Below are 576,716 nucleotides of genomic sequence, written 5' to 3'. Positions count from 1 at the left end.
TGACCAATTTCATTTAAGGTTGCAATGAAAAGAAAGGATGAGACACAAAATCAATATGATCGAGTCCCCAATACTCTTGGTCCCTACATTGTGGAATAGATGAATCAAGTATAGGATATGCCAGTAGACCTTATTGAGGGTAATGCACTTTAAATTGACTTTCATTCCCAAGAGGTTATATGGAAATTCAATGGTTTTTTGCTCAAGTCAAAGGATCTACATCAATGGTTTTTCACCACTTGGGCTACAAATTGTGATATTAATGTATGTTCCAAGGGTTTTTTTTGTTGTAAAATTTGACACATTGAAGAATATGGATTACACCTTTAAAAAGTCGACCATCATTTCCCTTTTAAATTGTTTGAAAAATAAAATTGAAAATATTTTTCTTTTGATTTAATTTTTATTTGAAATTATTTAAAGATGAAAATAAAAATTATTTTTACTCAAAGATAGTATGACACATTTAATGCCAAAGACTTTTCCTTATGTATGCCAGGTACGATTCATGGTTTCTTCAGGTCTATTTCACTCTAAGAAGTTTTTGGAACTTCAATCTATATGTAATTTTGATATGTTATGAATAATGTTATTTTTTATTAAGAAAAACCTTTATATATTATCTAATAAGCTTTTTAACATGACTTTGTATGGTTTAATTTAACAATGATTTGTTAAAATAGATATTAAGTAGAAAATTGTATTAATAGTTTATTTTATTAAAATATAATATAAAATATTTTTTGAAATTTATTTGGAACTAATTGCCAAAAATATGTCTCAAAAACTTGATATGAATCACAAAAGCCTAAATTCAATACCAATATAAAATAGTTTATGTCAATTATTTATTGACATTTAAAATAAAAAAATAAAGACATATTTATTATTTCTTTTTAATGTTGTTGTGATTTTCTTTTATTTTTATATGTTTTTACACTTTTATATATAGGGGATTTTCATTTTAGTTTCATTTTAGACTATTAGTTTTATGGTATAAATGCCATTTATGTATAGTTGTTATATCTTTAGTCTTAACTCTATCGAGTATCTAGACATCAAATCTTTCCAGGGGCAAACTTCTTTTTGGATTACAAAATTTAAATGAAGGTTTGCACACTAAGAGATTTGTCCCATTCAATGCTAAATAAATCTATGATTAAATAGATCTAAGTTTATTTAAAAACATCTATAGATAACATAATATAAAATATACCTATATGTTATGTATGGTAAAATTTGATTCTATATTCTTGCATATTGCTTTTGTTTTTGCTCATACACAGAATATTTGTAGACAATAGTGGGGTGGTGGATTTCTACATATTTGGTTGTTTCAGATAGTGGGTGAAAATACTTTGGCTGTGGATATATCAAAATCCAATATATGAGGTTAGAGCCTACCAGCTAATGTTGCTAGTTATGTTTAGCATATTATGTAATGGAATATGATGATGATTTCCACCTCAACCTCACAAAGCATAGACAATTCATATGCCTTCTTCAACAATATGTTTTTATGTTTGTAGAAAGCCACTCACCAATAAACAAGAAGAGTGGATGAGAAAACCCTCTTTGGAGGATGGAAATGAAGGAAAACCAACCTGTATTTTGTTTTCTCTAAAACCTATTTTTTTTTTCCATTTTTTAATGTATTTTTATTTTTATGTTTTAATGTAATGCTATGTGACAATATCTCTCTAATATTATGGTGTTACTAAAGTGCCTATTAGCAAAATAAATTGTATTTTTCTCACGTTGATGTTTTCTAGGTGGACCTTCTTTCGACCACTTTAAGATCACATCGCCCTTTAAAAGGTGTTATTTTCAAGCTTTATGCCTTATTACATAGTTTTTACTTAATTGTATCCTAACATGATTATCTTCCTTAAGTCCTTTTGATATTTATAATTTCGTACTATAGTGTGAAGCGAATGTTGGACCTCCAAATTACACCCTTAATGTACCTACCATGGAAGAAATGGCTTCAATTTTTCGAGAACAAGGCTAGTCCCTAATGGAGATTGTGTCCTCAACCTGAAGGCTAGAAGAGGAGATGATTATCTCAAATGGTATAAAAGCATCCTTGAACTAGAACTGGAGAAATCAAGAGAGGACATGGTTCTATAACATCATTCTCTCACCAGAAGTTTCCCCCTTTGTCTCTGACAATTCTTGTAGAAACAACAATTGGAAACTCCAATTAGGTAAAGGAGAGCTTGATAATTAGCTAGGTGGAATATCTCATTATTATTTTTTTATAGTGGAGCCATAAAAGGTGATCTAAGGGTGGTAAGAGACCCAAGGAGGAGTGTTGGTCATAATTGACCTCATTAGAAAGCAAGTTGTCTCTTTTGCATGAGGACGAGTCACCACCATAATCATTGAAGAAGAATCCTTATTAGTAGCAAGGTATTGCTATCCTCAACTTTAGAGCCCTATTAACAACCACCATAATAGGAAACTCCATGATTGTCATCAGAGTGTTGAAAGGAAACATAAATCTCCTCTTCTATTTCATGTTATGTATTCTTTAGAGAACCATGGTTATTTCCAAGAATTTAAAAAAAGACTCATTTTCCCATCATTCTTGTGATAAAAATCCAATTACAGTTGTAATGGTTAATCAAGTTGCAACAATGGAAGAGGGCATACTCGATTTTAATGCATACGATTTTCTTCAACATTACATAGATTGTCATGCATAACGACCATATGCAGGTAGAAATTGGGTTGGGTTTTGTTTTATATTTGAAGGGGTGGTCAACCCTTCGACATATGGGTAACATCATTTTAAATTTATAAGGGATAGGATTTATTACATCACATGCTCCAATAAGTTCCTACCATCCCTTTACATGCATCTTTTAGAAGGGAATGTTGGTGTCATGTTCCTCCATCCTTCTACTTCTTAAGTATTCCTCCTTTCCCACTCAACCTTGTGTGTCTTATTCATCCTTTTAGGATCTATCTCTATGGGTTTTATAAAAATACCAATGAATGTGTTGGATTCAATATCCTCCTTATAATGGATATTGCCTATTGTCCCTTTTTCCTAACAAACGAAACTAAATCCCTCCATGCTTGCTTAAAGAAATGTTAAGAATAATTTAATGTCATTAAGGATGTCATTGAACATGCTATATTTTTAGGTTTAAGATGTAGAGCTAGGTTGGATACATCAGAAGATGAAAGAGAGTACCATTTTAAAAAAGCCTGGGCTGACATCTAGTGACACCTCTAGTAATTTCAACCATGTGAGGTAAGCATCCTCATTGACCCTTTTCATCTTCAAGATCTGGTTCATGAGCATCTTACAATTTTCCAAGAGGCACCTCCATGATATTAATGATTTCAAACACCAAATGATCTCCACTCCATATTTACTCCCAACACAACAAGAACTTCCTACTCCGTTTGCAACCCCAACTCCAACGATGATAGTTGCACACCATAATTGATTGCTTGTTTTTATTGTGATGCATAATTTCTATGTTTTTAATATGGTACTATTTTTATCTCTTTGCATTTATATTAAGATAATTTACTTTGTAATATTCATATCTAGTTTTGAGAAGAAAAACTTGGTTTAAGATGCTGATTAGCATCTCAATAGAGTTCTTGGAATATTTTAATATCAGAGTTCAAATACCCCATTTTGTACTTTGTCCTTTAGTCTATTCAATTTTTGTCTTTTAATATTAATATAAATGACCTTTCTTAAGTATACAAAAATCCCAAGACCTAGGTCATCAACATTATTCCACTTTTTTGGCGCTCAAATCGAGGATTTACTTGTTTAGTCCACTCTTCTAGTTTAGTAGGTTCTAACCTAAAATAACCCAAAGTAACCTCAAATGCATTGTTTCCTTTCCTAATTCATTAATGAAGTCATATGGTAACTATCACTGGAAGATTTGGCAAAAATTTTGACATTTTATTGAAGTCATTTTGATGAATTCACAACAAAATTTCGATGAAGTATATTAGCTTAGTTTGTGGGCATAGTTTCTTCAAACCTAAGACGCAAAAACGCATTGATCTATTATCCTTAATAATGCAAAAGGGAGCATTATCCCCAATTAGATTTAGTTGTTGTAATTATTTTTTAAATGAAATTTCCAATTTATTTATGAGGGACTAAGAGCCTAATATTTGTATCCGAAAAAGTGCAAAACACTTGCGAAGTATATAAAGTTTGGGGTATATTAATATGAGGGTTGTGATCCCATAAGATCAATGACTATAATTTGAAATAGAAATATAAATGACCATGAATTTACAAACTACGTATTACATCATACCCACATTAATTTACCAATGGTAATAATCCAAAAGTGGATCTTCACACTAAGTCAACAATTAAGGTGGATATTGGGTCATCTACCTAAGATAGACTTAATGAGATAGTTTACACCTAAAAGCACAAACCACTCTAGGCATACATGTTGGTAGTGAACCGCATCAAAGCCTTTTGTACAATTTGTAAAACCAATTCTTAATATTCCCCAAGCTACTCTAATTTTGGGGTTATTTCATTCTCTTGTGTCAACACAAATAAAAGGTAATAAATGTTACGAACCATGCACCTAAAAATGATGAGAAGCCAAAAACTACAATCCACTTTGAGGTGTAAACATCCTTTTACAATGAATACAATGTATATGACAAGATAATATATCATAAGACTAAGTCTCCTTGGTATATATAAAAGACAAAGCATACAATTATAATGAAAGGTTTCAGCCTACATAATAAATAAATAAATATATTTATATATAGATATATATATATATATATATATATATATATATATAGATATATATGTGTGTGTGTGTGTGTGTGTGTGTGTGTGATAATTCAATATATAGGCATACTACATGGATTTAGTATTAAACAAGGGGCTTGTATAGGGCTTAACATACCCCTCCCCCTTCAGACAAGTGTTCTCCTCAACACTTGACTAACTGTGTATGTTTCTACATAGATAACTCATCTTCCCATGTCGCCTCTTCCACTAGTGGGACTTCCAATTGATGAGATACATAAAAATTGCTAGATTTTTTAGCTTCAGAATCCTTGTTGCAAATACTGTTTTCGGTTCTAGTATGATTTTTTCTTCTTCTTTAATCTCTAGAAAAATTGTTTGGACTAGGATCTTGTCACCAATTACCATTTTTAAGCAGGAAACATGGAAGAATGGATGTATAGTGAATATGGAGGAAACTCTAATTTGTAAGCCATCCTTCCAATCCTCTGCAACAGGGACTTCATTGGGGGAGCAATACCATACCACGTGCTTTCATATAGGGGGATATATATTGAGGAAAAAATGACATAATATATTGAGCATATAATAGGGGATAAAGGTTTTTATATTTGGCAGGTATAAAAAATAGAGCTCAAAGTTAATTAAAAATGTAAAGGGGTGTAAAAAATGTTAATGAAAAATGGATACCTACAATATCTAGTGAAAGTAGTGGTTCTTAAATTGAGAAGGTGTATTGGGTTCGTATTCGTAGGGGGTTAAATAATTTTATTTAGAGGTATTTTCCAATGATTAGTCAAATTAAGGGTATTACTTAGTATTCCACGAATGCACATGATATGTTAGAGGTTCATTGAGTGAATCCCCCATGTCCTCTGCAACACCTTATAAGGGGAATAATACCTCAATGAAAATTTATTGTCCTCCTTTTGTTGCTTGAGGGAAATCCGTTTGTGTAGTTGCAATATCAGAAATATCCAATCCCCCACTTCAAATTCCCTTTCACTATATAAGGAGGAGAAGATAAAAGGGCCAAGTGTTCAAGTGAAAGGGTTTCTCAAGAATACTTCTATCTTAAGTATATTTTATGTTTCAGGGGCTATGATTATGATATGATCTGAAATATTTTGTGCACCTTGGACACAATGTTGGATCAAGATCATGAGACATAAAATGAATCATCATTGTATGATCTAATATTGGTTGGCTAAGATTTGATTGCTTATGCATGTTTTATTCTTTAAATGTCATGATCTGGGTATGTCTGAAGTCTAGAATAGCAGCGAAGTTGTAAGTTAGTATTTGTAGATATATATATATGTGGGTTCGCCTTGGTGAAGGCACATATCCACGCTGGTTCAACTCTTCCAAGTAGCATATGCAAAAGAAAATCTTGTTGCTCAGAAATGACTGATCTATCTGATCAGTGATGTTGTTTTACTATCATCTATCAATGATGTCTTCTTAGATCTGAAAGTAAAACTGAATGCATCAAGAGATTGAGTTCAATTGATTGGCTGATTAAGTGAGAAGGGTGATCTTTGTTGATGTCTATTTAGATCTCTATAATTTGACAGTAGATCTTCATAATGTTACTGGTTGATACAGTTTTGATTCAGAGGTTTTTATGATTCAGTAATTTTTTGGAGGTATATGCAGGTTTGGTTAAAGGAAGTAGTGTATACATGCAGGTTGGCCTCACTAAAGTAGTGTATACATTCTGACATATGTTTTTTGAGGTTACAATTGGTTCTGCTTGATGATGCATGGTTTTGGGTTCAACAAAATGTTCGGTGATAGTAATATGACTGTTCAGATGCCTCATTGTTGGTAGATGTATTTATTACAGTGGTGATTAATTGTGTGCTTATGTACCAGGAGTATCCAGTCTGAAAATTTAAGAAATGTGGTCCTTGGAGGAAGAGAAAAGGTCATAGCCTTATATAGGTAGGTGCCTACATACTGGTAAACATATTGGCTAGTACAAGAGCTAGGGGGTTGTAGCTCCCTTCCAATAGAAGTTAGAGAATGAGAGAAGGTTGTATCCTTCTGCATGTGGGTGTCTGCATACTGGTATGAGTCTGCACTAATACAAGATTGTAAATAAATTTTCTTTATATTAAAAGAAGACAGAGACGACTACAGCAGGTGGTTTTTCTCACGCATTGTGTTTCCACCTTAAATCTTGGTGTTCTTGTGTGTTGCTTATGTGTGATGGTTTATTTTTGTTATTACTGCACATAGCTACTGTTTAATAAAGTACTGATGCACTGATTAAATATCAACACATGATGAACTAAATGAATCATAAGTTCACTAGATATACGTTGGTTTCCTTAACAACAGTTGCGTGCACACACGAGTTCAATTCACTGAAGTAGCATATATAAATCTAATTATGAAATGAAAATTTATTGAATTAGTAATATTGATTTACCCCCTCCCCTTCTCAGTATTATTTCCAACATACATAGTGGATCATCTAATCATAATTGTAAGGGAACATAGCGGATCTATCTTAATATCACATATAGAAGAAAATATTATCAATGATGTTGCATAACTAATCCTCATAATAGTACCAAGTCATATAGGTGGAATAGTGGTACTGCATAAACTCGGGTGTCAACATATAGGATGTTGTTATGATGAACTACAACATATAAGGGTGGTTGTTAACACTGGCAGAAAACTGAAGGAGCTGACAATCAAACCAAGATGATGACACAACCCAAGGTCTTTGCCGAACACATATGGTACATTTTTACACTATGGGAATAAATGAGCTAAAGTCGACCATGTGAGATATCATTTGATTACTAGTCATTGATGTCGTTAAAATACATGAGACAACTCACTGATAATGATGACTAGAGTCAAGGTACCCTAGTACGACCTAAAAAGTGTAAATAAATGTGTTGAAGTCGAACACTTGAGAGAATCTATCAATCAATAGACATTGATGTATTCTCACTATCGATAGTGAAGGAGTCTACCACTGATGACTGCAAACCCTAAGGTACTGAAAAAAGGAATCTGCATCTTGTTCCCAGAGAAATTAGTTGGATTCGATGGGAAAATATCTACTGGAAGGGTGGCATTAAGGCATCCCGCATCAACCAGCGCGAGTGTAACCCACAGGCCAATAATTTGGAAGAACTCAGATGAAAAGAGGTGAAGTAATCATTCTGATGTATGCTTTCAGTTTACACAATATGTGGCTAGCACACGGTAGAAACCCTTTGAACCAACTAATAATGAGAGCTGACACAGAGGCGAGGAATCCAACAATAGGGTCAAATGGAAACCAAGGTATGGCATAAATCCCAATGTGTGATAATGTAAGCTGATGTCAAACACAAGGAAAACCACTCAATCAAGGACCCATGTTATTGTTCAATGTTGAGCACAAGATCACCTATCAATAATGTAAATAGGGCTAGGGTGCAGCTCTAGACCTACTCTCAGAGAATTTTGTAGGACTCGATAAGAGCAAACCATCAACAAGAAGTCAAAGGAGACCTTCTTAACCAACATGAGCGAAGGACCAAACAACTGATGTGATACTGAAGATAACTTGATAGACTAGATATGGCTTACTGAAAATGAGTCAAGAGACACTGCATAATGGTCAACATAGGTTGAATTCCCTTGAACAAAATCATGACTCAAATGTGACTCTATATCAACATAAAATAACTTTGTATAAGTTTGCAATGTAGGAAGCATTAACAAACTCTCCATATGATTGGAAGAGATAACAAACCAAAGGAGGATTGCCTCAAGAACAAGATTATGGCTCTTGTAAAGTAAAATTAAGTCCCATCCTAATGGAGGAAAGACTTGTTTTGAGTGGTTTGTTTGAGGGTGAAACAACTGACTCTTGTTGCCATTAAATACCGAAGTAAATGTCTCATTCCCACATTTTTTTGGAATATATAATTTTTTTTTTTCTTTTTCATATTTAAAGCCTAAAAAGAAATAAAATAATTCCTATAGTAAAGTGTTAAGAATGAGTGCTAGGGGAAGAGGCACTAGTTCCTCGGACTAGAACATTTCTATGCTCAATGCAAGGTGGTGAATACTAGTAAGCAACACTCAAAGTAATGTTCTTTCAACAAATAAAATGTGTCAAGTCACAGAGGCTAATGAATGCATGGTTTGAACTTGCATAAACGTCATGGTCAAATGTGGCTTATACACAAGTCCAAGTGAAGCTAGCTTAAGGCCAAAAGGGTACATGTAGTCAATATGCAATGCAGCAGTACAACTTAACACATGGGAGCCTCTAAGGTATAAGGCCAGAAAATAGCGAAGAATAATAAGAATGAGGCTTCAACACAAATTCATGGCAGTACTACAGAGGATTCCTGATCCTAAGAACAAACTTTCAACATGGGTGCTAAGTGACAATAAGGTACTATCTAGGGCACCCATGATAAGGTAGGCTCCTACCAGACAATTTATGACACTTTTAAGCAGTAAGAAGGTTTTGTGTCACATCTTGGTAGGGTCAATCCTAAGGCAAAAAAAGAAAAGGGAACTAATAAATGCACAATGCAAGTGGGAAACCTAACTTATATGCTAGTTTCAAGAACCAATACCTATTAGATTGGATCAACCATAAAAATACCCAAAGGATAAATCTTCAAAGTTTTGTAGACATATATAGGAACACTAGGCAAGAAGTTAATACATCCCACAAATAAAACTTTAAAACATGTACCTTATATATACAATATGTGCAACCTTACAGCTTATGCATAATAGTTCTTCAAGATAGACCCGTTGCGGGACTCAAGCCAGGGACTCCTTTGGTAGCTAAAACTCATGGCTTCAAAAAATTCCTCTTGTGAAAGAAACTAAATTTCCAATAAATCATGACAACTAGAAGGATAGAAGATGGAATTAAGGGGTCCCATTCCCCGATAGGAGAAATCACTCTATCAACTGTCGGGACCAAGTCCCGAGATAGAAAATAATAGTTCAAAGGATTCTTCTCAGAAGAAATTGAGCATTGTGGTAGGGCAAAGTCTACTTGAACACTTGGAACATACCAAGGTGTATTCTAAACTAAATTTGAATTAAGAGGGTGATTATCAGATGCAAGCTGATCAATAGTGACAATGCTTCCATTATGAGGAAAATACATCACTCAAAAGAGTGAAGACAACACATCATTCATAGCATAGACATAATCACGCTCAAGTAGTACGTGATTTTTAAAGGGCAGAATCACCTATGGAATTCAAAATATTGTTTTTTGATAAATGATCAAATTTGTACCCAAGGCCATACCAAAGCATCAGAACTACATGAGTGTTGAATGATTCTATAACAATGTGCCATGCATGCCAAAACTAGCAAGGAAATAATACATGCAACTCGGTACCTACAAGAAAACACCATTGTAGTTGTCAATCCCAATGTCCTCTTGTTGTTTCTTGTTTTTCCTTTGTCTTGTTGCTCCAAAACTCCAATTATGTCGCACTCCTCCGAGAGTGCTCCAAGAGTATGAGAGAGAGAGAGAGTAGAATAGAGAGATCCAAGCTAAAACTGACAAAAGTTTGAACTGAGAAAAGCCATGAATTGATCCTCAAAGTCCCTTTTATTAATGAGGCCTCTACTTTCTTCATTTTCCATTATTTTCCTTCATTTTCTTCCTCGCATGCAACCTATGACCTTTCACCTTTTCTTCTAATTTCAATTATTTTCATAAATAAAAATGCCAATAAATGTCTCATGCCTTTCCAAAGCCTTTTCCATTGCCTTTTCCAATTTCCATAGCCATTGATTAATCACAAGTGATCCCCATCACTATGTGTTTTTCCCAACATTCGGCTTGAAATATGTGTCCCAAGACATTGGTTATTATTTATCCTTTATTAACTTTATTACATGGATTTTTGACCAGGGTTGTTACAAAGACTGAAAGAATTAACATTTGTCTAGTTTTAAATATAGCTTATACTCTCTCATCAATTGTAGCATGACTGCCAAGTGTTTCTCATAATCCTCCTTGTTCTTTGAATACAACAAAATGTCATCAACAAATACCAATACAAATTTGTTCAAAAATGGACTCAATACATTGTTCATTTGACAGATGAAGGTTGCTGATGCATTAGTGATGAGCCCCAAATTTGGTAACATTTTGGGTTCATTTGGCCTAACTACCCTTGCTCAACCCTTCATTTTTCATAACTTATGCATCATTTTTTAGTATATTTATGTCATTTGTACGAATGAGGGCAGTCACTATTCCTAGGTGGCTAACACATGTTTATTTCAGGTTTTTTGACATTTAATGGAGCAAAACCACGCAGATGAGGGCTAGGAGACAGCCAAGATGGGATTGAGATTTTGTAGGAAGGTTGTCCACAGCATTGAATGACCTTCCTCGTGATCTTCACCCCCAACTCCGAGCTCCCACAGCCACCACCACCGAGCTAGAAGGCAGCCAAACGGATTTTGAGGAAGCAACAGATTACTCTTAGTTTGGTCAGCCAAACCCCACTAATTTAGGAGGCCGGCTTGGCCCTCGTAATGTATAAATGATGAGGTTGTAGCCTTCGAGGGGGACTTTTGAAACCTTGTTGCATATTCTGAACTACGAGCTGATAGCTCTGTTTTGCTCTTTTGTAAGCCATTTGTGGCATGTTATTTGACTTATGACTATTATCTTTTAATGAAAAGCAGGCAGATTTGAGTTCAGTTCTGAGTTCTTAAAGGAGCCATAGCTCTCGGGGTTGGGCCCAACCTGAGAACCTAAGGCTTCCTTCCTTTGTATTGTTACCTTTATTTCAGCATTGTATTTCTTTTCCTTTACATGCATTTGGAAACACAGTTTGCTGAGTTGAATTTCTTGGTGTGGTTAAGTAGGTTAGTTTTATGAACAGAGTTGCTTCAGTAGTTTAGATTAGAGTAAGGAGATTGGAGTTAATCAGAGTTCCAAAAAGGGTTGACTGCACACTCACTTTCACCTCTGTTTAGGGACTGGAATTGCAAACCGTGCCACCCACCAAAAACATTGTTTTACATGCTCATGCAAGCTTTGATGCAATGCTCTCGTTTGTAGCAATGTCCATGCGTTCAGATCTTGTGGAATGATTCTTTTCTTCAGTACCATGCATGATTTTCCTTAAAAATCACGTTGTTGTTCTTTGGTTTTATAAAAACAGTTAGAATAGGTTGATGAAATTTCGGTTATGTGCAAGACATGGATGATTTGTTTCATTTACACTGTGCAGTACTACTCCCTTATCCTTCTCAGCCGTGCCTAGGCCATCTATTCATCTCCCAGTTAGACCACTTGCCTCCTAACTCTTTTATTACCCACGTTATTCTACCTTTTCGGCCTTCCATTCCCTCTACCCTCCTCTAGACCAACCAACTTTGCACACCCCCTCTTCATCTCATCTCTTTGTCCATAGGGCATCACAAGCTCCCCTCCTACCTCCCTATCCATCCATACAGCCTCTTCCACTCATCCATCACCCAAAAATCCGATTGCAGAACATCCTGTAGGAATTACTGAACTTCCTGTAGAAATCCTGAACATCCTGTAGAACCCCTGCAGACTTCCTGTAGAAGCTCATAAACACGGTTGCTTGGCATCCAGACTTGGTGAACTTATCTGAAAGGATGTTAGGGATTCCTTAGACCCTCTTTGAGCCTTCCTGGCCTTTTCCAAGCATTTCCCTCCTTGATCTATCCCTGCACAGTCAAGACCCAGTTAGAAGCACACACATAATAATTCCAACAACTGGAACAAAAATACAAAAATATGTTTTCTTTAGATCAAAGTAGTCTAGACACATGCATCTCACCTTCCTAGAAGTAATGGCATCTCTTTCAGTAGTTTGCATTCCCACCTTTTGCATCAGTAGGACTAGCTGGTAGAATTAGGGTTTGCTAGGGTTTGTGATTCTTGTTGGCTTTCAGTTCCTTCCTACAGTAGGTTAATTTCCTTTGAGATAGCTTTCGTTCATCGGTTAAAAAGCTTCTTCTGAGAACTCATAGAAGTTGGCTTGAGCCCTAGCGGACTTGTGCCAGCTGACCAAGTGACAGCTGCGACAAGAGCTAGTACTTGTGCATACAGCACCGTCGCTTCCAAGTTTGTTACGAACTACCGGGTTGATAAAATTAGAGAAGGAAGCTCCAGGAGTTGTAGCATTATTGCTACAATACTGGAGCCCACCATCTTTTTGGCGTCGTTGCCGGGGAAGCATCAGAGTATTAGTAATTGTTGCTTTTCTTCTATTTTCCTACTCTCTCCTTCTGCTAAGTAGTTTATTTCATTTCCATTCTGCAGAAGTAGCATAGACATTTCCTGCTTTCATAGATTAACATTTCAATTCCGCAATTTCATTTTTGCAAGCGTAGATTAGCATTTCAATTCTGCAAGCGTAGACTAGCATTTCCATTCCTGCAATTTCATTTGAGCAAAGTAGATTAGTTCTTTCCTGCTTTCATTTCAATTCTGCATTTTTATTTCAGCAAGATAGTTAGTTGTGGATCAATTTGTTTCAGTTTTTGCAGGTACCAGAGAAAAAAACAAAAGCAATCAAAAGTCTTTCCATTTCATGCCTCGTAGGAATCGAGATAAAACAGGCAAATTCTTACCCAACACCCCCACCACATCACTGAGTCACCCTTCTCTCTTCTTTGGTGACAGTGATCCAGAAGAACCTATAGGTGAACCTCCTGAGATATACGAAGATCCTTTAGCAGAAGAAGAGTTAGAGACCATTCCATCTGAAGCTATGGCTGACAATAGGGGAGAAGATGAGAGAATAGAAGGTGCCTTCCCCATCCGAGAGACCAATGGAGACATGAAAATGAAGAACATAAGCCCTTCTGCTTTACCTCACTTCCATGGACTGACTACTGAAGATCTTGATACCTTCCTATTTGAGTTTTCTGTCCTTTGTCGAACCTATGACTATACTGAAGATGAGGAGAAGCTGAAACTCTTCCCCTCAACCCTTAAGGATGCAACATTACGCTGGTTCATGGGCTTACCTGGGAACAGTATCACCACTTGGGCTCAGATGTAGCAAGCTTTCAATACCAAATACCGGGACTACTGTAGGGCCAAGGAAACCAAGGGAGAAATCTTTCGGATGACCATGGGAAATGATGAGTCCTTAGAGGATTACGAGGAAAGGTTCCAACTTAGCTATAAACGGGCCAAGTGCACACTTGACCCTGAATCCCTCAAGTTGGTCCTGCTCCGAGGAGTCCCTGAAGACCTCTTAGATACCCTTCACATGTTAGCTGGAGGAGATATTTACCAACTACCTTATGAGGACATAAAGACTGTGTTTAGAAACCACTCTAGGGCAGCCCGGAAACGAGGTAGAGGAAACCTCCTCTCAGCTGGTATTCCTTTCTCCAAACATGAGTTTGCAAATCAATTAGAGGATCTCAAGAGTGAGGTGAGACAGACCATTGCCATGCAACTTGATACATTCAGGATCCAGCAGAAGAAAGAAGAAGCTGAGAGGGCCTTGGCTATCTTCTGCCCTAGGTGTACAAGGAAACACCCTAAGAACGAATGCCCATTACATTCGGTTGAAGTATGTTTTGTTTGTGAGGAGGACCACCCCACAAACCAATGTCCAACCTTACCTAGGTTTAAAGCCATGTATCAAGGGACAGAAGCCCCCACCGAACCTCTCTATTTTCTCAACCAAAGGAGGCCACAAGGACCTAGACCTTACCAGCAGGGGATGCAAGGGGCACCCCAAGCTTATTACAGCCCCAACCAATCTACTCCTATGCCTTCCTAGGGTCCCCCTGCTCATCCTTCCTGGTCTATGCCTCCTCCATGGTCTTACCCACCTCAGTACCATACTCAACCCACTACTCATTCGTATCACTCACATGCCCAGCCACAGCCTCAGTGGAATGCACCTCAATCGGGGTGGAGGCCCCAGTACAACACTCCTCCCGCCATTTTGCCTCCACCACCAGTTCAACCACAACCAATACCTCCCGCTCCTCCAAGGCAACCTCAAATGCCTTCTCAACCGAACCCGAACCCCAACAACAGACAGGCCCGGCAGGTATATACTGGGGAAACATCATGCCCTACCTATGTTGTGGAGATCCAGGAGATCAATCTGCGATCTGGAAAGACTCTTCTGGATCGCCAACCTCCTCCCCCAGAGGACGAGGACGATAAACAGGAAAGTGAACCAAAGGCTATTCCACCCTTTCCTAGGAGACTAACAGCCACCACACAACCCAACCCAGAGGAGGACGAGCTTCTGGGAGAACTCAAACAGCTGTGTGTGAAAATACCACTTCTCCAAGCCATCAAAGATGTACCAATATACAACAAACTGGTTAAGGAAAAGTGTTTCAGACACCCAGGCAGGCGGAAGAGAGATGCTTCAACCATCAATGTCATAGGACAACTGTCTAACCTTATGTTGGGACAAGTCATCTGCCCAAAGTATCTAGACCCTGGGAGTCCTGTAGTAGATGTCCACATCAATGGCACCATCATACCTCACACCTTGATTGATCTGGGGGCTGCCATTAATGTGATGACCAGAGATACCATGCTCAAACTCAACCTTCAGGGTTCCTTGAGGAAGACCTCAACAGTCCTACAACTAGCAGATCACTCCACCGTGACTCCCGAAGGGATTGTGGAGGATGTCTTGGTCTCTGTTGACTCTTGGGAATACCCTGCAGATTTCTTGGTTCTGCAACCAAAGGCAAAGCTCACTGGATATCCTCTTATTTTGGGAAGGCCTTGGTTAGCCACTGCAGATGCTTACATAAGCTACCGTGCAGGAAACATGACCATCAAAAATGGTCCTATGTCCAAGCAGCTAGTCCTATACCCTCCTGCCCAACCCTCATTAGAGCAGGACTTACCACTTTGGTTGGAGGAAGGAGAAGAGGATGAGGTGTACTCAGCACCTTTGTGCACCCTAGACACCACTAGGGGAGATCCCCCAACCGAGGATGATTTGATTGAGACCTTGATCCGGAATCCACCTCCCAATGCACTATCCTTAGAGGAATTGGTGGAGGATGCCCAAGCCAGCACCTTAGTGGACCTTTGTGCGACCAACCCTGTCACTCCCAGAGTCAAAAATGTGGAGTTCAGCCCTAAGAGAACGTTAAAGATCAGCTCCTCCCTATCTCCTTCCCAGGAAAAGGAGTTGTGTAGTCTGTTGGCCAGTCATCTAGATGCTTTTGCTTGGAGCTATAAGGAGATGAAAGGAGTCCATCCTTCGGTCTGTACCCATCACATCTACATCAAAGAGGATTGTACACCGGTTAGGCAACCCCAGAGGAGAATGAATCCAGCCCTTAAGGACATCGTCAAGGAAGAATTGAAAAAACTGTTGGATGCCGGATTCATTTACCCCATCTCGGATAGCGAATGGGTATCCCCTCTGGTGTTGGTTCCCAAGAAAAATGGGAAGTGGAGAATCTATGTGGACTACCGAGAACTGAACAAAGCTACCAAGAAAGACCATTTTCCTCTACCTTTCATAGATCAAGTGTTGGATGGACTGGCAGGAAAGAAGTTTTTCTCTTTCCTAGATGGGTTTAGCGGGTACAACCACGTCCAAATCAGCCCGAAAGACCAAGATAAGACCACCTTCACCTGTCCTTGGGGTACCTTTTCCTACCGAGTTCTTCCGTTTGGACTATGCAATGCTCCTGCTACCTTCCAGAGAGCCATCTTGAGCATCTTTTCTGAGTTGGTCCATGATGCGGTGGAAATCTATATGGATGACTTCACTCCTTATGGGTCCAACTTCCAGGAAGCATTGTCCAATTTGGGAAAAGTCCTAACCAAATGCATTGAGATGAACCTGTCCCTTAGTCCTGAAAAATGTGAATTCTTGATGACTGAAGGGACCGTGCTAGGCCATACCATTTCTTGCCAAGGGTTACAGGTGGATCCTAACAAAATTGCTCTCATCAAGAAGGTTCCACCTCCGCAAAAGGTAAGGGATGTTCGGAGTTTCTTAGGATTAGCAAGGTATTACAGGAGATTCATTAAAGACTTCAGCAAGCTAGCCTCGCCATTGTTTGGCCTCTTGGCAAAAGATGTGGAGTTTAAATGGACTGACGATTGTCAGAGGGCTCTGAATGAATTGAAGGACAAGTTGGTGTCTGCCCCAATCTTGAGAGGTCCAAACTGGGCCCTACCTTTCCACATCCACACTGATGCCTCGAACAAATCCATAGGGGCAGCCTTAGGACAAGTTGAACAAAAACTTCCATATGCCATTTACTTTGTTAGCAAAAACTTATCCAAAGCAGAACTGAACTACACTGTAACTGAGAAAAAATTCTTGGCCGTGGTCCATGCACTGAACAAGTTCCGACATTATATCACTGGCTATCAAACCTTTGTACATACTGATCATGCTGTAATTAGATATTTAATGAATGAACAAGATGTGAATGCTCGTATTATTAGATGGTTACTTTTGTTGCAGCAGTTTGATTTGACTATCATTGACAAACCAGGTAAAGAAAATGTTGTTGTTGACTTTTTATCTAGATTGGATTTATCTGCAGATGAGGATGGAACGGTGGATGACCAGATGCCCGATGAACATCTGTTTGCTATTTCGGTACTCTCTCCATGGTTTGTTGATATAGAAAACTACCTTGTTTCAGCACAGTTCCCTCCGCACCTATCCTCAAGAGAGAAGAGCAGAATCGTCAGAAAAAGTGCCTCATTCACTTGGATCGGGGGCAACCTGTTCAAGCTTGGCCCTGATCAGATCTTAAGGCGTTGTGTAAGGGAAGAGGAAGTCTTTGATATCCTCCTCACCTGTCATGGTGGGCCTTGTGGAGGACACTTTGCAGCAAAGAGGACTGCCTTCAAAATCCTGCAGGCAGGCTACTATTGGCCCACACTTCATCAAGATGTTAGAAGGTATATCAGCCAATGTGACCGATGCCAAAGGATGGGGAAACCGACTCAAAGGGATGAGATGCCTCTCCAACCTCAAGTGACTCTTGAGCCATTTGAGAAGTGGGGTATGGATTTTGTGGGTCCAATCAACCCTCCTTCGAGGCAAAGTTCTTACATCATTGTGTGCACAGACTACCTGACAAAGTGGGTAGAAACTAAGGCAATCAAAGCAGCGACAGAAGAAAAGGTGGCTGAGTTCTTAAGAGAAAACATCTTCTACAAATTTGGCTACCCAAGAGAGCTAGTCACCGATCAAGGAAGCCAGTTCACATCCAACTTAATCGAAGACCTACTAGCTCATCACAAAATCAAGCATAGGACTTCCACCCCCTATCATCCTCAAGCAAATGGGCAAGTGGAAGTCACCAATAGAGCATTGGAAGGGATTTTGACTAAGGTGGTGAGCAGCAGTAGGAAAGATTGGGCAGATCGCCTGGTTGAGGCCACATGGGCTTATAACACCACTTGGAAGACCACAACCGACTTCACACCTTATGAGCTGGTCTATGGGAAGAGAGCTTTGCTGTCAATTGAATTTGAATACAACTCTTTGAGGATGGCAGCTCAACTGGACCTAGATCTCAGCCATGCCCAACAAGAAAGGTTATTGCAGCTGAATGGATTGGACGAGCACCGAATGCAGGCCCTTCTTCACTCAGAAGTGGTTCAACTTTAGAGAAAGGTGTGGCATGACCAACACCTCAATGACAAGCAATTTCATCCAGGAGATTGGGCGCTGTTGTATGATTCCAGGCATAAAGATTTCAAGGGGAAGCTGAGAACCAGATGGCTGGGACCATATGCAGTGGAAAAATGTCATGACAATGGATCTTTTCTTATTCGGACCATTGATGAGGAGGCTATCCCCATGCTTGTCAATGGGCATCGACTAAAGATCTACAGGAAACCTCTCTCAAGACAAGAATTCATCAAAACTGTGGAGAAATCAGTGCTGGTCATAGAGAAGGGTTCTGCCTCTGTTTTGGGCATACCCTAAAGATCTTAAAAAATAAATAAATAAAGATCCTTGGGTGAAAACCTCTCTGAGGCTCCCAAGGCAGATGGTAGGGGTGAAAACCTCATTGAGGCGCCCCTGTTGTCTTTCAAAAAAAAAAAAGGTTTGAAAAAGACCCTTGAGTGAAAACCTCTCTGAGGCGCTTAAGGCAGATGGCAAGGGTGAAAACCTCATTGAGGCGCCCTTGCTGTCTTTCAAAAAAAAAAAAAAAACACAAAAAAACCAAGGACAGCAAGTTCACAATGTGGCAATGCATGCAGGTTGCAGGTATTTTATGAAGGAAGAAGAGGTCCCTCAACTCAAAGCCAAGGGTACTTATGACACTGCCAGGCGACCTCACCAGCACCTCCTCCGAAAACACTCATCTTCTCCAAGGTATGGGCACGATTTCATCACAGCTTAGTCTTCTACAGGAAGCTACAGACTTTCTACAGGAAGTTCTGTATTTCTACAGGAAACTTCCTGTAGAAGTTTTGGACGACCCAGAACTAATTGTGTGGGGAGATCTAACGACCAAGGTTCGACATGGAGGCATGAAAGCTACTATTTTCTCCATCACACACTGTTGTCACCTCCTTCTACCACCCCAGTTGACATGCAATGAAAGTACCTGCACAATCAAGACAGATCATTGAATTATCAAGAGGAAGCGATTCTTAAATGAAAAAGACGCCGAGATGCCATGCAATACTCATCACAGCTATCCAAGGGCCCTGCGAGCATGATCATGATGCCACTGTCTTCACCGTTCAGCATGCACCCGAGGAGGAAAAACTGCTACAAGACATCCTACAGGAATCCCGTAGCAATTCAGCCAACTAGAGTGTACACCATTCAATCGCCTGCAACATGCAATAATAAAGTGGGCACATGTAGCCGAGTCACAAGCTTCATCATTAGCAGCCTGTGAAGAGGAACCTCCGGGCCTGTGCAAATAGCAGCAGCAAGCAAATCTAGTCATCGTCGTCCTGAAGCCTGGAAAATCATGTCGCGGCCGCACAGGTAAGTGCCTCGCCCTTTCTTTCGTCGAATTACATGAATACTACTTTGAAATGTTTGCAAGTATGAAATGAACGGGTTGAGCAGTCGTATGGCCATTCAACTGGCCACGTCGACCAGTCAGATGGTCTAGTCGGATGTGTAGAATGGTGGTCGTGGCAAAAAGAACGGGTAGTGGACACGTGAGAACCGTCCAGTCGGGGAGAAGCGTGTTTTAACAGAAATGGCGGCAGCAGATCTGCGGAGAATGATGCAACAGTCAGGGAACTTGCAGTGGAATGAGTAGATGACGTCGTCCAACGGTCCGGCAGGGACAGCTCACCCCTGCGCCACGGATTCCGCCGGATTCAAATCTATCGGCTAGATTGCCACCCCACGCATTTATCATCAACCGTTTCGAAGTCGAGTGAGCATCCGAATTCCTCTGAAGCTCGACACTCCAAGTCTTTGGCCTGTTCGAACGTCTGATAGCAGCACAGAAGGCGCAGAACCACTGCAGTGCTCTCCAGAACCCGTGCGCTGCTTCTACAGGAAAGCTCCGCTACAGGAAGCTCACTGCCACGAGGAAAATTGGTCTCTTCACGTCAAAGGTGGCGAATTAAAAAGGTAAGCCTGAACCTGTGCCCCCATGCAATTGGTTTCGAGGGTGGCGGAGTCGACGTTCTACAGTCTGATCATAAAAATTACAAGTGTTGTCCTCCATTTGCATGAATTGTCATCGAAGTGTATGTAAGGTTTTCTACAAGAGGTGATTTTTAAGGCTCATCTTTAGATAGTCTTCGTGAATTGTGTGCATGGCAGAGGCGTAATTCTACGCTCTGTCCCAAAAGGCTAATCTTTGAATACGCATCCGCCACCTCCAGCTAACGTAGCAGGTCTTCACCATGCCGGGTGGGTTCATCAGAAAGGAACCGACCGACTCAAAGAAATTAAGAGAGAACCCTGAGGTGGTAGAGTTGTTCACTCGCGCGCAATGGATGTCGTTCTGTGACAAATTACAAGGATATGATGATGAGGTGGCAGAGGAGTTCTTGCGAGCTCTGAAGCCAAAATCAAAAACATTGGCCACCGTCAATTTCAGGGGTTTGAGTCTCAGACTCACCCCACAATTCATCAGCCGAGTTACTGAGCTCCCAATGGGGGTACCATGGGACAAAGAAGAGAGGAAATTAGGCCAGAAGGCTAAGAAGGAATTCTTTCCACCAGAGGAGAAATTCTCAGAAGATAAGAACGGGGTTCGCAGAACCAGCTTACTGCCACTTTGGAGCGAAGTCAGCCTCCAAATTATGAAATACATCACATGCGAAGGTCGGTTTAGCATTGTGTATGGGTACCATTTTCGGCTACTCACAGAATTAAGGCATCAGATGGACCTACCTGCAGAGAACAAACTAAGTATTCCCTACTTTCTACTGCAGTCTATGACTGAATGTGCCACCAAGTTGAGAGAAGGCACACCAGACCAGGTAGCTCATCACGGGCTCATTAAGCTCCTCGTGGAGGATGCACTCCACACATACAAAGTCCCTCTCTCGTGGGAAGCCTTCCGAAATTTGACTAAGGATGGCGATATAAAAATGTTGACCGAAGAGCTTGGTTCCTCCAGCAGCGAGGAGAAGGAGTCAGTACCCGCAGAGAAGAAAGAAAAAGGCCAGAGACCCACGGCCAAAGCACCGAAGAAAGAGCAAAAGGAGAAACAAGAGAAAAAGGGTGCCAAAGAGAAGGATGACACACCCATGTTGACGGCCAGAGAGAAAAGATTACAAAGTAGGGTGGACAAGACTGAGCAGGTCCATGTCAGCAAAGGCACCTCGACAGCAGCCTCGACCAAGTCAAAAAGCAAAACACCCTCAGCAAAGCAAACTAAAGTGGTGCCACCTGTTTCTACAGAAAAACCAAAACCAGCTTCTACAGGAAGCCAGAAATCAGCTGAAAAAGGGCCTTCTACAGGAAGCCCTGAGAAAGGAAAACCCAAGGAAAAGAAAGTCAACATTCTTGCAAGGGAGGCAGCAGCCATGCTGGCCACCCTCAGTACACCTCCTAAGCCAAATGAAAAGAGAAAGAGGGAGGCCCCTCTATATTTTAAAGCTAGGAGAAGTGTGAGAATAAAAACGGGCAAGCCACAGCCTCCATCCAGCAGCCCAATCACTATAGAGGATGCCCCTACTTCACCCAGGGAGAGGTCCCCCTCAAAGATATCAGTCACCTATGAGAGGGGGAGCCCGAAAACAACTACTTGGAAAGAAAGGTTGGACCAGTTGGCCTCAAAAGCCCGACTACAGGATGCTGAGGCTGCTCTACAGGAAACCTTAGCCCGGCTTAAGGAAACAGAGAGGTTGGAAGGAGAAGCACCCTCATCACCACCGAGGGAGGATGAAGTAGAGCCACCAAGAGAGGAAGAGAAAGAGCATATTCCGGAGCCTAGCCCTCAGCCAAGTCTGAGCTCATATTATAACTTCTTAGAAGCTAGCAAAATTATACCACAGAAATTCACTGTGCCATTGTTCTTTGCATTGGAGGAAGAGAGAGTACGAACCCACACGTGGATGAAAATAGCCAAATCAAAAGGTGTGGCAGACATAGGCCCCTTGGAGAAGCAACTCAAGGAGGCAAGAAAGGAATTAGCTATGGCTAAACACGTGGCAAATTGACAGCGGGTGTTCCTACAGGAAGAAAACGAAAAACTTAGACTGCAGCTACAGGAGCTGAGGAAAGGAACAGGCACATCCTCAGGGGACATCACAGCAGAACAGCAAGGCAGAGAGGAACTGCAAGTCAGTCTTGGGAAGCCAACCATGCATCTACAGGAAGGGGAGTTGCAAGCACAAATTGAGGTACAAGCTCTCAAACAGCAGCTGCAGCAGAAAGAGGCACAATTGGCCTGCATGGCCAGTTGGGCCATGGATGCTATACAATGCAGACAGCCGGCCAAATCCTATGGCCTGTACCTGAGAGACCAATGGCTACAATTTCAAATCAATACCTTGGCGCAAAGGGGTATCTCTCAGCTCCAAGACCCGCAGCAGTTCACTGAATTATGCAATACCAGTTCATCAGAGGATAAGGCCAAACTATCGGAGTTCTACCTCCATAATTTGGCCCTTCCTAATGTGACTTCATGGGATCCCAACACAGTCTTAGGGGATATGCAGTTAATGGCATTTGCCTCATGGTTGAACCATGAAGACAAAAGAGCAGCAGAAGCCAAAGCGGTCATGAACCAAGAGCTGAATGAGCCATTACTAATTAGAGCAGAACCAGGGGATCCAACTGCATTAATATCAGCACACTAACACTTATCCACCGACCCTCAAGCTTCATTGAAATATATGGATCAGCAGGCCCAGGCCATAGCGCATTTCGAGGATATGGAGTGTTATGAAACCAGCACAAGAAAAGATAGAAAAGATAGATCAACGCCTTAGAATTCAGCCTCTTCGAGGGGGCAACCTCCTTTACATTACATAAATGAACAATTCTTGGATGATACAAATGACAAAACCTCCTTTCTATATATAGGAGTCTAAGGAGTCACAATATAATCCAGCCGACCTAACAATAATAATATAAAGCCACAAAAATAACAATAGAGGGATTCTATGGGCACAGAAATAACAATATGGGGGTAATAGGGGCACAACAATATAAATAAGGGGTATAACTACAATAGTAATGGGGTAATCACTAGTATTATAGGGACCCAACATGCCCCTCTCCTTCAAAAAAGTGTTGTCCTCAACGCTTGAGTAGTTCTGGATACTTCTGCATAAAATTCTCATCCTCCCATGTGGAATCTTCAGCGGATAAGTTCTTCCACTTGATAAGATACTCTGAAATTGATCGATTTCGTAGCTGTCGAGTTCTTGTTTCTGTGACTGCTTCCGGTTCCAATATAATTTTTCCTTCCTCGTCAAGTTCTGGCAATATTGTTTGAATTGGGAGCTTGTCACCTATAACCTTCTTTAAACATGAAACATGGAAAACTGGGTGCAATCGAGAAGCTGCAGGAAGCTCCAATTTGTATGCCATAGTACCAATCTTTTGCAACACCTTGTACGGACCATAATACTTTGGTGATAATTTATTATCCTTCTTAGCTTGCTTTAGGGACATTTGCTTATATGGTTGTAGCCGTAGGAATACCCAATCACCTACATCAAAACTTCTTTCACTGCGATGTTGATCTGCCTGTTGTTTCATTCTATTTTGTGCCAACACGAGGTTATCCTTTAAGAGTTGGAGGACTTGTTGTTGATGTTCGATGTGATGTTCCACTGCCTGAACCTTAGAATTTTCTCTTAAATATGATGTGATGGATGGTGGTTGATACCCATAAAGTGCCATAAATGGGGTCATTTTTGTTGCTGTATGGAAGGAAGTGTTATACCACCATTCAGCCAGAGGCAACCATTTGACCCATTGTGTCTGTTTATCAGATACAAAGCAACGAAGATATCCTTCCAAACATTTGTTTACTATCTCAGTTTGCCCATCAGATTGAGGATGATAAGATGAGCTATGAGCTAACTGAGTACCAAGACAAGAAAATAATTCTGTCCAAAAATTTCCAGTGAAAATGGGATCTCTGTCACTTACAATAATCTTTGGGTTTCCATGTAGCTTTTGAACTGTTTCCATAAATGCAGTAGAAACTGTACTGGCTTTAAATGGATGTGATAATGCACAAAAGTGTGCATACTTGGTAAGTCTGTCAACTACCACCATGATGACACTCTTTCCCTCAGACTTGGGTAAACCTGTGATAAAATCCATTGAAACCTCCTCCCAACGTTGGCTTGGAATGGATAAAGGTTGTAATAGACCCGGTGTCTTAATTGTTTCAACTTTATTTTGCTGGCAAACCAAACATTCCGCCACAAACTTTTGAATATCTGATTTAAGGCCATCCCAAAAAAATTCCTTCTTAACCCTGTGGTAAGTTTTTAAAAATCCTGAGTGCCCTCCTAAGGGAGAAGTGTGCAATTCCATAAGAATCTTTTGTTTTAGCTGGGAATTCTTACAGAGGTATAAGCGATCTTTGTACCATAACGAATCATTTTGCCAGCTAAATGTATCAGAAGTACTGGAATCTTGTTGTAGCTTTCGAATAAGTGCCCACACTTCTTCGTCATTCTTCCATTCCTCCCTTGCTTCGTTTATCCAATCTGGTTGGATAATAGAAATGGCACACAACAATGCTTCCACATCCTCATCCTTTCTTGAGAGTGCATCTGCCACCACATTTTGCTTCCCTTTTTTGTAGATGATTTCAAAGTCATAACCCAACATCTTTGTGACCCACTTTTGTTGCTCTTCAGAGGATAATCTTTGTTCTAAAAAGTATTTAAGGCTATCATGATCCGTTTTTACCTTGAAGTGTCTTCCCATTAGGTAGGGTCGCCATTTCTTAAGTGCATGGAGTATTGCCAACATTTCCTTCTCATAAATAGCTTTGCTTAAAAACTTTCCCTTGATTGGACGACTTTCAAAAGCAATGGGTCTTTCATCTTGCATTAGAACAGCACCAATTCCATTTCCTGAAGCATCACATTCCACAATAAAGGTTTTTGTGAAGTCCGGTGTAGCTAAGACCGGTGCTTGGCACATTGCCTCTTTAAGATGTTCAAAGGCCTTTGTTGCTTCCGGAGTCCATGAAAATGAATCTTTCTTCAATAATGTTGTTAGAGGTGCTGCTATTCTCCCATAATTCTTAACAAACTTGCGATAATACCCTGTCAACCCAAGAAATCCTCGCAGATGCTTTATGGATGTGGGGATTTTCCATTCCTTAATGGCTTTAATTTTGCTAGGGTCTACCTTAACTCCTTCATGAGATACAATATGACCCAAATATTCCACCTCCTGGACTCCAAAGAAACATTTGGATCTTTTTGCATATAATTGTTTCTCCTCCAATAGTTGTAGCACCCTGTCAACATGTTCAACATGATCCTTCCAAGACTTGCTGTAGATTAGTATATCATCAAAAAATACTAACACAAATTTTCTAAGGAATGGTTTGAAAATTGAATTCATCAAACCTTGAAATGTTGAAGGTGCATTGGTAAGGCCAAAAGGCATGACCAAAAATTCATAATGACCCTCATGAGTTCTAAATGCCGTTTTCGGAATGTCTTCAATCTTCATTCTGATTTGATGATATCCCGAACGAAGATCCAACTTGGTGAAGTAAATTGATCCATGCAATTCATCCAGTAATTCATCAATGACAGGAATGGGGAACTTATCTTTAATAGTGAGCTTGTTGAGCTCCCTATAATCTGGACACATGCGCCATGATCCATCCTTCTTGTGCACCAATACTACTGGAGCTGAGAAAGAACTTTGACTCGGTTGAATTATACCAGCCTCTAGCATTTCTGCAACCATACGTTCAATTTCACTTTTTTGGACATAGGGATATCTGTACGGCCTGATGTTTGGAGGAACACTTCCTGGAATCAGATGAATAGCATGATCATGATCACGCATAGGTGGGAGACCTTTGGGAGTCTCAAATACCTTGGAATGATTGTCCAAGACTTTTTGGAGATCTGGAGAAATAGATGATTCCAATGTGGAAACATCTAGCGAACATAATTGTGCAATTACACCTCTTTGCTCCTTTTTTAGAAGCTTTGTCATACCATTAGAGCTGATTATCTTTCCTGGTTTCCCTGCAATACCCCTTAATTCAACTTCCTTTCCTTCCGAAGAAAATTTGATGAAAAGTTCTTGAAAATTAAAAGCTATTGTACCCAAGGATTGTAGCCATTGGACTCCTAGTACAACATCAGCACCTCCCATTGGAATGGAAAGCATTGGGCTAGTCAATACATATTCTCCCATGGATAGCTTGATATTATGGCACTTTCCAGAGCAATTTATTGTTCCTCCATTTGCAATCATCACTTGACACTCTGGTGCTGGATATAGGAAGCAATTCAATTCTTTTGCTACCCTACAATGAATAAAATTGTGGGTGCTTCCTGAATCAATCAACACTATTACCTTTTTCTTCTTGATTTGTCCTTCTATCTTGATGGTTTGAGGAGTGGTAATTCCCGCCAATGCATTACAAGATATGGTCGGATTTATTTGTTCTTCATCTAGGCTTTGTTCCTGGAATATATCCTCTTCTTTTGACCTTTCTTGCTCCTTTTCTTCTTCCTCTTCACAATCTATGTAGAATAATTTCTTCTCAGCACACTTATGACCTTTTGTGTATTTGCTATCACAATTGTAACAAAGCCCTTTTGCTCTTTTTTCTTCCAATTGTTGTGGTGTCAACCTTGTAGGTTGTGGAAGACTATGGGCAACAACACTTCCGTCTTTATAGTTGTGAATGGTATGCTTCCTAGTTGCCATAATTTTGCTTTCCATTTTTCTTGCTAACCTGAATGCCTTCTCTAATGAATCAGGTTCCCAAAGGCAACATCATGTTGGATATTATCCTTTAAAGACCCTATGAACACATCAATCCTATGCTCCTCTGGAATATCTTTTACCCTTATGTTCAATTTTTGGAACTCCTCAATGTGCTCCATTATTGAACCCTTTTGTTTGAGACTTATCAATTGGCTAAAAAAAGTGTTGCTTTTTGTATCCTCATAATGTGCTATCAATTCTTCCGTAAAAATTGCCCAAGTGATAAATTGTTTACGAGAACAAAGCCATTGATACCATACAAACTGATTTGGTTCCAAATATAAAGTTGCCATACGTACCTTTTGTGTGTTTTGCACATTATTGAGATCGAAGAATTGCTCCATCTGTAATATCCATGTGGCGGGATCCTTGCCATCAAACTTCCTCATATCGATTTTTGGAACATGGTGAGTCTTCGATCCAACATTAGAGTCTATGGAATCATGATTAACATTTCTTTTGTTCTCATCATGAGTTTCCTTTACTACCTTTTCACCATTAGTGACCCTTTCTTGTAGCAAGTTCTTCAATTCTTCCATGTTTGTCTTCAAATATATCTTCAAATTTACCATCGAATCCTCCATCTTAGCTTCCATGCCCTTTATCTTAGATTCCACGCCATTTATCTTAGATTCCACACCACTTATCTTAGCTTCTGTTAGCTTTTGTGAGCGTGACATTTGTTGCACTTGTTCTTGTAATTTTGATATATCATGTAGCATTTCTTCCTCTTCTTCATGAGTCATGCTAGAGCTTTCAGGTTCCTTACTAGGTGTTTGCATTTTCTTTCCTCGGGGCATCAGTTACCGATAATAATGCTTTACTATGCCCTTTGAATTCCGTTAAACCAAGCTTACATAAAAAATTAAAAAAAAAAACTACACACCTTTTTTCACTTTATAGAAGCCTGATATTGAATCTGATGTATCTCTGTAATTTCGGATCATCCAATTCTGAAATTTCTACCTGTAGTAGCCTTCTGTGTCCTCTTTCCAATGCCACAAGTCTGAGCCAAATTGGATTCTCCAAGGAAGAGTTATGTGAAATCTCCCACAGTGACTTGCTTTTAGACTGGTTCAGTAGAGCGAACTTGTACGATGTGCCACGAGTCACTGTTTCAACCTTTGAATCTGAAACACACATACAAAAAACTACAGTCCGTCCTCTTTCTGTACCTTTTTACGAAATTTCAATCCGATCCTCAGAGAGAGAGTTATGACGATTTTCCCCAGGTCACCTGTTTTGAATGTAATTCAGGAGTCTGCAAAAAGGCCAACTTCCTCAGATCATATCTCCGAAAATATTGCGCGAAAAGCTCTGAAATTCGGACCCAGGGTTCAGCGCCAATTCCTCTCAAATGGGTTTTTTTTGCGACTTCTGAAACGTCACAGAAAAAAAGTTATAGCGAAAATGCCACGATGACCTGTTTGGAGCAGCGAAACCCTAGAATCCAAAGCTCTGATACCAAATGTTATGAAACCAGCTCAAGAAAAGATAGAAAAGATTGATCAACGCCTTAGAATTCAGCCTCTTCGAGGGGGAAACCTCTTTTACATTACATAAATGAACAATTCTTGGATGATACAAATGACAAAACCTCCTTTCTATATATAGGAGTCTAAGGAGTCACAATATAATCCAGCCGACCTAACAATAATAATATAAAGCCACAAAAATAACAATAGAGGGATTCTATGGGCACAGAAATAAAAATATGGGGGTAATAGGGGCACAACAATATAAATAAGGGGTATAACTACAATAGTAATGGGGTAATCACTAGTATTATAGGGACCCAACATGGAGAGACTGCTAGGGGACAACTGTGTTCAAGCTTGCACCCGCCGATGGAATACATTGGCCCACAGTCTAAAAATCAGAGAATATCATACGCCAACTCGAATGAGGGAAGCTCTAGTACGGGTGCCCATTTATAAGAAATCCATGCAAAACCTCCAGGTCAGCTGGATTGGCCTCAAGCTAAGCCCACCTCTACTGTTAGGATTGATGGAAGGCAGCACAGAGAAAGATGAGCATGAACAGTGGGAAGAGGTGGAAAGAAAGGCTGGGTTCCATTTCAGTAAGGAGGACACTACTGCAGAAGCTTGGGATGTGAGGGTGGCAGTAAAGGCAATGAAGGATGAGGAGCTGGATTAGTTGCTCAAGGATGAGCAATCATTTTAGCTGGGGGGTGATGATGAGCCCCAAATTTGGTAACATTTTGGGCTCATTTGGCCTAACTACCCTTGCTCAACCCTTCATTTTTCATAACTTATGCGTCATTTTTTAGTAGATTTATGTCATTTGTACGAATGAGGGCAGTCACTATTCCTAGGTGGCTAACACATGTTTATTTCAGGTTTTTTGACATTTAATGGAGCAAAACCACGCAGATGAGGGCTAGGAGACAGCCAAGATGGGATTGAGATTTTGTAGGAAGGTTGTCCACAGCATTGAATGACCTTCCTCGTGATCTTCACCCCCAACTCCAAGCTCCCACAGCCACTACCACCGAGCTAGAAGGCAACCAAACGGATTTTGAGGAAGAAGCAGATTACTCTTAGTTTGGTCAGCCAAACCCCACTAATTTAGGAGGCCAGCTTGGCCCTCGCAATGTATAAATGATGAGGCTATAGCCTTCGAGGGGGACTTTTGAAACCTTGTTGCATATTCTGAACTACGAGCTGATAGCTCTGTTTTGCTCTTTTGTAAGCCATTTGTGGCATGTTATTTGACTTATGACTATTATCTTTTAATGAAAAGCAGGCAGATTTGAGTTCATTTCTGAGTTCTTAAAGGAGCCATAGCTCTCGGGGTTGGGCCCAACCTGAGAGCCTAAGGCTTCCTTCCTTTGTATTGTTACCTTTCTTTCAGCCTTGTATTTCTTTTCCTTTACATGCATTTGGAAACACAGTTTGCTGAGTTGAATTTCTTGGTGTGGTTAAGTAGGTTAGTTTTATGAACAGAGTTACTTCAGTAGTTTAGATTAGAGTAAGGAGATTGGAGTTAATCAGAGTTCCAAAAAGGGTTGACTGCACACTCACTTTCACCTCTGTTTAGGGACTGGAATTGCAGACCGTGCCACCCACCAAAAACACTGTTTTACATGCTCATGCAAGCTTTGATGCAATGCTCTCGTTTGTAGCAATGTCCATGCGTTCAGATCTTGTGGAATGATTCTTTGCTTCAGTACCATGCATGATTTTCCTTAAAAATCACGTTGTTGTTCTTTGGTTTTATAAAAACAGTTAGAATAGGTTGATGAAATTTCGGTTATGTGCAAGACATGGATGATTTGTTTCATTTACACTGTGCAGTACTACTCCCTCACTCCCTTATCCTTCTCAGTCATGCCTAGGCCATCTATTCATCTCCCAGTTATACCACTTGCCTCCTAACTCTTCTATTACCCATGTTATTCTACCTTTTCGGCCTTCCATTCCCTCTACCCTCCTCTAGACCAACCAGCTTTGCACACCCCCTCTTCATCTCATCTCTTTGTCCATAGGCCATCACAAGCTCCCCTCCTACCTCCCTATCCATCCATACAGCCTCTTCCACTCATCCATCACCGAAAAATCCGATTGCAGAACATCCTGTAGGAATTACTGAACTTCCTGTAGAAATCCTGAACATCTTGTAGAACCCCTACAGACTTCCTGTAGAAGCTCATAAACACGGTTGCTTGGCATCCAGACTTGGTGAACTTCTCTGAAAGGATGTTAGGGATTCCTTAGACCCTCTCTGAGCCTTCCTGACCTTTTCCAAGCATTTCCCTCCTTGATCTATCCCTGCACAGTCAAGACCCAGTTAGAAGCACACACATAATAATTCCAACAACTTGAACAAAAATACAAAAATATGTTTTCTTTATATCAAAGTAGTCTAGACACATGCATCTCACCTTCCTAGAAGTAATGGAATCTCTTTCAGTAGTTTGCATTCCCTCCTTTTGCATCAGTAGGACTAGCTGGTAGAATTAGGGTTTGCTAGGGTTTGTGATTCTTGTTGGCTTTCAGTTCCTTCCTACAGTAGGTTAATTTCCTTTGAGATAGATTTCGTTCATCGGTTAAAAAGCTTCTTCTGAAAACTCATAGAAGTTGGCTTGAGCCCTAGTGGACTTGTGCCAGCTAACCAAGTGACAGCTGTGACAAGAGCTAGTACTTGTGCATACAGCACCGTCACTTCCAAGTTTGTTACGAACTACCGGGTTGATAAAATTAGAGAAGGAAGCTCCAGGAGTTGTAGCATTATTGCTACAATACTGGAGCCCACCAATTAGTAAGCCCAAAATGTATAACCAAAACTTTATAACGACCATAACTTATCCAAAAGGTGGTTTTATGGATGTCTTCCTCCTTGATGCACATGTGGTGATACCCGAACCTCAAATCCAATTTTGATAACACCACTGCTCCCCTAAATGGTGTTCTAGGAATAATTATAAAACCTCTTACATGAAATTGAAAATACTTTACTACTTAAACAAGCACACTAAACCATTTTCCATTATATTATTCTAAAGTTGATAATATTTTTAAATAATAAGAATTTTATTTTAAATTAGTTTAATTATTTTTGTTAGTTAAATTTATATAGTTTTAAATCAATAACTTTTATATAAGGTGGAGTGACTGATTTTTCGAAGATCGCAAAATGAGGAGTGTTAGGTTTCTTTCTCTATTTGCAGGATTTGTTGGGCCACCTGTTGGTATCATCCTAAGACCCTTTTTCCTTCCCAGAAACACATCATTTATCCATACATTTTCATCATTTGTCCCTCAAAATCCTTGAATATTGATTATTAATTGTTCTATAGTTATTAAATTGCATAAGAATTAATTTAGGGGTTTTATGTTCCAGAATTAGAGGTTTTTGATGATATGACTACAGGAAGTACCCACAACCTGTAATGAGTTTACCGTTTGACATGTGGCGCAGCGGATGAGCGAGAACGAAAAGCATGGGCGAAAAGTGGAATGTCCAAGGATGGACAAACACCTATCTTCCATCCAAATCGAGCCTCCTATGCATGCGGTCAACTTCAGTCAAAGCAGGGTACTCTGGCGCATAAAAGTAGCAACAGCATCATTCTATTTTCATTTTGATTTTTGTTCTTTTTTAAACTTATGGTATGGAAACATTTTGCAAAAGCTATGTAATAAACGCGGCAACAGCACTATGTACATTCACTGCATCGATGACATGGCTGTATGTACGCATGTGTAAATACAGTTAGTTCAATGTTTTGAAGGTTAATCAGTTGTTGAAACATTTGCTCGGAACAGAGTTTTAGTTAATACACAGAACCCTTTACAGTCACCACGTGTGTTTACTCTTTTGCATTGGTTGATTGCTGAACGGTGGTAGTCAGTATACCCTTAGGCGCGGACGGGCCCTGCGTTCTTCGTTTGGTATACTGCTCTTCGTTTTGTTACATTTCAGTTTATATACATATATGCACAGCGTCGTATTAGATTCGATTGATATGTTTGCACAGCGTTGTGTTGGATTCGATTTATGTATCACACAGGTTGCATCATAGTTTCGATTTACATAACTGTTGATTCACATAGCACACGGGTTGCAGTCATATAAGCTTTCGATTCCTTTATGTTTTGAGTTTCATTACATGTATATGGTGTGCGCATCCGAAGGGTTTATTGTTATGTTGAATGGTCAACACTAGGATCTGGAACGAGAATCTTGTAAGGGATTTGGTCCTTGTGTGATTTACAGATGCATGCTCATAAACTCTGCCTCATTTCACAGTCTATTCATGTTCTTTTTATATAGTTTCATAGTGTAAATATCTTGCATGCTGTGTGTGTTTACTAAGCAAAGGTTTTCTGAGTGATACCTCTGTAAGGAGGTTAGAATCATTGCCACAGTCATACACAGGACTTAGATTCTTGGGTTGCTTTGATAGATGCATTTCATAACCAGCATTGTAGTCAAGTACATCAGTAGGGTAATCTAGGTGTGTGAAGGATAGGCTGCATATCACGGTCTTCCGTAAAGAAGCCTTGCAATTTACCTCACAATCACCTGGGCGGTAATTCTTTATGTCTATATATTTTAGACCACGCCTCTAAGCTTACGCACCTCGGTCGATATTAAATATAGAGTCCAGTCTAGCACCCTAGCTGGAACCACTACATTTTGGCGCCGTTGCAGGGGAGGCGTACGTGAAGAATTCAAACAAAAAGAAAAAATTTCAATACACAAAAACAACCAAAAACACAGTTAGAATCATGTTCATATATGCCTAGACTTAGAGACACTCAAGGGAGATTTGTGAGAACCCCCCACCATCTCAACACTAACCCATCATCATCAGGAGCAGACTCTCTAGGGAAAACAACACCAACTAAGGAGGATATTCAAACAATAGCTGAGAAATTTTATTCAGGACAGCACATTACTCTTGCTGAGAGGGAAACTCTGTTTGCACATAAATCACAGCATCCACCCTTTCCTAACTCTTCTACACAAGGGAAAAGTAGCACCATTACCAAACAATTTTCCTTTCTCTCTTTTCCACCAAGAGACACTAGGAAACCGAGTAAAATGGCTGAGGAGGGATCTGGATTAGTTCCCCATCAAGAGGAGGAGGAATCCACTTTTAAATTCCCTATACAAGAACCACAGGAGGATGAGGAGATTAAAATGAAAAATATACCCCCATCCGTGCTACCCAATTTCTATGGTATGGCATCAGAGGATCCGGACTCATTCTTATTCGAGTTCGATATTGTGTGTCGAACTTATGGATATACTGATGATGCTCACAGACTGAGATTGTTTCCAGCCACATTAAAGGCAGCAGCCTTGAAATGGTTTATGGGGCTAGGGGAGCATGCCATAGTAGATTGGGATGGCATGAGGAGGATATTTCTGAGGAAATATCAGCCTTATTGCAGATCCAAAGATTCTAAAGATGACATCTTTAGAATGAGCCAGCAGGAGGATGAAACCTTAGAAGAATATCTAGAACGGTTTGTCTATAACTTGCAAAAATCTAAACACCGAACCATGCCTCCTGATCTAGTCCGCACAATCTTTTTGAAAGGTATCAGGGAAGAATACATGGATGATCTCAACTTAATGGGCAAAGGTGATATCTCTGCCCTACCCTTTGAAGAAATAGCTGAACTGTGTGAAAAATATTCAAGAAGTAAAGCCAAAATGGGAAAGAGGACCTTGTCATCTAGGGTCATAAAAACTGCCTCTGCTAGTGTCACCCGGGCTGAAATTGGTAATCTTTTAGAAGAGTTCAAAACAGATTTGTTGAGTACTCTAGGAAACCAAATTGATACCTTAAAAGCCAAAAAGAAACAAGAGAAAGAAGACAATATAATGGCTATTTTCTGCCCCAAGTGTCGCAAGAAGCATGCATTAAAAGACTGTCCTCTAGACAATATACAAGTATGTGCTTTCTGTACTGAGCATCATGATATATTTAACTGTCCTAAAGTTAAAATTGTGCAGAACTGTAACATGGCAGCCAGCACAGAGATGGAGAACGTGTACTACATGGGTGCAAAGCGACCATGGCAACCAAGGCAAGCACCCCAAGGTATGTTTCCTAATCAAAATATGCAATTTCCTATGAATGATCAGATGTATGCACAAAACTCATGGAATATACCTATGCCATGGCAGTATGGAAACCAATCACAAAATCAATGGAGACCATCTCAACAGTATCCCCAATCCTACCATCAGTATCCTCAATCATACCCACCTTACTCACAGCCATATCAGCAGTACCCTCAGCCATATCCATCACATTCACAGCCATATCAGCAGCACCCCCAGCCAGTTGCTTATCAGCCCCAACCTTCTCAACAAACTTTGCCTGCTCCTCCACAAATAAATGTCCCACAACTTCAATTTCCAACTAATTCACAACCTCCCAGACCCACACAAATACCTGCTCAAACTGTCCCAAATCCGAACAATAGAGCAGAGAGGCCAGCTTATAATGTAGAGGAAGGAACTTCCTACTCCACACTGCCTTTACAAAACATTAATCTGAGGTCTGGTAGGGTGCTCCAAAAGGATTCTCCAATAACAGATCAGCAAGGAGAAAACTTAGAAAAAGAAAATGAAATGACAACTCAAACACAACCAAGCAGTGAAACCAGAGACAAACAAATGCAGTCACTGCAACCACCTTTTCCGGACCGTTTGGTCCAAGTCAAACCACCATTGCCTCCACCACAATTTGATGTTTTGGATGAACTTAAAAATGTCTACATAAAAATCCCTTTGCTGCAAGCTATAAAGGACATTCCTATTTACACCAAAGCCATCAAAGATATGTGTCTCAAGAAACCTGCTAGGAAGAGGATTGATCCTCAGACCATTCATGTTTTAGGAAATTTAGCAGGCCTTATGACCAATACTATCTCCATGGAGAAGTATGTTGATCCGGGCATTCCAAAAGTGACCACCATCATTAACAACATACGGATCCCAAACACTTTGATAGATCTTGGAGCTGCAATCAATGTCATGACCCTTGAAACTATGAGAACACTCCAGCTTGTAAATTTGCAACATACCACAATTGTTCTTGAACTAGCTGATAGGTCCAAAGTCATTCCTGAGGGGATTTTGGAAGATATCATTGTTTCACTGGACTCTTGGGAGTATCCGGTGGATTTCCTAGTCCTTCAACCCAAATCCAATCTAGGAGGACATCCTATCATTCTAGGCAGACCATGGTTAGCGACTGCTGATGCATTTATTGGATGCCGATCAGGTAACATGATTATCTCTAGAGGGACCGAAAGGAAACAACTCACCCTCTATCCATCGGCACAATCACCTGCAGTAACACATAACTTGTGGCTTGATGACAAATTTAATGACAAAGTGGAGGTACAATCTGTTTTTAGCATTGACCAGATCTATGATTTCCATGAAGACAATACTGATTTGGTAGAATTATTTCTCTCACAGCCTGATATATCTGAAAATTTGAGAAATGAACAATATAATGCTGCAGATGTACTTCTAGCTCAAAACTTTCAAGAAACATGCACTATCCACTCCTTGTAGTCTACATTTCATGACATCTTTCCAGTTCAATCCATCACCAATACTCAGAGTCAAGTCATAGAGATCAGTCCAGGCAAAACTTTGAACATAGGTAACCACCTAGACTCATCTCAACAAGAAAAATTGATTAGACTCTTAACGAAGTACCAAAAAGCCTTTGCATGGGATTACACTGACATGCATGGGATTCACCCCGACACATGCACTCACCACATCTACACAGATAGCACCATTAAACCGGTGAGGCAACCACAACGAAGAATGAACCCCATGCTCCAAGACATTGTCAGAGAAGAGTTGCAAAAACTCTTGAGAGTCAACTTTATATATCCTATTTCTGACAGTCAGTGGGTATCCCCATTGGTTATTGTGCCTAAGAAGAATGGCAAGTGGCGTATCTGTGTTGACTACAGACAGCTGAACAAAGCCACACTCAAATACTACTTCCCACTGCCATTCATTGACCAAGTGTTAGACACCCTAGCCGGCAAATCATCATTCTCCTTTCTTGACGGTTTCAGTGGCTACAAACAGATCCGGATTGCCTCTGAAGACCAGGACAAAACCACCTTCACCTGTCCTTGGGGCACCTATGCCTACAATGTTTTGCCATTTGGACTTCGTAACGCTCCAGCTACATTTCAGCGAGCTGTGTTAGCTATCTTTGCTGATTTGATTCATGATTGTGTTGAAGTGTATATGGATGATTTTTCAGTATATGGCAATTCTTTTGAACATGCATTAGAAAATCTAGAAAGAGTTTTGAAAAGGTGTATTGAAGCTAACCTGTCCCTCAGCAACGAAAAGTGCTTCATGATGCTAAATGAATGGATAGTGTTGGGCCATTATATCTCTTTTCAAGGAATCCAGGTTGACCCAGCCAAGATACAGATTATTGCCGATTTGCCTATTCCACAGAACCAGAGAGAGGTAAGAAGTTTTCTTGGGTATGCTAGCTATTACCGCAGATTTATTGAACATTTTAGCAAGATTGCTTTACCTTTGTTTAAACTTCTTGCCAAAGATGTACTTTTTAATTGGACTGAGAACTGCCAACATGCATTTGAACAACTTAAGAAGAAACTATCTACTGCACCAGTCCTGAGAGGGCCTAATTGGAGTTTACCATTTCATATTTTTACCGATGCATCTGACACTGCCATAGGTGCATGCTTAGGCCAAAAAGAAGAATCTTGTACATATGCAATTTATTTTATTAGTAAAAATCTCACACCTGCCGAGCTAAACTATACAGTTACAGAAAAGGAAACACTTGCCATCATTTATGCTGTGAACAAATTTCGCCATTACATAACTGGTTATGAAGTCTTTGTACATACTGACCACTCTTCCATTCGACATCTCATGAATAAACCAATAACTAGTGGCAGAGTTACCAGATGGTTACTATTGCTGCAGGAATTTAACATCACAGTGTTAGATAGACCAGGCAAAGAAAACCAGGTGGCAGATTTCCTCTCTAGACTGCAAAATCCAGGTGAGATTGTTCCTGTTGAGGACTCTTTTCCGGATGAGCACTTATTCGCAATTTCCATAGTAACTCCTTGGTTTGCTGATTTAGCTAATTACTTGTCTACAGGTAGGACACCTCCACATTTCACTGCAAAGGAAAGGAAAAGACTGATCAAACAAAGTGTTAGATATTCTTGGCTTAATGGCGATCTCTTTTACACTGGTTTTGATATGATCATTAGGAGATGTGTCCGAAATGATGAGGTAATTGACATTTTAAAATCTTGCCATGATGAACCGTGTGGTGGGCATTTTGCAGTGAAGCGGACAGCCTTCAAAGTTCTTACTCTTGGATACTATTGGCCATCCATTTTCAAGGATGCCAAGAAGTATGTAAAGAGTTGTGACAGCTGCCAAAGGATGGGCAGACCCACAGCCACGGATCAGATGCCCCTTCAGCCCCAAGTTCACTTAGAACCATTTGATAAGTGGGCTCTGGACTTCATAGGACCGATCAACCCAGCCTCTAATGGTAAGAAGTACATCTTAGTGTGTACTGATTATGTCACAAAGTGGGCAGAAGCAAAAGCACTGGTAAGAGCAACCGAACACACAGTAGTCAATTTCCTTTTTGAGGAGATCTTTGTGAGGTATGGAGTGCCAAGAGAAATTGTCACTGATCAAGGTACCCAATTCACCTCCAAGCTCATGAAGGACATCACAGACAAGTTCCAGATAAAGCATAGGAAAAGTACCCCCTACCATCCATAGGCCAATGGGCAGGTGGAATCAACCAACAAGACTTTGGAGGGGATCATTACCAAAACTGTTGCAATGAACCGCAAAAACTGGGAGGAAAAGCTCAAGGAGGCACTCTGGGCTTACCGGATTACTTGGAAAGATACCACCGGATTTACACCATACCAGTTGGTGTACGGTAAGGACGTCATGCTTCCTATTGAATTCCAAATTCACACTTTTAAATTAGCTGCAGATTTACTAATTGATTTGGATCAAGCACAGAAAGAGAGAATCCAGCAGTTGAACCAGCTGGATGAGATGAGGCAACAAGCAGAACAAACCACCACCCTCATGCAAAAGCACAGGAAGCAATGGCATGATTCACACATTAAGAAGAAGCACTTCAAAGAAGGTGACTGGGCTCTGCTTTTTGATTCAAAATTCAAGGATCATAAAGCTAAGTTCACCACCCATTGGATGGGCCCTTATGAAATCGTTCAGGCTTATGACAATGGATCAGTAAAACTCCAAACTATTGATGGCAAAGGTCATTATTTCACAGTCAATGGTCATCGCCTGAAGCTGTACAACAAGCCCATCAGCAAGCAAGATTTTCTCAATACATTATCTCAGCAAGAAGAGGTTGAGGTACTGCAGCCCTCAGCTGCAGTATCACTGCCTTAATTTCATTTTCTTTCAATTTCAAAATCAAAAAAAAAAAAAAAAAAAAAAAAAACAAAAATAATAAAAAAAAAAAATTAAATAAAACAAAAACTCAAAAAAAAAAAAAAATTAAATAATAATGGGTTAGATGTGAAAACCAGTATCTGGCACAATCTAACCCCGAATTCCTACCTGAAAACCAATTTATTGGCGGGTATGAATTCTATTTCTGTTGTTCATCGTTTCATTTCTCAGTTGCATCATGACTTGAGGACAAGTCAAACTTTCAGTCGAGGAGAGGGAGACATCTGTTCTGTTACTTTTATCTCTCCCTTGTAAATTCTTCAGATTTCTTATTCTATATTTCACTGTAAATTTCCAACAGCAGCTTGTTACCAGCATTCTAGACTTTAACAAATAAGTTGTTCTGTCATGATTTTCAGAGGGACCTGGTTATAAATAGTTTGCAGGGGGACCTGTTTTGTTCAGACACCTATGCTATCAACACCATCAGTGCAATGGGACCTGTTTAAGATATTCAGAAGGGACCTGTTTAAAGCAATTGACACCTGTTTGAGACATTCCAGCCAGCAGTAGGGACCTGTTAAAAACCTTCAGTTGGGACCTGTTAAAAAATTCTTGACACCAAGGGCTACTTCAACAGACTTCCACCAAGCTTTACAAGGATTTGGCACCAACACTCCAGCAAATTGCAAGCTCAGTGAACCTGTAACAATACCAAAAGCTGCATGAACATCTTCAGTTTTTTTAAAGGGACCTGTTACAGCTTTCTCAAGGGACCTGTATCTTCAAATCTTCTTAAGGGATCTATTGCATCTTTAGTTTTCTCAAGGGACCTGTATCTTCAGTTTTCCAAGGGACCTATTACATTTTCAGTCTTCAAGAAGGGACCTGTACATTCAAACTTTTCAAAGGGACCTGTTACATCTTCAAAACTTTTCTCAAAGGACCTGTGTATTCAACCTCCCTCAGAGGACCTGTCAAAAAGAACAGTCAAAAGGATTAGCAACTCAGCATGTCAAATGATCAACAAGAGAGTAATGTATTTCTGTTCTTGGACATTTAATTTCCTAGATTAGTTTTTAATGTAATTTTGGTGACTATAAGTTGTTGTAATTAATTTCAAGGACACCTTCATACATCCACTTATCACCCTTTATCCCACCAATTTTCATCATTTCCCTACATCTGTCTATCCATAACACCCATCACCAACACATTCACCATGTCATATACCCTCTAGGCATACCAACATTCTCTACATGACTGAATGTAATTGAAAAGGGCACGTGGTGAGCTATGTGTTTGTTTAAAAAAATTATAAAGGATGAGATAGAAGCGGCCTATATATATTCTTTACTCCATACAGTCGAATCATAACAAGCGGCCTATATGTCTTACATCACACGCACACCCGAATCATAACCTCGCCACCCAGCATTGCCACCCAGCATTATAGCTCAGTACTTTGGATACGCTCTCAACGTTCTTATGCTAACATGCATACAAGCGTACAACCCTCTGTTTTTAAATTGTATGATTACATTGTAAGGCGAGTACAGGGTATTTCACATCCTCGGTTCCCATAACTTACAAAGTGAAAGTTTGAAGCGAGGAACGCGAGGAGATTATCATCATTCGGGTAGAGTTACAAAGTAAAGGAGTGAAGCAAGGAACGCCGAGGCGATTGTTACCATTTGAGTGGGGTTACAAAGTGAAAATTTGAACAAGGAGCGCAGAGGAGAGTATCACTGTTTGGGGTCGGTTTGCACAGTGAAACCGGTGAGCGCCGAAAAGGGAAGCATCACCATTCTACTTCTAACACCCACAGCAGTCATATCGACCAGCTAAGCACCATAATTAAAGACTGGAGGAAGCTATATATACCAGGTAACCGACTTGACCTCTCTGTGTTTAAATTTTAAAGAGCATAGACAAAGAAGGGTTCGAGGCATAACCCTCTGCCATCACCATGACTAATAGGGTCGAACCCAGTACATTTGATAGCTCACAATACCATAACGATTGCATTGAGATTCTTCAAGAAGCACAGTGGTTACCTTTTCTGGAAAAATTCCATGGGAGTAATGAAGAAGTCACAAAACAATTTGCCTTTACCTTCAATGGAGAAAAGGCCCTAATAGGCACCTTCTCCTTCAGAATCTCAGAGGATACCATAGCTCAGGAAATTGGACTCAGCCCTGAGGGAGAAAAGTACTTTAAAACTAAACAATTCAAGGAGAAATCATGGACACAGTTCATGTCCAGGTCTAGAGTTTCCTCAGTAAACTGGAAAAAGGGAGTTCCAAGAAGCTGGTTAGTTCATCCTTGGGATGAAATGGTTTACATTATCCAAAAGTTTATAACATGTGAAGGTAGATACAGCATTGTTTATCTCTATCACATCAAGCTACTCCTCCATTTAAAGAAACAATGTGTAATCAGTGTGCCATATTTTCTGCTGCAAAGTTTAACAAAGATGGCCAAAACTATCCAGAAACAAAAAGGGAATGAGGATAAAAGCCTGTACCATTTTGGCCTGATTAAAATCCTCATTGAACATGAGTTGCAGAAGCGAGGGAAGCCATGGAAAGAATTCTTAACTGTCAACCAAATCAGAGATGAGGAGGAAAAAGAAGAAGTGCAAGAAGATTCTGGGTTTATGAAGGATATAGATGAGGAAATTCCAGTGTCCAAGGCCAGCAGAGCACCTCAACCTGAGGGCAGCATAAGGACCAGAAACATGCAAAAAGAGGATGTCAAGAGGGCTGAGAAGGACAAAATCTTCACCACCTACTCCCGAAGATCAAGAAGGACACCAAAAACTCAGCTGCAAGAAGACCAATTTGAATCTCATGCCCCTGCCCATTTGGATGTTGAAAGTGGTGGTCATTCACCACCAGCACCAGAAGTTGACATAGAGGTGGAAAGCCATAACCAACAGGAGAAATGTTCACCACCTCCTACCAAAAGACAGAAGAAGTTAGAAAAGCAAATTGAGGAATTGAAAGAAGAGCTCATGGAAGCTAACATGTTGGAAAAGGTTATTAAAAGAGAAAATGAAATGCTCAAGGCACAAAGCAAAGAAACACAGAAGACAAATGAAAAGCTAAAGGAAAGAATCAGTGAGTTAGAGACTGAGCAATCTGAGATTTCCAACTGGGCCACTAAGTGGTACAACCAGAAAAAGGCTCTTAAAGAGAAATATAAAAAGTTAAAGCAGGAGCTCAAGGGGCAGAAGGATCAACAGGTGAAGAAGAATGTAGATACCCTGCTCAAGGCAGCAGAGATCCATGCAGGCACAGAGTTCAAAGGGAGTACTTCTGGGGTAGCATGAGGACATGCTAAGTCCTTAAGTCGGGGAGAGATGTTGGTATCATCCTAAGACCATTTTTCCTTCCCAGAAACACATCATTTATCCATACATTTTCATCATTTGTCCCTCAAAATCCTTGAATATTGATTATTAATTGTTCTACAGTTATTAAATTGCATAAGAATTAATTTAGGGGTTTTATGTTCCAGAATTAGAGGTTTTTGATGACATGACTACAGGAAGTACCCACAACCTGTAATGAGTTTACCGTTTGACATGTGGCGCAGCGGATGAGCGAGAACGAAAAGCATGGGCGAAAAGTGGAATGTCCAAGGATGGACAAACACCTATCTTCCATCCAAATCGAGCCTCCTATGCATGCGGTCAACTTCAGTCAAAGCAGGGTACTCTGGCGCATAAAAGCAGCAACAGCATCATTCTATTTTCATTTTGATTTTTGTTCTTTTTGAAACTTATGGTATGGAAACATTTTGCAAAATCTATGTAATAAACGCGGCAACAGCACTATGTACATTCATTGCATCGATGACATGGCTGTATGTACGCATGTGTAAATACAGTTAGTTCAATGTTTTGAAGGTTAATCAGTTGTTGAAACATTTGCTCGGAACAGAGTTTTAGTTAATACACAGAACCCTTTACAGTCACCACGTGTGTTTACTCTTTTGCATTGGTTGATTGCTGAACGGTGGTAGTCAGTATACCCTTAGGCGCGGACGGGCCCTGCGTTCTTCGTTTGGTATACTGCTCTTTGTTTTGTTACATTTCAGTTTATATACGTATATGCACAGCGTCGTATTAGATTCAATTGATATGTTTGCACAGCGTTGTGTTGGATTCGATTTATGTATCACATAGGTTGCATCATAGTTTCGATTTACATAACTGTTGATTCACATAGCACACGGGTTGCAGTCATATAAGCTTTCGATTCCTTTATGTTTTGAGTTTCATTACATGTATATGGTGTGCGCATCCGAAGGGTTTATCGTTATGTTGAATGGTCAGCACTAGGATCTGGAACGAGAATCTTGTAAGGGATTTGGTCCTTGTGTGATTTACAGATGCATGCTCATAAAATCTGCCTCATTTCACAGTCTATTCATGTTCTTTTTATATAGTTTCATAGTGTAAATATCTTGCATGCTGTGTGTGTTTACTAAGCAAAGGTTTTCTGAGTGATACCTCTGTAAGGAGGTTAGAATCATTGCCACAGTCATACACAGGACTTAGATTCTTGGGTTGCTTTGATAGATGCATTTCATAACCAGCATTGTAGTCAAGTACATCAGTAGGGTAATCTAGGTGTGTGAAGGATAGGCTGCATATCACGGTCTTCCGTAAAGAAGCCTTGCAATTTACCTCACAATCACCTGGGCGGTAATTCTTTATGTCTATATATTTTAGACCACGCCTCTAAGCTTACGCACCTCGGTCGATATTAAATATAGAGTCCAGTCTAGCACCCTAGCTGGAACCACTACACCACCATTGTTGAGTGCTAGTCTGCTCTTGGTGCTCATAGAGGGTGCTTCCTACATTGTGATATATGCATTGGTTGAGACTATTTATGGCCTATGTTGAGGGTATATAGTTCAAAGTTCTAGATCCGAGATGTTTTATATGTTATTCAACATTCTATTTTAGGGTTTGAAAATGCTCTTTTGCCCTAATCATGGATGGTGTGGGTGCGAAAGATTGTGGATTGGGTTTGTCCTATTATGAATGATCACAATCATTTCCATATTGGTTTTTTTTGTCAAATATGCATATAGAGGTTTCAATATTTTTCTATGTATTTACCTCATTATGCAACTACAAGTGATTAATGTGGAGTTTGTCCTTTGAAAATTTATGGAGGAAAATCCCCACACAACTTATCTATGTCAAGGATTTGAAATATTTTCTCTTGGAACTCGTAGGAAAACTGGCTTTTCCTACATCTTTGGGGGATTTTTCTTGGTCCCTCTTTCAATATTTCAAGAGGGGGGATATATCTAAAACTTGAAGGATAATTATAGCTATCAAATAGATCTAGAAAAGAAATCATATTTTCAATTTTTTGTAATTAACCTTGATGGGAAATTGACTCTTATAAGGGTTTGGGCTAGGGATCTGGTGCAAGAACTTAGGAAGAAGGTCCAAGAAAATTTGGGTATTCCAACAAAGATTCAAAGTTTGATTTTTCCATGGAAATCAAAGAAAGATGTCACCCAAATGCAAGAACGTGACTTTGATCAAGATTCAGCCATCATCTCAAACTTGAGGTTTCATGGAGGATTTCCTCAATCTAGTAATACTTAGTGACCAATTTCATTTAAGGTTGTGATGAAAAGAAGGGATGAGACACAAAATCAATATGATTGAGTCCCCAATATTCTTGGTCCCTATGTTGTGGAATAGATGAACCAGGTATAGGATATGCCAGTTGACCTTTTTGAGGTTAACGCACTTTAAATTGACTTTCATTCCCAAGAGGTTATATGGAAATTAAATAGTTTTTGGCTCAAGTCAAAGGATCTACATCAATGGTTTTTCTCCACTTGGACTGCAAATTGTGATATTAATATATGTTCTGAGGGTTTTTTTGTTGTAAAATTTGACACATTGAAGAATATGGATTACACATTTAAAAAGGGTTAGACATGGTTTTGGGTTGTGTAGGCCTCTTTGTGGCCCCATGGTTCCCAGGTTTTGATGCCAACACTGTTATCACTCAAGAAAAAATATTTTAAATCCTGAACATCAATTTTTTAAATTTCTCAAAGGGTTGGTGTCAGTTTTGGGTCTAGTCTTTTCATCTTGTTTTAGAGTCTTGTTAAGAGTCTTGTTAGTATGTCAAATGGGGTCAATTCTTTGTTTTAGTCTATCATTGGTCTCATATCTCACATGAATATCATATGTTGAAACTCATTTCAAAGTTCGTATGTGCTACGAAACTGTCTAGGTGATTTCGTAGCGCAAAAACCTCGTCTAGGTGATTTCGTAGCGCAAAACACTGATTTTGCACTGGCTGCACTACGAAATCGGGGATTTGTTCAGATCCAAAGCCAATCTCACCCAGCTGTCATACCCATCAAAATCCGTTATGTTTACATCAACAGTTGTCAGCTTATACACCTCGCCTATCTCTTGGTCTTAATTTATGATTTCTGGACTGAATTGAGTTGGTTTACATCTCATTCAATACTCGATGCTTTTCTTCTGCTAGCTGATTACAGATTTCATTTGGGAAGAAGTGTATGTTTATTCTGGGCGGTTTTATCTTATTGCACTACAGTCTTCTAGATGATCAATATTTTTCAGTCAGCTGCATGATACCTGAAACTGGCTACAATATTTTCATTATCGATAGATTGGTATCGAAACCATATTATTGAAAATGATAATGGACACCAGAAGGTTATGGTTGGTTATTCTGATTCAGGAAAAGATGCAAGGCCTTTCACTGCTGCATGGGAATTATATAAAGCACAGGGAGATGTTGTAGCTGCTTGTAAAGAATTTGGCATTAGAGTTACCCTATTCCATGGCCGTGGAGGAAGTATGGGGCCTGGTGGTGGACATACATATCTTGCCATTCAATCTCAACTGCCTGGTTCTGTCATGGGAACACTACAATCGACAAAGTAGGGAGAAATGGTACTTGCAAAGTCAGATTTATCTGCAGCACTCCTAGCAGAAGGGAAAGTACCTAGTAGAATTGGGAAGAACACAAAAATAAGGAATTGTATCATTGAAAAAAATGCAAGGATTGGAAAGAATGTTACAATTTCAAACACTGATGTGGCAATGCTTGAGAAGCCTTCTGCGGACCCTAAAACAGTACTTGTTATCATACTAGGCGGTGGAGCAGGAACACGGTTTTTTTCCTCTTACAGGAAGAAGAACCAAACCGACAGTACCAATTGGAGACCCATAATGAGGAAGTTTAAACAAATACAGGAGGTACTGCCAAGAGCAGATGAAACAGGGGAGGTGACACAGCCTCATGAAAGAAAAGATAAAGACAAAGCAGTTACCATTCAAGAAGAAGATAGTGTGGAAGACTTGAAAAGGAGATTGGAATTGGCCAACTTTGAAATTGCTAGACTGAAGAAAGCTGCCAGGAAATTTGCAGTTAAGGAGGCTTATTTTAACCAAATGCAAGCTCGGTGGGAGGACCAAACATTTCAAATACCCGAGGTGGTTGATTTTAATGTTCAATTCCGTAGTTGGACTGTTCCTGAAATAAGGAAGCTCAATTTATCAGAAAGGTCAATACAAACCTCACATCTAGGATCAAAGTCATGAAGAAACAAATTGAAGACTTAAAGATACATTTAAGCCAGCAGAAAGAATTTCCTTAAAGAAATCCCATTTCAAGTAAGGCTATGTTTCAAATTTTGATGGTTTTGCTTGGTATAATCTTTCTTGAAGAATCATACTTTCCATTCAGTTTTGAAAGGCCTTGGAGCAGTTGAAAGGGATGTTTAAATATCAAGAGGCTTAAAATAGCAAAATTTTGGTTAAAACTGTGTTTTTTGCAATAACACAGCAGTTTCGTAGCGTGCTACGAAACTGCTGAAGATGATGACTAACGCACAGTAGTTTCATAGCGCACTACGAAACTGTTGAAGCTGCACAATCTAATGTCAGTCAACCGATTTTGAAATACAAGTGGAAATTTTTTGAAAAGGGAATATCTTCAAGGGATCATCTACAGGTATCAACTTTCAACAAGGTCAAGACAGGTGGAGGAAACATGTATTCGAATCCAACTCTAAACTTTTTGTCATAAAGTGATCTTATTTACTATAGTCCAAGATATGTCAGATAGCTTGGAGGAGCTTTTGTCTTCACACAAGGAAAAGGTTGACAGCACATCAAGGACGTGGCATTCTGATATGTTTTGTATAATCAAAGATGAAGGGCATAGTTCATTGGATTCGAACATCTTTGAGGAAAACCAAAGGCCGATAAACAGGGACAATTTTCTATTTTTCAGGGGCAATGGAGAAAGTGTAACATTGAAGACCAGTATGGAGCTTTGAACATCCACCACAGCCAAACTAGAAAAGGACCACATGTCAAAGAACGAGAATGATTGTAATTAAGGCTATGATTAGCATAATATGGAGTTAGACTCCTATTTGATTTAGATCTCTAGAAATTCTAGTAGCAGTTTGTTATATTTAATAGGTAGTTAAAAGTTGAATAGGTGTCATTAGAAGTAGATTTCGAGTTCCCCTCATGCTTGAGGAGGAATCTCAGTCAGGTAGAAGAGCTCTATATATAGGGGAAAGAGAAATGTAATAAGGGTTGGAAATTTATAAAAAAAAAGCTCTGATATTTGGCCTATGTAAAGACTCTGTTTTTCTGGTAATACAGTACTAGCTTATGCTTCTCAAGAATCATATAGAGTTCAATATATGAGTTTCTTTTGTTGTCTTTTCTTGTTATATATAGTGTTATGAGTATTTGATTACATAGAAATCACTTGCAGTGTTCTAATTTCCTTCATATACTCGTTGACTATCTTCTTTGTGTTTGGTGTGCTCTACCTATATTGAAATCTGAATGCCTTGATTTTTATGCAAAGCCAATCCTACTGTTAATACTAGATCACATATGACTCCATAAACCCAATGGATACTTGTTAATTTTGTTTCCACCATTTTCATTTTTATTTGTTTCACAAAGAGTTAGCCATCTTGATCATAATCAAAAACCTTTAATCCTTTGAGAGAGCCCTCTCAGGCTAAGGAGGCTAAGCCTTAGCCAAAAGATTGGTTTGAAATAGTTACTTGAAGGCTTCCTGGTCTGCAGCCTTCGAGGGCCTGATTTTGAGATAACAAATACCATGGTGGTATCTAAAATGCCAGTTTGGGTTAGATTACATCATCTCCCTCTCCATTTTTGGCATCAAAAAGTATTAGAAGGAATTGGAAATGCTTTGGGGAAGTTCATAAAGTTGGATTTGGATAAATCCATAAAAGGAATTTTTACCTTTTCCAAGATTTTTACTTAGTAAGGTTTACCCTATCACATACTTCTACTTCATAACAACATTCAGTGGAACCAACCTTTAGATTTTGAAAAAAATCATTTAAATGTTGTATTTGTCTTCAAATAGAACATTTACAAAAAAATTTCCTCAGGAAAAGAAAGAGCCAAAAATAAAAAATAAACAAGCCCAAAGGCCAAAGGGATGGTACTTCCCAAATTAACATCTCTTTGAAGTGGAGGAGGAAGAAAATATAGATAATTCTACAAGTATTTCTAACCAGAATCCACAAGAAATATTATTAGAAGGAGGAGTTGAGGAGGTGGGATCTATGGTTCAAAGATCAAACATTAATAAAGAAACAAAATCTACAATTCAAATGCAATAGAATTAGAAGATTCCCCTAAAAAGGAGGTGTACAGCTTTAAAAGAATCCGTGCATCGAAAAGTTTGGATTCAGATAAAGAAGTCCCCATGAACATGGAAGAGAATCAAATGACTATTATAATTTCCACTCCCAACCATGGTGGTTGGAAATGTTGGGTTGTGTTATATTCTTTCCACAACTAGCCGCCATAGTTTACCGAGGGTTATAAAGCGGGAAGAGGGGAGTGAGGGGTGGAGCCCCCCCATTCGTTGCATTGACTACACAGTGGGGGGGGGGTTGACAGACCCCCTATATGGGGGGTTTAAAGGAGGCAGTTAGCCCCCTTCTGCCGGGTCCATGGCAGTGCCCTGGGGGAAAAAAATTTGGACCCTATATTAGGTGGGGCAAACATACCTATGCTTTTGTGCATGGTTTTCGCACATGGTTTTGGGTGCGGTGGTTTTCGGTCCATGATATTTGATGCTTTGGCATGTATATATATGTATTGTAACATTGAAAGGAATATAATGAAAAATCAAGTTAGTTCTCCCAATTTTGGGATCCAGGGGAAAGTATCTGTGTATATGTGTTTTATGTGTTATGTTCTTGCATTGTTTATTTATTGTGTTTTAGAATTCATATGTACGTAATTTCTTTGTGGAGTTAAAACCTACATTTGATATCAGAGTTGTTTTGGCTTCAAGGGGATGCCTTTGTTACTGAGCAGTTTCATTGGGTCCTATGGTAGACCATATTCAGTGGGAGATCTGTGGGATCAATTCTGGTGGTGAAAGAAGATGGCTAGTAGTGGAAAGATAGAGATCAAGAAATTTAATGATCAGAGTTTTGAGTTATGGAAAATCAATATGGAGGATCTATTGGTAGATAAAGATTAGTGGATCATGGTAGATCCGAGTACTAAACCAACGGGAGTGTCCGATGAAGAATGGAAGAAGCTAGATCAGAAGGCAAAGAACACAATACGATTATGTGACTTAGATTCAGTATTGTTGAATGTATCAGGGGAAGCTACAGCTAATACTTTGTGGGACAAGTTAGGGACTTTGTACCAATCTAAGTCTCTGGTGAATAAACTGTTCCTACGGAAAAAGATGTATAACCTGAGAATGAAAGATGGAGACTTGGTGACAAAGCATCTGAACGCATTTAATACTGTGGCAAGTCAGTTATTATCTATTGATATTAAAATTTCAGATGAAGATAAGTGCATCAGTTTGTTGTGTTCTCTTCCATATTTGTGGGATAGTCTCGTTATTGCAATAGGTAGCAATGCAATTTCTTTTCAGTTTGATGAAATAGTCTCATCCTTAATGACGGAGGAGATGAGACGGAAAAATATGGAGAGCCAGAATGGTGATGCCTTGTCTGTACGAGGAAGGTACTAGAACAAAAAACAAAAATGAGTTATCGAGTGGGAGATCTAAATCTAGAGGGAGATCTAAATCTCCAGGAAAACCTGTAAAGGTGTGTTGGAAATGTGGAAAGGAAGGGCACTACAAAAGGGATTGTGTTATGAAACCAGCTCACAAAAAGATAGAAAAGAGAGATCCACGCCTTAGAATTCAGCCTCTTCGAGGGGGCAACCTCCTTTACATTACATAAATGAACAATTCTTGGATGATACAAATGACAAAACCTCCTTTCTATATATAGGAGTCTAAGGAGTCACAATATAATCCAGCCGACCTAACAATAATAATATAAAGCCACAAAAATAACAATAGAGGGATTCTATGGGGCACAGAAATAACAATATGGGGGTAATAGGGGCACAACAATATAAATAAGGGGTATAACTACAATAGTAATGGGGTAATCACTAGTATTATAGGGACCCAACATGCCCCTCTCCTTCAAAAAAGTGTTGTCCTCAACGCTTGAGTAGTTCTGGATACTTCTGCATAAAATTCTCATCCTCCCATGTGGAATCTTCAGCGGATAAGTTCTTCCACTTGATAAGATACTCTGAAATTGATCGATTTCGTAGCTGTCGAGTTCTTGTTTCTGTGACTGCTTCCGGTTCCAATATAATTTTTCCTTCCTCGTCAAGTTCTGGCAATATTGTTTGAATTGGGAGCTTGTCACCTATAACCTTCTTTAAACATGAAACATGGAAAACTGGGTGCAATCGAGAAGCTGCAGGAAGCTCCAATTTGTATGCCATAGTACCAATCTTTTGCAACACCTTGTACGGACCATAATACTTTGGTGATAATTTATTATCCTTCTTAGCTTGCTTTAGGGACATTTGCTTATATGGTTGTAGCCGTAGGAATACCCAATCACCTACATCAAAACTTCTTTCACTGCGATGTTGATCTGCCTGTTGTTTCATTCTATTTTGTGCCAACACGAGGTTATCCTTTAAGAGTTGGAGGACTTGTTGTTGATGTTCGATGTGATGTTCCACTGCCTGAACCTTAGAATTTTCTCTTAAATATGATGTGATGGATGGTGGTTGATACCCATAAAGTGCCATAAATGGGGTCATTTTTGTTGCTGTATGGAAGGAAGTGTTATACCACCATTCAGCCAGAGGCAACCATTTGACCCATTGTGTCTGTTTATCAGATACAAAGCAACGAAGATATCCTTCCAAACATTTGTTTACTATCTCAGTTTGCCCATCAGATTGAGGATGATAAGATGAGCTATGAGCTAACTGAGTACCAAGACAAGAAAATAATTCTGTCCAAAAATTTCCAGTGAAAATGGGATCTCTGTCACTTACAATAATCTTTGGGTTTCCATGTAGCTTTTGAACTGTTTCCATAAATGCAGTAGAAACTGTACTGGCTTTAAATGGATGTGATAATGCACAAAAGTGTGCATACTTGGTAAGTCTGTCAACTACCACCATGATGACACTCTTTCCCTCAGACTTGGGTAAACCTGTGATAAAATCCATTGAAACCTCCTCCCAACGTTGGCTTGGAATGGATAAAGGTTGTAATAGACCCGGTGTCTTAATTGTTTCAACTTTATTTTGTTGGCAAACCAAACATTCCGCCACAAACTTTTGAATATCTGATTTAAGGCCATCCCAAAAAAATTCCTTCTTAACCCTGTGGTAAGTTTTTAAAAATCCTGAGTGCCCTCCTAAGGGAGAAGTGTGCAATTCCATAAGAATCTTTTGTTTTAGCTGGGAATTCTTACAGAGGTATAAGCGATCTTTGTACCATAACGAATCATTTTTCCAGCTAAATGTATCAGAAGTACTGGAATCTTGTTGTAGCTTTCGAATAAGTGCCCACACTTCTTCGTCATTCTTCCATTCCTCCCTTGCTTCGTTTATCCAATCTGGTTGGATAATAGAAATGGCACACAACAATGCTTCCACATCCTCATCCTTTCTTGAGAGTGCATCTGCCACCACATTTTGCTTCCCTTTTTTGTAGATGATTTCAAAGTCATAACCCAACATCTTTGTGACCCACTTTTGTTGCTCTTCAGAGGATAATCTTTGTTCTAAAAAGTATTTAAGGCTATCATGATCCGTTTTTACCTTGAAGTGTCTTCCCATTAGGTAGGGTCGCCATTTCTTAAGTGCATGGAGTATTGCCAACATTTCCTTCTCATAAATAGCTTTGCTTAAAAACTTTCCCTTGATTGGACGACTTTCAAAAGCAATGGGTCTTTCATCTTGCATTAGAACAGCACCAATTCCATTTCCTGAAGCATCACATTCCACAATAAAGGTTTTTGTGAAGTCCGGTGTAGCTAAGACCGGTGCTTGGCACATTGCCTCTTTAAGATGTTCAAAGGCCTTTGTTGCTTCCGGAGTCCATGAAAATGAATCTTTCTTCAATAATGTTGTTAGAGGTGCTGCTATTCTCCCATAATTCTTAACAAACTTGCGATAATACCCTGTCAACCCAAGAAATCCTCGCAGATGCTTTATGGATGTGGGGATTTTCCATTCCTTAATGGCTTTAATTTTGCTAGGGTCTACCTTAACTCCTTCATGAGATACAATATGACCCAAATATTCCACCTCCTGGACTCCAAAGAAACATTTGGATCTTTTTGCATATAATTGTTTCTCCTCCAATAGTTGTAGCACCCTGTCAACATGTTCAACATGATCCTTCCAAGACTTGCTGTAGATTAGTATATCATCAAAAAATACTAACACAAATTTTCTAAGGAATGGTTTGAAAATTGAATTCATCAAACCTTGAAATGTTGAAGGTGCATTGGTAAGGCCAAAAGGCATGACCAAAAATTCATAATGACCCTCATGAGTTCTAAATGCCGTTTTCGGAATGTCTTCAATCTTCATTCTGATTTGATGATATCCCGAACGAAGATCCAACTTGGTGAAGTAAATTGATCCATGCAATTCATCCAGTAATTCATCAATGACAGGAATGGGGAACTTATCTTTAATAGTGAGCTTGTTGAGCTCCCTATAATCTGGACACATGCGCCATGATCCATCCTTCTTGTGCACCAATACTACTGGAGCTGAGAAAGAACTTTGACTCGGTTGAATTATACCAGCCTCTAGCATTTCTGCAACCATACGTTCAATTTCACTTTTTTGGACATAGGGATATCTGTACGGCCTGATGTTTGGAGGAACACTTCCTGGAATCAGATGAATAGCATGATCATGATCACGCATAGGTGGGAGACCTTTGGGAGTCTCAAATACCTTGGAATGATTGTCCAGGACTTTTTGGAGATCTGGAGAAATAGATGATTCCAATGTGGAAACATCTAGCGAACATAATTGTGCAATTACACCTCTTTGCTCCTTTTTTAGAAGCTTTGTCATGCCATTAGAGCTGATTATCTTTCCTGGTTTCCCTGCAATACCCCTTAATTCAACTTCCTTTCCTTCCACAGAAAATTTCATGAAAAGTTCTTGAAAATTAAAAGCTATTGTACCCAAGGATTGTAGCCATTGGACTCCTAGTACAACATCAGCACCTCCCATTGGAATGGAAAGCATTGGGCTAGTCAATACATATTCTCCCATGGATAGCTTGATATTATGGCACTTTCCAGAGCAATTTATTGTTCCTCCATTTGCAATCATCACTTGACACTCTGGTGCTGGATATAGGAAGCAATTCAATTCTTTTGCTACCCTACAATGAATAAAATTGTGGGTGCTTCCTGAATCAATCAACACTATTACCTTTTTCTTCTTGATTTGTCCTTCTATCTTGATGGTTTGAGGAGTGGTAATTCCCGCCAATGCATTACAAGATATGGTCGGATTTATTTGTTCTTCATCTAGGCTTTGTTCCTGGAATATATCCTCTTCTTTTGACCTTTCTTGCTCCTTTTCTTCTTCCTCTTCACAATCTATGTAGAATAATTTCTTCTCAGCACACTTATGACCTTTTGTGTATTTGCTATCACAATTGTAACAAAGCCCTTTTGCTCTTTTTTCTTCCAATTGTTGTGGTGTCAACCTTGTAGGTTGTGGAAGACTATGGGCAACAACACTTCCGTCTTTATAGTTGTGAGTGGTATGCTTCCTAGTTGCCATAATTTTGCTTTCCATTTTTCTTGCTAACCTGAATGCCTTCTCTAATGAATCAGGTTCCCAAAGGCGCACATCATGTTGGATATTATCCTTTAAAGACCCTATGAACACATCAATCCTATGCTCCTCTGGAATATCTTTTACCCTTATGTTCAATTTTTGGAACTCCTCAATGTGCTCCATTATTGAACCCTTTTGTTTGAGACTTATCAATTGGCTAAAAAAAGTGTTGCTTTTTGTATCCTCATAATGTGCTATCAATTCTTCCGTAAAAATTGCCCAAGTGATAAATTGTTTACGAGAACAAAGCCATTGATACCATACAAACTGATTTGGTTCCAAATATAAAGTTGCCATACGTACCTTTTGTGTGTTTTGCACATTATTGAGATCGAAGAATTGCTCCATCTGTAATATCCATGTGGCGGGATCCTTGCCATCAAACTTCCTCATATCGATTTTTGGAATATGGTGAGTCTTCGATCCAACATTAGAGTCTATGGAATCATGATTAACATTTCTTTTGTTCTCATCATGAGTTTCCTTTACTACCTTTTCACCATTAGTGACCCTTTCTTGTAGCAACTTCTTCAATTCTTCCATGTCTGTCTTCAAATCTATCTTCAAATCATCCATCTTAGCTTCCACTTCAATCATCTTAGCTTCTATGCCTTTCTTTAAACATCCATCTTAGCTTCTACACCTTTCTTTAAACCATCCATCTTAGATTCTGTTCCTTTTGTGAAGGGACATTTGTTGCACTTGTTCTTGTAATTTTGATATATCATGTAGCATTTCTTCCTCTTCTTCATGAGTCATGCCAGAGCTTTCAGGTTCCTTACTAGGTGTTTGCATTTTCTTTCCTCGGGGCATCAGTTACCGATAATAATGCTCTACTATGCCCTTTGAATTCCTTCAAAATAAATTTTCAAACCAAGCTTAAGCAAAAATTTAAAAAAATCTACACACCTTTTTTCACTTTGTAGGAGCTCGATATTGAATCTGATGTATCTCTGTAATTTGATCATCTAGTTCTAAATTGTGACCTGTAGTAGCCTCTGTGTCCTCTTTCCAATGCCACAAGTCTGACCCAAATTGGATTCTCCAAGGAAGAGTTATGTGAAATCTCCCACAGTGACTTGATTATAGACTAGTTCAGTAGAGCGAACTTGTACGACGTGCCACGAGTCACTGTTTCAACCTTTGGATCTAAAAACACCCACAAGAAACTACAGTCCGTCCTCTTTCTGTACCTTCTTACGAAATTTCAATCCGATCCCCAGAGAGAAAGTTATGACGATTTTCCCCAGGTCACCTGTTTTGAATGTAATTCAGGAGTCTGCAAAAAGACCAACTTCCTCAGATCATATCTCCGCAAATATCGCGCAAAAAGCTCTGAAATTCGGACCCAAGGTTCAGCGCGATTTCTTCTCAAATGGGTTTTTTTTTCGACTTCTGAAACGTCACAGAAAAAAAGTTATAGCGAAAATGCCACGATGACCTGTTTGGAGCAGCGAAACCCTAGAATCCAAAGCTCTGATACCAAATGTTATGAAACCAGCTCACAAAAAGATAGAAAAGATAGATCAACGCCTTAGAATTCAGCCTCTTCGAGGGGGAAACCTCCTTTACATTACATAAATGAACAATTCTTGGATGATACAAATGACAAAACCTCCTTTCTATATATAGGAGTCTAAGGAGTCACAATATAATCCAGCCGACCTAACAATAATAATATAAAGCCACAAAAATAACAATAGAGGGATTCTATGGGGCACAGAAATAACAATATGGGGGTAATAGGGGCACAAAAATATAAATAGGGGGTATAACTACAATAGTAATGGGGTAATCACTAGTATTATAGGGACCCAACAGATTGTAAATCTAAAGCTCCTGAAAAAGGAAAGGGATCTGATGATGTTCCTTATATAGAGACAAAAACCACCTCAGATGAATGTGGGTATGTGTACTTGGCTTCTTCAAGTACACATGTAGATCATGAGGCATGGTTGATTGACTAAGGTGCATCCTTTCACTTCACTCACCATAGAGAGTGGTTATGCGAGTATGAGAAATATGATGGTGCTGATTTCTTCTTGGGGGATGACAGGAAGGCTAAAATCATTAGTCGCGAAAAGTTAAGTTGAATTTGCAAGGTGGAAGGATTAGAACACTTCCAGGTGTTCTACATATTCCTGTGTTGGCCAAAAATCTGATTTTTGTAAGAAAGTTGGATGATTTAGGTGTAAAAATAGTGTTTGATAAGGATACCTGCAATATGGTTTGGGGAGCACTGGTATTGATGCATGGAGTTCAAATTGGAACTTTGTACAAGCTACAAGGTAGCACTATTGTTGACGGGTGCAACAGTTCTATGGTTCCTAAAAGTGGAGCAGAAAATATAGTGGTCTCTGGAGAAAATTCCATGCTGTGGCATCAAAGGCTTGGACATATTGGAGAGAAGGACCTTCGAATGATACATGGGAAAGGTATGGTAGAAGATATGACTAATAGCTCTGTGGATTTTGATTTCTGTGAAAATTGTGTATATGGGAAGAAGAATCGTGTGAGTTTCCCCTTTGGTGGTAAGAGGGCGAAACAAATATTAGATCTTGTGCATAATGATGTGTTTGGACTTGTGAAGCTTCCATCACTGGGTAAGTATATGTACTATGTATCATTTATAGATGACTTTTCAATGAATACATGGATATATTTCCTTAAAAATAAATCTGAAGTCTTTGACAGGTTTAAATAATTTAAGGCTCTAGTGGAAAACCAAACAGAGAAGAAGATAAAGGTGTCGAGGACAGATAATGGTGAAGAGTTTCACAAGAAAGAATTTGAAGAATTCTGTAAGAAGTGTGGTATAGCATGGCATAAGACTACTCCATACGCACCTGAGAAAAATGGAGTTGTAGAAAGAATGAACAAGAATTTGATGGAAAGGGAAAGAAGCATGCTCAGTGGTGTCTAGTTAGGATAGGAATTTTTGGCAGAGGCAGTGGAGATTGCATGTTACCTGGTCAATAGATTACCTTCATTAGCGTTGGAGGATAAAACTCCACAAGAGGTATGGGCTAGTAAGAAAACCTCTCTTTTGCATCTGAGGGTATTTGGATGTGATGCATATGTACATGTTCCAAAGAAGAAAAGAACAAATTTAGATAGTAAATTTGAAAAGTGCATCGTTATTGGGTATAAGGATGGTTTAAAGGGTTATAAACTTTGGAACATAGTAACAAGGAAGGTTATGTACAAACGAGATGTGGTGTTCAGAGAGGCGAAATATGTTATTAAACATGAAGTCTAACCAAAGGAACCTGAGAAGATAGAGTTTGAGGTAAAGGAGGAAGAATCAGACTCTACAATAAAAGATGAAGAGGCACAAACTCCGGTTTTGAGAAGACTAGTTCGAGAAAGAAGGCAGCCAGAAAGGTATATTCCATCTGCTTTTTGTTCAAATTTTTCTTTATCTATTACTGATGATGATCCTAGAACTATGAAGGAAGCAATAGATTCAGAGGATGGTAAACTCTGGAAAAAGGCCATGGTTGATGAAATGGCATCTTTGCACAAAAATGAGGCTTGGGATCTGGTGGAGTTGTCGGCTGGAAAGAAACCCATTAGTAGCAAATGGGTGTTCAAGAATAAGACAAATGCAGAAGGAAAGGTGGAGAAATACAAAGCTCGGTTGGTAGCAAAAGGTTATTCCCAGGTGTTGGGAATTTATTTTGGTGATATTTTTTCTCCAATTGCCAAGGTAGCTTCTATAAGATTACTTTTATCTGTTGTTGCTACTTTTGATTTTGAGGTAGAACAGATGGGTGTGAAGACATCATTTCTTCACGGGCATCTAGAAGAAGAGATCTACATGAAGCAACTTGAAGGCTTTGTGGTGAAGGGTAAGAAATAACTAGTATGCAAGTTAAAAAAGTCTTTGTATGGGTTAAGACAGTCACCAATGATGTGGTATCAGAAATGTGATACATTTATACGAGACTTGGCTTTACTGAAAGCAAAGCAGATCACTGCATATATTTTAAATTAATTGGTGACCGTGTTATTTATCTGGTCTTGTATGTGGATGATATGTTGTTGGTTGGAAACGACAAAGAAATTATATAGGATTTGAAGTCCCAATTGTCCTCCAAATTCGACATGAAAGATCTTGGTGTTGCAAACTATATTTTGGGCATGGAAATTAAAAGAGATCGAGCAAAGAGGAAGCTCTAGTTAAGCTAGAGGAAGTATGTTGAGACAATATTGCAAAGCTTTAATATGCAGGATAGTAAACCAATGAAGGTTCCTATTCTTGTAGGTGTAAAGTTATCTACTGAAAAGTGTCCCAAGGCACAAGAAGAGGAAGAGGAAATGTCCCATGTTCCATATGCAAGTGCAGTCGGTAGCCTGATGTATGCAATGGTTTGTACTAGACCATACATTGCACATGCAATGGGCGTATTGAGCAGGTTTATGTCAAAACTAGGGAAGGAGCATTGGACAACAATGAAGTAGGTTTTCAAGTATTTGCGTGGCACTAGTGATTATGGTTTGTGCTACCAAAGATGTTATGAAACTAGCTCACAAAAAGATAGAAAAGATAGATGAACGCCTTATAATTCAGCCTCTTCAAGGGGGAAACCTCCTTTACATTACATAAGTGAACAATTCTTTGATGATTCAAATGAGAAAACCTCCTTTCTATATATAGGAGTCTAAGGGGTCACAATATAACCAATCCAACCTAACAATAATAATATAAAGGCACAAAAATAACAATAGAGGGATTCTATGGGGCATAGTAATAACACTATGGGGACAATAGGGGCACAACAATATTAATAAGGGATACAACTACAATATTAATGGGGGCATCACTAGTATTATAGGGACCTAACATGCCCCTCTCCTTCAAAAAGTATTGTCCTCGATGCTTGAGTAGTTCTAGATGCTTCTGTATAAAATTCTCATCCTCCCTTGTGGAATCTTCAGCGGATAAGTTCTTCCACTTGATGAGATACTCTGAAATGGATCGATTTCGTAGTTGTCGAGTTCTTGTTTCTATGACTGCTTCCGGTTCCAATATAATTTTTCCTTCCTCATCAAATTCTGGCAATATTGTTTGCACTGGGAGCTTGTCGCCTATAACCTTCTTTAAACATGAAACATGGAAAACTGGGTGCACTTGAGAAGCTGCAGGAAGCTCCAATTTGTATGCCATAGTACCAATATTTTGCAACACCTTGTATGGACCATAATACTTTGGTGACAAGTTGTTATCCTTCTTAGCTTGCTTGAGGGACATTTTTTTATATGGCTGTAGCCATAGGAATACCCAATCACCTACATCAAAACTTCTTTCACTGCAATGTTGATTTGCCTGTTGTTTCATTCTATTTTGTGCCAACACGAAGTTATCCTTTAAGAGTTGGAGAACTTGTTGTTGATGCTCGATGTGATGTTCCACTACTTGAACCTTAGAATTTTCTCTTAAATATGATGTGATGGATGGTGGCTGATATCCATAAAGTTCCATAAATGGGATCATTTTTGTTGCAGTATGGAAGGAAGTGTTATACCACCATTCAGGTAGAGGCAACCATTTGACCCATTATGTCCGTTTATCAGATATAAAGCAATGAAGATATCCTTCCAAACATTTGTTTACTATCTCCATTTTCCCATCAGATTGAGGATGATAAGATGAGCTATGAGCTAACTAAGTACCAAGACAAGAAAATAATTTTGTCCAAAAATTTCCTATAAAAATGGGATCTCTGTCACTTACAATAATCTTTGGGTTTCCATGTAGCTTTTGAATTGTTTCCATAAATGTCGTAGAAATTGTACTAGCTTTAAATGGATGTGATAATGCACAAAAGTGTGCATACTCGGTAAGTCTGTCAACTACCACCATGATGACACTCTTTCCCTCAGACTTGGGTAAACCTGTGATAAAATCCATTGAAACCTCCTCCCAACGTTGGCTTGGAATGGATAAAGGTTGTAATAGACCTGGTGTCTTAATTTTTTTAGCTTTATTTTGTTGGCATACCAAACATTCCGCCACAAACTTTTGAATATCTGATTTAAGGCCATCCCAAAAAATTTCCTTCTTAACCCTGTGGTAAGTTTTTAAAAATCCTGAGTGGTGCCCTCCTAAGGGAGAAGCATGCAATTCTGGAAGAATATTTTGTTTGAGTTAGGAATTCTTACAGAGGTATAAGTGATCTTTGTACCATAACGAATCATTTTCCTAGCTAAATGTATCAGATGTACTGAAATCTTGTTGTAATTTTCGAATAATTTCCCACACTTCTTCATCATTCTTCCATTCCTCCCTTGCTTCATTTATCCAATCTGGTTGGATAATAGAAATGGCAAACAACAATGCTTCCACATCCTCATCCTTTCTTGAGAGTGCATCTGCCACAACATTTGCTTCCCTTTTTTGTATATGATTTCAAAGTCATAACCCAACATCTTTGTGACCCATTTTTGTTGTTCTTCTGAGGTCACCATTTCTTAAGTGCATGTAGTATTGCCAACATTTCCTTCTCATAAATAGCTTTGTGTAAATACTTTCCCTTGATTGGACGAATTTCGAAAGCAATGGGTCTTTCATCTTGCATTAAAACAACACCAATTCCATTTCCAGAAGAATCACATTCCACAATAAAGGTTTTTGTGAAGTCTGGTGTAGCTAAGACCGATGCTTGGCACATTTCCTCTTTAAGATATTCGAAGACCGTTGTTGCTTGTGGAGTCCATGAAAATGCATCTTTCTTCAACAATGTTGTTAAAAGTGCTGCTATTTTCCCATAATTCTTAACAAACTTGCAATAATACCCTACCAACTCGAGAAATCCTCACAAATGCTTTATGGATGTGGGGATTTTCCATTCCTTAGTGGCTTTAATTTTTCTAGGGTCTACCTTAACTCCTTCATGAGATACAATATGACCCAGATATTCCACCTCTTGTACTCCATAGAAACATTTGGATCTTTTTGCATATAAATGTTTCTCCTCCAATAGTTGTAGCACCCTATCAACATGTTAAACATGATCCTTCCAAGACTTGATGTAGATTAGTATATCATCAAAAATACTAACACAAATTTTCTAAGGAAGGGTTTGAAAATGGAATTCATCAAACCTTGAAATGTAGAAGGTGCATTGGTAAGGCCAAAAGGCATGACCAAAAACTCATAGTGACCCTCATGAGTTCTAAATGTTGTTTTTGGAATGTCTTGAGTCTTCATTCTGATTTTATGATATCCTGAATGAAGATCTAACTTGGTGAAGTAAATTGATCCATGCAATTCATCCAATAATTCATCAATGACAGGAATGGGAAACTTATCTTTAATAGTAAGCTTGTTGATAATCTGGGCACATGCGCCATGATCCATCCTTCTTGTGCACCAATAGTACTAGAGTAGAGAAAGAACTTTGGCTAGGTTGAATTATACCAGCCTCAAGAATTTCTGCAACCATACATTCAATTTCACTCTTTTGGGTATAGGGATATCTGTACGGCCTGATGTTTGGAGGAACACTTCCTGGAATAAAATGAATAGAATGATCATGATCACGAACAAGTGGGAGACCTTTGGGAGTCTCAATTACCTTGGAATTACTGTCCAAGACTTTTTGGAGATCTGGAGAAATAGATGATTTCGATGTGGAAACATCTAGCGAACATAATTGTGCAATTACACCTCGTTGCTCCTTTTTTAGAAGCTTTGTCATACCATTAGAGCTTATTATCTTTCCCAGATTCCCTGCAATACCTCTTAATTCAACTTCCTTTCCTTCCACATAAAATTTCAAGAAAAGTTTTTGAAAGCTAAAAGATATTGTACCCAAGGATTGTAGCCATTGGACTCCTAGTACAACATCAGCACCTCCCATTGGAATGGAAAGCATTGGGATTTTCAATACATATTCTCCCAAGGATAGCTTGATATTATGGCACTTTCTAGAGCAATTTATCGTTCCTCCATTTGCAACCATCACTTGAAATTCTGGTGCTAGATATAGGAAGCAATTCAATTATTTTTCTATCTTATAATGAATAAAATTATGGGTACTTCCTGAATCAATCAACACTATTACATTCTTCTTCTTTATTTGTCCTTTTATCTTGATGGTTTGAGGAGTGGTAATTCCAGCAAATGCATTACAAGATATGGTTAGATTCATTTCTTCTTTATCTAGGCTTTGTTCCTGGAGTATATCCTCTTCTTTTGACCTTTCTTGCTCCTTTTCTTCTTCCTCTTCACAATCTATGTAGAATAATTTCTTCTCAGCACACTTATGACCTTTAGTGTATTTGCTATCACAACTGTAACAAAGCCATTTTGCTCTTTTTTCTTCCAATTGTTGTGGTGTCAACCTTATAGGTTGTGGAAGGCTAGGGGCAACAACACTTCCATCTTTATAGTTGTGAGTGGTATGCTACCTGGTTGCCATAATTTTTCTTTCCATTTTTCTTGCTAACCTGAATGCCTTCTGTAATGAATCAGGTTCCCAAAGGCGAACATCATGTTGGATATTATCCTTTAAAGTCCCTATGAACACATCAATCCTATGCTCCTCTAGAATATTTTTTACCCTTATGTTCAATTTTTGGAACTCCTCAATGTGCTCCATTATTGAACCCTTTTGTTTGAGACTTATTAATTGGCTAAAAAAAGTGTTGCTTTTTGTATCCTCATAATGTGCTATCAATTCTTCTGTAAAAATTACCCACGTGATAATTTGTTTACGAGAGAAAAGCCATTGATACCATACAAACTGATTTGGTTCCAAATATAAAGTTGCAATACGTACCTTTTGTGTGTTTTGCACATTATTGAGATCAAAAAATTGCTCCATTTGTAATATCCATGTTGCAGGATCCTTGCCATCACCCTTCCTCATATTGATTTTTGGAATATGGTGGGCCTTTGATCCAACATTAGAGTCTATGGAATCATGATTAACATTTCTTTTATTCTCATCATGAGTTTCCTTTACTACCCTTTCACCATTAGTGACTATTTCTTGTAACAAATTATTCAAATTTATCTTCAATTCTTCCATCTTATCATCCATGCCATCCATTTTAGCATCCATGCCTTTCATCTTAGCATCCATGTCATTCATCTTAGCTTCCATGCCATCCATCTTAGCTTCAACTCCTTTCTTTAAACAATCCATCTTAGCTTCTACACCTTTCTTTAAATCATCCATCTTAGCTTCTACATCTTCCTTCAAACCATCCATCTTAGATTACGTTACTTTTGTGCAAGTGACACTTGTTGCATTTGGTCTCATAACTTTGATATGTCATGTTGCATTTCTTCCTCTTCTTCATGAGTCATGCTAGAGCTTTCAGGTTGCTAACTAGGTGTTTGCATTTTCTTTTCTCAGGGCATCAATTACCAATAATAATGCTTTACTATGCCCTTTGAATTCCTTCAAAATAATTTTTCAAAACAAACTTATGCAAAAATTGAATAAAAAACTACACACATTTTTCTCAATTTATAGGAGCTGGATATTGAATCTGATATATCTCTGTAATTTTGGATCATCCAGTTCTGAAATTGTGACCTGTAGTAGCCCTCTGTGTCCTCTTTCCAATGCCACCAGTCTGATCCAAATTGGATCCTCCAAGGAAGAGTTATGCACAATCTCCCAAGAAGACCTGATTATAGACCTTTTCAGAAGAGCGAACTTGTATGAAGTGCCACGTGTCACTATTTCGACCTTTGGCTCTAAAAAATACATACAAGAAACTACAATCTGTCCTCTTTCTGTACCTTCTTACAAAATTTCAATCCGATGCTCAGAGAGAAAGTTATGATAATTTTCCCCAGGTCACTTTTTTGGAATGTAATTTAGGAGTCTGCAAAAAGACAACTTCCTCAAATCATTTCTCTGCAAATATAGTGCGAAAAACTTTGAAATTTGGACTCGAGATTCAATGTGATTTCGTCTCAAATGAGTTTTTTTTTCACTTCTGAAACGTTACAGAAAAAAATTTATAGATAAAATGCCACAATGACTTATTTGGAGTAGCGAAACCCTAGAATCTAAGCTCTAATACCAAATGTTATGAAACCAGCTCACAAAAATAGAAAAGATAGATGAACGCCTTATAATTTAGCCTCTTCAAGGGGGAAACCTCCTTTACATTACATAAATGAACAATTCTTTGATGATTCATATGACAAAATCTCCTTTCTATATATAGGAGTCTAAGGGGTCACAATATAACCAAGCCGACCTAACAATAATAATATAAAGGCACAAAAATAACAATAGATGGATTCTATGGGGCATAGTAATAACAATATGGGGACAATAGGGGCACAACAATATTAATAATGGATACAGCTGCAATATTAATGGGGGCATCACTAGTATTATAGGGACCTAACAAAGGAAGACCAGGATTGGACAAAGTTTTGGATATTTGTGGCTTTGTTGATACATACTGGGCTGGAGATCTAGATCAAAGAAGATCTACAAGTGGGTGTGTGTTTAACCTATTTGGAGGTGTAGTGAGTTGGATGAGTAAGAAACAATATGTAGTGGCACTATCAACTATAGAAGTAGAATACATGGTAGCCACTCATGCAAGCAAGGAAGTAGTTTGGTTGCAGAGATTGTGTTGAAGTATGGGGTTAGTACAGGGAGCTCTAAGGATAGACTGTGACAGCCAAAGTGAAATTTATTTGGCAAAGAACCCTTCTTATCATTCAAAGACAAAGCATATTGATGTTTAGTATCACTTTGTGAGGGATATTATAGAAGACAAAAAGTTGTTTCTAGTAAAGGTGGACACTTTGAAGAATATTGTAGATGCATTCATAAAATATGTGAGCTTTGAGAAGTTATCTTGGTGTAGAGAAACAATGGTCATTGCAGGGCTAGATAAATGACTAAGCTCTCTTGTAGCCCCCTCTGGAAAGAAAACAAAAAGTGGGAGAATGTTGGGTTGTGCTATATTCTTTCCACGACTAGCCACCCTAGTTTACCAGTGGGTTAGAGGGAGGGCGGAACCCCCCCTTCATTACGTCAACTGCATAGTGGGGGTGTGGCAAACCCCCTGTACTGGGGGTTTGAGGGGGGCCGGTTACCCCCCCTCTACAAGGTCTAGGGCAGCGCCCCGAGGAATTTTTTTTTTGACCCTATATGAGGTGGGGCAAACCTACTTATGGTTTTGTGAATGGTTTTCGCAAATGGTTTTGGGTGCGATGGTTTTTGATCCATGGTACTGGATGCTTTGGCATGTATATATATGTATTGTAACATTCAAAGGAATATAATGAAAAATCAAGTTGGTAGTCACGGTTTTGGGATCCAGAGGAAAATCTCTGTGTATATGTGTTTTATGTGTTATGCTCTCTCATTGTTTATTTTTTGGGTTTTAGAATTCGCATGCAGGTAATTTCTATATGGGGTTAAAACCTACAGGCAAAAGCTAAAGAAAAAGGAGGGAAGAAAAGAGAAACTAAGTGCCTTCACACTTAGCTCCTAAATGTATTTTTTTTTGTTTCTTTTTTTTAGTTTTGTTTTCTTAGGCACTAATCATTGTGATCCAAGTGGATATTGGTGGCCACCCACCAAGTCCACTTGGACCCTCACCATTGTTTCTTTCAATTTTTTAGTTTCCTTAATTGTAGCACAGTTTACTATTTTTAGTAGCTTTTCGAGTCCTGAACTTTCGGAGCTGTTTTGAGGGCCTAAACGATGTTTTTTGGGAAAATTGGGAGAAACATTGAAGCATGGGAAAATTTCTCTTCCCGAGGTTTTAGTTCTCGAATAGATCTTTCTAACGAGATATTGTGCACGTCAAATGGAGATCGTATGCCAAGTTATGACCCCGGGAAGTTGATGTACCAATTTACCCAAACAGGGCCCATAGTTTGGCATTTCATCTTCTAGGGTTAGTTTTTTAGATGTTTAGGGTTTTCCATTGTTTCTCAACAATAAATAGGTGATTGAGCTTCATTGTAGCATAGTTTGGAGGCATGTAGCCGCCACATCTCTTCTCAGAGATAAGCTACCATTGCCCTAGCTAGTTTACTTCCATTTATGTTTGTAAGCATATTTCAGTATTTTACAGTAATGAAATGAAGTATTATTTCTATTGCATCTCTATATGTATGGTTATATCTATAATTTGTTGCATTCCTATTTAAATCTAGATCAATGGTATCATAGGGGTCTACTCTTTCTCTGTCTTTCTTTGCATATCCCCAATGAGGTCGGGATATAAGGAGTTAGGGCTTGAATTGGTTGAACCTTTGCAAAACCAGCCTTGCAAATCCTGATAACCTCCCATGACGGATGAAAAGAAAGACGAGGGGGTAGGAGATCCTATCAAAATCTTGCTCGAAGAGGCCCTCGAGCAACAAAGGAACGCGATGATGGACAAATTTTCCCAGATCCTTCAGCGGCTACCCAAGGGCGACACATCTACTTCCAGCAACTACTATAGAAGCACCACACCCTTTAAGGTACTAATCGAACCCTCCGATGTGTGGAAGACTGCCTTCAAAGCCAGGGAGGACCTTTTCGAATGGTTGGTTATGCCTTTTGGATTGACGAATGCTCCTGCAACCTTCATGAGGCTAATGGATGACATCTTGCAGCCATTCACCAACTCATTTGTAGTGGTATACTTGGATGACATCTTGATCTTTAGGCAGAGTTGGGAAGAGCACCTCCACCACATCTAATAGATTCTCCAAACACTACGGCAACACAAGTTATGTGTCAATTTGGATAAATGCACTTTTGGCATGACCCAAGTTCAGTATCTGGGATACATTATTGATGAACGAGGGTGCATGTGGATCCAACCAAGATCCAAGTCATTTGGGATTCGCCATCTCCAACCACTCTAACAGAGCCCCGCAGATTTCTAGGTCTTGCCAACTTCTACCGTAGGTTCGTGTTGGGATTTTCTCATATCACTTGGCCCTTGAGTCAAGTCACCAAGGGAGGAGTGAAAGAAAAATAGTGTCAGTACTGCAGAAGTATTTTTATTGGCCGAATTTTCGACAGGATGTCAGGAAGCACACTAAATCATGCACTACCTACGACATTGCTAAACCGGCCATCATAAAGCAAGGCCTCTATACCCCGTTGCCTACCCCTATTAGACCTTGGGAATCCATCTCCATGGATTACATGTCAGGCCTTCCTTCTACTAAGCATGGAAAAGACTGTGTTTTTGTGGTCATTAACAAGTTTTCAAAGATGGCCATTATGGTGGCCTGCAAGAAGAATATCATAGCAGAAGCCACTGCTAAAATCTTATTTGAATGAGTGTGGTTACACTTTGGGATCCCACGGCCTATCATCTCAGATTGGGACAATAGGTTCCTCAGTACATTTGGGTCCAGTCTCTAGTCAATGCTGGACACCAAACTCACTAAGTCCACAGCCTTCCATCCTCAAAATGATGGCCAGATAGAGGTTGTCAACAGGATGATTGTACACGTTCTTCACTTGTACAACTCAAAGCATCCACACACATGGGATGAGAGCCTCCCCTATGCTCAGCTTAACTACAACCAAAATCTCCATAGCTCGACTGGCCACAACCCTTTTCAGGTGGGCTTGGGATTCCAGCCACTATGTCCCATTGATGTGGCCATGCCATATGTAGCTACTCACGTAGATTCGGCTCATGTCAAGTCTGAAACAGATAAGGCAAATAGCTTCATTGAGCACATCCAACATATTTTCGAGTAGGTCCACAACATTCTAGAGAAATCAAATGCCAAGTACAAGCAGCGACATGATGAACATCGGGTGCCACACAAGATTCAGGTGGGCGACAAATTCTGGTTGCATTTGAAAAAGGAATGCCTTACCGGAGCCTATCGAAAACTCAGACCATTCTAATATGGTCCTTACACCATTACCAAGGCTGTGGGAGATAATGCATTTGAGCTCAGCATTCCCCCATTTCTTGGCATGCACCTAGTGTTCAATGTGGATCGCCTTCGGCCATACTTTCCACCATTACTAGACACATCTGACATTGCAAAATAGCTCATACCCATAGAGTTAAATCCAAATTGCATGGAACAAGATGCAACTAATTAGATCATGGGCACAAAGATCAAGCACTCTCACCAGCATAATATCCAACTGTATCGAGTTGTCAAAGTAGGCCAACTACTTCACTAGGGCAAGTGGCTCACCAGGGACTAAGTTCAGCAGAAGTTTCCTCATCTCATGGAGGAAATCAACGCAATGGGGACCATTGCTTCCTAAGGGGAGAGGAATGATCTAGGTGGATATTGGTGACCACCCAACAAGTCCATTTGGACCCCCACCATTGTTTCTTTAAGCTTTTCACTTTCCTTAATTGTAGCACAGTTTACAATTTTTAACAGCCTTTCGGGTCCTGAACTTCTGGAGCTCTTTTGAGGGCCTAAATGACGTTTTTTGGGAAAATTTCTCTTCCAAAAGTTGTAGTTCTTGAATATATCTTTCTAACGAGATATTGGGCACGTCAAACAGAGATTGTATGCCAAAGTTACGACCCCAGGAAGTTGATGTACCAATTTACCCAAACGGGGCCCATAGTTTGGCGTTTCATCTTCTACGGTTATGTTTTTAGATGTTTAGGGTTTTCCATTGCTTCTCAAAAATAAATAGGCCTTCGAGCCTCATTGTAACATAGTTCAAAGGCATGTAGCTGACACATCTCTTCTTAGAGATAAGCTACCATCGCCCTAGCTAGTTTATTTCCATTTATGTTTGTAAGCATATTTCAGTATTTTACAGTAATGAAATGAATTATTATTTCTGTTTCATCTCTATATGTATGGTTATATCGGTAATTTGTTGCGTTCCTATTTAAATCCAGATCAGTGGTATTAGAGGGGTCTACTCTTTCTCTGTCTTTCTTTGTATGTCCCCAACAAGGTCGGGATATAAGGAGTTAGGACTTGAACTGGTCGAACCTTTGCAAGACCAGCCTCGCAAATCCTAACAACCTCCCATGGCAGATGAAAATAAAGTCGAAGGGGTAGGATATCCTATCAAAATCTTGCTCGAAGAGGTCCTCGAGTGACAAAGGAACACAATGATGGACAACTTTGCCCAGATCCTTCAGCGGCTACCAAGGGGTGACACATCTACTTCCAGTAGCTACTCTGGAAGTGCCACACCCTTTAAAGTACCAATCGAACCCTCTGATGTGTGGAAGATAGCCTTCAAAGCTAAGGAGGGCCTTTTCGAATGGTTGGTTATGCCTTTTGGATTGACGAATGCTCCTGCAACCTTCATGAGGCTAATGGATGACATCTTGTGGCCATTCACCAACTCATATGTAGTGGTATATTTAGATGACATCCTGATGTTCAGATAGAGTTGGGAATAGCACCTCCACCACATCTGACAGGTTCTCTAAAAACTGTGGCAACACAAGTTATGTGCCAATTTGGAGAAATGCACTTTTGGCATGACCTAGGTTCAACATCTGGGATACATTATTGATGAACAGGGGGTGCATGTGGATCCAACCAACATCCAAGTCATTCAGGATTGGCCATCTCCAACCACTTTGACAAAGCTCCGCAACTTTCTAGGTCTTGACAACTTCTACCGCAGGTTCGTGTTGGGATTTTCTCATATCAATTGGCCCTTAAGTCAAGTCACCAAAGGAGGAGCAAAAGAAAATCTATTTTGGTCTGAATCTCAACAGAAGGCATTCATAGAGTTGAAAGATCGTCTTTGCTTTGCACCAGTGCTCACATTACCAGACTTGCAACAACCATTGGCTCTCCACAGCTCGACTAGCCACAACCCTTTTTAGGTGGGCTTGGGATTCCAGCCACTATATCCCATTGATGTGGCCATGCCATTTGCAACTACTCATATAGATTTGGCTCATGTCAAGTCTGAAACAGATAAGGCAAACGACTTCATTGAGCACATCCAACATATTCGCGAGCAGGTCCAAAACATTCAAGAGAAATCAAATGCCAAGTACAAGAAACAACATGATGAACATCGGGTGCCACACAAGTTTCATGTGGGTGACAAAATCTAGTTGCATTTGCAAAAGGAACGCCTTACCGAAGCCTATCAGAAACTCAGACCATTCTGATATGGTCCTTACACCATTACCAAGGTTGTGGGAGACAATACATTTGAGCTCAGCATTCCCCCATTCCTTGGCCTGCACCCAGTATTCAATGTGGACCACCTTCGGCCATACATTCCACCATTACTAGACACATCTGACATTGCAGAACAGCTCACACCCACAGAGTTAAATCTAGATAGCATAGAACAAGTTGCAACTTATCGGATCATGGGCACACAAATAAAGCACACTCGCTAGCAGAATATCCAACTGCATCGAGTTGTCAAAGGAGGCCAACTCCTTCACTAGGACAAGTGGCTCACCAGGGACTAAGTTCAGCAGAAGTTTAATCATCTCATGGAGGAATTCAATGCAATGGGGACCATTGCTTCCTAAGGGGGGAGGAATGCTCTAGGTGGATATTTGTGGCCACCCGCCAAGTCCACTTGGACCCCCACCATTGTTTCTTTTATCTTTTCAGTTTCCTTAATTGTAGCACAATTTACTATTTTTAGCAGTTTTTCGAGTCCTGAACTTCTGGAGCTGTTTTGAGGCCCTAAATGACTTTTTTGGGGAAAAATGGGAGCAACATGGGTCCATGGGGTCATTTTTCTCTTCCCAAAGTTGTAGTTCTCGGATATATCTTTCTAACGAGATATTGTGTGCATCAAACGAAGATCGTATGCCAAAGTTAAGACCCCGGGAAATTGATGTACCAATTTACCCAAACATGGCCCACAATTTGGCGTTTCATCTTCTAAGGTTAGGGTTTTGGATGTTTAGGGTTTTCCATTGTTTCTCAACAATAAATAGGCCTTTCAACCTCATTATAACACATTTCATAGGCATGTAGCCGCCACATCTCTTCTCTGAGATAAGTTACCATCACCCTAGCTAGTTTATTTCCATTTCTGTTTGTAAGCATATTTAAGTATTTTACAGTAAAGAAATGAAGTATTATTTCTATTACATCTCTATATGCATGGTTATATCTATAATTTGTTGCGTTTCTGTTTAAATCCGGATCACATTGGTTAGTGTGATCAATTTTCTTTTGAATTTGCAAAAAAGTAATTTTGTTCTTTAAATAAAATTGCAATTTTTCCTTGCGAAAAAATAGCTTTTATATAAGAAGTTTCATAATGACATATTTTATTTACTATCAATTAATTAAAAGGTGATCTAAAAAAAACCCCATTTAAGGCTAGTAATAAGAGACAATATCCAAATGCATTAGGTTATAGGCCTATCCCCATATCTCTTTGTACAATTATTTGGTTGACCCCTTAGCTACTATGCCTTAAAGGAACATGTTAAAGTAGAGTGAGATCATTTATTAAGATATTTTCCTATTTTTTATCTCCTTAGCAACAATTCAAAGTACTATGGATGCATATAGAATTTTGATTGGGGACCTTCTACTTTTTTTATCACAGTAAAGTCATTTCTTTGATTTAAGGAAATAATGACATTTATCTCAGCCTATATGGATGGAGTTCCTAATCTTCCATATTTTTGGTTATTGGAAAGCTTTAAAGCAATAACCAATTCCTTAGGTTCTCACTAGTAAGAATGAATGGCTTGAGTTCTAATTCTAGAGGGTGGATCTTGCATGGGAAGTTACCTTTTGAGATTCCTTCAAAACCTCCCAATTCTCAACATGAGGATTTTATTTTGGGTCCAATACTATTTGATTTCGAGTCATAGTCCAAGAATTTTCCTGAGATTATTTAAACAGTTTTAGGTCAGATTAAGGTTTCAAATGCAAGTCTAGATACCCTTTAAATCCCACTAAAAAGGATAAAAAGAAATTTCCATAAGAAAATAAAAATCCATAGTTAGGGTTCTTAGAGAAAGCACAACCTCTACAAGTGGGGCCTCATGATCAATATGGTGTTGAATATTTATATTAGCTATATGGGATGATCTAAGTTCTAAATCCTTTCCTTTTTCTTCAAGTTTAGGTGTTATTTCATTCTCTCAAGAATTCAAGGAGGAATCCTTGTTATGAATTTGATGAGGTAAAAATATTATTGTGGTGGAGATCTAAATTGTGTATTGAGAAGATTTTAAATTCAGGGTTTTCTTGCACACTCAAATCCACTATGTGATTTCACATTATAGAGGTTGGAAGATGTAGAATTATTAGATGTAGAGCCTATTAAGTTTTCTCTAACTTGAAAAAAGCTAAAATTGGATCGATTTAGTATAGCAAAAACATTAGAAAGGTTTTTTAAATGAAGGCATTGTTTCTTATTAATTTACAGTAAAATAGTCAATTGATGTTCATGGAGGATTTGACCACCACCTAATCATTTTGGAAATTGGAATTGATAAATAAATACTTGGAAATTGAGATTACCCTTATTCCTAAGAATAACAACCTAGGTCATTTGAAGAATTTAAACCTATATCTTTATGTAATTGTGTTTAAAAGTTTCTGACTAAGATGTAAGAATAACAACTAATATAAGACCTCTCTTACAAAGAAATCTTGTAATTTTTGCATTTTGACTAGTTAGTATATGCCAAAGATAACAACTAATATACAAAATTAACTAGTGGCCATGGCTAGCAATGGATTTTCCTAGTGACCACCATTAGTTTAGCATTGACTAATCCAAATTATAATGTTTAACTTTGACAATAATTTATTTTTAAACATTTGATTGGGCCATAACTTTGAAGGTCTTATTGTAGCCTTTTTGATGTCTCACATTTTTTGGGTAAATGTTTGTATGTTATGTATGTTAAAATTTGATTCTATATTCTTGCATATTGGTTTTGTTTTTTATCATACACAGAATATTTGTAGACAATAGTGGGGTGGTGGATTTCTACATATTTTGTTGTTTCAGATAATGGGCGCAAATACTTTGGCAATGGATATATCAAAATCCAATAAATGAGGTTGGAGCCTACCAGTTAATGTTGCAAATAATGTTTAGCATATTATTTAATGGAATATTTTATATGTTGATACTTCATAAGATATTTTGAGTTATTTTGCATTAGGCATAGAAAAAGTTATTTTAATAACATTTGCCATAATTTGTTATTCACATTTAGAAGGAGAATAATGACAAGGAATGGAAGGAAAATGAGTAAGCAATATCCACACTTGTTATTAGAAAATTAACACAATTTTCCGCATTTTGAAAAGATGATGATTTCCACCTCAACCTCGCAAAGCATAGACAATTCATATGCCTTCTTCAACAATATGTTTTTATGTTTGTAGAAAGCCACTCACCAATTTATAATATGCTTGATTTGATTTATTTCAATCCTTCTACAACCCATTGTGTATTTATACCCACTCTATAACCATTCCAATCACATCCACAAAATCCTAGTTTAACAAAGCACTAGTCATGTTAATGTTATTAGTTGTTAGGCTGAATATGATTAGTGGATTGCCAATTATTTTGACTCATAAAGAGATATGAGGAAATCATTGCAGGTGATCACTCATAATATCTCCTAACGCAAAAGTTCAGACACGCTAAAATGACTTCATTTCAGTTGGAGTGTATCCTCAAGGTTTCTGAGAGGGAGGATGGGGAATGCTTACAAATAAACAAGAAGAGTGGATGAGAAAACCCTCTTTGGAGGATAAAAATGAAGGAAAACCAACTTGTATTTTGTTTTCTCTAAAACCTATTTTTTTCATTTTTAATGTATTTTTATTTTTATGCTTTAAAGTAATGTTTTTTTTTCCACAGAAAAAAGCCAACCTTCTATTAAAAATAGGGTTACATAGTATATGCAAGCATTTCGAAGAGACTTAAATCCACCAGAGAAGGGGAGGAAATCTCAAGCGGCTGCCAAAACTAGCTCGTTGTGTAAAAATTCTTAGCAAGCCAATCCATGAAGGACGACTCCTCCAGAACACACGCGCTTCCCGGGATCAGAATCACGCAGGAAAAAATGCAGAGAGATCAATATAAATACATAGACCTCGAGAATCCACAGTGAACACTTGAAGGATTCTCGAACGATAGAAAAGAAATGAAGAGAAAGCAGCTTCCCGGGCCTCCACGATTAAGGAAAACAGCCCAAGAAACCAGAAGAAATTCTACAGAAAGGTATGGTAGCGAAAAAACAAAACGAACCCAGACAAATTATGTACAAAAACCAAAGAACTGATGAAACAAAATTTAAACGAAGATGGGCTGTTCGACAGATCGAACCACCCCATTTTCATCCTCCGAGACAGTCCACGACCCCATATCAAGCTCAACACCTGCTTTGGAAAGGCGGTCCGCGTCGAAATTCCTTTCCTGAAAGATATGACTGAGAGAGATCTCCATGAAACGACTCCTGAGGTGAGAAACTTCTTTAAGCAGGGGAATCATAGTGAGATTGCTGCAGCGCTGAGCCCCATTAAACCAATTCACAACATTCATTGAGTCCCCGAAAATCTGAGCTTCTCTCACATTTCTAAGAATAAGCCAACAGAGAAGGAGATGTAAGGCTTTCAATTCTGCAAAATTATTGGAGCCCTGTCCCAGACCAATTGAAGCTTTAACAACCTTCTCCTTTGATAAGTGGATAATCAAGCCTGCCCCACATTGGCCATTGATATCCGAGGCCCCGTCAAAGTAAGCCCACGGCATAGAATATCTGATGGATTCTTGACAAACAGCTCTGGAAGTAGATAGAGCTTGAGGAACAGGAATACTTTCATAAATGGCAGCTCCTTCTGCGGTGAGTCTTCCAATAGGGAAGACAGAATCCTTAAAGATAACTTGATTCCTAGCTAGCCATGTCCCCCAGGTGATGAGTAACGGAATGGTTCTTTCTCTGTCATTTGAAGATTCATTCCACCACCTCTGCCAAGCATCTAAGAGCCCCTGCCCTTCCCACCTAAAAGGAAAATTTATCAATCTTAACATTTCGACCCATAGGCTGGAATTAAAGGGGCAAAAAAGGAACAGATGTTGAACTGTTTCGACGTTGTCTTTACAAAGGGGGAACCTACCAGAACCAATCCTTCCTCTTCTTTGAAGAAAATCCCAGGTAGGAACTTTCTGAAGCAGGAGACACCAGAAGAACAATTTTAATTTAGCTGGCCCTTTTAACTTCCATAGTGATTTAGCCCACCAAGCCAGATTCTCCTATCCATTTTGAGACATCATCCATTTGTATCCCGACTTTGGAGAATAAAAACCATTCTGAGTAAAGACCCATTTAAGCTCATCTGGAGAATCAGAGAGCCTGACTGAGGAATTGAGGAGGTCCCTTTAATACAAGTCCCATTCCTACAGCCATTCATCATTAAAATTTAAATCTCTTCCCTGAAACCACCCTTGACTCTAGCTGGTGGAAGCCCGAGGATCAGCCACCTAATTTAATATGTAAAGACCCCTATCTTTTAAGGCTGAAACCAACCCCTGAGATAGAGAAAATCTCTCTGAACAGCCTATCCAGGGATCTCTACCCAACCTAATCTGAGTTCCGTCTCCCACACTCCAGGCCAATCCCTTCTCTGTGATATTAACAGATACAACCACTGCTTTCCAGACCACCGAGGAATTTTTGGAGGACTTCTGCAGCAATCTGATCCAATCTAGCATTGATAGAGGATCAATATATTTCCTTTTAGACACAAAGGTCGACAAATTCTTAGTGGAAATGAGTCTCCAGGCTAACTTTGCTGCAAGAGATTGGGAGAAACAAGCGAGGTTTTTAATACCCCAGCCTCCCCACTCTTTAGGACAAGCTATTTTGTCCCAGTGATCCACGGGGTAATTCTCTCAGTCTTGGACCTCGCCCACAGAAATCTGCTGCATAATTTTTCAATTGAGTTTAAAATTCCTTTGGGAACCCAAGTCAGACTAGCCCAGTAGACTGGGATTTCCATCAGAATAAATTTAATTAAAATGAGCCTGCCAGCCCTGGAAAGCCACTTGTAACTCCACGTTTCAGTTTGGATTCCAGTTTTGCAAGGATCCGATTCCAATTTTTTATCCTGTAATTGTCGGGCTTCAGAAAGAACCCCAGATATTTAAAATAATCCTCCAGCGATTTGACTTCAAAGTTCAGGACCGATTCCACTCTGCGCACCAGCTCTCTGGACAGACCTGTGCATGTAAGTGTAGATTTTCTCTCATTTATGCAGAGACCAGTAGACTTCAGGAAAAGGTCCAAGATCCTCTTGAGCGTCCAACAGTCCTCGAGACTACCATTGTTAAAGAGGATTATGTCATCCACAAAGAGGAGATGAGTGACCCAGAAATTTTGTGCAACTTCAATTCCTTTGAGAGTCCCCTGCCTTTTTGCTTTATGGATCAAGAGACTGATACCATCTGCTGCTAGCAAAAACAAAAGGGGAGAGAGCAGGCAACCTTGGCGAAGGCCACGATCAGGGCTAAAAAAATTGGAGGTTGCACTGTTGATCAGGACAACTATGGACGAAGACGAAACACAGCTCATAATCCATCTTACAAAATCATATCTGAACCCCAGATGAGTTAACAAAAGCCTAAGGTACAGCCAGCTGATTCTGTTATAAGCCTTAGATAAATCAATTTTCACAACGACTCCTTTTTTTTTCCCAATTTTTAGACTGTGAAGCGTTTCTTGAGCTACTCCAACAGCTTCATGAATTTGTCTGCCGCCTAGAAACCCAAATTTCTCAGGGGAAATGTTTCTAGAAAGGAAGGGTTTTAGCCTGACGGCAATAATTTTAGCAATAATTTTATAAACACAAGTGCACAAAGAAATGGGCCTGAAATCGCCGAAAGAAACTGGAAGATTTGATTTGGGTATGAGTGCTAGAAAAGTGGCATTGAAAGGATGATAGATAGAACCTGAACGCCTGGAATCTTCCACGACAACCACTAACTCATCTCCAATGAATTCAAAGAAATGCTGGAAGAATTCGGCAGTGCAGCCATCCAGGCCGGGGCTTTTCTCCCTTTGCATCGATTTGAGGACACTTTCAACCTCCTCCTTTGGAATAGGTGCCATGAGGGAATCATTATCTTCCTCCTCTATGAATCTTGGAAAAATTTGGGCAACCCTAATAACTTCTGCAATAGAAACTTATCTAGAGCTTTGAAAAGATTCTTGAAATAATTGACCCCCAATGAGGCCAAATCTTCGAAAGAACAAGCCATTTCACCGTTGTCTTTCTTCATTTCCCAGATTGTATTGGAGTTTCTTCTCCCTTTGGCATAATTCTGAAAAAACTTGGAATTTTTGTCCCATACCTGCAGCCAGATCGCTATGCTTTTTAAACACCAGCTTTGCTCCCTGAGCTGAAGAATTCTCCTTCTTTCCATCTCCAACTCTTGAATTCTAGTCCGAGACTCTACTGTACCATAGCCATTTCCGTCTGGGTCTTCAAGGAGGGCAAGTTCAAAGTTAACAAGATTCATGGTTTCTTCTTCCTTTAGCTTCTTTTGGAGGGCCCAATGTTTTGAGGCGGCCTTCATCCTTATTAAATTGTCCATAAAAACCTGACTTCGATTCTCACCTTCATTAAAAACATCTTTCTTCCAAGTGTTATGGAAGAGGCTAGTATAGGAGGCATCCAAAAGCCAAGAAGAATTAAATTTAAAGGGAGTACCCGGTTTAGTGAGATCTCCCTTCACTTCCAGGAAGACAGGGAAATGATCCGAAAGACCACCATCCCCAACCCAATGTCTAAATGCCTGTAAATTTTCTGCCAGCGAATCACATATCAGGAATCGATCAAGTTTCTTCCCGATCCAATCATCTCCTAATCTTCGATTCCTCCACGAAGGGCGCAGCTTTAAAGGGGCAACATCCACCAGGGGAGAAGAGGCCAGTTTATGTTGGAAGAACTCAGAAAGGGGATCTGCTTTGGCTCTGACCCCCCAAGATTCAGTGAACCCCAAATAAAAATTAAGGTCTCCACTGATAATAAGATTTGGGTGCACCAGGAAGGACTTTGCGAAGAAGGAGTTCCAGAACCTCTCCCGCTCCAAGACAGGACCATAGACATTGAGGAAAAGTAAGGGGATGCATAGTTCGTTGGAAAAAAGTTCCACAACCAAAACGTTTTTTGATCCCCAGGAGGAGATCTCACGTAACACCTTCACGTTAAAACCTAGAACCACCCCTCCCGAATGTCCATTTGCATTGATTGCATGAAAAATCCAACCCGGTAGAAGCTTATAAAGACAACCTGAAATTTCTTACCCCTTCCCAATAGTTTCTTGGAGAAGAATAATGTCAGGTTTGTTGGACTTGACCAGTTCTTTCAGAGCTAGTTTTTTGGGTAGACTAGCTAGACCCCCGCAGTTGTAGGATAAAATGATCATCTAGAACTCTCAGGGAGTGACTGCTTTGCTCTAAGCACCCCTGGCAGAGACATATGTTTCCCTCCAAAAATATCAATGACAGCCTTCAACTGTGCCTTCAAAAAATTTGATTTCCTTCCTCTTAGCTTTCTCGAACCTATTAACCCCATATCCAACTCCATACCTCCTACAATCGTGCGTTTCGCTTTCCTGATGGCTAAAGTTCTAAGATTGTAGTGGAGTTCCGGGCCTCCAACTCCAGGAGGAGGAGAAGAGGCAGGAACCATGGGGACATAGGACTAAATAGGAGAAGATGGGATGGTCATTATAACACTGTCTAATGGATCTAGTCCCATCTTCAGATCTAGCATATCATTTGAGAGCTGTCAGACAGGACCCACATCATCACAGCAAGAATGAGGACAATCATTAGAAGAGAAAAAGGAAGAGTATTGGGGAAGAAGTGAACAAGCCTGGTTCAATACATCGATTACAGAGACTGCTGAGATACCAAAGGAAGAAGGCGGAAGTGATATAGATTCACTATCTGCCACCCTAGGCTGTTCATTTCCAACTTCCCCCACATGCTATGGACCCAACTCCTAAATGCTTGCCAGAACATTGGACTCCTTGATCTGAGCCCCTTCTTTCTGAGTGAATACCTTCTGATTTTTTTTTTCCTCTAGATTATTCCCATTTTTCCTCTTTCTTCGACGACGGCAATGTCCAAGAGGACACTCCCGGGCTAGATATCCATAAATATGACAGCGATGACATCTGAAAGGGAGGTTTTCATAGTCCAGGGTCTAGATAAACTCTAGACCACGATACTTCAGGAGAATAGCATCAGCCAAACCTTCTCTGGGATTTAAACTTACCAGAAGGCAGGTAGCGCTCCAATCATGAGTGCGTAAATAGGTTTTGTCTGTGTCGAGAAACTTACCCAGCGTGTTTCCGATTGAAGAGAAGGCTGAGTTAGTCCAGAATTGAATAGGAAGACTCGGTAATTTGACTCAAACTGGAGACTCCACCGTTTTTTTCTTTCTGGGCATCGAAAAGGGGCGTCCATTTCCTGAATAAGATAGGCCTCTTCCCTAAACTCCAGTGCTTTTCCAACACCCATTTGACATGCTCCTTTTGCCCAAACCAAATGCAAAACCAACCTCTGTCAAGAATCTTGATCTCTTCTGGCTGACGTGGAGAATCTTTCCATTCAGACTGAGCCCAATCCTTGATGAAGGAACCTGAGAACTTTCTTCCACGGACTCTGCCAACTAGGAAGGTTTCTGAGGCTTCCAGCGCCTAGTCTATATGGATATCCACTCCAAAAACACATCTAGGCCTCTCCTCCTTTTTTCTGAAGAGTTTGGACTTCTTCCTCTTCCCACCCACTACCTCCGTCTTTGCTTCTCCCTCTGCTTCCTCAAACAGCTCAGAACGCCTTCTAGACGGAAAAATGTTGTCTTCATTTGACTCCACGACCATCTTAGTTACCCCAAAAACTGAAATTGAGACTTGGATTTGTTTTTCTCCCTCTTCTCCGGATCCGTTAAACTCCCCTCCAGCCTCTTCTTTGGACATGGACCTTGTCAAGCTGGGAAGCATTCCTTTCAGCATCAGATTTTTTTCAGGTATCCGTTCTAGGGTGCCTTTTTTCACTACTCCTTCTTCCACCGCCTTATCAAGAATACCTGACTTCACTGCATTCTTCGGAAAGTAATAGAGCAGGTTTTCCTCGGACACATCATGTCCCCAATAGGCGAGGAGGTCTTCAAACGCAGGTTCTATATCCACCGACTCACTTTCGTGAGGCCACTCCCGCGCTTCACAAAGACCGGAATCCATTCACGTCGTAATGATAGTAATAAACTACAGACCCCAGAGGCTTCTGACCCATAGCATCCAACTCCCGAGCCTCATCCATGGGCGCCAAGATCCACTGCGCGGGAAGCCAGTTCAAAAACCGTGTTATGTTTCAAGTTGTACTGCTTTAAAGTAATGTTATGTGACAATATCTCTCCAATATTATGGTGTTACTAAAGTGCCTATTAGCAAAATAAATTGCATTTTTCTCACATTGATGTTTTCTAGGCGGACCTTCTTTTGACCACTTTAAGATCACATCGCCCTTTAAAAGGTGTTATTTTCATGATTTATGCCTTATTACATAGTTTTTACTTAAATTTATCCTAACATGAATATCGTCCTTAAGTCCTTTTGATATTTATAATTTCGTACTATAGTGTGAAGCAAATGTTGGACTTCCAAATTACACCCTTAATGTACCTACCATGGAAGAAATGGCTTCAATTTTTCAAGAACAAGGCTAGTCCCTAATGGAGATTGTGTCCTCGACCTGAAGGCTAGAAGAGGATATGATTATCTCAAATGGTATAAAAGAATCCTTGAACTAGAACTGGAGAAATCAAAAGAGGACATGGTTCTAGAACTTCCTTCTCTCACCAAAAGTTTCCCCCTTTGTCTCTAACAATTCTTGGAGAAACAACAATTGGAAACTCTAATTAGGTAAATGAGAGCTTGATAATTAGCTAAGTGGAATATCTCATTATTATTTTTTTATAGTGGAGCCATAAAAGGTGATCTAAGGGTAGTAAGAGACCCAAGGAGGAGTGTTGGTCATAATTGACCTCATTAGAAATCAAGTTGTCTCTTTTGCATGAGGACGAGTCACCACCATAATCATTGAAGAAGAATCCTTGTTAGTAGCAAGGTATTGCTATCCTCAACTTTAGAGCCCTATCAACAACCACCATGATAGGAAACTCCATGATTGTCATCAGAGTGTTGATAGGAAACATAAGTATCCTCTTCTATTTTATGTTATGTATTCTTTAGAGAACCATGGTTATTTCCAAGAATTTCAAAAAAAGACTCATTTTCCGATCATTCCCATGATAAAAATCTAACTACAGTTGTAATGGTTAATCAAGTTGCAACAATGGAAGAGGGCATACCCGATTTTAATGCATACAATTTTCTTCAACATTACATAGATTTTCATGCATAACCACCATATGCAGGTAGAAATTGGGTGGGGTTTTGTTTTAGATTTGAAGGGGTGGTCAACCCTTCGACATATGGGTAACATCATTTTAAATTTATAAGGGAGAGGATTTATTAAATCCCATGCTCCAATAAGCTCCTACCATCCCTTTACATGCATCTTTTAGAAGGGAATGTTGGTGTCATGTTCCTCCATCCTTCTACTTCTTAAGTATTCCTCCTTTCCCATAAACAAATGTCCCTCAAGCAAGCTAAGAAGGATAATAAATTATCACCAAAGTATTATGGTCCGTACAAGGTGATGCAAAAGATTGGTACTACGGCATACAAATTTGAGCTTCCTGCAATGTCGCGAGTGCACCCAGTTTTCCATGTTTCATGCTTAAAGAAGGTTATAGGTGAAAAAATCCCAGTTCAAACAATACTGCTAGAACTTGACGAGGAAGGAAAAATCATAATGGAACTTGAAGCAGTCACAAAAATCGATCAATTTTGGAGTATCTCATTAAATGGAAGAACTTACCTGTTCAAAATTCCACATTGAAGGGTGAGAATTTTATACGAAAACATCCAGAATTACTCAAGCGCTGAGACAACACTTTTTTGAAGGAGAGGGGCATGTTAGGTCCCTATAATACTAGTGATTCCCCCATTACTATTGTCATTGTAGCCCTTATTGTTATTTTTGTGCCCCTATTGTCCCCATATTGTTATTATTGTGCCCCATAGAAGCCCATTATTATTATTTTTGTGCCTTTATATTATTATTGTTATGTCGGCTTTGATTATATTGTTACCCCTTAGACTCCTATATATAGAAAGGAGGTTTTGTCATTTGTATCATCCAAGAATTGTTCATTTGTGTAATGTAAAGGAGGTTTCCCCCTCGAAGAGGCTGATTTTGAAGGCATTGATCTATCTTTTCTTCTATTTTGTGAGTTGGTTGCATAACAAACACTAGCAAAAAATTGAAGGAGCTGAAAATCAAACCAAGATGCTGACACAAACCAGGGTCTTTGTCGACCGCAAATGGTACATTTCACACTATGGGAATAACTGAGTTGAAGCCAACCATGTGAGAAATCGTTTGATTACCAGTCATTGATGTTACTCTTAAAAAACGCGAGACAACTCACTGATAATGATGATTAGAGTCACTGTACCCCAATACAATCTAACAAGTGTGAATAAATGTGTTTTCACAAGGGAAACCACTCAATCAAAGACCCATTTTATTGTTCAATGTTGAGCAGAAGATCACCTATCAATGATGTAAATAGGGCCAGGGTGCAGCTCTAGACCTACTCTCAGAGAATTTTGTAGGAGTTGATAAGAGCAAACCCATCAAAAAGAAGTCAAAGGAGACCTTCTTAACCAGCACGAGCGAAGGACCAAATAATTGATGTGATACTTAACATAACTTGATAGACTGGATAAGGCTAACTGAAAATGACTCAAGAGACACCGCATAATGGTCGACATAGGTTGAATTCCCTTGAACAAAATCATGACTCAAATGTGACTCTATATCATCATAAAATAACTTTATATAAGTTTGCAATGTAGGAGGCATTAAAAAACTCTCCATATGATTGGAAGAGATAACCAACCAGAGGAGGATTACCTCAAGAACAAGATTATGGCTCTCGTAAAGTAAAATTAATTCCCATCCTAATGGAGGAAAGACTCGTTTTGGGTGATTTGTTCAAGGGCAACACAACTGACTCTTGTTGCCATCAAATACAGAAGTAAATGTCTCATTCCCACTATTTTTTGGAATATATAATTTTTTTTGTCTTTTTCATATTTAAAGCCTAAAAAGAAATAACATAATTCATATAGTAAAGTGGAAAGAATGAGCGTTAGGGGAAGATGCACTAGTTCCTGGCACTGGAACATTTCTATGCTCAATGCAAGGTGGCAAATACTAGTAATCAACACTCAAAGGAATGTTCTTCCACAGATAAAATGTGTCAAGTCACAGAGACTAATGAATGCATGGTTTGAACTTGAATAAACGTCATGGTCAAATATGGCTTATACAGGAGTCCAAGTGAAGCTAGCTTAAGGCTAAAAGGGTACATGTAGTCAATATGAAATGTAGCAATACAACTTACACATGGGAGCCTCTAGGGTATAAGGCCATAAAATAGTGAAGAAGAATAAGAATGAGGCTTCAACGCAAATTCATGGCAGTACTACTGAGGATTCCCAATCCTAAGAACAAATTTTCAACATGGGTGCCAAGTGACAACAAGGTACTATCTAGGGATCCCATGATAAGGTAGGCTCCTACCACACAATTTATGACACTTCTAAGCAGCAAGAAGGTTTCGTGTCACATCTTGGTAGGGTCGATCCTAAGGCAAAAACAGAAAAGGAAACTAATAAATGCACAATGCAAGTGGGAAACCTAACTTATATGCTAGTTTCAAGAACCAATACATGTTAGATTGGATCAACCATAAAAATACCCAAAGGATAAGTCTTCAAAGTTTTGTAGACATAAATAGGAACACTAGGCAAGAAGTTAATACATCCCATAGATAAAACTTTAAAACATGTACCTTATATATACAATATGTGCAACCTTGCAGCTTATGCATAATAGTTCTTCAAGATAGACCCCTTGTGGGACTCAAGCCAAGGATTCCTTTAGTAGTTGAAACTCATGGCTTCAAAAAATTCCTCTTGCGAAGGCAACTAAACTTCCAATAAATCATGACAACTAGAAGGATAGAAGAGGGAATTAAGGGGTCCCATGCCCCCATACAAATTTGAGCTTCTTGCAGTGTCCTGAGTGCACCTAGTTTTCCATGTTTCATGCTTAAAGAAGGTTATAGGTGAAAAACTCTGAGTTCAAACAATACTACTAGAACTTGATGAGGAAGGAAAAATCATAATGGAACTTGAAGTAGTAACAAAAATCGATCAATTTCAATGTATCTCATTAAGTGGAAGAACTTACCTGTTGAAGATTCCACATCGAAGGGTGAGAATTTTATATAGAAACATCCAAAATTACTCAAGCGTTGAGGACAACACTTTTTTGAAGGAGAGGGGCATGTTAGGTCCCTATGATACTAGTGATTTCCCCATTACTATTGTCATTGTAGCCCTTATTGTTATTTTTGTGCTCCTATTGTCACCATATTATTATTATTGTGCCCTATAGAAGCCCATTATTATTATTGTTGTGCCTTTATATTATTATTGTTATGTCGGATTTGATTATATTGTTACCCCTTAGACTCCTATATATAGAAAGAAGGTTTTGTCATTTGTATCATTCAAGAATTGTTCATTTGTGTAATGTAAAGGAGGTTCCCCCCTCGAAGAGGCTGATTTTGAAGGCATTGATCTATCTTTTCTTCTATTTTGTGTGTTGGTTGCATAACAAACACTAGAAAAAAACTGAAGGAGCTGAAAATCAAACCAAGATGCTGACACAAACAGAGGTCTTTGCCGACCGTAAATGGTACATTTCTACACTATGGGAATAAATGAGCTGAATTCAACCATGTGATAAATCGTTTGATTACCAGTCATTGAAGTTACTCTAACAAACACGAGACAACTCATTGAGAATGATGATTAGAGTCAATTTACCCCAGTACAATCTAACAAGTGTGAATAAATGTGTTGTAGTTGAACACTTGAGAGAATCTATCAATCAAGAGACATTGATGTATTCTCATTGTCGATAGTGAAGGAATCTACCATTCATGATTGCAAACCCTGAGGTGTTGAAAAGATGACTCTAGATCTTGTTCCCAAATAAATGAGTTGGTTTCGATGGGAAAATATATGCTAGAAGGGTGGCATTAAGGCATCCCATATCAACCAGCACAAGTGTAACCCACGGGCCAATAACTTGGAAGAACTCAAATGAAAAGAGATGAGGTAATCATTCCGAAGTACATTTCCAATGTACACAAGATGTGGCTAGCACATGATAGAAACCCTCTGAACCAACCAATAATGAGAGCTGACACAGAGGCGAGGAATCCACCAATAGGGTCAAATGGAAACCAAGGTAATGCACAAATCCCAATGTGTGATAATGTAAGCTGATGTCAAACACAAGGGAAACCACTGAACCAAAGACCGATGATATTGTTCAACGTTGAGCACAAGATCACCTATCAATGATGTAATAGGGCCAGGGTGTAGGTCTAGGCCTACTCTCAGAGAATTTTGTCGGAGTCGATAAGAGTAGACCTACCATCAAGAAGTTAATGGAGACCTTCTTAACCAGCATGAGAAAAGGACCAAATAACTAATGTGATACTGAAGATAACTTGACAAACTGGGTATGTCCGAGTGAAAATGAGTCAAGAGGCACTGCAGGATGGTCAACATAGGTTGAATTCCCTTAAATAAAATCATGACTCAAATGTGAGTATATGGCAGAATAAAATAACTTTCTATAAGTTTGCAATGTAGGAGGCATTAACAAACTCTCCCTATGATTGGAAGAGATAACCAACCGAAGGAGGATTGACTCAAGAACAAGATTATGGCTCTCCTAAAGTAAAATGAAGTCCCATCCTAACAGAGGAAAGAAATCAATACATCCCATAAAATATATCCCATAGATAAAACTTAAAAATACATACCTTATATATAAAATATGGCACAGGGAACCACGCAGCCTTGCAGCTTATGCATAATAGTTCTTTAAGACAAACCCCTTGTGGGACTCAAGCCAAGGACTCCTTTGGTAGCTGAAACTCATGGCTTAAAAAAATTTCTCTTCCAAAGGCAACTAAACTTGAGGATACAATGCCACATAGTTCAGTCATGGTAGGGTAGATTTTACTTGAACACTTGGAACATACCAAGGGGTATTCTAAACTAAATTCGAATTAGGAGGGTGATTATCAGATACAAGTTGATAAAAAGTGACAATACTTTCGTTATGAGGAAAATACATCACTCAAAAGAGTGAAGACACCACAACATTCATAGCATAGGCATAATCACACCCAAGTAGTACGTGATTTTTAAAGGGAAGAGTCGCATATCGAATTCAAAATATTATTTTTTAATAAATGATCGAGATTGTATGGAAAAGAGCTACCCAAGGGCATGCCAAAGCATCAAAACTACATGAGTGTTGAATAATGCTATAACAATGTGCCATAAATGCCAAAAATAGTAAGGAAATCATACATGCAATTCGGTACCTGCAAGCAAAACCCATAGTAGTTGTCGATCCGAACGTCCTCTTGTGCTTTCTTGTGTTTCCTTTGTCTTCTTGCTCCAAAACTCCACGTATGCCACACTCCTCCAAGAGTGCTCCAAGAGTATGTGAGAGAGAGTAGAATAGAGAGATCCAAGCTAAAACTAACAAAAGTTTGAACTGATAAAAGCCATGAAATATTCATCAGAATCCATTTTATTAATGAGGCCTCTATTTTCTTCATTTTCCATTATTTTCCTTCATTTTCCTCCTCACATGCAAACTGTGACCTTTCACCTTCTTTTTCTCCTAATTTCCATTATTCTCATAAATAAAAATGCCAATAAATGTCTCATGCCTTTCCAAATCCTTTGTCATTTCCTTTGCCAATTTCCATAGCCATTAGTTAATCGCAAGTGATCCCCATCGCTATGTTTTTTCCCAACATTCGGCTTGGAATACGTGTCCCAAGACATTGGTTATTATTTTTCCTTTATTAACTTTATTACATGGATTTTTTATCAGGGTTGTACAAAGACTAAAACAATTGACATTTGTTTAGTTTTACATATAGCTTATACTCTCTCATCAATTGTAACATGAATACAAAGTGTTTCTCCTAACCGGTGTTCCGGGGATAATTATAAAACCTCTTACATGAAATTGAAAATACTTTACTACTTAAACAAGCTCACTAAACCCTTTTTCCATTATATTTTTGTAAAGTTGATAATATTTTTAAATAATAAGAATGTTGTTTTAAATTAGTTTATTTATTTTGTTAGTTAAATTTATAGAGTTTTAAATCAATAACTTTTATATAAGGTGGAGTGACTAATTATTCGAAAATCGAAAATGAGGAGCATTAGGGTTTCTTTCTCTATTTGCAGGATTTGTTGGGCCGCCATCGTTCAGTGTTAGTCTTCTCTTGGTGCGGATAGAGGGTGCTTCCTCCATTGTGATCTATGCATTGGTTGAGACTATTTATGGCCTAAGTTGAGGGTATATAGTTCAAAGTTCTAGAGTCGAGATTTTTTATATGTTATTCAACATTCTATCTTAGGGGTTGACAATGGTCTTTTGCCCCAATCATGGCCGTTGTGGGTGTGAAAGACTATGGATTGGGGTTTGTCATGTTATGAATGATCCCAATAATTTTATATGGGTATTTTTTGGTCGAATCTGCATATAAGTCTTTACCTCATTGTGCACTTGCGAGTGATTAATGTGGAGTTTGAGCTTTGCAAATTTATGGAGGAAAATCCCCACACAAATTATCTATGTCAAGGATTTGAAATATTTTCTCTCGGAACTGGTAGGAAAACTGGCTTTTTCTAGATATTTGGGGGATTTTCTTGGTCCCTTTTTCAATCTTTGAAGAGGAGGAATATATGTAAAACTTTGAAGGAGAATTATAGCTATCAATTAGATCTAGAAAAGAAGGCATATTTTCAACTTGTTATGATTAACCTTGATCGGAAATTAACTCTTATAAGGGTTTGGGCTAGGGATCTGGTGCAAGATCTTAGGCAAAAGGTCCAAGAAAATTTGGATATTCCAACAAAGCTTCAAAGTTTGATTTTTTCATGGAAATCAAAGCAAGATATCACGGAGTTGCAAGAATGTGACTTTGATCAAGATTCATCCATCATCTTAAACTTGGCATTTCAGGGAGGACTTCCTCGATCTTTCATTTTATGCATGATTTTTAAACATTTGTGCAATTATTTTTCAATTGTTAAGATTCATAATTAAATTCCTTGAAAGTAGCTCATACTCATGTAAATAACTTATTTCCCATGAATTATAGACCACCATAATTTAAACAAATATTTGCATATTAATTTTTCTATTTCATATATCAATTTGCAACTTTTTTTAAAACATAACATCCACTTAAATAACAAAAACTACACTTATTTTTTATTTAATACTACAATTCCCAAAAAGGATAAATAAAAAAAATCATTAGCTTAAACTAGAAAGTTTTGTATAAACTACACGGTGGCCACTTAACCGGCCATCACAACTAGTCAAAGAACATAGGAAAGCAACTGATGCAACTGCTATGAATAATCATATACACAGGTTTCCTTATGGATATGCCATAAAACCAATATTAAACCGATATCATAAGTGAAACCTCCTCCACGTTAAGCATAAAGATGTAACAATAATTAGATATCATCTTGCACGCCCTCTTATAGCATCGATGCCCAACTCAGTGGGATCTGTTGCCTGCACTTCACGGTACACACCATCCAACTCCCTCCTAAACTTGTCCTTGGAGCTCGCATACACCATCTTGCTCCTCACCCTCGAAGACTCAGGAGACCTGTAAATTTGTTTATTCACGTCAAAATCTATGTAATATATTTGAAAGAAGCTGTAGCAAGAAAACTACCATAAAATATTGCTAAAATAACCATTTCTTAATTAATAAATATACATTGGGAAGAAATAAATTAATAAAACTTCCACTTAATTCAACGACTTGATAATTAAAAATCATTATGAAGAAATAAATTAATGAAACTTAACAGTAACGTTGACATACTTACCAGGAAATGAAGAATATCTTGCTCTTTTGACAGTCGTCTTCGGTCACAAAATCGAAGTCATAGACCGCGTATCTACACTCTGTCTCGGGAAGAGAAGCCCTAAAGCTATCATAATTCTCACCAGGGCCACCAAGTTTATCTACCGTGACCTGATTTTCATTTTCGTCAATCTTGAATATTATGAAGCGATATATCTTCTTCCTCTTCAGATCAAAGAATGTAGACTTGCATTCGTCACTGACAGCCATCCCAGAACATGCACTCGCCTGCAAGTATTAAGAAAGAAAACCTTCAAAGAAAGACCTTAACAGAATTTGTTTCACCAAAACAGTGGACCTTTAAGCTTTTAAAGGAAAATTAAAGCAAAGGCAGAATACTGACCATTTGAGGAAAGAAAACGCCGATTCCTGTAAATTAAAGTGACCGAGAACGTCTATCTAACTCCAAGATCCGCAGGAAGGAAGGATAATTAAAGGTGTAGAATTCTGGCAGATCTCAGACCGCTGGATGCAAGCCCTGGCTCTGACAACTCCAAGAGATTTATTGAAATTAAAGGGGGAACTTGCCTGTCGAAATACGTTCAAGAAAATCAATGAATGCCGTGTGAGCAAGCTTGATTTCAATTTTTCGAATAATAAATGGGAACATGCTTTTAACTCAATTTATATGGAAACGCTTTAAATTGTTTTAGTCATTTGAATGCTAGAAAAGCCGGATTCAATCTTCAAGTCGGCCATAAAATTGTTTGAAAAATAAAATTGAAAATATTTTTGTTTAGATTTAATTTTTATTTGAAATTATTTAAAAATTAAAATTAAAATTAATTTTACTCAATGATATTATGACACATTTAATGCCAAAGACTTTTCCTTATGTATGCCAGGTACCATTCATGGTTTCTTCAGGTCTATTTCACTGTAAGAAGTTTTTGGAACTTCAATCTGTATGTAATTTTGATATGTTATTAATAATGTTATTTTTTATTTAAAAAAAACTTTATATATTATTTAATAAGCTTTTTAAGATGACTTTGTATGGTTTAATTTAAAATTGATTTGCTAAAATAGATATTAAGTAGAAAATTGTATTAATAGTTTATTTTATTAAAATATAATATAAAATATTTTTTGAAATTTATTTGAAATTAATTGCCAAAAATATGTCTCAAAAATTTGATATGAATCACAAAAGCCTAAATTCAATACCAATATAAAATAGTTTATGTAAATTATTTATTGATATTTAAAATAACAAAATAAAGATATATTTATTATTTCCTTTTAATGGTGTTGTGATTTTCTTTTATTTTTATATGTTTTTCCACTTTTATATATAGGGGATTTTCATTTTAGTTTCATTTTAGACTATTAGTTTTATGGTATAAATGCCATTTATGTATAGTTGTTATATCTTTAGTCTTAACTCAATCGAGTATTTCCAGGAACAAACTTTTTTTTGGATTACAAAATTTAAATTAAGGTTTGCACCCTAACATATTTGTCCCTTTCAATGCTAAATAAATCTATGACTAAATAGATCTAAGTTTATTTAAAAACATCTATAGAATTACAATAACATAATATAAAATATACCTATATGTTTGTATGTTATGTATGGTAAAATTTGATTCTATATTCTTGCATCTTGGTTTTGTTTTTGCTCATACACAGAATATTTGTAGACAATAGTGGGGTGGTGGATTTTACATACTTGGTTGTTTGAGATAGTGGGTGCAAATACTTTGGCCGTGAATATATCAAAATCCAATAAATGAGGTTAAAGCCTACTAGCGAATGTTGCAAATTATGTTTAGCATATTATGTAATGGAATATTTTATATGTTGATACTTCATAAGATATTTTGAGTTATTTTGCATTAGGCATAGAAAAAGTTATTTTAATAACATTTACCATAATTTGTTATGCACATTTAGAAGGAGAATAATGACAAGGAATGGAAGGAATTGAGTAAGCAATATCCACACTTGTTATTCGAAAATTAACACAATTTTCCGCATTTTGAAAAGATGATGATTTCCACCTCAACCTCTAAAGCATAGACAATTCATATGCCTTCTTCAACAATATGTTTTTATGTTTGTAGAAAGCCACTCACCAATTTATAATATTCTTGATTTGATTTATTTCAATCCTTCTACAACCCATTGTGTATTTATACCCGCTCTATAACCATTCCAATCACATCCACAAAATCCTAGGTTAACAAAGCCCTAGTCATGTTAATGTTATTAGTTCTTAGGCCAAATATGATGTGTGGATTGCCAATTATTTTGACTCATAAAGAGATATGAGGAAATCATTGCAGGTGATCACCCGTAATATCTCCTAATGTAAAAGTTCAGACACGCTAAAATGACTTCATTTCAGTTGGACTGTATCCTCCAGGTTTCTGAGAGGGAGGATGGGGAATGCTTACAAATAAACAAGAAGAGTGGATGAGAAAACCCTCTTTGGAGGATGGAAATGAAGTAAAACCAACTTGTATTTTGTTTTCTCTAAAACCTACATTTTTTTTTTCATTTTTTAATGTATTTTTATTTTTATGTTTTAATGTAATGTTATGTGACAATATCTCTCCAATGTTATGGTGCTACTAAAGTGCCTATTAGCAAAATAAATTGTATTTTTCTCACATTGATGTTTTCTAGGCAATCCTTCTTTTGACCACTTTAAGATCACATCACCCTTTAAAGGTGTTATTTTCAAGCTTTATGCCTTATTACATAGTTTTTACTTAATTGTATCCTAACATGAATATCTTCCTTAAGTCCTTTTGATATTTATAATTTCGTACTATAGTATGAAGTGAATGTTGGACTTCCAAATTACACTCTTAATGTACCTACCATTGAAGAAATGGCTTCAATCTTTCGAGAACAAGGCTAGTCCCTAATGGAGATTGTGTCCACGACCTGAAGGCTAGAAGAGGAGATGATTATCTCAAATGGTATAAAAGCATCCTTGAACTAGAATTGGAATTAAGTCCCATTTGAAAATTTATGAAATGTGGTCCTTGGAGGAAGAGAAAAGGTCGTAGCCTTCTATAGCTAGGCACCTACGTACTGGTAAACATATCGGCTAGTACAAGAGCTAAGGGGTTGTAGCTCCCTTCCAGTAGAAGCTGGAGAATGAGAGAAGGTTGTATCCTTCTGCGGGTGGATGCCTGTATACTGGTATGAGTTTGCACCAATACAAGATTGTAAATAGATTTTCTTTATATTAAAAGAAGACATAGATGACTGCAGCAGGTGGTTTTTCTCCCACATTGGGTTTCCACCTTAAATCTTGGTGTTCATGTGTGTTGCTTATGTGCATAGAAAATTTTAGGGGCGAATGTTTGCCCTTTGGCGAAATTAAGGGGTTTTAAATTTTTAGTGGGCGAATGTTTTGTTTCATAGCACATTTTTACAAATCACCTCAAATAGCCCACCTTATTTTAAGGGAGAGGGTAAAAAAGGTAAATTTAGCCCTTGAAACTAGGAGTTACAACCTTCCATTCGCCCATTTTCAAGAATAGGTTTTATTTAAGTGAATCCATTTTCCCATTTTCAAGAATAGGTTTTATTTAAGTGAATCCTATGGGCCAAATACCATATTTATAAAAGAGGTATGGTAAATTAATAAAAATATAAATAAATGAGAGGTATGGTAAATAAATAAATAAAAATTTATATTTACTTCATAAGTCACCTTATATACATGCAAGGGTGTAAACAAATAAAAATATAAGTAAAGTGGAGGTATGGTAAATAAATAAAACGTCTTTTTATACTTACTCAAAAGGTATGGTAAATAAATAAAAATATAAATAAACTAGACGTATGGTAAATAAATAAAACCTCTTTTCATATTTAGTCCATAACCCTTGTTCTATTTATGAAGGCTCAAGAAAGAGGTTTTATTTAAGTGAATCCTATGGGCCAAATACCATATTTGTAAAAGAGGTATGGTAAATTAATAAAAATATAAATAAACGAGAGGTATGGTAAACAAATAAAACGTTTTTTATATTTACTCCATAAGTCACGTTATATTTATGAACACTCAAAAAATGCATTATATTTAGGTGAAACCTATGTGCAAAATACTATGGGACAAATACCATGGACTAGATTGTTATTATTACCATGCAAAAAAACATTATTAACCCTAATATTAGTATAAATAAAAATAGAATGGCACATGGTATTGACCCATAGTATTCAACAAAATGGCACATGGTATTGACCCATGGTATTCACCTGGAATGTAGCCTATTTAAATGGGGGAATTAAACCAGCATAGATCCATCTTTACTCTGGATCTACTAACCCCCGAGAGGTATCAAATATCGTGATATGCCAACTAGCATAGAGTGAAAAAATATTTGATCCCTCTCGGGGCTTGGTGGATCAAGAGTAAAAATGGATGTTGTAATTTAATGTATGTTAAACATTTTAGCTTCGTTAAAATAAAAAATAAAATAAAATTCAACTATTAATTTTATTAATTTTTTTTTATAAATTACTAATAGTAATTTTTAAGCTCCGGGTTTATGATAACCCATGGTAATACCATGGTATTCATGTGAGCATAGACTATTTAAAGGGGAAATTCTATCATGTTAGATCCATCTTAATTCTGGGTCTACCAAGTGCTCAGGGGGATAAATAGATTTCATCCCCCTAAGAGTGGTAGATGTGGAGTTAAGATGGATATAGGTTGGTTTTTATGATAATGAAGATATTAAATAGACTTAGGAAATTATATTGTAAAAAAATCTTAAGGTGAATGGTTAAAGCATAGACATTGAACAAGTATATTTGTATACTTCTGTTTTAAACTGAAACAAATCCAGGGCTAAAAGGAATGGATTGATTGCACTAGTCATCCTTCTGTAACTTTCCAACATATGCTGGAGTAAACAGATTGTAATTTGGGTAATTTTTCTAACAACAAATAGGAACATACTTGTGTATTGGCAGGGTGGTTACGAGGTCCTAGAAGTGATGAATTTGAATTTTTCTTGGTTTTATATATAGTATTAGGTGTTTTCTCATGCTTTCTGTGAATGACACGGGTGAATTTTATCCTACACCCACTAGGTTATCGATATGTAACTTCAGTAATTTTGATTTCAAAAGATATTTTAAAGAAATGCAATGATTTCATTTGTGTATTCAATAAACACAATATTCTAATGGAATTCTGCATTTGTGGTTTACCTATATAGATTCCATGGAGAAGTGTTAGTGGTGTGACATCAACTGTCCTCAAGCAGAGGCTTTAGTTTTACTCTTTTTGGAAGCAAATACCTTCTTCCAACATTTTTGAGTTCCATGAAAAATTTGAAATTCCTAATAGTATTCAATTATGGGTTCAAGAGAGACATAGTATTCAATTATGGGTTAAAGAGATCCACACTGAATGATCTATCAGCCTTATCTTCACTTAGTTTAAGACTATTCACTTGGAGAGCCTGCACGTGCCCCCACTTCAAGAGCATAGTAAAGTCATGTAGAACTTAGAGAAGCTATCTTTAAGCTTTTAGTGAAGAATGGAAAAATGTCTAGGTTCAATAACAACCAGTCGAGCTTTGAATAAATCCATGTCTTTTGATAAGAACCTCTTCCAAATTAGAACACAATTTCCTTTTGGCAATAACCACATACAATGTCTTGATTTTGTTATTGAGAAAATAGAGGTTGTGAAACAAGCTTGTGCCATACAAGGACTTGATTCATTGATTTTGTATCAATTATGGCTCTTGATGTAACAATGTCTTGATTTTGTTGCTTGAAAATAGAGGTTACGCTTTACTATTTCACAAAATTTCTTACAATCTTTCCATAAGTATTGATTTGTAATCTCAGTCATTGAGGGATGACAGTAATGACAAAGGTAATATTCCATGGTTTGAAGTTACCCTCTTACTAAATATTTAAATATATCACCACAATTTAACTGTTAGTTAAAGGAATTGTATTTGATTTGTAAACAATTCATTGCTTGATTTATAGATTTTTATTTTTTCCCTTTTTGATTTTTTTTCTCAAATTTGGTATGAGATATCTTCCAATATTTGGGTTCCCTAGTTTCCCCACCATAGCTATGAGGTTCAGATGCTATCATTAAATATTCTCAGAACGTTACAACTTTTCTAATAAGTGTACTTTGAAACATTGTTGTTTCTTTTCCATGGTGTTAATGCAAATAAGCACTACAACTAGTGTCATTATTTAGATTAAGTGCCAAAATCTAGGTGGTCTTGTAATGATGGAGTGATTTTTTTCTAGCTACTAAGGCCATATGCATTTTTATCTCTTATGTTGTCCTGAGATATTCAAATTCAGAATAAGAATTGAGGTCTCGTTTCCACTGTAGATTGCAGTTAGTTTCTTGAACATAATATATAGTATATTATAATTTACTAATCAACTATGGATGTGATCCCTCGCAGGAAAGGAAATTCAAAGTGACTTTGATTTCACATTAATTTGTCAAAACATCCACACAGGAAAGGAGATTCAAAGTGACACTGATTTCACACTGATTTGTCAAAATGGAGGCAAAAGAAAAGGAAACTTTGTATTCAACAATGCTCTTAATTTCATATGTACATGCACAGACATATTAGTAGAAAACATTGAAGGGTTGCCTAAGTAATATTTTCCATTCCACTGCATTCTTTACAGCTTGTAAATAAATAACTCGGAACAATTCATTACACTACTTGTTATTCTTTATTAATCAGTGGTTAAGATTTTGATATTGAACTGGCTAAGATTTTTCTTCCTTCTGTGAAATTATGTGTTCTATAATGCTTCTTTTCCATTCACTATGTATAGCATATAAAGTGTGTCTAATGGAGTAGGAAGATTGGAAAGTCTTGTGATCCTTGAACTATGTTACAAGGCAGAAACCCAACGGGGCAGGGTAGGTGCATCCCCACAAAGGGGTCACAAATACCAAAGTTGGTATTGGCTAGTGCCTTGAGCTAGAAAATTTCCTTTACCCTTGTATTAACAGTGAATCCGGAGAGGATTCTAATATTATCTTTATAAGATTTATATTAGTTAAGATTGATGAATAAAATTCATGAGACATGAGCTAGGATGTCCTTGCAAGGTGGTTGTTGATTATTGGAAGCTATGATGGCCATTATGTCAGGCTAGGTGGTCGCACTCCCTTGATCGTGAGCACGATTGTGATCAAGATGGAAGACTTCATAGTTTGGATTGATTGTTTAGCAGTGATAATTAGTGGGCTCATTCACAAAAGCTTCTATTTCATTAATCCTTTTTATAGAGTTGTCAGATTCAATTTCCAAAGGTTTTAATTACACTATAGAGTTGAGTTCTGAGAGAGTTGTGATTCACAGTGTTAAGTATAGCAGTTATGACACTTGAATGAAGACAAGCATAGTAGATGTATCAGACTCTGTTATAAGCTTACCTGCATATTATAAGGGACTTGGTTGGCTTTTTTGTAATTTTATAAACAAGTTCCATTTCGTGGAAATGTGAAAAAAATAGTGATATTGCCACCATGTGGCTCTTGTCATATATGGTTTTATACTTTTTCAAAAAATTCTCTAAGAGTTCACAATGCTAAGATTCACTAAGACCTTACAAATGTTTATTATTTAGTGAAAGACTCAGCAAGATCTTACAATATTTTATAATTGAGTAAAATATTCGCCATGCCTGGTGAGAGATTCGCCAAAAAATTATATATACATATTATATTATTGATTTTCCTATATACCATGGAGATTCGCCCAATTATTATACATATAAATTTAGGGGGGGTTCTTAAAATTTTCCCTGCTTATGTGTGATGGTTTATTTTTGTTATTACTGCACATAGCTACTATTTAATAAAGTACGAATGCACTGATTAAATATCAACAAATGATGAACTAAATGAATCATAAGTTAACTAGATATACATTGGTTTCCTTAACAACAGTTGCGTGCACACACGAGTTCAATTCACTGAAGTAGCGTATATAAATTTGATTATGAAATGAAAATTTATTGAATTAATAATACTGATTTACCCCCTCCCCCTCTCAGTATTATTTCCAACATACATAGTGGATCATATGATCATAATCGTAAAGGAAGATAGTGGATCTGTCTTAATATCACATATAGAAGAAATATTATCAATGATGTTGCATAACTAATCCCCATAATAGTACCAAGTCATATAGGTGGAATAGTGGTACTGCATAAACTTAGGTGTCAAACTATAGGGTGTTGTTGTGATGAACTACAACATATAAGGGTGGTTGGTAACACTGGCAGAAAACTGAAGGAGCTAAAAATCAAACCAAGATGCTGACACAACCCAAGGTCTTTGCCGACCACATATGGTACATTTTTACACTATGGGAATAAATGAGCTAAAGTTGACCATGTGAGAAATCATTTGATTACCAATCATTGATGTTACCTTTAAAATACACAAGGCAACTCACCGATAATGATGATTAGAGTCAAGGTACCCCAGTAAAATCTAAAAACTGTAAATAAATGTGTTGAAGTCGAACACTTGAGAGAATGTATCAACCAAGAGACATTGATGTATTCTCATTGTTGATAGTGAAGGAGTCTACCACTGATGACTGCAAACTCTAAGGTACTGAAAAAAGGAATCTAGATCTTGTTCCCAGAGAAATGAGTTGGATTCAATGGGAAAATATCTACTGGAAGGGTGGCATTAAGGCATCCCACATCAACCAGCACAAGTGTAACCCATGGGCCAATAATTTGGAAGAACTCAGATGAAAAGAGATGAAGTAATCATTCTGATGCATGTTTTTAGTGTACACAATATGTGGCTAGCACACAATAGAAACCCTCTGAACCAACCAATAATGAGAGCTGACACAAAGGCGAGGAATCCAACAATAGGGTGAAATGGAAACCAAGGTACTCCATAAATCCCAATGTGTGATAATGTAAGATGATGTCGAACACAAGGGAAACCACTCAATCAAAGACCCATTTTATTGTTCAATGTTGAGCACAAGATCACCTATCAATGATGTAAATAGGGCCAGGGTGTAGCTGTAGACCTACTCTCAGAGAATTTTGTAGGAGTTGATAAGATAAAACCCATTAACAAGAAGTCAAAGGAGACCTTCTTAACCAGCACGAGCGAAGGACCAAATAATTGATGTGATACTGAAGATAACTTGATAGACTAGATATGGCTGACTGAAAATGAGTCAAGAGACACCGCATAATGGTCAACATAGGTTGAATTCCCTTGAACAAAATCATGATTCAAATGTGACTGTATATCAGCATAAAATAACTTTATATAAGTTTGCAATGTAGGAGGCATTAAAAAACTCTCCATATGATTGGAAGAGATAACCAACCAGAGGAGGATTACCTCAAGAACAAGATTATGGCTCTCCTAAAGTAAAATTAAGTCCCATCCTAATGGAGGAAAGACTCGTTTTGAGCGATTTGTTCAAGGGCAACACAATTGACTCTTGTTGCCATCAAGTACAGAAGTAAATGTCTCAGTCCCACTATTTTTTGGAATATATATATATATATATTTTTTTTCATATTTAAAGCCTAAAAAGACATAAAATAATTCATATAGTAAAATGGAAAGAATGAGCGTTAGGGGAAGATGCACTAGTTCCTGGAACTGGAACATTTCTATGCTCAATGCAAGGTGGCAAATACTAGTAATCAACACTCAAAGGAATGTTCTTCCACAGATAAAATGTGTCAAGTCACAGAGGCTAATGAATGCATGGTTTGAACTTGCATAAACGTCATGGTCAAGTATGGCTTATACAGGAGTCCAAGTGAAGCTAGCTTAAGGCCAAAAGGGTACATGTAGTCAATATGAAATGTAGCAATACAACTTACACATGGGAGCCTCTAGGGTATAAGGCCAGAAAATAGAAAAGAAGAATAAGAATGAGGCTTCAACGCAAATTCATGGTGGTACTACAGAGGATTCCCAATCCTAATAACAAACTTTCAACATGGGTGCCAAGTGATAATAAGGTACTATCTAGGGAGCCCATGATAAGGTAGGCTCCTACCACACAATTTATGACACTTCCAAGCAGCAAGAAGGTTTCGTGTCACATCTTGGTAGGGTCGATCCTAAGGCAAAAACAGAAAAGGAAACTAATAAATGCACAATGCAAGTGGGAAACCTAACTTATATGCTAGTTTCAAGAACCAATACCTGTTAGATTGGATCAACCATAATAATACCCAAAGGATAAGTCTTCAAAGTTTTGTAGACATAAATAGGAACACTAGGAAAGAAGTTAATACATCCCATATATAAAACTTTAAAACATGTACCTTACATATACAATATGTGCAACCTTGCAGCTTATGCATAATAGTTCTTCAAGACAGACCCCTTGCAGGACTGAAGCCAAGGATTCCGTTGGTAGCTGAAACTCATGGCTTCAAAAAATTACTCTTGCGAAGGCAACTAAACTTCCAATAAATCATGACAACTAGAAGGATAGAAGAGGGAATTGAGGGGTCCCATGCCCCCATAGGAGAAATCACTCTATCAATTGTTGGAACCAAGTCCCAAGACAGAAAATAATAGTTCAAAGGATTCTTCCCAGAAGAAATTGAGCATTGTGGTAGGGCAAAGTCTACTTGAACACTTGGAACATACCAAGGGGTATTCTAAACTAAAGTCAAATTAGGAGGGTGATTATCATATGCAAGCTGATCAATAGTGATAATACTTCCGTTATGAAGAAAATACATCACTCAAAAGAGTGAAGACAACACATCATTCATAGCATAGACATAATCACACTCAAGTAGTACGTGATTTTTAAAGGGCAGAGTCGCCTATGGAATTAAAAATATTGTTTTTTGATAAATGATCAAGTTTGTATGGAAAAGGGTTGCCAAGGCCATACCAAAGCATTAGAATTACATGAGTGTTGAATGATTCTATAACAATGTGCCATGCATGCCAAAACTAGGAAGGAAATCATACATGCAACTCAGTACCTACAAGAAAAAACCACTGTAGTTGTCGATCCCAATTTCCTCTTGTTGTTTCTTTTTTTTCCTTTGTCTTGTTGCTCCAAAACTCCAAGTATGCCACACTCCTCCAAGAGTACTCCAAGAGTATGAGAGAGAGACAGAGTAGAATAGAGAGATCCAAGCTAAAACTGACAAAAGTTTGAACTGAGAAAAGCCATTAATTGATCCTCAGAGTCCCTTTTATTAATGAGGTCTCTACTTTCTTCATTTTCCATTATTTTCCTTCATTTTCCTCCTCGCATGAAACCTGTGACCTTTCACCTTTTCTCCTAATTTCCATTATTTTCATAAATAAAAATGCCAATAAATGTCTCTTGCCTTTCCAAAGCCTTTTCCAATTTCCATAGCCATTAATTAATCACAAGTGATCCCAACCACTATGTGTTTTTCCCAACATTCGGCTTGGAATAGGTGTCCCAAGACATTGGTTATTATTTTTCCTTTATTAACTTTATTACATGGATTTTTGACTAGGGTTGTTACAAAGACTGAAAGAATTAACATTTGTCTAGTTTTACATATAGCTTATACTCTCTCATCAATTGTAGCATGACTGCCAAGTGTTTCTCATAATCCTCCTTGTTCTTTGAATACACCAAAATGTCATCAAAAAATACCAATACATATTTGTTCAAAAATGGACTCAATACATTGTTCATTAGACATATGAAGGTTGTTGATGCATTAGTAAACCCAAAATGTATAACCAAAACTTTATAATGGCCATAACTTATCCAAAAGGTGGTTTTATGGATGTCTTCCTCCTTGATGCACATGTGGTGATACCCGAACCTCAAATCCAATTTTGATAACACCACTGCTCCCCTAAATGGTGTTCTAGGAATAATTATAAAACCTCTTACATGAAATTGAAAATACTTTACTACTTAAACAAGCTCACTAAACCATTTTTCCATTATATTATTGTAAAGTTGATAATATTTTTAAATAACAATGTGATTTTAAATTAGTTTAATTATGTTTGTTAGTTAAATTTATATAGTTTTAAATCAATAAATTTTATATAAGGTGGAGCGACTGATTTTTGAAGATCAAAAATGAGGAGTGTTAGGGTTTCTTTCTCTATTTTTAGGATTTGTTGGACCACCATCGTTGAGTGCTAGTCTGCTCTTGGTGCTCATAGAGGGTGCTTCCTATATTGTGATCTATGCATTGGTTGAGACTATTTATGGCCTATGTTGAGGGTATATAGTTCAAAGTTCTAGAGCTGAGATTTTTTATATGTTATTCAACATTCTATTTTAGGGTTTGAAAATGCTCTTTTGCCATAATCATGGATGGTGTGGGTGCGAAAGACTGTGGATTGCGTTTGTCCTATTATGAATGATCCCAATCATTTCCATATGGGTTTTTTTTTGTCAAATATGCGTATAGAGGTTTCAATACTTTTCTATGTCTTTACCTCATTGTGCAACTGCAAGTGATTAAAGTGGAGTTTGTCCTTTGAAAATTTATGGAGGAAAATCCCCACACAACTTATCTATGTCAAGGATTTGAAATTTTTTCTCTTGGAACTCGTAGGAAAACTGGCTTTTTCTACATCTTAGGGGGATTTTTCTTGGTCCCTCTTTCAATATTTGAAGAGGGAAGATATATCTAAAACTTTGAAGGATAATTATAGCTATCAATTAGATCTAGAAAAGAAAGCATATTTTCAATTTTTTATGATTAACCTTGATGGGAAATTGACTCTTATAAGGGTTTGGGCTAGGGATCTGGTGCAAGATCTTAGGAAGAAGGTCCAAGAAAATTTGTGTATTCCAACAAAGATTCAAAGTTTTATTTTTGCATGGAAATCAAAGAAAGATGTCACCCAGTTGCAAGAATGTGACTTTGATCAAGATTCATCCATCATCTTAAACTTGAGGTTTCATGGAGGATTTCCTCAATCTAGTAATACTAAGTGACCAATTTCATTTAAGGTTGCAATGAAAAGAAAGGATGAGACACAAAATCAATATGATCGAGTCCCCAATACTCTTGGTCCCTACATTGTGGAATAGATGAATCAAGTATAGGATATGCCAGTAGACCTTATTGAGGGTAATGCACTTTAAATTGACTTTCATTCCCAAGAGGTTATATGGAAATTCAATGGTTTTTTGCTCAAGTCAAAGGATCTACATCAATGGTTTTTCACCACTTGGGCTACAAATTGTGATATTAATGTATGTTCCAAGGGTTTTTTTTGTTGTAAAATTTGACACATTGAAGAATATGGATTACACCTTTAAAAAGTCGACCATCATTTCCCTTTTAAATTGTTTGAAAAATAAAATTGAAAATATTTTTCTTTTGATTTAATTTTTATTTGAAATTATTTAAAGATGAAAATAAAAATTATTTTTACTCAAAGATAGTATGACACATTTAATGCCAAAGACTTTTCCTTATGTATGCCAGGTACGATTCATGGTTTCTTCAGGTTTATTTCACTCTAAGAAGTTTTTGGAACTTCAATCTATATGTAATTTTGATATGTTATGAATAATGTTATTTTTTATTAAGAAAAACCTTTATATATTATCTAATAAGCTTTTTAACATGACTTTGTATGGTTTAATTTAACAATGATTTGTTAAAATAGATATTAAGTAGAAAATTGTATTAATAGTTTATTTTATTAAAATATAATATAAAATATTTTTTGAAATTTATTTGGAACTAATTGCCAAAAATATGTCTCAAAAACTTGATATGAATCACAAAAGCCTAAATTCAATACCAATATAAAATAGTTTATGTCAATTATTTATTGACATTTAAAATAAAAAAATAAAGATATATTTATTATTTCTTTTTAATGTTGTTGTGATTTTCTTTTATTTTTATATGTTTTTACACTTTTATATATAGGGGATTTTCATTTTAGTTTTATTTTAGACTATTAGTTTTATGGTATAAATGCCATTTATGTATAGTTGTTATATCTTTAGTCTTAACTCTATCGAGTATCTAGACATCAAATCTTTCCAAGGGCAAACTTCTTTTTGGATTACAAAATTTAAATGAAGGTTTGCACACTAAGAGATTTGTCCCATTCAATGCTAAATAAATCTATGATTAAATAGATCTAAGTTTATTTAAAAACATCTATAGATAACATAATATAAAATATACCTATATGTTATGTATGGTAAAATTTGATTCTATATTCTTGCATATTGCTTTTGTTTTTGCTCATACACAGAATATTTGTAGACAATAGTGGGGTGGTGGATTTCTACATATTTGGTTGTTTCAGATAGTGGGTGCAAATACTTTGGCTGTGGAAATATCAAAATCCAATATATGAGGTTAGAGCCTAACAGCTAATGTTGCTAGTTATGTTTAGCATATTATGTAATGGAATATGATGATGATTTCCACCTCAACCTCACAAAGCATAGACAATTCATATGCCTTCTTCAACAATATGTTTTTATGTTTGTAGAAAGCCACTCACCAATTTATAATATTCTTGATTTGATTTATTTCAATCCTTCTACAACCCATTGTGTATTTATACCCGCTCTATAACCATTCCAATCACATCCACAAAATCCTAGTTTAACAAAGCCCTAGTCATGTTAATGTTATTAGTTGTTAGGCCAAATATGATCTGTGGATTGCCAATTATTTTGACTCATAAAGAGATATGAGGAAATCATTACAGGTGATCAGTAGTAATATCTCCTAACGCAAAAGTTCAGACACGCTAAAATGACTTCATTTCAGTTGGAGTGTATCCTCAAGGTTTCTGAGAGAGAGGATGGGGAATGCTTACAAATAAACAAGAAGAGTGGATGAGAAAACCCTCTTTGGAGGATGGAAATGAAGGAAAACCAACCTGTATTTTGTTTTCTCTAAAACCTATTTTTTTTTTCCATTTTTTAATGTATTTTTATTTTTATGTTTTAATGTAATGCTATGTGACAATATCTCTCTAATATTATGGTGTTACTAAAGTGCCTATTAGCAAAATAAATTGTATTTTTCTCACATTGATGTTTTCTAGGTGGACCTTCTTTCGACCACTTTAAGATCACATCGCCCTTTAAAAGGTGTTATTTTCAAGCTTTATGCCTTATTACATAGTTTTTACTTAATTGTATCCTAACATGATTATCTTCCTTCAGTCCTTTTGATATTTATAATTTCGTACTATAGTGTGAAGCGAATGTTGGACTTCCAAATTACACCCTTAATGTACTTACCATGGAAGAAATGGCTTCAATTTTTCGAGAACAAGGCTAGTCCCTAATGGAGATTGTGTCCTCAACCTGAAGGCTAGAAGAGGAGATGATTATCTCAAATGGTATAAAAGCATCCTTGAACTAGAACTGGAGAAATCAAGAGAGGACATGGTTCTATAACATCATTCTCTCACCAGAAGTTTCCCCCTTTGTCTCTGACAATTCTTGTAGAAACAACAATTGGAAACTCCAATTAGGTAAAGGAGAGCTTGATAATTAGCTAAGTGGAATATCTCATTATTATTTTTTATAGTGGAGCCATAAAAGGTGATCTAAGGGTGGTAAGAGACCCAAGGAGGAGTGTTGGTCATAATTGACCTCATTAGAAAGCAAGTTGTCTCTTTTGCATGAGGACGAGTCACCACCATAATCATTGAAGAAGAATCCTTATTAGTAGCAAGGTATTGCTATCCTCAACTTTAGAGCCCTATCAACAACCACCATAATAGGAAACTCCATGATTGTCATCAGAGTGTTGAAAGGAAACATAAATCTCCTCTTCTATTTCATGTTATGTATTCTTTAGAGAACCATGGTTATTTCCAAGAATTTAAAAAAAGACTCATTTTCCCATCATTCTTGTGATAAAAATCCAATTACAGTTGTAATGGTTAATCAAGTTGCAACAATGGAAGAGGGCATACTCGATTTTAATGCATACGATTTTCTTCAACATTACATAGATTGTCATGCATAACGACCATATGCAGGTAGAAATTGGGTTGGGTTTTGTTTTAGATTTGAAGGGGTGGTCAACCCTTCGACATATGGGTAACATCATTTTAAATTTATAAGGGATAGGATTTATTACATCCCATGCTCCAATAAGTTCCTACCATCCCTTTACATGCATCTTTTAGAAGGGAATGTTGGTGTCATGTTCCTCCATCCTTCTACTTCTTAAGTATTCCTCCTTTCCCACTCAACCTTGTGTGTCTTATTCATCCTTTTAGGATCTATCTCTATGGGTTTTATAAAAATACCAATGAATGTGTTGGATTCAATATCCTCCTTATAATGGATATTGCCTATTGTCCCTTTTTCCTAACAAACGAAACTAAATCCCTCCATGCTTGCTTAAAGAAATGTTAAGAATAATTTAATGTCATTAAGGATGTCATTGAACATGCTATATTTTTAGGTTTAAGATGTAGAGCTAGGTTGGATACATCAGAAGATGAAAGAGAGTACCATTTTAAAAAAGCCTGGGCTGACATCTAGTGACACCTCTAGTAATTTCAACCATGTGAGGTAAGCATCCTCATTGACCCTTTTCATCTTCAAGATCTGGTTCATGAGCATCTTACAATTTTCCAAGAGGCACCTCCATGATATTAATGATTTCAAACACCAAATGATCTCCACTCCATATTTACTCCCAACACAACAAGAACTTCCTACTCCGTTTGCAACCCCAACTCCAACGATGATAGTTGCACACCATAATTGATTGCTTGTTTTTATTGTGATGCATAATTTCTATGTTTTTAATATGGTACTATTTTTATCTCTTTGCATTTATATTAAGATAATTTACTTTGTAATATTCATATCTAGTTTTGAGAAGAAAAACTTGGTTTAAGATGCTGATTAGCATCTCAATAGAGTTCTTGGAATATTTTAATATCAGAGTTCAAATACCCCATTTTGTACTTTGTCCTTTAGTCTATTCAATTTTTGTCTTTTAATATTAATATAAATGACCTTTCTTAAGTATACAAAAATCCCAAGACCTAGGTCATCAACATTATTCCACCTTTTTGGCCCTCAAATCGAGGATTTACTTGTTTAGTCCACTCTTCTAGTTTAGTAGGTTCTAACCTAAAATAGCCCAAAGTAACCTCAAATGCATTGTTTCCTTTCCTAATTCATTAATGAAGTCATATGGTAACTATCACTGGAAGATTTGGCAAAAATTTTGACATTTTATTGAAGTCATTTTGATGAATTCACAACAAAATTTCGATGAAGTATATTAGCTTAGTTTGTGGGCATAGTTTCTTCAAACCTAAGACGCAAAAACACATTGATCTACGATCCTTAATAATGCAAAAGGGAGCATTATCCCAATTAGATTTAGTTGTTGTAATTATTTTTTAAATGAAATTTCCAATTTATTTATGAGGGACTAAGAGCCTAATATTCGTATCCGAAAAAGTGCAAAACACTTGCGAAGTATATAAAGTTTGGGGTATATTAATATGAGGGTTGTGATCCCGTAAGATCAATGACTATAATTTGAAATAGAAATATAAATGACCATGAATTTACAAACTACTTATTACATCATACCCACATTAATTTACCAATGGTAATAATCCAAAAGTGGATCTTCACACTAAGTCAACAATTAAGGTGGATATTGGGTCATCTACCTAAGATAGACTTAATGAGATATTTTACACCTAAAAGCACAAACCACTCTAGGCATACATGTTGGTAGTGAACCGCATCAAAGCCTTTTGTACAATTTGTAAAACCAATTCTTAATATTCCCCAAGCTACTCTAATTTTGGGGTTATTTCATTCTCTTGTGTCAACACAAATAAAAGGTAATAAATGTTACGAACCATGCACCTAAAAATGATGAGAAGCCAAAAACTACAATCCACTTTGAGGTGTAAACATCCTTTTACAATGAATACAATGTATATGACAAGATAATATATCATAAGACTAAGTCTCCTTGGTATATATAAAAGACAAAGCATACAATTATAATGAAAGGTTTCACCCTACATAATAAATATATATATGTGTGTGTGTGTGTGTGTGTGTGTGTGTGTGTGTGTGTGTGTGTGTGTGTGTGATAATTCAATATATAGGCATACTACATGGATTTAGTATTAAACAAGGGGCTTGTATAGGGCTTAACATACCCCTCCCCCTTCAGACAAGCGTTCTCCTCAACACTTGACTAACTGTGTATGTTTCTACATAGATAACTCATCTTCCCATGTCGCCTCTTCCACTAGTGGGACTTCCAATTGATGAGATACATAAAAATTGCTAGATTTTTTAGCTTCAGAATCCTTGTTGCAAATACTGTTTTCGATTCTAGTATGATTTTTTCTTCTTCTTTAATCTCTAGAAAAATAGTTTGGACTAGGATCTTGTCACCAATTACCATTTTTAAGCAGGAAACATGGAAGAATGGATGTATAGTGAATATGGAGGAAACTCTAATTTGTAAGCCATCCTTCCAATCCTCTGCAACAGGGACTTCATTGGGGGAGCAATACCATACCACGTGCTTTCATATAGGGGGATATATATTGAGGAAAAAATGACATAATATATTGAGCATATAATAGGGGATAAAGGTTTTTATATTTGGCAGGTATAAAAAATGGAGCTCAAAGTTAATTAAAAATGTAAAGGTGTGTAAAAAATGTTAATGAAAAAATGGATACCTACAATACCTAGTGAAAGTAGTGGTTCTTAAATTGAGAAGGTGTATTGGGTTCGTATTCGTAGGGGGTTAAATAATTTTATTTAGAGGTATTTTCCAATGATTAGTCAAATTAAGGGTATTACTTAGTATTCCACGAATGCACATGATATGTTAGAGGTTCATTGAGTGAATCCCCCATGTCCTCTGCAACACCTTATAAGGGGAATAATACCTCAATGAAAATTTATTGTCCTCCTTTTGTTGCTTGAGGGAAATCCGTTTGTGTAGTTGCAATATCAGAAATATCCAATCCCCCACTTCAAATTCCCTTTCACTATATAAGGAGGAGAAGATAAAAGGGCCAAGTGTTCAAGTGAAAGGGTTTCTCAAGAATACTTCTATCTTAAGTATATTTTATGTTTCAGGGGCTATGATTATGATATGATCTGAAATATTTTGTGCACCTTGGACACAATGTTGGATCAAGATCATGAGGCATAAAATGAATCATCATTGTATGATCTAATATTGGATGGCTAAGATTTGATTGCTTATGCATGTTTTATTCTTTAAATGTCATGATCTGGGTATGTCTGAAGTCTAGAATAGCAGCGAAGTTGTAAGTTAGTATTTGTAGATATATATATGTGGGTTCGCCTTGGTGAAGGCACATATCCACGCTGGTTCAACTCTTCCAAGTAGCATATGCAAAAGAAAATCTTGTTGCTCAGAAATGACTAATCTATCTGATCAGTGATGTTGTTTTACTATCATCTATCAATGATGTCTTCTTAGATCTGAAAGTAAAACTGAATGCATCAAGAAATTGAGTTCAATTGATTGGCTGATTAAGTGAGAAGGGTGATCTTTGTTGATGTCTATTTAGATCTCTATAATTTGACAGTAGATCTTCAGAATGTTACTGGTTGATACAGTTTTGATTCAGAGGTTTTTATGATTCAGTAATTTTGGAGGTATATGCAGGTTTGGTTAAAGGAAGTAGTGTATACATGCAGGTTGGCTTCACTAAAGTAGTGTATACATTCTGACATATGTTTTTTGAGGTTACAATTGGTTCTGCTTGATGATGCATGGTTTTGGGTTCAACAAAATGTTCGGTGATAGTAATATGACTGTTCAGATTGCCTCATTGTTGGTAGATGTAGTTATTGCAGTGGTGATTAATTGTGTGCTTATGTACCAGGAGTATCCAGTCTGAAAATTTAAGAAATGTGGTCCTTGGAGGAAGAGAAAAGGTCATAGCCTTCTATAGGTAGGTGCCTACATACTGGTAAACATATTGGCTAGTACAAGAGCTAGGGGATTGTAGCTCCCTTCCAATAGAAGTTAGAGAATGAGAGAAGGTTGTATCCTTCTGCATGTGGGTGTCTGCATACTGGTATGAGTCTGCACCAATACAAGATTGTAAATAGATTTTCTTTATATTAAAAGAAGATAGAGACGACTACAGCAGGTAGTTTTTCTCACGCATTGTGTTTCCACCTTAAATCTTGGTGTTCTTGTGCGTTGCTTATGTGTGATGGTTTATTTTTGTTATTACTGCACATAGCGACTGTTTAATAAAGTACTGATGCACTGATTAAATATCAACACATGATGAACTAAATGAATCATAAGTTCACTAGATATACGTTGGTTTCCTTAACAACAGTTGCGTGCACACACGAGTTCAATTCACTGAAGTAGCATATATAAATCTAATTATGAAATGAAAATTTATTGAATTAGTAATATTGATTTACCCCCTCCCCTTCTCAGTATTATTTCCAACATACATAGTGGATCATCTAATCATAATTGTAAGGGAACATAGCGGATCTATCTCAATATCACATATAGAAGAAAATATTATCAATGATGTTGCATAACTAATCCTCATAATAGTACCAAGTCATATAGGTGGAATAGTGGTACTGCATAAACTCGGGTGTCAACATATAGGATGTTGTTATGATGAACTACAACATATAAGGGTGGTTGTTAACACTGGCAGAAAACTGAAGGAGCTGACAATCAAACCAAGATGATGACACAACCCAAGGTCTTTGCCGAACACATATGGTACATTTTTACACTATGGGAATAAATGAGCTAAAGTCGACCATGTGAGATATCATTTGATTACTAGTCATTGATGTCGTTAAAATACATGAGACAACTCACTGATAATGATGACTAGAGTCAAGGTACCCTAGTACGACCTAAAAAGTGTAAATAAATGTGTTGAAGTCGAACACTTGAGAGAATCTATCAATCAATAGACATTGATGTATTCTCACTATCGATAGTGAAGGAGTCTACCACTGATGACTGCAAACCCTAAGGTACTGAAAAAAGGAATCTATATCTTGTTCCCAGAGAAATTAGTTGGATTCGATGGGAAAATATCTACTGGAAGGGTGGCATTAAGGCATCCCACATCAACCAGCGCGAGTGTAACCCACAGGCCAATAATTTGGAAGAACTCAGATGAAAAGAGGTGAAGTAATCATTCTGATGTATGCTTTCAGTGTACACAATATGTGGCTAGCACACGGTAGAAACCCTTTGAACCAACCAATAATGAGAGTTGACACAGAGGCGAGGAATCCAACAATAGGGTCAAATGGAAACCAAGGTATGGCATAAATCCCAATGTGTGATAATGTAAGCTGATGTCAAACACAAGGAAAACCACTCAATCAAGGACCCATGTTATTGTTCAATGTTGAGCACAAGATCACCTATCAATAATGTAAATAGGGCTAGGGTTCAGCTCTAGACCTACTCTCAGAGAATTTTGTAGGACTCGATAAGAGCAAACCATCAACAAGAAGTCAAAGGAGACCTTCTTAACCAACATGAGCGAAGGACCAAACAACTAATGTGATACTGAAGATAACTTGATAGACTAGATATGGCTTACTGAAAATGAGTCAAGAGACACTGCATAATGGTCAACATAGGTTGAATTCCCTTGAGCAAAATCATGACTCAAATGTGACTCTATATCAACATAAAATAACTTTGTATAAGTTTGCAATGTAGGAAGCATTAACAAACTCTCCATATGATTGGAAGAGATAACAAACCAAAGGAGGATTGCCTCAAGAACAAGATTATGGCTCTTGTAAAGTAAAATTAAGTCCCATCCTAATGGAGGAAAGACTTGTTTTGAGTGGTTTGTTTGAGTGTGACACAACTGACTCTTGCTGCCATTAAATACCGAAGTAAATGTCTCATTCCCACATTTTTTTGGAATATATAATTTTTTTTTTCTTTTTCATATTTAAAGCCTAAAAAGAAATAAAATAATTCCTATAGTAAAGTGGTAAGAATGAGTGCTATGGGAAGATGCACTAGTTCCTCGGACTAGAACATTTCTATGCTCAATGCAAGGTGGTGAATACTAGTAATCAACACTCAAAGTAATGTTCTTTCAACAAATAAAATGTGTCAAGTCACAGAGGCTAATGAATGCATGGTTTGAACTTGCATAAACGTCATGGTCAAACGTGGCTTATACACGAGTCCAAGTGAAGCTAGCTTAAGGCCAAAAGGGTACATGTAGTCAATATGCAATGCAGCAGTACAACTTAACACATGGGAGCCTCTAAGGTATAAGGCCAGAAAATAGCGAAGAATAATAAGAATGAGGCTTCAACACAAATTCATGGCAGTACTACAGAGGATTCCTGATCCTAAGAACAAACTTTCAACATGGGTGCCAAGTGACAATAAGGTACTATCTAGGGCACCCATGATAAGGTAGGCTCCTACCAGACAATTTATGACACTTCTAAGCAGTAAGAAGGTTTTGTGTCACATCTTGGTAGGGTCAATCCTAAGGCAAAAAAAGAAAAGGGAACTAATAAATGCACAATGCAAGTGGGAAACCTAACTTATATGCTAGTTTCAAGAACCAATACCTATTAGATTGGATCAACCATAAAAATACCCAAAGGATAAATCTTCAAAGTTTTGTAGACATATATAGGAACACTAGGAAAGAAGTTAATACATCCCATAAAGTACATCCCACAAATAAAACTTTAAAACATGTACCTTATATATACAATATGTGCAACCTTACAGCTTATGCATAATAGTTCTTCAAGATAGACCCGTTGCGGGACTCAAGCCAGGGACTCCTTTGGTAGCTAAAACTCATGGCTTCAAAAAATTCCTCTTGTGAAAGAAACTAAACTTCCAATAAATCATGACAACTAGAAGGATAGAAGATGGAATTAAGGGGTCCCATTCCCCGATAGGAGAAATCACTCTATCAACTGTCGGGACCAAGTCCCGAGATAGAAAATAATAGTTCAAAGGATTCTTCTCAGAAGAAATTGAGCATTGTGGTAGGGCAAAGTCTACTTGAACACTTGGAACATACCAAGGTGTATTCTAAACTAAATTTGAATTAAGAGGGTGATTATCAGATGCAAGCTGATCAATAGTGACAATACTTCCATTATGAGGAAAATACATCACTCAAAAGAGTGAAGACAACACATCATTCATAGCATAGACATAATCACGCTCAAGTAGTACGTGATTTTTAAAGGGCAGAATCACCTATGGAATTCAAAATATTGTTTTTTGATAAATGATCAAGTTTGTACCCAAGGCCATACCAAAGCATCAGAACTACATGAGTGTTGAATGATTCTATAACAATGTGCCATGCATGCCAAAACTAGTAAGGAAATAATACATGCAACTCGATACCTACAAGAAAACACCATTGTAGTTGTCAATCCCAATGTCCTCTTGTTGTTTCTTGTTTTTCCTTTGTCTTGTTGCTCCAAAACTCCAATTATGTCGCACTCCTCCAAGAGTGCTCCAAGACTATGAGAGAGAGAGAGAGTAGAATAGAGAGATCCAAGCTAAAACTGACAAAAGTTTGAACTGAGAAAAGCCATGAATTGATCCTCAAAGTCCCTTTTATTAATGAGGCCTCTACTTTCTTCATTTTCCATTATTTTCCTTCATTTTCTTCCTCGCATGCAACCTATGACCTTTCACCTTTTCTTCTAATTTCAATTATTTTCATAAATAAAAATGCCAATAAATGTCTCATGCCTTTCCAAAGCCTTTTCCATTGCCTTTTCCAATTTCCATAGCCATTGATTAATCACAAGTGATCCCCATCACTATGTGTTTTTCCCAACATTCGGCTTGGAATATGTGTCCCAAGACATTGGTTATTATTTTTCCTTTATTAACTTTATTACATGGATTTTTGACCAGGGTTGTTACAAAGACTGAAAGAATTAACATTTGTCTAGTTTTAAATATAGCTTATACTCTCTCATCAATTGTAGCATGACTGCCAAGTGTTTCTCATAATCCTCCTTGTTCTTTGAATACAACAAAATGTCATCAACAAATACCAATACAAATTTGTTCAAAAATGGACTCAATACATTGTTCATTTGACAGATGAAGGTTGTTGATGCATTAGTGATGAGCCCCAAATTTGGTAACATTTTGGGCTCATTTGGCCTAACTACTCTTGCTCAACCCTTCATTTTTCATAACTTATGCATCATTTTTTAGTATATTTATGTCATTTGTACGAATGAGGGCAGTCACTATTCCTAGGTGGCTAACACATGTTTATTTCAAGTTTTTTGACATTTAATGGAGCAAAACCACGCAGATGAGGGCTAGGAGACAGCCAAGATGGGATTGAGATTTTGTAGGAAGGTTGTCCACAACATTGAATGACCTTCCTCGTGTCTTCACCCCAACTCCGAGCTCCCACAGCCACCACCACCGAGCTAGAAGGCAGCCAAACGGATTTTGAGGAAGCAACAGATTACTCTTAGTTTGGTCAGCCAAACCCCACTAATTTAGGAGGCCAGCTTGGCCCTCGTAATGTATAAATGATGAGGCTGTAGCCTTCGAGGGGGACTTTTGAAACCTTGTTGCATATTCTGAAATACGAGCTGATAGCTCTGTTTTGCTCTTTTGTAAGCCATTTGTGGCATGTTATTTGACTTATGACTATTATCTTTTAATGAAAAGCTGGCAGATTTGAGTTCAGTTCTGAGTTCTTAAAGGAGCCATAGCTCTCGAGGTTGGGCCCAACCTAAGAGCCTAAGGCTTCCTTCCTTTGTATTATTACCTTTCTTTCAGCATTGTATTTCTTTTCCTTTACATGCATTTGGAAACACAGTTTGCTGAGTTGAATTTCTTGGTGTGGTTAAGTAGGTTAGTTTTATGAACAGAGTTGCTTCAGTAGTTTAGATTAGAGTAAGGAGATTGGAGTTAATCAGAGTTCCAAAAAGGGTTGACTGCACACTCACTTTCACCTCTGTTTAGGGACTGGAATTGCAGACCGTGCCACCCACCAAAAACATTGTTTTACATGCTCATGCAAGCTTTGATGCAATGCTCTCGTTTGTAGCAATGTCCATGCGTTCAGATCTTGTGGAATGATTCTTTGCTTCAGTACCATGCATGATTTTCCTTAAAATCACGTTGTTGTTCTTTGGTTTTATAAAAACAGTTAGAATAGGTTGATGAAATTTCGGTTATGTGCAAGACATGGATGATTTGTTTCATTTACACTGTGCAGTACTACTCCCTCACTCCCTTATCCTTCTCAGTCGTGCCTAGGCCATCTATTCATCTCCCAGTTAGACCACTTGCCTCCTAACTCTTCTATTACCCACGTTATTCTACCTTTTTGGCCTTCCATTCCCTCTACCCTCCTCTAGACCAACTAGCTTTGCACACCCCCTCTTCATCTCATCTCTCTGTCCATAGGCCATCACAAGCTCCCCTCCTACCTCCCTATCCATCCATACAGCCTCTTCCACTCATCCATCACCCAAAAATCCGATTGCAGAACATCCTGTAGGAATTACTGAACTTCCTATAGAAATCCTGAACATCCTGTAGAACCCCTGCAGACTTCCTGTAGAAGCTCATAAACACGGTTGCTTGGCATCCAGACTTGGTGAACTTCTCTGAAAGGATGTTAGGGATTCCTTAGACCCTCTTTGAGCCTTCCTGACCTTTTCCAAGCATTTCCCTCCTTGATCTATCCCTGCACAGTCAAGACCCAGTTAGAAGCACACACATAATAATTCCAACAACTTGAACAAAAATACAAAAATATGTTTTCTTTAGATCAAAGTAGTCTAGACACATGCATCTCACCTTCCTAGAAGTAATGGCATCTCTTTCAGTAGTTTGCATTCCCACCTTTTGCATCAGTAGGACTAGCTGGTAGAATTAGGGTTTGCTAGGGTTTGTGATTCTTGTTGGCTTTCAGTTCCTTCCTACAGTAGGTTAATTTCCTTTGAGATAGCTTTCGTTCATCGGTTAAAAATCTTCTTCTGAGAACTCATAGAAGTTGGCTTGAGCCCTAGCGGACTTGTGCCAGCTGACCAAGTGACAGCTGTGACAAGAGCTAGTACTTGTGCATACAGCACCGTCGCTTCCAAGTTTGTTACGAACTACCGGGTTGATAAAATTAGAGAAGGAAGTTCCAGGAGTTGTAGCATTATTGCTACAATACTGGAGCCCACCATCTTTTTGGCGCCGTTGCCGGGGAAGCATCAGAGTATTAGTAATTGTTGCTTTTCTTCTATTTTCCTACTCTCTCCTTCTGCTAAGTAGTTTATTTCATTTCCATTCTGCAAAAGTAGCATAGACATTTCCTGCTTTCATAGATTAACATTTCAATTCCGCAATTTCATTTTTGCAAGCATAGATTAGCATTTCAATTCTGCAAGCGTAGACTAGCATTTCCATTCCTGCAATTTCATTTGAGCAAAGTAGATTAGTTCTTTCCTGCTTTCATTTCAATTCTGCATTTTTATTTCAGCAAGATAGTTAGTTGTAGATCAATTTGTTTCAGTTTTTGCAGGTACCAGAGAAAAAAACAAAAGCAATCAAAAGTCTTTCCATTTCATGCCTCGTAGGAATCGAGATAAAACAGGCAAATTCTTACCCAACACCCCCACCACATCACTGAGTCACCCTTCTCTCTTCTTTGGTGACAGTGATCCAGAAGAACCTATAGGTGAACCTCCTGAGATATACGAAGATCCTTTAGCAGAAGAAGAGTTAGAGACCATTCCATCTGAAGCTATGGCTGACAATAGGGGAGAAGATGAGAGAATAGAAGGTGCCTTCCCCATCCGAGAGACCAATGGAGACATGAAAATGAAGAACATAAGCCCTTCTGCTTTACCTCACTTCCATGGACTGACTACTGAAGATCCTGATACCTTCCTATTTGAGTTTGCTGTCCTTTGTCGAACCTATGACTATACTGAAGATGAGCAGAAGCTGAAACTCTTCCCCTCAACCCTTAAGGATGCAACATTACACTGGTTCATGGGCTTACCTGGGAACAGTATCACCACTTGGGCTCAGATGCAGCAAGCTTTCAATACCAAATACCGGGACTACTATAGGTCCAAGGAAACCAAGGGAGAAATCTTTCGGATGACCATGGGAAATGATGAGTCCTTAGAGGATTACGAGGAAAGGTTCCAACTTAGCTATAAACGGGCCAGGTGCACACTTGACCCTGAATCCCTCAAGTTGGTCCTGCTCCGAGGAGTCCCTGAAGACCTCTTAGATACCCTTCACATGTTAGCTGGAGGAGATATTTACCAACTACCTTATGAGGACATAAAGACTGTGTTTAGAAACCACTCTAGGGCAGCCCGGAAATGAGGTAGAGGAAACCTCCTCTCAGCTGGTATTCCTTTCTCCAAACATGAGGTTGCAAATCAATTAGAGGATCTCAAGAGTGAGGTGAGACAGACCATTGCCATGCAACTTGATACATTCAGGATCCAGCAGAAGAAAGAAGAAGCTGAGAGGGCCTTGGCTATCTTCTGCCCTAGGTGTACAAGGAAACACCCTAAGAACGAATGCCCATTACATTCGGTTGAAGTATGTTTTGTTTGTGAGGAGGACCACCCCACAAACCAATGTCCGACCTTACCTAGGCTTAAAGCCATGTATCAAGGGACAGAAGCCCCCACCGAACCTCTCTATTTTCTCAACCAAAGGAGGCCACAAGGACCTAGACCTTACCAGCAGGGGATGCAAGGGGCACCCCAAGCTTATTACAGCCCCAACCAATCTACTCCTATGCCTTCCTGGGGTCCCCCTGCTCATCCTTCCTGGTCTATGCCTCCTCCATGGTCTTACCCACCTCAGTACCATACTCAACCCACTACTCATTTGTATCACTCACATGCCCAGCCACAGCCTCAGTGGAATGCACCTCAATCGGGGTGGAGGCCCCAGTACAACACTCCTCCCGCCATTTTGCCTCCACCACCAGTTCAACCACAACCATTACCTCCTGCTCCTCCAAGGCAACCTCAAATGCCTGCTCAATCGAACTCGAACCCCAACAACAGACAGGCCCAGCAGGTATATACTGGGGAAACATCATGCCCTACCTATGCTGTGGAGATCTAGGAGATCAATCTGCGATCTGGAAAGACTCTTCTGGATCGCCAACCTCCTCCCCCAGAGGACGAGGACGATAAACAGGAAAGTGAACCAAAGGCTATTCCACCCTTTCCTGAGAGACTAACAGCCACCACACAACCCAACCCAGAGGAGGACGAGCTTCTGGGAGAACTCAAACAGTTGTGTGTGAAAATACCACTTCTCCAAGCCATCAAAGATGTACCAATATACAACAAATTGGTTAAGGAAAAGTGTTTCAGACACCCAGGCAGGCGGAAGAGAGATGCTTCAACCATCAATGTCATAGGACAACTGTCTGACCTTATGTTGGGACAAGTCATCTGCCCAAAGTATCTAGACCCTGGGAGTCCTGTAGTAGATGTCCACATCAATGGCACCATCATACCTCACACCTTGATTGATCTGGGGGCTGCCATTAATGTGATGACCAGAGATACCATGCTCAAACTCAACCTTCAGGGTTCCTTGAGGAAGACCTCGACAGTCCTACAACTAGCAGATCGCTCCACCGTGACTCCCGAAGGGATTGTGGAGGATGTCTTGGTCTCTGTTGACTCTTGGGAATACCCCGCAGATTTCTTGGTTCTGCAACCAAAGGCAAAGCTCACTGGATATCCTCTTATTTTGGGAAGGCCTTGGTTAGCCACTACAGATGCTTACATAAGCTGCCATGCAGGAAACATGACCATCAAAAATGGTCCTATGTCCAAGCAGCTAGTCCTATACCCTCCTGCCCAACCCTCATTAGAGCAGGACTTACCACTTTGGTTGGAGGAAGGAGAAGAGGATGAGGTGTACTCAGCACCTTTGTGCACCCTAGACACCACTAGGGGAGATCCCCCAACCGAGGATGATTTGATTGAGACCTTGATCCGGAATCCACCTCCCAGTGCACTATCCTTAGAGGAATTGGTGGAGGATGCCCAAGCCAGCACCTTAGTGGACCTTTTTGCGACCAACCCTGTCACTCCCAGAGTCAAAAATGTGGAGTTCAGCCCTGAGAGAACGTTAAAGATCAGCTCCTCCCTATCTCCTTCCCAGGAAAAGGAGCTGTGTAGTCTGTTGGCCAGTCATCTAGATGCTTTTGCTTGGAGCTATAAGGAGATGAAAGGAGTCCATCCTTCGGTCTGTACCCATCACATCTACATCAAAGAGGATTGTAAACCGGTTAGGCAACCCCAGAGGAGAATGAATCCAGCCCTTAAGGACATCGTCAAGGAAGAATTGCAAAAACTGTTGGATGCCGGATTCATTTACCCCATCTCGGATAGCGAATGGGTGTCCCCTCTGGTGTTGGTTCCCAAGAAAAATGGGAAGTGGAGAATCTATGTGGACTACCGAGAACTGAACAAAGCTACCAAGAAAGACCATTTTCCTCTACCTTTCATAGATCAAGTGTTGGATGGACTGGCAGGAAAGAAGTTTTTCTCTTTCCTAGATGGGTTTAGCGGGTACAACCAAATCCAAATCAGCCCGGAAGACCAAGATAAGACCACCTTCACTTGTCCTTGGGGTACCTTTGCCTACCGAGTTCTTCCCTTTGGACTATGCAATGCTCCTGCTACCTTCCAGAGAGCCGTCTTGAGCATCTTTTCTGAGCTGGTCCATGATGCGGTGGAAATCTATATGGATGACTTCACTCCTTATGGGTCCAACTTCCAGGAAGCATTGTCCAATTTGGGAAAAGTCCTAACCAAATGCATTGAGATGAACCTGTCCCTTAGTCCTGAAAAATGTGAATTCTTGATGACTGAAGGGACCGTGCTAGACCATACCATTTCTTGCCAAGGGTTACAGGTGGATCCTAACAAAATTGCTCTCATCAAGAAGGTTCCACCTCCTCAAAAGGTAAGGGATGTTCAGAGTTTCTTAGGATTAGCAAGGTATTACAGGAGATTCATTAAAGACTTCAGCAAGCTAGCCTCACCATTGTTTGGCCTCTTGGCAAAAGATGTGGAGTTTAAATGGACTGACGATTGTCAGAGGGCTCTGAATGAATTGAAGGACAAGTTGGTTTCTGCCCCAATCTTGAGAGGTCCAAACTGGGCCCTACCTTTCCACATCCACACTGATGCCTCGAACAAAGCCATAGGGGCAGCCTTAGGACAAGTTGAACAAAAACTTCCATATGCCATTTACTTTGTTAGCAAAAACTTATCCAAAGCAGAACTGAACTACACTGTAACTGAGAAAAAATTCTTGGTCGTGGTCCATGCACTGAACAAGTTCCGACATTATATCACTGGCTATCAAACCTTTGTACATACTGATCATGCTGTAATTAGATATTTAATGAATAAACCAGATGTGAATGCTCGTATTATTAGATGGTTACTTTTGTTGCAGCAGTTTGATTTGACTATCATTGACAAACCAGGTAAAGAAAATGTTGTTGCTGACTTTTTATCTAGATTGGATTTATCTGCAGATGAGGATGGAACGGTGGATGACCAGATGCCCGATGAACATCTGTTTGCTATTTCAGTACTCTCTCCATGGTTTGCTGATATAGCAAACTACCTTGTTTCAGCACAGTTCCCTCCGCACCTATCCTCAAGAGAGAAGAGCAGAATCGTCAGAAAAAGTGCCTCATTCACTTGGATCGGGGGCAACCTGTTCAAGCTTGGCCCTGATCAGATCTTAAGGCGTTGTGTAAGGGAAGAGGAAGTCTTTGATATCCTCCTCACCTGTCATGATGGGCCTTGTGGAGGACACTTTGCAGCAAAGAGGACTGCCTTCAAAATCTTGCAGGCAGGCTACTATTGGCCCACACTTCATCAAGATGTCAGAAGGTATATCAACCAATGTGACCGATGCCAAAGGATGGGGAAACCGACTCAAAGGGATGAGATGCCTCTCCAACCTCAAGTGACTCTTGAGCCATTTGAGAAGTGGGGTATGGATTTTGTGGGTCCAATCAACCCTCCTTCAAGGCAAAGTTCTTACATCATTGTGTGCACAGACTACCTGACAAAGTGGGTAGAAACTAAGGCAATCAAAGCAGCGACAGAAGAAAAGGTGGCTGAGTTCTTAAGAGAAAACATCTTCTACAAATTTGGCTACCCAAGAGAGCTAGTCACCGATCAAGGAAGCCAGTTCACATCCAACTTAATCGAAGACCTACTAGCTCATCACAAAATCAAGCATAGGACTTCCACCCCCTATCATCCTTAAGAAAATGGGCAAGTGGAAGTCACCAATAGAGCATTGGAAGGGATTTTGACTAAGGTGGTGAGTAGCAGTAGGAAAGATTGGGCAGATCGCCTGGTTGAGGCCACATGGGCTTACAACACCACTTGGAAGACCACAACCGGCTTCACACCTTATGAGCTGGTCTATGGGAAGAGAGCTTTGCTGTCAATTGAATTTGAATACAACACTTTGAGGATGGCAGCTCAGCTGGACCTAGATCTCAGCCATTCCCAACAAGAAAGGTTATTGCAGCTGAATGGATTGGACGAGCACCAAATGCAGGCCCTTCTTCACTCAGAAGTGGTTCAACTTCAGAGAAAGGTGTGGCATGACCAACACCTCAATGACAAGCAATTTCATCCAGGAGATTGGGCGCTGTTGTATGATTCCAGGCATAAAGATTTCAAGGGGAAGCTGAGAACCAGATGGCTGGGACCATATGCAGTGGAAAAATGTCATGACAATGGATCTGTTCTTATTCGGACCATTGATGAGGAGGCTATCCCCATGCTTGTCAATGGGCATCGACTGAAGATCTACAGGAAACCTCTCTCAAGACAAGAATTCATCAAAACTGTGGAGAAATCAGTGCTGGTCATAGAGAAGGGTTCTGCCTCTGTTTTGGGCATACCCTAAAGATCTTAAAAATAAATAAATAAAGATCCTTGGGTGAAAACCTCTCTGAGGCTCCCAAGGCAGATGGTAGGGGTGAAAACCTCATTGAGGTGCCCCTGCTGTCTTTCAAAAAAAAAGGTTTGAAAAAGACCCTTGAGTGAAAACCTCTCTGAGGCGCTTAAGGCAGATGGCAAGGGTGAAAACCTCATTGAGGCGCCCCTGCTGTCTTTCAAAAAAAAAAAAAAAAAACACAAAAAAAACAGGGACAGCAAGTTCACAATGTGGCAATGCATGCAGGTTGCAGGTATTTTATGAAGGAAGAAGAGGTCCCTCAACTCAAAGCCAAGGGTCCTTATGACGCTGCCAGGCGACCTCACCAGCACCTCCTCCGAAAACACTCATCTTCTCCAAGGTATGGGCACGATTTCATCACAGCTTAGTCTTCTACAGGAAGCTACAGACTTTCTACAGGAAGTTCTGTATTTCTACAGGAAACTTCCTGTAGAAGTTTTGGACGGCCCAGAACTAATTGTGTGGGGAGATCTAACGACCAAGGTTCGACATGGAGGCATGCAAGCTACTATTTTCTCCATCACACACTGTTGTCACCTCCTTCTACCACCCCAGTTGACATGCAATGAAAGTACCTGCACAATCAAGACAGATCATTGAATTATCAAGAGGAAGCGATTCTTAAATGAAAAAAGACGCCGAGATGCCATGCAATACTCATCACAGCTATCCAAGGGCCCTACGAGCGTGATCGTGATGCCACTGTCTTCACCGTTCAGCATGCACCCGAGGAGGAAAAACTGCTACAAGACATCCTACAGGAATCCCGTAGCAGTTCAGCCAACTAGAGTGTACACCATTCAATCGCCTGCAACATGCAATAATAAAGCGGGAACATGCAGCCGAGTCACAAGCTTCATCATTAGCAGCCTGCGAAGAGGAACCTCCGGGCCTGTGCAAATAGCAGCAGCAAGCAAATCTAGTCATCGTCGTCCTGAAGCCTGGAAAATCATGTCGCGGCCGCACAGGTAAGTGCCTCGCCCTTTCTTTCGTCGAATTACATGAATACTACTTTGAAATGTTTGCAAGGATGAAATGAACGGGTTGAGCAGTCGTATGGATATTCAACTGGCCACGTCGACCAGTCAAATGGTCTAGTCGGATGTGTAGAATGGTGGTCGTGGCAAAAAGAACGGGTAGTGGACACGTGAGAACCGTCCAGTCGGGGAGAAGCGCGTTTTAACAGAAATGGCGGCGGCGGATCTGCGGAGAATGATGCAACAGTCAGGGAACTTGCAGTGGAATGAGTAGATGACGTCGTCCAACGGTCCGGCAGGGACAGCTCACCCCCGCGCCACGGATTCCGCCGGATTCAAATCTATCGGCTAGATTGCCACCCCACGCATTTATCATCAGCCGTTTCGAAGTCGAGTGAGCATCCGAATTCCTCTGAAGCTCGACACTCCAAGTCTTCGGCCTGTTCGAACGTCTGATAGCAGCACAGAAGGCGCAGAACCACTGCAGTGCTCTCCAGAACCCGTGCGCTGCTTCTACAGGAAAGCTCCGCTACAGGAAGCTCACTGCCACGAGGAAAATTGGTCTCTTCACGTCAAAGGTGGCGAATTAAAAAGGTAAGCCTGAACCTGTGCCCCCATGCAATTGGTTTCGAGGGTGGTGGAGTCGACGTTCTACAGTCTGATCATAAAAATTACAAGTGTTGTCCTCCGTTTGCATGAATTGTCGTCGAAGTGTATGTAAGGTTTTCTACAGGAGGTGATTTTTAAGGCTCATCTGTAGATAGTCTTCGTGAATTGTGTGCGTGGCAGAGGCGTAATTCTACGCTCTGTCCCAAAAGGCTAATCTTTGAATACGCATCCGCCACCTCCAGCTAACGTAGTAGGTCTTCACCATGCCAGGTGGGTTCATCAAAAAGGAACCGACCGACTCAAAGAAATTAAGAGAGAACCCTGAGGTGGTAGAGTTGTTCACTCACGCGCAATGGATGTCGTTCTGTGACAAATTACAAGGATATGATGATGAGGTGGCAGAGGAGTTCTTACGAGCTCTGAAGCCAAAATCAAAAACATTGGCCACCGTCAATTTCAGGGGTTTGAGTCTCAGACTCACCCCACAATTCATCAGCCGAGTTACTGAGCTCCCAATGGGGGTACCATGGGACAAAGAAGAGAGGAAATTAGGCCTGAAGGCTAAGAAGGAATTCTTTCCACCAGAGGAGCAATTCTCAGAAGACAAGAACGGGGTTCGCAGAACCAGCTTACTGCCACTTTGGAGCGAAGTCAGCCTCCAAATTATGAAATACATCACATGCGAAGGTCGGTTTAGCATTGTGTATGGGTACCATTTTCGGCTACTCACAGAATTAAGGCATCAGATGGACCTACCTACAGAAAACAAACTAAGTATTCCCTACTTTCTACTGAAGTCTATGACTGAATGTGCCACCAAGTTGAGAGAAGGCACACCAGACCAGGTAGCTCATCACGGGCTCATTAAGCTCCTCGTGGAGGATGCACTCCACACATACAAAGTCCCTCTCTCATGGGAAGCCTTCCGAAATTTGACTAAGGATGGCGATATAAAAATGTTGACCGAAGAGCTTGGTTCCTCCAGCAGCGAGGAGAAGGAGTCAGTACCCGCAGAGAAGAAAGAAAAAGGCCAGAGACCCACGGCCAAAGCACCGAAGAAAGAGAAAAAGGAGAAACAAGAGAAAAAGGGTGCCAAAGAGAAGGATGACACACCCATGTTGACGGCCAGAGAGAAAAGATTACAAAGTAGGGTGGACAAGACTGAGCAGGTCCACGTCAGCAAAGGCACCTCGACAGCAGCCTCGACCAAGTCAAAAAGCAAAACACCCTCAGCAAAGCAAACTAAAGCGGTGCCACCTGTTTCTACAGGAAAACCAAAACCAGCTTCTACAGGAAGCTAGAAATCAGCTGAAAAAGGGCCTTCTACAGGAAGCCCTGAGAAAGGAAAACCCAAGGAAAAGAAAGTCAACATTCTTGCAAGGGAGGCAGCAGCCGTGCTGGCCGCCCTCAGTACACCTCCTAAGCCAAATGAAAAGAGAAAGAGGGAGGCCCCTCTATATTTTAAAGCTAGGAGAAGTGTGAGAATAAAAACGGGCAAGCCACAGCCTCCATCCAGCAGCCCAATCACTATAGAGGATGCCCCTACTTCACCCAGGGAGAGGTCCCCCTCAAAGATATCAGTCACCTATGACAGGGGGAGCCTGAAAACAACTACTTGGAAAGAAAGGTTGGACCAGTTGGCCTCAAAAGCCCGGCTACAGGATGCTGAGGCTGCTCTACAGGAAACCTTAGCCCGGCTTAAGGAAACAGAGAGGTTGGAAGGAGAAGCACCCTCATCACCACCGAGGGAGGACGAAGTAGAGCCACCAAGAGAGGAAGAGAAAGAGCATATTCCGGAGCCTAGCCCTCAGCCAAGTCTAAGCTCATATTATAACTTCTTAGAAGCTGGCAAAATTATACCACAGAAATTCACTATGCCACTGTTCTTTGCATTGGAGGAAGAGAGAGTACGAACCCACACGTGGATGAAAATAGCCAAATCAAAAGGTGTGGCAGACATAGGCCCCTTGGAGAAGCAACTCAAGGAGGCAAGAAAGGAATTAGCTATGGCTAAACACGTGGCAAATTGCCAGCGGGTGTTCCTACAGGAAGAAAACGAAAAACTTAGACTGCAGCTACAGGAGCTGAGGAAAGGAACAGGCACATCCTCAGGGGACATCACAGCAGAACAGCAAGGCAGAGAGGAACTGCAAGTCGGTCTTGGGAAGCCAACCATGCATCTACAGGAAGGGGAGCTGCAAGCACAAATTGAGGTACAAGCTCTCAAACAGCAGCTGCAACAGAAAGAGGCACAATTGGTCTGCATGGCCAGTTGGGCCATGGATGCTATACAATGCAGACAGCCGGCCAAATCCTATGGCCTGTACCTGAGAGACCAATGGCTACAATTTCAAATCAATACCTTGGCGCAAAGGGGTATCTCTCAGCTCCAAGACCCGCAGCAGTTCACTGAATTATGCAATACCAGTTCATCAGAGGATAAGGCCAAACTATCGGAGTTCTACCTCCATAATTTGGCCCTTCCTAATGTGACTTCATGGGATCCCAACACGGTCTTAGGGGATATGCAGTTAATGGCATTTGCCTCATGGTTGAACCATGAAGACAAAAGAGCAGCAGAAGCCAAAGCGGTCATGAACCAAGAGCTGAATGAGCCATTACTAATTAGAGCAGAACCAGGGGATCCAACTGCATTAATATCAGCACACCAACACTTATCCACCGACCCTCAAGCTTCATTGAAATATATGGATCAGCAGGCCCAGGCCATAGCGCATTTCGAGGATATGGAGAGACTGCTAGGGGACAACTGTGTTCAAGCTTGCACCCGCCGATGGAATACATTGGCCCACAGTCTAAAAATCAGAGAATATCATACGCCAACTCGAATGAGGGAAGCTCTAGTACGGGTGCCCATTTATAAGAAATCCATGCAAAACCTCCAGGCCAGTTGGATTGGCCTCAAGCTAAGCCCACCTCTACTGTTAGGATTGATGGAAGGCAGCACAGAGAAAGATGAGCATGAACAGTGGGAAGAGGTGGAAAGAAAGGCTGGGTTCCATGTCAGTAAGGAGGACACTACTGCAGAAGCTTGGGATGTGAGGGTGGCAGTAAAGGCAATGAAGGATGAGGAGCTGGATTAGTTGCTCAAGGATGAGCAATCATTTTAGCTGGGGGGTGATGATGAGCCCCAAATTTGGTAACATTTTGGGCTCATTTGGCCTAACTACCCTTGCTCAACCCTTCATTTTTCATAACTTATGCTTCATTTTTTAGTATATTTATGTCATTTGTACGAATGAGGGCAGTCACTATTCCTAGGTGGCTAACACATGTTTATTTCAGGTTTTTTGACATTTAATGGAGCAAAACCACGCAGATGAGGGCTAGGAGACAGCCAAGATGGGATTGAGATTTTGTAGGAAGGTTGTCCACAGCATTGAATGACCTTCCTCGTGATCTTCACCCCCAACTCCGAGCTCCCACAGCCACTACCACCGAGCTAGAAGGCAGCCAAACGGATTTTGAGGAAGTAGCAGATTACTCTTAGTTTGGTCAGCCAAACCCCACTAATTTAGGAGGTCAGCTTGGCCCTCGCAATGTATAAATGATGAGGCTGTAGCCTTCGAGGGGGACTTTTGAAACCTTGTTGCATATACTGAACTACGAGCTGATAGCTCTGTTTTGCTATTTTGTAAGCCATTTGTGGCATGTTATTTGACTTATGACTATTATCTTTTAATGAAAAGCAGGCAGATTTGAGTTCAGTTCTGAGTTCTTAAAGGAGCCATAGCTCTCGGGGTTGGGCCCAACCTGAGAGCCTAAGGCTTCCTTCCTTTGTATTGTTACCTTTCTTTCAGCATTGTATTTCTTTTCCTTTACATGCATTTGGAAACACAGTTTGCTGAGTTGAATTTCTTGGTGTGGTTAAGTAGGTTAGTTTTATGAACAGAGTTGCTTCAGTAGTTTAGATTAGAGTTAATCAGAGTTCCAAAAAGGGTTGACTGCACACTCACTTTCACCTCTGTTTAGGGACTGGAATTGCAGACCGTGCCACCCACCAAAAACACTGTTTTACATGCTCATGCAAGCTTTGATGCAATGCTCTCGTTTGTAGCAATGTCCATGCGTTCAGATCTTGTGGAATGATTCTTTGCTTCAGTACCATGCATGATTTTCCTTAAAAATCACGTTGCTGTTCTTTGGTTTTATAAAAACAGTTAGAATAGGTTGATGAAATTTCGGTTATGTGCAAGACATGGATGATTTGTTTCATTTACACTGTGCAGTACTACTCCCTCACTCCCTTATCCTTCTCAGTCGTGCCTAGGCCATCTATTCATCTCCCAGTTAGACCACTTGCCTCCTAACTCTTCTATTACCCATGTTATTCTACCTTTTCGGCCTTCCATTCCCTCTACCCTCCTCTAGACCAACCAGCTTTGCACACCCCCTCTTCATCTCATCTCTCCGTCCATAGGCCATCACAAGCTCCCCTCCTACCTCCCTATCCATCCATACAGCCTCTTCCACTCATCCATCACCCAAAAATCCGATTGTCGAACATCCTGTAGGAATTACTGAACTTCCTGTAGAAATCCTGAACATCCTGTAGAACCCCTGCAGACTTCCTGTAGAAGCTCATAAACATGGTTTCTTGGCATCCAGACTCGGTGAACTTCTCTGAAAGGATGTTAGGGATTCCTTAGACCCTCTCTGAGCCTTCCTGACCTTTTCCAAGCATTTCCCTCCTTGATATATCCCTGCACAGTCAAGACCCAGTTAGAAGCACACACATAATAATTCCAACAACTTGAACAAAAATACAAAAATATGTTTTCTTTAGATCAAAGTAGTCTAGACACATGCATCTCACCTTCCTAGAAGTAATGGAATCTCTTTCAGTAGTTTTCATTCCCACCTTTTGCATCAGTAGGACTAGCTGGTAGAATTAGGGTTTGCTAGGGTTTGTGATTCTTGTTGGCTTTCAGTTCCTTCCTACAGTAGGTTAATTTCCTTTGAGATAGCTTTCATTCATCGGTTAAAAAGCTTCTTCTGAGAACTCATAGAAGTTGGCTTGAGCCCTAGCGGACTTGTGCCAGCTAACCAAGTGACAGCTGCGACAAGAGCTAGTACTTGTGCATACAGCATCGTCACTTCCAAGTTTGTTACGAACTACCGGGTTGATAAAATTAGAGAAGGAAGCTCCAGGAGTTGTAGCATTATTGCTACAATACTGGAGCCCACCAATTAGTAAGCCCAAAATGTATAACCAAAACTTTATAACGGCCATAACTTATCCAAAAGGTGGTTTTATGGATGTCTTCCTCCTTGATGCACATGTGGTGATACCCGAACCTCAAATCCAATTTTGATAACACCACTGCTCCCCTAAATGGTGTTCTAGGAATAATTATAAAACCTCTTACATGAAATTGAAAATACTTTACTACTTAAACAAGCACACTAAACCATTTTTCCGTTATATTATTCTAAAGTTGATAATATTTTTAAATAATAAGAATTTTATTTTAAATTAGTTTAATTATTTTTGTTAGTTAAATTTATATAGTTTTAAATCAATAACTTTTATATAAGGTGGAGTGACTGATTTTTCGAAGATCGCAAAATGAGGAGTGTTAGGTTTCTTTCTCTATTTGCAGGATTTGTTGGGCCACCATCGTTGAGTGCTAGTCTGCTCTTGGTGCTCATAGAGGGTGCTTCCTACATTGTGATCTATGCATTGGTTGAGACTATTTATGGCCTATGTTGAGGGTATATAGTTCAAAGTTCTAGATCCGAGATGTTTTATATGTTATTCAACATTCTATTTTAGGGTTTGAAAATGCTCTTTTGCCCTAATCATGGATGGTGTGGGTGCGAAAGATTGTGGATTGGGTTTGTCCTATTATGAATGATCACAATCATTTCCATATTGGTTTTTTTTGTCAAATATGCATATAGAGGTTTCAATATTTTTCTATGTATTTACCTCATTATGTAACTACAAGTGATTAATGTGGAGTTTGTCCTTTGAAAATTTATGGAGGAAAATCCCCACACAACTTATCTATGTCAAGGATTTGAAATATTTTCTCTTGGAACTCGTAGGAAAACTGGCTTTTCCTACATCTTTGGGGGATTTTTCTTGGTCCCTCTTTCAATATTTGAAGAGGGGGGATATATCTAAAACTTGAAGGATAATTATAGCTATCAAATAGATCTAGAAAAGAAATCATATTTTCAATTTTTTGTAATTAACCTTGATGGGAAATTGACTATTATAAGGGTTTGGGCTAGGGATCTGGTGCAAGAACTTAGGAAGAAGGTCCAAGAAAATTTGGGTATTCCAACAAAGATTCAAAGTTTGATTTTTCCATGGAAATCAAAGAAAGATGTCACCCAAATGCAAGAACGTGACTTTGATCAAGATTCAGCCATCATCTCAAACTTGAGGTTTCATGGAGGATTTCCTCAATCTAGTAATACTTAGTGACCAATTTCATTTAAGGTTGTGATGCAAAGAAGGGATGAGACACAAAATCAATATGATTGAGTCCCCAATATTCTTGGTCCCTATGTTGTGGAATAGATGAACCAGGTATAGGATATGCCAGTTGACCTTCTTGAGGTTAACGCACTTTAAATTGACTTTCATTCCCAAGAGGTTATATGGAAATTAAATAGTTTTTGGCTCAAGTCAAAGGATCTACATCAATGGTTTTTCTCCACTTGGACTGCAAATTGTGATATTAATATATGTTCCGAGGGTTTTTTTGTTGTAAAATTTGACACATTGAAGAATATGGATTACACCTTTAAAAAGGGTTAGACATGGTTTTGGGTTGTGTAGGCCTCTTTGTGGCCCCATGGTTCCCAGGTTTTGATGCCAATACTGTTATCACTCAAGAAAAAATATTTTAAATCCTAAACATCAATTTTTTAAATTTCTCAAAGGGTTGGTGTCAGTTTTGGGTCTAGTCTTTTCATCTTGTTTTAGAGTCTTGTTAAGAATCTTGTTAGTATGTCAAATGGGGTCAATTCTCTGTTTTAGTCTATCATTGGTCTCATATCTCACATGAATATCATATGTCGAAACTCATTTCAAAGTTCGTATGTGCTACGAAACTGTCTAGGTGATTTCGTAGCGCAGAAACCTCGTCTAGGTGATTTCGTAGCGCAAAACACTGATTTTGCACTGGCTGCGCTACGAAATCGGGGATTTGTTCAGATCCATAGCCAATCTCACCTAGCTGTCATACCCATCAAAATCCGTTATGTTTACATCAACAGTTGTCAGCTTATACACCTCGCCTATCTCTTGGTCTTAATTTATGATTTCTGGACTGAATTGAGTTGGTTTACATCTCATTCAATACCCGATGCTTTTCTTCTGCTAGCTGATCACAGATTTCATTTGGGAAGAAGTGTATGTTTATTCTGGGCGGTTTTATCTTATTGCACTACAGTCTTCTAGATGATCAATATTTTTTCAGTCAGCTGCATGATACCTGAAACTGGCTACAATATTTTCATTATCGATAGATTGGTATCGAAACCATATTATTGAAAATGATAATGGACACCAGAAGGTTATGGTTGGTTATTCTGATTCAGGAAAAGATGCAGGGCCTTTCACTGCTGCATGGGAATTATATAAAGCACAGGGAGATGTTGTAGCTGCTTGTAAAGAATTTGGCATTAGAGTTACCCTATTCCATGGCCGTGGAGGAAGTATGGGGCCTAGTGGTGGACTTACATATCTTGCCATTCAATCTCAACCGCCTGGTTCTGTCATGGGAACTCTACGATCGACAAAGCAGGGAGAAATGGTACTTGCAAAGTCAGATTTATCCATTGCAGCACTCCTAGCAGAAGGGAAAGTACCTAGTAGAATTGGGAAGAACACAAAAATAAGGAATTGTATCATTGACAAAAATGCAAGGATTGGAAAGAATGTTACGATTTCAAACACTGATGTGGCAATGCCTGAGAAGCCTTCTGCAGACCCTAAAACAGTACTTGCTATCATACTAGGCGGTGGAGCAGGAACACGATTTTTTTCCTCTTACAGGAAGAAGAACCAAACCGACAGTACCAATTGGAGACCCATAATGAGGAAGTTTAAACAAATACAGGAGGTACTGCCAAGAGCAAATGAAACAGGGGAGGTGACACAGCCTCATGAAAGAAAGGATAAAGACAAAGCAGTTACCATTCAAGAAGAAGATAGTGTGGAGACTTGAAAAGGAGATTGGAATTGGCCAACTTTGAAATTGCTAGACTGAAGAAAGATGCCAGGAAATTTGCAGTTAAGGAGGCTTATTTTAACCAAATGCAAGATCGGTGGGAGGACCAAACATTTCAAATACATGAGGTGGTTGATTTTAATGTTCAATTCTGTAGCTGGACTGTTCCTGAAATAAAGGAAGCTCAAGTTATCAGAAAGGTCAATACAAACCTCACATCTGGGATCAAATTCATGAAGAAACAAATTGAAGACTTAAAGATACAGTTAAGCCAGCAGAAAGAATTTCCTTAAAGAAATCCCATTTCAAGTAAGGCTATGTTTCAAATTTTGATGGTTTTGCTTGGTATAATCTTTCTTGAAGAATCATACTTTCCATTCAGTTTTGAAAGGCCTTGGAGCAGTTGAAAGGGATGTTTAAATATCAAGAGGCTTAAAATAGCAAAATTTTGGTTAAAACTGTGTTTTTTGGAATAACACAGCAGTTTCGTAGCGTGCTACGAAACTGCTGAAGATGATGACTAATGCACAGTAGTTTCGTAGCGCGCTACGAAACTGTTGAAGCTGCACAATCTAATCTCAGTCAACCGATTTTGAAATACAAGTGGAAATTTTTTGAAAAGGGAATATCTTCAAGGGATCATCTACAGGTATCAACTTTCAACAAGGTCAAGACAGGTGGAGGAAACATGTATTCGAATCCAACTCTAAACTTTCTGTCATAAAGTGATCTTATTTACTACAGTTAAAGATATGTCAGATAGCTTGGAGGAGCTTTTGTCTTCACACAACGAAAAGGTTGACAGCACATCAAGGACGTGGCATTCTGATATGTTTTGTATAATCAAAGATGAAGGGCATAGTTCATTGGATTCGAACATCTTTGAGGAAAACCAAAGGCCGATAAACAGGGACAGTTTTCTATTTTTCAGGGGCAATGGAGAAAGTGTAACATTGAAGACCAGTATGGAGCTTTGAACATCCACCACAGCCAAACTAAAAAAGGACCACATGTCAAAGAACGAGAATGATTGTAATTAAGGCTATTATTAGCATAATATGGAGTTAGACTCCTATTTGATTTAGATCTCTAGAAAGTCTAGTAGCAGTTTGTTATATTTAATAGGTAGTTAAAAGTTGAATAGGTGTCATTAGAAGTAGATTTCGAGTTCCCCTCATGCTTGAGGAGGAATCTCAGTCAGGTAGAAGAGCTCTATATATAGGGGAAAGAGAAATGTAATAAGGGTTGGAAATTTATAGAAAAAAGCTCTGATATTTGGCCTATGTAAAGACTTTGTTTTTCTGGTAATACAGTACTGGCTTATGCTTCTCAAGAATCATATAGAGTTCAATATATGAGTTTCTTTTGTTGTCTTTTCTTGTTATATATAGTGTTATGAGTATTTGATTACATAGAAATCACTTGCAGTGTTCTAATTTCCTTCATATACTCGTTGACTATCTTCTTTGTGTTTGGTGTGCTCTACCTATATTGAAATCTGAATGCCTTGATTTTTATGCAAATCCAATCCTACTGTTAATACTAGATCACATATGACTCCATAAGCCCAATGGATACTTGTTAATTTTGTTTCCACCATTTTCATTTTTATTTGTTTCACAAAGAGTTAGCCATCTTGATCATAATAAAAAACCTTTAATCCTTTGAGAGAGCCCTCTCAGGCTAAGGAGGCTAAGCCTTAGCCAAAAGATTGGTTTGAAATAGTTACTTGAAGGCTTCCTGGTCTGCAGCCTTCGAGGGCCTGATTTTGAGATAACAAATACCATGGTGGTATCTAAAATGTCAGTTTGGATTAGATTACATCATCTCCCTCTCCATTTTTGGCATCAAAAAGTATTAGAAGGAATTGGAAATGCTTTGGGGAAGTTCATAAAGTTGGATTTGGATAAATCCATAAAAGGAATTTTTACCTTTTCCAAGATTTTTACTTAGTAAGGTTTACCCTATCACATACTTCTACTTCATAACAACATTCAGTGGAACCAACCTTTAGATTTTGAAAAAAATCATTTAAATGTTGTATTTGTCTTCAAATAGAACATTTACAAAAAAATTTCCTCAGGAAAAGAAAGAGCCAAAAATAAAAAATAAACAAGCCCAAAGGCCAAAGGGATGGTACTTCCCAAATTAACATCTCTTTGAAGTGGAGGAGGAAGAAAATATAGATAATTCTACAAGTATTTCTAACCAGAATCCACAAGAAATATTATTAGAAGGAGGAGTTGAGGAGGTGGGATCTATGGTTCAAATATCAAACATTAATAAAGAAACAAAATCTACAATTCAAATGCAATAGAATTAGAAGATTCCCCTAAAAAGGAGGTGGATAGCTTTAAAAGAATCCGTGCATCGAAAAGTTTGGATTCAGATAAAGAAGTCCCCATGAACATGGAAGAGAATCAAATGACTATTATAATTTCCACTCCCAACCATGGTGGTTGGAAATGTTGGGTTGTGTTATATTCTTTCCACAACTAGCCGCCATAGTTTACCGAGGGTTATAGAGCGGGAAGAGGGGAGTGAGGGGTGGAGCCCCCCCATTCGTTGCATTGACTACACAGTGGGGGGGGGGGGTTGACAGACCCCCTATATGGGGGGTTTAAAGGAGGCAGTTAGCCCCCTTCTGCCGGGCCCATGGCAGTACCCTGGGGAAAAAAAAATTGGACCCTATATTAGGTGGGGCGAACATACCTATGCTTTTGTGCATGGTTTTCGCACATGGTTTTGGGTGCGGTGGTTTTCGGTCCATGATATTTGATGCTTTGGCATGTATATATATGTATTGTAACATTGAAAGGAATATAATGAAAAATCAAGCTAGTTCTCCCAATTTTGGGATCCAGGGGAAAGTATCTGTGTATATGTGTTTTATGTGTTATGTTCTTGCATTGTTTATTTATTGTGTTTTAGAATTCATATGTACGTAATTTCTTTGTGGAGTTAAAACCTACATTTGATATCAGAGTTGTTTTGGCTTCAAGGGGATGCCTTTGTTACTGAGCAGTTTCATTGGGTCCTATGGTAGACCCTATTCAGTGGGAGATCTGTGGGATCAATTCTGGTGGTGAAAGAAGATGGCTAGTAGTGGAAAGATAGAGATCAAGAAATTTAATGATCAGAGTTTTGAGTTATGGAAAATCAATATGGAGGATCTATTGGTAGATAAAGATTAGTGGATCATGGTAGATCCGAGTACTAAACCAACAAGAGTGTCCGATGAAGAATGGAAGAAGCTGGATCAGAAGGCAAAGAACACAATACGATTATGTGACTCAGATTCAGTATTGTTGAATGTATCAGGGGAAGCTACAGCTAATACTTTGTGGGACAAGTTAGGGACTTTGTACCAATCTAAGTCTCTGGTGAATAAACTGTTCCTACGGAAAAAGATGTATAACCTGAGAATGAAAGATGGAGACTTGGTGACAAAGCATTTGAACGCATTTAATACTGTGGTAAGTCAGTTATTATCTATTGATATTAAAATTTCAGATGAAGATAAGTGCATCAGTTTGTTGTGTTCTCTTCCATATTTGTGGGATAGTCTCGTTGTTGCAATAGGTAGCAATGCAATTTCTTTTCAGTTTGATGAAATAGTCTCATCCTTAATGACGGAGGAGATGAGACGGAAAAATATGGAGAGCCAGAATGGTGATGCCTTGTCTGTACGAGGAAGGTCCTAAAACAAAAACAAAAATGAGTTATCGAGTGGGAGATCTAAATCTCCAGGAAAACCTGTAAAGGTGTGTTGGAAATGTGGAAAGGAAGCGCACTACAAAAGGGATTGTAAATCTAAAGCTCCTGAAAAAGGAAAGGGATCTGATGATGTTCCTTATATAGAGACAAAAACCACCTCAGATGAATGTGGGTATGTGTACTTAGCTTCTTCAAGTACACATGTAGATCATGAGGCATGGTTGATTGACTAAGGTGCATCCTTTCACTTCACTCACCATAGAGAGTGGTTATGCGAGTATGAGAAATATGATGGTGCTGATTTCTTCTTGGGGGATGACAAGAAGGCTAAAATCATTGGTCGTGAAAAGTTAAGTTGAATTTGCAAGGTGGAAGGATTAGAACACTTCCAGGTGTTCTACATATTCCTGCGTTGGCCAAAAATCTGATTTTTGTAAGAAAGTTGGATGATTTAGGTGTAAAAATAGTGTTTGATAAGGATACCTGCAATATGGTTTGGGGAGCACTGGTATTGATGCATGGAGTTCAAATTGGAACTTTGTACAAGCTACAAGGTAGCACTGTTGTTGACGGGTGCAACAGTTCTATGGTTCCTAAAAGTGGAGCAGAAAATATAGTGGTCTCTGGAGAAAATTCCATGTTGTGGCATCAAAGGCTTGGACATATTGGAGAGAAGGACCTTCAAATGATACATGGGAAAGGTATGGTAGAAGATATGACTAATAGCTCTCTGGATTTTGATTTCTGTGAAAATTGTGTATATGGGAAGAAGAATCGTGTGAGTTTCCCCTTTGGTGGTAAGAGGGCGAAACAAATATTAGATCTTGTGCATAATGATGTGTTTGGACTTGTGAAGCTTCCATCACTAGGTAAGTATATGTACTATGTATCATTTATAGATGACTTTTCAATGAATACATGGATATATTTCCTTAAAAATAAATCTGAAGTCTTTGACAGGTTTAAATAATTTAAGGCTCTAGTGGAAAACCAAACAGAGAAGAAGATAAAGGTGTCGAGGACAGATAATGGTGAAGACTTTCACAAGAAGGAATTTGAAGAATTCTGTAAGAAGTGTGGTATAGCATGGCATAAGACTACTCCATACGCACCTGAGAAAAATGGAGTTGTAGAAAGAATGAACAAGACTTTGATGGAAAGGGAAAGAAGCATGCTCAGTGGTGTCTAGTTAGGATAGGAATTTTTGGCAGAGGCAGTGGAGATTGGATGTTACCTGGTCAATAGATCACCTTCATTAGTGTTGGAGGATAAAACTCCACAAGAGGTATGGGCTAGTAAGAAACCCTCTCTTTCGCATCTGAGGGTATTTGGATGTGATGCATATGTACATGTTCCAAAGGAGAAAAGAACAAATTTAGATAGTAAATTTGAAAAGTGCATCGTTATTGGGTATAAGGATGGTTTAAAGGGTTATAAACTTTGGAACATAGTAACAAGGAAGGTTATGTACAAACGAGATGTGGTGTTCAAAGAGGCGAAATATGTTATTAAACATGAAGTCTTACCAAAGGAACCTGAGAAGATAGAGTTTGAGGTAAAGGAGGAAGAATCAGACTCTACAATAAAAGATGAAGAGGCACAAACTCCGGTTTTGAGAAGACTAGTTCGAGAAAGAAGGCAGCCAGAAAGGTATATTCCATCTGCTTTTTGTTCAAATTTTTCTTTATCTATTACTGATGATGATCCCAGAACTATGAAGGAAGCAATAGATTCAGAGGATGGTAAACTCTGGAAAAAGGCCATGGTTGATGAAATGGCATCTTTGCACAAAAATGAGGCTTGGGATCTGGTGGAGTTGTCGGCTGGAAAGAAACCCATTAGTAGAAAATGGGTGTTCAAGAATAAGACAAATGCAGAAGGAAAGGTGGAGAAATACAAAGCTCGGTTGGTAGCAAAAGGTTATTCCCAGGTGTTGGGAATTTATTTTGGTGATATTTTTTCTCCAATTGCCAAGGTAGCTTCTATAAGATTACTTTTATCTGTTGTTGCTACTTTTGATTTTGAGGTAGAACAGATGGGTGTGAAGACATCATTTCTTCACGGGCATCTAGAAGAAGAGATCTACATGAAGCAACTTGAAGGCTTTGTGGTGAAGGGTAAGAAATAACTAGTATGCAAGTTAAAAAAGTCTTTGTATGGGTTAAGACAGTCACCAATGATGTGGTATCAGAAATGTGATACATTTATACGAGACTTGGTTTTACTGAAAGCAAAGCAGATCACTGCATATATTTTAAATTAATTGGTGACCGTGTTATTTATCTGGTCTTGTATGTGGATGATATGTTGTTGGTTGGAAACGACAAAGAAATTATATAGGATTTGAAGTCCCAATTGTCCTCCAAATTCGATATGAAAGATCTTGGTGTTGCAAACTATATTTTGGGCATGGAAATTAAAAGAGATCGATCAAAGAGGAAGCTCTAGTTAAGCTAGAGGAAGTATGTTGAGACAATATTGCAGAGGTTTAATATGCAGGATAGTAAACCAATGAAGGTTCCTATTCTTGTAGGTGTAAAGTTATCTACTGAAAAGTGTCCCAAGGCACAAGTAGAGGAAGAGGACATGTCCCATGTTCCATATGCAAGTGCAGTCGGTAGCCTGATGTATGCAATGGTTTGTACTAGACCATACATTGCACATGCAATGGGAGTATTGAGCAGGTTTATGTCAAAACTAGGGAAGGAGCATTGGACAACAATGAAGTAGGTTTTCAAGTATTTGCGTGGCACTAGTGATTATGGTTTGTGCTACCAAAGATGTTATGAAACTAGCTCACAAAAAGATAGAAAAGATAGATGAACGCCTTATAATTCAGCCTCTTCAAGGGGGAAACCTCCTTTACATTACATAAGTGAACAATTCTTTGATGATTCAAATGAGAAAACCTCCTTTCTATATATAGGAGTCTAAGGGGTCACAATATAACCAAGCCAACCTAACAATAATAATATAAAGGCACAAAAATAACAATAGAGGGATTCTATGGGGCATAGTAATAACACTATGGGGACAATAGGGGCACAACAATATTAATAAGGGATACAACTACAATATTAATGGGGGCATCACTAGTATTATAGGGACCTAACATGCCCCTCTCCTTCAAAAAGTATTGTCCTCGACGCTTGAGTAGTTCTAGATGCTTCTGTATAAAATTCTCATCCTCCCATGTGGAATCTTCAGCGGATAAGTTCTTCCACTTGATGAGATACTCTGAAATGGATCGATTTCGTAGTTGTCGAGTTCTTGTTTCTATGACTGCTTCCGGTTCCAATATAATTTTCCTTCCTCATCAAATTCTGGCAATATTGTTTGCACTGGGAGCTTGTCACCTATAACCTTCTTTAAACATGAAACATGGAAAACTGGGTGCACTTGAGAAGCTGAAGGAAGCTCCAATTTGTATGCCATAGTACCAATATTTTGCAACACCTTGTATGGACCATAATACTTTGGTGACAAGTTGTTATCCTTCTTAGCTTGCTTGAAGGACATTTGTTTATATGGTTGTAGCCATAGGAATACCCAATCACCTACATCAAAACTTCTTTCACTGCAATGTTGATTTGCCTGTTGTTTCATTCTATTCTGTGCCAACACGAAGTTATCCTTTAAGAGTTGGAGAACTTGTTGTTGATGCTCGATGTGATGTTCCACTACTTGAACCTTAGAATTTTCTCTTAAATATGACGTGATGGATGGTGGCTGATATCCATAAAGTTCCATAAATGGGATCATTTTTGTTGCAGTATGGAAGGAAGTGTTATACCACCATTCAGGTAGAGGCAACCATTTGACCCATTATGTCCATTTATCATATATAAAGCAATGAAGATATCCTTCCAAACATTTGTTTACTATCTCCATTTGCCCATCAGATTGAGGATGATAAGATGAGCTATGAGCTAACTAAGTACCAAGACAAGAAAATAATTTTGTCCAAAAATTTCCTATAAAAATGGGATCTCTGTCACTTACAATAATCTTTGGGTTTCCATGTAGCTTTTGAATTGTTTCCATAAATGTCGTAGAAATTGTACTAGCTTTAAATGGATGTGATAATGCACAAAAGTGTGCATACTCGGTAAGTCTGTCAACTACCACCATGATGACACTCTTTCCCTCAGACTTGGGTAAACCTGTGATAAAATCCATTGAAACCTCCTCCCAACGTTAGCTTGGAATGGATAAAGGTTGTAATAGACCTGGTGTCTTAATTTTTTTAGCTTTATTTTGTTGGCATACCAAACATTCCGCCACAAACTTTTGAATATCTGATTTAAGGCCATCCCAAAAAATTTCCTTCTTAACCCTGTGGTAAGTTTTTAAAAATCCTGAGTGGTGCCCTCCTAAGGGAGAAGCATGCAATTCTGGAAGAATATTTTGTTTGAGTTAGGAATTCTTACAGAGGTATAAGTGATCTGTGTACCATAACAAATCATTTTCCTAGCTAAATGTATCAGATGTACTGGAATCTTGTTGTAATTTTCGAATAATTTTCCACACTTCTTCATCATTCTTCCATTCCTCCCTTGCTTCATTTATCCAATCTGGTTGGATAATAGAAATGGCAAACAACAATGCTTCCACATCCTCATCCTTTCTTGAGAGTGCATCTGCCACAACATTTGCTTCCCTTTTTTGTATATGATTTCAAAGTCATAACCCAACATCTTTGTGACCCATTTTTGTTGTTCTCCTGAGGTCACCATTTCTTAAGTGCATGTAGTATTGCCAACATTTCCTTCTCATAAATAGCTTTGTGTAAATACTTTCCCTTGATTGGACGAATTTCGAAAGCAATGGGTCTTTCATCTTGCATTAAAACAACACCAATTCCATTTCCAGAAGAATCACATTCCACAATAAAGGTTTTTGTGAAGTCAGGTGTAGCTAAGACCGATGCTTGGCACATTTCCTCTTTAAGATATTCGAAGACCGTTGTTGCTTGTGGAGTCCATGAAAATGCATCTTTCTTCAACAATGTTGTTAAAAGTGCTGCTATTTTCCCATAATTCTTAACAAACTTGCAATAATACCCTACCAACTCGAGAAATCCTCACAAATGCTTTATGGATGTGGGGATTTTCCATTCCTTAATGGCTTTAATTTTTCTAGGGTCTACCTTAACTCCTTCATGAGATACAATATGACCCAGATATTCCACCTCTTGTACTCCATAGAAACATTTGGATCTTTTTGCATATAAATGTTTCTCCTCCAATAGTTGTAGCACCCTATCAACATGTTAAACATGATCCTTCCAAGACTTGATGTAGATTAGTATATCATCAAAAATACTAACACAAATTTTCTAAGGAAGGGTTTGAAAATGGAATTCATCAAACCTTGAAATGTAGAAGGTGCATTGGTAAGGCCAAAAGGCATGACCAAAAACTCATAGTGACCCTCATGAGTTCTAAATGTTGTTTTTGGAATGTCTTGAGTCTTCATTCTGATTTTATGATATCCTGAATGAAGATCTAACTTGGTGAAGTAAATTGATCCATGCAATTCATCCAATAATTCATCAATGACAGGAATGGGAAACTTATCTTTAATAGTAAGCTTGTTGATAATCTGGGCACATGCGCCATGATCCATCCTTCTTGTGCACCAATAGTACTAGAGTAGAGAAAGAACTTTGGCTAGGTTGAATTATACCAGCCTCAAGAATTTCTGCAACCATACATTCAATTTCACTCTTTTGGGTATAGGGATATCTGTACGGCTTGATGTTTGGAGGAACACTTCCTGGAATCAAATGAATAGAATGATCATGATCACGAACAAGTGGGAGACCTTTGGGAGTCTCAATTACCTTGGAATTACTGTCCAAGACTTTTTGGAGATCTGGAGAAATAGATGATTTCGATGTGGAAACATCTAGCGAACATAATTGTGCAATTACACCTCGTTGTTCCTTTTTTAGAAGCTTTGTCATACCATTAGAGCTTATTATCTTTCCCAGATTCCCTGCAATACCTCTTAATTCAACTTCCTTTCCTTCCACATAAAATTTCAAGAAAAGTTTTTGAAAGCTAAAAGCTATTGTACCCAAGGATTGTAGCCATTGGACTCCTAGTATAACATCAGCACCTCCCATTGGAATGGAAAGCATTGGGATTTTCAATACATATTCTCCCAAGGATAGCTTGATATTATGGCACTTTCTAGAGCAATTTATCGGTCCTCCATTTGCAACCATCACTTGAAATTCTGGTGCTAGATATAGGAAGCAATTCAATTATTTTTCTATCTTATAATGAATAAAATTGTGGGTACTTCCTGAATCAATCAACACTATTACATTCTTCTTCTTGATTTGTCCTTTTATCTTGATGGTTTGAGGAGTGGTAATTCCAGCAAATGCATTACAAGATATGGTTAGATTCATTTATTTTTTATCTAGGCTTTGTTCCTGGAGTATATCCTCTTCTTTTGACCTTTCTTGCTCCTTTTCTTCTTCCTCTTCATAATCTATGTAGAATAATTTCTTCTCAGCACACTTATGACCTTTAGTGTATTTGATATCACAACTGTAACAAAGCCATTTTGCTCTTTTTTCTTCCAATTGTTGTGGTGTCAACCTTATAGGTTGTGGAAGGCTAGGGGCAACAACACTTCCATCTTTATAGTTGTGAGTGGTATGCTACCTGGTTGCCATAATTTTTCTTTCCATTTTTCTTGCTAACCTGAATGCCTTCTGTAATGAATCAGGTTCCCAAAGGCGAACATCATGTTGGATATTATCCTTTAAAGTCCCTATGAACACATCAATCCTATGCTCCTCTAGAATATTTTTTACCCTTATGTTCAATTTTTGGAACTCCTCAATGTGCTCCATTATTGAACCCTTTTGTTTGAGACTTATTAATTGGCTAAAAAAAGTGTTGCTTTTTGTATCCTCATAATGTGCTATCAATTCTTCTGTAAAAATTACCCACGTGATAATTTGTTTACGAGAGAAAAGCCATTGATACCATACAAACTGATTTGGTTCCAAATATAAAGTTGCAATACGTACCTTTTGTGTGTTGTGCACATTATTGAGATCAAAAAATTGCTCCATTTGTAATATCCATGTTGCGGGATCCTTGCCATCACCCTTCCTCATATTGATTTTTGGAATATGGTGGGCCTTTGATCCAACATTAGAGTCTATGGAATCATGATTAACATTTCTTTTATTCTCATCATGAGTTTCCTTTACTACCCTTTCACCATTAGTGACTATTTCTTGTAACAAATTATTCAAATTTATCTTCAATTCTTCCATCTTATCATCCATGCCATCCATTTTAGCATCCATGCCTTTCATCTTAGCATCTATGTCATTCATCTTAGCTTCCATGCCATCCATCTTAGCTTCTACATCTTCCTTCAAACCATCCATCTTAGATTACGTTACTTTTGTGCAAGTGACACTTGTTGCATTTGGTCTCATAATTTTGATATGTCATGTTGCATTTCTTCCTCTTCTTCATGAGTCATGCTAGAGCTTTCAGGTTGCTAACTAGGTGTTTGCATTTTCTTTTCTCGGGGCATCAATTACCAATAATAATGCTTTACTATGCCCTTTGAATTCCTTCAAAATAATTTTTCAAAACAAACTTATGCAAAAATTGAATAAAAAACTACACACATTTTTCTCAATTTATAGGAGCTGGATATTGAATCTGATATATCTCTATAATTTTGGATCATCCAGTTCTGAAATTGTGACCTGTAGTAGCCCTATGTGTCCTCTTTCCAATGCCACCAGTCTGATCCAAATTGGATCCTCCAAGGAAGAGTTATGCACAATCTCCCAAGAAGACCTGATTATAGACCTTTTCAGAAGAGCGAACTTGTATGAAGTGCCACGTGTCATTATTTCGACCTTTGGCTCTAAAAAATACATACAAGAAACTACAATCCGTCCTCTTTCTGTACCTTCTTACAAAATTTCAATCCGATGCTCAGAGAGAAAGTTATGATAATTTTCCCCAGGTCACCTGTTTGGAATGTAATTCAGGAGTCTGCAAAAAGACAACTTCCTCAAATCATTTCTCTGCAAATATAGTGCGAAAAACTTTGAAATTTGGACTCGAGATTCAATGTGATTTCGTCTCAAATGAGTTTTTTTTTCACTTCTGAAACGTTACAGAAAAAAAATTTATAGAGAAAATGCCACAATGACTTATTTGGAGTAGCGAAACCCTAGAATCTAAGCTCTAATACCAAATGTTATGAAACCAGCTCACAAAAATAGAAAAGATAGATGAACGCCTTATAATTTAGCCTCTTCAAGGGGGAAACCTCCTTTACATTACATAAATGAACAATTCTTTGATGATTCATATGACAAAATCTCCTTTCTATATATAGGAGTCTAAGGGGTCATAATATAACCAAGCCGACCTAACAATAATAATATAAAGGCACAAAAATAACAATAGAGGGATTCTATGGGGCATAGTAATAACAATATGGGGACAATAGGGGCACAACAATATTAATAATGGATATAGCTGCAATATTAATGGGGGCATCACTAGTATTATAGGGACCTAACAAAGGAAGACCAGGATTGGACAAAGTTTTGGATATTTGTGGCTTTGTTGATACATACTGGGCTGGAGATCTAGATCAAAGAAGATCTACAAGTGGGTGTGTGTTTAACCTATTTGGAGGTGTAGTGAGTTGGATGAGTAAGAAACAATATGTAGTGGCACTATCAACTATAGAAGTAGAATACATGGTAGCCACTCATGCAAGCAAGGAAGTAGTTTGGTTGCAGAGATTGTGTTGAAGTATGGGGTTAGTACAGGGAGCTCTAAGGATAGACTGTGACAGCCAAAGTGAAATTTATTTGGCAAAGAACCCTTCTTATCATTCAAAGACAAAGCATATTGATGTTTAGTATCACTTTGTGAGGGATATGATAGAAGACAAAAAGTTGTTTCTAGTAAAGGTGGACACTTTGAAGAATATTGTAGATGCATTCATAAAATATGTGAGCTTTGAGAAGTTATCTTGGTGTAGAGAAACAATGGTCATTGCAGGGCTAGATAAATGACTAAGCTCTCTTGTAGCCCCCTCTGGAAAGAAAACAAAAAGTGGGAGAATGTTGGGTTGTGATATATTCTTTCCACGACTAGCCACCCTAGTTTACCAGTGGGTTAGAGGGAGGGCGGAGCCCCCCCTTCATTACGTCAACTGCATAGTGGGGGTGTGGCAAACCCCCTGTACTGGGGGTTTGAGGGGGGGCGGTTACCCCCCCTCTACAAGGTCTAGGGCAGCGCCCCGGGGAATTTTTTTTTTTGACCCTATATGAGGTGGGGCAAACCTCTTATGGTTTTGTGAATGGTTTTCGCAAATGGTTTTGGGTGCGATGGTTTTTTATCCATGGTACTAGATGCTTTGGCATGTATATATATGTATTGTAACATTGAAAGGAATATAATGAAAAATCAAGTTGGTAGTCACGGTTTTGGGATCCAGAGGAAAATCTCTGTGTATATGTGTTTTATGTGTTATGCTCTCTCATTGTTTATTTTTTGGGTTTTAGAATTTGCATGCAGGTAATTTCTATATGGGGTTAAAACCTACAGGCAAAAGCTAAAGAAAAAGGAGGGAAGAAAAGAGAAACTAAGTGCCTTCACACTTAGCTCCTAAATGTATTTTTTTTTGTTTCTTTTTTTTAGTTTTGTTTTCTTAGGCACTAATCATTGTGATCCAAGTGGATATTGGTGGCCACCCACCAAGTCCACTTGGACCCTCACCATTGTTTCTTTCAATTTTTTAGTTTCCTTAATTGTAGCACAGTTTACTATTTTTAGTAGCTTTTCGAGTCCTGAACTTTCGGAGTTGTTTTGAGGGCCTAAACGATGTTTTTTGGGAAAATTGGGAGAAACATTGAAGCATGGGAAAATTTCTCTTCCCGAGGTTTTAGTTCTCGAATAGATCTTTCTAACGAGATATTGTGCACGTCAAATGGAGATCGTATGCCAAGTTATGACCCTGGGAAGTTGATGTACCAATTTACCCAAACAGGGCCCATAGTTTGGCATTTCATCTTCTAGGGTTAGTTTTTTAGATGTTTAGGGTTTTCCATTGTTTCTCAACAATAAATAGGTGATTGAGCTTCATTGTAGCATAGTTTGGAGGCATGTAGCCGCCACATCTCTTCTCAGAGATAAGCTACCATTGCCCTAGCTAGTTTACTTCCATTTATGTTTGTAAGCATATTTCAGTATTTTACAGTAATGAAATGAAGTATTATTTCTATTGCATCTCTATATGTATGGTTATATCTATAATTTGTTGCATTCCTATTTAAATCTAGATCAATGGTATCATAGGGGTCTACTCTTTCTCTGTCTTTCTTTGCATATCCCCAATGAGGTCGGGATATAAGGAGTTAGGGCTTGAATTGGTTGAACCTTTGCAAAACCAGCCTTGCAAATCCTGATAGCCTCCCATGACGGATGAAAAGAAAGACGAGGGGGTAGGAGATCCTATCAAAATCTTGCTCGAAGAGGCCCTCGAGCAACAAAGGAACACGATGATGGACAAATTTTCCCAGATCCTTCAGCGGCTACCCAAGGGCGACACATCTACTTCCAGCAACTACTATAGAAGCACCACACCCTTTAAGGTACTAATCGAACCCTCCGATGTGTGGAAGACTGCCTTCAAAGCCAGGGAGGACCTTTTCGAATGGTTGGTTATGCCTTTTGGATTGACGAATGCTCCTGCAACCTTCATGAGGCTAATGGATGACATCTTGCAGCCATTCACCAACTCATTTGTAGTGGTATACTTGGATGACATCTTGATCTTTAGGCAGAGTTGGGAAGAGCACCTCCACCACATCTAATAGATTCTCCAAACACTACGGCAACACAAGTTATGTGTCAATTTGGATAAATGCACTTTTGGCATGACCCAAGTTCAGTATCTGGGATACATTATTGATGAACGGGGGTGCATGTGGATCCAACCAAGATCCAAGTCATTTGGGATTCGCCATCTCCAACCACTCTAACAGAGCCCCGCAGCTTTCTAGGTCTTGCCAACTTCTACCGTAGGTTCGTGTTGGGATTTTCTCATATCACTTGGCCCTTGAGTCAAGTCACCAAGGGAGGAGTGAAAGAAAAATAGTGGCAGTACTGCAGAAGTATTTTTATTGGCCGAATTTTCGACAGGATGTCAGGAAGCACACTAAATCATGTACTACCTACGACATTGCTAAACCGGCCATCATAAAGCAAGGCCTCTATACCCCGTTGCCTACCCCTATTAGACCTTGGGAATCCATCTCCATGGATTACATGTCAGGCCTTCCTTCTACTAAGCATGGAAAAGACTGTGTTTTTGTGGTCATTAACAAGTTTTCAAAGATGGCCATTATGGTGGCCTGCAAGAAGAATATCATAGCAGAAGCCACTGCTAAAATCTTATTTGAATGAGTGTGGTTACACTTTGGGATCCCACGGCCTATCATCTCAAATTGGGACAATAGGTTCCTCAGTACATTTGGGTCCAGTCTCTAGTCAATGCTGGACACCAAACTCACTAAGTCCACAACCTTCCATCCTCAAAATGATGGCCAGATAGAGGTTGTCAACAGGATGATTGTACACATTCTTCACATGTACAACTCAAAGCATCCACACACATGGGATGAGAGCCTCCCCTATGCTCAGCTTAACTACAACCAAAATCTCCATAGCTCGACTGGCCACAACCCTTTTCAGGTGGGCTTGGGATTCCAGCCACTATGTCCCATTGATCTGGCCATGCCATTTGTAGCTACTCACGTAGATTCGGCTCATGTCAAGTCTGAAACAGATAAGGCAAATAGCTTCATTGAGCACATCCAACATATTTTCGAGTAGGTCCACAACATTCTAGATAAATCAAATGCCAAGTACAAGCAGCGACATGATGAACATCGGGTGCCACACAAGATTCAGGTGGGCGACAAATTCTGGTTGCATTTGAAAAAGGAATGCCTTACCGGAGCCTATCGAAAACTCAGACCATTCTAATATGGTCCTTACACCATTACCAAGGCTGTGGGAGATAATGCATTTGAGCTCAGCATTCCCCCATTTCTTGGCATGCACCTAGTGTTCAATGTGGACCGCCTTCGGCCATACTTTCCACCATTACTAGACACATCTGACATTGCAAAATAGCTCATACCCATAGAGTTAAATCCAAATTGCATGGAACAAGCTGCAACTAATTAGATCATGGGCACAAAGATCAAGCACTCTCACCAGCATAATATCCAACTGTATCGAGTTGTCAAAGCAGGCCAACTCCTTCACTAGGGCAAGTGGCTCACCAGGGACTATGTTCAGCAGAAGTTTCCTCATCTCATGGAGGAAATCAACGCAATGGGGACCATTGCTTCCTAAGGGGAGAGGAATGATCTAGGTGGATATTGGTGACCACCCAACAAGTCCATTTGGACCCCCACCATTGTTTCTTTAAGCTTTTCACTTTCCTTAATTGTAGCACAGTTTACAATTTTTAACAGCCTTTCGGGTCCTGAACTTCTGGAGCTGTTTTGAGGGCCTAAATGACGTTTTTTGGGAAAATTTCTCTTCCAAAAGTTGTATTTCTTGAATATATCTTTCTAACGAGATATTGGGCACGTCAAACAGAGATTGTATGCCAAAGTTACGACCCCAGGAAGTTGATGTACCAATTTACCCAAACGGGGCCCATAGTTTGGCGTTTCATCTTCTACGGTTATGTTTTTAGATGTTTAGGGTTTTCCATTGCTTCTCAACAATAAATAGGTCTTCAAGCCTCATTGTAACATAGTTCAAAGGCATGTAGCTGACACATCTCTTCTTAGAGATAAGCTACCATCGCCCTAGCTAGTTTATTTCCATTTATGTTTGTAAGCATATTTCAGTATTTTACAGTAATGAAATGAATTATTATTTCTGTTGCATCTCTATATGTATGGTTATATCGGTAATTTGTTGCGTTCCTATTTAAATCCAGATCAGTGGTATTAGAGGGGTCTACTCTTTCTCTGTCTTTCTTTGTATGTCCCCAACAAGGTCGGGATATAAGGAGTTAGGACTTGAACTGGTCGAACCTTTGCAAGACCAGCCTCGCAAATCCTAACAACCTCCCATGGCAGATGAAAATAAAGTCGAAGGGGTAGGATATCCTATCAAAATATTGCTCGAAGAGGTCCTCGAGTGACAAAGGAACACAATGATGGACAACTTTGCCCAGATCCTTCAGCGGCTACCAAGGGGTGACACATCTACTTCCAGTAGCTACTCTGGAAGTGCCACACCCTTTAAAGTACCAATCGAACCCTCTGATGTGTGGAACATAGCCTTCAAAGCTAAGGAGGACCTTTTCGAATGGTTGGTTATGCCTTTTGGATTGACGAATGCTCCTGCAACCTTCATGAGGCTAATGGATGACATCTTGTGGCCATTCACCAACTCATATGTAGTGGTATATTTAGATGACATCCTGATGTTCAGATAGAGTTGGGAATAGCACCTCCACCACATCTGACAGGTTCTCTAAACACTGTGGCAACACAAGTTATGTGCCAATTTGGAGAAATGCACTTTTGGCATGACCTAGGTTCAACATCTGGGATACATTATTGATGAACAGGGGGTGCATGTGGATCCAACCAACATCCAAGTCATTCAGGATTGGCCATCTCCAACCACTTTGACAAAGCTCCGCAACTTTCTAGGTCTTGACAACTTCTACCGCAGGTTCGTGTTGGGATTTTCTCATATCAATTGGCCCTTAAGTCAAGTCACCAAAGGAGGAGCAAAAGAAAATTTATTTTGGTCTGAATCTCAATAGAAGGCATTCATAGAGTTGAAAGATCGTCTTTGCTTTGCACCAGTGCTCACATTACCAGACTTGCAACAACCATTGGCTCTCCACAGCTCGACTAGCCACAACCCTTTTTAGGTGGGCTTGGGATTCCAGCCACTATGTCCCATTGATGTGGCCATGCCATTTGCAACTACTCATATAGATTTGGCTCATGTCAAGTCTGAAACAGATAAGGCAAACGACTTCATTGAGCACATCCAACATATTCGCGAGCAGGTCCAAAACATTCTAGAGAAATCAAATGCCAAGTACAAGAAACAACATGATGAACATCGGGTGCCACACAAGTTTCAGGTCGGTGACAAAATCTAGTTGCATTTGCAAAAGAAACGCCTTACCGAAGCCTATCAGAAACTCAGACCATTCTGATATGGTCCTTACACCATTACCAAGGTTGTGTGAGACAATACATTTGAGCTCAGCATTCCCCCATTCCTTTGCCTGCACCCAGTATTCAATGTGGACCACCTTCGGCCATACATTCCACCATTACTAGACACATCTGACATTGCAGAACAGCTCACACCCACAGAGTTAAATCTAGATAGCATGGAACAAGCTGCAACTTATCGGATCATGGCACACAAATAAAGCACACTCGCTAGCAGAATATCCAACTGCATCGAGTTGTCAAAGGAGGCCAACTCCTTCACTAGGACAAGTGGCTCACCAGGGACTAAGTTCAGCAGAAGTTTAATCATCTCATGGAGGAATTCAACGCAATGGGGACCATTGCTTCCTAAGGGGGGAGAAATGCTCTAGGTGGACATTTGTGGCCACCCGCCAAGTCCACTTGGACCCCCACCATTGTTTCTTTTATCTTTTCAGTTTCCTTAATTGTAGCACAATTTACTATTTTTAGCAGTTTTTCGAGTCCTGAACTTCTGGAGCTGTTTTGAGGCCCTAAATGACTTTTTTTGGGAAAAATGGGAGCAACATGGGTCCATGGGGTCATTTTTCTCTTCCCAAAGTTGTAGTTCTCAGATATATCTTTCTAACGAGATATTGTGTGCATCAAACGAAGATCGTATGCCAAAGTTAAGACCCCTGGAAATTGATGTACCAATTTACCCAAACAGGGCCCACAATTTGGCGTTTCATCTTCTAAGGTTAGGGTTTTAGATGTTTAGGGTTTTCCATTGTTTCTCAACAATAAATAGGCATTTCAACCTCATTATAACACATTTCATAGGCATGTAGCCGCCACATCTCTTCTCTAAGATAAGTTACCATCACCCTAGCTAGTTTATTTCCATTTCTGTTTGTAAGCATATTTAAGTATTTTACAGTAAAGAAATGAAGTATTATTTCTATTACATCTCTATATGTATGGTTATATCTGTAATTTGTTGCGTTTCTGTTTAAATCCGGATCACATTGGTTAGTGTGATAAATTTTCTTTTGAATTTGCAAAAATGTAATTTTGTTCTTTAAATAAAATTGCAATTTTTCCTTGCGAAAAAATAGCTTTTATATAAGAATTTTCATAATGACATATTTTATTTACTATCAATTAATTAAAAGGTGATCTAAAAAAAACCCCATTTAAGGCTTGTAATAAGAGACAATATCCAAATGCATTAGGTTATAGGCCTATCCCCATATCTCTTTGTACAATTATTTGGTTGACCCCTTAGCTACTATGCCTTAAAGGAACATGTTAAAGTAGAGTGAGATCATTTATTAAGATATTTTCCTTTTTTTTATCTCCTTAGCAACAATTCAAAGTACTATGGATGCATATAGAATTTTGATTGGGGACCTTCTACTTTTTTTATCACAGTAAAGTCATTTCTTTGATTTAAGGAAATAATGACATTTATCTCAGCCTATATGGATGAAGTTCCTAATCTTCCATATTTTTGGTTATTGGAAAGCTTTAAAGCAATAACCAATTCCTTAGGTTCTCACTAGTAAGAATGAATGGCTTGAGTTCTAATTCTAGAGGGTGGATCTTGCATGGGAAGTTACCTTTTGAGATTCCTTCAAAACCTCCCAATTCTCAACATGAGGATTTTATTTTGGGTCCAATACTATTTGATTTCGAGTCATAGTCCAAGAATTTTCCAGAGATTATTTAAACAGTTTTAGGTCAGATTAAGGTTTCAAATGCAAGTCTAGATACCCTTTAAATCCCACTAAAAAGGATAAAAAGGAATTTCCATAAGAAAATAAAAATCCATAGTTAGGGTTCTTAGAGAAAGCACAACCTCTACAAGTGGGGCCTCATGATCAATATGGTGTTGAATATTTATATTAGCTATATGGGATGATCTAAGTTCTAAATCCTTTCCCTTTTCTTCAAGTTTAGGTGTTATTTCATTCTCTCAAGAATTCAAGGAGGAATCCTTGTTATGAATTTGATGAGGTAAAAATATTATTGTGGTGGAGATCTAAATTGTGTATTGAGAAGATTTTAAATTCAGGGTTTTCTTGCACACTCAAATCCACTATGTGATTTCACATTATAGAGGTTGGAAGATGTAGAATTATTAGATGTAGAGCCTATTAAGTTTTCTCCAACTTGAAAAAAGCTAAAATTGGATCAATTTAGTATAGCAAAAACATTAGAAAGGTTTTTTAAATGAAGGCATTGTTTCTTATTAATTTACAGTAAAATAGTCAATTGATGTTCATGGAGGATTTGACCACCACCTAATCATTTTGGAAATTGGAATTGATAAAGAAATACTTGGAAATTGAGATTACCCTTATTCCTAAGAATAACAACCTAGGTCATTTGAAGAATTTAAACCTATATCTTTATGTAATTGTGTTTAAAAGTTTCTGACTAAGATGTAAGAATAACAACTAATATAAGACCTCTCTTACAAAGAAATCTTGTAATTTTTGCATTTTGACTAGTTAGTATATGCCAAAGATAACAACTAATATACAAAATTAACTAGTGGCCATGGCTAGCAATGGATTTTCCTAGTGACCACCATTAGTTTAGCATTGACTAATCCAAATTATAATGTTTAACTTTGACAATAATTTATTTTTAAACATTTGATTGGGCCATAACTTTGAAGGTCTTATTGTAGCCTTTTTGATGTCTCACATTTTTTAGGTAAATGTTTGTATGTTATGTATGTTAAAATTTGATTCTATATTCTTGCATATTGGTTTTGTTTTTTATCATACACAGAATATTTGTAGACAATAGTGGGGTGGTGGATTTCTACATATTTGGTTGTTTCAGATAGTGGGCGCAAATACTTTGGCAATGGATATATCAAAATCCAATAAATGAGGTTGGAGCCTACCAGTTAATGTTGCAAATAATGTTTAGCATATTATGTAATGGAATATTTTATATGTTGATACTTCATAAGATATTTTGAGTTATTTTGCATTAGGCATAGAAAAAGTTATTTTAATAACATTTACCATAATTTGTTATTCACATTTAGAAGGAGAATAATGACAAGGAATGGAAGGAAAATGAGTAAGCAATATCCACACTTGTTATTAGAAAATTAACACAATTTTCCGCATTTTGAAAAGATGATGATTTCCACCTCAACCTCGCAAAGTATAGACAATTCATATGCCTTCTTCAACAATATGTTTTTATGTTTGTAGAAAGCCACTCACAAATTTATAATATGCTTGATTTGATTTATTTCAATCCTTCTACAACCCATTGTGTATTTATACCCACTCTATAACCATTCCAATCACATCCACAAAATCCTAGTTTAACAAAGCACTAGTCATGTTAATGTTATTAGTTCTTAGGCTGAATATGATTAGTGGATTGCCAATTATTTTGACTCATAAAGAGATATGAGGAAATCATTGCAGGTGATCACTCATAATATCTCCTAACGCAAAAGTTCAGACACGCTAAAATGACTTCATTTCAGTTGGAGTGTATCCTCAAGGTTTCTGAGAGGGAGGATGGGGAATGCTTACAAATAAACAAGAAGAGTGGATGAGAAAACCCTCTTTGGAGGATGGAAATGAAGGAAAACCAACTTGTATTTTGTTTTCTCTAAAACCTATTTTTTTCATTTTTAATGTATTTTTATTTTTATGCTTTAAAGTAATGTTTTTTTTTTTCCACAGAAAAAAGCCAACCTTCTATTAAAAATAGGGTTACATAGTATATGCAAGCATTTCGAAGAGACTTAAATCCACCAGAGAAGGGGAGGAAATCTCAGGCGGCTGCCAAAACTAGCTCGCTGTGTAAAAATTCTTAGCAAGCCAATCCATGAAGGACAACTCCTCCAGAACACACGCGCTTCCCGAGATCAGAATCACGCAGGAAAAAATGCAGAGAGATCAATATAAATACATAGACCTCGAGAATCCACAGTGAACATGTTATCACAAAATCACTACTGAGGGCTGCAACCAAGCAAGATTTCATGTAACTCTTTCAACCTAGCTTTAGATCAAAGATTAGCCTCTTTGATCAGAGAGGGCTCTCTCACAAACTCTTGATTAAAATCATTCACTACAAAAGATGGCTAACTCTTTATTCATTGATAAAAGCAAAAGCTGGTTGGATTCATGTCAAACTGGTTCTCATTGGGCTATGGAGTCTCATACACTAAGTAAACAAGAAAAACATTATCATTTCATAGAAGCCAAGGCTCTTTGCATTAAGTGTCAAACATACTCCATCAAAACCACAGCTTGTTAAACACACAGGAAGTCAGAGCATAATATTATGAATTCTGAGTGATTGTGTTACAACAAGGCTGTAAATGAACATAAAACATAAAACACCATCCTTATATTTGACCACAATAATCCATCGAGAATCTTGGGAAGAAATCAACACTGTTTTACTATTACTGTCATAAGCTTTACAATGGCCCAAAACAACTCTGTTTTTCTATAAAATGTCCAACCCTTTTTACATCCTATATTGATCCATATATAGGCAAGCAAACTCCATCACCTCGAGCTTCCTCCTCCAGCATGAGGGGAGCCTCGAAGGTGGCTATTAACTATTCCTACATGCTATTTAATTAATGCATTTATTACAAAGTGCTGAACTGTAATTGCACACAATCCTAATCAAACTAGAACACTAATTCCTTTCTCCTCGTATGCTTGATGCTTTTCTGGCTCTTGACACATGTCCTTTTGCTGGTTGGATCTAGATGGCTGAGCTACGGATACAATGAATGCTGACTTTGGATGCTTGAAAGCGTTGATGGCTCTTTAATGGACCAAAAGATGTGCTCCTATTTTAACGGCCTCTGTCTCCCATTTTCCTTCATCATTTAAATACCACGCTCCAAACTCTTTAAACCTTTAATGACAACGCATAATCACCATATGTCATATAATCTGGATGCTTTGTAGACCAAACAGGTGTACCAACCGAACATTCTGGTAACCCTACCAATAGCTCGGTCATAAAGTGCCTTTGAGAAAACTTTAACATAAGACAAAATTTCACCTTTTCCTTGAATACTTACACCTGGCACCTTTTTAAACATCTGAATGGCTTTATATAATCTTCATACTAGCCTCGAGTCATCCCTTTAAGATTCGCTGACCTCAGCATCAATCTCAAATTTTTCACATAAACAGTCATCTACAGCAGTTTCGTAGCGCGCTACGAAACTGCTGTAGGTAATCAAAACTAAGCATATGAACCTTAAAGCAACAATGACTGAACTCTGTGATTTCTTCAGCTATTTTACACAGGTGTAAGGACTTCAAAAAGTTTCAAAAAGTTTCAAAATGATGACAGCCAAAATTTACCAAAATTTGGAAGGCAAATTTCCCCTTGGATCAATTAGCTAGTTTGCCTAGCTTTCTCTTCAAGCTGCTAACTTCTTCCTTTAATGCTTTGATTTCTGATCTCAGGCTCATGTTCATCTTTCTGACATGTTTGGCTTGTTTGATGGCTGAAACCGTCCAGGTGTACACCTCAGCCACTGCATCTACCTGACTAGCAAAGCTTTTGCTACCTTTTCATTACAGCTACGAAACTGTTATTCTGCCTGAAAAATAGCTCTTGGGACAGAGCTCATAGCTTCTCACAGAAAACGCATTTGGAAAAACTAAAGGAGGTTTTTGTAAACCAACCCGTTCTTAACAAAAACCTCTTTTGGTTTTTTGAAAAACTACTCCAGCTGCCCAGAATCGAGCCTTGAAAAAGATGTTTGAAACAGGAAATTAAAAACTGCATCTACAGCAGTTTTGTAGCGCAACTTTAGTCATTCAATTCTCTCAGCTCGTAATGGATTTGAGGAAACTGAAAGAGGTTTTTCTAGTTCAGTATGTTAGGAATAAAAGCCTCTTTCAATTTTCGAAAATACACTTTCATATGCTCTAAATACCTCCTGGAAGTTGACAACTTAAAACAGAGAAATATGCCTTGTTTCAATATCATGATGACAGGACCTTGAGTCAATACATGAAGCCTTAATGTAAACATTTGTTACAATATCATCTGCTAGTTCAGTGCCAACGGTCAAAACTCAAGTTTGCTTCAATTTGTCCGGGAGGGAGAAAGCAATGTGTGCTTGAAATCATAATCCTTGTAATAGCTGTCCAGCTTAAGGTAAACTTGTGGTAAATAAAAGCGAAGATGATTTAGCATAGACAAGTATTTTGGATTTCGATACTTGAAATTGGATGATCTGCCTTAAAATAATATTCTTTCATTGCTACAGATTCAAGCTGCCTTAGAACTGGACAATAGGAAGAATTTAGCCATTTGAAATCATCAACATTTTCAACATCTATTGTAGCTTTGCTTGGAGGGTTTTCTAAAAACCACATCTTCATAGCCCCAAAATTCAATCTATCCGTTACAAGATGAAAAACATGCTTTTCAGGTTCCTTGGCATTGCAATGAGTTCATAGATGATGGTCACAACTTTTCTGAGAGAGGATTCCTCATCACCTCCATATGCTGACTTTACATTTTCCCATGTTGTAGGACTCACCTTGCCAGCTAACATCCCATACAGCTCAAACGCCATATGATGGTAGATATAACAGAGGCACTCTGGCATAAACCGTAGGTTTGCAGCCTTCCTCCAAATAAGAAGGTATAATCCCATATAAAGAATTTTCCGCTGCTGCAAATCCTGTTGGATGTTGAGTAACCAAAAGCTGGATTCACGTCCTAAATACTTGTGCCATTTCCTGTGAGATTCCCACTTGATGCAGATTCTTGAAAGAAAGCAGAACTCTGTACAATAGGCACGCTATGATATTGATCTCCACTAGATACCAGAACTTTGACCAATATAGTGGGATTATAGAGAAAGCCTTGAAGATGAAAAACACAGCTGTATTATTTGTATATTGATGATAATAACCTGCACTGTGACATGTTGCGCCAAACATTCCCACAGAACCCATAGAAGACAAAAGTGATATGTGTGAATTATGGTTTCGGACAAATTCCCAGTTTTGTAGCGCGCTACGAAACCACTAAACAGTTAGCGCTGCGAAACTGTTAAAAGAATTCTGGCGCTGCGAAAACACCCTGACTTTAAGCTAGACTAAAAAATTTTGACAACAGCATTTTCAGTGATAACAGTGGCTCCACTTGGGATAGTGTGCCCTTGTGGTGCACTAAGAACATGCAGCTCCAGTGCCTTATCTATTTTGACAAACTGAAATTTGCTTGACAAGCATGACTGTAGGAGAATGAAAGCTACATCTACTGAAAAAGAAAAATGCTCAGTTAACCTTGAGCTTATTTGCATTCATCTTACCTACCTACCCTATCAGCTGCAAGCTTCACTTGTAGCTCAAGCAACATGATATTTCCAATAAAGCCAATCAATTGTCTTTTCTGATATGGGAGGCTCTTGACTGCATTCAACCTCGACATAACCATGGTAGTGGGATGACCAACTCAACTCATAATATACTTGATCTTCATAATGCAAATGAAAATGAAAGACCGGAGTGCTAAGCTTGTCCATATATTCACTTACAGGGTCCAAGAAGACATGGTTATGTTGATGATCATCATAATATTCCACATCTTTAGACAACTGATTCGCAACCACACAAGGTTCTTTTGATGTGCTATCCAGCTGCTTTTCTGAATCATTCCAATAAACAATGGAATTTTCCTCACTATTATGATTATTATTTGGAGTAAGCTGCTGCAAGGAATTACAAAATTGAGCAAGCTTTTCCTCTGCCTGAGGGTCATAGAAAATTTCCTCCAATATTTCTTCTTGCTGAGTGCAATCAATTTCATCTCCATCATGATCTGAAACCTGACAAATCTGCTGCATCTCTACATCAATATCTGAGGATAAAACATGGTTTTCACAACTAAACCCCTGCTGCTCCTCATGCTGCGTTTCATGGGATGATATACCTTCTTCTTGGTGCTGAAAAACATTGTCATGAAGAGCCTCTAAAATTTCTTCATCTGTAAATTCATCATCACCATAACAGTCCTCCAAGTACTGAATAAGATTCAAAGAATGCCTACAGCAATCTTTGAGCAGCAACAAAGAAGGATAACATTCTTTATACATTTCACAAAACACATTATGGAAATCAGCAAGAGAAGATAATGAACCATTTTCCAAACTTTTATACCAAGACCATGCTTCTCCTTCTAAAGTAGCCATAAACATCCTCATGAGACAGTCTTCAGGGAAATGAACCTTAAGACTGCGTACATGCATGTGAAACTTAACCAAATGGAGAGCAGCATCATCCTTCTTTTCATCTTTGAATATTGGAAGATCATCTAACCAATCAACCTTTGGCATAGGATTTGGAAAACCAGGGATATGAGACCGATTCATAGGAGCATACCTAGCATTCTTTCTTGCAGTGGAATCCATCTTGAAACTTCATCAAGCTACTGATCTTCTAGCAGTGGAGTCACCTTCTAATTTCTTATTTGATGTGTGGAGTCGCCAAGGTAGTTTTGCAGCCTTGAAAATCATTTGAACTCCTGCTACCTTCAGAAATTCAATCTTAAGCTCCCGGCAGACGCACCAAAATGTTATCACAAAATCACTACTGAGGGCTGCAACCAAGCAAGATTTCATGTAACTCTTTCAACCTAGCTTTAGATCAAAGATTAGCCTCTTTGATCAGAGAGGGCTCTCTCACAAACTCTTGATTAAAATCATTCACTACAAAAGATGGCTAACTCTTTATTCATTGATAAAAGCAAAAGCTGGTTGGATTCATGTCAAACTGGTTCTCATTGGGCTATGGAGTCTCATACACTAAGTAAACAAGAAAAACATTATCATTTCATAGAAGCCAAGGCTCTTTGCATTAAGTGTCAAACATACTCCATCAAAACCACAGCTTGTTAAACACACAGGAAGTCAGAGCATAATATTATGAATTCTGAGTGATTGTGTTACAACAAGGCTGTAAATGAACATAAAACATAAAACACCATCCTTATATTTGACCACAATAATCCATCGAGAATCTTGGGAAGAAATCAACACTGTTTTACTATTACTGTCATAAGCTTTACAATGGCCCAAAACAACTCTGTTTTTCTATAAAATGTCCAACCCTTTTTACATCCTATATTGATCCATATATAGGCAAGCAAACTCCATCACCTCGAGCTTCCTCCTCCAGCATGAGGGGAGCCTCGAAGGTGGCTATTAACTATTCCTACATGCTATTTAATTAATGCATTTATTACAAAGTGCTGAACTGTAATTGCACACAATCCTAATCAAACTAGAACACTAATTCCTTTCTCCTCGTATGCTTGATGCTTTTCTGGCTCTTGACACATGTCCTTTTGCTGGTTGGATCTAGATGGCTGAGCTACGGATACAATGAATGCTGACTTTGGATGCTTGAAAGCGTTGATGGCTCTTTAATGGACCAAAAGATGTGCTCCTATTTTAACGGCCTCTGTCTCCCATTTTCCTTCATCATTTAAATACCACGCTCCAAACTCTTTAAACCTTTAATGACAACGCATAATCACCATATGCCATATAATCTGGATGCTTTGTAGACCAAACAGGTGTACCAACCGAACATTCTGGTAACCCTACCAATAGCTCGGTCATAAAGTGCCTTTGAGAAAACTTTAACATAAGACAAAATTTCACCTTTTCCTTGAATACTTACACCTGGCACCTTTTTAAACATCTGAATGGCTTTATATAATCTTCATACTAGCCTCGAGTCATCCCTTTAAGATTCGCTGACCTCAGCATCAATCTCAAATTTTTCACATAAACAGTCATCTACAGCAGTTTCGTAGCGCGCTACGAAACTGCTGTAGGTAATCAAAACTAAGCATATCAACCTTAAAGCAACAATGACTGAACTCTGTGATTTCTTCAGCTATTTTACACAGGTGTAAGGACTTCAAAAAGTTTCAAAAAGTTTCAAAATGATGACAGCCAAAATTTACCAAAATTTGGAAGGCAAATTTCCCCTTGGATCAATTAGCTAGTTTGCCTAGCTTTCTCTTCAAGCTGCTAACTTCTTCCTTTAATGCTTTGATTTCTGATCTCAGGCTCATGTTCATCTTTCTGACATGTTTGGCTTGTTTGATGGCTGAAACCGTCCAGGTGTACACCTCAGCCACTGCATCTACCTGACTAGCAAAGCTTTTGCTACCTTTTCATTACAGCTACGAAACTGTTATTCTGCCTGAAAAATAGCTCTTGGGACAGAGCTCATAGCTTCTCACAGAAAACGCATTTGGCAAAACTAAAGGAGGTTTTTGTAAACCAACCCGTTCTTAACAAAAACCTCTTTTGGTTTTTTGAAAAACTACTCCAGCTGCCCAGAATCGAGCCTTGAAAAAGATGTGTGAAACAGGAAATTAAAAACTGCATCTACAGCAGTTTTGTAGCGCAACTTTAGTCATTCGATTCTCTCAGCTCGTAATGGATTTGAGGAAACTGAAAGAGGTTTTTCTAGTTCAGTATGTTAGGAATAAAAGCCTCTTTCAATTTTCGAAAATACACTTTCATCTGCTCTAAATACCTCCTGGAAGTTGACAACTTAAAACAGAGAAATATGCCTTGTTTCAATATCATGATGACAGGACCTTGAGTCAATACATGAAGCCTTAATGTAAACATTTGTTACAATATCATCTGCTAGTTCAGTGCCAACGGTCAAAACTCAAGTTTGCTTCAATTTGTCCGGGAGGGAGAAAGCAATGTGTGCTTGAAATCATAATCCTTGTAATAGTTGTCCAGCTTAAGGTAAACTTGTGGTAAATAAAAGCGAAGATGATTTAGCATAGACAAGTATTTTGGATTTCGATACTTGAAATTGGATGATCTGCCTTAAAATAATCTTCTTTCATTGCTACAGATTCAAGCTGCCTTAGAACTGGACAATAGGAAGAATTTAGCCATTTGAAATCATCAACATTTTCAACATGTATTGTAGCTTTGCTTGGAGGGTTTTCTAAAAACCACATCTTCATAGCCCCAAAATTCAATCTATCCGTTACAAGATGAAAAACATGCTTTTCAGGTTCCTTGGCATTGCAATGAGTTCATAGATGATGGTCACAACTTTTCTGAGAGAGGATTCCTCATCACCTCCATATGCTGACTTTACATTTTCCCATGTTGTAGGACTCACCTTGCCAGCTAACATCCCATACAGCTCAAACGCCATATGATGGTAGATATAACAGAGGCACTCTGGCATAAACCGTAGGTTTGCAGCCTTCCTCCAAATAAGAAGGTATAATCCCATATAAAGAATTTTCCGCTGCTGCAAATCCTGTTGGATGTTGAGTAACCAAAAGCTGGATTCACGTCCTAAATACTTGTGCCATTTCCTGTGAGATTCCCACTTGATGCAGATTCTTGAAAGAAAGCAGAACTCTGTACAATAGGCACGCTATGATATTGATCTCCACTAGATACCAGAACTTTGACCAATATAGTGGGATTATAGAGAAAGCCTTGAAGATGAAAAACACAGCTGTATTATTTGTATATTGATGATAATAACCTGCACTGTGACATGTTGCGCCAAACATTCCCACATAACCCATAGAAGACAAAAGTGATATGTGTGAATTATGGTTTCGGACAAATTCCCAGTTTTGTAGCGCGCTACGAAACCACTAAACAGTTAGCGCTGCGAAACTGTTAAAAGAATTCTGGCGCTGCGAAAACACCCTGACTTTAAGCTAGACTAAAAAAATTTGACAACAGCATTTTCAGTGATAATAGAACACTTGAAGGATTCTCGAACGATAGAAAAGAAATGAAGAGAAAATAGCTTCCCGGGCCTCCACGATTAATGAAAACAGCCCAAGAAACCGGAACAAATTCTACAGAAAGGTATGGTAGCGAAAAAACAAAACGAACCCAAACAAATTATGTACAAACCAAAGAACTGATGAAACAAAATTTAAACGAAGGTGGGCTGTTCGACAGATCGAACCACCCCATTTTCAACCTCTGAGACAATCCACGACCCCATATCAAGCTCAACACCTACTTTGGAAAGGCGGTCCGCGTCAAAATTCCTTTCCTGAAAGATATGACTGAGAGAGATCTCCATGAAACGACTCCTGAGGTGAGAAACTTCTTTAAGCAGGGGAATCATAGTGAGATTGTTGCAGCGCTGAGCCCCATTAAACCAATTCACAACTTTCATTGAGTCCCCGAAAATCTGAGCTTCTCTCACATTTCTAAGAATAAGCCAACAGAGAAGGAGATGTAAGGCTTTCAATTGAAGCTTTAACAACCTTCTCCTTTGATAAGTGGATAATCAAGCCTGCCCCACATTAGCCATTGATATCCGAGGCCCCGTCAAAGTAAGCCCACGGCATAGAATATCTGATAGATTCTTGACAAACAGCTCTGGAAGTATATAGAGCTTGAGGAACAGGAATACTTTCATAAATGGCAGCTCCTTCTGTGGTGAGTCTTCCAATAGGGAAGACCGAATCCTTAAAGATAACTTGATTCCTAGATATCCATGTCCCCCAGGTGATGAGTAACGGAATGGTTCTTTCTCTGTCATTTGAAGATTCATTCCACCACCTCTGCCAAGCATCTAAGAGCCCCTTCCCTTCCCACCTAAAAGGAAAATTTATCAATCTTAACATTTCGACCCATAGGCTGGAACTAAAGGGGCAAAAAAGGAACAGATATTGAATTGTTTCGACGTTGTCTTTAGAAAGGGGGCACCTACCAGGACCAATCCTTCCTCTTCTTTGAAGAAAATCCCAGGTAGGAACTTTCTGAAGCAGGAGACACCAGAAGAACAATTTTAATTTAGCTGGCCCTTTTAACTTCCATAGCGATTTAGCCCACCAAGCCAGATTCTCCTATCCATTTTGAGACATCATCCATTTGTATCCCGACTTTGGAGAATAAAAACCATTCTGAGTAAAGACCCATTTAAGCTCATCCGGAGAATCAGAGAGCCTGACTGAGGAATTGAGGAGGTCCCTTTAATACAAGTCCCATTCCTACAGCCATTCATCATTCAAATTTAAATCTCTTCCCTGAAACCACCCTTGACTCTAGTTGGTGGAAGCCCGAGGATCAGCCACCTAATTTAATATGTAAAGACCCCTATCTTTTAAGGCTGAAACCAACCCCTGAGATAGAGAAAATCTCTCTGAATAGCCTATCCAGGGATCTCTACCCAACCTAATCTGAGTTCCGTCTCCCACACTCCAGGCCAATCCCTTCTCTGTGATATTAACAGATACAACCACTGCTTTCCAGACCACCGAGGAATTTTTGGAGGACTTCTGCAGCAATCTGATCCAATCTAGCATTGATAGAGGATCAATATATTTCCTTTTAGACACAAAGGTCCACAAATTCTTAGTGGAAATGAGTCTCCAGGCTAACTTTGCTGCAAGAGATTGGGAGAAACAAGCAAGGTTTTTAATACCCCAGCCTCCCCACTCTTTAGGACAAGCTATTTTGTCCCAGTGATCCACGGGGTAACTCTCTCAGTCTTGGACCCCGCCCACAGAAATCTGCTGCATAATTTTTCAATTGAGTTTAAAATTCCTTTGGGAACCCTAGTCAGACTAGCCCAGTAGACTGGGATTGCCATCAGAACAAATTTAATTAAAATGAGCCTACCAGCCCTGGAAAGCCACTTGTAACTCCACGTTTCAGTTTGGATTCCAGTTTTGCAAGGATCCGATTCCAATTTTTTATCCTGTAATTGTCGGGCTTCAGAAAGAACCCCAGATATTTAAAAGAATCCTCCAGCGATTTGACTTCAAAGTTCAGGACCGATTCCACTCTGCGCACCAGCTCTCTGGACAGACCTGTGCATGTAAGTGTAGATTTTCTCTCATTTATGCAGAGACCAGTAGACTTCAGGAAAAGGTCCAAGATCCTCTTGAGCGTCCAACAGTCCTCGAGACTACCATTGCTAAAGAGGATTATGTCATCCACGAAGAGGAGATGAGTGACCCAGAAATTTTGTGCAACTTCAATTCCTTTGAGAGTCCCCTGTCTTTTTTATTTATGGATCAAGAGACTGATACCATCTGCTGCTAGCAAAAACAAAAGGGGAGAGAGCAGGCAACCTTGGCGAAGGCCACGATCAGGGCTAAAAAAATTGGAGGTTGCACTGTTGATCAGGAAAAGACGAAACACAGCTCATAATCCATCTTACAAAATCATATCTGAACCCCAGATGAGTTAACAAAAGCCTAAGGTACAGCTAGCTGATTCTGTCATAAGCCTTAGATAAATCAATTTTCACAACGACTCCTTTTTTTTTCCCAATTTTTAGACTGTGAAGCATTTCTTGAGCTACTCCAACAGCTTCATGAATTTGTCTGCCACCTAGAAAGCCAAATTTCTCAAGGGAAATGTTTCTAGAAAGGAAGGGTTTTAGCCTGACGGCAATAATTTTAGCAATACTTTTATAAACACAAGTGCACAAAGAAATGGGCCTGAAATCGCCGAAAGAAACTGGAAGATCTGATTTGGGTATGAGTGCTAGAAAAGTGGCATTGAAAGGATGATAGATAGAACCTGAACGCCTGGAATCTTCCACGACAACCACTAACTCATCTCCAATGAATTCAAAGAAATGCTGGAAGAATTCGGCAGTCCAGCCATCCAGGTCGGGGCTTTTCTCCCTTTGCATCGATTTGAGGACACTTTCAACCTCCTCCTTTGGAATAGGTGCCATGAGGGAATCATTATCTTCCTCCTCTATGAATCTTGGAAAAATTTGGGCAACCCTAATAACTTCTGCAATAGAAACTTATCTGGAGCTTTGAAAAGATTCTTGAAATAATTGACCCCCAATGAGGCCAAATCTTCGAAAGAACAAGCCATTTCACCATTGTCTTTCTTCATTTCCCAGATTGTATTGGAGTTTTTTCTCCCTTTGGCATAATTCTGAAAAAACTTGGAATTTTTGTCCCCTACCTGCAGCCAGATCGCTCTGCTTTTTAAACACCAGCTTTGCTCCCTGAGCTGAAGAATTCTCCTTCTTTCCATCTCCAACTCTTGAATTCTAGTCCGAGACTCTACTGTACCATAGCCATTTCCGTCTGGGTCTTCAAGGAGGGCAAGTTCAGAGTTAACAAGATTCATGGTTTCTTCTTCCTTCAGCTTCTTTTGGAGGGCCCAATGTTTTGAGGCGGCCTTCATCCTTATTAAATTGTCCATAAAAACCTGACTTCGATTCTCACCTTCATTAAAAACATCTTTCTTCCAAGTGTTATGGAAGAGGCTAGTATAGGAGGCATCCAAAAGCCAAGAAGAATTAAATTTAAAGGGAGTACCTAGTTTAGTGAGATCTCCCTTAACTTCCAGGAAGACAGGGAAATGATCCGAAAGACCACCATCCCCAACCTAATGTCTAAATGCCTGGAAATTTTCTGCCAGCGAATCACATATCAGGAATTGATCAAGTTTCTTCCCAATCCAATCATCTCCTAATCTTCGATTCCTCCACAAAGGGCGCAGCTTTAAAGGGGCAACATCCACGAGGGGAGAAGAGGCCAGTTTATGTTGGAAGAACTCAGAAAGGGGATCTGCTTTGGCACTGACCCCCAAGATTCAGTCAACCCCAAATAAAAATTAAGGTCTCCAATGATAATAAGATTTGGGTGCGCCAGGAAGGACTTTGCGAAGAGGAGTTCCAGAACCTCTCCCGCTCCAAGACAGGACCATAGACATTGAGGAAAAGTAAGGGGATGCATAGTTCGTTGGAAAAAAGTTCCACAGCCAAAACGTTTTTTGATCCCCAGGAGGAGATCTCACGTAACACCTTCACGTTAAAACCTAGAACCACCCCTCCCGAATGTCCATTTGCATTGATTGCATGAAAAATCCAACCCGGTAGAAGCTTATAAAGACAACCTGAAATTTCTTACCCCTTCCCAATAGTTTCTTGGAGAAGAATAATGTCAGGTTTGTTGGACCTGACCAGTTCTTTCAGAGCTAGTTTTTTGGGTAGACTAGCTAGACCCCCGCAGTTGTAGGATAAAATGATCATCTAGAACTCTCAGGGGGTGACTGCTTTGCTCTAAGCACCCCTGGCAGAGACATCTATTTCCCTCCAAAAATATCAATGACAGCCTTCAACTGTGCCTTCAAAAAATTTGATTTCCTTCCTCTTAGCTTTCTCGAACCTATTAACCCCATATCCAACTCTAGACCTCCTACAATCGTGCATTTCGATTTCCTGATGGCTAAAGTTCTAAGATTGTAGTGGGGTTCCGGGCCTCCAACTCCAGGAGGAGGAGAAGAGGTAGGAACCATGGGGACAAAGGACTAAATAGGAGAAGATGGGATGGTCATTATAACATTGTCTAATGGATCTAGTCCCATCTTCAGATCTAGCATATCATTTGAGAGCTGTCAGACAGGACCCACATCATCACAGCAAGAATGAGGACAATCATTAGAAGAGAAAAAGGAAGAGTATTGGGGAAGAAGTGAACAAGCCTGGTTCAATCCATCGATTACAGAGACTGCTGAGATACCAAAGGAAGAAGGCGGAAGTGATATAGATTCACTAGCTGCCACCCCAGGCTGTTCATTTCCAACTTCCCCCACATGCTACGGACCCAACTCCTAAATGCTTGCCAGAACATTGGACTCCTTGATCTGAGCCCCTTCTTTCTGAGTGAATACCTTCTGATTTTTCTTTTCCTCTAGATTATTCCCATTTTTCCTCTGCCTTCGACGACGGCGATGTCCAAGAGGACACTCCCGGGCCAGATGTCCATAAATATGACAGCGATGACATCTGAAAGGGAGGTTTTCATAGTCCAGGGTCTGGATAAACTCTAGACCACGATACTTCAGGAGAATAGCATCCGCCAAACCTTCTCTGGGATTTAAACTTACCAGAAGGCAGGTAGCGCTCCAATCATGAGTGCGTAAATAGGTTTTGTCTGTGTCGAGAAACTTACCCAGCGTGTTTCCGATTGAAGAGAAGGCTGAGTTAGTCCAGAATTGAATAGGAAGACTCAGTAATTTAACCCAAACTGGAGACTCCACCGTTTTTTCTTTCTGGGCATCGAAAAGGGGCATCCATTTCCTGAATAAGATAGGCCTCTTCCCTAAACTCTAGTGTTTTTCCAACACCCATTTTACATGCTCCTTTTGCCCAAACCGAATGCAAAACCAACCTTTGTCAAGAATCTTGATCTCTTCTGGCTGACGTGGAGAATCTTTCCATTCAGACTGAGCCCAATCCTTGATGAAGGAAGCTGAGAACTTTCTTCCACGGACTCTGCCAACTAGGAAGGTTTCTGAGGCTTCCAGCGCCTAGTCTATATGGATATCCACTCCAAAAACACATCTAGGCCTCTCCTCCTTTTTCTGAAGAGTTTGGACTTCTTCCTCTTCCCACCCACTACCTCCGTCTTTGCTTCTCCCTCTGCTGCGTCAAACAGCTCAGAACGCCTTCTAGACGGAAAAATGTTGTCTTCATTTGACTCCACGACCATCCTAGTTACCCCAAAAACTGAAATTGAGACTTGGATTTGTTTTTCTCCCTCTTCTCCGGATACGTTAAACTCCCCTCCAGCCTCTTCTTTGGACATGGACCTTGTCAAGCTGGGAAGCATTCCTTTCAGCCTCAGATTTTTTTCAGGTATCCGTTCTAGGGTGCCTTTTTTCACTACTCCTTCTTCCACCGCCTAATCAAGAATACCTGACTTCACTGCATTCTTCAGAAAGTAATAGAGCAGGTTTTCCTCGGACACATCATGTCCCCAATAGGTGAGAAGGTCTTCAAATGCAGGTTCTATATCCACCAACTCACTTTCGTGAGGCAACTCCCACGCTTCACAAAGACCGGAATCCATTCACGTCGTAATGATAGTAATAAACTACAGACCCCAGAGGCTTCTGACCCATAGCATCCAGCTCCCGAGCCTCATCCATGGGTGCCAAGATCCACTGCGCGTGAAGCCAGTTCAAAAACCGTGTTATGTTTCAAGTTGTACTGCTTTAAAGTAATGTTATGTGACAATATCTCTCCAATATTATGGTGTTACTAAAGTGCCTATTAGCAAAATAAATTGTATTTTTCTCAGATTGATGTTTTCTAGGCGGACCTTCTTTTGACCACTTTAAGATCACATCGCCCTTTAAAAGGTGTTATTTTCATGCTTTATGCCTTATTACATAGTTTTTACTTAAATTTATCCTAACATGAATATCGTCCTTAAGTCCTTTTGATATTTATAATTTCGTACTATAGTGTGAAGCAAATGTTGGACTTCCAAATTACACCCTTAATGTACCTACCATGGAAGAAATGGCTTCAATTTTTCAAGAACAAGGCTAGTCCCTAATGGAGATTGTGTCCTCGACCTGAAGGCTAGAAGAGGATATGATTATCTCAAATGGTATAAAAGCATCCTTGAACTAGAACTGGAGAAATCAAAAGAGGACATGGTTCTAGAACTTCCTTCTCTCACCGAAAGTTTCCCCCTTTGTCTCTAACAATTCTTGGAGAAACAACAATTGGAAACTATAATTAGGTAAATGAGAGCTTGATAATTAGCTAAGTGGAATATCTCATTATTATTTTTTTATAGTGGAGCCATAAAAGGTGATCTAAGGGTAGTAAGAGACCCAAGGAGGAGTGTTGGTCATAATTGACCTCATTAGAAATCAAGTTGTCTCTTTTGCATGAGGACGAGTCACCACCATAATCATTGAAGAAGAATCCTTGTTAGTAGCAAGGTATTGCTATCCTCAACTTTAGAGCCCTATTAACAACCACCATGATAGGAAACTCCATGATTGTCATCAGAGTGTTGATAGGAAACATAAGTCTCCTCTTCTATTTTATGTTATGTATTCTTTAGAGAACCATGGTTATTTCCAAGAAATTCAAAAAAAGACTCATTTTCCGATCATTCCCATGATAAAAATCTAACTACAGTTGTAATGGTTAATCAAGTTGCAACAATGGAAGAGGGCATACCCGATTTTAATGCATACAATTTTCTTCAACATTACATAGATTGTCATGCATAACCACCATATGCAGGTAGAAATTGGGTGGGGTTTTGTTTTAGATTTGAAGGGGTGGTCAACCCTTCGACATATGGGTAACATCATTTTAAATTTATAAGGGAGAGGATTTATTAAATCCCATGCTCCAATAAGCTCCTACCATCCCTTTACATGCATCTTTTAGAAGGGAATGTTGGTGTCATGTTCCTCCATCCTTCTACTTCTTAAGTATTCCTCCTTTCCCATAAACAAATGTCCCTCAAGCAAGCTAAGAAGGATAATAAATTATCACCAAAGTATTATGGTCCGTACAAGGTGATGCAAAAGATTGGTACTACGGCATACAAATTTGAGCTTCCTGCAATGTCGCGAGTGCACCCAGTTTTCCATGTTTCAGGCTTAAAGAAGGTTATAGGTGAAAAAATCCCAGTTCAAACAATACTGCTAGAACTTGACGAGGAAGGAAAAATCATAATGGAACTTGAAGGAGTCACAAAAATCAATCAATTTTGGAGTATCTCATTAAATGGAAGAACTTACCTGTTGAAAATTCCACATTGAAGGGTGAGAATTTTATACAGAAACATCCAGAATTACTCAAGCGCTGAGACAACACTTTTTTGAAGGAGAGGGGCATGTTAGGTCCCTATAATACTAGTGATTCCCCCATTACTATTGTCATTGTAGCCCTTATTGTTATTTTTGTGCCCCTATTGTCCCCATATTGTTATTATTGTGCCCCATAGAAGCCCATTATTATTATTTTTGTGCCTTTATATTATTATTGTTATGTCGGCTTTGATTATATTGTTACCCCTTAGACTCCTATATATAGAAAGGAGGTTTTGTCATTTGTATCATCCAAGAATTGTTCATTTGTGTAATGTAAAGGAGGTTTCCCCCTCGAAGAGGCTGATTTTGAAGGCATTGATCTATCTTTTCTTCTATTTTGTGAGTTGGTTGCATAACAAACACTAGCAAAAAATTGAAGGAGCTGAAAATCAAACCAAGATGCTGACACAAACCAGGGTCTTTGCCGACCGCAAATGGTACATTTCACACTATGGGAATAACTGAGTTGAAGCCAACCATGTGAGAAATCGTTTGATTACCGGTCATTGATGTTACTCTTAAAAAACGCGAGACAACTCACTGATAATGATGATTAGAGTCACTGTACCCCAATACAATCTAACAAGTGTGAATAAATGTGTTTTCACAAGGGAAACCACTCAATGAAAGACCCATTTTATTGTTCAATGTTGAGCAGAAGATCACCTATCAATGATGTAAATAGGGCCAGGGTGCAGCTCTAGACCTACTCTCAGAGAATTTTGTAGGAGTTGATAAGAGCAAACCCATCAAAAAGAAGTCAAAGGAGACCTTCTTAACCAGCACGAGCGAAGGACCAAATAATTGATGTGATACTTAACATAACTTGATAGACTGGATAAGGCTAACTGAAAATGACTCAAGAGACACCGCATAATGGTCGACATAGGTTGAATTCCCTTGAACAAAATCATGACTCAAATGTGACTCTATATCATCATAAAATAACTTTATATAAGTTTGCAATGTAGGAGGCATTAAAAAACTCTCCATATGATTGGAAGAGATAACCAACCAGAGGAGGATTACCTCAAGAACAAGATTATGGCTCTCGTAAAGTAAAATTAAGTCCCATCCTAATGGAGGAAAGACTCGTTTTGGGTGATTTGTTCAAGGGCAACACAACTGACTCTTGTTGCCATCAAATACAGAAGTAAATGTCTCATTCCCACTATTTTTTGGAATATATAATTTTTTTTGTCTTTTTCATATTTAAAGCCTAAAAAGAAATAACATAATTCATATAGTAAAGTGGAAAGAATGAGCGTTAGGGGAAGATGCACTAGTTCCTGGGACTGGAACATTTCTATGCTCAATGCAAGGTGGCGAATACTAGTAATCAACACTCAAAGGAATGTTCTTCCACAGATAAAATGTGTCAAGTCACAGAGACTAATGAATGCATGGTTTGAACTTGCATAAACGTCATGGTCAAATATGGCTTATACAGGAGTCCAAGTGAAGCTAGCTTAAGGCCAAAAGGGTACATGTAGTCAATATGAAATGTAGCAGTACAACTTACACATGGGAGCCTCTAGGGTATAAGGCCATAAAATAGCTAAGAAGAATAAGAATGAGGCTTCAACGCAAATTCATGGCAGTACTACTGAGGATTCCCAATCCTAAGAACACATTTTCAACATGGGTGCCAAGTGACAACAAGGTACTATCTAGGGAGCCCATGATAAGGTAGGCTCCTACCACACAATTTATGACACTTCTAAGCAGCAAGAAGGTTTTGTGTCACATCTTGGTAGGGTCGATCCTAAGGCAAAAACAGAAAAGGAAACTAATAAATGCACAATGCAAGTGGGAAACCTAACTTATATGCTAGTTTCAAGAACCAATACATGTTAGATTGGATCAACCATAAAAATACCCAAAGGATAAGTCTTCAAAGTTTTGTAGACATAAATAGGAACACTAGGCAAGAAGTTAATACATCCCATAGATAAAACTTTAAAACATGTACCTTATATATACAATATGTGCAACCTTGCAGCTTATGCATAAGAGTTCTTCAAGATAGACCCCTTGTGGGACTCAAGCCAAGGATTCCTTTAGTAGTTGAAACTCATGGCTTCAAAAAATTCCTCTTGCGAAGGCAACTAAACTTCCAATAAATCATGACAACTAGAAGGATAGAAGAGGGAATTAAGGGGTCCCATGCCCCCATACAAATTTGAGCTTCTTGCAGTGTCCTGAGTGCACCCAGTTTTCCATGTTTCATGCTTAAAGAAGGTTATAGGTGAAAAACTCTGAGTTCAAACAATACTACTAGAACTTGATGAGGAAGGAAAAATCATAATGGAACTTGAAGCAGTAACAAAAATCGATCAATTTCAATGTATCTCATTAAGTGGAAGAACTTACCTGTTGAAGATTCCACATCGAAGGGTGAGAATTTTATATAGAAACATCCAAAATTACTCAAGCGTTGAGGACAACACTTTTTTGAAGGAGAGGGGCATGTTAGGTCCCTATGATACTAGTGATTTCCCCATTACTATTGTCATTGTAGCCCTTATTTTTATTTTTGTGCTCCTATTGTCCCCATATTGTTATTATTGTGCCCCATATAAGCCCATTATTATTATTGTTGTGCCTTTATATTATTATTGTTATGTCGGATTTGATTATATTGTTACCCCTTAGACTCCTATATATAGAAAGAAGGTTTTGTCATTTGTATCATTCAAGAATTGTTCATTTGTGTAATGTAAAGGAGGTTCCCCCCTCGAAGAGGCTGATTTTGAAGGCATTGATCTATCTTTTCTTCTATTTTGTGTGTTGGTTGCATAACAAACACTAGAAAAAAACTGAAGGAGCTGAAAATCAAACCAAGATGCTGACACAAACAGAGGTCTTTGCCGACCGTAAATGGTACATTTCTACACTATGGGAATAAATGAGCTAAATTCAACCATGTGATAAATCGTTTGATTACCAGTTGTTGGAGAGGTAAATCCCCTCTACGGATAGAGGCGATCCCTACTAGCCCAGCAGGGGTCTAGCAACAATCACACAATGCTGCTACGCATGTTCCTAATTACAATTAAACAAGAGGTAAAGAGCACCTACTTGGATTCCTGCGCTGTCGTTTGACGAAGAGATGTTGCCTTCGCTCCTCCGCTTCGACTGGTCACAATCCTCCGCGATCTCCGCGAATAGATACCTGCACACACGAAGGGGAAACAAACACAAGCGTGAAATCTAGTAAAAGCAACCATACATCAGTCAGAAAAGATGTAATTCACATTTAACCATTGCATAGACAAATGAGAATGGAACAATAATAGCAGTCATCTATTATTAATCAGAATAGAGAAGAGTACAACCAAATGTTCTGACATCGGTAACCTTCTCAGGAGGGGCCAGTCAGCATGTATCTCAAGCATTCACCTTTGAGGATGATTCTCCCAAGACAAACAACTCTCTCTCTCACATAAATGGCACAAAACAACCTTCCCTAAGCAATCAATCACTTCCACACCTAGCACACCAAACCTATAGCAGCAATCTGAGCACTACAAGCTCCATACAGTCCAAGCTATTCCAAGCTAAGTCTAACTAGCCAAAAACTAGCTGCTCATGGTAATGGTGGAAGTTTATATAGGAGAAGGAGTCTCCTATAAGGGTGGAAGGATGAGCTTATCTTCAAGGGAAGTTGTTGCAAAGGGTCGAACAGACATGCCATAGAAGGGAGTCGACATTCACAAAGCTAACAACCAAGCCTGGAGTGATCTGGAAGGTTGGCTGTTTGAACAAATTCGCCCAAACTGGATTAGCGCGGATTATGAGGCAACTGACGCGATGTCGCCGCGTCTACATAACTGGGACAGTCATGTCAGCACGGAAGAACACGGGAAAGGCGCGCTGGCGACCAGCGCGGAAAAGTGATGTCCTTCCGAGCTGGAAGCGCACATAATACACTACAAGGCGCCTGTCATCGCGGTTATTTTAGGAACAGACGCGTTGATGAACAAAACTTTAGGAAAATGGGTTTTTGGGCCAGTTCAGAAGGCATGAAGCTTAGTGATTGGCACAGCAGGGTGACTGACAGGAAGGCAGTGACAAATTACTGTGTAACAGATGCCCCCTAAAGCATGAAGACCGAGAGAGTGGGAGGGGTGAAATGCTTTACAACACACGCCGAACTGGAACATCACCAGGAAGGACCGAAAATCTCTGATAATCAAGTACATGCAGTCTAGGCATGGGCGCAGCCATCCAAAAGACATGCGAAAACGGTCTGTGGAATGGACGCAGCCACCCAGCTAAAGAGACCAAAAGAATGATAAGGTATGGTCGCAGCCATCCATGAAGACTCAGGTATGGGCGCAGCCATCCATCAATGAGTCATGTAATGATCACCCACAAAATCGCAACCTGGACCATAACAGACAGAGATCCAGGGTCTCGCGCTCCGTCCCGATCCGAACAAAGTACAAGTTCAAGCATGTGAATATATGAGTTGAAGTCGAACATGCATGAACATCGTCTGATTACCAGTCAATGATGAAAACTGTTAACAGACGCGAGAGGAACCACCAATAATGACAATGGCCCTCAAGGTACTATAGGTACAATCCGCGGCATGTGAATCAATGAGCTGGTGTCGAACACCCACGGAATCATTCGATCGGAGGCCAATGATGTAAACCTCACGTCGAACACGAAGAACCTGCCATTAGGGCATGCAGGCTCTAAGGCACCTGAAGGGAGTCTCTAAGTCACCTTCCCGGATAATGAGCTGAAGTCGACAGGAAGTGACCTTGATCGAAGGTGGGCCCTAATGTTTCCCACATCATCGACACGAGACAGAGGAAAAATGATTTGTGTGAGATAGCAGATGAGGTTGTATTATTGCAGAGGTCAACTTCTCTTGAACATATCGGCGGCACTGTAGCGGGTTTGGCAGTATTTGACATCAAATGAGCAGAGGGTATAGTAATGATGGCAATGGGCAGATGAGAGGTCGAATAAGATAACCCAAACCCACGGAGGCCAGTGAAAAACAAGATGAGATGGTCCCACCCAGACACGAAGCAGAAAAGTGCCATGTTCAAGAGCGACATACTGCCGACACGACTATGATTACGGTTCCATTTTCCCCACCATTTCTGGCAGGTACCCCGGTTATTTTTGGATGACAAGCTTGACGGGGATAGCATATGCTCGAAGAGTGTCATTTCGACGATGCCCGATGTCATCAAGTGTTTAACGAGCCTGACAAAGGAAAAACTCAGCGTCTTTTCTTGTTTAGAGATTCTGAAAAGACAGTGGAAAAGGAAACTCCAGGGGGGTCCTTTTTCGTAGAGTTGTGTCTCTCGAGCCCAAAAAAGTATAAAACAATGCTCGAAAGAACCGCCCGACCATTACGATCGAGGAGTACTTTTCGTAAATAGTGCCTTCGACCTGAAAAAGTAAAAAAGCGGTCGGAAACACGTCGTTTTAAAGCCAATAACGAGCGCGAAACGACAAACACCCGGCAATCTTTTTAATTTAAACGGTCGAAAAAAGAGCTTTAAATGCGACCGCCTCTCGTTCCTTTTAACGAGCCGAGAGGGGGACTCGGCAATCTTTTCGTCTTTAAACGGTCGGAAAAGAGCTGAAAGCAGACCTCCATTTTTATTCTCTTTAACGAGTCAAAAAGGGAAAAATACTCGGTAATCTTTTCACATTTTACGAGTCAGAAAAGAGCTTAAAGGTGACTCGTCCTAGAGGAACGAGTGGTATAAAAGGTAGCAACTGGTTCCGGAGATGGTGGAACTGCTCAAAACATGTAATGGTCAAGAGGCTGGCTAATCAAAACCACTCATAAATGCGGTCCCTCAGGAAAGGTAAAACAACCAAGTGAAAGCATATGATCGGCCAAAGAGATGGTGGCGATGGAATGAAAACAACCAAGGCTCATCTAGCAGAATTTAGCGGATAAAGATAGCAATCACGAGATATAAATCGGGTATGGGTTCATTTTTACACAAGCTTGAACCATGGAGAACTCTGCTTGGATTCGGTTTCATGTTTACACAAGCTTGAAACGAAAAACTATGCTTGTTGTAAGTTCGCATGCCCCCAGCATAATAATGCAAATCGAGGTACATGCCCCCCAAGCTTCATTGCATTCGACAAAGTGGATGGGATGAAGGTTCACTTTCGAGATCTTGGAAAGACTCGACTGGGATTTTACGAGATCTTAATCAAAGACTCGATCTGAAAAGGGAGTTGTTTCATTTTTTTAATGAGGTTGACACAGTAAAAGAACTATCCTCATAACTCTTGTTTCATGTTTTAACGAGCTTGACACAAGATCAGGAACTATGCTCGAACACCTAGTTGCATTTTTTAAGGAGCTTGACACAGGAAAGCGAACTATGCTCCGACCAGACCCAGTTTCATTTTTTAAGGAGCTTGACACCGGAAAGGAACTATGCTCCGACCAGACCCAGTTTCATTTTTTAAGGAGCTTGACACCGGAAAGGAACTATGCTCCGACCAGACCCAGTTTCATTTTTTAAGGAGCTTGACACCGGAAAGGAACTATGCTCCGACCAAACCCAGTTTCATTTTTTAAGGAGCTTGACACCGGAAAGGAACTATGCTCCACCCGAACTTCATCATAATGAACAGGAAGTCGGGGCTTCCAAGAGTGGCGCTCCCGGTGGGAGGTCAATATCTCGGAAGTCAGGACCCAATGCCCCCAGGACACTATGCACGACGGCGGCATTGCTGGATATAGGCACGGGAGAGGTGGCCACATAGTTGATTTGCGGCGAGGCAGATGCAACTTGTGGATGAAAGCCAGGAGGGAAGGACGAGTGCGCCGGAGGGGCTTGTGGACGAACGAACGATAATTGATCGAACGTCACGATTCTTCCATCGTGTGGAAAACAAACCACACGGAAAAGTGAAGAAACAAGGGCTCCCATGGCATACACATAATCACGACCAAGGAGAAGACTGAAGTCTAAAGAACCTTGGGTAACCGAGACGTCTATATAGACGGTCTTGCCTCCCAAAGTAATAGGAAACTTCGGGAGGATCCCTAATGGCTGACTCGTTCCTCCATCAAACGCGGTGAGATGCGGTGCGACAAGTACGAGCGATGGGGAACCCAAAGCTCGCCAAGTAGTAACGGGCATGAGACTAACCGATGCTCCTTCGTCTAACACAGTGCCGGGCAGCGCCTTATGGCAAGCATAGGCGGTGACCCAGAAAGGCACATGGGACGGAAGGGGAGGGGCAGTCAAACGACTCCAATCAAAGGAGATGACCGAACTACTTGGTGGGGGAACCATATGGTTGCCCCCCTGCTCGGAAAGAACCGAATCGAAATTCTCCGGAGAGGTTTCAGGAGAACCTTTATCAAGCTCGGGAGTATCCGAGGAGACGAGAAGAACATGAGAATTTTGCTCTTCCGAAACAGAGTGCTTGAGAGGAGGTGAACTCGAATCAACACCCTTTCCGACCAACTTCGGGTCTGGAACAGGCTAGGGACAGCCAGGTTCGGGAAGAGGGGCCTGGACAAAAGGGGAATCGGAAGCGATCTCTTTGTCAATAGGGGCGCGATCTACAGCTGTGGAAAGACGTTGATAACCAGCGGGAAATGGATTCGGAGGAGCGGCAAGACTTTCCAACACAGCAGAGGCTTTATCCATGAGGGGACAAAGGTGAAGGGGATGTTTGCCTTCACAAAGTCGACAGGGGATTCGAAACTTCCCTTTCTCCTTACCATTCCCAACTGATGAGGTAGCATCGCCATGATCATTAGTGGACGATGAAGGGCGGGCCGGATCATGGGACCAAACTTCTAATACCCTGGGAATGCCAGGACAATCACGAAGCAGATGGTCCTCCCTGCATAATCGACAAGGAAACTTAACCTTCCGCGGAGGAGCAGAAGGTGACCCGACTTCAGGTGTACTGGAGTGGATAGCTGGACTTGAGAGGGGGACTGTGTGTGTAGGCTCTCCCTGAGGGGACTTCTTCTTCTTGGTCTTCCTCTTCTTCTTCTTAGCCACCTGGTTACTCACATCGAGAATTTCACCAGGCGAAGTACAAGAGGACGACGTAGAAGTAGGCGTCGAGGGGGAGAGATCCACCTTAGGATCAACATGATGTCGTTCAGGTGGAGGGACTGATGGACTAACAGCCGATACGGTAGGGACCAAAGAGGTTGAAAACAACCACACGGGCAACCCGACAGTTAACCTTGGTAGGGACAACGTCGCCATATACGGAGCACCAACATTCCCAAGAGGAGGGAATTGTCCTGGATTCCCATCAGATGGGGAACCTGGGTTAGTGAATCCCGGAAAAGTTGCCATAGCAAACGAAAATGAAACCTACTCAATCTAACGCACACGAGATCCAATCAGGTGATGTTATCGTGGCCGTATAAATTTTTAAGACACAGGAACTGAACTTGACCTTTTCATGTTTCAAGAGTCGAGAAAAGGACGAAAAGATGACTCTAGTCTCCTTCGAATGTTTAATGAGCACGAAGTGACAAGAAGCTCACTGGCACCTTTTCGTTTAGGGAGTCCGAAAAGGATCAAAAGTGACTGCTCTGGAATTCTAGGTAGAGGGTGTGCCAAACTTTTCGCAAAACCACAGAATACTTTTTAGGGTACGGGTGGTCGATCTTCGTGAATGATGTGTTCACTGCATTGCGAATCGTAGGGCGGCCGACTCGGCTTCCTATGGATAAAGGATAAAAATCTAGTGGGGTCTCCCTATATACGCGACGGTACGTGGGAGCGCAGTCCGTGTTAGACCACTATCGAGTCACAGAAGGAGGAATCACCCAACCTAATGTGAAACAACAGTGACTATGTTTAAAGACGCCGGAACACGTCTCTAACCTAGACCTCTAGATATTTGCGTTTAGTTCCAATGCGTTTTTAGATTAATTCAGTTCATTTTATAGTTGATCTTGAAATTAAGTTTCGATTTCAGGTCCTATCGTATGTTCTCTCACAATTACCTAGATGCAAACGACATGCCAAAGAATACCATTTTGTTCGATGAATTCTAGCTATGAGAAGGTAAAGATTTTGATCAAACAAAACAAATACAAGCAAACAAGCAACCTAATGCAGCTAAAAGCAAGGAAAGGAAACTTTTTCTTTTGAAAATGCAAATCAACGAAATGTTCTTTTCCTTTTCAATTCTCAAAGCAAAGCTACTAGTTTGATTTTCTTCCAATGGCACAAAGCATCTAAATGAATTTGGAGGAACTGGAACACCAAGCAAATCACTTAATGAAAGCACACAAAGTTCCCAAAACATCCAACGAAGGCTTCCAAATCAAAAGGAAAACTAAGTTCCGCACGAGCTATGTGATCTAAGCTCGGCAAGACAAGCAAGGATTGCAAGCAAGGAGGAAGCGAATGTGAACTGATCGATCCAAACAATCGTAATCTATGCTTGGTAGTGAAGAAATCGAATCAATCATAAAAAAAGGTGGTTCAATAATCGACACTAAAAATCAACCAGCAACAAGCAGTGAAAAAGCCTCAAGCAAATCAATAAGAGGGTTGTGGATGAATGTTGAATAGGCAAGTAACCCAAGCAAACGGTTTCTCGATGAAACTTCTAAAGGGCTAGGTCACATGGTCTAAAAACACAAGAGTCACTCGAATGAAATCAAAGAGAGAGCATCCCTTAACCAAAAAGCAATCAAAACAAGCTAATGAGGGACAAGAAACCAGAGGGGATAAGAAAGATTGATGAATTCAGGAGATAAAGTTATAAAAACAACTTTTCAGGAGTCAGCGCAAGTTTTACACTAAAAACCCATGTCAGCGCAACTTTTACACAGACCACCCGAGCTGTCAGCGCGACTTTTGCCCAAAAAACCGAGCTGATCTCAGAAAAACACAGTCGTCGCGGAATTAAGCTAGAAACCCAAGGTCAGCGCGGGTAGAAAGCTAGAAAGTGGCGCTGACATCGCGACTATACACGTCTTTTCCGCGCTGATCCGATTTTCCAGGATCGTCGCGACTGTTAGGCGTATTTACGCGATGAACAGGATGTTGCAAAAGGGTGAGCGCGATGTTAGCGCGACTGTTAAAATTAAATCCGCGATGGAGCTCAAAAATAGTGATAGGCAAATCAAAACTCCCAAATCAAAACAGCCAATCTTTCAATCAAACAGGGGCATTTCCCAGATCAACCCAGGAAACGCAAAAGACTAATAATTAATCCCCAAAATTTCAAAAAGAGAGCAATCAAATTCAAACACAAAGATGGACTCAAGAGACAAAAAGGCTGATCCCCAGCGGAGTCGCCAAATTGTTGGAGAGGTAAATCCCCTCTACGGATAGAGGAGATCCCTACTAGCCCAGCAGGGGTCTAGCAACAATCACACAATGCTGCTACGCATGTTCCTAATTACAATTAAACAAGAGGTAAAGAGCACCTACTTGGATTCCTGCGCTGTCGTTTGACGAAGAGATGTTGCCTTCGTTCCTCCGCTTCGACTGGTCACAATCCTCCGCGATCTCCGCGAATAGATACCTGCACACACGAAGGGGAAACAAACACAAGCGTGAAATCTAGTAAAAGCAACCATACATCAGTCAGAAAAGATGTAATTCACATTTAACCATTGCATAGACAAATGAGAATGGAACAATAATAGCAGTAATCTATTATTAATCAGAATAGAGAAGAGTACAACCAAATGTTCTGACGTCGGTAACCTTCTCAGGAGGGGCCAGTCAGCATGTATCTCAAGCATTCACCTTTGAGGATGATTCTCCCAAGACAAACAACTCTCTCTCACACACAAATGGCACAAAACAACCTTCCCTAAGCAATCAATCACTTCCACACCTAGCACACCAAACCTATAGCAGCAATCTGAGCACTACAAGCTCCGTACAGTCCAAGCTATTCCAAGCTAAGTCTAACTAGCCAAAAACTAGCTGCTCATGGTAATGGTGGAAGTTTATATAGGAGAAGGAGTCTCCTATAAGGGTGGAAGGATGAGCTTATCTTCAAGGGAAGTTGTTGCAAAGGGTCGAACAGACATGCCATAGAAGGGAGTCGACATTCACAAAGCTAACAACCAAGCCTGGAGTGATCTGGAAGGTTGGCTGTTTGAACAAATTCGCCCAAACTGGATCAGCGCGGATTATGAGGCAACTGACGCAATGTCGCCGCGTCTACATAACTGGGACAGTCATGTCAGCGCAGAAGAACACGGGAAAGGCGCGCTGGCGACCAGCGCGGAAAAGTGATGTCCTTCCGAGCTGGAAGCGCACATAATACACTACAAGGCGCCTGTCATCGCGGTTATTTTAGGAACAGACGCGCTGATGAACAAAACTTTAGGAAAATGGGTTTTTGGGCCAGTTCAGAAGGCATGAAACTTAGTGATTGGCACAGCAGGGTGACTGACAGGAAGGCAGTGACAAATTACTGTGTAACACCAGTCATTGAAGTTACTCTAACAAACACGAGACAACTCATTGAGAATGATGATTAGAGTCATTTTACCCCAGTACAATCTAACAAGTGTGAATAAATGTGTTGTAGTTGAACACTTGAGAGAATCTATCAATCAAGAGACATTGATGTATTCTCATTGTCGATAGTGAAGGAATCTACCATTCATGATTGCAAACCCTGAGGTGTTGAAAAGATGACTCTAGATCTTGTTCCCAAATAAATGAGTTGGTTTCGATGGGAAAATATATGCTAGAAGGGTGGCATTAAGGCATCCCATATCAACCAGCACAAGTGTAACCCACGGGCCAATAACTTGGAAGAACTCAAATGAAAAGAGATGAGGTAATCATTCCGAAGTACATTTCCAATGTACACAAGATGTGGCTAGCACATGGTAGAAACCCTCTGAACCAACCAATAATGAGAGCTGACACAGAGGCGAGGAATCCACCAATAGGGTCAAATGGAAACCAAGGTAATGCACAAATCCCAATGTGTGATAATGTAAGCTGATGTCAAACACAAGGGAAACCACTCAACCAAAGACCGATGATATTGTTCAACGTTGAGCACAAGATCACCTATCAATGATGTAATAGGGCCAAGGTGTAGGTCTAGGCCTACTCTCAGAGAATTTTGTCGGAGTCGATAAGAGTAGACCTACCATCAAGAAGTTAATGGAGACCTTCTTAACCAGCATGAGAAAAGGACCAAATAACTAATGTGATACTGAAGATAACTTGACAGACTGGGTATGGCCGAGTGAAAATGAATCAAGAGGCACTGCAGGATGGTCAACATAGGTTGAATTCCCTTAAATAAAATCATGACTCAAATGTGAGTATATGGCAGAATAAAATAACTTTCTATAAGTTTGCAATGTAGGAGGCATTAACAAACTCTCCCTATGATTGGAAGAGATAACCAACCGGAGGAGGATTGACTCAAGAACAAGATTATGGCTCTCCTAAAGTAAAATTAAGTCCCATCCTAACAGAGGAAAGACTTGTTTTGAGTTCTTTCCTCAAGGGAGACACAACTCACTCTTTTTGCCATCAAATACAAAAGTAAATGTCTCGTTCCCACTGTTTTTTGGAATATATAATTTTTTTTTTGTATTTTTCATATTTAAATCCTAAAAAGAAATAAAAGAATGACTATAGTACAATGGAAAGAATGATTGTTAAGGGTAGATGCACTAATTCCTAGGACTGAAACATCGCTATGTTCAATGCAAGGTAGCGAATATTGGTCATCAACACTCAAAGGAATGGTATTTCCATGGATAAAAGGTGTCAAGTCACAAAGACTAATGAATATGGAACATTGAATATGAAATATGGAACACTGCAACATGCAAAGTATGACATATTTGGCATGTAAAATGTCAATCATGAAATATGAACACCTGTTGCAACAGGAGGCTAACAGCTTCAATGCAAAGTCATGGAGGTACTACAAAGGAATCTCGATCCTAAGAACAAACTTTCAGCATGGGTGCAAAGTGAAAAAAAGGTGCTATCTAAGGCCCCCATGATAAGGTAGGCTACTACCACATAATTTATGACACTTCTAAGCAGCAACAAGGTTCTGTGTCACATCTTGGTGAGGTCGATCCTAAGGCAAAAACATAAAAGGAAACTGATAAATGCACAAGGCAAGTGGGAAACCTAACCTATATGCTAGTTTCGAGAACCAATACTTATTAGATTGAATCAACCATAAAAATACCCAAAGGAGAAGTCTTCAAAGTTCTGTAGACATAAATAGGAACATTAGGAAGAAATCAATACATCCCATAAAATATATCCCATAGATAAAACTTAAAAATACATACCCTATATATAAAATATGGCACAGGGAACCACGCAGCCTTGCAGCTTATGCATAATAGTTCTTTAAGACAAACCCCTTGTGGGACTCAAGCCAAGGACTCCTTTGGTAGCTGACACTCATGGCTTAAAAAAATTTCTCTTCCAAAGGCAACTAAACTTGAGGATACAATGCCACATAGTTCAGTCATGGTAGGGTAGATTTTACTTGAACACTTGGAACATACCAAGGGGTATTCTAAACTAAATTCGAATTAGGAGGGTGATTATCAGATACAAGTTGATAAAAAGTGACAATACTTCCGTTATGAGGAAAATACATCACTCAAAAGAGTGAAGACACCACAACATTCATAGCATAGGCATAATCACACCCAAGTAGTACGTGATTTTTAAAGGGAAGAGTCGCATATCGAATTCAAAATATTATTTTTTAATAAATGATCGAGATTGTATGGAAAAGAGCTACCCAAGGGCATGCCAAAGCATCAAAACTACATGAGTGTTGAATGATGCTATAACAATGTGCCATAAATGCCAAAAATAGTAAGGAAATCATACATGCAATTCAGTACCTGCAAGCAAAACCCATAGTAGTTGTCGATCCGAACGTCCTCTTGTGCTTTCTTGTGTTTCCTTTGTCCTCTTGCTCCAAAACTCCACGTATGCCACACTCCTCCAAGAGTGCTCCAAGAGTATGTGAGAGAGAGTAGAATAGAAAGATCCAAGCTAAAACTAACAAAAGTTTGAACTGATAAAAGCCATGAAATATTCATCAGAATCCATTTTATTAATGAGGCCTCTATTTTCTTCATTTTCCATTATTTTCCTTCATTTTCCTCCTCACATGCAAACTGTGACCTTTCACCTTCTTTTTCTCCTAATTTCCATTATTCTCATAAATAAAAATGCCAATAAATGTCTCATGCCTTTCCAAATCCTTTGTCATTTCCTTTGCCAATTTCCATAGCCATTAGTTAATCGCAAGTGATCCCCATCGCTATGTTTTTTCCCAACATTCGGCTTGGAATACGTGTCCCAAGACATTGGTTATTATTTTTCCTTTATTAACTTTATTACATGGATTTTTTATCAGGGTTGTACAAAGACTAAAACAATTGACATTTGTTTAGTTTTACATATAGCTTATACTCTCTCATCAATTGTAACATGAATACAAAGTGTTTCTCCTAACCGGTGTTCCGAGGATAATTATAAAACCTCTTACATGAAATTGAAAATACTTTACTACTTAAACAAGCTCACTAAACCCTTTTTCCATTATATTATTGTAAAGTTGATAATATTTTTAAATAATAAGAATGTTGTTTTAAATTAGTCTATTTATTTTGTTAGTTAAATTTATAGAGTTTTAAATCAATAACTTTTATATAAGGTGGAGTGACTGATTATTCGAAAATCGAAAATGAGGAGCATTAGGGTTTCTTTCTCTATTTGCAGGATTTGTTGGGCCGCCATCGTTCAGTGTTAGTCTTCTCTTGGTGCGGATAGAGGGTGCTTCCTACATTGTGATCTATGCATTGGTTGAGACTATTTATGGCCTAAGTTGAGGGTATATAGTTCAAAGGTCTAGAGTCGAGATTTTTTATATGTTATTCAACATTCTATCTTAGGGGTTGACAATGGTCTTTTGCCCCAATCATGGCCGTTGTGGGTGTGAAAGACTATGGATTGGGTTTGTCATGTTATGAATGATCCCAATAATTTTATATGGGTATTTTTTGGTCGAATCTGCATATAAGTCTTTACCTCATTGTGCAATTGCAAGTGATTAATGTGGAGTTTGACCTTTGCAAATTTATGGTGGAAAATCCCCAAACAAATTATCTATGTCAAGGATTTGAAATATTTTCTCTCGGAACTGGTAGGAAAACTGGCTTTTCCTACATATTTGGGGGATTTTCTTGGTCCCTTTTTCAATCTTTGAAGAGGGGGCATATATGTAAAACTTTGAAAGAGAATTATAGCTATCAATTAGATCTAGAAAAGAAGGCATATTATCAATTTGTTATGATTAACCTTGATCGGAAATTGACTCTTATAAGGGTTTGGGCTCGGGCTCGGGATCTGGTGCAAGATCTTAGGCAAAAGGTCCAAGAAAATTTGGATATTCCAACAAAGCTTCAAAGTTTGATTTTTTCATGGAAATCAAAGCAAGATATCACGGAGTTGCAAGAATGTGACTTTGATCAAGATTCATCCATCATCTTAAACTTGGCATTTCACGGACTTCCTCGATCTTTCATTTTACGAATGATTTTTAAACATTTGTGCAATTATTTTCATTGTTAAGATTCATAATTAAATTCCTTGAAAGTAGCTCATACTCATGTAAATAACTTATTTCCCATGAATTATAGGCCACCATAATTTAAGCAAATATTTGCATATTAATTTTTCTATTTCATATATCAATTTGCAACTTTTTTAAAAAACATAACATCCACTTAAATAACAACAACTACACTTATTTTTTATTTAATACTACAATTCCAAAAGGATAAATAAAAAAAATTATTAGCTTAAACTAGAAAGTTTTGTATAAACTACACGGTGGCCACTTAACCGGCCATCACAACTAGTCAAAGAAAATAGGAAAGCAACTGATGCAACTGCTATGAATAATCATATACACAGGTTTCCTTATGGATATGCCATAAAACCAATATTAAACCGATATCATATGTGAAACCTCCTCCACGTTAAGCATAAAGATGTAACAATAATTAGATATCATCTTGCACGCCCTCTTATAACATCGATGGCCAACTCAGTGGGATCTGTTGCCTGCACTTCACGGTACACACCATCCAACTCCCTCCTAAACTTGTCCTTGGAGCTCGCATACACCATCTTGCTCCTCACCCTTGAAGACTCAGGAGACCTGTAAATTTGTTTATTCACGTCAAAATCTATGTAATATATTTGAAAGAAGCTGTAGGAAGAAAACTACCATAAAATATTGCTAAAATAACCATTTCATAATTAATAAATATACATTGGGAAGAAATAAATTAATAAAACTTCCACTTAATTCAACGACTTGATAATTAAAAATCATTATGAAGAAATAAATTAATGAAACTTAACAGTAACGTTGACATACTTACCAGGAAATGAAGAATATCTTGCTCTTTTGACAGTCGTCTTCGGTCACAAAATCGAAGTCATAGACCGCGTATCTACACTCTGTCTCGGGAAGAGAAGCCCTGAAGTTATCATAATTCTCACCAGGGCCACCAAGTTTATCTACCGTGACCTGATTTTCATTTTCGCCAATCTTGAATATTATGAAGCGATATATCTTCTTCCTCTTCAGATCAAAGAATGTAGACTTGCATTCGTCACTGACAGCCATCCCAGAACATGCACTCGCCTGCAAGTATTAAGAAAGAAAACCTTCAAAGAAAGACCTTAACAGAATTTGTTTCACCAAAACAGTGGACCTTTAAGCTTTTAAAGGAAAATTAAAGCAAAGGCAGAATACTGACCATTTGAGGAAAGAAAAAGCCGATTCCTGTAAATTACAGTGACCGAGAACGTCTATCTAACTCCAAGATCCGCAGGAAGGAAGGATAATTAAAGGTGTAGAATTCTTGCAGATCCCAGACCGCGGGATGCAAGCCCTGGCTCTGACAACTCCAAGAGATTTATTGAAATTAAAGGGGGAACTTGCCTGTCGAAATACGTTCAAGAAAATCAATGAATGCCGCGTGAGCAAGCTTGATTTCAATTTTTCGAATAATAAATGGGAGCATGCTTTTAACTCAATTTATATGGAAACGCTTTAAAGTCGACCATCATTTCCCTTTTAAATTGTTTGAAAAATAAAATTGAAAATATTTTTCTTTAGATTTAATTTTTATTTGAAATTATTTAAAAATAAAAATAAAAATTATTTTTACTCAAAGATATTATGACACATTTAATGCCAAAGACTTTTCACTGTAAGAAGTTTTTGGAACTTCAATCTGTATGTAATTTTGATAGGTTATTAATAATGTTATTTTTTATTAAAAAAATATATATATATATTATTTAATAAGCTTTTTAACAGGACTTTGTATGGTTTAATTTAACACTGATTTGTTAAAATAGAGATTAAGTAGAAAATTGTATTGATAGTTTATTTCATTAAAATATAACATAAAATATTTTTTGAAATTTATTTGGAACTAATTACCAAAAATATGTCTCAAAAACTTGATATGCATCACAAAAACCTAAATTCAATACCAATATAAAATGGTTTATGTGAATTATTTATTGATATTTAAAATAACAAAATAAAGATATATTTATTATATCCTTTTAATGTTGTTGTGATTTTCTTTTATTTTTATATGTTTTTCCACTTTTATATATAGGGGATTTTCATTTTAGTTTCATTTTAGACTATTAGTTTTATGGTATAAATGCCATTTATGTATAGTTGTTATATCTTTAGTCTTAACTCTATCGAGTATCTAGACATCAAATCTTTCCAGGGACAAACTTCTTTTTGGATTACAAAATTTAAATGAAAGCTTGCACCCTAACAGATTTGTCCCTTTCAATGCTAAATAAATCTATGATTAAATAGATCTAAGTTTATTTAAAAACATCTATAGAATTATAATAACATAATAGAAAATATCCCTATATGTTTGTATGTTATGTATGGTAAAATTTGATTCTATATTCTTGCATATTGGTTTTGTTTTTGCTCATACACAGAATATTTGTAGACAATAGTGGGGTGGTGGATTTCTACATACTTGGTTGTTTGAGATAGTGGGTGCAAATACTTTGGCCGTGGGTATATCAAAATCCTATAAAATGTTGCAAGTTATGTTTAGCATATTATGTAATGGAATATTTTATATGTTGATACTTCATAAGATATTTTGAGTTATTTTGCATTAGGCATAGAAAAAGTTATTTTAATAACATTTACCATAATTTGTTATGCACATTTAGAAGGAGAATAATGACAAGGAATGGAAGGAAATTGAGTAAGCAATATCCACACTTGTTACTAGAAAATTAACACAATTTTCTGCATTTTGAAAAGATTATGATTTCCACCTCAACCTCGCAAAGCATAGACAATTCATATGCCTTCTTCAACAATATGTTTTTATGTTTGTAGAAAGCCACTCACCAATTTATAATATTCTTGATTTGATTTATTTCAATCCTTCTACAACCCATTTTGTATTTATACCTGCTCTATAACCATTCCAATCACATCCACAAAATCCTAGGTTAACAAAGCCCTAGTCATGTTAATGTTATTAGTTGTTAGGCCAAATATGATCTGTGGATTGCCAATTATTTTGACTCATAAAGAGATATGAAGAAGTCATTGCAGGTGATCACCCATAATATCTCCTAACGTAAAAGTTCACACACGCTAAAATGACTTCATTTCAGTTGGAGTGTATCCTCCAGGTTTCTGAGAGGGAGGATGGGGAATGCATACAAATAAACAATAAGAGTGGATGAGAAAACCCTCTTTGGAGGATGGAAATGAAGGAAAACCAAACTTGTATTTTGTTTTCTCTAAAACCTACCTTTTTTGTCATTTTTTAATGTATTTTAATTTTTATGTTTTAATGTAATGTTATGTGACAATATCTCTCCAATGTTATGGTGTTACTAAAGTGCCTATTAGCAAAATAAATTGTATTTTTCTCACATTGATGTTTTCTAGGCAAACCTTCTTTTGACCACTTTAAGATCACATAACCCTATAAGAGGTGTCATTTTCAAGCTTTATGCCTTATTACATAGTTTTTACTTAATTGTATCCTAACATGAATATCTTCCTTAAGTCCTTTTGATATTTATAATTTCGTACTATAGTGTGAAGCGAATGTTGGACTTCCAAATTACACTCTTAATGTATCTATTATTGAAGAAATGGCTTCAATCTTTCGAGAACAAGGCTAGGCCCTAATGGAGATTGTGTCCTTGACCTGAAGGCTAGAAGAGGAGATGATTATCTCAAATGGTATAAAAGCATCCTTGAACTAGAACTAGAGAAATCAAAAGAGGACATGGTTCTAGAACATCCTTCTCTCACCAGAAGTTCCCCCCTTTGTCTTTGACAATTCTTGGAGAAACAACAATTGGAAAATCTAATTAGGTAAAGGAGAGCTTGATAATTAGCTAAGTGGAATATCTCATTATTATTTTTTTATAGTGGAGCCATAAAAGGTGATCTAAGGGTGGTAAGAGACCCAAGGAGGAGTGTTGGTCATAATTTACCTCATTAGAAAGCAAGTTGTCTCTTTTGCATGAGGACGAGTCACCACCATAATCATTGAAGAAGAATCCTTGTTAGTAGCAAGGTATTGTTGTCCTCACCTTTAGAGCCATATCAACAACCACCATGATAGGAAACTCCATGATTTTCATCAGAGTGTTGAAAGGAAACATAAATCTCCTCTTCTATTTTATGTTATGTATTCTTTAGAGAACGATGGTTATTTCCAAGAATTTCAAAAAAGACTCATTTTCCCATCATTCCCGTGATAAAAATCCAATTACAGTTGTAATGGTTAATCAAGTTGCAACAATGGAAGAGGGCGTACTCAATTTTAATGCATATGATTTTCTTCAACATTACATAGATTGTCATGCATAACCACCATATGCAGGTAGAAATTGGGTGGGGTTTTGTTTTAGATTTGAAGGGGTGGTCAACCCTTCCACATATGGATAACATCATTTTAATTTTATAAGGGAGAGGATTTATTACATCCCATGTTCCAATAAGCTCCTACCATCCCTTTACATGCATCTTTTAGGAGGGAATGTTGGTGTCATGTTCCTCCATCCTTCTACTTCTTAAGTATTCCTCCTTTCCCACTCAACCTTGTGTGTCTTATTCATCCTTTTAGGATCTATCTCTATGGGTTTTATAAAAATACCAATGAATGTGTTGGATTCGGTATCCCCCTTATATGGATCTTTCCTATTGTCCCATTTTCTTAACAAATGAAACTAAATCCATCCATGCTTGCTTAAAGAAATGTTAAGAATAATTTAATGTCATTAAGGATGTCATTGAACATGCTATATTTTTAGGTTTAAGTTGAAGAGCTAGGTTGGATACGTCAAAAGATGAAAGAGAGGACCATTCTCAAAAAGCCTAGGCTGACATCTAGTTACACCTCTAGTAATTTCAACCATGTGAGGTAAGCATCCTCCTTGACCCTTTTCATATTCAAGATTTGGTTCACGAGCATCTTACAAGTTTCCAAGAGGCACCTCCACGATATTCATGATTTCAAACACCAAACTCCATATTTACTCCCAACACAACAAGAAATTCCTACTCCCATTGCAACCCCAACTCCAAGGATGATAGTTGCACACCATAATCGGTTGCTTGTTTTTATTGTGATGCATAATTTCTATGTTTTTAATATGGTACTATTTTTATCTCTTTGCAATTATATTAAGATAATTTACTATGTAATATTCATATTTAGTTTTGAGAAGAAAAACTTGGTTTAAGATGTTGATTAGCATCTCAATAGAGTTCTTGGAATATTTTAATATGAGAGTTCAAATACCCCATTTTGTAATTTGTCCTTCAGTCTATTCAATTTTTGTCTTTTAATATTAATATAAATGACATTTAACCCCAAATGCATTGTTTCCTTTACTAATTCATTAATGAAGTCATATGGTAAGTATCACTAGAATATTTGGCAAAAATTTTCACATTTTATCAATGTCATTTTGATGAATTCACAATACAATTTCGATGAAGTATATTAGCTTAGTTTGTTGGCATAGTTTCTTCAAACGTAAGACGCAAAAACTCATTGATCTACGATCCTTAATAATGCAAAAGGGAGCATTATCCCAAATTAGAGTTAGTTGTTGTAATTATTTTTTAAATGAAATTTCCAATTTATTTATGAGGGACTAAGAGCCTAATATTTGTATCCGAAAAAAGTGAAAAACACTTGCAAAGTATATAAAGTTTGGGGTATATTAATATGAGGGTTGTGATCTAGTAAGATCAATGACTAACATCTACAGGGACAGCAATGAAGAGGCCGACCGGCTTTCTAAAGAAGGTATGCAACAAGCTGTGGGCGCATGGAGAGTAACAGAACAGTTTCAAGATCAGATCCGTGTGTCGGATCTCCCTCCAAACATATAATGTCTTTGGTTTTTGTTTTTACTCATATGCACCAGTTTTACCAGTGTTTTTATTTTGAAAATGGTGGCATATAAAAACTGTATCTTTTTTTACTATGAGGCTCTGTCTTGATAGAGCGGGATTTTAAACTTTTGGTTACTGTATGTGTTTTTCCTGGGTTGTTTTCCTCATGAAAGGAGATCCAGGAGACACATGGGGTTTTTTTCATTTTCGTTTTTTGGTATGGCTGTTTAGGCCGGGTACAGGAGTCTTTATGGATTTCTGTAGATATGCTGATGCACTTACTCAGAGGAGTTTTTGCTCTTGACCATGCAGTTTTTTGCAGAATGTTAACTCATATACTATGTAACTTTTTTATGCCTAATAAAAAAGTTCGTCTTTTTTCCTCGGAAAAAAAAGATCAATGACTATAATTTGAAATAGAAATATAAATAGCCATGGATTTACAAACTATTTATTACATCATACCCACATTAATTTACCAATGGTAATAATCCAAAAGTGGATCTTCACTCTAAGTCAACAATTAAGGTGGATATTGGATCATCTCCCTAAGATAGACTTAATGAGATATTTTACACCTAAAAGCACAAACCACTCTAGGCATACATGTTAATAGTGAACCCCATCAAAGCCTTTTGTACCATTTATAAAACCACTTCTTAATATTCCCAAAGCTACTCTAGTTTTGGGGTTATTTCATTCTCTTGTGTCAACACAAATAAAAGGTAACAAATGTTACGAACCATGCACCTAAAAAATGATGAGAAGCCAAAAACTACAATCCACTTTGAGCTGTAAACATCCTTTTACAATGAATACAATGTATATGACAAGATAATATATCATAAGACTAAGTCTCCTTGGTATATATAAAAGAAAAAGCATACAATTATAATGAAAGGTTTCAGCCTACATAATAATATAAAAAAAAAAAAAATGTGATAATTCAATATATAGGCATACTACATGGATTTAGGATTAAACAAGGGGATTTTATAGGGCTTAACATACCCCTTCCCCTTCAAACAAGTGTTCTCCTCAACACTTGACTAACTGTGTATGTTTCTACATAGATAACTCATCTTCCCATGTCGCCTCTTCCACTGGTGGGACTTCCAATTGATGAGATACATAAAAATTGCTAAATTTTTTAGCTTCCCAATCCTTGTTGCAAATATTGTTTTCGGTTCTAGTATGATTTTTTCTTCTTCTTTAATCTCTGGAAAAATAGTTTGGACTAGGATCTTGTCACCAATTACCATTTTTAAGCTGGAAACATGGAAGAATGGATGTATAGTGAATATGGAGGAAACTATAATTTGTAAGCCATCCTTCCAATCCTCTGCCATAGGGGCTTCATTGGGGGAGCAATACCATACCACATGTATTCATATAGGGGGATATATATTGAGGAAAAAATTACATAATATATTGAGCATATAATAGGGGATAAGTTTTTAATATTTGGCAGGTATAAAAAATGGAGCTCAAATTTAATGAAAAAATGTAAAGGGGTGTAAAAAATGTTAATGAAAAAATGGATACCTACAATATCTAGTGAAAATAGGGGTTTTTAAATTGAGAAGGTGTATTGGGTTCGTATTCGTAGGGGGTTAAATAATTTTATTTAGAGGTATTTTCCAATGAGTAGTCAAATTAAGGGTATTACTTAGTATTCCATGAATGCACATGATATGTTAGAGGTTCATTGGGTGAATCCCCCATGTCCTCTACAACACCTTATAAGGGGAATAATACCTCATTGAAAATCTATTGTCCTCCTTTTGTTGCTTGAGGGAAACCTCTTTATATAGTTGCAGTATCAGAAATATCCAATCCCCCACTTCAAATTCCCTTTCACTATATAAGAAGGAGAAAATAAAAGGGCCAAGTGTTCAAGTGAAAAGGTTTCTCAGGAATACTTCTATCTGAAGTATATTTTATGTTGCAGGGGCTATGATTATGATATGATCTGAAATATTTTGTGCAACTTGGATACAATGTTGGATCAGGATCATGAGACCTAAAATGACTTATCATTGTATGATCTAATATTGGTTGGGTAAGATTTGATTGCTTACGCATGTTTTATTCTTTAAATTTCATGATCTGGGTATGTCTGAAGTCTGGAATAACAGCGAAATTGTAAGTTAGTATTTGCAGATATATACACGGGTTCACCTTGGTAAAGGCACATATACACATTGGTTTGACTCTTCCATGTAGTGTATGAAAAAGAAAATCTTGTTGCTCAGAAATGACTGATCTATCTAATCAGTGATGTTGTTTTACTGTTGTCTGTCAATGATGTCTTCTTAGATCTGAAAATAAAACTGAATGCATCAAGAGATTGAGTTCGATTGATTGATTGATTAAGTGAGAAGGGTGATATTTGTTGATGTCTATTTAGATCTCTATAATTTGATAGCAGATCTTCATAATGTTACTGGTTGATACAGTTTTGATTCAGAGGTTTTTATGTTTCAGTAATTTTTTGGAGGTATATGTAGGTTTGGTTAAAGGAGGTAGTGTATACACGTAGGTTGGCTTCACTGAAATAGCATATACATTCTGACATATGTTTTTTGAGGTTACAATTGGTTCTGTTTTATGATGCATGGTTCTGGGTTCAACACAGTGTTACAGTGACAGTAATTTGACTGTTCAGATTGACTGATTGTTGGTAGATGTAGTTATTACAGTGGTGATTAATTGTGTGCTTAAGTACCAGGAGTATCCAGTCTGAAAATTTATGAAATGTGGTCCTTGGAGGAAGAGAAAAGGTCGTAGCCTTCTATAGCTAGGCACCTACGTATTGGTAAAGATATCAACTAGTACAAGAGCTAGGGGGTTGTAGCTCCCTTCCAGTAGAAGCTGGAGAATGAGAGAAGGTTGTATCCTTTTGCGGGTGGGTGCCTGCATACTGGTATGAGTCTACACCAATACAAGATTGTAAATAGATTTTCTTTATATTAAAAGAAGACATAGATGACTGCAGCAGGTGGTTTTTCTCCCGCATTAGGTTTCCACCTTAAATCTTAGTGTTCATGTGTGTTGCTTATGTGTGATGGTTTATTTTTGTTATTACTGCACATAGCTACTATTTAATAAAGTACGGATGCACTGATTAAATATCAACACATGATGAACTAAATGAATCATAAGTTAACTAGATATATGTTGGTTTCCTTAACAACAGTTGCGTGCACACACGAGTTCAATTCACTGAAGTAGCGTATATAAATTTGATTATGAAATGAAAATTTATTGAATTAATAATACTGATTTACCCCCTCCCCCTCTCAGTATTATTTCCAACATACATAGTGGATCATCTGATCATAATCGTAAAGGAACATAGTGGATCTGTCTTAGTATCACATATAGAAGAAAATATTATCAATGATGTTGCATAACTAATCCTCATAATAGTACCAAGTCATATAAGTGGAATAGTGGTACTGCATAAACTTAGGTGTCAACATATAGGGTGTTGTTGTGATGAACTACAACATATAAGGGTGGCTGGTAACACTGGCAGAAAACTGAAGGAGCTGACAATCAAACCAAGATGCTGACACAACCCAAGGTCTTTGCAGACCACATATGGTACATTTTTACACTATGGGAATAAATGAGCTAAAGTTGACCATGTGAGAAATAATTTGATTACCAATCATTGATGTTACCTTTAAAATACACGAGGCAACTCACCGATAATGATAATTAGATTCAAGGTACCCCAGTAAAATCTAAAAAGTGTAAATAAATGTGTTGAAGTCGAACACTTGAGAGAATCTATCAACCAAGAGACATTGATGTATTCTCATTGTTGATAGTGAAGGAATCTACCACTGATGACTGCAAACTCTAAGGTACTGAAAAAAGGAATCTAGATCTTGTTCCCAGAGAAATGAGTTGGATTCGATGGGAAAATATCTACTGGAAGGGTGGCATTAAGGCATCCCACATCAACCAGCACGAGTGTAACCCACATGCCAATAATTTGGAAGAACTCAAATGAAAAGAGATGAAGTAATCATTCTGATGCATGTTTTCAGTGTACACAATATGTGGCTAGCACACAATAGAAACCCTCTGAACCAACCAATAATGAGAGTTGACACAGAGGCGAGGAATCCAACAATAGGGTGAAATGGAAACCAAGGTACTCCATAAATCCCAATGTGTGATAATGTAAGATGATGTCGAACACAAGGGAAACCACTCAATCAAAGACCCATTTTATTGTTCAATGTTGAGAACAAGATCACCTATCAATGATGTAAATAGGGCCAAGGTGCAGCTCTAGACCTATTCTCAGAGAATTTTGTAGGAGTTGATAAGAGCAAACCCATAAACAAGAAGTCAAAGGAGACCTTCTTAACCAGCACGAGCGAAGGACCAAATAATTGATGTGATACTTAACATAACTTGATAGACTGGATATGGCTGACTGAAAATGAGTCAAGAGACACCTTATAATGGTCGACATAGGTTGAATTCCCTTGAACAAAATCATGACTCAAATGTGACTCTATATCAGCATAAAATAACTTTATATAAGTTTGCAATGTAGGAGGCATTAGAAAACTCTCCATATGATTGGAAGAGATAACCAACCAGAGGAGGATTACCTCAAGAACAAGATTATGGCTCTCGTAAAGTAAAATTAAGTCCCATCCTAATGGAGTAAAGACTCATTTTGAGTGATTTGTTCAAGGGCAACACAACTGACTCTTGTTGCCATCAAATACAGAAGTAAATGTCTCATTCCCACTATTTTTTGGAATATATAATTTTTTTTGTCTTTTTCATATTTAAAGCCTAAAAAGAAATAAAATAATTCATATATTAAAGTGGAAAGAATGAGCGTTAGGGGAATATGCACTAGTTCCTGGGACTGGAACATTTCTATGCTCAATGCAAGGTGGCGAATACTAGTAATCAACACTCAAAGGAATGTTCTTCCAAAGATAAAAATGTGTCAAGTCAGAGAGGCTAATGAATGCATGGTTTGAACTTGCATAAACGTCATGGTCAAATATGGCTTATACAGGAGTCCAAGTGAAGCTAGCTTAAGGCCAAAAGGGTACATGTAGTAAATATGCAATGTAGCAGTACAACTTACACATGGGAGCCTCTAGGGTATAAGGCCAGAAAATAGCGAAGAAGAATAAGGATGAGGCTTCAACACAAATTCATGGCGGTACTACAGAAGATTCCTAATCCTAAGAACAAACTTTCAACATGGGTGCCAAGTGACAATAAGGTACTATCTAGGGAGCCCATGATAAGGTAGGCTCCTACCACACAATTTATGACACTTCTAAGCAGCAAGAAGGTTTCGTGTCACATCTTGGTAGGGTCGATCCTAAGGCAAAAACAGAAAAGGAAACTAATAAATGCAAAATGCAAGTGGGAAACCTAACTTATATGCTAGTTTCAAGAACCAATACCTGTTAGATTGGATCAACCATAAAAATACCCAAAGGATAAGTCTTCAAAGTTTTGTAGACATAAATAGGAACACTAGGCAAGAAGTTAATACATCCCATAGATAAAACTTTAAAACATGTACCTTATATATACAATATGTGCAACTTTGCAGCTTATGCATAATAGTTCTTCAAGACAGACCCCTTGCGGGACTCAAGCCAAGGATTCCTTTAGTACTGAAACTCATGGCTTCAAAAAATTCCTCTTGCGAATGCAACTAAACTTCCAATAAATCATGACAACTAGAAGGATAGAAGAGGGAATTGAGGGGTCCCATGCCCCCATAGGAGAAATCACTCTATCAACTGTCAGGACCAAGTCCCGAGACAAAAAATAATAGTTCAAAGGATTCTTCATAGAAGAAATTGAGCATTGTGGTAGGGCAAAGTCTACTTGAACACTTGGAACATACCAAGGGGTATTCTAAACTAAATTCGAATTAGGAGGGTGATTATCAGATGCAAGCTAATCAATAGTGATAATACTTTCGTTATGAGGAAAATACATCACTCAAAAGAGTGAAGACAACACATCATTCATAGCATAGACATAATCACGCTCGAGTAGTACTTGATTTTTAAAGGGCAGAGTCGCCTATGGAATTCAAAATATTGCTTTTTGATAAATGATCAAGTTTGTATGGAAAGGGTTGCCCAAGGCCATACCAAAGCATCAGAACTACATGAGTTTTGAATGATTCTATAACAATGTGCCATGCATGCCAAAACTAGGAAGGAAATCATACATGCAACTCAGTACCTACAAGAAAAAACCATTGTAGTTGTCAATCCCAATGTCCTCTTGATGTTTCTTGTTTTTCCTTTGTCTTGTTGCTCCAAAACTCCAAGTATGCCACACTCCTCCAAGAGTGCTCCAAGAGTATGAGAAGGAGAGAGAGAGAGAGTAGAATAGAGAGATCCAAGCTAAAACTGACAAAAGTTTGAACTGAGAAAAGACATGAATTGATCCTAAGAGTCCCTTTTATTAATGAGGCCTCTGCTTTCTTCATTTTCCATTATTTTCCTTCATTTTCCTCCTCGCATGCAACCTGTGACCTTTCACCTTTTCTCCTAATTTCCATTATTTTCATAAATAAAAATGCCAATAAATGTCTCTTACCTTTCCAAAGCCTTTTACAAGTTCCATAGCCATTAATTAATCACAAGTGATCCCCATCACTATGTGTTTTTCCCAACATTCGGCTTGGAATATGTGTCCCAAGACATTGGTTATTATTTTTCCTTTATTAACTTTATTACATGGATTTTTAACTAGGTTTGTTACAAAGACTGAAAGAATTAACATTTGTCTAGTTTTACATATAGCTTATACTCTCTCATCAATTGTAGCATGACTGCCAAGTGTTTCTCATAATCCTCCTTGTTCTTTGAATACACCAAAATGTCATCAACAAATACCAATACAAATTTGTTCAAAAATGGACTCAATACATTGTTCATTAGACATATGAAGGTTGTTGATGCATTAGTAAGCCCAAAATGTATAACCAAAACTTTATAATGGTCATAACTTATCCAAAAGGTGGTTTTATGGATGTCTTCCTCCTTGATGCACATGTGGTGATACCCGAACCTCAAATCCAATTTTAATAACACCACTTCTCCCCTAAATGGTGTTCTAGGAATAATTATAAAACCTCTTACATGAAATTGAAAATATTTTACTACTTAAACAAGCTCACTAAACCATTTTTCCATTATATTATTGTAAAGTTGATAATGTTTTTAAATAATAACAATGTTATTTTAAATTAGTTTAATTATTTTTGTTAGTTAAATTTATATAGTTTTAAATCAATAAATTTTATATAAGGTGGAGTGACTAATTTTTCGAAGATCGAAAATGAGGAGTGTTAGGGTTTCTTTCTCTATTTTCAGGATTTGTTGGACCGCCATCATTGAGTGCTAGTCTGCTCTTGGTGCTCATAGAGGGTGCTTCCTACATTGTGATCTATGCATTGGTTGAGACTATTTATGGCCTATGTTGAGGGTATATAGTTCAAAGTTCTAGAGCTGAGATTTTTTATATGTTATTCAACATTCTATTTTAGGGTTTGAAAATTCTCTTCTGCCCTAATCATGGATGGTGTGGGTGTGAAAGACTATAGATTGGGTTTGTCCTATTATGAATGATCCCAATCATTTCCATATGGGTTTTTTTTTGTCAAATATGCGTATAGAGGTTTCAATACTTTTCTATGTATTTACCTCATTGTGCAACTGCAAGCGATTAAAGTGGAGTTTGTCCTTTGAAAATTTATGGAGGAAAATCCCCACACAACTTATCTATGTCAAGGATTTGAAATTTTTTCTCTTCGAACTCATAGGAAAAACTGGCTTTTTCTACATATTTGGGGGATTTTTCTTGGTCCCTCTTTCAATATTTGAAGAGGCAAGATATATCTAAAACTTTGAAGGATAATTATAGCTATCAATTAGATCTAGAAAAGAAAGCATAGTTTCAATTTTTTATGATTAACCTTGATGGGAAATTGACTCTTATAAGGGTTTGGGCTAGGGATCTGGTGCAAGAACTTAGGAAGAAGGTCCAAGAAAATTTGGGTATTCCAACAAAGATTCAAAGTTTGATTTTTGCATGGAAATCAAAGAAAGATGTCACCCAGTTGCAAGAATGTGACTTTGATCAAGATTCATCCATCATCTTAAACTTGAGGTTTCATGGAGGATTTGATCAATCTAGTAATACTAAGTGACCAATTTCATTTAAGGTTGCAATGAAAAGAAAGGATGAGACACAAAATCAATATGATCGAGTCCCCAATATTCTTGGTCCCTACATTGTGGAATAGATGAATCAGGTATAGGATATGCCAGTTGACCTTCTTGAGGTTAATGCACTTTAAATTGACTTTCATTCCCAAGAGGTTATATGGAAATTCAATGGTTTTTGGCTCAAGTTAAAGGATCTACATCAATGGTTTTTCACCACTTGGGCTACAAATTGTGATATTAATGTATGTTCCAAGGGTTTTTTTTGTTGTAAAATTTAACACATTGAAGAATATGGATTACACCTTTAAAAAGGGATAGACATGGTTTTGGGTAGTGCAGGCCTCTTTGTGGCCCCATGGTTCCCAGGTTTTGATGCCAATACCATGGTGGTATCCAAAATGTTAGTTTGGGTTGGATTACATTATCTCCCTCTCCATTTTTGGCATCACAAAGTATTATAAGGAATTGGAAATGCTTTGGGGAAGTTCATAAAGTTGGATTTGGATAAATCCATGAAAGGAATTTTTACTTTTTCCAAGATTTTTACTTAGTAAGGTTTACCCTATCACATACTTCTACTTCATAACAACATTCAGTGGACCCAACCTTTAGATTTTGGAAAAAAAACATTTAAATGTTGTATTTCTCTTCAAATAAAACATTTACAAAAATGTGTCCTCAGGAAAAGAAAGAGCCAAAAATAAAAAAGAAACAGGCCCAAAGGCCAAAGGGATGGTACTTCCTAGATTAACATCTCTCTAAAGTGGAGGAGGAAGAAAATATAGATAATTCTACAAGTATTTCTAACCAGAATCCACAAGAAATATTATTAGAAGGAGGATTTGTGGAGGTGGGATCTATGGTTCAAAGATCAAACATTAATAAAAAAACAAAATCTACAATTCAAATGCAACAGAATCAGAAGAGTCCCCTAAAAAGGAGGTGGGCAACATTAAAAGAATCCATGCATCGAAAAGTTTGGATTCAGATAAAGAAGTCCCCATGAACATGGAAGGGAATCAAATGACTGTTATAATTTCCACTCCCAACCATGGTGGTTGGAAATGTTGGGTTGTGTTATATTCTTTCCACAACTAGCTGCCCTAGTTTACCAGGGGGTTAGAGGGGCGGATAAGGGGAGCGGGGGGCGGAGCCCCCCCATTCGTTGCATCGACTGCGCAGTGGGGGGGGTGAAAGACCCCCTATATAGAGGGTTTGAGGGAGGCAGTTAGCCCCCCTCTGCCGAGTCTGGGGTAGCGGCCCGGGGAAAAAAAATTTGGACCCTACATTAGGTGGGGTGAACATACCTATGGTTTTGTGCATGGTTTTCGCACATGGTTTTGGGTGTGGTTGTTTTCGGTCAATGGTATTTGATGCTTTGGCATGTATATATTTGTATTGTAACATTGAAAGGAATATAATGAATCAAGCTAGTGCTTCCGATTTTGGAATCCAGGGGAAAATCTCTGTCTATATGTGTTTTATGTGTTATGCTCTTGCATTGTTTATTTTTTGTGTTTTGGAATTCATAAGTAGGTAATTTCTTTGTGGCGTTAAAACCTACATTTGGTATTAGAGTTGTTTTGGCTTCAAGGGGACACCTTTGTTGCCGAGGGGTTTCGTTTGGTCCTATGGTAGACTCTATTTAGTGGGAGATTTGCGGGATCAATTCTGGTGGTGAAAGAAGATGACTAGTAATGGAAAGATAAAGATTGGGAAATTTAATGGTCAGAGTTTTGAGTTATGGAAACTCAAGATGGAGGATTTGTTGGTAGATAAAGATCAGTGGATCATGGTAGATCCGGGTACTAAACCAATGGGAGTGTTCGATGAAGAATGGAAGAAGTTGGATCAGAAGGCAAAGAGCACAATACGATTATGTGACTCAGATTCAGTATTGTTGAATGTATCAGGGGAAGCTACAGCTAAGGTTTTGTGGGACAAGTTAGGGACTTTGTACCAATCTAAGTCTCTAGTGAATAAACTGTTCCTACCGAAAAAGCTATATAACCTAAGAATGAAAGATGGAGACCTAGTGACAAAGCATCTGAACGCATTTAATATTGTGGTAAGTCAGTTATTATCTATTGATATTAAACTTTTAGATGAAGATAAGTGCATCGGTTTGTTGTGTTCTCTTCCATATTTGTGGGATATTCTGGTTGTTGCAATAGGTAGCATTGCGATTTCCTTTCAGTTTGATGAAATAGTCTCATCCTTAATAACGGAGGAGATGAGAAGGAAAAATATGGAGAGCCAGAATAGTGATGCTTTGTCTATATGAGGAAGGTCCAAGAACAGAAACAAAAATGAGTCATCGAGTGGGAGATCTAAATCTCCAGGAAAAGCTGTAAAGGTGTGTTGGAAATGCAGAAAGGAAGGGCACTACAAAAGGGACTGTAAATATAAAGCTCCTGAAAAGGGAAAGGGATCTAATGATTCTCCTTCTGCAGAGGCGAAAAGCACCTCAGATGAATGTGGGTATGTCTACTTGGCTTCCTCAAGTACACATGTAGATCATGAGGCATGGTTGATTGACTCAGGTGCATCCTTTCACTTCACTCCCCATAGAGAGTGGTTCTGCGAGTATGAGAAATATGATGGTGGTGATTTCTTCTTGGGGGATGACAGGAAGGATAGAATCGTTGGTCACGAAAAGTTAAGTTGAATTTGCAAGGTGGAAGGATTAGAACACTTCCAGGTGTTCTGCATATTCCTGCATTAGCCAGAAATCTAATTTCTGTAAGAAAGTTGGATGATTTAGGTGTAAAAACAGTGTTCGAGAAGGATACCTACAAGATGGTTCGGGGAGCATTGATATTGATGCAGCGAGTTTGGATTGGAACTTTGTACAAGCTGCAAGGTAGCACTAGTGTTGATGGGTGCAATGATTCTGTGGTTCCTAAAAGTGTAGCAGAAAATATAGTGGTCTCTGGAGAAAAGACCATGCTATGGCATCAAAGGCTTGGACATATTGGAGAGAAGGACCTTCGAATACTACATGGTAAAGGTATGGTAGAAGGTATGACTAATAGCTCTCTGGATTTTGATTTTTGTGAAAATTGTGTATATGGGAAGAAGAATTGTGTGAGTTTCCCCTCTGGTGGTAAGAGGGTGAAACAAATATTAGATCTTGTGCATAGTGATGTGTTTGGACCTGTGAAGGTTCCATCACTGGGTAAGTCTATGTACTATGTATCATTTATAGAAGAATTTTCAAGGAATACATGGATATATTTCCTTAAGAATAAATTTGAAGTCTTTGACAGGTTTAAATAATTTAAGGCTTTGGTGCAAAATCAAACAAACAAGAAGATAAAAGTGTTGAGGACAGATAATGGTGAAGAGTTTTGCAAGAAGGAATTTGAAGAATTCTGTAAGAAGTGTGGTATAGCACACTAGAAGACTACTCCATACGCATCTGAGAAAAATGGAGTTGTAGAAAGAATGAACAAGACGTTGATGGAAAGCGAAAGAAGCGTGCTCAGTGGTGTCGAGTTAGGACAGGAATTCTGGGCAGAGGCAGTGGAGATTGCATGTTACCTGGTCAACAGATCACCTTCATCAGCGTTGGAGGATAAAACTCCACAAGATGTATGGGCTGGTAAGAAACCCTGTCTTTCACATCTGAGGGTATTTGGATGTGATGCATATTTACATGTTCTAAAGGAGAAAAGAACAAAGTTGGATAGTAAATCTGAAAATGCATCTTTATTGGGTATAAGGATGGCTTAAAGGGTTATAAACTTTGGAACCCAATAACATGGAAGGTTGTGTACAAATGAGATATGGTGTTCAGAGAGGCGAAATATGTTATTAAACATGAAGTCCAACCAAAGAAACCTGAGAAGAAAGAGTTTGAGGTAAAGGAGGAAGAATCAGACTCTACAACAGAAGAGGAAACAGAAAATGAAGAGGCACAAACTCTGGTTGTGAGAAGACCAGTTTGAGAAAGAAGGCAGCCAGAAAGGTATAGTCCATCTGCTTTCTGTTCAAAATTTTCTTTATCTATTACTGATGATGATCCCAGAACCATGAAGGAAGCAATAGATTCAGAGGATGGAAAACTCTGGAAAAAGGCCATGGTTGATGAAATGGCATCTTTGCACAAAAATGAGGCTTGGGATCTGGTGGAGTTGTCGGCTGGAAGGGAACCCATTGGCAACAAATGGGTGTTCAAGAATAAGACAAATGCAGAAGGAAAGGTGGAGAAATACAAAGCTTTATTGGTAGCAAAAGGTTATTCTGAGGTGTCGGGAATTGATTTTGGTGATATTTTTTCTCTAGTTGCCAAGGTAGCTTCTATTAGATTACTTTTATCTGTTGTTGTTGTTTTTTATTTTGAGGTAGAATAGATAAATGTGAAGACATCATTTCTTCACGAGCATCTGGAAGAAGAAATCTACATGAAGCAACTTGAAGGCTTTGCGATGAAGGGTAAGAAAGAACTGGTATGCAAGTTAAAAAAGTCTTTGTATAGGTTAAAACAATCACCAAGGATGTCGTATCAGAAATTTGATACATTTATATGAGACTTGGCTTCACCAGAACAAAAGCAGATCACTGCGTATATTTTAAATTAATTGGTGACCGTGTTATTTATTTGCTCTTGTATGTGGATGATATGTTGTTGGTTGGAAATGACAAAGAAATTATCTAGGATTTGAAGACCCAATTGTCCTCCAAATTCGACATGAAAGATCTTGGTGCTGTAAACTATATTTTGGACATGGAAATTAAAAGAGATCAAGCAAAGAGGAAGCTCTAGTTAAGCTAGAGGAAGTATGTCGAGACAATATTGCAGAGGTTTAATATGCAGGATAGTAAACTAGTGAAGTTTCCTATTCCTGTAGGTGTAAATTATCTATTGAACAGTGTCCCAAGGCACAAGAAGAGGAAGAGGACATGTCCCGTGTTCCATATGCAAGTGCAGTCGGTAGCCTGATGTATGCAATGGTTTGTACTAGACCAGACATTGCACATGCAGTAGGAGTATAGAGCAGGTTTATGTCAAAACCAGGGAAGGAGCATTGGACAACAGTGAAGCAGGTTTTCAGGTATTTGCGTGGCACTAGTGATTATGGTTTGTGCTGCAAAGGAAGACATGGATTGGACAAAGTTTTGGATATTTGTGGCTTTGTTGATGCATACTGGGCTGGAGATATGGATCAAAGAAGATATACAAGTGGGTGTTTGTTTAACCTATTTGGAGATGCAGTGAGTTGGATGAGTAAGAAACAATATGTAGTGGCACTATCAACTACAGAGGCAGAATACATGGTAGGCACTCATGCAAGCAAGAAAGTAGTTTGGTTACAAAGATTGTGTTCAAGTATGGGGTTAGTACAGGGAGCTCTAAGGATAGACTGTGACAGCCAAAGTGAAATTTATTTGGCAAAGAACCCTTCTTATCATTCAAAGACAAAGCATATTGATGTTCAGTATCACTTTGTGAGGGATATGATAGAAGACAAAAAGGTGTTGCTAGTAAAGGTGGAGACTTTGAATAATATTGCAGATGCATTGATAAAATATGTGAGCTCTGAGAAGTTATCTTGGTGTAGAGAAACAATGGGCATTGCAGGGCTAGATAAATGACTAAGCTCTCATGTGGCCCCCTATGGAAAGAAAACAACAAGTGGGAGAATGTTGGGTTGTGTTATATTCTTTCCACGACTAGTTGCCCTAGTTTACCGGGGGGTTAGAGGGAGGGAATAGCCCCCCCTTCGTTGTGTCGACTGCGCAGTGGGGGTGTGGTAACCCCCCTATACAAGGGGTTTGAGGGGGGGTGGTTACCCCCCCTCTATGAGGTCCAAGGCAGCGCCTCAGGGAAATTTTTTTTGGACCCTATATGAGGTGGGGCAAACCTACCTATGGTTTTTTGCATGGTTTTCGCAAATGGTTTTGGGCACGATGGTTTTCGGTCCATGGTATTGGATGCTTCGGCATCTATATATATATATATATATATGTATTGTAACATTGAAAGGAATATAATGAAAAATCAAGTTGGTAGTCCCAGTTTTGGGATCTAGAGGAAAATCTTTGTGTATATGTGTTTTATGTGTTATGCTCTCTCATTGTTTATTTTCTATGTTTTAGAATTCATATGTAGGTAATTTCTATACGGGGTTAAAACCTACAGGCAAAAGCTAGAGAAAAAGGAGGGAAGAAAAGAGAAACTAAGTGCCTTCACACTTAGCTCCCAAATGTATTTTTCTTGTGTTTCTCTGTTTTAGTTTTGTTTTCTTGGGCACTAATCATTGTGATCCATGTGGATATTGGTCACCACCCACCAAGTCCACTTGGACCCCCACCATTGTTTCTTTCAGCTTTTCAGTTTCGTTAATTGTAGCACAGTTTACTATTTTTAGTAGTTTTCCGGGTCCTGAACTTCAAGAGCCGTTTTGAGGCCCTAAACGACATTTTTTGGGAAAACTGGGAGCAACATGGGTCCATGGACGCATTTTTCTCTTCTGAAAGTTGTAATTCTCAGATAGATATTTCTAATGAGAAATTGTGCTCGTCAAACAGAGATCGTATGCCAAAGTTACGACCCTGGGAAGTTGATGTACCAATTTACCCAAACGGGGCCCCCAGTTTGGTGTTTCATCTTCTAAGGTTAGGTTTTTGGATGTTTAGGGTTTTCCATTGTTTCTCAACAATAAATAGGCCATTAAGCTTCATTGTAGCATAGTTCGGAGGCATGTAGCCGCCACATCTCTTCTCAGTGATAAGCTACCATCGCCCTAGCTAGTTTATTTCCATTTTTGTTTGTAAGCATATTTCAGTATTTTACAGTAATGAAATGAAGTATTATTTCTATGGCATCTATATATGTATGGTTATATCTATAATTTGTTCTGTTCCTGTTTAAATCTGGATCATATCAGAGGGATCTGATATTTCTTTGTCTTTCTTTGCATGTCCCCAACGAGGTCGGGATATAAGGAGTTAGGGCTTGAACTGGTCAAATCTTTGCAAGACCAACCTCGCAAATCCTAATAGCCTCCCATGGCAGATGAAAAGAAAGATGAGTGGGTAGGAGATCCTATCAAAATCTTGCTCGAAGAGGCCCTCGAGTGACAAAGGAACACAATGATGGACAACTTTGCCCTGATCCTTTAGCGGCTACCAAGGGGCGACACATCTACTTCCAGTAGCTACGCTAGAAGCGCCACACCCTTTAAGGTACCAATCGAACCCTCCGATGTGTGGAAGACTGCCTTCAAAGCCAAGGAGGGCCTTTTCAAATGGTTGGTTATGCCTTTCGGATTGACGAATGCTCCTGCAACCTTCATGAGGCTAATGGATGACATCTTGCGGCCATTCACCAACTCATTTGTAGTGGTATACTTGGGTGACATCTTGATCTTCAAGTAGAGTTGGGAAGAGCACCTCCACCACATCCGACAGGTTCTCTAAACACTGCGGCAACACAAATTATGTGTCAATTTGGATAAATGCACTTTTGGCATGACCCAAGTTCAATATCTGGGATACATTACTGATGAACGAGGGTGCATGTGGATCCAGCCAAGATCCAAGTCATTTGGGATTGACCATCTCCAACCACTCTAATAGTGCCCTGTAGCTTTCTAGGTCTTGCCAACTTCTACCATAGGTTCGTGTTGGGATTGTTTCATATCACTTGGCCCTTGAGTCAAGTCACCAAGGGAGGAGTGAAAGAAAAACTCTTTTGGTCTGAATCTCAATAGAAGGCTTTCACAGAGTTGAAAGATCGCCTCTACTCGGCACAAGTGCTCACATTACCAGACTTGCAACAACCATTTGAGGTCAAGACAGATGCCTCTGACTATGCTATTGGGGCAGTCCTTACTCAACATGGGCATCCAGTGGCATATCACAGTGAGACACTTTCAAACACAGTATGAAAGTATCCCATTTATGACAAAGATATGTATTCCATTGTGCAGGCCTGCATACAATGGTAGCATTACATTTTGGGGAAGGAAAGGGTCACCCACACAGACCACCAACCCCTGCAGTTCATACAGACCCAAGGGAAATCGCAGAATGATCGCCATCAGAAGTGGTCCACATACCTATAATAGTTCCATTTGAATATCAAGTATAATATGGGCAGCACCAATAATGTTGTAGATTGCCTCAGTCGACTACCGATCATGGCATTAACCACCATGCTCAACTCTTATGGGCACGAGACTTCTGATTGGCCACTTCTCTACAAAAGCGACCTAGAATTCAGCCACACAAACCAGATGCTCTTGGAGGGTCACCATGTTCTAAATTTTCACCTCCAGGATGCCTTGTTATTCCACCTAGGTCACCTTTTTGTTCCTTCAAGCGAACATGCCAAGAGGTTTTAGGAAGCATGCTATAGTCGGGTTGTTGGGCATTTCGGGGTTAAGAAAACTGTGGAAGTATTGCAGAAGTATTTTTGTTGGCCAAATCTTCGATAGCATGTCGGTAAGTACATCAGATCATGCACTGCCTCTGCCATTGCCAAGCCAACCATCAAGAAGCAAGGCCTATATACCCCGCTACCTACCCCTAATCGACCTTGGGAATCAATCTCCATGGATTACATGTCAGACCTTCTTTCTACTAAGCATGGAAACGACTATGTTATTGTGGTTGTCGACAAGTTCTCGAAGATGGCCATTATGGTGGCTTGCAAGAAGAAACACAATAGAAGCCACTACTAAACTCTTCTTTGAATGAGTGTGGTTACACTTTGGGATCCCACAGTCTATCATCTCAAATTGGGACAACAGGTTCCTCGGTACATTTTGGTCCAGTCTCTCGTCGATGTTGGACACCAAACTCACTAAGTCCACAGCCTTCCATCCTCAAACTGATGGCCAGACAGAGTTTGTCAACAGGATGATTGTACACATTCTATGCATGTACAACTCAAAGCATCCATGCACATGGGATGAGAGCCTCCCCTATGCTCAGCACAGCTACAACCGGGTTCTCCACAACTTGACTGGCCACAACCCTTTTCAGGTGGGCTTGGGATTCCAGCCACTATGTCCCATTGATGTGGCCATGCCATTTGCAGCTACTCATGTAGATTCATTGAGCACATCCAACATATTCATGAGCAGGTCCACGACATTTTGGAGAAATCAAATGCCAAGTACAAGCAGCGACATGATGAACATCAAGTGCCACAAAAGTTTTAGGTGGTCGAAAAAGTCTAGTTGCATTTGCAAAAGGAATGCCTTACCAGAGCCTATCAGAAACTTAGACCATTCCAATATGGTCCTTACACCATTACCAAGGTTGCGGGAGACAATGCATTTGAGCTCAGCATTCTCCCATTCCTTGGCCTACACCTAGTGTTCAATGTGGACCGCCTTCGACCATACTTTCCACCATTACTAGACACATCTGACATTGTAGAACAGCTCACACCCACAGAGTTAAATCCAGATTGCATGGAACAAGTTGCAACTGATCAGATCATGGGCACACAGATCAAGCACACTCGCCAGCAGAATATCCAACCGTATCGAGTTGTCAAAGCAGGCCAACTCCTTCACTAGGGCAAGTGGCTCACCAAGGACCAAGTTCAGCAGAAGTTTCCTCATCTCATGGAGGAACTCAATGCAATGGGGACCATTGCTTCCTAAGGGGGGAGGAATGATCCAGGTGGATATTGGTGGCCACCCACTAAGTCCACTTGGATCCCCACCATTGTTTCTTTCAGCTTTTTAGTTTCCTTAATTGTAGCACAATTTACTATTTTTAGCAATTTTTCAAGTCTTGAATTTTTGGAGCCGTTTTGAGGCCCTAAACGACATTTTTTGGGAAAAATGGGATCAACATGGGTCCATGGACCAATTTTTCTCTTCCCAAAATTGTAGTTCTTGTATAAATCTTTCTAACGAGATATTGTTCCCGGAGGTTCAGCATGTTCCAGATTTTCACCTCCAGGATGCCCTGTTATGCCATCTAGGTCACCTTTGTGTTCCTTCAAGTGAGTGTGCCAAGATGGTTTTGGAAGCACACTATAGTCAATTTGCTTGGCATTTCTAGGTCAAGAAAATGGTGGCAGTACTGCAGAAGTATTTTTATTGGCTGAATCTTCGACAAGATGTCGAGAAGTACATCAAATCATGCACTGCCTATGCCATTGCCAAACCGGCCATCACGAAGCAAGGCCTCTATACCCTGCTGCCTACCCCTATTCGACCTTGGGAATCCATTTCCATGGATTACATGTCGGGCCTTCCTTCTACTAAGCATGGAAAATATTGTGTTTTTGTGGTCGTCAACAGGTTCTCGAAGATGGCCATTATGGCGGCCTGCAAGAAGAATATCACAGCAGAAGCCACTACTAAACTCTTCTTTGAATGAGTGTGGTTACACTTTGGGATCCCAGAGTCTATCATCTCAGATCGGGACAATAGGTTCCTCAGTACATTTTTGTCTAGTCTCTGGTCGATGCTGGACACCAAACTCACTAAGTCCACAACCTTCCATCCTCAAACTGATGGCCAGATAGAGGTTGTCAACAAGATGATTGTACACATTCTGCGCATGTACAACTCAAAGTATCCACACACATGGGATGAGAGCCTTCCCTATGCTTAGCTTAACTACAACCGGGCTCTCCACAGCTCGACTGGCCACAGCCCTTTTCAAGTGGGCTTGGGATTCTAGCCACTATGTCCCATTGATGTGGTCATGCCATTTGCAGCTACTCACGCAGATTCGGCTCATGTCAAGTTTGAAACAGATAAGGCAAATAGCTTCATTGAGCACATCCAACATATTTGTGAGCAGGTCCATGACATTCTGGAGAAATCAAATGCCAAGTACAAGCAGCAAGATGATGAACATCGAGTGCCACACAAGTTTCGGGTGGGCGACAAAGTCTAGTTGCATTTGCAAAAGGAACACCTTACCGGAGCCTATCGGAAACTTAGACCATTCCAATATGGTCCTTACAGCATTACCAAGGCTGTGGGAGGCAATGCATTTGAGCTCAGCATTCCCCCATTCCTTGGCATGCACTTAGTGTTCAATGTGGACAACCTTCGGCCATACTTTCCACCATTACTAGACACATCTAACATTGCAGAACAGATCGCACCCATAGAGCTAAATCCAGATTGCATGGAACAAGCTGCAACTGATCGAATCATGGGCACAAAGATCAATCACACTTGCCAGCCGAATATCCAACTATATCAAGTTGTCAAAGCAGGCCAACTCCTTCACTAGGGCAAGTGGCTCACTAGGGACCAAGTTCAACAAAAGTTTCTTCATCTCATGGAGGAACTCAACGAAATGGGGACCATTACTTCCTAAGGGGGGAGGAATGATCTAGGTGGATATTGGTGACCACCCGACAAGTCCACTTGGACCCCCACCATTGTTTCTTTCAGCTTTTCGAGTCCTGAACTTCTGGAGCCGTTTTGAGGGCCAAAACAACGTTTTTTGGGAAAAGTGAGAGAAACATTGAAGCATGGGCAAATTTCTCTTCCCAAATTTGTATTTCTCGAATAGATCTTTCTAACGAGATATTTTTCACGTCAAACGGAGATCGTATGCCAAAGTTACGACTCTAGGAAGTTGATGTAGCAATTTACCCAAACGGGGCCCATAGTTTGGTGTTTCATCTTCTAGGGTTAGGTTTTTGGATGTTTAGGGTTTTCCATTGCTTCTCAACAATAAATAGGCCTTCGAGCCTCATTGTAACATAGTTCAGAGGCATGTAGCCACCACATCTCTTCTTAGAGATAAGCTACCATCGCCCTAGCTAGTTTATTTCCACTTATGTTTGTAAGCATATTTCAGTATTTTATAGTAATGAAATGAAGTATTATTTCTGCTACATATCTATATGTCTGGTTATATCTGTAATTTGTTGCATTCTTATTTAAATCCGGATCAGTGGTATTGGAGGGGTCTGCTCTTTCTCTATCTTTCTTTTCATGTCCCCAACGAGGTCGGGATATAAGGAGTTAGGGCTTGAACTAGTCAAACCTTTGCAAGACCAACCTCGCAAATCCTGACGGCCTCCCATGGCGAATGAAAATAAAGACGAGGGGGCAGGATATCCTATCAAAAGCTTGCTCGAAGATGCCCTCGAGCGACAAAGGAACACAATGATGGACAACTTTGCCCAGATCCTTCAACGGATACCAAGGGGCGACACATCTACTTCAAGTAGCTACTCTGGAAGCGCCACACCCTTTAAGGTACCAATCGAACCCTCTGATGTGTGGAAGACTGCCTTCAAAGCCAAGGAGGGCCTTTTCGAATGGTTGGTTATGCCTTTTGAATTGACGAATGCTCCTACAACCTTCATGAGGCTAATTGATGACATCTTGTGGCCATTCACCAACTCAGTTGTAGTGGTATACTTAGATGACATCATGATCTTCAGCCAGAGTTGGGAAGAGCACCTCCACCACATCCAACAGGTTCTCTAAACACTGTGGCAACACAAGTTATGTGCCAATTTGGAGAAAGGAACTTTTGGCATGACCCAGGTTCAGTATTTGGGATACATTATTAATGAACAAGGGGTGCATGTGGATCCAACCAAGATCCAAGTCATTCAGGATTGGCCATCTCCAACCACTTTGACAGAGCTCCTCAACTTTCTAGGTCTTAACAACTTCTACCACAGGTTCGTGTTGGGATTTTCTCATATCACTTAGCCCTTGAGTCAAGTCACCAAAGGAGGAGTGAAAGAAAATTTATTTTGGTCTGAATCTCAACAGAACGCATTCATAGGTTGAAAGATCGCCTCTGCTTGGCACCAGTGCTTGCATTACCAGACTTGCAATAACCATTGGCTCTCCACAGCTCGATTGGCCACAACCCTTTTTAGGTGGGCTTGGGATTCCAGCCACTATGTCCCATTGATGTGGCCATGCCATTTGCAGCTACTCATGTAGATTCGGCTCATGTCAAGTCTGAAACAGATAAGGCAAACGACTTCATTGAGCATATCCAACATATTTGCGAGCAGGTCCATGACATTCTGGAGAAATCAAATGCCAAGTACAAGCAACAACATGATGAACATGATGGCCAGCAAGAAGAATATCATAGCAAAAGCCACTGCTAAACTCTTCTTTGAATGAGTGTGGTTACACTTTGGGATCCCACAGTCTATCATCTCAGATTGGGACAATAGGTTCCTCAGTACATTTTGGTCCAATCTCTGGTCGATGTTGGACACCAAACTCACTAAGTCCACAGCTTTCCATCCTCAAACTGATGGCCAAATAGAGGTTTTCAACAGGATGATTGTACACATTCTTCACATGTACAACTCAAAGCATCCACACACATGGGATGAGAGCCTCCCCTATGCTTAGCTCAACTACAACCAAACTCTCCACAGCTCGACTGGCCACAGCCCTTTTCAGGTGGGCTTGGGATTCCAGCCACTATGTCCCATTGATGTGGCCATGCCATTTGCAGCTACTCACGCAGATTCGGCTCATGTCAAGTTTGAAACAGATAAGGCAAATAGCTTCATTAAGCACATCCAACATATTTGCGAGCAGGTCCACGACATTCTAGAGAAATCAAATGCCAAGTACAAGCAGCGACATGATGAACATCGAGTGCCACGCAAGTTTCAGGTGGGTGACAAAGTCTGGTTGCATTTGCGAAAGGAACGCCTTACCGGAGCCTATCGGAAACTCAGACCATTCCAATATGGTCCTTACACCATTACCAAGGCTATGGGAGACAATGAATTTGAGCTCAACATTCCCCCATTCCTTGGCATGCACCTAGTGTTCAATGTGGACCACCTTCGGCCATACTTTCCACCATTACTAGACACATCTGACATTGCAAAACAGCTCACACCCACATAGTTAAATCCAGATTGTATGGAACAAGCTGCAACTAATCAGATCATGGGCACACAGATCAAGCCCACTCGCCAACAGAATATCCAACTATATCGAGTTGTCAAAGCAGGCCAACTCCTTCACTAGGGCAAGTGGCTCACCAAGGACCAAGTTCAGCAGAAGTTTCCTCATCTCTTGGAGGAACTCAACGCAATGGGGACCATTGCTTCCTAAGGGGGGAGGAATGATCTAGGTGGATATTGGTGACCACCCGACAAGTCCACTTTGTCTTCTTCCAGTTTTCTTAACAAATAACCATTAATTTATTCTTATTCTTCTTTAGCTTTAGGCAACTTTTCTTGATTTTCCTTAATGTCATCTAAGTCTACCTTCAAGCTTCGTATTACTTGCAATAACTCATATTCCTAATTTTCTGCATTACTGGTTCCACCACCCAATATTCGTAATTTAGTATCAGGTTCTTCACCACCCCTTGGTGATCCTATGGAAGTATGTCCATTAAATTCTTGAGCCATACTTCAAACTCCTACCAGTCTTTTGAGCAATCTTTTCATGAGACATATAATTGTTTTTGTCCGGGACCCATAAAAGCCCAATGTTGTAACCTACAACTTTAATACCACTTGTAATATACTTCACCTATAATTAGTTTTTTTAATATATATATATATGCACACACCTAAGTTGCAGTTCATTTACATCAGTATTAAGATATGTTATAGGTTTAAACTCATTGGTTTGGATATTATATTCAAGGAATATAGTTCTTCCTTATTTCCCTTGTTCTCAATAAAATGTCACTTGCAACAATTTTGAACCAATATTACTCTATCGTCCTTACTATTTATCTCTTACCTATATAAGTTTAATCTGAGCTTATTTTATACCTTTGGAATGTTTACATTAAGGAAACACTTTTCATTTGTGCTCTCCTTTATGTCACTTAGCTATTATTGTTATTGTCATTTCATTTGTGCTCTCCTTTATGTCACTTAGCTATTATTGTTATTGTCATTCTTATTTCCTAAATGGTGAACATTTTCCACAAGTTTATAATTGTTACACAATTCAATACATATGATTATATATGTAATGAACATTTTCAACAAATAAAACATTTCTTTACAATATACAACAAATGCTACGTGATCGGGTTTATACAAGATCTAGCACAACTAACATTTATGTTCTTCATCTAATTTATGGTCTCGACACAATTCATATACATACAAATCTTACTCTAATTCATGCAATGCACACTTTCTTTATAACAGTCATCGTTACGATAACATGTTAGCAATGTGGTATAATGTTTGTATGTTTGAACATTGGTTCAACATCATTCATAAATACATTACATATATGTTTCTCCATAAACTTCTTTGTGTCTACGCTTTGATTCGTAATACTTCAACAAAAGTTCATTTCACCTACCAAATCAATGGTTATTATGTGGCTTTGGTTAAATCGATAACATCCACCGATCATAGGGTTTTACTCCCAAATTTCTAGAATTATTCTAACAATTCTATATGTATTAATTGTTGAAACCCTTTTGTGGTATGCGTGTTTGATTTTTATGCTTCCACGAAGATCTCTTTGACTTACCAGATCAATGATTATTGTATGATCATATAGAATCAACGTTAATAATATTTCTTATGGTGTATCAGTAAGATAATTACTACTATCACCTCTGTTCTATGTGTTGTTTCATAATTCATTTTGGTAAGTCTCCATTTGGGCTTTGCAACTTTGCAAATTAGCTCCATTCTTAGGGTTTTAATTTACTATTAGCATTTATTTTGTGTCCCTTGAATGTATATGCCGACTATTATCTCATTTTCATTCTCATTTATTTCAGCGCCTTCATTACGGTGGCATATTAAACCCAGTCACTTGAGAACTATTCCTCGTAATTTCTACTTTTTATAGTTATCAATTCTTTTTGTTAAAATATGGTACTCATTTATTTCTCTAGCTTCATAAGAAAGAGCATTTGAATTTCTCTAAGAGTTTAGGGTGAGATCTTCTTACTCTCTTCAGAGTTCTTTTTGCAAGGAAACTGTCCATTAAGTCACGACCTTACTTATCTTTATTAATTGTTGGTATTTCGATGGTTGGAATGGAGAATTAACGGGTTAATGCCACCTTGTATAGGTAATTGCGTAAAACCCTCTTGCTTCAAAAGTTTTCTTTCAATAATTTACTAATTTTGAACTTCTCACTATGTTCAAGGATTCTTTTATTAATTTGTTTTTTTTGCAATTGCTTGATCTTTCTAATATTCCATTTTTAAATTGTATAATTTCTTATTGTTAAGCCTCTTGAGATATTGGCTCATCCGACAAGAATTAGTTACTAAGAATTTCAGTATATAACCATATCTTTGGTTTAGTCTGTTGAATGTGGTCATATATACAATTTGTTTTTTCTAAGTCATTTAGTAAATACTTCTTATAAGTCTCTGCTTTGAGCTAGATAACAAAATTTATCTTATTTTGATGTACAATTATTTCCTCTGAGATTATACTTTGTTATGAAACCATACTGAGGGTTATTGACTGAGTTATTGAGGCTCACATTGGAGTTGTGTCTCAGAAGGTTTTCTTCATCGTTAGGTTTATATATATACCATTATATGAATTTTTGGTTCTTCTATTACTTATTCAACCATATAAAGATATCTATATTGTAAACCTTGTTAGTGAGTGGAATATGTGAATACTCATGTATTACTTTTATATTCAATTATTTTCTTTTAGGGTTATTATTTGATTTACTCATAGAAATCATATCGAGTTTCTACTCTCTATCATTCCACTGGATTTTGTAATCTTCTTTTTATGTTCAGAGACTTTTAAAACCCAACATGTATATGTATTTTCCAGTATCTATTCATACTAAATATTACAAATCTATTATTTTCGCTTCTACTATGTTATAGCTCAATTTTCCAACTCTAGATTTAATTCACTGAGTTGTTCTCTACGCAGTGAAATGGAAATATTTACAGCTCAGTACATTGTAAAATGTAAATATAGTTTTTATCCCTCCATTATACTTTTCTTTCTAAATTTTTGAAGAGTATTTCTATAATTATATTCTAATCACATAATTTATTGTAACATGTTACCCTTTCAATGCTTTAGAGCATATATTCATTTTTCCTTCGATGTTTCCAGTTCAAGTTCTCATGTATGAATTCACTAATTTATCTACTACGTTATCTACTAGGTCAAAGATTCCACTCCTCTCAATCTCTCATACCACTTGGAAATATTGTATTTTTTGCAAACGAGTTTTTCTTTGTGGTTTAGGCTTTTCTTCCTAATTAGGAAGTATCTACTTATGGTTATAAACCATTTTTGTAATTTACAAGTATACATATAGTGTTGGGACCATCTTGTGTCTAGTTGTATTTGTTTTAACCTATAAATATCATCTCTTTTTAAGGTCAAGGTTTCGACCTTTACTGTTGTTTAACAGTTTTCTCCTTTAATGTTCTATATGTATTCATATGAATGAAATCTACCTTCTTTTATTCATTATGGTGTATTCGTACATGTATATGTATACTTCATGTGAAGAATCTCTTGTATATATAATATCATCGTAGTTACAATTTATAATTTGTTTAAGTCTATATAAAGATATAAAGTTATATAAATATAAAGATATATAATTAAACAAATCATAGATTGTAAGTACGATGAGATATGAACTCAATAAAGTCATTTCTATATGTAACAGATATAAATATTTTTTCCATGGGTGATATCTTATTATTATTAACCTAATAATATCCTTGAATTAAAGCATCCAATTACAATTCTAGATCTCTATAGGATTTACTCATTTTTCTCTCTTAGGGTTTTTTTCAGGTGTCTTGTTTCTCACTGGTTTTCAGTATCAATAATGAACGCTCTGCAAGGGGGTTTGAACTCCCCTCTTTCTGTAATTTGGTGGTAGGAAAAATCTCTTCAAGATTGCATCAAGGAGATCACTCTAGACGTAGTGGTTCTCCTTTTGATCTACCAATTTTAGGAGCGAAATGGCAAGCAACTTTGAAGGGAAAATGTATCCCTAAAGCCCATCAAACCCAAAATCCATCATTCCTCCAAAATTCTTGGAAGATCATCATAAGAGAATGAAGGATCATGCATTTATCTGTAAATTTATTAGAGGTTGGCCAACAGAAAAGGAATTGGAAAGGTGGATCTTGCAAAAATGGCAGTTGAAAGCAGAAATTGACTCAAGACTGGGACCAAAAGGATTTTTCATTTTAATATTCTCTAATTTGGAGGATAAGACTAGGGTTTTCAAAGGTGGTGCTTATTTTAATAGCAATGCCAGTCTATACATCTGTTACTGAGAGGAATGCTTCAACCCAGATAAAGAATAGTTTTGTCTACTTCAATATGGGTAAGATTGTATTATTTACCTGTTGAATTTTGGATTCCTGAAATATTGGAAGGTGTCAATAATGTTTTAAGCCAATTTGTTAAAATGTCTTAACTTACTGTCGTGGAAAAAATATGTCTTTTCTCGCCTCTGTATCTACATGAATATCTCAAATTCGCTGCCAGAATCCATAAATTTGGATTATCAGGGTGAAATTTGGTCTTAGTCGATAGATTATGAACATGTACCTTTTTGTTGTAGACTTTGTCATGAACATGGTCATCTATTTTGTGACTTCCCAACTAGGATGAAGGATCAAGAGAGTATTAGGTCGGTGGGATCTTAGAGTTTTACAAAGGTACCTATGAGAAAGCGAAATCCCAGAACTCAAAATCAAGTGATGCAACTGACACTCACAGATAAGAACATTTTAGAGGCCTTAGGATATACAGATGAAGATCAAGAAACAGGGGTGCCAAATGATGTACCTATGTTAGAATAGGATCTAGAGGAGAAATTAGAGAAACCTCCTCCAAAACGGAAGTTACCTGCAGGTGAAGAGGAAACATCAAATGAACATAATTTTTTAGATTTGTCGGGGATTTAAGAGGTGGTACAACTATCAAAACTACATCACTCAATTTTGTCCTGAAGATGGATCCCCTTTGGGATTTGAAATGTCGACAAGATGCACATAATACTGTGGATGATCCAAATCACAAATTTCCAAACTATCAAAACTACCTCCTAGGGATCTCACTAAAGAAGAAAGTCTATTGGTAGGAATTCTTAATGAGTGAGTTCAATAGGATTTAGAAGGACTATCTATGACACACGAGATCAATATGCAACATTTTTCATTGACTGGAAAACACATCAAAGCCACAATTCAAAGGATAAACATAGTATTTCCTTGGTGCAAGACTTCAAACAGAAAGGCAAGGAGTTTCTAAATAAATATATAGTGAAAGGCAATAAGCATCAAGGAATAAAACTGAAGAAAGAATTATTATAGGATGTTGGGGAGGAGATGGTTAACTCAGGATAAACTAATGTAATTTTGTCGTTCTTTCCACTTTACCAAAAACCTACATCATGAAGATTCTTTCGTGGAATATGAGGGGTTTAAAAATAAAGGGAAAGAAAAGACATCTAAGAGATAGAATAAAGCGAGAAAGTTTGGTGGTGGTTCTTCTACAAGAAACAAAAATTGCTTAGAATAAAATGCCATTTATTTGTGATAGTTATTGGAAGGGATGCTAGTTTATGTCCTTTGATGTGCAAGGTAGTTTAGGTGGATTAGCGATCTTATGGAACCCTTTGGAGGTAGTCTTTCAGGACTGGTTGGCATGCCCTCACATTTTGACAAGACACTTTCAATATTTAGGTACAATAGAACAAGTTGTATTAACAATTATATACAGGCCTCCAACCCCTAGTGAGAAAGTTTCATTTTGGGATAGATTAAGGATCCATCAAAGGGTATTCTCTGGCCCTTTATGGATTTTGGGTGGTGAATTCAATATCATGTGTTCCTTGAAGGAGAAAAAAGGTGGGTTATGTAGGTTAGACCATATCTCGACGGTCTTTGATGAGCTAACATAAAGACTACACTTAGTGGACATTCTAACTATAAATAGTATTTTCACTTGGAATAACAAGTGTGGTGGTAATCATCAGAGTACTAGTCATTTAGATCATTTTTTTATTTAAAAATAAGTAACGTACAAATATTTATTTACTAAAGTTGTTATTTTACCTTTCCTTGGGTCCGATTATTGGCCACTTCGATTGGAGATAGACTTAAAGGAAGCGCCCCAAAAATCGTCCTTTCCAGTTTGAGAGTTTCTAGTTATGAGAATATGCCTTTGTTTATAAGCTTAAAGAATGGTGGGAGGATATTAAAGTCTCAGGTAAGAATAAAAATGCAATCATTCCAGTTAAAACTTAAAGCACTCAAATCCTAAATCAAGCTCTGGAATACCAAACAATTTAGCAATATTTTTGAACAGAAAATAAAATTTGAAGCTAGGATGCATGAATTACAACAACGTTAGACATTGGAAGGATGAACAACATAGTTATCTCTAAAGGAAGGTCTAACCTTACACAAACTGGAAGAACGACAACAACAACAAGAATTTCTCTAGAGGTAAAAATCTCAGATACAATGGTTAAAGGAAGGAGAAAATAATTCATAACATTTTCATGACTCCATGCTCCAAAGGCATCAAAATAATAGGATTTTCTCCCTTTTAGGGATATATAGTACCCACAAACTTCATCATTCAAATATAGTGCATGAACTGGTGGACTATACCCATTACATCTTATCAGAGCCTCCTTCCAATCATCAATCTAATATTAATAAGATTCTAGAGAGAATTCCTTGACTTATAAGTCAATAACATAATTTATCATTGTTGCGACCTATCCCTTTCCAAGAGGTAGAAACAATGATAATGGAAATGTTGCGTAATAAATCTTTGGGACAGGACAGTTTTACTTCTATTTTCTATCAATCATGTTGGTCTTTTCTTAGACAAAAGATTCATGAACTGGTAGAGGAATCCGGGTTAACTCAGTCTATACGGAGTGGCCTCAATGCTACTTTCATTACTTTGGTTCCTAAATTAGGGAACTTTGTGGATCCTAGTGAGTTCCGCCCTATCTCTTCATGTAATGTTCTATATAAAGTGATTTCAACTATTCTGGTAAGATGCCTAAAACTGCCCATGTCTAAGTTAATTTCACCAAAGAAAACTAGCTTTATAGAAGGAAGACAAATATCTTATGGTATCTTTACAATTTAGGAAATTATTCACTCTTTGATATCTAGAAAGAAACTAGGTTTGTTGATAAAGTTAGACTTGTCAATATCCTATATAGACTCAGTTGGGATTACCTGATACCGGTATTAGATGCTTTTAGTTTCTCTTGGAAATGGATTTCTTGGATATTCTCTCTTATTTCAACTCATTTTTTCTCAATTCTAGTCAATGGTTCTTCTTCTCCTACATTTAAATCATCTCGAGGATTGTGACAGGGTGATCCCCTATCTCCATTCGTGTTTATATTAGTTATGGAAGGTCTTGGCTGATTTGTTTCTAATGCATGTGATTTGGGGTTTATTAAAGGATTACTTGTGCATGGGTATGACCACCCACTTACTCCTTAATAGTTTGTAGATGATGCTTGTTTGTTTTCTCCCCCAACTCTCAAGGAAGTCAAAGGAATACAAACTATACTACTTTTTTTATCGCAGCTTCTAGCACATTTGTCAACAAGGATAAAACTAGCATCTTCTTCTTTAATTGCAAAGACCCAGTTCAATATCATCTCACTAAGGTGTTGGAATTCTATAAATCTCAGCTTCCATCAAAGTATCTGGGTGTTCCACTAGCCTTTTACCCTAAACGTCTTTTTGTTTAGCGGGATCTATTAAAAAAAAAGTCCACTAGAGTAAACAATTAGACTTTTCATGCTATGAATTTTGTGGGGAGGTTAACTCTCACAAAATCTATCTTGCAGATGATCCTTGTTTATCAACTCGTGACTATACCCCTTAAGACTATATTGTAACCTCCCCTCCCACATTTACCCATTTACACCAGCCTGTTGAGGTAAACATGATCTAAGGGCTACTATGACATGACCCAACCTCCTAGGTCACATTAACGAAATGGGGCCTACTACTAATGAAAAATTGACCTTTCACAACATCCTACAGGGCTATAGGACCTAGGAGGCCAAATCCTAAGTTGAACCGCCTTTTCCTTTCCCTAGGACCTCAACCACTCCAATTGCAACGCATCCATGCAGTCGAGAGCCTCCAACCGCATGCACAAGCCTGTATCCATGCGGTTGCAACCTAAAATGCCTGGTTCAGAGCATGCAGTCCCATATTGTAAGCCTAAATTTCAGGTTATCCTTCAGACCACTACCTAGAACTTCTAGTAACTTCTCAGATGTATAAATGTCATGACAAGAAATATAAACATTCAAGCTTGAGTCAAATACTTGACTTAACTAGGACTAACCATGACAATCATTCCATCAAACATACTGATAACATGTAATCTACAGGTCATGAATGCATATGTGAGCATCGGGGTTTGATACTTATCTAAGAATCATCAAGAAGGTCTAATACCCTCTCATAATAGCTGCAATAACATCTATTAGGTCATACATTCAATAATCATTCATTTACCAATCAAAACATATTAGGAGCCATAGCTAGAACCTATTATGAAACCATACTTATAACCAGCAAATAACCATCATATCAACCATGATAGAACAACCATCAAAGCCGCATGATAACAAGTAAAATTACACATAAAATATAATAGGAAAAAGGGCTCTTGTTAACATATGCAAAAGCCAACCAAGTCAGGGACTTCAACGTACCACCCGACCACAAATTGAGTTGAACCAAATCTTTCTTTTAGCCAATCACCCCCATGCCATATTCCAAGCATGAATGTGGGACTCAATACAAAACAACCAAGGATTCCTCAAGCTTTACCGCAATCCCGCCAAAATTGGTTAAGGGACTCTTAGGCCCGAAACAAGCACCTACACAACAAGGCTTTATCGCAATCCTGCCAAAACTGGTCAAGGGATCATTAGGTCCAAAACAAGCAAATAAATAACCAAGCTTTACCGTAATCCTACCAAAACCAGTCAAGGGGTTCCTAGGCCTGAAACAAGCTTGGTTGCCTCAAAAATTCTTCACCAATACCTTGACGAATTTGCTCATCTCCACCCTTAGGATTTACCGCAATCCCACCAAAATCGGTCAAAGGATTTCTAGGCCCTTGGGAATTTTCCTGATACCACCTCACCCGGTTCCAAAACAATCCAGCAATCTAAAGCTCAACCAAATGAAAGACCCCCATCACACCATGGCTATCTGAAAATGGAAAGACAAGGTTGAAACCATTATCACACCTAGTAAAACCCATTCCCAAGACAACAAGAGAACCAAATCCATACATGCATGTACCATGCATTCACAAACCTGCGAGGAAACCACACATGCAACCTGTTACCTACAAGTATTCATGTTGAAGCTACTTGATCCAACTTTTCCTTGCGTGTACATTGCTTTTCTTTTTCTAATGTAAGAGTGCTCCTAGAATTCTCTAAGTGTCCCGAGAGAATAGAAGAGAGCTCCAAGCTAGAACAGGCAAAATGCCGTGAACTGATTCTCAGAATCTTTTTTATCATTGAGGCCTCTATTTTCTTCAATTTCCTCTATTTTTCCTTTAATTTTCCTCTCATGCAAACATGTGACCTTTCATCTCTCTTTTCTCCTATTTTCCTTTATTTTACTAAATAAAATGTCAATTAATGGCTCTTTTCCTTTTCAAAACCTTTGTCAATTCCTTTGCCAATTTCCTCAGCCATAATAAATCAAATGAACACCCACTAGGATGTTTTGCCTAACATTCAGCTTGGAATATGTGTCTCGTCACCTCAGCCTTATTTTTTCATTTATTAACTTTATTAGATAAAATTTTAACCTAGGGTTGTTACATACCCATCCCCCTTAGGGGAACATTGTCCTCAGTGTTCTATGACACCTATGACGAACGAGACCGTTGAAAATCAAAACATACTGCTCATGGAGCTTTATAACTTATCTCGATGTAGTATTTACAATGAACAACTTGCTAAAAGAAAAACCAACATGACAAGCATGACAACATAACAACCATACCGCTTATTCGAGCTTTATAACATAGCTCGTTGTGGTATTTACAACAACAACCATACATAAATATATACATATACCAAAACTCCTTTGCCTCAACCGACAAACAATGAAGGATACATAGCTCGCATCTAATCAGTCATCTCCCATGTAGCTTCATCGGGCCCAAAGTGCTTCCACTACACTTTAACTTGCTCGATTGCTTAGTTCCAGAGCATGAGTTATTTCTATTGCAAAATGCACTAAGGTTCCAGCTGGAATTCTCCTTCTAGATCCACCTGCAATACAGACAAATCAATCACATGATCAACATCTTTCACATATCTTTTAAGCAATGAAACATGGAAAACATCATGGACTTTCACTGTCGGTGGCAGTGCAATTCTGTAGGCCACTAGTCCAATCCTCTCAAGGATCTTGAAATGCCCACAATACTGAGTTTCCAACTTAGCATATGATCCAATCCTCAAGGAGCTCCTCTTGGGCTTGATGTGAAAGTACACATGCTCCCCAAAATGAAATTCCTTAAGCGCCCTATGCTAATCTACATAACTTTTTTGTCTATCATGTGTTGCTTTTAAATTATTCTTGATAACCTGCATTTCATGTTCCATTGCTGCCAACATGTCCAGTCCATCAGTTCCCTGTTCACTGGATCACTCCAATCGATGGGAGTATTACAACTCCACCCATAAATTGCCTCAAACTTACTCATCCTCAATGACTCCTAATACCCATTGTTGTAAGTAAACTCAACCAATGGAAAATACTCTTCCCACTTCCTCTATTGGTGCATAACATACATCCTCAGCATGTCCTCCAAAATCTCGTTAACCCTCCTCCATTAGATAAATTTTGAGGTCTAAAATGGACCTCAAAAAGAAAATGTACAACCAAAATCAACTTTATGAGAACCAATAGGATTCAAGATGATGATGTAAACCATGGGGGATGATTCACCATTTTTGGAGTAAAAAGGTAAAAAGATTATAAAATAAAATAAAATAAAAACTTTTTCAACTCATATTTTCAATTTATCTCCCTATGAATTTGCTCAAATTTTGAGTGGGAGCACTCCTTAATTCCTCATCTAAGGAGTACCCATGTTGCATACTTTCGATGGACCCTACTACATGAAAAATGAGAAATATATGAAACATATGATTGAAATCACATGTTTTCATGTATTTCTCATTTTTTGTGTTGCAAGGTCAATTGAAAGTATGCAACATGGGTACTCCTTGGATGAGGAATTAAATTTTGCATCCAACGAGTGCTCTCGCATGAGATTTGAGTAAAAACACATGGAGATAAGTTGAAAAAAGTAGTTTTATCCTTTTTCCCTCTAAAATCTGATGATGTAATCTAATCTTATTTTCTTATTTCCACTATTCTTTTATAATATTCCTTAGGAGGCCCATTTTCAGACCTGGAAGTGAACTTGGCATCTCTATCGGTTACAATATTCTTACAAATATCATGCAATCTCACTATCTCCCTAATGAATACTTTTGCTACCTCACTAGTTGAATAAGTAGCCTTAACTAGTGAGGTAGCACAAGTCTTTATCTAGATCAGTAATCTTTAGAATTGGAATGTTGGTAAGCAACTTCTTCGACTGCTCAAAACTCGCTGCACATTCCTCTATCCATTCAAATTTATTTCCTTTTCTTTGCAAAGAAGTAATAGGATAGGAAATCCGTGAGAAGTTCCTAATGAACCTCTTGTAATAACTTGTTAATACCATGAATGATCTAACCTCATCCACATTCCTAGGAGTTGCCCATTCCATGATAAATCTGATCTTTTTTAGGTCCACTACTATGCCTTCCTTGGAGACAACATGTCCCAAGTAATGTACCTTTTTTATGAAAGAAACTGCACTTACTAAGCTTGACATACAATCGATGCTCTCTCAACAGTCTTAACATCGATTCCAGGGGTTTTGCATGCTCTTCCTCATTCTTAAAATATATCAATATATCATCAATGAATAATATCACAAACTTGTCCAAATAAGGACACAACACACTATTCATCAAACACATGAAAGTGGTTGGAGCATTAGTTAAACCAAAATGAACCACAACAAACTCGTAATGCCCATACCTAGTCCAAAAAACAATCTTCTTGATGTCATATTCCTTGATGCGTACGTGATGATATCCTGATCTTAGATCAATCTTTGATAACAATGTTGCTCCCTTCAACTGGTCAAAATAAGTCATCGATCCTTGGCAAAGGGCAGCTGTTCTTGATTGTTACCTTGTTCAGCTGCCTATAATCGATAAACAACATGAGAGTACCATCCTTCTTCTTCACAACCAACATTGGTGCACCCCAAGGTGATACCCTTGGCCTATCCCTTGTCAAACATTTCCTTCAACTGCAACATCAATTCCACCAGCTCTATAGTGCTCACCCTGTAAGGTGCCTTTGATGCTGGTGTTGCTCCTGGTACCAACTCAATAGAAAATTCCACTTCCCTGTGAGGAGGAAACTCTAAAATCTCTGCTGGAAATACATCCTGAAACTGTTGCACGATCAGATACCTCTTCAAGACTTGCGCATCCTCAACATCCTTTCATTTATCACTGGAAATATGCACTGCAAGCAATACACACCCTTTCCTTGAACTACACTTTGCCTGCATATATCTAACCATTATAACCGATGTCAACTTCTTCTTACCCCGCAAGATTCTTTGTTCTCCCTTTTCGTCCAAGCACTCAATATCCTTTTCATAACAATCCACCTTAACCCTGTGAAGATACAACTAATTCATACCCAGAAGCATATTGAACCAAATGGAAGCACATTCAAATGCACTAATGTAGGCATACCATTTAACTCAAATGCACAAGATCTTACACAATGATGAACTCTTTTCTTAGTACCTGTAGCCATCTTCACCAACCAAGACTTTGCATGCACTTCTTTTCTCAAACCACACTTATCCACAAGGCTAGGATTAACATAACCATAATTAGATCTAGGGTCAATCAAAATAGAAACAACTGAATCACATAGCTTACTTTCCATCTCAATAATAGATGCCTAGTGATCTGCCTTCTTGTTATCCAATGTTGCATAGATATCAGAAATACTCTATCCAACATCCCCAACTATATGTGCCTCCTGAGCACTATAGATCTGAGGCCTACCACACTAATATGATGAACAATCCTTCTTGAGATGCTCCTTACCACACATCCAACACTGCAACTATCTCCTACCATCACCTCTATTATGTTCCTCTCCGGGCTAAGATTCATCTCCCTTTCTAACTGCATTAAACTTCTTGTAAAGAGAAACATTCTCTTTCTCACTTGCATCCTAAGGTCTTATTCGTTTCGGAGGAAATTTACCTTTAGTCTTATCATTCCCTTTCCAACCCTGCTTAGACTCAGTCTTACACTTTGATTGCTCATAACATTGTTTCAACTTCCCAATACTTCATCTAGCGATCGAGGCTCATCATGCTCAATCTGATCCTTAAATGCTAATGGAAATCCACTAACAAATCTCTGAACTTTGGTTTTCTCATCCAATAACTCCAGGAACTTAGTCGTGTACTCCTCATCTATCATTGATCCCATCTATAGCACATAGAACTCCTTGACTTTTCTATCATAGTACCTCTCTGACAAATACTTCTTCCTGAAAATTATCTTGAATTCATGCCAACTCAACTCCTTTGTCCTGATGTCGTTGACGCATTTAACATCTTCCCACCATATTTTTGCTTTCCCTTTGAGGCTGAAAATAACTATCATGGCCTTCATGGTCTCTGTATAGTCATGCATCTCAAATAATTTCTTCATCCCAAGTAACCATGCCTCTACATCTTTCGACTTCTTCGGATCTCCATCAAATGTAGGTGGCTTGGATTTCTTAAACTTATCTGACAAATATCCCCTATCACTCCTCCTATAATGATGATAATGATGATGACCATGATACCTGTTTGAACCAAAACTAGAATAGAATCCATATCCACTGTCTATCCTATCAATTGTATCCAAGAACCTTCCATCTATGATTGTGTCATCCATGTCTGACTTGTGCCCACCATGATACATACTACCATATGCCCCATTAGTCCTGTCATCCTATCCATAACTAATCCGTGGTTGTCCCTGTCGTTGCAAGTCTGACAAACTCTGAAGGATAACTGCATGGAATTTTGCTTGTTTCTCCCGTGACTTGGCAAGTCTTTCCTATGATTGAATGATCCTGTCATTATTTGTTTTACAACTTATGATTTTTGTCGTCAAAATTCTCAAAGTGTCTGTTATGTTTGAAGAGAACTCATCTCTTGGATGCTCATCTGATCTGTAACGGGATTCTCGTGGACTATAATCCACCATTTTTCTAGTCATCTTTTATCTTCTTCTTCCTACTAACATACCATGTCAGATAAACCAAATACAAACATAATCAACATACCCCAGTGAAGTTTAGGGGAGGTTATCTCATCTGCAAAATCAATCTAGATTAGCACGATACATGTATATACATAATCATATCAATATACCGACATCATGATGATAATACTTACTACATACAATGACCTCGTGCACGACATTCATAACCATGACAATGCATGCATAACAACCACATAGACATTGACATGCATGCATGACAAACATATTCTGCCAATTCAGTCCAAGTATTGAACTAGGCTCTGATACCAATTTGTAACCACCCCTCCCACATTTACCCACTTTCACCGACCTGTCGGGGTAAACATGAGCTAATGGTCACTATGACGTGACCCAACTTCCTAGGTCCCATTAAGAAAGTGGGGTTGACTATAGATGACAAACTGACCTTTCACAACATCCTACAGGGCTACAGGACCCTCAGGGGTTGAGCAACCACCCCAGGTGGCCAAATCCTGAGTTGGACCACCTTTCCCTTAATTGGGCCCTCAACCGCTCCCACAGCAAGGCATCAATGTAGTTGGGAGCCTCCAACCACATGCACAAGCCTGCATCCTCAACCTAAAATGTCTAGTTCAGAACATGTAGTCCGAGATACTAAGCCTAAATTCCAGGTCAACCTCCAGACCACTACCCAAAACTTCCTATAACTTCTCATATGCATAAATGACATGACAACAAAGCTAAACATTCAAACTTGAGTTAGAGACTTGACCTAACTAGGCCTAACCATGACAGTCATTTCATCAAACATATTGAGAACATGTAACCTACAGGTCATGAATTCATATCTAAGCATCAGGATTTGATACTTATCTAAGAATCATCAACAGGGTCTAACGTCCTCTCATAATAGCTACAATAACATCTATTAGGTCATGCATTCAATAACCATTCATTTACCAATCAAAACATGTTAGGATCCATTACATGAACCTGTTATGAAACCATACTTATAACCAACAAATAACCAACATATCAACCATGGTAGAACAACCATCAAAGCCACAAGATAACAAGTACAATTACTCATAAAATAAAATAGGAAAAGGGCTCTTATTAACATATGCAAAAGCTAACCAAGTTAGGGCTTCCACATACCACCCGACCATAGATTGAGCGAAAATAAATCTTTCTTTCAGCCCACCACATGCCATTATCCAAGCATGAATGTGGGACTCAAGACAAAATAGTCAGGGCTTCCTCAAGCATTATCACAATCCCACCAAAATCGATCAAGAGACTCCTAGGCCTGAAACAAGTACCTACACAACCATGTCTTATCGCAATCCCACCAAAATCGATCAAGGGATCACTAGGTCCAAAACAAGCAAATAAGTAACTAGGCTTTACTGCAATCCCGCCAAAACTGGTCAAGGGATTACTAGGACTGAAACAAGATTGGATGCCCCAAAATTTCTTCACCAACACCTTGAGGAATTTGCATGTCTCCGCCCTCAGGCTTTACTGCAATCCCACCAAAACCAGTCAAGGGATTCCTAGGCCCTTGGAAATTTTCCTGAGATCACCTCACCCAATTCCAAAACCATCCAACAATCTGAAGCTCAACTAAATGAAAGACCCCCATCACACCATGGCTATCCGAAAATGACAAGGCAAGGTTGAAACCACTATCACGCCTGGTAAAATCCATGCCCAAGATAGCAAGAGAAATAAATCCATACATGCATGTACCATGGATTCACAAACAAGCTCGGAAATCATACATGCAACCTGTTACCTGCAAGTATTGTTGAAAATAGCAACAAGAAATGCTAAGAATAGAAGTTCTAAAAATAGCATTCCTATAAATAGCATTTCAGGATACATTCCATTTTTAGTTAGTCCCTGAACTAAAATTGAGAATTAAAATTCGAATTTGATCTTAGTAGTTGTTTGAAAAATAATTAATTAATTTATCTTGAGTTAATTAGTTGGAGAAAATCAAACATGAAGTCTATGTGAAGACATGCAACAGTTTTCCCTTTGATTGAGGAAGTTATCCCTTAATTAAGGAGATCATGATGAGTTTGAGTTGTAATTAGTTAGCTCAGTTCACTGAGTTAAGTCCAATTAGATTAGTTCCAACAGTTTGTGGAACTGATTGTGAGTTCAGTTAGTTAATGCATGCATGTATGTAACTATTGTACTTCAGATAACTGAATATTCTCTCATAAATAACTCATGCATGTCAGTTCAGTTAGAGACCCAGTTGAGATCAGAGGATGGGACAGTGTACTATCAATTGCAGGAATATTCCATTGAGGATATCTCTTGCATGCAGAAGGAATTATGGTGAGTTGTGTGAGAGGTGAATTCACACAGGTGGCAGCCAGAGGACCCAGGAGAAACTACGCAAGGAAATAGGAGGCTTGGAGGACTGAAGGAAGGCATATGTTGTGTCTATTCAGTCTATGAGCAGCATTGAGGGATTGTACTGAGAGCTGGATAGCTTGTGAGCTAAAGCTTTGTGTAATCCGAAGATATTTCCACTTGTATGATAATACAGATAGTAGGGTTTTTAGCTTAGGCTTTCCCCAGAGTATTCTTTTGTGTTCATGTGTGATTGATTTCTCATTCTCTGTTATATGTGTTCTATTTGATCTTGCTCAAAATTGATTAAGCTTCTGCAAGTTTGTTTGTAGAAGTAGATCAAGTATTTTGCTTTAGTATATTGCATTATCAGGTGATCTACAGTGGGAATTTCTACATGGTATCGGAGCAAAGGTGATCAAAGCGAAGAACAATATACAAAGAAGGGAGAAGTTCGAAGTTTTAAGTTCCTGATTATAGAAATCAAATTCTTGTCACATCTCAAATTTCACCAATCGCGTTCAACAGTTTGAGACTCGAGTATGCCCTGGATGGCAGCTCGAATTATATAGCCTGGAAGGATCACATGGAAGTGGTATTAGAGGACAACGGTTTGAAGGACTTCATTTATCAAGAAGTTTCCAAGCCAGCATCTGCTAATGCCCAAGAATTGGCGGAATGGAAGAAATGTGTGGCTAGAGTGAGGAGGATCTTTCTGGAGGGAGTTCGAGACCACATAGTATCGAGTCTCCATGGGAAGGAGACACCATTTTCAATGTGGAAAACATTGAAGGATCTATATCAGAATAGCAACGATTAGAGGAAGTTGGCGCTGAAAGACAAGCTTCGGAAAATCAAGTGTGAAAAAGGTGACATGATCTCTACATATCTGAACAAGCTCACCACCTACAAGGATGAGCTTGGAAGTGTAGGAATCATGACAGCCAATGATGACATGGTGAGTCTTGCTCTCCTCGGTCTTCCTAAGAGCTGGCATAGCTACCAAGACTCAGTAAATGGAAGAGAGAAACTGCCAGATTGGGAATGACTTTGGTCGGATCTGATGCAGGAGGAGATAAGGAGAAGCACCAGAGATGGATCTTCATCAAAGCAATATGATGAAGAAAATCTAGCCTTAGCGAGTAAGGCGAGGAAAGGGAAAGGGAAGGCGTCCCATTCCAAATCGAGTTCTTCCCATGGTGGGAAGAAGATTGACAAATCGAAATTGCGATGCTTTCATTGTCATGAGGTGGGACATTATGCTACAAATTGTCCACAGAAGAAATCCAAGAAGGGATCCTCGAAAGGATCAGATGGTGAGGCACTAGCCTCACAGTTCAAATTTTATTTCACCCTCATCGCATGCATGGTTTCATCGAAGGTGGGATGTGTTTGGTACCTAGACAGTGGAGCCTCATTCCACATGACCGACGATAAGAGTTTATTCATTACCTTGGAGGAGAAGGACCTCTAGATGCACATAGAGATGGGCGATGATGGAAAGTACTGTGTTTCAGGTGAAGGCATGGTTGTGTTTCAGAGGGAGCATGGAGCTCCTCTCACCCTGATTGATGTAAAGTATGTGCCTGGTCTGAACAAGAACCTTGTGTCCGTCGTTATGTTGGAAGACAAAGGTTATGATTTAGTCTTTGGTAAAGGAAAGGCATTCCTGAGGCATATCGGCACTAGATAGACCAAGAGGATTGGGATTCGAGTAAAGAATCTCTACAAGTTGGAGGTAGACGATTGTTCTGCATTGCGTTCCAAAGTAGAGTTGGTGCATAGCCAAGATATTGGCGAGCTATGGCATAGAAGATTGGGCCAGTTGCACCATGGGGCCTTGAAGATCATGCAACAGATTTCTATCGGACTTCCCAAGGGTAAACTGGAGCAAGTGCATACACGCAAAGGCTGTACCTTGGGTAAGTATGCAAAATCTTCCTTTCAAGATGGAGACAGTGGAGCTGGAGCAATCCTGGAGTGAGTTCATACAGATGCGTGTGGACCATTCTCTACAGCTTCCACCGCTAAACAAAGGTACTATGTTATTGTTATTGATGATTTTTCTCGTAGATGTTGGATCTACTTCATGCAGAAGAAGGATCAAACCTTCTCAAGGTTTTGTGAGTTCAAAGCCTTGGTTTAGAAAGAATATGGAAGAAAATAAGGGTCTTGTGAAGTGACAATAGTGGAGAGTATGTCTCCCAACAGTTTAAGGACTTCTGTGCAGTAGAAGGAATTAAACGGGAGTTGACGGCACCCCATAACCCACAGTAGAATGGGGCAGCCAAAAGGAAGAACAGAACGATTGTGGGAGCAGCTCGAGCGATGCTGCATGACCAAATCCTACCACTTCATTTGTGGGTTGAGGCATGCAATACATTAGTATACATGGGAATGAAGACACCGGTGGAGGCCTTCTCTGGGAAGAGACCAGATGTGAGTCACTTCGGGATCTTTGGATCATTGGTTTATTGCCATGTGACCAAAGATGCCTGGAAGAAGCTAAAGCAAACAGTTGAGTTGGGGATACTTGTGGGGTACACTGATACACCCCACAACTATCTGGGTGTTCTTGCCTACCAGTCAAAGGACAGTGGTACGTAGAGATCTGAAGTTCGACGAGCAGAAGGCCATGTGAGTTTCCCTTGAGAGGGAGCTCAAGTTGCATGCAGAGGATGAACTTTTAGTTCCTAAGGAGGAGGAGCCTTAGACTGATGCAGAGCAGCCGCATGCAGAGGATCCGGGAGTGGAGACATCCACTCATGCGGAGTCTTCCAAAGATGGGTGGAAACGATCGAGGGAAGCTGATAGATTGATCCTGGATGCGAGAGAGAATGTGGGACAACCATCTTCTCGGCACAGACAGAGGAGGTCACCCGAGCGGTACACTCGTTACATGGCCCTGGTTGGGGAGTGTGTAGAGTCCGAACCATCTTCCTTCGAGAAAGCAGTGCAGCAGCCAGTCTGGGTTGATGCTATGGTGGAGGAGTACGACTCCGTCGTTCAAAACAGTGTTTTGGATGTTGTCCCAAGACCGGAGGACAAGTCAGTGGTGAGTTCCCGATGGCTTTACAAGGTAAAGCAAGCAGCTGATGGGAATGTTGAGAAACATAAGGCAAGGCTTGTTGCCCGTGGTTTCTCACAGGTCGAGGGGATCAACTATGATGAGATTTTTGTTCCTGTAGCAAGGTACTCATCTATCAGATTGATGTTGGCACTATCAGCACAGATGGGTTGGAAGATCCATCAGATGGATGTGAAGACTGCGTTCCTCAATGGCAAGATTGAGGAAGAGGTGTACATAGAGAAGCCGGAAGGATTTGAGACCTTCGATCGTGAGTCGCATGTGTGCCGACTCAAGAGAGCTTTGTATGGGCTGAAGTAAGCACCTCGTGCTTGGTACACCAGGATCGACAGCTATTTCACCGGGTTGGGCTTCACAAAGTGTGAAGCAGATGCGAACCTTTACCACATCATGGTAGAAGGTAAGCCATTGATCATTGTTCTTTATGTTGATGATCTAATATTGACAGGTGATGATCAGTTGATCAATTCTTACAAGGAGGACCTTGCAAGAGAGTTTGAGATGAAAGACATGGGTTTTATGCACTACTTTCTAGGCATGAAAGTGTGGCGAAAGGATGGGGAAGTGTTTGTGTCTCAAGACAAGTATGCCTATGAGATACTCAGGCAATTCCACATGGAGAAGTGCAAGCCCATGCAGACTCCTCTAGCTGGTAACTGGAGGAAGGAGCATGCTACTTCAAGTGAGGTAGTAGCTGCTACCGTTTATTGGCAGCTTGTGGGTTCATTGATGTATTTAGTGAACACACAACCAGATTTGTGCTTTGCGGTGAACCAACTGAGTCAAGCTATGGTTCAGCCTACCAAGCTGTTTTGGAAGGCAGCGAAGCATGTGCTAAGATACCTTAGAGGCACATCTCAGTATGAATTATGGTACAGACGGACAGAGGGAGTGAAGCTTCAAGGCTTCACAGATGCAGATTGGGCAGGGAGTCCATCAGATCGGAAGAGCACTTCAGGAGGAATTTTCAACCTTGGTTCAGCTGCAGTTTCTTGGTACAGCAGGAAACAGAGGTCAGTTGCACTTAGCTCAGCAGAGGTTGAATACATGGCTACCAGTCAGGCAGCATGTGAGGCCATTTGGATGTGGAAAATTCTAGTTGGATTGTTTGGTCAGAGGATGGATCCAACTGTGATCTATTGCAATAATCAGAGTTTTATCAAACTCTCTGAGAATCCAGTATTTCATGACAAGTCTCAGCACATCGATATCCGATATCATCATCTTCGAGACTATGTGATGAAGAGGATCGTGTTGTTGCTGTATGTTTTGACCGAGGAGCAAGATGCAGATATTTTGACTAAGGCATTGTCAAAATGCAAATTCGAGTTCCACAGAGACAGGATTGAGGTAACAAATAATCCCTTTCTTGTTGAGAGGGAGCATTGAAAATAGCAACAAGATATGCTAAAAATAGAAGTGCTAAAAATAACATTCCTATAAATAGCATTTTGGGATACATTCCAATTTTAGTTAGTCCCTGAACTAAAATTAAGAATTAAAATTCGAATTTGATCTTAGCAGCTGTTTGAAAAATAATTAATTAATTCATCTTGAGTTAATTAGTTGGAGAAAATCAAACATGAAGTCTATGTGAAGACATGCAACAGTTTTCCCTTTGATTGAGGAAGTTATCCCTTAATTAAGGAGATCACGATGAATTGTACTTTGAGTTGTGATTAGTTAGTTCAGTTAACTGAGTTAAGTCCAGTTAGATTAGTTCCAACAGTTTGTGGAACTGATTGTGAGTTCAGTTAGTTAATGCATGCATGCATGTAACTACTCTACTTCAGATAACTGAATATTCTCTCATAAATAACTCATGCATGTCAGTTCAGTCAAAGACCCAATTGAGATCAAAGGATGGGACAGTGTACTATCAGTTGCAGGAATATTCCATTGAGGATATCTCTTACATTTAGAAGGAATTCATTCCTTGGAGATTGCGCAGTTACTTTTGATTTTGGTGACTTGTGTGAGAGGTGAATTCACACAGGTGGTAGCCAGAGGACCCAGGAGAAACTACGCAAGGAAATAGGAGGCTTGGAGGACTGAAGGAAGGCATATGTTGTGTCTATTCAGTCTATGAGCAGCATTGAGGGATTGGACTAGGAGTTGGATAGCTTGTGAGTTAAAGCTTTGTGTAATCCGGAGATATTTCCACTTGTATGATAATACAAATAGCGGGGTTTTTAGCTGAGGCTTTCCCAAAGTACTCTTCTATGTTCATGTGTGATTGATTTCTCATTCTCTGTTATATGTGTTCTATTTGATCTTGCTCAAAATCGATTAAGCTTCCGCAAGTTTGTTTGTAGAAGTAGATCAAGTATTTTGCTTTAGTATATTGCATTATCAGGTGATCTACAGTGGGAATTTCTACAAGTATTCTTGATGAAGCTGCTTGATCCAATTTTTCCCTTCTTGTCCCTTGCTTTCCTTTGTTTCCTTGTCCTTTCTTTGCTTTCTTTTTTCCAATGCAAGAGTGCTCCAAGAATGCTCTAAGTGTCCAAGAGTATGAAAGAGTGAGAGAATAGAAGAGAGCTCCAAGCTAGAACTGACAAACATTTGTGAATTGATCCTCATAATCCTTTTTATCATTGAGGCCTCTATTTTCTTCAATTTCCTCAATTTTATTTAAATTTTCACATCATGCAAACTTGTGACCTTTCATCTCCCTTTTCTCCTATTTTCCTATATTTTCATAAATAAAATTTCAATTAATGCCTCTTTGCCTTTGCCAATTTCCTTATCCATAATAAACCAAATGAACACCCACTAGGATGTTTTGCCCAATATTCATCTTGGAATACATGTCCCATGAACTTGGTCTTATTTTTGCCTTTATTAACTTCATTAGATGAACTTTTAACCCGAGGTTGTTACATATATGTGGTAAGCTTTGAGCATTGTGGGGGGGGGATTCTTATGGCGAGGATCAAATAAGGAAAAATGTTGGACATTACAAGGTTGGGATAAAGTAGTGAAACCCAAATCCTCTGGAGGTTTGGGTCTTAGAGACCCTAGGTAGATGAGTAAAGAGTTTTGCGCAAAAATATGGTGGTTGTGGGTGAAAGGAGGACATGAACTATGGAAGCAAATATGGATGAGAAAATATTCTCGCTTGGAGACACCAGAAGAGATATTACGCTTTAACTTGTCCATAAGGGGTTTGAACTTATGGGGATGGGCGCAGAGCAATAAGGATATGGTGCGGAAACATGCATTATGGGATATCAAAGCAGGAAAGATGGCTAGATTTTGGGACAAGGCATGGCAACGGATGCCATGCTTGTTGAAAAATGAAAATTTGAGGTCCCTCAAAATTTCCACAACAAATCTGGGTGTAGTCCATGTTACTGATTTTTGGAAACAATTAGAAGACTCTAATTCTTGGAGATGTTGGATATCTAAGGAGGATTGGCCTCCATCCTCTCAGGATCTTCCTTGGTCATTATTGCATCATATTATATAGGAAAGACTCACTCACATTTATAATAGTGGTGATATCCTTTGTTGGGGACATCTTCCGAAAGGCATCTTTTCCAGTTAAAGAAACATATTGCATTGGAGCGAATCATGAGGATTTGGAGAAAGATAAAATATGGAGTTGGATTTAGTCAAGTTTTTTGGGGCCAAACATTTCCACCTTTCTGTTTTTTATTTCTTGGCATAGACTTCTTACATGGGATAGGATATGTAAGAAGGGCTTTTAAGGACCCTCGATATGTTTTCTTTGTGAAAAAGAAGAGGAAATTGTGAACCATTTATTTTTGGATTGTGTGTTTTCCTTACAAGTCTAGGATATTCTTTGTAATATTTTTGGTATTGAGCGTCCTACTAGTCCTAATATTTAAATGATGTTGGCTCAAGGAGCCCTTCCTAAATTCAAAGACCCTATTATTCACACAACTTGGCAATTGGTGTTAGGATTTACTTTATGGAATTTATGGAAAGAGCGAAATGGTAGGATATTTCAATAGAAAAAAACACTCTACTCAGACAATATACGAGGTTGTATTATCTAATTTGAGGGAAATAATTATATTTGCAAGATGGTCCCCTAGAGATTGGGAAGTGAAAGAGACAGAAGTGATTATTTTAGATAAACTTAACCTTAACAAAGTGATGCTCCTTTCAACCTCTAGATCACAACAGGCGATGTCTTCTATTGTTAACACTGCTTATTTTCCCCCTCCTTGGAACTTTATCAAGTTAAACTTTGATGGGGCTGCAAAGGGTAACCCATGTTTAGCAGGTATTGAAGCCATTTTCGAGGATGAGTCCTTTGTTCCTCGAAAGGCCTTTGCGATGAATTATGGGTTTTCCAGTAATAACCTAGCTGAATTCCTTGTGTTAGAAACAAGTCTTAAGATAGTTATTAGGGAGGGATTCAAGTTGCTTTAGGTCGATGATGACTCATAATTGGTCATTCAATGTATCCATAAGCTTCTACATGGACATCTTGTTTCTAAGCTTGTCTAGAGCTAGTGTTTGTTCGGGGGGGTGAATGATATTAGTAGTTTTCTAACACATTTTGAATATATTATTGTTCAACACACAAAACGAATAGGGAACAAAGTCACATACTTTTTGGCTAATATGGGATGCCAATAAAGGAGTTCCATTTGGATGAACCTTGGCCCTTAAAGGAATGGCCTGGAGAAATACAAACTCTATTGAAAGTTTATTGATCTGGATATTGCATCCATAATTTAGGAATCCTCGACAGGGGTTCGATCCTAGAGAATGTTTTTATGCCATTGTTTGGAAAAGCATGCATCATTACACTTGACTCGATTTGGTTATGGCATGGCATTGGTTTTATATGAACACTCGGGGGTATCAACTCACGTCAACTCACAATAAATGCATGGTCGGTCGTAGAGGGTGATCACAGTATGTTGTGAGGTTTGGTGGTGGTTAGGTTATACCCTCACCTCGCAAATTATGGTGTTCTATGTTAATTTTTTATTGTGTCCTTTCGCTAAGATTTTATGGGGTTTCAATGCTCCTGCGTCATATTTGAATATTGTTCGGAGTCTAGGAGGAAGCGTTCAGTTCTAGTTCGTGATTTTAAACATATTATTTGTAGCAGGGATTGTTTGGAGTCTTGGTGGAGGAATCAGTTCTGGTTCGTGATTTTAAGCATACTCATGTTAATGTTGGGTGAATGTTCTTTGTTATTTTCCTACACTCCTCAGCAAGCACTCCTATGTTTGAATTGGTGGCTTTCCTTTCAAATTCAGCCCTAGAAGACCACAAATTTGCCATTATTTCATACTCTTTCCTTTTTCTAGTTAATGGATATTGGTATCCTAGGAATTTCTCAATTTGGTTGTAGTCTAGGTTGTTATCCTTTGTTTTAGTGGAGTTTATATCTCAATTGGTCACTCTTTTCCTTTCTTGGCTCTAATCCCTTTTGTTTAGTTTCGTGAAGGAATTGTGGTTTCTTTAATTTATCTAAAATTTCTCATGCTTTATGTCATATTAGTGGTGTTTTGTCTAAGTTCCAATGGTCTTTGCTTTTTGGAGGGGCTTCACAAGATTATTTTGTCTTAGATCCAGTGGTCTTTGTTTGTTCAAAATCTATCTTTATGGTGCATGGGGTATTTTTAGTCTAATCCTACTTCACTATATTTCAAGTTGTTGGTGATGGGTGATGATTGTCTTTTATTCCTCACGGGTATTCAGAGTTCGATTGTTAGGCCTTTGGAGTGTTCATTGTGTTGGGTTTATTTTTTTTCATGGTATTTGTTCTCTCATTCCAATCGTTGTGCCTCCACGACAATGCATGGCTACTCATAAAGTTGGAATGAGCTCTTTTGGAGTCCGTTGTCACCATCTGTTTGCTTGGGATTTCGTTGCATCTTATTTTGATCGTGTCCCTCTCGAAGTTCATTGAGAAATTTGATAGTTGGAAGAGAAGGAATTTGTAGACCTCCCCTATTTCTCTAACTTGGAAGTGGGAGCCAATGGCTTTCAATGGATTCCAGATCCCATAAATTTAAGAAAAAGAAGGTTGCTTTTTTTGCATTCACTCTATATGCACTAGTTAATGGATACCCTCCTTCATATGTTGTTGAGGGATAGCCAAGTTGATAATTACAAGTTGTTTGTCAGTCAATAGGAAAGCTACATTGTCTCTGAATCTGAGTTTGGAGGGCTTATTGGTCCTTTAGTTGATCCTCATGGTCCTTCAGAACATAACACTATTGATTTCACTATGCTTTCTTCAGACTAGGAGCTCATATTTGCAGTTTGAATTTTTTTGGGTTATATGGATTTTTGCCTCCATCTTTCTCAATCACTTTTGAGGTTATCTTCATGGTGGAATCTGATATTCTTCCATAATGTTCATGGTTTGGTGGAACTTTATATGTTATGGCTACTGGTGGGGTTGTCATCAACACAGATTATTCCTTATTCATGTCTCCTGCAAGGTTTCGTTTATCTATTGTTTTGGATTATCTATGGTCCTTGGTTAGTTCTTCAGATTTTTGTTATCCTTTAGACAATAGTAATTAACGGTTTGCAGGGAAGGTGAAATCTCTCTCTAGGCCTTTATCTAGTTATGTTTCTTTCTGCAAGGGTGGTGCACTATTTTGGTTCGCCATGGTGTGTTTTGAGCACAATGTGTGTTTGGGTACACTGAAGGTTATTTCTATATAGACGGTGTGTTGTCTCTATGATCCATTGTTTGTCTTCAACACAATGTGATATTTGGCGATTATAGTTTTACTAGGTCTTCATGTTTGTCTCGAAATGCCTCACTGATGGGCTTTATTGTCAAAACGTGAACGTTATCTTTGATTAGTTTTTGTGGTTGGGGTTTTAGTTTCCATATTTGTAATACCAATCCGAATTGGATGGTACTGAGGTGTGTGTTAGGAAGCAGAATATGGATTATGCCATTTTGGTCTGTTGCATCATATGTAAACATTTTTTTATTAATGAAAATCATTTGCATTAGCCTATAAAAAAAGATATAAATATTTTTTCATTTTTGCTATATATATATATATATATATATATATATAATTATTTATATACCATCATTCTATGTTTATTTTTCTTCTTGGTACACCTGTAACTACTATTATTTACCACACAACATATTTACTCCTTGCATATAACATAATAACCTCCCTTTTTTCTATTCTTCACTAAATAGCATCAATAATTTATCAACGATAGTTCTTTTCCCTTCAAAGTTCAGAATTTTCAAATAAAAACATAACTAATTTATTTTTCCTTTTTGTTTTCATTGTTTAGAATTCTATAATGAAATATATCCAATTCCTTTCTTTTCATTCCATAGAAAAATGTAAATGGTGACATGGCAACTTTCTTTTTCTTATTCAGAACAAAGATTTTAAATGAAATTCAATTGTTTTCTTTCTTCTTTCTCTACACACAACTTGCTAATGAAAAGCATAACTATTCTTTAAAAGTAAAAACACAACAGGTAAGAAAATTGACTCAAAAATCAATACACTGGGACAATTAATAATTGAGTACTTGGCTCCTCTCAACCATGAGACCGCATTCCAGCAAGTATCCCCCCAAGCATAATAGGTCCACACATCTCTACTTGTCTTCTTTCCCTGCTTCTCTTTAGTCTATTCTCAATAATGAGACAAAAGCAGATAGACAAAATATTTTTATCCATTACCCATATTCAACTATTTTGGAGGTTAGTAACTACCTCCACCTCACCAACAGGTGGCAAGTAGTTGCTATCTCATTAATGAACCTTTGTTTCCACTCCAAAAGACAATGTTCTTCCTTTTAGGAAACAATTAATTGACCAATTTCATAATTTCATGATAAATCTAACTATCCAGATTAGATGCCTAGGACTTATTGATGGGTAATAATTATTCAACAATAATTTTGTAGCCTCATCTCTTTTAGCCACATGTACTCAAAAAATAATTTTTCCATATTTCTTTATTTACAGAAATAAAACATCATAATTAAATATCTATAAATAGTTATTATCAATAATAAATCACTGATAAGTAAATTCTTCCACTATCCTTCAGATTTAAACATTAAAAATAAACACACACATACGTACATTTCATCCCATAATTTATCAAGCAAAGGGATATCACATCCTCCCCCGCTTGAATTTGACACCGTCCCGTGTCTAATTCAACGACTTTGAAATACATTCCAGTTTATTAAAATGGAGAGGGATATGCTTATTTGAAAGAATCCTCCAACTCCCATGTTGCCTCTTCTCGACTAAAACATTTCCATTGAATTTTCAGTTATGCTATGTCTCTATTCCTAAGCTTAACTACCCTCCAGTCTAGAATATGCAGTGGTTCTACTAGGAAATCTCCTTCTGGTTCCAACTATACAACATTTCAATCAATGATGTGAGTTGGATCATGCATATACTTCTTTAGTAAAGACACATGAAAAATGGTATGAATTTTTATGTTTTTCGGAAGGGCAAGTCCAATTCTAGCTAAGACTTCAAAAGATCCACAATATCTAGGTGATAATTTAGCACAATTGTAAGTCTAAGTGTGTTTTTCTTGGGTTTCACTTTCAAATACACATGATCTCCCACAATGAATTCTTTTGGTATTCTTTTCAAATATGCATAGCTTTTTTGATGATCTTGTGCTATTTTCAAATTTTCTTTGACCTATTTAACCACTTCTTCCATCTCCTTTAACATATCTAGCCCCAACACTAACCGATCTTCAGGAAGGTCCCAACTCTGAGGTACTTTGCATTTTATGTCATAAAGTACTTCAAAAGGACTCATCTTTAAAGAAGTTTTGTACGCATTGTTATAGATAAACTCAACTAGATGAAGGTAATCTTCCCACTTGGTTGGTTTCTCCATAACATACATTCTCAACATATCCTCTAAAATAGTATTAATTCTTCATGTTTTCCCATCAAATTGAGGGTGATACACTATATTGAAATTCACTTTGTCCTCATTCCTTCAAATAGTCCCTTCCAAAATTTTGAAGTAAATTTGGCATCACGATATGAAATTATTGTTTTTGGCATACCATTAAGCCTAAATATATCCCTCATAAAAATTTATGCTATGTTGATAGCTTTAAAAGTAGGATTAACATGGATAAAGTGTGCGTCTTTGCTAAGTTTATCCCCTACTACCATTATTGAATCATGTTGTTTCCTTGTTCTTGGTAATCTAGTAATGAAATCCATGGATATAGTTTCCCATTTCCATTCTAGAATTGGTAAAGGTTGCAGTAAACATGCTTGATGCTGAAGGGAAGCCTTACTTGTAGGCATTCCAAACATCTAGCCGCATATTTTGTTGTTTCAGACTTCATATTTTCCCAATAAAAATATTTCATTAACACAATTATTAGTCTTTGATACCCAGTGTATCCGGCTGTGGGGCTCCTATGTAATTCATTTAACACAAAAAATTTCAGTTGTAGTTCATTTGGCAAGTAAATTTTGCCTTTACACAATAACAAATTTGCATTATTTATTGAAAAAACAATCTCATTCTCACCTAATTCTTTATTTTTCTGCAGCTTCCTTTTGATCTGTATATATTCTTCATCAAATTTTGTTGTTGTTTTTATCATTTTAATCAATTTTGTTTGCCAATTATTTGTTGAAAGTGTGCAGATTTGATGTAATTTTCTGCTTAAGGCATCAACAATTTTATTTTCCTTGCCTTTAATATGTACGATTTTAAAATCATACTCACTAATAAATGCTAACCATCTAACTTGTCTATGATTTAGATTAGGCTAATCAAAAATGTATTCAAGGCTAACAATGTCAGTCCTTAGCTTAGAATTTCTCCCAATCAAGTAATGTCTCCATAACTTTAAAGCATTTATTATGGCTACCAACTCTAAATCATGTGTAGCATAATTATTTCCATGATCCTTGAGATTTTTGGACTCATATTTGATTACATGCCCATCTTGTATCAAATCACCTCTCAAACCTTCTCTACGAGCATCTATGCACACACCAAACTCTTTATTTGGATCAACTAGTTTTAGGATATGAGTTGTAGTTAATCACTACTTCAACTTCTCAAAATTGTCCTAACACTTTTGATTCCACACAAAATTTATCCTCTTCTTATGTAAGGAAGTAAGAGGATAGGCCAACTTAGAAAAACCCTCTATAAATATTCTATAGTAACTTGTAATCCTAATAAATGACCTCGCATCAGCTACATATTTAGGCACTAGCCACTCTACAATGGCTTTAATCTTTTCTAGATCCACCACAATCCCTTCTTTTGACACCACATGCCCCAAATATTGAATTTTGTCTTAGTAAAATAAGCACCTACTAAACTTAGTATATAGTTCATTTTTTCTGAGTGTTTGAAGAACAATCTGAAAAAGTTGATCATGTTCTTCCTTACTCTTAGAGTAAACCAAAATTTCAACTGTAAATATTATAACAAATTTGTCAAGAAAAGGACTTAATGCACTATTCGTCAAGCACATGAAAGTTGTGGGTGTATTAGTGAGTCCAAATGGAAACACTACAAAATCATAGTGTCCATATCTTGTTCTGAATGTTGCCTTGTGTATTCATCCTTGATCCTAATTTGAGGATACCCTGCTCTTAGATCAATTTTTTAGAAGATTGATGTTCCTTGAACTTGATCAAACAAATCATCAATTTGGGGTAGGGGACATTTGTTTTTAATTGTCATTTTATTTTTCTTCCTATAATCAATATAAAGCCTCATTGTCCCATTTTTTGGTTTGACAAACAACACTAGTGCACCCCAAGGAGACACACTAGGCCTTATGCACTTTTTATCCAGCAGATCTTGTAATTAAATATTCAATTCCATTAACTCATGAATACTCATCCTATAGGGAGATTTGGACTCCAGAACAACTCCAAGAATGAGATCAATAGTAAACTCTATATCTCTTCTTAAAGGCAGTCCTGGTATCTCCTCAGGAAAAACATCTTTGAATTGTTGTAACACGGGGTAGTCTTCTAAAGATGGTTTTTGTTTTTTTTAAGCTAAGTCTCAATTTGAACATAAAACATCTAATAGCCTTTCCAAGCACATTTCTTTAGCTATAAATCATAAATCTGCCTTACTGAAACAACTCTTGGCACTCCTCTAACTGTGCAATTCTCTCCATCATCATTAACATAGGTGAAAGATTTTGCTAAGTAGTTGAGAATCACTCTATGAGACTCTAACCAATCCATCCCAATTAATACATCATATGACCCCATAGGTAGAACATTTAGGTTTAGTTGAGTGTTCATTCCATTCAAATTCAACAAATAGTTTTTGTTTTTTCCCCTTGGAAAAATCTGGGCGAATCAACCCCGGAGGGAATCTTTTAAAGCCCGTCATCTAGACTAGCAGCGCCTAACCCCAAGGGCGTCGAGGAGAATTGACCCTATGACCTCCCGATCAGCGAGGTACTTAACAATGGGGACTCGACCAGTTGAGCTAAACCCTTGGGGCTTAGCAAATAGTTTTTGTTGATTTTAATTACATTTCTTTTTGCCCTCGTGGCTAGTTGTACTAACCAATATTTGCTTTGTTTTTCCTTTATAAATTCACACTTTTCAATTGTAGCAAGGGAAATGTAACTTAAGGTAGAGCCAGGGTCTATTAATAATGAAACTTTATGTTCATAAATTGTACCTTGGACCCCCACCATTGTTAACTAGTGGTTTGCTTGACTTCCTTCTAATGTTGTGATGATCCTTAGAATGTTGTCGGCAATGTCACTAACAGTTGAAGCTTATTGCAGATTATTCACTATCCCCCTTTTGTTTGCTAGATTTTGTTGACAATCTCTCCACAAGTGGTTATCATTGCAACCCCAACACTTAATTGGTGGTCTAGTTACATCCGTAAGAATTTTATTCCCTACCCCTACTCCTTATCTAATTTTAGATCCAAAATTCTTTGTTTGGTTTACATTTTTGTTATAATTGCCTCCTTAATTACTCTTGGAAGTTTTAAAAAAGTTTGTTTTTTAAACCCTTTCTTATTGGTGCTGATTTTTTCATGCTTTTTAGTCACCCACCCTTTTGAATTATCACCCTTCTTATGATTTTGAGCAAAACACATTTTTTCTTTTCTTATGGTTTCATCCATAGTTTTTGGGTTATCAAACTCAATTCTTTCTCTATATGAGAAAGGTAAACAACTAACAAAACTTGTATTTTGGCTTTCTATTCCTTTAAGTACGTCACATACCTCAAAAACTCATAAATTTATTGACAAACTCATCCATAGTAGATTGTCTCAATCTCAACTCATGAAACTCCCTCACTTTTTCATCGAAATATCTCTCAATTACATATTTCTTTTTGAATTCCTTTCTAAAGAGTTTCCAAGTTAGGTTTTTTGCTTCTGATCCTTTTAACAACTTTATTCTCTTCCCACCAAAAATTTGCCTTACTAGTCAGCTGGTAAGTGGCCAATCTTGCTTTCAAATTACTTGGATAATTGTACACCTCAAAATATTTTGACATATTGAGGAGCCATGCCTTTGCTCCTTCTTCAGATTCACCATCAAAATTAGGAGGCCTATTCTTCTTAAATTCTTCTTGCAGTTGAGATTTGATTCTCTTCTTTCTTGATGTAGAGGTGCTACTATCATATTTTAGTTGTTATTCCTCTTCAAAATCATGAGACTCATCTCCACTGGAAGTTGTAGAATCAATAGTGTTTGTTGTTTCACTCCTAGCTCTCTTCCTATGAGTCTCTTTCACGTTCCCATTGGCTCTACCTTCTTCCAGTTTTCTCAACAAATAACCATAAATTTCTTCCTATTCTTCTTTAGCTTTAGACATCCTTTCTTGATTTGACTTAATGTCATCTAAGTTTTCCTTCAAGATTTGTATTACTTGCAATAACTTAGAATCTTGATTTTCAGCATTATTGGTTCCACTACCCATCATTCCTAATTCAATATCAGGTTCTTCACCACCCCTTGGTGATCCCATGGAAGTTTTTCCATTAAATTCTTCAGCCATACTTTAAACTCCTACCAGTCTTTTGAACAATTTGTTCATGACATATATAATTGTTTTAATCCAAGACCCATAAAAGGCCTAATGTTGTAACCTACAACTCTAATACCACATGTAATATATATATATATATATGCACACACCTAAGTTGTAGTTCATTTACATCAGTGTCAAGGCATGTTATAAGTTTAAGCTTATGCTCAATCTTGGCTTATTTTATACCTTTGGAATGTTTACATTCGTTGCACATTTTTCATTTGTGCTCTCATTTATGTCACTTATCTATTATTGTTATTGTCATTATTATTTCCTAAATGGTGAACACCTATCATAAGTTTATAACTATTACACAATCCAATACATTTATGTCACTTATCTATTATTGTTATTGTCATTATTATTTCCTAAATAGTGAACACCTATCCTAAGTTTATAACTATTACACAGACTATATATGTAATGAACCTTTTCAACAAATAAAAGCTTTCTTTATAGTATACAACAAATGCTACGTGATTAGGTTTATACAAGATCTAGCACAACTAACATTTATGCTCTTCACATGATTTACGGTCTCAACACAGTTCATATGCATACCAATATTACTCTAATTCATGTAATTTGATTTCTTTATAAGGCTCATCATTATGATTTCTTCTTAGCAATGCGTATAACATTTGTATGTTCAGATATTGGTTCAACATCATTCATAAATACATTACATATATGTTTCTCTAGAAATTGATTTGCGTCTAAGTGTTTATTCGTGATACTTCCACCAAAGTTCATTTCACCTACTAAATCAATTATTGTTTGGTTAAATTGACGACATCCGCCGATCATAGGGCTTTCCTCTCGAATTCCTAGAATTATTCTGACAATTCTATACATATTCACTGCTTAAACCCTTATGTGGTATATGCATTTGATTTTTATGCTTCCACTAATGTCTTTCCGACCTACCAAATCAACGGTGATTATATGAGCGTATCAAATCAATGGTAATAATAGTTCTTAGGGTTTATTGGTAATATAATGATTGTTATCGCCTTCGCTCTATGTGTTGTTTCATAATTCATTTTGGTATGCCATCATTTGGCCTCTGCAACTCTGCAATTTAGCTCCATTATGAGCGTTTTACTTTACTTTTAATGTTCTATGGCTCGTGAATGTATATGTGGACTATTATCTCATTTGCATTCTCATTTGTTTCAATGCCTTCATTACCATGGCATATTAAACCTAGTTGCCTAAGAACTATTCTCAGTAATTTCTACTTCCTTTAGTTATCAATTATTGATGTTAAAATATGGTACTCGTTTATTTCTGTTGATTCATAAGAAGGAGCATTTGAATTTCTATAAGAGTTTAGGGTTAGATCTTTTTACTCTCTTTATGGTTCTTTTTGAAGGGTAACTCTCCATTAGTTCACAACCTTACTTATCTTTATTAATTGTTAGTCTTTCGTTGGTTGGAATGGAGAATTAACGGGTTAACGCCACCTTGTACAAGTAATTACGTAAGACCCTCTTGCTTCAATAGTTTCCTTTTAGTAATTTACTAATTTTGAAATTCTTGTTGTGTTCAAGGATTCTTTTATTATTTTATTTTTTTGGGTTTGCTCGATATTTATTTTGTTCTATTTTTAACTTATATAATTTCCTGTTGTTAAGCCTCTGGAGATAATGGCTTGTCCGACAAGAACTAGTTATTGAGAATTTAGTATATAGCCATATCTTTGGTTTATTCTTGCGAATGTGGTCATATATTCAATTTGTTTTTGCTAAGTCGTTATTAAATACTTCTTATAAGTCTTAGATTTGAGTTAGATAACATAATATATCTTCTGTTGATGTACAACTTTTTCCTCTGAGATTATACTTTGTTATTAAACCATACTGAGGTTTATTGACTGAGTTATTGAGGCCCGCATTAGAATTATGTCTCAGAAGGTTTTCTCCATCGTTTTATATATATATATATATATATAATTTTTTGTTCTTCTTTTACTTATGAACATTTAAGTAGGCTCTTAATATGCAATCTAGCTCTTTGCACAAAGATGAGCCATAACATCTATAATTTAATCTTTATATGGTCTTTGATTTTGTCTATTACTTATTCCTCCTTTACATCTCTCTAGTTATTGATGCCATACAAGTCAATATGTCAAAGCTTAGTTTAAGTGTAAGAGCACAAGAGACACACATATTTGTCTATTCCATTGAATTGTAAAACCTAAGTATGCCATTAAGTGAAGTAGCTTACAAAACTACATGACATATATATCCTTTTATCTCATTTATCCCCGAGACTCAATTAAGTAATTAAATGAAGTAGCTAAGTTACTTCTAAAACATATATCTTCTTCTATCCCACTTAGCTATTGAATTCAATTAACACACTAAATGAAGTAGTGTGCTTAACCCTGAATAGAAATATTATTCTACATGAAGAACTCATTCTATGTCAAGAAGTGATAGGTATACATTTGGTTACATAAAACATATCAAGGGTAGTGATAGGTATACATTTGGTTACATAAAACATATCAAGGGTTTTGCACTTAAAATATCTCATTATAAAACATTTCCTTTCGAAATCAAGAAATATTTAAAACTTCAAATTTACAATGTTGTTGTTGTTTTTTTAATGCTAACATCAACAAAGTGTATGCTATGAATACTCTAATGTATATAAGGATTATGAGAATATGGAAAATTTTAAGGATATGCATGTATATTAAAGTGTATAAATCTTGGTGAATCTCACTGACACTTAAAATGCCAACTATGATATGTTTCACTTTGTTTTTTTTTAATTTCTAAAAATTTCATATACTTTTATAAAACAACATCACTCTACATATTTTGATCAATGTACTTTCAGAAAGTGTGCATTGAATTAATTTACTTGATAAAATTCAAATGAAAAAAAACACAAATTATAAGTGTTGTTAATGCTAAACATGTTTTAATAAGGAACGGTGGAGGAAGGAGATATGTTGAAGAAAATGATGAAGAGAAGTATGATTTAACTTCTTGTTACTTATGCTTTGATTCTTTATGGGCATTCTGAACTTAGTAACTTATAATAGGTATGAGAGCTTCATCAAGAAATGATTATGAAAGGGTTAGTAACTTATAATAGGTTTGAGAGCTTCATCAAGAAATGATTATGAAAGGGTTGATGTTGGTGACATTACTTTTCTTGACTATTGTAGCAAGAAAATGGTTTTTGTTGATTTTTAAAGTAAAATAATATTATTTTATATAATTTAAATTTGTTTTTATTATGTATCTCAGAGAAACCTAATAACTTGTTTGACATGTAACTACTAATAAACCTTCGAGGATCTACGACCTGTCCTCCTCTCCATAAATCGAGTCACAACCAGGTGGGTTTGAACCTTGGATCTCTCAATTTTCACATATTCAACATTACTCCGATCACCAATTGAGATACCCCCTTGGACGACTACTTTTTTTAAAATGGAAATTAACTAAATTATTTTTGTAAAAGACCATAAAAATTAATTCATGATTTAGCATTTACTTTTCCTATAAATTATAAAACATTTTTATACAACTTTCCAAATTTAAATATTAATTTTAAAGTGCATATCTAAATTAATGTGTGTGTAGACGAAGTAACCCTTTTCCCGAGTATTTTTCTTGGTCAATTTTATTCAAAATCTTGTATAGATTTGTAAAAATTATAAGTTTGAGTTGTTTAATTTGCAAAGATCGAGTGCCTCAAGGAATTATTAGGGTGCTCAATCTATTTATGCATTAAAAAGTGTATTTTAAACAATAAGAAATCACAATCTTGCTAGAATTGTATTGTTGGATTCGGCCAAAAAACCATTTCTTCTATTAATTAAACCCCACACACACACACACTATAATGAATCTATAAGTATCATATTAATTATGTTATTCTATCCTATTTTCCTATGAGGATCAAATCCACAAAGATCTTATTCATACACGTAGTCTAACTAATAAACGAAATGATCCTTTTCTTAATACCTTTTTTGATCAATTTTGTTCAAAATCTAGTTACGAGCAGAGCGTTATTACGCAAGACGTTATGGAGAGGGAAAAGGTTTGGTGCAACTCTTCACTTCTGATAGATAGGGAATCCATAGTTAAGGATTTACTAAGGCAGAGGAATGCCAAATTTGGGACTTGTGCTCTGATACTAATGTAGGCCAGGATGGTAACTCACAAATTGATAAATTTCATTAAGATAAATGTCAATATATACAATCTGAAGGGCGAACCTTGGGATTTATATTCTTTTCCTATTTTGAGTTATTTATACATTTACATAAATTTGCTCAAACCCAAAGGATTAGGTGTCTAACAATAATTAAACTAGCCTAGATCCATCTTAGCTCCAAATCTACCAAGCACTAAGGGGGATGAAATCTCTTGATATGCAAACCTCTTTTAGAGTAAAAGAGATTTGGTCCCTCTCAACACTTGGTAGGTTTGGAGTTAAGATGGATCTAGGTTGGTTTATATCAAACCTTAAACAACTGAAAAGTTTTCAAGAAGCTATGACCATCTTTATAATATGAATTTAAGAGTGTGAGATTATATACATATTTCTAAAAATATAGATATTTTTAAAAAACAATAATTTTTGGAGAATTAGTAACTTCTGAAGATTGGATTGTCAATATTACATTAAATACAACTATTTCATCAATGTTATATACAAGCTTGTTATAATATGTTTTCAAAAACTTGAACCCATACCATTAAAGAAACAAATTATTTGCCAAACTACTCATGGTAAGACCCATTGACACTTTCAAATATAATTTTTAATTTTATATACGAGAAATTTATATTTTTTGCTAAGACCCATTGACACTTTCAAATATAATTTTTAATTTTATATATACGAGAAATTTATATTTTTATTAAAAATATATAAATTTTATAATAATAAAGTTATTTTTGCAAAAATTACCATGGTTTAACATATTCTTTAAGTTAATATTGTTTGGGTTGTGTTATATTCTTTCCACGACTATCCTACGTAGTTTACGAGGGGGTTAGAGGGGGGGCGGAGCCCCCCTTCGTTGTGTCGACTAAGCAGCGGGGGGCAGTTAGCCTCCCATCTACTGGATCCGGTGCAACGCCTTGGGGAATTTTTTTTAGACCCTATATTAGATTGGGTGGACCTACCTATGGTTTTGTGCATGGTTTTGGACGCGATGGTTTTCGGTCCATGGTTTTGGATGCAATGGTTTTCGGTCCATGGTATTGGACGCTTCGGCATGTATAAATATGTATTGTAACATTGAAAGGAACATAATAAAAAATCAAGCTGGTAGTCCCGGTTTTGGGATCTGGGGGAAAATTTTTGTGTATATGTGTTTTATGTGTTATGCTCTCACATTGTTTATTTTCTGTTCTTAGAATTTGTATGTAGGTAATTTATGTACGGGGTTAAAACCTACATTTGGTATCATAACTGTTTTGGCTTCAAGGGGACGCCTTTGTTGCTGAGGGGTTTCGCTCGTGCCTGTGGTAGACCCTATCTAGTGGGAGATCTGCGGGATCGATTCTGGTGGTGAAAGAAGATGGCAAGCAGTGGAAAGATAGAGATCGAGAAATTTAATGGTCAGAGTTTTGAGATGTGGAAACTCAAGATGGAGGATCTGTTGGTGGATAAAGATCAGTGGATCGTGGTAGATCTGGGTGCTAAAGCAACGGGAGTGTCCGATGAAGAATGGAAGAAGTTGGGTCGGAAGGAAAAGAGCACAATATGATTATGTGTCTCAAATTCAATATTGCTTAATGTATCAGGAGAAGCTACGGCTAAGGCTTTGTGGGACAAGTTAGGGACTTTGTACCAATCTAAGTCTCTGGTGAATAAATTGTTCCTATGGAAAAAGCTGTATAACCTGAGGATGAAACATGGAGACTCAGTGACAGAGCATCTGAACACATTTAATACTGTGGTAAGTCAGTTATTATTTTTTGATATTAAATTTTATATGAAGATAAGTGCATCAGTTTGTTGTGTTCTCTACCAGATTCGTGGGATAGTCTGGTTATTGCAATAGGTAGCAATGCAACTGCCTTGCAGTTTGATGAAATAGTCTCATCCTTGCTGACAGAGGAGATGAGACGGAAAAATATGGAGAGCCAGAATGGTGATGCCTTGTCTGTACGAGGACGGTTCTAGAACAAAAACAAAAATAAGTCATCGAGTGGGAGATCTAAATCTAGAGGGAGATATAAATCTCCAAGAAAACCTGTAAAGGTGGTTTGCTGGAAATGCAAAAAGGAAGGGCACTACAAAAGGGAATATAAATCTAAAGCTCCTAACAAAGGAAAGGGATCTGATGATGCTCCTCACGCAGAGGCGAAAACCACCTCGGATGAAGGTGGGGATGTGTACTTGGCTTCTTCAAGTACACATGTAGATCATGAGGCATGGTTGATTGACTCAGGTGCATCCTTTCACTTCACTCCCATAGAGAGTGGTTCTACAAGTATGAGAAATACGATGGTGGTGATGTCTTCTTAGGGGATGATAAGAAGGCTAGAATCATTGGTCGCGGAAAAGTAAAGTTGAAGTTGCAAGGTGGAAGGGTTAGAACACTTCCGGGTGTTCTGTATATTCCTACATTGGCCAGAAATCTAATTTCTGTAAGCAAGCTGGATGATGCAGGTGTAAAAACAGTGTTCGAGAAGGATACATGCAAGATGGTTCAGGTAGCACTGGTATTGATGCGAGGAGTTCCGATTGGAACTCTGTACAAGCTGTAAGGTAGCACTGTTGTTGATGAGTGCAACAGTTCTTTGGTTCCTGAAAGTGGAACAAAAAATCTAGTGGTCTTTGGAGAGAAGACCATGTTGTGGCATCAAAGGCTTGGACATGTTGGAGAGAACAGACTTCAAATACTTCATGGTAAAGGTATGAGTAATAGCTCTCTGGATTTTGATTTCTATGAAAATTGTGTAAATGGGAAGCAGAATCGGGTGAGTTTCCCCTCTAATGGTAAGAGGGCGAAACATATATTAGAACTTGTGCACAATGATGTGTTTGGACCTGTGAAGGTTCCATCACTGGATAAGTCTGTGTACTATGTATCATTTATAAATAACTTCTCAAGGAATACATGGATATATTTCCTTAAGAATAAATCTGAAATCTTTGATAGGTTTAAAGAATTTAAGGCTCTGGTGGAAAACCAGACAAAGAAGAAGATAAAGGTATTGAGGACAGATAATGGTGGAGAGTTTTGCAACAAGGAATTTGAAGGATTCTGTAAGAAGTGTGGTATAGCACGAGAAAACACTATTCCATACACACCTGAGCAAAATGGAGTTGCAGAAAGAATGAACAAGACATTGATGGAAAGGGCAAGAAGCATGTTCAGTGATGTCGGGTTAGGATAGGAATTCTAGGCAGAGGCGGTGGAGACAACATGTTACCCAGTCAATAGATCACCTTCATCAGCGTTGGAGGATAAGACTCCACAAGAGGTATGGGCTGGTAAGAAACCCTCTCTTTCACATCTGAGGGTATTTGGATGTGATGCATATGTACATGGTCCAAAGGAGAAAAGAACCAAGTTGGATAGTAAATTTGAAAAGTGCATCTTTATTGGGCATAAGGATGGTTTAAAGGGTTATAAGCTTTGGAACCCAATAACAAGGAAGGTTGTGTACAGCCGAGATGTGGTGTTCAGAGAGGTGAAAAATGTTATTAAATGATGCCAGCCTAAGCTGCATATACCCCAATGATGCAGCCTAAGACGCATATACCCACAACATGCAAATACAATTGCATGTCACACTATGTGTGTCCCAGGAATTCTCAAAGATTCCTTACTTAGGGAAAATTCCTCTTAGATCAAGGTTTAAGGCTACTTAATTAATCTCTATGCGGAAACATTTCATTTGACTATCCAAAGTCTAAACCTTTTATAACCCTTTAAGTGGAACCTTACCTGCGCATATTAACCATACCCTTTTACTCTGGTTAAAACTCAACTTAACCCATAAAACATTAACCCCGCTCAATTCTATTATAATTTCCATATAATAGAAATATTTCATAACCACACTTAAACCTTACCTTTTCGCCTTTTCACAAACCTTTGCACAACCATCAATGCTCTCTTTATCACGTTTAATCTCTGTCGTCGATCTCATTCCTTGATCTGATGGTTATCACGTCGTTCGCTCATTAACAAGCCCAGACAATCTCCACCGTTGATCTGCTTCACACAATCCAACGACTATCACGTTACCCGATCGCCAACAAGCTTGGTTGATCTCCCATCGTTGAGCAATCTCGCTTGATCCAATCTTGCGTAGAATTAAGCACGACCGATATCAGAATGGAGGCACGCGAGAAAATTGGTTTTCTCTTTCCTCCGTGTGCTACGTGTCAGCCACTAAATGGAATTGAATGAAATTTTGAAACACTGCTTACCACCTTTAGGGCGTGCGAGAAACTACTTACCCCTTGTCGAATACCATTCACGTGCTTGAATCAAAACTTTAAGAGACTCGGCTTAATAAAGGTTTATCGCTTAATCTCTGCCATTCATCTTCTTGTCTTTATCTCGTGACTTAATCTTAGCCTTCCATCGCGCACAACCTCGTCCGTTGATCTTACAGATCCAACGTTTCCTGAGCACTGTTACGTTCTTCTCTTTCTCACTGTGTAACAGCCCATTCAGCTTTCTGCCTATGTATTTGCTCCCGCCTGACGATCTTCATTGGTTCTGATCTCGATCTCTGCTCACGCCTTTACGCTTCCTTCACCTTCGCTGTAACATTAAAGGCTTCCTCCTAGATTGCCTCTGTGTAAAGCCGTAACACTCCTCTCCGTTACTCCTTCTTTGATTCTGCACACCTGCAACCTAAGTTATGCACAATTACTCTAGTCACACACAATCTAAGCTCAATTACACAATACACATCATACAAACTCAAAATCGAGTTATATGTATTAATAAACGAACATTACAAAGGAATTTCTTCCTCAGCCTGATCTTTTATATCAATGGCCTTTCTTTCCTGCCCATAGGCTTATAGTCAAACCTATCTAATCTCACTCTAACTAACTCTCTACCTCCCTTACTCTATGCCTTTTTGGCTTACATTTATACAAAAGGTTTTGTTTAACCAATTCTAGTTTAGATCCTTAATCTACTGAACTAAATCCTGAATATCCTCTAAGTCCACTTTTAACTCCAGTAATCCCTAAGAATCCTCTCTAGTTCCACGAATCATGACACCACTTTCTAGTCTAAGAGTTACAATTGATTTCCAACTCTCTCCTCATCACTCATGTTCTCCTACATTTGAGAGCATTTACAAATATCCTCACAACATCTAATTAATTCCTATTCTAATCACTCAAAACATTAATAATTACATACATAGGAATCCAACTTCCTTGAAAACACAAGACCCCCTAAGTTAACTAGAACATAATGAAATTGTTGAGTTGTATGCTCCTGCATCATTAAACATGATGTCCCATCAAAGGAACCTGAGAAGATAGAGTTTGAGCTTAAGGAGGAAAAATTAGTCTCTACAGTAGAAGAGGAATCAAAAGATGAAGAGCCACAAACTCCGAGTGTGAGAAGATTAGTTCAAGAAAGAAGGCAACCAGAAAGGTATAGTCCATCTGCTTTTTGTTCAAATTTTGCTTTATCTATTACTGATGATGATCCCAGAACTATGAAGGAAGCAGTGGATTCAGAGGATGGCAAACTCTGGAAAGAGGCCATGGTTGATGAAATGGCATCTTTGCACAAAAATGAGGCTTGGGATCTAGTGGAGTTGCTGGTTGGGAAGAAACCCATTGGTAGAAAATGGGTGTTCAAGAAGAAGACAAATGCATAAGGAAAAATAGAGAAATACAAAGCTCGGTTGGTAGCAAAAGGTTATTCCCAATTGTCGGGAATTGATTTTGGTGTTATTTTTTCTCTTGTTGCCAAGGTAGCTTCTATTATATTTCTTTTATCTGTTGCTGCTACTTTTGATTTTGAGGTAGAACAGATGGATATGAAGACAACATTTCTTCCTGGGGATCTGGAAGAGGAGATCTACATGAAGCAACCTGAAGGCTTTGCGGTGAAGGGTAAGAAATAACTGGTATGCAAGTTAAAGAAGTCTCTGTATGGGTTAAAACAATCACCAAGGATGTGGTATCAAAAATTTGATACATTTATACAGGGACTTGGCTTTACCAGAAGCAAAGCAGATCACTGTGTGTATTTTAAATTAATTGGTGACCGTGTTATTTATTTGGTCTTGTATGTGGATGATATGTTGTTGGTTGGAAATGACAAAGAAATTATCCAGGATTTGAAGACCCAATTTTCCTCCAAATTCGACATGAAAGATCTTGGTGTTGCAAACTATACTTTGGGCATCGAAATTAAAAGAGATCAGGCAAAGAGGAAGCTCTGGTTAAACCAGAGGAAGTATGTCGAGACAATACTGCAGAGGTTTAATATGCAGGATAGTAAACCGGTGAAGGTTCCTATTCTCGTTGGTGTAAAGTTATTTGTTGAACAGTGTCCCATGATACAAGAAGAGGAAGAGGACATGTCTCGTGTTCCATATGCAAGTGCAGTCGGTAGCCTGATGTATGCGATGGTCTGTTATAGACCAAACATTGCACATGCAGTGGGAGTATTGAGCAGGTTTATGTCAAAATGAGGAAAGGAGCATTGGATAGCAGTAAAGCGGGTTTTCAGGTATTTGCATGGCACTAGTGATTATGGTTTGTGCTACCAAGGAAGACCAGGATTGGACAGAGTTCTAGATATCCGTGGCTTTGTTGATGCAGACTGGGCTGGAGATATGGATCCGAGAAGATCTACAAGTGGGTATGTGTTTAACCTATTTGGAGGTGCAACCAGCTGGATGAGTAAGAAACAACCTGTAGTTGCATTATCAACTATAGAGGCAGAATACATGGCAACCACTCATGAAACCAAGGAAGCAGTTTGGTTGCAGAGATTGTGTTCAAGTATGGGGTTAGTACAGGGAACTATAAGGATAGTCTGTGACAGCCAAAGTGCAATTTTCTTGGCAAAGAACCCTGCTTATCATTTAAAGACAAAGCACAGTAATGTTTAGTATCACTTTGTGAGGGATATGATAGAAGACAAAAGGGTGTTGCTGGTAAAGGTGGACACTTTGAATAATACTACAGATGCATTGACAAAATCTGTGAGCTCTGAGAAGTTCTCTTGATGTAGAGAAACAATGGGCATTTCCGGGCTGGATATATGACTAAGCTTTGTTGTGGCCCATTGTGGAAAGAAAACAACAAGTGGGAGAATGTTGGGTTGTGTTATATTCTTTCCACGACTAGCCTACGTAGTTTATGGGGAGTTTAGAGGGGGGGCGAAGCCCCTCCTTTGTTGCGTCCACTGCGCAGCGGGGGGTCACATTGGGTTTGAAGGGGGCGAGCAGCTCTCCGGGGAAATTTTTTTGGACCCTATATTAGGTTGGGCAGACCTACCTATGATTTTGTGCATGGTTTTGGATGCAATGGTTTTCAGTCCATGGTTTTGGATGCGATGGTTTTCGGTCCATGGTATTGGATGCTTCGGCATGTATAAATATGTATTGTAACATTGAAAGGAACATAATAAGAAATCAAGTTGGTAGTCCCAATTTTGGGATCCAGGGGAAAATCTCTGTGTATATGTGTTTTATGTGTTATGCTCTCGCATTGTTTATTTTTTGTTCTTAGAATTCATATGTAGGTAATTTTTGTACGGGGTTAAAACCTACAAACATTTTTATGAGAATTTAATAAAGTGAGTTAAAATAAAAGAAAACGAGTAATAAATTTTTGGGCTATTTCTCAATCGAGTAGTCTTTAAGTGCAACTTTTTGGAAAGTTTTCTGGTTTATTTTCCAATCTAATTTGTCTAGAATCCGGCACGGATCCGTTGAAATTACAAAGTTTATAGGTGAACTCTTCACAATCTAAGTGCCCTAGGGGTTTTTGAGGGTGTTAAATCCGTATATGTAGTCAAGAATCTAGTTTAAACAACACAAATTAAGATTTGGCCACAATTTTTATTATTATCAGATTCCGACTAAAAATCCGCTGGAAACTCCAAAAAGTCGCACTTAAAAATTACTCATTCTTCAATCACATTTGTTTAGCCAAAAGTTCAAATCAAATTAAATGTAAATCTTACAATTTAATAAAATATTTAAATAAAACAAATATGTTAATTTACTCATGAATAATTAAAAGGAAATAAAACTTAACCCATACACATTATTATGATCAATTTCACAAATATTAAATAGAGCCCGTGAATTATGGTGTAATAGAAAGGTTTAAATAAGCCAAATATATTTTGCTAACGAAGTGACATGTTTTATAATTTAAGCAAGCGTTACATAATAGCTACTCCTGCCACTTAGTTTAAATATAATTCAATTACAATAAAAATATTGGATTCAAATTAGTGTTAAAGTTTAGAATTCCATCAATTTGAATTTCACTGACTGATAAAGTCCTCATATGTGCAATTAAAGAGCACAACCCTAATTTCAATGCTTATGCAAACATAGTTTTAAAAAACTATAATATGTTATGTTTGCCTTTACATTTGAACTACATTAGTCCTCCAAATCAAGATTGTCTATCCAAGTCGAGAATTATATATTTTATTTCTTAAAATTATTTTAAAATATTCAATAAAAAATTATTTTAAAATAATTATTAGCTTATAAAAATACATAGATTTTATTTTTAAAATTTTAATTTATATTTGAAAAACATAATAATAGCATTGATTTATTATTTAGTTTATAAAAATGCATATGTTTTATTTTATTAAAATTTGAATTTAGATTTTAACAAAAAAAAATTGATATATATATATATATATATATATATAAAATTTTTTTCCCCAAGGAAAAATTGTAATCTTCCATTAATTTGAAAAATTACATATAGTAGATGCTAGTGGCATATGCATAACTGCTGGCCAAGGCGAGTTCAAGTATCTGTCAAAAAATATTAAGTTTTGGCCGAAGTCATACCACGAAAGAGTTGTACATATTCACCTCACAAGGTGTTCATCGTCACTAGCATGTAGATAATTTTAAAAACATAAATACATACATATAATGAGATTGAGTATCAACGATAGAAAAAACCATCCAAAATTAGGCCCTGTCCGCCCAAGGATATGTTCTGTCTATGTATGGCCGATGGTGTTACTGATATTGTTCTGCTCCGAGTTGTTCCTGTATCATCCACAAGCCTCTGGGGTGTGCCGAGGCCTCCTTGGATAATTTGTCAACATCCTCGTTATTTTCCCTATAAATGTGTTGACAGGTGATAGAGTTAAATTGTGCCTTGAAAACCATAATCTCATCCAGAATGTTTCTAAGTGTATGAGCATGATAGTTATTTATATTGTTGAACCAATTTATGATGATTTTGGAGTCTCCAAAAATCTATAGATTAATGCATGAGTGTGCCAGTGCAAAATGCAGTAGATGCCTGAGAGTAATCAATTCTACAAAGTTGTTTGTTCCCTCCCCCAATCCCAACTGTATTTTGAAGTGGTGATGTTCAGTTAGGTATAGTAGAATACCGCCCCCCACATCCTTGAGATTGGGCTGCTCCATTGAAGTATGCCCACGGGATGGATCGATCTATAGTCTCAGAGGTATGAGATCGAATTTTAGTAGGTTGGGGCTCCTTGGGGATTTCATGGTAGGCGGCAATGATCTTAGCTGTTATGAGTGGCCATCGTGCCGGTGTCCCTTTAAATATGATACCATTTCTTGTCAGCTAGATCGTCCAACATATGAGAAGAGGTAAGCACAGAGTCTTGTTGTCCTGTTGCTCATCAATCCAGTTGTTCCATGCTTCAGGGATCTAGAGGCCGTGCCATTTGCCCTGCTTGGAGAGGATATGTAAAACTTGTTGCCACAGTTGTACATTCATTGGGCATAACAGAAATAGGTGTTCATTAGACTCCTTTGCCTGAGGTTAGAGGACGCACTAATGCGGCCCATAGTGAGATCTGCGCATAAGATTTTCTCCGGTAGGTGCCTTGTTGTTGAGCACATTCCACATAAAAAGTCTAGCTTGTGAAGGCACTTTGAGCTTCCAGGTCTTTCGCCACCAGTCTAGAAGAACAGGTGGTTTGCGATTCGAGAGGAGGTTTGGGTATCCTTCTTTGGGTGAGTATTTCCCATGTTCTGTCGGGGTCCATATGAGCTCATCAGAGCCCTCCTTAATGAGTACATGAGTTTCATTAAGGGCATTAATATATCCTTCCCAGCTCTGATGCCAGTGATCGAGAATGCCCAGGTGTCGAGAAGATAACCATGCTTGTTCGAAAATGGAGTTGTTCTCCATGTCTACTATTTGGGCAATCACCTTAATGTGCCTCTAGTTTAGGAAGTGTATGAGCTTTGGAGGTAGTTGATGCATGTTGCCCCCATCGGTCCACATATCCATGCTTATTCAAGCCATATTGCTTTCATTGATTTTCCAAGCAAGACTCACTCTGATGTTGGGCATAGTATGTAGTATAGCTTTCCAAACAATAGAAATCCCTGTGCGAGGCCATGTTGGAATGCGTATCCAGTCCATGAGATGATGTAGCCAGATATATTTGTGATATGTGACTTCGGTCTAGAGATTCTGTGAAGTGAGCAAGGATCATCCCATCTGGGTTGCTAATGCATAAGCAAAAACAGAGAGGTCTTTTAGTCCCCAACCACCCCATTTCTTAGGTAGAGCGATCTGCTTCCATCTTACCCATGCATATGGCTTGCCCTCTTTATATCCATTCCAAAGGAATCTACAGCAAATCTTCTGTATGTGGGCAAGAATTCCTTTAGGGATCCAAGCTAACGTCATCCAGTATACATGGGTGGTTTCCAAGACAAATTTTATGAGGACAAGGCGACCTGCTCTTGAGAGGAACCGATGGTTCTAGTTTTTCAACCTCTTCTCAATTTTAATTACAAGCCAAATCCAATCCGTAATGCGATAAAAATGTGGCTTGAGCCAGAACCACAGGTATTTGAGGCCATCCTCCAGGTGATGTTGTAGGAATGGAAAAAATTGATGAGTAATTCTGGCTTCATGGGGGGAAGTATAAGAGAGGGTGATGGTGGATTTGGAGTGATTTTCTTCCATGCCGGTGGCCATAGCAAAGAGATTGAGGATGTCATGGAAAGTAGATGAGTCCTGTTGGATGCCATCTAGGAAAATGAGGACATCATCAACAAAAATTTGATGGGTGAGGTAGCAGAGGTCATTCATTTTCAGCCCATGTAATCGTCCATCCCTCTTGGCAGTTGCAATGAGTCTGCTAAGGCCCTCCATTACAATCAGGAAGAGTAGAGAGGAAAGAGGGCATCCTTGCTGAAGGCCTCTCTCAGCATGGAAAAAATGTGAAGCAAAGCCATTAATGAGGGCACTAAAGGATGTCGAGTTGGTGTAGCACATGATCTAGTTGATGAAGGGAGGGGGAAGCCCATATGGGTGAGAATCATTTTGATATAAAGCTAGTTGACCCTATTAAAAGATTTGGGAAGATCAATTTTGAGAATAACTCCTTCAATCTTTTTGTGCATGATAGAATGGAGGGCTTCTTGAGCGGTTCTAATAGCTTCATCAATTTGTCTATTTTGAAGGAAAGCAAATTGTTCAGAAGAGATGTGGCGAGACAGAATGGGTCGGAGCTGATTTGCAATAATCTTGGCTATGATTTTGTACAAGCAGTTATAGAGAGAGATAGGGCGAAAATCATTGAAGAATACGGGGGAGTCAGATTTAGGGATCAAGGCAATGAAAGTGGAGTTAATGGCCTCATACATACGGCCAGAAGTTCTGCATTCTTCCACCACCTTAAGCAGATCAAGTCCAATGAGTTCATAGAAAGCAAGGAAGAATTCGATAGTCCATCCGTGTGTATATATATATATATAAATAAATTTTATTTATTTATTAAAATTTGAATTAAAATATTCATTTAAAAAAAAAATATAAATATTAAAGTATAAAATGTATTGATATGACAAGAATGAAATACATTGCATTAATAAAAAGTAATGATTGCAAACTCACAATTTACGATGTATTTTGCAATAAGATATTCAAATTCTCAACCCATAGTAACATAAACAAATACTATTTTTTTAATATAATTAAACTTTAATAAATGAGAAGACTGAAGTAATTAAGATCAACACAATTACCTAATATGTTATCTTGCCCAGCCGCAAGATAATAAAACAAAGGAGTTGTCTATAATGCGACTTTTTGAGATTCCGGTGACGGAATCCGGCGGAAGAAATTGAGATGAAATCATGATTTGTTGCAGTTAAAATGGTTTTTTAACTGCATATTCGGATTCAGCACCCTGAAAAACCCCTGGGACGGTTTCATTGTGCAGAAATTAGCTATCAAACTTGGATTCCAATAAATCACTACCGGATTTTCACCGGAAAAAATCGCCGGAAAGGCTTTCAAAAAGTCGCGTTAAAGACTACGTCTAAAACAAATATATTACTTTACTTATGAAAGGTTTAAATAACACAAATATGTTAATTTACTTACAAATACTTAAAAAGAAAATTAAACTTAACTCATACACATTATTATGATCAATTTCACATATATTAGACAAAGTCCATGAATTATGGTGTAATAGAAAGGTTTAAGTAAGCCAAATATATTTTGCTAGTGAAGTGACGTGTTTTATATTTTAAGTGAGGAAATGTTAGTTACTTTTTATATTTATTAAATTAGAGAATAAATTTTAGAAAATATATAATTATAATATGGATAGTTTTTATTAATTTGTTATTAGAGAAATTAGACCAATAGCATAAACTCAAAATTTTAAATTGTCTATATTGTTCTTAATTTGTTGATTTGATAACATAAAAAATCGAAAAAACTACATAGATATCATTGCAAAATTGATAAACATAGTCATATTGAAAAACAAAATATTCGTTGGAGCTTGAGCCTTGAATACTATCATTCAACTGGATTATGTGCCTGATCAGGTGGCTAAGGATTTCCATTAGTGTCTGACGATGAGGGGTCGGTGCCAGTGATTCGCTTGATCAACATATTGACTTTCCCATTCATACCATCCATTTTTTCCAAAAGTTCAACCATGTAGATGATGAGTTCCTGTTGAGTGTTTACTCTGTCCATGAGAACTCTCCCATGAGAGTTTTAACATGCCAATACAAGTTAATCATTTGCATGTAAGCAAATGCTCTAGCCCTTGTGGAGTTTACGACGTCAGGGATACAATCTGGTCTCTCGCTCCACGTGAGCATTTGGAACAAATCTGCAAGCATGCTTGACTTGGCCTTCTATGTCTGAGATTTCCGTTTGAATGGATTTAGTTATAAGGTTTTTGTACTGCTTCATAGTGGCTCTAGAATAGATGAGTGCATGTTTCTCTTAGGGAAGGGAGGCTAAAATTGGGAGGAGGGGGAGCACCATGCTTACCTCTTTAGCCTCGATGTGAGGGGCGAGCCAACCAATGCTAAACCATAATGGAGAAAGGAGCGACGACAGGGGATACCAGGGAGAGATGGCTAAGGTGAGGAGAGAGGAAACACTCAGAAGAAAAAGGTGGAGGGCCAAGAAACGATAGGATAATAGCAAAAACGAAAAACCAAGAAATGCAAGGCAAGAATAAAAGAGAGAGTAAGCAAAAGGTCCGAAAGCCAGCAAGGAAGGGAGGCAAGATCACAAAGAGCTTGGCGAGAGATAACCCCCAAAATAGCATGCAGGAGTAAATAAAGAAAACATAAAATGATGAAAATCTTGAAAGGAGCTACATGGAATAAGAATGAAAAGGCCAAATATGGCTAAGAAATATCCATGGAGAGGAATGACCCATAAGAACATAGAAAGCCTTGAAATGTCGAGATGAACTATGATAATTATGGCTTACGTCTACATGTTTTCCATATGCTTACCTATATAAGCTAAATATGTAACTATTGAGGAATTACTACCATGGTTGATGGGTTATAATATGCTCCAAACTCCTTCGTTCGACTGCATAACGACCCTACTCCCACTTCTCAACATTATAACATTGTTCTTGCCATTTCTTGCTATAATTTTAGCTTTGAGTCTTCAAATGTATGAACCGTCGCATTAGTGTACCTTCTCAATCACTCACATGCTTGAATCTTGTGTAGATGAAAATTTTCTAAGCTTGAGTTGATCCTTATGGTGGTGAGGTGGCCATACAAGCTATCAAGTGGGAGCAACTTGTTGCCCCTCATTAATCCCGATTACCTTCATTGCTAGCATGTTGCGTGGATGATGAGCACCTTCCATGGGGAGACCATTTTAATCTTATAGTTATTCAATACATTTTCAAGTTTTTTTATATTCTTAGTATTAGATTTAGAGTTAGGATGGACAACACTAATGTAAAAAAAGTGGTTCATATAAAAGCAATAATGTAGGCAAATGGTTAAAATGTCATATTATGAATAGTCTCACATACATAATGACCATGAGAAGGAGATAGTTTATAGGACATTACCTGCAGGTCCTTAGGCTGATGTGATAACATCTTCCTTCACTTTGATATTACTACTAATGGTTTTGATGTCATGCTTTGTGACTTGTCTTTGCGTTTTTGTTGTTTTATATCTGTTTTTACATACTATCTTGTTACAATGACATATCCCTATATTAAGATTTTGCTCCACATTAATAATTTTCTTCTAAATTATGGAAAATTTAACATTTAAATAGGTTCTTAATATGCAATTGAGCTATTTGTATAAAGATGAGCCACAACCCCTATAATTTAATCTTGACATGGTCCTTGATTTTGCGTGTTACTTGTTCCTCCTTTGCATCTATTACTATTAATGGTTTTGATGTCATGCCTTATGAGTTGTCTTTGCCTTTTTGTTGTTTTATATCTGCTTTTACATACTATCTTGTTACAATGACATATCCCTATATTAAGATTTTGCTCCACATTAATATTTTTCTTCTAAATTGTGGAAAATTTAACATTTAAGTAGGTTCTTAATATGCAATTGAGCTATTTGTATAAAGATGAGCCACAACCCCTAATTCAATCTTGACATGGTCTTTGATTTTGTGTGTTACTTGTTCCTCCTTTGCATCTCTCTAGTTATTGATGTCATACAAGTCAATATGTCAAAGTTTAGTGTAAGCGTAAAAGCACAAGAGACACACATTTGTCTATTCCATTGAATTGTAAAACCTAAGCATGCCATTAAGTGAGGTAGCTTGCAAAACTACATGACATATATCTCCTTTTATCTCATTTAGCCACCAAACTCAGTTAAGTAATTAAATGAGGTAGCTAGGTTACTTTTAAAACATATATCTTCTTTTATCCCATTTAGCTATTGAGTTCATCCAACACATTAAATGAAGCAATGTGCTTACCACTCAATAAAAAGACTCAATTAAGTAATTAAAGGAGGTAGCTAGGTTACTTCTAAAACATATATCTTATTCTATCCCACTTAGCTATTGAATTCAATTAACACATTAAATGAAGCAACGTGCTTACCAGTGAATACAAATCTTATTTTACGTGAATAACTTATTCTATGTCAAGAAAAAAACTAGTTTAATGTGCGCTGATAAAATGATTCGATGCACATGTTATGTAATCTCCATAACATTCAAAAATACAATTTAAACAACAAAAAATTACACATTGTTTTTTGCACTCTAAAATAAGTTTGCACTTGAAGAAATTTGATCCCTCCCAGCTCATGTTAGATTTGTTGTTAAGATGGATCTTACATATATATATATATATATATATTTTTTTTTTTTTACTTCTAATTACTTTAGATGAAATTGTATTAGGTGATATAGACAACTTATTAAATATGCATACCGTAGCCAACATTGCTTTTCTATTTTGAAAATATTTTATTTTAATTTTAAGAGGGACGAACATACTTACACATCGCCTTCACACTTGGCTGTAGAATGAGCCTCTTGGTTCAATAATTATGAGAACATGGAAAATTTTAAGGATATGCATGTATATTAAAGTGTATAAATTTTAGTGAATCTTATAACTCTTAAAATGTCAAATATTTGCCTTCATACTGGGTTGTAGAATGAACCTCTTAGCTCAATAATTATGAGAATATGGAAAATTTAAAGATAGTAAGGTGTATAGCTTTTGGTGAATCTTATAACACTTAAAATGCCAACTATAATATGTTTGATGATACTTAAAAAAAAAATTACTTTTCTAAAAATTTCATATATTTTTTATAAAATATGAAAATTTATATAGTTTTATAAAGCAACATCACTCTAAATATTTAAATCAATGTAATTTGCAAATAAAGCAATGTAATTTGCAAAAAAGGGTATATTGAATTAATTTACTTGATAAAATTTAAATGAAAAAAGAAAATAACACAAATTATAAGAATGTTGCTAATGCTGCACATGTTTTAAGAAGTAATGGTGGAGGAAGGAGACATGTTTGAAGAAAATGATGAAGAGAAGTATGACTTAACTTCTTGTTATTTATGATTTCACTTTTTATGGACATTTTGAAATTAATAATTTCAAATAGGTTTGAGAGCTTTATCAAGACATGATTGTGAAAAGTTGATGTTGGTGACATTATTTACACTGCAGTGTATCTCATGGGTGGTTAGTGGTTTTGCCATTGTAGTGAGAAAATGATTTTTAATGATTATTAAAGTAGAATAATTTTTTTTTGTAAGCTACGGTGTGACCTTTTCTATTATATACAGCAAAATTAAAACTATACAAACGCATGTGACCTCAACCCGCCCCGCAGGGAAACCGGGTCTGTTGGTCACACATAAAATATTGTCTGAAAAAGTTCACTTATCAAACTTAGAGACACAGCATATCAAAAAACCATAACAGTGTCCTAGCTGCAATTTGTCTCTTGATGACTAGTCTCAGATACTTGACAAAAACTACCATATACATTGGCTCACTACTGCTTATTACAAAATTCAAAAAGATTAACTGGGTAAAAAACTTCAATCTACCATGATTTCATGCTTAATTTCCTCATCTCGCTTCGCCTTGGTCAGTTCCTTCAGCATGCCGCGAATTTCCTCTATTTTGATGTCCTGCTTTCGTGTCATGATCTGCAGACTGGTCATCTCTTTCTTCATATCCGGCACAGCTTGGGTTATCTCTGTCATCTCAACAACAACTTGCTCCATGGCTTTGGCAAGCAGATGCTTCATCACCCAATACATGTGTAATGCTTGTTTATATAGCGTTAATCGCCCTCTCGTGTTCCCAGGGTCCGGAAGCAGGGTATTCCACTCCTCCATTTCTGGATCGGAGGGTTCTTCCAACACTCTATTTTCCAGCGCGTCAATTATCCTCCTGATGTCTTCATTGGTTTCTTTGCCGTAAGCTCTCTCCGCTTCCTGCGCAGCCTGCCCAATGGAACGACGCCCCCTCTTCTGCTGATTCAAGGCTGGAGTCTCCGTTTCGTGGTGGTCTTCCTGCCGCGATCTTCCTCGTCCCCTTCGCCTCCTTCCTTTTCCTCTTTTTACCGGCCTGCCTCTGTTATTGTTTCTGCTACTTTGCCCAACTTCGAAGGTCATCTTCGCCCTACATTCCTCCTTCCCTATCTCCATTACCCTTTCTCCGGAGCTATCAGTATCCTCCGCTATCTGCTCCTGCTCCCTCCAGGTGTTTCTTCCTTTAAAGTAGAATAATTTTATTTTATATAATTTTACTAATTTATTTAAAAAAAATGGAAATTAATTAATTTATTTTTTAAAAGACATAAAAATTAAAGTTGAGATTTAATTTTTCATGTAAATTATAAAATATGTTTATTTTCCAAATTTAAATAATAAAATAGGTTGTTGTTGTTTTTTGTTTGTTTGTTCAAAATTCCGTATAGATTTTAAAAAATCAAAAGTATAAATTGTTTAATTTGCAATGATCTAATATTTTAGTGGCAATGATTTTTTAGGGTGCTCAATCCATTTATGTATTAAAAAATGTATTTTAAACAATAAAAAATAACAATCTTGCTAAAAATATAATTTTTAATGAAAAAAATTATTTTTTCTATTAATTAAACTACAACATATATATTTTCCTCCATATAATAAATCTAAACATATCATATTAATTACATTATTATATCTTCTTTTCCTATGAGGATCAAATCCACAATCTTAAATAAAATAACTTCTTTCTTGATTTTTTTATAAACTTTGTTCAAAATCTAAAATAAAATAACTTTTTCCTTGGTTTTTTTATAAACTTTATTCAAAATCTATTGGGATTTTTAAAAATCATAGTACTTGGAAAGTTTTTTTAAATGCATTTTTAAAATGCTAAATCCATTTATACATTTAATAAACCATACAAAATCCGAATCGAATAAAAAATAATTAATTAAACACCAAATCCCAATCGAATAAAAAATAATTAATTAAACAAATAAATTTATAACAGTAACTTAAAAAAATGATTTCTTAACTTCAATCTACCATTAAATGTAATGGGTGATTATCACTATAGTCGTTTTAATCGTGGAATCCTTAATATATCCCCTATTCGTTGACGAGAAGCAAAAGAGCCTAAAACATAGTAACATGGACGTTAATACCCCTCCTCTTTTCATGGGTTGAGGGCGAGCCGCTCTTTATTCGCCTTCCTCTCCATACGACCCTGTTGATAACCCTTTAAATTCATTTCCACTTGGAACAGATATCAATCGGTTCCAAGCGAAGATAAGCAACGAATGAATCTCAATAAAACTTGAAACCCTGCAACTCAATGACGCACACTGATAATATCCCTATGATGAGTCAACCCACTCTGATAATATCTCTATGATGAATCTCTGATAAGTCGGTAACCATGGCGACCATGAGCAGCTGCTTCTCTGCAGCATCTCACAGAATGAATGCCACTAACACGTATATTCATCATGCATCATTATGCTCTAAGCCTCCCCAATCACCATTGCAACATCGCTCACAGTTTCCTGGTACCAGAGTTTCTCCAACATCGTTGCGCCCCAAAACACTAAAAAATGATGCAGTCAAATTGACTAATGGCGCGGCTCTGGGTTTGCCTTTAATATGCAGAGCGGATCTTAGAAGCTCCATAACGGAATTCAAGCCAGGAAGCCGCGTGGAAACGGATAAATTGCCGTCTGCTGTAAGAGATAGAACGATTAAAGCCGTGGATACACTAGGAGGACGGGTAACTATCGGTGACGTGGCCGGTAAGGCCGGTCTGAAGCTCAATGAAGCAGAGAAGGCGCTGCAGGCTCTTGCAGCTGATGCAGGGGGCTTTTTAGAGGTATTATGAATCACGGGATAATTCATATGTTTGTTTGGTTTTTGGAATGTTATTTGTATGTTTTTTCTGAATGAATTTCCAGAATTTAAAACACTTGCGATTATATTATATTTCCCTGTAAAGCTGCTGCAAATTCATTTCAGGCATTGTTCTGTCAAAGTTCTGTATGCCAAGGGCCAAGAGGTTAATGCTATTTTACTATGATGAACTGAGTTTGGTTTAATGGATGGAGGTTGCACAATGCACTTCCCAAAACACATATGTTTCCTGCACCTGTCGAGTAGTCGCTAGATATTTGTGCTTTGAAAGGTTTCACTTGGGTTTTGCACCCATTCTTATCCGTTTGAAATTAATGTTAGAATGTAACGTTGGTGGATCGCTTAACACACTATTGTGCTCCTCAGTCATCCCACCCCTTTGGACTGCCAAACTAAAAAAAAATATAGATATTGATTGGTATGAGGTTCATATCCACTTAATAAAAAAGCAGTAGGAATATTACGTACAGGCAGACTGATTGGGGTTGCAACATTAGCAAGACAGCAACATGACCCAACACCTATTTCTGGCCATTGGGAGGCCAAGTCTTAAAGCGTATGTGTGTTGGGAGTTAAGCATCGGATTTAACTTAGTACAACTATCAATGGCAAGCAAAAGTTAATACTCATCTATGCTAAACATTATGCACTGAATTCGAGTGTGCAGCTTAGAAAATTCACAGAGAATTGGGGAAGGATAACCTTCCAAATTCATGTTTTTCATTTTTGTGACCAACCAAAAGATTGACTGTTGAACCACAGCCCTCGATTGCATTATGCACAGAACATATAATTACATGACAGTGCATAATGTTTAGCATAGTGTGCAGCTTAGAAAATTCACAGAGAATTGGGGAAGGATAACCTTCCAAATTTATGTTTTTCATTTTTGTGATCAACTAAAAGATTGACTGTTGAACCACAGCCCTCGATTGCATTATGCACAGAACATATAATTACATGACAGTGCATAATGTTTAGCATAGTGTGCAGCTTAGAAAATTCACAGAGAATTGGGGAAGGATAACCTTCCAAATTTATGTTTTTCATTTTTGTGATCAACTAAAAGATTGACTGTTGAACCACAGCCCTCGATTGCATTATGTACAGAACATATAATTACATGACAGTAGCAGAATCATTCTTAAAACCAAATTGGGTAATAGAGCTGACACTTATAACTTCCGACAGGCCCTTGACCTTCCACATTCTGTGTGCGTTCAACTACCTATTCCTTGAAAGTTTGCATCAGCAAGCTGCCCCAATGGTGGGTGAACCAACATTTTCCGGGCTGCAAGCTAAACTTTTGTGTCAGCTGCAAGCAAGCTTCCATTGTGTCATCGACAGATTTCTGTTTACAGTATCTGTAAACACCTTTTTCTTGCAACACTTGCAAGCTACTCTTGCTGTGCCTGTAAAAAGACCGCAAGCTTAGGTTGTGGATGCCATGAACTTCAGACAACATTCTAAATGTTTAGTGCACTGTTTACAACAAGCTAGACTCCAGACCACAAACCAAAGTAGAAGGCAAAACTTAGTAGGCTTCTGTTCCACCTTTGGAAATTGTAAGCATCTTGCTTCACATAGTATTTAACTAAAGTTATCTGATGAACATAGAACCTTGGTATTAGCCAACCAAGGATTGCCAATGGTGACTTGGTAAACAACAATATAGCCAACTATGTCACCAGGGTATGGTTAATTGATGATCACCACAATTTTCCCTAACGGAGCTTCCATTGGTGTTATACCACCACATGCTAACAAACTTAGTGTTTATTTACAACGTTAGGACAACAGATGGTATATGATCATGATGTAAGAAAGATGACAATACACCACAATCAATTTTTTTGTTGTTGATGAAGTTAATAGCATAGCTGATGCACATTATAAAGAGTCATGGTCAGATTTCACTATGAACTCTTTCAGATATTGTTAGATGGCAACAGCTTTACTCCAAGTAGTCTTGATTTTGTAAATAGGCAATCACATGTCATGTAACAGAGGTTAATCTAATGGAAATTGTCTAACAAAGGTAGAAATATATCAAGAAAGATGGTCAACTTATATTACTCCTAGGATTAATTGAAGTGAAGCATGTAACAAAAGTTAATCTAATGAAAGATGTCAAAGAATTAATTAGTCAAGCAATCACATGATTCTTAAATGTCTCAAATGTTAAGTATATACCAAAAAATCAACACACCCCCAAGACATGCTAATCAATTCTTAAGCAAACAATTGAATAAGGGGCCTTCCAAATATGCATCTACTAAAGGTGATGAGATCCAATGGAGGATATGCCTCTAGTGATGTAATCCAGTGGGGAAGTGCCGCACAAGTGAAGGTACGAGATTGGCTACAGATTCTATGCAAGAAAAAACCACCTCAGTGGAAGAAATCAAAGGGGAGTTATCAAGGGTAGTAATATGTCCACTAAGGACACCTTTCCACTAGTCCAACAATAAGATATCTTTAGTGGAAACCCAGGAAAATGTTGAAAAATGTAACTTGGTTTGGTCTTCATAAAATGTATTTGTCAAAAGAATTTTTATTATTGTTACAATGACTTATTAAAGCATGGGTTTCATGCTTGGGTCATCATTTTATTAGTCAAAGTCCCCATTGTGGACTCTTAGGATTAATAAAGAGTCATTAGAGTCATTATATATTTTATGAGACCCTTCTTGGGCTTTCGAACGATGTAAAAAGAATTATTTTTGAGTCAAAAATGAATTATGTAACCTCCACACCAAGTCGGCCTCAAGGAAGGCTATATATACAAGGCAATTCAACTTCATTTGGAGCATCTCACTCTCTCAAGCATAGTTCGATATCTAAAGTTGGAAGCTGGGAAAAGTGCGAAGTTGAAGGAAGGGGCTAAAAGGAGTGTGGGTTTGGTCAAGAAGGAAGGGAAGAAGAAAATCGAAGTTTTGGTCACTCTCTCTCTCTCTCTCATGTGGGCTGGGTTAGGAGATCGATGTCTCCTTGTCAAGGTCTAGGTTGAAGGTTGGATTGATGAAGGAGAGGCTAGCTTGGTGTGGAGGAGGTCTTTGTCTAGGTTGAAGAGTCTCAAGGAAAACAATTGAAGGAAGAGATTTTGGGTTTTCCCCTAGATAGGGGTTGTGCCCTGACAGAGTACCTACATCTTGTGTCTTGTGTTTTTGTGATCTTCATGCACACATAATTTGGTAATTACTTGATGAAAGATAATATAACAAATAAGTAAAAGAAGCCAACATAATTCACAAGTAATTATTGATAAGAGAAATCTAACCCTAATCCTACTAGCATTGATTTCTCAACAGAAAAATGGTCATTAAGTTGCCTCTTTGCACTTGTATTGTAATTTGTCAAATGGAATGGAGTTACTTGTACCTGAGTAAATCTCGTGACATTGACGGCTCCTGGGAATAGGGATAGTGTCCTCACAAGAAGGATTTATCCTAGTCTAAGAGTGTGTTGAACACTGTTAGTGTTGGGTGAATATTTCTTGATTCCATTACACGAATTGGGAGGGCTATACCCACTCCACATGGTTTGTCGTTTGCTAGTACACCCCCTTGTCTAGCAAGATATGGGCATCTTCCCAACCATACACGTTTTTTTTTGACACAAATGAGTAATGATTATATTAAATCTGTGCCCGGTCGCAACAAATTCATGGAGGAGTCCTTACATTGCAATTTCTTCCATGGGATCTTCCACTGAAGTATTGACCAAATTCATGGGAGACAAATCCCAGTATTTTCCACAAGTACTACAGTCTACAACTAAGTCCTTCTACATGTTTACAAGAGTAAATTCTTATGTATTGCGAGCATAAGAGTATGCAAAAACAATACATTGTGCTATTTGGGAGGCTTTTGGAGCAAAGAGTCCATGCAAAGTTGGGATCCTAAAGCCAAGTTAACATTCACATCAAAGTAGCCCTACAAAGGCAGAAGAGAAAGGCTCTTAATAACCAAGGCCAAAGAACCACTAGTTGAAGCAAAAGGACTGATAATACAATTCTTGTCCTGAGCTCTTGATGGAGTGTGGGTATGAACAACCCTCAATCTAGCCCATCTGCAGGGTCTCAAAACATGGTCTGGTGTCTGAGTAGTCTGGGCAAGAGAACTTTGGTTTTTTACTAAAATTACTTCAAGATTTTGAACCAAGGTTCATCCTTTCTCAGTCACTGAAAAAAAACTCTTTGGAAAATGTTGAAAAATAAATCTATCAAACGTGCCATCAAACTATTAGTACAATACTTTCTTCCCAATCATCTATTGTTTTTCTTAGATGTTTCTTTTTCCTGGTTTAGTAGATATCTTATTGTTATCTTGTGAGTGGTTTTTAGTTAGAGGGGAGACGAGCTGAATATGCAGAGAAAATGAGTAATATTTTGATTTCATGAAGGCAAAATGTCTTCTGCAAGGTGTTTTTGACAGGTTTCAGATGAAGGAGATGTGCTGTATGTTTTCCCGAGGGATTATCGAGCCAAACTTGCTGCTAAATCTTTTAGGATGAGATTTGAACCTGTACTGGAGAAATCAAAGGTATTAGAGTGTTGTTGTTTTGTATTTTAAAATCACTTTTCTTCATTTTGTACCATTTGAGGAATTAGAATTGCAGTATTATATATAGAAGCTAATCTGGTCCCTGTCAGGCTGTGGCAGAGTATTTAATCAGGGTTTCATTTGGAACAGCACTTCTTGCCTCCATTGTTATTGTTTATACAGCAATCATTGCTTTATTGTCTGGCAAAAGGTATGTAATTCTATCAGTTTCTACTTTACGAGTCATTAAAATTTAGCCTATTTTAATAACAAACCTATGTTTTAATTGGCCAGTGGTTCGCATTTCTCAATGGTTACAAGTTGTATCTTTTAGAGTCATTCACTTGCATGCAAAAGACAGGAGTCCATGCCAATAAACTGGAAGCCATGTCCTTAATCACCTAGGGAGCTCAATTTGTTATAGTTTTCATATTTTCAATTACAATTCTTCTGTATTGTTCTGGGCAGTTGGCTATTATCATGTAAAGCTCAACCTTGAAGAAGTTTGAAGGGGTCCTTTTTTAAAGTTTTTATTTTGAGTTGGTGTCGATATTCCAATATTTGTTTTGATTATTTTTCAAAAAAGGCTGTTATAGCAATTTATTTTTCGGAACTGATTTGGTTGTCTTGATAGTGAGGAAGACAATCGTGGAAGACGTGGAAGATCATATGATCCAGGATTAGGCAGATCGTTTGATCCAGGATTCAATATTTTCATTAGCCCCTCTGACTTATTCTGGTAATTTTTTCTGGACCCTGATTCTCATTACATGTGATTATAAGTATTTAGTTATGTTTGTGTTTCTGAGTTTTCAGTAGTCTTATTTTCTGAATATATATGCTGGTTTCACTTTAGAAGGAAAAGTTGCTATAAGTTGATATCGGCTTTGCTATATGGTTTTCACACACTGGAACAATTTAATTGTGCGAATTGTGAGCTCATTTAAGAATAATGACACAAATTGTCACAGAATAAAGCTTTTGTGACATTAAGTGCTCTCTAGAAAGTTTCATTAGATTAGTATTTGTTCTGAGAAAGATCATGAAATGTGTTTTATTTATTTGATGATATTTATATTCTAAACTGTGGTTGCCACTCTAACACAAAGGGGGAACAGAGCAAGCACTAGATCTTTGTTCTCAAGGTCATTGCATAACCATACAGCATAACTTTAATCCTGTCATCACAGATGTGGAAACCTATGCATGACCAAGGGAACTGTGAATGGACATGAAAGAACCTTAAAACTTGAAAATTAGCACTATAAGTTGGAACATTGTTAGATTTGAACCTTTTCTACATAAATTTATCTAATAAAGAAAAGTTATTAATTTTATTGAGTATATCATTAATTGAAAGGATATCTTGGTAGGATGTATTTTTATTTTGTGTTTGTTAAAATCATTATTCCACCAAGTTTCTGGGATGTGGGGATGTGGTAGGAGGGAAATGCATTCGAGGGACATGTGGAAGCATGCCCCGCATTCTATGGAACACCATAGGGAAAGTAGAGATCTTAGGGGACCCTGCCTGAAATACTAAGAAATATAAATAAAATTATATTAAAATTGAAACACAATTCAATGAAAGCTTATATATGAAAATGTGCCAATAACTTTAATAATTACATGTAACCAATGTTTTCAGAATCAACGCTGGTCGAGGTCCAACCAGTATGGAACTGGAAGCTGCCGGGGAACCAGATTACTAAAAAATACATGACACACACACAACACACACTTTAATCTGGAATGTTCCCAATTTTTGGTAACATTGAATAAAAAGGGCAAATATATTATTTTGTGGGACAAAGACAGAAAATACTATTTTAGTGGAGAATGGCGGCAAACTAATATTTTATTGGAGAAGGGAGACAAATTATTATTTTAGTGGAGAATGGCGGCAAAATAACATTTTATTGGAAAAGGGAGACAAATTATTATTTTAATGGAGAATGGTGGCAAAATAATGTTTTATTGGAGAATGGAGGAAAAATATTATTTTATTGGAGAATGGCGGCAAAATAATATTTTATTGAGAAATGAGGCAAATTATTATTTTGTTTAAAATGGTGGCAAAAAGGCTCCTAGTGGAAAATGGGCCCTATCAATAAAATAATAGGGAAAAGGGAGAATCTAGAAGATTGAAGGAGGCTCAATGGAGAATTATAAATGGAGGATGGACTCAATTGCAAATCATTCTATTCCTATCTATCTCATTGACAAATTGAAAGGAGCTCAAGCGAGTTCAAGAGTTTCAAGTGAAACTCAAGCTAATTTCGGTGGATTTTGATTGCTACCCTAGTTAGCTTTTGGGGAAGATTCTTTCAGATCTTCCATTGTGGTTATTGCAGATATCTAATTATCATTGTTTGCAGGAGGTTCCAACATTGAAGTTTAATTTGATTACAGGATCATTCCATCTGTAGGGGCCGAGTTCATTTCTTCAATAGGGCCGAATTATCATGGATTTGATGCGCAAGTTCTGAAGCATCAATCCTGGCTGAATTGTATCACCTTTGTCTCTAGATCAATAGGGCCGAGTTCGTGTTTATGAGGGCCCAATTGTAGTGACAATGGGGCTGAATTATTGAGCCAACAAGGGGCAGAAATTCTGTCCATGTTAAGGCCGAATTTCCTAGTCTGATTTCAAGCCCATCCTTTCAGATCTGAATCTGTTACAGAGGCAAACTGTATGGTTCGAGAGTGCCTGAAGCAGGGTCATTGGTCAGTATTGAGTTCTGAGTTTAATTCTAAAGGAGAATGAGCTTGCATCTCTGATTTAAATTGAGGGCTGAGCTGTTGATGCAAAGGGAGCCAAGTCGTTTTTCTCCTAGGATGAGTTGATTGAGGAAGCTGCCTTCAGATTTTTCAAGTGCCAAACAGTGAGGTTGAATTCTGTCCACTTTTCCATGCATATAACAGAGGTGAGATAACTTGATTACAGCAATGTTACAGCAGTAAATCTGCCCCACTTATCTTTGAGATGTATGTTAAATCACTTAACGGTTTCAGCCTTATGTTATGTCAAATCAACATGAACATCAATTGCTAAAAATTACCCAGTCATGAAAACATTACATGCTGAAAATCAAATTTGAAAGTACACAATAATTGGATAGCTGAGAAACTTCATTTATATGTATAAAAGGAAATATAGGTACATACCATAGCTTTATCACAAAGCTAGTACAAGTCAAACTTACCAAACCCCAGTGAGGGAAACCATGAACACCCTAGCCACCAGCTCCTAGCTAGGAATCACTCCCTACCAAAGCTCGTCACTCCACTAAGAGTTCTCAACAAGCTAGCATCAACATTGGCAAGTCCTTCTTCGGACATGCAAGATGTCTCCTCATCTTTTGCTCCTCAATGGGCATTCCAATTTCCAAGTAGCACTAGGGTTTGCAAATGCCACATAACCCTGGTATTATTCTCTCTCACAAGAATTGCAAGATACAAACCTATCGTTGCCTCTCCAAGGTTTATTATAAACCTTAGCTTGAATGTTACCTTAGGGTAAAAGCCTAATCCTAAAATTTTCCTTGAACTTCTCTAAGAACCGTATCACTCCAAGATATAGAGATAATACCATGAATAGTATGCGAGTGGATGAATATATGTAAGGACTCTCTCCTTCCTTTCTCTATTTATTTGAGAGAAAGTGAGACAACAATATAATGTGGATGTAGTCTACTACAAGCAACCTAACTTAATACAAGTGGGATCACATGTGAAGCGTTCCCACTGCAAGTGACACATGTCAAGCTCCAAGGTGCAGACCCATAACAAGCAAGGGGCCAATGCACGAACACTCCATGAGATGCATCCAATGCTTCTCCTCATGAAGGCTCTAGAACTCTTAACGTTCCTCCTATACCAGGTGCTCTTTCATGTCCACCCCACCAACATGATTAATCCCTCAACCCAAACTTCCTCAAGTACAAGCCTCCATACTAGCAACCAAGTGTGCCCATGCCATCTAGGGCTCAACACCCTCCTTCAAGTTGCCAAATACTCCTCCTCCAAAGCAAATCATCCTCCCAAGCAAGCAAGCAAAGCAACCTACCCATGACCATCATAAAGAATGTCAACAAGTTCTATAGGTCTCCAACTCTCCAATGAAGAATGTGATGCAAGCATCAATACAAGGTCTCACAATTAGTGAGAAAGAGAACTCCAATGTGTATGTCCATCATGAAAAAAATCAAGACCCAAGGGTCATCCATACACTGTGCGCTTCATATCAATTGAAGCACCCTCGGAAGCTAACACATACGTTGCTGTCTGATTTAGGCAAATTCCGTAGTTGTATTCATCACAGACGACCAACTATTAAGAATTTGTACAACCACGGCTCAATCAAGCCATCTAACCACTAAATTTAGTTATTATAGTAGAGTAACTTGAAGAGAAGTTGTATTTTGCAAGGGGGAAGAAAATGGTGATAATTGATGAAGTCAAAAATGATGTTCAAACTTATCAAGATGAAGTAAACTCCATAAAATGCCGCCTCAATGGCATTGAAAAAGAACAAAAAGAATTATAGGAAGATTTTATCAAGGAGAGGTGGATAATGATTTAATGACTTGGTTATAAACAATGTTATTAGAATTGAACCTATCATCGTACTGATAGACTCTTGGACTGGGAACCAGTCAAAACTAGACCGAAACTGGTAAAAAAACTAGACCAAATAACCGGTCAACGAAAGACACAATATTCAAATTCTAAAGAAAAACACATATTCATGTGCATCCATATGAATCCAAACCATTTATACACAAATAAACAAAATTTATAGAGCATGTAAGGATGCACATAACCAAAATAACAACTGAGTGCAATCCATATTTGAACCGAAAATACATCAAAAAATAGGCCCTAGATGGCATCTGGAATCCAAAAAAAATCATGCTACAACAAATACCTACATATCATCAGAATCTTTGCCTATATTGGGATCTTTGTCATCACTATCACCCTCTAACATTAAAATAAGATAGAAATTGCTTATGATACATGAGTTCAACAATCAATGCCTTTAACATCAAGGTAGATAGAGCGATTGGTGCTCTTAATTAAATTCTAGTTCAATACCCTCATACATGACAAAATCCAATGGAAACATTGCAATCCCCCCAATCTTGAAATCCTAAAAAATTGTTAAGTCTGCTGGATTTTGAGTGGGATATGAAATTCTAATTTCTTCATGTGAAATCCAATGAGTACATAACCACTCTTAAACATCTTGAGTCAATTCATCGTAATGTTAAAAATTTAAGTAAAAGGATGAATTTAATATTGCCATGAATTGCATAGCAATAATAGGGCCACAAGCTTGAATATTAGGCAACTACTGTGGTTTAGTACCTAGCTAAGAAAAAAATTAGAAAAAACCACGTGTTGCCTTGTATGCAACTTTATTGAACTGGTTGATTTAGTGAAACCGGCCAAAAACAATTCAGGAGGTCGGTCCGAACCAATTTTTCCCTCCAATCGGTTGGATCGATCAGTTCAGTGCGGTTCTGATAACACTGGTTATAAATAGGAACCAGTTCTGATAACACTGGTTATAAATAGGTGGAAACAACAATAGATGATAATAATGAATGATTTTTAAAGACATACTTGACAAACTAGATGGGGCTCACTGCTACATTACTAATTTTTCAAGCTCCACCAGAAACAATGACTCCATTAGGCATGATAATTAGAGAAGTCAAGATAGGATGGAGTTCTTCAATAAAATAAAGATGGAATTTACCAAAATACGATGTAAACAGAAATAGAGGGACCATCATCTTAGTTAATAAAATAGAAGGAATCTTCACATGAAATCCACTAGCTTGCATGTAGGAAAGGATAACAATGACCTCACATTGTATAGAATGAGATGCTTATGATTGGTCCCATTGTTGGTCTAAAAAAGTAGTGGTTTCTCAATAAAATGGAAAATGTTCATCATCTAATTGTCAAAGAGGTTTAAATGAAGAAAAATATGATATTTTTACCCTACGTTACCTAACACGACCCCCTCCACGTGTTGCGAATCCATCGTGTCTGACATGATTCAAGCTTGACATGTGCCTGACACGAGTTTGACTTGTGTTCGAGATTAGGGACACGAGTCAAACTCGTGTCAGGCATGTGCCGAAATTGTGTCCTGATTTTTGGACACGTGTCTGACAAAAAGTGACCCGCGTGCTAGGTAAATTTCCGATTTGGGCCGCATTGATCATTTTGCTTTGCTATTTGGGTGCTGTAGTATTGTGTGAGCGATCAACAAAGGAGATATATGTCTTTTGGAGGTGATTCAAGGTATAGGTAAGGGGATTTCCCCTCCAATTTTTTCTAGTTTTGTTACAACAGTCTGCTTTTCCATTTTGATTATATGCACATCCTTACAACAATGCATTTTTATTTATTTTTATAACAATCATGGCTCAATCAAGGGCAGTAGGGAAGGGGCAAAAGAAGGGGAGGAATATCCCCATTGGTAATGCCCCCCCTCTTTCAATTTCATCAAGTTATGCCAGTCTTCCATTTGTTAGAAGTGGGGCTGCAACAACAACTTCAAATGTTGAGAGAAACATCAATTTAGCAAGACAATAGGCTCAAGAATTGAAATATCCCTTGTGGAAGTATGTTACAAGACATCAAGGGCTAGGCAACAAGTTAAAGGGAGGAGGCAATGTTCTTTGGACATGCAACTTTTGCAACCATCAATTCAAGAGCACCTATTTCTGTGTGAAAGGGCATTTGTTGGGCACATCATCTTGCGGAATTGGAGCATGTGTAGGAGTGTCTCCATCTAAGAGGAAATAATTATAAAGAGAGACTAATGTTGGTGTAGCAATGATGGTTGCAACATCTATGAAAAACAAGAATGAGGATCCCCTTCCATTCTTGAGGAAATGTAATTATCCATTTGGGAGTTCCTGTGGGGGTGTTGGTCAAGGGGCAAAAAGGAGGGCACTTGGTCCTTTTGTCTGAAGCGAACAAAGTTCCTTCTTAAGATTAATTACTCAAGGAGACTTGGAATATAAAGATATCCATGAGGATACAAATATTATATATTAAAAATTTAAATGTGTGAATAAGATTAATGTTACATTGAGAGTGAGGGCCCTGTATATATAGGCAGGTAAGTGCCCTTTCACGAATAGGCATGTCTCTATGGTTCTTTGCTTAACTAATTATTAACTAACTAATAATTATTACCATTATTTATAATTGTATTATTTATATATATTTATTCGTAACATTGCAATTCTCCTAAAAAAAGTTTTTTTCTCAAAGCTTCTTGATGCAAAGGGCTTGATCTCTTTTTTCAGTTTCGAATGCCTTCTTGTCTCGGTGCTCTCATTTTTGTTGATACAAGTTGATATGCTCTTCTAAGTGACAAACAAACCTGTCGCATTGAGAAGGGATCAGACCATCCTAGATTAATCTTTTGTGGAATATTCTGGTCACTGGAATTTTGTAACGAATTGTCATCATAGGACTGGATTGAGGTTACATTAATATTCTTTGGAACATCAGTTTGTTGTTTTTGTTCTGAATGGTCTCGATATGTAGCTTGGTTGAGTTGTTTACTCTCATGATTCGAATGTCGATAGGGAACCTTTTTGGTCTGACTTTCCCTTATTAGGTGTGGATTGTTTTTGATTTCCTTCTGGTACTATGGTTTTTGAGTTAGGTACATAATCTTCGTTTGGAATTTTCATCATCTAGATTGTAACATGAAAATGCATTTTTCCTTCCACCGATTGATCCTCTTCTTGAATTATGCTATTGATTGGTTCAATATTAATTCCCTTGTCTTCAACCTGGACTGTTATGTCTGGAGACTTCGATACTTCTTGAGTAAGCTGCTCTAACTTGTCTGTTAATGACTTTTTGTCCTTTTTAAGTTTCTTATTTTGTGCTGGTAATTTTTCACTATGATCCTTAAGTTGCAAGACTTCTTCATTTCTATCAACAATAATTTTATCAATTTCATTTTGCATATTTTGTAGTACTTTTTACCTTCTTGAGAAATTACTTTTGAAATATCTGATATATCTTCTGGCATCACTGAATTTGGCTTCAGTGTAACATCCTGGAGCGTTATTTTCTTCTTCCTATAGGAAAATGTTAAAAACTTCTTTTTCATATTCAGGATGAAGGAACCTAGGGTTTCCATCCACAGTTGATCCTAGAATAATGTCACTTGGGACATTCCATAGGGATTGAACATAGAATTGCTATATCACTGTATATTCTCTAATGTTTAACTGTAAATTAGTTACTTCGTATTGTTTTTTGCCCAAGAAATCTAATTTTTCGATTATATTTAACTCGGGAATGACCAATTGGTTTGCAACTTTAGGCGTTATATAATTTTTTTCTTTAGTGGGAGAGATAGAAATAGTAACGTCTTTTCTTGCGATCATTCCCTTAATTTTAAATAGCATTTTAGCATGCTACGGAAAGTTTTCAAAAATCTTCCTTCTTTTATCTCTGATTTACTCTCCATTTTGTGTTGATGTTTTCACATCAACAATATGTCAACTATGTCAACTTACACTTCCAATATATATCTATATATATATATATATAATATTCTTTTCAATGACTTTTTATATTTTTGTTTAGTTGACTTTTTTTTAATAATAAATTTCACTTATAAATTTGTATATTTCAATTGTCTCATCAAAAGTCTCATTGAAGGGTCACGACTTATATTATAGGTCATGACTTATATTATAGAATACTAACTTTTGCTCTTGCACTTGAGAATGACAATTAATTTATGTACAGACCTTTGCTTTTTTTCACTTGAGAATTGAAGGGTAAAAAGAAATTAATTTATATACGGATTGTACCAACTACAAAAACATGGTGTAGAACATGACAATAAAACTCGGTACGAAAGGCAGCTTGTCTGATGAGCAAAGGAAACAAACATTGTAACAACAACAAGTTCCACCAAATTTTTGTTTTTTAATTCGTTGTTCTGGCAACCATTTACTACATGAACAATTGATAATTCCTTCAATTCGCACGATTGATACAAAATTGTAGTGAACTTTTTAAAGGTATGGTGAGTTTGGGTTTGGACGACATGGGTGAGTTTGGATGGCTAGAATGCAGATCAGTTGTGGTGGGAACAGATCAGACAGGGACTCTGGTGGTGCAACATCTGTAGGAATTTACAGGGTAAGTTCCTCAGAAAGAACACCAGAAGGACACCGCTCACAACCAGATCACAGATCAATACACCAGTATTTTTGACGTGGTTAAAACCCTCAAAGAGGGAAACAGTCCACGGCCTGCGCCAACGTGGCTACTACAGGCAATTTATTAATCAAAGAATGAAAATTTACATAAGCTTCTCTCATGCACAGATTACCCGAACAATGACCCTCCATGCGCTTTAAATAGAACTCATGGACCAATCGGGTGTCAAGCCACGGATCAAGTGTCGGTAATACCGAGGAGAGAGTGAACCGTCGGATCACTACATATCGTGACCGTCGGATTGTAAGTTACAAAATGTACAACAGTAAAGAAACACACTTTACCTAACTCTATACCTAACTCTATACTAGACCAAGTTGAACTTAACTATATCCTATGTGTCGGAATATCCTAACATCCCCCCTTAAGAACAACTTGGGATAGGATTGAAGGATTTACAAATATGACACAATAGGAGAAGGAAGGAGGCACTAGAGCCTATCCCCCCTTAGTGACAACTTCCTGAACTCCAAGCATATATCGAAGTTTAGTGAACTTCGCCTCTGTGAGAGCCTTTGTGAAGATGTCTGCAACCTGATCATCTGTTGAACAATATTGCACTTCAAGAACATGGTCATGAATGAGCTTTCTGATGAAGTGCATGTGTAGTTCAATGTGTTTGCTGCGCTGATGCTGGACTGGATCTTTGCATAGCTGAATGGCACTTTGATTATCACACCAAAGTGTGGTTGGATGCTGCTGCTCAAAGCCAAACTCTGATAGGATCTGACGAAGCCACAAGGCTTCCTTACTAGCTTCCACGGCACCACGATACTCTGCTTCTGCTGACGAAAGAGAAATGGCAGCCTGTTTCTTACAAGCCCATGTAATAGGTCCTGAACCAAGAGTGAAGACATAACCGACAGTAGACTTCCGATCATCAGGGTCACCAGCCCAATCAGAATCAGTGAAACCAACTAATAGAGGAGCTGTTTTGGCACTGTAATGAATCCCAAACTGTACTGTACCTCGAACATAACGAAGTATTCTTTTAGCTGCTTTCCAATGACTTTCACGGGGGTTTTGCATAAAACGAGCAACAAGGCCAACAGCAAAGGAAAGGTCAGGACGAGTATGGGTTAAATACAAGAGTTTTCCTACAAGTTGACGGTATAAGGTAGCATCAACTTCAGGAGAAGTACAAGAGACTGAAAGTTTGACTCCAGACTGAAAGGGAGAAGGGGCTGGCTTACAGTCTTCCATGTGAAAATGACGAAGAATATCACAAGCATACTTGGACTGGGAAAGGGAAATACCCTCCTTGGATTGCAAGACTTGAAGACCGAGAAAATAGTGTAAGTGTCCTAAGTCTGTCATTTCAAATTTTTTTTTAAGGCTGGACTTCACATGGTTTATAAGGTTGGGATCACTACCAGTAAGAATAAGATCATCAACATAAAGAACAAGGATGATAAGAGAGTTGCCCACTTTCTTGGTGTAGACAGTATTGTCAGAATAGCACCTAGAAAAGCCAGATTCTAAAAGAAAGCTATCCATTTTGGCATACCAAGCCCGAGGAGCTTGCTTGAGACCATAAAGGGATTTCTTAAGTCGACATACAAGGCTGGAGTCTGTTTGGATGAAGCCAATGGGTTGTTCCATATAGATTTCTTCATGCAAGTCCCCATGCAAGAAGGCAGATTTAACATCCATCTGATGGACTTCCCATTTTAAAGAGGCAGCAAGGGAAAGAACAAGGCGGATAGAGTTCATTTTGGCAACAGGGGAGAAGGTTTCAGTGTAGTCAATGCCTTCAACCTGTGAAAAGCCCTTAGCAACAAGACGAGCTTTATGTTTATCAACTTTCCCATCTGGTCCATACTTGGTTCTGTAAACCCATTTACATCTAACAAGTTTGCGTCCCTTTGGTAGAGGAACAAGATCCCATGTATCATTTGTCAACAATGAATGATATTCTTCATTCATAGCTGCTTCCCAATGTGGATGGCCTGAAGCTTCTGCAAAAGTGTCAGGATCATGATTTACTGGAGCTTGAGCCAGTAAAGAAGAGGCTCTTTCAAACTGAGAACGTGTACGTCGCTGATCTGTAGGATCACCGGCAAGATCACCTGCTGCATCCCGAGTAGCACGGACCCATCTTGGAAGTTGAGGATCCTGAGAAGGTGGGGGAGGATTGTCATCCTCACTTTCATCATCTGAAGAAGAAATGTTTTCAAAAGTAGAAGAGATAGGAAGAGGTGGCACATCCGCCGGACTAGGCTCGCAGGCCGATTTATTTTCATCAAATTTTACATCTCTTCTAATGATAACATTTTTGGACTTAAATGGAATAAGTCTATAACCTTTTACATCTTCAGAATATCCAACAAAAGTACATTTCTCACTCTTAGGTTCTAAAGCTTTATGCTTTTCATCTGGAATATGGGCCCATGCTTCACTTCCAAAAACACGAAAGTGACTTACATCTGGTTTAATGGAACTCCAAGCTTCTTCTGGAGTGATATTCTTTAGAACCTTAGTAGGAGTGCGATTGATTATATAATTTGCACAATTAATTGCTTCGGCCCAAAAACTAAGACTGAGTCCTTTAGATTGCAGCATACAATTAGCCATTTCCTTTAAGGTGCGATTTTTCCTTTCAGCTACACCATTTTGTTGTGGAGTGTATGGAACAGTATGTTGCATTTGAATTCCATTTTCGGTGCAAAAGTTGATGAATGTGTTTTTAACATATTCTCCACCATTATCAGTTCTTAGCTTAAGAATTTGATGTCCAGATTGTTTTTCAACAAAGGCTTTGAAGGCCAAAAATGTGTTAAATACTTCGCTCTTGAGTTTTAAGAAGTATACCCAAGTGCGTCTGGAGAAATCATCAATGAAAGTTAAGAAATACTTGCAGCCAGAGAATGAAGCAACAGGAAGTGGACCACATAAATCACTGTGCACAAGCTGTAAAGGGGCTGAGGCGTGCCAAGAGGCACGTTTTTCAAAACTGTCCCGATGATGTTTTCCGAGTACACATCCGGAACAAACACCATCTCTGCAAGATACCATAGGAAGACCTGTCACCATATTTTCTTTACATAGATGCTGAAGGGAGCGATAGTTTAAGTGACCAAATCGCTCATGCCAAAGTTTGCTCACTTCATCATTATGAGCAACAAATACTGAGGGAAGATTTGATGACCCAAAGTTGTGAAACTTATACAACCTTGTGGAATCATCAGCAAGACCAGTAGCTAGAATCTGTTTAGGATCTTTTAGATCCTTGATTACAACATCATGAGGTGAAAATTCAACAATTTTACCTTCACCTGAATGAGTTATCTGATATACAGATAGAAGGTTGCAGGATAAGGTTGGAACACATAATACATCATTAAACTGACCATTGTCTAGATGAACAGTTCCAGTCCCTACAACATTAAGAGATCTATCATCACCAACATATATATTTTTGGTGTTACAATCATTTAAAGAAGAAAACATGGCTTGGTTTTTGGCCATGTGATAAGAGGCTCCAGAATCAATGAGCCACTCATGAGAATGAGAAGAAGAAGATACATTTAATGCATAACCAGACTGAGATGATTGACAACGACATGCAGAAAGTGCCATTCCTGAAGATGAAGTTGAAGTTGAAGTTGAAGAATGCTCCACATGGATGTTATGTTTCTTCATTGCGGCTTCCAAGGCTTCCATCTTCTTAAAGCATTTAGATTCTAAGTGGCCATCTCGATTACAAAAGTTACAATGTCTATCAGTCTTCTTCCATTTGTTTTTATTGGTCCTATCATTTTGCTGAAATGATCTTTCATTTTGAGGCTGAGTTTGCTTAGGACCCTTATTTGGTTTAGGACCATTCTTTTTAGGAAATGACTTCTTAGGATTCTTTGAATTTGGTTGCTGCTGGGCGGCTAACGCTTTCTTGGAAGAGTTTCCAAGATTAAGAAGACCAAGGTGTAAGAGTTTTTCTTGTTCTCTTATTAAAGAATCACAAAAAGAGTCAAAGGAAGGGGCCTTGTAGTCTTTTCCCTGACAAATGAAAGCTTCCCTTGTAGAATGGAAGATGGAAACAAATACAGAGTAGGCTGGTCCCAACTTAGTAAGGATGGAATAAATAAGGTTACTATCTTCTTTCTTAACCTTAACACCTTCCAAGAGATATCTAAGGGTCTTGAATTTGGACAAGAAATCTTCAATGCAAGAAAAATTATTAGGATCCAATGTAAGCAACTCATTTTCAAGTTGATGGGCTCTAATTTCATTTTTAATCCCAAAAACTTTAGTGAGTTGTTCCAATGCTTCATGAGGAGTCTCAAGTTCTGCAATATGGAATCTAAGATCAGGAGAAATAGACATCCCTATCAAACCACGTGCTTGATCTTGTCTATTTTCCCATTTTGCAGCCTTGTCTTCATCTTTTGGTTTCTTCTCTTGGTCTGTGGCTATTCTGTAGAGACCTTTACTTCTAAGTAAATCTTCGATGTAGGATATCCATTGGAAGTAGTTAGTGCTGTCAAGAATGACTTGGCATGGACTTTCCATTTTAAAAAAAAACTGAAGCTGAAGATGCTGAAAGTAAGTGTTCCAATGGATAGATCTCGAAAAATTAGGCGGTTTTAAAAAAAACGGCTCTGAAAAAGGCTTCCGGATGAAGAAGTTATGGCTTTTTGAAAAAAAATTGTTGAAGTTGCCGGAAAAGTGCGCGAATGTGCGGAAATGAAAAAATCCGCCCCCACAAAATGGAGACTTGAACCCAAGACCTCTACTCTCTTAAAATAGCTTTGAACCAATTGATCTATACAAAAAATTTGAGAGAGAGAGAGAGAGAGAGAGGGGGGGGCTTGGTTTGCGTGCTTGCCTTGAGAAAGCTCTTTTTTCCCTACAAAACACAAAACACAAAACCCAACACGGACATGCAAAGAAAACGAACCTTATGGCTCGAAGTTAGCTTTAGCCAAAAAACTAGATATTTAAAAAAATGAACCTTGCGGCTCAAAGTTAGCTTTAGCCGAAAAACTAAATATTTTTCTCAATGTTTCTGATTTTCCGAGATCACACTAAGGTGCAGGGAAAAGAGCATACGCATGAGAAAAATCCTTCCTTTTTGTTTCTGATTTGCCCAGATCGCACAGAGTCGCAGGGCAAAGAGCATACGCAGAAATGAAAGGTATAGATCCGGTTAAAAAAAAGCTAAATAAACCGAAACCGAAATAAGCAGAGAGAAAATAACAGTAAACTGCAAATAAAGACTGTATACCTCCAGATCTTGAAAATGACGCAGATAGGGCTACCGGAAACCTTTTCGCATGAAACGAAAGGGGTTCCTCACTGGAACAGATGCTCCGAACACAACAGAGCAGTCCTCTCGGCCTGAAAGCAGTCAGAAACAGCAGATCTAGGAAACGGCAGCCGCATGCAGTTCTACTGGCTTCAGATTTGGATCACCAACGGACGCGGCCCTCAAATAGCTCTGATACCATGTAGGAATTTATAGGGTAAGTTCCTCAGAAAGAACATCAGAAGGACACCGCTCACAACCAGATCACAGATCAATACACCAGTATTTTTGACGTGGTTAAAACCCTCAAAGAGGGAAACAGTCCACGGCCTGCGCCAACGTGGCTACTACAGGCAATTTATTAATCAAAGAATGAAAATTTACATAAGCTTCTCTCATGCACAGATTACCCGAACAATGACCCTCCATGCGCTTTAAATAGAACTCATGGACCAATCGGGTGTCAAGCCACGGATCAAGTGTCGGTAATACCGAGGAGAGAGTGAACCGTCGGATCACTACATATCGTGACCGTCGGATTGTAAGTTACAAAATGTACAACGGTAAAGAAACACACTTTACCTAACTCTATACTAGACCAAGTTGAACTTAACTATATCCTATGTGTCGGAATATCCTAACAACATCGATGGATGACGGTGCAAGATTGTGGCTTTGATGTCAGCAGCGGAGGAGCAACTAGTGGTTTCAACGCAGCGTCGGGCTTCTGGTCGGAAGCGATTGTGGCGGTCAGCACGGGGGATAGGGACAACAATGACAATGGTGGACGGTTATGGCCGTGATCTATCGGAGCACGGGGACGTCCATTGGTATAGGGGTCTCGGAGCTCAAAGTAGACAACGGATGGGAGGAAGGCAGCGTCGGGGTTATGGTGGCTGCGTCCGTCGATAGGTAGGTTGTTTTTTTTTTTATATTAAATCACTTTCGCTTTTTTTTTTTTTAAATCACTTTTTTTTACTCTTGATTTATTTATTTATTTTTATTTTTTATTTTTATTTTCGACTTTTGAATTCTTTTTTTCATATATATATTACTTTTATAATTTTTCTCTCTCTCTATATATATATATATATTTTTTTTTCTTTTCTTTTATGGCGAAGGGCCTGTTGGCGACAATGGAGAAACTCCAATTTGTGTAGCGAATGCTTCAGTCATGTCGGCAACAAGGTTGACAAATTTGACGATCAAAGACCTGAATCGGACAACACGGCTCTGTGGAGCGGTGGAGCAGCCAGAGGATCGACTACTTTGATACCAAATGAAGTGAACAAAGTTCCTTCTTAAGATTAATTACTCCAAAAGAATTGGAATATAAAGATATCCATGAGGATACAAATATTATATATTAAATGTGTGAATAAGATTGATGTTAGAATGAGAGTGAGGGCCCTGTATATATAGCTAGGTAAGTACCCTTTCACGAATAGGCATGTCTGTAGAGACATGCCTCTTTGTTTAACTAATTATTAACTAACTAATCATTATTACAATTATTTATATTTATATCATTTACATATATTTATTCGTAACATTGTCGCTCGGATTGTACAAGCACCGCGACAATGCTCGAGACGAGGGTTGTCACTTTGATCCCCGCCCACTCCGTTCTAGCTGTCTTCCAATAGTAAGCTATGGGGGGTAGTCTCCATGAAATGAAGTGAAGGAAAACAAGTTGAGAATCAACTTGCTTGAGAGACACGGATGAGTGGCATAGCCACTTGGTTGAAATCAAGCAAGATTATGACTTAATTAGATTTTCTATTTTGAGACTAGTGCCTTAATGGAGTCACAAATTCTTGCTTCTTACGAATTGGAACCAAATGACCGGATGGAGACCCGCTGCCTATGTGAGATGCTTATGCAAGAGATTATGAGTGGGGTTTGTCTTGAGTTAAGATTCCCTTAAGTTGTTTAAGTACGTTGATTAGAGACCTTTTAATGGTACTTAACGATAGCGAAATGCAAATCTTAAACAAGATACAAGTGCAAACCTCACAAGATAAAAAATAACCCAAGATGCCAAATGATGCTAAATGATAACAAGAGTTAATCAAAATGTTGACGACAGTTTATATCAGCACTACTACTACAAAAAATTCAGATTTACCATTGTATAACAACAATGCATAAACCAGTCCAAAATAATGAAAATTACTCAACACATTGAAACATCAAATTTCCAAATTAGCGAACAATGTAAATTAACTTCTTTAGCACACTTTACAATGGAGTATTCAACAATATCTTAGATCTGATTTTAAGATTACAGCAGTAAATAAAGATAGATTAACAAGATAAAACTTCTCAAACTAGATGTCCCATATGCCCAAAAATAACAAAATGCACCAAAACTTGATAATTTCAAATTTAGGGCTCTAGGTGAGTTTGCCTTAGCAATTTTCAGATCTGATATGATTATTACAATAGTGAATTAACCACAGATCAACAAATTAATCCAGCCAAAAATAGCTGCCCAATACTTTCTAAAAATATAAAATTTTCACCAAAATTGATTTTTTTTTGAGTTTTAGTGAATACGATTCAGAAAATTCAGAACTGATAAACTAATTACAACAGTAAGTTAGTTATAGATTAACAAGTTAAAAATACTGAATATGCTGCCCCAAATGTCTAAAAATAGTAAGTTTTCGCTAGGGAATTGAAAGTTCAAAATTTTAGTCCTAATTAAGTATATGCTTCAGAAATATTTCAGACTTGAATTTCACAGTTATGCAGTAAATTTCAGCAAGCTAAATGTTAGATCTAGGCCAAAATAGAGATGCCCAAGTGGCCAAAACTTGTGAAAACTTAGATTTTGTAATTTTAATTGATTTTGACTGATTAAAATATGATTTTAGGGCCTAGAAACTTATGATTTAACTACTGTAATGAAACTGAAGCAAAATGAGGGTTTGGAGGTCAAACCCTAGGCTCAAGGCCTTGAAGATCCCACAGTTAAAAATCGTTGAAACTTTGGGGTTACTTTGCCGCTTGCTAGATATGAATTTTGAGACCTTAATCCTGCAAAACCGACTAGTATTTAGCATTAAATTTTCATATTAGGGTTTTAGGTCAATTTTAGGGCAAAAGAGGCCAAAATTTGGAGAACTAGGACAAGGGAAGCAAATTTGTGGGGATAAGTGGGCTAGGATGATAGATCAGGCCACAAGGAGGCTGGAAATGGCTAAGAAGGGCCAACGCTTTGCCTAGAGAGGCTAGCGTTTGGGAAAAAAGGGTTCTAGGGGCTAACCCCAAGGCTTAAGGCCTAAGGCCTAGGGCTGAAAGGCTCCAAAAGGGAGCCGCAAGCCCTTAGAGGGTTGCGGCCAAGGAAGGGGAGGAGAGAGGGCCAAGGGAGGAGGGCCGAAAAGGCTAAGAGAGGGAGACGCAGGGGAAAGAGGCCAAGAGGAGGGAGGCCGAGAGGAGGAGAGGCTAACAAATAGCCTAGGAGGGCCGAAAAGGTGACGCAGAGGGAAAGGAGGGCTGACGCAAGCTAAGAGAGGGAGACGCTGGGCCTGGAGGAGGTAGATTTGGCCCTGGGAAAGCCAAAAACTAAAAATCCTTGCTCTGATTTTTTTTTTTTTATGCTTCAGCTTTTTGATTTTCTGAAATTCTGTCGTGAGAAACCTACAAAAAATTCCAAGAGACTAGATATTACCCTCAAGGGCCTAGATCTAACTCTTCTTCTACTTAACTCCTTGATCTAACCTGCAAAAATAAAAATAGAAACACCCAAACCCCAAATATAGACAAAATAAATCTAAAACCACAACCCAAGTTAGAAAGATAGATTACAATTTAATTTACAAAATATACATGGGTTTTTTAAATGTATTTTGAGAAAATAATTTTTTTAATATTTTTTTATTTGAAAGAATGACTAAAATGCTTCAGAAAAATTAATGATTCACTATAGCCCAAGCGAAGATTAAATCCACCATATAAAAACTAGAGATCAAAGCAACAATGGTGCTTGCCCAAGTTTGTGAACTTGGAGGGCAAGGACTAAAGTACCTGCAAACATTATGCATTTATCTAAAAAATAACTTGTTAGATCACATGGAGAATCAAACCACTTAAGATTAGCCCAAAACTATCAATAGTATGATTTTATCTCCATCTAATGAAAAAACAAATCTTATCAATATTCAACACAACATAGAGATGCTTGTAGTCAACACATACCACATATCAATAAGCAAGAACACCTTGAATTGCACCCCATAGTCTTTTATTATGATAGAAAAAATAGTTCCCAGTGGGACAATAGTTTACACAATGCTTCAACAATAATTCTAGCCAGAGATCAAGATGACAAGAGACTTAAATGACTCTCTAATTTATATATAAATCCTCCAAATGGAAAAATAACAACTAGTTTCTTTGATCCTTGTCAAAATAATCTTGGTTGTTGATAAATACTTCAAGATCTTTTAATCTTGGCCCTCGATTTCTTATTTTTGAGGAATTTTCGAATTTATCATTTAATGCCATTTTAATTAGTTCAAAATTAATTATTTAGAACGAATTTCCTGAAAAATTTGACTTTGACTTGCCCACCAGGGTCCAAGGGTCTAAATTTTCTTGAAAAAGACAATATTCCCTTGCTGGAAGACCTATAAAAATTGATTCTTTCAAGACCCACGAATTTTTCTATTCATGTTCAAACCAAATAGTTCCCAGCGGGACAATAGTTTACACAATGCTTCAACAACAATTCTAGCCAGAGATTAAGATGACTAGAGACTCAAATGACTCTCTAATTTATAGATAAATCCTCCAAATGGAAAAATAACGGTTAATTTCTTTGATCCTTGTCAAAATAATCTTGGTCGTTGATAAATACTTCAAAATCTTTTAATCTTTGCCCTTGATTTTCTTATTTTTGAGGAATTTTCGAATTTATCATTTAATTCCATTTTAATTAGCTCAAAATTAATTATTTAGAGCTAATTTCCTAAAAAATTTGACTTTGACTTAACCACCAAGGTCCAAGGGTCCAAATTTTCTTGAGAAAGACAATATTCCCTTGGTGGAAGACCTTTAAAAATTGATTCCTTGAAGACCCACGAATTTTTCCATTTGGAGAATTTATTTATTAGACAATTTAATTTTGACTTTAATTAATTAATTTTCTGCCTTAGGATTTAATTTTATTTTGCCAGAAAAATTAATTCATTTACACATTATTTTTTCAGCCCTCTAATACATATGTTTTTTCTTTTATTACAAGACTCAAAGAGGGAATACACATTCATCTTAAAACCCGAAGACACAACCCATCTGCGATTAAATATGATCTAGTAAACCAAGTGTGTAACGACCAAAAAGTCGTATATGCAACGGAAATATTTAAAATACTTCGTAAACAAAGACATGCATCGTAGGACAATAATTGTAATTGTATATTGAATAAAAGAATTGATGTAGGATGAATACAAATGAGAATGAGGGTCGTGTATATATAGCTAGGTAAGTACCCTTTCACAAACAAGCATGTCTCTAAGCAATGCTTTTTCATTATCAACTAACTAACCATTAGTTAATTCACTTTTATTTATTATTATATTTATATTATTATGATTATTATTTATTATCTATTTTTATTTATTTTTACATAATTTATGTTCATAACATTGCCTTCTCCTTCAAAAAGCTTTGTCCTCAAAGCTTATTGATGAAGAATCAGATCCCTTCTGTTGTTCAAAATATCTTCTTGTTGTGAGCTTCTATTTTCGTTGATACAAGACGATATGATGTTCTGAGCGATAGACAGAATTGTTGTACTGAAAACGGATCGGACCATCCTAGATTAATCTTTCGAGGAACCTTTTGATCCTTGGAGATGTGTGGTGAATAGTTATCGTATGACCGGATTGAGCCTACTTCAATATTCTTCAAAACATAAGTTTGTTTATGTTTTGTGTGATGTAGATTGATTAAGGTGTCTACTCTTGTGATTTGGATGTAGATGAGGAATTTTTCTTGTTTGAACTTCCTTAAATGTTTTTATGGCAGTTTCCTGTTTTCCATCAAGCATTGTTGTTGTTGACTTAACTACTGAATCCTTATTTGGTGTCTTCTCTATTTGAACGACAACCTCTGAGTACGTTTTTACTTCAATAGGGTTTGGATTTGCCTGAACTACGAGATTAGTGGTATTGATGTTTGTTTCTTCAGTTTGGACTGTTACATCTGGAGATTTTGATGCTTCCTTTGCGACAAGTTCTTTGAACCTATTCGTCAATGATTTAATTTCATCCTTAAGTTTTTTAATCTGTTTGAGCAGATTTTGATTTTGGTTTTTGAGACGTAAGCATTCCTCATTTTCTGAGTCAACTTTATTTTGGCCTTCACGCTTCTCGTCTTTTAAACACTTGATTTGTTCCACTAATGTTTGGTTAAGGTTCTTTAAACATAAATTTTCTTCTTCTTGTTCTAATAAACGCTCCTTGAGTTCCTTCTTTGATGCTTGAGCTTTCTTGACTTGTTCGAGTAGTTTTTCTTGGTGAACTTTGAGGCGCGAAATTTCTTTGTCTTTGCTGCAAATAACTTCTTCAAGCTCTTTTTGCTTCTTTGATATAGTTTTTTTGTTATCTTGAAACATCAAGTCTGATATATCCTTAAGGTCTTCTAATGAAGATTTTATTGATTTTGATTTACTTGTTATGTCTCGAAACATGACCATCTTCCCTTTATAAGGAAACGTCAAAACTTGTTTCTTTATGTTTAACATGAATGTACCATATCCCTAAACTAGGGTTGACCGAGTATGATGTCAGTGTTTTTATTCGTCCTTACAACATGAAATTGAGATATGTAGTCATAATGACCTATTGTCACTTGTAGATCACTATTTTTATAATATTTTTCTTTACACCAATGCTTAGCTCTGGAATTAATAGTTGATTTGCCAAGTTGATGTTGATATAATTTTTATCATTGCTTGGGTCGATGGTGACATTAAATTCTCTTCCTTGGATACTTCCTTTTAATAATTGAAAGACCATTATAGGAAAACCTTTCTTCCTTCGTCATTTTAGAATTGAGCTCCATCATTTTTTTGAAGTGATTGATCCCATTTGTTTTTTCTTTCTAAATAAAATTACTCTATTAACATTAAAGGGGGTAAAAATACATCTACACCGGAGTAAAAAACAACTGCCCTGAGGGAGCGACAGAGAATATCAGAAACACTGCCCACGACAGAGAACTTAGTCGAGAACTAGTTATCAAATCCCACACAGGGGAACAAGTGTTGGCCTTCTTACAGAGCTTACAAAAATTCACAAATACTTGCATTTTGAACCATAACTTGCAGAAGTTGACCCACTTATCAGCATGAACAAAAATTTGCCCGCTACTATGGGCCGCATGACTTGAAACAAAGGCAGCAGAGAACGACCTACACATCTGGAGGCTCTTCCACAATTTTGCACCAACCGAAATCAGGCAGATCCCTTACACGAGCAGCATCAGTTTCAGAAGGACCAAGAGCCGCTGGCGCCATCACCACGTCCAAGGCATTGTGAGCAGGGACCTCCGAAGCCTGCAAAGAAAACGGATTCGACGCAGAGACGGAGGCAGGGCCCTCCTGATGAGAGATAGACTCTCCTACCTCCTGGGCTTCCTCATGAAAGAACACCGAGATGTGATCAAAAATCCTTGGACGATTCAGAGAGCAATTGAAGGTGAAAATCGCAGAGCCAAATGATGGAGAAGACGAGGAGTTTGGAGGACGGGGCTCAGGGTAATGGCTGGGCAGAAGAAAACGCCCTCTCCCACTGCGAGTGCGAGGGTAATGGCCGGCTATAAATTCGCTGGAGAGGGAGGGAGAACTGGAGGACGGGCTAGAGGGCGCACGCCGAGGAGTTCCCCTGCGGCTCCTCATTCTAGGACGAAGACGGGGCATAATGAAAACAACAACGACACTATGAGAACAAGACCGATCAACCACTGCGACAAAACACGGGCTATTCAAAGGATCATCCAAACAAGGGCCTGAGGCCTCAGAGAGAAACCTGGGAAATGACGAAATCAGCTTCTCAGGATTACTGGAGCATAACCAGACCAACAAAGCAACAGACCATAACAGACCATGACCAGACCAACAAAGCAACAGAGGCTCCAAAGTAATCCCATGACTAAGCCTATATTTATCGCCCTCAGTCCTGCCTCGAATTGCACCCGCCATAACTACGACATTGAAGAGAGCCGAGGTCTAGGGCAATCCAGAGCGTGCGGAGGCGAAAAACAAATCAGAGGACACACTGGGCGGATCAGAGCCACTTGAAGCGATGCAAGTGAACCTCACGATCTCCATATGTCGAGGTTCATCCTTCTTTTGGCATTTATGTGTGCAGTACAGGGCAGGCAGGTGTCGACCTACCTCGCCCCACCCCTGTCCCATCACATTAACGTTCTGGCGAGACACCCGCATCCGGGGTTAAAAGTGCATTTTTAATATATATATATATTCTTCAAAACTCTTTTATTCCAATATCCTATTATCCTTAATATTTCAAAACTCCCTTGTATTCTTTTTATATAATTCTACTTACTCTTTTTTTCCTTTTGTATTTTAAAAAGAATATTTAAATATTGTTTCAATTGGCTTCTTTTAAATATCTTATTGTCCTTCGTATTTATTTTTTAAATTTCATATAACTCGTTAAGCTTTAATACAACTTCGCTTTAACGTAAACTCTTAACTGATATTTTATACCCGCTTTGTACTTATATATATTTTCAATAATTTTATGACTTGAACTTTTCTTTAAATACCCCTTTATAATATAACACTTCTCTTTATATATCTTTTATTTATAATATTTTTTTTCTTTTTGAAAAGTTACAACCCTAGTGAATTTGGCGTATATTATAAAATATATGTTCACTCTGTTAATGTTCTTCACGTAAAAAGTATAACTTACCATTCACGTAAAGAGATTTTGTATTCCTTTTGTTTTTCTTTTACTTTTAAAATACCATGGGCAATTACCACGGGTTTCTAAAACCACGGGCTTCTCCACGTAAAAAGTAAAACTTACCATTCACATAAAGAGATTTTGTATTCCTTTTGTTTTTCTTTTACTTTTAAAATACCATGGGCAATTAACATGGGTTTCTATAACCACGGGCTTGTAAACCACTTAATGAAGAATCAAGATAATATTATCTACTCTTCCTTCTCTTACTTCTCTTACGTATAGTTTTAAATATATTTGGAAAGATTCCCTCTTATCTTTATTATGCACTTTTTATCAATAATGTAGAACCTTTTTTATATATATGAATGTTCTCCTTCAAAATTTACATCGGACTATATTTATTTATTTATTTATAATTTTTTTTTAATCTTTATATGTATTTTTTTTTTGTAAGCTTAGGTAGGTCCTTCTTTTCTATTTATATAAAAACAAGCTGAATCCACATACTGTCAATAGGTGGCTTCAACTTGTCCAGTGGGAAACCAAGTCTGTTGGCCACCTATGCATTACGCCATCCAAAATTGGTAAGTTAAAAGTCTTTCTACCCAGGCTATATAAACAGAACTATTTAAAAACCAATTTTTATCTACAGTTCCCATAAACATGCATATAGAAAGGAAAACCAACTGCTAAAAAAAAGTGACCTGAGATCATATGCTCAGTCTATTCCTTAGGCTCGTCCTGGTTTGGCTCAACGACTGCTGGATCTTTTGCTGAGCCTTCATTTGCTAGTGTCATTTCCACGATATAGGGGATGTGTCTCTGAATACGATCCAGGCACATATCCTGTTTATAGAGCTGGAATTGTATGGTTTGCAGGTCCCATTTGTAATCAAGCACATCCCTGATTATCAACGCCATCCCCATGGAAACTTGCTCCACTGCCTTACCCACCAACTTCTTCATGAGCCAATACAAATGAAGAGTCTGTTTATATTAAGACATTTGGCCTCTCGTATTACCAGGATTAGGAATAAGGTCTCTCCATTCTTCCATCTCTTCCTCCGAGTCCTCTTCCTTGACCCTGTCTTCCACCTAATCAATAATTTTCCTGATGCCGGCATTCGTGTCTTTCATATAATCTATGGCCGCTTCCTTCACGGTGTCGTCCATGGGACATCGCCCCAACCTTTTGCCAAGGGTGTCATTGTCTTGAGAGCGCGGACCATTGTTTGCCCTGCCCCTGCGACTGCGGCCTCTGGCTGCCTGTGCCATGTCTTCGATCCTTGCTATCCGGTATTTTGCTTCCTGTGTTCTGGATGTTTGTCTGGCTTCTTCTTCTTTTCTCTCTTACTCTGACCATCCTTCTTTCCTTACTCCCTCTTTCATACCTCCTCACATCACCCTGTTGTCCCATCCTTCCGTCACCACCGTCCTCACCACCTCTCCTCGTCTTGACATTCCTCACGCCACTTCTCTCGTCCGCTCGACAATACCTCTCCACGTTCTGCCTTTCACTCATGTGAACTGTGGTAAGCAGTCTTCGCTCTGCCCATTTCCTGACAACGCCATTATGGCTTCTTACCCACTCCATCACCCCGATCGGGGTTATTTTTTTCTTTTTTTGAATTTGATTTTTTTTTTTTTCTATATATTTTTTTTAATCTTTTTTTTTGTACTTTTATTTTCTCTCCATATATATTATTTTTTTTAATGGCCAAATGCTTGATAGTGAAATGGAGAAACTCCAAATTGTTGTAGCACGACAACAATTTTGATGAATTTGATGGTCAAAGACCTTGATCGGAGAACACGCCTCTGTGCAACGGTTGAGCGACTAGTCACCAGAGGATTGAAGAACTCTGATACCAATGTAACGACCAAAAGTCGTATACGCAGCGGAAATATTTAAAATACTTCGTAAACAAAGGCATGCATCATAGGACAATAATTGTACTTGTATATTGAATAAAAGAATTGATGTAGAATGAGTACAAATGAGAATGAGGGTCCTATATATATAGCCAGGTAAGTACCCTTTCACAAACAGGCATGTCTCTAAGACATGCCTTTTCATTATTAACTAACTAACCATTAGTTAATTTACTTTTATTTATTATTATATTTATATTATTATGGTTATTATTTATTATCCATTTTTATTTATTTTTACATAATTTATGTTCACAACAAAGTGATTGGTAATAAAATAATTTGGCCAATTAACTTAAATTATTCCCAAACCATTTTTACATTAGACTCGACTAAAACACTAGGACTTACCTAATAATTAGACAATAAATTTCACCCTAGCTTTGGGGGTTTAAGTTGGAGGGAAAAAACTCTTCTGATTAGCTGTGTCGAAAAACAAAGGTAATCAATGAGGTTAAAAAACCTTCTAGGATGGAATTCTTCATCAAATTATAGGCTTACCTAGGTTGTTACATAGACTCAAGGTTTTACTAAGATCACTTACAATATATAACTTGCAGAATGAGATTACTATGACACACAGACTGCTGATATGTGATTCGATCCTTGTTGAAAAATTGGTACTTCTGCTTTCTTGGAACTTTGACAATTTGAGTGCAACAGGTCCATTGGACAAGATATTTCAACAAGAGAGGCGAGAAGAGATTGATATTACCATTGCCTTTTTTTTTTCTATCTCAATTTCATATCGTTTAATGTTGCACAATCACCTATATTTATTGAGATGTGTCAAGCTCTAGCTCAAGGGGCTCCATCTAGGTATGTGCCCCCAGGTTCGGAGAGGCTTAGAACCACATTGTCGACTAAGGCAAAGAAGGAGGTGGATAAAATGCTTGAGCCTATTAAATCAACATGGCTAACATCTGGGGTTAGTATTGTTTTTGATGGATGGACAGATGCAACACGCCATCTACTCATCAACTTCATGGTGTCTTCTTTTAATGAACCAGTTTTCTTGAAAGCAGTGGATGCTCTTGGAAAATACAAGGATGCACAGTATATGGTTGAGTTGTTCCTTAAAATTATTGAAGATGTAGGTGTTAATTCTTGTGTACAAATCATTATAAACAATGCGCTTGTTTGTAATGTTGTTGGCATGATTGTGGAAGCTAAATATCCACAAATATTTTGGACACCTTGCATTGTCCATTTGTTGAATTTAACACTTAAATCTATTGCTTCTGATGTGCCTTGGATTGGAAATCTTATTGAGGATGCAAGGCATATTTGCAACTTTGTACAAAATTATACCAATGCCCTCACAATTTACAAAGAGCACACACGTCTATCATTGTTGAAGAGTGCAAATACATGGGTTGCCTCTGCATTCATCATGCTAAAGAGGTTGAGGGAGGTCAAGACCACTCTTGGTGCCATGGTTATTTCAGAGTTTTGGTCTTTTTGTAGAAAGATAGATCAAGAAACATCAAAAAGAGTCAAGGACACAGTGTTAGATGATGCTTGGTGGGAGAGAGTAGATCTTACTATTAAGATCATGGACCCTATCATTGCTTTGTTACAATTTGCGGATATAGACCAACCCATCCTAGGAGAGGTTTATGAGGGATGGGATTACATGATTGAGTCTTTGAGGACCAGTGTTACTTGGGAGCGGGAGCGAAAGCGGGGAGTGGGAGCGAAAACGGGAGCGGGAGTGACATTTTTCAGAAGCTCCCGGTTTGGGAGTGAATCCCGGAGTGATTTTTTATATATATTATATTTTTTTATATTTTGATATATATATGTCAACAAAAACATGTAGAATGATGAATTAGATATAAAAAACATCAAAAAACATAGATTGATCATTGAACCATATCACATCAATCATCTAGAAGTTATAATCTTCATCAACCACGTCCACAAGTTAGTAACATACATATTACAACATATTGAGTCTCATGAATCATGATTCATCAAATTCAATCTTAAAGTTTCAACTTCAAACTTTCAAAATTGAAAATTCAATATATAACATTTATCATCATTGATCACCAAAGTTGTACTTGTAAGCTAAGTTTAACCATTACAAGAAATGCTATCTAAGTTTCTAATTGTTAACATGAAATGAAATGTTATAAAATGAATTATGAAATGAAATGAAACAACTTTAGTCTTTCACGAAGCATCATATTCATAATTCAGAATCATTACCAATGAGTTATAATTGCCAACTTCAAACTTCAAACTTTCATTGTCACAGTCATATATTGTTTACAAAAAATATCATTATGATATGAAAGAGTCAAGAGTCAAGAGTCAAGGACTCAAGACTCAACAGTTATGAAAACTAATAGAAACTAGAAAAGACAAGTAAACTGTAAATCTATTATCTACTATTGCATGTGGCCCTTGCCACGAGAGTCTACTGTATGAGCTGGTTGTGGTGGTCTTCTAGGAGTCTCTCGCACAGACCGACAACCAGAACTAGAAGGCACATGCTCTCCACGTGAGGGTGTAGATGGAGGTGGCGACAGCAAAGGAACAAGACTCGGAACTCGAGCATTGCTACTGGATGGTGGAGGTGGCATGGCTGCTGCAGCTGCTTCATTTTCATCCCTTATAAGTTTCTCTTTCAGTTCTTCAAGATGTATAGTGCCATCCTCCAAATTGTCATCCTCTGGGTGGTTGTCCCAAATTTTATATGTTGGATCCTCATAAGCCTGATCACAGTAATGACTCAACAACCTCAAGTTGTAGTGCACATAAACCAAGCTTTCTGCCCGGTTTTCATTGAGTCTGTTTCTTTTCACATTATGTATGACGCTGTAGGTGCTCCAACACCTCTCTGCAGAAGAAGTATTTACAACCTATGATAGAACTTTTTTTTGCCAATTTTGGCAAAAGTCCTTGGCCGCCATATGATTCCCACCATGTGAGAGCATCAAATCTCTCTGTCTTCCATTGCATGGAAGGTACCAAACAAACCAGTGCCACTGAAGTATCTGCCTATTTCAAGGTGCACACTAGCACATTCCTCCCTGTCAGGTATCAAATTTTCTAATGCATCCAAATATCCTCTAGATACCTCTTCATCTAAATGGGGTTTGGTCCTAACCCCACCCCCTGGTGCAGGTTGGCCCAACCAAGATGTATAGTAGTATTTTGGTGTAGGGATATACGCCAAGCAATGTAGTGGAAGATTAAGTTTATTCCATCGTACACACACACAACCGTGAATCAATTTGTACAAGTCGGGATCATTGTTATGAACAATATCTTTTATTTGCCCCAACATGGTATCCATCTACTCATACACCTCGCCAATCACTGGTTTATCTGTATCTGCAAACCGAATCATGTGATAAATGGGCTTGGTGAAATCCAATACTTGCCTCACACTTGCCCAAAACATACCATCAAGACTGGCCTCCTCCACCAGTTCAAAACCTCGCCTATCAGCGGTATTTGTAGCCCTTTCCTTTAATACATGCCCGTGTGGACTTGATAGCATGCTAGCCAATGACTCTCTTACCTTCAAAAGGCACCTGAAGGTGAGGTAATAGCTACCAAATCTAGTCCTCGCAATCTTCAACAACTCAAATCTTGAGTGACTGCGGAAAAGGCCATGGGTATTGCTATGATTTGTAATAAATTTTATCATTTGTTTGCCGTTCTTGTACAAATCACCAATCCATTTGTATTTTTCATTTTTTTTCTTAACAACATCATGCATCAAAAGGTTCAATGTGTGAACCAAACACCCAGACCAAAATATGTTTGGGTATTTATCCTGAATTATTGCTCCCATTGACTTACAATTAGGAGCATTATTAGTGATGACATGGATGACATTGTATGGCCCAATATGGTTAATTGTTTCAAGTAATGCTTCTGCAATGTTGATGCCAATCTTGAACTTCTTTGAGTAATCATATGCATTTAGAAAGATGGCACCACTAACAGACACAACAAGAACACTTATCAATGGCCTGCCTTTTACATTTGTCTATCCATCAGATACAATGGACACCCCATGGTCAGTCCAAGAACTTGTCATTCTATTCAAAGAATGTGATATTTTTGCTTTTTCATGATCAAGTCCAACGGTTCTTGCCTTGTCATACCTAGGGCTCTTGTATCCTTTAGGGGCATCATTTATGGCAGAAACCATTTCGTGCCAATAAGGTGAGCGAAGAACATTGAATGGTATCCCACATGCATAGAGAAACCTGTAAACTTTTGAATCCACATCATTCCTACACCCTTCATCAAGGAAATTTGATATGGTTCTACGCCTTAAAACTGACGACCCTATGCCTCCATAACCATTGCCTTGGGAGGATGCTGAAGGAGTTTTTTGTGCTTGTGATTGTGAGCTTGGTTCAAAGAAACCCCTTGATTTTTTAGATATGTATTGGGCTTCCTCCTCTTCCTTTATGTATTTGGCTTTATCTACTGCTAACACAGCTGCACAAGTTTTGATTCCTATTTGTTTATCTCCATCCCATGGCCTTTTCCCACAGAGGTGTTTTCTGGCACGGGTGTATGAACCTGTGTAATTATTGTTGCAATGGGGGCAATGGAATTTAGTGGTTCCACCCACTTTCCCTGCTTTAGGCCTGTTAACATATTTCCACAATGGGGTTTTGGTATTGTTTAGTTTTTTCATTGAATCATGTTCACCCTCCTCCAACTCCTCCTCACTGGGGTTTTCATCAAATCCACTTTGTCCCCCTTCTTCAATTTGAACCCTCATTTTGCTACTCTCCAGCACCATAATAATTAGAAAAGGAACCAAGAAGAAGAAAATGCCAAGAAATATAACCATGATGTTTGAAATTTGTAGTTTTGAATCTGCAAAATTTAATAAAATGGAATGGGAATGGGAATGAGAAAAATGTATTTATTAATTTTATTTATTTAGATTCTAGAAATTAGGAGTAAATTACTAAGTTACTAACCTACCTCAAATCCAAGACTCCTTGCAGGCTTGCTCCTTGCTCCTCGGCGCTCGCTCCTCGCTCCTCCTCGCTCCTTGGCACAAGCTCCTTGGCTCTCCTCCAACTCTCTCAAGTCACAATGACTTACAAAAGCCCTCCATGCCTTTATATAACAAAAACATTTTTTTAATTTTAATTTTATTTATTTATTTATTTTTGTTGGTTTACGCGCGGATTTTTTCCCCTTGTTTCGCTCCCAGTGGTAGTGCGCGTTGCTTTGGGAGTGAAAATAAAGCCCGAGAGCAATGCTCCCTGTTTTGGTAGGGAGCGCAATTTTTTTTTTTTGTTATTTCTTTCTTGTTCGCTTCTTCCTTGGGAGCGCGCTCCCGAAATTGCTCTCGTTCGGGAGCGATTTTGGGAGTGCACTCCCGAGCTGCTCCTGCCCGGAGCGCGGATTGGGAGCGGGTTTGAGGGGGGGTGCTCCCCCGCAACACTGTTGAAATGTACACCTTTGCATTACTTGGCTCATTTATTGAATCCAAATTGTTGATGTTTTTGCAACATTGGGCAAACATTCTCCCACGGGGTCATGCTGATTTGACTAGGGGAGAATGATACATTCACCCATGGGGCCATGCTGATTTTCTTAGGGGTGAATAACCCATGGGTAGTCTTTGTCCCATTGGGCCTTGCTAATTTGGCTAGGGGAGATTTGGCCATGGTGCTCATATTGCTTGGTCTAGGATGGAGTGATCTATGTTTTATATAGTGGGTTTGATTTTTTTATCTAATGGGGTTTTTCACCCATTAGTGGAATAAATAATTCTAGTCTAATGTTGGGTTGTAATGTAGGCCCCAGAAGTGAAGGGGTTTCTTATGATGAGGTGCCCCTTGATAAGTCTCTACTCAACACTAGAGCTCTGTATAAATAGATAAGCATGTGAGGAGACATATCATCAACATAGTAATCTCATTTGATCTTTTCTAGTGAAGGAGAAATTCAACCAGGGAGAAATATGTTCATCTTATTTTTTCTTCATCATCCTACCTTTTTTTTGGAGACTACACATGTGAAGAAGGTTGACTAAGTTTGACTACAACTTGACCGAGTTTGACTAGATGAGTTGATCGAACATTTGACCAGCGTTGATAGTTGCATGTGTGAACTGTTTGACCGAGTTTGATCGCACGGGCGATTTGATCACAAGATGAGTTACTTGCAGACCACACTTGTGGTTTGACTACAGGGCTGAGTTTGACCAGGCTGAAATTTGACCGCAGAGTTAACTTTTGTTGAAAAGAGTGGCTTGGAAGGTACTCCCACAAATCTAGGGTACTTGATTTGTGAGGATTTCACCCACTTTGTGGGTTAAGTACCCAAGCTAGTGGATTTTGGACCAAAATCATGGGCTTGAGACCCAGAGAAACTATTTGTTTATTCTAATTATTGTGGAGGATACACTTTACTAGATATAAGGGCTACTAAGATAATAATTATAGATCTATATATTGGAGAGACCTTGGAGGTCATTACACATAGCATCTCATCCTTTGTGAATAGAAAGGCCAAATATGAGCCACAGATCTTCAAAGAGAGCCGAGCTGGAGTATATCTAAGGACGTGGGATCTCGAGAAGAAGGCTTAGTGACTATTTTGTGTTTTTTGAGCCAAGACTGAGTGATAGTAGTAGCTATTTTGTCCAGGAAGGAGGGCTAAAGCCCTGAAATTATGTCCTGTGTCTTGAGAGAGGGGGCTGAAGCCCTAGTTTCTCTGTTACAGGCAGGATGAAAGGCCTCAGGGTGGTTGGAAAAGGGTCAAAAGGCATCAGGACCAAGCGTAGGTAGAAAAAAGGGGCTGCAGTTGAGTTAAGGAGGCCTCAGATTGGGCAGATCTCACTGTGGAAGGTCATGACCCTTATGAAGACTTGGAACAATGAACACAAGTTGAAGTTTGTGGAAAGGGCTACTATTTTGTGTTGGATGATTGTTGAGTGTAGATCTTGAAGTTTGTTCATCAAAAGAAGGGTTGGACAATAGTGTTTGAAGGCTGGTTATGTAGTGTCTTTGAAGGATTAAAATCATTATGAGCAGCTATGTATGACGAGGATTAGAAAGGAGCCAAATCTATGTTTGAAGGCCGGTTATGTAGTGTATTTGAAGGATTAAAATCATTATGAGCAGCTGTGTATGACGAAGATTAGAAAGGAGCCAAATCTATGTTTGAAGGAGGTAAAGGACAACCAGGTAACCAGTGAGAAAGGAGGATTGGAAGGATTGATTGTGAAGGGCTACATCAACAATTTGTCTTAGGTTTGATAAAGTGCTGTGATCCCTGGTACGGGATCCCTATGAATTTCTTTTTGATGGACTAATAAGAAGTTGTTTGGGCGATATATTTATCTATGCATTTTACTGATTTATTGCTATTATGTTTTGCTATGCAAAGTTGTTGTGGTTGAACACTGTTAGTCTGTTTGTGTGCTAAGTCTGGCCATAGAACAAACCTAGGGTGTAAGGAGAAATCAACATGGTATCAAAGCTACTTTGAAGGGATAATTGAATCAGAGTGTGCACTGGAAGCAACCTAAGAGGGAGCGGGTTGATTTGTTGTTGAAGGACTAACAACATGGCAAAATTGATTGCTAGTATGAGGTATGAGGACAGGTTGGATGGGTTGTCCAACTATAGTCCTTGGAAAAAAAAGATCAGGTTGTTCTTGTTGGTGAACAAGATATGGGAGTTTGTTGAAAAGGAGATTGCTAAGCAAACAACTCCTAAAGAGTTGGTTGAGTTTGAAGAGTTGGATGCGAAGGCCAAGCTGATCATCCTAGATGGAGTAAAGGATCACTTGATAACTCATTACTGGGAAGGACACTGCACATGATATGTGGAAGGCTCTTCAGGACTTGTTCCAGAATAAGAACGAGAACGAGTTGATAGTATTGAGAGAGAAGCTCACAGGCACCAAGATGATGGATGGCGAGAATGTTGCTTTGTATCTCGCAATGGATTCTCAAGTTCGTGATGAGCTAGGTGCCATTAGTGATAACCTTCTAGAATCTAGATTAGTGGGGACTACCTTGAAGGGCTTCACCGAGGAATGGAAGCCATTTGTCAAAGGAATAGTTGCTCGAGACAAGTTGCTAGATTGGAACAGGTTATGGGATGAGTCATGACTTCATCCAAGAGGAACTGCAGGACAAGGATCTTCATAAGAAGTTTGATGGAGAGAACGTGGATCTTGCTAGTAATATGAAGGGAAAAGTGAAGGAGGGCTTGAGCAAGGTGAAGTATTTCGCATGTGGCAAGCACGGTCATTGTGCGAGTAGGTGTTCGTGTTAGAAGAAAGGAGATAATTTGAAGAAGAAAGAGATTGCAATGGCTGCTACATCTACAACTGAGTAGAATGATTTCGCAAGAAGGTTCGAAGAGGATTGTGCATTAGTATCTCATTTCTCTAAGGGCACCATTGATGAGGGTGCATGGTTCATTGATAGCAGAGTGTCGAAGCATATGACAGGATTGCAAGAAGTATTCAAGACTCTAACCGAATGGGACTCTAAATTGCACATGGAGGTTGGCGATAAGAGTCAAAAGACTGTCAAAGGGTCAGGTATGGTGCCATTTAGGATGGAGTCAGGAGGGCTGCTACGAGTCCAGGATGTATTGTGGGTACCAGAGCTCAAGTGCAACATGTTGTCTGTCTCAGTGATTGAGGCTAAGGGGTTTGAAGTATTGTTCCAAGATGGAAAGGTGATGCTCAAGCCCAGAGGCTCTAACTCCACAGGAGCAATTATTGGAATTAGGGAGAGTGACAACAAAGGAGGAATGAAAGGACTGATTGTAAAGGGTCATGGTTCCTAATATAGGAGCCCTATGAATATCTTGTTGATGGACTAATAAGAAGTGTTTTGGGCCATATATTTATCTATGTATTTTATTGATTCATTGTTGCTATATTTCTAATGTGCAAAGTTGCTTTGGTTGAACATTGTTAGTGTGTTTGTGTGCTAAGCTTAGCCATAGACCGAACGTAGGGCATAAGGAAAATTAACATGGTGTTAGAGCTACTTTGAAGGGGCAACTGATTCAGAGTGTGCACAAGAAGCAACCTAAGAGGGAACTGGTTGATTTGTTGTTGAAGGACTAATAACATGGTAGAGCTGGTTGCTAGTTCGAGGTATGATGATAGGTTGGATGGGCTGTCCAACTATAGTCCTTGGAAAGAAAGGATCAGGTTGGTCTTGTTGGTGAACAAGATATGGGAGTTTGTTGACAAGGAGATTGCTAAGCCAACAACTCCTAAAGAGTTGGCTGAGTTTGAAGAGTTGGATGTGAAGGCCAAGCTAATCATCCTAGATGGAGTAAAGGATCACTTGATACCTCATCTTATCGGGAAGAACACTGCACATGATATGTGGAAGGCTCTTCAGGACTTGTTCTAGAATAAGAACGAGAATTGGTTGATGGTATTGAGAGAGAATCTCAAGAGCACCAAGATGATGGATGGTGAGAATGTGGCTTCGTATCTCATGAGGGTTTCTCAAGTTCGTGATGAGCTAGTTTCCATTGGTGATAACCTTCCAGAATTTGAATTAGTGAGGATTGCCTTGAAGGTTTTCGCTAAAGAATGGAATCCATTTACCGAAGGAATAATTGCCCAAGACAAGTTGCCATATTGGAATAGGTTATGGGATGACTTCATCCAAGAGGAACTGCGGGACGAGGATCTTCATAAGAAGAAGTTTGATGGAGAGAGCGTGGCTTTTGCTAGTAAGATGAGGGGCAAAGCGAAGGACATGTGGCAAGCATGGTCATTATGCGAGTAGGTGTTCATGTCGGAAGAAAGGAGATAATGAGAAGAAGAAAGAGATTTCAATCGCTACTACATATACAGACGAGCATGATGACTTTGCAGGATGGTTCAACGAGAATTTTGCACTAGTCTCTCATTTCTCCGAGGGCACCATTGATGAGGGTGCATGGTTCATTGATAGTGGAGCGTTGAAGCATATGATAGGATCGTGGGAAGTATTTGAGACTCTAACTGAATGGGACTCTAAATTGAACGTGGAGGTTGGCGATAAGAGTCAGAAGACTGTTAAAGGGTCAGTTATGGTTCCATTCAGGATGGAGTTTGGAGGGCTGCTACGAGTCCAAGATGTACTGTGGGTACTAGAGCTCAAGTGCAACGTGTTGTTTGTCTTAGAGGTTGAGGCTAAGGAGTTTGGAGTATTGTTCTAGAATGGAAAGGTGATGCTCAAGCCCATAGGCTCTAACTCCACACGAGCAATTATTGGAGTTAGGGAGAGTGGTCTATACAAGATGAAGGGCAAGCCTATAGATCAAGAGAAGGAGCAGGGTCCTGAGATTCAGAGAGAGTCGAGTTCGAGTGAGAGTTTGCGGGTTTAGAGGGAGAATTCGCAACCCAAGAAGAGCGCATGGTCAATGGGAAGTAAGGGGACTTCTACAGCTGGAAAGAAAGAACTTTGGAATGGCTTGAAGGCTGTAAGGAGAAGAAGATGCGAGAGGCTTTTGGTGGTAGGGACACTTTTGAGGAAAGTGTTGTTCATTCTTCAGGGTATGCTACAACGATGGATGCCAGAGATTGGGATTATGTTCCCGACTAATTACTTCCGAGGAATGGAAGTACCTCCCTTGCTAAGAGGGAGTGTTGAAAAGTGTTAATTTTAGGTATGTTCTATGCTTAAGAGCAATTTAATTCTTATTAGCCCAATATCAATATCCAGATTAGCAATCACATCAGCTTGATAGTAAAATGCAAATAGAACATAAACATAAGGAGTAGAAGACAAGCCAAGACAAGAGGACACAATCTTCCTCTGAAAATCATTCATATGGCACCAACAAGATGTTCATTAAACTGAGCTAGACATGGTCAAACCTTGACGCAATACATCTCGCAGAACTCTGATGTCTTCTTGCTGCACTAGCTGTTACTGCTTCATGAGATAGGACATCAACCTTCAGTCCTCATTCTCCACACAGTCAATAAAGTAGGCCTTCTAAGGCTGCAATGTACAAAGGAGAGACTCCACCATTGCCACGCTGTCCAAGTCTGGTTTGGCAACCCTTAGAACAACCTTTGCTGCTGGTTATGGCCTACGGCCTAGCCCAACAACAAGTTAGGCCTATAGTACTTTATTAAACAACTAAAAAACACCATCAATGTAGCGATATCTAGCCTACAAGAACTCGACTTGCTGTCATCACTTTCTAGCACCCAATCCGCATACCTACGCTGATTTGTTTAGAGCCTTTAGGGCAGACTTCTTCTACACACTGCCTCACCTTATTGCTGCGGCTCCCCTGTCTTGAAAACAATCCTTAACCCATGCCACAGATAGCTTCTTTCATCATGCTATCACCTACAACAAACCAAATTTCTACGTTGTCCCTTTTAGGCTTCTTTGTGCTTATGTTAAGGCTCTTTCTTTGTTGCGGATTAGGCCTCTCTTTGCTGCGGCTAGGGCTCTCCTTGACTGCGGTTAAGGGCCTTCCTTTTGACTGTGGCTAGGGCCTCTTGACTGCAGATTAGGGCCTCCTTTTGACAGCGGATGAGGGCTCCCTTTTATTGCGTATTGGAGCTCCTCTTGATAGCGGATAGGTCTTTACTTGATTACGGATATAGGCTTCTTTAGACTGCAACCATATCTCTCTTCTTCATGATTGTGGCTAGGGCATGGCCTCTTTGATGACTTTTGCCACTACGTCCTCCTTGTGAGAGGACAAACCCAAACAAGTGGAGAGAGAGATCATGAGTGATGTGCTCCTCAAATGACTTGAGGTCTTCTCTATTTAAATGCAACGTTGAGGTTGAGCTGGGACTCGGGAGTAATTTGGTTGCTGGCCGACCTTGACAAATTGTCAAATAATATAAATAAATTCATATCTCCATAAATACATATTGGAATCGGATGATCTTTAGATCAATCCTACATCTCTCGAAGAGAGGAATCCAAGAAAATATTAGCTGCCATAAATAAGGTGACCCACATGGAGTTTGGCCCTAGTTTCCAATTTTAACAAAAAGTGTAGCTTGGGAGGTACTCCCACAAGTCTAGGGTACTTGACTTGTGAGGATTTGACCCACTTTGTGGGCTAAGTACCCAAGCTAGTGGGTTTTGGACCCAAAGTCATGGGCCTAAGACCCAAAGAAACTATTTTTTTATTCTAATAATGGTGGAGGATACACTTTAATGGATATAAGGGCTCCTAAGACAATAATTATAGAGCTATATATTGGAGAGACCTTGGAGGTCATTACACATCATAACATCTCATCCTTTGTGAATAGAAAGGCCAAGTATGAGCCACATACCTTAAAGAGAGTCAAGATGGAGTATATCTAAGGACGTGGGATCTCAAAAAGAAGGCTTAGTGACTGTTGTGTTTTTGGAGTCAAGACTGAGTGATAGTAGTCACTGTTTTGTCCAAGGAGGGTCGAAGCCTTGAAGTTTTGTCCTATGTCTTGAGAGAGGGTTTGAGCCATACATTCTCTGTTACAGGCAAGCCGAAAGGCCTCAGGACCAAGCACAGATAGAAAAGGAGCCACAACTGTTGAATAGAAAGGCCAAGAAAGGCCAAGTATGAGCCACATACCTTCAAAGAGAGTCGAGATGGAGTATATCTAAGGACGTGGGATCTCGAAAAGAAGGCTTAGTGACTGTTGTGTTTTTGGACCAAGACTGAGTGATAGTAGTCGTTGTTTTGTCCAAGGAGGGTCGAAGCCCTGAAGTTTTGTCCTATGTCTTGAGAGAGGGTCTGAGCCCTACATTCTCTATTACAGGCAAGCTGAAAAGCCTCAGGACCAAGCACAGATAGAAAAGGAGCCACAACTGTTGAATGGTTTTGTCATTAATGTCAACTTTCGTAATGAACATTCTTAATATTTGTCTGAATTGCATCAAGTTGGAGGCTCCTTTGAAGGATGGTTGGAAACCCTAACTCTAGGGTTTGGGTTCCTTGGACTAAAGCCATACCCCACTCTTGTTGAGGGCTTTTGAAGAAGCAAATTCATGTATTTGCCTTAGAAATCATCCTTGATGGATTTCCCTCATTAGGATGTTTTTGGTGGTATGTGGCACGCCACAAAAGGCCTCACAGTTTGTGAGTTATGCCTACTTGAAGATGAAGGACCCATCCTGTGGGATAAAACCCCAACACCATGGTCAAAGGTCAAAGGAAAATCAAATGAAGAAAATTTGAAATTAAAATTAATTATATTAATAATTAAAGTATAAATTGTTTAAAAAGAAGCATTATTAAAAATAACGGGTTAACATTATTTTTAAATCTAAAAGATTTAAATTTTTTTGTTTTTGTTTGTTAAGCTTGGTAGATCCTCCTTTTTCATTAATTATAAAGCAAATTTACATCACATAGATTGGCTAGGTGGCCTCAACTTGCCCAGTGGGATACCAAGTCTGTTGGCCAATCTATCCACATTGTATGCCATCCAGTAACAAAATATTTTCAGTCTTTCTATTCAAGCTATATAAGTCTTAGATTCTTGTCCATACGCTACAGATCTACATACATATATATTTGCATAAGGAAATGTAAAAGCTATCCGCATATATAAACAAAACCATTAAAAGTAGGCTTGCTAGTCATGTTGTTCAACAAAAGCTGATTCCACAAGCATTGGATCTTTGGCATTCGTCCTTGACATCTCGGTCTGGATCAAGATACAAGGCAAGTGCCTCTTAATTCGGTCGAGTCGAACATCCTATTTGTGCAGTTGAAACTGCACCTTTTGGAATTCCTGTTTGTAATTCGACATGCCTTGGACAATGACAGCCATGCCCACCGAAATCTGTTCCATAGCCTTACCCAGTAGGCTTTTCATCAACCAGTACAGGTAGAGGGTTTGCTTGAATTGAGTGATTCTGCCCCTCGTGTTTCCAGGATCCGGGACAAGGGTTCTCCAATCCTCCATTTCCGTGTCCGTCTCACTCTCCTGCTTCACTTCTTCTTCCCAATCCTCTAACAGTTTGCGAATTTCCTCATTAGTGCCTTCGCGGTAGGCAACTGTCGCTTCACTTATTAGCCTTTCAACAGATTTCCTGCCTCTGCGTCCCTCAGACGGGCCTGGTTTCGTTTCCTTCTTGGTCGCTTGGGGCCTCCTTCCATGACCACGAGTTTTTGCGGGACGTGCCATGGTTTCTCTGATTGCAGAAAGGTTTACTTCAAGGCTTTGTTCAGATCTGAGTGAGCTTCAAATTTTGAGGTTAGTAATAGTTTTAACCCTCTTCTTTAGATTCAACAATCGTGTTCCTTCAAAAGTGTCAGCACATATATAGATACACAGTTTGAACTTCTTAGTTAATCAGTCATTTACCTTGAAGACCTATAGTAGCATCATTAAAAGAACCAATTTTGAAGGTGTATAAATCTGAAGATCAAACCTCCTTTGTGACAGAAATCACTACATACATTATATATCCGATAATCTTAAAAGGTCAGGTTGGACCCTCCATTAGCTTGCAAAATAAGTCAAGGACGCAACAAGTATTCACAGTGTTTAATGACAAGCATCAGAACCTGGAGGGCAGAAGTAAGTTCTTCTTCAACAGTTTAAAGTGCGTTAACTATTTGCCACATTCTTTTGCAATAATACTGAACCTTGGAAGAAATTCAGTACATCAGATAAAGTATTTGTGGCTGAAAAGTAACTTGGCATAATTTGGAATTTCCTTGGTCTATCTTGAAGATGTTAAGATCAGGCTAGAAGCTTGGATACATGGCATAATCAGACTTGGAAATCATTCCAAGGCTAAATTCAGAGTAATTCCCTTGGTATCTTTATAATGTTAGTCATTCTTATAATATCAGTTGTCTAATGGACATTGGGCACTTTGGAAAAACAAGTTTACGCTGTGGTCTCCCTGAGTAAAAGGGAGCAGTTAAATATTATCTTCATCAAAATATGCAAGAAGTAGAGAATTGTTAAGTGTTGTCGAGATCTTTTGTTGTAAATCAATATGTTTACTATGTATACATCTCTATGTTGCTAAATGAAGCTATGAGGCTTCCCTTGATCTAGTCTCGACTTTCAGAACGCAGCTTGGCATTATTCCCTATATGAAGGGATCCTTAATTAAAATTGAGCATTGAGCTCTGGAAGCTCCTGGGGGCTTGGGGTAATCGTTGATCTATGAGCGACCATAGGGTGAGTTGTTCACCTTCCCCTATTGGTGCGTTGTGTACAGGGTGAGTGGTTCACCCTCCCTTGTGATACCCCATGGTAGTTAACATGTGTGTGGGGTGAGTGGTTCACCTTCCCCTATGATTGTAGACACATGTATGTAGGGTGAGTGGTTCACCTTCCCCTACGATTGCAGACACATGTATGTAGGGTGAGTGGTTCACCTTCCCTGATTGATGACATATGCATAGGATGAGTGGTTCACCTTCTCCTATGGATACCCCAGTGAGAGATGCATATAGGCATCTATTGACATGTCAGTGGGACGTGGTTCATCCTTTCCCCACATGTAGGATGCTCATTCCCTACGATTATTGGTTGACATGTCGGTGGGATGTGGTTCATCCTTTCCCCACGATTGATTGTTGTGCCTTGTGTTTGTAGGATGTGGTTCATCCTTTCCCTACTCTCGGTGATTTGCATATGTAGGATGTGGTTCGTCCTTTCCCTACGTGTGATTGTGATGTGTGATTGTAGGATGTGGTTCGTCCTTTCCCTACGTATGGTTGTGAGCAGGATGTGATACATTCTTTCCCTGCTATTGATTTAGTATCATCCTACCCATGTAGTCTGAGACACATGGGAAGTACCTCTCATCTGGCCAATGAGTTGGGAAAAGTGGTTAGGGACCATAACACTACCGATGGACGCATCAGGTACTGTCATACTCCCTATGACTAGGATGAATGGTGTTCTTCAAATTTATCTGCGATCAAGTCTGATTCAGGTTTTACCTCTGGACTAACTTTTATCAGTAGAGAGTGTTAAAGTCTTGTGACTCACTCTCGATCAATTCTTTTTCATTATTATATCAGTGTTCAACAGAGCAGAGACGGGATCCAGAGATGGTTGATGGCGACAGTGGTCGATGGTTTGATAGGTGGAATTCTCCCTAGTTGAGAAACCATGGCACGTCTTGCAAAAAATCGTGGTCGTGGAACACAATTGTGAACAAAATCAATACTGGCATACAATACAATGATCAATAATAGAAAAAGCATTGATATCTTAGATGGAGGATATTGTAGCTACATCACTGTGACATCATTCTTGTATAGGGTTCCTGATACCATATAACTTGAGCTTTGTAGCCTGAATATATGGTCTTATGGGATCTTACTTCTCTGAATAGAATGCCAACTTGATGAATATACATTGAAAAACAATGTAGAGGTACCATACATATAAAGCAGAGAAGTCACATATATATCTACTGAAATGATGGATGCACTTCTATATTTTCATATACTATACCATCATACATAGGGATGCCATACATATTTGTGTGAGATTGATACATATATATATGTATACAACTATTGAAGTCGAGATCATGCATATACTGCTGTAATTAGAACATAGCAATATCATACTGGAGCTATTTGTTGATTGACATCCATACATTTTTCACCATGGATCATTCTTCAGGATTAATTGCATATGTAAAGTCATGTTGAAATTCTGAAGTTCTGTGTTGTAATTACTTGATACAGTAACTTCTTTAATCTGCAATATTAGTTAAGCAATTGTAGATAGAACATAAACCATATACACAATAGAAGACAACCAAGAACTCAATAAGACACAGTGAGTTTAGGTCCAATGACTAGGGAAAAACCCACAAGGGGAAAACCCAACCAGATTCTTCTATTAGAAATCAAATGTTCAACAGAGATATAGAATACAATGAGAGGAAGATCTTATAGCAGTAGCAGATGTAAACACTGAATTACTTTGGCTTACAAAGTTTTACTCTTACTCTTCAAGACTCTCTCTCTCAGTTCTTCTCTAGTCTCTCTAGTTCTCTCTTTCTCAAGTTTGTACTCTCCTTTCACAATGCACAAGTGAGTAGTAGAGAGGATGAGAGGCACAAATATATAGGAAGAGCAAGGAGGTCGAATTCATGAAGGAGTAACTCCCATGCCTTGAGGAGAAGTTACATATGCCAAAATAGGAGTGTAACTTATGCCATAAAGGAGGTACACTTGCCTTAGTAACTCATGCCATCAAGAGGGAGTACGCATGCCTTAGTGACTTGTGCCATAAAGAAGGAGAACACATGCCTTAGTAATTCGAGCCATTAAGGAGAAGTGTAACATATGCATTAAAGAGGTGTAAGAGGAATCTTTTTATGACGAGTCATTAAAGTGTGTAAGAGAGTGTAAGAGGTGCGTAAGAGCATTAAAGAGAGAGAGGAATGAATCCTTTAAGAGAGAGAGAGAGAGTAATGTATCATTGAATGAGAGAGTTCGATTTGCCATCAAGGAGAGAGATGTGAAGTGGCATGATTGAGTGCCAAGTAGGAGAGGTGACATGTAATTCCTCTTTAGATAATATTATAGTATCATAAGTGTAATAATAATAATATTAATAATATTGATGATTAAATTAAAAAATTAAACAATTTAGATTGATTAAGGATAAGTTAAGTGATTTTCCATCATCTATACATGATTACCAATTGAAGCAAGGTGACTTACTAATTTTGGAAAGTCATGGTTGCAATGATAGACATGACTTTCTATATTTAGAAAGTCACTCTAGAATAGTCAGAAATGAAATTTTATTCAAGGAAATTCATCCCTTAGCTACCAATTTTCAACACTCCCTCTCAACTAGGGAGGAATTTCTTTCTGACACAAGGATCTCTGTAATCTTTGCTTTGGAACAATGATGTTACAATCTAATGAAGAAGAATCATCATAGGGGAGATTCATCCATCACCCTATATTCACTTGGGGGGATTGCCACTTGCCAACATATGACAAGGATCTCGCACAACCAAGTCTCATCTCTACTTGGGGGGATAACCCACTTGTCAAGGATCTCGCACAACCAAGTCACATCTCTGCTTGGGGGGATAACCCACTTGTCAAGGATCTCGCACAACCAAGTCACATCTTTGCTTGGGGGGATAACCCACTTGACAAGGATCTCACACAACCAAGTCTCATCTCTGCTTGGGGGGATCCACTTGTCAACACATGACAAGGATCTCGCACAACCAAGTCTCATTTCTGCTTGGGGGGATCCACTTGTCAACACATGACAAGGATCTTGCACAACCAAGGCTCATCATCCATGACCACCCTCTCTAGGAAGGGTCACATCCGTTAGTCCAAGCTGCTCTTTGAAAACCAAGAACTTCCCTTTCGATAAAGGCTTGGTAAAAATGTCGGCAATTTGGTCATCAATCACTATATGATGAATAATTACTACGCTCTGCACCATATCCTAGATATAATGATATTTGATCTCAATATGCTTGGACTTGTCATGGAACACGAGATTTTCTGCAAGTTGAATTCCACTCTTATTGTCACAGTAAATTATTACTGTGTCTAGAACATGCTCAAACAACTCTCCAAAGAGCTTTCTCAGTGAGACGACCTCACAACTAGCTATGCTAGTAGTAATGTAGTCAGCTTCAGCGGTGCTGAGGACTACAAACTTTTGCTTCCTGCTCATCCAAGATATCATGGCAGATCCTAAGCTGAAGCAACACCCAAATGTGTTTTTTCTGTTAGTAGAGTTACCAACCCAATCAACATAAGAGTACCCAAGTAGTCTTACATCTTCGACAATATATTTTAATCCAAGATTGATGGTCCAGTGCAGGTATCTCAACACATGCTTTGTAGCAATACGATGTGCATGAGATGGTTTAATCATATATTGGCTCAGAGTTTTGACCGCAAAACATATGCCCAGTCTAGTGTTCACTAAGAACATCAGTGCCCCACAACTTCTTCAGGATCTGCAGCTTCACCACACAACTTCTTGAAGTTCATCTCCATTGGAGTATTCAAGTATTTACATTCTATTATACCAAATCTTTCTAGCAACTTGACAATATATTTTCTTTGAGAAAAGAAAATCTCACTAGGTTTCTGGCATACTTCAAGACCCAGAAAGTAGTGCATCAAATGAAGATCTTTCATTTTAAATTCTGAAGCTAACTCCCTCTTACACTGGAGGATAAGTGGCTCACCACCGATAAAAAATAAATCGTCAACATATAATACCAAAATCAAAGGCATACCTTGGATTGTCTTGAAGTAAATATTTGGATCAACATTACTTCTAGTAAACCAAGCTTCATCAAGAAGCTATCAATGGCGGGCATACCAATCTCTTGGAGCTTGCTTCAAACCATAGAGGGTTTTCTTCAGTCTACACGCATGAGTTTTCTGGTCATGTACTTCAAAGCCTTGTGGTCGCTCCACAAATACTTCTTCCTTGAAGAAGCCATGCAAAAAAGCAGTCTTCACATCCATTTGGTGAAGGGATCATCCATGGCTAGCAGCTAGAGCCACAATAGATCAGATGGTTGTATAATGGGCAACAAGTGCAAAGATTTCATCATAGTCTATTCCCTCTTGATGAGAGAACCCTCTGGCCACAAATCTAGCTTTATATTTTTCAATACTGCCATCAACTCCATGTTTAATTTTTTACATCCATTTAGAAGACAACAAATTTACCTTGGGGTCTTGGAACCACTTCCCATACATCATTATGAATGACAGACTCATATTCTTCAGCCATTGCATCTTTGCACACTTGAGCCTTCACAAATTCTTCAAGAGTGTATGGTTTCTTGCTTTCTCTAAAGGTTTCTTTGGGAGTGGCATGTTTATTAGCATCTTGAAGGGTGTCACGAAGCCATAAATGTCTCCTTTTAGCAAGAGGATCACATGGAGGAGGATCCAAAGGATCCATGGGCTCTATGGGTTTATGAACATGATCAATTTCAGGCTCAGGATTTTCTTGTATCTCAAATGCATCATCTTGACTATCAACATTGGCAGGAGGAAGAGGAGTGTCTTTTGCCTTTCCAAGAGCTGCATCTTCATGAAATGATACATCCTTGCTAAACTCTATATTTCTTTGTCCAGGTACGTATATTCTATAAGCTTTAGAATTTTCAGAATAACCAACAAACATACCTTTCTTACTTGAAGCTTCCAGCTTGTTCCTCTTTTCTTTTGGCATGTGGAAGTAGACAGGGCAACCAAAGATCCTCAAGTGCCCAACCTTGGGTTTTTCACCAGAGAAGACTTCTTTCAGAGTCTTATTGTTTAGGGCATGGTGAGGAGATCTATTTTGAACATAGACAACTGTGTTAGCAACTTCTCCCCATAGAAACTTTGATAGTTGTTGATCATGTAACATAGCTTTCACTGCTTCCATAATAGTTCTATTCTCTCTCAACCACACCATTTTGTTATGGGTTATATGGTACTGTGGTCTCTTTCCTGATTCCAACTTCTTTGTAGAAGTCAATGAAATCATTTGAAGTGAACTCTCCTCCATTATCAGATTTGAAGATTTTGATTTGTTTTCCAGTTTGTTTTTCTACCAAAGCTTTGTAATCTTTAAACATGTTAAATGCTTGACTTTTATTTTTCAAAAAATAGATCCATGTCTTGCGAGAAAAATCATCCACAAAGATTATATAATACAAGTAGCCACCAAGAGAAGTTATAGGCATTGGTCCACATAAATCAGAATGTACAAGATGAAGTACTTGACTGGTTCTACTTTTGCTCGAAGGGAATGGTCCCTTTACTTGCTTCCCACTAGCACACCCTTGGCAAACTCCATCATGATCAGATCTAATCTTCGACATTTCGGAAACCATCTTTCTCACATGAGGTAATGCTTTATAGTGCAAATGAGCGAACCTTCAGTGCCAAAGTTCACTTTGATGATTGCTGTCATGGATCAATGCATGAATAGGTCTTCCATTGACTTTATACAGACCTTCACATCTTGATCCCAAAGTGAAGGCATCTCTCATGCTGGATCTCATCGACCAAGAGAGAACTTTACCATTTATGAAATAAACTTTCATTCCTTTATCTTCTAAAGTAGAAATAGAAACAAGATTATTTTCAGACTAGGTACATACAAAACTTCTTGAAGAGTTAAGGTTTTACCATGATCCAGATGGAAGGAAACAAAACCAGATCCCTTTATAGGATATGTAGAGTTGTCTCCAAGAATGATTTTCAAATTGGTCTCTCTCAATCAGATTAGAGTGCACTTCTATATAACCAACTATCAACCAACCAACTGTCGCAAGAATCTGCAGGAGATGAACTAGAAAGAACAAAAACAAAAAATTATTCTGATTGTGTTTCAACTGTATTGATATCATACCTTGGGTTCCTTGAAGAATGAAAGCTCCCTATATGAGTAGAATGAGCTTCTCTTCTTCTATAATTAGATTTGTTGGAACAATTCTTGAAGTTGGATCTTGGTGCTTCTCTGTTTTATGGACAATCACTAGCATAGTGGCCATTTTTATGGCAGTTGTAGCATTATACTTTGATAAGTCTCTGTTCCATTTAGAGGAACTTTTGGGAGCATACATTTTCAAATAGTGATGGCCTCTTCTTCCTTTCTTCTTCTTTCCTTGGACAACAAAGGCAGTAGGTTCTCCCTACTCATGATTGAGAACTCTTCCTTTGGAAATCATTCTAGCCTCTTCTTGACTGCACTTTCCCAGGAGCTCATCAAATGTAGGAAAGTTGTCGTTGTTATTGATGGTAATAATAAAAGTTTCCCAAGAAGAAGGAAGACATCCCAGCGTAATCAACACCAACTCTTTATCAGAAACTTCACCAGTAGTTGACAACTGATCTCTGATTTTTGATATCCTCATGAAATCTGCTTGAATGGTCTCTCCTCTGTTCATCTTAATATCCTTGAGCTGATTCTTCAGAGCAAGAATTTGACTCAAGTTGTTCACTTGATACATTCCAATCAGCTTGTCATACATTTCTTTGGCTTTCTTCAAGTTGGAGACATAAGTGATAAGGTGGTTTCCAATAGAATCAAGGATAATCTTTTTAGCCTTGACTTCTCCTTTCTTGTATCTGACATTGATAGCAACATTGGAGTTTTCAACTAGTTCTGCTACCTCTCCTTCAACATACTCCAAAACATCATGTTCCTCAAGAGTAATATCCAATCTAGCCTTCCAAGGGAAGAAGTTTGAAGCATCAACCGACTTCTCTTCATTCTTAAAGTAAGAGGAAGACATTTTGATTTGCTCAAAATTTCAGCAGCAAATAGAAAGGGACAACAAAAGATATTTCAACAGTAAATGAGATATTTCAGCGACAAAAGTGAAGAGATATTTCAACAGAAAATGAGTAGCAAGTAGAAGGAACAACAAGTGATATTTCAGCAGAAAATGGGTTGCAAATAGAGTGGACAACACTTGATATTTCAACAGAAAATGGGCTATAAATAGAGTGGACAACAAGAGATATTTTAGCAGAAAATGGGCTGCAAATAGAGTGGACAACAAGAGATATTTCAATAGAAAATGGGCTGGAATATCACTTGTCTTCACTAGAGCTCTGATACCATGTTGAAATTCTAAAGTTCTATGCTGTAACAATTACTTGATCCAATAACTTCTTTAATCTGCAATATTAGTTAGGTAATTGTAGATAAAACATAAACCATATACACAATAGAAGACAACCAAGAATTCAATAAGCCATAGTGGGTTTAGGTCCAATCACCAGGGTAAAACCCACAAGGGAAAACCCGACCAAATTATTCTTCTATTAGAAATCAAATGTTTTGTAGAGATACAGAATACAATGAGAGAAAGAAGAAGTTAACCCAAATTTGAAGAAGATCTTTGATAGCAGTAGTTGATGCAAACACTGAATTATTTTGGCTCACCAAGTTTTGCTCTTACTCTTCAAGACTCTCTCTCTCTCTCTCAATTCTTCTCTAGTCTCTCTAGTTCTCTCTTTCTCAAGTTCGTACTCTCCTTTCACAATGCACAAGTGAGTAGTAGAGAGGATGAGAGGCACAAATATATAGGAAGAGAAAGGAGGTCGAATTCATGAAGGAGTAACTCCCATGCCTTGAGGAGAAGTTACATATGTCAAAATAGGAGTGTAACTTATGCCATAAAGGAGGTACACTTGCCTTAGTAATTCATGCCATCAAGAGGGAGTACACATGCCTTAGTGACTTATGCCATAAAGAAGGAGAATGCATGCCTTAGTAATTCGAGCCATTAAGGAGAAGTGTAACATATGCATTAAAGAGGTGTAAAAGGAATCTTTTTACGACGAGTCATTAAAGTGTGTAAGAAAGTGTAAGAGATGCATAAGAGCATTAACGAGAGAGAGCTTAGAGGACTAAGGACGGATTTCCCATGAGTTTAAATAGTACACCTAACACTTGCTGCATCAGATAATGCTCACAGGGGTAAGTCAGTGGGGTTGTGTTGGAAATATTGTTGTCATTGATGTCAAAGACAAGAGGAGACTACAAATGTCTAACATAGAGATTGCAAGATGGAGATTGTTAGAAATATATTTTGGACTTTTGATGCCTAGTTTGGATACCTTATTTTTGAAGACCTTTTTACTCTAAGGACTTAGCTCAAATGGGAGCATATGATATATGGTTTAAATGCTTATTTCGAGACCTTTCCAACAATATATGGTACTCCCTCCAATGATACGAAAGGTTATGTCAAGTTGGTCTTGTTAGAAAGCATAGGCTGACTCAACTAGTTTTTACAAGTCAACCTTGTTGAGAAATCAATAGGCTTATGAATTAGGGTTGATTTCTTTGTCATGATAATTACTTGTGAATTTGTTGGATTCTTTATTAATATTATTATGTTCTCTTCTTTCATCAAGCAATTACCATAATATAAAACATGAAGATCAAAAGATGTAGGATCTCCAGGCTAGGGCCAAACCCTGACAAGGGGGAAAACCTAGAAAAAATTCCTCTTCTTATAGAATCAAATCAAAGTGAGATTTCCAAGACCCAAGAATTCAGCCTCCAAGATGCCAAGTCTAGCCCTCCAAATTCATCATCTTAGTCACAGAAATAACAACAAACTTTTCCACAGAGAAATTGCTTTCATTTAAGATCACTTGCCACAGAAGATTCACACTGCTCTCATACCATTTGCCACTGATAGCTCGCACCTTTCTTCAGAATTTTTGCCATAGGTAACTCACAGATATACGATCTCAGATTCTCACATTTCTCTAGATGAATTGTTGAAATTTCTAAGTCTATCCGTTAGAAATTTAATATGTATTTTGCTGGTTTATTTCTTCTACTTGTTACTTCTGAACAAGTTATTCAAAACATATAAATAACAAAATAAACACAATACAGTCTCAACATCTACAGACCATCAGCTGAAAGAAAACAAACACACAAGTGACACCGTTATTTTTGGACAAATGTCCCCTAAAAAACCCAATGCGGGAAAACCAGAGCAACTATTTTGAGGGTTTATTATTGTGTAGTATTTCCGTGAGTACAACTAGGTGCCAAACTGGCTCACCCGACAGAGAAAAATAACTAGCAGCAATACCTCTCTATTCAGAAACAGGTATACAGAAAACTTGTCGCATGAAGCCCTCTCCAACGACTATGAAGCTCTGCGTTGGCCCTTCTGGCCTCTACGTCAGCCTTCTGAGGCATTGCGCAACCTCTAGGACCCTCTGCGTCACTTCAACTGCTCTCTGCGTGGATGACGTAGTCCCTTTGGGCTCTGCGCTGTCTCTGCTGGGCTCTGCGTGGCTTGCCCTAGCTGCTGCTTCTTGCTCTTTGCCTCTGCGCCGGTCTCTTGGCACTGTCTTTGCCTCTCTGTCCAGTACTCTGCCCCTCGCTGCTGATCACTGATTCGACTTTGCTTAGCACCCCACTCTAGCAAATCGAATCACTGATCACTCTGGTGTATCTTCCAACTGACCCTCAAGCCTCCTCTTATACTTTTCTTGTTGGTCCTTCAACGGCCGAGATTAAATCTCTAATCAATGGCTAAGATTAGATTTGGCTTGATTCATAGCTTTTGGAACCTTCTAACCCAGTTTTATATTAATACCCATTAATATTTTATTTTTTGTAAGTTTAGACTTAGGAATTCCATTAAAAACATTCATTATTTTAATATCTCCCAAACTGGGTACAATTTGTCCAAACCATCTCTGGGTTTTGGAGATCTCATGTGCTTTAGCCTCTCCACCAATTTTCATGGCTAGAGCACATACGATGCTACTCCAAATCAACATGAATAGTCCAGGAAAAAACTCGCATGTTTTCACCATAAAGTAGCCTCTGAATTTTGCATGCCTCAGAACTCATCACAGAAAAAAACACATCGAATTGCTTGCCATTTGGTGGAGGATGCATGCCAACATATAGTTGTTCTCATATGCAAAAAGACACATCCTTTCAGTGAACCGACTTGACATCCAGGAGGGCGACTTGTCTTCTTAAGGTGAATTGACCAAAATTACATTAAAAAAAATTCTTTCTTTTTCCTTAAGAAGTCCAAATAGGACTTTGACTCAATGGATCCTAGAAGCATGAAGAACATGCTTATCTAATGAAATATATATATATATATATATATATATATTTTTTTTTTTTTTCTTTTTTTTCTTTTTACATCAAATACATAATGTTACAAGTACACAAATAATTATGAAAACTGAACCTAGTTACATTTTCCAACACTCCCTTTTAATTAGGGAGGTATTCATAATTATACAACAGGATACGAGGATACTCAAACTGAAATATTCTTATAAAGATTCAAATTGATAAGCCATCATCAAGTGTTAGCATCATAACCAACATTGTCAAATTGCAATATAGCAAGGCCTTGACTAACAAGCTCTAATTCTACACTAGATTAGAGCACATTGTTGGGAGGCATACATTTGGACACCATCACCACAACTTCTCAAGGCACATACCCCATTTGGATGTTCACTAGGTATGTCCTTACATGACTATTCGTATCTTGGATCCCTAATCCTCAAAGAATATCGATCCTCTTCGACTACTCTTATCTTGGATACCCTGGGGCCTATCCTATCCTCAAAGAGAATCCCTCCATGGGGCTACTACTTATCTTGGATTCCAAATCCTCAAGGAGTTTCTGTCCCAAATGCTTATCCAATCCTCCATTCTCCCTACTAGTGCCTTCACTAGACTTATGGTTGTCAGTTTTGGTCTAGTGCATGACACATGGAGAATACGGTGTCCACCATCACTCCTCCTCAATTGGGGAAGAGATCCTTCTTTTCAACCAAGGAGACATAACCAAAAGTCTTAGCTTGTCTCATACTTCATTAATACATCGACTACTTGTTCTTCCATGGAGATATAGTTGTAGCTTTGGTTGTGGGGGAACGGCTCCCCCCCCCGAACCCACTCTCGAAGCGCTTTGGGAGCGCGCTCCCGAAATCGCTCTCATAGGGAGCGAATTTCAGGAGAGAAATTTTCGCCCCCTAGCCTTTTTTGAAATTTTTTTTGGCAGTAACATTCCAAATGCGATTTATTTTCAAAGAAACAAATAATTTTTGAGTGGGGCAACCTAATGATCAAGCCTGTGGCCCTAGTATTGATATGTGATTCATGGTAATGTTAAATTCTTAAAGTAAATGTGACATTTTACTTAATCTTCATTTTTCATCCTTTTACTTAAATGTTTAACATTACCATGAAATGACTCAGGATGTTTGAGAGTGGTTCCGACCTCATTGGATTTCATATGGAGAAAGTAGAATTTTAGATCTCATTCAAAATCCAGCAGACTTATCAGTTTTTTAGGATTTCAGGATTGGGGGGATTGCAATGTTTCCATTGGATTTTGTCATGTATTAGGGTATGGAACTCATATTTAATCAAGAGCACCAATCCCTCTATGTACCTTGATGATAGTGACATTGGTTGTCAAACTCCTCTATCATGACCCTACTAAAAATGTACCCATCACTCAAACAAAATCTTGACATGACATGCTATGCTTTTTCTATCTTATGTTAATGCTTAGAGGGTGATATTAATGACAAAGATCCTGATTTTCCAGCAAGACTAAAAATTTTTACATTTCTCGTGGCGGTAAGAGGCCCAAGCATTAGCAATAGATAATAGATTTACTTGTCTTTTCTAGTTTCTAGTAGTTTTTTATAACTGGTGACTCTTTTATATTTATTATGATATTTTTTGTAAACAATATATGACAATTTAAGTTTGACGTTTGAAGTTGGTAGTTATAACTCATTGGTAATGAATTATGAATATGATGCTTCCTGAAAGTTGTTTCATTTCATTTCATTTCGTGTTAGATATTCTTTGTTGTAATGGTTACACTCAGCTTACAAGTACAACTTTGGTGATCAATGATGATAGCTGTTATATATTGAATTTTGAAAGCTTGAAACTCTAATATTGATGAATCATGAGACTCAATATGTTGTATGTTACTAACTTGTGGACATGGCTGATGAAGATTATAACTTCTAGATGATTGATGTTATATGGTTCGATCTATGTTTTTATTCTTTTTATATCTAATTCATCATTCTACATGCTTTTGTTGACATATATGCATCAAAATATAAAAAAATATATATTATATAAAAATTCGCTCCTCGATTCGCTCCCGAATTGGGAGCTTCAGAAAATGTCGCTCTTGCTTGCGCTCCCGCTCCCAAGTAACCTTGGTTGTGGTTGCAAGGCTCCTTTCTCACATTACATCATACTTGAGCTTTGACCTTCTTGGATGTCAAACATTTTACGGAGCCAAATTCTTTCACACTCTATCTTCATGATAGGATTTCTCGACTCCTTATAACATCATATCATATCAAACTTTGACCTTCTTGGATCTTAACTATCATCATACGACTTTGTTATCAAATGATTCATCTATCATCTTCAAGGAGCTAAACTCCTCACAACTGATAGCACATGCCATCTTCCTTTCATAACAAAATCCTGTCCTCATGTTCTTCCAAGCCATCATCAGTGTTGTCCACTCAATCCATGTGCTCTTAAATCGAATTAAACAAAACAACTTAGGTACATCATATTGTCTCAAGTGCTATCTTACTTTTTTTAAGGGTGGTTCGTGGACACTGAGTGACTGCTACATCCATGGAAAAATCCAGGTAGATCAACCCGAAGGGATCTAACCGCTGACCAAACTAGCAAGGCCTAACCCCAAGGGCGTCGAGGAGATTTGACCCCGTGACCTCCTCATAAGCGAGGTAATTAGCAACAAGAACTTGACCAACTGAGCTATCCTTAGGGCTAATTGCTATCTTATTAGCCTCCCATACTTCTGCAATATATCTTTCCAAGGAGCCAAATCATGTTCCAAAACAAATCATCAATTATAGCCTCTAGTCAAGGTGTGGGATTCGTCATGACAAATTCTGCTATTTGCTCCCTCTGAGATCAACATTCCTTTGCATGGTCTATCCTCATATTGCAACAGAGTTATGCTTCATGCTCTTCAGTGTTCAATAATCAATCAAAGTGTTCTTGGAACGAACCAATCAACAAGTTTCAATATTGTATCCATCAGGGTCCTTACAACTCCCTTTTCCATTTGTGGTAAGTGAACTTCTTGCCTTTTAGTCGACTTCTTTGATTCAGGCTTCAAACTGCTCCATTCTTTCTTCATTTTGGTCTTCTTGTATATCATCCTTATCCCCATCATTATTAAGGAGTCATCATCAAACACAAGTCTTTCTTCACTTTGTTCTTCCATCCTTCTAATTTTGCTTCCACAACTTTGACAACCTTCATTATGTGCCTGCAATTCTCACCAGCAAGTACAACCAAGAAAAATATACAAAGACAAGAGAATAGAATCAAGAAGGTACTTATCTCTTAAGAGCATGATGTCAATCTTGTCATTCTAGGGTTTTTCTTTTTTTAGAGAAAACAATTAGCTAGGGTTTCTAGGGTCTTCTAATTCAAATCCTTGCTAGGGTTCATAAACCCTAGGTTCTTCATTTGCAAATTCTTAATGCAAACCCTAGAAATCATGTATACTCTTTTCAAATTCTGTATACTAAAGGGTTAGTCGCAAAACCCTAGAAACACCACTTCTATTTATGAAATTTTCAAATGTATGCAAGAGTATACTAAAGTTCTCTACATCAGCCTTATTCATGATGCATTGCAGAAATAAAAGTGTACGTACCTTATTCAAACTTTACCTTATTCACTCTAGCAGAGATTCTTCAGTTTGGCAAGTACCAAGGATGTTTCAATTTCTTACAGGAATTCTTTTGAGATGCTGGCATAGATAGGTTGAACTTATTGATGCAGTGGATTCTTTTATGTATAGATGCTTTTCATACTTGTGCTCCATGAACTTCAAATCTCTTGTAGCTTTGGTCCCTTCAACAAGGTGATCTTCTGCAATTGTTTAGAGAATTGTCTTGAATGTCATATATAGGAAGTGTCTTTGCTTGGTATGGGTGCTGTTGCTTGCCTTGGATAGTTTCAAATTAGTGGTTTGCTTCAGAACTTGTGATGCTTCCCATAAAGATGTCTTTCTTTGTGCTTTCGTACTTTCATACAGAGGTCATATATCATCAAGGTTACTATCATGCATTATATCATTGTCATGGAAATGAGTGATACTTATCAATTGTTGTCAAGCCATTCTTCACTGGTGTAATACTGTCAAGTTATTGTTATGATGTCAACCATGCTTTGTTGTCATACTGTCCAATGTACAAGGGTATATATATACATCTGTCATGTCACTGTCAATGAGGCAAGCCATATATCATGATCTGCGATATAACTCACATTGCTCAGACTTGTGTTGCCTCAGTATATCAACGTCAAATCTTTGTATTACTGTCATACCCTGGGATTGTCAACTCACAGTTTCTTGCATTGCTTCGTATTACTCTCATAACATATCTTAGAAGGAACTTGTATCATTGCCAAACTTTGGAGGAGATATCACATCATTGGTGTAACTTGTATTATGCATATCACTTGTTATGTCAATAAAGGTAACTTATAGAAAATAGGAACCCGTACCACCGTAGAGAATTAGCATTATAGTCATAGTGTAAGTGACACGGATCACTGTTCCAGAAGGAGAAGCATCTCACACCATGCAACAAATCACACACTTACCATGCAAAATTAGGTTGGTGCCTACATACATTTATAAAGATAAGTTTTTGTGGTCTTCTCTTGCAAGGGTTTCCACATTAAACTTTGGCTACTATGATTTGCATTTACATGTATTTAATGTTATGAAGTTAATGAATGATTGATGAATGTTCATTTAAGAAAAAAGGATCTTATATTGATTCACCCCTCCTTTAGTATAAGCATATGTGCAATAGATTGAAACTAGTGAAAATGAATCACACATTGTTAATTGTCACTTCTTGCAAACGCACTTGGTAACCAAGACATTCTAGGAAGGTCACCCATCCCAAGACTCCTCTTTCTCAAACATGCTTAACCATGAAGTTTTTCCCCATAGTCAATCCCATTTAACTTCCTATCCCATTTGCAAAACCTTAGAAAGTATTGTGCCTTATTAACTATTTTTTTAGGGTTCCCTTCTCTTTATTTAACCATGTGTGGGGATTTTGCAGTCCAACATATTGAAACATCGTTTTTTGGGACGAGTTGCATATTCAAATTCCTTCATCTATGACCCATATCCCATGGATGCCTTTCATTGATGACTAATTTCTCATGAGCTTGAATAGTCCACTTAGTGTTCATTGCATCAAGTGATGCTCGCAGGTTTGAAGAAGTGGGAATGAAATTGGGGAAATGAATCACACAACGTCAATTGTCACTACGGGGACTTGCACCTGGTAACTAGGACTTCTTGTGAAGGTCACCCATCTCAAGGTTTCTCTAGCACAAATATGCTTAGCCATGGATTTTTATCCCCATAGTCAAACCCGTTTAGCTTTCTACCCCATTTGGAAAACCTTGACAAGTATTTTGGTTTATGAACTATTCATTCAAAGCCTCCTCTTTATTTACACATGGGGTTTCGGCAGTCTAACATTATGAGGCATCATCTTTTGAGATTAATTTTGTGTTCAAAGTCATTCATCTATGATCCATATTCCATGAGCATCATTCACTAACGATTAATCCTCATGAGCTTAAATAGTCCCCTTAGCACTCATTGCTTTAGGTGATGCTCACATAGGTGAAGAGATGGGATTGAAATTGGTGAATGAATCACACAATGTCAATTGTCACAGCTTGCTACACTTAATTCATCAATGCCATCAATTCTATGAAATTTTGTGTCATTGAGATAGAAAAATGAGTATGATCAACTTCCAAGAATAATGATGCTATTCCCCAAATCCCATCCCCCAAAGTTTTTAAACTTATTGGTATTCTAGGAATACTGGATATTATTGATATATTTTTCTTCTTGTGGCAAACTGCCTAGGCCCTGGATTATTATTTTTGGTGAAAGTAATAGACTTACGCCAAATTCTGCAAATGAAGAAAGAGCTTTCAAGGTAGAAGGCTTCAGAAAGGCTAAAGCTCTGTTGATAGGAAGTTGCACTGATATCTCAGCATTCCATTTACTTACTCCATGCTGAATCATAGGCCATGAAATGTTGAAAATATGATTTTTGATTCTGTTGGATACAAATGATTATCATTTTATTGGATTTTAGTATTAGCATCTCAGCTATGCTTTTTTGAAACCTCTGCTTTTCACTTTGACCAGTCATGAAGTTTTTTGTTTCAGCTAGATAGCTGTCTTGAGTTGTTCTAGCTTTGTGATAATCTCACTTTTTAGTAATGTGAAAAACATCTGTGATGACTACATGCTTATTTGATTATTTCTTGTGACTCTTCCGTGGATGATGTATGTTTCTGAAATAGTTTTTATGCTTTAAACGTATGCTGCTCCTCTTTTGTGCAGAGTAGATAGATATGCTAGGTGCAGTTAAAGGGTGTCTTACTCAGGTTTGCAGCTGGGAATAGAATTATAACAAACATTTTTGTAAATGCAACTGGAAACCTTGTGCAGTGGGATTGTGATTCTTTGTACTGGTTCGTGGATTATAAATTTGTTTATTGAATATTAGTGGACTTTCATAGGATAAGAAATCAATGAGTCATACCGTTGATTTCTTTATGTCCAATTTGATTATTTCTCATGCTTAGCTTATTTGATTTTCTCTTAATAAGAAGGGAAGACTTGCAAACAACTTGAACATTATCTGTCTTTTTCCCATAGCTTGATAGAATTTACATATTGTTAATTTTATAGCCTTTTCTTCCTTGTTTTCTTATGTATGTATATAAACACAGAGTGATGTAGTACTTCTTTCACCATTACTGTCAAGTATGAGCCACTAGCTTTTTCAAATATGTGGTATTAAAATACTATTTTCAATACTGAAATTGTCATTGACAAACTATATTATATTGTTCTTCATTCTGATTATGCTCGAACATTCCAATTTTATTCCTTATGGTTTGCTCGTCAAATCCTTGTAGGTACTGGGATCCATACTATTACAAGAAACGAAGAAGAAAGACAGAAGGCGGAATGAATTTTTTTGAATCTGTAATATTGTTTTATTCAAGAACCAAAAACCATACTTGATTAGTTTCAGAAATTGGAAATTATTGATGCACTGAATAACATGCAGTCTGATCTAACTTTATATCATCTGCAGGTGTTCTCCTTCGTTTTTGGGGATGGTGATCCCAATCAAGAGATTGAAGAAGAGAGATGGAAATTGGTAAGTGTTAATGCTTGAATAGGGGAAAATAAAAAAAATGCTCTCAACATAGATGATTAGACTTTTGCCACCTCACTTACTGTCTTTCTTGGAGCTATAGATGGTATGAGAACTTCTTTGGATTTGGACAATGTATGGCTGGTAAGCCATATAATCTACTGCTGATGCTATGCCACTTTTCCAAAATTTCTAGAAATGGGGAACACCATATCTATGTTTAAATATTCATAAACAGTAGGATTTTGTTTTGGAAAAAATCTCTTATATTTACAGAAAAATATTTACAAATAGAAATGCAAAAAGCAGAAGGTTATATGGAGTAGATTTCATAACTTCCTTCTGAGAGTTACTAGTGTAGAAATAAAAGCCTAAAGGGAAGTAATTAGAGTGATCCGAAGATTGGCATCTTTGATCGATAAAGCTCCTTTTGCCAAAAGACGACGATGAACCCCATCTTTCCACAAAGAGCTGAGAGCAGACAAGGAGCTAACCTCCTGTTCGGCAACAGACATTCACCTGTGTTACTACAACACAAATAATACTGTAATCTGTAGGCAATGCCAAAGCCTGGAAATAGCAATGTGAAGAAGAGCATGACCATCCCCAAACAAAGGATCCTGCTAATGCACTCTGTCCTGAAGAAACACCAAGTGATGATTGTTAAACCAACCATAACAGTGCTTGACAAACAGACAGTCCTAGAAGATATGCTTCATGGTCTCCGAGTATTAACAAACTGGACATAATCCATCTGAGAGACCAGTCTTGGCCAACCTGACAAAATCCCCTGATATGACAAGCCAAGCTAAAAGCCTCAGCTTGTAAGAAAGCTGAACTGTCCAAGCACTGTGGAGACACTGAGTCCAATGCTCCTCTGGTTTCTTAGATACCCATTGAATATTAAGAATTGGAGAAAGAAAATGTCACAGATGAAGTGCTCAGTATAAGTGGTGGGAGCAGTTGAGTCATACTGCTGAAGTGGTTGACCAAAATTCCAACCTCTCTCTTTCCAAAAGAGAAACATTAGGAAAAGCATAAAAGCTTCTTTTAGATGAACAGCCATTTTTACATTATTGAATTGGAAATTGCTTTTTTTTCTAGTCTTGTCTTTTTTTTTTTGACCTTTTAAGTTTCTAAGTTGCAGTAGCATTGTTAACAGAGAAGCCTTTGGCTCTTGGAGAAAGACACTACAAGAAAGCAAATCATGATAGCAGAGTTAGTGTGCAATGCAGCCCTAGACAGATCTTGGGTAGTGAACTTTATACCATTACGTTGTGACTCCATGTTGAATGTGTATTCACACAAAGTTCCAAGTTTAGACTCTAGTGTAATGACAACAAAACTGAATAAATTGAAAACAACATGAATGTGCACATTAAAAATAGAACATAAACAACAGCAACGACAATGTCAATGGTAACACAAGGAATGGCAATAGTAATATGCTCTTTTTCAATACAACCTTCTAATTGCATCTTGTATATGTCATTAATATAGTTGGAGCTATGGAGCATAGATAAAATGATGCCTCCATTGTGTTGGCAAGATAAGTTGAAAATGGGAGGTCTCTTATATAGACTTGAAATATGGAACTAGGTTCGGTCTTCATAATGACATGTGTAATCATGATTTTATGTATTTGATGCTATGTTACTGGATCAATCTGGCCTAATGGCTGGATCCACAGATCCCTGGATCGGAGACGGATACGGATCCGGATCCCAGCTTCTCTTCGTGGGTAAAAAGCAAAACGGTCAAACGCACAAATCTGCAGCGAACACCAGTGCAAAATTTCGAAAGGGAAAATTCAACCGTCAACTCGCAAGTCAATGAACCAATCAATGTCCGCGAAAATAATGAGTTAGTGTTAACGATATAATGAATCAACGTCCGCGAAAATAATGAATTAGAGTTAATGAATTAATGAATCAACGTCCACCAAAATAATTTAGGGAGTTGGCTGGCCACAATTTATTATTTTATGTTAATTGACCATATTATAAACTTTAATGTGTGTGGATGTGACGTGAAAATTATAATCGCTTATAATACAAGACGTTATAAACTTTAATGGACGTGGATGTCACGAAAATTATAATAGACCTATTGTTAATTTAAATATTTAAAGTTTAAAAAGTAAGTTTTTATTTTAATCAATTTTAAAATTTCTCTTCATGTTTAAAAAGTAAGTTTTCTAAAATAAGTTTAATAATTTGCTTAATATAAATATTATAACTAATAATTGATTTTTAAATATTTATAAATGATGCATTAATTTTATTACAATTAAATTAATAATTATTTTAGATATTTATAAATGATGCATTAATTTTATTATAATTAAACTAATAATTATTTTTTAAAGTATTACATTGAATATATATTTAAAAATTCACATATGTTTTTTTATTTTTATATAAATTTAATTAATGTTTAATTAATATTAATAAATGATACATTAAGTATGGAATTATTTTATAATAATTATTTATTGTATGTAAAAATTATATATTTAAAAACTAACTTATGATTTTATTTTTATATTAATACAAACTTTAATTTTAAAAATTTTAAATATTTTTATTTGCTTGTACTTGACGTTTCCTTGCCGTTTCCGGATCCTGGCTTTTCAAAAAATTAGCGGATCCGTATCCAAATCCGTATGCGTATCCAGATCCAGATCCGAATCCTGGTAACTTAGATAAAAGGGAAGTAATTAGAGTGATCCAAAGATTGGCATCTTTGATCAACAAAGCTCCTTTTGCCAAAAGACGACGATGAACCCCATCTTTCCACAAAGAGCTGAGAGCAGACAAGGAGCTAACCTCCTGTTCGGCAACAGAAATTCACCTGTGTTACTACAACACAATTAATACTGTAATCCGCAGGCAATGCCAAAGCCTGGAAATAGCAATCTGAAGAAGAGCATGACCACCCCCAAACAAAGGAGCCTGCTAATGCACTCTGTCCTGAAGAAACACCAAGTGATGATCCTTAAACAAACCTTAACAGTGCTTGACAAACAGACAGTCCTAGAAGATATGCTTCATGCTCTCCGAGTATTAACAAACTGGACATAATCCATCTGAGAGACCAGTCTTGGCCAACCTGACAGAATCCCCTGATATGACAAGCCAAGCTAAAAGCCTCAGCTTGTAAGAAAGCTGAACTGTCCAAGCACTGTGGAGACACTGAACCCAATGCTCCTCTGGTTTCTTAGATACCCATTGAATATTAAGAATTGGAGAAACAAAATGTCACAGATGAAGTGCTCAGTATAAGTGGTGGGAGCAGTTGAGTCATATTGCTGAAGTGGTTGACCAAAATTCCAACCTCTCTCTTTCCAAAAGAGAAACATTAGGAAAAGCATAAAAGCTTCTTTTAGATGAACAGCCATTTTTACATTATTGAATTGGAAATTGCTTTTTTTTTGACCTTTTTAGTTTCTAAGTTGCAGTAGCATTGTTAACAGAGCAGCCTTTGGCTCTTGGAGAAAGACACCACAAGAAAGCAAATCATGATAGCAGAGTTAGTGTGCAATGCAGCCCTAGACAGATCTTGGGTAGTAACTTTATACCATTACGTTGTGACTCCATGTTGAATGTGGATTCACACAAAGTTCCAAGTTTAGACTCTAGTGTAATGACAACAAAACTGAGTAAATTGAAAACAACATGAATGTGCACATTAAAAATAGAACCTAAACAACAGCAACGACAATGTCAATGGTAACACAAGGAATGTCAATAGTAATATGCTCTTTTTCAATACAACATTCTAATTGCATCTTGTATATGTCATTAATATAGTTGGAGTTATGGAGCATAGATAAAATGATGCCTCCATTGAGTTGGCAAGACAAATTGAAAATGGGAGGTGTCTTATATAGACTATGTTGAAATATGTAACTAGGTTCGGTCTTCATAATGACATGTGTAATCATGATTTTATGTATTTGATGCTATGTTGCCAGATCCGTTTGGCCTAATCGCTGGATCCACGGGTCCCCGGATCGGACATGGATACGGATCCAGATCCGCAGAGATCCGCCCAGCTTCTCTTCGTGGGTAAAAAAACTGTCAAACGCACAAATCTGCAGCGAACACCAGCGCAAAATTCCAAAAGGGAAAATTCAACAGTCAAGTCACAAGTCAATGAACCAATCAACGTCCGCGAAAATAATGAATTAGCGTTAATGAATTAATGAATCAACGTCCGCGAAAATAATGAATTAGAGTTAATGAATTAATGAATCAACGTCCGCCAAAATAATTTATGGAGTTGGCCAGCCACAATTTATTATTTTATGTCAATTGACCATATTATAAGCTTTAATACAAGACATTAAAATTTTATAAACTTTAATGTGTGTGGATGTGACGTGAAAATTATAATCGCTTATAATACAATACATTATAAGCTTTAATGGATGTGGATGCGACGAAAATTATAATAGACCTATTTTTAATTTAAATATTTAAAGTTTAAAAAGTAAGTTTTTATTTTAGTCAATTTTAAAATTTCTATTCATGTTTAAAAAGTAAGTTTTCTAAATTAAGTTTAATAATTTGCTTAATATAAATATTATAACTAATAATTGATTTTTAAATATTTATAAATGATGCATTAATTTTATTATAATTAAACTAATAATCATTTTAAATATTTATAAATGATGCATTAATTTTATTATAATTAAACTAATAATTATTTTTAAAGTATTACATTGAATTATATTTTTAAAAATTCACATATGTATTTTATTTTTATATAAATTTAATTAATATTAATAAATGATACATTAAGTATGGAATTATTTATATAATAATTATTTATTGTATGTAAAAATTATATATTTAAAAACTAACTTATGATTTTATTTTTATATTAATATAAATTTTAATTTTAAAAATTATAAATATTTTATATTTGATTGTACTTGACGTTTCCTTGCCGTTTCCAGATCCTAGCTTTTCAAAAAATTAGCGGATCCGGATCCAAATCTTGGTAACTTAGATTTGATGTAAAGAGAAAAATAAAATTATTATTGTCATTCTTGAGTTATGGGTTTCATGTTCAAGGTTATTTGGTTTATAGGTCAAGCACCCATTGAGTGCTTCTAGGGCTTGTCATTGAGTCAACAAGTCAATTGAGTCATTATCATGTATGGAAGACCCATTCGGGCATCATGTATAAAGTCAAAAGAATTATTGTAAGTCAAAATGAGTCAAATTTCCCCTCCAAGACAAGTTGGCCTACAATGAAACAAGTCGGCCTACATAAAATGACAAGTCAGCCTTCAAGCAGTGACGTAAAGCCTATATACAAGGAAGTTGATCACACTTGAGATCCATCCATTCATCATTCAAGAAGTGCGAAAAAGGAGGAGAAATATGTCGACTAGGTCTGCAACTTCATAAGAAGAAAACTGAGTTAATCAAGAACTGTTTTGGGGCTACTTTCCTCCACACGTGCGAGAGAATCTAGGGCAACTTTCTGTTGCAGCGAGATCAAGAATTACAGTCACTTCAAGAGGCTGAAACAAGGTGTCAAAGGATCAGTTTGCAAAACCAATTTGTTAAGGAAGAAGGATTAACCCAAGCGAAGAAGAGAAGACTCACATATTATGCCCTAAATTGTCCTCGTGTGGAACTGCACCAATTATAGGCATGCCAGGAATTGCAGACCTGTGATAGAGGCCGATATTTTGAAGAGGAGCCGAAATTTGAAGAAATGAGGCAAGTTTGACTGGCATTGACTTTGAGAAGGAAAACTCATTAGAAGGAGGTTTGACTTGGTCTTGGAGGGGTCTTGGTCAAGGGTCATAGGTCTTGGAATTCGTCATTTGAAGTTCTATAAGAAGAGAAGAGTTCTTGTGGGTTTTCCTCTCAAGAGGAGAGGTTTTGGCCCTGATTGATAGCCTATATCTTGTGTCCTCTTGTCTCATTGTTCTTTATTGTTTGATAGCTGTTTGATGATAAGAACACTAACTATAATCAAGTAAAAGAAGAAGTTAATGAAGTGAAGTCAAAATACATCACAAACAACTATCAAAGCAAGAGAAATAAATAAGAAAAATAAAATTATTATATTGACTTCCTTCATGGGTTTCATGAGCAAGGGATTTTGTTTTTGAGTCAAGACTCCCATTGAGAGTCTTTAGGATTTATTTATCATCTAGTCATAAAATGTTAGAGTCATTGTCATGTAAATGAAGTCATGTTACACTTTGTAAAAGGTCAATCTTGTCTATGTAAAGTATCCTCCAAGAACTTGTCACCTAACCTCTTCAAGTCGGCCTACAAACGATGAAGAAACTGCTAGATAAAGTTAGCCTAACTCCAGCTATCAAGTCGGCCTAAAGACCCAATGAAGAGGTGTATAAATAGAAGAACTCAACCTCCATTCAAAGCAAGGAATTCGATTTGAATTCGGTCTAAGAGAAGTGCGAAGAAAGGGTGTAGAAGAAAGTGCGAAGTAAAGGCAATGAAAGGGTTTCTTCTACGGCTACAAAAGTCATTCTTTTGGGGCAACGAAGAAGCGTTCTTTTGGATAGCGAAGGAAGGTATCTTCTGGGGCAATAGAAGAAGACTCTTCTGGGTGATCGAAATAGAGACCGAGTTTCTCTATTGAAGACTTGGAGACCAAGATTCTTTAGGGAAGTTCTGAAAGAGCAGTGGAAAGGATAGAGTTCGAGTTTCTCTAGAAGGTGTCGAGGAGAGGCAGTTCAAGATTAAGAAGAAAGGCGAAGGAAGGAAGAGGTAGAACATCAAGGTTAGTGACAAGGTTCTTGGGAGGATACTGGAGTCAAGGGTCTATGTCAAGGTCTTGGTACTTATCAATGGAAGATCTAGAAGAAGAATTTTGATCGGGTTTTCCTCTCAAGAGGTGAGAGGTTTTGGCCCTGGCTGAGAAGCCTACATACTATGTAACTTGTCTTTATTGTGCTTATTGGTAATTGTCTTGATGAAGAGAACACAATAATAAGATAACAAAGAAAAGATTATAAACTAAGAAGTAAAAGTGTATTGCAAGCAATTATCAAGCAGAGAAATTGTTAACTTTGAATGCCTTAGTTTTCTCAACATGGTATCAGAGCTTAGGTGCTAAAGACAAGAAGGGGCAGCCAAGAACAAGTAGACACAAGAGAATCGATCTTCAAAAGAAAGGCATCAAAGCAAGTCGAAGGTTATCAATGCAAAAAGATCAAGATCTACATCAAAGAAACCCTAGATCGAAGAAGGAAGCAGGAAGAAAGACCGAAACCCTAGGATATCATGACATCATCAAAGGAGTGAAAGCTCTTCAAGAAAGGAGGAAGACTAGAACGTTCAAGAAGGATCATGAATCAAGCTCTCTCTCATCAATCACTCAAGAAGAAGATCCTCTATCAACATCGAGATTAAGGAGGAAGCAAGCAACAATCACTCAAGTAAGTCTATGACTATATCTGATAATATCAAAATGTCTTTTTGCAAGGAAAGCAATAAATTGGTTGGGGCTGTAAATTTCCTTGCATGGAAGAAAAGGACAGACTTAAATCTTATTGAGAATGAGGTCATGGATCACATTAAGGGATCAATAACCCAGCCTCCAAAAGAAGATACTCAAGCACATGCTAGATACATGAAAGGAGAAGTGAGAGCCCAAAGGATTCTTATAGAATCTATAAAAGACTCTCTAATCTCATATATATCAAAATTGGAGACTGCAAAGCTATATATGACAAATTGGTAGAGTTGTTTTCCGTAAGTACTGTAGGAGAAGTAATCTCTCTAATGCAAGAAATCTACAAATTGAAGATATCCAAGGAAGATGGAGTAGCCTCATATTTCATGAGGATATCAGAAATTCGAGATCAACTACAAGAACTAGGAGAAGTTATGTTTGATAGAGAGATGAACATAGTGGTACTAAATGCACTACTAGAAGAATGGGGTAACTTCAAGTTTATATGGGAAGAAAGAGACTACTCCATTTCAAGATCTATGGTCAATTTGTAAGATCGAAGAAACCCGACTGAAGGCAAAGATTGATGTTGGACCAAGTGAACAGAATCAAGCATATGCTGTGATGACAAGAAGAAAAGGAAAATTTGGAAAGTTCATTCCTCCAAAGAAAAGGAAGAACATGGATAAGATAAGATGCTATGGATGTCATGAACTTGGGCACTATAGAAGAGATTGTCCTAATCGTAGTAAGGACAAGAGGAATAGGGAAGAAGCCCACATTACTGAAGAAGTGAAAGAACCTGAGTCAAAGAAGCTTAAGAATGAAGAAGTAAAAGATCTCTACTATGACTGAGATGATCTTCTTCTAGAAGGTACTTTCCACGTGTAAATAAGATAGGATGCATCAAATTAGAAAATAGCATTATAGAAGCATTAGAAGTAAGAGCTCGTGACATGGGAAGCAAAAAGTATGTCTGGTACAAATCCTACTGATTACAAAGAATAGGAAGCTCTTAGGAAACCTCATTAATACTTATAGAAAGTAGCAGAGGTCATCATCGTCTAGGACCATCATAGTCAACAAAGAAAACATATGTCGGGTGAGGATATGAAACATCCTCAAATCCTAATCAAAGGATGCAATGATGGAGAAAGAAAAGCAAGGTTTTCATCAGGAATTCCAACTCATGGGATTCAAGGGGTGATGGCATGATGACATAACAGGAAAGTAGGATAAAATCCTTTCGAATGAAGCTGCTACAGGAAGTCTGGATGACCAAAAGAAAAATGAGGTATGTATGCTTACATAGATAATTATGAAAGTCATGTCATATGTTTGCAGATAATATGGACCTCTATTTCCATCATGGGAAATATGATCAAGAAAAGAAAGGATCTCCTCCTCTGAAGAATTGCAGCAAAGCATAAGTCACACTAGATGAAATCAACATAATATGTTTTCATATGAAGCATGAGGAAGCTGACTACAATCAAGGAACTATGATTGGAAGTTCCTGGGAATGAAGTGTGAAAAGATAGGAAGAGATCATGATAATATGCAACAAAGGTAGAAGACATTCAACATCTGAAGTTCAAGAAAATTTGACTAGAATATCTTCCAACAGTATGTGAAGACTCTGATAGAAGTCGAAAAAAGATAGACACCCTTGATAATATATATTTGTGGGAGATATGTCAATCTGCATGTAGGATGCTGATAAGATCATCACAAAGGTAACCTTGATTTAAAAGTGTTCATTATTTCTGAACTAATATTTGGATGGGCTTATGTAGGACTACCAAAGGGAAATCTATGGATGACTTCCAAGTGAACCATATAAAAGGATGTAATGTCCCTTTGAAAATTATGGCATGAACGCATAATGACATGAAGCAAAGCCAGATGGAAAATCTGATGGATCACTTTCTAATGAGTTGAGGACATGACTGACTCATGGACAAAAGTGATGGATGATATGTGCCCTATGTAGAAGTTCCCAAAAGATGAAGACTCATTGACAAAGAAGAAATTCATGACATCGAAGGAAGGAGCTCTTCAAGCAGCTAGTTGTTTCAGGATCTCCACATGAGGAGTTGCGGTAGGTCATTGGTTAAGAGGGAGCTTGAAAAGAAGTTTCCTACTTGGAAGAAACTTGGAAAATTCCTAAGCAGAGAGCTTAGGTACATTCCTTTAATGGAATATGTCCTCCTGGTTTGAAAAGGAGAGATAGACATGTCATTTCATTCTTCACCTGGGAAGACAGAATGGAGGATTGTGTAATCATTTGGCATCCGATACTCTTAGGGAATGAGATAGGGTATCCCATGAAAGAGTAGTTGTGAAGGACTGATATTCTTTGTGAGACTGGGGAGTCCAAGAAAAGAATAGTCCTCATGGAGCATATCTTGAGAGAAGCTGGGTGGAGTATGTTCTGAGAGAGATAGTGATGAGTGTGTCTATAAATCATTGGTATCGCTAGCATTGTGCTCTGATCTTGTGGAGAGATAAAGCTGTTAGTCAAGGCCTTGCTATATAACAATGCTGGTTAATATGATGCTACACAAATGAGTTACAAATCCAAATTCTTCTTATGAGAGATTCTTCAGATTGAGAAAGTCCAGTTACCATTATGAATATCTCCCTAGTTAAGAGGGAGTGTCGAAAATAGTAACTTGGTCCGGTCTTCATAATGACATGAAATTATGATTTTATGCAATGAGATGTAAATAAGAAAAATAAAATTATTATATCGACTTGCTGCATGGGTTTCATGAGCAAGAGATTTTGTTTTTGAGTCAAGACTCCCATTGAGAGTGTTTAGGATTTATTTATCATCTAGTCATAAAATGTTAGAGTCATCGTCATGTAAATGAAGGCATGTTACACTTTGTAAAAGGTCAATCTTGTCTATGTAAAGTATCCTCCAAGAACTTGTCACCTAACCTCTTCAAGTCGGCTTACAAACGATGAAGAAACTACTAGATAAAGTCGGCCTAACTCTAGCATCAAGTCGGCCTAAAGACCCAGTGAAGAGGTGTATAAATAGAAGAACTTGGCCTCCATTCAAAGCAAGGAATTCGATTTGAATTCGGTCTAAGAGAAGTGCGAAGAAAGGGTGCAGAAGAAAGTGTGAAGTAAAGGCAGTGAAAGGGTTTCTTCTAGGGCTATGAAAGTCATTCTTCTGGGGTAGCGAAGAAGGGTTCTCCTGGATAGCGAAGGAAGGTATCTTCTGGGGCAGCAGAAGAAGACTCTTCTGGGTGATCAAAATAGAGACCGAGTTTCTCTATAGAAGATCTAGAGACTGAGATTCTCTAGGGAAGTTGTGAAAGAGTAGTGGAAGAGGATAGAGATCGAGTTTCTCTAGAAGGAGCCGAGGATAGGCAGTTCAAGATCAAGAAGAAAGGCCAGTGTTGCGGGGGAGCGCGCTCCCGACAAAAAAATTTGCGCTCCCTGCCAATTTCGGGAGCGACATCGGGAGCGTCGCTCCCGGAGCGAAAATTACAGCTTGGGAGCGATCAAGGAGCGATCGCTCCCGAGCATTAAATTTTCGCTCCGGGAGCGATTCGACCGACGCCAGGAGCGATCCGGGCGGGAAAAAAGCCGCGGACACGAAAAAAATCAAATTAAAAAAAAAATTATGTTTTAAAAACTCAACGGGGCAAACAAAAATTTCATTATCACTTGAATGAGAGCAAGAGCAAAGGAGCGAGGAGAAGCGATGAGCAAGCGCCGAGGAGCAAGGAGCAAGCGTGGAAAGAGGTAAGTAACTTAGTAATTTAGTTAGTCCAAGGTTGTGAATACTTCTTCTGCAGAGAGGTGTTGGAGCACCTACAACTTCATACATAATGTGAAAAGAAACAGACTCAATGAAAACCGAGCAGAAAGCTTGGTTTATGTGCACTACAACTTGAGGTTGTTGAGTCATTACTGTGATCGGGCTTATGAGGATCCCACATATAAAATTTGGGACAATCACCCAGAGGATGACAATTTGGAGGATGGTATAGTGCATCTTGAAGAACTGGAAGAGGAACTTATAAGGGATGAAGATGAAGCAGCTGCAGCTGCAGCAACCATGCCACCTCCACCTCCACCATCCAGTAGCAGTGCTCGAGGTCCGAGTCTTGTTCCTTTGCTGTCGCCACCTCCATCTACACCCTCACGTGGAGGGCATGTGCCTTCTAGTTCTGGTCGTCGGTCTGTGCGGGAGACTCCTAGAAGACCACCACGACCTGCTTATATTCCTGGAGACTCTCGTGGCAAGGGCCACATGTAGATTTGCAATTTACTTGTCTTTTCTAGTTTCTATTAGTTTTCATAACTGTTGAGTCTTGAGTCCTTGACTCTTGACTCTTGACTCTTTCATATCATAATGATATTTTTTGTAAACAATATATGACCGTGACAATGAAAATTTGAAGTTTGAAGTTGGCAATTATAACTCATTGGTAATGATTGTGAATTATGAATATGATGCTTCGTGAAAGACTAAAGTTGTTTCATTTCATGTTAACAGTTAGAAGTTAGGACTTAGAAATATCTAAGATATTATTTCTTGTAATGGTTAAACTTAGCTTACAAGTACAACTTTGGTGATCAATGATGATAAATGTTATATGTTGAATTTTCAATTTCGAAAGCTTGAAGTTGAAACTTTAAGATTGAATTTGATGAATCATTATTCATGAGACTCAACATGTTTCAGTTGTAATATGTATTTTACTAACTTGTGGACGTGGTTGATGAAGATTATAACTTCTAGAATCTAGATGATTGATGTGATATGGTTCAATGATCAATTTATGTTTTTTATATCTAATTCATCATTCTACATGTTTTTGTTGACATATATGTATCAAAAATTAAAAAATATAAAATATATATATATTTTTAAAAAATCGCTCCGGGATTCGCTCCCAAACTGGGAGCTTCTGAAAATGGTCACTCCCACTCCCGTTTTCGCTCCCGCTCCCCGCTTTCGCTCCTGCTCCCAAGTAACATTGAGAAAGGCAAAGAAAGGAAGAGGCAAAACATCAAGGTTAGTGACAAGGTTCTTGGGAGGATACTAGAGTCAAGGGTTTGTGTCAAGGTCTTGGTACTTATCAACTGAAGATCTAGAAGACGAATTTTGATCGGGTTTTCCTCTCAAAAGGTGAGAGGTTTTGGCTCTGGTTGAGAAACCTACATACTGTGTCTCTTGTCTTTATTGTGCTTATTGGTAACCATCTTGATGAAGAGAACACAATAATAAGATAACGAAGAAAAGATTAAAAACTAAGAAGCAAAAGTGTATCACAAGCAATTATCAAGCAGAGAAATTGTTAATTTTGAATGCCCTAGATTTCTCAACACTAGCTGCCCCCTAGATTTCTCAACATGGAATCAGAGCTAAGGTGATAAGACAAGGAAAGACAACTTGAAGAAGGATCATCAAAAAGAGAATCAAGAAAGTCAAGACATCAAAGAGGACATCAAACCATCAAGGACTAGTTTACACATCATCTTGAAGAAAGGATCTAAGGAGCATCAAGGAAGACTACCCATCTCATCTCAAGGATCATACCATCTAGAAGCAACAACAAGAAGACCTCAAAGACTCTACTTTCAAGAAGGACCCTACCTCCACTCAAAGAAAGAAGGACTACACATTTGAAGCATCTTGAAGTCTCCATATTCTACACTTCTACATCCCAAGGAAGCAAGAAGAAGCATTGCCATCATCATCAAAGAAATCAAGGTGATCTCCCTCTCTTTGAAGAAATGATCACATTTCAAGCATATTTGAAGAAAGACATCTCTAGAAGAAGTATTGTCATCTTCAAGGAAGCAAACATCATCAACATCAAGAAAGGCATCAAGTTGAAGATATCATCATCAAAGGAGCATCTTCACTTGACAAGTAAGTATCTTTATATCTATGTCTGAATCTACTATCAAAATGACTTCATTCTGCAAGGAAAGCAATAAATTGGTTGGGTCATCAAATTTCCTTGCATGGAAGAAGAGGATAGATTTAATCCTCATAGAATGAAGTTATTGGACATGTTAAGGGTTCAATCTCCAAACCATCACAAGAAGAAGCTCAAGCATTGCTGAAATATATGAAAGGGGAAATAAGGGCTCAAGGAATCCTTATAAAATCAACCAAGGATTCTCTCATCCCTTATGTAGCAAAGTTGGAGAAATTGAAAGAAATCTGTGATAAATTGGAAGAATTGTTCTTTGTAAGCACTTTAGGAGAAGTTATATCTTTGAGAATTGAGCTATACAAGATGAATGTATTAAAGGAAGAAGGGATAACCTCATATCTTAAGAGGGTGTCACAAATAAGAGACCAACTACAAGAGTTGGGGGAAATAATGTTTGATAAAAAAATGACAACTGTTGTACTCAATTCACTACCTAATGAATGGGGTAACTTTGTATCAAGTATCTATGGAAAGAAGGAAGCTACTCCATTCTGTGAACTTTGGTCATTATGTAAAATTGCAGAAACTAGGTTGAAGGCATAGAGCGATGTTGGATCAAACCTTTAGGTTTGGGAGGCCCCCTTTCAACATATGATCATGGCAGATGGGCAAGGGATCACATGGGTGGCTCAGGTGGCGAAGAAATGGTGCAATGAGCTAGTTGGTGGCTGCCGGTTAAGGACCATCTTGGAGAAAAAAAAATATCTCCTAGGGATATCACCCAGAAAATGTTGGGTAACATTTGGCTCTAATTGGGACGTGATCTCTTGAAGAAGTGGGTGAAGCTACTCAAACAAGAGGTCTCGAGATCTCCAACAATCTCTTGGTTACCATAGACCTGTTACTTGCACATATAATAGATGGAAAAACACGGGGCAACATGCTTTTGCAGCGTCTCATGATCGCACATGCTATATGTTAAGCCATAAAGTCAACAGAAAAATAAAATATGCAAATTTTAATTTAGATGCATCTAATCTACCATGAGAAATATCATATGATGTTAGTTCTAATGAGAAAATGAGCATGCAATGCATCCTATCCTAACATGCATATAGTAAGGCTAATACTAAGTGTAATCATAAAGCCAGTGCAACCAACATATCATCACATCAATATACATATGCCTGCCAGTATGATTACTCATGTAACAACTCCCAAATCGAATGTGGACATAGTCACATGGTGGATGAAGCGGGTGGGAGGCGGGAAAACATGATCTCCATCCGAGGTAAAGGGAAGTCCTAGGAGAAAGAAAATAGGTCGATCTAGAGGTCTCGGGCTTTCCTTCTAAGTACACAATGGTGGAATGAAAGATCACTCTCAAGAACTCCTCATCACAATCACTGCTTGTAATATCATGCTTTGAAGATGTCACACAATTGTGATGAGAGGGGAACGAAGGGTGAGAGAAAGGAGTGCAACAAATGGGTTGCTCAATGTGATGGTCACATCGGAGAGGGGAGGTCATGGAGTGATCAAAACCCTGCGGGTGAGTCAAAGGGGACAAGGTATATTCAATGAAGGGTTCTTCCTTGACACCATATTCAGAAAGGGGAAAGGGGCATGGTCACTCGAGGTCATAGCAAAAGGGACAAGGGACTTACTTGAGGAAGACTCAAGATGATGAACAAGAGGGAAAGGCAAAGGGGAGGGTGAAGTGTCATATTCAACGGTTTTTCCTTCCCCATAATCTAAAGGCTCAAGTGATTTGAATATATAATCATGAGGTGGGTAGGTAGGAGCCTCATTGCTTTCCTCATTATAAGCATCAAAGATTGGGTTTTCATCAAAAGGAGAATCAATCATTTCCAATTGTCCTTCTTCATGCAAGGGAAAATAATAATTCTCCTTTCCAAGGGTATCGATGGGTATGTCATCGCAAGTAATGCCCAGGATAAAGGGAAAACCAATCTCAACCTCATCTTCTTTGTCAGTATCATAAATGGGAGCATAATCAAATTGAGGCCCAACAATCTCCCATTTCTCCTTTTCAATGCAGAAATAATCTCCAATGTCATCCTCCAAGGAGCTCACGGGATCACCTTCCTCAAGGTTCTCAAAAGGAGAGTCATCAAGAGTGACACCTTTGAGAGAGGAAAGGTCAGTCTTGGCCTTACTTTCCATAGCCTCATTCTCCTCAACACATGTGCTCTCAAAATCATCCTGGCCATCTTGCGGCCCCAACGAGGACTCATCTTCCTGCTCATTGGCGAGATCCTCAAGGTCATCTTCATCTTGGTTGGTTGACAAGCGAGACCTCTCTTCTTCTCTCTTCTCTTGAAGAATAACGACTAAGGTATTTGTTACATGATTTTGGTAATATGCTTCTAAGAGGAGAGCATTAGTAGGGTTCTCTTTATATTCACATTTCATCTTATGAAGCTTCACCTCTTCATCATATAAACGGGAGAATACTTCATTAGAATTACATTCCCTTACTAACCCCCTGCATGACCTACTATATTCATCCATTCTTTCTTGCATGATTTGGAGGCTTTCAGGATCCAACTCTTCGTCATCCTCAGAGGAGATGTCTTTCACTTCACTGCTATTGGCCCCCAATTCCATAACTGATATTTGCTCATCATCCTCATTTTCTTGGTCATCCTGGTCATCCAAATCCTCATCTGGTAATGAGCCATATTTTTCTTTGATCTTGTGAGACAAGGAATTAAATGCACCAGTATAATAGGCAAGCTCCAAGAAGAGATAATCTATGGGCCCTTCTTCATACTCCTGCCTTATGCTGTCGAGGTTTGACCTGCTTCTGTTATAAAAATTGAGTATGAAGTCTTCATTCTCGTGCTCTATGAGATGATCACAAAGCTCAAACCACAAATCCAATCATTGCCATAGGTCTTGTTCTTCTTCGGGGCTAATATCGTGTATACTTTCTTTAACAATTTTTCATGATCTTGCATATAATGCCAAAATGGAGTTGCCAGGGTGAATTAAAATGCCTTCACAAATGCTTGCTTCACCCTACAAGCATTGACTTTGAAGTTCAATGAGGAACTAGGACTTCATTCCTCCAATGGAGTTGCCAAACGATATATTAATAATGTCGTATGGCGAATAAAGCACACATTTCGTGTCCTAGGAAACGACGCCAAAATGTTACTGCTCAAACTAGTAGGGGACCTAAAGGGGATCCCTAAAGGAGCAAATGCTAGACCAAGGGCAACAAATGGAGACTTAGCTCACTGCCACCTCAACTAAGGCTCCCTATTATTTATGAACTTTCATTGATGAGAGGAGACCCGGTATATGTGGAGTCACAAATGAAGGATAAGTCAACAAATGGATATGGGGTGACCTAAATAATCCCTTTCCATAAGATGTTGAAGAATGGAGCTTGCTTGTTTTCTAAGCAAGTTGTGGGGATTTGAGGGCTGGTTTATGGGATATAACATGTGAATGAGTTTCCCAATCCCTAAAATCTTTATTGAAATTGGTATCCAAGGTGGTTCTTGAAGAATTGTCTTTTCAAAGGAGTAAGATCACACGGGACCATGTGGGCTCAACCGAGGTCAATAGGCAAGGATTTAGCAACCAATGATGTTCTTAACCCAAAAAACAAGGGGGAAAGGATCAAAGAAATAATTTTCACTTAAAGGTGTAGACTTGATCCTTTGAGGCACTAGCCTTGGGATACTAGGGCAAAGTTTGATCTCGGCGCTAGGGCTTGGCTTTTCTCACAACTCTACCGTCGGAATGGCTTAAAAATTGGGGGAGGCCTTGAGTAGACACTAGCGCAGGAGAGGCTGGGAGATCAAACTTTTTGGAGGGCTATTTTGTCGGGAAAATGATGCCCTAGGTGACCCAACTTGGCTAGACCTAGGAATAGGTGAAAAAGAATTGATTTTGGGTAAGCACCTCTTGGTAGATTAGTGCCTTAGTCTTGGGAGAATGGAGTTTATAATAAATATGAATGAGGACTTCGTTTCTTAGTCAAGGGGGCCTTAAGACTACCTCGCTAGCCTTCTAGGGAGAAGGGAAGCAACCTTACAACTTTTATACTTAGACTTGCCAAAGGTGATGGCTTATCAAGATTAATTTGTTGATAGAATTATCCTTAGGAAATTTCATTCAAATTACATGGCCCATAGATTGAGAGATGCTATATAGAGACAAAATTCCACAATTTAAGCAATAGATGCATGTAGCAATTAGCCCTAAAAATATCGAAAATCCAAATCCATTGTCTATGACAAAGTAAAACAATAATAGCATTAAAATCATGTACTTACATGTAATAGAAGTTAGAACATGTCCAACCCTCCACAATTTGACAATAGAGAAGCTCCAAGACAAGATAAACCAAATCCAAATCAATGTTTTAAAACTCTGACTTGGGTTCGGAACCGGCTGAGGTTCGACTCCGACTTTGACTTCGACTTGGTATTGACTCGGCCAGTTTGATTTCAATGACTTGGTCGTTGTAAAAAATACATTAAATATTTATTTTTTTATGAAGAAACATAATTTTAAAGATTTTCATTCATGTTTCCAAATACAATGCATTAGAATATAGAGAGAAGACAACATATGATCAAATTAGTAGGATCATGAATATATCCATTATATCAAAATGGCACCCAGTGCATTGTCAAATACATACATGATATAGAGATCAAAACAAAAACACAACCAAGGAGGCTCTAAATGGCCTCTACAACAAAAGTAAATTGTAAAACATCACTAGGCACTAGTATTGCTAGCTACTGCTAACCTCCCTAGTGAAGCTTCTACCTCGAGAGCTTTATAATGATACCTTGGGTTCAAGAAAAACCCAGCTGCATTTTCCATGTATAGGGCGATGGATTTTATTGTTCTAGCCAGCGCAGAGGATGCAAAGAGCCATAGAGGTTGACGCAAAAGCCATAGAGGATGACGCAGAGGATGTCGAGGGCTTCAGAGGCAACGCTGGGAGATTCTGTGGGGCAGACTGGGACCTGATCAACTGATCCTGAGTTGGGCGAGGATGACACAGTGCCAGAGCAGTGCGTGGAGCAACTTTTGCTGTCCAACGCAAAGAATAGTCAGAGTCAATGTGGGGTTGATCATCCGGTTGCTGATTTGCCAGAATATCTGTCTTTGAAGAGAGGTACTACTGCCAAGGATATTCTCTGAAGGATATTCAAAAATCTGCTTCATAATAAAACCATTTATATGCTGCACCAATTTTCCCGAATTGGCTTTTTCCCAGGACGATAGTCCAAAAATAACGGTGTCCCTTGTGTGATTGTCTCAGTTTATTTCAGTGCATGATCTGTATATCTGTGACAAGTGCATTTGTGTTTACTTTGATGTTTATGCAATTAAATAACTTGTTAATGTAAAGAACAAGTAGGAGATAGTAAACTAGACATTGCAGTAGGGGTTTTTGATGTGTTAGATTAAGGAATTTTCACATGTTATTAGAGCGATTGTAGATCATAGGAGACTGAAGGCACCAGTGGGGAAATCTGGGAGTTTGCAGCAGAGAAGCAGCTGTCCCTAGAGACAATGTTGTTCCAGAGCTAGAGACGCAGAAGGAAGGGTGACACAATGCAGAGAGTATGATGCAAAGGCTCACGTAGTGCCTGCTTCAACATTCTGAGCTGGGAGAGGAAGATGCGGTTGTTGGGAGGAGCCCACACAGTAGCTGCGTCAGCCATTAGGGCCTGTGCAGAGGCAGAGGAGGGCAGATGAGGCTCACGTAGAGCCACGCCATCTTTCTGAGCCAGGAAGAATTGACGTAGTTGGCCGGGAGGAGCAAATTGAGCCCACATAGAAATTGCGTAGAGCTTGAAGGGCTCAGATTCCTCGAGTTGCTGGGGCTAAGGGAGCTGTGCAGATTTTGATTTATGGAGCTGGGGGGACCTTGTGTCTGCTAGTGCAGAACAATGTCTAAGGAGACTGAACCAAGGTAGAGGAAAGCACTACCTCGATAGATTTCTAGCCAAAAAATCTAGATCCAGGTTGCAGCGGCAAAGGAGGATTGGAGAGGAGTGATTCGATAGTTGGCCAGAGGATTTCCGAGAGGGAAATCAAGACTCAGAGGGAGTCTAGAGAAGAGGAGCAGAGATGGTAGTGAATTGATTGAGGGATCATGATAGATTGGACGAGGCTTCCAATTTTGTCATCTGGAAGGCTAGGATCTTGGCAATCCTGGATAAACATCGCATCAAGGACTATGCCTTGAAAACGGTTGCTGTTGCAGTTGACCCTAATGCAAACGTGAAGTATGAGGAGGCTGAGGCATAGGCGAAATGCATGATTCTAGACGAGGTCAAGGATCATGTCATACCACATATTGTTGTGAAGAACACAACAAGGGAGATGTGGCAGCCGTTGACCACCTTATACCAGGGCTCTTCCATGCAGCGGAAGATGTTATTAGAGAATCAGCTGAGGTCATATCAAATGCAGAAAGGAGAGGAGATAGATCCGTTCCTTCTCAGGCTGCAAGGAATTGGCGACTAGCTTACTTCCACGGGGTCTACACCAGATCCAGAGTTTATGGTGAGGACTGCTTTGAATGCAGTCTCCGAGGACTGGGAGACGTTTGTCCAAAGCATTTTGGGCAGAGCAACTCTCCCCAGTTGGGAGGAGATGTGGGCAACTCTTTGACAGGAAGAGATCGGGAGGTTGACCAAGGTGGGGAGTAGTGGTAAGGGAGTTCGAATCAAGAAAGAGGAGGAGGAGGAGGATGTAACTCTAGCATCTGCGGGACATCAAGGGGTTTAGAAGAGGAAGAAGAAAGATATCTCCAAGGTCAAGTGCTTCAACTGTGAGGAGCTTTCGACTCAAAGGCTGCTCTAGCAAAGGTGGAGAAGGATGTCAAGGCTGATGACGATTGTGCCATGAGTGCTCATGCACCTCTAGAGAAGAGGCGGGGAGACTTGGAACTGTAGTTGAGAGGACTACAGAAGAGGGGTAAGATCCTTGAGGTGCCCAAACTCTTGGATCATATCCGGCTACGAGAGCCCTTAACGACAATATCATGATGACAGGTGTTGGGTGGAGCAAGGTGTGATGGAGCAGCAAGGCAATGCTAGAGTGTAGAAGTCTGTAGTAGCAAAATGGAGGTTGCAGCAGTGCGAGAGGCACAGAGGTATTTGCAACAGCGCAATGGCAACAAAGGTAGCAAAGGGAGCACCGGGATGTCAGTTACTTAATTCTTGGTAACTGAGTTGCAGTGCAGTAGTTAGCAGTGGCAGTGCTATGGGTAGCATGATGCAACATGTTGGGAGGGAGCTGCAGTACAGGTGTAGCAGTGGCAGTGTCATGGGCAGCAGTACAGGAAGTAGCATTGCAGTGGATGTGGGGCCACAGGCCAAGCATCAACACAGAGGACCAAGGTAGAGGATCAGTGTGATGCTTCTATGGTGAAGCATTGCTAGAGCACATTCCTCGCTAAGAGAGAGTGTTGATTTTGGGTAGCATCGTATATGCTCTAGCCATGAAATTTGGTGGAGAGGCTAAGGCACATGAGATCTCCAAGACCTAGAAATCATTTGGAGAAATTCCACCCGGATGAAGAGATATTAAAATAATTAATATTTTTAATGGGTTCCTAAGTCTAAACTTAGGAAACTAAAAATATTAATGTGTATTAATATAAAATGGGTGAGAAAGTTCCAAGTGACGATGATCAATCCAATTCTAATCTTAGTCGTTGGTCAGGGACTTAATCTCGATCGTTGATTCGTCAATGGGAAAAGTATAAGAGGAGGCTTGAGGGTCAGTTGGAGACACACCAAGAGAGATCAATAATTCGATTTTCTGGGGCTGGGTTTGCTGAGGAAATCGACTTAGAGATTAGTTGCAGTGAGGGGCAGTTCAATAAGGGATTTCGATCCAAGGCTGAAGAATACATAGCAGAGAGGCAATGAAGTGCCAGAAGAGGCAACGCAGGCCCAAGAAGGGTTGACGCAGAGGCCTGAGGAGCCAGAGCAGAGGACACAGAGGGCCGTATAGGTTGATGCAGAAGCCTAGAGGCTGACGCAGAGGACGCAAAGGGCCGTAGAGGTTGACACAGAAGCCATAAGGGTCGACGCAAAGGGCTTTAGAGGCAGCGCTGGGAGATTCTGTGGGGCAGACTAGGCGCTGATCAACAGATCTCGAGCCGGGAGAGGGTGACGCAGTTCCAGAGAGGGTGACAGAGTTCCAGAGTAGTGCGTGGAGCAGATTTCACTTTCCAGCACAAGGAATAGCCAGAGTCATTGTGGGGTTGATCATCTGGTTGCTGATTTGCCAGAATATCTGTCTCCAGAAATAAGTACTATTGCCAAGGATATTCTATGAAGGGTGAGCCATTTCTGGAACCCTAGTTGTATTCAGAAATCTGCTTAATAATAAAACCCTTTATATGCTACATCGATTTTCCCGAATTGGGTTTTTCTGGGTATAATTGTCCAAAAATAATGGTGTCCCTTGTGTGATTGTCTTACTTTATTTTAGTGCATGATCTGTATATCTGTGACGGCTGCATTTGTGTTTACTTCGATGTTTATGCAATTAAAAAACTTGTTGATGTAAAGAACAAGTAGGAGATAGTAAACCAGACATTGTAGTAGGGGTTTCTGATGTGTTAGATTCAAGAATTTTCACATAAAAGAAGTAAATAAAATTATTTTTGTAATGCCTTGCTTCATGGGTTTCATGAGAAAGAGGTTTATTTTAGATGGCTTCCATTGAGAGCCTTAGGATTTGTCAAAGAGTAAATGTCATGTATAAAGATATGTCAAAATAGCCCTCCAAAGACAAGCACAATCCTCCTCTTCCTATGTTGGCCTCAAGATGTATGAAGGAACTCATGTCGGCTCACATTAAGGAGACACACCCATTCGAATTCATGTGGGGCTAAATTATATGGATGAACTACTATATATGTAAGGCTAGGCTCTTCGCATTAGCACATTTTAGACTTCACATATCTCTGAGATTTCGTAGAATAGATGTTTAGATTATACTCTGAATTCGGATGGGCAATCACAATATACAATTCGGATGAGAGTACAGAAGAAAGTTCGGATAGGAAGCTCGGACTAGGGTACAAGAGTATAAAGATAAACTCGGTACAGTTAAGGGAAAACTCTCGGTACAACAATGAGAAATATTGAAGAAATTATAGTGAACAAGTTTCAGTACTAGCATAAAGAAGATCTGCATGTCTCAGTTCAGAAACATAACCTTAGTGTCACTACAGTACGTTGCTATCATAGATTGATGATCATCACAGATTGGTCTATCCACAGTCTATTATGAAGCTATCTCTGTACCTTTTGTTTCGGTGTCTCTACAGTGAGCAAGTCTTAGAACTATTATAGTTAACGATATCAATGAAGACTCAAATGCCATCACAGAAATAAGATCTCTTTGATAAGGTATCGGTGGAAGCTACATCTTGATGCTAAGAAGAGGTAAGTGGAAGAGTAGTCACGAAGAATGGTGATAGTCAAGAGAACTTGTGTCTTGGTCTTGGTATTTGTCAATTGGAATCTCTATAAGAAGAGTTTGTGTGGGTTTTCCTCTCCAACAGTGAGAGGTTTTGGCCCTGGCTCATAGCCTACATGTTGTGTCTCTTGTCTATTTATGTTCCTGCATTGGTTATTGTTTGATGAATGTGAACACTAATAATCTAAGAAGAAGAAGATCCTAATCTAAAGAAGTAAATAGCATTCACAAGCAGTTACTAATCAAGAGAAATCACCTAATTCATGATGCCCTAGATTTCTCAACAACAGATAGGTGAATGAAGTGGGGGATGAGAAGGGGCATCCCTGGGGCACATGTTGGGGTACAAGGGTAGCTAATAAAATGGAAGGGTTTATAATGTATATGAGGGAGCAATGGTGGTACATGAGGTGTCCCGACCTTGATTTTTCCACCCTTCTTTATATGCCTTTTGCCTTTTTATGATTTTCTTGGTTAACTGCTCGGGGCTGAAGGGGTAAGAGCATGATGCATAAGATATAGCAGTGAATACCCCCTTTTAAAGTAGAGTGGTTCATTGCCCACCAGGGGTTGGGACAAGCATGGGTTCCTATATGATGAATGAGGCTCATAGAACCTGTAGGAACCCGAGTGATGGCCATGATGATGGGGTAGAGCTCATGTATTGGCTTTTGCCCACGTGCTAAATGTGTTTGTCTCGACCATCTTTTGCATTTTGTGGTACATTTTCCTGTTGAATGTGGCCAAATATGCTTTTATCTTTTTTTTTTTTCGCTGCATCAACCTACAGGGCATCATTCCAAGCCTTACCCAAGGTGCAGGCGGGAAGGGGCGAGCTAACCCTCTATGGACCTAATGGAGGAATGTGGACCCGAGTGGGAGAAATGATGAATGGGGTAATAATGAGTGGAAAGGGGGTAATATAAGCGGATAAGGGAGCGGGACCACACAACCAAAATTGGGGTTTCCTGTGAAATACCATCCCTAAAGCCAAATGGTCAGTAAAAGAGATCCCACGGGACTAGAATCCAAGGTTAATATCCAAAAGGGGTTTAGGGGACAAGAGCACAAACCTAGCCCATTATTTTCGCCGAATCCCTCCATTAATCCATGCCCAGAAGTGTCCATGATAAGCAAACTACAATACTCAATTACCAAATGACAAGGCATACCTTTAGGTTTATGAGGCCCACCTTCAAACAAATGATCATGGCAGATGGGCTAGGTCTGGCACAATGACTGGCACAAGTGGTGGAGAAATGGTGCATAGATTGAGTTACAAAACATGTTTTTGTTAGTCTAAATCTATCTTTGTTGTGAAGTCGGATGCCTGCAAAAAGTACAACGAGCAAGTAATGGATTTGCATTGACCACTGAAGTCATGTATGCATACACACATAAACTGTTCATAATCCCCAGCAGGATTCCTGTGGCACTGCAATAAAGTGAAAAGCTCCGGTTGTTATAGTTTCTATCATATAGGAAAGCATCCGCTCATTACCTATAGAATTTGCATGACGGGGATCCGGCTGTGGTTGATGATTTACCCTTGAGGGTCCATGAAAAGCTTGACCCTTAGTACATTAAAATCACAAATATAAAACTCAACATGTATATCACTTAATGACACTACCAATATGTCGAATGGTTGTGTGTTGCAAGTTATAAGAGATATTGTAGTGGTGAGGCTCTGAGCTTTTTCCCAGTTTTGGAATGCTTGGTGATTGGTAGAGTCCTGAAGATGAAATTACCATAGTTAAGGGCCGAACCGAGGCAACTGATCCCTACTTGGACAAATTCCTTAATATAGGAGAAAGAAGGGGATCACAATTTAATATGAAGCTGCTAACTTTGCACAATTTATAATACTTTTTTATTATTGAAGAGTATTGGAAAACTCATAAACAATGACATAGATTTTGTGTAATTCCATTACTAGTCAGTCCAGTTGACATTGACCAATCCCTTTTTTTGGGCATTATATATTCCAAAGCCATAGGAAGGAAGCATTGATATATATGAACCATAACAAGATGGATGAGTATACATCCTGTTGCACTCAAATTGTCAATGTTCCGGGGAAGTAGAAGTACGAACTTTTTCGACAAGGATCAGATCACATATCAATAGTCCATGTGTCATGGTCATCCCATTCTGCAAGTTATATATTGTAAATGATCTTAGTAAAACCTTGAATCTAAGTAACAACCTAGGTAAGCCTATAATTTGCTGACGAATTCCATCCTAGGAGGTTTTTAAACCTCTCTGAGTACTTGTGTTTTTCAACATGGTCAATCAGAAGAGTTTTTTCCCTCTAGCTTAAATCCCCCAAAGCTAGGGTGAAATTTATTGGCGAGTTATCAAGTGAGTCCTAGTGTTTTAGTCGAGTCTGATGTAAAAGTGGTTTGGGAATAATTTAAGCTAATTGGCTTAATTATTTTATTACAAATCACTTGGTTTACTAGATCATATTGTGTCGCAGATGGGTTATGTGTCTTGAGGGTCTAAGACGAATGTGTATTCCCTCTTTGAATCCTGTAAGTGAAAAATCATATGTATTAGAGAGTTGGAAAAATAATTAATCCCTTCATGTGTAAATTAATTAATTTTTTTGGCAAAATAAAATTAAATCCTAAGCCAGAAAATTAATTAATTAGAGTCAAATTAAATTGTCTTAGGAAAATAAATTCTCCAAATGGAAAAATTCGTGGGTCTTAAAAGAGTCAATTTTTAAAAGTCCTCCACCAAGGGAATATTGTATTTTTCAAGAAAATTTGGACCCTTGGACCTTGGTGGTTAATTCAAAGTCAAATTTTTGAGTAATTAACTCAAAATAATTAATTTTGAGCTAATTAAAATGGGATTAAATGATAAATTCGAAAATTCCTCCAAAATAAAAAATCAAGAGCCAAGATTAAAAGATCTTAAAGTGTTTATCAACAACCAAGATTATTTTGACAGAGATCAAAGAAACTAGCCGTTATTTTTCCATTTAGAGGATTTATCTATAAATTAGAGAGTCAATTGAGTCTCTAGTCATCTTGATCTTTGGCTAGAATTGTTGCTGAAACATTTTGTAAACTATTGTCCCGCTGGGAACTATTTTTTCTACTATAATAAAAGACTTTGGGGTGCAACTCGAGGTGTTCTTGTCGTTGATCTGTGGTATGTATTGACTATGGGCTTCCTATGTGGTGCTTTATATTATTATTTTGAGATAATACATAGTGTGTGCAGGTACTCAATCCTTGGTCTCCAAGTTCATAGATTCTGGGCAAGGGTTACTTTGCTTGGATCTCTAGTTTTTATATGGTGGATTGAATCTTCACTTGAGCTGTAACGAGCATTAATTTTTCTAAAGCGTTCTTAGCCATTCTTTCAAGGAAAAATATCATAAAAATTATTTTCTTAAAATTTATTTAGCAAAAACCCATGTGGAATTTGTAAAATAATTTTGTAATTTGAAGTGTAAATTATTTTTCTAACTTGGGTTAGGGTTTTAGATCTATTTTGCATATATTTGGGGTTTGGGTATTTTATTTTCATTTTTTGCGGGTTGGATCAAGGGATCAAGTGAGAGAAGAGATAGATATAGGCCCTTGAGGGTAACATATAGTCTAAGTTACCAGGATACGGATACGGATACGGATCCGGATCCGGATCCGCTAGTTTTTTGAAAATCCAAGATCCGGATACGGCAAGGATACATCACGCACAAAAATATAAAATATAATAATATTTTTAAAATTTTAAAAAACACTTGATAGAGTTCAAAAATCAATTACTCCATTGAACCATCAAACACTTTTAGAACCGAAACCATTAGATATATTATGAATAGGAAGACTGAAACACTGAAATGATGCATCATCCGTCATACAAAATAACAAAAAGGATCATAATATCATAAATGTTAACAGTAAATACATTTACATATCTTCAAATGGATCTCTATCTTCTGCATATTGCAACTCTACATCATGAATAGATGATGGGGGTCCTGGAATGTAGGAAGTTGCATCAGTAGGCTGGACTGGTGGTGGAACAATATCCTCAAGTGGGTTGAGGTGAGTCATGGCATTTAGTGTCAGGTTCAAGTCAGAGATCTCAGGCTCCACATCCCACATCCTATTCGGACCTTTTTTATACTCTGGTTCAACATGTGATAGAAGACGGAGGTTGGAATGAACATAAACAAGATCCTCAGCCTTTGCCGCTCCCAGCCTGTGTCGCTTCACTGAATGGATGAAGCCATATGTACTCCATTTCCTCTCAGCTGATGAGGAACTAGCAACCTGTGATAATAACTTGGTGGCTAAAGTAGAGAGATGAATGCTATCCCCACCATGGAAGCCCCACCAAGTAATAGGATCAAGATGTCCTCGATCGTCCATAGCTACTGGATCTGAAAAGCTACCTGTAGACTGTACAAACCCTCCAAATTCTTGGCGGACTTCCATTGCAACTCCCATATCTCTATAAATTTTCCTCAAAGCTGTTTTGTATCCTTGTACCACTTCAGAATCCTTGTTTGGTGCTGTTCTACCTGGTAAAGACAAAACTTTGGAATGATAGTATTTAGGGTGCAATGCATATGCCAGAAGGTGTAATGGTGTGGTCATTTTGTTCCACCTTTCTGTAACTATGTCTTTCACTAAATAATAGAATGTTTCATCAGGGTCATTTTCACTTGCCCTGATAATTTCCATTATCCTCTCTAACATACTATCAATGTTTTCATAAACTTCCCCCAAGCAAGGTTTATCTGTATCAAATGCCCTGATCAAGGTCAAGATTGGTTCAGTGAACCGTAGAAGATATTGGACCTTGCCCCACCATTCATCATCAAGAATGATGGACTTGATTTTTTGCCCTCTATCAGAAGTGGAAGTCCTCCATGATTCCCAAAGAGGGTCAATGACCATTGCTTGTAATGCTTGTCTCACCTCCACAAGCCTCTTTATGACAAGAGTGTGGGAGGCAAAACGAGTTTCAGCGACCTACAAGTTTCAAAAAGTACAAAAGTCAAATCTCAAATTGAAATGAGAAATCATATATAAATTTGCAATTAAAAGAATTTCCAATACAAATAATATTGATTAAAAGAAAATACCTTTAGTAGCTCCAACTTTGCAAAACCTCTATAAATGGCCTGGGACATTGAATGATTGGTTATGAACATTTGGATTTCCTTTGCTGCTACATATATTTCATTAATCCATTGAATCTCACCAATCTTGGCAAGCATAAGGTTCAGTGAATGTACTGCACATGGAGTCCAAAAGATGTGATCATATTGACTCTCCACAATCAAACCTGCAGCTTTACAAACTTGTGCATTGTCCGTAATGACTCGGACAACATTATGTGGCCCCACACTTTCTATTGCCTCAATAAGAATTGTGGATATGAAAGATGCATCTTTCTCTATTCCACTGCAATCAATAGCCTTCAAAAACATTGCCCCTTGGGGGCATACTGCAACAACGTTAATTAATGGACGGTTTCTTTGATCTCTCCATCCATCAGAAATGATGGACACCCCTATTTCTGCCCATGTATCCCGGATTGCCTGTAGCTGTCTATCCACAGATTGTCTTTCTGATGCCAACAAAGTAGTGCGGACCTTTTCATATCCAGGGCTTTTGTGCCCTTTCGGCGCTTCATTCACTACTTTAATCATTTGTTGCCAATAAGGGGAACGCACCAAATTGAATGCTAGCCCATTTGCATAGATGCAACGAGCTACATGTTCATCAACTATCTCTCTACCTTGATTATTGAATGATGCTTCAAGAGGGCCTAGAGTGGGCCTTTTATTAGTTGTGGCAATAGGCCTAGATGGCAATGGAGGCCTAGTTGTAGAGCTTTGCACAGGGTACTTTCCCTTAGCATGCTTCCTATCAGCAACGTCTTGCAAAGATGCATAGAATTGCATTTTTCCAGGACTCAAACCTTTGCCAAGTTTGCCATTTGCATCTTTTGGTCCGGTGCATACTTGCACCCCTGTGTTAGTTTGACCAGTGAGATGGGCCTTCACTCTAGTATATGAGCCATTTTTTTTATCTTGGCATTCATTGCACTTTCATTTAAATGAACCACCTCCGGGATTTTTTCCAATAATCTCCACATACTGCCATAGAGGAGATTTTGGGTCTGTCTTGATGATTTCTCTTTCACTCTGCTCGCGCTGTGATGGCTCCATAATGATATATAAGTTACGTTACTCACAACTGCATATAAAATTCAAAATATAATGTATTAAAAATTAAAATTTAATAATATTAATTATCCATACACAATTTGAATTAAATAACTAATATATATATATATATATATATATATATATAGACAAAAACTAAAATATATATAAGATTTTAAAAAATTAAATATTCATTTGAAAAATTGAAAGCTACATATATTATATATATATAATTATAGTAGCATTGTTTTATAAACGCTGATAATTTATATTTATAAACTCTGATAATTTAACAGGTTGATGCCAGAAAACAATGCTACTATATTTATAAACGTTGATAATTTTTACTAAATTAATAATTTAATATTTATAAACCCTGATAATTTATGATTGATATCATACTGATAGTAATAAATTAATAATTTTTACAGCTTTGCACAGGGTACTTTCCCTTAGCATGCTTCCTATCAGCAACGTCTTGCAAAGATGCATAGAATTGCATTTTTCCAGGACTCAAACCTTTGCCAAGTTTGCCATTTGCATCTTTTGGTCCGGTGCATACTTGCACCCCTGTGTTAGTTTGACCAGTGAGATGGGCCTTCACTCTAGTATATGAGCCATTTTTTATATCTTGGCATTCATTGCACTTCCATTTAAATGAACCACCTCCGGGATTTTTTCCAATAATCTCCACATACTGCCATAGAGGAGATTTTGGGTCTGTCTTGATGATTTCTCTTTCACTCTGCTCGCGCTGTGATGGCTCCATAATGATATATAAATTACGTTACTCACAACTGCATATAAAATTCAAAATATAATGTATTAAAAATTAAAATTTAATAATATTAATTATCCATACACAATTTGAATTAAATAACTAATATATATATATATATATATATATATATATAGACAAAAACTAAAATATATATAAGATTTTAAAAAATTAAATATTCATTTGAAAAATTGAAAGCTACATATATTATATATATATAATTATAGTAGCATTGTTTTATAAACGCTGATAATTTATATTTATAAACTCTGATAATTTAACAGGTTGATGCCAGAAAACAATGCTACTATATTTATAAACGCTGATAATTTTTACTAAATTAATAATTTAATATTTATAAACCCTGATAATTTATGATTGATATCATACTGATAGTAATAAATTAATAATTTTTACAGTTATAAACGCTGATAATTTTTACAGTTATCACACCCCCTATGGTCTCTACGCTAATCCGATGGAAGGGCAGCGCCGCAGCTATCAAATGTCCGAACCAATAAAGTTATAAACGCTCCCGTGGCTTGATTCCAGAGCTCGAATTTCTAATTTGTAAACGCTGACGGCTGTGGTAAACCCAGAACCGTGGACCCGTAACAATGGTTATAAACTTATAATATATAATGGTTATAATATATATCGACTGAACGCTGATAAACCCAGAACCGTGGACCCGTAACAATTGTTATAAACTTATAATATATAATGGTTATAATATATATCGACTGAACGCTGACGGCTGTGGTAAACCCAGAACCGTGGACCCGTAACAATGGTTATAATATATAATGGTTATAATATATATCGCAGTCGCTTGGAAGTTTGGAACCCTCGATAAAAACAATGCGGCTGTAATCATATAAAATTTAAAAACAATGCGGCACATTCCAATGGCGATGATAAAATAGTAAAATACCTTGCCCGGTTTCTGGTCCAGCCGACACAACTGGAACGCTGGGCCCCCTGAAGCTAAACGCCAAGAAACTCAGAGGTAAACGCCAAACGCTTCTGTTCCACTGTTTTTTTCTGTTCCGCCTGACTGCCGACCAATGGGGGACCACCTCACTTTAACGCAAACATCAAAGCAAAAACCCTAAACTAAACTCCCACGCATACAACGCTTTTACTTTTTCGGTTTTAAGGTATGCAGGTTCCGGCATTCGACTAACCATACGTTTCCAGGAAAGACGAGCCGTTTCCAAAAACTGATATTCGCCACGTGCCGTTTTTCCCACGTATTTTTCCGTATCCGGATCCGGATCCGTATCAGATCCGCGGATACGGAGATCTCGGACCCTCAGCTGCCGGATCCGGTAACGTAGCATATAGTTTCTAGACAATTTTGCAGGGACATTTACCAAAGATTTGACAACGAAATTCAGATCCAGAAATTTTTGAGACACGAGTTTTGAGTTTTTGGCTTCCTCTTGCCATTTCAGCGCTTGATCTATCATTTCAAGCCATTTATCCCTGCAAATTTGCCTCCCTTAGCCTTGTTCTCCAATTCTTGGCCTCTTTTGCCCCAAAATTGACCCGAAACCCTAAGTTGAAGTTTTAAAGCTAAATACTTGGCGGTTTTGTAGGATTAAGGTCTCAAAATTCTTAATTTTCAAGCGGAAAAGTGATCCCAAAGTTTCAACGATTTTGAACGGTGGAATCTTCAAGGCCTTGGGCCTAGGGTTTGACCTCTAAACCCTTGTTTTCTGCAATTCTATTACAACAAGCAAATTACTAATAATTAGGCCTTAAAATCACAAACTAAATGGTCAAAGTCATTTAAAATTGCAAAATCTTCATTTTCACAAATTTTGGCCTCTTGGGTATTTGAGTTTTGACTTAGATCTAACATTTAAGCTTGCTGGATTTTTCTGCATAGCTGAAATTTTCTACAGGTCTGAAATTTTTGAAACAAATTCTTAATAATGGCTAAAAACTGATATTTTTAATTTCCAGAATTTTTTTCTATTTTTGGAAATATTTGGCATCTATTTTTGGCTTGATTAGTTTGCTGATCTATCTTTATTTACTGCTGCAAATCAAGAATTCAGATATGAAATTTTACTAAATACATCATCTTAAAGTGATCTAAACAAACGTAATTACATTTGCTGGTCATTAGAATTTCAGTGGGCAAATTTCATCATTTGAAGTGGTTTATGTACAACTGTTACAACATTGATAAGATCTGAATTTTCTGAAGTAGTATTGTTGGCATAAACTATCAAAAATCTATGATCAACATTTTGATTGACTATTTTAAGCATTTGACATCTTGGTTACGTGGTATCTTGTGGAATATTGTTGAAGTTTACACTTGTATCTCTAAGCATTATATCTTGTCTAAGATTGCAATTCATTACTGTTAAGTACTCTTAAAAAAATTCTAATCAAGTACTTAAACAACTTAAGGAAATCTTAACTCAAGATAAATCTCACTCATAATCTCTTGCATAAGCATACTAAATCTAGATTTGCATTAAAATTTCTACCTCCTAGCATAAGCTAGGTTGATAGAGACATAGGACAATCCTTCTTATCTAGCTTGAGGGACCTTGACAACTTTTCAGTGGTTAACACAGTGACTTTACAGTCGTGAAAGCCACAGTTTCTGCAACCCCAGAGGCATCAGGTGATAGGAGCCTAACAAAAGGTATCGTTAATCAAGCCCTAGCCTACTTCCTGTTGGCCTCCTTCCCACAACCTACCTTGGAGCCCAACTTCAAAATAGTTAAGGGAAGGTCACACTTAGACTAGGCATTTAACTAAAATTTACCAAGATCATTGCATCTCACATAGGTCCTAGGATTTGCATATCATATAGGTTAGTCAATCATTCAAGCAGTGGGTGTCCATCCGGTCATTTGGTTCCAATTTATAAGAAGCAAGAATTTGTGACTCCATTAAGGCACTGGTCTCATAATAGAAAATCTAATCTAATCAATAAATCTTGCTTAATTTCAACCAAGTGGCTAGGCCACTCATCCGTGTCTCCCAAGTAAGTTGGTTCTCAACTTGCTTTCCTTCACTTCATTCCATAGGGACTACCCCCCATAGCCTGTTGTTGGGAGACAACTAGAACGGAGTGGGCGGGGATCAGAGTGACAACTCCCGTCCTAAGCGTTGTCGCGGTGCTTGTACAATCTGGGAGCCAACAATGATTCTGTTCTTTTGAGGCATGTTTCTCCTATACTCAAGTCCCCACCAACTGAAAGCACCCTGACTGACATTCCATACCGGACTTGTATGCCGATCTACAGTGACCTATGACTTTCAAAAGAGATCAAATATATGCAAGCTTGGCTTGTTGAGTCATTTAGAAATGCATTCATGTCCTCTGCAATGTACTTATTTTGAATTCTGCTTCTGATAAATGACATGACAAAACTCATTAGCAGAAAAGTATCAAAAGATTTGAAGCAATGTAAGAGACACACCATCTTCATCAAGACAGATCAAGCATCAAAGGAGGTCATCCTCAGGCATTTCTAGTTACATCAGAACTTCAACTCACATGAGGTTTGACTTTTGCATGAAGTAGGGATAGCATCATGTTTGGAGTTAGACTTATATCAGCATCATACATACATACAAACAGTGTATTGGTATGTGTATGACATCCTTGCAGTCCAGAGGCTGTTATAATATTCTGGCAAGTCATTATGATCTAAGTTATCTATCCTTCTGTTGAACTTCCAGCTCCTCTTCAAAATCCTTATCGTTCAAATGAAGAAAGAGGCACAGTTCTCCTGTTGTTTCTAGCATAATTAGGACAATGGATCATTAGTTAGATCTCATCACCTTGTCCTTCAGTCTCAGATAGTAGTGCATCTTCTACTGGGACAAATGGTGATGATATATGTTTCTGTCCATTGACATAATCTGCCCAATATCAGATGAGCCATCTTATGGAGATTTTCTGTCTTATAGCAGCTACAGGCATCAAGAAGTGAAAGCATCTGATTCCAGAATCAATCCTCCTTCTATTGAAATGCTTCAATTTTGTAACTCTCAAGAAGGAATGGTCTTCCTGAAAGAATAAAGACCTTCAACTATCAAGGATAGATCCCTGTAAAGATTTTTAGTCCTATGCAACATCAATCGTTCTATGTATGGCACTTCCCTATGCATGATATCTTAGCAAATGCAACTCAACATCATCTATGTTCCCTTTTCAGTCCAGCATCATGTATGATATCGTTACAAGTCCAGTAGCCGTGATAATATGTTGATGACAGTGTTATAGTCTTGTTCACAAACGAAGTTGTGAACAAGACAAATGTAAACTTTGGATAGATTATTTTTTTAAAAGGATCATCTACTATGAAGAAGCTACCGGAATCTGTCAGCACCTTTATGAAAAGGGGCACAACTCACTTGAAGCTTTCATACTTAAAGATCAGCTAGGAGAAGAAGTGGATGGCACTTTGAAACAGTTCTTTGTATTGATCCCTATCAGCATAGGTGCCTTGAAGAAAGTGCATGACTTCTTGAGCACGATGAACAAAAGACCTTGATTCTGGCATCTTGGTTGCCTTAAGTGTAGATATATTGGGTAAATTGATACGTTGATGGTTGTCATCTTGCAATTGTAATCTCATAATAAGATCTCTTCTTCCTGGGTGAAGAAAGGCTTAAGAATTTTTCTTGGACCTGAAGCCTTCTAGAAGCTGGTTTCTCTCATATGAGAAACTCTTGATTGAAGGATAAATAACCATCTAAAACAAGACTTCAGAGGGAGCTATAAAATCCCTGATGACTTTTCCTGTCCGATGATTTTCAATGAAAGCAAGTCATGTCAGCTGAGTATGATGACTTTAATAGAGGCTGCATATTATAGATAGCTCGATGGTTATGCTTTGGGCGAAGTTACTTTCCCAATATTCAGAGGGAGAGACTTACGATGTCTATCCTACATAAGAAGAAACTGAATTTTAAGGTCAAGTTTTCCTTCAGAAAGAGGTTGAAAGACATGGATAAACTTTATTAAGAGGGTCTCGGTTGAACATTGAGCTTTGGGAGCTCCTAGGTAGTGTTTTAAGATTCGGCCGGCTCGAAACCGATTCAACTGAGTTGGTCCAAGTCAAGGCCTCACCAGGTCGACTCGGCTAGTGAACCGGTTCGGCCGACCGGGTTATTACCGAGCTGTCTGAGTTGTCGAACAACTCGGTCGGCTTGGTAATACCCCGGCTGACTCTGCCGAGTCCGAGCCTACTCGGCCGGGTTGGATGATAGTGGCCTGTCGTTAATTTTAGGTATGTTCTATGCTAGAGAAATTTATTTCAATTTCTTTTCCACATTAGCATAAATTAAACTGTATATAGAACATAAATATAAATCACAGAAGACAAGCCAAGACAAGAGGACACAAGATGTGGTGCTAGCCAGGAACAAACCCCAATGTGGGGAAACCCTTGATCAATTCTTCTTTTATGTTCTTCAAAGCTTAGCAAAGAAAGTGAGAGAGATAGTACATTTACAATAGAAGTCAATCACTTTGACTTTTGATATCGGCATGAGATTAGTTGAAGACATATTGCTTCAACTGATTCTCGAAGGAGACTCGTTCACCTATCATAGTGCTGCATTCGTCTATTTGTTGCACATTACCATGTGACACCTTGCTGTACTGTCACATGTGTTGAACCTTGATGACTGAGCTACTCTCATCTTCATGCTGCTCATCATGCTACATCTTCCATGGTCTTATTCATCATCAAGCTGCCCATGCTCATGATCTCATTCATCATTATGCTGCCCATGCTCATATCATCATGCATCATTATGCTGCCCATGCTCATATCATCGTGCTGCTTATTATGCTGCCCATGATCTCATACATCATGCTGCCTTCCTTCAGAGACAGATGCTCCGGCTGTTTCGACAGTTCCGACACTTCCGGCATTTCTAGCTTTTCCGGCGTTTTTGGTATTTCCGGCTTTTCTGGCTTTTCCGGTAGTTCCGATAGTTCTAGCGTTTCTGGCTTTTCTGGCTTTTGCGGCAGTTCCGGCTTAAAATTCACATGATTAAAATTCCCACTTAATGTTGTGTAGTGGGTACATCGAGAAGTCATTACATATTACCCCCCTTGAACGCTGTATCTCTGACACCAGTACAATTGAGCACGATTGTGAAGGTGACACTTGACACAAGTATAGAAGGAGAGACTTTTGTAGGATGGGATCCATATGAGTCATCAAACTTGTCATCACATTCTTTTGCATGATCTCTATGGGATGAGCGACATCATAATGTGAAGGAGAGAGATCCATTGAAACAAGTTAAGAATCATCTATAGTGAAATCATTTGTAAGTAGTGGAAAAGATTTTGGTGGATCATGATTAGAAATTTCATCATAGATGGTGAGGAATTACTTAGCTTCACTAAGAGAACAAGTGGTCATAGGCACACAAGTGTCACTACGAACCAAGTCAAGAGCTTGAGAAGCAAGCTTCACATAACAATGCCTTTGGAAACCACTTTAAAACCATTGTCAATGCCCTTTGTACCCCATTGATGATCGGAGAGGAAGGGTCCATATGCAAAGTCCTCAATTGGAGGTGCCTGTAAATTGAGTCAATTATGTCTAAGAATAGCGGAAAGAATAAGCGTCCATAAAGTCTTAAAAAGTTTTCCTTGATAAGTCCAAGCATTAGAGAGGTAATGACTTTTTTGGAGAAAATCTACATTGCGCCACCTTTCATTGCATAACAAAAGAAGGAAGGGTGCATTGGTAGAGGGATTAAAGCCTAGGAAACTGTAGAAAAAGTGTACTAGCCTTGAAGGAGGGTTTGAAGTTTGAACCCTATGAAAAGCCCTAGATAAAGTGCATTGGCCTTAGATGAGGGTTTATAGCCTAGGAAACCCTTAAAAAAGTACATTGGCCTTGAAGTAGGGTTTAAACCCAACGGAACCCTAAAAAGGTGATGATGGAATTAAACCGTAGAACAAGAGATGACCAAAAATCCCAGTTTCGTAGTCATAAAGAAGCCATTAGCCAAAAATATTTAGATCAAATGTCAAATTGAGTAAGAGAGATTCACACTCGTTTTAATACCATGTTAAGATTCACAAGAAATAGTGAGAGAATTGAATGGAACCAACACAAACCCAAAGTTTGCAATAGATATTAGAGAGCAGAGGAAACTGGTGCAAGGGCATTGAAAGACTTCAATAGAAATCAACCAAGAGTGCAACTGCTTGATAGGTGCCCTTAGGCAAATCACGTTATTATGAATGAAAAATAATCACATCATATACAGTGATATGGGGTTTAACGGTAAGTTTCGCTGGGTGAAACCCACGAGATGAGGGTTCAAATCTCATTGAGTATATATATGACCTGTTGTGTCTTGGCTAGAAGAGTAGGCGACCCCATAGTGGACGTCTCGGTTCTTGTTGAGGCATAAGTTTCCTGCTATTGTGCGGCTTGCAGGCGGTCGCACGTAGCCTAGGTTTACAGTGGCAGCCAGTTAGATTTGATCCTGGGTCTGTTCAGGATAACTCTCACTAGTTACCGATTATCCTAGATTTAAAAAAAAGAAAAGAAAAGAAAAATAATCACATCATGATAAATTACGAGTGAGAGTTATATATTTACACAATTTAAGACTTGGGCTCTTTCTTGATGAAGAATTAGGAGACTACATGGACAAGACTGGCTTTAGCCAAACCTAGAAATACAATGATTACATCGGCCGTGGCTGAATGTGAAGGTTGCACCATTATCAACAATGTCAGCAAGTTGGTCCACTGCATGCCACAATTCTTGCAAAATTAAGCATTTAAAAAATTCTTTAGTGATTTGATTGAATTTTACAAATAGTTCAATACTTCTTGTGATTTTTAGAAGAATGACTTGTGCAAAGAGGGCATGACATCATCGCAAAGACTGTTTGTACCATTGATATTATCAGGATGTCTATTTGGCTGAGTATTCCCTTTCAGATTAAATTCTGCATATATTGGAAAAAATGGAAATTGGAAAAGGATACAGATAAATCATTCTTTTTCTCTTTCTTATGTGTGTTTGGGTACATACAAGAATTTCTTTAATGCTACTTTTTTGCTTGCATTCCTCTAGGTGGTTGCAGTTCAATGATTTTCTAACTCCTCTGCCTCTTTATTTATTTTCTGACTATGCTGCACTTAATTGTTTTTCTATGTCCTGCATATCCCAACCCTCTTCACCTTCACTACATGCAGCCAAAATGGATATGGAATTTAAAACCTTAGCAACAAATATAATTCTTTAGCCATTGTTGAGGAACTTTAGCTGCAGCTGCAGGATGGGCTCCAAAATGATTTAGTTTCTTTTGAACATGTGTATTGAACATTTTATTGTGTAAATTCAGATTATAAGGATTTCATGTATAGCATTGTATAGCATTTCCTAATTGGTAGTTTTCTACAGATTGGAGAGTACATTACTTCACATGGTGGGGTTGTCACAGCTGAAGAGCTTGCTCCATATCTAGATGTTCCTCCAATTGATGGAAACAAGGTATGACGCAGAATTGGCAATGTTTGGTTATGGGCCACGGTGAAGAAGCTAGTTCTAAATTCTAATGTAGTTATTTACCAATGATTTTGATATTGTACTAGTAATTTTGTTTCTTGGGGTTTCCAATGCCAATGTTGGCCCTTGGGTGATAACAGTAGTGTAAACTTCTCACTTGAATCTCTCCTCTTTTCAATAATTGTGTGATCTAAAAGTTTGTTTTATATGAATATTGATGGTAAACTTAGATAAAATAAAAACATGTTTTTATGCTGTCCAAAACAGCATCTGTCTCATGGTTCCTGGGGGTTCATTTTGCTTCTTGTTGCAATGGCTATTTTAGGCTTCCTCTATAATTATGGGTGGAATGCAGGAGTGAAGGAAGGAGGTTTCAGATGGGGGGGGGTGTTTGTGTTAAAATCTCTATTCTAGCAACCTACGTAAATCAATTCTGTATGGTTTTCTTATTGAAAATTTAATATAGATTGAATTCTTAGGCTTATAGAATAAAGTACACTTGTTGGAAATTTAACTGGAAGTAAAAAGATCAGTGGAAGCTACAGGAAACCAAATTTCCAAAATACATATAGAGAAATATCCACCCTTCAAACATCAGCTTTTCATTAAAATTACTCCAAGCTTGCATGGGCTCCCAAACTGGGAAAATAGTCCATTTGAGAAAACAATAAAAAATTATAACAAAACTTGGCTGTTTTGGTGCACCATACAACCTGTATGGCCCTCCAATTTTTTTGTAAAGTCCCTCCTGCTCTTGCTAAAATATTTTCCAGAAACTTCTACGACTACCCTTCTCTTTTCCTGGGTTTTATGACCTGTCACGGATCTGATTAGTACGGTTGCTAATGACCTGGCTACCTACTGGGATTGACACACACAGGGGGGGTTGAGATGCTGCCTCCTCAGCCCAAGACCCTGCTATTTATACCCAACTTCCTCATAAAAGGTCAAGGGAGGAATCTCAATTGATACCCCAACCAATTGCAAATAAGACTAGTGCCTTAGATGGGGTCAATGAGAGGTGATTTTTATTTTTGGGGCTGTCCCGCTGTTTCTGTGCATGATTATGCAACATAAAACTAAACAACAAATTAAATCACACCAAATGGTTTAAGATATAGCCTGTAACTACTTAAATTTGATGTAACTACTTATATTTATTTATTTATAAGTCAATGAATACGACTGCCAAGTTATTGCTATCATTATCATTAATATCATCAAGAGTATTTTCTTCATCATAATCTCGCTATCATATAAAACTCTGTCTCATTGTCATACAAATATATGTTAAGGTTACAGTTAGGCAACATGGTCACTGTCAAGTCTCCAAGTCATTGACATTGTGGCACAAGGATATGTGGTTCTCTAATACATATATTCTGAGCCATAGAGAGATTGTGTGCAGAGAAATACAAGTCACTCAACAGAAATGCGAGCCAGAGAGACAAATCAAAGAAAGCCACTGAAAAGCACTATGTATATTTCGAGCCACAGATAATTTATTCAAGCCCCAGATAACTTATTCGAGCCATAGAGTATATACGAGCCACCGTAGAACGTATAGAGCACAAAGTATATATGTGAGAGGATGAGAGCCATAGAACCCATATTTGAGCTACAAGAACATTGTGCGAGCCATGTGAGCCATTGGAATGTATCGAGCCAGTCACTGTAATGTACTGCCACTGTATAATGTCAAGCGTTAGAGATAGCGATGTCACTGAGATATGCCGAGTCACAAAGAAGTGATGTCACTGTGATACCACTGTAATATGATTGTGTGTCATAGAGAATGATACAAGTCACAAAAATTGGACACAGATTATTGCAAGCCATCAAGTCACTGTAACGATTTCAGAGTATATAGCATCCCAGAGAGAGAGAGGTGGGAGCCACCTGTGAATAGTGCGAGCCATGTATATGAAAAGCGATCCATAGAAAAATATATTCGAGCCACAGGCATAGTGCAAGCCTTTCGAGCCATAAGTACATGAGCCACACTGAGCCACTCAAAAATCAAATGCGATGTCATAGGGATATGATCCGAGCCATAAAAAGAATGTGATGCAAGCAAGCCACTGTACAGGAACATAAAGAAGTCCTCACGATGCCACAAAGCTATAGTATTGTTCGAGCCACCAAAGAATGTAGGATGCGAGCCATAGAATATAGAATACAAGCCATAGTGTATAATAATGAGCTAAGAAATAATGCGAACCACTGTAATACCACCATAGAACATTCATTGTGTAATAATGCGAACCATTGTGAAATGCGAGCCCTAGTGTACATAGTGCAAGTTATTGCAATCTTTTGCAGACCTTGGATCTTAGATATGATGATGAGCCTTTTTCAAGAATGCCAACAAAATGTGATTTTCAAACTGCCAACCATTAACCTTAGCTCTAATACCATGTTGAGAAATCAATAGGCAGGTAAAAGTGACGATTTCTCTTACTTGACAATTACTTGTGAAATTACTGTTGGCTTACTATTATTACATTTGTATTCTTCTTTTCATCATGCGATTACCAAAATGCAAAAATATGAAGATCACAAAGAACAAGATATACAAGATATAGGCTCCAAGTTAGGAAAAAAACCCCACAAGGAGGAAAACCCATAAAATCTCCTTTTCCTATAGAATCAAATCAAAGTGAGAAATCCAAGACCCAAGAATCCAACCTCCAAAAAACCAAGTCAAGCCCTCCAAATTCTCAGATCATCTTCCATAGAGAACTTGCATTATTTCAGATTATCTTTCAAAAGAAACTCACGTTATTTCATGTATATAATCGAAGAAACCCACATTCCTTCACAAGAGAGTAGCTTCTGAACTTCGCACATCTTTTTCTCAGAGTTCATCACAGAGAGCACTAAATTCTTCTTGCTCTTTTGGAGGAGGATGTATGCCAATATATAGTTGATCTCATATGCAAAAAGACACTTCTTTTGAGTGAGCTGACTTGTCATCCAGGAGGGTTGACTTGGCTTCTTGAGGCGAATTAACCTAAATTACATTTTGAAAAATTCTTTTTCCTTTTTCTTTACAAGAAGTCCAAATAGGACTTTGACTCTTCGACTCAATAAATCCTAGAAGCATGAAGAACATGCTTAACTAATGAAATAACAATAATAAAAATTCCTTTTCTTCTTTTTGCTTTATACATAATGATACAGGTGCAATGATAATTATAAAAACCGAACCTAGTTACCTTTTTTCAACAGAACTGTAGTTAAGGATTTATGGAGCACAATAACTCACTGCCCTATTATATGAAACTGCAAAGTCTGCATAAAATGATGGGGACCACATCCTATTTTGCCCAATTTGGCTACCCAATGAGTGCCAAGACACTCCTATATCACATACCCATGGGTGGGAAGGTTGGTGGATGTTAAATATGTTGAAGAAAGTGTAACTAGGTTTGGTATTTACAAATGTAACTTTGATCTTTGTACTTGTCAAGAAAAAGAAATATTATTTTTGTAAATTATAAGAATGAGTTTCTTGCTTATTCCATAGGTTTAGGAAAGTCAAAGAGTCAAAGACATGTAAAGAGCTCTTCATGAGCATATGTGTAAATATATATATACTAGTCTAAAAGGCTCTCCAAGACAAGCACAATCCTCCAAGTCAAGCTCAAAGAAGTCTGCAAGCAAAACATTGAAAGAAGGCAGTCATGTCAGCCTTAAAATATATTTAATGTTAGGTTGCATGAAATGGGGAAACGGGTACGAGTCTCCGAAACGGGAAGCCGTACGAAACGCGACCTCCCCAAATTTTGGAAACGGGGAAACACGAATATATATATATATATGTATATGTGTGTGTGTGCAATCATAAAGCATAAATGATACATTATAATTTATTACACTTAAACATTAAGATTTAATTTACATCACATTTACTCATGAATGATCACATAATGAAAATAAAAATATCAGAATATCCAAAAGCAACCTTCATTATATATCCAAATCTCAAAATCAACCTTTATTTATATTAATATATGAGGTTGCAAGTACAATAAAGACTATAAGGCTGCAAGAGAGAGATCCAAATCAGGGTTTTCTGCATCCACATCCCATTCTATAGAAGGACCACTGTTGTATTGGGAGTCTCCTCCATAGTCGAACGACCTTAGTGCTCTTGATTAAATACAAGTTTCATACCCTCCTACCCTACATAATCTTGATTATTGGGAGTTTCCCCTGCATAGAGGGCTTGGTTCTCTTGATTAAATACAAGTTCCATACCCTAGTACATGATAAAATCCAATGGAAACATTGCAATCCTCTCAATCCTGAAAAACAAATAAGTCTGCTGGATTTTGAGTGAGATCTAAAATTCTACTTTCTCCATATGAAATCCAATGAGGGCGAAACCACTTTCAAACATCCTGAGTCATTTCATGGTAATGTTAAAAATTGAAGTAAAAGTATGAAAATGAAAAATAAAGGAGAATATCACTTTTACTTTAAGAATTTAACATTACCATGAACTGCATATGCCTCAAACTTCATGTTGAACTGCATATCAACACTAGGGTAAAAATTCACTTTTATAACTTTAGACACGCATCTAGAAGCAACTAGAAGTCACTAACATACCCTAAAAATAAATTAAAAAACAAATTAAAAAAAAATTTAAAACAAAACACAAGTTAATGAGGAAACGTTGGTCGTACGACCGTGAAACACGTTTCCGGCCGTATTGGTCACGTTTCCGTTTTAGGAAACGTGGCAGTATGGCTGGAAACGCGTTTCCGCGTTTTGTACCAGTTTCCGTATGGAAACGGACCTTTGTACCACGTTTCCTGCAACATAGATTTAATGACACGTTGGCTCAGATGACACAAGAGTTCAAGATGACATGTCGGCTTATTTAGGGAGACGCAACAACTATATATACCCAGCTAGGGTCAACGCAAAAGGGCAATACAGTAACTCAGATGATCTGAGTTTTTAGATGGTTATAAGAGTCTGAAATCCGCAGTATAGGAAGACACAATTTCGGATGTCACAATAAGGAAGATTCAAAGTCTGCCCCTACTACAAATCTCAGATTCATCTAGTGTTTTAGAGAGTAGTTTCAAGGAACATTTCGGATATCACTTTAGTGGACTATCCTGCGGTAGCACACATAGTCTTTGCATATAAATTGTTGATTTGGGTAGCATCGGATGTGCTTTAGCCACGAAATTTGGTGGAGAGGTTAGGGCACATGAGATCTCCAATACCCAAAAAGAGTTTGGGCAGATTCTAAATAGTTTGGGAGATATTAAAATAATTAATATTTTTAATCGAGTCCTTAAGTCTAAACTTAGGGAAATTAAAATATTAATGTGAATTAATATAAAACTGTGTTAGAATGGTCCAAAAGACATGGATCAAGCCAGATCTAATCTTAGCTGTCGATTAGGGACTTAATCTCAGCCATTGATATGTCAACAAGAAAAGTATAAGAGGAGGCTTGAGGGTCACTTGGAGAAGACACCATAGTGATCAGTCATTCTATTCTCTAGAGCGGGGTTTGCTAAGAGAGATAGAATTAGTGATCAGTTGCAGCGAGGGGCAGTGAGTACAAGACAGAGAGGCAGGGACAGTGCCGAGAGACCAGCGTAGAAGTAGAGAGAGGCAGACGCAGAGCCAGAGGGAGCCATGTAGAGGCAGCAGAGTCTGCACAGAGCCAGAAGGGGCTTGCATCATCCACGCAAAGGCTGCAGGAGTGACGTAGAGAGCCTCAGTAGGCTGATGCAGAGGCCAGCAGGGCTGTTGCTGGGCTTTAGAATGTGCTGGAGATGGATTTTGTGGAGCAGGCTTTCTGAATCCCTGTTTTCGAAGAGAGGTATTGCTGTCGGATTTTTTATCTCTGTCGGGTTAGCCAGTTTGGCACCTAATGTACTTAGAAAAGAGTTGCTTAATAATAAAACGCTACACCGGTTTTCCCGCTTTGGGTTTTTCCGGGGACATTAGTCCAAAAATAACGGTGTCATTTGTGTGCTTGTTTCTGTTTCCTTCAGTTGATGATCTGTAATGTGTTGAGCATGCACTTGTATTTATTTTCAATATTTACATGGTAAATAACTTGTTAATTAACATAACAAATAGGTAGGAATAAATCAGTAAAGTGCATAGAGGGTTTCTAGCTGGTAGACTTAGAAACTTCAACATGGTATCAGAGGGTGGTTGCAGATCATAGGATAATTGAGGACATCAGCAGAGTAGAGCAACAACAACAGAAAACAGTTGTCCCAAGTGACAAAAGTTGTTCCTAGCAGCAAAGAAACAAGGAAGGGGTGACGTAGTGCCTGCGTCATCAAGTTCGAGCCAAGAAGAGGCTGCACAGAGGCTGAAGGAGGCAAGGACAGGCTCACGCAGAGCCACACAGAGGCCAAGAGGGCTGACGCAGTTGGTTGAGGGAACTAGTTTACCGGTGCCGGGACTATGCAGAGCCTAGGAGCTCTCACCTTCAGGTTGCTAGAGTTTAGGAGGCTGTGGGAAAGTTGCAGAGTGGAGTTGGTGGGGTGCTCTAGTCAGAACAATACCTAACAAGGCAAGGCCAAGGAGGAGGGAGTTGCTACCGAGGGTTTCTAGCCGAGAAATCCTGATCAGTGGTGCAATTGCATAGACGGTCAGAGTAGGGGGCATCTCGACATCGACAGAAGGGTTTATGGGAGGGAAATCAAGGCTCAAAGGGAGTCACATTGAGAACTTCTAGGAGGGAAGTAGAATGGCAACATGGCACTACACGGAGTAAGAGACCAGGACAGACTGGATGGAGCCTCAAACTTCGTAGTCTGGAAGGCGAGAATCTTATCCGTACTTGACAGAAATTGTGTCGAGCACTTCGCCTTGGGGACGATAACGATCCCAGTTGACCCAACTGATAACGACAAGTACAAGGAGGCAATGGCGAGGGCCAAGAGCATCATCCTTGACAGGGTCAAGCACCATGTAGTACCACACATTGCCAAGAAGGAAATGGAAAATGAGATGTGGGAGGCCCTAAAGAAATTATACCAGCATACTTCTGTGCAGAGAAGGATGTTACTAGAAAATCAGTTGCGGTTATACTAGATGAAGAAGGGAGAATCGATCGACATCTTCCTCGGTCGACTAAATGACATCCGGGATCAACTGACTTCCATAGGGGCCATGCTGGATCAAGAATTGATGGTGAGAACGACCCTGAACGCAGTCTTAGAATACTGGGAGGTATTTGTCCAGAGTATACTCGGTAGAGCGACCCTTCCACAGTGCGAGGAAATGTGGGCAGCTCTTCGCTAAGAAGAGATCAGAAGGCTAAGCAAGACAGGAAGCAGCGACAAGGGGATCAGAGTCAAGCAAGAGGAGGATGTTGCCTTAGCATCTGAGGGAAAGCAAGAGAAACGGAAGAAGGACCTCATTATGCGACCCAGTGTCCAAGGAAGAAGAGTAAGGGAGAGGCCTCCGAGACCAAGGCAGCGCCAGCAAGGGTAGAGAAGGAAGTGGAGACAGACGATGACTGTGCCATGAATGCACACATGCCACTTGAGTGGAAGTGGGGAGATATTGAGCTGTAGTCAGATGGACTATAGGCGATGAGGGGTAGGATCCTCGAGGTACCCAACCTCTTGGATTAGACCATGCTACACGAGCCCCGAAGAGGAGTAGCAAGATTGGCAGATGTGGGTAGAGATGGATGTGGATGAAGCAGCAGAGAGAGCTACAATGCAGAATTCCCAGGACAACGCGAGGCTATCAGGCTGCAATGGTGCGAGAGGCATGAGAGTGTTGTACCAATGCAGGATGGCACAGAGAGGTGTGCAATAGTGCGAGATGCAAGGAGTTGTTGCAGCAGCGCAGAGGTCATAGAGGGAGCACTTGTCAGCGACAGAGGGAGCTTCAGCATCAGGAGTAGTGTAGCCTGATAGAGAGGTCAGAGTTGGGAGATCAGTTACTTACTTCTCAGTCACTGAGTTGCAGTGCAGCAGTTAGCAGTGGTAGTGCTGTTGGAAATAATACTGAGAGGGGGGGGTGAATCAGTATTATCAGATCAGATAAAACTTTTCAATTTCATACTCAGAAACATATACGCGACTTCAGTTAAGTGAACCCGCGTGTACACGCGACTGTGTCTAATGCAACTAGCGTATATCCAGAAATCTTATGATTCAGTTAATCTTATCTTCAGTAAATGCATCAGAACATTATTAAGCATATTAACAGTAAACAGGTGCAGTATAACAGAACAGATCATCACACAAAAGCCACACACATGAACACCATGATATAAGGTGGAAACCCAATGTGGGTGAAAACCACCTGCTGCAATTTGTCTCTTTCTTCTTTAATGAGAACTTCTTTTACAATGTACTGGTGCAGTCCTTTACCAGCACGCAGGCTACAACCTGCAGAGGGCTACAACCCTCTTAGCTCTTGTACTAGCCGATCCATTTACTAGTACGTAGGTGCCTACCTACAGAATGCTTCTTTACTCGTTTTCCAGCTACTAGTGGAAGGGAGCTACAACCCCCTGGCTCTTGTACTGGCTGATATGTTTACTAGTACGTAGGTGCCGGCCTACGATCTACCCGGGACCACGTTTCATACATTTTCATACTGGATCCATAAGACAATCATCATTGTAGTACAACCTGCATCATCAATCACTGAAACACCCAATTCTGAATCACTGTAACCCTGTCAACAATAACCAGACAATCATAGCAACAACCAGATCCAGCTCCATATTCAAATATCATACTTCACATTGTATACGCTACTTGGATGAACCCAACCTGCGTGTATACGCTCTTTTACCAAAACCAACTCGCGTACAGATCTATAAATTCAACCTTAAAACTCTGCAGCTATATCAGACATCAAAACATACCCAGATCATAATAATAAACATGCGTCAGTAGATCTAGTCTATCCAGAGTCAAACCATATGAAGATAATCATTCCAAGCCTTGAGATCTCGTTCCATCATTCATCATCCTCCACATGGGTGAAACCTTGGTTCAGATCACCAACCCATAACCAGCACTTGGATCACACCCTTTCTCAGATCTTCATCACTCACACTTCCACTCTTTGGCCTAGTGATCTTCTCCTTATATAGCCTTAGGCCTTGCTCAATACCAAGAGCCAAAACCATAGTAACACAATACCATCAACCTCGAAACTAGGGATTGACACGTCCGTCGAGACACCATGGTCCAAAACCATAGGCACAACTTCCAAGGACTAACTGCCACTGACCAAAGACGTTTTCACATGTACGCGCTTTTACTGAAGCCAACCTGTGTGTACACGCCTATTCTCCTTGCTGAACCTGCGTATATCTCTTTCTTGTCCTGCTGTACTGAGATCTGTCCACTAGTTAAGTTGCCATCACCTGTACCAGTCTCTGAGCACCTGTACCAACCTCTGAGTGAGTTGCCATCAAGGACAACACTTGAATCATAATGCCAACAAGTGCTATGGGCAGCATGATGAGAGGGGTTGCAGTGCAGATGCAGCAGTGGCAGTTGTAGGGCCATGGGCAACAATATGGATGTAGAGGGAGTTGCAGTATAGATGCAGCAATGGCAGTGGAAGGGCCATGGGTAGCAGTACAAGATGCAATAGTGCAAAGCATGTTGGGCAACAGACCTAGCATCAGCACAGGGACCGATGCTGGATGATCAGGGTAATACTCAGTGATGAGTATTGCTAGAGCACAGTCCTCGCTAAGAGGGAGTGTTGATTTGGGGTAGCATCGGATGTGCTCTAGCCACGAAATTTGGTGGAGAGGTTAGGGCACATGAGATCTCCAATACCCATAAAGGGTTTGGGTAGATTCTAAATAGTTTGGGAGATATTAAAATAATTAATATTTTTAATGGAGTCCCTAAGTCTAAACTTAGGGAAATTAAAATATTAATGTGAATTAATATAAAACTGTTTTAGAATGGTCCCAAAGACATGGATCAAGCCAGATCTAATTTTAGCCGTCGATTAGGGACTTAATCTCGGCCGTTGATATGTCAACGAGAAAAGTATAAGAGGAGGCTTGAGGGTCACTTGGAGAAGACACCAGAGTGATTAGTCATTCTATTCTCTAGAGCGGGGTTTGCTAAGAGAGATAGAATCAGTGATCAGTTGCAGCGAGGGGTAGTGAGTACGAGACAGAGAGGTAGGGACAATGCCGATAGACCAGTGCAGAAGCAGAGAGAGGTAGGCGCTAAGCTAGAGGAAGCCACGTAGAGGTAGCAGAGACTGCGCAGAGCTAAAAGGGGCCTTCATCATCCACGCAAAGGCTGCAGGAGTGACGCAGAGAGCCAAAGAGGCTGCACAGAGCCTTAGTAGGTTGACGCAGAGGGTTTCAGGCTGATGCAGAGGCCAACAGGGCTGACGGCGTGACGCTGGGCTTTAGAGTGCGGTGGAGAGGGATTTCGTGGAGCAGGCTTTCCGAATACCTGTTTCCAAAGAGAGGTATTGCTGCCAGATTTTTTTCTCTCTGTCAGGTTAGCCAATTTAGCACCTAGTGTACTCATAAAAGAGCTGCTTAATAATAAAACCCTCAAATAGTTGCACCGGTTTTCCCGCATTGGGTTTTTTCTGAGGATATTAGTCCAAAAATAACGGTGTCATTTGTGTGCTTGTTTCTGTTTCCTTCAGTTGATGATTTGTAATGTGTTGAGCATGCACTTGTATTTATTTTCAGTATTTACATGGTAAATAACTTGTTAATTAACAAAACAAGTAGGTAGGAATAAATTAGTAAAGTGCATGAATGGTTTCTAACTGGTAGACTTAGAAACTTCAACATAAATGATGAAGAGGATCCTTGTATAGCGCACACAGTCTTAGTTATCCAATAGTGACACTCAGTCTCGGCATGCATTTTGGATGATGGTCCTCGTAATCTCAGTCATGATCTTGGCATATGGATATAGATAATCCTAAGGGAGACATAGATACAATGATGAAGATGTAAGTGAAGCAGCAACTATGGTGCAACAACATTGATCTCTTTGTTATGGTGAACTCCTCAATGAAGGTGCAACAATGGTGTTGCAACAACAATGAAAATCTCGGTGGTGCAGTAGTGATGGCCTCAGTGGTGCAACAATGATGATGATCTCAATAGTGACAAAGAAGAGGATTGGTGTCTTTGTCTTGGAGTGGCATAGTAAGTCAAGGGTCATGGTCTTGGTGTTCGTCAATTGGAATCTGTATAAGAAGAATTATGTGCGGGTTTTCCTCTCTAAGAGGGAGAGGTTTTGGCCCTGGCAGAATGCCAACATCTTGTGTTTTGGTCTCTTTGTTTTTGGTAGCTATTTGATGAAATAAGAAACACTCTAGTAATGTCGAAGAGAAGATTGTGCTAATAAGAAAATTAAAATGCCTCACAAATAGTTATCAAGTCAAGAAGAATCTCATTAACTACATGTGCCCTAGATTCTTTAACATGGTATTAGAGCTAAGGTGTTGAAGTCAAAGGAAGGGTAACAAAAGAGACATACAAGGATCAAGTCTACAAGAACGACATCAAAGCAAGTTAAAGAATTTCGTCAAGATGGATGTATCAAGTCTACAACAAGCAATCTATAATAGCAAGAACCTTATCAAGAAGTCTACAAGGAAAGATAACTCAAAGAACGTTAAAGTCTAAAGAACATCATCTTGAAGAAAGTAAAAAATCCAAGAAACAATCCTAATCTACAATAGAAGGAAAACACAGTACCTCTCACAGTCTCAGTGCTAGCCTCAAGAATGGATGTCATTACAACCTATGACATACCATGGAAATCTCAATAACTTATAGTCAGAAGCAGTTTTGGTGCTTGGTATTGAAGGTTTCAAACGAAATTCTTGTTCATGCTAGTCAACTCAAGAAAAAGAGTCTACTCCAGCAAGGAACACTACAACAAAGTTACAAGGGTATACAATTACATCATACATTACAACAATATCACTACAATAGGAGAACACAATGCCACATCTTAGATGGGCATCATGACAGTACTATCAAATTCTTGATTTCAATTTCATACCCTCACGAGGAATCAAGTAATCTCAACACATTATAAAAGCAGCAGCGTTTGGTGCTGAACAAGGCAAGGAAGTCTCAAGAAAAATCTTGGAACTCAATCATACCAGGCAACTCAAGCAAGAATCTCATTGAAGGAGATCATTCAAGAAAGCATCAAGGTGAAGATTTCATCTTCCAATGACAAGTAAGTATCTTTTCATTCTATGTTCAAATTTTGGGTCAAATGACTTCATGATTGCAAGGACATCTATGAATTGGATGGGTTATCATGATTCCTTGCATGAAGAAGGAGGAAGACATAGTCCTCTAAGTAGCTGAAGTCATCAAAAGGTCTCTGAATTTATAAGGGATATTTATGAAAGATACCCTTACATAGCAAAATTGGAGACTTCAAAGTGATGTAGATGATAAACTCATTCTCTGAAAATGCATTCCGATCTACATGAAAGTAAACGATATCAAAGAATGTACGGTATCTTCCATCTACAAAGGAAGATAACCATAATAGATAATCAAGGTAACAAATATCCATGGGATAAAAAGGTTACCTCATTCAACAACTTATGGTCTCTATGATAAATAGAGAAAGACAAGTTGATTGATGACAAATATATTGAATGGGTAAAGAACTAAACCATGTGCAGAAAGGAAAGGAAAGTTTGGTCCTCAATCAAGGTAGAATAGGTATAACTAAAATGATGTAAGCTCATATGACTGAACAGATGAAAGAAGCTGAAGAAAAAGGGCCAAGGAAAGAGGGAGCAACAAATCTCTATGATTGGGATAGCATCCCACACAAGAGGGTCCTATCATAAGCTTCTGTTATAAGATATGACAATGATGATAAGTTGCATCGTAGCATCATGGAAGCATTAGAAACAAGAGCTCGTGACATCACCATGGAAATCATGAAGGACAAAATCTATGATAGACAAAACATGGATATAGTGTATGTCCCAAATGCAGAAAATTTGGAACAGACACTTCACATAAAACTAATCATGCATTTAACAAAAGATTGGCATGTAAAATTAAGCAAAGAAAGCACTGCAATCCCATAACACCATGAACAAAAAAATACTCAGTGTTATTATATTAGATAAACCAGGTTTTTACATGCACTGTATAACTGAGATAAAAAGTTGGCCTCAGATAGATCTACAATAATGCCGCAAATCGGCCTCCAAAACAGATCCTAAAAACAATGCATTGCAACCTGTGAACCCTGGATGGATTCACCAAGGGAAGAGATGGGTACTCGCCCACTCATTGAGTCACTAGAGGGTTTCTGTCTTGTGGCTACTGCTGGAGTAGGAACCGAGTTCTCAACCTCACATACAAGGAACAATATCAAAACCAAGATGTCCTCCGATGGTTGCCTCCTCTTTTATAGATCTAATGGACCCCTTTAGAATCTTCTATTTTATTATTATCTTAATCATGGAGAACTTTTCCCTTTTATATTTTAATTAAAATATTCTTTTTAATGCGGGAAGAGGGTAAATTGGCCACCATGTTCCTCAGGTCACTAAAACTATCATCCAAAAGTCCCATCATCTAGATCTTCTCGTCCCGGTTCCAACGAGCTATTACACTGAGGTGTGCCATCATTTAATATCCCTGGAATGCCACCTCGAGCATAATTAATTAAGTTATGCCCAATAAAAATGTTGATTTTTGAAAGTTGTTGGAATGCAATGGAACGAAAGGCAAACTGTGTTAATGATGGAATATGCCAAGCGAATGCCATCAAAACTCATAAAAATTCCTCAAAACTCCATTGAGACCCCTGATGACATAAACCTGCTCTACTGACTTGGCCATCCCCTGTCCTAGAAATCCACCTCGGCTGTACTATGAAGAAGAATACAAATGGGGACATGACAGTCTTCCGGCCCCAAGATTGCTTGCCCTCAAGCAACCGAAATCTGTGGACCAATTTGGTGGCTCAATGCCACTGAGACCCAATGCCTAGATCCCATAAGAACCACTGGTCCACTTTACGTCTCCAAGCTATCGAAACATGACTAGATCCTCCAATACCTGGATCCCATGCCCATCCCTGACTCAACCCTGCTGCCGGTAGGCCCACCTAGACCCCAATGCCACCAAGAAGGAGCGTTAATGCTACATGGCTGTTGCTGTATCGTAGCTCCAACTGTGAATGCTACCCTACCAACTGTGTACCAGCTCATTACCTCTCTCCAATCCAATCCTTGGCATACCCCAAGGTTAGTCTCACCATACTGATGCTGCGCTGAGACGCTGATGAGTGGTCAACCCACATTTTGTTGCCGACTGGAGCATGTAATATTCCCCACCTCTAAGGGCTCCTGCAGTACACTGCTCCTGACTAAGAACGATACTCCATCAATAGGACACCAAATCATGATCTCTCGTCAATCTAAGTCATGGACTCTTGTGTAAGGAACAAGTCTACTATGCTGATGCTTGTCCATGCTCAACTCATGATACCTTATCTGGTTGGTCGCAATATCCATCGAGAAAGTCCTACCTCTCTCCCTGTAATGGGTACAAGTAGCCACACTGTGCTGCAAGCCCTGTCTATGTACTCCCGGAGAGGGCTGCTGTCTGAAAATGTTGCAGCTCAGCTAGCTGCCACTACATTTGTTTGAACCTCATAAATGGGTAGACCCGAAGATGGATGCACTATCGTCTCCCTCGCCTGATAGGAAACTCCACGCTCTTCCAATCCACCAATCTCCTACTAGACTGTCCTGTCATACATCAACAACTGAACCCAAGGGTGGCTGCTCATCCTCCATCATCACGGGTTCAATATGAACCTCCAACTGGCTCTCCCAAAAAGGCTTATCATGCATACTGTGCGCCTCATACTCCTTAGCTGACTCATGCTCCATCATATGCTGCTCATGTCGACTCATCACTGGTGACACATTGTCCTGAATGTCTCTCTTATGACCCATAGACTGCTCATCATATGAGTCTGACCTGATGTCAACAACTCGCCATGACTCCTGCTCCTCTGTGTGCTCTCTATGCTAAATCATCAACTGTTCATTTGCTCCCTGATCTCTTTCCCACATGGGAACAATCAGCTGCTGCTCATACTCCTCTACCACACATGGATGCATATCTAGGCTACTGTCATCAACTCCATATGACTGCTCGTGCTTCTCTAAGGTATCATTGTATGAACCCATGGACTCGTCCAACAAAGAGTCCTCATCCTGACAGACATAAAGAATATCTCCCTGCTCAACCATTGTCATCTACTCAGTGTCACTCAAGCATGAGTGTTAAGGTCCCCAAGGTCCTTTGCAGATGAAGCAAAGTCCCTTCCTCTTCATCTCATTCTTGTTGCATGATCCCCCAATCTTGAGTTGCTCCTCCCTGGTCAATTGCCTGCTGAACAACCCAATGTTCTGCTCAACCAACCTCTTTGTTAGCTCATAAGAGGTAGGTGAGACCAACTGCTCTCTCCTCCAAATAGACAACAATCGAGACTACAACTCTTGACAAATGGCATCACGCCCTCTCATACGTGAGTACAAGATGGACTGCATGTGTGCTATGATTTTGTTAGGATGATGTTTCCTAACGTTGAAGAAACATTGGAACATCTGTAGGATTAAATCGTCATACTCCAGATCAAACATGATCTCACAAGTCCTAGTCATGGCCATGCCTCCTAGAATATCAAGCTTCTTCCCAAGGGTAGAGCTTGCACTGTTTTCCAAGTCCAGGAAATTCTCTACTATTATTCTGAAACTCTCCTCATAACATCATCATTGTAAGGAGTTATAGGAGCAGTTAGTCTTATGATGTTACTAAGACAAGATGCAACTGGAAATCTAATCCCTTCACAAGGCTCATACAAGAACTTGTGTTGTGTGAGAGCAAGCATAGCTGGTTTAAGAGCCCAAATTAGTTTCTTCCCTTTGCACTCTCTCACTTTGGAAAGGAGGGCATCTAGTTCATCAAGTTTGAAGAGAACTTTCCATGTGACCCTCATGTGCTTCAAATCTGTCCCAAGCAAAAATCTTGTGTCCTATTTTTTGCCCCTTCTGCAATTCCTTTGGCGGTTCTTGTTGGAGAAAATTGTGGATCCCCTTTGAGAATGGTTTGCTGTTCTGTGTGGGTTTTCGGTCCAAATTGCAATCCATTGATGTTCTATTGTGTTGATTTAAGAGGTGTTTTAAAAACTCCATTGTTCGACAATATATATGAAAATAATGGTACTGGTAGCTTAGCAATATATGACAATACAAGACTGTTACATCACCTCCAATGACCCTTACAACAGAGTACTCACCCAATCAAACATGACATGGCTTAGTAACTATGCAAGGCATTAATATGGACATGCAACCAATTCTACCAATAGCATCAAACCCTAGAGCTCAAAATTCTTTTCCAAACACCAGCAACTACATTCAAGGTCACACTCGGCTTAATGTAGGTTTTGTATTCATACACATCAGTAGACACACACGGTTGGTAAACATATGACTAGAGCCTTACTGTTCACAACAAACCACAACATCAAACAAGCCATACATGCTTAATGCACTAAGCTTTTTGTTAAACACTTGGCAAGCTAAGTAAAAAAAAAAACTCCAGAAAAAGAAACAAAACCTGATTTATGTTGTGGTCTCTAGTGTATAATAGCTCTAGCAATAGAAATAGATCTTCAACTGGTGAGTGTAATGCACAAAACGCTGCCTCATATTTATAACAAACTCAGTGAAAATTATCCTTGGTCTACCGAATGAATGGCAGCTACACTTGATATCACAATCTTGCTTCAATAACAGGATTCCCAATCTGTTGTAGTTGATACTGAATTCGCCCCCCTATTAGATATCAGATCAATCTTTTGTTCGACCAACAAAACTCTTCAACCTCATTAAGCACGAACTATTGACGAGATGCACACGCTGAGACACTTCGTGTTTACTCCTGGTTCTTGTCCCCACCTCAAATTGTAGGCGTACAATCAGCGACGAATCACACTTGACTTATGGTCCTCTGCAACACATCTCATGTCTCCATACATGATCATGCACAACAACTTCTTGGGTTTACTTGCTCAGATTTCCACGTAACGACACCATGCTCTGCTTCTAGATCTCAAGCATAGTCCACCAAAAATTCACAAAATGGCTTCATTTCTTGACGACTTCGATCAACTACTGGCTCAGGTTGTATTACAAACATCCACCACACTTTGGCTGCCCTCAACCCTGCTCATGAGTCGGATCTGCAATTCGACTTACTCCATTCACACATTAGTATTAAAAGAAATACACTATATCAATAGGAATTCGATCAATCAATAATTCAAAATCCTTCTACATTCGACATCCGCGAAGTACTCGTTGCATTCATCTCCAATAGCAAACGGGTTAGCGCAAGATTTATGGCTTGTGCATTTTACGACTTGGCCATACCACTGCTACAACAGCTGAATTGACTCGGCTCAGTTCACTCTGCATCATGCTCAGGGAAAACACCTATCGACCTCAACTTCCGATGATACTGCAATTGATCGATTGACAGAAAAATTCACAACTTCTGGAAATGAATAGTCGCCCCTTGAGATAATCCTCCGTCTTTATGGAAAGAATTTGCCAAACGAAATTCTAGGTTTATGAATGCCGCCCGACATGCAGCACAACCCACCATTTGACATGGTTTTGAAATGTGCTTCTGAATAGTTTGGCCCTCGATGCTCAACCAACAATCACAGATCGTTCCCCCCACTCGGCAAAGCTTTATGAGACTTGATTCGTGTAAGAACTTGGCCAAAGTCCTGCTCGACAAGCATTACTATGATCGTTCTATTGCATGCACACGATCAAACCATGTACTTTCCATCTTTGTGTCCAGGCCTGCATCGCACCAGAACTTCTGATCTTGCCCACTGTCGTAGTTGTTCACGTAAATATCTTCGCGTAACCAACCATACCCAACGAATTTCCATGCACAACAAAATGGGTCGCAAACTTTCAGATAGTTGGACTGATAACCCCGAAATATAAATTAACGCCTTGAAATTTGATCGAGCACCCGTGAGTCAACGACTTTTGGCACTTTATGTGACCAGAGGCACGCCTCATGGAAAATGGCAGCATTTGGCTCAAATACGATTATGTCGCTGACTATTTCATGCAAATTTCGTGGAGCCCTTACGTTCCCTGTCTCTTCCACGGAGAAGAAGATTTACATGCACAACTTTTGATTTGGCTTCCCTATTGATGGTAAACTACCCATATCTGTTCGTTAGAATTATCAAGTAGAAGCACAACCTTTTGGAGATTTTGACAATGAGGGAACTCAGTTTCCCCGAGAATAATATCAATGCAATTTCAGCAGTGATTGGTGGTCCTCAGACAACAATAATGAATTATACTCGAGAATTATCCCTTGGGATAAGGGTTTCACTGCTGCAAAATTTGCCCCAAACGCTTCCAATAATAATAATAGAGAATTCAGAATGACCTGCTCAATGGAACTTGAAACCCTTAAATACTTGAAAAAAATACTGAGCCTGCACGCTGAGCCAAGAATAAGGCTTTGATACCACTGTAATGTCCCAAATGCAGAAAATTTGGAACAGGCACTTCACATAAAACTAATCATGCATTTAACAGAAGATTGCCATGTAAAATTAAGCAAAGAAAGCACTGCAATCCCATAACACCATGAAGAGAAAAATACTCAGCTTTATTATATTAGATAAACCAGGGTTTTACATGCATATACAACTCGTATAGCTGAGATAAAAAGTTGGCCTCAGATAGATCTACAATAATGTCGCAAATCGGCCTCCAAAACAGAACTGAAAAATAATACACTGTAACCCTGGATGGATCACCAAGGGAAGAGATGGGTGCTCACCCACTCTCACTGAATCACCTAAGTGTTTCCGTCCTGGGGCTATTGCTGGAGTAGAGAACCAGGTTCTCAACCTCACATACAAGAAACAATATCAAAACCAAGATGTCCTCCAATGGCCTCCTCCTCCTCTTTTATAGATTTGATGGACCCCTTTAGAATCTTAATTTTATTATTATCTTAATCATGGAGCACTTTTCCCTTTTTTATTTTAATTAAAATATTCTTTTTAATGCGGGTAAAGGGTAAATTGGCCACCACGTCTCCTCAGGTAATTGAAACTCCCATCCAAAAGTCTCATCATGTAGATCTTCTCGTTTCGGTTCCAACGAGCTATTGCACTAAGGTGTGCCATCAATTAATCTCCCCAGAATGCCACCTCGAGCATAAGTAATTAAGTTATGCCCAATAAAAATGTTGATTTTTGAAAGTTGTCGGAATGCAACAGAACGAAAGGAAAACTGTTCTGATGATGGAATATGCCAAGTGATTGCCATCAAATCCCATAAAAACTCCTCAAAACTCCATTGGGACCCCCGATGACATAAACTTGCGCCATTGACTTGGCCATCCCCTGTCCTAGAAATCCACCCTGGTTGTACTATGAAGAAGAATAAAAATGGGGACATGACATATAGCTCTTGGGAACCTCAATGGACATTGAATGAAAGAGTCATCTAGGACAAGGCTCATCATACATCAAGTAAAAAATGGAACATTTGCCAGTTGTGGATATAAAAGATCTTCAAAATTCTTTGATGGAATCCACATCGTAGGGTTCACTAATCTAGAGAGGAAGCAAGTGTTTCAACAAGAACTCAAACTTATGGAATCCATGAGATGATGATGTGATGACATGAAGCAGATCAAGGGATTGAAGATCTCTTCAATCAAGGAAGATGCTAGAAGAAGCCTCAATGACCTAAAGGTAAAGTAAGGTATGCATGCTTATGTTTAAAATTATAATGTCATGTCATATGGTTGTAGGTAACATGGATCATTACTTCTATCTTGAGAAACATGATCAAGAGAAAAAGGATCTCCTCTTCTGAAAAAGATGCAGGAAAGGATAAGACACATTAGATGAAATCAACATAATATGTCCTCATATGAAGCATGAGGTGGCTGATCACAAATAAGAAACTCTTATTAAAAGACATGTGGGATGGATACCGGGAGGTCCCACATGCCACATCATCACTTTACTCCCGTACATTGGGACCACATGGATATCGAGGATTTGTATCAGAAGGTTTAAGATGACACAACCTTCAAATCTTGTGATATAGGAAAGTTTCGACTAGGTGGACACGATATTATATTAAAACCGTTGTGATAAAACCAATCGGGTCCGCGACCAATATCGATAATCGGCAATCAAAGGGTCTTATTGGAGGTGCCATTCAAAAGTTCCAATAAAGTGGTGGATGCTATTTAATAATTAAATCGTTAACTTAAATCAGGTCGGGTTTGCATATCGGAAGTTGGAGATTGGAGGTCCATATTGCATATTGGAGTTCAGAGGTCCATATCGCATATCAGAGATCGGAGGTCCACATCGGAGATCGGAGGTCCATATCGAACATTGGATATCGGAGGTCCATATCACATATCGGAGATCGGAGGTCCATATCACATATCGAAGATCGAAGGTCCATATCGCACATCTGAGATCGGAGATCAGAGTCAGAGATCAAGTCTTATCGGAGATCGAATATCGGAGTTGAGTGGTGACACACAATAAAAAAATGCTGATATACTATTTTTCCGATAGGGTTCTTCTTTGGCTTTCCCTTCCACAGATAGTCCGAATATTACTTCACCCTTTTTATCACTAAGCCTCCTACGGTAGTATTAAGAGATCACAGTGCTTCACACTTTTATATTAAGATCTGGGCTCCACCAGGACTGCACTACCCACGAATCCGTGCTCCACCGAAATTGAAATGTCCCACAGATTGGGCTTTACCGAAACTGAAATGTTCCCCAATCTGAGCCACAAGTTTTCTACAGATACGATTTCCAAGATCTAGAACATATATCCCAAACAATTTAATTCTTCAATTCCTTCTCAGTGTTCCCAGTTCACAAGTTGTGAACTATGTATTTTTCTTTGTGTTTATACCTGAATTGAAGTATTTGACTTGTGTTTATACGAGTTTCGCCAATAAATGAAAAACATGTTCGTTAGAGGAGAGGCCGACTTGTGCATGAGGTGGCACATTGAAAATATATTGAATAGCTGTCGGAAGGGGTCTTTGTTAGTAATCAACCAAATATAACGTAGTTTCATTGTCACAGAAACATATTATAGTAGCAAGATAGGAGGGGTCATAGCTTTTTATCAAACGAATACATTTAAACAATGTGAAACCATATTATAATGGATGCTGGGAGGTCCCACATGCCACATCATCACTTTACTCCCGTACATTAGGACCACATGGATATTGGGGATTTGTATTGGAAGCTTTAACATGACACATCCTTCAAATCTTGCGATATAGGAAGGTTCCGACTAGGCAGACGCGATATTATATTATAACTGTTGTGATAAAACCAATCAGGTCCGCTACCAATATCGACAATCGACAATCGAAGGGTCTTATCAGAGGTGCCATTCAAAATTTGCAATAAAGTGGCGGATGCGACTTAATAATTAAATCGTTTAAATCAGGTCGGGTCCGCATATCGGAGGTCGGAGATCGGAGGTCCATGTCGCATATCGGAAATCAAAGGTCCATATAGCATATCAGAGGTCCACATCAGAGATCGGAGGTCCATATCCCACATCGGAGATTGGAGGTCCATATCGCATATCGGAGATCGGAGGTCCATATCGTACATCGGAGATCAGAGGTCGGAGTCGGAGATCAGGTGTTATTGGAGATCAAAGATTGAAGTTATGAGTGGTGACACAATAAAAAAACGTTGATATAATATTTCTTCGATAGGGTTCTTCTTTGGCTTTCTTCCGAAATATCGTTTCTCTTTGCTTCTTCGATATCACTGCTTTTTCCTTTTGGCTCTTTCTTTTGGGCATATGCGGTCTTCTCTTGGATCTGCTCCTCCTTGGTCTTGGCATCCGATGGCTTTGCTTTGGCTCCTAATGGTTTCTCTTTGAATTGCTTCTCGCTCCTCTTTGGTACTGCTCCTCTTGCTCCTTGGGACTGCTTGTTGGGTCCAACACTTCTTGGGCTTATGTCTGTATATATATATATATATATATATTCAGTGCTTATGCTATATTTAATCCATATGGCCATTAATGACAACACTGATGTCTCGACAATGTGAGCCTCTTCTGCGCTGCCTCTGCGTTGTCTGCCACACGTGTGGCTCGAAACTACCTCTAATGAAGTCGTTCTGCCTCTAGCTATTGAGGAAATCATCTCTTTGGCCTTCTGGAACCTCTGCCCGACCTCTGGAACTGAGAACGATTTTTCTCACCAGCAAATCGATCTGCCTTGCTGAAGCTACTGCGCAGAGCCTCTGCACTGCCTCTCTGGGATAACTTAGCCCTCTTGCTGCTGCCTCTCTGGATCTGGAAATCTTTCCTCTGGATCACTGTTGTTGCCCCTCTCAAACTGCTTCGATCTCTAGCTCTCTCTTTGGCAACTCACTGCTGCTACTCTGGAAATCGATCTACTCATAAATCGAATCTCTCAAGTGTATTCTCCATCTCCACATCGACCTCCTCTTATAATCCTTTGTTGGAGCATCAATGACCAATATTAAAACATAATCGATGGCTAGGATCATCTTTGGATCGATCCATGTGAGTTTTTAGATGATTCTCCTTGACTTAATTAATATTGATTAATTAACCATTTTCCCTAAGTTCAGACTTGGGAAATATTTAAAAACTGGTTAATAATCTAATTAAGTCAGTTCTAAGTGGAATTTCCAGAAATGGTTTTTGGGTTTTGGAGATTACATGTACTCTAGCCTCTCCACAAAATTTCAAGGCTAGAACACATTCGATGCTACAAAAATGAACATCCATCCTCTCCCTCTTTCCTCCTCCTAACCCTCTGCTGCAGGTCTAGAGGCCTCTTCCCTCCTTGTCGTGGGCCTTCAAGGCTTTTTTCTCTTAGCGGCTGCCTCTCCTAGGCTTCTCACCCTCATCGTTGCCCTATTTTGGCCCTCTTTGCCTCTTTTTAGTCATTGTTTGGTTATTATTGAGTTTTTGCCTCTAGTAGTTGGTGGTTGCAGGGATTGTCGTGAGATTTTGGGCTAATATTTTTGGTTGCAAGAGGACAATTTACTAGAAGAATTTTGGGCAAGCAAGTTGGTTATTTTCAAGGTCTATTGGTTTGCCTCTTCAAACCCTCACCTCATCTCTGTTTTGCTAGCAGCCTTTGATCATTGCACTTACAGTGGTAAAAATCTCATATAAGTGGCATAAAACTAATTGATAAGTCACCTAATACAAATTGATAAATCATTCCATCAATTGGGTAACCATTGTTTGGCATAAATTCACAAGTTTTGATGACTGTCATACTGTTTGGAGAAGCATAACAAGGTCTGATCATAACAGTGACATTGGCGTCTAAAAGAACCTAAGTTAATTAAGAATCTTGTGTTGGCAAAGTGGTTTAGTATTGGGCTTCTTCATTTGCATTTTTTGCACTCATGCATTTCATTTTTTGCATTCTAAAGTGCTCTAGTTGAAATTAACTTACTGCTGTCATAACAATTGAGCATAAGTTGCATAAGGTCCCTAACATTGTTTCATGCTCTATTGACAAACATAGCTCATTGTGGAAAGGATTGTTACATTGAATTGTTAAGTGATTTGACCATTAGTTAAGTTGTTGCATTGCTCTCTAATAAGAATGCTAATATATTGCTTTTCTTGTGAGTTTTCTAAATCCAAAAAGTCATGACTTGGCACTAAGCAACTCACTCATATAATCACAAATCAATCTCAAGAGTTGAGCATCATTTTGAATGATTATTATTGTTTAAGGATATTGGAGGCCTAATTGTTTAACATCTAATTGGTATTGTGGTAGCTTGTTGTAATCATCTAAATTGTCAATCTCTTGAGCAATTGTTTATTGACATCCTTTCATCACTGTATCTTTCTAAAGAACCTTGGTTAATTGTTATATCTTGAATTTTGATGACTAAAATGATTTCTGCAATCCCAACCCGTTTTTAATTTCACCTTATCACTCCCATTCCGTTAAATGCCCTTTCTCATAAACATACATTCAACATATAGAATTATGGAAATGAATTTTTCAGATTAAAACACATGAGATTGTCAACACATGTTGAAAATAAATATGGACATAAAAAACCAGTAACACAAAAATACACACAGATTTTTGGTCAACTTAGACCTACGCAAAACCCTATCAATTTTTTCCGGGGAAAACCTGTTAGAGAGCTCTTCAAATTTATTTATTTTTCAAGTTCAGGAAAAATACATTTGCAGACAAAACAAAACAACAAAATACAACTTATCTCTTCAGCCCAAAATTCCTTGAAAACCGTGCCCACTTTGCCTCGATTTCCATGCCCACTTGAAGCTGAAAATATGTATTGTACGTATACGCTTGTACGGATTGTACTGTACTGATACAGATTGTACGGATTTCCGTACCACTGTACGGATTTTTTTCAAAAACTTCTCTCGAATGGCGTGCAGCGTACAACATTAAATGCTGTTCGTACTGTACCTTCTGCTATCTTCTATGCCTCGATTTCCATGCCCAGCTTTGCCCAGAAATCACTCCTTTAGCTTGCTGCAACAAATTTCTCCTTCAAAACTTTTCTCCAGCTCTTAGCCTCCTTTCTCCAATCTGCGCATGAAGAATGAATGCAGTCTTTCTTTTCTTTCCCCCCTTTTGTTTTACTAAATTACTTTTGGGTAACCCTAAGATCTAATGGTTCAGATTCATTTAGATCAAGGAATGAGAATAAATGTGCATTTAATTCTCACTTTCTATTTTTTAACTCACCCATTAAATAAAGTACCCACATTGTACTTTATATCTAAAGTCATTTTTCACTTTATAATTTAACATTGACTTTACCACTTATAAAGTCACTTTCACTTTATAAAGTCACACCTAGGAAAATAATTATTTTTGACACTTTTCCCTAGTAGAGACTAACCCATGGGAAACCACTTGTCCAAGGTACATTAAAAATCAACACTCCCTCTTACCGGAGAAAGTGTTTCTCACCACACCCATCTTGTCCTTGAAATAGACATGCTTGCCTCTTGGTAAGGAATGTGTGAGAACATCGGCCACCTGCTCATCTGTTGATATATACTCCAACTTCACTACCCGCTTTTGACTTGTCATGAAACACTGGATTCTTTGTGAGTTTAATGCAATTCTGATTATCACAGTGAATAACTGTTGGTATCAACTCCTTATCAAATAGGCCATACATCAACTTGCGAAGCCAAATGGCCTCACAACTACCCTGGTTGGCAGCCATATACTCAGTCTCAGAAGAGCTCAAACCACTGAACCACGACACAACTGCCAAACCAAATCCGAAGCAACACCCTGAAGTGCTTTTCCTGTCAGAAGCAAACACTGCCCAATCTGAATCTGTGTAACCTACCAACCTCACTCCATCTCCCTGCCTATAGTCCAGACCATAATCAACAATCCCCTGCATGTAGCAAAGATTCAAGAATGTGCTTTGCAGCTACCCAGTGCACCCTCCTGGGCTCAACCATGAACTGTCTAAGTTCAGTGCAAAGCATATATCTGGCCTAATGTTGACCAGATACAGCAAGGACCCAACAAGCTGCCTATACAATGTGGGATCCACCAAACTAGAATCGGAAGCATGAAGCTTCTTCCAGTTAGTGATCAAGGTGTAGACATGGGTCTACAATCTGCCATGTGAAATCTGCTCAACACATCCACAACATACTGCCCCTGCCCAAAAAAGATATGCCCCTCCCCTTGCCACACCTCAAGCTCCAAAAAGTAATGCGTCAACCCAATTTCCTTCATCTTGAACTCCATAGCAAGATCCTCCTTGCAACCACTAAACAATGTCTTTGCCCCAGTAGTGAACAAGTCATCAACACACAACACAAGAATGAGCAGATCATCCCCTACAACAACGTAGTATAGGTTCGGATTTGCATCACTCTTCGTGAAACCCATCTGCTACAAGTATCAATCCTCGAATACCAAGCTCTCGGAGCTTGCTCAAGTCTGTAGAGTGCTCGCCTCAATCGACATACATGGGTCTCCCGCCCAAGTACCTCAAAGCCTTGTAGTTGCTCAACTTACACCTCCTCCTCTATAACTCCGTTTAGAAACGTGGTCTTCACATCCATCTGATGGATTTGCCAACCCATTTATGTAGCAATAGAAATAAGGGACCGGATAGAAGTGTACCGAGCTACGGGAGCAAAGGTCTCATCATAGTCAACTCCCTCTATTTGTGAGAACGTTCTAGCCACAAACCTTGCCTTGAACTTCCCAATGCTGCCATCCGCAACATGCTTGATCTTGTAGAGCCACCTGGAAGTCAAAACTGACTTGTCCTCAGGCCTAGGCACCACTTCCCGGGCATTGTTCTTAATGATAGAGGCATACTCCTCCACCATAGCCTCTCTCCATACCTCCTGGTTGGCAGCGTCCTCATAGCTAGTAGGCTCAGAGTCAACAATGCTGGTAGCCTTGGCTACATAACTGTAAAACCACTCAGGTGGCACACTCTCCCTATTCACCCTCTTTGGAGGACCAACGGACTCTGCTTCCTTCAAGGTGTCTTGAAGCCACTTGGGCCTCCTCTTCCCTGAAGAAGCTTCCCCATAGGGAACCTCATCCTCTACTCCCCAGTTTGGTGAACCTGAAGGTCTGCCAATTGACCTTGGTGTGCCTGTACCAACACTTGTCCTCGAAGAACGTGTACTGGCACCTGTGCCTGTGTCAGCTGAACTGCGATGTGAACTCTGTACCAGTGGACTCCCTAAAGAAGTGCTCGGTGAACTCGCCACTGGTGCCCCAGATGTCACTGACACTGAAGTACCTCCTGTACTAGTTGATCTAGAACCCTGAGGTCCTTCTCCCTGTACCTGACCTCCCTACTGAGGAGAAGTCCATGACTCTCTCTCATCATACTCCTGTGATCTCTGATAGGCCATCTCCTCAAACTTCACATCCCTATTAATCACCACTTTCCGTTTAGAAGGAATGAAGATCTGATATGCCTTCTAACCCATAATGATACGCTTCTCTGCCATGGGTTCCAACTTCGTCCTCTGCTCCTTAGGAATATAAGAATATGTGAGACATCCAAAGATACGAAGATGTCCCACATGAGGCTTCTCTCCAGCGAAAGCCTCCTTCGGAGTCATATTCCCCAATACTTTTGTGAGGACTCCTATTCTGAAGAGAAACAATAGTATTGTAGGCCTCAACCCACAAAAATAAAGGCAACCCCTGATCAAGAATCATCGCTCTAGTAGCCCCAACAATAATTCTGTTCTTCCTTTTAGACATCCCATTCTGCTGGGGGTTGTAAGGAACCGTGAACTCTCTCCTAATGCCTTCCTGTGCACAGAAGTCAAAAAACCCACCATCGATGTACTCATCACCATTGTCTGACCTCAAGACCTGAATCTTCCTACATGTTTGCTTATCCACAAGAGCTTTGAACTCTTTAAAGCGACTGAAGGCCTCACCCTTGGTCTTCAGGAAATATATCCAAGTCCTCGTAGAGTAGTCAGCAATGAATATAACATAATACTCATAACCACCCAAAGACACATGAGACATACGACCACTAACATCATTATGAATCAAGTCTAGTATACCTGTAGATCAGCTGTCGCTCACTGGGAATGGTAACTTGGTGTACTTGCCCAAAGCACACCCTCTATAGACCTCATAATGCTCGACTTTGAAATCAAGAACTCCAGTAGTGATCTCCCTCAGTACTCTGAAAGCTCCATGATGCATATGCGCCATCCTCCGGTGCCATAACTCGCACAAGTCTCTAATGCTGGTGGTACTAGTGTGAGTGCTACCAGATCTGCTACTCACCAATGCTCCTGTCGACTGAAAACTGAACCTGTATAGTTTCACAGAGCGGACTCCAATCACTTTGGCCGAAGTGATGGAAGCTCCCCTGGGATGCATCAATAACTGCCCTCTTGAGAAAGTGACGCCAAACCTCTTCTCTTGCATAGCAGACACTGAAAGGACTTCATCCCCACAACATACAAAACATCTATGACCTTCAAAGGAGGCAAAGACTCCTTCTCAAAGGTCACAGTCCCCACACCAACAACTCTCACAGTGCGGTCATTTCCTAGTACAATTTCAATATCAAGTGCCCTCTCTGCAAGCTCTGAAAAGAACTCCCGTGCACCTGTCATATGGCGTGAAGCCTCGCTGTCTATGTATCACACATCGGATGATGTACTCCTAGATGTAGAAGTAATAAATGCAAAGTCCTGGTCAAACTGTGAAGAAAACTGCTCCACCTTTGCTGAAGCTGCAGTGCCCTTCTTCCCCCTGTTCTTTCTCTCAGGACACATAGTAGCATAGTGTCCCATCTTTTGACATGCCCAACATTTGACTTTGGACATATCCGTATCTTTCTTCTTCTTCTTCTCCTTTCCCTTAGCCTCATCTAATGAGGCCCCTTTCTTGGCCTTCCCTTTGTTCTTCCCCATGGCTGTCAAGGCTACATCCTCCTCATCTGCTATCTTCACCCCACCACTGTTAGTCTTCCGTATCTCATGCTGCACACAATCATCCCAGAATTTGTCCTAATTGGGAAGATTCTCCCTAGAGGTAACAACATCTCCAAAGACCTCCCAAGACTTAGGAAGTCCCGCTACAACTATCCTGACTAACTCTGTGGGTGCAACTGCCTCACCAATAGTAGTCAGATCATCACTTACTTGTTTGACCCTGCCAAGATAATGAATTACACTTTCAGCCTTTGTCATCCTGATGTTCTTCAATTGTTCTTTGAGTACCATCTTCCTGCTCCTATTGGTACTCTCATAGAGACTTGCTAGAGCTGTCCACATCTGATATGCATATGTGTTTCCTCTCACCCGAGGAACCACATTATCCTTCAGACTCTCCATCAAAATCCTTTTTGTCTTTGCATTTTTTTTTTGTGAATTCAACAAGTTCATCTGCAGCAGTAGGAGGTACAATCACTTGCCGCATTATGTCCCAAACTGTTGCCTCCCCAAACACTCTGAATTTTGTCCTTCGAAACGACATAGTTGGATATCCCACCCAGTCTATCCCCTATTCTTAAGAACATGGCCATGATTGCTGTCCAAAATTTACAAAACCAAGAAAATGGAGAAATGAACTTTCCAACACACCTTGCTGTCTCAAAAGTTTAGTGTGTGTGAAATTTCACCTTGCTCTCCCAAAATATTAGTTTGCTGTTGAAACTACAATTTTTAGTCTGTAGCTCTGATACCCATGTTGAAATTTGATGACTAAAATGTTTCCTACAACCTTATCACTCCCATTCAGTTAAATGCCCTTTCCCATAAACATACATTCAACATATAGAATTTTGGAAATGAAATTTCCAGATTAAAACACATGGGACTATCAACACATGCTGAAAATAAATATGGACATAAACAGACTAGCAACACACATAAAAATACACAAATTTTTGGTCAACTTAGACCCAGGCAAAACCCCTTCAATCTTCTCTGGGGAAAACTTGTTAGAGAGCTTTTCAAATTTATTTATCTTTCAAGTTCAGGAAAAATACATTTGTAGACAAAACAAAACAACAAAATACAACTTATCTCTTCAACCCAAAACTCCTTGAAAACCATGCCCACTTTGCCTCGATTTCCATGCCCAGTTGAAGCTGAACATATGTACTATACGGATACGACTTTACGGCTGTACTATACGAATTCTGTACGGACTGTATGGATTTCTGCACTGCTATACCGACTTTTTTACATTTTTTTCAAAAACTTCCCTCGAACAGTGTGCAGCTCACACGGTGTGCTGTCTTCTATGCCTCGATTTTCATGCCCAACTTTGCCCAGAAATCACTCCTTTAGCTTGCTGCAACAAATTTCTCCTTCATAACTTTTCTCCAACTCTCAGCCTCCTTTCTCCAATTTGCTCATGAAGAATGAATGCAGTCTCTCTTTTCTTTTCCCCTTTTTGTTTCGCTAAATGACTTTTGGGCAACCCTAAGATCTAATGGCTCAGATTCATTTAGATCAAGGGATGAGAATAAAAGTGCATTTAATTCTCACTTTCTATTTTTTAACTCACCCATTAAATAAAGTACCCACATTGTACTTTGCGTCTAAAGTCACTTTTCACTTGATAATTTAACATTGACTTTACCTCTTATAAAGTCACTTTCACTTTATAGTGTCACACTTACGAAAATAATTATTTGGACACTTTTCCCTAGGTAGCGACTACTCCATGGGAAACCACTTGTCCAAGGTACATTAAAAATCAACATTTTAAGTGATATCATGGATAAATGCTCTAATCTTTTAGCTATTGTTGTTATTGGATTTATTATTCATGGTTATATGGAATATTTATTGTGAAGGTTAATCCTATCTTTGACATATTGGTGAATTTGGCATAAAGAGCATTAATCTTGTTTCTTGTTTGGTACTTGGGCAATTATCTTTTGGTTACATTGGATACATCTTTGTGGGCATTGCTGAATTTGAGCACTTTATCTTGTGGTTAAGATTGTGCTTCATTTGTTAATTAAGTACTCTTTGTCATGACTCAAAACTAAAGATTAATGATGACTAAGTACGTAAGATCATAATCAAACTTAACTCAAGAGCACTCAATCAAATTTGCATTGGCATTCTAAGCCTAGTCTTGCATTAATTAACTTACCTCCAAGCATAAACTTTGTTGATAGAAAGATAGGAACACCTTTCATCTTGTAGCTTGCGATGGATAGACCCTTTCTAGTGGTTAACATAGTGACCTCACAATCGTCAGAGCCACAGTCTCTGTAGTGTTGGAGGCACCGGGTGGTTAGATTTCAAGGGGAGGTATCATTAACCAAGCCTTTGTTTGCTTTGCCTTGACTTCTCTTTACAACCTTCTTTAGAGACTAGCCTCAAAACAAGTGAGGATTAAAGAGTACATTTAGCTAGGCATATAATTAGAATCAACCAAGTTTTTTGCATCTCACCTAGATTGCAGGACTTGCATTTCATATAGGATAGCTAAGCATCTCTTAAGCAGCGATTGTTCATCCAGTCATTTGGTACTTAATCAATATAAAGCAAGTAATTGACTCCACAAAGCACTGTTCTCACATAATAATCTAATCTATTTCTTAAACTTGCTAAATCAACCAAGTGGCTAGGCCATTCAATCGTGTCTCCCGAACTTGTTGGTTGCCAACAAGTCTTGCATTATCATCTTCCATAGGGACTACCCCCCATAGCCTGCTGTTGGGAGATAACTAGAACGAAGAGGGCAGGGATCAGAGTGCTAGCCCCTGCCTTGAGTCGTTGTCGCACCTTGCCTATACAATTTGAGTGACAACAGGTGGGAAGCATATGATTGATGTAGGCGGCGGAGATTAATAGTGGCATGTCGTCGGCTATTGGTTGCTGTCAGGGGCTGCTGGCCGGCTGGTTAGAAGCAAATGCGGGAGTAAATTTTTCTCTTGTGGAGTTACCCACTTTTGGTGGGTAACTGGTACTATACTCTTTAGGGTGACATCTATTATCTCAGCCATTTCACTTGTAAAATATTGCAACAAGTCAGGTTTGTTTCATCTATCTTGCTTCATATTGAGCAATGTTTGTGAAAGTTTGGTTATTATTTTTAAAACTGAGTTCTTGGATTTAATACTTGTTCGTTGCATTTCATATTTCTTTTATGGTGGTCAGAAGTTTCAAGGGGAATGTATTTAACCTTTGTCATTGTATTTAATTCCTTTTCAGGGGTCCTAGTTTCCTTCCTTCATTCTCCTTTCAAAGTATGAAAAACTCGGTCAATTGACTTCTTTTGCAGTCTGTATTACTAGGACAGTTTTACAGTCTAAAAGTGGGTCCTAGTTTCTTTCATCATTTCTCCTTCCATACTAGGAAAAAGTGAGTCAATTGACTTTTTTTTCAGTCTCTAATTTCTTTATTGTCTCCAGGGGATGTTGAGCATCTTGCTATTATCCTTCTAGTTTTTACAGACATGCATATATTAATTTCTATCTGTCATTCTACTCGAGGGAAGTGATTGGTTTAGTTTTATGTATCAATAGTTATGCATAACAGCGATTATAAACTGTACAAATATCCACTTTAAGCATCCTGTTTAGACTGCTAATTGTATTTCTTGGATTTAGTAATTCTCAGGTTCTCTGAATTGTGTGTTTTTTCTTTGGTGCAGGAAGATGAATCGTATGTTTTACCTGTGTTGCTACGGTTTGATGGACGTCCTGAGGTAAACAGTGAGGTAAGGGCCTGTTTTGAATGACATGCATCTATAGAGGACCAGTTAAATGTGTTTGGTAGTTCCGCATTGGGTATTTTGAGAAAATTCATATAATCAAATAATATTGTAGAATATATTCATCATTGGATTTCTCTGAGATGGATTTAAAAAATGAGAATAAGTAGAGAAAAAGATGAGATTCCAAATAAATAAACTTTCCTCAATTATTTTTCCAGTTGGAAGTGGTTCCATTGTCAATTTTCTAGAATGATCATGTCTACTGAACTTTGTCACTGTTATGGCACTTATAGGTTTAACAAATGTGCCTTTTGCAGTTGAAAGAGGATAGTTGAAAAAATGCTATATAATTTCAAGTTTGTACTGCAACATATTTATGACTCTTTAGGCTACACTGTAGAAATTTTCTCAGAGAGAAATATAAAGTTTTTTTATTTAAAGCAATTAGACTGTGATGTTGAGATCATGTGGTTAATCTTCACTTGAAGCAAGTGTTGATCCATTGTATTATAAAATAGCTTTATGGAGCTTACCCCAACCAACACCCTTATTGCATTTTGTGTATCTAACTAGGTCTGCCTAGTCACCCTCTTGGGGCTAGTGCCATATCCCTAAAGGATGTGTATAAATACAAGGTTATGAATTCATTAATTCTTTGCCCAATGTCATTGTCCCCACCCAAAACCCTCACTTTATGTGACAAAGGCCTAGAAACAAGTGAGACCCTAGGGGCAGTGCACAAGGGCTACATAGTTTCATCTTGGTAGTTCCTTCACTCTCTTTAGGCCAGCTCTCCTCCAGCACAAAGAGGGAATCCCTGAAGGCAACCAAGTCTAATGTATGATGATAATTTGGAAGGGTTTTTGACAGGGCAAATCTGATTTATGTTATTTCTTGAAGTGTATTTCAGATTTTATGCAAACGGAAAATAAAAGATGGATTTTTGTATTTTTAGAGGTGGCTGAGATGGAAAGACCAGTGCTTCAACTGATCTAGGGCATATTGGGTCACGAGGCCAAACTTAAAGGGCTGTTTTTTTTGCAAGGGATTAGGTCAAAAAAGAGCTGCAAAAGCATGCTACAGCCAGCCCTAATTTGCTATTAATTAATGTAAAATTTCTTCGGAGGGCCCTTTAAAAGGTGCACCTCTTAAACTCATTTGTGAGGGTGTGCTTTAAGTGTAAATTCTGTAACAACTCCAGAAAATGATAGATGCAAAATTAACGCATTCATAGATGAAACAACACAGAGATTAAGAGAAGAAAGCCCCCACCTAATTCCTTCTATTGGAGTAGAATAACCCTTCAGAAAATAACACCTAAAGAAAATATTTTGCAGTAGTTTTCAGCATCAACATTCAGCCATGATAAATTTCATATATATGACTCGTGTCAACAAGATTGAAACTGTTAATTTTCCAAAGGCTTTAATAAGATCTTCATCAATAGCTCTCATAAGCTTACCCCACTGCCAACAACCATTACAATGGAAGGGAGCTTCTTTTATGTAGAGTTAGGGCTGGAAACCCTCCAATATAAAATAATAATATCCAAATTGTAGATCCAAGACCTCTCATAGGAAAACTTAACAAATTACTATCTCATAACCAACTCACATTGACAAGTCAAAATATGGATAATAAAATGAAGGCTAAAGAATGGCAATGCTGCATTGTCATGTCCCCATTTTTATTCTTCTTCATGGTACAGGTAGGGTGGATTTCCAGGGCAGGGGATGGCCAGGTCAGTGGAGCAGGTTATGTCATCAGGGGTCCCAAGGAAGTTTTGAGGAGTTTCTATGAGGTCCGATGGCATTCGCTTGGTATATTCCATCATCTGCACAGTTTGCCTTTCGTTCCAGCACATTCCGACAACTTTCAGAAAACTGAGTTATTAGTGGGCTTGACTCAATTAATTACACTTAAGGTGGCATTCCGGGAGGAATACATGGCAGAACACTTTAGTGTAATAGCTTGTTCGAACCAGAGTGAAGATCTATATGATGGGATGGTTAGATGAGAGTTTCAGTGACTAGGGGAGATAGGATGGTTAATTTACCACTTTCCCGCATTAAAAAGAATATTTTAATTGAAATAAAAGAGGGAAAAGTGCTCCATGATTAAATTAATAATAAAATGGGAGGTTCTAGAGGGATCCATCAAATCTATAAAAGAGGAGGAGGAGGCCATTGGAGGATATCTTGGAGTTGATATTGTTTCTTGTATGTGAGGTCGAGAACGTGGTTCTCTACTCCATTGGTAGCCCCAGGACGAAAACCCTCAGGTGATATAGAGAGATTGGGCGAGCACCCATCTTCCCTTGGTGAATCCATCCAGGGTTCACAGGTTGCAGTGTATTGATTTTTTAGTTTGTTTTGGAGGCCGATTTGTGGCAATATTGTAGATCTATTTGAGGCCAGCTTTTCATCTCAGCTACATGGGTTGTTTGTGCATGTAAAACCCCAGCTTACCTAATATAATAAAGCTGAGAATTTTCTTGTTCAGTGTGTTATGGATTGCAGTGCTCTATTGTCTTTAATTTTACATGGCAATCTTCTATTAAATACATAATTAGTTTTTATGTGAAGTGCTTGTTTTAAATTTTCTGCATTTGGGACATTACACACATGTTTGTCCTCTACAAGCTAGATGTTTCCCTAGTCCTAGGATGTGAAACCATACAACATCCTCAAAATGCCACATATAACATCTCCCCATGCAAGGCCCCTCTAAAAGACATAAAAATGTGTGCAAATTGACCTCCATAGGTGAAGCACCCCACTCATCAGGGAGTCAATGACATTCGAAGAGCCAATATATGCCAAAAATAGTTAATTTAGTTAGAGCATCTTCTCCAAGGTGATGATAACTTGTCCTCCAAGATAACCAAATGGTGTTGGGAAACTCAAATAATGTGCCAAACATGGATCCATGTGCTTAAGTGTAAAGATAACCACTAGATCCATAAAATAAGATAGGGTGGTCTAGTCAAAAGCGCAAGTAGATCGACCATGCCTCACAGGATATTGCAAAAGTGGAAACCAAGGGAATACACCACCAAATCTAGGAGTCAACCATACCAATACACAGCCATTCCATTGGATCAATACTTCACTAATTGTGCATTTGAGCAATTGACACTCTTTGGTATCCAATACTATTGCCAATTTAAGCTAAATGGAGCCTTCTTCATCAAGTTTTTGGTCGGTTAATTTGCACCTTGCACTTCAATCTCATGACCTTTTTAAAGAAAGACACATGAATATTGAATGAATCTTGGATTGGTGTGATGTCCCCTCTAATTAATTTCATCGAGTAGCTACACCAGCTTTGCAATTTTGATGTTTTGGAGTGCTTAACTTAGGGGAAGTGGGTTAGGAGGACCCTAGTTAATTAAATTGGCTAAGGAGGGTCTCAACCTATGAGAAAAAGCGAAATCGAAGTTGTAGTGGATGGTGGGGACGACCCCAAAAGAGGAATACACACCCCCTGAGCAAACTTGCACTTTTGGAGGGAGAAAGACCAAGGTGGTGTCGAATCATGGGCCCACATGGAGAAGGGGGAGCCTAAGGATAAGTAGTGAGAGATGCATCGTTCAGGTGCAAGTGCTGTTCAACACACGAGATTCTCAGGCGAGAATTCTCAACCTACCTTCGTTGGACTTCGAGTGCTTGCACAAGGAGGAAGATCTCCACCATTTGGGAGTTGTTCCGAACTTGGCATCAATGCATTTTGTGGAATTTACTCAATAGTCTTGTCGTAGGAAAGGAATACACATTACCTAGGAGAGTGAGTTGTGGAGAAGCAAACTTGCTGAGTCTTCCAGGAGAGCCTTGGACCATTTTCTACTGGAGATTTGTAGTGCTAGGTAGGCACATTTTTGTGGGGATTTTGCTGTAGTAGTGACAACATTTCAGGGACTACATGGGCTTGCGCAGAGGAAGTTTTTGGGCCACACATGGGAGTTGAGGGGGAGAGACAATTGGGTTGAATTGAGCTGGAGATTTGGTGAGACATCCGAAGAGGAGTTTTGGCAGCATTTACCCTCATTTTGGAGGAACTGAACAGGGGTGTTTCCAAGTGGGCTGAATTACCTAGTAGTTGGAGGAATACATGGAAATTGGGGCTAATTTCGGGGGTCAGAACTAGGCCAACCCCTCTTTGGGTTGTGGTGCATTATTTGAGAGGAGACCGGGGTTAATTACCCTGAATTTTCTGAGCACTAGAGAAGAGTCAAATAGCAGATCTACATCAGCCAACACTGAAGTTTTCCAGGGCCAGTGCAGAGCTTAGAGGGGAATTGTCTTCCCATCATCCGGGCCATTGTCATCTTCACCTCGGAGTTGTTTAGCTTGCCTTTGGCAAGCCCATGTGAACTCACTCCATGCTTTTGTTGTACCCCCACTGATTAATAATAAAATGGCTCAGCTTAGCTTGGGTTTTTGATGAATTTTTGGGTGTTTACTTATATGTGTAATTTTTGTGTACATGTGATATTATTGCTGTTTATCAATGTTAATTTTCCCTTAGGAATATTACAATGGTAACAAAGCTTATAATCTTTGCTCAGCTAGTGGGAGAAGCCTTCAGTCTATGACACTAGAAGATAAGCATAATATCACGTACAAGAGGCAGAGGTACAGAAGCAAGGAAAGACAACCATAGATTACCCCTGACCCAGAAACCCTTGCGTTGGAGGTTGAGAGGCCAGATATGGGTGACAATCAGAATGAAAAAGTGAGTAAAGAGGAGGAACTTGCCCAAAGCCTGTTGAAGGACATCCATGACTTGTCTAGCGGTGTTGATGAGTTGAGGCAGTAGAACAACTGTAACAAGGGCAAGGGCATTCAAGGAGACATCCACATGGGTGAGGGTTCAGGTACCTCGCACCACCAGGCAATAAACACACCCAACACACCTCATGTCTGTAGCACACCACCCAGGTCAACTATCCCTACATTTTTAGCATTAGGTACTGGAGGGCCACAGGGGCAGGTGGACATGCCCATGGGAGACTATTTTGTGGAGCACCAGGCCTTTGGGGCCGATTTCAGAGATGCCATCACCTTCAAAGACTTTTGCCAACTTAAGGGCAACAATAGGAGCAAGGGGCAGAGTGGAGGAGCCTACACGCATGGCACTGATTTGCAACGGCGGTGGGAAGGTTATTCCTTCCAACTTTTGATGGCTCGCCTAAGGGCTATGCTAGGGCGTGGGTTGAGAAGTTGGATGTCTAATTCCAGTTTAACCATATGAAAGAGGTGGGGGAAATCAAGATTTCCACTTTACACTTGGAGGAAGAGGCCCATGATTGGTGTTTCCATGGGTTGACCACTATGGGGCATGCAGGAGTTACAGGCTACGAGGATTTCACACGGAGGGTGCTGGAACATTTTGAGAGGAGAGACTCGAAGTAGCACTTTGGAGAGTTGACTCGGCTTAAGCAGACTGATAGTGCAAAGACATATATATATTTGAGCTTCTAAGGATATCCATGATGGTGCCAGATTTATCAAAGTGTAGGAGGTCTTTTTGTTTTTGGAGGGGTTAGTAGAACCACTAATGGTCTTGGTGAGGTCCAACAGGCCCACCACTTTGTAGGGTGCAATAGGTAGAGCTCAGAATTTACGGGATGCTCTTCCCAGGACCAAAGCACAAATACCCACCAGATTGGTATTCTAGCAGAGGGGAAGAGACACTAGACACCCATCACAACGAGATATTCAGGGGCGTGGGCAGTTGGATGAGGAGGCCAGGAGGGACCTTCGTAGGAGGAAGTTGTGCTTCACTTTCCAGGAGCCATGGGCACGAGGGCACCAATGTACCAAGGGCAAGGCACACTTCATAGAGGTATTTTTTGACAGTGAGCCAAAGAATGAGGTAGAGTAGGAGGTAGGCATTGTTAATGAGGAGCCACAGGTGACAGGAGGAGGAGGTGGGGGCACCCTTTGTTCCTACAGCAGGGGTTATCACTTCACTTAAGGGAGTACCGAAGTACCTTACTTTGAGGATCAGGGGCATCGTGTTTCGGTGCTAGTAGACAGTGGGGCCACCCACAATTTCGTAGATACCCAGATGGTGGAGAGGAGAGGCATACACACAAAGTCCTTTGAGGGATTCTTGGTCTTGGTGTCGGGAAACCGTACCATTCAGTGTACTAGATACGTTCCCGGGATGACAGTGGTGATGGGGAACTATTCTATGACGGACCATTTCTTCGTGGTTGATGTTCCAGACACCAACGTGGTGCTTGGTGTGAAGTGGTTGTATTCTCTTTCGCGTGTTACCACTGAATGGCAGAAATTGGAGATGGAGTTCGCGTGACCCGATGGGAAGATGGTTTTGTTGAGAGGCATGCACTCATACACCCCATAGATAGTATCAGTGCATAGGATGGAGGCAGACTTGAGGCATGGGGATATAGAGTGGGCTGTGGAGCTCAGGATATCTGATGTAGGGGGCAAGCCCCAACCACCACACCTGGACATCTAGGCCATTCTAGACAGGTACCCAATAATGTTTGGAGACATTCCGCCAGGACCACCTGATAGGGGGTTTGAGCACACTATTGAGCTAGAGCCAGGGGTGCAGGCAGTTATCACGACCCCATACAGACATCCCAAGGCCTATCGGGATGAGATTGAGCGGGCTATTCATGAGTTGTTGGCATTGGGGCACATCAGGCCCAACTCTAGTCCCTTCGCTTCATCAATTGTCCTGGTGAAGAAGAAGGATGGCACGCTGAGGATGTGCATCGACTATAGAGCCCTTAACAAGAAGACGTTGAAGAACCGATACCCCATCCCCCGCATAAATGAGCTTATGGATGAGCTTAGAGGAGCCAAGTACTTCTCTAAGATAGATCTACGTTCGAGGTACCATCAGATTCAGGTGAGGGATTAGGATATCCCCAAGACAATGTTTAGGTGTCACTATGGCCATTTCTAGTTCTTGTTTATGCCCTTTGGGCTGACGAATGCTCCTGCTACCTTTCAGTCTTGCACGAACCACGTGTTCTGCAAGAAACTACGCAAATTTGCACTACTGTTCTTTGATGATATATTGATCTACAACAGGATGTGGGAGGAGCACTCGCAACTTCTCGAGGAGGTACTTCGTATTTTGGAGGGGCAATAGTTCTATGTGAAGCTGTCCAAGTGTGGGTTTCGGCTGACCAAGATGTTCTACTTGGGGCATAGCATTGGGGAGGATGGAGTACAAGTGCATGAGGAGAAGATTGGAGCCATCTGGGATTGGCCAGTTCCCCGGAATGTGACTGTGCTGAGGGGATTTGTGGGCATTTGCACATATTAGAGGAAGTTCGTAAAGGGATTCTCATAGATGGTGACACCCTTCACAGATCTGACCAGGAAGGGGCCATTCGCATGGTCTGACAAGGCACAAGAAACATTCGAGCACCTCGAGGAGGCGATGAGTAGTTGCCCAGTGTTGGCTCTACCCGATTTTACACAGTCGTTTACCTTGGAGTGCGATGCATTAGGTGAGGGCATTGGTGCTATATTGTCATAAGGAGGCCACCCTATAGCTTTTGAGAGTTGGAAGCTCCTTAGTCATGAGAGGTTGTACTCGATCTATGACAAGGAGATGCTGGCCATCATGCATGCATTGACCAAGTTCTGACAATACTTGGTGGGTAACAGGTTCAAAGTGAAGACTGATCATAACAGTCTTCGCCACTTTTTGGGAAGAAGGGCCTCAACAATAGACAATAGAAGTGGGTCAATAGAATTTAGGCCTACGATTTTCATATTGAGTATGTCAAGGGCAAGCTTAACGTGGTGGAAGATGCCTTATCCTGAAGACCCATGACACTTTCACTCATGAGCATTTGCCATGATTGGAAAACACAATTGTTGGTGGAGTACTCCAAGGATCGACAAGCATGTGAGATCTTGGAGGGTACCTGTTACCCTTAACCTAGTAGTTGACCTTTTAGGATCCCCTCCTAGTTTGAGCGGTAACATTTTATGGAGTGATAGCCCACTGTCACCTCAGCTAAGGCTCCCTACTATTTATGGACTTTCACCAATGGGAGGAGACTTGGTATGAAGGGAATCACTAGAAGGATGAATCAATGAAGAGAAAAGGAGTGATTCCTAAGGCCTATTCACAAGAGAGACTCAATTGTATGGTTTTCTTGCTTGAGAAGCAAGGTGTAAGGTTCTCTAAGAAGGGCCAAGGAAGTTTCAAGGGCTAGGGTTTGCAAATGAGACTTATCAGGGAGAAACCCTTGTGAAAACTTGGTTTCCAAATGCTCTTTGTAAAATTATCTTCCAAAAGTTGCGGGACCACACGGGACTAAGTGGACCCAAAGTTAGGTCAAGTGGGTGGAGTTGATCAATTAGAGGTGTGCTTGACCTAATTGAGGGGGAGAAGGGGATCAAAGGAGAAATTTCTAGGGATTTTAATGCAATGATCCCTATGAGGTCACTAGCCAATGGGAAACCAAGGGCAAGAATCGATCTCAGATGTAGGGCTTGGAATATCTTTAGATCCCATTGCCAGAAATACCTCAAATTTGGGGGCTCCTAGGAGACACAACAACGTAGTAGAGGGCAAGGAATCAAATTTTTTGATGGGTGAATTGTGAGAAAAATTATGCCCTAGGTCACCTATGGAGGCTAGGCCTAGAAAGAAAGAGAGAAGGTGAGAAAAATGTTCTTTAGAGTGATCACTAGTGGAGGATCAATGCCTAATCCTTTGGGAGAAATGGAGTCAAGGAAATTCCAATGCTTGGGATGATTTCATTTAGTGAAGGAGGCCTCTTGAACAATTTCGCATGACAATTAGGGCATGGGACAATTGCTTCAAGGTCTTTACACTTAGATATGTAATGTATGATGACTTATCAAGATAAAATTTCGACAAAATATCTCTAGGATTGTTCACTTATTCATATATGGTCCATGACATGGTGCAACGCTATAAAAAGACAAATTCCACAATTTCACGTAAGAAAAACAATAAATTTCAGCCTAGTATGGCGAAAATCTCCAACAACATGCGTGTGACATAAGAAATGACAAAATAACATTGAAAGGGTACTTACATGTAAGAAAAAGTATATTCAATCATCATTATATGCCAATACTGAAGCTCCAAGACAAAAATGAAGAGATCCAAACATCAAAATTCATCCATTCATCCAATTTCATCCTCCAAAAAGAATAGCAAAAATCTCACAAGAGAGAATGATCCGATCCAAGTGATTATGATCAAAATGATTCATCACAATTTATACACTTCCTAATGAATTTGATTTAGCTAATTAGGCCTAATTTAGCCCCTCAAATAAAATAATGTGCATAATAACAAAACTTTTGGTGACAAGCCCACCAAATAGCTCAATAATGTAAAGATAAGCCTCTCAAGAGGGTTGAATGATCAACAAAGTGAGTCATTGGGCCTTTGAGGAGGCCTAATGAAGTCCAAGGGGTGCCATAATGAAGAAATGGACTCCAAACATAGTGGACAAGGGGTTGGCCCCTTGTTATCCAATCAAGAACCTGTGGTGCTCCCAAGTGGGTGTGGGGGCACAAGGACATCCTCATGGGTCTCCAAATGGATCAAATATGCCTGTAGACCATTTGTAAGGGCTGGAGTAATGACATAAGCCCTCCCTCTGCAGTGGGAGGCATCCTGGAACATCTGCCAAGTGTATGGTGCAACTGTGGAGTCGACTGGGCATGGTGGACTAGGTGCATCATCCTCATCCAAAAGGTGGAACACGAGAAATCAATGAACACTGCTGGGGATCCATGAAGTAATATATGCTATGGTGGAGGCCCATGGCTCTCAACGCTCACACTACAATTGCCAATGCAACCCTCTAGAGGGCTAGGACCCCGTATAGGGAGACCAAGCCCTAAATGAAGATCCACCTGCAATCTTGCATAAGATCCAATGTGTCCCCTTGCCTTCCAATACAACAAATCATTAGAATAATCAAGTAATAATGCTTACAAATCATGGGATCAATGGGGGACTTCATGGTGGCATGGTCTTCCATAGTGGGCTTTGGCATGTACAAGTGTCTCCAAGCTTAATAGGGGGTTAACCAAGGACCTTATTAGGTGGTTTCAACCTCTAAAGGGGGTATCATGCCCATGGTACATCCTTTAAGAGGTAGGTGGCAAATGATATGATAATGGAATGGAGTGCGGATTAGGGGAATCATCCAGACCACATGTCAAGGTTCATGGGTAGCTATAATGAGGGAAGCTCACTCCTAGGTATGTAAATGTAGGAGGGAGAAAATCGTGGTACGTGAGTTACCTCGACCTTTGCTTTTCCACCCTTCTTCATATGTCTTTTGCCTTTTACTGATTTTTCTTCATAATTGCTTGGGGCTACAGGGGAATGAGAGCATGATGTGTCATATGTAGTAGTGGATACCCCGCCTTAAGGTGGGGCGGTTCATCACCCACCAGGGGTTGGGACAATCATGGGTTCCTTAATGATAAATGGGGCTTATCTAGGGCCCATAGGAACAAGGGTGACGACCATGGATAAGGGGTAGAGCTCATGTTTGGCTTTTGCCCACGTGGTAACTTTGTATGTCCTGACCATCTTTTGCATTTTGTGGTACATTTCCTATTGAGAGTAGCCAAATTATGCTTTTTTTCTTTTTCTTTTTATTAGCTGCATCAACCTTCAGGCATCGTTCTAGGCTTGAGCCAAGGTGTGGATAAGGGGAGGGAAAGGCTAAACCTATGTGGATCTAGTGGACGCATGTGGACTCGGATGAGAAAATAGATGAATGGGGCCAAAATGAGTGGAATGAGAGCAATGTAGGTGGTGTTGGGAGGCAGGACCATGCGACAAAAATCAGGATTTCCCATGTAGTGCCAACCTGAAAACCAAATGGTCAGTAAAGGAGATCCCACAGGACTAGGATACAAGGGTAACCATGAAATCGAGCAGTGGAGACAGGAATACAAACCTAACCCACTCTTTCTACCGAATCCCCCCACCATTTCATGCCCAAAAGTGCTAATGACAAGGAAATTTACTCAAGTATACCAATCAAAAGTCATAACTTTGGGGTCGGGAGGCCCACCTTCAAACACGCATTCATAACAGATGGGCGAGGAACCAGATGGTTGAATCAGGTGGCGGAGAAAATGGCACTTCGAGCTATCTGGTGGCTATAAGGGGCTACTGGTTGCCAGCTGAGGACCATCTAGGAGAATTTTTTTTCTTCCGTATACACTACCCACAGGTGGTGGGTAACAGTATCCATGGTGATGAGCGCTATTGTGTGATGGCATAAGTCATTTACTACAAGGGGCACATTTGTTTGGTTCGTGGTTCGCAGTTGAGGGAGAGGATTCTCCATGCAGCGCATGATTCAACACTGTTCGGACACCAGGATTTTCTTGAAGACTTACAAGACAATCAAGGGACGCTTCACTTGGAAGGGCCTCAAGGGTGACATGTTGAGATATGTGCAGGAGTGTGAGGCTTGCTAGAGGAATAAGGCTACTACAACCGCTCCCCATTTCGAAGGGGAAATGGGAAAGCATCTCGATGGATTTCATCACAAGATTTCCCATGGTGCAGGGATGTGATTGCATATACGTAGTGGTGGACATGTTGACGAAGTATGCCCATTTCTTTGCTATCCCCACCAAATTCTTTGTTTCGCAAGTTGCGGAGTTGTTCTTCAAGGAGATTTTCCGGTTGCATGGTCTGCCCAAGACCATAGTCAGTGACATGGACAACAACTTCATGGGGGCATTTTGGTAGGAGCTCTTTAGACTGGTGGGCACTGAGCTCACTCCCAGTACCAACTACCACCCTTAAACGGATGGGTAGACTGAGTTAGTCAACAAGTGGTTGGAGGGATATTTGTGGAACTACGTGATAGGGCAACAATGAGCATGGATGAAGTGGTTGCACTTGGGAGTATTGCTACAATACTACCTAGCATATGTCCATCGTTATGTCCCCTTTTCTGTGCTTTGTATGGGTGTGATGCTTTATCTTTTGCTGACATTGTTTTTGGAGACCGCAGCGCCCCAAGGGCCAAGGATTCAATTCAGGAGAGCCAAGACATCCCCAAGGCTGTCAAGGACAGCCTACAGATTTCCCAAAATCAACAAAAAATATATGCAGATAGGAACAGGGTCGAGAGGCACTTTGAGGTGGGAGACTTGGTCTTTTTGTGCCTCCAACCATATAGGCAGTCCACGCTGAAGCAGAAGGGGGCCTAGAAGTTACAATTGCATTTTTATGGGCCCTACAAGGTGATCAGGCAGATTGGAGAGGTGGCATATGAGCTGGAGCTTTTGCCTGCAAGCAAGGTGCACAATGTCTTTCACGTTTCATGCCTCAAGAAGGTATTGGGACAACATGTGACAATAGCCACAGAGCTACCCCCACTGGATGATGAGGGTCACTTGGTTCTGGAACTCGAGGCTATTTTGGAGACTAAGGAAAGGAAATTGCGGAGCAGGGATTTTAGAGATTATTTGGTGCAATGGAGTAATTTACCGGATGGGGATGCCACATATTGTCTGTCTCAGTGATCGAGCAAAAGGGGTTTGACATGATTTTCCAGGATGGGAAAGCGAAGCTTAGGCCTAAAGGCTCTAGCTTTGGTGGAGTGGTCGTTTGAGTTATGGAGCATGGTCTATATCGTCTGACGGGGAAGATCATGAGAAGCAGAAGCAGGAGAAGGTCTATTTTCTAGATGTTCAGATGGAGTCGAGTTCTAGTAGAGGTTTGTAGGTTTAGAGGGAGAATGTGTAGCCCAAGAAGAGTGTGTGGTCAGTGGGGAGCAAGCGTGCTTCTACAATTGGCAAGAAGGAACTATGGGATGACCAGAAAGCGTTTCAAGAGAAGAAGTAGCAAGAGGCTTCTCATGGAAATGGCATTTCTAAGAAGGGCGTAGTTCATGTTGCAAGGTATGTTGGAGTGGTGAGCGCCAAGAGTTGGGCTAGCGTCGCCAACAGCGACAATGATGAATAAATTCCTAGTTTTGGAAGTACCTCCTTTGCTAAGAGGTAGTGTTGAGATTGGTAGCTTGGGAGGTACTCCAAACCCTAGGGTACATGGTTGTGGAGGAATTAGCACCACAAAAGGGCTTTGTGGGCTAAGTACCCAAGAGATGGGCTCTGCACCCAAGGTTGTGGATGTGAAACCATGCATGAATTTGATGATTTGACACTTGGAAATTGTAGGGCACCCTTAATGGAGCAAGGGGCTGCCAAGAATACCACGAGGGGATTTGTATATTGTGAGATATTAATTTTTATGTGTTTCATATGGGTTAATTGTCTTAGAGTTCAAGTCAGCCTTGCTTGAAGAGACCCTTCTTGGAAGGGCTAGACGTTACCCAAAGAAGCATATAAATAAGAGAGACATGGAGGCTCATTCTCATCACCACAAGTGCAATTCGTCTTAGTGGGAAAGCATCTGAGATAACCGCATATCCGAAGCAGCTTAGCAAAGGAGAAAGAAATCCGTTTTTGTACCTTTTTGTGTTTGGTTTGAGGATCGAGTTTGGTAGTAGGAAGATCGAGCCATGGAGGAGCATCAAGGGTTGTCTTTTGCGTGTTTTTGAGTGGTACAAATCTCTGAAATCAGGAGGCATTTTTTGTGATTCTAGGCAAAAGGGCCGAGCCCTGTCACTTCAGATTGAAGAGGGTTGAAAGGCCTAACAGTGGGCTAGAAGCAGCCCCAAAAGCCAGCACATGGAAGGAGCTTGTAGGCAGAAGATGGTTGCAGGTTGAGGAGGGTTTTTGGAGCAGATTGGTAGGGCTGACATGTACAGTTAGAAGCCCTAGTCGGGCCAAGATCCTGCAACAGCATGCACAGGCCTAGAAATGTATGAAAATGTATGTGGTTTTTCTCACTAAGTTGATGATTGCTAGGTTGGTGTAGAGTCCTAGTTTGGACAATTTTGAAGGGCATTTGAAGGACTAGTTGGAGGGAAGGAAGAAGGTATCCTTGAAGCCCTAGATCAACTTATTGAAAATGAATTTAACAACTGTAAGAAGGGCAGACTTGGAGAAGCTTAGTCCTTGTTCTTTGAAGGGATAAAAGGTCAACGAAGGGAGTAGTTTGAAAAGCCCTAAGTTGTCTGTTGGGGAACGACTTTTGATAGTGATAGAGGGTAGCCTCTATGCCCTAAGTTTGTCTTCATATAGTAGCAAAAAAAGGCAAAAGTGGGAAGAAGTCCCAAAGTGTCGCGTTCTTGAAGGACTAAGGAGTAACAAGTGGACAACTTAAGAGTTATTCACAAACGAAGTTGTGAACAACCCACAAAACTCTCTATGTGTTGATTCATTGATAGACTAATGATCAACTAGAGGGCAGACAGTTGGCGAGCCATGTTCAATGACCTAAAGGAGTAGGATTCATTGATAGAGGCAAAGTTTGTTGCTGTAGTTTGAGAGTAGAAGGACCAACAAATGTATTTAGGGTATGACCAAGTGTAGTCGTGAAGTGTACTACATCAACTAGTAGGCTAGTTGATATCTTGTTCAGGGTAGATTGGTTGTCATAGTTTTTGACACCAAATCCTAATTTGAATTCTTGTATCAATGATTGTATGAGGGCTATGATCCCTGATATAGGAGCCTTAGACAATTTTATTATAGATTGATAATATAACGAAGTTGGGTTGTTCAAAAATTGTTAAAACGTTGTATTTTTGTGCTTTAGTTGATTTATTGCCGTGTTTATTTCACTGTGCAAAGTAGTTTGTTGTGGCATTTTAGTTGGTTGTGTCAGAGATTGTAAGACCCTAAGCTAGATTCTCTAGTGCCGTGGAAAAACAACAACGATGAGGAATATATTGAGGTACTTGCGCGATACAGTTGGGTATGGGTTAAGGTATACTCGAGGTGATGGTGTTAGGTTATGTGGTTACACAGATGTAGATTGGGCAGGTAGTTCAGTGGATCAGAAAAGCACCTCGGGGTGTTACTTCAACGTTGGATCAGGGACCGTGTCTTGGTGCAACAGGAAGCAAAAGTTTGTGGCACTGAAATCTGCAAAGCATAGTACATGGCAGCTAGCGTGGCCACATGCTAAGCTATTTGGCTTCGGAAGCTACTAGTGAGTTTGTTCGCATGGAGGCAACTAGTATTGTTAGGATATTTCGAAATATAGGAAATAATTAAGTACAACTTGGTCTAGTTTATTGTTAGGTAAAGTGTGTTTCTTTAGTATGTACTTTTTGTAACTTACAATCCGACAATCACGATATGTTCTAGACGTGAAGTGATCCGACGCTTCATTCTCTCCTCGGTAATACCGACACTTGATCTGTGGCTTAACACTCGATTGGTCCATGATCTCTATTTAAAAAGCATGGAGGGTAATTTGTTAGGTGACCGTTCATGAGAGAAGACTATGTAATTTTTTTTCTTTTACATTAATAAATTGCCTGAAGTGGTCGCTTTGGTTCAGGCCGTGGACTGTTTCCCTCTTTGAGGGTTTTAACGACGTCAAGAATACTGGTGTACTGATTTGTGATCTGTTTGTGAGCAGGGTCCTTTGGTGTTCTATCTAAGGAACTTACCCTGTAAATTCCTACATGGTATCAGAGCTATTCGAGGGCCGCATTCGTTGGTGATCCAAATCTAAAGTTGGTACAACTGCATCCGACTGTTGTTTCCTAGATCTACTGTTTCTGACCGCTTTCGGGCCGAGAGCACTGCTCTTTTGTGTTAGGAGCATCTGTTCCAGTGAAGAACCCTTTTCATTTCACGCGGAAAGGTTTCTGATAGCCCTAGCTACATCCTTTTTAAGATCTGGAGGTATCCAGTCTTTATTTGCAGTTTTAATTATTTCTCTCTGTCTATTTCGGTTTGTTTATCTCTCTGTTTTTTATTACCAGATCTATACCTTTCATTTCTGCGTATGCTCTTTGCCCCGCGACTCTGTGAGATCTGGGCAAACCAGAAATAGAAAGAAAGGATTTTTCTAATACTTATGCTCTTTTTCTCCGCGCCTTAGTGTGATTTTGAAAAACCAGAAACATAAAGGAAAATACATAGCTTTTGGCCAAATCTAACTTTAAGCCGTAAGGCTTGATAAATTTTGTGTGTTCGTTTTGGTTTGTGTGGGTTTTTTTGTTTTCTAGGCAAAAAGGGGTTTTTTTCAAGTAAGCACGCACTCCAAAGCTTTAGTGAGCAAACACGCCCCCCTTCTTCTTTTCCAAAAATTACTAACTTTTTTAACTAGCTCACTTGGTCCAAAGTTACTTTATGATAATAGAGGTCTTGGGTTCAAGTCTTTCTTTTTGTTGAGTTACTTTTTCAAAAAACACATGTAACTTATGTTTTAAAGTTACTTTATGTAAAAGTGCTCTCACCCATTATAAAAATCGAGTCACTTATAATTCTAAAGTCACTTTATGTTCTATTTAAGTTACAATTTAGTGGATAGTTCATAAGGTACCATTGTAAAAGTGGCTTTCACTTATTTATAAAAGTGGGTCACATAAAGTAATCTTTTTTTAAAAGTGAGCTAATTAGATTAAGTTTGGAAAGAGGGGAGATTTTTTTAAATATAACATTATTATTCACTTTCCAACATTCACGTAGTTCGTCGGCATCTTTAACAACTTTTCTTCAAAAAGCGATAACTTCTTCATCCGGAAGCCGTTTTCAGTGCTGTTTCTTTTGAATCGGCCTAATTTTTTGAGATATTTCCAATGGAACACTTAATTTCAGTGTCTATAGCTTCAATTCCTTTTAAAATGTAAAGTCCATGCTTAGTTATTCTTGACAACACAAACTACTTTTAATGGCTATCATACATTGTGAATTTACTTGAAATTAAAGGTCTTTATAGAATAGCCTCAGGCCAAGAGTCTAAACCTAAAGATGAAGATAAGCAAGCCAAATAGGAAAATAAGCAAGATCAAGCATGTGGGTTGATAGGGATGTCTATTTCTCTAGACCTTAGATTTCATATTGCATAAATTGTACCCCCAATGAAGCAATGAAACAAGTCAATAAAGTTTTTGGAATTAAAAATGAAATTAGAGTCCATCAACTCGAAAATGAGTTGCTTACATTGGACCCCAATAATTTTTTTCATTGAAGATTTTTTGTCCAAGTTCAAGACCCTTAGACTTCATTCGGAAGGTGTTAAGGTTAAGAAAGAAGATGGTAGCCTTATCTATTCCATTCTTACTAAGTTAGGACCAGCCTACTCTGTGTTTGCTTCCATCGTCCATTCTACTAGAGAAGCCTTTATTTCTAAAGGACAAGACTACAAGCCCCCCTCTTTTGATGCTTTTTGTGATTCTTTAATAAGAGAGCAAGAAAAACTCTTACATCTTGGTGTTCTTAATACCGGAAACTCTTCTAAGAAAGCCTCAAGAGACTTGTAACAACCAAGTTCAAAGAATCCTAAGAAGCAACATCCTAAAAATAATGGTCCTAAACCAAACAAGGGTCTGAAGCCATTTCAGTCTCACAATAAAAAATCAACTCAACAAAATGATAAGGTAACTAAAACAAAGGGAAGAAGACTGAGATACATTGCAACTTTTGTAATCGTGATGACCACTTAGAATCCAAATGCTTTTGAGAAGATGGAAGCCTTGGAAGCAACAATGGAGAAGCATAACATCCATTTGGAGCACTCTCCAACTTCAACTTCATCATCAGGAATAACACTTTTTGCATGTGGTTGTCAAGCATCTCGGTCTGGTTATGCACTAATTTCTTCTTCTCATTCTCATGAGTGGCTCATTGATTCTGGATCTTCTTATCACATGGCCAAAAAAAAGGCCATGTTTTCTTCTTTAAATGATTGTAACACCAAAAATATATATTTTGGTGATGATAAATCTCTTAGTGTTGTAGGGACTAGAACTATTCATCTAGACAATGGTCAATTTAATGATGTATTATGTGTTCCTACGTTATCCTGTAGCCTTCAATCTGTATATCAGACAACTTGTTCAGGTGAAGGTAAAACCGTTGAATTTTCACCTCATGATGTTGTAATTAAGGACCTAAGAGATCATAAACATGTTTTAGCTATTGGCATTGCTGATGATTCTACAAGGTTGTATAAGTTTAACAACTTTGGGTCATCAACTCTTCCCTCAATATTTGTTGCTGATAATGATGAAGTGAACAAACTTTGGCATTAGCAATTTGGTCACGTAAACTATCGCTCCCTTCAAAATCTATGTAAAGAAAATATGGTGACAGATATTCCTTTGGTATCTTGCAGAGATGGTGTTTATTCCGGATGTGTACCTGGAAAACATCATTGGGATAGTTTTGAAAAACGTGCCTCTTGGCATGCCTTAGCTCCTTTACAACTTGTGCAGAGTGATTTATGTGGTCCACTTCTAGCTGTTTCATTCTCTGGCTACAAGTATTTCTTAACTTTCATTGATGATTTCTCTAGACGCACTACGATATATGTCATAAAACTCAAGAGTGAAGTTTTTAACATGTTCTTGGGCTTTAAGGCCTTTGTCAAGAAACAATCCGGACATCAAATTCTTAAGCTAAGATCTGATAAAGGCAGAGAATATGTTAACAACAAATTCATCAACTTCTGCACTGAGCATGGAATTCAATTGCAACATATTGTTCCATATACTCCATAGCAAAATTGTGTAGTTGAAAGGAAGAATCACACCTTAAAGGAAATGGTTAATTGTATGCTTCAATCTAAAGGACTTAGTCTTAATTTTTTGGGCAGAAACAATTAATTGTGCAAATTACATAGTAAATCGCATTCCTACCAAGGTTTTAAAGAATATCACTCTAGAAGAAGCATGGAGCTCTATTAAACTAGATGTAAGTCACTTTTGTGTTTTTGGAAGTGAAGCATGGACCCATATTCCAGGTGAGAAACATGAAGCCTTAGAACTTAAGAGTGAAAATTGTGTTTTTGTTGGATATTCTGAAGATGTCAAAGGATATAGACTTCTTCAACCTAAATCCAAAATTGTTATCATTAGAAGAGATGTAAAGTTTGTTGAAAATATATCGGCTTAGGAGCCTAGTTCGGCGGATGTGCCACCTCTCTCTATCCCTTCTACTTCTGAAAATATTCCTTCTTCAGATGATGATAGCGAGGATGACAATCCTCCCCCACCTTCTTGGGATCCTCCTTCACCTCCTCAACTTCCAAAATAGATCTGCACTACTCGGGATGCCGCAGGTGATCCTACAGATCAATGTTGTACACGTTCTCAGTTTGATAAAGCCTCTTCTTTACTGGCTCAAGCTTTAGTGAATTATGATCTTGACACCTTTGCAGAAGCTTCATGCCATCCAGATTGGGTTGCAGCTATGAATGAAGAATATCGTTCATTGTTGGCAAATGATACATAGGATCTTGTTCCTCTTCCAAAGGGATGAAAACTTGTTAGATGCAAATGGGTTTACAAAACCAAGTTTGGACCATATGGAAAAGTTGATAAACATAAAGCTCGTTTTGTTGCTAAGGGTTTTTAAAAAGTTGAAGGCATTGACTATACTGAAACCTTCTCCCTTGTTGCCAAAATGAACTCTATGCGCCTTGTTCTTTCCCTTGCTGCTTCTTTCAAATGGGAAGTCCATCAGATGGATGTTAAATTTGCCTTCTTGCATGGGGACTTGCATGAAGAAATCTATATGGAACAACCTCCTGGCTTATAAAAATAGACTCCAACCTTGTATGTCAACTTAAGAAATCCCTTTATGGTCTCAAGCAAGCCCCTCGTGCTTGGTATGCCAAAATGGATAGCTTTCTTTTAGATACTGTCTTTCTTAGGTGTCATTCTAACTATACTGCCTACACCAAGAAAGTGAGTAAGTCTCTTATCATTCTTGTTCTTTATGTTGATGATCTTATGCTTACTGGTAGTGATCCCAACCTTATAAACCATGTGAAGTCCAGCATTAAAAATCAGTTTGAAATGACAAACTTAGGACACTTGCATTATTTTCTTGGTCTTCAAGTCTTGCAATCCAAGGAAGGTATTTCCCTCTCCTAGTCCAAGTATGCCTGTGATCTTCTACACCACTTTCACATGGAAGATTGTAAGCCAGCCCCTTCTCCTTTTCAGTTTGGAGCTAAACGTTCAGTCACTTGTACTTCCCCTGAAGTTGATGCTAGCTTATACTGTCAGCGTGTTGGAAAACTTTTGTATTTGACCCATACTTGTCTTGACCTTTCCTTCGCTGTTGGCCTTGTTGCTCAGTTTATGAAAAACCCACATGAAAGTCATTGGAAAGCAGCGAAAAGAATACTTCGTTATGTTTGAGGTACAATTTAGTTTGGGATTCATTACAGTGCATAAGCATCTCCTCTATTGGTTGGTTTCACTGATTCTGATTGGGCTGGTGACCCTGATGATCGTAAGTCTACTGCAGGTTATGTCTTCACTCTTTGTTTTGGACCTATTGCATGGGCTTGCAAGAAACAAAGTGCCATTTCTCTTTCTTCAGTAAAAGCAGAGTATCGTGGCGTTGTTGAAGCTAGTAAGGAAGCCTTGTGGCTTCGTCAGATCCTGTCAGAGTTTGGTTTTCAGCATCAACATCCAACTACTCTTTGGTGTGATAATCAAAGTGCCATTCAACTATGCAAAGATCCAGTCCAACATCAGTGCAACAAACACATTGAACTACACATGCACTTCATCAGAAAGCTCATTCATGACCATGTTCTTGAAGTGCAATATTGTTCAACCGATGATCAAGTTGCAGACATCTTTACAAAGGTTCTTACAGAGGCGATGTTTACTAAACTTCGATTTATGGTTGGAGTTTAGGAAGATGTCACTAAGGGGGGATAGGTTCTAATGCTTCCTTCCTTCTCCTATTGTGTCACCTTTGTACATCCTTGAATCCTATCCCAATTTGTTGTTAAGCGGGGATGTTAGGATATTTTGACACATAAGAAATAATTAAGTACAACTTGATCTATTGTATAGTTAGGTAAAGTGTGTTTCTTTAGTATGTATTTTTTGTAACTTACAATCCGACGGTCACGATATGTTCTAGACATGAAGTGATCTGATGGTTCATTCTCTCCTTGGTATTACCGACACTCGATCCGTGGCTTAAAACGCAATTGGTCCATGATCTCTATTTAAAGAGCATGGAGGGTCATTTGTTAGGTGACCCTTCATGAGAGAAGCTAATGTAAATTTTCTTTCTTTTACATTAATAAATTTCCTGAAGTGGCCGCGTTGGCTCAGGCTGTGGATTGTTTTCCTCTTTGAGGGTTTTAACCACGTCAAGAATACTGGTGTACTGACCAATGATTTGTTTGTGAGCGGTGTTCTTTGGTGTTCTATCTAAGGAACTTACCTTGTAAATTCCTACAAGTATCTACCACGATAGCCAAAGTTGCATCAGGCTCTTTGAGAATCCAGTGTTTCATTATAGGTCAAAACATATAGATATGCGATGCCACTTCATCAGGGATTGTTTTGTTGAATTTTCTAAGACTATCCGTTAGAAAATTAGTCTGTATTCTGCTGGTTTATTTCTTCTACTTGTTTAAATTCGAACAAGTTATTTAATACATTTAAATACCGAAATAAACACAATACAATCACAACATCTACAAATCATCAACTGAAAGAAAACAAGCACACAAGTGACACCGTTATTTTTGGACAAATGTCCCCGGAAAAATATAATGCGGGAAAACCGATGCAGCGATTCAGAGGGTTATATTATTATGTAGTTTTTTTGGATACAATTGGGTGGCTAAACGGCTCACCCGATAGAAAAATACACGACAACAATACCTCTATATCTAGAAACATGTATTCAGAAAACCTGTCCCACGAAACCCTCTCCGGCACATCTAAAGGTCAGCGTTGGCCCTTCTGGCCTCTGCGTCAACTTGCTGCTGACTTGCGTCAACCCCATGACCCTCTGCGTCAACCCTCTGAGGCACTGCGTAGCCTTTGGGGCCCTCTGCGTCACTCCAACAACCTCTGTGTGGATGATGCAGTCCTTATGGCCTCTGCGCTGTCTTTGCTGAGCTCTGCATAGCCTGGACTAGTTGCTTCTCTCGCTCTCTCTGCTTCTGCGCTGGTCTCTCTGTATTGTCTCTGTCTCTCTTCCTTGTACTCACTGCCCCTCGCTGTTGATCACTGATTCAAATTTGTTTAGCAACCCCTCTCTAGAAAAATGAATGACTGATCACTCTAGTGCGTTCTCCAACTGACCCTCAAGCCTCTTCTTATACTTTACCCCTCATCATGTTGCATCATGCAACTGCATACTGTTACTGCGCTGCAACTCAGTTATTGAGAAGTGAGTAACTGATCCACCCAACTTCTGACATCCCTGTTAGGCTAGAAACACCCTCGATGCTGAAGCTCCCTCTACCGCTAACAAGTTCTCCCTCTACTGACCTCTACGCTGCTACAACAACTCCCTGCATCTCCCACCGTTGCACACCTATTTGTGCTATCCTACCCCGTTGCAACTCTCCCGTGCAGTTGTAGCCTACTAGCCTCGCGCTGCCCAGGGACTCTTGCACTGTAGCACTCTTCTGCTGCTTCATCCGCATTCGTCTCTACCTACATTCGCCAGTCCTGTTACTCCTCTTTGGGGCTCCCGTAGCAAGGTATAATCCAAGAGGTTGGGTACCTCAAGGATCCTGCTCCTCATCGCTTGTAGTCCTCCTGATTAGAGCTCGATGTCTCCCCACTTCTTCTCAAGTGGCACAATCATCATCGTCCTCGACTTCTTTCTCCGCCCTCGTTGGTGTTTCCTTCGAGTGAGAAGCCTCTCCCTTACTCTTTTTCCTCGGACACTGGTTTGCATAGTGACCCAGTTCCCCACAGTGAAAGCACTTGACCTTGGAGAGGTCCTTCTTCTTCCTCTTCTCCTGCTTTCCCGCAAATGCTAGAGCCGCATCCTCTTCCTCTTCCTTCTTGATCCTGAACCCTTTGTCTCTACTCCCCGCCTTGGTCAGCCGTGTGATCTCTTCTTGACGAAGAGCCGCCCACAGTTCTTCCCAATCCGAAAGACTCGTCCTGCCCAGTATGCTCTGGACAAATGTCTCCCAATCCTCGGAGACTGTGTTAAGTGCGGTCCTCACCATCAATTCCTGATCCGGCGTGGCCCCTATGGAAGTTAACTGGTCACGGATCTCCTTTAACCGAATGAGGAAGACATCTATCTCCTCTCCCTTCTGCATCTGATATGACCTTAGCTGATTCTCTAGGAGCATCTTCCTCTACATGGAAGTATGTTGGTACAATGTCTTCAAAGTGTCCCACATCTCCTTTGTCGTTTCCTTCTCGGCAATATGTGGTATCACATGATCCTTGACCTAATTAAAGATGATGCACTTTGCCTTAGCCATTGCCTCCTCGTACCTTTCATTAGCTACTGGGTCAACTGGGATAGCCATCTCTCTCAAGGAGAAGCCCTTGATATGATGTCTGTTTAGAATGGACAAGATCTTGGCCTTCCAGGCCACAAAGTTGGACGCTCCATCCAGCCTGTCCTGATCTCTTAGCCCATTCACAGCCATCTCGCTGCTTTTCTGTCGACTCCTCCGAGCTTCTCTACTGGCCACCTGGAAGTTCTCGGTTCGACTCTTGCTGAGTCTTTTTACTTCCCGCCTAGAAGTTTTCGGTTCGACTCCTGCTGAGTCTCTCTACTTCCTGTTTGGAAGTTCTCTTCTCCACTCCCTCTGAGTCTTGATTTCCCTCTTGGAAATCCTTCTGCCAACTGTCAAGTTGCTCCTCTTCGATTGTCTGTGCAACTGCAACACTGATCCAGATTCCTTGGCTAGAAATCCACCTCGGAAGCAACTCCGTCTACCTTTGTCTTGCCCTGTTAGGTACTAATCTAACCACAATACACCACCAGCTTCGCTCCGCAAACTACCCACAACCTCCTATGCCCCAACAACTGAAGGATTGGGCCTCTTAGCTCTGTGCAATCCCGGCACCGGTAAAATAGCTCCCTCAGCCAACTGCGTCAGTCCTTTTGGCCTCTGTGTGAGCCAGTTTTTGCCCTCCTCAGCCTCTGCGCTGTCTCTCTCTGGCCCAGACTGATGACATAGCCCCTCTACGTCACTCCTTCCTCTGTTGCTTTCTACAAGGATCATCTCTATCACTCGGGACAGCTGAATCTGCTGCAAATACCCTGCTAAGCTGATGTCTTAAGTTTTCCTATGATTTGCCACCATGCTTTGATACCATGTTGAATTTTCTAAGTCTATCCTTTACAAAATTAATTTGTATTTTGCTGGTTTATTTCTTCTACTTGTTTAAATTCGAACAAGTTATTTAATACATTTAAATACCGAAATCAACACAACATAGTCACAAGATCTACAAATCATCAACTGAAAGAATGTAATATTCCTAATTAGCCATGGCTAATTGGAATATTCAATTTTGCTCAAATTTTCCTTCTATAGTTATTTAGAAATAAAAAGGTGAGGAAATGGGGGACATAACTCACTTTTAGAATAAAGTCACTCCCTAGTGGCACAACGTTGCAACTTAAAGGGGAGCCAAGGGGGCCATAGGGCCATGTAGAGAAAGGGGCCCACATAGACACTTGGAGGGACTGCGCAGATGGAGAGGAGCATGTGGCAAGAGATGGCTACGTTGGAGGAGGTGGGCCTTAGGGTTTTGAGAAAGGCCAACGCTATAAAGGAGAGAGGAGCCTCATTTTGGCATTCGATTATGTGCATTTGAGCTAGTCATTTCGACTTAGAGCACGCTGGCTGTTTAGCTTGTCTGCAGCACTGTTTAGTGCACCAAGTGTCTCCGTTCGGAGATCTCACCCTTAGCCCCGGGGGACTTCGAGTGTCTGCTCGGGCAAGGTAGTTTTCAACAGTCTTTTTCAGGAGGATTGATCTTTGGAGTGAGGAGGAACTGAGCATTTTTGATAACTGCGCAGTCTTGAGAGAGGGACGCAGTTCTTTTGGTGGGAGTTCCGGATTGGGGTTTTTGCGGAGGATTCGAGTTGGGAGATTGAGCAAGGGATCAACCCTTGCATATTGGAGGATTTTGGTAGAGTTTCGGGTAGAGTTTTGGAGGGTTCTATTCAGTGGTAGCGCAGAGCCTTGAGGGATTGCGTAGATCCTCAAGGGGGTGATTTTCGGGGGTCGGTTATTTCAGAAAAGCTTTCTGGGTTTTTCTGGGTTTATTGAGTAGAGGCTGATTCCAGAGTTTCAGCATTTTCTGAGGAGTGGAACAACCCAAAATCCCCACTTGGTTCCATGTAGTAGCAGTAGCATAACAGTTCTCCAGCAGCTTGGACGCAGTTCATAGAGAGGCCATTTCTTTACTATTCTGGGTGTATTCCTTCACTTGCCTTGTGCAAGTCGAGGTGTTATCTTTCTGATCACCTCCTGTATTCTTTCCATTACTCAGTATAATAAAATGGCTTAGCATTTCTCTCTGCATTTCTTGAGTATTTGCTTATATTCCATGTTTACATTATTATATGTTGCACCACTGTTATTTTTATCTCTTTGAGCTTCCCGACTATTATATCATTTGTACATATTTGGTTGGAGTTTGCTTGAGTTTGAGGCATATCTCGGAAACGGGATATTACAATGGTATCAAAGCATAGATCTGGCCCAGCTTGTGGAGCTAGTAGTCTATGTTATCGAGGGAGAAGCCCTACATCTATTACAGAGGTAGGAAATACAGAGATATTGAGCATAGGTTGGAGAACACCTACGGAGAGGGAGACTGTGTTCGGGTGGTGGACACAGAACAGGAGGAGCCTGAACACAGAACAGGAGGAGCCTGTGGTGGACGCAGAGCAGGAGGATCCGATGGCAGATGAGGACAGGAAGAGATTTGCGGACATGCTCCTCAAATCAGTGCAGGATTTGTCGAGGCAGATCGAGGTGATGGGGCAGAGATTCACGGCAGTGGAGGCTAGACAGCGTGAGAACCCACGGGTTTTCCAAGTTGGTGAGGGATCGGGTACATCCCACCATTTGCCAGAGCAGGGTGCCACTCAGCGTGATACTACTCCGCAGATGGCTTCACATGCCCCTACACGATCTACCATGCCCACCTTTTTAGGAGCAGACACGGGGGCTGGAGCCCAGCGGGAGGCAGAGCCCGGTCATATGGGCGATTATTTTGTAGAGTGCCAGGCCTATGGGCAGGAGTTTAGGGATGCTCTCTCATTCAAAGACTTTGTTCAGCTCTAGCGGGATAGTAGACCCCGCGACCATCATAGAGGATACTGGCATTATCATGATGGAGACGCCCACCGCACAACTAGTAGATTCCACTTGCCTATGTTTGATGGTTCATCAAACAGTTCGGCAAAGTCTTGGGTGGAGAAGCTGGACATCTATTTTCAGCTTAACCAGATGTTGGAGACAGAGGCCATTAAGGTGGCGACATTATGTTTGGATGGTGAGGCCCAGGATTGGTGGTTCCATGGGATGGTTACACTCGGACACTCCACAGTGACGACATATGCTGAGTTCACCAGGAGATTGATAGAGAGGTTTGACCAGAGGTATCCAGAGCAGCACTTTGTTGAGCTGACGAGGCTCAAACAGACCGGGAGCCCAGAGACCTACATTGCAGATTTCTTGAGGGTTTCAGTGATGTTGCCAGATCTATTCGTGGCATGGAGGATCTACATGTATGTTGAGGGGTTAGCAAAGCCATTTCGGGGTTTAGTCCGATCCACTAGACCAGCCACACTCCAAGATGCTATTAGCAGGACCCGGGACTTACAGGATGTCTTACCCAGGACCCGGACACCTTTCCCCCAGAGGCAGACTTTCCACCCTAAGGGGAACGATGTGAGGATTCCACCTCCAAAGGGGAATCCAGGACGAGCACAGATTGACGAATATGCCAGGAGGGAGCTAAAGAAGAAGCGGTTGTGCTTTACCTGTCAGGAGCCGTGGGCACCAGGACATAAATGTGCTGCTGGCAAAGCACATTTTATTGAGGTCTTCTCCGAGAGCAGTGGGGAAGAGGATGAGGAGGATGAGGTGGAGGCAGGGGATAGTCATACTGTGCAGGGTTCTTCGCCACCTCCATCGCCAACAGCAGGTGGTGTAGCTTTTGCGCCTACCGGAGGGGCCCTTGCAGCATTGCGAGGAGTTCCCAAGTATTTGACGTTGCGCGTACGGGGGACAGTACGTGGCCAACGAGTACCAGTTTTGGTTGACAGTGGGGCAACCCAAAACTTCATTGATGCACAAATGGTTGAGCGAAGAGGTATACAGACAAAGAGCTTCGATGGGTTTTCAGTTTTGGTCCCAGGAGATCAGACCATGGTGTGTGCTCATTATGTCCCAGAGTTATTAGTGATGATGGGCACCTACACACTGATTGACCACTTTTTCGTGGTCGATATTCTGGACACCAACATGATACTGGGTGTTCAGTGGCTTATCACTCTAGGGAAGGTCACAACAGATTGGAAGACCCTAGAGATGGAATGGGATGACGAGAAGATAGGGAGGCATGAGAAGATACAGGGACAACACACATATCCGCCTCAGATTGTTTCGACTCATGGGATGGAGGCAGTCTTCCAGAAGGGAGACGTAGAGTGGGCAGTGGAGTTGCGTGCATCAAAGGCAGGGACTACAAGGCAGACGGTACATCCAGATATACAGTCCGTCCTTGACCAGTATGCCACGGTGTTTGGGGAGATTCCGCTGGGACAGCTACCGGACTGGGGGTTTGAGCACACCATTGAGCTTGAGCAGGGCATACAGGCAGTGATTACTACCCCCTATAGGCATCCCAAGGCCTATTGGGATGAGATTGAGCGGGTCATTCAGGAGTTGTTGGCTCTTGGGCACATTCGGCCCATCACGAGTCCTTTTGCTTCTTCCGTGGTGCTGGTGAAGAAGAAGGACGACACATTGAGGATGTGCATTGACTACAGGGCCCTGAACAAGAAGACCTTGAAAAACAGGTACCCCATACCCAAGATCGATGAGTTGATGGATGAGTTGAGAGGAGCACTGTTCTTCTCAAAGATTGATTTGAGATCTGGGTACCATTAGATTTGCGTGAGGGAGCAGGACATTCCCAAGAACGCCTTCAGGTGTCACTATGGGCACTTTGAGTTTTTGGTGATGCCCTTCGGGCTAACCAACACCGCAGCTACATTCCAGTCCTGCATGAATCACATCTTCCGTAGTCACTTAAGGAAGTTTGTGTTGGTATTCTTTGATGATATCCTCATTTACAACAGGACTTGCGAGGAGCATCTCCAGCACATTGAGATAGTGTTGCGCATCTTGGAGGAGCAGCAGTTCTATGCCAAGCTCTCCAAGTGTGAGTTTGGGTTGATGGAGATGTTGTACTTGGGACACATCATAGGGGTGGACGGAGTGAGAGTCCACGAGGAGAAGATCTCAGAGATTGACTGGAGCCGAGGAACGTGACAAAACTTCGGGGATTCTTTGGCATTTGTACTTACTGCTTGCTGCACCCTTGACAGATCTGACGAGGAAGGGGGCATTCAGTTGGTTGGATACAGTGCAGCGAGCCTTTGACAAGCTCAAGGAGGTTATGAGCCGCTGCCCAGTGCTTGCATTGACGGATTCTTTGACAAGCTCAAGGAGGTTTTTGGAGTGTGATGCGTTGGGAGAGGGGATCGACGCAGTGTTGATGCAGGGAGGTCACCCTATAGTGTTTGAGAGTCGGAAACTCCTTCCGCACGAGAGGTTGTATTCTATATACGACAAGGAGATGTTGGCAATTATGCATGCATTGGCCAAGTTCCAACAGTATTTAGTGGGTAACAGGTTCAGGGTGAGGACTGATCACAACAACCTCAGGTTTTTTTTGGAGCAGAAACAGCTACAGGAGAGGTAGCAGAAGTGGATCAGTAAGATCCAAGCATATGACTTTGACATTGAGTATGTCAAGGGTAAGAACAATGTGGTAGCAGATGCCCTTTCACGTAGACCAGCCATGTTGGCTCTTATGAGCTTGGACACAGAATGGAGGGCTCGACTCTTGGTAGAGTACTCCAAGGATAGATTTGCATGTGAGGTTCTGGATGGGCAGGTGGCGGATGACAGGTACAGGGTGGTCAATGAGATCATCTACCGCAGGGACCGGATCTTCTTGATTGAGGGATCTCAGTTCAAGAAGAAGATAATGCAGGCATCACATGATTCACCATTGGCCGACCATTAGGGGTTTACCAAAACCTACAGGGCCATTAGAGAGAGGCTCTCATGGAAGGGCCTCAAGGAGGACGTACTCTAGCATGTCTGGGAGTGCGATGTTTGCCAGAGGAACAAGGGGGAGATGAGCCATCCCGTAGGATTATTGCAGCCTCTTCCCATTCCAGAGGCGAAATGGGAGTGTATTTCGATGGACTTCATCACAGGGTTGCCCATGGTACAAGGCAAGGATTGTATTTTTGCCGTTGTTGATCGAATGACAAAGTACACACATTTTTTCGCCATGTCCGCACACTACACAGCAGCACAGGTGGCTGAGCTGTTCTTCAGAGAGGTCTTCAGGCTACATGGTCTTTCTAAGACCATCGCCAGTGATAGGGACAGCCATTTCATGGGTGGATTTTGGCAGGAGCTTTTCCGGTTGGTGGGGACGAAGTTGACCCCGAGTATTAGTTATCACCCACAGATGGACGGGCAAACAGAGATAGTTAATAAGTGGCTGGAGGGCTACTTGCGTAACTATGTCAGTGGGCAGCAGCGAGCATGGCAGAAGTGGCTGCATTTGGGGAGTACTGCTACAACACTACACATCACATGTCTATTGGTATGTCACCATTCTATGCTTTGTATGGATATCATCCTTTATCTTTTGTTGACGTGATGTTTGGTGCTAGCAAGGCTCCGAGAGCCAAGATTTGGATCCAAGAGAGTCAGGATATTCTCCGAGCTCTCAAGGATAATATGGCTACAGCGCAGAACCCGCAGAAGCTATATGCTGATAGGGGTTGGGTGGAGAGACAGTTCGAGGTAGGGGACTTGGTCTACCTACGATTACAGCCATACCGACACTTGTCATTGAAGCAGAAGGGGGCTGAGAAGCTCAAGCTCCGCTTTTATGGGCCATACAGGGTGATACACAGGATTGGACAAGTTGCGTATGAGTTGGAGTTGCCACAAGGCAACAAGATTCATAACGTTTTTCATGCATCATGCCTGAAGAAGGCATTGGGGCAGCAGGTGACAGTGACAGATGAGCTACCACCCATGGATGATGAGGGGCATTTGGTGTTGCAGCCAGAGGCTATTATTGATACCAGGGAGAGGCAGCTGCGGAGCAGGACGATCTGGGAATTCTTGGTGAGGTGGAAGAATTGATCGGATGAGGATGCCACTTGGGAGAGAGAAAATTTTGCAGCATCCATCACTTCAGTTGCTTGAGGACAAGCAACATTTTGCCAGGGGAGACTGTAAAATTCCTAATTAGCCATGGCTAATTGGAATATTCGATTTTGCTCAAGTTTTCCTTCTATAGTTATTTATAAATAAAAAGGTGAGGAAAGGCGGGACATAACTCACTTTTAGAATAAAGTCACTCCCTAGTAGCATAACATTGTAACTTAAAGGGGAGCCAAGGGGGGCCATAGGACCATGTAGAGAAGGGGGCCCACGTAGACACTTGGAGGGACTACGCAGATGGAGAGGAGCACGTGGCAAGATATGGCTACGTTGGAGGAGGTGGGCCTTAGGGTTTTGAGAAAGGCCAACGCTATAAAGGAGAGAGGAGCCTCCTCATTTTTGCATTCGATTATGCGCATTTGAGCTAGTCACTTCGACTTAGAGCACGCTGGATGTTTAGCCTGTCTGCAGCACTGTTTAGTGCACCGAGTGTCTCCATTCGGAGATCTCACCCTTAGCCCCGGGAGACTTCGAGTGCTTGCTAGGGCAAGGTAGTTTTCAACAGTCTTTTTCAGGAGGATTGATCTTTGGAGGAGGAACTGAGCATTTTTGATAACTGCGCATTCTTGAGAGAGGGACACAGTTCTTTTGGTGGGAGTTCCAGATTGGGGTTTTTGCGGAGGATTTGAGTTGGGAGATTGAGCAAGGGATCAACCCTTGCCTATTGGAGGATTTTGGCAGTGTTTCGGGTAGAGTTTTGGAGGGTTCTATTTAGTGGCAGCGCAGAGCCTTGAGGGATTGCATAGATCCTCAAGGAGTTGATTTTCAAGGGTCAGCTATTTCAGAAAAGCTTTTTGGGTTTTTCTGGGTTTATTGAGTAAAGGCTGATTCCAGAGTTTCAACATTTTCTGAGGAGGGGAACAACCCCAAATCCCCACTTGGTTCCATGTAGTAGTAGTAGCACAACAGTTCTCCAACAGTTTGGACGCAGTTCAGAGAGAGGCCATTTCTTTACTATTCTGGGTGTATTCCTTCACTTGCCTTGTGTAAGTCGAGGTGCTATATTTCTGATCACCTCCTGTACTCTTTCCATTACTCAGTATAATAAAATGGTTTAGCATTTGTCTCTGCATTTCTTGAGTATTTGCTTATATTCCATGTTTACATTATTATATGTTGCACCACTGTTATTTTTATCTCTTTGAGCTTCCCGGCTACTATATCGTTTGTACGTATTTGGTTGGAGTTTGCTTGGGTTTGAGGCATATCTCGGAAATGGGATATTACAAAGAAAACAAGCACACAAGTGACACCGTTACTTTTGGACAAATGTCCCCAGAAAAACCCAATGCGGGAAAATTGGTGCATCTATTCAAAGGGTTATAGTACTATGCAATCTTTCTGAGTACAACTGGGTGCCTAACTGGCTCACTCGACAGAGAAAAATACACGACAAGAATACCTCTATATCCGGAAACAAGTATTCATAAAACTTTTCCCACGAAACCCTCTACGACACAACTGAAGCTCAGCGCTGGCCCCTCTGACCTTTGCGTCAGCCTGCTGCTGACCTGCATCAACCCCATGACCCTCTGCGTCAATCCTTTGAGGTACTGCGCAACCTCTGGGACCCTCTGTGTCACTCCACTAGCCTTTGCGTAGCCTGGACTGGTTGTTTCTCTCGCTCTCTTTGCTTCTGCGCTGGTTTCTCAGTATTGTCTCTGCCTCTCTGCCTTGTACTCACTACCCCTTGCTGTTGATCACTGATTCAACTTTTCTTAGCAACCCCGCTCTAGCAAAATGAATGACCGATCACTCTGGTGTGTTCTCCAACTGACCCTTAAGCCTCTTCTTATACTTTTCTCGTTGGTCCTTCAATGACCGAGATTAATTCTCTAATCAACGAATAAGATTAGATTTGGCTTGATCCATGACTTTTGGAACCTTCTAACCCAGTTTTATATTAATACCCATTAATATTTTTTTTCCTAGGTTTAGATTTAGGAGCTCCATTAAAATAATTAATTGTTTTAATATCTCCCAAACCGGGTACAATCTGTCCAAACCATTTCTAGGTCTTGGAGATCTCATGTGCTTTGGCCTCTCCACCAATTTTCATGGCTAGAACACATCCGATGCTGCCCAAAATCAACATGTGTGCAACGTGGATCAGTTCGGCTACAACATTCCCACAAACCAACAAGTGGTTGATATACTCATGAAAGGTCTAGGGAGAGCTAAGTTTGTTTACTTCAGAGAACATGTTGGTATAGTGGAGAACACCTTGTTCGCTAGATGGAGTGTTAGTTTTTGGTGTAGCAGTAGACAGGTGTTCTAGTCTATAATGACCCTAAGAGGCTAAGCAACACAAGATCTTCAAAACTCCGAAAACTTTTCGCGAGATAAGCTTGGGAAACACCTTAATTAAATCAATTTTCCATAATTAAAATATTTCTTAAGTCTTAGGAAAACTGTTAAATTAAAGTTAATTAATTAAGGTAATTTGATTTTTCTCTAGAGACTTCTATTGATGGAGTCAAAGTGATCTAGGCCATTGATCGAGATTAGATCTTGGCCGTTGGTTTCCCAACAGAAGATTATAAGAGAAATTTGAGGGCTTGGAGAGAGGCATCAATTGTGTAGAGCAATTTGACCACCTAGTTTGTAACATTCAACAAGGGCGTAGTTGAAGCTAGGGAAGAGCATCAAAGAGAGGGAGAAACGAAGATTTGGGAGTAGAAATTCCAAAGGAAGATTTCCTCAGTATTTCCAGTGTCCGAGAGATAGGAAAGAGGAGGCTGAATTATTTGCAGAAGAGACCATATAGAGCAATGCAAGTTAGCAAGATCCCCAGTGCAAGTTGCCGAAAGAGCCGTGTTTCTGTTGTTGCAGGCCGGATCTATTTCTGGAAGGCAGAGTGAGTAGTTTCTAGAGGTAGAGGTGTTAGAAAATCGAAAAGGCAGAAATATTTTCTTATGTTGATAATTACTTGTGATATTCTTGTGTTTTTATTAACTTTCATATTTTCTTCTTTTATCTTTATTTCATATCAAAACACGAAGATCATTGACACTAGATGTAGGCACTCATCGAGGGCTAAAACCCCTCTATAAGGGAAAATCCAATCAAACTCTTCCACTAGGAAATTTAAGTTGAGATAGACAAAAACTGTAGACCAAAAGACATTCCTCCTCCACCAAGTCAACCTTCCAATATGATTCAACGACCTTCAATAGTTATTTTCTTGTCTAGCAGCTACAACAGAGCAACAACCCATAATTTCGGCCCCCAGCAACTTTGAATTTTGGCCCCCAGCAACTCTGAATTTCGGCCCCCAGCAACTCTGAATTTCGGCCCAGCTTTAGGATTGCAATTTTGACCCTTCCAGCTCAGTAAATTCACACGAGAGAGAGAGAGAGAGAGAGAGAGAGAGAGATGCAACTTCTTGTGCTTGATAGAGACCTTCTTTTCCTTCGCTAGCCCTTTCCTATTTTTCTCTTGAATTTCACACTTTTTCTTGTCCCAGAAATTGCAGATCAAACTTGATGAGTGATTGCTCCAAATGAGGTCGAGTTGTTGCCTTTATATAGGAGATTCTGCCCCTCAATTAGGTCGGCTTGTCCAGTTAGAGGCTGACTTGGTGGAGGAGGCCTATAAGACCTAATTTACATCAAAATAATTTTGTTTCATGATTGAAAATGCCCAAGAAGGGTCTATTTCACTATGACATGGACAAGGACACTCGGCATAAACCCTAGAATCCTACAATGGAAGCTTTGACCTATAAATCATTGACCCAAGCATGAAACCCATGCTTTAATAATTCAATTTCTTTAATAATAAAATTCCTTTCCTTTCTTCTAACAAACACATTACATCATAACTCAAATACAATTATGAAGACTGACACTAGTTACATTCTTCAACACTCCCTCGTATACACACACACACACACACACACACACACACAGGTACATGGAAGATCTCAAAATGATATGCTATATGAAGAGTCACAACAAACACAATGCTATAGATTAGATACCTGACCAGGGTACTCTAATCGGGTGGGACTAAGATGGACTCAAGCTTTAACCACTTTAGGTACCATCAAGCTTTTAAGCTCTACCACCAACTTAGAGATCTAGGTGCATATCCAAGGTTAGAGCTCCATGGTTAACACCACCCTCCCTACTCCGAGATCTTGACATTAACACATAGGCTGGCCAGATGCCCTCCCAATCATCTTGCCATAAGATGCTTCATCTCTCATAAGTTAAATCAAATATATATCCACTCCAAGCATGCTTCGTATGTTCAACCTTTCTATGGAGAGATCCTGCACAATCACAACCCTAATTAGTAATAAACCTTCAAATATATATACAAGTAAACACAAATCTTCGGGGTCCTCAATCATTTTGATGCTACTTATATCATCATCGATTTATCCAAATACAATTTATTAGAAGCTTTCTTCTTTCACTTCTTTAATAACACCAAATACAACCTCAATACTTCTCAAGTCTTTGTGAACATCTGTCTGTAGTACTTTCTTTTTTGGTTTCATTCTTACTTCAAGGTATTTATTATCACTGTCATAGAATGCCCTCCCTCTCAACTGGGGAGTTATACCCTTTCTTCTATCTAGGCTCCCTCTCAACTTGGGGAGATCAACAACTTCATAACTTCAGAGAAACTTCATTCTTTCAAGACTTCATTTCTTTCTTATGGAATCAAGGTCATCTTGATCATCATCATTCTTATAGCTTCCTTCATCGTGCTCATCATTATCATCTTCAACTTATGGATATCTTGAAGATTATGTGCCCGTAAATCTTCAACAACAAGTACAACGAAATACAAATATACAAAAGCATGAAGACAACAATAATATGTTTATCATGGCATTACCATGGAAGCATCAAAACATTCAAACTTTAGACATTAAATACCTAAACCTAGTTAGGTTCATAATCAACAAGCGACTCATCTTTTTATTTACCAGTGATAAACCTTAGACTTCATCTTCGAGACATAAAGCCTTAGATATCAGCAATAAATCCAATCATAATACAAAATATGTACGGTTTCAATGATAACCTTTTAGAATTACATGCCAAACTCTACTAGATTTTATCAACAGAGCTAAATCATATCAACAATATCGTCATGCCCTAGAATATCAATTTCTACTAGGGTTTTGTTCTATATCCTAGATACAACTAAAACATCAACACACACACACACACACACACACACACATATATATATAGAGTTTCATAATCATGCCTTAACATTTCACAACAATATCTACTAGGTAAAACCAAGTCACAAACATTAATACATCGAAGTTAGATATGCAACAATTTTCACTGGGCCTGGGTTTCAAACATATGAACATACACCCAGGGCTTCATTCCTAGGATCTTAGTATAACTGTTACAAAGGTTTGTTTATAAACCCTAATTCTTAAAGATTTAGGGTTTCAATATATAACATAGACATTAACAACAAACCCTAAAGATCTAGGTTTTCTATCATAAAATGGCGAAAACTCTAAACATCAAAAGAATAGAATTTCTAGACTTTATCAACAACCCTAAGTAGACTAGGGTTTCAACATTATTAACATTGACATTTCCCTAGCATCAAGAGGCTAGGGTTTTATAGTGAACCCTAAAGGTTAGGGTTTCACAAGGATAGATTCAATCTAATGAGTAATCACCCTAACAAGAATCTTTAAGATTCAAAACCCTAGACATAACAATGTTTGTAATGTAAAGAAAATTAGAAGAGAATGAACATACTTTCTCTATGAAGAGAACCTCGTAACAATAAAGATCTAGGTTTTCTATTATAAAAATACGAAAACTCTAAACATCAAAAGAATAGAATTTCTATACTTTATCAACAACCCTAAGTAGACTAGGGTTTCAACATTATTAACATTGACATTTCCCTAGCATCAAGAGGCTAGGGTTTTATAGTGAACCCTAAAGGTTAGGGTTTCACGAGGGTAGATTCAATCTAATGATTAATCACCCTAACAATAATCTTTAAGATTCAAAACCCTAGACATAACAATGTTTGTAATGTAAAGAAAATTAAAAGAGAATGAACATACTTTCTCTATGAAGAGAACCTCGTAACAAAACTTTGTAGTTTAAGACATACCTTGAATTTTTCTTGAACAAACCTAGTAGGACATCAAATCTTGACAGGATTCCTTTGCAACAAAACTTCTTCCATGCTTCAAGTCTATCCTTTGAAGTCTCCTCCATAACCTCTGAGCATTCAACAGGTTTTCCTAACCAAGGAAAGTATAAAGAAAAGGTTATTAACATACAATACAAACAAATCTTGATGTGAGGATGAAACCAAACATGAAAAGATGAAAAAAAGAACAAAATACTTATCTTTTGGTATGGTGGAGGTTCCCTCTTAATTTATCTTTTCTGAGGGATACCTACAACTTATCAAAATAATTCAAAAATGTTCTAACAAGACACGTTAGACCCACAAACTCTATAAATCAAAACAGAAGTTAAAACAATAGAAAACTTAGAATAGAAAACTAAGAAGGATATGTAAGAGAGGACTTAGTAGTGTAAGTCCTTGACTTCCAATTCTTCAGTCTTGTTATTCTTAGGTGGAGCTTCATCGGTGATATTTGCTTGTTCCCTATCTCTCTTCTTATTTCTTGGATTCTCAGGTCATTGAGTTTTGTAATGAACCATCTTATGATAGTTGTAGCATTCAATCTTAGATAGTTCAATTTTCTTTTTTGGTCCTTTGAACTTCTTGAAGGTTTCCTTCTTCTTGTGATGAGCATAATAGGCATTAGAGGTATTTTCTTTTCAACCTCCTTGTTTTTTACTAATGATATTTTGGCTTCTTCTTGAGTGCATGTATTCCACATTTGTTTGAATGTAGGAGTATCCTTCCAATTGCTAATCCCTGATGCAAAAGCACTCCAAGATTTTTGTAGTCCCAGAAGAGCTGCAATTACGAGCTCCTTTTTTGCTACAACTTCATCTATTGCTTGGAGTTCATCTCTTATTCTAGATATCCTTACAAATTATGATGATACAATATCCTCTCTTGTCATCTTTATTGTTCATTCTTGAGGCTTGCTATTTGACCAATGTTCTTGATGGTGAATAATTTGGAGAGAGCCTCATACATTTCTTGAGCGGAGTCTATGTTGGATATGTATGGAATTAGGTTATCCTTTATTCCATCTACAATTAGATTCATGGCCAGTATTTCAGTTTCTCTGAACTTCTCTTTCTCTGCTTCATCTGTAGGCTTCTTGACCTTTCCTTGAACAAAGTCCAAAACTTTGTGCTTAGTGAGGATAAGATCTATCCTCTTTTTCCATGCCCTGTAGTTGGAGGCTCCTTCTAATTTATTTTCTCCCTTCATTGTGATTGTCATATTGCTATCTTCTACGTTTCCTCGAAACCCTTTTTCTTATATCTCCTTTCAATAGATCTTTAGTGTGCTTTTTTCCTTCTTCTTCACCTTAGCTCTGATACCATGTTAGAAAATCGAAAAGGCAAAAACATTTTCTTATGTTGATAATTAGTTGTGATATTCTTGTGTTATTAACTTCCTTATGTTCTTCTTTTATCTTTATTTCATCAAGCAATCATCAATACAAAACACGAAGATCAATGACACTAGATGTAGACACTTAGCTAGGGCTGAAACCCCTCTATAGGGGAAAACCCAGTCAAACTTTCCACTAGGAAATTCAAGTTAAGATAGACCAAAAGACCTTCCTCCTCCACCAAGTCAAACTTCCAATATGATTCAACAACCTTCAGTAGTTATTTTCTTGTCCAACAACAACAACCCAAAATTTCAGGCCCCAACAACTCAGAATTACAGCCCAGCTTTAGGACTGTAGTTTCGACCCTTCCAGCATCTTAGCAACTTCACACGTGAGAGAGAGAGAGAGAGAGAGAATTTCGACTTCGTGTGCTTGATAGAACCTCCTTCTTCTTTGCTAGCCCTTTCCTATTTTTCCCTTGAATTTCACACTTTTTCTTGTCCCAGAAATTGCCGATCAAACTTGATGAGTGAGTGAGTGCTCCAAATGAGGTCGAGTTGCTGCTTTATATAGGAGGTTTTGCCCCTCAATTAGGCTGACTTGGTGAAGGAGGCCTAGAAGACCTAATTTACAACAAAATAAATTTGTTTCTTGATTGACAATGCCCAAGAGGGGTCTATTATATTATGACATGGACAAGGATACTTGACATAAACCCTAGAAGTGTACAATGGAGGCTTTGACCTATAAATCATTGATTTAATATATCAATTTCTTTGATAATAAATTTCCTTTTCTTTCTTTTTACAAATACATTACATCATAACTCAAATACAATTATGAAGACCGACGCTAGTTACATTCATCAACAAGAGGGAGGCTAGACGTCTCACCTGAAGGCAGATCCAAGGCTATATGAATTTCCAGAGGCCAGATCTACACATTTCTAGTCCAATAGTGTGAGTAGCTGGGAAGTGTGAATCGCTAGAGAGAAGTTGAGTTGGATTGCAGAGGAAGATATTTGATCTCCATTATATTTTTCCAATTGTGATCAGTATTTGCTGGAGGGTTTCCAGTGAAAGGCATCTAGTTTATTGTTCTCTGAAATTGCTGCATAATAATAAAACCCTCATCTACTGCGCTGGTTTTTCCTTCAGGGTTTTCCTAGGGACAATTGTCCAAAAATAACAGTGTCTATTTTATTTTGTGTGTGCATCTATTTCTCAGTTCCGTATTTTTATTTCCTCAATGTTTTTATGGTGAAGAATGCATTGGTGATTTAATCATTAATTGCCGAATAATAATTCAGAAGAAAATAATAGCTAAAAGTTAGAAGATTAAACACCAGTTGCTACATTCGAGGAATTTTCACGATTTGGATAAGGTAGTGTTGTTGGTATGTGAGTGACCATTTGGATTATTGAGATGATGAAGTTTCAGACCTATGTTGGGATATCTTGGCTTTGGGTATGGATAGAGATTTTTAGAAATCAATTGTTCAAGTAGAAGAGATGATACAAGGGTTATTTGGTATCAAGGAGAACCTAGAGGATAAGATAAACATATTAATGTCCAACAAATGACCACAGAAGTAGGTCAATGGGATTGTTGAGTACAATGATGTCAATGAAAAGCTGAAGTACTAAAAAGTATATTATATAAAGAACACGAAGTAAAGAGAAAACATAAAGTCTATATGTGAAAAAGGGGAAAAACCTCAGATCCATGTTCAGGCGACTACAATGGGAAGGAGATCTACAGAGGGAATGAATCATAATAGGGCCATATGATGACCCTCCCATTCTTGAGTATGGTAACTTGTGCACAATCATGAGCTAGTAAGACATTTGAAGATGATACTTGTGTGAATTATTTGATGGCTTTGATATTGAATATTGTCCACCTTGATGCTCTTATGGTCCTTATACCCATGATGTCGATCTCACTTGATTCATTGTGTATTTGTTAGATGATTCTTACTGGTGCAACCTAGATCCCTTAATGGATGATATGATACTTCTCTAGCTCTTCATATATGATGTCCAACCACTTTGATGATGTAGAGCACCTTAGTGGAGGACGTTTGACAACTTTTGAGGGTTTTGACCCTGAGGGCAATGTTTACCACCAAAATGTGTAACCTCGTAGGAGAAAACTTTTCTCCTACATTTGACAACCAACATCCTTGACATTTTCTTTTTAATGATGATATGCCATATGCCTCCACAATCTGCATCAACCATGCACCTCTCACCCTTTGGTGTTCCTCTTATATGAAGGTGGGTTGCTACTCAACATGTACTTTGATCATTTTGCAATCGAGTGCTTATACTTGTTGTTTTGGGCATTTAGTGCGGATAAAGGGGTGATCTATAAAATTCACTGATCTTGACTGTAAATTTGTTCTCTCAGCTTACCAAGGGGGTTGATCGTTAGTCGTAATCTAGTGGGACCTCCCTTGAGGTCTTAGGGTTACAGGAGGGGCACTAATTGGAAAATGTGGATTGAAGTAGCTTGTTCATTCTCCCTTACACCATACTTAACATTTTCCATGTTACATTATAAACCTTTTATATACCATCTCCATTCTTCGGGTCTAACTTGTCATTGATTCATTGTGATTTGGCACCCTCTTATCCACATCCTGGAGTAGGGAAGGGAAACATTGCCTTAGAGATTGATGTAGCTAAAATAATGGAAAAGCATAATATGGCCACAATGAGAGAAAAGAAAATCAAAATGCAAAAGATGGTTAGGACATAGGTTAGTATGTGGGAAAAAGCCTATCATGAGCTCTACCCTCCTCATTAGCCATCACCTGGTTCCTAAGCACTTGATGCTCCATCTCATCAAAAGGAACCCTTGCATGTCCCAACCCTGATGCATTATAAACTACCTCATCTTAAGGGGTAAATTAAATGCTATGTCATACAGAGCAAGCTCTAACCCTTGAGCCATGCACCCAAAATAAAAAAACATTATCATGAAGAAGTAAAAGGCGAACTAGAGGGGTGGAAAAAGTAGGCAAAGCAGGAAAAATCATGCATCCATGATTTCTGCATCTATTACATCTATACACTCAGGATGTGGATCCCCATTAGTGGGTCCCCTGACCATGGCACTTGGCCATGAAGTCTTTCCCCTCCATTGCCACTCATTTACACCAACACCTATTGATTGAAGGGTCAACCTTGGAAATGCACCTCCCCTTGCGGGTTGGAAGAACCTAATAGGGTTGACTATTAGCCACTCCTACTAAGGTAGGGAACACCTTTATGAGACTTTGTTTAGTTAGATATTGGAAGGTGATCCTAGTTTGAAATACTAGTATGCCCTTAACATATAAGCTTGGTCCACTTAGATGCTTATATGATCTTCTAGTCTCTAATGAATGGTTGCTTTCATTAGAGCTTAAGTTGGTCTTGCTAGGTGGTCCACAATAGCACATGCCTTGAGGGCACCCACTCGATAGGTTCCCAAGCCATGCAGAGAAGTTGATGAATTAGCAAATCCAACATTATTTGCTTACATCATAGCGTTGGGCAGTATGATGGCTACAATAGTCGATACACATCCCAAAGTACCTCTAGGACCAAGGATGCTAATCTTCTTTTGCCTAGCATAGAGGATTCTTGATGATTGCACCACTAGACCCAACATGCCCTAAGGTTGGCCTTGACACTATCTGATGGGAAATCCATGATTCATAGACCAGATGAGGATGGTATTCCATAGGATGATTAGGGAAGATTGTTGCACATGATGGAACGCTAAAGTTGGAGAGAGGAGGCACTATGTTGACCAATGGAGACCCATGGAGATGATGTGGGGGCACCTCAACTTGATTTGGGACCCTTGGAGCTGCTTTGAGGTTGGATCTGAGGAATCAGGATTACTTCTCAAGGATTGATGGTCATGATGCTTGGAGACACTTCGAGCCTTCACTAGTACTCAACATTTGGAACCCGAAAGGGGCATGATGTCATCGTATTAGAGGGTTATGAATCACACTTGTGGGTCTATTTTGGCATTATTTCATATTAAGCTTGTCGGTTGGCTTGTAAGCCATGGTTTACTTGTGTTTACTCATCATCAAAAGTTGTTTTAGGGGCTTCTAAGCTAAAGTTAGGTGAGGTAGACCTCATATAAATAAAAGGTCACATCACTCTTTCATTTCATCATCACTCGTGGACTATTTTTGGTCTAGCTCTTGTACCTCACCACTCTTGTGGAGATGTGTTCTTTGTGGATATTTTGCTATTGGAGACTAGTCATTGTTGTGGAGATGTCATTTTGGGATAAAGAAGGATTGTTCGTTGATATCTTGTGAGAACTTTTATTGTTGAATATCTTTTATGGTTATTGCATGCAATGTATCTTGCTAGGGTTTCTATATTCCATGTCTAAATGCATATCTTTTATGAAATTTTGGTGAAATCTTGCATGATTTAATTAAGAATCTTGAAAATCCCTTGAGAACCTCCTAGAGAGCTTTCCTCTTGTTTTTATCCATAGTAATTTTCCCTTAGACTCCATCACCCAAGTAGTTAGTAGGCACTAACATTCACATGGATGGTCAAAACTGTAATTTTTTTTTTTTTTTTATATTCTGCTTTCTCCTTTTACCTAATTCGACCCTTCAAGGCAAGCTACTACGACCAAGGCATAGGGCTGAATTCAACTAAGTTTGAAGCGTTGGATGGTTTTGAGGTTATTCTTGCTGGTTGGACCTTATCACCTCTAATCTTGCATTTTGCATCGTGGGAGTAGCCTCTATAAGGATGATGTCACAAACCCTAGCCAACTCTACCCTAGATAACGCTAACCTAGCATTAAGGTTTCAACTTAGGGCTTGTTGAAGGCTTGTTGCTCCCTCTTATTGATCATATCTTTCTTGCAAACCTTTTCTTTGTTTATATGCCTATGTGTGCCATTTTTGTACCATATCATCCATAATTTAGGCTAAAACCCTTCCTTGTAGGTCCTTTTGAAGGTATGCTATTCCTTATCACATTGGATTGAATCTTGTTCTTAGTTTGAGTGCCCTATTTGAACCTATTGGAATTGTCACCTTTGAGCTATTGACTTAGAATGTCTGCTATGTGACTTATACTGGGAAGCCTCCATTGTGAAATTTCACTAAAGAGCAGGAGGTGGAGTGTTGAGGACCTGAGGTTGTTCGTTTTTTGTAGCATGAGATGGTGTTCAAGTCTCGAATTTGGTCAAAGAGGCTAAGAAACACCAAGACTCCAGAACCCATAAATCTTTTATGGACAATCCACCTAGAGGCAACTCAATTAAGTTAATTAATCAGTAAGTAATTTTTTCCTAAGTCTAACTTAGGGAAAATAATTATTAACAACAATTTAATTGAGAAAGGTGAGATTTCTCTAGAAGCTCACATGGATCAACTCAGAAATGATCTTAGCCATCGATAAGGACTTAATCGTGGTCATTGGTGATCCAATTGAAGATTATAAGTGGAGGTCGATGGGGTTGGAGCAAAACACACGAGAGAGAAGCCAATAGTGCAAGTTACTTGGCAGATAAAGATGGCTAAGAAAGTGGTTGATCCTTGATGGAGTTCAGGGTCATATAGTCTCACACTTAACAGCCAAGAATACGACCAAATAAATGTGGGATGGTCTCACAACACTATATCAGAATCCTTCCGAGAATCAGAAGTTTTTCCTGAAGGAGAAGTTGAGAACCACTAGGATACAAAGGGGAGAAGGAGTTACTGCCTACCTTACGAGGATTCAGGGTATCTAGGATGAGCTTTCCACTGTAGGAGAGACGCCACAAGAAGTTGAACTTGTGTGTGTAGCCATCAATGGTTTCACCAAGGAGTGGGCCACTTTCGTCCAAGGCATCACTGGACGAGATCAACTACTTGGTTGGGATCGTTTGTGGGCGAATTTCATGCAGGATGAGATGCAACTTGCTCCTTGATGGAGTTCGGGATCATATAGTCTCACACTTAACGCCCAAGAATACGACCAACGAAATGTGGGATGATCTCACAACACTATATCGAAATCCTTCTGAGAATCAAAAGTTGTTCCTGAAGGAGAAGTTGAGAACCACAAGGATACAAAAGGGAGGAGTTACTATCTACCTTATGAGGATTCAAGGTATCTAGGATGAGCTTTCTGCTGTAGGAGAGACGCCACAAGAAGCTGAACTTATGCGTGTAGCCATCAATGGTTTCACCGACGAGTGGGCCACTTTCGTCCAAGGCATCACTGGACGAGATCAACTACCTGGTTGGGATCATTTGTGGGCGAATTTCACGTAGGATGAGATGCGACTTGCTCTAGTCAAGAGTAGTCTTGGTGGCAACAACAAAGGATTGAAAATTGTGAAGGAGGAGGAGAACACAACCCTTGTATTGAAGAGAAAAGCAAAGAAAGGTTCCAGTCAGGGATAAGGCTCGTAGTGAGGAGAGAAGAAGAAGAAGGAACCATCGAAGGTCAAGTGCTTCAGGTGTGGTGAGTTCGATCACTACAATACTTAGAGGAAGAAGGACAAGAAGGAGAAGTAGGAGCATGAAACAATTTTGGCAGAGATAGACTAGTTTTCCTCTAGGTTGAAGGAAAACTTTGCTCTATATGCAACTATACCTCGAGAAGAGAGGTAGGGAGACATTGAGATCTAGGCTCCAGAGTTGTGCAGAGCTGGGTGGGATCTCTTGAGGGTAGCATCAGATAGGTTTTGAGCATTTGACATATGTTTAGCATCAAGCAGGTGTTTCCTCTTGGATCAATACCCTTGCTATAGGGGCCCACAATATTTAGTAGCAGAAGGATCAGTGTCAGATGGTGAAGTCAATTCTTGAGGGATAGTTACGATACTAGTTACAGTCAGATGCTAAAGAGAATAGTGTAGTTGTAGTGCAGACAAACTTAGTGGACAATGTAGAAATTGGTAGCATTCAGTGACTCAGGAGACAATTACATTCCATAGACATAGTTGATTCAAAGATTTAGTTCTTAGTTGCAGTAGTTGCAGCAACAACAACAACAACATGAGATCAATTGCAACACAGATACAGAGTTGGCAACAGTACTGAGTGTACAGTGCAATGTTAGCAACAATGCAGATGCAGGTTGGTTCAACTCAAAGTAGCATATGAATCAGATTTGCATAGTGCTTGGTGGATAGTGGTAGGTTGTCATAGTTGTCAGTTATCAACAATGTGTATGGAGGATGTTATGAAGATTGGGTGAACACCTTCCTCGCTAAGAGGGAGTGTTAGTTTTTTGTAGCATCAAATAATGTTCTAGTCTCGAATTTGGTCAGAGAGGCTAAGAAACATTAGGACTCCAGAAGCCATAAATCGTTTTTGGAAAATCCACCTAGAGGCAACTCAATTAAGTTAATTAATCAGTAATTAAATTTTTCCTAAGTCTAACTTAGGGAAAATGATTTATTAACAACAATTAATTGGGAAAGGTAAGATTTCTCTAGAAGCTCACATGGATCAACTAAAAAATGATCTTAGCCATCGATAAGGACTTAATCGTGGTTGTTGGTGATCCAACTGAAGATTATAAGAGGAGGTTGATGGGGTTGGAGCAAAACACAAGAGAGAGAAGCTAGTAGTGCGAGTTACTTGGTAGATCGAGCTATCCAGCTTCAAAGGTCGACCAAAGTAAGAGAGTTCGAGCCAGAAGGGATGCAAAGTGGCAGAGACAATGATTCTGAAGGAGGATTCCAGTTTCGGAGAGTCAAGAGAGGAGGTTGAGTTATTTCTCCAAGAGGCTGCGCACGGACTGTGCAGTAGCCTCAATAAGGTAGTTCAATTTAGCTGAGCAAGAGGAGGATTCAGTTGCCGAAGGTCAGAATAATTTTCTAGAGGGCTGAAGAATTCATCTTATGGAAACAACAATCAAGTAGAGGCAGATTCGAGGCATATTTGGGCAGTGCATGTTGGTGACTGTGCAAGGCTTGCGCAGAAGCTATGCAGAGGGGTCTAAGTTAGCCAGTTCAAGTGCGCAGACTGAGCCGAGATTGCTTGTGGAGGAGGGTAAATTTCGCTCAGTTGATTTTGCAAGTATTTCTCTCATATTGGATTGCCAGTTTGGGCATCCATAGATTGTACGTAGAATTTCACTTCTGCATAATAATAAAAACCTCATCTGCTACACTGGTTTTCTCGCATTGGGTTTTTCCGGGGATAATTGTCCAAAAATAACTGTCAAATTATTATTGTGTGTGCTAGCATTTCCTCAGTTTCCAGTTTATTTCCGTAACATTTTTATTTGTGAAGAATTGTAGAGTAACTCAATATTTTGCTGTAACAAAATAAATTGCATATTTTATTAGTTAGAAGAATTAATTCCAGTTGCTACATTTGAAGAGAATTTTCACAAAGGTGACAGTGGCATCCACCCCATTGTTGTATATGGTCTAGCCCTTGTCTTGTGAGGCCTCTCTCAAGACTTGCTAGATTTTGAGGCAATAAGTGACATGGCACAATTGATGAGATCCTTCCTCATCCTCAAGACCTTGGACATTGGTGATCTATACTAAGATGTTGCTTGGAGATTAGGTGTGCCTAGGAGATGAGAAGACTATCTGAAGTTGACATTGTACCTTCTTGATGGACGTTGATGTTCTTTTAGTGATGATACCTTGGTATCCCTTCGGAGGGGATTTCACGCCTTCTATCATTGTGAAGTCATACCCAAACATAATGATGTCACACTTTTGATGCATTTGATGGTGATGTGGGAATTCTAGAGGATGATGCTGGTCTTGAGAAGGTTTTATTTGGTGACGAGGCATGGTTTTGATGAGGAGACATGACCTTTGGGATGTGACAAACCCCTTGGGTCATCCCTTGCACGTTTTCATGGAGAGACATACATTTTGGTATCTTGTTGACGTATGCATTGTTCCATGAAGGTTGACTTGTATGAAGCATCATATCCTTTATTTTACAAAGTAATATATTATGTTGTATTTAATTCTTTTTCATTGAAATAATATTTGCATTGTATGGTTAATCATTTTAAGATTTACTTTCTTGGGCTCTCATAATCATGACACAGTTTAGGGATGCACCTGTTGGCCTGTAGAGAGCTTGAAAAAAATGAAGAGGAGATTGTATTAAGGTGATAGTGATACCTCTCCTAATAGTTGCCTCAAGGTGCATATTTGGATTGAGCTTTTTCCACTTAGATGCTAGTTTAGGATGTAACAAGGTGTAAAGAATGTGCATCAAACTCAACCTATATGATGTTATGAAGAACTGTCTGTTTGCAGCAGATCATATGTTGTAGTAGGAGAATGTGGATTCTCTTAGTCCTAGCACAGTTGGCTCCTAGCTAACTACATCCCTGGACCTCAAAGCCATAAAGGACACTAGGTTTCATTGTTGTGGCCAAGAGTGTATCTTGGATGAGATATTCTAGAAGGGAAGCTGAAAGCACTTCCTCTCAAGCATGGCTAGAGAACCATACCCCTTGTACAGCTCGGGTAGAAAAGCACGCCTCAAGCTGAAACACAATGCTAAGAACTGAACCCCAAAATAAGTGTAGGGCCATGTGCCCTAGCAAGGGCCAGCATTGCATCAGCAGGCTGGGGATCTTAACTATCAGTGGGTGATAGCTGGGCTGTTTGATCAGCAGAAAATCCGTCAACTCAGGAAAGAACACAAGAAGCATATTCCTACAGATCCAGGGCCTGCGAAAAGCTATGCCAGCACAGTGCAATTCTTCAAGAAACAATAGTTGGCTTGTAAGAACTTGTAAAGATGCTTATATTACGAATTCACTTCATTAAACATAATGACTTTGGTAGATTCATGTTTGTGCTTTAGAGATGCATTAAATCTTTACTATGAGCACATGTTAGGTTGTGAAATAGCATGGTGAAGACTTTTAATTTCCATGGTTTTCCTTTTGCATCTAATTGCTTGTTCTGTCCTTCATTCATGTGATATTACTCTGAAGTAGGTCCAGAGAATATTTTGCTTTTGTGTAGCCTTCAGATTCGTTTAGATCAATCAACTTTTCAGTTCCTTGGTGTCGTTTATACTGGATCTGTATGTAACAAAGGTATATCATTTGTAGGTGAAAAGATCCTGAAGCTGCTTTTGGCAGACCTAAGGATCTGCCAAGTCTTTGCTTTTATGCAGCTCCTGTAGGAGTAAATGATAGCTAGAACCTATAATTTACATTCCCTTGTCATTTTAAAGTTATCATGTTACATGTAAACAGGAATATTTTGGTTGCATCTCTGGCAGGGTAATATTCTTTACCGGTTTCCTTCACTCCAGCGTACAGCCTCAACTTGGTTTGGCAATAGGAAGGAATATGTAGGCAAAAAATGGAAAACATGGGTGGGAGAGGCCACACAATTTCTTCAGGAAAAGCGATGGGATTTCAGGTAGTTTGCTGTCTTAGAGCCTGCTTATTTATTTGCAAATAGTGATTTTTTGGATGCTTTTTACTATTGAAATTATTAAGGGATTATTTTTCTTATGTTTTGTTTGCTTCAATAAACATGGATGTTGGATTTTGTAAGAAGTATTGGTAAATCTGTATGGGATTTATACTAATAAACATTATTTTGAAATTATAACTGTGGCTTGCCATGATAGGGGGATGGTAGTTGGAGGGTTATTAAGCTCAAGCGATTTGGGCCTCAACTTTCTAAGAAATTATGCTGCTATTTACATATCACTAAAAGTAAAGGTATTTGAAAAGCTCAATTAGCTGTAATATATCAAGGGAGTGCAAAAGACATATCTAGTCTATGTTTAGAAAGGAATAATTGTAAATGAGTTTACTAAATTTTGTGTCTCGACTCTCTATGCCAAGATATTATAACTATAAGCATTCATGGGTCCTGTATATACTCTTCATCTATTGTAAAAGTTGCTGAGATTTTTAATGATGTGACATGGAAAAGACTAAGTTGCCATGGGTTTCTGTTTTGAAATATAGGGTAGTGATTTAATAAAACTGCTATTAGCAGAATCCTTATTCTGTCAGTCAAAATTTGTCCCTTTCACTGATGGAGTGGAAAATCTATTAACGAGCCTTCTATATGAATGTGAGTAGGCAATTTTGTCAAGCTTTTTTTGGGGTCTTCTAGAATTAAAGTTTCCATTTATCACTGTTGGTTGATGAGCAAGATCTCATACCACTATAACTACTATCAAGCATTTACCTATACAATGGAAAATGGGTTTTCATGGGAGAGCTTCTAGGAGTTCACCACTAGGACAATTCATTACTTGTTATGTATGAGTATTGCATGCATTGTTCATCTAGATAGCAATTCAATTAATTTTCAACAAATTATGGCACAATTTAGCATACCTTAGAATCAATTATTCATACATTAGACATAGAGAAATAAATATTCAACAATTAGGTGCAACTTACAAGATAACATGCAAGATTTCCATCCATTAGACCAAAGAATAGCTCCAAAGATGACCAAGATCAGCTCCAAATATCAAAATGCATCCACAACATCCAAATCTTCCACGAGAGAACAAGTCTCAATTTAGCTAGCTAGGCTGAAAATCTCAAGAGATGTGATGATGAGAGATCACAATGACATGTTTCTAAATTTATATGAGGCATACAAATCCCTATTTGGCCTACAAGCCCCTCTAAACATAAAAGCAATGTTCCACCAAGGTTCCGGGACGAGGGGGCGCGGGAGCGGCCTATGCAAAAGCTCCCTACCATTTTTTAGGAAACATGGGGGAGCGTCAGGGTCTTAAAATTTTATAAATATAAAATATAATTTATTAATTGAGTCCACTATGACAATTTGGTTTGAATTGAAAAGCTGCAAAGCATGATCATTGATATGATTCCTGGAGCAAGAAAGCAATGAATTTGAAAATTTACACAATCCTTCTTAGAAGAAAACTTAAACAAAGAGAGAACTGTCCTTCTTAGAAGAAACTTAAACATAGAGAGAACTCAGAACTATAGTGGATTATGTATAATGATTTTGAGAAACTGGACTTCTAAGTTCTTGAAATATTAGTTAGGCAAGCCGTAGATTTTCAACTGATAGTATTAATATATGACTAGCCTATTTGGCAATGCTTCCATAGGACTAGCCCATAGGTCTGATATACCTTCACAATTCTGTTTTAGATACTGCTAACCTAGAGAAAAAGTCTAAAAGAAATCATTTTTGGAACTTGGACTAAACGAAACCTGGATGCTTTTTCCACAAGTAAAGACCATAGGCCTAATATAGTAATAGGCTGACTGTCTGTTGTTTATTCAGTTCCCAGGTAACCATTGCGACAACCATAACCTTGTGCCATAGATTTTTCCATCGACAATCTCATGCAAAAAATGATAGACACGTAAGTGGAAGTTACTTTCTTCTTTTCATGTTGTTAGACTGCTTAGTTAGTTTCCATTTTACAGATCCTGTTGGTTTCTTTCTTTGAGCGAATGTATATTTTGAACCCTTTAAGTTCTCATGGGATCAAAATTAGATGTCAGGGCAGAATTTTGAGAAATCATATAGGAAAGTAGTTGGGTGGCTGGCGGAATATTAACATTTTGTATTTTAATCAGGTCTTATTATATCAACAATATTATATTTCAGTCAGGTCTCATCAACACAACGCATGGTAGTCAAGGAGGCAGTTTTTTAAGTTTTTAGAAGTCGGATTTTTCACCCATACTTGTGGTTAATTGGTTCCTGGAAACAAAATAGTCAGATCCACTTTTCAGAACATGTGACAATAGGCTCTTTTCCTAAACCTACTATCACCATGAACGGGGAGAGCCCATATTGAACCGATTCAAGGTCTTGGTTTTCCTAGCTTGCACTTTCAACAAATTGTATTAATTCACTGACTTTTTTTAGGTAATTTACCTTTTTTATACAATTCCTAATACAATCAATAATGATACAGGCACTGTTTATTAAAATCTGAACAGTGAAATCAACGCTGAGTGGAGCACTCAGCGAACTTGTAAAGGCTGTGAGTGTGTTGTTCATGGCTCAGGGTGTCATTTTTATAACATGAAACAACGATTTTCCAAAACCCTAAACGTTAATTAACTCTTAATTAAAGATTAAGTTCAACGTTTAGTTAATTAAAATGGTTTTTAATGCATTAAAAGTGTGCCACGTCCCCCCTCGTCACCCCACGTCCCCTCTCGCCCCCCCTCGTCCCCTCTTGTCCCCCCATGCCCCCCCACGCCCCCCTTTTCGGAAACGCCCCCTCAGGGAAGGGAAACGTTTCCCTGGCACGTCCCCCTGAGTTTCCTCCATTTTGGGAGCGTGGGGAAACGTCCCCTACTCGTCCCCAAGTCCCCGGAGCGCGGGGGAGCGAGGAAACTAGACCCCTAGGGGGGGGGGGAGTCCCCGTGGAACACTGCATAAAAGCAATGTGCTAGGTCACAAGCCAACCTAGTAGCCTTTGACAAATTAAATAAAACTCCACATGTGCAAACCGAAATGCTGAAATCATGCTAGCGTAGGCTTGCATAGGGCAAGCTTGAGGGAAATAGGTGCCTTAGCAAGTGTAGATGCCTCACCTGTGGTTGTCAATATGTCCCTCTGGAGGACCTAGACCCCAGTTAAGTTGCCTAGACATATAGATGGAACCACTTGTCAATTACACACAATATCCAGTGTTACAACTTTCGCCTCTAAGTACATTTAATGATTATTGCATCTAAGTGAACCAAGATTGAAAGAAATGGGCAACACTTCGTACAAGGCTTCTCTTCCAAAATTGTAGCTTTGTCACGTAATGGTGTTACCTCCCTAGGTAGGAGTGGTTAATAGACAATCCTATAAGGTGTTCTTAACCCCCAAGGGGAAGTGACATATCCTTAGTCCATCCTTCAATCGATAAGTGCCATGTGAATAATGATGGAACAAAGGCATGCCCAAGTGCTGTGGTCAAAGGGATCGACTATGATAGAGTACCTCACGCTAGGTGTATAGATATGAGGAGGGGGCAATCATGGATGCATGAGTTACCAACTCGGCCTTTGTTTTCCATGCCTGTATGCCTTTTGCTTTTTCTTGATTCTTCTTTGTATTACCACTTATAGCTCAAGGTGTTGAAGTTTCTAAGTTTACTTAGTTTAGAAACTCTTCATGCACTTTTTCTAATTTATTACTACGTACTTGTTATTTTTCTTTAACAAGTTATTTACAAAGTAAATACTAAAAATAAACACCAGTGCATGCTCAACATATTACAGATCAACAACTAAAAGAAATAAGAACAAACACACCACATGACACCATTATTTTTGGACCAATGTCTTAGGAAAAACCCAATGCGGGAAAACCGGTGCAACTATCTGAGGGTTTTCTTATTTTAAGCAATATCAGAGTGCAATTTGGGTGATGAAACTAGCCTACCCAACAAAGAATTTCCTTAGTAGCTATACCTCATAGTTTGAGAGAAATCTCCTGGCTGAAACCCCGGAAAACCCTTCCAACAATTTCTCAACACAAAACTGCTCTACAACCCCAGCGTCTGCCCAATTTGGACTGCGTCAGCCCCTCCTAGCCTGGCGTTGGCCCTGCGTCAGCCTTCCTTGGCCTGCGTCAACCTCAGGAGGCCTTGCGTAAGCTCTGGGAGCCTCTGCGTCAGCCATGCTGGCCCCTCTGGTGCTCTGCGCAGCACTTGGTTGCCTCTGCGTGGCCCTGCGTGAGCCCTTGCTGGCTCTGCGTCACTCTCATTGGTTGCTGCGCTGCTCTCCCGGCACAATCTCTGCCTTCTCTGTTTCTCTGTACTCAATGCCCCTTAGTTGCTCTCCCGATCACTGATTCTATCTCTCTTAGCAAACCCCGCTCTAGAGAATAGAATGATTGATCACTTTGGTGTATTCTCCAAGTGACCCTCAAACCTCCTCTTATACTTTTCCTGTTGACATCTCAACGACCGAGATTAAGTCCCTAATCAATGGCTAAGATTAGATCTGGTTTGATCCATGTCTTTTGGACCACTCTAACACAGATTCATATTAATACACATTAATATTTTATTTTCTCTAAGTTTAGACTTAGGCACTCCATTAAAAATATTAATTATTTTAATATCTCTTGATCTATTTAGAATATGCCCAAACGCTTTCTGGGTATTGGAGATCTCATGTGCCCCAACCTCTCCACCAAATTTCGTGGGTAGAGCACATCCGATGCTACCCCAAATCAACACTCCCTCTTAGCGAGGATTGTGTTCTAGCAATACTCCTCACTGAGTATTACTCTGATCATCTGGCATCAATACTTGTGCTGGTGCTAGGCCTTCCTGCCCAACATCCTTTGCACGCCTGCATCCTTTACTGCTGCATATGGTTCTGCCACTGCCACTGCTGCATCTGTACGAAAACTCCCTTCTGTGCTGTTGCTGGTCCTTCCTCCTAGCATTGCATCTGCACTGAAACTCTCCTCATCATGTTGCATCGTGCTGCCCACTACTGCACCGCAACCCACTTATTGAGAAGTAAGTAACTGATCTCCCAACTGACCTCCCTATGGGCTAGAAACACCCATTGATGCTGAAGCTCCCTCTGCCGCTGACAAGTGCTCCCTCTCTCTGACCTCTACGCTGCTGCAACAATTCCCTGCATCTCACATCGTTGCACACCTTTCTGTGCCTTCCTGCACTGGTGCAACACTCTGTGCCTCTCGCACCACTGCAGCCTGCTAGCTCTGCGTTGCCTTGGGACTCCTGCACTGTAGCTCTCTCTGCCGCTCCATTCGCATCCGTCTCTACCCACTCAGCCAGTCCTGCTACTCCTCGTCGGGGCTCCCGTAGAAAGGTCTAATCCAAGAGGCTGGGTACCTCGAGGATCCTGCCTCTCATTGCCTGTAGTCTGCCTCACTATAGCTCGATGTCTCCCCACTTCCGCTCAAATGGCGCATGTGCACTTATGGCATAGTCATCGTCTGTCAAAACTTCCTTCTTTGCCCGTGCTGGCACTACCTTAGTCTCGGAAGACTCTCCCTTACTCTTCTTCCTTGGCCACTGGGTCACATAATGACCCATCTCCCCACAGTGGAAGCACTTGATCTTGGAGAGATCTTTCTTCTTCCGCTTACCCTGCTTTCCCTCAGATGCTAGGGCCACATCCTCCTCCTTCTGCTTGACCTTGATCCCTTTGCTGTTGCTACTTGTCTTCGACTGTCGTCTAATCTCTTCCTGGCGAAGAGCTGCCCACATCTCGTCCCAAGGAGGGAGAGTCCCTCTGCCCAGGATACTCTGGACAAACACTTTCCAATCTTCTGAGACAACATTTAGAGTTGTCTTCACCATAAGCTCCTGATTCGGTGTCGTTCCTATAGCAATCAACTGGTCTCGGATCTCATTCAGTCCTTCGAGGAAGGAGTCAATCGATTGACCCTTCTTCATTTGATACGACCTCATCTGGTTCTCCAGCAACATTTTTCTCTGCACAGAAGTATGCTGGTATAGGTTCTTGAGAGCCTCCCACATCTCAACTGTCGTTTCCTTCTTGGCTATATGTGGTACCACATGATCCTTGACCCCGTTAAGGATAATGCACTTGGCCCTCGCCATCACCTCTTCGTACTTGTCGTTATCATTGGGGTCGACTGGGATAGCTATAACCTTCAAGGCGAAGTTCTTGACACGATTCCTGTCAAGCAATGGTAAGATTTTGGTCTTCCAGAAGTTCGATGCTCTGTCCAGTCTATCTTGGTCTCTTACCCCGTGTAGTGCCATGACGCTCCTCTATTTCCCTCTTGGAAGTTCTCTGTTTGACTTCTCTGAGCCTCTACTTCCCGTTTGGAAGTTCTCTTCTGGACTCCCCCTGAGTCCTGCTTTCCCTCCTGGAAATCCTTCTGCCGCTTCTCGAGATGCCACCTACTTTGATCGTCTTGTGCAACTGCGTTGTTGATCCAGGTTCCTCGACTAGAAACCCTCGGTAACAACTCCTATGGCTCTGCTCTGTCAGGGACTGTTTTGACTACAGTACCTCACCAGCTCCACTCTGCAATATTTCTATAGCCTTCTAGACTCCAACAACTGCCTCTCTGTGAACTGCGTTAGCCCCTCTCTGCCTCATGCTGGCTCTGCGTCACCCCGGATGGGTCTGTGTCAGCCCTGGGATGCCCTGCGTCAGCCCTCTGGCCCTCTGCATCAGCAACGCTGGCCTCTCTGAGGCTCTGCGCAGTTCCTGACTTCTTCTGCGTGGCTCTGCGTCACACTTCCTTGGCTTTTGTGCTGCTAGAAACAACTTCTGTCACCTTGGGACAACTGTTTTCTGTTGCTATTGCTCTGCTCGGCTGATGTCTTTTAGTCCTTCAGTGATCTGCAATCATGCTTGCAATGTTTTAAAAAACGACCGAATCGAATCCGAAACTGCCGAGTTGATTCGAGTCGTTGGGATTTTTTGTGACCCGGAAGAAAAAACAGAACGGGAGGCCGAGTCATGACTGACTTGGCCGAGTTATTGCATGACTCGGTCAAGCCGGCCGGTTCTGCAATAATTCGGCCGAGTCAATGAATGCGGCCTGTAACCCCAAAAAAATGCGATTTTTCATATTTTTTTTTAAATTTTTAACTGTTAGTTGAGTGTTGGGGACTCCAAGGTGTTTTCTAAATTAGCTAAATACTATTTGGGGTCCATTCCCCTCTCCTAGTATTGATATGCTATTCAAATTTCATGGTAATGTTAAATTCTTAAAGTAAAAGTGACATTATCCTTAATCTTCATTTTCATCCTTTTACTTAAATTTTTAACATTACCATGAAATGACTTAGGATGTTTGAGAGTGGTTCCGACCTCATTGGGTTTCATATGGAGAAAGTAGAATTTTAGATTTCATTCAAAATCCAGCAGACTTATCAGTTTTTCAGGATTTCAGGATTGGAGGATTGCAATGTTTCCATTGAATTTTGTCATGTATTAGGGTATGGAACTCGTATTTAATCAAGAGCATTAATCCCTCTATGTACCTTGATGTTAGTGACATTGGTTGTCGAACTCCTCTGGGATTCGCTCCCAAACCAGGAGCTTCTGAAAATGTCGCTCTCGCTCCCGTTTTCGCTCTCGCTCCCCACTTTCGCTCCCGCTCCCAAGTAACATTGAGCCAGATGATGTTGGCAACTCTAGCAGTAGCCAATAGTACTGGTCACAGACTTTTGTTGTAGAGGCCATTTATAGCCTCCTTGGTTATGTGTTTTTGTTTTGATCTCTATATCATCATCATGTATGTATTGGACAGTGCACTGGGTGCCATTTTGATATAATGGATATATTCATGAGCCTAATTTGATCATATGTTGTCTTCTATCTATATTCTAATGCTGTGTGTTTGGAAACATGAATGAAAATCTTTAAAATTATGTGTTTTTATAAAAATAAATATTTAATGTATTTTTTACAACAACCGAGTCATTGAAATTGAGCCGGCCGAGTCAATACCGAGTCGGAGTCGGAATCGGAGTCGACCCTCGGCCGAGTCGGAGTTTTAAAACATTGGCTGTGATACCATATTGAAGTTTCTAAGTTTACTTAGTTTAGAAACTCTTCATGCACTTTTCCTGATTTATTCCTACTTACTTGTTATTTTTCTTTAACAAGTTATTTACAAAGTAAATATTGAAAATACACACCAGTGCATGCTCAACATATTACATATCAACAACTAAAAGAAAGAAGAACAAACACACCACATGACACCATTATTTTTGGACCAATGTCCCCGTAAAAACCCAATGCGGGAAAACCGGTGCAACTATCTGAGGGTTTTTTTATTAAGAAATATCAGAGTACAATCTGGGTGCCGAAATAGGCCTACCCAACAGAGAATTTCCATAGCAGCTATACCTCACAGTTTGAGAGAAATCTCCTGGTTGAAACCTCGGAAAACCCTTTCGGCAATTCCTTAGCACAAAACTGCTCTGCAACCCCAGCGTCTGCCCAATCTGGACTGTGTCAGCCCCTCCTAGCCCAGCGCTGGCCCTGCGTCAGCTTTCTTTGGCCTGCGTCAGCCCCAGGAGGCCCTGCGTCAGCTCTCGGAGCCTCTACGTCAACCATGCTGGCCCCTTTGGTGCTCTGCACAGCATTTGGCTGCCTCTGCATGGCCCTTGCTAGCTTTGCATCACTTTCGTTGGTTGTTGCACTATTATCCTAACACAATCTTTGCCTTCTCTGTTTCTCTGTATTCAGTGCCCCTTAGCTGCTCTCCTGATCGCTGATTCTATCTCTCTTAGCAAACCCCGCTCTAGAGAATAGAATGATTGATCACTCTGGTTTATTCTCCAAGTGACCCTCAAGCCTCCTCTTATACTTTTCCTGTTGACATCTCAACGGCCGGGATTAAGTCCCTAATCAACGGTTAAGATTAGATTTGGTTTGATCCATGTCTTTTGGACCACTCTAACACATATTCATATTAATACACATTAATATTTTATTTTCCCTAAGTTTAGACTTCAGGACTCCATTAAAAATATTAATTATTTTAATATCTCTTAATCTGTTTAGAATCTGCCCAAACCCATTCGGGTATTGGAGATCTCATGTGCCCCAACCTCTCCACCAAATTTCGTGGCTAGAGCACATCCGATGCTACCCCAAATCAACACAAGGAATGAGAGCTTGCTTTGTATGATGTATAATAGTTATTTACCCCCTTTAGTGTGTGGCAACTCATTGCCCACCAAGGGTTGGGACGTGCATTGGTTCCTTTTCATTAGTATGACACGGAAACATTGGCCCAGGAACCGAGTGATGGCCAGAACGAGTGAGGTAGAGCTCATGCTTGGCTTTTGCCCACGTGCTAATTTGAATGGTCTCGTCCATCTTTTGCATTTTGATTTTCACTTTGTTTTTCTTGTGGCCATCATATGCTCTTTCTATTTCTTTTAGCTGCATCAACCTCCCAGGGTACATTTTCAGGCCCTACCTAGGTATGAGGAATAGGATGTGTGTGCCAAGTCCCAATAAACCAATGATCAGCTGAACCTGAAGAATGGAGGTGGAAAAGGGGTTTGTAATGTAAGATGGAAAGTGGTAAGTATGGAATAGGGAGAGATGGGGCTACGCTATCTCAATCATGGCTTCCCAAGTAGTGCCCCTCCTATACCTGTTGGGCCATTAGGGGAGGTCCCATTAGACTAGGATTGAAAATTAACCCCCCATTTAAGGTGAGGGAACAAGATCATGACCAAGACCCTTCTTTCTTCCAAGTTACCCCATAATCCATGTCAAAATGCCCAAATACAAACAAGCATAAGCACTTGATTGCAAAATGAATAAAGTACCTTTTGATCAGAAGCCCACCTTCCAACATGTGCTCTTTGCAAATGGGCGAGGAAACATATGACTGATGCAGGTGGCAGAGATATGAATGACACATTGTCGTCGACTCCTAGTGGCTCTAAGGGCCTACCGACTATTGGCTGGAAGAGATGAATAGGAGAAAAGTTTCTCCTAGGGGTCACCCACTTTTGGTGGGTAACAGATTAGAAGAGCACCTGTATATGCTATTTCAATTTGGGCTCGACAGTGGTGTGTTGGATCAGTTAGAAGCAAAAGTCAGTGGCATTGAGTTCTGAAGAGGCGGAATACATTGCAGCTAGTTAGGCGAGCTGTGAGGCCATTTTTTCTTCGCAAGTCATTGGTGGGATTGTTTGGTCAGCGGTTGGAAGCCACCATGATTTATTGTGATAATCAGAGTTGCATCAAACTCTCGGATAATCTAGTATTTCATGATTGGTCCAAAAATATTAACATCAGATACCATTTCATCTGAGATCATGTCCATAGAGAACAAGTGATGTTGGGATACATTTCCACTGATGAGCAAGTTGCGGACATTCTCACGAAGTCCCTTATGAAGGGAAAATTTGTATTTTTCAGGGACAAGATGGGAGTGGTGAAGAACACTTTCCTCGCTAAGAGGGAGTGTTAAAATTAGCTAGGATAAGTGTCTTCCACATTGGCTTGGGGCTAGCATGTGGGAGAATATCCTAAAGTGACTTGGGAAATAAATTAACTTTATGAGATATAAAGTTATGAGATAAAGTGCACTTTAAGTGAAGTCAATGAAACATTAAAACAGAGTCGTTGGATAATGAGAAGCTAATATCAAACTCAACCTTTGAACTTGGAGGCTACCAGGAAGGTCAAGAGACACACCCATTTGGCTTTTTAAGTGGCACGAATCCCAAGGAGATCTCATTCTTCATTTGGTGTGAGAGACACAAGAGGCAAAGAGGAGAGGTCGAATTGAGGAGAAGGTGAAGACAACAAGAGGCACACTTTCCAAGGCAGCTAAACATTAATTTCCAAGCAAGAGAGGTGGTGCGCAAATCAAAGCAGAGGTACTAGGCAGAGAGAAAAATACAACACTGTATAATGCATTTATTGCAGGTCATATTGTCAATTTATTCTGTTGTTTATAAACAGAAATCAAGGCAAATTTTTGAGTGGGCTCGGCATGTTTTTTGACGCAGATTTGAGTTTCTTTTTGGGCATGAAATTCAAGTAGTTGTTGCACGTATTACTGTAGCAATCATACTGCTGTACGGGAATTTTGGCAGAATTTGGCATGGAATTCGAGGAGGTTTTGTGGAACGAATTTCGAGAAAAAGTGGCTTCAAATTGGTTGAGATAAGTTGCTGTTAATTCTGTTGAATTTCTCTGCTGTAAAGAATTTTCTGAGAGCTCTAAGAATAATAAAATCTCCATGGAAGTCCTTCAACGGTGTTGGCAATCTGCCAATCAACATATTGCCGTGCACCAAGTTCTCCACCAATCCACCAGAACTCCCACCCTATCTTGTCAACAAACCCATCAAGACCGTATCTCCGTGTTCTTTGCTGAACCTTTTGCTCCATGTCTAGTCAACTCACTTGGCAACACTGTTGTTTCCTACAACAACTTCACAACTCCCTTTTAAACATGACACCCTGTGCACACTCTTATCCACCGACCCTTCAAAGTAGCTTTGATACCATGTTGCAATTTCCATGCACCCTAGGTCTGGTCTATGCCATAGCCAAGAACACAAACACATTAGAGATGCCCAACTCTAAACAACTCTGCACAACAGAATATAACAACAATGAGATCATAATAGTACGCAATATTTATGGCCCAAAACATGTTCCTTATTAGTCCATCAATAAGAAAATCGTAGGGTTTGTGTACCAGGGATCATTGCCCTTTATAAACCTCAGTACATAATAGAAAATTAGAAAGGCAGAAAGATTTTCTTTGTATTGATAATTACTTGTGATATTTTTTATGTTCTTCTTTTATCTTCAGTTCATCAAGCAATTATCAAAGCAATAACACAAAGATCACATACACCAAATGTAGGTGGACAACCAGGGAAAAACCCCTATCTACGGGAAAACCCAGTCGACAACTCTTCCTTGATAATTTCACGAGATGATCCAAGACTCTTGACTTAGACACAAACTTCCTCCACACCAAGTCAACCCTTTCTTCCTTCTGTAGATGTAACCCTTTTAGCAACAACTTCATCTTAACATCTTCGATCTTGTCCTTTCCAACAATTCTCCTTCTCTTCGAATTTCGCACTTTTTTTGCCTGCTTCTCTTGGATATCGAACTTGTGTGTGAGAATTCTTCGGATGAATTCAAACTGCTTGTGTATATAGGCTTCTAGTGATGTCGAATTACCTTGCTTGAGGCCGACTTGGTGTGGAGGTGAGGAATAACTTATTTGACTCAATAATAAGTCTTTTTACATGATTCGAAAGCCCAAGAAGGGTCTCTAATAATGGACAATGACTCTAATGACTCAATATAAATCCTAGAAGTCCTCAATGGGTACTTTGACCTAAAACATGATGACCCAAGCATGAAACCCATGCTAATAAGTCATAATAATAATAATAATAATAAAATTCTTTCTTTTGATAAATACATTTCATTATGACTCAAATATAATTTATGAAGACCGAACATAGTTACATTCTTCAACACTCTCTCTTAACTAGGGAGGTATTCATACTTACATATACAAGTACATGGTGTTGAGAAATCAATGCAAGTAGATTAGGGTTTGATTTCTATTTCTTGATAATTACTTGTGAGTTATGTTGGCTTCTTTTACTTCTTTAATATCTTATCTTTCATCAAGAAATTACCATATTATTGTGTATGAAGATAAAAAAAACACAAGACACAAGTTGTCGGCACTATGCTAGGGCAAAACCCCCCTCGAGGGAAAAACCCAGTCAAAAAGTCTCTTCCTTCAGTAAATTTCTTCGAGACTCTTCAACCTAGACATAGACCAAACCTTCCCTCCACACCAAGTCAACCCTTCCAGATCTTCGACCCCTTTGCAACAACACTTTCACCCCAACAATTTCGACTATGCAACAACTTACGACATCAAGAAGCAACTGGTAGCAACAACACTTGGAAGACTTAGATCTCCCAAACTAGGGCACAAAAGAGAGATACAATAGCACCAAAAATTCGATTTCTTCCTTCTCCTTTGCCTTGACCCAACACACTTCTTTTGACTTCCTTGACCCACTTCGCACTTTTACCAGCTTCACTAGAGATATTGAACTTGCTTGAGATAAGATACTCCAAATGAATTCAATCTCCTTCTATTTAAAGGTTCTAGGTGAGGTCGAATTGGTGTCCCTTAGTCCGACTTGGTGTGGAGGTTGCATAAATCATATTTTACTCAATAATAAACCTTTTTACATGATTCTAAAGCCCAAGAAGGGTCTCTTTAATTGTACAATGACTCTATTGACTCAATATTAATCCTAGGAGTCCACAATGGGGACTTTGACTAATATAATGATGACCCAAGCATGGAACCCATGCTTTAATAAGTCATTGTAACAATAATAAAAATTCTTTTGACAAATAAATTTTATGAAACTAAACCTAGTTACATTCTTCAACACATGGAAGATCTCAAAACGTGAATCATGAAGAGTTTATGCATTTACGGTGCCACAGACTAGATTCCTGACCAAGGCAATCTATCTGGGTTGGACTAAGATGGACTAAAGCTTTTAGTGTCCCTAGGTACCATTAGGCTTAGCTTCTAACCATCAACCCAGTGAACTAGGTGTGTAATGCAAGGTCAAAGCTCAATGACCAACAACACCCTCCCTACTACTTCAGGAACTAGACATCAACACATATGCCTTACCAAATGTCCTTCCAGGCATTTTACACACATAATGCCTCAAGACATCAAATCTCTCTCCTGATCATATAGATTGGTAACAACGAGCATGCTCCCAAAACTTCGAGAGATTTGCCTGTGCAAACACAACCCCAAACAATAACAATCTTTCAAATACCCACAAGTAAACAAAAACCTTCGGGGTGTTCAAACATCTTGATGCTGCTTCACAATTTATTACAGAAGGACTTAGAGGCTTCCCAAACAAATCTTGACAAAGGTTTCCTTAATCATTTAGCTTCCTTTCTTACTTCACATGCAGCAACCAAATCCTGCTTTCCTTCCTTTAGCAACACCTCAATATGTATTCTCCAATTTCTTCAAGGTATCCATTATGACTATGATATGCCCTCCCTCTCAACTTGGGAGATATCCTTCCTTTTATCTAGGCTCCCTCTTAACTTAGGGAGATCAACTTCTTCCTATAACATCAGAAAATCTTTCATGGCTTCCATCCTTCTTGATTATCATCATTCATATGACTTCCTTCATCATGCTTATCAAATCAACTTTACTTACAAATATCTTTAGTCATCTTGAAGATTATGTACCTGCACAACTCAGATAGTAAGTACAACTAAATACATATATAGAAACATGGACTTAACGATATCGTAATCATATAATAAAGATTATGTACCTGCACAACTCAGATAGTAAGTACAACTAAATACATATGTAGAAACATGGACTTAATGATATCATAATCATATAATAATGGAAGCATTAGACTTTTAGACATCAAATACCTAAACTTAGTTAGGTTCACAAACAATAAGAGACATATACTTTTATACTTCAACTTCTTTCTAGGGTTTTTGCCATACCAGATTCAAAGTTGTAGCCAGAGATAGAGATGCCCCTGAGCATGCCATTGGGTGGTGGTCAACCTTAAACTATCTATGCGGGGTGAGACCTCCCTTTTCTGGTTGAGCTTCTCCCTCTTCAAAGAATTGGGGACACTTGCTCTAGCATAAGACTTCAACTTCTTGCAAGTTTTGGAGGAGTTCTAGTAATTTGCATTAAGCATTCCAGAGTTGGTGGTCATCCTTAAACCACTGCAGCTTGTAGACCTCCCCTTTCCAAGTTGAAGTTCTCCCTCTCCAAATCATTAGGGACACTTCCTCTAACAGAAGATTTCAGCTTCTTGCCAGACTTGGAAGAGTTTCGGGAACTGAACTAAGCATTACAGTGTTGGTGGTTATCCTTAAACCACACCCTTATACCAACATTTAAGGGAGCACATTCAGCCTAGTGCTACCATTCATTTTTGCACATTTTGTATTACATCTCTCTTCTTGGACACCTAATCTGCCAAGGGTTAAGGTGTGGGAGATGAACGGTCAAAGGAGTCCAAGAGATGTTGGAAGATGAATCCAACAGTCACAAGAATGTAATGTAAATATACATCTATGTTAATAGTAAAGGAAATTAACTGTTCTATCATTCATGTCTCTTTAGATTCCATGTGCATCTAACACCATCAACTAAAATAATGTGCAAATAACTATCTATTGGTGTCAAGCCCACGAAACTAGCGTATAAATAAAATAATAAGCCTCCCAAGAGGTCGAATAATCAATAATGCATGTCATTGGGCTCTCTAAGAGGCTTGATGAAGTCCATAAGTGCCAAAATGATGAATTGGACTTCCAAAAGTAATGGATAACAGGTTGGCCCATTGTTCTCCACATAATAAACCTGTGGTGCTCCCAATGGATGTGAGGGCACACAAGTGACCTCATGGGTATCCAAGTAAGTCAAAAATGCCTGTAGACCATCTGTAAGGTCTTAGTGATGATGCCACATCAACATACAAGTCTTGGGCCATCTGCGAAGTGCATGGTACAACTGTGGGGCTAGCTGGGCAAAGGTGAACCAGGTGCATCTTTCTCGTCCAATAGGTGAATCTCAAGCAATCTCTGAACATCTCTGGGGATCCATGGAGTGCTGTTTACTATTGTGGAGGCCTATGGCTCTCAACACACACCCTACATGTGCCAATGTAGCCCTCTGGAGGGTTAGGACCCCGTATAGGGAGACCAAACCCAAGATGGAGACCACCTGCAATCTTGCATAAGATCCAATGCATACCCTAGCCTTCCAGTACACCAAGTCATCAAGGAAATTGAGGAAAAGAGCTTACAAGCCATGGACAACAGGTGGGGATTTCATAATGGCATGCCCTTCCATAATGGGCTTTGGCATGTGCTAATGTCTCCAGGCTCCAAATGGGGTAAACCAAGTATACCATTAGGTAGTTTCCACTTCTAGAAGGGATAATATGTCCAAGGTACATCCTTTAAAAGGTGGTGGCATGTGGTAAAGAGAGATGAATGGAGTAGGGAATGAAAAGGGGTAGCCCTAGGCCATATGCTAGGGTACAAGGGTAACTAGTAAAAGGGAAGCCCACACTTGGGTATATAATGTATAGGAGGGAGCAATCATGGTACATGAGGCACCCTAGCCTTGATTTTTCCACCCTTCTCTATATGCCTTTTGCCTTTTATGATTTTTCTTTAATTTACTGCTCGGGGCTCAAGGGGTGAGAGCATGATGTGTGAGATATAGCAGTGGATTACTCGTTTAAGGTAGGGTGGTTCATTGCCCACTGGGGGTTGGGACAATCATGGGTTCCTAAATGATAAAGGAGGCTCATCTAAGGCCTATAGAAACCAAGGTGATGGCCATGATGATGGGGTAGACCTCATGTATTGGCTTTTGCCCACATGATAAATATGTTTGTCCCGACCATCTTTTGTATTTTGTGGTACATTTTGCTGTTGAATGTGGCCAACTATGCTTTTACTTTTCTTTTTAGTTGCATCAACCTCCAGGGCATCATTCGAAGCCCAACCTAAGGTATGGGCAAGGGAAAGGTGAGAGCTAACCCTATGTGGAGCCAGTGGAGGAATGTGGACCCGGGTGGGAGAATTGATGAATGAGGTTATAACTTATAATGAGTTGAAAGGGGCAATATATGTGGATGAGGGAGCGGAACCACACAACCAAAATGAGGGTTTCCCATGAAATACCATCCCTAAAGCCAAATGGTCAGTAAAAGAGATTCCACGGGACTAGAATCCAAGGTTAACATCCAAAAGGGGTCTAGGGGACAAGAGAACTAACCTAGCCCATTCTTTCTGTCAGATGCTCCCATTAATCCATGCTCAGAAGTGTCCATGATAAGAAAACTACAATACTCAATTACTAAATGACAAGGCATACCTTTAGCATCGGGCGGCCCACCTTCAAACATATAGTCATGGACTCATGGTAGATGGGTGAGGGACCACATGGCTAGCTCAGGTGGCGGAGAAATGGCACAATGAGCTAGTAGGTGGTTGCAAGGGGCTGCTGGCTAACAACTGAGGACCATCTTGCAAATTTTTTTTCTCCTAGGGATATCACCCACAAGATGGCGAGTAACAAGTCTCTAGCAAATAAGTATTTGACTTTGGATTCTTCCTTCTTGTTCTTCTTTGGTGGTCCTTCATCAACAACATTTGCATATTCCCTTTCTCTCTTCTTATTTCTCGGATTCTCAGGACAATTGCTTCTATAGTGACCTATCTTGTGACAATTGTAGCATTCGATTTTGGATAAGCCTATCTTCCTTCTAGGCCCTTTAGACTTCTTGAAAGATTCTTTTTTATTGTGATGAGCGGAATAGGCATTTGAAACTTTCTCCTCTTCATTCTCTTTGTTGCTTACTAGAGAAATTATGACTTCTTGACTGCATGCATTCCATAATTGTTCGAATGTAGGAGTTTCTTTCCAGTTGTTGAGACCTGATGAAAAGGCACTCCAAGATGTTGGTAATCCTAGAAGTGCAGTGATTACAAATTATTTTTTAGGTCCTATCTCATCGATTGCTTAGAGTTCATCTCTGATTCTAGCTATTCTCACAAAGAAGGACGCCACAATGTCTGTGAAAATTCCCAAATCTAACACATCATAAACCCCTACTGCAATATCTGGTTTACTATCTCCTACTTGTTCTTTACATTAACAAGTTATTTAATAATATAAACATCGAAGTAAACACAATTGCAGCCTTCACAAATATACAAATCAACAACTGAAATAAATAGAAACAATAACACAAGGGACACCATTATTTTTGGACAATCGTCCCTGGAAAAACCCAATGCGGGAAAACTGGTGCAACATATATGAGGGTTTGTATTATTAAGCAAATTCGTGAATACAACTAGGGTGCTAGAAATGGCTCACCCAATAGAGAATATCCTTGGCAGTAGTACCTCCCTCCGAAGACAGATATTCCGGAAAATCAACAATCGGATGAACAATCCCACATAGTGTTGCAGAAAACGTCCCCCCTGGATCAAAAGCCCAATCTGCGATCTGTATAGATGCGCGGGGAATCGCCCTCCGACATGCATTTCGGAAAAACCGAAATGCGGATCGGGCTGATAAATCCGATTCCTCCCATTTTTGGAATCGTACGTCTGATTCATGTTTCGGTTTTCCTGAAACGCGTTTCGTATGGCGATTCGACAGTGCAAAGTGCTACACTTCGGGGTCCAATCTGTACAGATCGCGACCGCTTCGCCCGGACATCCGCTGTGCGGGCCAAAAAAATCATTTTTTTATCTTTTTTTTTTTTTTTTCTTTTCCTTGATTGGTGGTGGGTCCACCTTGGGTTAGGGTGAGGAGTGAAGGGATTTAACACCCTTTCATCTCTCATTTGCTCAATTTTAGTTTATGAGAGCTTGGAGAAGAGAGGAGAGCTTGGAGGAGTGAAAGAGGAGGAGCTAGGAGGAGGAGGAGCTTGGAGGAGTTCCATCTACAAGAGCTAAGGAGGTAAGTGCAAACTCCAAACTCCCTCAGTTTTTTGACGTTGTTTTTTGTATTTTTCTCCTCCCTCTTCTACTCTTTCCCATTCTTTCTACTTGCTCATTTAATTGCAGGTTGTCCACCACCTATATCCATATTCCAAGATGGTGTTCTTTTGGCTTCTATGTATCATTCCACTTTTGGTTTTAATGATGGCAAGGGGGAGTAGGAATAGAAGGGAAGAAGAACAAGAGGATAGTGGTCCTAATATGAGTGACCCAATGTATGATGAGGAGGAAGGGTTTGAAGAGGAAGGGGATGAAGTTGAACCAAAAGGGAACACTGAAACATTAGAGGGGAAAGCTGCATTAACACCCTTGTGGAACTATGTGACCAAACTTGAAGGGGGAAAGGGTGGTGGAAGCTACAAATTTTTGTGCCCTCATGGTTGTCATGGAGGAAAACCATTTAGTGGTTCATGTACCCGTGTGAGGAGGCATCTGTGTGGGGTGATGGATAGTGATGACAAAAAGGGTGTTGTGGGGATACAAATTTGCCAAACATTTCAGCTGAACAAAGAAGAAAATACATCCAAATAGAGGAGTTTGCACAACAAAAAAGCAAGAAACAAAAAACTCAGATTGAATCAATTGCAACCTCTAGATTTGGTAGCTCATCTCCTCGTGGTACTTCTGGAAGCTTTGGAGGTAAAAGAACAATAGGGGATTTCCTGAATATTGCTGGGAGGGATGATGTGGATGGAAAATTAATCTGATTTCTTTGTGCTTGCGATGTACCATTCAATGTGCTTCGCTCTCCCTATTGGCATGAAATGGTAAAGGCCATCAATGAAGCCCCAAAAAGATACGAGTTCCCCAACTATGTGAAAGCTAGAACAATGTTATTAGAAAGAGAAAAATCCAAGGTTCAAAGAGCTTTGACACATTTTACAAATTGGTGGGTAGATTGTGGGGTTTCCATTGTATCAGATGGGTGGACAAATATTAGAAACCAACATTTGATGAATGTTCTTGGTGTTTCTGCTAGTGGTGCAGTATTTATTAAATTATTACATGTCATGACTCCTCCTCAATGTTTTAAAACTCCGACTCCGACACCGACTCGGTCGAGGGTCGACTCCGACTTTGACTCCGACTCGGTATCAACTCGGCTGGCTCGATTTCAATGACTCAATCGTTGTAAAAAAATACATTAAATATTTATTTTTTTTTTATAAAAAAACATAATTTTAAATATTTTCATTCATGTTTCCAAACACACATCATTAGAATATGGATAGAAGACAACATATGATCAAAGCAGGCTCATGTATATATCCATTATATCAAAATGGCACCCAGTGCACTGTCCAATACATAGTACATACATGATGATGATATAGAGAATCGAGATCAAAACAAAAACACATAACAAATGATGCAAGATATTCTAATTATTAGAACACGGAAAATTCAATCCAAAAATTTGCACAGTAAGGATGAAATTGCTTTTTTTTTTATTAAGCAGTGTCAGTCTGTTCATCCACTTCAAGTGGCTTTATTAACTTACCCTTAATCTCCATGTTCTATTTTGGATGTCCGGTTAATCCTTGAATTCTGTTTTGGAGGAAAAGGAGGATGCATAGAGAAAAACATTTCTGTGCATGGGACATAAACTGTGCCTATTGCATGATGCATCAAAGGAGTGGATGCCACATTATTCTATAAAACTTAGGCATTGCTGATGATATTTCATGGATTAGAACAACTATTGTAGAAGGTGTGGTGACAAGAAGGAGAAAATGAACAAATTATTGGATTTATAATTATATTAATTTGTACTTCATCGAACGGAGAGATTCTTCTATTACTGTAATTATGTTTGTCTCTAAATTTCCTTTAGGCTTAAAATTGACACCTTTGTGTCAATACTTTTCAAAAGAGGAGATGTGAAAGGTTGTGGTCTTTGTGAGGTCAGTGGGATTTGGTGATGTGCTATATGCAGCTAGTCAACTGACACTTCTGCAGCAAATATTGCAACTAACACTTCTGCAACAAATATTGATGTTCGAGTTGTGTTTTAGAAACTATACATTTTGCAAGGTGAAACTCAGTTTTCTATGGGATTCAATTTCCGATTCTGTAGGCTCCTAGTCTATCATTTGTGATTCAAATTTCAAATAGCCAATAATCAGAAAGTTCGTTTGCATGTTAAAATGTCATAGTGAATTCAGTTTTCGAAAGAAAATTGAATCTTTTGATTGATGATACTTAAGTTATTCCAGGCAATTCATCCATAGCCTGGGCCTCTTTTTCTAATTCGACCGGTTAATGCTGGCTCGGCCAAGCCAGCCAGGTTAATACCGAGCCAACCGAGTTGTCTAACAACTCGCCCTATTCGGTATTAACCCGACCGGCCGAATTGAATCCAAGGCCGAGTCAATTTTTTTGGGCCTGGCTCGGACCAACTCGGTCGAGTCGGTTCCGAGCCGGCCGGTTTTGAAAACAGAGCTCCTCCTCCATTAGTGCATCTTCTCAAAACATTGCATATCTCCTATTGCAATCAATCAAAGATGTTGGCACAAATAATGTGGTTCAAGTGATCACAGATAATGCAACAAATTGTAAGGTAGCAGGAAAAGTTATTGAGTGTACTCATCCACACATCTTTTGGTCTGGGTGCCTGGTTCACACATTGAACCTTTTGATGCATGACACTGTCAAGCATAAAGAATGTGGGTGGATTAATGAGCTTTACAGGAAAGGAAGCAACTCATTAAATTCATCACAGGGTATACAAGGGTAAACTACTTCTATGGTACTTACTCCAAGTTGCAGTTGCTTAAACTTGCAAAAACAAGATTTGCCAATTATTACCTCACCTTTAGGTGGCTAGTGAAGGTGAGACAAGCTTTAACTAATATGGTGTGTGCTGAATCATGGGAGGAAATTAACACTGATAGAGATGGTGCTAATGTAGCCAAGGACACTATTCTTGACATGTACTTTTGGTCACAGGTTAAATATGTTTTGCAATTCACCAAACCAATTTATTACATGATCATGTTTGGAGATTCAGATCGACCAATTATTGGGGAGGTGTATGAGCAAATGGATAACATGTTGGGGCAGATTAAAGACATTGTTGAGCCTAGAGATATCACCTTGTACAATTATATTCTTGTAGAGGTGGAAAGCCGATGGGAAATGCTAAATGTTCCATTGCATGCATTAGCATATGTTTTGACACCTAAATATTATCATCCATCATGGCTTTCAACAATAGCCCCTGGCGGGGGAAGCAGGCAAAAACCACTCCAAAATCAAGAGGTTCAAAAAAAATATATGATTGCATTGAGTAAATTAGTCCCTGACGAGGAGGAGGCTGCCATGGTACAGAGACAATTGAGCAATTATATGCTTAACACTGGTCCATTTGGGAGCATACATGCAATTAGAGATCGAGAGACTTTTTCTTCTCTTGAGTGGTGGAACATGCATGAAGAGGCTACTCCACTTCTATAGACTTTGGCATTGCGGGTGCTATCATGATTCACAGGTGGTAAACACTTCTTCTGTAGAGAGGTGTTGGAGCTCTTATTCTTTCATCCACAGTTTTAAAAGGAACAAATTAAGTTTAGACCAGGCAAAGAGCTTGGTTTATGTTCATTACAACTTGCAATTGTTGTCCTATTACTGTGATGATGAAAAGACTAATAAAGACCTTAAGATTTGGGATAGGAATCCAGAGGAGCCCAATTTGGAGGATGGAGTGTTGCGATTAGAGCAATTAGAGGATGCCCTTATCTAGGTATGTCCATTGTGGTATGAATTTTGCTTATAAAGCATTTCTCTAATTCCTGTTTTTAATTTGTTTTGTTAACTAGTGGTTTTTTTGGTATGAATTTTTTGAGCGATTCTAGGATGATGATGATGATGATGGAGTTGAGATGGCACCCCCATCTGGTCCCTTGGTTCCCAAGCTCCATGGTTCAACACCAACAACAAGGGGTTCATCTTCATCAGTTTCAGTGCCACAACTTCCACATGCACCATCTTCTTCATTGCCACCACATGGAGGCCCGCCACCATGTTCTTTTCGTGGTGGAAGGAGGAGAGATTAGTAGATATATTCTCAATTTACTACATTTGTCATAGATTAATCATTAGACTTGTAGGCTTGTGAATTTGAACCTTTTTGTCTTGGTGGTGACCAAGTGACCTATTTTGTAAACATTATTATTTGAATTTTGGACATGGAAAATGTTGACAATTGCTCACTTGCTAGATAAATCATAATATGCTCTATGTTTTATGTTTTATAATATGGTTAAATGTTTTATGTTTTATAATATGCTTAAAAATTTGATGTATGTTTGTAATTGTTAGAATATAGATGGTTGATGCTCGAATAATTAATCATTGATGTACATAATAATAACTACAATGGAATCATGGATGCCATATCTATCTTGATTTATGTAAAAATATGCATGTTTTCATGTCTTCTACAACTAATTTGGTATTTGGGATGTTTGTTTTGAATATAAATGCAAAAAAATATAAATACAAATATATATATATATATATATATATATAGCAGACGCTTCGCAAACGTTGCGCTTCCTAGATGTTTGGAAAATAACGCTTCTGCATCCCCACTTCCAAACAACGTCCCCATTTCGTCCCCGCTTTGTGCAACATTGATCCCACAGTGACTCCCACTGTTCCTTATGCTGGACAACGAAAGCTGCTCCAAGCACTCTTCTAGAACTGTGTCACCCTTCCTCGGCTCTGCGTCACCCTTCCTCGGCTCTGTGTTAGCTGATCACTTCCCAGTCTGCCCCAAAGACTCTCCCAGTGCTGCCTTTGAAGCCCTCTTCGTCTTCTGCGTCAGCGTCTACAACCCTCTGCGTCCTTTGCGCTGGGCTCCTTAGCCTCTGCGTCAACCCTCCTAGGCTCTGCGCTGCCTCTTCCGACACTTCGCTACCTCTCTGATATGTATTCTTTAGCCTTGGATCAAAATCCAATGCTAAATTTCCCGTCACTGCAACTGATCTCTAACTCGATTTCTTTAGCAAACCCAGCCCCAAAAAATCAATTTCTTGATCTCTTTCGGGGTGTCTCCAACTAACCCTCAAGCCTCCTCTTATACTTTTCCTCTTGACGATTCAATGGTCGAGATTAAGTCCCTAATCAATGGCTAAGATTAGATCTGGCTTGATCCTTGTCACTTAGATCTTTCTCACCCATTTTATATTAATACACATTAATATTTTTATTTTCATAAGTTTAGACTTAGGAAACCATTAAAAATATTAATTATTTTAATATCTCTTCATCCAGGTGGAATGTCTCCAAACGATTTCTGGGTCTTGGAGATCTCATGTGCCTTATCCTTTCCACCAAATTTCATGGCTAGAGCACATCTGATGCTACCCAAAATCAACACTCCCTCTTATTGAGGAATGTGCTCTAGGAATACTTCACCATAAAAGCATCACATTGATCCTCCGCATTGGTCTTCTGTGATGATGCTTGGCCTACTGCCCCACATCCATTGCACTGCTGCTTCCTGTACTGCTGCCCATGACACTCCCATTGCCATTGCTACATTTGTACTGCAGTTCCCTCTCAACATGCTGCATCATGCTGCCCATAGCATCGGCACTGCTAACTGTTGCACTGCAACTTAGTTACTGAGAAGTAAGTAACTGACTTCACTCGAATACGGACATCCTGGTCAGTCTGGAAACCTCGTGATGCTGAAGCTACTACCATGTGCTCCTTTTGCTACCACTGCGCTGTTGCAACCTCTTTTGTGCGTCTCGCACTGCTGCAACCTCCACTGTGCTGCTACAGACTTTTGCACTCTAGCACTGCCTTGCGGCTCAATCACACCTTGCTCCACTTGACACCTGTCATCATGCTATTGTCGCTGAGGGCTCCCGTAGCTGGATTTGATCCAAGAGTTTAGGCACCTCAAGGATCCTGCCCCTCTTCTGTAGTCCTCTCGACTACAACTCAATGTCTCCCCACCTCTTCTCTAGAGGCGCATGAGCACTCATGGCACAATCGTCATCAGTCTCGACATCCTTCTCCGCCTTTGCTGGAGTAGCCTTTGAGTCAGAAGCTTCTCCCTTGCCTTTCTTCCTGGGGCACTAAGAGGCATAATGTCCCAACTCCCCACAGTTGAAGCACTTGACCTTGGAGATATCTTTATTCTTCCTCTTCTGAACCCCCTGCTGTCCTGTAGATGCTAGAGCTGCATCCTCCTCCTCCTCTTTCTTGATTTGAACTCCCTTACTGCTACTCCCCGCTTTGGTTAATCTCCTGATCTCTTCCTGTTAAAGAGCTGCCCACATCTCCTCCCAACTGGGGAGAGTCGCTCTGCCCAAAATGCTTTGGACAAACATCTCCCAGTTCTCGGAGACTTCATTAAGAGAAATCCTGACCATGAACTCTAGATCCGGTGTAGACCCTGTTAGCGCTTGAAATTTCACCTCAGGCTGAGAAAGGTAAACCTCAAGGCAACATCAAACCATTTAGCCTCGTAGCTAGGCCTACGGGGCAGGAGAAGGCTCTCTCCGGTCTATCTCGTAAAAATCTTCAATAGATGAGATGACAAATAAGGTAACACTGATATTAGGCTAGTAAACTGATCAAAGAGTTTGATTTGGGGTTTTTTGGGTTTTTGGTGGCAAATTGAGGAGAGGGCAATTTTGGGTGCGAGGATTGGACACAGTTTCTGCAGGGGGTTCCTTGGGGCGAGGTAGGAGACAGTGTTGATGCCTTTAACTGAGGTGGATGGTCAGGAATGAAAGATGAAGAGCTAAAGAGAGCAAACAATAACTTTGAATTCTCTTTAGACAGAAGAAAACATTGAAATTAAACAAACTTAAAAGCAGAGCATGGCAAGCATGAATTCTTACTTTAACACTTCATTTGTTTAATGTGCAGAAGTAAAAGAAAGGAAATGAATCACATAACAAGCTTACAAGAACATTGAGAAACACACCATCAACACATGAGTCCACAAGAATCCCAAAGAGGACTGCAAAACCCTGGTCTTCCTTAGCCAAAAATTGCAGAGATACAGTGAATAATACAATGATAGCTTTTCCCTCAAGAGTCCAACCATGAAAATGAGCAAAAAAGTACATAATATAGATGATCTAACCTCTTTCCCTGCCTCCATGGGTCGAGCTCACTATCCTAGGAGCTGTTTCAACCACTTCTAAACTAAGCACTACAAATTAGGCAGTCAAAACAACTTGCCTCTATAAACTTGGAAACCAATTCCTTCACTTAATATTTACCCTTTTCATGAATGAATGTTCTAGAAGTGTTACATAAGAGTAAAAGTGTCTAAAAAGTACAATAATTACATCAAAGAGAATCACATTTCATCCCAAAAAGTCAAACTGAGTCAAATCTGCGTTTTCTGGGCTGTACATGTTGGACACCTAATCCTAAAGGGTTAGCGTGGAAGTTGAATGGACAAAGCAGTCCAAGAGACCTTGGGATCTGAATCCCAAGAGTCACCTATTGTACTATAAATGTGTATCTTATCTTAATAAAAATATACACTCACTGATTTATCTTTCCTATTGTTTTCCTATCCATGTGAGTTTTAACATGGTATCAGAGCAGGCGTATCCCTGCCCTGCAAAATTAATGTGAGCCATTTATCTTATGGCCTTTCTGTGGAGTCATTTCTGCCATCAATTCTGCATCAGGAATATTTTCTCACTAATATTTCTTCAGCTACTGCTCCTTGTACCTGCGCTTCTGTTGTGCTGTCATCCTGACATTGAAACGGCTGAGCGCTGTCATAACGTGAGGGCTGCCCTCTTCACGCCTCTGGTCTCATAGATATTTTAGATTCTCTTGTAACTCCTATCTTCTGCCCATATTGCAGCACTGACACCTCCCTGACCTGGTAGCAGCGTTCTCTGCATTTTTCTAAACGTTGTATGTACGTTGGATCTGTAATCTGACATTGGATTTACGTTTGGAAGGTGCAACGATTGTCAAATCGTGAACGACTTTGAAGCTCACCCCGATTGGAAGCGTATCATATGCTCACCAAAGATACTTACAGAAACTCTCTAGTATGCATTTAATTCCCTGAAATTCTGCTCCTGAGATTTGCATTGAAGAGATGTGTATTCTCTATGCATTGAGAGGGATGTTCCTTTTACTGAAGGATGGTCATTGCGCTTGATATGTGCATTGTATAATTTGGATTGATTGAATTTCATGTTTAATATGCGGGCTGTATTCATCAAATTTGGGTGAAAACACTGAATAATTAAACCTTGCATTGATTCCGATCAACTGCGTTGAGTTCTATACTCTGGTGTTGAAGCCTTATAACTGCGTTGAGTTCTATACGCTGGTGTTGAAGCCTTATAGTGAGAATGGAGCATTGAAATAGTGATATGTTAACGTACCAGCCTTCTGTTTGTATATTGTTATGAACCCCTCTGCAACGCAGTCGAAGATCTTAGCGTGAGACGGTGAGGAGTGACGGCTCAGAGCGTTTGTCACTCGAGCCTAGTATTACTCGAGGCCATACCTGGTTCTGTTGAGCGCATGCTTGCAATACTTTTGGAGCATTATGCAGGGAAATGACCTTTCGGCTCAGGCTCGCTTATGATTCCAGTGTTATGGGGTTATATGGTAAAAGCCGTCAGTGCCATCAGAATTTATGAATATTTTCGCTCCAGTCAAGCACACACTGATTTCGGGAACTCCAAGAGACATCTGCGGCGGCAACGAAGAGGCACAGGGACAACCTCGGTCTTGAAGTCCAAGAGACATCCGCAGTAGCAACGAAGACGGGTGACAGTCTCACATCAAATCTATAACTTTGAATTCATTAAGCCTAATATCTCAGATACATTCGAATTAATTATAATTTGTTCAAGCTGCTGGATGTAATACGTCTCCATTCAAATTTAGAAGAAAACGTCTTTGCTTCATTTTTGAGACCAGATGTATCATGAGATCCACTATTTCAATTAAGAGGCTTTTGTGTGGCTGCTAAAGTTTATAGATTTGCTGACAGTGGCTTTGCATAAGCGAAGCAGGTTTGGCTTCAAAGGGTTCTCTTCATTCTACATTGGTTGATGCTTCTCGGCCACTGTACTGAACTGCTGTTGGATATGTCCAGATTGATGACTGTTTTGAGGTTCTTCAGCGCTAGCGCCCGGTTGCTACCTAGCTATGATCTCTTTGACAGTACTCTTAATGCATGACCGAAATACTTAAATAGTTAAACATTTAACTACTGATATGCTTCACTTGCACAGTCACTCTTCCGTTTATTGTTGACAACAGTTTGGGGTTTCAGTTTCATTCGTTGCTGCGCTCATCTCTGATTTGTAGATGGTATATCTGTTAGTTATAGTCCAGTTTCAAGAAGTAGATCTTTGTCAAAACTCTTATTAAGACCATAACTCTCGAAATTGAGAGCTTTTACACCGTTTAAGATATCAAAGAAGATCCAGGCCACAGAAGAGATTCCCTCCGAACAGCAGCGTTTGAAAACGCCATTCTCCTGGGCATATGTTAAGGGAACACAAAATGTTGAAGCTCTCCATTCAAATCTAAGTTGAATAGTTCGAGCAGTAAGTCCGTTGAATCACCACTGAAGTTCGCTGCGTAGAGTAATGGGAATGCATGGTGGGAATGGTGTTTGAAGACCATGTAATGGAATGGTTCCTTTGTGTGTTGAAATTTTTTAAGGAATGCACCAGATTTCCAATAACACCTACTGCTCCAGAGTGAATGCTGACAGATTCAGATCTCAGCATTAAAATTAAGGTAGGAAGAGCAACATATGTCTGAGTATGATAAATCTCATCATGCCAGATGCTAGACATGTTTGAAAGGGAGCTGTGCGTGGTTTCCATAAAGACAAAGTATTCTGGGATTGAAATTCCAGTGAAGTCTATTGTTATCCATTAAATAGCACAAAGTGTCGAACCTCTGTTGCTAAAGTAAACACTGAGCTGAAGTTTTTTGGGCAGTGTGTATACCAGGTTTGGAGAAGTGATCAGCATTGTGAAGTGAATTTGAAGCATTTTTGAAGACTTTTTTGGAAGTCATTTTTTTTGCAGTTTCTTGTAGAGATTTTGCATGATTTCCATAGCAGCTAGATGCTCTGAAGTTTGAAGTTGAGGACAGCGCTCATCTTCACATTTATATATTTTTTTGCATTGGTGATGTTATGCTCCAGTTCATTCTTGAAACAAACTGTGGACTGTTGATTTACCATGTGCCCAAATTGTACCAATGTTTATTGTAGCTTGACGAGAAATGTTTATTGTAGTTTAACTTGGTAACAGGTCCTGCTCCATCAACCATTTTCGCGACATTGTTGCCACTTGATAAGCCCTTACAATATCTTGTAGTAAGAGTACAATATTATTTTTCTGTTGTTGTTGCCTCGGTTGTGTTTTTAAGTGACATTGAAGAAAAATGGCCAGACTTGAAGATGCATTAAAGTTATTGAATATCCTAATTCATTCCACTGTTGATGAGATGGTCAAAGTTAACAAAGAAACTCTCTTTGACATCCAAACCTCTCTGCAAACTGCACATGAGAATATTGAGTTTTTGCAGCTTGAAACAAAGCTACAGCAGGAAGAATTACACCAGTGGAGTCATCATTCTGAACCTGTTTCTGTTCAGAACAATGAAGCAGACTCCCATAAACAGCAAGTCAATAATGTTACAGTTCATTCAGATAAAGCAGCAAAGTTACATGCAGATGCAGAGCTTCAGTCTTCACTTCCCAAGCCCATCATCAGACCTTGGGAACAGCTTGTCCACAACAAGCACAGAACTGGTCTTGGATATGACAAGGACTTGTCCTTTCATATTCCAGACTATGCCAAGCCCATTCAATTTCAGAGTGGTGGATTCATTTATGACAGTTCACCTGCTCCTCATGACAGTTCAGCTTCAGCTGTTCCAGATTCTACTCCTCTTCCACTGCAGCAACAACAACAACAAATTGTAAAATGCCAACACTGTGATCGAGTTGGCCATCTAAAAGATCACTGTTTTGATCTTCATCCATGTGAGCACTGTCATAAAACCAGCCATTCTTCACACAGATGCTTCAGAAATAAACGTCCTGAAAGAACAAAGATTCATCTTGGATGGATCGCTTCTTGGCAATGGGCATCAACAGCCAAGAAGATATTCCAAACACATGTCAGAACTTGTTCCAGAGTATTGAACAGTCTTGCAGTTGAGTTTTCTCCATCTTCTCACCTTGTATCTGACAGGGGGGGAAATGATGGTCATCTACAAGCTTCAAAGTCACATCAAGCGAGCCTGAGCCACAACCTGCCACACCAGTTTCAGAGTTGCAGCCAGAGACAAAGATGCCCGTGAACACAGATTGAGAACACTTCCTCTAGCAGAAGACTCCAGCTTCTTGCCAGTTTTGGAAGAGTTCCAGAGTTGTTGGTCATCTTTAAACCATCACAGATTGAGAACACTTCCTCTAGCAGAAGGCTCCAGCTTCTTGCCAGCTTTGGAAGAGTTCCAGGAATTGCATTAAGCATTCCAGAGTTGTTGGTTATCCTTAAACCATCACAGGTTGAGACCTCCCTTTTATGGTTGAAGGTTTCCCTCTTTAAAACAATAGGATCACTTCCTCTAGCAGAAAACTTCAGTTTCTTGCCAGTTTTGGAAGAGTTCCGGGAACTGCACTAAGCGTTCCAGTGTTGGTGGTCATCCTTAAACCACCGCCCTTTCTTACCAACATTTCATAGAGCACATTCAGCCTAGTGCTGCCATGCATTTTTGCACATTTTGTATTACAGCTCTCTTCTTGGACTCATACATAACCCTTCGGATTAAGGGGGGGAATGTTGGACACCTAATCCTAAAGGGTTAGCGTGGAAGTTGAATGGACAAAGCAGTCCAAGAGACCTTGGGATCTGAATCCCAAGAGTCACCTATTGTACTATAAATGTGTATCTTATCTTAATAAAAATATACACTCACTGATTTATCTTTCCTATTGTTTTCCTATCCATGTGAGTTTAACAGTACAGTGCATTTCTGGACAAAACTGCCTAACAGGTCGCGCGCCCCTGCCTGACGGGTCGCGCGCCTTTGGAGCCATGTTTGGGGCACTTTTAGGTGGCCAAATTGAGCAAAAGTGGGCTTGTTGGAAAGGTCTGTGAGTCTACTTTCCAACCCAACTGGAATTTCTGAATTTGGAGTTCATTTGCCCTGTCAAAACTCAAATATCCCAAGACTGCTTTCTGCAATTCAAAAATGTGGCAGAAAGTCAATTTTTGCTAGTTTTTTGACTTTCTGGAGGCCCAAGACTTCACCAAATTTCAAGTCCATCCATGAGCATATGTAACTTTGCATGACAAATCTGGAAATGCTGAGTTTTGGTCAAAAGGAGTTGCCCTGATGAAGGGTCGCGCGGGGGGTGAGACCCGTTAATGGGAAAAACCTGCAAATTGCCAAAAAATGCCAAAATTCACCCAAAATTCTCAAAATTTCTTGGGATTTGTGCTGTGGCTAGGCTATTTAGTGCCTTGATCCTTAAGTGAAGCCTCAGCCAAGATACGGAGGGGATTTGGCCTCTTTCTCCGTTTTAGTGCCTCGGTCAACCGCCTTTGAAACATCTTCATTTTTGCCTTACACACATGCATCCTTGCCCAGTAGTGGTTCTTCATGTTCCTCAGCAATTTCTTCTCTTGGTTAGCCTTAGCCAATAGCCTCTCCAAGTGTGTATTTGCCTGGATGAGCATGGACTCTCGGTCAGCGGGCAATGGGTCACCGGGTCTTCTTCGGTTCAAGATTCGGTCACTACGAATCCTCCACAGCTCATCAAGTGCTTTCTCCTCCTCTAACTGTTTGTTGCGCTGCTTTAGGTATGTGATGGTCCATTGTGCACCCTCTAATCTCCTCTGCAAGGCATCATTTTCAGCTCTGAGATGCTGAATGACCTCCTTTGTCTCTTGGCTCGGAGAAATGGCCTCAAGATCAACAAGCTCAATATCTGGAACTCCTGATGGTCCCTCATCAATCTTGGGCTGCTTGCCCCTCTGTGCTGCCTGTGTTGCTGAAGAGAGCGAGGCCCCTTCCACCTGATGTGGAGATAACACTCATTGAGCTGATGATGAAGGCGAGACCCCTTCCACCTGCTGTGGAGATAGTACTCGCCTAGCTGCTGCAAATAAGGCCCTTGGGCCTTTCTGATAAGTAACCAGAGGTGAGGAGCTGACATGTCTAGTGACAGGGATGTTATGCTGCTGTGATGGTCCTCCCTCCTCATGAACAACCGCATGATGTGGTGAAGGTGGTGCTGTGAAAAACTCACGAGAGATGAACTCCTCCCATGAGATGCCCTGCTGAACCAACTGATGTAATACCACTAGCTGAATCAAACCATAATGGTAAAGGCTCCTGTACTGCTGTGCCGGGCTCTTCCTCTGTAACATGGGCACCATCCTCTGAATGTTTTGATAAAAGAAAACAGGGATGTTCATCATCCTCACTCGGGTGAAATGCATCAAGAGGCGAATATGATATGAATATACCTGTGAAAATCTGCCCTCACAGGTAAAATAGTGCATGATAAGCCTCATCATGGGAGCATACTCGCTCCTGAGAAACCTGAATGGAAACACACCTGCCAAATGTCTCATGAATGGTGGCCGGACAAAAGGCTCAAAGTGAACATTATCCAGCACCTTGCGTTTATTCCACACCTCCCCAACATTAGGTATCCCAGTGGCATGTGAGATCACCTCGGGTGTCAATGTAAAATCCACCCCTGCAAGGTTGACATGTCCGTCATGCAAGTGTAAAACAAAAAGGCGAGCCAACTCTCTGTGGTGCTGAATCTGAGAGATCCTCTCACAAAACTCATAGCAAGACATATACTGAAAACATGTGACTGCCATAGGACAGGCCTGTAACTCTGCTAAAGAGGTGGGCTCCTCTCGCTTATGATGTCCACCCTTTCCACCTTTATGAGGCCTCCTCTGTACCTCAATCTCTGAAGCTGATGACTGGTCATCACTTTGCTCATAGGTTTCGGTTTCTGACATGTTTAAAAGAGCAAAGTGGACAAAATGTACTGCTGCTTCTGCTTTATAAAATGTTGATTTGTATGCTGTTTCAAGGGGACAAGGAACATGAGGGAAATGTTAGGGGAGGGGCATTTTTACAAGGAAAAAGGGAATATATGTATATAGCAGGGAATTTAGGGAAATACACTGTAAACATCATTGCATATACATCATCAAATTTTATATGTTTACATGGGCATAAGGAGAAGTAGGGTTAGGATTTCACTTTTATTTTTAAAGGGAAAAGGGATAGGGTTCATTTGCTTTACAAATTTAAAAGGGAAATGGACATGGAAACATAGGGAAAATGAAATGGGAATAAGGAGAATAATTACAAGGGGAAAAAGCCATGAAACAGCAATAACCCTAGCACACTTTTTACAAATTTACATACAGCCATATGGAGAGATTTCTCTTGCACATTTTGATCATTAAAAACACATCCATCATATCCATCAACCATAACCAGCAATCATTCCAAGCTTAGAAAACCTACCTCAAGCGATTTGATGGATTGGAGGGCGTTTGAGCAAATTTGTACTAAGTTTGTGGGGAGATAGCTTGACGGGTCGCGCACCACGCCCAACGGGTCGCGCACGCCTGACGGGTCACGCCCGTTGTAAATTTACACTGTGGGAAACCCTCTGACGGGTCGCGCGCCTGGCCTGACGGGTCGCGCGCCTGGCCTGATGGGTCGCGCCCCTGTCCAACGCTCGAACTTGCTCTGCTTTCGCTCCTTTCACTCAATCACTCACTCAAACTTCTCTTGCAAGTGTCTTGGATGCACAATGAGAGTGAAAGGAGGGAGGTTGTGTTTTTATAAGTTTCATTTGAAATTTTTTTATGTTCAAACCCACTTTCTAATGTTTCTCTTTGACACTTTATAAAACTGACTTTTTTGGTTTCCTTTGTCCTGAAATTGACTCATTTAGTGCTCTTGCTTGATTCTTTTTGCAGGTAGATCATCTGAGGGATCTTGGCAAGGGGACCAGGGTTGCATACTGTCCACTGAGGTCTTTTGAAATTTTATCACTTTTTACAAACATTTGAAAAATGACCTTGGCTTTAAAAACAGAGTTTTTAAATCCAAGGTGAAAATTAACTGTACAAGACTAAAAATATCGAATAAACATCTTTACAATCATCCCTCTGGCTTGCTGAACATTTATTGACCTTCAGAAACATGACCTTGTAAACATTTTTAACCAAAACCCTAGACCTAGGAGATTGACCTCAAGACAAGACAAGACAAGCTTAAAAGAGCTTAATGACTGAAATGAACTGAACCAGCAATGCCAAGAGGGGTATAAACACACCAGCTCCTCCATCAGGTTTTGGGCATGCCTAATGGGTTGCAAAAATTGACACTGATGAGACACCTACATATGCAAATGCAAAGAGTTTTGATCGCTGATGGAGGGCTCAAGACCGACTCTAACAGACCCCACGGAAGTAAGCTGGTTGCGAATTTCTTACAACCTAAGAAGGAACGAATCTATCTCCTCTCCTTTCTGCATCTGATATGACCTCAACTGAGTTTCCAATAACATCTTCTGCTGCACCAGAAGAGTCTTGGCATAATGTGGTCAGCGTCTGCCACATCTCCCTTGTTGTGTTCTTCTCAGCAAGATGTGGTATGACATGATCCTTGACCCCGTCTAGGATCATGCATTTCGCTTTCGCCTTGGCCTCCTCATACTTCTCATTTGCATTAGGGTCAACTCGGACATCTACGGTTTTCAAGGCATAGTCCTTGATGCGATGTTTATCCAGAATTGCCAGGATCCTGGCCTTCCATATGACAAAATTGGAAGCCCCATCCAATTTGTCTTGATCCATCAATCCGTTCACTACCATCTCTACTCTTCTCCGCTAGACTCCCTTTGCATCCTGATTTCCCTCTTGGAAATAACTTATTTGACTCAATAGTAAATCTTTTTACCTGATTCAAAAGCCCTAGAACAATCTATATTAATGGACAATGTCTCTAATGACTCGATGTAAATCCTAGAAGTCATAAATGGGGACTTTGACCTAAAACATGATGACCCTAGCATGAAACCCATGCTGTAATAAATTGTTGTTTGGGGTAGCATCGGATGTGCTCTAGCCATGAAAATTGGTGGAGAGACTAAAGAGCATGAGATCTCCAAGACCCATAAATCGTTTTGGAAAATTCCATCCGAATGAAAAGCTATTAAAATAATTAATATTTTTAATGAGGTCCTAAGTCTAAACTTAGGAAAATAAAAATATTAATGGATATTAATAAAGATAAGGATGAGAAGCTTCTAAGAGACGAAGATCAAGTCTATTTTAATCTTAGTCGTTGCTTAGGGATTTAACCTCGGCCGTTGATTCATCAACAGGAAAATTATAAGAGAAGGCTTGAGGGTCAGTTGGAGATATATTGAGGGAGACTAGTCAGTTCGATTTCTGGAGCGGGGTTTGCTGACAGATTCGAACTAGAGGTTTGGATTGCAGCAAGAGGTAGCGAGTACGGAGCTGAGAGGCAGAAATAGTGCCAGAGGATCAGTGCAGAGGTCAGAAAGGCAGAAGCAAAGCCACTCAGGGAGACACAGAGGCAACAGGATTGCACAATCATTGGAGGGCCTGTGTGGGTGACACAGAGAGGCTCAGTGCTGACGCAGAGGGTCTGGGAGTTGCACAGAGGCTAGCTGGTCTGACGCTGAGCCTAGGAGAGGTGCCGAAGAATTTATCTCAGTTGGGTGAGCCAGTTTGGCACCTAGTGTACTCAAAAAAGCTGTCTAATAATAAAATCCTCCTTTGCTACACCGGTTTTCCCACATTGGGTTTTTCCGGGGACAATTGTCCAAAAATATCTGTGTTGATGTGTTTGATTCTTGTGCATGTATTTGTTTCTGTATTATGGTGTGATATTTGCAGCAAAATTTATTTTAATATTTATTGAAGGGTTTTCATAAATAACTTATTGGAAAATAAGTAGGTAAAATAAATCAGTTGTTGCAGTGATAGAATTTTCACATGGTATCAGAGGGAGTAATCAGAGACAAGAAGGGAAAATCAATTATGGGTCGAGAACATGATGCAGAGGCATCTACGTCAGGAGACTCGCACAGATTTTCAGAAAATTGCACAAGAGAGTAATTTTGATTTCTCTATATTGGCTTCCAGATTGGAAGAAGAAGTTGCTTGTGTGACAAGCTTTGCAACATGAGAGGTATGGTATATAGACAGTGGAGCCTCCTGGCATATGATGGGAATCCGGGAATGTTTCTTAGATTATTAGGAGGAAAGAATGAAATTTCAGATCACCATGGGGAACAAGGAAAAGTGTACTCCAATAGGGAAGGGTACCATAGTTTTTAAAGCAGAAATGGGAGAGCAGTTTCGTGCTACCAATGTACTGCATGTACCAGGACTAGGGATGAACTTATTTTCCGTATCGCAACTTCAAAGCAAGGGCTATGACGTTTTCTTCATCAAGGAGAAAGTATACGTCAAACACCCACGCTGGAAAAAGAAAGTGCAGATCGAGATTAGAAGTAACAGGTTGTACAGATTACAACTAGAATCACCAATGGCATTGATAAGCAGTAATGGAGACCAGGATTTGAACGAACTATGGCACAGAAGAATGGGACATTTACACCATGGGGCTTTGAGAATTCTCAGGAAAGCTGTAACAGGAGTACTAGATCTTAGAACAGAACGAGATGATGTATGTAGAGGATGTGCTCTGTGAAAGTATGCCAAAGCAACATTCCCTAGGAGTAAAAATAGGGCCAAGAGTGTACTAGGATTGATACACTCAGATATCTGCGGACCTATGTCCATTAAATCTCTTAGTGGTGCCAAATACTTCGTCACCGTCATTGATGACCACTCAAGGAAAACTTGGATTTGTTTTCTGAAAACCAAGGACGAGGTTTTCTATCGATTCAAAGAGTTCAAGGCTCTAGTGCAGAACCTGACAAGGAAGAAAATAATTTTTTTGCGCTTAGATAATGGTGGAGAGTATGTCAATAAGGACTTCACTGATTTTTGCGCTAAGGAGGGCATCAAAAGAGAGTGGACAACTCCTTACAATCTGGAGCAGAATGGAGTAGCAAAGAGAAAGAACAAGACTATCGTGGAAGCAGTTAAGGCCATGATGTATGATGTTGATTAGTGGTTGTCATTGATGTCAACCCAAGCAGCACCAGGGGCTACCCCGATCTTGCAAGGGCATTTTGACTTGACAACTCATATTATTTTGCGTCAAATATCTTCTCGATGGATTCTACTCGTCGAGATGTTTCCATTGATATATGGTACGCCTCCTAGTTCTTCATGGTTTGAGAGTTATTTGTGTTTGAAGTTAGTAACCCCAGTAGTGGGCTAAAACACTATGGGGTTGTGGCATGGCACTCATAATTGGTTGTGGTTTTTGAATAGTCAATAATTAATAAAAAAATTGCTCCTAAAATCCCTCCAACGTTCACTTGTTGAGGACCCTCTCAACTCAAGACATTCATATAAATAATGACCCTCATATCCTCCTCTAGTAGGGATTTTGTGGCTTCAAACAATCATCGTGGCATTTTCGCTATAACTTTTTTTTCTGCGAAGCTTCAGAAGCTGAAATTAAAACCCATTTGAGCCGAAATCTTGGTGAACCTCGTGACCGAATTTTAGATCTTGGTTCACTATATTTTCGGAGATATGATCTGAGGAAGTTCAGGTTTTTGCAGGCTCCCGAATTCCATGTCAAACATGTGACATTGGGAAAATCGTCATAACTTTCTCTATGAGCATTGGATTCAAATTTTGTATATAGTCACAGAAAGAGGATGGGCTATAGTTTGTTGAGCAGCATATTCAGGGCCGAAGATCGCAACAGTGACACATGGAACTTCGTACAAGTTCACTCTATTGAACCAGTCTATAATCAAGTCATCGTGGGAGATTGGGCATAACTCTTTCTTGAAGAATCCAATCTTGATCAGACCTATGGGGTTGCAAAGAGGACTCAGAGGGCTACCACAAGATGAAATTTCAGAGCCTGGAGATCCGAAATGACATAGATACAACAGATTCAATATCGAACTCCTAGAAGGTAAGACAAAGCATTCATTCAAGGATCACTACAGTAAGGACCACACATGGACAGTCAAGGGTAAGTCTCCTACATCAAGGTATGTATGATTAAGTGTTTACATTTGAATTTTGAGTATCATCTTTGACATTTGTTTTTGCACGACAACGTAAGTATATACAGGGTCTCGGTTATATCTCTATCTCTCCATATGTCACTATTAGTTTTGATACCACATTTCCGATGTCCTATTCTTGATACTACACATTTGATGCTACACCAAGTCTTCGAAATCTATATGATGTTGTAAATTCATGTTACTTGTCTTGTCATAGTTGGTAGAATGGTCTTTGTTGTTGTACTTAGAACTTGGTTCATCACAAGTCTAGGGTCTGTCATTAGTTTCTATTGTATATACCTTTAGGTTAGTTTTGGATATAGTCTTGCATAGAGTCCAGGCCTATATCAAGAGTGGGAATCTTTGTCTATTGCTGCAACAAGTCAATAACAAAAGTGACAAGAACATTTTAGGTAGAAGAAGATTCAAGGAAAACATCAAGCGAACATTTAAGAGCTGAAGTATCAAATCAAAGGAAGCATTGCAGCGGGACATCCTTTAAAGACATGACAACCATTCGTATATTGTGAAGAAGTGTCAAGGCCAAGAGTCATCATTGTAAAGTTGTAAAAAAGTCATTTGTAAAAGTGTCATCATTGGAAGAGTCATTATTGTAAAGGAATCAATCTGCCTAGAGTTGAAAAGGCATTGTTGGGGGGTATAGGAGTCTCTGTTGGGATGATGTCATGGTTGGGTTGCAGGTCATAGTGTGATTGGGTGCTCGATCAAAGTCATTGTAAATCATATTGTATCGTGGATCATTGTACCTGGTACGGGAATCCACACTTGTCTTATTTAAGTCATTATAGGGTGGAAGGGAGGTGCTAGGCAGGTGCATGAAGTCGCCTACATGTTGGAGCCTGTGAACACTTCAGGGTGGTAGGTTGGTCTAGGGTGTTGGGGCATCCATTCAGTTGATTACTGTAGAAACCAGGGCATTGGGGCGGCCTCCCAGTGGGAGCTGGAGAAGAATGCTTTTCTAGAATTCTAGGAAGTTGTTGCTTTCATTTCAATTAGGGCTGAAGATTAAAGAATTTAATAGAAAAGCGTTCAATGGTTTTTGACCCGGAGGGGGTTTTCCACCTAAAATTTTTGTGCGTCCTGTGTTCTTTTATTTATTGTTATTACTGCATAAACATTAATAATAATTGAAGATTAACTAATGCTCTGAAAAGATTTAAAAGTGTTAATTGCAAAGGAATATTGATTCACTACCCCCTCTCAGTGTTTTTCAACAATTGGTATTAGAGCTTGGTTCCTTCAATAACAGTCTAACAACTAGAAGGAGATCATGGAGTATACTAAGAATAGAGTTCCTTTGTTCAATGGAAATGACTGCACTTTGGAGTGGAATAATGCAGGTTCATTTGCTGGCGTAAGGATAAGAAGTATAGGAAATCGTTGACAAAGGCTTCACACCCACCTAGGATGAACAAGGTAAGAAAAATATGGTATATGATGCAAAGGCTAAAGGTCTTATTATCAGTGGGCTTATCAAATCTATTTATCTTAAAGTATTGAGTTGCAAAACTGCTAAAGAGGTATGGGGCAAGCCTGAAAATATATATGCAAGGGACTCAAAGGTGAAATAAGCAAAACTTCAAATTTTCATGGCAAAATTTGAGCAACTCAAAGTGAGGGAAGATGAAGATATTGCTGCATATTTTTAACGTGTTGATGAAACAACAAATACATTGGAAGGTTTGGGAGAACCTGTTGAAACGAAAATTGTTGTCCGAAATATCCTCAGAACATTGCTAGCAAGATTTAACCCTAAGATATCTGTCTTGGAAGATAGATCGAATCTGACCAATCTTAGCATAGATGAATTGCATGGAATTCTTACACCATATGAAATGAGGATTGAAGAAGAGGATGGCACATCTCACTTAGAAAGAACATTTGCCGCATCCAAGAAGAATAGTAAGGACAAGCAGACTCCGAAAGAAAAAACTTGAAATTGTAAGGATGAGGAAAAGGAAGAAGTTGAAGAAGAATCTCAGATAAAGAGTTTTCCTATTTCTCACGGAAAATGAGAATAGGTACGAGAAAATTAAAGGTAAACGTCCATTAATATGTTTTGATTGTGGTGAGGCTGGGCATTTTGCAACCAAATGCCCTCACAAAAATGAGGTTGTTACAAAAGGAAATAAAAGTCCCAAGAAGTTCAACAAGCAAGGAAAGAAGAAATGGTTTAAGAAAAGTTTCTTCTCCAAAGAAGATAGCTACTCATCTGAAGAAGATAGTGATAACAAAGAAGAATTCAATGGAAGATTATTGTTTATGGCCAAGCACAATAAGCAAGAGGCACTTGACGTAGAAGGAGACGAAGAAGAAGAAATGACTGAGGTTGAATTTGAAACTGAAGTGATCAAGGTTATCAAAGAGCTCAAGGCCAAGAAGAAGCACATCAACACTCTTGAAGACAAATTAAAGACAGAAAGGGAACAGGTCCTAAATCTTAAAATCAAGGTTGAAGAATGCAAACGAATTGAAGAATCACTCAAGAAAGAATTAACAGAAAGCAACAAGGAAAGAGAATCATTGGCAGTTGAAATCGTTTCTTTACGAAAGGAAGTAAAAAATGGAAAAACTCTTCAAAACTACGCCAACAACTCAAAAACTTTGGATGAACTCATCAACAACCAACAATCATGCAACAACAAGACAGTGATAACGAAGAAAAAATCGAAAAGGAGTCAAGTCCTTCTATGACAACTAAAGAAGATGCATATGAAAAATCTACAAAGCAGGTAGATCTCCTAGCTAGATCGAGAGATCAAGACTCGCAGGAAGAACCTTGGAAGACAATTCCTCAAAGAAGATTTCCTCCCAGGTATCAACCTATCTTTTATGGTCATTGTTATTCATGTGGAAAGTTTGGACATAGAGCTTCAGAATGTCGCATGTATGTTTGGAATGAATATAATTCCAGGAGATCTCTCAAAAATGGATATTCCAAAACTCAGCAGAATATCAACGAATTTGATCATTTGAGAGATGATGTCGAATGTTACAAATGCAACAATTTTGGAATTCTCGCAAAATCATAATGAACAAGTATGGAAAAGGAACATTGAAAGGTGTGCTCTCGCTCTCAAGGCTCAAAGCAACAAATACGTATGTTATGTTGATAATGGTTGCTCAATGCATATGACTGGAGATAGAAATAAGTTCATATCCTTGAACAAAAAGAAGGATGGAACAATGTCTTTTGGTAATGATGGGTCTTCAAACGTCATAGGAGAAGGTACGTCACTCTTGGAAGCAAGGATGCATTAACAAAGGATGTGTTGTTGGTTGAAAATATGAATCATAATCTGCTCAGTGTTGGACAGATGTGCGATCAAGGACACACGATGTTATTCAACTCGAAGACGTGAAATCAGGAAGGGCAAGTTTGGTAAAATTGTGGCTAGAACAAGCAGAGCTCCAAACGACATATATATTTTGGATGAGACACCTAAAGGGGGTTTCTTGGCAAAATAAGACAAGAGCTGGTTACGACACAAACAAATGGGACATATAAATTTCGACAATTTAGTCAAGATCAACAAAAAAGAAGCGGTTAGAGATATGTCAAAAATCTCAAAACCTACCAATATGATATGTGAATCTTGTTGGCACGACAAACAGACAAAAGTCAAGTTCAAGACAAAGGAACATTTTGGGTTACGTCCATTGGAATTAATACCTACTGATCTATGTGGTCCTATGAGAACAAAATGTTTAGACGGTGAATTATACTTTATGTTAATGAGATGATTACACCATAATGACAACTGTCAGTTTTCTAAAGAAAAAGTGTGAGGCATTCGAATGTTTCAAAATCTACAAGGAATTTGTCGAAAATGAAACCAATTTGAAGATCAAATGTCTAAGATCAGATAATGGCGGAGGATTCATGTCCAAAGCATTTCAGCAATACTGTGACGAACATGGAATAAAAAGGCAATTCTCAACAGCCAGAACACCACACATTCCTCGCTAAGAGGGAGTGTTGATTTGTGGTAGCATCGGATGTGCTCTAGCCATGAAAATTGGTGGAGAGACTAAAGAGCATGAGATCTCCAAGACCCAGAAATAGTTTTGGAAAATTCCATCCGGATGAAAAGTTATTAAAATAATTAATATTTTTAATGAGGTCCGAAGTCTAAACTTAGGAAAATAAAAATATTAATGGGTATTAATATATATAAGGGTGAGAAGCTTCTAAGAGACGAAGATCAAGTCTATTTTAATCTTACCCGTTGATTAGGGACTTAATCTCGGCTGTTGATTCATCAACAAGAAAAGTATAAGAGAAGGCTTGAGGGTCAGTTGGAGATATACTGAGGGAGACCAGTCAGTTCGATTTTTGGAGCGGGGTTTGCTGAGAAATTCGAACTAGAGGTCTGGATTGCAGCAAGAGGTAGCGAGTACGGAGCTGAGAGGCAGGAACAGTGCCAGAGGATTAGCGTAGGATCAGTGCCAGAGGAACTACCCTCGACCTCCTCCTTGACTCTTGTCCAATCGTTCTAGGCACTTTTACTAGCTTTGTGATCATCCCTAGCTAGGCTGCGGTCTATTCCTCTCCTATGGCTAGCCTTAGCTAGACTATGGCTAAGCTTCTAGACCATTCCAAACCTCGACCTAACTTCCTTCTGTCTGCAGTAAACTCCTTAGCCTCCCTGTTTTGGCCTCACACAGGTCTACACCTTACCCCTTGACCTTTGACTGCCTTGCCCTATCCACAGTGTCCAGCTCAGCCTCCTTGATGGGCATGTCTAGCTGCCTGAGCTGTTTCAGACCCTCGACCAAGCCTTCTCCTTGTTTGCGATAGGCCCTCAGCCGTCTCTTGTCTTCAAGAAACCCACAAGCCTCTTTGACTAGACCCTTGCAACCATCACAACCTTAAATAGGCATCTGCAAGGTGCTTCTAGGTCTGTGGCCTTTCTAGACAAACCAGTGTTGATAATATCGGTATTGGGAAAATATCGGCGAGGGTCCAGAAAATATCTTATTGGCAATATCGACAAATATCGGCAAGCATAAAAAATGCATAATATATTCATTTTTTGAAGATTTTTAAACATATAAAGCAATAACAACATGAAATAAACACATTGGCACATAAATATGAAGAAAACACTGATGATATATATGATGTCAAATAGAAATGATACATCAAAGGTGATACCAAATCCTGCTGATCCCTGATAATTGTCTATTCAAGGACTCAAATGTGGAGAACCAATACAAAATAACATCACATATATAAAAGTATCTCATCATCATGAGTTATATGTAGCATAACAAATAAAACTAGCAGCTATCTATCTGAAATCACTGCCCTCTCCCCCTTTTACAGGAAAACATGATGGGCTGTTTGTCAGGCCTGCCCCTAGTAGTAGGAGGCCCTGACCCTGCCTCTGCACCTAATGTCAAATAATGAGTGCTAGGTGTGGGGCTATGCTCTAGCAGATGGTGTTGATGTTGATGCTCCCGTAGTGTCCTCCTCTTCCTCCACCTGCTCCTCCTCTGAGTGCTGCTACTCCTCTGACTCCGAGTCCTCCTCTTGCTGCCCCTGCTCTAATGGATCATCTGCCACTGGCTCTAACCATGAAGGTGACTCCTCCAAGAGGGGCTCCTCAGACTCCACCCTGCACGGAGACAATACATCAATATTGTCTAATCTAAGTCACATGACATGAGGACACGAGACACGAAGGACACGTAAACACGAGTATTCAATACGAAACGCAACGACCTGGAAACAAGACATGGGGGACACGTTTTATATATATATATATATATATATATATATACCGAAATATAGTTTTTTATCCATATTAAATTGCAGGTTGCAGCTTATCTAATCAAATTAAAATATAATTACTTCTCAAAGTTCATTGTTCACTTTAAAAAAATAAATAGAATCAAAATTTACTATTTAGAAATTAGAATGTGATATGCTTGGTCTTGATTCTTGAATATTCAATGTTCATTGTTCATGTACAACTTACAAGCACATAAGAAAATAACTAAAGTCTAATCCTATTGATTTCCTCCACCCCTCTTGCAAGAAAATGCCATAGCTTTCCCTTTCCCTCTAGATGTAGATGCTGGTGCTGGTGGAGTTGGCAGTGGAGTTTGCTATGCTCTAGAAGCTGAAGTACTAGAAGTAGGAGCTATAGGAGGTAGACCACGTCCTCTACTGGTGGCAGGGGTAGCCCGGGCAGGTGGTGTCACCTGGAAACATTACAATCTCCCAATCCTGAAATCCTGAAAAACTGATAAGTCTGCTGGATTTTAAATGAAATCTAAAATTCTACTTTCTCCATATGAAATCCAATGAGGCCGGAACCACTCTCAAACATACTAAGTCATTTCATGGTAATGTTAAGAATTTAATTAAAAGGATGAAAATGAAGATTAAGGAGAATGTCACTTTTACTTTAAGAATTTAACATTACCATGAATAGCATATCAATAGTAGGGCCTAGAACACTCAAACCCTTCTTGGCAGCAACCACATAGCTCTCCCCTTCCTTCTCGAGCAATCAGAAATGAGAATGATATGAAAAAAACCAAAATCAGATTTTTATAGGCAGTGCAAAAAAAATTTATAGTCACCGGGCGATATTTTTGATTGTCGCGCGATATTTCCGAAATATCGGCGATATTTCGGAAATATCACGATATATTCGGCTCTAGAAAATATCGCGGTATTTTGTTGGCGATATTTCGGCTCGCTGAAAATATCACGATATTTCCGAATATCGCCGATATTTCAGCGATATTATCAACACTGAGACAAACCTCCTTTGCTACGGTCGACTTGGCCAACCTTTTGCTAGGGATTTGCCCTACCTCTTGGCATCTTTGACTAGGGAAAACCAACCCTTCATTTGCACAGATCAAATTTCCTAACTCGGCCTCACATTTTTTCTTGTGTCCTTCACGCACTTACTCGACCTCCCTCTAGCTGACTGCGACTCTTCTAGGGTTGTCTAGGCTATGTCTCTTCTAACCTCCTTGCACAAGTGAATTCCTTGTCAGTTGATGACTATAACCTTTCCTTGACTTGCATTTATACTTTTCCATAGGTCACTTAGGGATCCCCTTGGTTCATTAAGGTGTTGCCTACTCCACCTCTTAACATTAAATTAGAATATTAAATTCACCTCCTTGGTTCCAAACCCACTCCTTTGGGTCAGAGCCCCAAACTTTGGTACTTTGCCCACAAATCCTTGTTTTTGTGGGTTTTCTACCGTCCGAGCTACCCAATTTCAACACTCCTCTTAATGGGGAAGGTATTCCCATCTCTACATGGAAATGGCCCTGCGGCTGAATCTAATCGCAACCATGTCCTTTTAGAAGACCTAGATATTCAAAGACACCATACTCCTTGAAATTTCCAGCTCCATGATTTTTCCTTTTATGGCCATGACTTTCCTTTCATGTGCCATGTCTTCCCTTGCATGATCATGACTATCCTCGCATGTACCATGAATTTCCTTATGTGCACCATGTCTTCCTTTAATGGTCTATGACTTTCTTTGTTGAATTTTCTAAGTCTATCTGTTAGAAAATTAATCTGTATTCTGCTACTTTATTTCTTCTACTTGTTTAAATTCGAACAAGTTACTTAATAGATTTAAATACCGAAATAAACACAATACAGTCACAACATCTAGAAATCATCAACTAAAAGAAAACAAGAACACAAGTGACACCGTTATTTTTGGACAAATGTCCCGGAAAAACCCAATGCAGGAGAATCCGTGTAGCTATTTAGAGGGTTATATTATTATGTAGTCTATCTAAGTACAACTGGGTGCCTAACCGGCTCACCTGACAGAGAAAAATACACGGCAGCAATACCTCTATATTCGGAAAAGTATTCAGAAAACCTGTCCGATGAAACCCTCTCCGACACAACTGAAGCTTAGCACTGGCCCTTCTGGCCTCCTGCTAACCTGCGTCAGCCCTCTGACCCTCTGCATCAACCCTCTAAGGCATTGCACAGCCTCTGGGACCCTATGCGTGGATGACGCAGTCCCTCTGGCCTCTGCACTGTCTCTGTTGGGCTCTTCGTAGCCTGGACTGGTTGCTGCTCTCGCTCTCTCTGCTTCTGCATTGGTCTCTCACTATTGTCTCTGCCTCTTTGCCTCGTACTCACTGCCCCTCGCTGCTGATCACTGATCCAACTTTGCTTAACAACCCTGCTCTAGCAAAATGAATGATTGATCACTCGGGTGTATTTTCCAACTAACCCTCAAGCCTCTTCTTATACTTTTCTCATTGGTCCATCAACGGTTGAGATTACATCTCTAATCAATGGCTAAGATTAGATTTGGCTTGATCCATGACTTTTGGAACCTTCTAACCTAGTTTTATATTAATACCCATTAATATTTTATTTTTCCTAAGTTTAGACTTAGGAACTCCATTAAAATATTAATTATTTTAATATCTTCCAAACTGGGTACAATTTGTCCAAACCATTTTTGCGCCTTGGAGATATCATCTGCTTTAGCCTCTCCACCAATTTTCATCGCTAAAGCACATCTGATGCTACCCCAAATCAACACTTCTTCTTAGCGAGGACTGTGCTCTAGTAATGCTCCTCACTGAGTATCACTCTGGTTATCCAACACCAGTCCTTGTGCTGATGCTAGGCCTCCTCACCCAACATCCTCTGCACTACTGCATCCTATTTTGTTGTTCATGGCCCTGCCATTGTCACTGCTACATCTATACGACAACTCCCTCTGCATCCGTACAACAACTCCCTTTGCATCCATGCTGCTGCTGGTCCATCCTCCCAACACTGCATCCCCCTCTCATCATGCAGAATCGTGCTACTGCATATTGCTATTGCACTGCAACTTAGGTACTGAGAAGTAAGTAACTAATCCACCCAACTTCTGACATCCCTGTCAGGCTAGAAACATTCCCGATGCTGAAGCTCCCTTTGCCGCTAACAAGTGCTCCCTCTACTGACTTTTGTGCTGCTGTAACAACTGCCTTCATCTCGCATTGTTGCAAACCTCTCTGTGACATCCTACCCCGTTGCAACACTCCCGTGCCTCTCGCACTGTCACAGCCTACTAGCCTCGCGCTGCTCGGGGACTCTTGCACTATAGCACTCTCTGCTGCTTCATCCGCATCTGTCTCTACCTACATCCGCTAGTCCTGCTACTCCTCTTCGGGGCTCCCGTAGCAAGGTATAATCCAAGAGGTTGGGTACCTCAAGGATCCTGCCCCTCATCGCTTGTAGTCCTCCTGACTACAGCTCGATGTCTCCCCACTTCTTCTCAAGTGGCACATGAGCACTCACGGTACAATCGTCATCCTCCTCAACTTCTTTCTCCACCCTCACTGGCACTACCTTTGAGTCAAAAGCCTCTCCCTTACTCTTCTTCCTCGGACACTGGTTCGCACAGTGACCCAGTTCCCCACAATGGAAGCACTTGACCTTGGAGAGATCCTTCTTCTTCCTCTTCTCCTGCTTTCCCGCAGATGCTAGAGTCGCATCCTCCTTCTCTTCCTTCTTGATCCTGAACCCTTTGCCGCTACTCCCTGCGTTAGTCAGCCCTCTGATCTCTTCTTGACGAAGAGCCGTCCACAATTCTTCCCAATCCGAAAGACTTGTCCTGCCCAGTATGCTCTGAACAAATGTCTCCCAATCCTCGGAGACTGTGTTAAGTGCAGTCCTTACCATCAACTCCTGATTCGGTGTGGCCCCTATGGAGTTAGTTGGTCACGGATCTCCTTCAACTGACCAAGGAAGACATCTATCTGCTCTCCCTTCTGCATCTGGTATTACTTTAGCTGATTCTCCAAGAGCAACTTCCTCTGCACAGAAGTATGCTTGTACAATGTCTTCAAAGTGTCCCACATCTCCTTTGTCGTTTCCTTCTCTGCAATATGTGGGACCACATGATCCTTGACTCCATCAAGGATGATACACTTTGCCTTAGCCATTGCCTCCTCGTACCTTTCATTAGCTACGAGTCAACTGGGATAGCCATCACTCTCAAGGTGAAGCCCTTGATACGATGTCTGTCTAGAATGGACAAGATCCTGTCCTTCTAGACCACAAAGTTGGATTCTCCATCCAGCCTGTCCTGATCTCTCAGCCTGTTCACGGCCATCTCGCTGCTCTTCTATCGACTCCTTCGAGTCTCTCTACTTCCCACTTGGAAGTTCTCGGTTCGACTCCTGCTAAGTCTCTCTACTTCCCGTCTGGAAGTTCTCGGTTCGACTCCTCTGAGTCTCTTTACTTCCCGTCTAGAGGTTCTCTTCTGGACTCCCTTTGAGTCCGATTTCCCTCCTGGAAATCCTTTTGCCAATTGTCAAGTTGCTCCTCTCCGATCGTCTGTGCAACTGCAACACTGATCCAGATTCCTTGGCTATAAATGCGCCTCGGTAACAACTCCCTCTACCTTGGTCTTGCACTGTTAGGTACTGTTCTAACCACAGTACCCCACCAACATTGCTCCTGTAAACTGCCCACAGCTTCCTTTGCCCCAACAACTGAAGGATTGAGCCTCTTGGCTCTGCGCAATCCCGACACCGGCAAATCAGCTCCCCTAGCCAATTGCCTCAGCCCTCCTAGCTTCTGTGTGGCTCTGTGTGAGCCTCTCTTTGCCCTCCTCATACTCTGCGTTGGCCTCTCTCTGGCACAGACTGATGACCTATGTTTGACGGGTTCACGAACCTCAGGGTGGGGTTCTCGAACCCGTACCGGGTTCTTGAACCCAAGTACCAGATTCAGGTACGGGTGCTTCTGAGAAGAACCCATAAGAACCGGGTTCTCCATTAAAAAAAATTGGGCTCTTTTGTCTTGATGGGTATAGAGAACCCTGGTGATGGGTAATTGGAACCCCAAAAATGGGTTCTTTGGGGTTCTTCGTGGTTCATTTTAATTTTAATTTTTTAATTTTTAATTAATTTATTGGACTTCCCCTAATATCCTATGTAGCTAGTTCATCTTGCGAGAGGAATTGGAGTACTTGTGCCTTTATCCATTCAATAAAGAGAAATAGGTTGGGCTCAAAGAAAGCAGAGAACTTAGTGTACATTCATAGCACACTTCATCTCATATCTCGAAAAGACCCTGGGTACAAGGAGGGTCCTTTCAAGAGATGGGACCAATACACAGATGATGCTGTGTGTGTGGATGAGGAGATACGACCAGATGGCCTTATTGAGCTACCTCCAGTTCTTATGGATGAGCAAGAGCCTCAAGATGAGAGTGATTCCTACCTGGAGAGCATGCTAATTGAAGATTTGAGTGATGCTAATGACATGGATGTTGATGACATGGCTTGAGGAAGCCATTGTTCACTATTAGCTATTTTTATTTTAGTATTTTAAAATTTCCTAGTTCTTGTTTGGACATGCCTTAAGGAAAATTTTGAATGTACTATGACAATGGACATATATCATGATTCTTATTAATATGTAAAGTTGTAAACTCCAATTTGCACTTGATATCAAACTAGAAATTTTGAAATTTCATTGTGAACGTTGAATGTTCAATGGCGTGCATGTTTAAATATTTAAAGTTTAAATCATAAATATTTTAGTTTTCTTGTTTAAAGTTGAAAAATGTACAAATTCATATATATTATAATTTATATAATATAATATTTATATATTATATATATAATTTATAATATACCCTTGACGAACCCATGCACCCTGTTTCAAAAAATGACGTCCCCGTCCCCGTACCTGTCCCCGAACCCACATTTCCTGGCAACATAGCTGATGACGCAGTCCCTCTCCGTCAACCCTTCCTCCGTCGCTTCTGCAAAGATCAAATACTGTCATTCGAGACCACTAATTCTTCTGCAAATGCTCTGCTCAGCGGATGCCTTTAGTTCTCCTGTTATATGTAACCATGCTTTGATACCATGTTGAATTTTCTAAGTCTATCAGTTAGAAAATTAATCTTATTTTGTTGGTTTATTTGTTCTACTAATTTAAATTCGAACAAGTTATTTAATACATTTAAATACCAAAATAAACATAATACAATCACAACATCTATAGATCATCAACTAAAAGAAAGCAATCACACAAGTGACACCGTTATTTTTGGACAAATGTCCCCGGAAAAACCCAATGCAGGAAAACTGGTGCAACTATTCAAAGGGTTGTATTATTATGCAGTCTATCTGAGTACAACTGGGTGCCTAACCGGCTCACCCGACAGAGAAAAATACACGACAACAATACCTCTATATTCGGAAACAGATATTTAGAAAACTTGTACCACGAAACCCTCTCCGGCACAACTGAAGCTCAACGTTGGCCCTTCTGGCCTCTGCATCAGCCCTTTGAGGCACTGCACAGCCTCTGGGACCCTCTGTGTCACTCCAGCAGCCTCTGCATGGATGACGCAGTCCCTCTGGCCTCTGCGCTGTCTCTGCTGGGCTCTGCGTAGCCTGGATTGGTTGCTGCTCTCGCTCTCTTTGCTTCTGCGTTGGTCTCTCAGTATTGTCTCTGCCTCTTTGCCTCGTACTCACTACCCCTCGTTGCTGATCACTGATTCAACTTTGCTTAGCAACCCCGCTCTAGCAAAATGAATGACTGATCACTTTGGTGTATTCTCCAACTGACCCTCAAGCCTCTTCTTATACTTTTCTCATTGGTCCATCAACGGCCGAGATTACATCTCTAATCAACGGCTAAAATTAGATTTGGCTTGATCCATGACTTTTGGAACCTTCTAACCTAGTTTTATATTAATACCCATTAATATTTTATTTTTCCTAAGTTTAGACTTAGGAACTCCATCAAAAATATTAATTATTTTAATATCTTCTAAACTGGTTACAATCTGTCCAAACAACTTTTCGGCCTTGGAGATCTCATGTGCTTTAGCCTCTCCACCAATTTTCATGGCTAGAGCACATCCGATGCTACCCCAAATCAACATTCCTTGGATGCACCACAATTGTCCTTGCATGGTCCATCACTTTCCTTGCATGGCTTGGAAGACTCCACTCTATTGCTAGAACCCTGAATGTTAGACTTCCACTGGGGGGCTGATGCTCCTTTGCAATCTCCCTATGAACCCAAGCTCCCTCTGAGCCTACACACCCTCCCATGGCTCACTCTGCTTTCCCTCCTAGAAAGTGCTGCAACTAAGCTTTTGTCCTTTTGAGGTCAGTCTCGAGTTGCGATTAAACACTGGGCCTAGTCCACTCAACTCAACTCCGCAAGTGTCATCATCCTATTGGGTCAAATACCTCGTATGCACATGGATCCATTGCTGGATGTGCAACTTTGTAACCCAGTGAAGATACTATCTCATAATCAACTTGCCATTCACACAAAGCTACCTCATCCATGCCAACGCATTTTTTGCCAAGGCACCTAAGATGTCTCAACTTACTTTAAGGAGTCCACAGAAGTCCATCAACGGTGTTGGCAAGCCGCCACTCAACATATTGCTGTGCACAAAGTTCTCCACCAATCCACCAGAACTCCCACACTATCTCATCACTAAACCAATCAAGACCACATCTCCATGTTCTCTGCTGAACCTTCTACTCCATGTCTAGCCAACTCACTAGGCAATACTGCTGGTTCCCCCAACAGTCTAACAGCTCCCTCCTAGAGCTGACACCTGCACACACGCCGATCTAGCTGCGCTTCAAAGTAGCTCTGATACCATGTTGAACTTTCCATGCACCCTAGGTCTGGTCTATGCCATAGCTAGGAACACAAACACACCTAGCCTGGCTTTACAATGGAACCATATGATTTGAAATTTGTAGGGAATATCCTGTTCAGTTATCCTGCATTTCGAAGATGATACTCGTTACAAATTTGTTGGTGCTCATTATAGTGCCTGACCTGATAGGGATGTTGGGTAAGGCATAAAATAGAAATTGACCTTGAGACCTCCTGCATGAAGCTCAAAGCACTCAAAGCACTCAAGCTAGCCCATAGGGCTAAGTATGGATTAAAATATCTCTATGCTTTTTTTATCTTTATGCTTTTATATATTTTTATGTATTCCATATATGGGGCATGGTCCCTATGTTAGGGAGCTTCCTGTCCCTTGTGACATCCTCTGAATTTTGTGGATCTCTTCACACATCATTGAAACTTGGTGTAACATTGGTTTAAGTTTACTTCCGCTGATATTCAGCAATTACCTTGTAATTGTGGAACACAATGTTCTATTTGACTTCCATCTCTGTTTCTCAATTGTTGTAAACCATGTCAGGATATGTCAGTCAAGGATTGACAGTGGAAACAAGATATACCAGTAACACAGGTTGTGCATCTGAATATGGTCTGAGTCTTGAGATATGTATTTCACTATTGGTTCTAGAAGGAATATCATCTTGTGGCAGAAATGTGCCTGCAATGAGTTCTGTCAATTGATATTAACTTGCTTATATTATATGGCCTTTGGTTTGTTAGGGAATATCTGATCTAAGGCAGAATTAATAGGTTGGGAATGTCACCGATGATGTATACTAACATTATTATTTCATAAATTGTGCAAATTGTCCCTTTAGGAAGGGGAAGAAGGGTGGCAGATGAGTCTTCATGGTAGTAAAACTGTAAATCTAATTAGAAAATATTATTTTTTCTTGTTTGCATTTCAAGCCATCTGATTTTCTTTCACTCACATTTGGAAATGGTGACCATACAAGAGCAAAAAAATGAAGATGGATGGTTATCGTTTACTAAGATATCATGAATATATATGCAGCAAAGCAGGCGGAAAGGAGAAATCACTGGTGATTGCTTTGGGAGGCCTCAACCTAGCTGGAGTTATTCTTTTGGGTAGCATGCTGAAGTATGTATTGTTAACTCTCGGTCCTTTCCTTTTGTCTGCACTTTTTGCATTGACACTGTATTCTTATATTTGTAACACTTATATTTCTGGCCTTACTTGAAGGGACATTGCAACTATTCGGGGAGGGTTTCTTTCATTTGTCACAGACGTATTTCCACTGCTTCAGGTCTTGACGGAAACCCTTTCTTGATAATGCATGATGGGTACCTTGCTATATAAATTTATAAGTGATATTTCTTTTTTGTTTGTTTGTTTGTATTGGAACCTAAAAATTGTTGTATGTTAGTCTTAAAGATTGCGATAAGTACTCTAGAATGGAGTAATTTAGTGTACTAGGTTAATTTTTCCCTAGGTTTCCTTTCACATCCAGATTGTTATTTACAAATTCCCTTCTAATTTGCAAAGTAGCATTTAGTACAAAATTTAAAACTTAGTATCCACAGTAGTAATATGACAGAGTATTTCAGTTCAACCAAACAAACAGTAATTAATTGCATTTACTGTTCAAATAAGCTAACCAGTCCAACACAACTTTTAGTTCCCAAGTTCTAGAATTCAACAGAAGGAACTACAAATCCATCAATACAGCAATACTTCAAAACAGTCTAATTGCCCTGGCTTGCCTGGGTTCTGAGCCCTCTGTTCTATCCAATTCACTTCCCAGGTTAAGATACATGACAATTCAGGATCCCCACAATCCTCAGCCCACCCCAAGCAGGGGTTAGGTTGCCTCAAACCCATATTTTGGGCCTCTGCGGTTCTGCTACAGATTTGTTCCGGATTACATATACTGCTCTACTTCAGCACAGGTTTTTGACGGTTCATTTAGCTCCCAAGTCATCTCAGTTCACATCCAGTGTCCAAAATTCTGCTCTCCGCTACAGCGAGGGTAATTGGCTTCCTTGTTCTGCGTCCGCCGATAATAAGAGCCTCAGAACAGAGATTTCTAGAACCCTAGTTATATATTCCGCTCCTTCAAAAAGGTGATTCCCTGCTACAGGAGGCCCAGCAAGGGCACACAATGCTTCAGACTTCAAAAAGTGAAATCTCTCATTACAGGGGCCTTGCGAGGGTGTCCTTGAGTGCACAGAACTTTGCTTAATCAGACATCCACCGAATTCCCGTCCTGTCTCAGAAGAGTAGAACGCTTGACAAAGAGCTGTTGCAAAATTCCTCTGCCTGTAAGAAATGAGTTTCTGTGGCCAGAACAAGAGAATAAACAAGACAAACTTCGCTGCCTCTTCAATTAGTCGTTCTGGGCCAAAACGAAGGTTCAGAGAGGGTTTCGTATTCCTTCTAGATATTCTTGTGCTAGACAAAAAATCCAGATCATAAGAAATTTCATTGCCTCCTCAGATGTTTTCCTGTGCCAAAATCAGAGTGAAGAAAGATGGAATATGTGTTAACTACAGTGGAACTTTCACCACCAAAATTGACATGGAACAAGGGGTCTTAAAACCCTTAGAGCTGATGCTCAAGAAACAATAAGATGATCCACACTTGATGATCCAAAATGAATTCAACCATCTTATATTTATAAATTTCCTAGAGTGGTCTCTTCTTCTTAATTGATTGAGTAAACTCCAAGCCCCAACTTTGGATTTCTTTGCCCAGCTGCCCCAAAACTTGCCCAACAGTGGGAATTTTGGGTTCTTTCCCCTTTATGGAGGACTATAGCCTACGGGGATTGATAGGCTACTTCATCCTGTAGGCAATTAATTTCCCAGGAACATTAAAAGTAATTTTATTATCATTGACAATGACACAAAAGGGCCATGCCACAAACAACATGTGGAAATACAAAGAGTTCTGCACTTATGTTTAATGTAATACAGCATATAACACCTGGTCCATTACAGAAATGGGTGTTATGCCAAATCCAGAATTCTGCACAAACTAGTATAACCCCATTAGCTATTCATGCACATATGTCACAAAATCCATTTCGGGAGATTTCAAATCATTCCCAGGACCAAAATATCTACATTCCAGTCGAACTAAGATATCCTAGTTCATGTCTGTTATGAACAATAGCTTGTGTTTTCTATGATGTCAATAACTCAGCAGATGTTTCTGCTTTCTCTGTCAATCTATTGTTTAATATATTTTCTCCTGTTGATCCCTGAGCAGGCACATTATCTTTTGTATTGATGGTTATTTTGATAATTGTCAACCCATACCCAATAAATAATAATATTGCCAGAATCTCAAAGAAGAGTAAAAACATCATGTTGGAGAATGATGTTCTTATTCACCAACAAAATTCATGGTTGCTGTATTATATGAATATCCTATGGATTAATCTCAACTTAAAGAAAATTATCACTGCACTCATGACCATATTTTTACTCCCACTGCCATCACTGAGGAAATGAAAGTAAGCTAGACACAGGGTATGTTGTTGCTTTCTGCACTTTCACAAAGCCTTTGATATTGTTCCAAGGCATCTAAAATTTGAGAGGCTCAAGGTATTGGGGCTCCCAGTGTTGGTGATCTCTTTGGTTATGGCTCTCTATAAGATGATTACTGGCAGGGGCTGTACTAAGATGCACAACATAGATGGCATATAGAACAACATAGGAGTCGAGCAAGGAATGTCCATTCTCAGCAATGCTCTCATTTTCAAAGTCCATGTGTGATACCGGTGTTGTGAAAATCGCGATAAAAAAAAAAAATCGCGATTTTTTCCCTCTGCCGATAAAATCGCGATAATTAAACGAAAAAAATCGCGATAAAAAGTTAAAAATTCGCCAGGGGGTCGCGACAACATAGTTTTATAACATTTTGTTGGGTTTTTCCATGCAATTTTTTTTGAAAGAAACAAATAATTTTTGAGTGGGGCAGCTTAATGATCAAGTCTAGGCCCTAGTATGGATATGCTATTCATGGCGATGTTAAGAATCTTAATGTAAAAGGATGAAAATGAAGATTAAGGAGAATGAAGATTAAGTAAAAAGATGAAAATGAAGATTAAGGAGAATGTCACTTTTACTTAAATTTTTAACATTACCATGAAATGACTCAGGATGTTTGAGAGTGGTTCCAGCCTCATTGGATTTCATATGGAGAAAGTAGAATTTTAGATTTCATTTAAAATCCAGCAGACTTATCAGTTTTTAAGGATTTCAGAATTGGGAGATTGTAATGTTTCCAGGTGACACCACCTGCCCGGGCTACCCCTGCCACCAGTAGAGGACGTGGTCTACCTCCTATAGCTCCTACTTCTAGTTCTTCAGCTTCTAGAGCACATCAGACTCCACTGCCATCTCCACCAGCATAGGCACCAGCATCCTACATCTAGAGGGAAAGGGAAAACTGTGGCATTTTCTCGCAAGAGGGGCAGAGGAAATCAATAGGATTAGACTTTCATTTTATTGTATATGACATTATGACATGATGAGATACATTATCATATTTTTTGTTGATATTTTGAGGTTGAGTTGGGACTCAAGAGTCAGGACTTACTATTCAGGACATGATTCAATGTTATGTGTGATTTTAGCGCTAGAAATGATATTAAACATCTTATATATTAGTTTTTTTTATCATATTTATGTGTCAATGTATTTATTTTATGTTGTAGATAGTTTAGATATTAAAAAAATTGAAAAAAAAATGAATATTTTTGTACCAAACGATTTTTTCCCGATAATTCCGATTTGTTCCCCGCGCTGATTTAATCCCGATCACGATTTTCACAACATTGTGTGATACATATGGTTTCCTCGTCTATAGGTTTTACATTTCCATTGCTTGCTGGTAACATTGTATTTCCTTGAAGTTGTTAAATGATGCACACACTCACTAGCAAAATATTGCATAGAGAGAAGAGAGAGAACATGATATATTGTACTTGATGATAGTGCAATATGTTGAATGTCAATACACAAGGGGAGAGAATGTTTGGTATCACGATTTTGTTAGAATTTACTGAACCTAGCACCCGATATTTGGTTTCCAACAGTTATTTATTGAACAATTACATGGCCAGATTCCTAACACAAAAAATATAGCAGAAGCAAAAATTTGACCTCAATCACATACACAAACATATTTATGCCCAAATTATTCAATTCTTCATTAATAATTAATCACAAAACTTACTTGGGCACCCATCCTGGGATAATGGCCCAACTAAGAAAATATAGATTACAAAACTCTAGATCTGATCCAGCAGATCCACTTTCTCACATATCTGGATCTCTAGCCTCTACACTCTCTTGGACCCAACACACGCTCACTCAGATGTTGCTCTCAATCTTGTGCTACTATTGTGTCTTCTCCTCACCTTAGCCTCGCTTTTATAACTTCACATTGAGCCAAAACCCTAATCCTAACCCTTGCCCTAATCACAAAATGATGGACAACTAAGATTAGATCTTGCCTCCCTTGAGATCAACGACTAAGATTCAAACTTAATCACTAAATTAAGTAATTTACTTTATCTAAGTTTTATTTTAGCTCAATAAGCAAACGTATAATTATGTGCTTTTTCCTAACTTAAACTTAGCCTAAGGTACATCAACAAATATTCTAAAGTGATATGTGGGTGATTTTTGCACGTCTAGACACAAGGCTTGTGCAGAAGTACATGCCCGAGCTACAAACTTCAACACTCCCTCGTAGCAAGCGAGGCACTTCTGGAAGAACCTCCTCCACTTGAGTCCATCTCCAAGCCCATCTTAGTACTTGTAGCGGCTCCCTTTGACACTGAAGCCTATCCTGCTACCTAACTTGAAATGAGCTGAGAACTTGTAACATCTGGCCATTCTCTGAGGATTCTGCTCTTGAGCATCCATCAATGTCATATCATATCAACTGAGTCTCTTGATAGAATCAGAAGAATCACTCTTCCTCGCCACTTGTTCCCTCTTAGTAAATGACACTGATCCTATATCCAAGATCCCCTCGAATACACTCATAGGTTGTCCCAAAAATGTGTATCATTGCCCCTGTCTGATGCCAATCACTATAGCTACATCCAAGGTCACTCTCTTTGAATATAAAAGCACCTCTCCATCCCAAAACCAAACTATATATCTATCATCTTCCAAGGCCGATACTGAGAGCATGTGTACCATAAGCCCTAGAACAAACAACATCCTTGTCACTGTCAAAAGTCCTCCTGACTCTTGCTGGAATATGACACATCCTATCCCCTTCAATGCATGCATGGTACTAGCCCCACTAAACACATTGTAGTTTGAGCCTATCTCTGAAATATTGCAGAATACTGACCTCATCCTTGTCATGTGACTGAATGCTCTATTGTCCACTAGCCATAACCCAATTTCGACGACTGCCTCACACAACCCTATCTATATCCCTATTGGCTTTGGCTTCCTGCTTGTTGGGTGTCCTTGTGGGTCATTGTTCTGCTACATGATTGTTGGCGGTTGTGCCATCGCGGTGATCAGTGGAAACTGTGCCCTCCAAACCCTTGTCACTTCTGTCGACCACCTGTCCCACTACTAGTGGTCGTTGGTCCATCTACACAGTGACGCTGTAGAATGTCTCCACTGCACTCTATCTCTCAGCGGCCACCCAACGTGCTGCCCTCTGTGGTGATCTCCTCCACCCGATGCCCTCACGATTAGTCTCCTTGTGTCTTCACCTTGTGTGGGTGGGTGTTTTAGGGTACCACTGTTCGGCTGGTGGGTCGGTCAACCTAGTTGCTGGTGGGCTTGGCCAACGACTAGCTGGCTTGGCTCTCGGCCACCCATGACTGGTCCCACTTTTTCCTTGTTTTTATTATTTTTTTCTTAAAAAAATGATGCCAACCACTTAGAGATTTGCCGTAAATACAAAAAAATCTCGCCATTGTAAAAATAAAATATTCTAGTTTGTATGATCCCAGCCAACTTGGCTTTGACAATCTAATATGAACCCGACTCTTGCAATTCCGAGATTGATTTAGAGTTTGAGCTCTAATACCATGCTAGAATTTATTGAATCGAACACCCGATATTTTGTCCCCATTAATTATTTATTGAACAAATACACGACTAGATTCCTAACACAAAAAATATGGCAAACACAAAAATTTGATCTGAATCACATACACATAAACATATTTATGCCATTAATAAATTAATCACAAAACTTACTTGCGCTCCTATCCCCGGACAATGGCCCAACTAAGAAAATACAAATTACAGAAATCTAGATCTGATTTAGTAGAAATGCTCTCTCGCATACCTGGATCTCCAGCCCCTCTACACTTTCTCGGACCCAACATACACTCACTGAGGTGTTGCTCTCAATCTTGTGCTTCTATTGTGTCTTCTCCTCACCTTAGCCTCGCCTTTATAACTTTACATTGAGCCAAAACCCTAATCCTAACCCTAACCCTAATCTCAAAGTGATGGACGATCGAGATTAGATCTCACCTCACTTGAGATCGATGGCTAAGATTAAAACTTAATCATTAAAGTAAATAATTTACTTTATCTAAGTTTTATTTTAGCTCAATAAGGCAACATATAATTATGTGCTTTTTCCTAAGTTAAACTTAGGCTAAGTTACATCAAGTATTCTAAGGTGATATGTGGGCGACTTCTGCATGCCTAGACACAGGACCTGTGTAGAAGTACCTACTCGAGCTACAAACTTCAACAAATTCCTATCCAATTGCTTTCTTGCATTTAAAGAATAAGTTTTACCTATTCTAACATAATATTATTTAAAACTCATGAATATTATTTTATGTCACTTATTAGCTAATGTACAAAATTGATAATCTTATGACCATTATAAAATAACTCTTAACACCATCCCTTAATGATCATGTGGAAACCAAACACAATCCATAACACAAACTTATCTAGACCAATCTCTTCAAAGCAACTGTTTACATCTTATCTCTAAATTGTGCAGCTTATCAACTAAAGTCAAGTTTACATGTTCAATCCCCACGCAGAGGCAAGAAAGAAGCTGCAGAAGATCAAAGAGCATTGGCTCAGGGGGAGCTACTTTGATGAGCAGTGGCAGGCAACAATTGGCAGCCTTAGAAAGGAAGATTGCTGAGCAAATGAAAGGCTTGCATCTTAGGTGAAATACCCTTTTTTCACTTAAGTTGTGAGTTTGATTATGCCTTGCAGTCTTGTGTTTATGAAACACAATTGGTGTAAGCTTTCAATGTCCTTTAGTCTTTCAATTAGTATCACTAATGGGAATTGATAGTTTGGGCTCATGTGGAGTAACCTTGTGTGCAAATAAGACATTTCTTTTTGAGAGAAAGCATTAGAGTTTGCCTAGTACATTGTTCCATTTGTATCTTTTCTTTTGGTGCAATTGGTATTAGTTGAGCCACAGTCCCTATTATAGAAGTATGATCTCAATGGGCTAAGTGGAGATGCTTAAATGAAGTGAGCACAATCTCGGAAGTAGTAGCAGCAATGAAGTGCGAGCAAAAATGCATCATCATTAATTGGTATTAGCAATAGTAGCAATACCATGAGCAGATTTAATTGGTATCGATTTCTTTTAATTGATACAAAAGATGCATCAGTGGAGAGAGTACTCAGCTAGCAGCCATAAGATGTCCAAGACTAGAGCCATTCAAATCAGAGGCAATATATGTTCATGGGGAGCATATCACATATGCTCAATTTATCGAGTAGCAGCAGTGATGAATCCTTGAAGAGATGTCTAAAGAGCAGAATGCACAACTAGACTTTGGTCTCCACAGCCAGTGATTGCATGGGGAGAAAAATGTAGCATTGTAGCCCCTTTCCATTGATGACAAAATGGGAGAGAATTTGTGAAGAAACTATGATGCCCTGCGCAGAAGAGTGAAAGCCGTTGGTTGTTCATGCAAAAAGATGTGTGGAAGTAGCATGAGGTTTGGCCATCAAAGTGAAGATAAGAATGAAGTGTTGCCATCAATACCAAAGGGGGATATTGTTGGACAGTTGGCATTGTCTGGATGGCCAGTAGCCTAGTGAAGATATTTGCAAGTGTATTGGCATTGATGTCAATAGTCATGCTGGGGAGATGTGTTGAGCAGTTGGCATTGCCTAACTATTGGCAAGGGTGTTGGCATTGATGTCAACCAAACTAGCTTGGATGGTTGTCACTGTAGATGTTGGCAGTGATAGCCTAGGAGGAATCCCATGGTTGTTCATGGCACAGATGGATTCCTATGATAGCCGCAAGATTTAAGTAGAGAATCATCATAACAGTAAGCTTAGTGGAAAGGCCATAAAATGATGATTGAGTGTTTAAGAGGAATCCCATGGTAGCTGATGGCTTCTTGTAGAAAATCATCACAGTAACAGGCTTACTGAAGAAGCCATAAAGTGATCACCATGGTGGTTGTGAGCTCAGCTGTCCGAAGAGTTAACGAGCAGATGATTTGCAATGATGTCCCAGATGAAATCCCATGGGAGCCACAGGATTTGTGTCAAGAATCATCATAGTAGCAAGCTAACTGGAGAAGCCATAAAATGATGACTTTGGTGAATGGGAGTTCAAAATTTCATGCACAGGAAAGAGAGTCAAGGAGAAAAATAGTATCAGAGATTTTGCAGCAATTTTGTAGGCAGCAGATGGGATCAAAGCCTACATTGGACCCTCTCCATTGGACAATGCTCTGGAAGAGCTTTCTAATAATATGTGGAAGTCCAAAAATGGACTCCTGAGTCAAAAGTTATGGCTTGCCGATGTTTAGGGACTTCAAGTCCTAAGAAGGCTGGCATATCGAAGATCAGAATATCGAAGGTCAACATATCGGCGCATCAAGATATCGGAGCCCTAGAGATCAGCGTATCCACGCATCAGAATGGCAGAGATCGGCATATTGGTGATATTGAAATGTTAGAAGTGCGGTACATCGGAGCAGGCCGTATCAGAGGTTGGAGGATATCGAAATCTCGAAGGTCGATGTATCGGAACATCGACATATCGGAACTTCTTCAAGTGAGGAACTTCTAAAAGGGTTGTGATATCAATAAGTGTTGATAAGCCTTTAAAAACGTCGAGGAATGCCAAAAGATTAATAACAAAGGATTTCAACACAAAACCAAGGATGACAGGCTCTCTTCTCTCTCTTCCAGCAGGACACATGGCAGTGCATGAATGGCTCCGATAAAGCTATAGTGGCAGCTGACATTAGTGTGACGTGGCAATACGTAGGACCAGTGTTGAAAATATCGGTATCGGCAAAATATCGGCGAGGGTCCAGAAAATATCTTATCGGCAATATCGGCGAAAATATCAGCAAAATATCGGCAAATATCGGCAAGCATAAAAAATAATTTTTTCAAATTTTTAAATATAGCCGATATTTTGCCGATATTTTCAAAACAGAAAATATCGCGATATTTTCTCGGCGATATATCGTTTTGGCGGAAATATCGCGATATTTCCGAATATCGCCGATATTATCAACAGTGCGTAGGACATGTGGAAGGCATATTTAATCGTATTGGGTGGTCTAATGGGCCAAAATTGGGTGACATGTGTCACCTCTAAGGAGTCGCCACGTGGCAGTGATGACGTCATATCGGAAGTCGGCGATTGGAGGATTGAAGATATCGGAACTCTATAAAAGTTGAACTGTTGAAGTGTTGAAAAGTTCCGATATAGAGGGCTTCCGATATGGGTTGGCACATGATCATAAGAGCTCAACGAACCAAGGGCGCAAAGTAGTTAACAAAGGGAGAATGGCCCCCAACAGAGTCTGAAGGCTTAGCACCTTAATGCTAAGTGGCAGGTCACAACTAGTGGTCCTATGATGAGAAATGTTGTGGGGGCTAAGTAGAAGGAGCCAAGAGGGAATCGAAACTTTGTAGAAGTTATGATACAAAGGGGGCTCCGATATGGCATTTCGCTGATGGTCATGGGCTTGGTCATATGAGACAGTAAACGTTCAGGGAGTTAAGCCCCAAAGGACTGAGGAATATCAGAACATTGCACCACTGTGGAGTAACAATGTGGAATTTCTTCAATAGGATAGTACAAAGAATCAAAGGCATATGGGTCGGCAGCTGCGAGATTGAATGCAGAAGCAGATGAGTTGGTTTCAGGATTAATGGCGACTGTCAAAGATTATTGGGTCAAGGCAGCAAGGACCATGATCTTCAGGAAAGAGTGTTGAGTCTGCTTTGAGGTGAGACAAGCCATCTCCATGCTTCGATGTACGTCTCAGTGAATTAGGTATATGAATGGGTCGGTTACTGAAGAACAAATGTTGATCGATAGAGCTGGTTCATGGAGTTAGATGGAGTTGCAAAAAATTCTGAGACAAGGCAACGAGGACAATGATCCACAAAGAAGCCATGTTGATGTACAACCAAGACTGTGTGAAACCATGAATAAGCATGGAGAGCCTCAGTGACAGGAGAGTTGTACACAGAGAGGATTGTGTTTGGTTGGAGTGTGCAGGTGGACTAAGAATTAATTCTCAATATGGAGAAGACAGTTAAATGGCCATTCTCATGTTTAATGCATTGGTAGAGACCAAGTCAAACGCAATAGTAGAATGGAAAAGCAATGCTTAGGTACACTCGCGTAGTGTGAATACAGGATAGGAGTGGAAGCATCGATTGGCAGGCAGCAAAGGAATAAAACCCAGGAGCTCAGATGAGCAACATGTGGAAAGCAACATAGTGGCTAGAGAGCTAAGTGGAAAAGCTCTGTGTGAGTGTACTGCTGTGTAAAGTTGAGAGAGAGCTTGTTTTGTAGAGAAAGGCGAAGAGTTCCTATGCAGAGGTAAGAGACCCCGAGAGCTGCACTGTTGTATGAGAAAGCCGAAGGCGCCTGTGCAGAGTAAGAGGCTGAGAGCCGAGTGCATGCAGTTGAAGAGAAGAGAACAGAGAGGACTGTGTGGCCTGGTTGAGCTGGTGAATGCTGTGAGTGAAACAATGTTGCCGCAAATCAAGCAGAGGGCTAAGAACATTAGAGTGTTGTGAGGCGCTGTGATGAAAGATTGTTGTTGAGCAAATCAATGTGCTGCTACAGAGTGAGCAGAGCAAGCAGAGGTGCAGAGAGTGCTGCGTGGGCCGAAGGCTGTGAAGAGAACAAAGATGACATCAAGCAGAGTGGCTGCCAAATTACAAAGAACATTCAATTCCTATTTGAGTGCAGGTTGGAGCCTACATACTAGAAGTTGGTGCTTCCACCTCTAGTGGGTGTTTGAGAAGGCTTGGGGGTTGGTGCCTCTTGCACGTTGGTGCTTGCATAAATCCAAGGAGCTGCAAGTTGGTGCTTCTGGTACGCTAGACAGGGATCTACAAAAAGAGGGAGATGGTGCTTCTTGCTAGTGGGTGCTAACAAACAATCAAAGGGAGTTGGTGCTTCTTGTGAGTGGTGGCTCACAAAACAGATTGATGTAATAGAGTAGGTGCTCTTATTTTACATCAATAACAACAACAAGTTTCGTGGTTTTTTCCTGAAAGGGTTTCCACGTCAAGCCTTGTGTCTCATGTGTATGATGCTCATGGTGTGTGCTTGTATGTTGATTTCATATTGCTGCCATATTGTATGTTGTTGTTGATTATGTGGATGATTTCCAAGTTTGAACAAGAGAAGTAAATTGGCATAAAGAGTTAAAAATTAGCCTTAATACTGATTCACCCCCTCTCAATATTAACATTGCTTCCACAGTAACCACATTTTGGTACTATTCCTCCCACAATTTGGTGCTACTATAGGTTCGGTGTTACCACAGGTTGGTGCTACTATAGGTTCGGTGTTACCATAGTTCGATGCTTCCACAGTAACCATAATTTTGGTGATATGTCACAGTAACTTGGTGCTACTTCAGTCTCACAGTTTAGGTGCCATTTCAGTTCGATGCCACCACAGTGACCTCAATTTGGAGCCATCACAATGACTTCAGTTCAGTAGTATCACAGTGACATCAGTTCGGTGCTCTTACAGTAATAAGGTCTTGGTGGTATTACAATGATGATGTCTCGGTGCAAACACAGTGATAAGTGAAAAGAAGATCAAACAAGGATGACTTGATGGAGGAAGTCTCTAGTCTAGTAAGGGTCTTGGTCGTCTCATCTTGAATCTATTGAAGGAAGAATTTTGACTGGTTTTCCCCTAGAGTGGGGTTTTGCCCTAGCAGTGTGCCTACATCTTGTGTTCTCTTCTATTTGTTGCTTGGCATTAGTCTTGATGATAAGAAAAGATAATTAAAAAGATCTAATAATAATAATGAAAACATCACAAGTTAATGTCATAATAAAAAGGATTTCTAAACACTCTTCAGGTTCATCCCCTTCCTCATCATACATTGGGTCACTCATATGGGGACCACTATCCTCTTGTTCTTCTTCCCTTCTATTCCTTCTCCCCCTTGCCATCATGAAAACCAAAAGTGGAATGTGTTGAAGAATCTAGGGCATCTAGGTTATAATGAGATTCTTCTGACGATGATAACTATTTGTGAAGTACTTTTTACTTTTTTCTTATTAACACAATCTTCTCTTATTATTATTAGTGTGTGATCTCTTTCTTCATCAAACAGTTACCAAAATTAAAGAGACAAGAACACAAGATGTTGGCTCTTAGCCAGGGCAAAACCTCTCTCTCCTAGAGATGAAAACCCTTCTGCAAATTTCTCTTATTCAACCTTCAATTGACAAATGCCAAACCCTGGACCCTTGACTAGTAGATCCTCCAAGCATAAGACACAATCTCTCTTCCTTTTGTCCTTCAACCAATGCCTTCTTTTGCTTTGCACCTCAGTCTCTTCCTTCACACTTCTTCCGGAAACTGAGGGATCTTTTTCTGGCAACTGCAAAAACCATAGGTCTCCTTAGAGACCTCTTGTTTGGAGTCTTCCTTTCCTTCTCTACTTCGCTTGGCTATCTTCCCTTTCCTAGACACTTAGGCTAGGCAATGAGAGCTTCCTAAAGAGATACTTTCGAATTGAGGGGCCGATCCTCTTACCCTACTTCAGGTCTGATTTACACATGTGGCTGATTGTGGCACAAGATTTCCCTTCTAGCTTGCTCCCTTACTTCGCTTGAGGTGGGACCCACTGCGCTTGATTTGGAGACCTATTTGAGACCTCTTTTTGACCCAATCAAAACTTCTTGGGCGGCTACAATTTCTGACTTGTTGCAGCAGAAAAATGACCTTTTCTTTCACACGTGTGACAAAGAGGAGCTCTAAAACTGTCCCAAAACTTCAGGTTTCTTTCTTCTCTTCTTCATTGCCCTAGAGGCACCTTTCTTGTTCTTTTTCGAACATATTTCTTGCATCTCTTCTTTGCTGATTTCAGGGATCACTTGATGGTCTAATTGTGAAGTCAAATGGCCCTATATATAGGAGTTTGTCCCTCCTTTTGGGCCGACTTGAGCTAGTGACGCTGACTTGACTTGTCTTTGCCTTGGAGAATCACTTTTGACACATATCTTTGACATAATTACATAGGTTACATAGTGTAACATGCTCTCAAGGGGTCTTCAATAATTACATTGACTCTTTGACTTTCCTAGAAGCACTCAAACATGTGCTTGACCTATCAAATGGGAAAGAAACCCATTCTTGATAATTACAAAAATAATATTTATTTTTTTCACAAGTACAAAGATCAAAATTGCATTTATGAAGACCGAACCTAGTTACACTTTCTTCAACACTCTCTCTTAACTAGGGAGGTATTCATAAATCACTACAAGGTGTTTGGCCATTTTCAATCTAAAGAATTCACATAAGAGAAATTGTATTGGCAATCCATCTGTTATAGCATTATAGTAACCAACATTGTTTTGACAACAAGGCCATGACTGATAGCTCTATTGCTCAATAGATCAGAGCACAATGTTGGCGAGACCAATGACTATAGACACCTTCATCATTGTCTCTGAAGGTACATACCCACCTGAGCGTTCACTGAGTATGAACTTCTAGGACTATTCTTGTCTTGGGTTCCCAGACCTCAAAGTATATCAGTCCTCTTACCTACTCTTCTCTTGGATGCCCTACACATCCTCAAAGAGCATTGGATGCCAGATGATCCAATCCTCCATTCTTTCTTCCCAAGTGAAGACAAGAATGTTGTGTCTATCTCTCCCTCTTAACTAGGGAAGATGTGCCCATTCTTGTGAAGGAATGTGTTGAAATTTGGTACCGGAGGACAGGTGGTTCCCTTAGGCTTTGATCTTTGGCCTAGGGAAAAGTGTCCAAAAGAATTTAATTTTTCTCCTAAAGTGACTTTATAATTTTATAAAGTTAAATCTAATTTAAAAGTGACTTTAAGTGATAAAGTTACTAAGTCTAATTTTAAAGTGACTTTTATAAAGTCAATGAAAAATTAGAAAGGAAAAGTGGAAATAAATGACTAAGTGGGTCTTTATTAAAGTGGGGTGAATTAAAAAATAAAAAGTGAGATTTAAATGAGCATTTAATCTCAGCCTTAGATCTCAATCTATTTCAGCCATTGGATTTAGGGATCACCCAAAAGTCACTTGGATCACCCAAAAGTCACTTGGGGTTAGATTAAAGGAGGAAAATGTCATTCATTCTTTCATGAGCAGATTGAGAGAAGGAGAGCAAGAGAGCAAGGGAGATTTATGGACAGTGAGTTGCGAAGTTTCAGCAGCGGAGTTTCAGCAAGTCTGTACAGCAGAGTTTCAGCATGGCAGAGTTTCAGCATGGCAGAGTTTCAGCAAGGCGGAGTTTCAACAACGCTGAGTTTCAGCAAGGCTGAGATAAGTTGTAAAAGTTTTCTTGCTGATTTTTGCTGAATATTTCTCTTACTGTAAAAAGGCATTTTCCATAAATAAAGAAGAGCTCTCAAACTGGTTTTCTCCAAGAGTTGTAGGGGGTTTTTCCAGGGTCACATTGACCAAAAATCTCAGTGTTTAAATGTGTTTTAATGGCTGTTTATTACTGCTGATTTTTATTTCTGCAATTTCCAGCATTCTGTAAAATTTCCAGAATTTGTGTTTTCAGCAAATTTATTTTTTCCAGCTTGTTAAATGTATGGTTATGGGAAAGGGCATTTAACTATATGGGAGAAATAAGGAGAAACTGAAAACCGGGGTGGGAAATGAGAAATTTCTACATGGTATCAGAGCTTGAGTGCTGAAGGACAGTTTGGGACAGCAAAAGGAAAAATTACAGCTGCTGATTTTTCACTCAGAAAATTCCAGCAAGATGATTTTTCATAAACAACAGTTTTATCTTTACTACAGCAGTGCTATTTTTCAGTTTTAGGACAACAGGATGTCATTGGGATTGAGGGTGGATGATAGGCTGGATGGGCATATAAATTACAGCGTTTGGAAAGAGAGAATGCAGAGTATCTTTGAGGAGGCAGAAATCTGGGATATTATGGTGCATACCACACAGAACCCTGTTGTTGTGCCTACTGATGCTACTCAATTGACAGCTTATACTAAAAGGAACAACAAGGGTAAGAGGCTGATTCTAGACGGAATCAAAGACCATTGCATTCCTCATGTGAGAGGAAAGAGCAATGCCCATGAGATGTGGACAACGTTGTCCAATCTCTACCAGAGTACCAATGAGAACCTGAAGATGGTCCTGAAGGAGAAGCTGAAGAACATTAAGATGGGTAATGATAGTGCAGCTGGATATCTCACAAAGATTACTAATGTGAGAGATGAGTTGGCAGCGATTGGAGAGGCCATTCCACCCACTGAGTTGGTGCGGATTGCAGTGAATGGCCTCCCCCGTTCATGGTTGAACTTTGCTGATGGGGTTTGTGCATGTGAGACCCTTCCCACATGGGAGAGGTTTTGGGATGATTGCATTCAGACAGAGATCAGGAAAAGTCAGCTTGGGGCAGCCAAGCCAGTTGAGCAGGATGAGGATGTAGCACTAGTGACAGGAGGCAAGAAAGGCAAAGAGAAGAAGCAGGCTTCCACAAGCAGTGGTGGGGGCAAAGGCAAAGGTAAAGGTAAACAGGGGAACACACAGAAGGACTATTCTAAGGTGAAGTACTGGAATTGTTAAAAGATGGGACACTATGCAGTTGTGTGTCCGGAAAAGAAGAAGAAGAAGGGGAAGAACCAGGACGTGGCAGCTTCAGCAGAGATTGAGGACTTTGCAGGTCGTTTTGACCGGGAGTTTGCGTTCACTACGTGTGAGTCCTCTAGTGCAGGATCACCTGCCACACAGGTTCAGAGGGAGCATGCTTTTCCCTCGATTAGCGGAGCATCTTCAGGTATCTGGTATGTGGACAGTGGGGCTTCACGTCACATGACAGGAGTCCGTGAGTACTTCTCAGAGCTTTCAGAGAGTGGCACTGATATAGAGGTAGTACTCGGTGATGACAGAGTTGTTAGAGCAGTCGGGGTGGGGACACTGACATTTCAGAGGGAGTCCAAACCTCCCTTGAAAGTGTCAGATGTTCTTTATGTGCCAGGGATGAGGAAGAACCTCATATCCGTCTCAGCTTTGGAGGACAGAGGATATGAGGTACTGTTCAGGGGAGGACAGGTGTTGATGTATCCCAGGGGCACTCCAGCTGATTCAGCTAGAGTGATAGGTGTACGCCATGCAAAGGTGTACAAGTTTGCATTCCAGCCCCTTTTGGCATTGAGCAGTAGTACCGACAGCAGAGCTAGCAGTCCTGAGTTGTGTGAGATTTGGCACCGCAGGATGGGACATATGTATCATGGAGCTTTGAGGACATTGCGGGAGATTACTACAGGTGTGCTAGATTTCAGTACTGATCACTTTGATACTTGCAGAGGTTGTGCGATGGGAAAGTTTGCCAAATCCCCTTTTCCCAGCAGTGACAGCAGAGTGACTGGGATACTTGATTTGATTCATTCCGATGTGAGCGGTCGGATGTCTCATGTTTCCTTGAGTGGATATGAGTACTATGTTTTATTCATTGATGATCACTGCAGGAGGATCTGGATTTATTTTTTGAAGACCAAGAGTGAGGTCTTCAAGCGGTTTCAGGAGTTCAGAGCTCTTGTGGAGACACAAACAGGTCGAAAGATCAAGTCCCTGAGGTCGGACAATGGAGGAGAGTACACCCTTGGAGAGTTTGTTGACTATTGTGCGGAGGCAGGCATTAGGAAGGAGTTCACTGTTCCTTACAACCCCCAGCAGAACGGGGTTGCAGAGAGGAAGAACAGATCCATCATAGGGGCTGCCAAAGCCATGTTACATGATCAGGGGTTGCCATTGTTCTTGTGGGCAGAGGCCTGCAACACAGCTGTTTACTTGCAGAATAGGAGTCCGCATCGTGCCTTGGGGCACATGACTCTGGAGGAGGCTTTCACTGGGAAGAAGCCTGATATTGGTCATCTTCATATCTTTGGATGCATTACATACTCCTATATACCCAAGGAGAAGAGGACCAAACTAGAGCCCACTGCAGATAAGGGTATCTTTGTGGGCTACAGTGAGACCTCAAAGGCCTTTCGGATTTACATTCCTGCATAGAGGAGAGTTGTTGTCAGACGGGATGTGAAGTTCGAGGAGAACAGGGCCTTTAGGAGGTCACGGGAGTTAGAGTATCTGGATCAGCCAGACCCTCAGCAGCAGTTGAGTCAATTGCAGGGATCCAGTGGGCAGGGATCAGGAGGATCAGGAGGTACATCTATGAGGATGTCAGGTCCGTCAGTGAGCAGTGGCTCACCGAGCCAGAGGGGTGGTGCTCCAGGCAGCATGCAGAGCAGTTCATAGAGCAGTTCACTAGGGAGTCCCCTGATGGAAAATTCACACGGTACCTCAGCTTCTACAGGTTCAGGTGCAGGCAGGAGGACAGCAGACAGACAGTCAGGAGTTCAGGCTCCTGATGATGAGGAGGAGGAGGAGTTTCATTCTCCGGTGGGAGAAGTGCGCTCAGGGAAGAGGAAGCCCAAGTGGCTTCAGGACACCTTGAGAGATGCCTCATCTGTTGCTGAGCCGAAGAGGCAGGTCAGAGAGAGTAGACCACCTGAGAGGTTTTGTAGCTATATGGCGATGGTTACCAACATCCTTGGCTTTGAGCCTTCTAGCTATGAGGAGGCAGCTAGCCAGCAGGTCTGGAGAGAGGCCATGCAGGAGGAGTATTCTTCTATCATGAAGAATGATGTTTGGGAGGTGGTGTCGAGGCCTGAGAGCAAATCCGTGGTTACTTTCAGATGGCTTTACAAGGTAAAGCATGCTGCAGATGGCAGCATTGAGAAATTCAAAGCAAGGTTTGTGGCTAGAGGGTTCTCCCAGGTAGAGGGAGTTGATTATGAGGAGACCTTCGCTCTCGTGGCTCGATATACTTTGATCCGTTCCATTATATTGATAACAGCAGAGATGGGTTGGAAGATCCAGCAGATGAATATGAAGACTGCATTTCTCAATGGCTTCATACAGGAGGAGGTGTACATTGAGCAGCCACAGGGCTTTGAGGTGCATGGGAAGGAGTCCCATGTGTGCAGACTGAAGAAGGCCCTTTATGGCCTGAAGCAAGCTCCCAGAGCTTGGTACTCCAGGATAGATACATATTTGTAGGGATCGGTTTCACAAAGAGTGAGGCAGATCCGAACCTTTACTTTATTGTGATTGGTGAGGAGCCTCTCATTCTGGTGTTGTATGTTGATGACTTGGTCATTACAGGTGCAAGAGAGATCTTGCGCCGGAGTTTGAGATGAAGGACATCGGCTTGATGCATTACTTTTTGGGCTTGGAGGTGTGACAGGAGGAGGGGCATTTCTTCCTGGGCCAAGGGAAGTATATTGTGGACATCCTTAGCAGATTCCACATGGAGGATTGTAGACCCATGTCGACACCGATGATCACCAACTGGAAGAAGCTTCATGCTTCAGATTCCGAGTTGGTGGATCCCACATTGTACAGGCAGCTGATTGGTTCCTTGATGTATTTGGGCAACACTAGACCAGATATCTGTTTTGCAGTCAACACGATGAGTCAGTTTATGTGTGAGCCTAGGAAGGTTCACTTGGTGGCTGCAAAACACATTTTGCGGTAATTGCAGGGGACAGTGGATTATGGTCTGGACTACAAGCAGGGAGATGGAGTGAGATTGGCAGGATACACTGATTCTGATTGGGTAGGTTGTGCTTCTGATAGGAAGAACACTTCAGGGTGCTGTTTTGGGTTGGGTTCAGTAGTAGTGTAATGGTTCAGCCGGAAGCAGCAGTCAGTAGCACTGAGTTCAGCGGAAGCAGAGTATATGGCAGCCAGTCTAGCTAGTTGTGAGGCTATTTGGCTTCGCAAGATGTTGTTTGGCTTATTTGGTCAGCCGTTGAGACCTTCAGTGATTTACTATGATAATCAGAGTTGCATTAAACTCACGGAGAATCCAGTATTTCATGACAGGTCAAAGCATATCGGGATCAGATATCATTTCATCAAAGACTATGTTCAGAAGGGAGCTGTGAAGCTTGAGTATATTTCCACTGATGAGCAGGTTGCAGATATTCTTACCAAAGCCTTACCACGGGGCAAGCATGTCTACTTCAAAGACAAGATGGGTGTGGTGAGGAACACCTTCCTCGGTAAGAGGGAGTGTTGAAATTTGGTATCGGAGGACAGGTGGTTCCCTTAGGCTTTGATCTTTGGCCTAGGGAAAAGTGTCCAAAAGAATTTAATTTTTCTCCTAAAGTGACTTTATAATTTTATAAAGTTAAATCTAATTTAAAAGTGACTTTAAGTGATAAGGTTACTAAGTCTAATTTTAAAGTGACTTTTATAAAGTCAATGAAAAATTAGAAAGAAAAAGTGACTTTGGAAATAAATGACTAAGTGGGTCTTTATTAAAGTGGGGTGAATTAAAAACTAAAAAGTGAGATTTAAATGAGCATTTAATCTCAGCCTTAGATCTCAATCTATTTCAGCCATTGGATTTAGGGATCACCCAAAATTCACTTGGGGTTAGATTAAAGGAGGAAAAGGAGGAAAAGGTCATTCATTCTTTCATGGGCAGATTGAAAGAAGGAGAGCAAGAGAGCAAGGGAGATTTTTGGATAGTGAGCTGCGGAGTTTCAGCAGCGGAGTTTCAGCAGAGTGGAGTTTTAGCAGAGCGGAGTTTCAGCAGGACGGAGTTTCAGCAAGGCGAAGTTTCAGCAAGGCTGAGATAAGTTGTAAAAGTTTGCTTGCTGATTTTTGCTGAATATTTCTCTTACTGTAAAAAGGCATTTTCCAGAAATAAATAAGAGCTCTCAAACTAGTTTTCCCCAAGAGTTGTAGGGGGTTTTTCCAGGGTCACATTGACCAAAAATCTCAGTGTTTAAATGTGTTTTAATGGTTGTTTATTACTGCTGATTTTTATTTCTGCAATTTCCAGCATTCTGTAAAATTTCCAGAATTTGTGTTTTCAGCAAATTTATTTTTTCCAGCTTGTTAAATGTATGGTTATGGGAAAGGGCGTTTAACTATATGGGAGAAATAAGGAGAAACTGAAAACCGGGGTGGGAAATGAGAAATTTCTACAGAATGTACCCAAGCTCCTTCTGACCAGGAACTTGCCCAAACTCCCCTTTAATTAGGGACTTGTCAAAACTCCCTCTCAACTAGGGATTCTCCTTTTCATCATCAACTTCTTCTTTGTGGGTCCTTCACCTGCTTTATCGCTTTCTTTCCTTGATGTCATGAAATTCAATCAAGCTTCTTCTTTGTAGGGCATCAACCATCAATCACTTTCCTTCCTAGTTCGTCATGTCATTCTTTTCTTCGTGGAAAGTTGCATTCTTGATACATATCTGGGACTTCCTGAAGCGAACAAAGTTCCTTTTAAAGATTAATTGCTCCAAAAGATTTGGAATATGAAGTTATCCATTGAGGATATAAATATTATATTAAATATATGAATAAGAATGAGAATGATTTACAATGAGAACGAGAGGCTTGCTTATATATCAAGCGTCTCTTCATGGAGAGTCATGTCCTATTTAGACATGCCTCTTCAACCTAACTACTAATTATTATTAACTAATCATTATTACAATTATCCTCGTTACTTATATTTATATTATTTATATATTTTATTCATAACATTGCCTTCTTCCTCAAAAAGCTTTGTCCTCAAAGCTTGTTAATGAAAAAGGCTTGATCTCTTTTTTGGCTTCAAATGACTTTCTTTCTCGGAACAATCATCTTCGTTGATACAAGCTGATATGATCTTCTAAGTGACAAACAAAATTGTTGCACTGAGAAGGGATCAGGCCATCCTAGATTAATCTTCTGTGTAGTATTCTGATCACTGGAATTTTGTAACGACTTGTCAGCATAAGACGATTGATTTTACGTCATTATTCTCTGAAACATCAATTTGTTGTTTCTGGTCTGAATGGTCCCGATACATAGCTTGGTTGAGTTGTCTACTCTCATGATTCGGATATCGATATGGGACATTACTTTCCCTTATTAGGTGTGTGGAAATTTTTTTATTTACTTCAGGGGATGATGTTGTTGAGTTCGTTACTAAACCTTCACTTAGGGTGTTTATCATCTGAACTGCAACATCCAAGTGAGTCTTTTCTTCAACTTGCTTGTCTTCTTCCTGAGTTGTGACATTCACTGGATCGGTATTTGTTGTTTTGTCATCAACTTGAATTCTTACATTTGATGCTTCCTTCTCGATAAGTTGTTGTACCTTGTTTTCTAATGACTTCTTATCCTTCTTAAGTTTCTTAATTTTGCATTAGTAATTTTTCACTATGGTTTTTAAGTCGAGAAACTTCTTCATTTTTGTCAATAGTGATTTTGTCAATTTCATTTTGCATATTTTGTAATACTTTTTTACCTTCTTGAGATATTACTTTTGAAATATATCTTTTGGCGTTACTGATCCTACTGTTTCCATCCAAAGTGATCCCAAAATAATGTCACATTGATTGTTCAATAGGGTTTGAACTGAGAATTGCGATACAAATGTATAATCATCAATGTTTAACTGTAAATTGGTTATGTCATATTTTATTGCGAAAAAAGTCTAATTTTTCAGTTATATTTGACTCCGAGATCACTAATTGATTTGTGATTTTTGGTGTTATATAATTCGCATCTTCTGTTGGAGAAATAGAAATAATAACATCTTTTCCTGCAAGATTTCCTTTAATGTTAAATAACTCTTTACCGTCTCTGGGTAAGGTTTCTGGGAATCTTTTGGCCTTCATTTTTGTATTAGACTCCATTTTTGCTTTTTGAATATTAAATACTTTTTAAATCATTTTTTTTAAATAAATATCTTTTTTTCTATATATATTTTTTAAATATTCTCCTTTTTTTCTTTTTCTTTTTAGTAATTTAATTAATTAATTGATTTTAATTATATATATATATATATTAATTATCTAAGTCACCGGATTCGTCCTAAACCCCCTACGAATCTCGAATCTAGCGAATCCGACACGATTCAGTCCGGATTCGTGTCCAAATCATATGACACGTCGAATCCGAGGTCGTGTCACGATTTTCAAAAGCGTGTCGCGATTTTGAGAAACGTGTCCTGTTCATGGTAATGTTAAATTCTTAAAGTAAAAGTGACATTCTCCTTAATCTTCATTTTCATCCTTTTACTTAAATTTTTAACATTACCATGAAATGACTCAGTATGTTTGAGAGTGGTTCCGACCTCATTGGATTTCATATGGAGAAAGTAGAATTTTAGATTTCATTCAAAATCCAGGAGACTTATCAGTTTTTCAGGATTTTACGATTCAGGGATTGCAATGTTTCCATTGAATTTTGTCATGTATTAGGGTATGGAACTCGTATTTAATCAAGAGCACCAATCCCTCTATGTACCTTGATGTTAGTGACATTGGTTGTCGAACTCTTGTATCATGACCCTCTTAAAAATGTACGCATTACTCAAACAAAATCTTGACTTGACATGTTATGCTTGTTCTATCTTATGTTAATGCTTAAAAGGTGATATTAATGACAAAGATCCCTATACAGATACAGAGGTAATGACAAAGATACCTCTGGATATTAATGCTTAGAGGGTGATATTAATGACAAAGATCCTGATTTTCCAACAAGACTAAAAAATTAGACATTTCTCGTGGTGGCAAGAGGGCCAAGCATAAGAAATAGATAATAGATTGACATGTATTTGAATTTTGTATGTACTATGCATGCTAATAGCTATAGATGAAGATTTATGTTTGAAATCAATAAATTTATATCATTAATTAAAATTTGTGTAAGAAATATGATAATATCTAATTTTTAATATATATCTATATATATATATATATATATATATTTAATAAAATAATATATAACATGTCGTAACGTGTCCTGTTCCAGGGGGTCAGCGTGTTCGAATCCGACACCACGAATCTCGAATCCTACGTGTCCCGAATCCCCGTGTCAGGTGACTTATATATATATATATATATATATATATATATCTTTTTTATTTTATTTTTAAATCTATTAATATATAACTATATTAAATTTATATAATATAGTGTATATTTATAACATATAACTTTATATAACAATGTATTATGTCAAATTTAATACAATGTTTCAAAAGGCTACGAGTTATTTCCAAACGACATGAGCTATGGGTTATGGCACAGAATCTTGGCATTCACAATTAAAACGACCCTTTGATAGTCAACGGAACAACGGATTAGTGTGTCAGGTCGAGGTGGGGGCTAGAACGTTGTCGTGGGAGGAGACCGATCATGTGGCGATGTCGTGTACTGTGGGACGACTTGTGAGAGTACGGCGGTGTGACGGCTGTGAGGCCAAGCAAATGGAGCGACTATGGGACGCTTGGGATGTGAGAATGTGCAGCGAAAGTGTGTGCGACGGACAATAGTTTTGATGGACAGGGGATGGGGCGAATGTAAGGTCGTGCAGCGATGGGGGATTGACCAGATGCGTGGAAAGTGAAGGACTGGTTTGGACTAGACGGACTTATGCTGCAGGGTGACAGTTATTGCCAGCAGTGAGGGGACAATGGACAGTAGGAAGCCGCAAGGTTTTTCAAGGTCTGGGGAATCGGGACAACAACAACGCATAGTCTGGAGGGTTGGCGGTTTAGAGTGGAGACGTGGCTATAGACAGGTTGAGCTCTAGTGGTTGTGCGCAACCAAAGTGGTGGCTATGTGCACAACCAGGTATGTTGGATTTTTTATATATATAATTTTAATTTTGTTTCAGATTTTTTATTTTTTTTGTTAATATATATATATATATATATATATATATATATATATAGTCTGGAGGGTTGGCGGTTTAGAGTGGAGACGTGGCTATAGACGGTTCGAGCTCTAGTGGTTGTGCGCAACCAAAGTGGTGGCTATGTGCACAACCAGGTATGTTGGCTTTTATATATATATAATTTTAATTTTGTTTCAGATATATTTTTTTTGTTAATATATATAATTTTTTCTTTGTTTTGTTGTTCTTTTATTTTTATTGTTCTTCTTGACTTGGAAGCGGCCAAAGACCTGAAAAATGGAAAATCTCCCAATGTGTAGCGAAACGCTACGAGTATGACAACAACAAGGTTGATGACGATTGATGGCCAAGGGCTGGTGACCGGAGAACGAGCTCTGTGCAGCAGTGAAGCGGCCAAAGGATCAACTGCTCTGATACCAATGAAGCGAACAAAGTTCCTTCTGAAGATTAATTGCTCCAAAAGATTTGGAATATGAAGTTATCCATTGAGGATATAAATATTATATTAAATATATGAATAAGAATGAGAGGCTTGCTTATATATCAAGCGTCTCTTCATGGAGAGTCATGTCCTATTTAGACATGCCTCTTCAACCTAACTACTAATTATTATTAACTAATCATTATTACAATTATCCTCATTATTTATATTTATATTATTTATATATTTTATTCATAACACCTCCGTCATATGGCTTCTTCTTCCTCATCATGTTTCTTCCAGGAATTTCCATCCACCACATGAATGCTAGTTGTACTTGTACTTACAGCCCTTGTTGCAGTAGCCCTGCATGAACCTATCCAGATATTATTCAAGAAATCAAAGCATAGCATTAAATCAAATAGTACCTTACGAGATGGCTTTCCATCATGAGATCTTGTTGGCTTGAATCTTCAGCATCTTGCATTTTCACATCTCCAAGGCCTTTCCAGGTGTCAAGGGTCCCTCTGATCTTTTTCTTCTTTTGTCAGAATTCTCATGCCTTATTCCAAGAGATGCCTCAACAAATTTGTCGAATGTTGATTCCTAGTGTCCATGGTATCTTCTTATCCCTGATCTCTTTATCTCATATGCTTCTTTATAGATTTTTCTTTGTCAGCCACCTCATACTCCATATGAGGACATTTCTTATGTTGACCTTTATAAATGAGTGAACCATGCCTTCGTGCATTTTCTTCAATGAAAGAGATCTATCCCGTACTTGATCATGTTACCAGAGCAATTCTCCATGCTCATTGATACAAATGATGACATGACTTTAACTAAAAACACAGATGCATACATACCCCATCTTAGTTCTTTCCTTGATCATCTCAACTTCCTTTGACAACTTCCTAGATTGAGATTGCCTCAATCTCTTTTTCTTAGCTACATCTTTCCTGGCCTACATATGATCCTTTCTTGAATCCCCATGAGTGGAATTCTTACCAAGACATTTGCTTTTCTTGAAAGTCATGGACCTTCTATTGAAGGTTCCGTCGGAGGACCCTTGTAGTCCTCATCTGCAAATGTTCCTTCCTGTTGATGATAGTGGCCTTCTAAGATGATTTTTCTGATCATGATCATTCCTTTATGCATTGATGAGGTCATTCAATGACTACATCCTTCCTACACGAATATCTTTATCTGAGCCATCTCTACATAATGCTCCTATATTCCTGAAGATGGCATTTTCATAAATCATGCATTCTATCCTACTGCTACATGTTCCTATGATACCCAAAACTTTAAAGAAGACTTATGTGAAGAAGTTGATCTCAATCATAGTAGAGATCTGGAGGGTCCTCCTTCTTTTGCTTCTTATCTTCTTCTTTCACCTCTTGGGTAATGTGGGCTTCTTATTATTTTCTCTTATTGTTGTCCTTCTTGAATTTAGGACAATCCCTCTTGAACTTAGGACAATCCCTCTTGACCTTCTTAAACTTAGGACAATCCCTATGGAACTTCTTGAACTTTGGACATATCTCTTTTACCCTTTCTTTGTGGACCAAACTTGCCAAATTTTCCTTTTCTCTTGGCCATAGCAACAAATGCTTGCTCCTTTGATCCCACATCATCTTTGGCTTTGAGTCTAGTCTCCTCAATTTTGCATAGGGACCAAAGTTCATTCAATGGGGTAGCTTCCTTCTTGGCATATATACTTGATGTGAAGTTGCCCCATTCCTCAAGTAATGCATGGAGCACCACAGTTGTCATCTCTCTGTCTAACATAACTTCTCCTAGTTCTTGCAGCTGGTCTGTCATCTCAAAGACCTTCATGAAGTAGGGAGCTATTCCTTCTTCCTTGGATATCTTCATTTTGTATAGTTCATTACGCAACGATGTCACTTCTCCAACTGTATTAACTGAGAGTAGCTCCACCAGCTTATCATATATTTCTTTAGATGTTTCAAGTTTGGAAACATAAGGAATGAGAGGGTCCTTGATGGATTTTATTAGAATCCTTTGAGCCCTTGTTTCATCCTTATTAAACTTTTCTAGGGCTTGAGTTTGTTCCTTGGTAGAAATAGTGACACTCCCTTTGATGTAGTCCATAAGTTCATTTTCTTTGAGAAGTAGATCAGTCCTCTTTTTCCATGCAAGGAAATTAGTAGTCCCAACCAATTTGTTGCTTTCCTTGCAAAGAGACATTTTGATATTTTCAAAAGAGGACATAAAAATACTTACTTGAGAGTGTTGGTGATGAAGAGTTATAGTTGCCTCCTTGAAGATTTGATGACTTGACTTCTTAGATCTTGGAGTTCTTCAAGATGCTTCCTTCAAGGTGCCTTATGAGAGACTTGCTTGGTGATGATAACTTCTCATTGTGTAGATATGGAGATCTTTTAATGATGGGCCTGGATCTGAGTACCTTCCTTTGAAGATGATGAGTCTTTGATGTAAACCCTTCTTGGATGAGCCTTCTTGTGGATGCCTTTAGATGGAAGGCTTTCTTCTTTCTTTGTTCCTAGGATGGTAGTCCTTCTTGATGGATCTAGGAGAGGAGATGGTAATCCTCCCTATCTTGATGGATATGGAACCCTTGCTTGTAGATCTAATGCTTCAACTTTTGTGTGCCCTTGCGTCTTGCTCTTAATGCTTCAATCTTCTATGTGCTCTTGAGATGCCCTTCCTTGATGTGTCACCTTAGCTCCGATACCATGTTGAAGAATCTAGGGCATCTAGGTTATAATGAGATTCTTCTAGCGATGATAACTATTTCTGAAGCACTTTTTACTTTCGCTTATTAATGCAATCTTCTCTTATTATTATTTGTGTGATCTCTTTCTTCATCAAACAGTTACCAAAAACAAAAGAGACAAGAACACAAGATGTTGTCTCTCAGCCAGGGCAAAACCTCTCTCTCCTAGAGAGGAAAACCCTTCTGCAAATTTCTCTTATTGAAGCTTCAATTGACAAATGCCAAACCCTAGACCCTTGACCAGTGGATCCTCCAAGTAGAAGACACAATCTCTTTTCCTTTTGTCCTTTAATCAATGCCTTCTTCTGCTTTGCACATCGATCTCTTCCTTCACACTTCTTTCGGCAACTGAGGGCTCTTTTTTCAACAACTGTAGAAACCCTAGGTCTCCTTGGAGACCTCTTCTTTGGAGTCTTCCTTTCCTTCTCTACTTCGCTTGGCTATCTTCCCTTTCCTTGACACTTAGGCTAGGGAATGAGACCTTCCTTGAGAGATACTTTTGAGTTGAGAGGTTGATCCTCTTACCCTACTTCAGGTCCGATTTCTTCTCGCACGTGTCGCTGATTATGGCACAAGATTGCCCTTCTAGCTTGCTCCCTTCCTTTGCTTGAGGTGGGACCCACTTCACTTGATACAGAGACCTATCTGAGACCTCCTTTTGACCCAATTGAAACTTCTTGGAGAGCAGAAATTTTTGACTTTTTGCAGCAGCAGAATGTCCTTTTCTTTCGCACGCATGACCGAGAGGAACCCTAAAACAGTCCCAAAACTTCAGATTTCTTTCTTCTCTTCTTCGCTGCCCTAGAAGCACCTTTCTTGCTCTTTTTCGCACCTCTTTCTTGCCTCTTTTCTTCGTTGATTTCAAAGATCACTTGATGGTCTAATTGTGAGGTCGAATGGCCCTATATATAGGAGTTTGTCCCTCCTTTTGGGCCGACTTGAGCTAGTGAGGCCGACTTGACTTTAAGTGCACCAAAATTCATTCTTTGAGCCGACTTGAAGAGGAGACTTGTCTTTGCTTTGGAGGATCACTTTTGACACATATCTTTGACATAATTACATAGGTTACATAGTGTAACATGCCCTCAAGGGGTCTTCAATAATTATAGTGACTGTTTGACTTTCCTAGAAGCACTCAAACATGTGCTTGACCTATCAAATGGGCAAGAAATCCGCTCTTGATAATTACAAAAATAATAATTCTTTTCTTTTACAAGTACAAAGATCAAAATTACATTTATGAAGACCGAACCTAGTTACTCTTTGTTCAACAAAATGATACATAGAAGCCAAAAGAACACCATCTTGGAATATGAATATAGGTGGTGGACAACCTGCAATTAAATGAGCAAGAAGAAAGAATGGGAAAGAGTAGGAGAGGGAGGAGAAAAAATACAAAAACAATGATAGAAAAATGAGGGAGTTTGGGGTTTGCACTTACCTCTTTAGCTTTTGTAGATGGTAGCCCTTTTTCACTCCTCCAAACTCCTCCTCCTTCACTGCTCCTAGCTCCTCCTTTACTACTCCAAGCTCTCCTCAAGTCTCTCTTCTCCAAGCTCTCTTCTCCTCTCTTCACCAAGCTCTCGAAAAATACAAGAGTGAGGAAATGAGAGGAAATAAGGAGTTTTATTCCCCTCATTCTTTTCCTAACCCAAGCTAAACGCACCCCCATCCACAATTAAGCAAAAAAAAATCAATTTAGTGGGTCCACCTCGTGGAACTGATCGACGGCATACGAAACCACTCGAGATCCGCCCGAAGTTAGCCTTGATCCATAGTGGATCCACATGGTGATCCGGCCCCGGCATTGCGGCTCGAACGTGCAGAACCGCAAATCAGGCCAGATGGTTCCCACAGACTAGGAATCGTTTTCTCTTGCCCGATCCGTGGTTCCAGATTTCTAAACCATGGTTCCGGCGCTAGATCACCCACGAATCCGTACGAGCCGCAAATCTGGCTTTTGATCTGGGGGCGGGGCATGTCCTGCAACATTGCTCTCAACGCTTCACCTTTAGGGTGTCATAATGCTCCTCTAGTGAACTTGGGCTCCAATTATGTTGTCCAGCCATGATACAAGCCACCTGCGAATCACACACAATGTCCTATGATGCATCTTCACCATTAGGTACAATTAATCATTAGCGCATCTAAGTGAACCAAGTTTGTTAATCAAGGGAAAATTGAGACTTCATATGGGGCTTCTCTTCCAAATTTGGGGCTTTGATCACATAATAGTGTTACCTCCCTAGGTAGGAGTGGCTAATAGACAATCCTATTAGGTGTTCCTACCCCCTTAGGGGAAAGGCTTGTCCCTGGTACATCCTTTAATCTGTAGTTGCATATGAATAATGATGGAATGGATGGGGATAAAGGGGTCTCAAAGACAAATGCCATGTGCCAAGGAGTAGTGATAATGAGGAAGTCCATAGCAATCATGGATCCATTAGTAACCCCAACCTTTGTTTTTCCACCCCTTTTTAATTTCCTTTTGCTTTTTCTTAAATTTTATTTATATTATTGGTCGAAACTCCAGGAAATGAGAGCATGTTTATGAACGATGTATAGCAGTTATTACCCCCTTAAAGGTGGGGCAGTTCATTGCTCACTAGGGGTTGGGACATGCATGGGTTCCTTTTATGATGTGATGGGGCAATCAGTGGCTTTAGGAACCAGGGTGATGACCATAATGATAAGGGGTAGAGCTTATGCTTGGATTTTTCCCACATGCTATTATTAATGCCTGAACCATTTTCTGCATTTTGTGATTTTCTTTTTCTTTTTTTTCTTGCATGTGGCCATGATATGCTTTAACTTTATTTTAGCTGCATCAACCTTTGGGGAAACATTTCTAGGTCTGGCCCATATATGTGCACAAGGAGGGGGGGGTGTGCTAGTGGTCTGTGGACCTGGAGAAGGAAAATAGTGAAAAAGGGCTTGTAATGTGTGGAGGGAAGTGATAAATATTGAATGGGAAAATGGGACCACACTACTAAAATCAAGGTTTCCCAAGTAGTGCCCTTCCTAAAGCCATAGGCCAATAAGGGAAATCCCACAGGACTAGGATTGAAGATTAACCCTGTTGGAAAATGGTAGCTTCGGTCAGTATTTTCATTAATAAAATCAAAAGAGAAAAATTTGAATTTATATTTACTAGTTTATGACCCCGCATGTGTCTAAGTCAGCCTTCCTAGATCAAGTCAGACTGGCCCCTTGGAGGCACCCATTTGATTACTGTTGGAGACTATATATATGTGATCTCTCCTCTACCAAAAGGCATCAATCATCTCTAAAAATATCTTTGTTCCAGCGAAAGAAAGAAGATGAATAAGGTGTAATATTCCTAATGGAAATATTAAGTGAATAACAAAAACATGCACTATGACAACAACTAAGAAATTCAATGCATATGCAAGAAATCACAACACAAGAGGAAATGCACCAAAACTATGAGCCATTTTATTTATTTCCGAGAAAATAGAGTACAAATGAGTATGAAAGAGGAACCTGGGCTTGCTACAACAAGAAAATCCAACCCAGGTGATGATGAAGCTACCCAAATGTCAGATGAACTCCCCACCATGATTCTGCGCTAGCCCAAAAAATTATTACCACTGCTGTTGTAGGTGAACTGAGATTTTGGCCCTCAAATCTACTCCAAAAATTTCGCAAAATTAAACATAGGCTCTTCACACTAGCTCCAACAAAACCCAAAAATATCTCATAGACCCAAGTGGTGAAAATGGTCCTCGGGTAAATAGCGCTCTCCTCCAACAATTTATGTTGCTAACCGCTGAATGGAACTAGGAATTTTTCCCTCAAAAGTGCTTAGAAAATACTGTAAAATTAATCCGAGCCTCCTCTTACCAAACCCACAAAAACCCATAAAGGGTTTGGGCTGAATCTGTTGAGAAAGCTAGGGCATAGCAATTAAGTGATTTCTCTTAAATTAGTAACCGCTTGTGAATACTTTTTACTTCTTTAGATTAGGGTCTTCTTTTACTTCAGTTGTTAGTGTTCTTCTTCATCAAACAACTACCAATGCATAAATTACAGAGAGACAAGAGACACAGAATATAGGCTATCAGCCAGGGCCAAAATCTCTCCCTCTTGAGACGAAAACCCGAACAAATTCTTCTTCTTATAGAGATTACAATTGACGAATACCAAGACCAAGACCCTTGACCTATTTGCCACTCCAAGACCAAGAAACAAGTTCCCTTGATGAGATCCTTGAAGATTGTCAACCTCCTGCTTCTTCTTCCCTCTTGGCTACCCTTCAACATTGTCCTACTTCTGCTTCAAACCTGTACCTTATTTCGGCCCTAATTGCAACATGTGAGAAGTATCATAATCAACTTCTACAGCTTGTTACCTCTTCGCTTAGAGGGGATACTCTCTCACATATTTCGGCTTAATGACTTCTGCTTCTATAAGTGACTTTGCCAACCTTGGATCCTCCAACAATATTCTTGGTTACCTTTGCAATAGATGTTGCTTCCTTACTTCGCATGTGTGACAAAACAAAGCCCAAAACAATCCTGAAATAACTCGATCTTCTTCTCCCTTTACTCATTGATTATAGGCTGCCTTCCTTGACCCTTTTCACACTTCTTCTTCTGCCTTAAACTTTGACCGAATTGCAGACTTGATGACCACCGAAATCTGCTCTGAAATTATGTCTCTAACTGAAATCTGAACTGCCCTATTTATAGTTGTTGGAGCCTATAATAAGCCGACATGACTTGGAGATGAGCCGACGTGTCTATTTGAGAGATTTTATTATTCTTTTGAAGCCAACTTGAAGGAGGTGACTTTGTCTTGGTCTTGGGGGGCCTTCTTATACTTTTTATTTCTCATGCAAAATGTAATATGCCCAAGAAGGGTCCTTCATACATGACATAGACTCAATTTGACTTTTATGACTAGATGACAAATCCTAAAGGCTCTCAATGGGAGCCATCACTAAAATAAAATTCCTTGCTCATGAAACCCATGAGACAAGCATTACAATAATGATTTTATTTTTCTTCTTTTCATCAATTACATAAAAACACAATTACACATGTCATCATGAAGACCGAACCCAATTACACTTTTCAAGACTCCCTCTTAACTAGGGAGGTATTCATAATGGTACTTGGTCATTCTCAATCTAAATAATTTGTCATAAGAAGAGTCGGATTGGTAACCCATCTATTTAGCATCATATCAACCAACATTGTTACATAGCATAGCCTTGACTAACAACCCTATCTCTTCACAAGATCTAAGCACAATGTTGGCGAGACCAAAGATGTATAGATACCCTCATCATTGTCTCTCTCGGAACATACCCCACCCGGGTTCTCAAGGTGTGTTCCACTAGGACTATTCTTATCTTGGATTCGCAATTCTCAAAGAATATCGGCCGTCAACGACTATCTTATCTTGGATGCCCTAATTCATCCTCAAAGAGCATCAGATGTCAGATGTTTACACAATCCTCCTTTCTGTCTCCCCAAGTGAAGACAATAATGATGTGTCTATCTCTCCCTCTTAACTAGGGAGGACATATCTATTCCAATAAAGGAATGTACTCATTCCTATGGAATGAATGTACCTAAGCTCCCTCTTGGCTTAGGAAATTCCAAGTTTCTTCCAAGTAAGAAACTTGTTTCCAAGCTCCCTCTTAATTAGGGACCAACAACAGCTGCTCAGGTGGAGATGATGGGACAACCAACTACTTGAAGAACTCCTCTTCACGATGCCATGAACTTCTTTTCGTTATCTGGTAGTCTTCATGTTTGGGACATCTACAAGGGCACCAACCATCCATCAATTACCATTAAGCTTACTTGCTAACCACCAACCCAAAATCCAGGTGCGTGTCAGAGCTCAATGACCAATGCCACCTTTCCAACTTCAGGGGCTCAAACATCAACACAAAGTGACAGCCAAATGTCTCCCCAAGAAATGCTTCACTCGCAAAGCTTCAACACCCCTTGATCCAGCAGATCAAGAATGACCAATCTCTCCCAATCAAACTGATTGGTAACCAACATGCTTCCTTCGAGAGATTCACTTGTATAAACACAACCCTAATCAATAATATACTTTTGCATGTACATAACCAATTACAAACCTTCAGAGTCTTCCAGGCAACAAATGTTGCTTCTCAACTTTCCATAGTAGGACTATCAATTGAATCTTTGACAAAAGATTCCTCAATCATACATTTTTCTTCCTACTTCACATTGCGATGCCTAAATTGTTGAGTGATTGGTTGGATAGATTGTCGTGGTCAGGAATCTAGTCCATGGCATTGCAGTGCCTAAAGTTCGTCATGGCTCATATAGTTTGAGATCTTCCATTGTATATGTACATTATGAATACCTCCCTAGTTAAGAGGGAGTGTTGGAAAAAGTAACTATGTTCGGTCTTCAATAATGTACTTGAGTCATTATGTAATGTACTTGTCAAAAGAATAAAGAAAAGATTTATTATTATTATTATTGTGACTTATTAAAGCATGGGTTTCATGCTTGGGTCACCATGTTTTAGGTCAAAGTCTCCATTGAGGACTTCTAGGATTTATTCTGGGTCTATAGAATTATTGTACATTTAAAGAGACCCTTCTTGGGCTTTTGAATCATGTAAAAAGGTTTAGTATTGAGTCAAATATGAATTATGGAACCTCCACACTATGTCGGCCTAAGAGAAGATCAAGTCGGCCTTAGGGACCTATTCTACCTCACAAGAAGCCTATAAAAGGAAGTACTACAAATTCATTTGGATCATCACTTCTCATTCTCTCTCTATTGGGCAGAAGTGTGAAAATCTGTTTGCTGGGCAGAAGTGCGAAGTAGGAAGCTGGGAAATTTTGTTGTCGAGAACCCAAAGTGAATGTGAGTTTGGGGGAGTCTAAGGACTCAAGGAAAATTGAAATTTTGGTGGTGGTCTCTCTTTGTTTTGTGCTCTGGATTGGGAGAACAAAGTCTCCCAACTTGGACTGTTGTCGAACACCGTGAGCTGTTGCAAGTTGTTGCATAGTCGAAATTGTTGGGAAGAGATCAATCTTTTAGAGGTTGACTTGGTGTGGAGGGAAGGTTTGGTCAAGGTCTAGGGTGAATATTCTTAAGGAATACTATTGAAAGGAAGAATTACTTTGACTGGGCTTTCCCCTCGAAGGGAGTTTTTCCCTGGCATGTGTCTACATCTTGTGTCCATTGTTTTATGTGCTGCTATTTTGGTAATTGCTTGATGAACTAAAGAAAGAAGATATAAAGAATTGTAATAATAAGTAACATCACAAGTAATTATCAAGATCGAGAAAATCTTTACTGCGTTTTTGATTTTCCAATAGTACTAGCTCAGTACCTCTCGCCATCCAATCCCAAAGGAGGGATTTATGTACAATCCCCTGTGGAAGGAACAAGCCCTCCAAGCTAATGTGGTGTCATACTCGGCTCATGTCGCTCAGTCCTACTAACCTGGCCATCCCCTCGGGTATGTCTAGACAACTATGCCTCCCTCAATCCAATGCATAAGGGTGGGCTAATAACACTGTAGATCCCATCAGTGTGCCTCTGAAACAAACTGTGCTGAAATCCCAATGTGTGGTCTCTATGCTGCCCCTCATAAATGGCTAGCCCAAAGGATGGTTGCACATCCTTCTCCATCATGGACTCAACATGGCCCTCCAACTGCTCCTCCATAGATAACCCAACACGCAAGACATGCTCGCCAATCAGCTGCAAGTGACTATCATCTGATAACTCTGTACCTATCGGGCCCTCATCAACCTGTGGTGTGCTACTATCACCTGAGTACTCAATCACAACCTCGGATACCTCATCAATGGATACCTCAAGAACGGATGACATCTCATCAATAGGTGTATGCTCAATTGTCTCTTTGCCAACCATGGCCCCTTCAACTACTCCTTCATCTTTTGCCTTAATCCCCCTCATCATCCCGGCATAATTCCATTGAATGCCCACTGATTTTTACACGTCTCTTCACAGAACTCCCAAAAAGAGAGGGACACCTGAATGCCATGTCCCAATGATTGGTATGCCCTCCAATTTGCTGCTAATAACTCCACATCAGTTGCAATCATGTCTTGCCAGCTTGATGCATTATCCATAATTTTTGGCACAGTGGATTTGTTGTATAATTGAGAATGGTCCTGATTCCCAATTGTGGTATGAATCAACTGCTTCCCCACATCAATCATCATTTGTTGCATCCTAACCACCTCATTTAAGGTTACTGCCATGTTTTTTGATTTTAACCTTTCTTTGGATTCTATGATTTCTTAGTTTTTTTTATATTATATTCTGGTCTTGTCTTAAAGTGAAGAGTTTTCCACAGGCTGAGCCAAAATTATGGCTTTGATACCATTGTAATATTCCTAATGAAAATATTAAGTGAATAACAAAAACATGCATTATGACAACAACTACGAAATTCAACACATACGCCGGAAATCACAATGCAAGAAGAAATGTACCAAACTTTGAGCCATTTTATTTATTTTCGAGCAAATAGAGTACAAATGAGTATGAAAGAGGAATCAGGGCTTGCTATAGCAAGCAACTCCAAACCCAGGTGATGATCAAGCTGCCCAAATGTCAGATGAGCTCCCCACCATGATTCCGCGCTAGCCCAGAAAATTGTTGCCACTGCGGTTGTAGTTGAACTGAAATTTTGGCCCTCAAATCTAATCCAAAAAATCTGCAAAATTAAATGTAGGCTCTCCACACCAGCTCCAACAAAACCCAGAAATATCTCACGGACCCAATGTTGAATAAAGTGTAACTAGGTTCAGTCTTCATAATGACATGATCTTTGTAAATGATGTAATAAAAAAAAAAAAATTATGCCTTGCTACATGGGTTTCATGAGCAAGAAGTGTCACTAGGTAAAAGATTTCTTCTTGATGTCTTTAGGATTTTATTTATATGTCAAAGAGTCATGTCATGTGTAAAGAAGCTCTTCATGAGCCTATGGAAATGTATACAAGTATGTAGCAGCCCTCCAAGACCAAGATCAATCCTCCAAAAGCAAGCACACCGAAGTCTGCAAGCAAAACAACAAAGAGATCACCATGTCGGCTCCAAAATAGAATTAATTGGATAAATGGAAGTCATGTTGGCTAGAAGAAATAGTCACAACGTTTCACTTGATAACGTCGACTCAAAATAGGAGCATGAACCACTATAAATACCCCATCAAGGCATCCACATAAGTCCACACACAACTCGGATTTGTCTACGTCCTTGGATGGGTATGAAACGCAAGCAGAAGAACTTCACATTATCACAGTAAGAATCTTCGCTATATATCTCTGATATCTCGCGTGGAAAAAGGGTAAGGTTACAGTGTAGTAATTTTACGTTGTGCATGACAGTGTCCACGCAAATACGTTCTTGGTGCTCTGTCTCCTTCACGAGGGTAATAGTCTCGGTGTATTGAAGTCATGACACAATCAAATGCAGATGTAACATATCTTGGGGATCCCATCAGTCTCAATTGTAATGACCTCGCATATCCTACAAGAGCATGATCAGTCTCGACTTATTTAGAACAAGAAAGATCTCGATAATCACAGTCAAAGTTTCAGTAATGAATGTGTTCTCAAGCACAAATAGTCTCGGCATGATTATGATGGCATTGAGGATCCTATAGTCTTGATGGAGAGGATCACAGTGATCCCATGGTAGCACACAGTTTCGTCATACTGATTATACCATCTCGGCATACCATTGATGAAGTAGATCCGGGTGGTATTCTAGTAGCAGTCTCGGCATAATGGCTTGCAATGGTTAAGGCTTCAAGCAGTAGGGCTACATTCTCGACATAACTATTATGGTATAGAAGATCATGATGATTTCATATACTATCTCGACATTCTCCCAATCAGATCTGTAATGATATTAACGTTCAAGATAGACGCAACATATGATGGTGATCACTGTATATATATTGATGACAAGGAATGATCTCTGTGATATGTTCTTATATACAGTCTTATGATAGTTATAGGATCATGATTCTTGATCTCAATATAACTCTCATAACTCAGTGAATGGTGGTATAGAAGATGATCTCACAAACTTGATCTCGGTGGCACTGATGTGAATGTACATCAATGATGATCTCAACGAAAGGAACAACAAGTGAAGATGCAGCAGTAGGGTGTTGACATAAGCATGGTAGCAGTGATGATGATGATCTCGGCAGTAAGGAATTGATGTCTTGGTCTTGGAGAGGCAGAATGTGTCAAGGGTGATGGTCTTGGTATTCGTCAATGGAATATCTATAAGAAGAATTTATGCATGGGTTTTCCTCTCCAAGAGGGAGAGGTTTTGGCCTTGGCAGATAGCCAAACATTTGTGTTCTTGTCTCTTTTGTTTTTGATAACAGTTTGATGAAGTCAATATACACATGCTAATAATGAAGTAAACATCAAGCTAAGATAAATTGTTTAAACACTTCACAAATTGTTATCATGTAGCGAAGAATCAATGTAATTATGCATGCCCTAGATTCTTCAACACCCAAGTGGTGGAAATGGTCCTGGGGTAAATTGCGCCCTCCAACAATTTATGTTGTTAAATGCCAAATGGAACTAGGAATTCTGACCTTAGAAGTACTTAGAAAATTCTGTAAAATTAATCCTAGCCTCCTCTCACCAAACCCACAAAAACCCAGAAAGGGTTTGGGCTGAATCCACTAACCCTTGGTGACCGCCAACAAGTGTAAATTGGTCAATTTGGCCAGAAAACGCCCTACAGTTTAGATACTGCTGAATTTGGCCCAAATCTCCCTCCAAGAAATCCTGCCTAACCCCTACAAATTTATCCTTTCAATCACCAAGCAGATCCCAACTCTAATGCTCCTCAAATTTTGAGTCTCTGCAAGTGCACAAAAGCTGCCAGTAAACCCTTGTGCAGGCCTTGGAATAGATAAATTCAGTCCTCCAAAATGCAGCACACTCAACCCCGCAAATCCCCAAGGGAAAACTCGTCCTCCTTATGGATAATTCTTTGCAAATTCTCTGGCCAAAACTCCACTGTCTGCTAGCTTCTCTCAGCCCCTTCGAATTTCTTTATGCGCCCTAAGAGAAGCACGCTCCAACTAGAAATAGTATGCAATGTAGCTCCTAGAGAAGCCCTTAGATGGAATCCTTATTACTCCCCTAGGGTGACACTCAAAGATCACTGAAGGTAGACGTGGAATTCCTGGTTCTAAACAACACTTTTCTTCGTGTGCTAAACAGCCCCAAGAGAAGATGAAAGGTGAAATGTAATAGTCAAAAGATTATTAGCAAATGAGTCCATCCTCCTTTTATAATTTTTCCCCGTGCTTCTAGACTCCTTTTTTTTATTATTATTTTATTGGTGGGGGCCATTCTCCACTAAGGGACTTTTGCCTCCATTTTAATAAAATAATAATTTTCCACTAGTCTCCAATAAATAATACTTCGCACCTTTCTCCAAAATAATATTTGCCCCCTTTACTTGATATCACCAAAATTAGACAAAATTCCCATACTCACAAAATTGGGGATATTACATGAGGAGACCAAAATTAGAAGAACAAAGAGAGGCTGAAAATTAGGAGACTATCACTTGAAGATGAATTGATGTGTAGGTTCTTGAAGCTTCCTTTTGTGTTTGATGCGAAGTCCTTAGCATATTCTCTGTGATATCTTGACTGTGGAAAAAAACCGAATTTTGGCCCGCTTGTGATCTGAAGTTGCCCTTGTTGCTGACCTTGGAGGGCAGATTTGTGACTCTTTTCTTGACATATTAAAGGGCTGGCTTGGCACTTGTGGGAGGTCATCTTGTTGGTCAGTTTTGATGTCTTGTTAAGGATCTTATCAAAGGTATGCTACCTTGACTGAATGAATCTGATGTACAAATTGGATGAATTAGACAATTCTTATAAGGAAAGGTTTTTGGGTTTTCCCCCTTGGAGTGGGGTTTTCCCACTGTAATGTTGTGTCTCTTGGTCATTGTCTTATTGTGATTTTATTGCTTGATGGATCTTAATGTTAATTGTTGAAATTTTCTCGAGTATAATTGCTTGATGATTTGAATGCACTAAGAAGTCAAAAATGTATCATTAGAAGTAGTTATCTGGAAGAAAATTGTTTAGTTTACCTTGCAACTAGAAAATCAACAAACCCCCCCATTTAAGGTGAGGGAACAAAACCATGGTCAAAGTCCTTCCTTCATCCATGTCACCCAATAATCCATGCAAAAATGTCAAAATGAGAAACAAGCATAAGCACCCAATTGCACAATGGAAAACATACCTTTTGGGTCGGATTGCCCACCTTCTAACATGTGCCCCTAACAAATGGGCAAGGAAACATACAACTGATGCAAGGCGGTGGAGATAAAGTGGTACATCACATCGGCTACAAGGTGTCTATAAGAAGATGAATAGAAGAAACACTCTCCTAGGGGCACCCACTTTTGGTGGGTAATAGTTAACACATATCTTGCAAGAAAATAAGAATGACACACATAATTAGCATTTTAGGAGATCATGTCTATCTTAACTCCTATATATGAATGTATGTGTGTGTGTTTTAATATACCATTTATCCCCCACAACCATTTTAGGGGAGTTAAAACATATATATTAAGTAGTACATATCTTTCAAGAAAAACTAATGATACACATAAATGACGTTTTAGGAGATCATGTCAATATTAACTCCTATAGATGATTATGGGATGCAAAATCCCATAGCTTAGTGGTCTTGACTAGTGCCAATCTCATACCCTCATGATAGAATCTAGTGGAAACACTACAATCCTGCCAACCCTGAAACCCTAAAAAATATTTAGTCTGCTGGACCCTAAATGGGATATGAAATTTTACTTTCTCCATCTGAAGTGCAATGAGGTTCAAACTTGAAAAGATTGTTAAACATCCTGAAACAATTAATATTAATGTTGAAAAAGTAAGTAAAAGTTGACATTCTCCTTTATCTTAACATTTCTATAAAGTCAATATTCTCTTTATCCTACCTTTTATATCCATTTACTTTAAGAATTTAATATTACCATTAATTACCAAGGTGAAAAAATCCTCAAAGCCCAATCCCCTATATCTATTTTGTTTTAAAGGGTCATTGGCAAGTGCAGTGTGATATTTTAATATGGGTCCCATGCCCCTCGCAGGCACTTCGGTGGCCTGGGAAATTTCTAAATGGTCCCCAAAATGTCACTAGAATTGGTCAAAATGGGTTGGAAACACCATCATGCATACCGCATGGTGTTTCCTGATTTGGAAGAGCTGTATTGTATGGCCAGTACTATTTCAAACCCATTCCATACCCATTTTGGCATTTCCAGTCATTTTGAGTACTGGTACACTGCCAAACTAGGTGTTTCCTGCCACTTAGCTTTATGTCCCAAGTCTAGTGTGGATCCTTTTGGCCACTATGATATCAGCTATGCATGATAAAACAGTTTGGCCTATTGTAACAAGAAGCATCATCACTTATGTGTTTAGGAAGTCCCCTTTGGATGGGTTTGGCAACCAAAAATTGTTTGGAGACCTGTTCAGTGTTGCATTTTCTGAGTTATGGATTTTGTTGTGTGGGCTTTGGTTTTCACCATGATCTAGAAGGCACTGATAAAAGTATGCTTAATTAACTCATGTACTATGGATCTCACTAATAGGAGTCACCTATTGTGAGTGTGACCCAACCTGGTGATGCAAGATGACATTTTGGTCAAAACGACCAAATCATAATGAGTTTCCATAAATTCTTTAGCCCAACAGACATACAGTAAAGATGTGAAGTCCATCAAAAATAATTATTTTGAGATAAACAGTTGGCAGAAGGAAGGGAAAAAAAATCATATCAATGTCATCAAATGGTCAAAATGGTTAGATGGGAATAGAAGGTACAAGTCATATTGGTAATATGGAACTGCCGAAGATAAAACCGTAAATCTTAGCCACAAAAAACAAGTACAAAGAAATATGAGAAGTAGAAAGTGGCAACACAAGATAAACCCTAGAAAAAAAATAGTAATTGGTTCTATTCTACGGAGAAAGAAAAATTATTATGCATAAGAAGTAGAGGAGGAGTTGGTGTGCCATTGCCAACCATCATGCATGTACAAATACAGAGGTTGAATGTCCTCTAGGGAGTGGCCTGAACTGAGTGGACCAAAGAAGGCAGAGAAAATACAGAAATGTTCAATTACAGAACAATATGGATTGGTATTTCAGAGGCATTTTAATCATAAAAGCAAATATAGCTATGTTCAGCAGCATTGTGAATGAAGAAAACCTGCAGACCCTCATCCACATGTTTCAATGTTTGTACATGCATTCACCATAAAGGATGATGTGCTATAGTATGTCTTCCAAAAATAATTGTAAGGTGTTGAATGCTCATGCCATTAACACACATTTGCATTTGTTGCATAGTTAATGACTAATAGCTATTAATTTTGATTGTGTTTGTGTTTGTGTTTAGTGTAGCAGAAATGCTTGTTGTGTAGATTCTGCTAGATGAACAGATTTCTAATTTATTTATTTTTAATTATGTGAAAGAAATACTTTTAGACTAAGTTGCACGAAACGTTTTGGAGTTTCTGAAACAGGTACGTTTAGAAACGTCACCTCCCAAAAATGGAAACGTCATCCGAAACGTCATATATATATATATATATATATATATATATATATAAGTAAATAACACATTATCTTGCAAGAAAAAAGGGAATGAGACCCATAGATGACAATTTAGAAGGAAAAACAAGTCTATATTAACTCTCATAGATGACTACATGATGGTCAAATTTCGCCCAAGTTTTGGAGTTTCAGGTACTTGTATGGCCCAAAACACCAGGTTCCTAGAAGTTTTGTGCTACATAGCTTTTAGAATGCAAATTTGAAACTGTTCAAACATCTAACTCTATTCTTCAGTAAAAAAATATGAAGATCCATGCCTCTTTTTATAGGGGAATTTTATGCCTTGACAATAAAATTTTAAATTTTTTAGTAAGTGGAGGTATTGCTGAGTTGCCAAGTTGACTTCCCTTTTTTGGTTTGCTGAGTTCAAGTTGTGAGTTTTCTATCAATGGATTATAATTGCGTGAATGATTGTAATTCCGTCATATATCATGTAGATGGGCCAAGTAAATCTCAAATTTATCCAACTCTGAACTAGTCATCATATGGTGATCTGACATATCGATAGTTGCACTTAGTGTGATTGCAGATGTCATAGGCCTGGTTCATGCTACACTTTGTTGTACTGCATTGCAATTCAAGCCCTTAATTGCAATGCAGCACAGCAATGTGGATGTGGATATCACAGGCATGAACTGGTGATCAGGTCCTTACTTGCAATACTGTAAAATGATGATTGATTACAGAAACTTTTAGTTTTGTTTGTTTAAATGTGTTAATATACTTTGTAAAGGTGGGTTACATTTCTATTTATACCTTGTTCTTAGCTTCCATGTTTGTAACTGTTCTTCATAATATTATTATGTACATGATCTATGCTTATTATTTGCTTTCAAGTGTGTTGAATGCACCAAAGATTTGTCCTAAGTGCCATGGATGTGAGAAGAGAACAGCACTAAAAGGGTATTTTCAAGGAAGAGAAGTGGCATGCTCGTCATTTATATGTAGAGGCTGGACTTATTTTGATTCATGTGGAGTTGATGCACTGCACACTTACATTTCCTGATCCTGTAGAACTAGGATAAAACTTTTCTTTTTACGTGGAGAGTTAAGAAATACTCTCTTTTGCTTCGACCTTTTCAGCATTTTGTAAGGACATTATCTGTCATGGCATGGAAATAAAAAACTACATGAACCTATAGCTCGGAAACTCACTCTGATCATTGTGTGTTTACTTGATATGCTGCATTTTTGTCTCTGTGAAACTGCTAATTTGTTTTGTGCAGATTTATGCAGCATCATTTTTTGCAATTCCATTATCACGTTGGTTCCTTATTCGTAAGAAAAATGTGGAGATTGATGAAAGGAACCGTGCAAGGAAACAACGAGCTCTTGCACTTAAGATGCCAGACCCAACTGTTAGGCAGAAGGTATATATAGTTCAGATTTATTATGAAATGGTTGTTTACAGAGGAGGAATGTGCTTTCCAGTATTTTCAATAAAATAGCCTTCCAATTTCTAGTGTGTATTTAACAAATTATGTGTTGCAATTCCACTATGAATATTTGCCTATTCCTAATTAGGTCATATCATAGTTGAGTGCAATTTTTTCAATGACTAGCTACATGCTCTAATATTGTTTTAATCTTCATGATATGAAAAGATTGAAAGTGCTCGAGCTATGGCTGAACGGACAGTCATTGGGGCAGATCGCATCATATATAGTTCTGAGAAAGATTTTGCAGAACAAGACTATGATGCTAAAGAGTGGGAACGCCAATATAGAGAGCTCGAAAGATCAGATTAACTATGCATTTGTATACTAATGTTCTTTAGCTGTACCTTTTTGTTACTCTGTTGTTTCAGCTTATCTATTTCTTCATGTATCAAATCAACTGGTAATTATTTTTGTATTTTAATCTTCTTTATATCCTTTATTTTCTCTGTTGAGATAGATTTCTGCAACTGAGATTTCAATATTCTTATCCTTATTCCCTATATGTTCTATTCAAATGAACAATCTGAGGCCATGTTCATGGCTCCTAATATATTCTGAATTTGCGGTAGGGCTTATTATTCAATGAAATAAACTTTACAAGAAGATTATTAAGTTCAGCACTTTGTAGGATTAGTGGCTTCATATGAGTTCCAGAGCATTCAGAATAGTTTTCCAGAATTTGGTCCTTCATTGAGTTTTCTTGAGGACCAAGATGGTTTGTTTCATTCTTATTTAGGCAGACTTCGTTGCTGCCAATGAGTTTCTTTTCACTACAGAGGTTGAAGATTAAAGTATTGTTGAAGGTTTTGAGATTGTACGTACTGCTGCTTGTTATTGACTAGACTCCTCTTGTCTATGAAGCATTGCAATAAGCCTCTATTTTCTCATGGAGAATGAAAGGGATTTATCAGCCACAAGTAGCAATGAGCTTCTTTTCACTACAGAGGTTGAAGATTAAAGTATTGTTGAAGGTTTTGAGATTGTACGTACTGTTGCTTGTTATTGACTAGACTCCTCTTGTCTATGAAGCATTGCAATAAGCCTCTATTTTCTTATGGAAAATGAAAGGGATTTATCAGCCAAAATTCAATAGACCAATTATGACTGTTACCACCACAAAAGCTCATGATCAGAAATTTTGACAGGAGAATGGAGAGCGAGTGGCCAAAAGAGTGAGATACCGAATCCTACTTTGCATCTTTTGTTTTCTTGCATCAATGGGTACCCACCAACATAGGAGTCTCTTTGCATCATGTTTAGAGTTCATTTCCAAGGTCTGTGCTTGCAAAAGGTATCTTCATGTCCTTTTCTAATACATTCAAGTTTCCTGGTCCCTAAGTTCGTTAATGTTGAGTATTTGGTCTTTACGAGCCACTTTGATCCAATTCGAGAAAAACTACTTGAATTTGATAGCTTGATGCTTTTCATTGTTTTCCCCACCTACCTTGTAGTGGCTTGAAATCCATTCTTACTCTCTAAAAGCAAATCAAAAGGTATCTTTATGATTTCTGCATTGAGAGGTATTCTACAACTCATTATGGGTAGACAACCTAGTGGTTGTAAATATTTAAATGTTGTCTCAATATGAGAGAGTTGTAATGTCCGTAAAATAAAGCATTAAATCAAATAATAATAATTTCAGTTCAATTAAGAGCAATAAAAAGTAATAAAAATAAGAAATTAATTCAATTCAATTTGCTATATTATAATTTTGTTTTTAGTAATAGAATTACAAACTTTTTTTTTTGAAAAAATTCATATATGCATATCACATTAAAATAAATTTAAATAATAATAATCATTCATATTTGTAACCATGATATTTTAAAACATATAATTAATGAACATATAAAAATTTAATAAATTTAATTAATAAATATAATTAAAAAATAAAAATATTTCTAAATATAGAACTATGAAATATTATACACGTACTCTAACTAATAGATGAAATGGCCTTTTTTCCGGGCGCTTTTTCGTCAATTTTACCTAAAATCTGGTAGATATTTTTAAGAATCAAAAGTTTACTTTGTTTAGCATGCAAAGTTCTAGTGCCATGGGTGTTGAGAAATCTAGGGCATAGAAATTAAGAGATTTATCTTCTATTAGTAATTGCTCGTGAGTACTTTTTACTTTAGATTAGGATCTTCTTTTATCTTAGGTTATTAGTGTTCTTCATCAAACGAGCACCAATGCATAAACCATAAAGAGACAAGGGACACAGAATATAGGCTATCAGCCAGGGCCAAACAAATTCTTCGTATAGAGATTCTAATTGACAAATACAAAGACTAAGACTCTTGACCTAGTTGCCACTCCAAGACCAAAACACAAATTCTCTTGATGAGATCCTTTGAAAACGACACTCATCCTTCTACCCTTTTTCCTTTTCTTGACTCTTCTTCTTTTCCAACCTTCTTCAGCTTGAAATCTTTGGCCCCCCTTCTAGATTTTACCTTCTTCTTATCTCAACCTTCTTTCTAAATTGTACCTTCTTGTTTCGGCCTTCCTTTTGCTGCAAGCAAACTCGGACTATGCTCCTCTTCTTTTGTTGCAAGTGAACTTGGTGGAGGTAATATCACTGTGCTCCTCTTTTCTGTTGGAAGTAAACTCGGTGTATTCTTCTTCTATTGTAAGTAGGCTCGGTGGAGATTAATATAAACCCATAAACAAATCAGAGAGGAGCTTGGATTATACTCCTCTTTCCTCTATTGTGCTTAGTTGTACTTGTTGCACCTTTTGCTTCAAACCTAATCACCTTCGTATTACTTGCAGACTTCAGAATTCCTACTATACCTCGCACTTCAAACATCCTACTGTACCTCACATTTTAGACTGTAATATCCAAAATTCTGTGTCGGATGGTATTGTCATTGATGTCAACCCATGGAGTTGATTGGTTTTCACTTTGACTAAAAACATCATCATTGATGTCAAATGGTTAATGAACGTTTCTTAGTAATTTTCAGATTACATCAAGATGACAGTTATACTGTTGGATGGTTTAAAACTCAAGTCTTAGGGTTTGGGTTCCCTGGACAGAGGATGTACCCTGACTTTGTCAAGGGTTTTTGGTAGGTCAAATCATTGAGTTTGGGTTGAAGATCTATGTCATTAGTTTCTTCTCGAAAAAATGTTTCTGTTGATATGTGGTACACCCCAAGAGGCCTCACATTTTGAGAGATATTCGTTATTGAAGTTGAAGCCCCTAGCGTCTGGGGGAAAACCCCAAAAGGTGACCATATGGTTCCTTCATCTTGGTCAAGTCAAACATTTGTAGGATCACTGACTATAGAATAAAATAGTTATTCCTATAAAGATCATTTATGAATTAATATTTACCAACGATTAAGGGTTAAAGCTATAAGTCAAAGAATTAAAAAGAATATTTATTAGAAAAAAGGGAGACAAATTAAATTCAAATCAACAAGGTTTGAATTTAAATCCTAATATCCCTCTAAATAAGAAAGTCAAATCACTTTAGTAGGAATTTGTTGCTTCCTTAAAGCTTCTTTTTAAATCAAAAGAAATTTAATTAAATCCAACTAAAGGTCAAAATTCCAAGGCAACCATGTCCCTAATATTCTTCCAATGATATATTTTCTAAAGCCCCTCCTAAAGACTATAAAAAGAGATATTGATCTCTTACCCAAAGTATGAAAGTGAAATGTGAAATCATCTTGATCTAAAGTCTAATACGACCCTTGTGAAAATAGCAAAGGATCTAAAGTTTGTGGAATAGGTAATCAAAAAAGGTAAAAAAAAAGGAAGGATATCTCTTGATACCTATGTGCAGCCTTTGGCTCTAAGGTAAGCAATTAAGAACGCCTTTTTTTTCACTTGAAATAGGGATCATAAGCTGTGATTTGATGTTTTCCTTTTGAACTTATTGAAATAAAGTCTAATTGATCGGCCACAAGAAAACGGTGTGGTCACTCACCTTTAGGGACATGAAATGGTTAAGTATGTGAAGTCGACAACATCAACATCCTAACATTGCTATGTTGCAAATCTAATTAAGCAACCAAACTCTAAGGATGAATGATTAAGCATGGATCGTAAGCATAATAATACAATGTAGAATGTCAAGTTTATGATCCACTATAGCATTGGTAAACACACTTAAAATTGTTTGTGTTGAATAGAAATTGGTTAGATGGGGTGATGTCCCAAGTACTATTTGTACTATTGACCTATAGCATGCATATGGGAGTGAAATCGATAAAGAAAATAGAAGCAGGGTGTGATAACTAGATGGTAGACTAAGAACAAATGTGTTGAAGTCACTTATGCAGAGTATAACGATGGCAGAATGATGAGAGTTCATTCAATTAAAAAAGAACATTGTGCAAGGAAGTCTTTAAATGAAGCATCAGTAAACCATGATTATGTGTTGCTAATAGTAGTTTGAATGCAGAAATAAATTCAATGAATCCTTGTTTGTTAGAGAGAGTATATGGTTGGTGAGTTATATACACAAGTATGGATTTGTTAGGCATTAAACAAAGACAAGAATAACATAATCATATAGTATACATTAAAGCAATTAGATATCCCAAAACAGTCACGTACAAAACTATCTCACTGCAATGATATCTATAAATGTAGCATTGATTGTTCATTGATGAGAAAGTGATAAAACTGTGACATAAGTACCGTTATTTGAACAAGTGATATGTATATGTACAAAAGTGAATATATTTGTAAATGATCAGGGTCTTCATCATTAACTACAACATTCTTGACAAAGTGGGTTTGTGTATTTTTGGACAAGTAGTAAATATAACAACAGTGACATTTAGGCCAATAAATGAAGTAAGTCTATTTTGAAGCAGTGTATAGGAAGTTTGACCACCTACAGTTGTCGATATATGACAACAATTCTCATTGTTATCTCATCATGTATCAATTAGTAATTTTGGGAATCAAATGCATTAAGCCAATGATTGATTTAGCACCTTGTTGACAAACCTCTCATTGCAATTCTGAACCTAAGTACAGTAACAAATAATCATTACAACATAACACTTACCTTGCAATAATACAAAACAGTGATATTGCTTATATGATGTAACAATGGTACAATAAGAGTAACTCAACAGTGCCACATAGACTTAACTCAAGTAATACATTGACCTGATATGTTCACTGTGTATAGCCTAAGATTGAACACCCGTTGTATAAGAAAATTAAGCAATGGATCTATGTCTTGAGAGTTGTGATAATATATTGGCTAGGTAGTATGACTAGGATTGTTATGTATAATAAGATTAATACACCAGGTTGAAGTGAAATGTTAGTTGACCATACTACAATACTTCTAAGGATAACAATGTCTTGAATGATCATTGACATAGTGTCTTGTCATACAAACTCATATGACCTATTAGCTTGATACCTAGGCATGACTTAATGAAGAATTGACACTTAGATTGGATTGTACAATATATTGATGTATTTTTTATATCAATGAGATTAATTAACTACATGTGTTGTAACAATATCACAGTGGGTTCATGACAACATTATTGAACAGTGGTATATATGACTGTTGTGGTGATGATGGCTCCAAGGCATTGACTATCTAATCAACAGTGTTTACACATATGTTGGTAACCCTCCATGGGCAGAGTTTGAGAGCATTGGAAGCATGCCATAGGGATGACCTGAGGCACCTTGGTTTGTGCCATCATTTGATAGCAGTGTCAGATGGTTGCAGCATCCTGTGCAACTTGATACAGTGTGCCCACATGATATATTGAGTCTTGATATATTCATTTGTGAGAAGCTTAGTGCAGTGGAAACCAACAGATGTGCAGTGATCTATGTGTGCAGTGATAGTGGTTATGCATTGATGTTTATTCATTCATGAGCAGTGATAGCCATCAGTTTTGCAGTGGTTTGTAGTGACAATGATATACAATGTGTAGTGACAATGATGTGTAGTTGAACAATGATAGCTTGATGTGTAGAATTGTGCAGTGAGTAGTTGGTGGGAACAATGATCAACAACTACCAGGATTCGACATTTATTCTACATATTTCTTACAGTTATTCTACAAAGTACAGGGGATCCAGTCTGGAAATTGTGTAATGTAATCTTTTGGCTCGTCAGGGTGGTAGGGTGGTGGATGGAAGGTGATTGGAGTCACTTTCAGGTTGTGGCCTAAGAACACTTCAGGGCGGCATGGTGGTGCTAGGGCAAGTTGTGGCTTGCACAAGGCATTGTCGCTGATAAACTAATAGGATAGCGAAGCATCCTTTCCGAAAGCAGCCGGTAAACAAAGTGTTGGGGCACTCATCAAGTTGTGGCTTGATCTACTAGCATTGGGGCATCCTTTTGGTTGCAACATGATATTAGGGTCTAGTGTTGTCCTATAGGTTGTAGCCTGTGAATTAAGGGGTTGATGTCTCCCTCAGTTGTAGCTGAAATCTTGATGTAATCACTTTTCTTTTAATAGGGAGAAGACAATTACTAAACAAGTGTTCGGTGGTTTTTGACCCAGAGGGGGTTTTCCACCTAAAAATCTTTGTGCCCTCTGTTTTATCTTTCTACATTGTTATATGGTGTTCTCTATTGTTGATTATTGTTTATGATCATCTAAAGAAAAGAAATAATAATAATTGAAGATTAACTAATGCTATGAAAAAGATTGAAAGTGCTAACTGCTAAGAAGTACTGATTCACCCCCTCTCAGTATTTCCAACATTCTTCTTTGAAATTTATGTATTGAAGTGGAATTCAAGCTGACTATTTATAGTTGTATGTTCATGTATATAAGCAGACATGATAATGAGTTGATGTGTCATTTGAGAAGATATTTGTATTTCTTTGAAGCCAACTTGTACGAGAATCCTAGTGCTTGTCTTGAAGGGTTGTTTGACACTTCTATTGACTTATATACAAATCTACCATGCCCAAGAAGGGTCCTTCATGAAATTGACTCTCTTTGACTTTATGACCAATCTCAAAGGCTCACAATGGGAGCCATTACTAAAAATAAAATTTCTTTCTCATGAAACCCATGAGACAAACATTACAATAATAATTTTATTTTTCTTCTTTTCATCAGTTACATAAAAAATCACAATTACATATGTCATTATGAAGACATAACCTAGTTACTTTTCAACACTCCCTCTTAACTAGGGAAGTATTCATAGTGGTACTTGGTCATTCTCAATCTGAAGAATTTCTCATAAGAAGAATCAGATCATAGCATCATATCAACCAGTGTTGTCACATAGTAAGGCCTTAACTAACAACTCTATCTCTCCATGAGATCTGAGCACAATGCTAGTGAGACAAATGATGTATAAACACCCTCATCATTATCTCTCTCGGAACATAACCCACCCGGGTTCTCAAGGTGTGTTCCACCAGGACTATTCTTATCTTAGATGCCCTAATACATCCTCAAAGGGCATTTGATGTCAAATGCTTACCCAATCTTGCATTTTTTCTTCCCAAGTGAAGACACAAATGATGTGTCTATCTCTCCCTCTTAATTAGGGAGGACATATCTATTCTAATAAAGGAACGTACTCTTCCTACATAAGGAATGTACCTAAACTCCCTTTTGGCTTAGGAATTTCCAAGTTTCTTCCAAGTAAGAAACTTGTTTCCAACCTAACTCCTAATTAGGGACCTTCAACAGCTCCTTAGGTGGAGATGATGGAACAACCAATTGCTTGAAGAACCCCTCCTCGCGATGTCATGAACTTCTTTTTGTTATCTAAGAGTCTTCATGTTTGGGACTTCTGCATAGGGCACCGACCATCCACCACTTTCATTCATGTTTTAGTCATGTCATTATCGGAAAGTGATCCATTAGTCCATATCTGGCCTTCCTTCATGCCATGTTGCCTTCTTCATGCCATGTTTACTTAAGGATCTTTCATCCTACTACATGTGCATCGATGGTGGAAGACATCCATAGATCTTCCCTTGGCAACCTTGCCTAAACCTATCCAGATATCTGTTCAAAAAGAAAGGAATGGACATTACCTTTGTGATGGTATTTCATCGTGACATCTACAAGTTTCCATCAGCGTCCTACATACATATCGACACATCTCCCAAAGATATGTATTGTCAAGGGTCTCTTTCTTTTTCAGACTTCATTAGATTCTTCATATCCTCCATGGAGATATCCTAGTCAAATCTTCTTGGTCTTTCAGATGTTGATTGTGTTTACCATAGTTGCAAATTCCATGATCTCTTTCTTCCTTTCGTCATACATCTCATTCCCAGGAGCTTCTATTCATATTTCCTCAATTTGTTGTCAACCACCTCATGCTTCATATGAGGACATATTATGTTGATTTTATCTAGTGAATGTGACCCATGCATTCTTGCATTCCTTTGAGGGAGGAGGTCCTTTCTTTTGATCATGCTCTTAAGAACTGATCCATGTTACCTGCAACCATATGACATGACTTCCACAATATCAAATGTAAGCATACATACCTCATTTTTCCTTTGGGTCATCCAGACTTCCTGCAACAACTTCCTTGATTGAAAGAGCTTCAATCCCTTGAACTGCTTCACTTTTATGTCAGCATACCATCATCCAATGGTGGTTCTGTCAAAGTCTTGAGGATCTAAAGTAGCCCCATCAGCAGATGTCTCCTTTTGACAAATGTATGATGAACCTTGTACTATATGACCTTGTCACTTGTGTTTTCAATGAGATTCCCAGGAACTATATCATAATCGTCTTTCATGATTTTCTATGATGATGTCCCGAGCTCTTTCTTCCAATGCTTCTGTGATGTCTTAATGCAACCTAATTAGTGAATCATGATAGCCATATCTTACAATAGAAGACTTAGGAATTTGAAAAGAACTTAGTTGAGGAAGACTATCTCAGTCATAATATAGATATCTTACATCCTCTATCTTGGACTTCTTATTTTCAGATTCCTCCATTTATTTGGTGATATTAGTTTCTTGTCTTCCTCTTTTGTTATTGTCCTTCTTGATCTTAGGATAGTCTCTTTTGTAGTGTCCATAATCTTGACACCCATAGCATAGGATTTTGGTCATGTTATTTTTCTTTTTCTGAGGACCGAACTTTCCAAATTGTCCCTTTCTTCTTATCATAGCAGCATAAACTTGATTTTGTTCACCTACTCCCACATCAGATTTGGCCTTTAGTCTAGATTCTTCAATCTTGCATAGTGACCATAGATCCTGGAATGGAGTAGCTTTCTTCCCATAAATACTTGAAGCAAAGTTACCCCATTCCTTTGGTAGTGCATTTAATACCACTGTAGTCATTTCACTATCAGAAATGACTTCTCCCAGTTTTTGTAGTTGATCCCAGTGTAGAGTCTCTACTTTACACTTGGTCATCCATCATTTCTCACAGTTTTCCCTCACTCATCTCTCCCTTTTGCTCCATTTTGCTGTATAAACTCACCCAGATCATTACATATGATGGCATTAAGCATGATTTAGGGATTTTGCTAATGTGTGACTGTTTTGTTTAGATTTTGGCATATTTACAGGCATTCCGCAGCCATCTGCTGATTCCGCAGCCATCTGCTGATTCCGCAGCCATCTGATGATCCCGCAGCCTTTTTGTTAATCTCAAGGTTCCACGTGTCATTTTGCCAAATGAGCCACATGGGTACTTAGGAATCAAGGTGCTCGAGGTTCCTGTGCTATCCGTTCAGCCATCCACGTCATCTGTACCTCCGGTCAACGAGGGTCAAGTTACGGTCAATAAAGGCAGCTCAACGGTGATACGTAAGCTGCTAGGTCACGTCAGTTTAAAAGGTGACTTGTCCGTCTTATGCAGGCCGTGGGGGACATAATCCAACTCTAGATTCAATGCCCATATCGACCAGAACCTCCAGCTCATCCACACAGCATTATGACGTGTTTTGTTCCTTAATTACGCATGACAGTTAGTTAGTTTTCCAGTTTTAGCTGTACGCATTAGGCCGTCTTCCAGATGCCTATAAAACTAGTGTTTGCATACGCTGAACTTTACTTTTTAGTTGCTGCATTTTTATAAACTTGTTGTTATTTTAGAGCATTTGAAGACTCTGTTTTTATAGTGTTGTTCTAGCACTCTGAACTGTATTTTTCTGCACATGGAGTAATAGAAACAGTGTTGTTTTGAAGTTTCCAATTCCTTGAGTCTCTTTTGGATGATATGAATGGAGGGCCCCTGTTCATGTTAGCCTTGTAAAGTATTTTATGTATTTTATGTGCAGCATTTCCTTATTTCTATTCAGCATTTCTTTTAGTTAAAACATGTACAGCGTAATTTACTTTCTTGTTATTTCATTTTCCAGCCTTTCTTTTTAGCTGATCAGCATTGTTCTTTTGCAGGTTTTTAAGCCCGGGATTGATTTTGTGTTTGTGTATTTGCTTAAATATCTAGTGGTAGTTTTAGTTGACAGATTCAAGTTGCTGCCCTTACTTTATTTTCATAGCTGATTTTTTTAGTTTTATTTCTCAAAGTGGTTTGCTAACATATGAATGATCTCTTTTATCATAAATTGTCTATCTCTTAGAGATCAGAATACTAATAACTTGCAGCTGGCTTTGGGTACTTTTTAGACTAATCTTTAACTACTCTTTAATCGTGTCTTACACAGTACTATGTGTCAGAGGCAGAGAGTTAGAGAGAGCTGAACATCATAACTAGTCTTTAAAGTAGATTTTTCTTATTTTTATCATTTCTTAGACTTATCTTTAGCTACTTCCTAATCGTGTCTTACACAGTACTATGTGTTAGAGGCAGAGAGTTAGGAAGAGATAAACTTTATCATTGGTCTTTTAAGTGATTTTCTTACCTTTTATTTGCAGCAACATGAATGGTGTCTAATGCCATTAGAAAGTGGTTCTTTGCTTTCAAGTTATTTATTTCATTCAAGTTTTTCCTTTTCAGCAAGTAGTTAAAAATCACTAAGCACAAACTCTCACTCATCTAGAATTCACTTTACACACACCATCACTCATCTGTTTATAAATCACCACTCCATTTTAGGAAGAGAAATCACCCACAAACAACACCCCCAAACGACAAAAACTCTAAGAGGTTGCTTAAGTACATATAGTACACCTTCACTTCATCAGCTTACGAGCCCCGGGTTGACAATTAATGACATCAATTTAGGAACACTAAATTGACTAATCATTTTGGCGCCGTTGCCGGGGAAGTGAAATTAAGTAGCCATATTCTTAGAAAAAAAACATAAAAAAGATTTCAAGGAAAGAAGTTGATAACCTATCAAAATATACTCTCCTCTTGCACTGCAAGGTGATCTGGAGGATCAGAAAAGATAAAGTTATTGATTTGGTAGTTTCTTGAGTATACTCTCTTCTTGCACCTAGAGTGAACTGGAAGATCAGAAAAAGAACTATTAACTTGACTTGAAGAAAAAATAAAAAAATGACATGCATAGAGCTAGAGATTCTAGAGGAAAGTTTTTAGCTAGAGTTCGAAGTTCAATTTTTACAAGTCCATCTGCTTCAATGGATAGACAAGAAACACCCCCCTTATCTCCAACCGAAACTCCTAGTCCTAGAATTCCTGGAATTCAAGAGCCAAGAGTTGACTCTCCTACACCTTCTATTGAGTTTGAACCAGGAATAGACTCTTCTCTTTCTCTTACAGGAAGACCAATTGTAATTGAGGAATTGGAATCATCTGAAGAAGAAGGAGAAATCTCTTCTCATTCACCTTTTGTAGAGGAACCAGAAGATTTTTAAATCCCTAGGAGAATCATCATGGCAGAGGAAGAAGGAGGAGGTAGAGGTAGAGGAGGAGGAGGAAACAACAATAACACTAATGGAGGTAGAGGTCCCATTGGAGGAGGAAATAGAAATGGGGATAATTCATTTGGGTTTCCCATTGTTAATGAGGATTCCCGAGCCACTATGAAAAACATATCGCCATCTGTCCTCCCTAACTTCCATGGGTTAAGGACTGAGGACCCTGAAACATTCTTATTTGAGTTTGAAGTGGTGTGTCGAACTTATGACTACCTGGATGACTCTCAGAAACTCAAGTTGTTCCCTTCAACATTGAAGGATCAAGCCTTGAAATGGTTCATGGGGTTACTCACTCAATCCATTAGGACTTGGAACGAGATGAAACAGACATTTTTGGATAGGTATTTAGACTATTGTATGCCTACTAATCACAAGGACGAGGTTTTTAAAATGATACAAAAAGAAGATGAGAGCCTAGAAGATTTACTTGAAAGGTTTCAATATAACTTGAAAAGAGCAAAAATGAATACCTTGGATGAAGAGACCTTAAAAGCCCTCTTATTAAAAGCCATTAGGGATGAATGGATAGACATCTTAAACATGATGGGGAAAGGGGATATTTCTCAACTTTCTCTCAATGACATAGCAGAACTTTGTATCCATCTCTCAAGGGGCAAATCAAAAACGCAAAAAGGGCCTAGAGATCCTTCTCTCCTTAGGGCAAATAAATCTGCAACAGGATTAGTGAGTAGGGTTGAAATCGGCAGTATGCTTGATGAATTTAAAACTGACATCTTAGGGAGTCTTAGTGAACAACTTGATACCCTTAAGATTCACAATAAACAAAAAGCAGGAGCTGAGGCTTTGGCTATCTTTTGCCCGAAATGTAGAAAGAAACATGCTTTAAGGGAATGCCCCTTAGATGCACACGTTGTAGAAACATGTGTAATTTGCTCAGAAACTCATGAGACCAAGGATTGTCCTTCAATTCCTGGCCTCAAAGCAGTCTTTCAAGATGATCCAGATACACTTGAATCTCTCTGTTTTATTGCAAGGAGACCTTGGCAAGGACAACAGAATCAAGGGTTTAATAACTCTATGAATTCTCAATCCCAACCAAATTGGAATCCTTGGCAACAACCTTGGCCTCAACCTCAAAATGCTTTCCAAGCATGGATGCAAAGCATGCAAAATCCTTATGGGAGATTTGCTCAATTCTATCAATATCCTCCATCATTTCAGAATCAGCAAGCTCCACAACTTCCAAACCAAGGTCAACAACTATCATTGCCATACCCTCAACAACAACAACCTCCTCCACAAAATCAAAATTCTCAACTAGCACTTCAATCCCAGCAGAAATCAAATCAACTTCCCTCTCAGCCATTACCAAATCCAAATAATAGGAACCCTCAAAATGCTTACATGATGGAAGGTCAACCATTCCCTACCTATATGGTTGTTCCTCTCAATGAAGTACAACTTAGATCAGGTAGAATCTTAGATCAACCTTCTACAAGTGTTCAACAACCAAGCATTTCTGAGGAGGAATCTCTCAAAGTCAATAAAGGTTCTGAAGTATCACTTCAAAACCAAAATATCCAAAAAGAAAAAGAAAAAGAATCAACTTCTACAACTCCCATAGTTGAGCAACCTACACCTGCAGCTACACCTCCTTTTCCTGAAAGATTGCAAATTGATAAAGGGGTGGAAAAGCAGATATGGGTGCCTGACTATAGTTTCCTAGATGAATTGAAGAATGTATGTATCAAGATCCCCTTGTTACAAGCCATTAAGGAAATTCCCATTCTAGCGAAGACAATAAAGGAGTTGAGTTTGAAGAAAACAGGAAAAAGAACCAGAGATACTAAAAGGATACATCTAGTTGGAAAAATTGCAGACATAATGATGGGTAAGATTACCATGCAAAAATATGTAGATCCCGGTAGCCCTATTGTCAAAACTCATATTAATGGGGTTGAAATCCCAAATACTCTGATTGACTTAGGAGCCGCGATCAACATCATGAGTAGACAGACCATGGATCAGTTAAAGCTTCCTAACCTTCTCTTTACACCTACTTTGTTGCAGCTTGCAGATAGATCAATCATTAAACCTGATGGTGTATTGGAAGATATTCCAGTCTCTCTAGATTCTTGGGAATATCCAGTTGATTTTATGATTTTAACTCCCAAGAACAATCTAGGAGGACATCCTCTTATATTAGGAAGACCTTGGCTGGCCACAGTTGATGCTTTCATAAGCTGTAGGTCTGGAGACATGTATATATCAGATGGTAATTCCACCAAGAAGTTCAGCTTGTATCCCCCAGCAAAAGCTATAACAGAAATAGGAGAAGATGAATGGGTAGAGGATGAAGATACTATTCAACCTATTCTAACCATCTCTGAGATTAGTGAAGACAGTCAAATTCTAAATACATTAGAAAATTTTGAAGTATCTCTAGAATATGACTCTACGCATTTTCAGATAGATGCAGATATTGAATATCTCTCCTCTAGACAGATGTCTCTCTTCTCAATGGAAGAGTTTGGTAGTTCTACAGTTGAAATCCTTCCAGGAAAAACATTGAACATTAACAAGAACATGGAAAGACCACAACAAGAAGAATTAACTAAACTGTTGCAAAAACATTCCACTGCCTTTGCATGGGAATACACTGACATGAAAGGAATCGATCCTAAGACTTGTATTCATCACATCTACATTGAAGAAAATAGCAGACCTATTATGCAACCACAAAGAAGGATGAATCCAAACCTTAGGGAAATCGTGAAAGAAGAACTCCAGAAATTGCTCAAGGTAAACTTCATTTACCCCATTTCAGATAGCCAATGGGTTTCTCCCTTGGTTATAGTGCCCAAAAAGAATGGTAAATGGAGAGTTTGCATTGATTATCGAGAATTGAACAAGGCAACCTTAAAGGATCATTTTCCTCTACCTTTTATTGATCAGGTACTAGACACTTTAGCAGGTAAAAAGTATTTCTCATTCTTGGATGGTTTTAGTGGATACAATCAAATTCAGGTAGCACCTGAAGATCAAGACAAAATCACATTCACTTGTCCTTGGGGAACTTTTGCCTACCGAGTACTCCCTTTTGGATTGTGCAATGCACCCGCTACATTTCAAAGGGCTGTATTAGGAATCTTTTCAGATCTGATTCATGATTGTGTAGAGGTATACATGGACGATTTCACAGTTTATGGTAATACATTTGAAGAAGCTTTGGAAAATTTGGAAAAAGTACTGGTAAGATGTAAGGAAACAAATCTTTCTTTAAGTCATGAAAAGTGTTTTATGATGTTTACTGAAGGGATTGTTTTAGGACATCATATTTCAGGAGATGGGATTAAGGTTGATAGATCCAAAGTTGAAGTCATCTCTAAGTTACCTATTCCAAATTGCCAGAAGGATGTTAGAAGTTTTCTTGGGTTTACTGGGTATTACAGAAGATTTATTGAAAACTTCACTAGGATAGCATCTCCTCTTTTCAAATTGCTTACCAAAGACTGTGAGTTTAAATGGGATCCTGAGTGTCAATCTGCCTTTGAAGCTTTAAAGTCTAGAATATCTGAAGCACCCATCTTAAGGGGGCCAAATTGGAAACTCCCTTTCCACATCTCTACTAATGCTTCAGATACAGCTCTAGGAGCTGTTTTGGGACAAAAGGATTTGATCCCTTATGCCATTTATTACACAAGTAAGAATTTGACTCCCACTGAGTTAAATTATACTGTTACAGAAAAAGAGTTCTTAGCTGTGGTACATGCGATCAACAAGTTTAGACACTACATAACCGGCTATGAAACCTTTGTCCATACTGATCACTCTGCCATAAGATATTTAATGAACAAACCTATCACTAATGGTAGAGTTACAAGATGGCTTTTACTCTTGCAAGAATTCAACATTACTGTGTTAGATAGACCTGGAAAACAAAACACAGTAGCTGATTTCTTGTCTAGAATCCAAACCACTAATGAGGATTCTCCAGTAGAAGATAAGTTTCCAGATGAATACTTGTTTGCAGTGACTACCAAGACTCCTTGGTATGCAGATATGGCTAATTATCTTGTTACAGGGAAGCTTCCTCTACATTTATTTCCTAATGAGAAAAGGAAAATCATTCAGGAGAGTGCACATTATTCTTGGATTTCTAATGAATTGTTCAAAACAGGGCCAGATTGTATAATCAGAAGTTGTGTTCGGGAAGATGAAATGCCTGACATCCTTAAGGCATGTCATGATGAACCATGCGGCGGGCACTTTGCTGACAAGAGGACAGCCTATAAAATCCTTTCTCTAGGATATTATTGGCCTTCTCTCTTTAAAGATGCAAAGCAGTATGTTAGAAGGTGTGACAGCTGCCAAAGAGTTGGGAAACCAACTCCTTCAAATGAAATGCCTCTACAGCCTCAGGTATGCATCGAACCCTTTGAGAAATGGGCTCTAGATTTCGTTGGACCAATTAATCCACCATCAAAGCAAAAAAGGTATATACTGGTTTGTACTGATTATGTTACTAAGTGGGTAGAAGCAAAAGCATTGCCTTCTGCCACTGAAAATTTAGTTGTTCAATTTCTTTTTGAGGATATTTTCACTCGTTTTGGTGTCCCAAGGGAAATTGTGATAGATCAGGGCAGCCAGTTTACATCTAAATTGATGGAGAAGCTGATGGAGGAATATAAGATCAAGCACAGAACATCTACTCCCTACCATCCGCAATCCAATGGCCAAGTGGAATCTACCAATAAAGTTCTTGAAGGCATTATCACCAAGACTGTTCATCTTCATAGAAGAGATTGGGCGGAAAGGCTCCCTGAAGCCTTATGTGCCTATAGGACTACATGGAAGAACACAACAGGACATTCTCCCTATGAACTTGTTTATGGGAAGGAAGTCCTGCTCCCCATTGAGTTCCAAATCAAGACCTTCAAGATGGCAGTCCAATTGGGAATGAGCCTCTCAGAAGCTCAAAGACACAGAATGGACCAGTTAAATGAGCTAGATGAAATAAGACAAGATGCAATTCTAAGGACCGATCTAGTTCAGCACCAAAGATCTAAATGGCACGATCGTCGTATCAAAGAAAGAAAGTTTCAGAGAGGAGATTGGGCTCTATTGTTTGATTCAAAGTTCAAAGACTTCAAAGGAAAGTTTCAAACTCATTGGCTTGGGCCATATGAGATTGATGAAGTCTTTAGCAATGGAGCAGTTCGAGTAAAAACTATTGATGAATTTCATACTCCTCTTATTGTGAATGGCCACCGCTTGAAAATCTACCAGAAGCCATTCTCAAAAGAAGAGTTTGTCAAATTGTTCAAAGAAGATTCTGCAATCAGGTTGGTGGAGAAGGATTCTTCTCCTCCATCAGCCTAATCTTTGGTTTTTAAAAAAAAATAAAAAATAAAAAAATAAAAAGAAAAAAATAAAAAATAAAAAATAAATGTATGAGCCTGAAAACCAATCTCTGATTGGCAGTCTCATGCAGAAAACCTGAGGTGAAAATCAGGGTCATCTGACACCTCATGTTTTCCAAAAAAAAAAAAAATCTCTCTCTTCCATCTCATTTCACCATTTCATCGACCTCATTCACCACCTCATTCCTTTCACTCCACCTCATTTCTTTCTATCATCCATCCATTCATTAATCCATTCATTACATTTCATTCCATCAATAAAGTCATTTTTTTAGACAACTAAAGTTATTTTGTGCAGCCGGAGGGTACTACTGCAGATTCCGCAGCCATCTGAAGATTCTGCAGCCATCTAACGATTCCGCAGCTCTCTGCACCTGCATAAAAAAAACACAGTCTGTTTGAAAAAGTTACAGTCAGAAGTCATCAATAATAAGTGGAAAAGGGTCATGCAACAGCAACAACACAATGAAAGGTTAGTGGAAAATAATCAAAAGCAATTCAAACGCGGACCTGAGGTATGATTTAAAATCCTAAACTTACAGTTATCTCATTTTGCTAAAGTTCCGGGGTTATGTTTCTTGCCATTAAATGTAATGATTATCCGTTTTTATCCATCATACGACCAAAAATCCACGTATCTCCCCACTCATCGGTCATGATTCATCACGATTTTGAAACTGGATTGCGGCTGCTCTTTCATTAAGGGTTTCGTACCTAAGTGACGTAGACTGTTGTACTACGTCTCTCTAAGTCATAATCCCGCAGCCAAGTGGAGACCTGTGACCGAAGCCTAAGGACCTAACCGTTTACACCCATCACTTCATACCCTCATACACTCGTATCACTCCATTTCATTCACGCTGTTTCATTTCCTCATTTCCCTCATTCCGCTGTGCTCACTACGCTGCTACCTCATACTCTGTTTTTTTTTACGTATTCCTCTCTGCTAATTCAGGTTACTAGTGTTACGGCTGTTACATTAGAGCCGTAATTTTACGGTATTAAGGCCACTGTTGAAGCCGTGTAGCCTTTTGATTTAGAACAGAGCCGTAAATTCACTGTGTTAAGGCTACTGTTGAAGCCGTGTAACCTCCCTTTTCCAAAAGTTTGAAGAACAGAGCCGTAGAGTCCATGGGTAAACTTTTAAGGGCAGAACCCGAGGGTTCAAAATTTCTGGAGGGATATCCTCAAGTTAAAGAAGCGTTGCAGAAAGCAAACTGGCTCCAATGCATCCAGAAGTTCAAAGGTTACCACAGAGAGGTTACGAAGGCCTTTGCACGTTCCTTCAGGGATAAAGATAATCAAGTGGAGATAGGGGACCTGAAGTTTACAGTCACTGAGAGCAGCATAGCACAAGCCACTTCCCTTCCACAAACTGGAGAAAGATGGTTTAAAAACCGATCAGTCCAAGACCAACAGTGGAAGCAAATATTGAAGAACCCAGGTATGGATACCAGCATCTTTACAAAAGGGATTCCTGTTACTTATGTCAAGGAAGAATGGACAACCTTACTGTTACTAGTGCAAAATTTTTTTACTTGTGAGGGAAGGTTTGGAGTCTTATATGTTTACCATGCCAAAGTCATGATGCATTTCTTAGGAGATGATATTAACCTTTAATATTTTCTACTCTCAAGTCTTAGAAAAATGTGTTCAATGGCCCAAAAGAACCCAACAAACATTGAATCACATCTATGTCATCATGGTCTTGTTAAAATGCTGGTTGAGGAACAATTGAAAGCAAAAAGAGATACTTGGGAGAAATTTCTTGTAAGAAACCACTTTGAGGAAGCAGGAGAAACCTCTGTGCCTAGAAAGAGTAGAAGAAAACGAAAGGAGGCTACCCCTGAAACTGCTGACCAAGAGGAAACTGTTGTCCAAGAGGAAATTGTTCAAGAGCAGATTGTAGAAGAAACTAATATACATCATCCTGAACATGAAATTGATCCTGAGCCTGCTATGGACACTGATCAAACAGCTCAAGGAATTATCACAGAAACCCTTTCAGAACTTGCCCAAGAAATTGCTCAAAAGAGAAAAGAGAGTAGAATGAAACAAAAGAAAGATAAAGGCAAAGTTGTAGCTCAAGAAACTTACGCTACTCCTGAGAACTCTAGTGAAGAAGATACTCAGCCCTTAGCACAAAGAATGGCCAAACTCCATGAAACTACCCTTTCCAAAAAGGAGGAAAAACAAAAGCAAAAAGTACCAAAAGAAAAACAGAGTACCACCTCTGTAAGAAGGAGCAGCAGATTACAAAACAGAAAAGTAGGGGCCACAAAGGGTAAACAGTCATTCTTTATTGACTTGAGCACACCTCAAAAAGGTGCTACAAGTCCTGACTTGGAGAAAATCCCTTCACACGCTGAGTATGTAGAAACCAGTCCTCCACGTGAGGAAAGTCAATTTGAGCATGAGCCTGAATTTGAACAAGGATCTGAATTTCAGTATGAGCATAGCCCAAAGCGTTCACCTGAGGTTGACCCTGATCAACAAAAAGTTTATAATTACCTGGAGACGCTGGAACAAGCAGTGGTTGGGCCAAGCACTGCTCAGCCCTTGGAGCAACAAGTCCAATCACTGAAGCAGGAAATATTTGAGCTAGAGGTGCTAAATCGTCATATCAAACAAGAAAATGAAAAACTAAAGATACAAGGCAATGTGGACAAGATGGTCCAAGATAACACCATGCTTCATATGGGTCTGTGGCAGAAGGAAAACAAAAAGCTCAAGAAGAGATGCAGAAAATTAAACAGAGCTTTAATCAATCTGAAATTCAGGTGTTTGATGAAAAGACCAAGGGTCAATGTGGCCACACAGAGAAAGAAGAGAAGGCTGGATGTCCTAGTAGAGGCATCCCAGCAGGTGGACTGAACCATGTTTTTGATTGCATGAGGACATGCAATACCCTCGCAGTGGGGGTATGTAGAGTCTCTACTTTACACTTGGTCATCCATCATTTCTCACAGTTTTCCCTCACTCATCTCTCCCTTTTGCTCCATTTTGTTGTATAAACTCACCCAGATCATTACATATGATGGCATTAAGCATGATTTATGGATTTTGCTAATGTGTGACTGTTTTGTTTAGATTTTGGCATATTTACAGGCATTCCGCAGCCATCTGCTGATTCCGCAGCCATCTGATGATCCCGCAACCTTTTTGTTAATCTCAAGGTTCCACGTGTCATTTTGCCAAATGAGCCACATGGGTACTTAGGAATCAAGGTGCTCGAGGTTCCTGTGCTATCCGTTCAGCCATCCACGTCATCTGTACCTCCGGTCAACGAGGGTCAAGTTACGGTCAATAAAGGCAGTTCAACGGTGATACGTAAACTGCTAGGTCACGTCAGTTTAAAAGGTGACTTGTCTGTCTTATGCAGGCCGTGGGGGACATAATCCAACTCTGGATTCAATGCCCATATTGACCAGAACCTCCAGCTCATCCACGCAGCATTATGACGTGTTTTGTTCCTTAATTACGCATGACAGTTAGTTAGTTTTCCAGTTTTAGCTGTACGCATTAGGCCGTCTTCCAGATGCCTATAAAACTAGCGTTTGCATACGCTGAACTTTACTTTTTAGTTGCTGCATTTTTATAAACTTGTTGTTATTTTAGAGCATTTGAAGACTCTGTTTTTATAGTGCTGTTCTAGCACTCTGAACTGTATTTTTCTGCACATGGAGTAATAGAAACAGTGCTGTTTTGAAGTTTCCAATTCCTTGAGTCTCTTTTGGATGATATGAATGGAGGGCCCCTGTTCATGTTAGCCTTGTAAAGTATTTTATGTGCAGCATTTCCTTATTTCTATTCAGCATTTCTTTTAGTTAAAACATGTACAGCGTAATTTACCTTCTTGTTATTTCATTTTCCAGCCTTTCTTTTTTAGCTGATCAGCATTGTTCTTTTGCAGGTTTCTAAGCCCGGGATTGATTTTGTGTTTGTGTATTTGCTTAAATATCTAGTGGTAGTTTTAGTTGACAGATTCAAGTTGCTGCCCTTACTTTATTTTCATAGCTGATTTTTTTAGTTTTATTTCTCAAAGTGGTTTGCTAACATATGAATGATCTCTTTTATCATAAATTGTCTATCTCTTAGAGATCAGAATTCTAATAACTTGCAGCTGGCTTTGGGTGCTTTTTAGACTAATCTTTAACTACTCTTTAATCGTGTCTTACACAGTACTATGTGTCAGAGGCAGAGAGTTAGAGAGAGCTGAACATCATAACTAGTCTTTAAAGTAGATTTTTCTTATTTTTATCATTTCTTAGACTTATCTTTAGCTACTTCCTAATCGTTTCTTACACAGTACTATGTGTTAGAGGCAGAGAGTTAGGAAGAGATAAACTTTATCATTGGTCTTTTAAGTGATTTTCTTACCTTTTATTTGCAGCAGCATGAATGGTGTCTAATGCCATTAGAAAGTGGTTCTTTGCTTTCAAGTTATTTCAAGTTATTTATTTCATTCAAGTTTTTCCTTTTCAGCAAGTAGTTAAAAATCACTAAGCACACACTCTCACTCATCTAGAATTCACTTTACACACACCATCACTCATCTGTTTATAAATCACCACTCCATTTTAGGAAGAGAAATCACCCACAAACAACACCCCCAAACGACAAAAACTCTAAGAGGTTGCTTAAGTACATATAGTACACCTTCACTTCATCAGCTTACGAGCCCCGGGTTGACAATTAATGACATCAATTTAGGAACACTAAATTGACTAAACACCCAGATCTCAGATATCCTCATAAAGTATGAGGCTATTCCATCTTCCTTAGACACCTTCAGCTTGTAGATTTCTTGCCTTAATGAGATGACTTCTCCAGCAGTGCTTACGGAATACAACTCTAACAATTTGTCATAGATTTCTTTTGAAGTTGCAAATTTAGATACATATGGGATGCGGGGATCCTTAATGGATTCTATGAGAATCCTTTGAGCCCTTACTTCCCCTTTCATATACTTGGCAAGAGCTTGAGCATCTTCCTCTCCTGGTTTTGTGATAGATCCTTCGACGTGATCCATGACCTCATTTTCAATGAGATTTAGGTCTATCCATTTCTTCTAGGCAAGATAGTTTGAAGCCCCAACCAATTTGTTGCTTTCCTTGCAAAAAGACATTTTAACAAATTCAAATAAGGTCATATACTTACTTGATAGGATGCTCCTTTCTCCTTGTTGCTTCTTTGATGTTGATGATGATATATAGGATAGAAAACTTCTCGATGAAGGTAGTTTTCTTCAAGAATTATCCTTGATCCCACAAAGAGCGAGATGACACCGCTTTTTGGTCTAACTTCCTTTGGATGAATAGTCTTCAAAACACTTTAAATTGAGTAGATGTAGAGTTTTGGACTTCTCCCTCTTGATGATGATCCTAATACTCTTTTGTAAACTTCTTTGATCTAGGGTCTTGACTTCAAGAATCTTTACTTTGATGCCTTCCTTGAGATTTGATCCTTTAGTATCCCTTGATAAGATGCCCTTCCATGACTTAGTCACCTTAGCTCTGATACCATGTTGAGAAATCTAGGGCATAGAGATTAAGAGATTGAGAAATCTAGGGCATAAAGGGCTTGTGAGTGCTTTTCACTTATTTAGATTAGGATCTTCTTATATCTCAGGTTATTAGTTTTCTCCTTCATCAAACAACCACCAATGCATAAACTATAAAGAGATAAGGGACACAAAATATAGGCTATTAGCCATGGCCAAGACCTCTCACTTATTGAGAGGAAAACCCGAACAAATTCTTCTTCTTATAGAGATTCCAATTGACGAATACCAAGACCAAGACCCTTGACCTAGTTTCCACTCCAAGACCAAGACCCTTGACCTAGTTTCTATTCCAAGACCAAGACACAAGTTCTCTTGATGAGATCCTTTGACAACAATAATCAACCTTCTGCTCTTTTTCCTTTTCTTGGCTCCTCTTTTTTTTCCGACCTTCTTCAGCCTCAAATCTTAGACCTCCCTTCTAGACTTGACCTTCTCCTTATCTCGGCCTTCTTTATATACCTTCTTATTTCGACCTTCCTTCTATTGCAAGAAAACTCAGTGTACTCTTCTTCTGTTGCAAGTGAACTCGGTGGAGGTAAGATGATTGTGCTCCTCTTTTCTATTGTAAGTAAACTCGATGTATTCTTCTTCTGCTATAAGTAGGGTCGGTGTAGATTAATACAAACCTAGAAACAAATCAGAGAGGAGCTCAGATTATACTTCTCTTTCCTTAATTGTACTTAGTTTTACTTGTTGCACCTTTTGCTTCAGACCTGATCACCTTTATATTACTTGTAGACTTCAGACTTACTATTGTACCTCGTGTTGTTGCTTCCAGAGACAGCCTCAGATTGCTTAGAAGACTAGTGCCTGGAACATCTAGATTTTGTGTGTCTCATTTGGTTGTCGGGAAAACTGGAGATATCACATATATTTTTGTATATGTATAAATAACAACTTGGTTTGGTTCATTCATATAAAGGCGTAAGCCATGCATTTCTAGTACTTCTTGACATATACGACACACAAAAATATATGATAAACTAGTGGAGGTTGAGTAGTTAAAGGACCTATAGTTTAATAATCTTTGACAGAGCAATGAGAGAGGATAATGAGATAGAGTAACTCATCACATAGAGATTGAAACCTCAAAAATTCTACACTTATCGCATAGAGCTTGAAGTCTCTAGAATTCTACACTTTTGAGCTAGAGGTAGACATAATGGATGAAAGAGGACGGAAGCCTTTCTAGCAGCTATGATTACATGAATTCATAGAGGAAACACAAACATAATGGAATTTAATAGAAGGATAACTTATTGTAGTACTTGAATGAGGAATCACCACCATTTTCTTAATATTCTGAAAGACGCATATCATAAAATAACACAGTCTTGAAAATAACATGTAGTTCTTTCTTTAGAATTATGAACCTTTGTGAGGTGTTGCTTCCCCCTATTTACCTAGGGAGAGGAGCATTGAACAGTAATTACAACAAAATATCTCAACCAAGCCTTAGTTGTCAGATCAACTAGCTTTCTCGACCTGGGATGGATCTGTGGCCCAAAAATGACTACAAAAGTTAATTGCTTCAATAAATGGCGACACATTACGGGAAAACAAAAGAAGTCAATTAATCAGATGAACATGCCAACAAAATATCTCAATGCCCTTCCCTGTGATCACCTTTTCTTCAAGGTGTTGCTTGCCCACAGTCTGGTCACCTGTGTCACAAGATAATTCCCATCGCTTCTTCCTTTAGTGCTCGGACCATTCGTTCTTCAAAACTGGGAGCATCAACTATCAATCTAATGCCACAGTACAAAAGCAAAGGTCGCCTAGGTGGTACTTTGTCTTCCCTCTGCGTGGAGCACCATGCTAGATCATCAAGTCCTCTTGAGCTTCCATGTCTTCATTTACTTTGTATTTGTTGACCCTGGTTTCATGTCAGAAGGGGCCTTTTTGGGTCATCCCATGTCGATTTTGAATGTTGTGCCTCCTTTCTTAAATGCCTCAGTTGCTGACCCACCACGCCTTTAAAGTTTTGCATTACCCCATTGCAGAGTTATCGCATATGGGTTTTCCATTAAAGGTCCTTACGACAAGAGTGCCTCCCCTTCATAATTGTGATTTCTGATATGCAGGATTGGGCCCACCTGGGATATCGCAATCGACCATTACGTAGTATTACCTCTGTTTACCATGTTTGGTGACCGTGCTATTGGATATATGCCGAAAAATACCCCCTTTGTCCCATTGAGCAGAATCTAAATAAACGTCTTAATGCTCGTTGACTTGGATTGTTGAACTGGGCATGATGGTATCGTGATCGCAATGCAGGAGAGGTCCTTTTTACCACATTTCATAGTGTTTGCCAATAGTTCAGGAGCGAAACTTCCATAAAGCATGATATATAAAATATCACATCCAGAACCAGGACTCGCATATCACCATCGGAAAGGGAAGAGGGGCTTTAACACAAATTTATGGTGATTTCCGATGTTTCGAACACGACTGTTTATAGAATGTATCACATAAAATATCATATCTGGGAGGTTTCTTGCACATTGCAATCACAGGTTGGAAGGGACTTCGGTAGAGGAGGGACTTTGATGGTTGTGGGGGGGGGAATAATTATCGCAATCAGCAAGAAGGAGTGATGAAGGGTGGATATGGCAATCAGTGGGGGAACTTTGCAATATGCAATATCGACAGAGGAGGGATTCCATCGTAATTGGCGAGGAGTGGTGTCGAGTGGATATGTATCACAAAAAGGGAAAGGGCCGACAACGATTATTGTTTGTGGGTCTTGACGCTTAAAAAGGGTTTCAGCATGATCTCCGAATGTTTTAAAACATTTCAAAGGGGAATGGAAAACACGGCAAGAGTTGGATATACAAGGGATTTCGGCTAGAGTTAAAAATGGGTCACCGCGGCTAGATTTTAAAAAACAAAGGGAAAAATGGGGTTTGTGCAAGACATTGTTTTAAGAGAATATGGAAATTTCTCCAAAACAATTTAAACTGGACCTATTCTTCCTCCTTTAATCTCCAATTTGCAAAGCACAACAACCTCTTTGTACAACTGGAACTCTCTTTTTAGAAGGTGACAACATTGGCTCCACCTAGGGATGGGGCATTAGATTGCAATGCGTCGAGAACCTGCAAACTGTGAACTTCTCTTTTGGGCATGGAGTCTTTTTTAAACATATGATAATCTTTTGAAAGTGGAATTTTCAACAGAAACTGGAAATTTCATATAATAATTACAATACACACACCAGTATTTACAATGGGTGCAAGACAGGTACCTTTAATTCTGGAAATAGAGTTTGAGGAATTGACCATTTACTGGCAACTCCAACGATTCACCGTCCAGATTTTTGAGCATGTATGTATTATTTCCTTTCTCTTTTGAAATTTTGAAAGGGTCGAACCAAAGTGGATCGAATTTTCCGTGTTTGCCTTTTTCTTCCCATCGGACGTCCCATCAGAGAACTAAATATCTTGGTTGAATAGGTCGATCCTTGGCCTTCTTGTCAAACAGGGATTTCATCTTCTGTTGGTAATTTTCCAATTTAGCTCCCACCTGTTCTCCGTTTTCATGAAGTTCGACCAGTTGATTTATCCTTCGTGTGAAGGCACTTGGCTCTTCCTCATCTTCTTGTAATAACTTCTCCACCAGCATTACTAATTGAATTGGGAAGACTGCAGCCTTACCATATAGTAGCTCGAAAGGCGATTTTCCAGTGGATTGTTTAGGAGTTACTCAGTTAGCCCAGAGGGAAAACTTCAATTGGGAGTCCTAGTTCCTTTGATTCTCAGTGATGGTTTTCTTCAGCGCTGTCACCACAATTTTGTTTGAGGATTCATCCAAGCTGTTACCTTGGGGATAGTAGGTAGTGGAGTGCCTAATGATGACGTTGAATTTCTTACAGAAGCCAATGAATTTTGTGGATTTGAAGACTTGAGCATTGTCAGTGATGATTTTGATAGGGAAACCAAAACGCTATAATATGTTTTCCTCCATAAACTTAATTACCATTGAGTTAGTAGCGTTTTTGGCTAGGATAATCTCTACCCACTCTGTGAGATAATTCGTGGTTGTTAATATCCACTTATGTTGGCCACTGGAAGGTGGGTTTATTTCTCCTATGAAGTCTAGTCCCCACTATCTGAAGGGTTCTTCCACATGCACTGGAATCGGGTGGTGAGGAGAAAGTTTTTGTCTCTCAGCAAACACTTGGCACTTCTGACATGACTTGACCTGGGAATGAACATTTTCAAATAGTGTAGGCTAGTAGAATCTTGCCTTGAGGATTTTGTGAGTTGTGGTCTTCAAGCTATAATTACCTCCACAAATTCCTCCATGAACTTCCTCAATCACTTTATGAATCTCGCCTTCTACCCAACATAACAACAAAACTCCCACCGGGTCCTTCTAGTAGATTTGACCATTTGATATGATCTACTTTTGAGCTTGCAGTCTCAGAGTTTTGTATTTGGATTTATCCATCCCTAGTGGGAACCTCAAGAATAAGAGATAATGGATGATATTCTTATACTAGGGTGATCCCTCATATTTAGTGTATATATTTTTCTTTGATGTTTTAATCTCGTTCTATTGAACCTCTGTTCTATCTTCCTTTGTTCAATTTTATCCCTAAAGCTTGGAAATTAGATTTTGATAAAACCTTGGCCAACCCCTGGCCTTTTATGAGCTTAGTAGGCTTTATGTCTAACTCATATTCATGTATCTTTGTTATCCACCTACCCCTTTTTCCTTCACTGTCTCCTTGCACAAGGATGTCCTTGATTGTTGTCGTTGGGACAAATGTTGTAATTTTCGATTGTAGCACATACATTCAAAATGCCTTCAAAGCCTTGACTAGCGCATAGGCTTGCTTCTCCAAGATGTTATATTTCAGCTCAGCATTCCTCAAGACTTAGCTAAAGAAGGCAATGGGTTGTTCATAACCATCTTTATTCTCTTGTAGCAGAACTACAACAATAGTATGCATAGAAGCAAAATAAAAGATATAGAAAGGTGAAGAGTAGTCAGAGCTAACTAGTACCGGGGCTTTAGCCAAAACTTCTTTAATTCTAGTAAAAGAATTTTGGGGGGCAGGGGTCGACTTGACTTCATTTTCTTTTTTTAGCATATTTTTAATACTCTTTACTATTTCTGCATAGTTGGGTATGAACCTCCTCAAGAAATTGATTCTCCCCAAAAAGGCTTGGACCTCTTTCTTATTTCTTGGTAGAGGGATATGACTGATAGCTTCAACTCGCTTAGGATCGATTTGCACTCCTCCTTGCATTACTATGTGTCCTAGTGGCTTCCCCTTGCTCAGGGCGGACTGATATTTCTTAGGATTTAATGAAAGACCATACCTCCTGCATTTCTCAAAGGTGAGTTTCAAGTGGAGGATGTGTTCTTCATCGGTCTTAGAGAAGACTGTGATATCGTCCAAATATACCACTACGAACTTGTCTTGCTCCCTTACAAAAGCTATATCCATAACTCGCTAAAACGTGGCCCTTGCATTAATAAGACTGAAAGGCATGCGAGTGTACATGAATGTTCCCCACGGGGTGGTGAAAGCAGTCTTCTTTTAATCATTGGGGTGGATTGCCACTTGGTTGTAACCAGGGAACCCATCCATCATGGACATTTTGACTGACCCAACCACCTTCTGTAATATGTAATCCATCTTAGGTAGCAGGTAGTTGTCTTTCAACGATGCCCTGTTAAGGTTCTGAAAATCTACACATAGCCTTATTTATCCATTCTTTTTTCGGACTGGGACTAAGTTGGCCACCCACTCCGAGTACCTTAAAGGCACTATGATTTTAGCCTGTAGAAGTTTCCTCACTTATTTTTCAATGGAGGGGAGTAAGAGTGGATTAATCTGCTTGAGCTTCTGCTTGCATGGTTTTATACCACTCTTTAAAGGAATCTTATGATGTATGATGTTAGTATCAAATGCTTTTAAATCCTGATAAGACCAAGCAAAAAAATCCTTATATATTTTGAATAAATTTAAATACCTTTGTTTATATTGCAAGGGGATTCCTTTTGATAGTATGACCATCTGGGGTTCATCCTTTGAGCCAATATTGCAATCTTCTACTTGTTCGTCCATCTCTGAAGCCATTGGTTTGGAGGCTATGTCATCCTTGTTAAATAATCTTTCCAGTGGGACTAGCCCACGAGGAATGGTCTTCCCACGAAGTGGGTTCTTTATTTACCTCTTTTTCCTCTCCTTGATCAAAGGTTGAGTTAACAAACTCCTCAATGACTTATATAAATCGTTTGACCTGCTCATTGTCCTCAAATACCTATTAGTGCTTGACATTATCAGGTATAGAGGGTCTATATCCGACCTCCACCTCGTACCTGAGAAGTGGACTTTGAGGGGGTTTGAAATTGCTCACTGCTACAACAAGGGAATAAACCATTATATTTCCTTCTCTGGGCAAAAATTGGATATTAAAGGCCAAGAACAAGTTATCAATCAAATCCCACACTTTATTCCGGTAAGTCCTCAATTTGGGGTGTTTATCCTGGCATTGATTTCGTATCTGCTTTACAATCATCTCGGAGTCTCCATGCACAGTTAAGCATTCAATATTCATATTCCTTATTGTTTTTAGCCCAAGAAGCAATGCTTCATACTCAACCACGTTTTTGGTTGCCTCAAACTCCAGCTTTAATGAGAGGGGTATCAAGTTGCCCTCAAGACTTACCAACAATACTCCTGCACCATTTCCCTCTTTGGAATTTGCTCCATCAAAGTATAAGTTTTATACTTTGTTTTTATTTGTGTGTTGGTCGTCTAACGACATCGTTAGATGTAGTCGTGTTTCTTTTAAGATGGTCTCATCTTCCTCTAGAACAGGTGGGAAAGGTCAGTTTCTCTTCCATACACTGGAGACGTTTTAGAGCTTTCAACTGGGGTTACAAATTTTACAAATCTGGACTCTTTATACAACCTCCTTTCTTCGCCTCCAATAGTGGGAATAGTGGCATAAGTTAGATCAAATTTGATGGAGCCTCCTACCTTGGAACCCCAAGACCTAGATAGGTGCATACTGAATCGAAGGGGAATATCTGCCACTACTATGTCCATCGGTATGCTCTTAACAGGGATCTGAGCCAGGTTTACCACTAGATCTTTTATCATTCCCAAGCATTTGAC

General features: G+C 39.1%; 3 protein-coding genes across 5 annotated transcripts; 1 reads left to right on the top strand and 2 right to left on the bottom strand.

Moving 5' to 3' along the window:
• Positions 1–89,137: 89,137 nt before the first annotated feature.
• Positions 89,138–89,792, bottom strand: LOC149238025 (actin-depolymerizing factor 7-like). Its single transcript, XM_089366903.1, has 2 exons — positions 89,515–89,792; positions 89,138–89,288 (listed from the first exon to the last, which is right to left on the bottom strand). The coding sequence occupies exons 1-2, from the start codon at positions 89,760–89,762 to the stop codon at positions 89,138–89,140; spliced, it is 399 nt and encodes a 132-aa protein (XP_089223029.1). The 5' UTR covers positions 89,763–89,792.
• A 95,285-nt stretch (positions 89,793–185,077) lies between these two features.
• On the bottom strand, positions 185,078–185,720 carry LOC149238024 (actin-depolymerizing factor 7-like). Its single transcript, XM_089366902.1, has 2 exons — positions 185,455–185,720; positions 185,078–185,228 (listed from the first exon to the last, which is right to left on the bottom strand). Exons 1-2 carry the CDS (start codon positions 185,700–185,702, stop codon positions 185,078–185,080), a joined length of 399 nt encoding a protein of 132 aa, XP_089223028.1. The 5' UTR covers positions 185,703–185,720.
• An 82,553-nt stretch (positions 185,721–268,273) lies between these two features.
• On the top strand, positions 268,274–547,448 carry LOC149238023 (Iron-sulfur cluster biosynthesis family protein). 3 transcript variants are annotated; one of them, XR_016246361.1, is made up of 13 exons: positions 268,274–268,960; positions 273,435–273,542; positions 273,653–273,753; positions 274,177–274,281; positions 331,464–331,533; positions 331,646–331,711; positions 369,989–370,078; positions 402,395–402,460; positions 450,565–450,707; positions 450,922–451,015; positions 503,325–503,411; positions 503,514–503,577; positions 546,619–546,697. XR_016246361.1 is itself a non-coding variant. In XM_089372896.1 (13 exons), exons 1-13 carry the CDS (start codon positions 268,514–268,516, stop codon positions 547,138–547,140), a joined length of 1,635 nt encoding a protein of 544 aa, XP_089229022.1. In that variant the 5' UTR covers positions 268,287–268,513; the 3' UTR covers positions 547,141–547,448. The 3 variants fall into 3 exon arrangements, 2 of the variants coding, with proteins under 2 accessions (XP_089229023.1, XP_089229022.1); XM_089372896.1 differs by lacking the exon at positions 450,922–451,015 and adding an exon at positions 546,997–547,448 and having other exon boundaries at positions 268,287–268,960; positions 546,619–546,762; XM_089372897.1 differs by lacking the exons at positions 450,922–451,015; positions 503,325–503,411; positions 503,514–503,577 and adding an exon at positions 546,997–547,448 and having other exon boundaries at positions 268,279–268,960; positions 546,619–546,762.
• The last annotated feature ends 29,268 nt before the right edge of the window (positions 547,449–576,716 follow it).

The sequence above is a fragment of the Pinus tabuliformis genome, chromosome 8 (genome assembly GCF_031772625.1).
Source record: "Pinus tabuliformis cultivar Carrire ecotype Pingquan chromosome 8, CPIR1, whole genome shotgun sequence".
In the NCBI taxonomy this organism is placed as follows: Eukaryota; Viridiplantae; Streptophyta; class Pinopsida; order Pinales; family Pinaceae; genus Pinus; species Pinus tabuliformis.
The sequence above is the reverse complement of the archived record's forward strand: the minus strand, read 5'-3'. Positions and strand labels throughout refer to the sequence as shown.

Excerpts from the sequence above, each read along its gene's own strand:
- LOC149238025 (XM_089366903.1), bottom strand. The coding sequence starts at position 89,762 with ATGGCTGTCAGTGACGAATGCAAGTCTACATTCTTTGATCTGAAGAGG. Across the intron at positions 89,289-89,514 it reads AAGATATTCTTCATTTCCTG|GTCTCCTGAGTCTTCGAGGG; the intron begins GTAAGTATGTCA and ends ACAAATTTACAG.
- LOC149238024 (XM_089366902.1), bottom strand. The coding sequence starts at position 185,702 with ATGGCTGTCAGTGACGAATGCAAGTCTACATTCTTTGATCTGAAGAGG. Across the intron at positions 185,229-185,454 it reads AAGATATTCTTCATTTCCTG|GTCTCCTGAGTCTTCAAGGG; the intron begins GTAAGTATGTCA and ends ACAAATTTACAG.
- LOC149238023 (XM_089372896.1), top strand. The coding sequence starts at position 268,514 with ATGGCGACCATGAGCAGCTGCTTCTCTGCAGCATCTCACAGAATGAAT. Across the intron at positions 450,708-503,324 it reads GAAAAGCGATGGGATTTCAG|CAAAGCAGGCGGAAAGGAGA; the intron begins GTAGTTTGCTGT and ends ATATATATGCAG. Across the intron at positions 503,412-503,513 it reads CTTTTGGGTAGCATGCTGAA|GGACATTGCAACTATTCGGG; the intron begins GTATGTATTGTT and ends CCTTACTTGAAG.